The sequence below is a fragment of the Heterodontus francisci genome, chromosome 11 (assembly GCF_036365525.1).
Source record: "Heterodontus francisci isolate sHetFra1 chromosome 11, sHetFra1.hap1, whole genome shotgun sequence".
NCBI classification, from domain to species: Eukaryota; Metazoa; Chordata; class Chondrichthyes; order Heterodontiformes; family Heterodontidae; genus Heterodontus; species Heterodontus francisci.
In genome coordinates this window covers 7,086,703-7,657,505 of record NC_090381.1, presented here as the reverse complement: position 1 = coordinate 7,657,505, position 570,803 = coordinate 7,086,703, and positions in this window count along the sequence as shown.

Here is a 570,803-nt window from a genome sequence, read left to right as displayed (position 1 = left end):
GCAGTCATTTCTCCTGGAAACAGGGCGGTCAGTAACCTTGGAAACAGATTAGTCAGTTACCCCGGAAACAGGGCAGTCAGTTACCCTGGAAACAGGGCAGTCTGTTATCCCGGAAACAGGGCAGTCAGTTACCCTGGAAACAGGGCAGTCATTTCTCCTGGAAACAGGGCGGTCAGTTACCCCGGAAACAGGGTGATCAGTTACACTGGAAACTGGGCAGTCAGTTACCCTGGAAACAGGGCAGTCAGTTACCCTGGAAACAGGGCAGTCATTTCTCATGGAAACAGGGCGGTCAGTTACCCCGGAAACAGGGAGATCAGTTATCCTGGAAACAGGGCAGTCAGTTAGCCTGGAAACAGGGCAGTCAGTTACCTCGGAAACAGGGTGATCAGTTACACTGGAAACAGGGCAGTGAGTTACCCTGGAAACAGGGCGGTCAGTTACCCCGGAAACAGGGCGGTCAGTTACCCTGGAAACAGGGCAGTCAGTTATCCCGGAAACAGGGTGATCAGTTATCCTGGAAACAGGGCAGTAACCCCGGAAACAGGGCAGTCAGTTATCCTGGAAACAGGGCGGTCAGTTACCCTGGAAACAGGACATTCAGTTACCCTGGAAACAGGGCAGTCAGTTATCCTGGAAACAGGGCGGTCAGGTACCCTGGAAACCGTTTAGTCAGTTACCCCGGAAACAGGGAGATCAGTTACCCCGGAAACAGGGCATTCAGTTACCCTGGAAACAGGGCAGTCTGTTATCCTGGAAACAGGATGGTCAGTTACCCTGGAAACAGGGCTGTCAGTTACCCCGGAAACAGGGAGATCAGTTACCCCGGAAACAGAGTGGTCAGTTACCCTGGAAACAGGGTGGTCAGTTACCCCGGAAACAGGGTGATCAGTTATCCCGGAAACAGGGCAGTCAGTTAGCCTGGAAACAGGGCAGTGAGTTACCCCAGAAACAGGGCAGTCAGTTACCCTGGAAACAGGGCAGTCAGTTACCCCGGAAACAGGGCAGTCAGTTACCCTGGAAACAGGGCAGTAATTACCCCGGAAACTGGGCAGTCAGTTACCCCGGAAACAGGGCAGTCTGTCACCCTGGAAACAGGTTAGTCAGTTACCCCGGAAACAGATTGATCAGTTACCCCGGAAACAGGGCAGTCAGTTCCCCTGGAAACAGGGCAGTCAGTTGCCCTGGAAACAGGGCAGTCAGTTACCCCTGAAACAGGATAGTCAGTTACCCTGGAAACAGGGCAGTCTGTTACCCCGGAAACTGGGCAGTCAGTTACCCTGGAAACAGGGCAGTCAGTCACCCTGGAAGCAGGTTAGACAGATATCCTGGAAAAAGGGTGATCAGTTACCCTGGAAACTGGGCAGTCAGATACCCTGGAAACAGGGCAGTTAGTTACCCTGGAAACAGGGCAGTCAGTTATCCTGGAAACAGGGCAGTCAGTTATCCTGGAAACAGGGCGGACTGTTACCCCGGAAACTGGGAGATCAGTTACCATGGAAACAGGGCCTTCAGTTACCCTGGAAACAGGGCAGTCAGTTATCCTGTAAACTGGGCGGTCAGTTACCCCGGACACTGGGAGAGCAGTTACCCCGGAAACAGGGCAGTCAGTTCTCCTGGAAACAGGGTGGTCAGTTACCCTGGAAACAGGTTGGTCAGTTACCCAGGAAACAGGGTGATCAGTTATCCAGGAAACAGGGCGGTCAGTTACCCCGGAAACATGGCGGTCAGTAACCCTGGAAACAGATTAGTCAGTTACCCCGGAAACAGGGTGATCAGTTATCCTGGAAACAGGGCAGTCAGTTAGCCTGGAAACAGGGCAGTCAGTTACCCCGGAAACAGGGCAGTCAGTTACCCTGGAAACAGGGCAGTCAGTTATCCCGGAAACAGGGCAGTCAGTTACCCTGGAAACTGGGCAGTCAGTTACCCTGGAAACAGGGCAGTCAGTTATCCCGGAAACAGGGTGATCAGTTACCCTGGAAAAAGGGGCAGTCTGTTATCCCGGAAACAGGGCAGTCAGTTACCCTTGAAACAGGGCACTCAGTTACCCCGGAAACTGGGCAGTCAGTTCCCCTGGAAACAGGGCAGTCAGTCACCCTGGAAACAGTTTTGTCAGTTACCCCGGAAACAGGTTGATCAGTTATCCCGGAAACAGGGCAGTCAGTTCCCCTGGAAACAGGGCAGTCAGTTACCCAGGAAACAGGGCAGTCAGTTATCCCAGAAACTGGGCAGTCAGTTATCCCGGAAACAGGGCAGTTAGTTATCCTGGAAACAGGGTGATCAGTTACCCTGGAAACTGGGCAGTCAGTTACCCTGGAAACAGGGCAGTCAGTTACCCTGGAAACAGGGCAGTCATTTCTCCTGGAAACAGGGCTGTCAGTTACCCCGGAAACAGGGAGATCAGTTATCCTGGAAACAGGGCAGTCAGTTAGCCTGGAAACAGGTCAGTCAGTTACCCCAGAAACAGGGTGATCAGTTATCCTGGAAACAGGGCAGTCAGTTAGCCTGGAAACAGGGCAGTCAGATACCCTGGAAACTGGGCAGTCAGTTACCCTGGAAACAGGGCAGTCAGTTATCCAGGAGACAGGGCAGTCAGTTATCCTGGAAACAGGGCGGTCTGTTACCCCGGAAACTGGGAGATCAGTTACCCCGGAAACAGGGCAGTCAATGACCCTGGAAACAGGGCAGTTAGTTATCCTGTAAACTGGGTGGTCAGTTACCCCGGACACTGGGAGAGCAGTTACCCTGGAAACAGGGCATACAGTTACCCTGGAAACAGGGCAGTCAGTTATCCTGGAAACAGGGTGGTCAGTTATCCAGGAAACAGGGTGGTCAGTTACCCCGGAAACAGGGCGGTCAGTAACCTTGGAAACAGATTAGTCAGTTACCCCGGAAACAGGGTGATCAGTTATCCTGGAAACAGGGCAGTCAGTTACCCCGGAAACAGGGCAGTCAGTTACCCTGGAAACAGGGCAGTCTGTTATCCCGGAAACAGGGCAGTCAGTTACCCTGGAAACAGGGCAGTCATTTCTCCTGGAAACAGGGCGGTCAGTTACCCTGGAAACAGGGCAGTCAGTTACCCTGGAAACAGGGCAGTCATTTCTCCTGGAAACAGGGCGGTCAGTTACCCCGGAAACAGGGAGATCAGTTATCCTGGAAACAGGGCAGTCAGTTAGCCTGGAAACAGGGCAGTCAGTTACCCCGGAAACAGGGTGATCAGTTATCCTGGAAACAGGGCAGTCAGTTTGCCTGGAAACAGGGCAGTCAGTTACCCTGGAAACAGGGCGGTCAGCTACCCTGGAAACAGGGCAGTCAGATATCCTGGAAACAGGGCAGTCAATTACCCTGGAAATAGGGCTGTCAGTTATCCTGGAAACAGGGCGGTCAGTTAACCTGGAAACAGGGCAGTCAGTTATCCTGGAAATAGGGCAGTCAGTTATCCTGGAAACAGGGCGGTCAGTTACCCTGGAAACAGGGCGGTCAGTTACCCTGGAAACAGGGTGATCAGTTACCCTGGAAACAGGGCAGTCAGCTATCCTGGAAACAGGGCAGTCAGTTACCCCGGAAACAGGGTGATCAGTTATCCAGGAAACAGGGTGGTCAGTTACCCCGGAAACATGGAGATCAGTAACCCTGGAAACAGATTAGTCAGTTACCCCGGAAACAGGGCGGTCAGTTAACCTGGAAACAGATTAGTCAGTTACCCCGGAAACAGGGTGATCAGTTATCCTGGAAACAGGGCGGTCAGTTACCCTGGAAACAGGGCAGTCTGTTATCCCGGAAATAGGGTGATCAGTTATCCTGGAAACAGGGCAGTAACCCCGGAAACAGGGCAGTCAGTTATCCTGGAAGCAGGGCGGTCAGTTACCCTGGAAACAGGGCAGTCAGTTACCCTGGAAACAGGGCAGTCAGTTGTGCTGGAAACAGGGCGGTCAGTTACCCTGTAAACAGGGCAGTCAGTTACCTCGGAAACAGGGTGATCAGTTACACTGGAAACAGGGCAGTGAGTTACCCTGGAAACAGGGCGGTCAGTTACCCTGGAAACAGGGCAGTCAGTTATCCCGGAAACAGGGTGATCAGTTATCCTGGAAACAGGGCAGTAACCCCGGAAACAGGGCAGTCAGTTATCCTGGAAACAGGGCGGTCAGTTACCCTGGAAACAGGGCAGTCAGTTACCCTGGAAACAGGGCAGTCAGTTATCCTGGAAACAGGGCGGTCAGGTACCCTGGAAACCGTTTAGTCAGTTCCCCCGGAAACAGGGAGATCAGTTACCCCGGAAACAGGGCATTCAGTTACCCTGGAAACAGGGCAGTCTGTTATCCTGGAAACAGGGCACTCATTTCTCCTGGAAACAGGGCGGTCAGTTACCCCGGAAACAGGGTGATCAGTTACACTGGAAACTGGGCAGTCAGTTACCCTGGAAACAGGGCAGTCAGTTACCCTGGAAACAGGGCAGTCATTTCTCATGGAAACAGGGCGGTCAGTTACCCCGGAAACAGGGAGATCAGTTTTCCTGGAAACAGGGCAGTCAGTTAGCCTGGAAACAGGGCAGTCAGTTACCTCGGAAACAGGGTGATCAGTTACACTGGAAACAGGGCAGTGAGTTACCCTGGAAACAGGGCGGTCAGTTACCCCGGAAACAGGGCGGTCAGTTACCCTGGAAACAGGGCAGTCAGTTATCCCGGAAACAGGGTGATCAGTTATCCTGGAAACAGGGCAGTAACCCCGGAAACAGGGCAGTCAGTTATCCTGGTAACAGGGCGGTCAGTTACCCTGGAAACAGGACATTCAGTTACCCTGGAAACAGGGCAGTCAGTTATCCTGGAAACAGGGCGGTCAGGTACCCTGGAAACCGTTTAGTCAGTTACCCCGGAAACAGGGAGATTAGTTACCCCGGAAACAGGGCATTCAGTTACCCTGGAAACAGGGCAGTCTGTTATCCTGGAAACAGGATGGTCAGTTACCCTGGAAACAGGGCTGTCAGTTACTCCGGAAACAGGGAGATCAGTTACCCCGGAAACAGAGTGGTCAGTTACCCTGGAAACAGGGTGGTCAGTTACCCCGGAAACAGGGTGATCAGTTATCCCGGAAACAGGGCAGTAATTACCCCGGAAACTGGGCAGTCAGTTACCCCGGAAACAGGGCAGTCTGTCACCCTGGAAACAGGTTAGTCAGTTACCCCGGAAACAGATTGATCAGTTACCCCGGAAACAGGGCAGTCAGTTCCCCTGGAAACAGGGCAGTCAGTTGCCCTGGAAACAGGGCAGTCAGTTACCCCTGAAACAGGATAGTCAGTTACCCTGGAAACAGGGCAGTCTGTTACCCCGGAAACTGGGCAGTCAGTTACCCTGGAAACAGGGCAGTCAGTCACCCTGGAAGCAGGTTAGACAGATATCCTGGAAAAAGGGTGATCAGTTACCCTGGAAACTGGGCAGTCAGATACCCTGGAAACAGGGCAGTCAATTACCCTGGAAATAGGGCTGTCAGTTATCCTGGAAACAGGGCGGTCAGTTAACCTCTAAACAGGGCAGTCAGTTATCCTGGAAATAGGGCAGTCAGTTATCCTGGAAACAGGGCGGTCAGTTACCCTGGAAACAGGGCGGTCAGTTACCCTGGAAACAGGGTGATCTGTTACCCTGGAAACAGGGCAGTCAGCTATCCTGGAAACAGGGCAGTCAGTTACCCCGGAAACAGGGTGATCAGTTATCCAGGAAACAGGGTGGTCAGTTACCCCGGAAACATGGAGATCAGTAACCCTGGAAACAGATTAGTCAGTTACCCCGGAAACAGGGCGGTCAGTTAACCTGGAAACAGATTAGTCAGTTACCCCGGAAACAGGGTGATCAGTTATCCTGGAAACAGGGCGGTCAGTTACCCTGGAAACAGGGCAGTCTGTTATCCCGGAAATAGGGTGATCAGTTATCCTGGAAACAGGGCAGTAACCCCGGAAACAGGGCAGTCAGTTATCCTGGAAGCAGGGCGGTCAGTTACCCTGGAAACAGGGCAGTCAGTTACCCTGGAAACAGGGCAGTCAGTTGTGCTGGAAACAGGGCGGTCAGTTACCCTGTAAACAGGGCAGTCAGTTACCTCGGAAACAGGGTGATCATTTGCAATGGAAACAGGGCAGTGAGTTACCCTGGAAACAGGGCGGTCAGTTACCCCGGAAACAGGGCGGTCAGTTACCCTGGAAACAGGGCAGTCAGTTATCCCGGAAACAGGGTGATCAGTTATCCTGGAAACAGGGCAGTAACCCCGGAAACAGGGCAGTCAGTTATCCTGGAAACAGGGCGGTCAGTTACCCTGGAAACAGGGCAGTCAGTTACCCTGGAAACAGGGCAGTCAGTTATCCTGGAAACAGGGCGGTCAGGTACCCTGGAAACCGTTTAGTCAGTTACCCCGGAAACAGGTAGATCAGTTACCCCGGAAACAGGGCATTCAGTTACCCTGGAAACAGGGCAGTCTGTTATCCTGGAAACAGGATGGTCAGTTACCCTGGAAACAGGGCTGTCAGTTACCCCGGAAACAGGGAGATCAGTTACCCCGGAAACAGAGTGGTCAGTTACCCTGGAAACAGGGTGGTCAGTTACCCCGGAAACAGGGTGATCAGTTATCCCGGAAACAGGGCAGTCAGTTAGCCTGGAAACAGGGCAGTGAGTTACTCCGGAAACAGGGCAGTCAGTTACCCTGGAAACAGGGCAGTCAGTTACCCCGGAAACAGGGCAGTCAGTTACCCTGGAAACAGGGCAGTAATTACCCCGGAAACTGGGCAGTCAGTTACCCCGGAAACAGGGCAGTCTGTCACCCTGGAAACAGGTTAGTCAGTTACCCCGGAAACAGATTGATCAGTTACCCCGGAAACAGGGCAGTCAGTTCCCCTGGAAACAGGGCAGTCAGTTGCCCTGGAAACAGGGCAGTCAGTTACCCCTGAAACAGGATAGTCAGTTACCCTGGAAACAGGGCAGTCTGTTACCCCGGAAACTGGGCAGTCAGTTACCCTGGAAACAGGGCAGTCAGTCACCCTGGAAGCAGGTTAGACAGATATCCTGGAAAAAGGGTGATCAGTTACCCTGGAAACTGGGCAGTCAGATACCCTGGAAACAGGGCAGTTAGTTACCCTGGAAACAGGGCAGTCAGTTATCCTGGAAACAGGGCAGTCAGTTATCCTGGAAACAGGGCGGACTGTTACCCAGGAAACTGGGAGATCAGTTACCATGGAAACAGGGCCTTCAGTTACCCTGGAAACAGGGCAGTCAGTTATCCTGTAAACTGGGCGGTCAGTTACCCCGGACACTGGGAGAGCAGTTACCCCGGAAACAGGGCAGTCAGTTCTCCTGGAAACAGTGTGGTCAGTTACCCTGGAAACAGGTTGGTCAGTTACCCAGGAAACAGGGTGATCAGTTATCCAGGAAACAGGGCGGTCAGTTACCCCGGAAACATGGCGGTCAGTAACCCTGGAAACAGATTAGTCAGTTACCCCGGAAACAGGGTGATCAGTTATCCTGGAAACAGGGCAGTCAGTTAGCCTGGAAACAGGGCAGTCAGTTACCTCGGAAACAGGGCAGTCAGTTACCCTGGAAACAGGGCAGTCTGTTATCCCGGAAACAGGGCAGTCAGTTACCCTGGAAACTGGGCAGTCAGTTACCCTGGAAACAGGGCAGTCAGTTATCCCGGAAACAGGGTGATCAGTTACCCTGGAAAAAGGGGCAGTCTGTTATCCCGGAAACAGGGCAGTCAGTTATCCCGGAAAAAGGGTGATCAGTTACCATGCAAACTGGGCAGTCAGTTGCCCTGGAAACAGGGCAGTCAGTTACCCCGGAAACAGGGCAGTCAGTTACCCTTGAAACAGGGCACTCAGTTACCCCGGAAACTGGGCAGTCAGTTCCCCTGGAAACAGGGCAGTCAGTCACCCTGGAAACAGTTTTGTCAGTTACCCCGGAAACAGGTTGATCAGTTATCCCGGAAACAGGGCAGTCAGTTCCCCTGGAAACAGGGCAGTCAGTTACCCAGGAAACAGGGCAGTCAGTTATCCCAGAAACTGGGCAGTCAGTTATCCCGGAAACAGGGCAGTTAGTTATCCTGGAAACAGGGTGATCAGTTACCCTGGAAACTGGGCAGTCAGTTACCCTGGAAACAGGGCAGTCAGTTACCCTGGAAACAGGGCAGTCATTTCTCCTGGAAACCGGGTGGTCAGTTACCCCGGAAACAGGGAGATCAGTTACCCCGGAAACAGGGCAGTCAATTACCCTGGAAACAGGGCAGTTCGTTATCCTGTAAACTGGGCGGTCAGTTACCCCGGACACTGGGAGAGCAGTTACCCTGGAAACAGGGCATACAGTTACCCTGGAAACAGGGCAGTCAGTTATCCTGGAAACAGGGTGGTCAGTTACCCTGGAAACAGGTTGGTCAGTTACCCCGGGAACAGGGTGATCAGTTATCCAGGAAACAGTGTGGTCAGTTACCCCGGAAACAGGGCGGTCAGTAACCTTGGAAACAGATTAGTCAGTTACCCCGGAAACAGGGTGATCAGTTATCCTGGAAACAGGGCAGTCAGTTACCCCGGAAACAGGGCAGTCAGTTACCCTGGAAACAGGGCAGTCTGTTATCCCGGAAACAGGGCAGTCAGTTACCCTGGAAACAGGGCAGTCATTTCTCCTGGAAACAGGGCGGTCAGTTACCCCGGAAACAGGGTGATCAGTTACACTGGAAACTGGGCAGTCAGTTACCCTGGAAACAGGGCAGTCAGTTACCCTGGAAACAGGGCAGTCATTTCTCCTGGAAACAGGGCGGTCAGTTACCCCGGAAACAGGGAGATCAGTTATCCTGGAAACAGGGCAGTCAGTTAGCCTGGAAACAGGGCAGTCAGTTACCCCGGAAACAGGGTGATCAGTTATCCTGGAAACAGGGCAGTCAGTTTGCCTGGAAACAGGGCAGTCAGTTACCTCTGAAACAGGGCAGTCAGTTACCCTGGAAACAGGGCGGTCAGCTACCCTGGAAACAGGGCAGTCAGATATCCTGGAAACAGGGCAGTCAATTACCCTGGAAATAGGGCTGTCAGTTATCCTGGAAACAGGGCGGTCAGTTAACCTGGAAACAGGGCAGTCAGTTATCCTGGAAATAGGGCAGTCAGTTATCCTGGAAACAGGGCGGTCAGTTACCCTGGAAACAGGGCGGTCAGTTACCCTGGAAACAGGGTGATCAGTTACCCTGGAAACAGGGCAGTCAGCTATCCTGGAAACAGGGCAGTCAGTTACCCCGGAAACAGGGTGATCAGTTATCCAGGAAACAGGGTGGTCAGTTACCCCGGAAACATGGCGGTCAGTAACCCTGGAAACAGATTAGTCAGTTACCCCGGAAACAGGGTGATCAGTTATCCTGGAAACAGGGCAGTCAGTTAGCCTGGAAACAGGGCAGTCAGTTACCCCGGAAACAGGGCAGTCAGTTACCCTGGAAACAGGGCAGTCAGTTATCCCGGAAACAGGGCAGTCAGTTACCATGGAAACTGGGCAGTCAGTTAGCCTGGAAACAGGGCAGTCAGATACCCTGGAAACTGGGCAGTCAGTTACCCTGGAAACAGGGCAGTCAGTTATCCAGGAAACAGGGCAGTCAGTTATCCCGGAAAAAGGGTGATCAGTTACCCTGCAAACTGGGCAGTCAGTTAGCCTGGAAACAGGGCACTCAGTTACCCTGGAAACAGGGCAGTTATTTCTCCTGGAAACAGGGCGGTCAGTTACCCCGGAAACAGGGTGATCAGTTATCCTGGAAACAGGGCAGTCAGTTAGCCTGGAAACAGGGCACTCAGTTACCCCTGAAACAGGGCAGTGAGTTACCCTGGAAACAGGGCGGTCAGCTACCCTGGAAAGAGGGCAGTCAGATATCCTGGAAACAGGGCAGTCAATTACCCTGGAAACAGGGCAGTCAGTTATCCTGGAAACAGGGCAGACAGTTATCCTGGAAACAGGGCGGTCAGTTACCCCGGATATAGGGCGGTCAGTTATCCTGGAAACAGGGCGGTCAGTTACCCCGGAAACAGGGAGATCAGTTACCCCGGAAACAGGGCGGTCAGTTAACCTGGAAACAGGGCAGTCAGTTATCCTGGAAATAGGGCAGTCAGTTATCCTGGAAACAGGGCGGTCAGTTACCCTGGAAACAGGGCGGTCAGTTACCCTGGAAACAGGGTGATCAGTTACCCTGGAAACAGGGCAGTCAGCTATCCTGGAAACAGGGCAGTCAGTTACCCTGGAAACAGGGCGGTTAGTTAACCTGGAAACAGGGCAGTCAGTTATCCTGGAAACAGGGCAGTCAGTTACCCTGGAAACAGGGCAGTCAGCTATCCTGGAAACAGGGCAGTCAGTTATCCCGGAAACAGGGTGATCAGTTATCCTGGAAACAGGGCGGTCAGTTACCCTGGAAACAGTGTGGTCAGTTACCCTGAAACAGGGCAGTCAGTTATCCCGGAAACAGGGTGATCAGTTATCCTGGAAACAGGGCGGTCAGTTATCCCGGCAACAGGGCGGTCAGTTACCCCACAAACAGGGCGGTCAGTTACCCTGGAAACAAGGCAGTCAATTACCTCGGAAACAGTGCGGTCAGTTACCCTGGAAACAGGGCAATGAGTTACCCTGGAAACAGGGTGGTCAGTTACCCCGGAAACAGGGCGGTCAGTTACCCTGGAAACAGGGCAGTCAGTTATCCTGGAAACAGCGAGATCAGTTACCCCGGAAACAGGGCTGTCAGTTACCCTGGAAACAGGGCAGTCAATTACCCTGGAAACCGAGCAGGCAGTTATCCTGGAAACAGGGTGGTCATTTACCCTGGAAACAGGGTGGTCAGTTACCCAGGAAACAGGGTGATCAGTTATCCTGGAAACAGGGCGGTCAGTTACCCCGGAAACTGGGCAGTCAGTTACCCCAGAAACAGGGCGGTCAGTAACCCTGGAAACAGATTAGTCAGTTACCCCGGAAACAGGGTGATCAGTTATCCTGGAAACAGGGCAGTCAGTTAGCCTGGAAACAGGGCAGACAGTTACCCCGGAAACAGGGTGATCAGTTACCCTGGAAACAGGGCAGTCATTAACCCCGGAAACAGGAAGTTCAGTTACCCCGGAAACAGGGCGGTTAATTACCCCAGAAACAGGGTGATCAGTTACCCTGGAAACAGGGTGATCCGTTACCCTGGGACATGGGCAGTCAGTTACCCTGGAAACAGGGCAGTCAGTTATTCCGGAAACAGGGTGAACAGTTACCCTGGAAACTGGGCAGTCAGTTATCCTGGAAACAGGGCAGTCAGTTACCCCAGAAACAGGGCAGTCAGTTACCCTGGAAACAGGGTGATCAGTTAGCCTGGAAACAGGGCAGTCAGTTACCCCGGAAACAGGGCAGTCAGTTACCCTGGAAACAGGGCAGTCAGTTATCCCGGAAACAGGGCAGTCAGTTATCCCGGAAACAGGGTGATCAGTTACCCTGGAAAAAGGGGCAGTCAGTTATCCCGGAAACAGGGCAGTCAGTTATCCCGGAAAAAGGGTGATCAGTTATCATGCAAACTGGGCAGTCAGTTACCCTGGAAACAGGGCAGACAGTTACCCTGGAAACAGGGTGATCAGTTACCCTGGAAACAGGGCAGTCATTAACCCCGGAAACAGGAAGTTCAGTTACCCCGGAAACAGGGCGGTTAATTACCCCAGAAACAGGGTGATCAGTTACCCTGGAAACAGGGTGATCCGTTACCCTGGGACATGGGCAGTCAGTTACCCTGGAAACAGGGCAGTCAGTTATTCCGGAAACAGGGTGATCAGTTACCCTTGAAACAGGGCACTCAGTTACCCCGGAAACTGGGCAGTCAGTTCCCCTGGAAAAAGGGCAGTCAGTTACCCAGGAAACAGGGCAGTCAGTTATCCCGGAAACTGGGCAGTCAGTTATCCCGGAAACAGGGCAGTCAGTTATCCTGGAAACAGGGTGATCATTTACCCTGGAAACTGGGCAGTCAGTTACCCTGGAAACAGGGCAGTCAGTTACCCTGGAAACAGGGCAGACATTTCTCCTTGAAACAGGGCGGTCAGTTACCCCGGAAACAGGGAGATCAGTTATCCTGGAAACAGAGCAGTCAGATACCCTGGAAACTGGGCAGTCAGTTACCCTGGAAACAGGGCAGTCAGTTCGCCAGGAAACAGGGCAGTCAGTTATCCTGGAAACAGGGCGGTCTGTTACCCCGGAAACTGGGAGATCAGTTACCCCGGAAACAGGGCAGTCAATTACCCTGGAAACAGGGCAGTTAGTTTTCCTGTAAACAGGGCGGTCAGTTACCCCGGTCACTGGGAGAGCAGTTACCCCGGAAACAGGGCATTCAGTTACCCTGGAAACAGGGCAGTCAGTTACCCTGGAAACAGGGTGATCAGTTACCCTGGAAACAGGGCAGTCAGCTATCCTGGAAACAGGGCAGTCAGTTACCCCGGAAACAGGGTGATCAGTTATCCAGGAAACAGGGTGGTCAGTTACCCCGGAAACATGGCGGTCAGTAACCCTGGAAACAGATTAGTCAGTTACCCCGGAAACAGGGTGATCAGTTATCCTGGAAACAGGGCAGTCAGTTAGCCTGGAAACAGGGCAGTCAGTTACCCCGGAAACAGGGCAGTCAGTTACCCTGGAAACAGGGCAGTCAGTTATCCCGGAAACAGGGCAGTCAGTTACCCTGGAAACTGGGCAGTCAGTTAGCCTGGAAACAGGGCAGTCAGATACCCTGGAAACTGGGCAGTCAGTTACCCTGGAAACAGGGCAGTCAGTTATCCAGGAAACAGGGCAGTCAGTTATCCCGGAAAAAGGGTGATCAGTTACCCTTCAAACTGGGCAGTCAGTTACCCTGGAAACAGGGCAGTCAGTTACCCTGGAAACAGGGCAGTTATTTCTCTTGGAAACAGGGCGGTCAGTTTCCCCGGAAACAGGGTGATCAGTTATCCTGGAAACAGGGCAGTCAGTTAGCCTGGAAACAGGGCGGTCAGCTACCCTGGAAACAGGGCAGTCAGATATCCTGGAAACAGGGCAGTCAATTACCCTGGAAACAGGGCAGTCAGTTATCCTGGAAACAGGGCAGACAGTTATCCTGGAAACAGGGCGGTCAGTTACCCCGGATATAGGGCGGTCAGTTATCCTGGAAACAGGGCGGTCAGTTACCCCGGAAACAGGGAGATCAGTTACCCCGGAAACAGGGCGGTCAGTTAACCTGGAAACAGGGCAGTCAGTTATCCTGGAAATAGGGCAGTCAGTTATCCTGGAAACAGGGCGGTCAGTTACCCTGGAAACAGGGCGGTCAGTTACCCTGGAAACAGGGTGATCAGTTACCCTGGAAACAGGGCAGTCAGCTATCCTGTAAACAGGGCAGTCAGTTACCCTGGAAACAGGGCGGTTAGTTAACCTGGAAACAGGGCAGTCAGTTATCCTGGAAACAGGGCAGTCAGTTACCCTGGAAACAGGGCAGTCAGCTATCCTGGAAACAGGGCAGTCAGTTATCCCGGAAACAGGGTGATCAGTTATCCTGGAAACAGGGCGGTCAGTTACCCTGGAAACAGTGTGGTCAGTTACCCCGGAAACAGGGCAGTCAGTTACCCTGAAACAGGGCAGTCAGTTATCCCGGAAACAGGGTGATCAGTTATCCTGGAAACAGGGCGGTCAGTTATCCCGGCAACAGGGCGGTCAGTTACCCCACAAACAGTGCGGTCAGTTACCCTGGAAACAGGGCAGTCAATTACCTCGGAAACAGTGCGGTCAGTTACCCTGGAAACAGGGCAATGAGTTACCCTGGAAACAGGGTGGTCAGTTACCCCGGAAACAGGGCGGTCAGTTACCCTGGAAACAGGGCAGTCAGTTATCCTGGAAACAGTGAGATCAGTTACCCCGGAAACAGGACGGTCAGTTACCCTGGAAACAGGGCAGTCAATTACCCTGGAAACCGAGCAGGCAGTTATCCTGGAAACAGGGTGGTCAGTTACCCTGGAAACAGGGTGGTCAGTTACCCAGGAAACAGGGTGATCAGTTATCCTGGAAACAGGGCGGTCAGTTACCCCGGAAACAGGGCAGTCAGTTACCCCGGAAACAGGGCGGTCAGTAACCCTGGAAACAGATTAGTCAGTTACCCCGGAAACAGGGTGATCAGTTATCCTGGAAACAGGGCAGTCAGTTAGCCTGGAAACATGGCAGTCAGTTACCCCGGAAACAGGGTGATCAGTTACCCTGGAAACAGGGCAGTCATTAACCCCGGAAACAGGAAGTTCAGTTACCCCGGAAACAGGGCGGTTAATTACCCCAGAAACAGGGTGATAAGTTACCCTGGAAACAGGGTGATCCGTTACCCTGGGACATGGGCAGTCAGTTACCCTGGAAACAGGGCAGTCAGTTATTCCGGAAACAGGGTGATCAGTTACCCTGGAAACTGGGCAGTCAGTTATCCTGGAAACAGGGCAGTTAGTTACCCCAGAAACAGGGCAGTCAGTTACCCTGGAAACAGGGTGATCAGTTAGCCTGGAAACAGGGCAGTCAGTTACCCCGGAAACAGGTCAGTCACTTACCCTGGAAACAGGGCAGTCAGTTATCCTGGAAACAGGGCAGTCAGTTATCCCGGAAACAGGGTGATCAGTTACCCTGGAAAAAGGGGCAGTCAGTTATCCCGGAAACAGGGCAGTCAGTTATCCCGGAAAAAGGGTGATCAGTTACCATGCAAACTGGGCAGTCAGTTACCCTGGAAACAGGGCAGTCAGTTACCCCGGAAACAGGGCATTCAGTTACCCTTGAAACAGGGCACTCAGTTACCCCGGAAACTGGGCAGTCAGTTCCCCTGGAAATAGGGCAGTCAGTCACCCTGGAAACAGTTTTGTCAGTTGCCCCGGAAACAGGTTGATCAGTGATCCCGGAAACAGGGCATTCAGTTCCCCTGGAAAAAGGGCAGTCAGTTAGTTACCCAGGAAACAGGGCAGTCAGTTTTCCCGGAAACTGGGCAGTCAGTTATCCCGGAAACAGGGCAGTCAGTTATCCTGGAAACAGGGTGATCAGTTACCCTGGAAACTGGGCAGTCAGTTCCCCTGGAAACAGGGCAGTCAGTTACCCTGGAAACAGGGCAGTCATTTCTCCTGGAAACAGGGCGGTCAGTTACCCCGGAAACAGGGAGATCAGTTATCCTGGAAACAGGGCAGTCAGTTAGCCTGGAAACAGGGCAGTCAGTTATCCCAGAAAAAGGGTGATCAGTTATCCTGGAAACAGGGCAGTCAGTTAGCCTGGAAACAGGGCAGTCAGATACCCTGGAAACTGGGCAGTCAGTTACACTGGAAACAGGGCAGTCAGTTAGCCAGGAAACAGGGCAGTCAGTTATCCTGGAAACAGGGCGGTCTGTTACCCCGGAAACTGGGAGATCAGTTACCCCGGAAACAGGGCAGTCAATTACCCTGGAAACAGGGCAGTTAGTTATCCTGTAAACAGGGCGGTCAGTTACCCCGGACACTGGGAGAGCAGTTACCCCGGAAACTGGGCATTCAGTTACCCTGGAAACAGGGCAGTCAGTTATCCTGGAAACAGGGTGATCAGATACCCTGGAAACAGGTTGGTCAGTTACCCCGGAAACAGGGTGATCAGTTATCCAGGAAACAGGGTGGTCAGTTACCCCGGAAACAGGGCGGTCAGTTACCCTGGAAACAGGGCAGTCTGTTATCCCGGAAACAGGGCAGTCAGTTACCCTTGAAACAGGGCAGTCATTTCTCCTGGAAACAGGGCGGTCAGTTACCCCGGAAACAGGGTGATCAGTTACACTGGAAACAGGGCAGTCAGTTACCCTGGAAACAGGGCAGTCAGTTACCCTGGAAACAGGGCAGTCATTTCTCCTGGAAACAGGGCGGTCAGTTACCCCAGAAACAGGGAGATCAGTTATCCTGGAAACAGGGCAGTCAGTTATCCTGGAAACAGGGCAGTCAGTTAGCCTGGAAACAGGGCAGTTAGATACCCTGGAAACTGGGCAGTCAGTTACCCTGGAAACAGGGCAGTCAGTTATCCAGGAAACAGGGCAGTCAGTTATCCTGGAAACAGGGCGGTCTGTTACCCCGGAAACTGGGAGATCAGTTACCCCGGAAACAGGGCAGTCAATTACCCTGGAAACAGGGCAGTTAGTTATCCTGTAAACTGGGCGGTCTGTTACCCCGGACACTGGGAGAGCATTTACCCCGGAAACAGGGCATTCAGTTACCCTGGAAACAGGGCAGTCAGTTATCCTGGAAACAGGGTGGTCAGTTACCCTGGAAACAGGTTGGTCAGCTACCCCGGAAACAGGGTGATCAGTTATCCAGGAAACAGGGTGGTCAGTTACCCCGGAAACAGGGCGGTCAGTCACCCTGGAAAAAGATTAGTCAGTTACCCCGGAAACAGGGTGATCAGTTATCCTGGAAACAGGGCAGTCAGTTAGCCTGGAAACAGGGCAGTCAGTTACCCTGGAAACAGGGCAGTCTGTTATCCCGGAAACAGGGCAGTCAGTTACCCTTGAAACAGGGCAGTCATTTCTCCTGGAAACAGGGCGGTCAGTTACCCCGGAAACAGGGTGATCAGTTACACTGGAAACTGGGCAGTCAGTTACCCTGGAAACAGGGCAGTCAGTTACCCTGGAAACAGGGCAGTCATTTCTCCTGGAAACAGGGCGGTCAGTTACCCCGGAAACAGGGAGATCAGTTATCCTGGAAACAGGGCAGTCAGTTAGCCTGGAAACAGGGCAGTCAGTTACCCCGGAAACAGGGTGATCAGTTATCCTGGAAACAGGGCAGTCAGTTTGCCTGGAAACAGGGCAGTCAGTTACCTCTGAAACAGGGCAGTCAGTTACCCTGGAAACAGGGCGGTCAGCTACCCTGGAAACAGGGCAGTCAGATATCCTGGAAACAGGGCAGTCAATTACCCTGGAAACAGGGCTGTCAGTTATCCTGGAAACAGGGCAGACAGTTATCCTGGAAACAGGGCGGTCAGTTACCCCGGATATAGGGCGGTCAGTTATCCTGGAAACAGGGCGGTCAGTTACCCCGGAAACAGGGAGATCAGTTACCCCGGAAACAGGGCGGTCAGTTAAATTGGAAACAGGGCAGTCAGTTATCCTGGAAATAGGGCAGTCAGTTATCCTGGAAACAGGGCGGTCAGTTACCCTGGAAACAGGGTGATCAGTTACCCTGGAAACAGGGCAGTCAGCTATCCTGGAAACAGGGCAGTCAGTTACCCCGGAAACAGGGTGATCAGTTATCCTGGAAACAGGGCAGTCAGTTAGCCTGGAAACAGGGGAGTCAGTTACCCCGGAAACAGGGCAGTCAGTTACCCTGGAAACAGGGCAGTCAGTTATCCCGGAAACAGGGCAGTCAGTTTCCCTGGAAACTGGGCAGTCAGTTAGCCTGGAAACAGGGCAGTCAGATACCCTGGAAACTGGGCAGTCAGTTACCCTGGAAACAGGGCAGTCAGTTCTCCAGGAAACAGGGCAGTCAGTTATCCCGGAAAAAGGGTGATCAGTTACCCTGCAAACTGGGCAGTCAGTTACCCTGGAAACAGGGCAGTCAGTTACCCTGGAAACAGGGCAGTTATTTCTCCTGGAAACAGGGCGGTCAGTTATCCTGGAAACAGGGCAGTCAGTTAGCCTGGAAACAGGGCAGTCAGTTACCCCTGAAACAGGGCAGCGAGTTACCCTGGAAACAGGTTGTTCAGTTACCCTGGAAACAGGGCAGTCAGATATCCTGGAAACAGGGCAGTCAATTACCCTGGAAACAGGGCAGTCAGTTATCCTGGAAACAGGGCAGTCAGTTATCCTGGAAACAGGGAGATCAGTTACCCCGGAAACAGGGCGGTCAGTTACCCTGGAAACAGGGCAGTCAATTACCCTGGAAACTGAGCAGGCAGTTATCCTGGAAACAGGGTGGTCAGTTACCCTGGAAACAGGGTGGTCAGTTACCCAGGAAACAGGGTGATCAGTTATCCTGGAAACAGGGCGGTCAGTTATCCCGGAAACAGGGCAGTCAGTTACCACGGAAACAGGGCGGTCAGTAACCCTGGAAACAGATTAGTCAGTTACCCCGGAAACAGGGTGATCAGTTATCCTGGAAACAGGGCAGTCAGTTAGCCTGGAAACAGGGCAGACAGTTACCCCGGAAACAGGGCGATCAGTTACCCTGGAAACAGGGCAGTCATTAACCCCGGAAACAGGAAGTTCAGTTACCCCGGAAACAGGGCGGTTAATTACCCCAGAAACAGGGTGATCAGTTACCCTGGAAACAGGGTGATCCGTTACCCTGGGACATGGGCAGTCAGTTACCCTGGAAACAGGGCAGTCAGTTATTCCGGAAACAGGGTGAACAGTTACCCTGGAAACTGGGCAGTCAGTTATCCTGGAAACAGGGCAGTCAGTTACCCCAGAAACAGGGCAGTCAGTTACCCTGGAAACAGGGCAGTCAGTTATCCCGGAAACAGGGCAGTCAGTTATCCCGGAAACAGGGTGATCAGTTAGCCTGGAAACAGGGCAGTCAGTTACCCCGGAAACAGGGCAGTCAGTTATCCCGGAAACAGGGCAGTCAGTTACCCTGGAAACTGGGCAGTCAGTTAGCCTGGAAACAGGGCAGTCAGATACCCTGGAAACTGGGCAGTCAGTTACCCTGGAAACAGGGCAGTCAGTTATCCAGGAAACAGGGCAGTCAGTTATCCCGGAAAAAGGGTGATCAGTTACCCTGCAAACTGGGCAGTCAGTTACCCTGGAAACAGGGCAGTCAGTTACCCTGGAAACAGGGCAGTTATTTCTCCTGGAAACAGGGCGATCAGTTACCCCGGAAACAGGGTGATCAGTTATCCTGGAAACAGGGCAGTCAGTTAGCCTGGAAACAGGGCAGTCAGTTACCCCTGAAACAGGGCAGTGAGTTACCCTGGAAACAGGGCGGCCAGTTACCCCGGATATAGGGCGGTCAGTTATCCTGGAAACAGGGCGGTCAGTTACCCCAGAAACAGGGAGATCAGTTACCCCGGAAACAGGGCGGTCAGTTAACCTGGAAACAGGGCAGTCAGTTATCCTGGAAATAGGGCAGTCAGTTATCCTGGAAACAGGGCGGTCAGTTACCCTGGAAACAGGGCGGTCAGTTACCCTGGAAACAGGGTGATCAGTTACCCTGGAAACAGGGCAGTCAGCTATCCTGGAAACAGGGCAGTCAGTTACCCTGGAAACAGGGCGGTTAGTTAACCTGGAAACAGGGCAGTCAGTTATCCTGGAAACAGGGCAGTCAGTTACCCTGGAAACAGGGCAGTCAGCTATCCTGGAAAAAGGGCAGTCAGTTATCCCGGAAACAGGGTGATCAGTTATCCTGGAAACAGGGCGGTCAGTTACCCTGGAAACAGTGTGGTCAGTTACCCCGGAAACAGGGCAGTCAGTTACCCTGAAACAGGGCAGTCAGTTATCCTGGAAACAGGGTGATCAGTTATCCTGGAAACAGGGCGGTCAGTTATCCCGGCAACAGGGCGGTCAGTTACCCCACAAACAGTGCGGTCAGTTACCCTGGAAACAGGGCAGTCAATTACCTCGGAAACAGTGCGGTCAGTTACCCTGGAAACAGGGCAATGAGTTACCCTGGAAACAGGGTGGTCAGTTACCCCGGAAACAGGGCGGTCAGTTACCCTGGAAACAGGGCAGTCAGTTATCCTGGAAACAGTGAGATCAGTTACCCCGGAAACAGGACGGTCAGTTACCCTGGAAACAGGGCAGTCAATTACCCTGGAAACCGAGCAGGCAGTTATCCTGGAAACAGGGTGGTCAGTTCCCCTGGAAACAGGGTGGTCAGTTACCCAGGAAACAGGGTGATCAGTTATCCTGGAAACAGGGCGGTCAGTTACCCCGGAAACAGGAAAGTCAGTTACCCCGGAAACAGGGCGGTCAGTAACCCTGGAAACAGATTAGTCAGTTACCCCGGAAACAGGGTGATCAGTTATCCTGGAAACAGGGCAGTCAGTTAACCTGGAAACAGGGCAGACAGTTACCCCGGAAACAGGGTGATCAGTTACCCTGGAAACAGGGCAGTCATTAACCCCGGAAACAGGAAGTTCAGTTACCCCGGAAACAGGGCGGTTAATTACCCCAGAACAGGGTGATCAGTTACCCTGGAAACAGGGTGATCCGTTACCCTGGGACATGGGCAGTCAGTTACCCTGGAAACAGGGCAGTCAGTTATTCCGGAAACAGGATGATCAGTTACCCTGGAAACTGGGCAGTCAGTTATCCTGGAAACAGGGCAGTTAGTTACCCCAGAAACAGGGCAGTCAGTTACCCTGGAAACAGGGCAGTCAGCTATCCTGGAAACAGGGCAGTCAATTATCCCGGAAACAGGGTGATCAGTTACCCAGGAAACTGGGCAGTCAGTAACCCTGTAAACAGGGCAGTCATTTCCCCCGGAAACAGGGAGATCAGTTACCCTGGAAACTGGGCAGTCAGTGACCCTGGAAACAGTGCAGTCAGTTACCCTGGAATCAGGGCAGTCAGTTATCCCAGAAACAGGGTGATCAGTTACCCTGGAAACTGGGCAGTCAGTTACCCTGGAAACAGACAGTCAGTTACCCTGGAAACAGGGCAGTCAGTTATCCCGGAAACAGGGTAATCAGTTACCCTGGAAACAGGGCAGTCAGTTATCGTGGAAACAGGGCGGTCAGTTAGCCCGGAAACAGGGCAGTCAGTTACCCTGGAAACAGGGCAGTCAGTTATCCCGGAAACAGGGTGATCAGTTATTCTGGAAACAGGGCGGTCAGTTACCCCGGAAACAGGGCGGTCAGTTACCCCGGAAACAGGGCGGTCAGTTACCATGGAAACAGGGCAGTCAGTTGTGCTGGAAACAGGGCGGTCAGTTGCCCTGTAAACAGGGCAGTCAGTTACCTCGGAAACAGGGTGATCAGTTACACTGGAAACAGGGCAGTGAGTTACCCTGGAAACAGGGCGGTCAGTTACCCCGGAAACAGGGCGGTCAGTTACCCTGGAAACAGGGCAGTCAGTTATCCCGGAAACAGGGTGATCAGTTATCCTGGAAACAGGGCAGTAACCCCGGAAACAGGGCAGTCAGTTATCCTGGAAACAGGGCGGTCAGTTACCCTGGAAACAGGGCAGTCAGTTACCCTGGAAACAGGGCAGTCAGTTATCCTGGAAACAGGGTGGTCAGGTACCCTGGAAACCGTTTAGTCAGTTACCCCGGAAACAGGGAGATCAGTTACCCCGGAAACAGGGCATTCAGTTACCCTGGAAACAGGGCAGTCTGTTATCCTGGAAACAGGGTGGTCAGTTACCCTGGAAACAGGGCTGTCAGTTACCCCGGAAACAGGGAGATCAGTTACCCCGGAAACAGGGTGGTCAGTTACCCTGGAAACAGGGTGGTCAGTTACCCTGGAAACAGGGTGATCAGTTATCCTGGAAACAGGGCAGTCAGTTAGCCTGGAAACAGGGCAGTGAGTTACCCCGGAAACAGGGCAGTCAGTTACCCTGGAAACAGGGCAGTCAGTTACCCCGGAAACAGGGCAGTCAGTTACCCTGGAAACAGGGCAGTAATTACCCCGGAAACTGGGCAGTCAGTTACCCCGGAAACAGGGCAGTCTGTCACCCTGGAAACAGGTTAGTCAGTTACCCAGGAAACAGATTGATCAGTTACCCCGGAGACAGGGCAGTCAGTTCCCCTGGAAACAGGGGAGTCTGTTACCCTGGAAACAGGGCAGTCAGTTACCCCGGAAACAGGGCAGTCTGTCACCCTGGAAACAGGTTAGTCAGTTACCCAGGAAACAGATTGATCAGTTACCCCGGAGACAGGGCAGTCAGTTACCCCGGAAACAGGGTGATCAGTTATCCTGGAAACAGGGCAGTCAGTTAGCCTGGAAACAGGGCAGTGAGTTACCCCGGAAACAGGGCAGTCAGTTACCCTGGAAACAGGGCAGTCAGTGACCCCGGAAACAGGGCAGTCAGTTACCCTGGAAACAGGGCATTAATTACCCCGGAAACTGGGCAGTCTGTTACCCCGGAAACAGGGCAGTCAGTTCCCCTGGATACAGGGCAGTCAGTTGCCCTGGAAACAGGGCAGTCAGTTACCCCTGAAACAGGATAGTCAGTTACCCTGGAAACAGGGCTGTCAGTTACCCCGGAAACAGGGAGATCAGTTACCCCGGAAACAGGGTGGTCAGTTACCCTGGAAACAGGGTGTTCAGTTACCCCGGAAACAGGGAGATCAGTTATCCCGGAAACAGGGCGGTCAGTAACCCTGGAAACAGATTAGTCAGTTACCACGGAAACAGGGTGATCAGTTATCCTGGAAACAGGGCAGTCAGTTAGCCTGGAAACTGGGCAGTGAGTTACCCCGGAAACAGGGCAGTCAGTTACCCTGGAAACAGGGCAGTCAGTTACCCCGGAAACAGGGCAGTCAGTTACCCTGGAAACAGGGCAGTAATTACCCCGGAAACTGGGCAGTCAGTTACCCCGGAAACAGGGCAGTCTGTCACCCTGGAAACAGGTTAGTCAGTTACCCCGGAAACAGATTGATCAGTTACCCCGGAAACAGGGCAGTCAGTTCCCCTGGAAACAGGTCAGTCAGTTGCCCTGGAAACAGGGCAGTCAGTTACCCCTGAAACAGGATAGTCAGTTACCCTGGAAACAGGGCAGTCTGTTACCCCGGAAACTGGGCAGTCAGTTACCCTGGAAACAGGGCAGTCAGTCACCCTGGAAACAGGTTAGACAGATATCCTGGAAAAAGGGTGATCAGTTACCCTGTAAACTGGGCAGTCAGATACCCTGGAAACAGGGCAGTTAGTTACCCTGGAAACAGGGCAGTCAGTTATCCTGGAAACAGGGCAGTCAGTTATCCTGGAAACAGGGCGGTCTGTTACCCCGGAAACTGGGAGATCAGTTACCACGGAAACAGGGCATTCAGTTACCCTGGAAACAGGGCAGTAAGTTATCCTGTAAACTGGGCGGTCAGTAACCCCGGACACTGGGAGAGCAGTTACCCCGGAAATAGGGCAGTCAGTTCTCCTGGAAACAGGCTGGTCAGTTACCCTGGAAACAGGTTGGTCAGTTACCCAGGAAACAGGGTGATCAGTTATCCAGGAAACAGGACGGTCAGTTACCCCGGAAACAGGGCGGTCAGTAACCCTGGAAACAGATTAGTCAGTTACCCCGGAAACAGGGTGATCAGTTATCCTGGAAACAGGGCAGTCAGTTAGCCTGGAAACAGGGCAGTGAGTTACCCCGGAAACAGGGCAGTCAGTTACCCTGGAAACAGGGCAGTCAGTTATCCCGGAAACAGGGCAGTCAGTTACCCTGGAAACTGGGCAGTCAGTTACCCTGGAAACAGGGCAGTCAGTTATCCCGGAAACAGGGTGATCAGTTACCCTGGAAAAAGGGGCAGTCAGTTATCCCGGAAACAGGGCAGTCAGTTATCCCGGAAAAAGGGTGATCAGTTACCATGCAAACTGGACAGTCAGTTACCCTGGAAACAGGGCAGTCAGTTACCCCGGAAACAGGGCAGTCAGTTACCCTTGAAACAGGGCACTCAGTTACCCCGGAAACTGGGCAGTCAGTTCCCCTGGAAACAGGGCAGTCAGTCACCCTGGAAACAGTTTTGTCAGTTACCCCGGAAACAGGTTGATCAGTTGTCCCGGAAACAGGGCAGTCAGTTCCCTTGGAAACAGGGCAGTCAGTTACCCAGGAAACAGTGCAGTCAGTTATCCCGGAAACTGGGCAGTCAGTTATCCCGGAAACAGGGCAGTCAGTTATCCTGGAAACAGGGTGATCAGTTACCCTGGAAACTGGGCAGTCAGTTACCCTGGAAACAGGGCAGTCAGTTACCCTGGAAACAGGGCAGTCATTTCTCCTGGAAACAGGGCGCTCAGTTACCCCGGAAACAGGGAGATCAGTTATCCTGGAAACAGGGCAGTCAGTTAGCCTGGAAACAGGGCAGTCAGTTACCCCAGAAACAGGGTGATCAGTTATCCTGGAAACAGGGCAGTCAGTTAGCCTGGAAACAGGGCAGTCAGATACCCTGGAAACTGGGCAGTCAGTTACCCTGGAAACAGGGCAGTCAGTTATCCAGGAAACAGGGCAGTCAGTTATCCTGGAAACAGGGCGGTCTGTTACCCCGGAAACTGGGAGATCAGTTACCCCGGAAACAGGGCAGTCAATTACCCTGGAAACAGGGCAGTTAGTTATCCTGTAAACTGGGCGGTCAGTTACCCCGGACACTGGGAGAGCAGTTACCCTGGAAACAGGGCATTCAGTTACACTGGAAACAGGGCAGTCAGTTATCCTGGAAACAGGGTGGTCAGTTACCCTGGAAACAGGTTGGTCAGTTACCCCGGAAACAGGGTGATCAGTTATCCAGGAAACAGGGTGGTCAATTACCCCGGAAACAGGGCGGTCAGTAACCCTGGAAACAGATTAGTCAGTTACCCTGGAAACAGGGTAATCAGTTATCCTGGAAACTGGGCAGTCAGTTACCCCGGAAACAGGGCAGTCAGTTACCCTGGAAACAGGGCAGTCTGTTATCCCGGAAACAGGGCAGTCAGTTACCCTGGAAACAGGGCAGTCATTGCTCCTGGAAACAGGGCGGTCAGTTACCCCGGAAACAGGGTGATCAGTTACACTGGAAACTGGGCAGTCAGTTACCCTGGAAACAGGGCAGTCAGTTATCCTGGAAACAGGGCAGTCATTTCTCCTGGAAACAGGGCGGTCAGTTACCCCGGAAACAGGGAGATCAGTTATCCTGGAAACAGGGCAGTCAGTTAGCCTGGAAACAGGGCAGTCAGTTACCCCGGAAACAGGGTGATCAGTTATCCTGGAAACAGGGCAGTCAGTTTGCCTGGAAACAGGGCAGTCAGTTACCTCTGAAACAGGGCAGTCAGTTACCCTGGAAACAGGGCGGTCAGCTACCCTGGAAACAGGGCAGTCAGATATCCTGAAAACAGGGCAGTCAATTACCCTGGAAATAGGGCTGTCAGTTATCCTGGAAACAGTGCAGACAGTTATCCTGGAAACAGGGCGGTCAGTTACCCCGGATATAGGGCGGTCAGTTATCCTGGAAACAGGGCGGTCAGTTACCCCGGAAACAGGGAGATCAGTTACCACGGAAACAGGGCGGTCAGTTAACCTGGAAGCAGGGCAGTCAGTTATCCTGGAAATAGGGCAGTCAGTTATCCTGGAAACAGGGCGGTCAGTTACCCTGGAAACAGGGCGGTCAGTTACCCTGGAAACAGTGTGATCAGTTACCCTGGAAACAGGGCAGTCAGCTATCCTGGAAACAGGGCAGTCAGTTACCCCGGAAACAGGGTGATCAGTTATCCAGGAAACAGGGTGGTCAGTTACCACGGAAACAGGGCGGTCAGTAACCCTGGAAACAGATTAGTCAGTTACCCCGGAAACAGGGTGATCAGTTATCCTGGAAACAGGGCAGTCAGTTAGCCTGGAAACAGGGCAGTCAGTTACCCCGGAAACAGGGCAGTCAGTTACCCTGGAAACAGGGCAGTCAGTTATCCCGGAAACAGGGCAGTCAGTTACCCTGGAAACTGGGCAGTCAGTTAGCCTGGAAACAGGGCAGTCAGATACCCTGGAAACTGGGCAGTCAGTTACCCTGGAAACAGGGCAGTCAGTTATCCAGGAAACAGGGCAGTCAGTTATCCCGGAAAAAGGGTGATCAGTTATCCTGGAAACAGGGCAGTCAGTTACCCTGGAAACAGGGCAGTTATTTCTCCTGGAAACAGGGCGGTCAGTTACCCCGGAAACAGGGTGATCAGTTATCCTGGAAACAGGGCAGTCAGTTAGCCTGGAAACAGGAAAGTCAGTTCCCCCTGAAACAGGGCAGTGAGTTACCCTGGAAACAGGGCGGTCAGCTACCCTGGAAACAGGGCAGTCAGATATCCTGGAAACAGGGCAGTCAATTACCCTGGAAACAGGGCAGTCAGTTATCCTGGAAACAGGGCAGACAGTTATCCTGGAAACAGGGCGGTCAGTTACCCCGGATATAGGGCGGTCAGTTATCCTGGAAACAGGGCGGTCAGTTACCCCGGAAACAGGGAGAACAGTTAGCCCGGAAACAGGGCAGTCAGTTATCCTGGAAACAGGGCGGTCAGTTACCCTGGAAACAGGGCGGTCAGTTACCCTGGAAACAGGGTGATCAGTTACCCTGGAAACAGGGCAGTCAGCTATCCTGGAAACAGGGCAGTCAGTTACCCTGGAAACAGGGCAGTCAGCTATCCTGGAAACAGGGCAGTCAGTTATCCCGGAAACAGGGTGATCAGTTATCCTGGAAACAGGGCGGTCAGTTACCCTGGAAACAGGGTGGTTAGTTACCCCGGAAACAGGGCAGTCAGTTACCCTGAAACAGGGCAGTCAGTTATCCCGGAAACAGGGTGATCAGTTATCCTGGAAACAGGGCGGTCAGTTACCCCGGAAACAGGGAGATCAGTTACCCCGGAAACAGGGCGGTCAGTTAACCTGGAAACAGGGCAGTCAGTTATCCTGGAAATAGGGCAGTCAGTTACCCTGGAAACAGGGCGGTTAGTTAACCTGGAAACAGGGCAGTCAGTTATCCTGGAAACAGGGCAGTCAGTTACCCTGGAAACAGGGCAGTCAGCTATCCTGGAAACAGGGCAGTCAGTTATCCCGGAAACAGGCTGATCAGTTATCCTGGAAACAGGGCGGTCAGTTACCCTGGAAACAGGGTGGTCAGTTACCCCGGAAACAGGGCAGTCAGTTACCCTGAAACAGGGCAGTCAGTTATCCCCGAAACAGGGTGATCAGTTATCCTGGAAACAGGGCGGTCTGTTATCCCGGCAACAGGGCGGTCAGTTACCCCGGAAACAGGGCGGTCAGTTACCCTGTAAACAGGGCAGTCAATTACCTCGGAAACAGGGCGGTCAGTTACCCTGGCAACAGGGCAATGAGTTACCCTGGAAACAGGGTGGTCAGTTACCCCGGAAACAGGGCGGTCAGTTACCCTGGAAACAGGGCAGTCAGTTATCCTGGAAACAGCGAGATCAGTTACCCCGGAAACAGGGCGGTCAGTTACCCTGGAAACAGGGCAGTCAATTACACTGGAAACCGAGCAGGCAGTTATCCTGGAAACAGGGTGGTCAGTTACCCTGGAAACAGGGTGGTCAGTTACCCAGGAAACAGCGTGATCAGTTATCCTGGAAACAGGGCGGTCAGTTACCCCGGAAACAGGGCAGTCAGTTACCCCGGAAACAGGGCGGTCAGTAACCCTGGAAACAGATTAGTCAGTTACCCCGGAAACAGGGTGATCAGTTATCCTGGAAACAGGGCGGTCAGTTACTCTGGAAACAGGGCAGTCTGTTATCCCGGCAATAGGGTGATCAGTTATCCTGGAAACAGGGCAGTAACCCCGGAAACAGGGCAGTCAGTTATCCTGGAAACAGGGCGGTCAGTTACCCTGGAAACAGGGCAGTCAGTTACCCTGGAAACAGGGCAGTCAGTTGTGCTGGAAACAGGGCGGTCAGTTACCCTGTAAACAGGGCAGTCAGTTACCTCGGAAACAGGGTGATCAGTTACACTGGAAACAGGGCAGTGAGTTACCCTGGAAACAGGGCGGTCAGTTACCCCGGAAACAGGGCGGTCAGTTACCCTGGAAACAGGGCAGTCAGTTATCCCGGAAACAGGGTGATCAGTTATCCTGGAAACAGGGCAGTAACCCCGGAAACAGGGCAGTCAGTTATCCTGGAAACAGGGCGGTCTGTTATCCCGGAAACAGGGCAGTCAGTTACCCTGGAAACAGGGCAGTCATTGCTCCTGGAAACAGGGCGGTCAGTTACCCCAGAAACAGGGTGATCAGTTACACTGGAAACTGGGCAGTCAGTTACCCTGGAAACAGGGCAGTCAGTTATCCTGGAAACAGGGCAGTCATTTCTCCTGGAAACAGGGCGGTCAGTTACCCCGGAAACAGGGAGATCAGTTATCCTGGAAACAGGGCAGTCAGTTAGCCTGGAAACAGGGCAGTCAGTTACCCCGGAAACAGGGTGATCAGTTATCCTGGAAACAGGGCAGTCAGTTTGCCTGGAAACAGGGCAGTCAGTTACCTCTGAAACAGGGCAGTCAGTTACCCTGGAAACAGGGCGGTCAGCTACCCTGGAAACAGGGCAGTCAGATATCCTGAAAACAGGGCAGTCAATTACCCTGGAAATAGGGCTGTCAGTTATCCTGGAAACAGTGCAGACAGTTATCCTGGAAACAGGGCGGTCAGTTACCCCGGATATAGGGCGGTCAGTTATCCTGGAAACAGGGCGGTCAGTTACCCCGGAAACAGGGAGATCAGTTACCCCGGAAACAGGGCGGTCAGTTAACCTGGAAGCAGGGCAGTCAGTTATCCTGGAAATAGGGCAGTCAGTTATCCTGGAAACAGGGTGGTCAGTTACCCTGGAAACAGGGCGGTCAGTTACCCTGGAAACAGTGTGATCAGTTACCCTGGAAACAGGGCAGTCAGCTATCCTGGAAACAGGGCAGTCAGTTACCCCGGAAACAGGGTGATCAGTTATCCAGGAAACAGGGTGGTCAGTTACCACGGAAACAGGGCGGTCAGTAACCCTGGAAACAGATTAGTCAGTTACCCCGGAAACAGGGTGATCAGTTATCCTGGAAACAGGGCAGTCAGTTAGCCTGGAAACAGGGCAGTCAGTTACCCCGGAAACAGGGCAGTCAGTTACCCTGGAAACAGGGCAGTCAGTTATCCCGGAAACAGGGCAGTCAGTTACCCTGGAAACTGGGCAGTCAGTTAGCCTGGAAACAGGGCAGTCAGATACCCTGGAAACTGGGCAGTCAGTTACCCTGGAAACAGGGCAGTCAGTTATCCAGGAAACAGGGCAGTCAGTTATCCCGGAAAAAGGGTGATCAGTTATCCTGGAAACAGGGCAGTCAGTTACCCTGGAAACAGGGCAGTTATTTCTCCTGGAAACAGGGCGGTCAGTTACCCCGGAAACAGGGTGAACAGTTATCCTGGAAACAGGGCAGTCAGTTAGCCTGGAAACAGGAAAGTCAGTTCCCCCTGAAACAGGGCAGTGAGTTACCCTGGAAACAGGGCGGTCAGCTACCCTGGAAACAGGGCAGTCAGATATCCTGGAAACAGGGCAGTCAATTACCCTGGAAACAGGGCAGTCAGTTATCCTGGAAACAGGGCAGACAGTTATCCTGGAAACAGGGCGGTCAGTTACCCCGGATATAGGGCGGTCAGTTATCCTGGAAACAGGGCGGTCAGTTACCCCGGAAACAGGGAGAACAGTTAGCCCGGAAACAGGGCAGTCAGTTATCCTGGAAACAGGGCGGTCAGTTACCCTGGAAACAGGGCGGTCAGTTACCCTGGAAACAGGGTGATCAGTTACCCTGGAAACAGGGCAGTCAGCTATCCTGGAAACAGGGCAGTCAGTTACCCTGGAAACAGGGCAGTCAGCTATCCTGGAAACAGGGCAGTCAGTTATCCCGGAAACAGGGTGATCAGTTATCCTGGAAACAGGGCGGTAGGTTACCCTGGAAACAGGGTGGTTAGTTACCCCGGAAACAGGGCAGTCAGTTACCCTGAAACAGGGCAGTCAGTTATCCCGGAAACAGGGTGATCAGTTATCCTGGAAACAGGGCGGTCAGTTACCCCGGAAACAGGGAGATCAGTTACCCCGGAAACAGGGCGGTCAGTTAACCTGGAAACAGGGCAGTCAGTTATCCTGGAAATAGGGCAGTCAGTTACCCTGGAAACAGGGCGGTTAGTTAACCTGGAAACAGGGCAGTCAGTTATCCTGGAAACAGGGCAGTCAGTTACCCTGGAAACAGGGCAGTCAGCTATCCTGGAAACAGGGCAGTCAGTTATCCCGGAAACAGGCTGATCAGTTATCCTGGAAACAGGGCGGTCAGTTACCCTGGAAACAGGATGGTCAGTTACCCCGGAAACAGGGCAGTCAGTTACCCTGAAACAGGGCAGTCAGTTATCCCGGAAACAGGGTGATCAGTTATCCTGGAAACAGGGCGGTCTGTTATCCCGGCAACAGGGCAGTCAGTTACCCCGGAAACAGGGCGGTCAGTTACCCTGTAAACAGGGCAGTCAATTACCTCGGAAACAGGGCGGTCAGTTACCCTGGCAACAGGGCAATGAGTTACCCTGGAAACAAGGTGGTCAGTTACCCCGGAAACAGGGCGGTCAGTTACCCTGGAAACAGGCCAGTCAGTTATCCTGGAAACAGCGAGATCAGTTACCCCGGAAACAGGGCGGTCAGTTACCCTGGAAACAGGGCAGTCAATTACCCTGGAAACCGAGCAGGCAGTTATCCTGGAAACAGGGTGGTCAGTTACCCTGGAAACAGGGTGGTCAGTTACCCAGGAAACAGCGTGATCAGTTATCCTGGAAACAGGGCGGTCAGTTACCCCGGAAACAGGGCAGTCAGTTACCCCGGAAACAGGGCGGTCAGTAACCCTGGAAACAGATTAGTCAGTTACCCCGGAAACAGGGTGATCAGTTATCCTGGAAACAGGGCGGTCAGTTACCCTGGAAACAGGGCAGTCTGTTATCCCGGAAATAGGGTGATCAGTTATCCTGGAAACAGGGCAGTAACCCCGGAAACAGGGCAGTCAGTTATCCTGGAAACAGGGCGGTCAGTTACCCTGGAAACAGGGCAGTCAGTTACCCTGGAAACAGGGCAGTCAGTTGTGCTGGAAACAGGGCGGTCAGTTACCCTGTAAACAGGGCAGTCAGTTACCTCGGAAACAGGGTGATCAGTTACACTGGAAACAGGGCAGTGAGTTACCCTGGAAACAGTGCGGTCAGTTACCCCGGAAACAGGGCGGTCAGTTACCCTGGAAACAGGGCAGTCAGTTATCCCGGAAACAGGGTGATCAGTTATCCTGGAAACAGGGCAGTAACCCCGGAAACAGGGCAGTCAGTTATCCTGGAAACAGGGCGGTCAGTTACCCTGGAAACAGGGCAGTCAGTTACCCTGGAAACAGGGCAGTCAGTTATCCTGGAAACAGGGCGGTCAGGTACCCTGGAAACCGTTTAGTCAGTTACCCTGGAAAAAGGGAGATCAGTTACCCCGGAAACAGGGCATTCAGTTACCCTGGAAACAGGGCAGTCTGTTATCCTGGAAACAGGGTGGTCAGTTACCCTGGAAACAGGGCTGTCAGTTACTCCGGAAACAGGGAGATCAGTTACCCCGGAAACAGAGTGGTCAGTTACCCTGGAAACAGGGTGGTCAGTTACCCCGGAAACAGGGTGATCAGTTATCCCGGTAACAGGGCAGTCAGTTAGCCTGGAAACAGGGCAGTGAGTTACCCCGGAAACAGGGCAGTCAGTTACCCTGGAAACAGGGCAGTCAGTTACCCCGGAAACAGGGCAGTCAGTTACCCTGGAAACAGGGCAGTAATTACCCCGGAAACTGGGCAGTCAGTTACCCCGGAAACAGGGCAGTCTGTCACCCTGGAAACAGGTTAGTCAGTTACCCCGGAAACAGATTGATCAGTTACCCCGGAAACAGGGCAGTCAGTTCCCCTGGAAACAGGGCAGTCAGTTGCCCTGGAAACAGGGCAGTCAGTTACCCCTGAAACAGGATAGTCAGTTACCCTGGAAACAGGGCAGTCTGTTACCCCGGAAACTGGGCAGTCAGTTACCCTGGAAACAGGGCAGTCAGTCACCCTGGAAGCAGGTTAGACAGATATCCGGGAAAAAGGGTGATCAGTTACCCTGGAAACTGGGCAGTCAGATACCCTGGAAACAGGGCAGTTAGTTACCCTGGAAACAGGGCAGTCAGTTATCCTGGAAACAGGGCAGTCAGTTACCCTGTAAACACGGCAGTCAATTACCTCGGAAACAGGGCGGTCAGTTACCCTGGCAACAGGGCAATGAGTTACCCTGGAAACAGGGTGGTCAGTTACCCCGGAAACAGGGCGGTCAGTTACCCTGGAAACAGTGCAGTCAGTTATCCTGGAAACAGCGAGATCAGTTACCCCGGAAACAGGGCGGTCAGTTACCCTGGAAACAGGGCAGTAACCCCGGAAACAGGGCAGTCAGTTCTCCTGGAAACAGGGCAGTCAGTTACCCTGGAAACAGGGCAGTCAGTTACCCTGGAAACAGGGCAGTCAGTTATCCTGGAAACAGGGCGGTCAGGTACCCTGGAAACCGTTTAGTCAGTTACCCCGGAAAAAGGGAGATCAGTTACCCCGGAAACAGGGCATTCAGTTACCCTGGAAACAGGGCAGTCTGTTATCCTGGAAACAGGGTGGTCAGTTACCCTGGAAACAGGGCTGTCAGTTACCCCGGAAACAGGGAGATCAGTTACCCCGGAAACAGAGTGGTCAGTTACCCTGGAAACAGGGTGGTCAGTTACCCCGGAAACAGGGTGATCAGTTATCCCGGAAACAGGGCAGTCAGTTAGCCTGGAAACAGGGCAGTGAGTTACCCCGGAAACAGGGCAGTCAGTTACCCTGGAAACAGGGCAGTCAGTTACCCCGGAAACAGGGCAGTCAGTTACCCTGGAAACAGGGCAGTAATTACCCCGGAAACTGGGCAGTCAGTTACCCCGGAAACAGGGCAGTCTGTCACCCTGGAAACAGGTTAGTCAGTTACCCCGGAAACAGATTGATCAGTTACCCCGGAAACAGGGCAGTCAGTTCCCCTGGAAACAGGGCAGTCAGTTGCCCTGGAAACAGGGCAGTCAGTTACCCCTGAAACAGGATAGTCAGTTACCCTGGAAACAGGGCAGTCTGTTACCCCGGAAACTGGGCAGTCAGTTACCCTGGAAACAGGGCAGTCAGTCACCCTGGAAGCAGGTTAGACAGATATCCGGGAAAAAGGGTGATCAGTTACCCTGGAAACTGGGCAGTCAGATACCCTGGAAACAGGGCAGTTAGTTACCCTGGAAACAGGGCAGTCAGTTATCCTGGAAACAGGGCAGTCAGTTACCCTGTAAACACGGCAGTCAATTACCTCGGAAACAGGGCGGTCAGTTACCCTGGCAACAGGGCAATGAGTTACCCTGGAAACAGGGTGGTCAGTTACCCCGGAAACAGGGCGGTCAGTTACCCTGGAAACAGTGCAGTCAGTTATCCTGGAAACAGCGAGATCAGTTACCCCGGAAACAGGGCGGTCAGTTACCCTGGAAACAGGGCAGTCAATTACCCTGGAAACCGAGCAGGCAGTTATCCTGGAAACAGGGTGGTCAGTTACCATGGAAACAGGGTGGTCAGTTACCCAGGAAACAGCGTGATCAGTTATCCTGGAAACAGGGCGGTCAGTTACCCCGGAAACAGGGCAGTCAGTTACCCCGGAAACAGGGCGGTCAGTAACCCTGGAAACAGATTAGTCAGTTACCCCGGAAACAGGGTGATCAGTTATCCTGGAAACAGGGCGGTCAGTTACCCTGGAAACAGGGCAGTCTGTTATCCCGGAAATAGGGTGATCAGTTATCCTGGAAACAGGGCAGTAACCCCGGAAACAGGGCAGTCAGTTATCCTGGAAACAGGGCGGTCAGTTACCCTGGAAACAGGGCAGTCAGTTACCCTGGAAACAGGGCAGTCAGTTGTGCTGGAAACAGGGCGGTCAGTTACCCTGTAAACAGGGCAGTCAGTTACCTCGGAAACAGGGTGATCAGTTACACTGGAAACAGGGCAGTGAGTTACCCTGGAAACAGGGCGGTCAGTTACCCCGGAAACAGGGCGGTCAGTTACCCTGGAAACAGGGCAGTCAGTTATCCCGGAAACAGGGTGATCAGTTATCCTGGAAACAGGGCAGTAACCCCGGAAACAGGGCAGTCAGTTATCCTGGAAACAGGGCGGTCAGTTACCCTGGAAACAGGGCAGTCAGTTACCCTGGAAACAGGGCAGTCAGTTATCCTGGAAACAGGGCGGTCAGGTACCCTGGAAACCGTTTAGTCAGTTATCCCGGAAACAGGGAGATCAGTTACCCCGGAAACAGGGCATTCAGTTACCCTGGAAACAGGGCAGTCTGTTATCCTGGAAACAGGATGGTCAGTTACCCTGGAAACAGGGCTGTCAGTTACCCCGGAAACAGGGAGATCAGTTACCCCGGAAACAGAGTGGTCAGTTACCCTGGAAACAGGGTGGTCAGTTACCCCGGAAACAGGGTGATCAGTTATCCCGGAAACAGGGCAGTCAGTTAGCCTGGAAACAGGGCAGTGAGTTACCCCGGAAACAGGGCAGTCAGATACCCTGGAAACAGGGCAGTCAGTTACCCCGGAAACAGGGCAGTCAGTTACCCTGGAAACAGGGCAGTAATTACCCCGGAAACTGGGCAGTCAGTTACCCCGGAAACAGGGCAGTCTGTCACCCTGGAAACAGGTTAGTCAGTTACCCCGGAAACAGATTGATCAGTTACCCCGGAAACAGGGCAGTCAGTTCCCCTGGAAACAGGGCAGTCAGTTACCCTGGAAACAGGGCAGTCTGTTACCCCGGAAACTGGGCAGTCAGTTACCCTGGAAACAGGGCAGTCAGTCACCCTGGAAGCAGGTTAGACAGATATCCTGGAAAAAGGGTGATCAGTTACCCTGGAAACAGGGCAGTTAGTTACCCTGGAAACAGGGCAGTCAGTTATCCTGGAAACAGGGCAGTCAGTTATCCTGGAAACAGGGCGGACTGTTACCCCGGAAACTGGGAGATCAGTTACCATGGAAACAGGGCCTTCAGTTACCCTGGAAACAGGGCAGTCAGTTATCCTGTAAACTGGGCGGTCAGTTACCCCGGACACTGGGAGAGCAGTTACCCCGGAAACAGGGCAGTCAGTTCTCCTGGAAACAGGGTGGTCAGTTACCCTGGAAACAGGTTGGTCAGTTACCCAGGAAACAGGGTGATCAGTTATCCAGGAAACAGGGCGGTCAGTTACCCCGGAAACATGGCGGTCAGTAACCCTGGAAACAGATTAGTCAGTTACCCCGGAAACAGGGTGATCAGTTATCCTGGAAACAGGGCAGTCAGTTAGCCTGGAAACAGGGCAGTAATTACCCCGGAAACTGGGCAGTCAGTTACCCCGGAAACAGGGCAGTCTGTCACCCTGGAAACAGGTTAGTCAGTTACCCAGGAAACAGATTGATCAGTTACCCCGGAGACAGGGCAGTCAGTTCCCCTGGAAACAGGGGAGTCTGTTACCCTGGAAACAGGGCAGTCAGTTACCCCGGAAACAGGGCAGTCTGTCACCCTGGAAACAGGTTAGTTAGTTACCCAGGAAACAGATTGATCAGTTACCCCGGAGACAGGGCAGTCAGTTACTCCGGAAACAGGGTGATCAGTTATCCTGGAAACAGGGCAGTCAGTTAGCCTGGAAACAGGGCAGTGAGTTACCCCGGAAACAGGGCAGTCAGTTACCCTGGAAACAGGGCAGTCAGTTACCCCGGAAACAGGGCAGTCAGTTACCCTGGAAACAGGGCAGTAATTACCCCGGAAACTGGGCAGTCTGTTACCCCGGAAACAGGGCAGTCAGTTCCCCTGGAAACAGGGCAGTCAGTTGCCCTGGAAACAGGGCAGTCAGTTACCCCTGAAACAGGATAGTCAGTTACCCTGGAAACAGGGCAGTCTGTTACCCCGGAAACTAGGCAGTCAGTTACCCTGGAAACAGGGCTGTCAGTTACCCCGGAAACAGGGAGATCAGTTACCCCGGAAACAGGGTGGTCAGTTACCCTGGAAACAGGGTGGTCAGTTACCCCGGAAACAGGGTGATCAGTTATCCCGGAAACAGGGCGGTCAGTAACCCTGGAAACAGATTAGTCAGTTACCCCGGAAACAGGGTGATCAGTTATCCTGGAAACAGGGCAGTCAGTTAGCCTGGAAACTGGGCAGTGAGTTACCCCGGAAACAGGGCAGTCAGTGCCCTGGAAACAGGGCAGTCAGTTACCCCGGAAACAGGGCAGTCAGTTACCCTGGAAACAGGGCAGTAATTACCCTGGAAACTGGGCAGTCAGTTACCCCGGAAACAGGGCAGTCTGTCACCCTGGAAACAGGTTAGTCAGTTACCCCGGAAACAGATTGATCAGTTACCCCGGAAACAGGGCAGTCAGTTCCCCTGGAATCAGGTCAGTCAGTTGCCCTGGAAACAGGGCAGTCAGTTACCCCTTAAACAGGATAGTCAGTTACCCTGGAAACAGGGCAGTCTGTTACCCCGGAAACTGAGCAGTCAGTTACCCTGGAAACAGGGCAGTCAGTCACCCTGGAAACAGGTTAGACAGATATCCTGGAAAAAGGGTGATCAGTTACCCTGTAAACTGGGCAGTCAGATACCCTGGAAACAGGGCAGTTAGTTACCCTGGAAACAGGGCAGTCAGTTATCCTGGAAACAGGGCAGTCAGTTATCCTGGAAACAGGGCGGTCTGTTACCCCGGAAACTGGGAGATCAGTTACCACGGAAACAGGGCATTCAGTTACCCTGGAAACAGGGCAGTAAGTTATCCTGTAAACTGGGCGGTCAGTAACCCCGGACACTGGGAGAGCAGTTACCCCGGAAATAGGGCAGTCAGTTCTCCTGGAAACAGGCTGGTCAGTTACCCTGGAAACAGGTTGGTCAGTTACCCAGGAAACAGGGTGATCAGTTATCCAGGAAACAGGACGGTCAGTTACCCCGGAAACAGGGCGGTCAGTAACCCTGGAAACAGATTAGTCAGTTACCCCGTAAACAGGGTGATCAGTTATCCTGGAAACAGGGCAGTCAGTTAGCCTGGAAACAGGGCAGTGAGTTACCCCGGAAACAGGGCAGTCAGTTACCCTGGAAACAGGGCAGTCAGTTATCCCGGAAACAGGGCAGTCAGTTACCCTGGAAACTGGGCAGTCAGTTACCCTGGAAACAGGGCAGTCAGTTATCCCGGAAACAGGGTGATCAGTTACCCTGGAAAAAGGGGCAGTCAGTTATCCCGGAAACAGGGCAGTCAGTTATCCCGGAAAAAGGGTGATCAGTTACCATGCAAACTGGACAGTCAGTTACCCTGGAAACAGGGCAGTCAGTTACCCCGGAAACAGGGCAGTCAGTTACCCTTGAAACAGGGCACTCAGTTACCCCGGAAACTGGGCAGTCAGTTCCCCTGGAAACAGGGCAGTCAGTCACCCTGGAAACAGTTTTATCAGTTACCCCGGAAACAGGTTGATCAGTTGTCCCGGAAACAGGGCAGTCAGTTCCCCTGGAAACAGGGCAGTCAGTTACCCAGGAAACAGTGCAGTCAGTTATCCCGGAAACTGGGCAGTCAGTTATCCCGGAAACAGGGCAGTCAGTTATCCTGGAAACAGGGTGATCAGTTACCCTGGAAACTGGGCTGTCAGTTACCCTGGAAACAGGGCAGTCAGTTACCCTGGAAACAGGGCAGTCATTTCTCCTGGAAACAGGGCGCTCAGTTACCCCGGAAACAGGGAGATCAGTTATCCTGGAAACAGGGCAGTCAGTTACCCCGGAAACAGGGCAGTCAGTTACCCTGGAAACAGGGCAGTAATTACCCTGGAAACTGGGCAGTCAGTTACCCCGGAAACAGGGCAGTCTGTCACCCTGGAAACAGGTTAGTCAGTTACCCCGGAAACAGATTGATCAGTTACCCCGGAAACAGGGCAGTCAGTTCCCCTGGAATCAGGTCAGTCAGTTGCCCTGGAAACAGGGCAGTCAGTTACCCCTTAAACAGGATAGTCAGTTACCCTGGAAACAGGGCAGTCTGTTACCCCGGAAACTGAGCAGTCAGTTACCCTGGAAACAGGGCAGTCAGTCACCCTGGAAACAGGTTAGACAGATATCCTGGAAAAAGGGTGATCAGTTACCCTGTAAACTGGGCAGTCAGATACCCTGGAAACAGGGCAGTTAGTTACCCTGGAAACAGGGCAGTCAGTTATCCTGGAAACAGGGCAGTCAGTTATCCTGGAAACAGGGCGGTCTGTTACCCCGGAAACTGGGAGATCAGTTACCACGGAAACAGGGCATTCAGTTACCCTGGAAACAGGGCAGTAAGTTATCCTGTAAACTGGGCGGTCAGTAACCCCGGACACTGGGAGAGCAGTTACCCCGGAAATAGGGCAGTCAGTTCTCCTGGAAACAGGCTGGTCAGTTACCCTGGAAACAGGTTGGTCAGTTACCCAGGAAACAGGGTGATCAGTTATCCAGGAAACAGGACGGTCAGTTACCCCGGAAACAGGGCGGTCAGTAACCCTGGAAACAGATTAGTCAGTTACCCCGTAAACAGGGTGATCAGTTATCCTGGAAACAGGGCAGTCAGTTAGCCTGGAAACAGGGCAGTGAGTTACCCCGGAAACAGGGCAGTCAGTTACCCTGGAAACAGGGCAGTCAGTTATCCCGGAAACAGGGCAGTCAGTTACCCTGGAAACTGGGCAGTCAGTTACCCTGGAAACAGGGCAGTCAGTTATCCCGGAAACAGGGTGATCAGTTACCCTGGAAAAAGGGTCAGTCAGTTATCCCGGAAACAGGGCAGTCAGTTATCCCGGAAAAAGGGTGATCAGTTACCATGCAAACTGGACAGTCAGTTACCCTGGAAACAGGGCAGTCAGTTACCCCGGAAACAGGGCAGTCAGTTACCCTTGAAACAGGGCACTCAGTTACCCCGGAAACTGGGCAGTCAGTTCCCCTGGAAACAGGGCAGTCAGTCACCCTGGAAACAGTTTTGTCAGTTACCCCGGAAACAGGTTGATCAGTTGTCCCGGAAACAGGGCAGTCAGTTCCCCTGGAAACAGGGCAGTCAGTTACCCAGGAAACAGTGCAGTCAGTTATCCCGGAAACTGGGCAGTCAGTTATCCCGGAAACAGGGCAGTCAGTTATCCTGGAAACAGGGTGATCAGTTACCCTGGAAACTGGGCAGTCAGTTACCCTGGAAACAGGGCAGTCAGTTACCCTGGAAACAGGGCAGTCATTTCTCCTGGAAACAGGGCGCTCAGTTACCCCGGAAACAGGGAGATCAGTTATCCTGGAAACAGGGCAGTCAGTTAGCCTGGAAACAGGGCAGTCAGTTACCCCAGAAACAGGGTGATCAGTTATCCTGGAAACAGGGCAGTCAGTTAGCCTGGAAACAGGGCAGTCAGATACCCTGGAAACTGGGCAGTCAGTTACCCTGGAAACAGGGCAGTCAGTTATCCAGGAAACAGGGCAGTCAGTTATCCTGGAAACAGGGCGGTCTGTTACCCCGGAAACTGGGAGATCAGTTACCCCGGAAACAGGGCAGTCAATTACCCTGGAAACAGGGCAGTTAGTTATCCTGTAAACTGGGCGGTCAGTTACCCCGGACACTGGGAGAGCAGTTACCCTGGAAACAGTGCATTCAGTTACACTGGAAACAGGGCAGTCAGTTATCCTGGAAACAGGGTGGTCAGTTACCCTGGAAACAGGTTGGTCAGTTACCCCGGAAACAGGGTGATCAGTTATCCAGGAAACAGGGTGGTCAATTACCCCGGAAACAGGGCGGTCAGTAACCCTGGAAACAGATTAGTCAGTTACCCTGGAAACAGGGTAATCAGTTATCCTGGAAACAGGGCAGTCAGTTACCCCGGAAACAGGGCAGTCAGTTACCCTGGAAACAGGGCAGTCTGTTATCCCGGAAACAGGGCAGTCAGTTACCCTGGAAACAGGGCAGTCATTGCTCCTGGAAACAGGGCGGTCAGTTACCCCGGAAACAGGGTGATCAGTTACACTGGAAACTGGGCAGTCAGTTACCCTGGAAACAGGGCAGTCAGTTATCCTGGAAACAGGGCAGTCATTTCTCCTGGAAACAGGGCGGTCAGTTACCCCGGAAACAGGGAGATCAGTTATCCTGGAAACAGGGCAGTCAGTTAGCCTGGAAACAGGGCAGTCAGTTACCCCGGAAACAGGGTGATCAGTTATCCTGGAAACAGGGCAGTCAGTTTGCCTGGAAACAGGGCAGTCAGTTACCTCTGAAACAGGGCAGTCAGTTACCCTGGAAACAGGGCGGTCAGCTACCCTGGAAACAGGGCAGTCAGATATCCTGAAAACAGGGCAGTCAATTACCCTGGAAATAGGGCTGTCAGTTATCCTGGAAACAGTGCAGACAGTTATCCTGGAAACAGGGCGGTCAGTTACCCCGGATATAGGGCGGTCAGTTATCCTGGAAACAGGGCGGTCAGTTACCCCGGAAACAGGGAGATCAGTTACCCCGGAAACAGGGCGGTCAGTTAACCTGGAAGCAGGGCAGTCAGTTATCCTGGAAATAGGGCAGTCAGTTATCCTGGAAACAGGGCGGTCAGTTACCCTGGAAACAGGGCGGTCAGTTACCCTGGAAACAGTGTGATCAGTTACCCTGGAAACAGGGCAGTCAGCTATCCTGGAAACAGGGCAGTCAGTTACCCCGGAAACAGGGTGATCAGTTATCCAGGAAACAGGGTGGTCAGTTACCACGGAAACAGGGCGGTCAGTAACCCTGGAAACAGATTAGTCAGTTACCCCGGAAACAGGGTGATCAGTTATCCTGGAAACAGGGCAGTCAGTTAGCCTGGAAACAGGGCAGTCAGTTACCCCGGAAACAGGGCAGTCAGTTACCCTGGAAACAGGGCAGTCAGTTATCCCGGAAACAGGGCAGTCAGTTACCCTGGAAACTGGGCAGTCAGTTACCCTGGAAACAGGGCAGTCAGATACCCTGGAAACTGGGCAGTCAGTTACCCTGGAAACAGGGCAGTCAGTTATCCAGGAAACAGGGCAGTCAGTTATCCCGGAAAAAGGGTGATCAGTTATCCTGGAAACAGGGCAGTCAGTTACCCTGGAAACAGGGCAGTTATTTCTCCTGGAAACAGGGCGGTCAGTTACCCCGGAAACAGGGTGATCAGTTATCCTGGAAACAGGGCAGTCAGTTAGCCTGGAAACAGGGAAGTCAGTTCCCCCTGAAACAGGGCAGTGAGTTACCCTGGAAACAGGGCGGTCAGCTACCCTGGAAACAGGGCAGTCAGATATCCTGGAAACAGGGCAGTCAATTACCCTGGAAACAGGGCAGTCAGTTATCCTGGAAACAGGGCAGACAGTGATCCTGGAAACAGGGCGGTCAGTTACCCCGGATATAGGGCGGTCAGTTATCCTGGAAACAGGGCGGTCAGTTACCCCGGAAACAGGGAGAACAGTTAGCCCGGAAACAGGGCAGTCAGTTATCCTGGAAATAGGGCAGTCAGTTATCCTGGAAACAGGGCGGTCAGTTACCCTGGAAACAGGGCGGTCAGTTACCCTGGAAACAGGGTGATCAGTTACCCTGGAAACAGGGCAGTCAGCTATCCTGGAAACAGGGCAGTCAGTTACCCTGGAAACAGGGCAGTCAGCTATCCTGGAAACAGGGCAGTCAGTTATCCCGGAAACAGGGTGATCAGTTATCCTGGAAACAGGGCGGTCAGTTACCCTGGAAACAGGGTGGTTAGTTACCCCGGAAACAGGGCAGTCAGTTACCCTGAAACAGGGCAGTCAGTTATCCCGGAAACAGGGTGATCAGTTATCCTGGAAACAGGGCGGTCAGTTACCCCGGAAACAGGGAGATCAGTTACCCCGGAAACAGGGCGGTCAGTTAACCTGGAAACAGGGCAGTCAGTTATCCTGGAAATAGGGCAGTCAGTTATCCTGGAAACAGGGCGGTCAGTTACCCTGGAAACAGGGCGGTCAGTTACCCTGGAAACAGGGTGATCAGTTAACCCGGAAACAGGGCAGTCAGCTATCCTGTAAACAGAGCAGTCAGTTACCCTGGAAACAGGGCGGTTAGTTAACCTGGAAACAGCGCAGTCAGTTATCCTGGAAACAGGGCAGTCAGTTACCCTGGAAACAGGGCAGTCAGCTATCCTGGAAACAGGGCAGTCAGTTATCCCGGAAAAAGGCTGATCAGTTATCCTGGAAACAGGGCGGTCAGTTACCCTGGAAACAGGGTGGTCAGTTACCCCGGAAACAGGGCAGTCAGTTACCCTGAAACAGGGCAGTCAGTTATCCCGGAAACAGGGTGATCAGTTACCCTGGAAAAAGGGGCAGTCAGTTATCCCGGAAACAGGGCAGTCAGTTATCCCGGAAAAAGGGTGATCAGTTACCATGCAAACTGGACAGTCAGTTACCCTGGAAACAGGGCAGTCAGTTACCCCGGAAACAGGGCAGTCAGTTACCCTTGAAACAGGGCACTCAGTTACCCCGGAAACTGGGCAGTCAGTTCCCCTGGAAACAGGGCAGTCAGTCACCCTGGTAACAGTTTTGTCAGTTACCCCGGAAACAGGTTGATCAGTTGTCCCGGAAACAGGGCAGTCAGTTCCCCTGGAAACAGGGCAGTCAGTTACCCAGGAAACAGTGCAGTCAGTTATCCCGGAAACTGGGCAGTCAGTTATCCCGGAAACAGGGCAGTCAGTTATACTGGAAACAGGGTGATCAGTTACCCTGGAAACTGGGCAGTCAGTTACCCTGGAAACAGGGCAGTCAGTTACCCTGGAAACAGGGCAGTCATTTCTCCTGGAAACAGGGCGCTCAGTTACCCCGGAAACAGGGAGATCAGTTATCCTGGAAACAGGGCAGTCAGTTACCCCGGAAACAGGGCAGTCAGTTACCCTGGAAACAGGGCAGTAATTACCCTGGAAACTGGGCAGTCAGTTACCCCGGAAACAGGGCAGTCTGTCACCCTGGAAACAGGTTAGTCAGTTACCCCGGAAACAGATTGATCAGTTACCCCGGAAACAGGGCAGTCAGTTCCCCTGGAATCAGGTCAGTCAGTTGCCCAGGAAACAGGGCAGTCAGTTACCCCTTAAACAGGATAGTCAGTTACCCTGGAAACAGGGCAGTCTGTTACCCCGGAAACTGGGCAGTCAGTTACCCTGGAAACAGGGCAGTCAGTTACCCCGGAAACAGGGCAGTCAGTTACCCTGGAAACAGGGCAGTCAGTTATCCCGGAAACAGGGCAGTCAGTTACCCTGGAAACTGGGCAGTCAGTTACCCTGGAAACAGGGCAGTCAGATACCCTGGAAACTGGGCAGTCAGTTACCCTGGAAACAGGGCAGTCAGTTATCCAGGAAACAGGGCAGTCAGTTATCCCGGAAAAAGGGTGATCAGTTATCCTGGAAACAGGGCAGTCAGTTACCCTGGAAACAGGGCAGTTATTTCTCCTGGAAACAGGGCGGTCAGTTACCCCGGAAACAGGGTGATCAGTTATCCTGGAAACAGGGCAGTCAGTTAGCCTGGAAACAGGGAAGTCAGTTCCCCCTGAAACAGGGCAGTGAGTTACCCTGGAAACAGGGCGGTCAGCTACCCTGGAAACAGGGCAGTCAGATATCCTGGAAACAGGGCAGTCAATTACCCTGGAAACAGGGCAGTCAGTTATCCTGGAAACAGGGCAGACAGTTATCCTGGAAACAGGGCGGTCAGTTACCCCGGATATAGGGCGGTCAGTTATCCTGGAAACAGGGCGGTCAGTTACCCCGGAAACAGGGAGAACAGTTAGCCCGGAAACAGGGCAGTCAGTTATCCTGGAAATAGGGCAGTCAGTTATCCTGGAAACAGGGCGGTCAGTTACCCTGGAAACAGGGCGGTCAGTTACCCTGGAAACAGGGTGATCAGTTACCCTGGAAACAGGGCAGTCAGCTATCCTGGAAACAGGGCAGTCAGTTACCCTGGAAACAGGGCAGTCAGCTATCCTGGAAACAGGGCAGTCAGTTATCCCGGAAACAGGGCGGTCAGTTACCCTGGAAACAGGGCGGTCAGTTACCCTGGAAACAGGGTGATCAGTTAACCCGGAAACAGGGCAGTCAGCTATCCTGTAAACAGAGCAGTCAGTTACCCTGGAAACAGGGCGGTTAGTTAACCTGGAAACAGCGCAGTCAGTTATCCTGGAAACAGGGCAGTCAGTTACCCTGGAAACAGGGCAGTCAGCTATCCTGGAAACAGGGCAGTCAGTTATCCCGGAAAAAGGCTGATCAGTTATCCTGGAAACAGGGCGGTCAGTTACCCTGGAAACAGGGTGGTCAGTTACCCCGGAAACAGGGCAGTCAGTTACCCTGAAACAGGGCAGTCAGTTATCCCGGAAACAGGGTGATCAGTTACCCTGGAAAAAGGGGCAGTCAGTTATCCCGGAAACAGGGCAGTCAGTTATCCCGGAAAAAGGGTGATCAGTTACCATGCAAACTGGACAGTCAGTTACCCTGGAAACAGGGCAGTCAGTTACCCCGGAAACAGGGCAGTCAGTTACCCTTGAAACAGGGCACTCAGTTACCCCGGAAACTGGGCAGTCAGTTCCCCTGGAAACAGGGCAGTCAGTCACCCTGGTAACAGTTTTGTCAGTTACCCCGGAAACAGGTTGATCAGTTGTCCCGGAAACAGGGCAGTCAGTTCCCCTGGAAACAGGGCAGTCAGTTACCCAGGAAACAGTGCAGTCAGTTATCCCGGAAACTGGGCAGTCAGTTATCCCGGAAACAGGGCAGTCAGTTATACTGGAAACAGGGTGATCAGTTACCCTGGAAACTGGGCAGTCAGTTACCCTGGAAACAGGGCAGTCAGTTACCCTGGAAACAGGGCAGTCATTTCTCCTGGAAACAGGGCGCTCAGTTACCCCGGAAACAGGGAGATCAGTTATCCTGGAAACAGGGCAGTCAGTTACCCCGGAAACAGGGCAGTCAGTTACCCTGGAAACAGGGCAGTAATTACCCTGGAAACTGGGCAGTCAGTTACCCCGGAAACAGGGCAGTCTGTCACCCTGGAAACAGGTTAGTCAGTTACCCCGGAAACAGATTGATCAGTTACCCCGGAAACAGGGCAGTCAGTTCCCCTGGAATCAGGTCAGTCAGTTGCCCTGGAAACAGGGCAGTCAGTTACCCCTTAAACAGGATAGTCAGTTACCCTGGAAACAGGGCAGTCTGTTACCCCGGAAACTGGGCAGTCAGTTACCCTGGAAACAGGGCAGTCAGTTACCCCGGAAACAGGGCAGTCAGTTACCCTGGAAACAGGGCAGTCAGTTATCCCGGAAACAGGGCAGTCAGTTACCCTGGAAACTGGGCAGTCAGTTACCCTGGAAACAGGGCAGTCAGATACCCTGGAAACTGGGCAGTCAGTTACCCTGGAAACAGGGCAGTCAGTTATCCAGGAAACAGGGCAGTCAGTTATCCCGGAAAAAGGGTGATCAGTTATCCTGGAAACAGGGCAGTCAGTTACCCTGGAAACAGGGCAGTTATTTCTCCTGGAAACAGGGCGGTCAGTTACCCCGGAAACAGGGTGATCAGTTATCCTGGAAACAGGGCAGTCAGTTAGCCTGGAAACAGGGAAGTCAGTTCCCCCTGAAACAGGGCAGTGAGTTACCCTGGAAACAGGGCGGTCAGCTACCCTGGAAACAGGGCAGTCAGATATCCTGGAAACAGGGCAGTCAATTACCCTGGAAACAGGGCAGTCAGTTATCCTGGAAACAGGGCAGACAGTTATCCTGGAAACAGGGCGGTCAGTTACCCCGGATATAGGGCGGTCAGTTATCCTGGAAACAGGGCGGTCAGTTACCCCGGAAACAGGGAGAACAGTTAGCCCGGAAACAGGGCAGTCAGTTATCCTGGAAATAGGGCAGTCAGTTATCCTGGAAACAGGGCGGTCAGTTACCCTGGAAACAGGGCGGTCAGTTACCCTGGAAACAGGGTGATCAGTTACCCTGGAAACAGGGCAGTCAGCTATCCTGGAAACAGGGCAGTCAGTTACCCTGGAAACAGGGTGGTTAGTTACCCCGGAAACAGGGCAGTCAGTTACCCTGAAACAGGGCAGTCAGTTATCCCGGAAACAGGGTGATCAGTTATCCTGGAAACAGGGCGGTCAGTTACCCCGGAAACAGGGAGATCAGTTACCCCGGAAACAGGGCGGTCAGTTAACCTGGAAACAGGGCAGTCAGTTATCCTGGAAATAGGGCAGTCAGTTATCCTGGAAACAGGGCGGTCAGTTACCCTGGAAACAGGGCGGTCAGTTACCCTGGAAACAGGGTGATCAGTTAACCCGGAAACAGGGCAGTCAGCTATCCTGTAAACAGAGCAGTCAGTTACCCTGGAAACAGGGCGGTTAGTTAACCTGGAAACAGCGCAGTCAGTTATCCTGGAAACAGGGCAGTCAGTTACCCTGGAAACAGGGCAGTCAGCTATCCTGGAAACAGGGCAGTCAGTTATCCCGGAAAAAGGCTGATCAGTTATCCTGGAAACAGGGCGGTCAGTTACCCTGGAAACAGGGTGGTCAGTTACCCCGGAAACAGGGCAGTCAGTTACCCTGAAACAGGGCAGTCAGTTATCCCGGAAACAGGGTGATCAGTTACCCTGGAAAAAGGGGCAGTCAGTTATCCCGGAAACAGGGCAGTCAGTTATCCCGGAAAAAGGGTGATCAGTTACCATGCAAACTGGACAGTCAGTTACCCTGGAAACAGGGCAGTCAGTTACCCCGGAAACAGGGCAGTCAGTTACCCTTGAAACAGGGCACTCAGTTACCCCGGAAACTGGGCAGTCAGTTCCCCTGGAAACAGGGCAGTCAGTCACCCTGGTAACAGTTTTGTCAGTTACCCCGGAAACAGGTTGATCAGTTGTCCCGGAAACAGGGCAGTCAGTTCCCCTGGAAACAGGGCAGTCAGTTACCCAGGAAACAGTGCAGTCAGTTATCCCGGAAACTGGGCAGTCAGTTATCCCGGAAACAGGGCAGTCAGTTATACTGGAAACAGGGTGATCAGTTACCCTGGAAACTGGGCAGTCAGTTACCCTGGAAACAGGGCAGTCAGTTACCCTGGAAACAGGGCAGTCATTTCTCCTGGAAACAGGGCGCTCAGTTACCCCGGAAACAGGGAGATCAGTTATCCTGGAAACAGGGCAGTCAGTTACCCCGGAAACAGGGCAGTCAGTTACCCTGGAAACAGGGCAGTAATTACCCTGGAAACTGGGCAGTCAGTTACCCCGGAAACAGGGCAGTCTGTCACCCTGGAAACAGGTTAGTCAGTTACCCCGGAAACAGATTGATCAGTTACCCCGGAAACAGGGCAGTCAGTTCCCCTGGAATCAGGTCAGTCAGTTGCCCTGGAAACAGGGCAGTCAGTTACCCCTTAAACAGGATAGTCAGTTACCCTGGAAACAGGGCAGTCTGTTACCCCGGAAACTGGGCAGTCAGTTACCCTGGAAACAGGGCAGTCAGTTACCCCGGAAACAGGGCAGTCAGTTACCCTGGAAACAGGGCAGTCAGTTATCCCGGAAACAGGGCAGTCAGTTACCCTGGAAACTGGGCAGTCAGTTACCCTGGAAACAGGGCAGTCAGATACCCTGGAAACTGGGCAGTCAGTTACCCTGGAAACAGGGCAGTCAGTTATCCAGGAAACAGGGCAGTCAGTTATCCCGGAAAAAGGGTGATCAGTTATCCTGGAAACAGGGCAGTCAGTTACCCTGGAAACAGGGCAGTTATTTCTCCTGGAAACAGGGCGGTCAGTTACCCCGGAAACAGGGTGATCAGTTATCCTGGAAACAGGGCAGTCAGTTAGCCTGGAAACAGGGAAGTCAGTTCCCCCTGAAACAGGGCAGTGAGTTACCCTGGAAACAGGGCGGTCAGCTACCCTGGAAACAGGGCAGTCAGATATCCTGGAAACAGGGCAGTCAATTACCCTGGAAACAGGGCAGTCAGTTATCCTGGAAACAGGGCAGACAGTTATCCTGGAAACAGGGCGGTCAGTTACCCCGGATATAGGGCGGTCAGTTATCCTGGAAACAGGGCGGTCAGTTACCCCGGAAACAGGGAGAACAGTTAGCCCGGAAACAGGGCAGTCAGTTATCCTGGAAATAGGGCAGTCAGTTATCCTGGAAACAGGGCGGTCAGTTACCCTGGAAACAGGGCGGTCAGTTACCCTGGAAACAGGGTGATCAGTTACCCTGGAAACAGGGCAGTCAGCTATCCTGGAAACAGGGCAGTCAGTTACCCTGGAAACAGGGCAGTCAGCTATCCTGGAAACAGGGCAGTCAGTTATCCCGGAAACAGGGTGATCAGTTATCCTGGAAACAGGGCGGTCAGTTACCCTGGAAACAGGGTGGTTAGTTACCCCGGAAACAGGGCAGTCAGTTACCCTGAAACAGGGCAGTCAGTTATCCCGGAAACAGGGTGATCAGTTATCCTGGAAACAGGGCGGTCAGTTACCCCGGAAACAGGGAGATCAGTTACCCCGGAAACAGGGCGGTCAGTTAACCTGGAAACAGGGCAGTCAGTTATCCTGGAAATAGGGCAGTCAGTTATCCTGGAAACAGGGCGGTCAGTTACCCTGGAAACAGGGCGGTCAGTTACCCTGGAAACAGGGTGATCAGTTAACCCGGAAACAGGGCAGTCAGCTATCCTGTAAACAGAGCAGTCAGTTACCCTGGAAACAGGGCGGTTAGTTAACCTGGAAACAGCGCAGTCAGTTATCCTGGAAACAGGGCAGTCAGTTACCCTGGAAACAGGGCAGTCAGCTATCCTGGAAACAGGGCAGTCAGTTATCCCGGAAAAAGGCTGATCAGTTATCCTGGAAACAGGGCGGTCAGTTACCCTGGAAACAGGGTGGTCAGTTACCCCGGAAACAGGGCAGTCAGTTACCCTGAAACAGGGCAGTCAGTTATCCCGGAAACAGGGTGATCAGTTATCCTGGAAACAGGGCGGTCTGTTATCCCGGCAACAGGGCGGTCAGTTACCCCGGAAACAGGGCGGTCAGTTACCCTGTAAACAGGGCAGTCAATTACCTCGGAAACAGGGCGGTCAGTTACCCTGGCAACAGGGCAATGAGTTACCCTGGAAACAGGGCGGTCAGTTACCCTGGAAACAGGGCAGTCAGTTATCCTGGAAACAGCGAGATCAGTTACCCCGGAAACAGGGCGGTCAGTTACCCTGGAAACAGGGCAGTCAATTACCCTGGAAACCGAGCAGGCAGTTATCCTGGAAACAGGGTGGTCAGTTACCCTGGAAACAGGGTGGTCAGTTACCTAGGAAACAGCGTGATCAGTTATCCTGGAAACAGGGCGGTCAGTTATCCAGGAAACAGGGCAGTCAGTTACCCCGGAAACAGGGCGGTCAGTAACCCTGGAAACAGATTAGTCAGTTACCCCGGAAACAGGGTGATCAGTTATCCTGGAAACAGGGCGGTCAGTTACCCTGGAAACAGGGCAGTCTGTTATCCCGGAAATAGGGTGATCAGTTATCCTGGAAACAGGGCAGTAACCCCGGAAACAGGGCAGTCAGTTATCCTGGAAACAGGGCGGTCAGTTACCCTGGAAACAGGGCAGTCAGTTACCCTGGAAACAGGGCAGTCAGTTGTGCTGGAAACAGGGCGGTCAGTTACCCCGGATATAGGGCGGTCAGTTATCCTGGAAACAGGGCGGTCAGTTACCCCGGAAACAGGGAGAACAGTTAGCCCGGAAACAGGGCAGTCAGTTATCCTGGAAATAGGGCAGTCAGTTATCCTGGAAACAGGGCGGTCAGTTACCCTGGAAACAGGGCGGTCAGTTACCCTGGAAACAGGGTGATCAGTTACCCTGGAAACAGGGCAGTCAGCTATCCTGGAAACAGGGCAGTCAGTTACCCTGGAAACAGGGCAGTCAGCTATCCTGGAAACAGGGCAGTCAGTTATCCCGGAAACAGGGTGATCAGTTATCCTGGAAACAGGGCGGTCAGTTACCCTGGAAACAGGGTGGTTAGTTACCCCGGAAACAGGGCAGTCAGTTACCCTGAAACAGGGCAGTCAGTTATCCCGGAAACAGGGTGATCAGTTATCCTGGAAACAGGGCGGTCAGTTACCCCGGAAACAGGGAGATCAGTTACCCCGGAAACAGGGCGGTCAGTTAACCTGGAAACAGGGCAGTCAGTTATCCTGGAAATAGGGCAGTCAGTTATCCTGGAAACAGGGCGGTCAGTTACCCTGGAAACAGGGCGGTCAGTTACCCTGGAAACAGGGTGATCAGTTAACCCGGAAACAGGGCAGTCAGCTATCCTGTAAACAGAGCAGTCAGTTACCCTGGAAACAGGGCGGTTAGTTAACCTGGAAACAGCGCAGTCAGTTATCCTGGAAACAGGGCAGTCAGTTACCCTGGAAACAGGGCAGTCAGCTATCCTGGAAACAGGGCAGTCAGTTATCCCGGAAAAAGGCTGATCAGTTATCCTGGAAACAGGGCCGTCAGTTACCCTGGAAACAGGGTGGTCAGTTACCCCGGAAACAGGGCAGTCAGTTACCCTGAAACAGGGCAGTCAGTTATCCCGGAAACAGGGTGTTCAGTTACCCTGGAAAAAGGGGCAGTCAGTTATCCCGGAAACAGGGCAGTCAGTTATCCCGGAAAAAGGGTGATCAGTTACCATGCAAACTGGACAGTCAGTTACCCTGGAAACAGGGCAGTCAGTTACCCCGGAAACAGGGCAGTCAGTTACCCTTGAAACAGGGCACTCAGTTACCCCGGAAACTGGGCAGTCAGTTCCCCTGGAAACAGGGCAGTCAGTCACCCTGGTAACAGTTTTGTCAGTTACCCCGGAAACAGGTTGATCAGTTGTCCCGGAAACAGGGCAGTCAGTTCCCCTGGAAACAGGGCAGTCAGTTACCCAGGAAACAGTGCAGTCAGTTATCCCGGAAACTGGGCAGTCAGTTATCCCGGAAACAGGGCAGTCAGTTATACTGGAAACAGGGTGATCAGTTACCCTGGAAACTGGGCAGTCAGTTACCCTGGAAACAGGGCAGTCAGTTACCCTGGAAACAGGGCAGTCATTTCTCCTGGAAACAGGGCGCTCAGTTACCCCGGAAACAGGGAGATCAGTTATCCTGGAAACAGGGCAGTCAGTTACCCCGGAAACAGGGCAGTCAGTTACCCTGGAAACAGGGCAGTAATTACCCTGGAAACTGGGCAGTCAGTTACCCCGGAAACAGGGCAGTCTGTCACCCTGGAAACAGGTTAGTCAGTTACCCCGGAAACAGATTGATCAGTTACCCCGGAAACAGGGCAGTCAGTTCCCCTGGAATCAGGTCAGTCAGTTGCCCTGGAAACAGGGCAGTCAGTTACCCCTTAAACAGGATAGTCAGTTACCCTGGAAACAGGGCAGTCTGTTACCCCGGAAACTGGGCAGTCAGTTACCCTGGAAACAGGGCAGTCAGTTACCCCGGAAACAGGGCAGTCAGTTACCCTGGAAACAGGGCAGTCAGTTATCCCGGAAACAGGGCAGTCAGTTACCCTGGAAACTGGGCAGTCAGTTACCCTGGAAACAGGGCAGTCAGATACCCTGGAAACTGGGCAGTCAGTTACCCTGGAAACAGGGCAGTCAGTTATCCAGGAAACAGGGCAGTCAGTTATCCCGGAAAAAGGGTGATCAGTTATCCTGGAAACAGGGCAGTCAGTTACCCTGGAAACAGGGCAGTTATTTCTCCTGGAAACAGGGCGGTCAGTTACCCCGGAAACAGGGTGATCAGTTATCCTGGAAACAGGGCAGTCAGTTAGCCTGGAAACAGGGAAGTCAGTTCCCCCTGAAACAGGGCAGTGAGTTACCCTGGAAACAGGGCGGTCAGCTACCCTGGAAACAGGGCAGTCAGATATCCTGGAAACAGGGCAGTCAATTACCCTGGAAACAGGGCAGTCAGTTATCCTGGAAACAGGGCAGACAGTTATCCTGGAAACAGGGCGGTCAGTTACCCCGGATATAGGGCGGTCAGTTATCCTGGAAACAGGGCGGTCAGTTACCCCGGAAACAGGGAGAACAGTTAGCCCGGAAACAGGGCAGTCAGTTATCCTGGAAATAGGGCAGTCAGTTATCCTGGAAACAGGGCGGTCAGTTACCCTGGAAACAGGGCGGTCAGTTACCCTGGAAACAGGGTGATCAGTTACCCTGGAAACAGGGCAGTCAGCTATCCTGGAAACAGGGCAGTCAGTTACCCTGGAAACAGGGCAGTCAGCTATCCTGGAAACAGGGCAGTCAGTTATCCCGGAAACAGGGTGATCAGTTATCCTGGAAACAGGGCGGTCAGTTACCCTGGAAACAGGGTGGTTTGTTACCCCGGAAACAGGGCAGTCAGTTACCCTGAAACAGGGCAGTCAGTTATCCCGGAAACAGGGTGATCAGTTATCCTGGAAACAGGGCGGTCAGTTACCCCGGAAACAGGGAGATCAGTTACCCCGGAAACAGGGCGGTCAGTTAACCTGGAAACAGGGCAGTCAGTTATCCTGGAAATAGGGCAGTCAGTTATCCTGGAAACAGGGCGGTCAGTTACCCTGGAAACAGGGCGGTCAGTTACCCTGGAAACAGGGTGATCAGTTAACCCGGAAACAGGGCAGTCAGCTATCCTGTAAACAGAGCAGTCAGTTACCCTGGAAACAGGGCGGTTAGTTAACCTGGAAACAGCGCAGTCAGTTATCCTGGAAACAGGGCAGTCAGTTACCCTGGAAACAGGGCAGTCAGCTATCCTGGAAACAGGGCAGTCAGTTATCCCGGAAAAAGGCTGATCAGTTATCCTGGAAACAGGGCGGTCAGTTACCCTGGAAACAGGGTGGTCAGTTACCCCGGAAACAGGGCAGTCAGTTACCCTGGAAACAGGGCAGTCAGTTATCCCGGAAACAGGGTGATCAGTTACCCTGGAAAAAGGGGCAGTCAGTTATCCCGGAAACAGGGCAGTCAGTTATCCCGGAAAAAGGGTGATCAGTTACCATGCAAACTGGACAGTCAGTTACCCTGGAAACAGGGCAGTCAGTTACCCCGGAAACAGGGCAGTCAGTTACCCTTGAAACAGGGCACTCAGTTACCCCGGAAACTGGGCAGTCAGTTCCCCTGGAAACAGGGCAGTCAGTCACCCTGGTAACAGTTTTGTCAGTTACCCCGGAAACAGGTTGATCAGTTGTCCCGGAAACAGGGCAGTCAGTTCCCCTGGAAACAGGGCAGTCAGTTACCCAGGAAACAGTGCAGTCAGTTATCCCGGAAACTGGGCAGTCAGTTATCCCGGAAACAGGGCAGTCAGTTATACTGGAAACAGGGTGATCAGTTACCCTGGAAACTGGGCAGTCAGTTACCCTGGAAACAGGGCAGTCAGTTACCCTGGAAACAGGGCAGTCATTTCTCCTGGAAACAGGGCGCTCAGTTACCCCGGAAACAGGGAGATCAGTTATCCTGGAAACAGGGCAGTCAGTTACCCCGGAAACAGGGCAGTCAGTTACCCTGTAAACAGGGCAGTAATTACCCTGGAAACTGGGCAGTCAGTTACCCCGGAAACAGGGCAGTCTGTCACCCTGGAAACAGGTTAGTCAGTTACCCCGGAAACAGATTGATCAGTTACCCCGGAAACAGGGCAGTCAGTTCCCCTGGAATCAGGTCAGTCAGTTGCCCTGGAAACAGGGCAGTCAGTTACCCCTTAAACAGGATAGTCAGTTACCCTGGAAACAGGGCAGTCTGTTACCCCGGAAACTGGGCAGTCAGTTACCCTGGAAACAGGGCAGTCAGTTACCCCGGAAACAGGGCAGTCAGTTACCCTGGAAACAGGGCAGTCAGTTATCCCGGAAACAGGGCAGTCAGTTACCCTGGAAACTGGGCAGTCAGTTACCCTGGAAACAGGGCAGTCAGATACCCTGGAAACTGGGCAGTCAGTTACCCTGGAAACAGGGCAGTCAGTTATCCAGGAAACAGGGCAGTCAGTTATCCCGGAAAAAGGGTGATCAGTTATCCTGGAAACAGGGCAGTCAGTTACCCTGGAAACAGGGCAGTTATTTCTCCTGGAAACAGGGCGGTCAGTTACCCCGGAAACAGGGTGATCAGTTATCCTGGAAACAGGGCAGTCAGTTAGCCTGGAAACAGGGAAGTCAGTTCCCCCTGAAACAGGGCAGTGAGTTACCCTGGAAACAGGGCGGTCAGCTACCCTGGAAACAGGGCAGTCAGATATCCTGGAAACAGGGCAGTCAATTACCCTGGAAACAGGGCAGTCAGTTATCCTGGAAACAGGGCAGACAGTTATCCTGGAAACAGGGCGGTCAGTTACCCCGGATATAGGGCGGTCAGTTATCCTGGAAACAGGGCGGTCAGTTACCCCGGAAACAGGGAGAACAGTTAGCCCGGAAACAGGGCAGTCAGTTATCCTGGAAATAGGGCAGTCAGTTATCCTGGAAACAGGGCGGTCAGTTACCCTGGAAACAGGGCGGTCAGTTACCCTGGAAACAGGGTGATCAGTTACCCTGGAAACAGGGCAGTCAGCTATCCTGGAAACAGGGCAGTCAGTTACCCTGGAAACAGGGCAGTCAGCTATCCTGGAAACAGGGCAGTCAGTTATCCCGGAAACAGGGTGATCAGTTATCCTGGAAACAGGGCGGTCAGTTACCCTGGAAACAGGGTGGTTAGTTACCCCGGAAACAGGGCAGTCAGTTACCCTGAAACAGGGCAGTCAGTTATCCCGGAAACAGGGTGATCAGTTATCCTGGAAACAGGGCGGTCAGTTACCCCGGAAACAGGGAGATCAGTTACCCCGGAAACAGGGCGGTCAGTTAACCTGGAAACAGGGCAGTCAGTTATCCTGGAAATAGGGCAGTCAGTTATCCTGGAAACAGGGCGGTCAGTTACCCTGGAAACAGGGCGGTCAGTTACCCTGGAAACAGGGTGATCAGTTAACCCGGAAACAGGGCAGTCAGCTATCCTGTAAACAGAGCAGTCAGTTACCCTGGAAACAGGGCGGTTAGTTAACCTGGAAACAGCGCAGTCAGTTATCCTGGAAACAGGGCAGTCAGTTACCCTGGAAACAGGGCAGTCAGTTATCCCGGAAAAAGGCTGATCAGTTATCCTGGAAACAGGGCGGTCAGTTACCCTGGAAACAGGGTGGTCAGTTACCCCGGAAACAGGGCAGTCAGTTACCCTGAAACAGGGCAGTCAGTTATCCCGGAAACAGGGTGATCAGTTATCCTGGAAACAGGGCGGTCTGTTATCCCGGCAACAGGGCGGTCAGTTACCCCGGAAACAGGGCGGTCAGTTACCCTGTAAACAGGGCAGTCAATTACCTCGGAAACAGGGCGGTCAGTTACCCTGGCAACAGGGCAATGAGTTACCCTGGAAACAGGGTGGTCAGTTACCCCGGAAACAGGGCGGTCAGTTACCCTGGAAACAGGGCAGTCAGTTATCCTGGAAACAGCGAGATCAGTTACCCCGGAAACAGGGCGGTCAGTTACCCTGGAAACAGGGCAGTCAATTACCCTGGAAACCGAGCAGGCAGTTATCCTGGAAACAGGGTGGTCAGTTACCCTGGAAACAGGGTGGTCAGTTACCTAGGAAACAGCGTGATCAGTTATCCTGGAAACAGGGCGGTCAGTTATCCAGGAAACAGGGCAGTCAGTTACCCCGGAAACAGGGCGGTCAGTAACCCTGGAAACAGATTAGTCAGTTACCCCGGAAACAGGGTGATCAGTTATCCTGGAAACAGGGCGGTCAGTTACCCTGGAAACAGGGCAGTCTGTTATCCCGGAAATAGGGTGATCAGTTATCCTGGAAACAGGGCAGTAACCCCGGAAACAGGGCAGTCAGTTATCCTGGAAACAGGGCGGTCAGTTACCCTGGAAACAGGGCAGTCAGTTACCCTGGAAACAGGGCAGTCAGTTGTGCTGGAAACAGGGCGGTCAGTTACCCTGTAAACAGGGCAGTCAGTTACCTCGGAAACAGGGTGATCAGTTACACTGGAAACAGGGCAGTGAGTTACCCTGGAAACAGGGTGATCAGTTACACTGGAAACAGGGCAGTGAGTTACCCTGGAAACAGGGCGGTCAGTTACCCCGGAAACAGGGCGGTCAGTTACCCTGGAAACAGGGCAGTCAGTTATCCCGGAAACAGGGTGATCAGTTATCCTGGAAACAGGGCAGTAACCCCGGAAACAGGGCAGTCAGTTATCCTGGAAACAGGGCGGTCAGTTACCCTGGAAACAGGGCAGTCAGTTACCCTGGAAACAGGGCAGTCAGTTATCCTGGAAACAGGGCGGTCAGGTACCCTGGAAACCGTTTAGTCAGTTACCCCGGAAAAAGGGAGATCAGTTACCCCGGAAACTGGGCAGTCAGTTACCCTGGAAACAGGGCAGTCAGTCACCCTGGAAGCAGGTTAGACAGATATCCGGGAAAAAGGGTGATCAGTTACCCTGGAAACAGGGCAGTAACCCCGGAAACAGGGCAGTCAGTTATCCTGGAAACAGGGCGGTCAGTTACCCTGGAAACAGGGCTGTCAGTTACCCCGGAAACAGGGAGATCAGTTACCCCGGAAACAGAGTGGTCAGTTACCCTGGAAACAGGGTGGTCAGTTACCCCGGAAACAGGGTGATCAGTTATCCCGGAAACAGGGCAGTCAGTTAGCCTGGAAACAGGGCAGTGAGTTACCCCGGAAACAGGGCGGTCAGTTACCCTGGAAACAGGGCAGTCAGTTACCCCGGAAACAGGGCAGTCAGTTACCCTGGAAACAGGGCAGTAATTACCCCGGAAACTGGGCAGTCAGTTACCCCGGAAACAGGGCAGTCTGTCACCCTGGAAACAGGTTAGTCAGTTACCCCGGAAACAGATTGATCAGTTACCCCGGAAACAGGGCAGTCAGTTCCCCTGGAAACAGGGCAGTCAGTTGCCCTGGAAACAGGGCAGTCAGTTACCCCTGAAACAGGATAGTCAGTTACCCTGGAAACAGGGCACTCTGTTACCCCGGAAACTGGGCAGTCAGTTACCCTGGAAACAGGGCAGTCAGTCACCCTGGAAGCAGGTTAGACAGATATCCGGGAAAAAGGGTGATCAGTTACCCTGGAAACTGGGCAGTCAGATACCCTGGAAACAGGGCAGTTAGTTACCCTGGAAACAGGGCAGTCAGTTATCCTGGAAACAGGGCAGTCAGTTACCCTGTAAACAGGGCAGTCAATTACCTCGGAAACAGGGCGGTCAGTTACCCTGGCAACAGGGCAATGAGTTACCCTGGAAACAGGGTGGTCAGTTACCCCGGAAACAGGGCGGTCAGTTACCCTGGAAACAGTGCAGTCAGTTATCCTGGAAACAGCGAGATCAGTTACCCCGGAAACAGGGCGGTCAGTTACCCTGGAAACAGGGCAGTCAATTACCCTGGAAACCGAGCAGGCAGTTATCCTGGAAACAGGGTGGTCAGTTACCATGGAAACAGGGTGGTCAGTTACCCAGGAAACAGCGTGATCAGTTATCCTGGAAACAGGGCGGTCAGTTACCCCGGAAACAGGGCAGTCAGTTACCCCGGAAACAGGGCGGTCAGTAACCCTGGAAACAGATTAGTCAGTTACCCCGGAAACAGGGTGATCAGTTATCCTGGAAACAGGGCGGTCAGTTACCCTGGAAACAGGGCAGTCTGTTATCCCGGAAATAGGGTGATCAGTTATCCTGGAAACAGGGCAGTAACCCCGGAAACAGGGCAGTCAGTTATCCTGGAAACAGGGCGGTCAGTTACCCTGGAAACAGGGCAGTCAGTTACCCTGGAAACAGGGCAGTCAGTTGTGCTGGAAACAGGGCGGTCAGTTACCCTGTAAACAGGGCAGTCAGTTACCTCGGAAACAGGGTGATCAGTTACACTGGAAACAGGGCAGTGAGTTACCCTGGAAACAGGGTGGTCAGTTACCCCGGAAACAGGGCGGTCAGTTACCCTGGAAACAGGGCAGTCAGTTATCCCGGAGACAGGGTGATCAGTTATCCTGGAAACAGGGCAGTAACCCCGGAAACAGGGCAGTCAGTTATCCTGGAAACAGGGCGGTCAGTTACCCTGGAAACAGGGCAGTCAGTTACCCTGGAAACAGGGCAGTCAGTTATCCTGGAAACAGGGCGGTCAGGTACCCTGGAAACCGTTTAGTCAGTTACCCCGGAAACAGGGAGATCAGTTACCCCGGAAACAGGGCATTCAGTTACCCTGGAAACAGGACAGTCTGTTATCCTGGAAACAGGATGGTCAGTTACCCTGGAAACAGGGCTGTCATTTACCCCGGAAACAGGGAGATCAGTTACCCCGGAAACAGAGTGGTCAGTTACCCTGGAAACAGGGTGGTCAGTTACCCCGGAAACAGGGTGATCAGTTATCCCGGAAACAGGGCAGTCAGTTAGCCTGGAAACAGGGCAGTGAGTTACCCCGGAAACAGGGCAGTCAGTTACCCTGGAAACAGGGCAGTCAGTTACCCCGGAAACAGGGCAGTCAGTTACCCTGGAAACAGGGCAGTAATTACCCCGGAAACTGGGCAGTCAGTTACCCCGGAAACAGGGCAGTCTGTCACCCTGGAAACAGGTTAGTCAGTTACCCCGGAAACAGATTGATCAGTTACCCCGGAAACAGGGCAGTCAGTTCCCCTGGAAACAGGGCAGTCAGTTGCCCTGGAAACAGGGCAGTCAGTTACCCCTGAAACAGGATAGTCAGTTACCCTGGAAACAGGGCAGTCTGTTACCCCGGAAACTGGGCAGTCAGTTACCCTGGAAACAGGGCAGTCAGTCACCCTGGAAGCAGGTTAGACAGATATCCTGGAAAAAGGGTGATCAGTTACCCTGGAAACAGGGCAGTTAGTTACCCTGGAAACAGGGCAGTCAGTTATCCTGGAAACAGGGCAGTCAGTTATACTGGAAACAGGGCGGACTGTTACCCCGGAAACTGGGAGATCAGTTACCATGGAAACAGGGCCTTCAGTTACCCTGGAAACAGGGCAGTCAGTTATCCTGTAAACTGGGCGGTCAGTTACCCCGGACACTGGGAGAGCAGTTACCCCGGAAACAGGGCAGTCAGTTCTCCTGGAAACAGGGTGGTCAGTTACCCTGGAAACAGGTTGGTCAGTTACCCAGGAAACAGGGTGATCAGTTATCCAGGAAACAGGGCGGTCAGTTACCCCGGAAACATGGCGGTCAGTAACCCTGGAAACAGATTAGTCAGTTACCCCGTAAACAGGGTGATCAGTTATCCTGGAAACAGGGCAGTCAGTTAGCCTGGAAACAGGGCAGTCAGTTACCCCGGAAACAGGGCAGTCAGTTACCCTGGAAACAGGGCAGTCAGTTATCCCGGAAACAGGGCAGTCAGTTACCCTGGAAACTGGGCAGTCAGTTACCCTGGAAACAGGGCAGTCAGTTATCCCGGAAACAGGGTGATCAGTTACCCTGGAAAAAGGGGCAGTCTGTTATCCCGGAAACAGTGCAGTCAGTTATCCCGGAAAAAGGGTGATCAGTTACCATGCAAACTGGGCAGTCAGTTGCCCTGGAAACAGGGCAGTCAGTTACCCCGGAAACAGGGCAGTCAGTTACCCTTGAAACAGGGCACTCAGTTACCCCGGAAACTGGGCAGTCAGTTCCCCTGGAAACAGGGCAGTCAGTCACCCTGGAAACAGTTTTGTCAGTTATCCCGGAAACAGGTTGATCAGTTATCCCGGAAACAGGGCAGTCAGTTCCCCTGGAAACAGGGCAGTCAGTTACCCAGGAAACAGGGCAGTCAGTTATCCCAGAAACTGGGCAGTCAGTTATCCCGGAAACAGGGCAGTTAAGTATCCTGGAAACAGGGTGATCAGTTACCCTGGAAACTGGGCAGTCAGTTACCCTGGAAACAGGGCAGTCAGTTACCCTGGAAACAGGGCAGTCATTTCTCCTGGAACAGGGCTGTCAGTTACCCCGGAAACAGGGAGATCAGTTATCCTGGAAACAGGGCAGTCAGTTAGCCTGGAAACTGGGCAGTCAGTTACCCCAGAAACAGGGTGATCAGTTATCCTGGAAACAGGGCAGTCAGTTAGCCTGGAAACAGGGCAGTCAGATACCCTGGAAACTGGGCAGTCAGTTACCCTGGAAACAGGGCAGTCAGTTATCCAGGAGACAGGGCAGTCAGTTATCCTGGAAACAGGGCGGTCTGTTACCCCGGAAACTGGGAGATCAGTTACCCCGGAAACAGGGCAGTCAATTACCCTGGAAACAGGGCAGTTAGTTATCCTGTAAACTGGGCGGTCAGTTACCCCGGACACTGGGAGAGCAGTTACCCTGGAAACAGGGCATACAGTTACCCTGGAAACAGGGCAGTCAGTTATCCTGGAAACAGGGTGGTCAGTTACCCTGGAAACAGGTTGGTCAGTAACCCCGGAAACAGGGTGATCAGTTATCCAGGAAACAGGGTGGTCAGTTACCCCGGAAACAGGGCGGTCAGTAACCTTGGAAACAGATTAGTCAGTTACCCCGGAAACAGGGTGATCAGTTATCCTGGAAACAGGGCAGTCAGTTACCCCGGAAACAGGGCAGTCAGTTACCCAGGAAACAGGGCAGTCTGTTATCCCGGAAACAGGGCAGTCAGTTACCCTGGAAACAGGGCAGTCATTTCTCCTGGAAACAGGGCGGTCAGTTACCCCGGAAACAGGGTGATCAGTTACACTGGAAACTGGGCAGTCAGTTACCCTGGAAACAGGGCAGTCAGTTACCCTGGAAACAGGGCAGTCATTTCTCCTGGAAACAGGGCGGTCAGTTACCCCGGAAACAGGGAGATCAGTTATCCTGGAAACAGGGCAGTCAGTTAGCCTGGAAACAGGGCAGTCAGTTACCCCGGAAACAGGGTGATCAGTTATCCTGGAAACAGGGCAGTCAGTTTGCCTGGAATCAGGGCAGTCAGTTACCTCTGAAACAGGGCAGTCAGTTACCCTGGAAACAGGGCGGTCAGCTACCCTGGAAACAGGGCAGTCAGATATCCTGGAAACAGGGCAGTCAATTACCCTGGAAATAGGGCTGTCAGTTATCCTGGAAACAGGGCGGTCAGTTAACCTGGAAACAGGGCAGTCAGTTATCCTGGAAATAGGGCAGTCAGTTATCCTGGAAACAGGGCGGTCAGTTACCCTGGAAACAGGGCGGTCAGTTACCCTGGAAACAGGGTGATCAGTTACCCTGGAAACAGGGCAGTCAGCTATCCTGGAAACAGGGCAGTCAGTTACCCCGGAAACAGGGTGATCAGTTATCCAGGAAACAGGGTGGTCAGTTACCCCGGAAACATGGAGATCAGTAACCCTGGAAACAGATTAGTCAGTTACCCCGGAAACAGGGCGGTCAGTTAACCTGGAAACAGATTAGTCAGTTACCCCGGAAACAGGGTGATCAGTTATCCTGGAAACAGGGCGGTCAGTTACCCTGGAAACAGGGCAGTCTGTTATCACGGAAATAGGGTGATCCGTTATCCTGGAAACAGGGCAGTCAGTTAGCCTGGAAACAGGGCAGTCAGATACCCTGGAAACTGGGCAGTCAGTTACCCTGGAAACAGGGCAGTCAGTTATCCAGGAGACAGGGCAGTCAGTTATCCTGGAAACAGGGCGGTCTGTTACCCCGGAAACTGGGAGATCAGTTACCCCGGAAACAGGGCAGTCAATTACCCTGGAAACAGGGCAGTTAGTTATCCTGTAAACTGGGCGGTCAGTTACCCCGGACACTGGGAGAGCAGTTACCCTGGAAACAGGGCATTCAGTTACCCTGGAGACAGGGCAGTCAGTTATCCTGGAAACAGGGTGGTCAGTTACCCTGGAAACAGGTTGGTCAGTTACCCCGGAAACAGGGTGATCAGTTATCCAGGAAACAGGGTGGTCAGTTACCCCGGAAACAGGGCGGTCAGTAACCTTGGAAACAGATTAGTCAGTTACCCCGGAAACAGGGTGATCAGTTATCCTGGAAACAGGGCAGTCAGTTCCCCCGGAAACAGGGCAGTCAGTTACCCTGGAAACAGGGCAGTCATTTCTCCTGGAAACAGGGCGGTCAGTAACCTTGGAAACAGATTAGTCAGTTACCCCGGAAACAGGGCAGTCAGTTACCCTGGAAACAGGGCAGTCTGTTATCCCGGAAACAGGGCAGTCAGTTACCCTGGAAACAGGGCAGTCATTTCTCCTGGAAACAGGGCGGTCAGTTACCCCGGAAACAGGGTGATCAGTTACACTGGAAACTGGGCAGTCAGTTACCCTGGAAACAGGGCAGTCAGTTACCCTGGAAACAGGGCAGTCATTTCTCATGGAAACAGGGCGGTCAGTTACCCCGGAAACAGGGAGATCAGTTATCCTGGAAACAGGGCAGTCAGTTAGCCTGGAAACAGGGCAGTCAGTTACCTCGGAAACAGGGTGATCAGTTACACTGGAAACAGGGCAGTGAGTTACCCTGGAAACAGGGCGGTCAGTTACCCCGGAAACAGGGCGGTCAGTTACCCTGGAAACAGGGCAGTCAGTTATCCCGGAAACAGGGTGATCAGTTATCCTGGAAACAGGGCAGTAACCCCGGAAACAGGGCAGTCAGTTATCCTGGAAACAGGGCGGTCAGTTACCCTGGAAACAGGACATTCAGTTACCCTGGAAACAGGGCAGTCAGTTATCCTGGAAACAGGGCGGTCAGGTACCCTGGAAACCGTTTAGTCCGTTACCCCGGAAACAGGGAGATCAGTTACCCCGGAAACAGGGCATTCAGTTACCCTGGAAACAGGGCAGTCTGTTATCCTGGAAACAGGATGGTCAGTTACCCTGGAAACAGGGCTGTCAGTTACCCCGGAAACAGGGAGATCAGTTACCCCGGAAACAGAGTGGTCAGTTACCCTGGAAACAGGGTGGTCAGTTACCCCGGAAACAGGGTGATCAGTTATCCCGGAAACAGGGCAGTCAGTTAGCCTGGAAACAGGGCAGTGAGTTACCCCGGAAACAGGGCAGTCAGTTACCCTGGAAACAGGGCAGTCAGTTACCCCGGAAACAGGGCAGTCAGTTACCCTGGAAACAGGGCAGTAATTACCCCGGAAACTGGGCAGTCAGTTACCCCGGAAACAGGGCAGTCTGTCACCCTGGAAACAGGTTAGTCAGTTACCCCGGAAACAGATTGATCAGTTACCCCGGAAACAGGGCAGTCAGTTCCCCTGGAAACAGGGCAGTCAGTTGCCCTGGAAACAGGGCAGTCAGTTACCCCTGAAACAGGATAGTCAGTTACCCTGGAAACAGGGCAGTCTGTTACCCCGGAAACTGGGCAGTCAGTTACCCTGGAAACAGGGCAGTCAGTCACCCTGGAAGCAGGTTAGACAGATATCCTGGAAAAAGGGTGATCAGTTACCCTGGAAACTGGGCAGTCAGATACCCTGGAAACAGGGCAGTTAGTTACCCTGGAAACAGGGCAGTCAGTTATCCTGGAAACAGGGCAGTCAGTTATCCTGGAAACAGGGCGGACTGTTACCCCGGAAACTGGGAGATCAGTTACCATGGAAACAGGGCCTTCAGTTACCCTGGAAACAGGGCAGTCAGTTATCCTGTAAACTGGGCGGTCAGTTACCCCGGACACTGGGAGAGCAGTTACCCCGGAAACAGGGCAGTCAGTTCTCCTGGAAACAGGGTGGTCAGTTACCCTGGAAACAGGTTGGTCAGTTACCCAGGAAACAGGGTGATCAGTTATCCAGGAAACAGGGCGGTCAGTTACCCCGGAAACATGGCGGTCAGTAACCCTGGAAACAGATTAGTCAGTTACCCCGGAAACAGGGTGATCAGTTATCCTGGAAACAGGGCAGTCAGTTAGCCTGGAAACAGGGCAGTCAGTTACCCCGGAAACAGGGCAGTCAGTTACCCTGGAAACAGGGCAGTCAGTTATCCCGGAAACAGGGCAGTCAGTTACCCTGGAAACTGGGCAGTCAGTTACCCTGGAAACAGGGCAGTCAGTTATCCCGGAAACAGGGTGATCAGTTACCCTGGAAAAAGGGGCAGTCTGTTATCCCGGAAACAGGGCAGTCAGTTACCCTTGAAACAGGGCACTCAGTTACCCCGGAAACTGGGCAGTCAGTTCCCCTGGAAACAGGGCAGTCAGTCACCCTGGAAACAGTTTTGTCAGTTACCCCGGAAACAGGTTGATCAGTTATCCCGGAAACAGGGCAGTCAGTTCCCCTGGAAACAGGGCAGTCAGTTACCCAGGAAACAGGGCAGTCAGTTATCCCAGAAACTGGGCAGTCAGTTATCCCGGAAACAGGGCAGTTAGTTATCCTGGAAACAGGGTGATCAGTTACCCTGGAAACTGGGCAGTCAGTTACCCTGGAAACAGGGCAGTCAGTTACCCTGGAAACAGGGCAGTCATTTCTCCTGGAAACAGGGCTGTCAGTTACCCCGGAAACAGGGAGATCAGTTATCCTGGAAACAGGGCAGTCAGTTAGCCTGGAAACAGGGCAGTCAGTTACCCCAGAAACAGGGTGATCAGTTATCCTGGAAACAGGGCAGTCAGTTAGCCTGGAAACAGGGCAGTCAGATACCCTGGAAACTGGGCAGTCAGTTACCCTGGAAACAGGGCAGTCAGTTATCCAGGAGACAGGGCAGTCAGTTATCCTGGAAACAGGGCGGTCTGTTACCCCGGAAACTGGGAGATCAGTTACCCCGGAAACAGGGCAGTCAATGACCCTGGAAACAGGGCAGTTAGTTATCCTGTAAACTGGGTGGTCAGTTACCCCGGACACTGGGAGAGCAGTTACCCTGGAAACAGGGCATACAGTTACCCTGGAAACAGGGCAGTCAGTTATCCTGGAAACAGGGTGGTCAGTTATCCAGGAAACAGGGTGGTCAGTTACCCCGGAAACAGGGCGGTCAGTAACCTTGGAAACAGATTAGTCAGTTACCCCGGAAACAGGGTGATCAGTTATCCTGGAAACAGGGCAGTCAGTTACCCCGGAAACAGGGCAGTCAGTTACCCTGGAAACAGGGCAGTCTGTTATCCCGGAAACAGGGCAGTCAGTTACCCTGGAAACAGGGCAGTCATTTCTCCTGGAAACAGGGCGGTCAGTTACCCTGGAAACAGGGCAGTCAGTTACCCTGGAAACAGGGCAGTCATTTCTCCTGGAAACAGGGCGGTCAGTTACCCCGGAAACAGGGAGATCAGTTATCCTGGAAACAGGGCAGTCAGTTAGCCTGGAAACAGGGCAGTCAGTTACCCCGGAAACAGGGTGATCAGTTATCCTGGAAACAGGGCAGTCAGTTTGCCTGGAAACAGGGCAGTCAGTTACCTCTGAAACAGGGCAGTCAGTTACCCTGGAAACAGGGCGGTCAGCTACCCTGGAAACAGGGCAGTCAGATATCCTGGAAACAGGGCAGTCAATTACCCTGGAAATAGGGCTGTCAGTTATCCTGGAAACAGGGCGGTCAGTTAACCTGGAAACAGGGCAGTCAGTTATCCTGGAAATAGGGCAGTCAGTTATCCTGGAAACAGGGCGGTCAGTTACCCTGGAAACAGGGCGGTCAGTTACCCTGGAAACAGGGTGATCAGTTACCCTGGAAACAGGGCAGTCAGCTATCCTGGAAACAGGGCAGTCAGTTACCCCGGAAACAGGGTGATCAGTTATCCAGGAAACAGGGTGGTCAGTTACCCCGGAAACATGGAGATCAGTAACCCTGGAAACAGATTAGTCAGTTACCCCGGAAACAGGGCGGTCAGTTAACCTGGAAACAGATTAGTCAGTTACCCCGGAAACAGGGTGATCAGTTATCCTGGAAACAGGGCGGTCAGTTACCCTGGAAACAGGGCAGTCTGTTATCCCGGAAATAGGGTGATCAGTTATCCTGGAAACAGGGCAGTAACCCCGGAAACAGGGCAGTCAGTTATCCTGGAAGCAGGGCGGTCAGTTACCCTGGAAACAGGGCAGTCAGTTACCCTGGAAACAGGGCAGTCAGTTGTGCTGGAAACAGGGCGGTCAGTTACCCTGTAAACAGGGCAGTCAGTTACCTCGGAAACAGGGTGATCAGTTACACTGGAAACAGGGCAGTGAGTTACCCTGGAAACAGGGCGGTCAGTTACCCCGGAAACAGGGCGGTCAGTTACCCTGGAAACAGGGCAGTCAGTTATCCCGGAAACAGGGTGATCAGTTATCCTGGAAACAGGGCAGTAACCCCGGAAACAGGGCAGTCAGTTATCCTGGAAACAGGGCGGTCAGTTACCCTGGAAACAGGGCAGTCAGTTACCCTGGAAACAGGGCAGTCAGTTATCCTGGAAACAGGGCGGTCAGGTACCCTGGAAACCGTTTAGTCAGTTCCCCCGGAAACAGGGAGATCAGTTACCCCGGAAACAGGGCATTCAGTTACCCTGGAAACAGGGCAGTCTGTTATCCTGGAAACAGGGCAGTCATTTCTCCTGGAAACAGGGCGGTCAGTTACCCCGGAAACAGGGTGATCAGTTACACTGGAAACTGGGCAGTCAGTTACCCTGGAAACAGGGCAGTCAGTTACCCTGGAAACAGGGCAGTCATTTCTCATGGAAACAGGGCGGTCAGTTACCCCGGAAACAGGGAGATCAGTTATCCTGGAAACAGGGCAGTCAGTTAGCCTGGAAACAGGGCAGTCAGTTACCTCGGAAACAGGGTGATCAGTTACACTGGAAACAGGGCAGTGAGTTACCCTGGAAACAGGGCGGTCAGTTACCCCGGAAACAGGGCGGTCAGTTACCCTGGAAACAGGGCAGTCAGTTATCCCGGAAACAGGGTGATCAGTTATCCTGGAAACAGGGCAGTAACCCCGGAAACAGGGCAGTCAGTTATCCTGGAAACAGGGCGGTCAGTTACCCTGGAAACAGGACATTCAGTTACCCTGGAAACAGGGCAGTCAGTTATCCTGGAAACAGGGCGGTCAGGTACCCTGGAAACCGTTTAGTCAGTTACCCCGGAAACAGGGAGATCAGTTACCCCGGAAACAGGGCATTCAGTTACCCTGGAAACAGGGCAGTCTGTTATCCTGGAAACAGGATGGTCAGTTACCCTGGAAACAGGGCTGTCAGTTACCCCGGAAACAGGGAGATCAGTTACCCCGGAAACAGAGTGGTCAGTTACCCTGGAAACAGGGTGGTCAGTTACCCCGGAAACAGGGTGATCAGTTATCCCGGAAACAGGGCAGTAATTACCCCGGAAACTGGGCAGTCAGTTACCCCGGAAACAGGGCAGTCTGTCACCCTGGAAACAGGTTAGTCAGTTACCCCGGAAACAGATTGATCAGTTACCCCGGAAACAGGGCAGTCAGTTCCCCTGGAAACAGGGCAGTCAGTTGCCCTGGAAACAGGGCAGTCAGTTACCCCTGAAACAGGATAGTCAGTTACCCTGGAAACAGGGCAGTCTGTTACCCGGAAACTGGGCAGTCAGTTACCCTGGAAACAGGGCAGTCAGTCACCCTGGAAGCAGGTTAGACAGATATCCTGGAAAAAGGGTGATCAGTTACCCTGGAAACTGGGCAGTCAGATACCCTGGAAACAGGGCAGTCAATTACCCTGGAAATAGGGCTGTCAGTTATCCTGGAAACAGGGCGGTCAGTTAACCTCTAAACAGGGCAGTCAGTTATCCTGGAAATAGGGCAGTCAGTTATCCTGGAAACAGGGCGGTCAGTTACCCTGGAAACAGGGCGGTCAGTTACCCTGGAAACAGGGTGATCTGTTACCCTGGAAACAGGGCAGTCAGCTATCCTGGAAACAGGGCAGTCAGTTACCCCGGAAACAGGGTGATCAGTTATCCAGGAAACAGGGTGGTCAGTTACCCCGGAAACATGGAGATCAGTAACCCTGGAAACAGATTAGTCAGTTACCCCGGAAACAGGGCGGTCAGTTAACCTGGAAACAGATTAGTCAGTTACCCCGGAAACAGGGTGATCAGTTATCCTGGAAACAGGGCGGTCAGTTACCCTGGAAACAGGGCAGTCTGTTATCCCGGAAATAGGGTGATCAGTTATCCTGGAAACAGGGCAGTAACCCCGGAAACAGGGCAGTCAGTTATCCTGGAAGCAGGGCGGTCAGTTACCCTGGAAACAGGGCAGTCAGTTACCCTGGAAACAGGGCAGTCAGTTGTGCTGGAAACAGGGCGGTCAGTTACCCTGTAAACAGGGCAGTCAGTTACCTCGGAAACAGGGTGATCATTTGCACTGGAAACAGGGCAGTGAGTTACCCTGGAAACAGGGCGGTCAGTTACCCCGGAAACAGGGCGGTCAGTTACCCTGGAAACAGGGCAGTCAGTTATCCCGGAAACAGGGTGATCAGTTATCCTGGAAACAGGGCAGTAACCCCGGAAACAGGGCAGTCAGTTATCCTGGAAACAGGGCGGTCAGTTACCCTGGAAACAGGGCAGTCAGTTACCCTGGAAACAGGGCAGTCAGTTATCCTGGAAACAGGGCGGTCAGGTACCCTGGAAACCGTTTGGTCAGTTACCCCGGAAACAGGGAGATCAGTTACCCCGGAAACAGGGCATTCAGTTACCCTGGAAACAGGGCAGTCTGTTATCCTGGAAACAGGATGGTCAGTTACCCTGGAAACAGGGCTGTCAGTTACCCCGGAAACAGGGAGATCAGTTACCCCGGAAACAGAGTGGTCAGTTACCCTGGAAACAGGGTGGTCAGTTACCCCGGAAACAGGGTGATCAGTTATCCCGGAAACAGGGCAGTCAGTTAGCCTGGAAACAGGGCAGTGAGTTACCCCGGAAACAGGGCAGTCAGTTACCCTGGAAACAGGGCAGTCAGTTACCCCGGAAACAGGGCAGTCAGTTACCCTGGAAACAGGGCAGTAATTACCCCGGAAACTGGGCAGTCAGTTACCCCGGAAACAGGGCAGTCTGTCACCCTGGAAACAGGTTAGTCAGTTACCCCGGAAACAGATTGATCAGTTACCCCGGAAACAGGGCAGTCAGTTCCCCTGGAAACAGGGCAGTCAGTTGCCCTGGAAACAGGGCAGTCAGTTACCCCTGAAACAGGATAGTCAGTTACCCTGGAAACAGGGCAGTCTGTTACCCCGGAAACTGGGCAGTCAGTTACCCTGGAAACAGGGCAGTCAGTCACCCTGGAAGCAGGTTAGACAGATATCCTGGAAAAAGGGTGATCAGTTACCCTGGAAACTGGGCAGTCAGATACCCTGGAAACAGGGCAGTTAGTTACCCTGGAAACAGGGCAGTCAGTTATCCTGGAAACAGGGCAGTCAGTTATCCTGGAAACAGGGCGGACTGTTACCCAGGAAACTGGGAGATCAGTTACCATGGAAACAGGGCCTTCAGTTACCCTGGAAACAGGGCAGTCAGTTATCCTGTAAACTGGGCGGTCAGTTACCCCGGACACTGGGAGAGCAGTTACCCCGGAAACAGGGCAGTCAGTTCTCCTGGAAACAGTGTGGTCAGTTACCCTGGAAACAGGTTGGTCAGTTACCCAGGAAACAGGGTGATCAGTTATCCAGGAAACAGGGCGGTCAGTTACCCCGGAAACATGGCGGTCAGTAACCCTGGAAACAGATTAGTCAGTTACCCCGGAAACAGGGTGATCAGTTATCCTGGAAACAGGGCAGTCAGTTAGCCTGGAAACAGGGCAGTCAGTTACCCCGGAAACAGGGCAGTCAGTTACCCTGGAAACAGGGCAGTCTGTTATCCCGGAAACAGGGCAGTCAGTTACCCTGGAAACTGGGCAGTCAGTTACCCTGGAAACAGGGCAGTCAGTTATCCCGGAAACAGGGTGATCAGTTACCCTGGAAAAAGGGGCAGTCTGTTATCCCGGAAACAGGGCAGTCAGTTATCCCGGAAAAAGGGTGATCAGTTACCATGCAAACTGGGCAGTCAGTTGCCCTGGAAACAGGGCAGTCAGTTACCCCGGAAACAGGGCAGTCAGTTACCCTTGAAACAGGGCACTCAGTTACCCCGGAAACTGGGCAGTCAGTTCCCCTGGAAACAGGGCAGTCAGTCACCCTGGAAACAGTTTTGTCAGTTACCCCGGAAACAGGTTGATCAGTTATCCCGGAAACAGGGCAGTCAGTTCCCCTGGAAACAGGGCAGTCAGTTACCCAGGAAACAGGGCAGTCAGTTATCCCAGAAACTGGGCAGTCAGTTATCCCGGAAACAGGGCAGTTAGTTATCCTGGAAACAGGGTGATCAGTTACCCTGGAAACTGGGCAGTCAGTTCCCCTGGAAACAGGGCAGTCAGTTACCCTGGAAACAGGGCAGTCATTTCTCCTGGAAACCGGGCGGTCAGTTACCCCGGAAACAGGGAGATCAGTTACCCCGGAAACAGGGCAGTCAATTACCCTGGAAACAGGGCAGTTCGTTATCCTGTAAACTGGGCGGTCAGTTACCCCGGACACTGGGAGAGCAGTTACCCTGGAAACAGGGCATACAGTTACCCTGGAAACAGGGCAGTCAGTTATCCTGGAAACAGGGTGGTCAGTTACCCTGGAAACAGGTTGGTCAGTTACCCCGGGAACAGGGTGATCAGTTATCCAGGAAACAGGGTGGTCAGTTACCCCGGAAACAGGGCGGTCAGTAACCTTGGAAACAGATTAGTCAGTTACCCCGGAAACAGGGTGATCAGTTATCCTGGAAACAGGGCAGTCAGTTACCCCGGAAACAGGGCAGTCAGTTACCCTGGAAACAGGGCAGTCTGTTATCCCGGAAACAGGGCAGTCAGTTACCCTGGAAACAGGGCAGTCATTTCTCCTGGAAACAGGGCGGTCAGTTACCCCGGAAACAGGGTGATCAGTTACACTGGAAACTGGGCAGTCAGTTACCCTGGAAACAGGGCAGTCAGTTACCCTGGAAACAGGGCAGTCATTTCTCCTGGAAACAGGGCGGTCAGTTACCCCGGAAACAGGGAGATCAGTTATCCTGGAAACAGGGCAGTCAGTTAGCCTGGAAACAGGGCAGTCAGTTACCCCGGAAACAGGGTGATCAGTTATCCTGGAAACAGGGCAGTCAGTTTGCCTGGAAACAGGGCAGTCAGTTACCTCTGAAACAGGGCAGTCAGTTACCCTGGAAACAGGGCGGTCAGCTACCCTGGAAACAGGGCAGTCAGATATCCTGGAAACAGGGCAGTCAATTACCCTGGAAATAGGGCTGTCAGTTATCCTGGAAACAGGGCGGTCAGTTAACCTGGAAACAGGGCAGTCAGTTATCCTGGAAATAGGGCAGTCAGTTATCCTGGAAACAGGGCGGTCAGTTACCCTGGAAACAGGGCGGTCAGTTACCCTGGAAACAGGGTGATCAGTTACCCTGGAAACAGGGCAGTCAGCTATCCTGGAAACAGGGCAGTCAGTTACCCCGGAAACAGGGTGATCAGTTATCCAGGAAACAGGGTGGTCAGTTACCCCGGAAACATGGCGGTCAGTAACCCTGGAAACAGATTAGTCAGTTACCCCGGAAACAGGGTGATCAGTTATCCTGGAAACAGGGCAGTCAGTTAGCCTGGAAACAGGGCAGTCAGTTACCCCGGAAACAGGGCAGTCAGTTACCCTGGAAACAGGGCAGTCAGTTATCCCGGAAACAGGGCAGTCAGTTACCCTGGAAACTGGGCAGTCAGTTAGCCTGGAAACAGGGCAGTCAGATACCCTGGAAACTGGGCAGTCAGTTACCCTGGAAACAGGGCAGTCAGTTATCCAGGAAACAGGGCAGTCAGTTATCCCGGAAAAAGGGTGATCAGTTACCCTGCAAACTGGGCAGTCAGTTACCCTGGAAACAGGGCAGTCAGTTACCCTGGAAACAGGGCAGTTATTTCTCCTGGAAACAGGGCGGTCAGTTACCCCGGAAACAGGGTGATCAGTTATCCTGGAAACAGGGCAGTCAGTTAGCCTGGAAACAGGGCACTCAGTTACCCCTGAAACAGGGCAGTGAGTTACCCTGGAAACAGGGCGGTCAGCTACCCTGGAAAGAGGGCAGTCAGATATCCTGGAAACAGGTCAGTCAATTACCCTGGAAACAGGGCAGTCAGTTATCCTGGAAACAGGGCAGACAGTTATCCTGGAAACAGGGCGGTCAGTTACCCCGGATATAGGGCGGTCAGTTATCCTGGAAACAGGGCGGTCAGTTACCCCGGAAACAGGGAGATCAGTTACCCCGGAAACAGGGCGGTCAGTTAACCTGGAAACAGGGCAGTCAGTTATCCTGGAAATAGGGCAGTCAGTTATCCTGGAAACAGGGCGGTCAGTTACCCTGGAAACAGGGCGGTCAGTTACCCTGGAAACAGGGTGATCAGTTACCCTGGAAACAGGGCAGTCAGCTATCCTGGAAACAGGGCAGTCAGTTACCCTGGAAACAGGGCGGTTAGTTAACCTGGAAACAGGGCAGTCAGTTATCCTGGAAACAGGGCAGTCAGTTACCCTGGAAACAGGGCAGTCAGCTATCCTGGAAACAGGGCAGTCAGTTATCCCGGAAACAGGGTGATCAGTTATCCTGGAAACAGGGCGGTCAGTTACCCTGGAAACAGTGTGGTCAGTTACCCTGAAACAGGGCAGTCAGTTATCCCGGAAACAGGGTGATCAGTTATCCTGGAAACAGGGCGGTCAGTTAACCCGGCAACAGGGCGGTCAGTTACCCCACAAACAGGGCGGTCAGTTACCCTGGAAACAAGGCAGTCAATTACCTCGGAAAAAGTGCGGTCAGTTACCCTGGAAACAGGGCAATGAGTTACCCTGGAAACAGGGTGGTCAGTTACCCCGGAAACAGGGCGGTCAGTTACCCTGGAAACAGGGCAGTCAGTTATCCTGGAAACAGCGAGATCAGTTACCCCGGAAACAGGGCTGTCAGTTACCCTGGAAACAGGGCAGTCAATTACCCTGGAAACCGAGCAGGCAGTTATCCTGGAAACAGGGTGGTCATTTACCCTGGAAACAGGGTGGTCAGTTACCCAGGAAACAGGGTGATCAGTTATCCTGGAAACAGGGCGGTCAGTTACCCCGGAAACTGGGCAGTCAGTTACCCCGGAAACAGGGCGGTCAGTAACCCTGGAAACAGATTAGTCAGTTACCCCGGAAACAGGGTGATCAGTTATCCTGGAAACAGGGCAGTCAGTTAGCCTGGAAACAGGGCAGACAGTTACCCCGGAAACAGGGTGATCAGTTACCCTGGAAACAGGGCAGTCATTAACCCCGGAAACAGGAAGTTCAGTTACCCCGGAAACAGGGCGGTTAATTACCCCAGAAACAGTGTGATCAGTTACCCTGGAAACAGGGTGATCCGTTACCCTGGGACATGGGCAGTCAGTTACCCTGGAAACAGGGCAGTCAGTTATTCCGGAAACAGGGTGAACAGTTACCCTGGAAACTGGGCAGTCAGTTATCCTGGAAACAGGGCAGTCAGTTACCCCAGAAACAGGGCAGTCAGTTACCCTGGAAACAGGGTGATCAGTTAGCCTGGAAACAGGGCAGTCAGTTACCCCGGAAACAGGGCAGTCAGTTACCCTGGAAACAGGGCAGTCAGTTATCCCGGAAACAGGGCAGTCAGTTATCCCGGAAACAGGGTGATCAGTTACCCTGGAAAAAGGGGCAGTCAGTTATCCCGGAAACAGGGCAGTCAGTTATCCCGGAAAAAGGGTGATCAGTTACCATGCAAACTGGGCAGTCAGTTACCCTGGAAACAGGGCAGACAGTTACCCTGGAAACAGGGTGATCAGTTACCCTGGAAACAGGGCAGTCATTAACCCCGGAAACAGGAAGTTCAGTTACCCCGGAAACAGGGCGGTTAATTACCCCAGAAACAGGGTGATCAGTTACCCTGGGACATGGGCAGTCAGTTACCCTGGAAACAGGGCAGTCAGTTATTCCGGAAACAGGGTGATCAGTTACCCTTGAAACAGGGCACTCAGTTACCCCGGAAACTGGGCAGTCAGTTCCCCTGGAAAAAGGGCAGTCAGTTACCCAGGAAACAGGGCAGTCAGTTATCCCGGAAACTGGGCAGTCAGTTATCCCGGAAACAGGGCAGTCAGTTATCCTGGAAACAGGGTGATCAGTTACCCTGGAAACTGGGCAGTCAGTTACCCTGGAAACAGGGCAGTCAGTTACCCTGGAAACAGGGCAGACATTTCTCCTGGAAACAGGGCGGTCAGTTACCCCGGAAACAGGGAGATCAGTTATCCTGGAAACAGGGCAGTCAGATACCCTGGAAACTGGGCAGTCAGTTACCCTGGAAACAGGGCAGTCAGTTAGCCAGGAAACAGGGCAGTCAGTTATCCTGGAAACAGGGCGGTCTGTTACCCCGGAAACTGGGAGATCAGTTACCCCGGAAACAGGGCAGTCAATTACCCTGGAAACAGGGCAGTTAGTTATCCTGTAAACAGGGCGGTCAGTTACCCCGGTCACTGGGAGAGCAGTTACCCCGGAAACAGGGCATTCAGTTACCCTGGAAACAGGGCAGTCAGTTACCCTGGAAACAGGGTGATCAGTTACCCTGGAAACAGGGCAGTCAGCTATCCTGGAAACAGGGCAGTCAGTTACCCCGGAAACAGGGTGATCAGTTATCCAGGAAACAGGGAGGTCAGTTACCCCGGAAACATGGCGGTCAGGAACCCTGGAAACAGATTAGTCAGTTACCCCGGAAACAGGGTGATCAGTTATCCTGGAAACAGGGCAGTCAGTTAGCCTGGAAACAGGGCAGTCAGTTACCCCGGAAACAGGGCAGTCAGTTACCCTGGAAACAGGGCAGTCAGTTATCCCGGAAACAGGGCAGTCAGTTACCCTGGAAACTGGGCAGTCAGTTAGCCTGGAAACAGGGCAGTCAGATACCCTGGAAACTGGGCAGTCAGTTACCCTGGAAACAGGGCAGTCAGTTATCCAGGAAACAGGGCAGTCAGTTATCCCGGAAAAAGGGTGATCAGTTACCCTTCAAACTGGGCAGTCAGTTACCCTGGAAACAGGGCAGTCAGTTACCCTGGAAACAGGGCAGTTATTTCTCTTGGAAACAGGGCGGTCAGTTTCCCCGGAAACAGGGTGATCAGTTATCCTGGAAACAGGGCAGTCAGTTAGCCTGGAAACAGGGCAGTCAGTTACCCCTGAAACAGGGCAGTGAGTTACCCTGGAAACAGGGCGGTCATCTACCCTGGAAACAGGGCAGTCAGATATCCTGGAAACAGGGCAGTCAATTACCCTGGAAACAGGGCAGTCAGTTATCCTGGAAACAGGGCAGACAGTTATCCTGGAAACAGGGCGGTCAGTTACCCCGGATATAGGGCGGTCAGTTATCCTGGAAACAGGGCGGTCAGTTACCCCGGAAACAGGGAGATCAGTTACCCCGGAAACAGGGCGGTCAGTTAACCTGGAAACAGGGCAGTCAGTTATCCTGGAAATAGGGCAGTCAGTTATCCTGGAAACAGGGCGGTCAGTTACCCTGGAAACAGGGCGGTCAGTTACCCTGGAAACAGGGTGATCAGTTACCCTGGAAACAGGGCAGTCAGCTATCCTGTAAACAGGGCAGTCAGTTACCCTGGAAACAGGGCGGTTAGTTAACCTGGAAACAGGGCAGTCAGTTATCCTGGAAACAGGGCAGTCAGTTACCCTGGAAACAGGGCAGTCAGCTATCCTGGAAACAGGGCAGTCAGTTATCCCGGAAACAGGGTGATCAGTTATCCTGGAAACAGGGCGGTCAGTTACCCTGGAAACAGTGTGGTCAGTTACCCCGGAAACAGGGCAGTCAGTTACCCTGAAACAGGGCAGTCAGTTATCCCGGAAATAGGGTGATCAGTTATCCTGGAAACAGGGCGGTCAGTTATCCCGGCAACAGGGCGGTCAGTTACCCCACAAACAGTGCGGTCAGTTACCCTGGAAACAGGGCAGTCAATTACCTCGGAAACAGTGCGGTCAGTTACCCTGGAAACAGGGCAATGAGTTACCCTGGAAACAGGGTGGTCAGTTACCCCGGAAACAGGGCGGTCAGTTACCCTGGAAACAGGGCAGTCAGTTATCCTGGAAACAGTGAGATCAGTTACCCCGGAAACAGGACGGTCAGTTACCCTGGAAACAGGGCAGTCAATTACCCTGGAAACCGAGCAGGCAGTTATCCTGGAAACAGGGTGGTCAGTTACCCTGGAAACAGGGTGGTCAGTTACCCAGGAAACAGGGTGATCAGTTATCCTGGAAACAGGGCGGTCAGTTACCCCGGAAACAGGGCAGTCAATTACCCCGGAAACAGGGCGGTCAGTAACCCTGGAAACAGATTAGTCAGTTACCCCGGAAACAGGGTGATCAGTTATCCTGGAAACAGGGCAGTCAGTTAGCCTGGAAACATGGCAGTCAGTTACCCCGGAAACAGGGTGATCAGTTACCCTGGAAACAGGGCAGTCATTAACCCCGGAAACAGGAAGTTCAGTTACCCCGGAAACAGGGCGGTTAATTACCCCAGAAACAGGGTGATCAGTTACCCTGGAAACAGGGTGATCCGTTACCCTGGGACATGGGCAGTCAGTTACCCTGGAAACAGGGCAGTCAGTTATTCCGGAAACAGGGTGATCAGTTACCCTGGAAACTGGGCAGTCAGTTATCCTGGAAACAGGGCAGTGAGTTACCCCAGAAACAGGGCAGTCAGTTACCCTGGAAACAGGGTGATCAGTTAGCCTGGAAACAGGGCAGTCAGTTACCCCGGAAACAGGTCAGTCACTTACCCTGGAAATAGGGCAGTCAGTTATCCTGGAAACAGGGCAGTCAGTTATCCCGGAAACAGGGTGATCAGTTACCCTGGAAAAAGGGGCAGTCAGTTATCCCGGAAACAGGGCAGTCAGTTATCCCGGAAAAAGGGTGATCAGTTACCATGCAAACTGGGCAGTCAGTTACCCTGGAAACAGGGCAGTCAGTTACCCCGGAAACAGGGCATTCAGTTACCCTTGAAACAGGGCACTCAGTTACCCCGGAAACTGGGCAGTCAGTTCCCCTGGAAATAGGGCAGTCAGTCACCCTGGAAACAGTTTTGTCAGTTGCCCCGGAAACAGGTTGATCAGTGATCCCGGAAACAGGGCATTCAGTTCCCCTGGAAAAAGGGCAGTCAGTTAGTTACCCAGGAAACAGGGCAGTCAGTTTTCCCGGAAACTGGGCAGTCAGTTATCCCGGAAACAGGGCAGTCAGTTATCCTGGAAACAGGGTGATCAGTTACCCTGGAAACTGGGCAGTCAGTTCCCCTGGAAACAGGGCAGTCAGTTACCCTGGAAACAGGGCAGTCATTTCTCCTGGAAACAGGGCGGTCAGTTACCCCGGAAACAGGGAGATCAGTTATCCTGGAAACAGGGCAGTCAGTTAGCCTGGAAACAGGGCAGTCAGTTATCCCAGAAAAAGGGTGATCAGTTATCCTGGAAACAGGGCAGTCAGTTAGCCTGGAAACAGCGCAGTCAGATACCCTGGAAACTGGGCAGTCAGTTACACTGGAAACAGGGCAGTCAGTTAGCCAGGAAACAGGGCAGTCAGTTATCCTGGAAACAGGGCGGTCTGTTACCCCGGAAACTGGGAGATCAGTTACCCCGGAAACAGGGCAGTCAATTACCCTGGAAACAGGGCAGTTAGTTATCCTGTAAACAGGGCGGTCAGTTACCCCGGACACTGGGAGAGCAGTTACCCCGGAAACTGGGCATTCAGTTACCCTGGAAACAGGGCAGTCAGTTATCCTGGAAACAGGGTGATCAGATACCCTGGAAACAGGTTGGTCAGTTACCCCGGAAACAGGGTGATCAGTTATCCAGGAAACAGGGTGGTCAGTTACCCCGGAAACAGGGCGGTCAGTTACCCTGGAAACAGGGCAGTCTGTTATCCCGGAAACAGGGCAGTCAGTTACCCTTGAAACAGGGCAGTCATTTCTCCTGGAAACAGGGCGGTCAGTTACCCCGGAAACAGGGTGATCAGTTACACTGGAAACAGGGCAGTCAGTTACCCTGGAAACAGGGCAGTCAGTTACCCTGGAAACAGGGCAGTCATTTCTCCTGGAAACAGGGCGGTCAGTTACCCCAGAAACAGGGAGATCAGTTATCCTGGAAACAGGGCAGTCAGTTATCCTGGAAACAGGGCAGTCAGTTAGCCTGGAAACAGGGCAGTCAGATACCCTGGAAACTGGGCAGTCAGTTACCCTGGAAACAGGGCAGTCAGTTATCCAGGAAACAGGGCAGTCAGTTATCCTGGAAACAGGGCGGTCTGTTACCCCGGAAACTGGGAGATCAGTTACCCCGGAAACAGGGCAGTCAATTACCCTGGAAACAGGGCAGTTAGTTATCCTGTAAACTGGGCGGTCTGTTACCCCGGACACTGGGAGAGCATTTACCCCGGAAACAGGGCATTCAGTTACCCTGGAAACAGGGCAGTCAGTTATCCTGGAAACAGGGTGGTCAGTTACCCTGGAAACAGGTTGGTCAGCTACCCCGGAAACAGGGTGATCAGTTATCCAGGAAACAGGGTGGTCAGTTACCCCGGAAACAGGGCGGTCAGTCACCCTGGAAACAGATTAGTCAGTTACCCCGGAAACAGGGTGATCAGTTATCCTGGAAACAGGGCAGTCAGTTAGCCTGGAAACAGGGCAGTCAGTTACCCTGGAAACAGGGCAGTCTGTTATCCCGGAAACAGGGCAGTCAGTTACCCTTGAAACAGGGCAGTCATTTCTCCTGGAAACAGGGCGGTCAGTTACCCCGGAAACAGGGTGATCAGTTACACTGGAAACTGGGCAGTCAGTTACCCTGGAAGCAGGGCAGTCAGTTACCCTGGAAACAGGGCAGTCATTTCTCCTGGAAACAGGGCGGTCAGTTACCCCGGAAACAGGGAGATCAGTTATCCTGGAAACAGGGCAGTCAGTTAGCCTGGAAACAGGGCAGTCAGTTACCCCGGAAACAGGGTGATCAGTTATCCTGGAAACAGGGCAGTCAGTTTGCCTGGAAACAGGGCAGTCAGTTACCTCTGAAACAGGGCAGTCAGTTACCCTGGAAACAGGGCGGTCAGCTACCCTGGAAACAGGGCAGTCAGATATCCTGGAAACAGGGCAGTCAATTACCCTGGAAACAGGGCTGTCAGTTATCCTGGAAACAGGGCAGACAGTTATCCTGGAAACAGGGCGGTCAGTTACCCCGGATATAGGGCGGTCAGTTATCCTGGAAACAGGGCGGTCAGTTACCCCGGAAACAGGGAGATCAGTTACCCCGGAAACAGGGCGGTCAGTTAAATTGGAAACAGGGCAGTCAGTTATCCTGGAAATAGGGCAGTCAGTTATCCTGGAAACAGGGCGGTCAGTTACCCTGGAAACAGGGTGATCAGTTACCCTGGAAACAGGGCAGTCAGCTATCCTGGAAACAGGGCAGTCAGTTACCCCGGAAACAGGGTGATCAGTTATCCTGGAAACAGGGCAGTCAGTTAGCCTGGAAACAGGGGAGTCAGTTACCCCGGAAACAGGGCAGTCAGTTACCCTGGAAACAGGGCAGTCAGTTATCCCGGAAACAGGGCAGTCAGTTTCCCTGGAAACTGGGCAGTCAGTTAGCCTGGAAACAGGGCAGTCAGATACCCTGGAAACTGGGCAGTCAGTTACCCTGGAAACAGGGCAGTCAGTTCTCCAGGAAACAGGGCAGTCAGTTATCCCGGAAAAAGGGTGATCAGTTACCCTGCAAACTGGGCAGTCAGTTACCCTGGAAACAGGGCAGTCAGTTACCCTGGAAACAGGGCAGTTATTTCTCCTGGAAACAGGGCGGTCAGTTATCCTGGAAACAGGGCAGTCAGTTAGCCTGGAAACAGGGCAGTCAGTTACCCCTGAAACAGGGCAGCGAGTTACCCTGGAAACAGGTTGTTCAGTTACCCTGGAAACAGGGCAGTCAGATATCCTGGAAACAGGGCAGTCAATTACCCTGGAAACAGGGCAGTCAGTTATCCTGGAAACAGGGCAGTCAGTTATCCTGGAAACAGGGAGATCAGTTACCCCGGAAACAGGGCGGTCAGTTACCCTGGAAACAGGGCAGTCAATTACCCTGGAAACTGAGCAGGCAGTTATCCTGGAAACAGGGTGGTCAGTTACCCTGGAAACAGGGTGGTCAGTTACCCAGGAAACAGGGTGATCAGTTATCCTGGAAACAGGGCGGTCAGTTATCCCGGAAACAGGGCAGTCAGTTACCACGGAAAAAGGGCGGTCAGTAACCCTGGAAACAGATTAGTCAGTTACCCCGGAAACAGTGTGATCAGTTATCCTGGAAACAGGGCAGTCAGTTAGCCTGGAAACAGGGCAGACAGTTACCCTTGAAACAGGGCAGTCATTTCTCCTGGAAACAGGGCGGTCAGTTACCCCGGAAACAGGGTGATCAGTTACACTGGAAACTGGGCAGTCAGTTACCCTGGAAACAGGGCAGTCAGTTACCCTGGAAACAGGGCAGTCATTTCTCCTGGAAACAGGGCGGTCAGTTACCCCGGAAACAGGGAGATCAGTTATCCTGGAAACAGGGCAGTCAGTTAGCCTGGAAACAGGGCAGTCAGTTACCCCGGAAACAGGGTGATCAGTTATCCTGGAAACAGGGCAGTCAGTTTGCCTGGAAACAGGGCAGTCAGTTACCTCTGAAACAGGGCAGTCAGTTACCCTGGAAACAGTGCGGTCAGCTACCCTGGAAACAGGGCAGTCAGATATCCTGGAAACAGGGCAGTCAATTACCCTGGAAACAGGGCTGTCAGTTATCCTGGAAACAGGGCAGACAGTTATCCTGGAAACAGGGCGGTCAGTTACCCCGGATATAGGGCGGTCAGTTATCCTGGAAACAGGGCGGTCAGTTACCCCGGAAACAGGGAGATCAGTTACCCCGGAAACAGGGCGGTCAGTTAAATTGGAAACAGGGCAGTCAGTTATCCTGGAAATAGGGCAGTCAGTTATCCTGGAAACAGGGCGGTCAGTTACCCTGGAAACAGGGTGATCAGTTACCCTGGAAACAGGGCAGTCAGCTATCCTGGAAACAGGGCAGTCAGTTACCCCGGAAACAGGGTGATCAGTTATCCTGGAAACAGGGCAGTCAGTTAGCCTGGAAACAGGGGAGTCAGTTACCCCGGAAACAGGGCAGTCAGTTACCCTGGAAACAGGGCAGTCAGTTATCCCGGAAACAGGGCAGTCAGTTTCCCTGGAAACTGGGCAGTCAGTTAGCCTGGAAACAGGGCAGTCAGATACCCTGGAAACTGGGCAGTCAGTTACCCTGGAAACAGGGCAGTCAGTTCTCCAGGAAACAGGGCAGTCAGTTATCCCGGAAAAAGGGTGATCAGTTACCCTGCAAACTGGGCAGTCAGTTACCCTGGAAACAGGGCAGTCAGTTACCCTGGAAACAGGGCAGTTATTTCTCCTGGAAACAGGGCGGTCAGTTATCCTGGAAACAGGGCAGTCAGTTAGCCTGGAAACAGGGCAGTCAGTTACCCCTGAAACAGGGCAGCGAGTTACCCTGGAAACAGGTTGTTCAGTTACCCTGGAAACAGGGCAGTCAGATATCCTGGAAACAGGGCAGTCAATTACCCTGGAAACAGGGCAGTCAGTTATCCTGGAAACAGGGCAGTCAGTTATCCTGGAAACAGGGAGATCAGTTACCCCGGAAACAGGGCGGTCAGTTACCCTGGAAACAGGGCAGTCAATTACCCTGGAAACTGAGCAGGCAGTTATCCTGGAAACAGGGTGGTCAGTTACCCTGGAAACAGGGTGGTCAGTTACCCAGGAAACAGGGTGATCAGTTATCCTGGAAACAGGGCGGTCAGTTATCCCGGAAACAGGGCAGTCAGTTACCACGGAAACAGGGCGGTCAGTAACCCTGGAAACAGATTAGTCAGTTACCTCGGAAACAGTGTGATCAGTTATCCTGGAAACAGGGCAGTCAGTTAGCCTGGAAACAGGGCAGACAGTTACCCCGGAAACAGGGCGATCAGTTACCCTGGAAACAGGGCAGTCATTAACCCCGGAAAAAGGAAGTTCAGTTACCCCGGAAACAGGGCGGTTAATTACCCCAGAAACAGGGTGATCAGTTACCCTGGAAACAGGGTGATCCGTTACCCTGGGACATGGGCAGTCAGTTACCCTGGAAACAGGGCAGTCAGTTATTCCGGAAACAGGGTGAACAGTTACCCTGGAAACTGGGCAGTCAGTTATCCTGGAAACAGGGCAGTCAGTTACCCCAGAAACAGGGCAGTCAGTTACCCTGGAAACAGGGCAGTCAGTTATCCCGGAAACAGGGCAGTCAGTTATCCCGGAAACAGGGTGATCAGTTAGCCTGGAAACAGGGCAGTCAGTTACCCCGGAAACAGGGCAGTCAGTTATCCCGGAAACAGGGCAGTCAGTTACCCTGGAAACTGGGCAGTCAGTTAGCCTGGAAACAGGGCAGTCAGATACCCTGGAAACTGGGCAGTCAGTTACCCTGGAAACAGGGCAGTCAGTTATCCAGGAAACAGGGCAGTCAGTTATCCCGGAAAAAGGGTGATCAGTTACCCTGCAAACTGGGCAGTCAGTTAGCCTGGAAACAGGGCAGTCAGTTACCCTGGAAACAGGGCAGTTATTTCTCCTGGAAACAGGGCGATCAGTTACCCCGGAAACAGGGTGATCAGTTATCCTGGAAACAGGGCAGTCAGTTAGCCTGGAAACAGGGCAGTCAGTTACCCCTGAAACAGGGCAGTGAGTTACCCTGGAAACAGGGCGGTCAGTTACCCCGGATATAGGGCGGTCAGTTATCCTGGATACAGGGCGGTCAGTTACCCCAGAAACAGGGAGATCAGTTACCCCGGAAACAGGGCGGTCAGTTAACCTGGAAACAGGGCAGTCAGTTATCCTGGAAATAGGGCAGTCAGTTATCCTGGAAACAGGGCGGTCAGTTACCCTGGAAACAGGGCGGTCAGTTACCCTGGAAACAGGGTGATCAGTTACCCTGGAAACAGGGCAGTCAGCTATCCTGGAAACAGGGCAGTCAGTTACCCTGGAAACAGGGCGGTTAGTTAACCTGGAAACAGGGCAGTCAGTTATCCTGGAAACAGGGCAGTCAGTTACCCTGGAAACAGGGCAGTCAGCTATCCTGGAAACAGGGCAGTCAGTTATCCCGGAAACAGGGTGATCAGTTATCCTGGAAACAGGGCGGTCAGTTACCCTGGAAACAGTGTGGTCAGTTACCCCGGAAACAGGGCAGTCAGTTACCCTGAAACAGGGCAGTCAGTTATCCTGGAAACAGGGCAGTCAGTTATCCTGGAAACAGGGAGATCAGTTACCCCGGAAACAGGGCGGTCAGTTACCCTGGAAACAGGGCAGTCAATTACCCTGGAAACTGAGCAGGCAGTTATCCTGGAAACAGGGTGGTCAGTTACCCTGGAAACAGGGTGGTCAGTTACCCAGGAAACAGGGTGATCAGTTATCCTGGAAACAGGGCGGTCAGTTATCCCGGAAACAGGGCAGTCAGTTACCACGGAAACAGGGCGGTCAGTAACCCTGGAAACAGATTAGTCAGTTACCTCGGAAACAGTGTGATCAGTTATCCTGGAAACAGGGCAGTCAGTTAGCCTGGAAACAGGGCAGACAGTTACCCCGGAAACAGGGCGATCAGTTACCCTGGAAACAGGGCAGTCATTAACCCCGGAAAAAGGAAGTTCAGTTACCCCGGAAACAGGGCGGTTAATTACCCCAGAAACAGGGTGATCAGTTACCCTGGAAACAGGGTGATCCGTTACCCTGGGACATGGGCAGTCAGTTACCCTGGAAACAGGGCAGTCAGTTATTCCGGAAACAGGGTGAACAGTTACCCTGGAAACTGGGCAGTCAGTTATCCTGGAAACAGGGCAGTCAGTTACCCCAGAAACAGGGCAGTCAGTTACCCTGGAAACAGGGCAGTCAGTTATCCCGGAAACAGGGCAGTCAGTTATCCCGGAAACAGGGTGATCAGTTAGCCTGGAAACAGGGCAGTCAGTTACCCCGGAAACAGGGCAGTCAGTTATCCCGGAAACAGGGCAGTCAGTTACCCTGGAAACTGGGCAGTCAGTTAGCCTGGAAACAGGGCAGTCAGATACCCTGGAAACTGGGCAGTCAGTTACCCTGGAAACAGGGCAGTCAGTTATCCAGGAAACAGGGCAGTCAGTTATCCCGGAAAAAGGGTGATCAGTTACCCTGCAAACTGGGCAGTCAGTTAGCCTGGAAACAGGGCAGTCAGTTACCCTGGAAACAGGGCAGTTATTTCTCCTGGAAACAGGGCGATCAGTTACCCCGGAAACAGGGTGATCAGTTATCCTGGAAACAGGGCAGTCAGTTAGCCTGGAAACAGGGCAGTCAGTTACCCCTGAAACAGGGCAGTGAGTTACCCTGGAAACAGGGCGGTCAGTTACCCCGGATATAGGGCGGTCAGTTATCCTGGATACAGGGCGGTCAGTTACCCCAGAAACAGGGAGATCAGTTACCCCGGAAACAGGGCGGTCAGTTAACCTGGAAACAGGGCAGTCAGTTATCCTGGAAATAGGGCAGTCAGTTATCCTGGAAACAGGGCGGTCAGTTACCCTGGAAACAGGGCGGTCAGTTACCCTGGAAACAGGGTGATCAGTTACCCTGGAAACAGGGCAGTCAGCTATCCTGGAAACAGGGCAGTCAGTTACCCTGGAAACAGGGCGGTTAGTTAACCTGGAAACAGGGCAGTCAGTTATCCTGGAAACAGGGCAGTCAGTTACCCTGGAAACAGGGCAGTCAGCTATCCTGGAAACAGGGCAGTCAGTTATCCCGGAAACAGGGTGATCAGTTATCCTGGAAACAGGGCGGTCAGTTACCCTGGAAACAGTGTGGTCAGTTACCCCGGAAACAGGGCAGTCAGTTACCCTGAAACAGGGCAGTCAGTTATCCTGGAAACAGGGTGATCAGTTATCCTGGAAACAGGGCGGTCAGTTATCCCGGCAACAGGGCGGTCAGTTACCCCACAAACAGTGCGGTCAGTTACCCTGGAAACAGGGCAGTCAATTACCTCGGAAACAGTGCGGTCAGTTACCCTGGAAACAGGGCAATGAGTTACCCTGGAAACAGGGTGGTCAGTTACCCCGGAAACAGGGCGGTCAGTTACCCTGGAAACAGGGCAGTCAGTTATCCTGGAAACAGTGAGATCAGTTACCCCGGAAACAGGACGGTCAGTTACCCTGGAAACAGGGCAGTCAATTACCCTGGAAACCGAGCAGGCAGTTATCCTGGAAACAGGGTGGTCAGTTCCCCTGGAAACAGGGTGGTCAGTTACCCAGGAAACAGGGTGATCAGTTATCCTGGAAACAGGGCGGTCAGTTACCCCGGAAACAGGAAAGTCAGTTACCCCGGAAACAGGGCGGTCAGTAACCCTGGAAACAGATTAGTCAGTTACCCCGGAAACAGGGTGATCAGTTATCCTGGAAACAGGGCAGTCAGTTAGCCTGGAAACAGGGCAGACAGTTACCCCGGAAACAGGGTGATCAGTTACCCTGGAAACAGGGCAGTCATTAACCCCGGAAACAGGAAGTTCAGTTACCCCGGAAACAGGGCGGTTAATTACCCCAGAACAGGGTGATCAGTTACCCTGGAAACAGGGTGATCCGTTACCCTGGGACATGGGCAGTCAGTTACCCTGGAAACAGGGCAGTCAGTTATTCCGGAAACAGGATGATCAGTTACCCTGGAAACTGGGCAGTCAGTTATCCTGGAAACAGGGCAGTTAGTTACCCCAGAAACAGGGCAGTCAGTTACCCTGGAAACAGGGTGATCAGTTAGCCTGGAAACAGGGCAGTCAGTTACCCCGGAAACAGGGCAGTCAGTTACCCTGGAAACAGGGCAGTCAGTTATCCTGGAAACAGGGCAGTCAGTTATCCCGGAAACAGGATGATCAGTTACCCTGGAAACTGGGCAGTCAGTTATCCCGGAAACAGGGCAGTCAGTTATCCCGGAAAAAGGGTGATCAGTTACCATGCAAACTGGGCAGTCAGTTACCCTGGAAACAGGGCAGTCAGTTACCCCGGAAACAGGGCATTCAGTTACCCTTGAAACAGGGCACTCAGTTACCCCGGAAACTGGGCAGTCAGTTCCCCTGGAAATAGTGCAGTCAGTCACCCTGGAAACAGTTTTGTCAGTTGCCCCGGAAACAGGTTGATCAGTTATCCCGGAAACAGGGCAGTCAGTTCCCCTGGAAAAAGGGCAGTCAGTTACCCAGGAAACAGGGCAGTCAGTTATCCCGGAAACTGGGCAGTCAGTTATCCCGGAAACAGGGCAGTCAGTTATCCTGGAAACAGGGTGATCAGTTACCCTGGAAACTGGGCAGTCAGTTACCCTGGAAACAGGGCAGTCAGTTACCCTGGAAACAGGGCAGTCATTTCTCCTGGAAACAGGGCGGTCAGTTACCCCGGAAACAGGGAGATCAGTTATCCTGGAAACAGGGCAGTCAGTTAGCCTGGAAACAGGGCAGTCAGTTACCCCAGAAAAAGGGTGATCAGTTATCCTGGAAACAGGGCAGTCAGTTAGCCTGGAAACAGGGCAGTCAGATACCCTGGAAACTGGGCAGTCAGTTACACTGGAAACAGGGCAGTCAGTTAGCCAGGAAACAGGGCAGTCAGTTATCCTGGAAACAGGGCGGTCTGTTACCCCGGAAACTGGGAGATCAGTTACCCCGGAAACAGGGCAGTCAATTACCCTGGAAACAGGGCAGTTAGTTATCCTGTAAACAGGGCGGTCAGTTACCCCGGACACTGGGAGAGCAGTTACCCCGGAAACTGGGCATTCAGTTACCCTGGAAACAGGGCAGTCAGTTACCCTTGAAACAGGGCAGTCATTTCTCCTGGAAACAGGGCGGTCAGTTACCCCGGAAACAGGGTGATCAGTTATCCAGTAAACAGGGTGGTCAGTTACCCCGGAAACAGGGCGGTCAGTTACCCTGGAAACAGGGCAGTCTGTTATCCCGGAAACAGGGCAGTCAGTTACCCTTGAAACAGGGCAGTCATTTCTCCTGGAAACAGGGCGGTCAGTTACCCCGGAAACAGGGTGATCAGTTACACTGGAAACTGGGCAGTCAGTTACCCTGGAAGCAGGGCAGTCAGTTGCCCTGGAAACAGGGCAGTCATTTCTCCTGGAAACAGGGCGGTCAGTTACCCCAGAAACAGGGAGATCAGTTATCCTGGAAACAGGGCAGTCAGTTATCCTGGAAACAGGGCAGTCAGTTAGCCTGGAAACAGGGCAGTCAGATACCCTGGAAACTGGGCAGTCAGTTACCCTGGAAACAGGGCAGTCAGTTATCCAGGAAACAGGGCAGTCAGTTATCCTGGAAACAGGGCGGTCTGTTACCCCGGAAACTGGGAGATCAGTTACCCCGGAAACAGGGCAGTCAATTACCCTGGAAACAGGGCAGTTAGTTATCCTGTAAACTGGGCGGTCAGTTACCCCGGACACTGGGAGAGCATTTACCCCGGAAACAGGGCATTCAGTTACCCTGGAAACAGGATGATCAGTTACCCTGGAAACTGGGCAGTCAGTTATCCCGGAAACAGGGCAGTCAGTTATCCCGGAAAAAGGGTGATCAGTTACCATGCAAACTGGGCAGTCAGTTACCCTGGAAACAGGGCAGTCAGTTACCCCGGAAACAGGGCATTCAGTTACCCTTGAAACAGGGCACTCAGTTACCCCGGAAACTGGGCAGTCAGTTCCCCTGGAAATAGTGCAGTCAGTCACCCTGGAAACAGTTTTGTCAGTTGCCCCGGAAACAGGTTGATCAGTTATCCCGGAAACAGGGCAGTCAGTTCCCCTGGAAAAAGGGCAGTCAGTTACCCAGGAAACAGGGCAGTCAGTTATCCCGGAAACTGGGCAGTCAGTTATCCCGGAAACAGGGCAGTCAGTTATCCTGGAAACAGGGTGATCAGTTACCCTGGAAACTGGGCAGTCAGTTACCCTGGAAACAGGGCAGTCAGTTACCCTGGAAACAGGGCAGTCATTTCTCCTGGAAACAGGGCGGTCAGTTACCCCGGAAACAGGGAGATCAGTTATCCTGGAAACAGGGCAGTCAGTTAGCCTGGAAACAGGGCAGTCAGTTACCCCAGAAAAAGGGTGATCAGTTATCCTGGAAACAGGGCAGTCAGTTAGCCTGGAAACAGGGCAGTCAGATACCCTGGAAACTGGGCAGTCAGTTACACTGGAAACAGGGCAGTCAGTTAGCCAGGAAACAGGGCAGTCAGTTATCCTGGAAACAGGGCGGTCTGTTACCCCGGAAACTGGGAGATCAGTTACCCCGGAAACAGGGCAGTCAATTACCCTGGAAACAGGGCAGTTAGTTATCCTGTAAACAGGGCGGTCAGTTACCCCGGACACTGGGAGAGCAGTTACCCCGGAAACTGGGCATTCAGTTACCCTGGAAACAGGGCAGTCAGTTACCCTGGAAACAGGGCAGTCATTTCTCCTGGAAACAGGGCGGTCAGTTACCCCGGAAACAGGGTGATCAGTTATCCAGTAAACAGGGTGGTCAGTTACCCCGGAAACAGGGCGGTCAGTTACCCTGGAAACAGGGCAGTCTGTTATCCCGGAAACAGGGCAGTCAGTTACCCTTGAAACAGGGCAGTCATTTCTCCTGGAAACAGGGCGGTCAGTTACCCCGGAAACAGGGTGATCAGTTACACTGGAAACTGGGCAGTCAGTTACCCTGGAAACAGGGCAGTCAGTTACCCTGGAAACAGGGCAGTCATTTCTCCTGGAAACAGGGCGGTCAGTTACCCCAGAAACAGGGAGATCAGTTATCCTGGAAACAGGGCAGTCAGTTATCCTGGAAACAGGGCAGTCAGTTAGCCTGGAAACAGGGCAGTCAGATACCCTGGAAACTGGGCAGTCAGTTACCCTGGAAACAGGGCAGTCAGTTATCCAGGAAACAGGGCAGTCAGTTATCCTGGAAACAGGGCGGTCTGTTACCCCGGAAACTGGGAGATCAGTTACCCCGGAAACAGGGCAGTCAATTACCCTGGAAACAGGGCAGTTAGTTATCCTGTAAACTGGGCGGTCAGTTACCCCGGACACTGGGAGAGCATTTACCCCGGAAACAGGGCATTCAGTTACCCTGGAAACAGGGCAGTCAGTTATCCTGGAAACAGGGTGGTCAGTTACCCTGGAAACAGGTTGGTCAGCTACCCCGGAAACAGGGTGATCAGTTATCCAGGAAACAGGGCGGTCAGTAACCCTGGAAACAGTTTAGTCAGTTACCCCGGAAACAGGGTGATCAGTTATCCTGGAAACAGGGCAGTCAGTTAGCCTGGAAACAGGGCAGTCAGTTACCCTGGAAACAGGGCAGTCTGTTATCCCGGAAACAGGGCAGTCAGTTACCCTTGAAACAGGGCAGTCATTTCTCCTGGAAACAGGGCGGTCAGTTACCCCGGAAACAGGGTGATCAGTTACACTGGAAACTGGGCAGTCAGTTACCCTGGAAACAGGGCAGTCTGTTATCCCGGAAACAGGGCAGTCAGTTACCCTTGAAACAGGGCAGTCATTTCTCCTGGAAACAGGGCGGTCAGTTACCCCGGAAACAGGGTGATCAGTTACACTGGAAACTGGGCAGTCAGTTACCCTGGAAACAGGGCAGTCTGTTATCCTGGAAACAGGGCAGTCAGTTACCCCAGAAAAAGGGTGATCAGTTATCCTGGAAACAGGGCAGTCAGTTAGCCTGGAAACAGGGCAGTCAGTTACCCCGGAAACAGGGTGATCAGTTATCCTGGAAACAGGGCAGTCAGTTTGCCTGGAAACAGGGCAGTCAGTTACCTCTGAAACAGGGCAGTCAGTTACCCTGGAAACAGGGCGGTCAGCTACCCTGGAAACAGGGCAGTCAGATATCCTGGAAACAGGGCAGTCAATTACCCTGGAAACAGGGCTGTCAGTTATCCTGGAAACAGGGCAGACAGTTATCCTGGAAACAGGGCGGTCAGTTACCCCGGATATAGGGCGGTCAGTTACCCTGGAAACAGGGTGGTCAGTTACCCCGGAAACAGGGAGATCAGTTACCACGGAAACAGGGCGGTCAGTTAAATTGGAAACAGGGCAGTCAGTTATCCTGGAAATAGGGCAGTCAGTTATCCTGGAAACAGGGCGGTCAGTTACCCTGGAAACAGGGTGATCAGTTACCCTGGAAACAGGGCAGTCAGCTATCCTGGAAACAGGGCAGTCAGTTACCCCGGAAACAGGGTGATCAGTTATCCAGGAAACAGGGTGGTCAGTTACCCCGGAAACAGGGCGGTCAGTAACCCTGGAAACAGATTAGTCAGTTACCCCGGAAACAGGGTGATCAGTTATCCTGGAAACAGGGCAGTCAGTTAGCCTGGAAACAGGGGAGTCAGTTACCCCGGAAACAGGGCAGTCAGTTACCCTGGAAACAGGGCAGTCAGTTATCCCGGAAACAGGACAGTCAGTTTCCCTGGAAACTGGGCAGTCAGTTAGCCTGGAAACAGGGCAGTCAGATACCCTGGAAACTGGGCAGTCAGTTACCCTGGAAACAGGGCAGTCAGTTCTCCAGGAAACAGGGCAGTCAGTTATCCCGGAAAAAGGGTGATCAGTTACCCTGCAAACTGGGCAGTCAGTTACCCTGGAAACAGGGCAGTCAGTTACCCTGGAAACAGGGCAGTTATTTCTCCTGGAAACAAGGCGGTCAGATACCCCAGAAACAGGGTGATCAGTTATCCTGGAAACAGGGCAGTCAGTTAGCCTGGAAACAGGGCAGTCAGTTACCCCTGAAACAGGGCAGCGAGTTACCCTGGAAACAGGTTGGTCAGTTACCCTGGAAACAGGGTAGTCAGATATCCTGGAAACAGGGCAGACAATTACCCTGGAAACAGGGCAGTCAGTTATCCTGGAAACAGGGCAGTCAGTTATCCTGGAAAGAGGGAGATCAGTTACCCCGGAAACAGGGCGGTCAGTTACCCTGGAAACAGGGCAGTCAATTACCCTGGAAACGTAGCAGGCAGTTATCCTGGAAACAGGGTGGTCAGTTACCCTGGAAACAGGGTGGTCAGTTACCCAGGAAACAGGGTGATCAGTTATCCTGGAAACAGGGCGGTCAGTTACCCCGGAAACAGGGCAGTCAGTTACCACGGAAACAGGGCGGTCAGTAACCCTGGAAACAGATTAGTCAGTTACCCCGGAAACAGGGTGATCAGTTATCCTGGAAACAGGGCAGTCAGTTAGCCTGGAAACAGGGCAGACAGTTACCCCGGAAACAGGGCGATCAGTTACCCTGGAAACAGGGCAGTCATTAACCCCGGAAACAGGAAGTTCAGTTACCCCGGAAACAGGGCGGTTAATTACCCCAGAAACAGGGTGATCAGTTACCCTGAAAACAGGGTGATCCGTTACCCTGGGACATGGGCAGTCAGTTACCCTGGAAACAGGGCAGTCAGTTATTCCGGAAACAGGGTGAACAGTTACCCTGGAAACTGGGCAGTCAGTTATCCTGGAAACAGGGCAGTCAGTTACCCCAGAAACAGGGCAGTCAGTTACCCTGGAAACAGGGCAGTCAGTTATCCCGGAAACAGGGCAGTCAGTTATCCCGGAAACAGGGTGATCAGTTAGCCTGGAAACAGGGCAGTCAGTTACCCCGGAAACAGGGCAGTCAGTTACCCTGGAAACAGGGCAGTCAGTTATCCCGGAAACAGGGCAGTCAGTTATCCCGGAAGCAGTGTGATCAGTTACGCTGGAAACTGGGCAGTCAGTTACCCTGCAAACAGGGCAGTCAGTCACCCCGGAAACAGGGCAGTCAGTTACCCTGGAAACTGTGCAGTCAGTCACCCCGGAAACAGGGCAGTCAGTTACCCTGGAAACAGGGCAGTCAGTTATCCCGGAAACAGGGTGATCAGTTACCCTGGAAACTGGGCAGTCAGTTATCCCGGAAAGAGGGCAGTCAGTTATCCCGGAAAAAGGGTGATCAGTTACCGTGGAAACTGGGCAGTCAGCTACCCTGGAAAAAGGGCACTCAGTTACCCCGGAAACAGGGCAGACAGTTACCCTCGAAACAGGGCAGTCAGTTACCCCGGAAACTGGGCAGTAAGTTACCCTGGAAACAGGTTTGTCAGTTGCCCCGGAAACAGGGTCATCAGTTACCCCGGAAACAGGGCAGTCAGTTCCCCCGGAAACAGGGCAGTCAGTTCCCCTGGAAACAGGGCAGTCAGTTACCCTGGAAACATGGCAGTCAGTTATCCCGGTAACAGGGCGGTCAGTTATCCCGGAAACAGGGTGATCAGTTACCCTGGAAACTGGGCACTCTGTTACCCTGGAAACAGGGCGGTCAGTTCCCCTGGAAACAGGGCAGTCAGTTACCCTGGAAACATGGCAGTCAGTTATCCCGGTAACAGGGCGGTCAGTTATCCCGGAAACAGGGTGATCAGTTACCCTGGAAACTGGGCACTCTGTTACCCTGGAAACAGGGCGGTCAGTTCCCCTGGAAACAGGGCAGTCAGTAACCCTGGAAACAGGTGATCAGTTATCCTGGAAACAGGGCAGTCAGTTACCCCGGAAACAGGGTGATCAGTTACCCCGGAAACAGGGCGATTAGTTTCCCCGGAAACAGGGCGATCCGTTTTCCCGGAAAAAGAGCGGTCAGTTACCCTGGAAACAGGGCAGTCAGTTCCACCGGAAACAGGAAGTTCAATTACCCCAGAAACAGGGCGGTTAATTACCCCAGAAACAGGGCGATCAGTTACCGTGGAAACAGGGTGATCAGTTACCCTGGAAACAGGGCAGTCAGTTATCCTGGAAACAGGGTGATCAGTTACCCTGGAGACAGGGCAGTCAGCTATCCTGGAAACAGGGCAGTCAGTTACCCTTGAAACAGGGCGTTTAGTTAACCTGGAAACAGGGCAGTCAGTTATCCCGGAAACAGGCTGATCAGTTACCCTGGAAACAGGGCAGTCAGTTACCCTGGAAACAGGGCGGTCAGTTACCCTGGAAACAGGGTGATCAGTTATCCCGGAAACAGGGTGATCAGTTACCGTGGAAACGGGGCAGTCAGTTACCCCGGAAACAGGGTGATCAGTTACCCCGGAAACAGGGCGATCCGTTTCCCCGGAAACAGGGTGATCAGTTAACTGGAAACAGGGCAGTCAGTTATCCTGGAAACAGGGCAGTCAGTTCTCCCGGAAAAAGGGCAGTCAGTTATCCCGGAAACAGGGTGATCAGTTGCCCTGGAAACAGGGCAGTCAGTTACCCCGGAAACAGGGCAGTCAGTTACCCTAGAAACAGGGCAGTCAGTTATCCCGGAAACAGGGCAGTAAGTTATCCCGGAAACAGGGTGATCAGTTCCCCTGGAAACTGGGCAGTCAGTTACCCTGGAAACAGGGCAGTCAGTAACCCGGGAAACAGGGCAGTCAGTTACCCTGGAAACTGGGCAGTCAGTTACCCTGGAAACAGGGCAGTCAGTTAACACCGAAACAGGGAGATCAGTTACCCTGGATACAGGGCAGTCAGTTATCCCGGAAACAGGGCGGTCAGTTCCCTTGGAAACAGGGCAGTCAGTTACCCTGGAAAGAGGGCAGTCAGTTATCCCGTAAACAGGGTGATCAGTTACCCTGGATACTGGGCAGTCAGTTAACCTGGAAACAGGGTGGTCAGTTACCCTGGAAACAGGGCAGTCAGTTATCCTGGAAACAGGGTGATCAGTTACCCTGGAATCTGGGCAGTCAGTTTCCCTGGAAACAGGGCAGTCAGTTAGCCTGGAAACAGGGCAGTCTGTTACCCCGGAAACAGGGCAGTCAGTTACCATGGAAACAGGGCAGTCAGTTATCCCGGAAACAGGGCAGTCAGTTACCCTGGAAACTGGGCAGTCAGTTACCCTGGAAACAGGGCAGTCAGTTATCCCGGAAACAGGGTGATCAGTTACCCTGGAAAAAGGGCAGTCAGTTATCCCGGAAACAGGGCAGTCAGTTATCCCGGAAAAAGGGTGATCAGTTACCCTGCAAACTGGGCAGTCAGTTACCCTGGATACAGGGCAGTCAGTTACCCCTGAAACAGGGCAGTCAGTTACCCTTGAAACAGGGCACTCAGTTACCCCGGAAACTGGGCAGTCAGTTCCCCTGGATACAGGGCAGTCAGTCACCCTGGAAACAGTTTAGTCAGTTACCCCGGAAACACGTTGATCAGTTATCCCGGAAACAGGGCAGTCAGTTCCCCTGGAAACAGGGCAGTCAGTTACCCAGGAAACAGGGCAGTCATTTATCCCGGAAACTGGGCAGTCAGTTATCCCGGAAACAGGGCAGTCAGTTATCCTGGAAACAGGGCGGTCAGTTACCTGGAAACAGGGTGATCAGTTACCCTGGAAACTGGGCAGTCAGTTACCCTGGAAACAGGGCAGTCAGTTACCCTGGAAACTGGGCAGTTATTTCTCCTGGAAACAGGGCGGTCAGTTACCCCGGAAACAGGGTGATCAGTTATCCTGGAAACAGGGCAGTCAGTTAGCCTGGAAACAGGGCAGTCAGTTACCCCTGAAACAGGGCAGTGAGTTACCCTGGAAAAAGGGCGGTCAGCTACCCTGGAAACAGGGCAGTCAGATATCCTGGAAACAGGGCAGTCAATTACCCTGGAAACAGGGCGGTCAGTTACCCCGGATATAGGGCGGTCAGTTATCCTGGAAACAGGGCGGTCAGTTACCCCGGAAACAGGGAGATCAGTTACCCCGGAAACAGGGCGGTCAGTTAACCTGGAAACAGGGCAGTCAGTTATCCTGGAAATAGGGCAGTCTGTTATCCTGGAAACAGGGCGGTCAGTTACCCTGGAAACAGGGCGGTCAGTTACCCTGGAAACAGGGTGATCAGTTACCCTGGAAACAGGGCAGTCAGCTATCCTGGAAACAGGGCAGTCAGTTACCCTGGAAACAGGGCGGTTAGTTAACCTGGAAACAGGGCAGTCAGTTATCCTGGAAACAGGGCAGTCAGTTACCCTGTAAACAGGGCAGTCAGTTACCCTGGAAACAGGGCAGTCAGTTATCCCGGAAACAGGGTGATCAGTTATCCTGGAAACAGGGCGGTCAGTTACCCTGGAAACAGGGTGGTCAGTTACCCTGGAAACAGGGCGGTCAGTTACCCTGAAACAGTGCAGTCAGTTATCCAGGAAACAGCGTGATCAGTTATCCTGGAAACAGGGCGGTCAGTTATCCCGGCAACAGGGCGGTCAGTTACCCCGGAAACAGGGCGGTCAGTTACCCTGGAAATAGGGCAGTCAATTACCTCGGAAACAGGGCGGTCAGTTACCCTGGAAACAGGGCAATGAGTTACCCCGGAAACAGGGTGGTCAGTTACCCCGGAAACAGGGCGGTCAGTTACCCTGGAAACAGGGCAGTCAGTTATCCCGGAAACAGGGAGATCAGTTACCCCGGAAACAGGGCGGTCAGTTACCCTGGAAACAGGGCAGTCAATTACCCTGGAAACCGAGCAGGCAGTTATCCTGGAAACAGGGTGGTCAGTTACCCAGGAAACAGGGTGATCAGTTATCCTGGAAACAGGGCGGTCAGTTACCCCGGAAACAGGGCAGTCAGTTACCCTGGAAACAGGGCGGTCAGTAACCCTGGAAACAGATTAGTCAGTTACCCCGGAAACAGGGTGATCAGTTATCCTGGAAACAGGGCAGTCAGTTACCCCAGAAACAGGGCAGTCAGTTACCCTGGAAACAGGGCAGTCAGTTATCCCGGAAACAGGGCAGTCAGTTATCCCGGAAACAGGGTGATCAGTTAGCCTGGAAACAGGGCAGTCAGTTACCCCGGAAACAGGGCAGTCAGTTACCCTGGAAACAGGGCAGTCAGTTATCCCGGAAACAGGGCAGTCAGTTATCCCGGAAACAGGGTGATCAGTTAGCCTGGAAACAGGGCAGTCAGTTACCCCGGAAACAGGGCAGTCAGTTACCCTGGAAACAGGGCAGTCAGTTATCCCGGAAACAGGGCAGTCAGTTATCCCGGAAACAGGGTGATCAGTTACCCTGGAAACTGGGCAGTCAGTTACCCTGGAAACAGGGCAGTCAGTCACCCCGGAAACAGGGCAGTCAGTTACCCTGGAAACTGGGCAGTCAGTTACCCTGGAAACAGGGCGGTCAGTTACCCCGGAAACAGGGAGATCAGTTACCCCGGAAACAGGGCGGTCAGTTAACCTGGAAACAGGGCAGTCAGTTATCCTGGAAATAGGGCAGTCAGTTATCCTGGAAACAGGGCGGTCAGTTACCCTGGAAACAGGGCGGTCAGTTACCCTGGAAACAGTGTGATCAGTTACCCTGGAAACAGGGCAGTCAGCTATCCTGGAAACAGGGCAGTCAGTTACCCTGGAAACAGGGCGGTTAGTTAACCTGGAAACAGGGCAGTCAGTTATCCTGGAAACAGGGCAGTCAGTTACCCTGGAAACAGGGCAGTCAGTTATCCCGGAAACAGGGTGATCAGTTACCCTGGAAACTGGGCAGTCAGTTACCCTGGAAACAGGGCAGTCAGTCACCCCGGAAACAGGGCAGTCAGTTACCCTGGAAACTGGGCAGTCAGTTACCCTGGAAACAGGGCAGTCAGTTATCCCGGAAACAGGGTGATCAGTTACCCTGGAAACTGGGCAGTCAGTTATCCCGGAAAGAGGGCAGTCAGTTATCCCGGAAAAAGGGTGATCAGTTACCCTGGAAACTGGGCAGTCAGCTACCCTGGAAAAAGGGCAGTCAGTTACCCCGGAAACAGGGCAGTCAGTTACCCTCGAAACAGGGCAGTCAGTTACCCCGGAAACTGGGCAGTCAGTTACCCTGGAAACAGGTTAGTCAGTTGCCCCGGAAACAGGGTGATCAGTTACCCCGGAAACAGGGCAGTCAGTTCCCCTGGAAACAGGGCAGTCAGTTACCCTGGAAACAGGGCAGTCAGTTATCCCAGTAACAGGGCGGTCAGTTATCCCGGAAACAGGGTGATCAGTTACCCTGTAAACTGGGCACTCTGTTACCCTGGAAACAGGGCGGTCAGTTCCCCTGGAAACAGGGCAGTCAGTTATCCTGGAAACAGGGTGATCAGTTACTCTGGAAACTGGGCAGTCAGTTACCCTGGAAACAGGGCAGTCAGTTATCCCGGAAACAGGGTGATCAGTTACCCTGGAAAAAGGGCTGTCAGTTATCCCGGAAACAGTGCAGTCAGTTATCCCGGAAAAAGGGTGATCAGTTACCCTGCAAACTGGGCAGTCAGTTACCCTGGAAACAGGGCAGTCAGTTACCCCTGAAACAGGGCAGTCAGTTACCCTTGAAACAGGGCACTCAGTTACCCCGGAAACTGGGCAGTCAGTTCCCCTGGAAACAGGGCCGTCAGTCACCCTGGAAACAGTTTAGTCAGTTACCCCGGAAACACGTTGATCAGTTATCCCGGAAACAGGGCAGTCAGTTCCCCTGGAAACAGGGCAGTCAGTTACCCAGGAAACAGGGCAGTCAGTTATCCCGGAAACTGGGCAGTCAGTTATCCCGGAAACAGGGCAGTCAGTTATCCTGGAAACAGGGCGGTCAGTTACCTGGAAACAGGGTGATCAGTTACCCTGGAAACTGGGCAGTCAGTTACCCTGGAAACAGGGCAGTCAGTTACCCTGGAAACAGGGCAGTTATTTCTCCTGGAAACAGGGCGGTCAGTTACCCCGGAAGCAGGGTGATCAGTTATCCTGGAAACAGGGCAGTCAGTTAGCCTGGAAACAGGGCAGTCAGTTACCCCTGAAACAGGGCAGTGAGTTACCCTGGAAACAGGGCGATCAGCTACCCTGGAAACAGGGCAGTCAGATATCCTGGAAACAGGGCAGTCAATTACCCTGGAAACAGGGCAGTCAGTTATCCTGGAAACAGGGCAGACACTTATCCTGGAAACAGGGCGGTCAGTTACCCCGGATATAGGGCGGTCAGTTATCCTGGAAACAGGGCGGTCAGTTACCCCGGAAACAGGGAGATCAGTTACCCCGGAAACAGGGCGGTCAGTTAACCTGGAAACAGGGCGGTCAGTTATCCTGGAAATAGGGCAGTCTGTTATCCTGGAAACAGGGCGGTCAGTTACCCTGGAAACAGGGCGGTCAGTTACCCTGGAAACAGGGTGATCAGTTACCCTGGAAACAGGGCAGTCAGCTATCCTGGAAACAGGGCAGTCAGTTATCCCGGAAACAGGGCGGTTAGTTAACCTGGAAACAGGGCAGTCAGTTATCCTGGAAACAGGGCAGTCAGTTACCCTGGAAACAGGGCAGTCAGTTACCCTGGAAACAGGGCAGTCAGCTATCCTGGAAACAGGGCAGTCAGTTATCCCGGAAACAGGGTGATCAGTTATCCTGGAAACAGGGCGGTCAGTTACCCTGGAAACAGGGTGGTCAGTTACCCCGGAAACAGGGCAGTCAGTTACCCTGAAACAGTGCAGTCAGTTATCCAGGAAACAGCGTGATCAGTTATCCTGGAAACAGGGCGGTCAGTTATCCCGGCAACTGGGCGGTCAGTTACCCCGGAAACAGGGCGGTCAGTTACCCTGGAAACAGGGCAGTCAATTACCTCGGAAACAGGGCGGTCAGTTACCCTGGAAACAGGGCAATGAGTTACCCTGGAAACAGGGTGGTCAGTTACCCCGTAAACAGGGCGGTCAGTTACCCTGGAAACAGGGCAGTCAGTTATCCCGGAAACAGGGAGATCAGTTACCCCGGAAACAGGGCGGTCAGTTACCCTGGAAACAGGGCAGTCAATTACCCTGGAAACCGAGCAGGCAGCTATCCTGGAAACAGGGTGGTCAGTTACCCAGGAAACAGGGTGATCAGTTATCTGGAAACAGGGCGGTCAGCTACCACGGAAACAGGGCAGTCAGTTACCCCGGAAACAGGGCGGTCAGTAACCCTGGAAACAGATTAGTCAGTTACCCCGGAAACAGCGTGATCAGTTATCCTGGAAACAGGGCAGTCAGTTAGCCTTGAAACATGGCAGACAGTTACCCCGGAAACAGGGTGATCAGTTACCCTGGAAACAGGGCAGTCATTAACCCCGGAAACAGGAAGTTCAGTTACCCCGGAAACAGGGCGGTTAATTACCCCAGAAACAGGGTGATCAGTTACCCTGGAAACAGGGTGATCCGTTACCCTGGGACATGGGCAGTCAGTTACCCTGGAAACAGGGCAGTCAGTTATTCCGGAAACAGGGTGAACAGTTACCCTGGAAACTGGGCAGTCAGTTATCCTGGAAACAGGGCAGTCAGTTACCCCAGAAACAGGGCAGTCAGTTACCCTGGAAACAGGGCAGTCAGTTATCCTGGAAACAGGGCGGTCAGTTACCCCGGAAACTGGGAGATCAGTTACCCCGGAAACAGGGCAGTCAATTACCCTGGAAACAGGGCAGTTAGTTATCCTGTAAACTGGGCGGTCAGTTACCCCGGACACTGGGAGAGCAGTTACCCTGGTAACAGGGCATTCAGTTAACCTGGAAACAGGGCAGTCAGTTATCCTGGAAACAGGGTGGTCAGTTACCCTGGAAACAGGTTGGTCAGTTACCCCGGAAACAGGGTGATCAGTTATCCAGGAAACAGGGTGGTCAGTTACCCCGGAAACAGGGCGGTCAGTAACCTTGGAAACAGATTAGTCAGTTACCCCGGAAACAGGGTGATCAGTTATCCTGGAAACAGGGCAGTCAGTTACCCCGGAAACAGGGCAGTCAGTTACCCTGGAAACAGGGCAGTCTGTTATCCCGGAAACAGGGCAGTCAGTTACCCTGGAAACAGGGCAGTCATTTCTCCTGGAAACAGGGCGGTCAGTTACCTCGGAAACAGGGTGATCAGTTACACTGGAAACTGGGCAGTCAGTTACCCTGGAAACAGGGCAGTCAGTTACCCTGGAAACAGGGCAGTCATTTCTCCTGGAAACAGGGAGGTCAGTTACCCCGGAAACAGGGAGATCAGTTATCCTGGAAACAGGGCAGTCAGTTAGCCTGGAAACAGGGCAGTCAGTTACCCCGGAAACAGGGTGATCAGTTATCCTGGAAACAGGGCAGTCAGTTTGCCTGGAAACAGGGCAGTCAGTTACCTCTGAAACAGGGCAGTCAGTTACCCTGGAAACAGGTCGGTCAGCTACCCTGGAGACAGGGCAGTCAGATATCCTGGAAACAGGGCAGTCAATTACCCTGGAAATAGGGCTGTCAGTTATCCTGGAAACAGGGCAGACAGTTATCCTGGAAACAGGGCGGTCAGTTACCCCGGATATAGGGCGGTCAGTTATCCTGGAAACAGGGCGGTCAGTTACCCCGGAAACAGGGAGATCAGTTACCCCGGAAACAGGGCGGTCAGTTAACCTGGAAACAGGGCAGTCAGTTATCCTGGAAATAGGGCAGTCAGTTATCCTGGAAACAGGGCGGTCAGTTACCCTGGAAACAGGGCGGTCAGTTACCCTGGAAACAGGGCAGTTAGTTATCCTGTAAACTTGGCGGTCAGTTCCCCCGGACACTGGGAGAGCAGTTACCCTGGTAACAGGGCATTCAGTTACCCTGGAAACAGGGCAGTCAGTTATCCTGGAAACAGGGTGGTCAGTTACCCTGGAAACAGGTTGGTCAGTTACCCCGGAAACAGGGTGATCAGTTATCCAGGAAACAGGGTGGTCAGTTACCCCGGAAACAGGGCGGTCAGTAACCTTGGAAACAGATTAGTCAGTTACCCCGGAAACAGGGTGATCAGTTATCCAGGAAACAGGGCAGTCAGTTACCCCGGAAACAGGGCAGTCAGTTACACTGGAAACAGGGCAGTCTGTTATCCCGGAAACAGGGCAGTCAGTTACCCTGGAAACAGGGCAGTCATTTCTCCTGGAAACTGGGCAGTCAGTTACCCCGGAAACAGGGTGATCAGTTACACTGGAAACTGGGCAGTCAGTTACCCTGGAAACAGGGCAGTCAGTTACCCTGGAAACAGGGCAGTCATTTCTCCTGGAAACAGGGCGGTCAGTTACCCCGGAAACAGGGAGATCAGTTATCCTGGAAACAGGGCAGTCAGTTAGCCTGGAAACAGGGCAGTCAGTTACCCCGGAAACAGGGTGATCAGTTATCCTGGAAACAGGGCAGTCAGTTTGCCTGGAAACAGGGCAGTCAGTTACCTCTGAAACAGGGCAGTCAGTTACCCTGGAAACAGGTCGGTCAGCTACCCTGGAAACAGGGCAGTCAGATATCCTGGAAACAGGGCAGTCAATTACCCTGGAAATAGGGCTGTCAGTTATCCTGGAAACAGGGCAGACAGTTATCCTGGAAACAGGGCGGTCAGTTACCCCGGATATAGGGCGGTCAGTTATCCTGGAAACAGGGCGGTCAGTTACCCCGGAAACAGGGAGATCAGTTACCCCGGAAACAGGGCGGTCAGTTAACCTGGAAACAGGGCAGTCAGTTATCCTGGAAATAGGGCAGTCAGTTATCCTGGAAACAGGGCGGTCAGTTACCCTGGAAACAGGGCGGTCAGTTACCCTGGAAACAGGGTGATCAGTTACCCTGGAAACAGGGCAGTCAGCTATCCTGGAAACAGGGCAGTCAGTTACCCCGGAAACAGGGTGATCAGTTATCCAGGAAACAGGGTGGTCAGTTACCCCGGAAACATGGCGGTCAGTAACCCTGGAAACAGATTAGTCAGTTACCCTGGAAACAGGGCAGTCAGTTACCCTGGAAACAGGGCAGTTATTTCTCCTGGAAACAGGGCGGTCAGTTACCCCGGAAACAGGGTGATCAGTTATCCTGGAAACAGGGCAGTCAGTTAGCCTGGAAACAGGGCAGTCAGTTACCCCTGAAACAGGGCAGTGAGTTACCCTGGAAACAAGGCGGTCAGCTACCCTGGAAACAGGGCAGTCAGATATCCTGGAAACAGGGCAGTCAATTACCCTGGAAACAGGGCAGTCAGTTATCCTGGAAACAGGGCAGACAGTTATCCTGGAAACAGGGCGGTCAGTTACCCCGGATATAGGGCGGTCAGTTATCCTGGAAACAGGGCGGTCAGTTACCCCGGAAACAGGGAGATCAGTTACCCCGGAAACAGGGCGGTCAGTTAACCTGGAAACAGGGCAGTCAGTTATCCTGGAAATAGGGCAGTCAGTTATCCTGGAAACAGGGCGGTCAGATACCCTGGAAACAGGGCGGTCAGTTACCCTGGAAACAGGGTGATCAGTTACCCTGGAAACAGGGCAGTCAGCTATCCTGGAAACAGGGCAGTCAGTTACCCTGGAAACAGGGCGGTTAGTTAACCTGGAAACAGAGCAGTCAGCTATCCTGGAAACAGGGCAGTCAGTTACCCTGGAAACAGGGCAGTCAGCTATCCTGGAAACAGGGCAGTCAGTTATCCCGGAAACAGGGTGATCAGTTATCCTGGAAACAGGGCGGTCAGTTACCCTGGAAACAGAGTGGTCAGTTACCCCGGAAACAGGGCAGTCAGTTACCCTGAAACAGGGCAGTCAGTTACCCCGGAAACAGGGTGATAAGTTATCCTGGAAACAGGGCAGTCAGTTTGCCTGGAAACAGGGCAGTCAGTTACCTCTGAAACAGGGCAGTCAGTTACCCTGGAAACAGGTCGGTCAGCTACCCTGGAAACAGGGCAGTCAGATATCCTGGAAACAGGGCAGTCAATTACCCTGGAAACAGGGCTGTCAGTTATCCTGGAAACAGGGCAGACAGTTATCCTGGAAACAGGGCGGTCAGTTACCCCGGATATAGGGCGGTCAGTTATCCTGGAAACAGGGCGGTCAGTTACCCCGGAAACAGGGAGATCAGTTACCCCGGAAACAGGGCGGTCAGTTAACCTGGAAACAGGGCAGTCAGTTATCCTGGAAACAGGGCGGTCAGTTACCCTGGAAACAGGGCGGTCAGTTACCCTGGAAACAGGGCAGTTAGTTATCCTGTAAACTTGGCGGTCAGTTCCCCCGGACACTGGGAGAGCAGTTACCCTGGTAACAGGGCATTCAGTTACCCTGGAAACAGGGCAGTCAGTTATCCTGGAAACAGGGTGGTCAGTTACCCTGGAAACAGGTTGGTCAGTTACCCCGGAAACAGGGTGATCAGTTATCCAGGAAACAGGGTGGTCAGTTACCCCGGAAACAGGGCGGTCAGTAACCTTGGAAACAGATTAGTCAGTTACCCCGGAAACAGGGTGATCAGTTATCCAGGAAACAGGGCAGTCAGTTACCCCGGAAACAGGGCAGTCAGTTACACTGGAAACAGGGCAGTCTGTTATCCCGGAAACAGGGCAGTCAGTTACCCTGGAAACAGGGCAGTCATTTCTCCTGGAAACAGGGCGGTCAGTTACCCCGGAAACAGGGTGATCAGTTACACTGGAAACTAGGCAGTCAGTTACCCTGGAAACAGGGCAGTCAGTTACCCTGGAAACAGGGCAGTAATTTCTCCTGGAAACAGGGCGGTCAGTTACCCCGGAAACAGGGAGATCAGTTATCCTGGAAACAGGGCAGTCAGTTAGCCTGGAAACAGGGCAGTCAGTTACCCCGGAAACAGGGTGATCAGTTATCCTGGAAACAGGGCAGTCAGTTTGCCTGGAAACAGGGCAGTCAGTTACCTCTGAAACAGGGCAGTCAGTTACCCTGGAAACAGGTCGGTCAGCTGCCCTGGAAACAGGGCAGTCAGATATCCTGGAAACAGGGCAGTCAATTACCCTGGAAATAGGGCTGTCAGTTATCCTGGAAACAGGGCAGACAGTTATCCTGGAAACAGGGCGGTCAGTTACCCCGGATATAGGGCGGTCAGTTATCCTGGAAACAGGGCGGTCAGTTACCCCGGAAACAGGGAGATCAGTTACCCCGGAAACAGGGCGGTCAGTTAACCTGGAAACAGGGCAGTCAGTTATCCTGGAAATAGGGCAGTCAGTTATCCTGGAAACAGGGCGGTCAGTTACCCTGGAAACAGGGAGGTCAGTTACCCTGGAAACAGGGTGATCAGTTACCCTGGAAACAGGGCAGTCAGCTATCCTGGAAACAGGGCAGTCAGTTACCCCGGAAACAGGGTGATCAGTTATCCAGGAAACAGGGTGGTCAGTTACCCCGGAAACATGGCGGTCAGTAACCCTGGAAACAGATTAGTCAGTTACCCTGGAAACAGGGCAGTCAGTTACCCTGGAAACAGGGCAGTTATTTCTCCTGGAAACAGGGCGGTCAGTTACCCCGGAAACAGGGTGATCAGTTATCCTGGAAACAGGGCAGTCAGTTAGCCTGGAAACAGGGCAGTCAGTTACCCCTGAAACAGGGCAGTGAGTTACCCTGGAAACAAGGCGGTCAGCTACCCTGGAAACAGGGCAGTCAGATATCCTGGAAACAGGGCAGTCAATTACCCTGGAAACAGGGCAGTCAGTTATCCTGGAAACAGGGCAGACAGTTATCCTGGAAACAGGGCGGTCAGTTACCCCGGATATAGGGCGGTCAGTTATCCTGGAAACAGGGCGGTCAGTTACCCCGGAAACAGGGAGATCAGTTACCCCGGAAACAGGGCGGTCAGTTAACCTGGAAACAGGGCAGTCAGTTATCCTGGAAATAGGGCAGTCAGTTATCCTGGAAACAGGGCGGTCAGTTACCCTGGAAACAGGGCGGTCAGTTACCCTGGATACAGGGTGATCAGTTACCCTGGAAACAGGGCAGTCAGCTATCCTGGAAACAGGGCAGTCAGTTACCCTGGAAACGGGGCGGTTAGTTAACCTGGAAACTGGGCAGTCAGCTATCCTGGAAACAGGGCAGTCAGTTATCCCGGAAACAGGGTGATCAGTTATCCTGGAAACAGGGCGGTCAGTTACCCTGGAAACAGAGTGGTCAGTTACCCCGGAAACAGGGCAGTCAGTTACCCTGAAACAGGGCAGTCAGTTATCCCGGAAACATGGTGATCAGTTATCCTGGAAACAGGGCGGTCAGTTATCCCGGCAACAGGGCGGTCAGTTACCCCGGAAACAGGGCGGTCAGTTACCCTGGAAACAGGGCAGTCAATTCCCTCGGAAACAGTGCGGTCAGTTACCCTGGAAACAGGGCAATGAGTTACCCTGGAAACAGGGCAGTCAGTTATCCTGGAAACAGCGAGATCAGTTACCCCGGAAACAGGGCGGTCAGTTACCCTGGAAACAGGGCAGTCAATTACCCTGGAAACCGAGCAGGCAGTTATCCTGGAAACAGGGTGGTCAGTTACCCTGGAAACAGGGTGGTCAGTTACCCAGGAAACAGGGTGATCAGTTATCCTGGAAACAGGGCGGTCAGTCACCCTGGAAACAGATTAGTCAGTTACCCCGGAAACAGGGTGATCAGTTATTCTGGAAACAGGGCAGTCAGTTACCCTGGAAACAGGGTGGTCAGTTACCCCGGAAACAGGGCAGTCATTTACCCCGGAAACAGGGCGGTCAGTCACCCTGGAAACAGATTAGTCAGTTACCCCGGAAACAGGGTGATCAGTTATTCTGGAAACAGGGCAGTCAGTTAGCCTGGAAACAGGGCAGACAGTTACCCCGGAAACAGGGTGATCAGTTACACTGGAAACAGGGCAGTCATTAACCCCGATAACAGGAAGTTCAGTTACCCCGGAAACAGGGCGGTTAATTACCCCAGAAACAGGGTGATCAGTTACCCTGGAAACAGGGTGATCCGTTACCCTGGGACATGGGCAGTCAGTTACCCTGGAAACAGGGCAGTCAGTTATTCCGGAAACAGGGTGAACAGTTAACCTGGAAACTGGGCAGTCAGTTATCCTGGAAACAGGGCAGTCAGTTACCCCAGAAACAGGGCAGTCAGTTACCCTGGAAACAGGGTGATCAGTTAGCCTGGAAACAGGGCAGTCAGTTACCCCGGAAACAGGGCAGTCAGTTATCCTGGAAACAGGGTGATCAGTTACCCTGGAAAAAGGGGCAGTCAGTTATCCCGGAAACAGGGCAGTCAGTTATCCCGGAAAAAGGGTGATCAGTTACCATGCAAACTGGGCAGTCAGTTACCCTGGAAACAGGGCTGTCAGTTACCCCGGAAACAGGGCAGTCAGTTACCCTTGAAACAGGGCACTCAGTTACCCCGGAAACTGGGCAGTCAGTTCCCCTGGAAATAGGGCAGTCAGTCACCCTGGAAACAGTTTTGTCAGTTGCCCCGGAAACAGGTTGATCAGTTATCCCGGAAACAGGGCAGTCAGTTCCCCTGGAAAAAGGGCAGTCAGTTACCCAGGAAACAGGGCAGTCAGTTATCCCGGAAACTGGGCAGTAAGTTATCCCGGAAACAGGGCAGTCAGTTATCCTGTAAACAGGGTGATCAGTTACCCTGGAAACTGGGCAGTCAGTTACCCTGGAAACAGGGCAGTCAGTTACCCTGGAAACAGGGCAGTCATTTCTCCTGGAAACAGGGCGGTCAGTTACCCCGGAAACAGGGAGATCAGTTTTCCTGGAAACAGGGTAGTCAGTTCGCCTGGAAACAGGGCAGTCAATTACCCCAGAAAAAGGGTGATCAGTTATCCCGGAAACTGGGCAGTCAGTTACCCTGGAAACAGGGCAGTCAGTTATCCTGGAAACAGGGCAGTCTGTTACCCCGGAAACTGGGAGATCAGTTACCCCGTAAACAGGGCAGTCAATTACCCTGGAAACAGGGCAGTTAGTTATCCTGTAAACAGGGCGGTCAGTTACCCCGGACACTGGGAGAGCAGTTACCCCGGAAACAGGGCATTCAGTTACCCTGGAAACAGGGCAGTCAGTTATCCTAGAAACAGGGTGGTCAGTTACCCTGGAAACAGGTTGGTCAGTTACCCCGGAAACAGGGTGATCAGTTATCCAGGAAACAGGGTGGTCAGTTACCCCGGAAACAGGGCGGTCAGTAACCCTGGAAACAGATTAGTCAGTTACCCCGGAAACAGGGTGATCAGTTATCCTGGAAACAGGGCAGTCAGTTACCCCGGAAACAGGGCAGTCAGTTACCCTGGAAACAGGGCAGTCTGTTATCCCGGAAACAGGGCAGTCAGTTACCCTTGAAACAGGGCAGTCATTTCTCCTGGAAACAGGGCGGTCAGTTGCCCCGGAAACAGGGTGATCAGTTACACTGGAAACTGGGCAGTCAGTTACCCTGGAAACAGGGCAGTCAGTTACCCTGGAAACAGGGCGGTCATTTCTCCTGGAAACAGGGCGGTCAGTTACCCCGGAAACAGGGAGATCAGTTATCCTGGAAACAGGGCAGTCAGTTATCCTGGAAACAGGGCAGTCAGTTAGCCTGGAAACAGGGCAGTCATATACCCTGGAAACTGGGCAGTCAGTTACCCTGGAAACAGGGCAGTCAGTTATCCAGGAAACAGGGCAGTCACGTATCCTGGAAATAGGGCGGTCTGTTACCTCGGAAACTGGGAGATCAGTTACCCCGGAAACAGGGCAGTCAATTAACATGGAAACAGGGCAGTTAGTTATCCTGTAAACTGGGCGGTCAGGTACCCCGGACACTGGGAGAGCATTTACCCCGGAAACAGGGCATTCAGTTCCCCTGGAAACAGGGCAGTCAGTTATCCTGGAAACAGGGTGGTCTGTTACCCTGGAAACAGGTTGGTCAGCTACCCCGGAAACAGGGTGATCAGTTATCCTGGAAACAGGGCAGTCAGTTACCCCGGAAACAGGGCAGTCAGTTACCCTGGAAACAGGGCAGTCTGTTATCCCGGAAACAGGGCAGTCAGTTACACTTGAAACAGGGCAGTCATTTCTCCTGGAAACAGGGCGGTCAGTTACCCCAGAAACAGGGTGATCAGTTACACTGGAAACTGGGCAGTCAGTTACCCTGGAAACAGGGCAGTCAGTTACCCTGGAAACAGGGCAGTCATTTCTCCTGGAAACAGGGCGGTCAGTTACCCCGGAAACAGGGAGATCAGTTATCCTGGAAACAGGGCAGTCAGTTAGCCTGGAAACAGGGCAGTCAGTTACCCCGGAAACAGGGTGATCAGTTATCCTGGAAACAGGGCAGTCAGTTTGCCTGGAAACAGGGCAGTCAGTTACCTCTGAAACAGGGCAGTCAGTTACCCTGGAAACAGGGCGGTCAGCTACCCTGGAAACAGGGCAGTCAGATATCCTGGAAACAGGGCAGTCAATTACCCTGGAAACAGGGCTGTCAGTTATCCTGGAAACAGGGCAGACAGTTATCCTGGAAACAGGGCGGTCAGTTACCCCGGATATAGGGCGGTCAGTTATCCTGGAAACAGGGCGGTCAGTTACCCGGAAACAGGGAGATCAGTTACCCCGGAAACAGCTCGGTCAGTTAACCTGGAAACAGGGCAGTCAGTTATCCTGGAAATAGGGCAGTCAGTTATCCTGGAAACAGGGCGGTCAGTTACCCTGGAAACAGGGCAGTCAGTTACCCTGGAAACAGGGTGATCAGTTACCCTGGAAACAGGGCAGTCAGTTACCCTGGAAACAGGGTGATCAGTTACCCTGGAAACAGGGCAGTCAGCTATCCTGGAAACAGGGCAGTCAGTTACCCCGGAAACAGGGTGATCAGTTATCCAGGAAACAGGGTGGTCAGTTACCCCGGAAACAGGGCGGTCAGTAACCCTGGAAACAGATTAGTCAGTTACCCCGGAAACAGGGTGATCAGTTATCCTGGAAACAGGGCAGTCAGTTAGCCTGGAAACAGGGGAGTCAGTTACCCCGGAAACAGGGCAGTCAGTTACCCTGGAAACAGTGCGGTCAGTTATCCCGGAAACAGGGAAGTCAGTTACCCTGGAAACTGGGCAGTCAGTTAGCCTGGAAACAGGGCAGTCAGATACCCTGGAAACTGGGCAGTCAGTTACCCTGGAAACAGGGCAGTCAGTTATCCAGGAAACAGGGCAGTCAGTTATCCCGGAAAAAGGGTGATCAGTTACCCTGCAAACTGGGCAGTCAGTTACCCTGGAAACAGGGCAGTCAGTTACCCTGGAAACAGGGCAGTTATTTCTCCTGGAAACAGGGCGGTCAGTTACCCCGGAAACAGGGTGATCAGTTATCCTGGAAACAGGGCAGTCAGATACCCTGGAAACTGGGCAGTCAGTTACCCTGGAAACAGGGCAGTCAGTTATCCAGGAAACAGGGCAGTCAGTTATCCCGGAAAAAGGGTGATCAGTTACCCTGCAAACTGGGCAGTCAGATACCCTGGAAACAGGGCAGTCAGTTACCCTGGAAACAGGGCAGTTATTTCTCCTGGAAACAGGGCGGTCAGTTACCCCGGAAACAGGGTGATCAGTTATCCTGGAAACAGGGCAGTCAGTTAGCCTGGAAACAGGGCAGTCAGTTACCCCTGAAACAGGGCATTCAGTTATCCAGGAAACAGGGCAGTCAGTTATCCTGGAAACAGGGCGGTCTGTTACCTCGGAAACTGGGGTATCAGCTACCCCGGAAACAGGGCAGTCAATTACCCTGGAAACAGGGCAGTTAGTTATCCTGTAAACTGGGCGGTCAGTTACCCCGGAAACAGGGCATTCAGTTACCCTGGAAACAGGGCAGTCAGTTATCCTGGAAACAGGGTGGTCAGTTACCCTGGAAACAGGTTCGTCAGCTCCCCCGGAAACAGGGTGATCAGTTATCCAGGAAACAGGGTGGTCAGTTACCCCGGAAACAGGGCGGTCAGTAACCCTGGAAACAGATTAGTCAGTTACCCCGGAAACAGGGTGATCAGTTATCCTGGAAACAGGGCAGTCAGTTACCCCGGAAACAGGGCAGTCAGTTACCCTGGAAAGAGGGCAGTCTGTTGTCCCGGAAACAGGGCAGTCAGTTACCCTTGGAACAGGGCAGTCATTTCTCCTGGAAACAGGGCGGTCAGTTACCCCGGAAACAGGGTGATCAGTTACACTGGAAACTGGGCAGTCAGTTACCCTGGAAACAGGTCAGTCAGTTACCCTGGAAACAGGGCAGTCATTTCTCCTGGAAGCAGGGCGGTCAGTTACCCCGGAAACAGGGAGATCAGTTATCCTGGAAACAGGGCAGTCAGTTAGCCTGGAAACAGGGCAGTCAGTTACCCCGGAAACAGGGTGATCAGTTATCCTGGAAACAGGGCAGTCAGTTTGCCTGGAAACAGGGCAGTCAGTTACCTCTGAAACAGGGCAGTCAGTTACCCTGGAAACAGGGCGGTCAGCTACCCTGGAAACAGGGCAGTCAGATATCCTGGAAACAGGGCAGTCAATTACCCTGGAAACAGGGCTGTCAGTTATCCTGGAAACAGGGCAGACAGTTATCCTGGAAACAGGGCGGTCAGTTACCCCGGATATAGGGCGGTCAGTTATCCTGGAAACAGGGCGGTCAGTTACCCCGGAAACAGGGAGATCAGTTACCCTGGAAACTGGGCAGTCAGTTAGCCTGGAAACAGGGCAGTCAGATACCCTGGAAACTGGGCAGTCAGTTACCCTGGAAACAGGGCAGTCAGTTATCCAGGAAACAGGGCAGTCAGTTATCCCGGAAAAAGGGTGATCAGTTACCCTGCAAACTGGGCAGTCAGTTACCCTGGAAACAGGGCAGTCAGTTACCCTGGAAACAGGGCAGTTATTTCTCCTGGAAACAGGGCGGTCAGTTACCCCGGAAACAGGGTGATCAGTTATCCTGGAAACAGGGCAGTCAGTTAGCCTGGAAACAGGGCAGTCAGTTACCCCTGAAACAGGGCAGCGAGTTACCCTGGAAACAGGGCGGTCAGCTACCCTGGAAACAGGGCAGTCAGATATCCTGGAAACAGGGCAGTCAATTACCCTGGAAACAGGGCAGTCAGTTATCCTGGAAACAGGGCAGACAGTTATCCTGGAAACAGGGCGGTCAGTTACCCCGGAAACAGGGAGACCAGTTACCCCGGAAACAGGGCGGTCAGTTAACCTGGAAACAGGGCAGTCAGTTATCCTGGAAATAGGGCAGTCAGTTATCCTGGAAACAGGGCGGTCAGTTACCCTGGAAACAGGGCGGTCAGTTACCCTGGAAACAGGGTGATCAGTTACCCTGGAAACAGGGCAGTCAGCTATCCTGGAAACAGGGCATTCAGTTACCCTGGAAACAGGGCGGTTAGTTAACCTGGAATCAGGGCAGTCAGTTATCCTGGAAACAGGGCAGTCAGTTACCCTGGAAACAGGGCAGTCAGTTACCCTGGAAACAGGGCAGTCAGCTATCCTGGAAACAGGGGAGTCAGTTATCCCGGAAACAGGGTGATCAGTTATCCTGGAAACAGGGCGGTCAGTTACCCTGGAAACAGGGCGGTCAGTTACCCTGGAAACAGGGCAATGAGTTACCCTGGAAACAGGGTGGTCAGTTACCCTGGAAACAGGGCGGTCAGTTACCCTGGAAAAAGGGCAGTCAGTTATCCTGGAAACAGGGAGATCAGTTACCCCGGAAACAGGGCGGTCAGTTACCCTGGAAACAGGGCAGTCAATTACCCTGGAAACTGAGCAGGCAGTTATCCTGGAAACAGGGTGGTCAGTTACCCTGGAAACAGCGTGGTCAGTTACCCAGGAAACAGGGTGATCAGTTATCCTGGAAACAGGGCGGTCAGTTACCCCGGAAACAGGGCAGTCAGTTACCCCGGAAACAGGGCGGTCAGTAACCCTGGAAACAGATTAGTCAGTTACCCCGGAAACAGGGTGATCAGTTATCCTGGAAACAGGGCAGTCAGTTAGCCTGGAAACAGGGCAGACAGTTACCTCGGAAACAGGGCGATCAGTTACCCTGGAAACAGGGCAGTCATTAACCCCGGAAACAGGAAGTTCAGTTACCCCGGAAACAGGGCGGTTAATTACCCCAGAAACAGGGTGATCAGTTACCCTGGAAACAGGGTGATCCGTTACCCTGGGACATGGGCAGTCAGTTACCCTGGAAACAGGGCAGTCAGTTATTCTGGAAACAGGGTGATCAGTTACCCTGGAAACTGGGCAGTCAGTTATCCTGGAAACAGGGCAGTCAGTTACCCCAGAAACAGGGCAGTCAGTTACCCTGGAAACAGGGCAGTCAGTTATCCCGGAAACAGGGCAGTCAGTTATCCCGGAAACAGGGTGATCAGTTAGCCTGGAAACAGGGCAGTCAGTTACCCCGGAAACAGGGCAGTCAGTTACACTGGAAACAGGGCAGTCAGTTATCCCGGAAACAGGGCAGTCAGTTATCCCGGAAACAGGGTGATCAGTTACCCTGGAAACTGGGCAGTCAGTTACCCTGGAAACAGGGCAGTCAGTCACCCCGGAAACAGGGTGATCAGTTATCCCGGAAACAGGGTGATCAGTTACCCTGGAAACTGGGCAGTCAATTACCCTGGAAACAGGGCAGTCAGTTATCCCGGAAACAGGGTGATCAGTTACCCTGGAAACTGGGCAGTCAGTTATCCCGGAAAGAGGGCAGTCAGTTATCCCGGAAAAAGGTTGATCAGTTATCCTGGAAAATGTGCAGTCAGCTACCCTGGGAAAAGGGCAGTCAGTTACCCCGGAAACAGGGCAGTCAGTTACCCTCGAAACAGGGCAGTCAGTTATCCAGGAAACAGGGTGGTCTGTTACCCTGGAAACAGGTTGGTCAGCTACCCCGGAAACAGGGTGATCAGTTATCCAGGAAACAGGGTGGTCAGTTACCCCGGAAACAGGGCGGTCAGTAACCCTGGAAACAGATTAGTCAGTTACCCCGGAAACAGGGTGATCAGTTATCCTGGAAACAGGGCAGTCAGTTACCCCGGAAACAGGGCAGTCAGTTACCTTGGAAACAGGGCAGTCTGTTATCCCGGAAACAGGGCAGTCAGTTACCCCGGAAACAGGGCAGTCATTTCTCCTGGAAACAGGGCGGTCAGTTACCCCGGAAACAGGGTGATCAGTTACACTGGAAACTGGGCAGTCAGTTACCCTGGAAACAGGGCAGTCAGTTACCCTGGAAACAGGGCAGTCATTTCTCCTGGAAACAGGGCGGTCAGTTACCCCGGAAACAGGGAGATCAGTTATCCTGGAAACAGGGCAGTCAGTTAGCCTGGAAACAGGGCAGTCAGTTACCCCGGAAACAGGGTGATCAGTTATCCTGGAAACAGGGCAGTCAGTTTGCCTGGAAACAGGGCAGTCAGTTACCTCTGAAACAGGGCAGTCAGTTACCCTGGAAACAGGGCGGTCAGCTCCCCTGGAAACAGGGCAGTCAGATATCCTGGAAACAGGGCAGTCAATTACCCTGGAAACAGGGCTGTCAGTTATCCTGGAAACAGGGCAGACAGTTATCCTGGAAACAGGGCGGTCAGTTACCCCGGATATAGGGCGGTCAGTTATCCTGGAAACAGGGCGGTCAGTTACCCCGGAAACAGGGAGATCAGTTACCCCGGAAACAGGGCGGTCAGTTAACCTGGAAACAGGGCAGTCAGTTATCCTGGAAATAGGGCAGTCAGTTATCCTGGAAACAGGGCGGTCAGTTACCCTGGAGACAGGGCGGTCAGTTACCCTGGAAACAGGGTGATCAGTTACCCTGGAAACAGGGAAGTCAGTTACCCTGGAAACAGGGTGATCAGTTAGCCTGGAAACAGGGCAGTCAGCTATCCTGGAAACAGGGCAGTCAGTTACCCCGGAAACAGGGTGATCAGTTATCCAGGAAACAGGGTGGTCAGTTACCCCGGAAACAGAGCGGTCAGTAACCCTGGAAACAGATTAGTCAGTTACCCCGGAAACAGGGTGATCAGTTATCCTGGAAACAGGGCAGTCAGTTAGCCTGGAAACAGGGCAGTCAGTTATCCCGGAAACAGGGCAGTCAGTTACCCTGGAAACTGGGCGGTCAGTTAGCCTGGAAACAGGGCAGTCAGATACCCTGGAAACAGGGCAGTCAGTTATCCCGGAAACAGGGCAGTCAGTTACCCTGGAAACAGGGCAGTCAGTTATCCCGGAAACAGGGCAGTCAGTTACCCTGGAAACTGGGCGGTCAGTTAGCCTGGAAACAGGGCAGTCAGATACCCTGGAAACTGGGCAGTCAGTTACCCTGGAAACAGGGCAGTCAGTTATCCAGGAAACAGGGCAGTCAGTTATCCCGGAAAAAGGGTGATCAGTTACCCTGCAAACAGGGCAGTCAGTTACCCTGGAAACAGGGCAGTTATTTCTCCTGGAAACAGGGCGGTCAGTTACCCCGGAAACAGGGTGATCAGTTATCCTGGAAACAGGGCAGTCAGATACCCTGGAAACTGGGCAGTCAGTTACCCTGGAAACAGGGCAGTCAGTTATCCAGGAAACAGGGCAGTCAGTTATCCCGGAAAAAGGGTGATCAGTTACCCTGCAAACTGGGCAGTCAGTTACCCTGGAAACAGGGTGATCAGTTATCCTGGAAACAGGGCAGTCAGTTAGCCTGGAAACAGGGCAGTCAGTTACCCCTGAAACAGGGCAGCGAGTTACCCTGGAAACAGGGCGGTCAGCTACCCTGGAAACAGGGCAGTCAGATATCCTGGAAACAGGGCAGTCAATTACCCTGGAAACAGGGCAGTCAGTTATCCTGGAAACAGTGCGGTTAGTTACCCTGGAAACAGGGTGATCAGTTGCCCTGGAAACAGGGCAGTCAGTTACCCCTGAAACAGGGCAGCGAGTTACCCTGGAAACAGGGCGGTCAGCTACCCTGGAAACAGGGCAGTCAGATATCCTGGAAACAGGGCAGTCAATTACCCTGGAAACAGGGCAGTCAATTATCCTGGAAACAGGGCAGTCAATTACCCTGGAAACAGGGCAGTCAGTTATCCTGGAAACAGGGCGGTCAGTTACCCTGGAAACAGGGTGATCAGTTACCCTGGAAACAGGGCAGTCAGCTATCCTGGAAACAGGGCAGTCAGTTACCCTGGAAACAGGGCGGTTAGTTAACCTGGAAACAGGGCAGTCAGTTATCCTGGAAACAGGGCAGTCAGTTACCCTGGAAACAGGGCAGTCAGCTATCCTGGAAACAGGGCAGTCAGTTATCCCGGAAACAGGGTGATCAGTTATCCTGGAAACAGGGCGGTCAGTTACCCTGGAAACAGGGTGGTCAGTTACCCCGGAAACAGGTCAGTCAGTTACCCTGAAACAGGGCAGTCAGTTATCCCGGAAACAGGGTGATCAGTTATCCTGGAAACAGGGCGGTCAGTTATCCCGGCAACAGGGCGGTCAGTTACCCCGGAAACAGGGTGGTCAGTTACCCTGGAAACAGGGCAGTCAATTACCTCGGAAACAGTGCGGTCAGTTACCCTGGAAACAGGGCAATGAGTTACCCTGGAAACAGGGTGGTCAGTTACCCCGGAAACAGGGCGGTCAGTTACCCTGGAAACAGGGCAGTCAGTTATCCTGGAAACAGGGAGATCAGTTACCCCGGAAACAGGGCGGTCAGTTACCCTGGAAACAGGGCAGTCAATTACCCTGGAAACCGAGCAGGCAGTTATCCTGGAAACAGGGTGGTCAGTTACCCTGGAAACAGCGTGGTCAGTTACCCAGGAAACAGGGTGATCAGTTATCCTGGAAACAGGGCGGTCAGTTACCCCGGAAACAGGGCGGTCAGTTACCCTGGAAACAGGGCAGTCAATTACCCTGGAAACCGAGCAGGCAGTTATCCTGGAAACAGGGTGGTCAGTTACCCTGGAAACAGGGTGGTCAGTTACCCAGGAAACAGGGTGATCAGTTATCCTGGAAACAGGGCGGTCAGTTACCCCGGAAACAGGGCGGTCAGTTACCCTGGAAACAGGGTGATCAGTTACCCTGGAAACAGTGCAGTCAGCTATCCTGGAAACAGGGCAGACAGTTACCCCGGAAACAGGGCGATCAGTTACCCTGGAAACAGGGCAGTCATTAACCCCGGAAACAGGAGGTTCAGTTACCCCGGAAACAGGGCGGTTAATTACCCCAGAAACAGGGTGATCAGTTACCCTGGAAACAGGGTGATCCGTTACCCTGAGACATGGGCAGTCAGTTACCCTGGAAACAGGGCAGTCAGTTATTCCGGAAACAGGGTGAACAGTTACCCTGGAAACTGGGCAGTCAGTTATCCTGGAAACAGGGCAGTCAGTTACCCCAGAAACAGGGCAGTCAGTTACCCTGGAAACAGGGCAGTCAGTTATCCCGGAAACAGGGCAGTCAGTTATCCCGGAAACAGGGTGATCAGTTAGCCTGGAAACAGGGCAGTCAGTTTCCCCGGAAACAGGGCAGTCAGTTACCCTGGAAACAGGGCAGTCAGTTATCCCGGAAACAGGGCAGTCAGTAATCCCGGAAACAGGGTGATCAGTTACCCTGGAAACTGGGCAGTCAGTTACCCTGGAAACAGGGCAGTCAGTCACCCCGGAAACAGGGTGATCAGTTATCCCGGAAACAGGGTGATCAGTTACCCTGGAAACTGGGCAGTCAATTACCCTGGAAACAGGGCAGTCAGTTATCCCGGAAACAGGGTGATCAGTTACCCTGGAAACTGGGCAGTCAGTTATCCCGGAAAGAGGGCAGTCAGTTATCCCGGAAAAAGGTTGATCAGTTACCCTGGAAACTGTGCAGTCAGCTACCCTGGGAAAAGGGCAGTCAGTTACCCCGGAAACAGGGCAGTCAGTTACCCTCGAAACAGGGCAGTCAGTTATCCAGGAAACAGGGTGGTCTGTTACCCTGGAAACAGGTTGGTCAGCTACCCCGGAAACAGGGTGATCATTTATCCAGGAAACAGGGTGGTCAGTTACCCCGGAAACAGGGCGGTCAGTAACCCTGGAAACAGATTAGTCAGTTACCCCGGAAACAGGGTGATCAGTTATCCTGGAAACAGGGCAGTCAGTTACCCCGGAAACAGGGCAGTCAGTTACCCTGGAAACAGGGCAGTCTGTTATCCCGGAAACAGGGCAGTCAGTTACCCCGGAAACAGGGCAGTCATTTCTCCTGGAAACAGGGCGGTCAGTTACCCCGGAAACAGGGTGATCAGTTACACTGGAAACTGGGCAGTCAGTTACCCTGGAAACAGGGCAGTCAGTTACCCTGGAAACAGGGCAGTCATTTCTCCTGGAAACAGGGCGGTCAGTTACCCCGGAAACAGGGAGATCAGTTATCCTGGAAACAGGGCAGTCAGTTAGCCTGGAAACAGGGCAGTCAGTTACCCCGGAAACAGGGTGATCAGTTATCCTGGAAACAGGGCAGTCAGTTTGCCTGGAAACAGGGCAGTCAGTTACCTCTGAAACAGGGCAGTCAGTTACCCTGGAAACAGGGCGGTCAGCTACCCTGGAAACAGGGCAGTCAGATATCCTGGAAACAGGGCAGTCAATTACCCTGGAAACAGGGCTGTCAGTTATCCTGGAAACAGGGCAGACAGTTATCCTGGAAACAGGGCGGTCAGTTACCCCGGATATAGGGCGGTCAGTTATCCTGGAAACAGGGCGGTCAGTTACCCCGGAAACAGGGAGATCAGTTACCCCGGAAACAGGGCGGTCAGTTAACCTGGAAACAGGGCAGTCAGTTATCCTGGAAATAGGGCAGTCAGTTATCCTGGAAACAGGGCGGTCAGTTACCCTGGAAACAGGGCGGTCAGTTACCCTGGAAACAGGGTGATCAGTTACCCTGGAAACAGGGCAGTCAGTTACCCTGGAAACAGGGTGATCAGTTACCCTGGAAACAGGGCAGTCAGCTATCCTGGAAACAGGGCAGTCAGTTACCCCGGAAACAGTGTGATCAGTTATCCAGGAAACAGGGTGGTCAGTTACCCCGGAAACAGGGCGGTCAGTAACCCTGGAAACAGATTAGTCAGTTACCCCGGAAACAGGGTGATCAGTTATCCTGGAAACAGGGCAGTCAGTTATCCTGGAAACAGGGCAGTCAGTTATCCCGGAAACAGGGCAGTCAGTTACCCTGGAAACTGGGCGGTCAGTTAGCCTGGAAACAGGGCAGTCAGATACCCTGGAAACAGGGCAGTCAGTTATCCCGGATACAGGGCAGTCAGTTACCCTGGAAACAGGGCAGTCAGTTATCGCGGAAACAGGGCAGTCAGTTACCCTGGAAACTGGGCGGTCAGTTAGCCTGGAAACAGGGCAGTCAGATACCCTGGAAACTGGGCAGTCAGTTACCCTGGAAACAGGGCAGTCAGTTATCCAGGAAACAGGGCAGTCAGTTATCCCGGAAAAAGGGTGATCAGTTACCCTGCAAACAGGGCAGTCAGTTACCCTGGAAACAGGGCAGTTATTTCTCCTGGAAACAGGGTGGTCAGTTACCCCGGAAACAGGGTGATCAGTTATCCTGGAAACAGGGCAGTCAGATACCCTGGAAACTGGGCAGTCAGTTACCCTGGAAACAGGGCAGTCAGTTATCCAGGAAACAGGGCAGTCAGTTATCCCGGAAAAAGGGTGATCAGTTACCCTGCAAACTGGGCAGTCAGTTACCCTGGAAACAGGGTGATCAGTTATCCTGGAAACAGGGCAGTCAGTTAGCCTGGAAACAGGGCAGTCAGTTACCCCTGAAACAGGGCAGCGAGTTACCCTGGAATCAGGGCGGTCAGCTACCCTGGAAACAGGGCAGTCAGATATCCTGGAAACAGGGCAGTCAATTACCCTGGAAACAGGGCAGTCAGTTATCCTGGAAACAGGGCGGTCAGTTACCCTGGAAACAGGGTGATCAGTTACCCTGGAAACAGGGCAGTCAGTTACCCCTGAAACAGGGCAGCGAGTTACCCTGGAAACAGGGCGGTCAGCTACCCTGGAAACAGGGCAGTCAGATATCCTGGAAACAGGGCAGTCAATTACCCTGCAAACAGGGCAGTCAGTTATCCTGGAAACAGGGCAGTCAATTACCCTGGAAACAGGGCAGTCAGTTATCCTGGAAACAGGGCGGTCAGTTACCCTGGAAACAGGGTGATCAGTTACCCTGGAAACAGGGCAGTCAGCTATCCTGGAAACAGGGCAGTCAGTTACCCTGGAAACAGGGCGGTTAGTTAACCTGGAAACAGGGCAGTCAGTTATCCTGGAAACAGGGCAGTCAGTTACCCTGGAAACAGGGCAGTCAGCTATCCTGGAAACAGGGCAGTCAGTTATCCCGGAAACAGGGTGATCAGTTATCCTGGAAACAGGGCGGTCAGTTACCCTGGAAACAGGGTGGTCAGTTACCCCGGAAACAGGTCAGTCAGTTACCCTGAAACAGGGCAGTCAGTTATCCCGGAAACAGGGTGATCAGTTATCCTGGAAACAGGGCGGTCAGTTATCCCGGCAACAGGGCGGTCAGTTACCCCGGAAACAGGGTGGTCAGTTACCCTGGAAACAGGGCAGTCAATTACCTCGGAAACAGTGCGGTCAGTTACCCTGGAAACAGGGCAATGAGTTACCCTGGAAACAGGGTGGTCAGTTACCCCGGAAACAGGGCGGTCAGTTAACCTGGAAACAGGGCAGTCAGTTATCCTGGAAACAGCGAGATCAGTTACCCCGGAAACAGGGCGGTCAGTTACCCTGGAAACAGGGCAGTCAATTACCCTGGAAACCGAGCAGGCAGTTATCCTGGAAACAGGGTGGTCAGTTACCCTGGAAACAGGGTGGTCAGTTACCCAGGAAACAGGGTGATCAGTTATCCTGGAAACAGGGTGGTCAGTTACCCAGGAAACAGGGTGATCAGTTATCCTGGAAACAGGGCGATCAGTTACCCTGGAAACAGGGCGGTCAGTTACCCTGGAAACAGGGCAGTCAATTACCCTGGAAACCGAGCAGGCAGTTATCCTGGAAACAGGGTGGTCAGTTACCCTGGAAACAGGGTGGTCAGTTACCCAGGAAACAGGGTGATCAGTTATCCTGGAAACAGGGCGGTCAGTTACCCCGGAAACAGGGCGGTCAGTTACCCTGGAAACAGGGTGATCAGTTACCCTGGAAACAGGGCAGTCAGCTATCCTGGAAACAGGGCAGTCAGTTACCCCGGAAACAGGGCGGTCAGTTACCCTGGAAACAGGGTGATCAGTTACCCTGGAAACAGGGCAGTCAGCTATCCTGGAAACAGGGCGGTCAGTTACCTCAGAAACAGGGCAGTCAGTTACCCTGGAAACAGGGTGATCAGTTACCCCGGAAACAGGGTGATCAGTTATCCAGGAAACAGGGTGGTCAGTTACCCCGGAAACAGGGCGGTCAGTAACCCTGGAAACAGATTAGTCAGTTACCCCGGAAACAGGGTGATCAGTTATCCTGGAAACAGGGCAGTCAGTTAGCCTGGAAACAGGGCAGTCAGTTACCCCGGAAACAGGGCAGTCAGTTACCCTGGAAACAGGGCAGTCAGTTATCCCGGAAACAGGGCAGTCAGTTACCCTGGAAACTGGGCAGTCAGTTAGCCTGGAAACAGGGCAGTCAGTTATCCAGGAAACAGGGCAGTCAGTTATCCCGGAAAAAGGGTGATCAGTTACCCTGCAAACTGGGCAGTCAGTTACCCTGGAAACAGGGCAGTCAGTTACCCTGGAAAAAGGGCAGTTATTTCTCCTGGAAACAGGGCGGTCAGTTACCCCGGAAACAGGGTGATCAGTTATCCTGGAAACAGGGCAGTCAGTTAGCCTGGAAACAGGGCAGTCAGATACCCTGGAAACTGGGCAGTCAGTTACCCTGGAAACAGGGCAGTCAGTTATCCAGGAAACAGGGCAGTCAGTTATCCCGGAAAAAGGGTGATCAGTTACCCTGCAAACTGGGCAGTCAGTTACCCTGGAAACAGGGCAGTCAGTTACCCTGGAAACAGGGCAGTTATTTCTCCTGGAAACAGGGCGGTCAGTTACCCCAGAAACAGGGTGATCAGTTATCCTGGAAACAGGGCAGTCAGTTACCCTGGAAACAGGGCAGTTATTTCTCCTGGAAACAGGGCGGTCAGCTACCCCGGAAACAGGGTGATCAGTTATCCTGGAAACAGGGCAGTCAGATACCCTGGAAACTGGGCAGTCAGTTACCCTGGAAACAGGGCAGTCAGTTATCCAGGAAACAGGGCAGTCAGTTATCCCGGAAAAAGGGTGATCAGTTACCCTGCAAACTGGGCAGTCAGTTACCCTGGAAACAGGGCAGTCAGTTACCCTGGAAACAGGGCAGTTATTTCTCCTGGAAACAGGGCGGTCAGTTATCCTGGAAACAGGGCAGTCAGTTAGCCTGGAAACAGGGCGGTCAGCTACCCTGGAAACAGGGCAGTCAGATATCCTGGAAACAGGGCAGTCAATTACCCTGGAAACAGGGCAGTCAGTTATCCTGGAAACAGGGCGGTCAGTTACCCCGGAAACAGGGTGATCAGTTACCCTGGAAACAGGGCAGTCAGCTATCCTGGAAACAGGGCAGTCAGTTACCCTGGAAACAGGGCGGTTAGTTAACCTGGAAACAGGGCAGTCAGTTATCCTGGAAACAGGGCCGTCAGTTACCCTGGAAACAGGGCAGACAGCTATCCTGGGAACAGGGCAGTCAGTTATCCCGGAAACAGGGTGATCAGTTATCCTGGAAACAGGGCGGTCAGTTACCCTGGAAACAGGGTGGTCAGTTACCCCGGAAACAGGTCAGTCAGTTACCCTGAAACAGGGCAGTCAGTTATCCCGGAAACAGGGTGATCAGTTATCCTGGAAACAGGGCGGTCAGTTATTCCGGCAACAGGGCGGTCAGTTACCCCGGAAACAGGGCGGTCAGTTACCCTGGAAACAGGGCAGTCAATTACCTCGGAAACAGTGCGGTCAGTTACCCTGGAAACAGGGCAATGAGTTACCCTGGAAACAGGGTGGTCAGTTACCCCGGGAAACAGGGCGGTCAGTTACCCTGGAAACAGGGCAGTCAGTTATCCTGGAAACAGCGAGATCAGTTACCCCGGAAACAGGGCGGTCAGTTACCCTGGAAACAGGGCAGTCAATTACCCTGGAAACCGAGCAGGCAGTTATCCTGGAAACAGGGTGGTCAGTTACCCTGGAAACAGGGTGGTCAGTTACCCAGGAAACAGGGCGGTCAGTTACCCCGGAAATAGGGCGGTCAGTTACCCTGGAAACAGGGCAGTTATTTCACCTGGAAACAGGGCGGTCAGTTATCCTGGAAACAGGGCAGTCAGTTAGCCTGGAAACAGGGCAGTCAGTTACCCCTGAAACAGGGCAGCGAGTTACCCTGGAAACAGGGCGGTCAGCTACCCTGGAAACAGGGCAGTCAGATATCCTGGAAACAGGGCAGTCAATTACCCTGGAAACAGGGCAGTCAGTTATCCTGGAAACAGGGCGGTCAGTTACCCCGGAAACAGGGTGATCAGTTACCCTGGAAACAGGGCAGTCAGCTATCCTGGAAACAGGGCAGTCAGTTACCCTGGAAACAGGGCGGTTAGTTAACCTGGAAACAGGGCAGTCGGTTATCCTGGAAACAGGGCAGTCAGTTACCCTGGAAACAGGGCAGTCAGCTATCCTGGAAACAGGGCAGTCAGTTATCCCGGAAACAGGGTGATCAGTTATCCTGGAAACAGGGCGGTCAGTTACCCTGGAAACAGGGTGGTCAGTTACCCCGGAAACAGGTCAGTCAGTTACCCTGAAACAGGGCAGTCAGTTATCCCGGAAACAGGGTGATCAGTTATCCTGGAAACAGGGCGGTCAGTTATCCCGGCAACAGGGCGGTCAGTTACCCCGGAAACAGGGCGGTCAGTTACCCTGGAAACAGGGCAGTCAATTACCTCGGAAACAGTGCGGTCAGTTACCCTGGAAACAGGGCAATGAGTTACCCTGGAAACAGGGTGGTCAGTTACCCCGGAAACAGGGCGGTCAGTTACCCTGGAAACAGGGCAGTCAGTTATCCTGGAAACAGCGAGATCAGTTACCCCGGAAACAGGGCGGTCAGTTACCCTGGAAACAGGGCAGTCAATTACCCTGGAAACCGAGCAGGCAGTTATCCTGGAAACAGGGTGGTCAGTTACCCTGGAAACAGGGTGGTCAGTTACCCTGGAAACAGGGTGATCAGTTATCCTGGAAACAGGGCGGTCAGTTACCCCGGAAACAGGGCGGTCAGTTACCCTGGAAACAGGGTGATCAGTTACCCTGGAAACAGGGCAGTCAGCTATCCTGGAAACAGGGCAGTCAGTTACCCCGGAAACAGGGTGATCAGTTATCCAGGAAACAGGGTGGTCAGTTACCCCGGAAACAGGGCGGTCAGTAACCCTGGAAACAGATTAGTCAGTTACCCCGGAAACAGGGTGATCAGTTATCCTGGAAACAGGGCAGTCAGTTAGCCTGGAAACAGGGGAGTCAGTTACCCCGGAAACAGGGCAGTCAGTTACCCTGGAAACAGGGCAGTCAGTTATCCCGGACACAGGGCAGTCAGTTACCCTGGAAACTGGGCAGTCAGTTAGCCTGGAAACAGGGCAGTCAGTTATCCAGGAAACAGGGCAGTCAGTTATCCCGGAAAAAGGGTGATCAGTTACCCTGCAAACTGGGCAGTCAGTTACCCTGGAAACAGGGCTGTCAGTTACCCTGGAAAAAGGGCAGTTATTTCTCCTGGAAACAGGGCGGTCAGTTACCCCGGAAACAGGGTGATCAGTTATCCTGGAAACAGGGCATACAGTTTGCCTGGAAACAGGGCAGTCAGATACCCTGGAAACTGGGCAGTCAGTTACCCTGGAAACAGGGCAGTCAGTTATCCAGGAAACAGGGCAGTCAGTTATCCCGGAAAAAGGGTGATCAGTTACCCTGCAAACTGGGCAGTCAGTTACCCTGGAAACAGGGCAGTCAGTTACCCTGGAAACAGGGCAGTTATTTCTCCTGGAAACAGGGCGGTCAGTTACCCCGGAAACAGGGTGATCAGTTATCCTGGAAACAGGGCAGTCAGTTAGCCTGGAAACAGGGCAGTCAGTTACCCCTGAAACAGGGCAGCGCGTTACCCTGGAAACATGGCGGTCAGCTACCCTGGAAACAGAGCAGTCAGATATCCTGGAAACAGGGCAGTCAATTACCCTGGAAACAGGGCAGTCAGTTATCCTGGAAACAGGGCGGTCAGTTACCCTGGAAACAGGGTGATCAGTTCCCCTGGAAACAGGACAGTCAGCTATCCTGGAAACAGGGCAGTCAGTTACCCTGGAAACAGGGCGGTTAGTTAACCTGGAAACAGGGCAGTCAGATACCCTGGAAACTGGGCAGTCAGTTACCCTGGAAACAGGGCAGTCAGTTATCCAGGAAACAGGGCAGTCAGTTATCCCGGAAAAAGGGTGATCAGTTACCCTGCAAACTGGGCAGTCAGTTACCCTGGAAACAGGGCAGTCAGTTACCCTGGAAACAGGGCAGTTATTTCTCCTGGAAACAGGGCGGTCAGTTACCCCGGAAACAGGGTGATCAGTTATCCTGGAAACAGGGCAGTCAGTTAGCCTGGAAACAGGGCAGTCAGTTACCCCTGAAACAGGGCAGCGCGTTACCCTGGAAACATGGCGGTCAGCTACCCTGGAAACAGAGCAGTCAGATATCCTGGAAACAGGGCAGTCAATTACCCTGGAAACAGGGCAGTCAGTTATCCTGGAAACAGGGCGGTCAGTTACCCTGGAAACAGGGTGATCAGTTCCCCTGGAAACAGGACAGTCAGCTATCCTGGAAACAGGGCAGTCAGTTACCCTGGAAACAGGGCGGTTAGTTAACCTGGAAACAGGGCAGTCAGTTATCCTGGAAACAGGGCAGTCAGTTACCCTGGAAACAGGGCAGTCAGCTATCCTGGAAACAGGGCAGTCAGTTATCCCGGAAACAGGGTGATCAGTTATCCTGGAAACAGGGCGGTCAGTTACCCTGGAAACAGGGTGGTCAGTTACCCTGGAAACAGGGCAGTCAGTTACCCTGAAACAGAGCAGTCAGTTATCCCGGAAACAGGGTGATCAGTTATCCTGGAAACAGGGCGGTCAGTTATCCCGGCAACAGGGCGGTCAGTTACCCCGGAAACAGGGCGGTCAGTTACCCTGGAAACAGGGCAGTCAATTACCTCGGAAACAGTGCGGTCAGTTACCCTGGAAACAGGGCAATGAGTTACCCTGGAAACAGGGTGGTCAGTTACCCCGGAAACAGGGCGGTCAGTTACCCTGGAAACAGGGCAGTCAGTTATCCTGGAAACAGCGAGATCAGTTACCCCGGAAACAGGGCGGTCAGTTACCCTGGAAACAGGGCAGTCAATTACCCTGGAAACCGAGCAGGCAGTTATCCTGGAAACAGGGTGGTCAGTTACCCTGGAAACAGGGTGGTCAGTTACCCAGGAAACAGGGTGATCAGTTATCCTGGAAACAGGGCGGTCAGTTATCCCGGAAACGGGGCAGTCATTTACCCCGGAAACAGGGCGGTCAGTAACCCTGGAAACAGATTAGTCAGTTACCCCGGAAACAGGGTGATCAGTTATCCTGGAAACAGGGCAGTCAGTTAGCCTGGAAACAGGGCAGACAGTTACCCCGGAAACAGGGTGATCAGTTACCCTGGAAACAGGGCAGTCATTAACCCCGGAAACAGGAAGTTCAGTTACCCCGGAAACAGGGCGGTTAATTACCCCAGAAACAGGGTGATCAGTTACCTTGGAAACAGGGTGATCCGTTACCCTGGGACATGGGCAGTCAGTTACCCTGGAAACAGGGCAGTCAGTTATTCCGGAAACAGGGTGAACAGTTACCCTGGAAACTGGGCAGTCAGTTATCCTGGAAACAGGGCAGTCAGTTACCCCAGAAACAGGGCAGTCAGTTACCCTGGAAACAGGGTGATCAGTTAGCCTGGAAACAGGGCAGTCAGTTACCCCGGAAACAGGGCAGTCAGTTCCCCTGGAAACAGGGCAGTCAGTTATCCCGGAAACAGGGCAGTCAGTTATCCCGGAAACAGGGTGATCAGTTACCCTGGAAAAAGGGGCAGTCAGTTATCCCGGAAACAGGGCAGTCAGTTATCCCGGAAAAAGGGTGATCAGTTACCATGCAAACTGGGCAGTCAGTTACCCTGGAAACAGGGCAGTCAGTTACCCCGGAAACAGGGCAGTCAGTTACCCTGGAAACAGGGCAGTTATTTCTCCTGGAAACAGGGCGGTCAGTTACCCCGGAAACAGGGTGATCATTTATCCTGGAAACAGGGCAGTCAGTTAGCCTGGAAACAGGGCAGTCAGTTACCCCTGAAACAGGGCAGCGAGTTACCCTGGAAACAGGGCGGTCAGCTACGCTGGAAACAGGGCAGTCAGATATCCTGGAAACAGGGCAGTCAATTACCCTGGAAACAGGGCAGTCAGTTATCCTGGAAACAGGGCGGTCAGTTACCCTGGAAACAGGGTGATCAGTTCCCCTGGAAACAGGGCGGTTAGTTAACCTGGAAACAGGGCAGTCAGTTATCCTGGAAACAGGGCAGTCAGTTACCCTGGAAGCAGGGCAGTCAGCTATCCTGGAAACAGGGCAGTCAGTTATCCCGGAAACAGGGTGATCAGTTATCCTGGAAACAGGGCGGTCAGTTACCCTGGAAACAGGGTGGTCAGTTACCCTGAAACAGGGCAGTCAGTTATCCCGGAAACAGGGTGATCAGTTATCCTGGAAACAGGGCAGTCAGTTATCCCGGCAACAGGGCGGTCAGTTACCCCGGAAACAGGGCGGTCAGTTACCCTGGAAACAGGGCAGTCAATTACCTCGGAAACAGTGCGGTCAGTTACCCTGGAAACAGGGCAATGAGTTTCCCTGGAAACAGGGTGGTCAGTTACCCCGGAAACAGGGCGGTCAGTTACCCTGGAAACAGGGCAGTCAGTTATCCTGGAAACAGCGAGATCAGTTACCCCGGAAACAGGGCGGTCAGTTGCCCTGGAAACAGGGCAGTCAATTACCCTGGAAACCGAGCAGGCAGTTATCCTGGAAACAGGGTGGTCAGTTACCCTGGAAACAGGGTGGTCAGTTACCCAGGAAACAGGGTGATCAGTTATCCTGGAAACAGGGCGGTCAGTTACCCCGGAAACGGGGCAGTCATTTACCCCGGAAACAGGGCGGTCAGTAACCCTGGAAACAGATTAGTCAGTTACCCCGGAAACAGGGTGATCAGTTATCCTGGAAACAGGGCAGTCAGTTAGCCTGGAAACAGGGCAGACAGTTACCCCGGAAACAGGGTGATCAGTTACCCTGGAAACAGGGCAGTCATTAACCCCGGAAACAGGAAGTTCAGTTACCCCGGAAACAGGGCGGTTAATTACCCCAGAAACAGGGTGATCAGTTACCCTGGAAACAGGGTGATCCGTTACCCTGGGACATGGGCAGTCAGTTACCCTGGAAACAGGGCAGTCAGTTATTCCGGAAACAGGGTGAACAGTTACCCTGGAAACTGGGCAGTCAGTTATCCTGGAAACAGGGCAGTCAGTTACCCCAGAAACAGGGCAGTCAGTTACCCTGGAAACAGGGTGATCAGTTAGCCTGGAAACAGGGCAGTCAGTTACCCCGGAAACAGGGCAGTCAGTTCCCCTGGAAACAGGGCAGTCAGTTATCCCGGAAACAGGGCAGTCAGTTATCCCGGAAACAGGGTGATCAGTTACCCTGGAAAAAGGGGCAGTCAGTTATCCCGGAAACAGGGCAGTCAGTTATCCCGGAAAAAGGGTGATCAGTTACCATGCAAACTGGGCAGTCAGTTACCCTGGAAACAGGGCAGTCAGTTACCCCAGAAACAGGGCAGTCAGTTACCCTTGAAACAGGGCACTCAGTTACCCCGGAAACTGGGCAGTCAGTTCCCCTGGAAATAGGGCAGTCAGTCACCCTGGAAACAGTTTTGTCAGTTGCCCCGGAAGCAGATTGATCAGTTATCCCGGAAACAGGGCAGTCAGTTCCCCTGGAAAAAGGGCAGTCAGTTACCCAGGAAACAGGGCAGTCAGTTATCCCGGAAACTGGGCAGTCAGTTATCCCGGAAACAGGGCAGTCAGTTATCCTGGAAACAGGGTGATCAGTTACCCTGGAAACTGGGCAGTCAGTTACCCTGGAAACAGTGCAGTCAGTTACCCTGGAAACAGGGCAGTCATTTCTCCTGGAAACAGGGCGGTCAGTTACCCCGGAAAAAGGGAGATCAGTTATCCTGGAAACAGGGTAGTCAGTTAGCCTGGAAACAGGGCAGTCAGTTACCCCAGAAACAGGGTGATCAGTTATCCTGGAAACAGGGCAGTCAGTTAGCCTGGAAACAGGGCAGTCAGATACCCTGGAAACTGGGCAGTCAGTTACCCTGGAAACAGGGCAGTCAGTTATCCAGGAAACAGGCCAGTCAGTTATCCTGGAAACAGGGCGGTCAGTTACCCCGGAAACAGGGCGGTCAGTAACCCTGGAAACAGATTAGTCAGTTACCCCGGAAACAGGGTGATCAGTTATCCTGGAAACAGGGCAGTCAGTTAGCCTGGAAACAGGGCAGACAGTTACCCCGGAAACAGGGTGATCAGTTACCCTGGAAACAGGGCAGTCATTAACCCCGGAAACAGAAAGTTCAGTTACCCCGGAAACAGGGCGGTTAATTACCCCAGAAACAGGGTGATCAGTTACCTTGGAAACAGGGTGATCCGTTACCCTGGGACATGGGCAGTCAGTTACCCTGGAAACAGGGCAGTCAGTTATTCCGGAAACAGGGTGAACAGTTACCCTGGAAACTGGGCAGTCAGTTACCCCAGAAACAGGGCAGTCAGTTACCCCAGAAACAGGGCAGTCAGTTACCCTGGAAACAGGGTGATCAGTTAGCCTGGAAACAGGGCAGTCAGTTACCCCGGAAACAGGGCAGTCAGTTCCCCTGGAAACAGGGCAGTCAGTTATCCCGGAAACAGGGCAGTCAGTTATCCCGGAAACAGGGTGATCAGTTACCCTGGAAAAAGGGGCAGTCAGTTATCCCGGAAACAGGGCAGTCAGTTATCCCGGAAAAAGGGTGATCAGTTACCATGCAAACTGGGCAGTCAGTTACCCTGGAAACAGGGCAGTCAGTTACCCCGGAAACAGGGCAGTCAGTTACCCTGGAAACAGGGCAGTTATTTCTCCTGGAAACAGGGCGGTCAGTTACCCCGGAAACAGGGTGATCATTTATCCTGGAAACAGGGCAGTCAGTTAGCCTGGAAACAGGGCAGTCAGTTACCCCTGAAACAGGGCAGCGAGTTACCCTGGAAACAGGGCGGTCAGCTACGCTGGAAACAGGGCAGTCAGATATCCTGGAAACAGGGCAGTCAATTACCCTGGAAACAGGGCAGTCAGTTATCCTGGAAACAGGGCGGTCAGTTACCCTGGAAACAGGGTGATCAGTTCCCCTGGAAACAGGGCGGTTAGTTAACCTGGAAACAGGGCAGTCAGTTATCCTGGAAACAGGGCAGTCAGTTACCCTGGAAACAGGGCAGTCAGCTATCCTGGAAACAGGGCAGTCAGTTATCCCGGAAACAGGGTGATCAGTTATCCTGGAAACAGGGCGGTCAGTTACCCTGGAAACAGGGTGGTCAGTTACCCTGAAACAGGGCAGTCAGTTATCCCGGAAACAGGGTGATCAGTTATCCTGGAAACAGGGCAGTCAGTTATCCCGGCAACAGGGCGGTCAGTTACCCCGGAAACAGGGCGGTCAGTTACCCTGGAAACAGGGCAGTCAATTACCTCGGAAACAGTGCGGTCAGTTACCCTGGAAACAGGGCAATGAGTTACCCTGGAAACAGGGTGGTCAGTTACCCCGGAAACAGGGCGGTCAGTTACCCTGGAAACAGGGCAGTCAGTTATCCTGGAAACAGCGAGATCAGTTACCCCGGAAACAGGGCGGTCAGTTACCCTGGAAACAGGGCAGTCAATTACCCTGGAAACCGAGCAGGCAGTTATCCTGGAAACAGGGTGGTCAGTTACCCTGGAAACAGGGTGGTCAGTTACCCAGGAAACAGGGTGATCAGTTATCCTGGAAACAGGGCGGTCAGTTACCCCGGAAACGGGGCAGTCATTTACCCCGGAAACAGGGCGGTCAGTAACCCTGGAAACAGATTAGTCAGTTACCCCGGAAACAGGGTGATCAGTTATCCTGGAAACAGGGCAGTCAGTTAGCCTGGAAACAGGGCAGACAGTTACCCCGGAAACAGGGTGATCAGTTACCCTGGAAACAGGGCAGTCATTAACCCCGGAAACAGGAAGTTCAGTTACCCCGGAAACAGGGCGGTTAATTACCCCAGAAACAGGGTGATCAGTTACCCTGGAAACAGGGTGATCCGTTACCCTGGGACATGGGCAGTCAGTTACCCTGGAAACAGGGCAGTCAGTTATTCCGGAAACAGGGTGAACAGTTACCCTGGAAACTGGGCAGTCAGTTATCCTGGAAACAGGGCAGTCAGTTACCCCAGAAACAGGGCAGTCAGTTACCCTGGAAACAGGGTGATCAGTTAGCCTGGAAACAGGGCAGTCAGTTACCCCGGAAACAGGGCAGTCAGTTCCCCTGGAAACAGGGCAGTCAGTTATCCCGGAAACAGGGCAGTCAGTTATCCCGGAAACAGGGTGATCAGTTACCCTGGAAAAAGGGGCAGTCAGTTATCCCGGAAACAGGGCAGTCAGTTATCCCGGAAAAAGGGTGATCAGTTACCATGCAAACTGGGCAGTCTGTTACCCTGGAAACAGGGCACTCAGTTACCCCAGAAACAGGGCAGTCAGTTACCCTTGAAACAGGGCACTCAGTTACCCCGGAAACTGGGCAGTCAGTTCCCCTGGAAATAGGGCAGTCAGTCACCCTGGAAACAGTTTTGTCAGTTGCCCCGGAAGCAGGTTGATCAGTTATCCCGGAAACAGGGCAGTCAGTTCCCCTGGAAAAAGGGCAGTCAGTTACCCAGGAAACAGGGCAGTCAGTTATCCCGGAAACTGGGCAGTCAGTTATCCCGGAAACAGGGCAGTCAGTTATCCTGGAAACAGGGTGATCAGTTACCCTGGAAACTGGGCAGTCAGTTACCCTGGAAACAGGGCAGTCAGTTACCCTGGAAACAGGGCAGTCATTTCTCCTGGAAACAGGGCGGTCAGTTACCCCGGAAAAAGGGAGATCAGTTATCCTGGAAACAGGGTAGTCAGTTAGCCTGGAAACAGGGCAGTCAGTTACCCCAGAAACAGGGTGATCAGTTATCCTGGAAACAGGGCAGTCAGTTAGCCTGGAAACAGGGCAGTCAGATACCCTGGAAACTGGGCAGTCAGTTACCCTGGAAACAGGGCAGTCAGTTATCCAGGAAACAGGCCAGTCAGTTATCCTGGAAACAGGGCGGTCTGTTACCCCGGAAACTGGGAGATCAGTTACCCCGGAAACAGGGCAGTCAATTACCCTGGAAACAGGGCAGTTAGTTATCCTGTAAACAGGGCGGTCAGTTACCCCGGACACTGGGAGAGCAGTTACCCCGGAAACAGGGCATTCAGTTACCCTGGAAACAGGGCAGTCAGTTATCCTGGAAACAGGGTAGTCAGTTACCCTGGAAACAGATTGGTCAGTTACCCCGGAAACAGGGTGATCAGTTATCCAGGAAACAGGGTGGTCAGTTACCCCGGAAACAGGGCGGTCAGTAACCCTGGAAACAGATTAGTCAGTTACCCCGGAAACAGGGTGATCAGTTATCCTGGAAACAGGGCAGTCAGTTACCCCGGAAACAGGGCAGTCAGTTACCCTGGAAACAGGGCAGTCTGTTATCCCGGAAACAGGGCAGTCAGTTACCCTTGAAACAGGGCAGTCATTTCTCCTGGAAACAGGGCGGTCAGTTACCCCGGAAACAGGGTGATCAGTTACACTGGAAACTGGGCAGTCAGTTACCCTGGAAACAAGGCAGTCAGTTACCCTGGAAACAGTGCAGTCATTTCTCCTGGAAACAGGGCGGTCAGTTACTCCGGAAACAGGGCAGTCAGTTAGCCTGGAAACAGGGCAGTCAGATACCCTGGAAACTGGGCAGTCAGTTACCCTGGAAACAGGGCAGTCAGTTATCCAGGAAACAGGGCAGTCAGTTATCCTGGAAACAGGGCGGTCTGTTACCTCGGAAACTGGGGTATCAGTTACCCCGGAAACAGGGCAGTCAATTACCCTGGAAACAGGGCAGTCAGTTATCCTGTAAACTGGGCGGTCAGTTACCCCGGACACTGGGAGAGCATTTACCCCGGAAACAGGGCATTCAGTTACTCTGGAAACAGGGCAGTCAGTTATCCTGGAAACAGTGTGGTCAGTTACCCTGGGAAAAGGTTCGTCAGCTACCCCGGAAACAGGGTGATCAGTTATCCAGGAAACAGGGTGGTCAGTTACCCCGGAAACAGGGCGGTCAGTAACCCTGGAAACAGATTAGTCAGTTACCCCGGAAACAGGGTGATCAGTTATCCTGGAAACAGGGCAGTCAGTTGCCCCGGAAACAGGGCAGTCAGTTACCCTGGAAACAGTGCAGTCTGTTATCCCGGAAACAGGGCAGTCAGTTACCCTTGAAACAGGGCAGTCATTTCTCCTGGAAACAGGGCGGTCAGTTACCCCGGAAACAGGGTGATCAGTTACACTGGAAACTGGGCAGTCAGTTACCCTGGAAACAGGGCAGTCAGTTACCCTGGAAACAGGGCAGTCATTTCTCCTGGAAACAGGGCGGTCAGTTACCCCGGAAACAGGGAGATCAGTTATCCTGGAAACAGGGCAGTCAGTTAGCCTGGAAACAGGGCAGTCAGTTACCCCGGAAACAGGGTGATCAGTTATCCTGGAAACAGGGCAGTCAGTTTGCCTGGAAACAGGGATGTCAGTTACCTCTGAAACAGGGCAGTCAGTTACCCTGGAAACAGGGCGGTCAGCTACCCTGGGAACAGGGCAGTCAGATATCCTGGAAACAGGGCAGTCAATTACCCTGGAAACAGGGCTGTCAGTTATCCTGGAAACAGGGCAGACAGTTATCCTGGAAACAGGGCGGTCATTTACCCCGGATATAGGGCGGTCAGTTATCCTGGAAACAGGGCGGTCAGTTACCCCGGAAACAGGGAGATCAGTTACCCCGGAAACAGGGCGGTCAGCTATCCTGGAAACAGGGCAGTCAGTTACCCCGGAAACAGGGTGATCAGTTATCCAGGAAACAGGGTGGTCAGTTACCCCGGAAACAGGGCGGTCAGTAACCCAGGAAACAGATTAGTCAGTTACCCCGGAAACAGGGTGATCAGTTATCCTGGAAACAGGGCAGTCAGTTAGCCTGGAAACAGGGGAGTCAGTTACCCCGGAAACAGGGCAGTCAGTTACCCTGGAAACAGGGCAGTCAGTTATCCCGGAAACAGGGCAGTCAGTTACCCTGGAAACTGGGCAGTCAGTTAGCCTGGAAACAGGGCAGTCAGATACCCTGGAAACTGGGCAGTCAGTTACCCTGGAAACAGGGCAGTCAGTTATCCAGGAAACAGGGCAGTCAGTTATCCCGGAAAAAGGGTGATCAGTTACCCTGCAAACTGGGCAGTCAGATACCCTGGAAACAGGGCAGTCAGTTAGCCTGGAAACAGGGCAGTCAGTTACCCCTGAAACAGGGCAGCGAGTTACCCTGGAAACAGGGCGGTCAGCTACCCTGGAAACAGGGCAGTCAGATATCCTGGAAACAGGGCAGTCAATTACCCTGGAAACAGGGCAGTCAGTTATCCTGGAAACAGGGCAGACAGTTATCCTGGAAACAGGGCGGTCAGTTACCCCGGAAACAGGGAGATCAGTTACCCCGGAAACAGGGCGGTCAGTTAACCTGGAAACAGGGCAGTCAGTTATCCTGGAAATAGGGCAGTCAGTTACCCTGGAAACAGGGCGGTTAGTTAACCTGGAAACAGGGCAGTCAGTTACCCTGGAAACAGGGCAGTCAGTTACCCTGGAAACAGGGCAGTCAGCTATCCTGGAAACAGGGCAGTCAGTTATCCCGGAAACAGGGTGATCAGTTGTCCTGGAAACAGGGCGGTCAGTTACCCTGGAAACAGGGCGGTCAGTTACCCTGGAAACAGGGCAATGAGTTACCCTGGAAACAGGGTGGTCAGTTACCCTGGAAACAGGGCGGTCAGTTACCCTGGAAAAAGGGCAGTCAGTTATCCTGGAAACAGGGAGATCAGTTACCCCGGAAACAGGGCGGTCAGTTACCCTGGAAACAGGGCAGTCAGTTACCCTGGAAACTGAGCAGGCAGTTTTCCTGGAAACAGGGTGGTCAGTTACCCTGGAAACAGGGTGGTCAGTTACCCAGGAAACAGGGTGATCAGTTATCCTGGAAACAGGGCGGTCAGTTACCCCGGAAACAGGGCAGTCAGTTACCCCGGAAACAGGGCGGTCAGTAACCCTGGAAACAGATTAGTCAGTTACCCCGGAAACAGGGTGATCAGTTATCCTGGAAACAGGGCAGTCAGTTAGCCTGGAAACAGGGCAGACAGTTACCCCGGAAACAGGGTGATCAGTTACCCTGGAAACAGGGCAGTCATTAACCCCGGAAACAGGAAGTTCAGTTACCCCGGAAACAGGGCGGTTAATTACCCCAGAAACAGGGTGATCAGTTACCCTGGAAACAGGGTGATCCGTTACCCTGGGACATGGGCAGTCAGTTACCCTGGAAACAGGGCAGTCAGTTATTCCGGAAACAGGGTGAACAGTTACCCTGGAAACTGGGCAGTCAGTTATCCTGGAAACAGGGCAGTCAGTTACCCCAGAAAAAGGGCAGTCAGTTACCCTGGAAACAGGGTGATCAGTTAGCCTGGAAACAGGGCAGTCAGTTACCCCGGAAACAGGGCAGTCAGTTCCCCTGGAAACAGGGCAGTCAGTTATCCCGGAAACAGGGCAGTCAGTTACCCTGGAAACAGGGCCGTCAGTTATCCCGGAAACAGGGTGATCAGTTACCCTGGAAAAAGGGGCAGTCAGTTATCCCGGAAACAGGGCAGTCAGTTATCCCGGAAAAAGGGTGATCAGTTACCATGCAAACTGGGCAGTCAGTTACCCTGGAAACAGGGCAGTCAGTTACCCCAGAAACAGGGCAGTCAGTTACCCTTGAAACAGGGCACTCAGTTACCCCGGAAACTGGGCAGTCAGTTCCCCTGGAAACTGGGCAGTCAGTTACCCTGGAAACAGGGCAGTCAGTTATCCCGGAAACAGGGTGATCAGTTACCATGCAAACTGGGCAGTCAGTTACCCTGGAAACAGGGCAGTCAGTTACCCCAGAAACAGGGCAGTCAGTTACCCTTGAAACAGGGCACTCAGTTACCCCGGAAACTGGGCAGTCAGTTCCCCTGGAAATAGGGCAGTCAGTCACCCTGGAAACAGTTTTGTCAGTTGCCCCGGAAGCAGGTTGATCAGTTATCCCGGAAACAGGGCAGTCAGTTCCCCTGGAAAAAGGGCAGTCAGTTACCCAGGAAACAGGGCAGTCAGTTATCCCGGAAACTGGGCAGTCAGTTATCCCGGAAACAGGGCAGTCAGTTATCCTGGAAACAGGGTGATCAGTTACCCTGGAAACTGGGCAGTCAGTTACCCTGGAAACAGGGCAGTCAGTTACCCTGGAAACAGGGCAGTCATTTCTCCTGGAAACAGGGCGCTCAGTTACCCCGGAAAAAGGGAGATCAGTTATCCTGGAAACAGGGTAGTCAGTTAGCCTGGAAACAGGGCAGTCAGTTACCCCAGAAACAGGGTGATCAGTTATCCTGGAAACAGGGCAGTCAGTTAGCCTGGAAACAGGGCAGTCAGATACCCTGGAAACTGGGCAGTCAGTTACCCTGGAAACAGGGCAGTCAGTTATCCAGGAAACAGGCCAGTCAGTTATCCTGGAAACAGGGCGATCTGTTACCCCGGAAACTGGGAGATCAGTTACCCCGGAAACAGGGCAGTCAATTACCCTGGAAACAGGGCAGTTAGTTATCCTGTAAACAGGGCGGTCAGTTACCCCGGACACTGGGAGAGCAGTTACCCCGGAAACAGGGCATTCAGTTACCCTGGAAACAGGGCAGTCAGTTATCCTGGAAACAGGGTAGTCAGTTACCCTGGAAACAGATTGGTCAGTTACCCCGGAAACAGGGTGATCAGTTATCCAGGAAACAGGGTGGTCAGTTACCCCGGAAACAGGGCGGTCAGTAACCCTGGAAACAGATTAGTCAGTTACCCCGGAAACAGGGTGATCAGTTATCCTGGAAACAGGGCAGTCAGTTACCCCGGAAACAGGGCAGTCAGTTACCCTGGAAACAGGGCAGTCTGTTATCCCGGAAACAGGGCAGTCAGTTACCCTTGAAACAGGGCAGTCATTTCTCCTGGAAACAGGGCGGTCAGTTACCCCGGAAACAGGGTGATCAGTTACACTGGAAACTGGGCAGTCAGTTACCCTGGAAACAAGGCAGTCAGTTACCCTGGAAACAGTGCAGTCATTTCTCCTGGAAACAGGGCGGTCAGTTACTCCGGAAACAGGGCAGTCAGTTAGCCTGGAAACAGGGCAGTCAGATACCCTGGAAACTGGGCAGTCAGTTACCCTGGAAACAGGGCAGTCAGTTATCCAGGAAACAGGGCAGTCAGTTATCCTGGAAACAGGGCGGTCTGTTACCTCGGAAACTGGGGTATCAGTTACCCCGGAAACAGTGCAGTCAATTACCCTGGAAACAGGGCAGTTAGTTATCCTGTAAACTGGGCGGTCAGTTACCCCGGACACTGGGAGAGCATTTACCCCGGAAACAGGGCATTCAGTTACCCTGGAAAAAGGGCAGTCAGTTATCCTGGAAACAGGGTGGTCAGTTACCCTGGAAAAAGGTTCGTCAGCTACCCCGGAAACAGGGTGATCAGTTATCCAGGAAACAGGGTGGTCAGTTACCCCGGAAACAGGGCGGTCAGTAACCCTGGAAACAGATTAGTCAGTTACCCCGGAAACAGGGTGATCAGTTATCCTGGAAACAGGGCAGTCAGTTGCCCCGGAAACAGGGCAGTCAGTTACCCTGGAAACAGTGCAGTCTGTTATCCCGGAAACAGGGCAGTCAGTTACCCTTGAAACAGGGCAGTCATTTCTCCTGGAAACAGGGCGGTCAGTTACCCCGGAAACAGGGTGATCAGTTACACTGGAAACTGGGCAGTCAGTTACCCTGGAAACAGGGCAGTCAGTTACCCTGGAAACAGGGCGGTCATTTCTCCTGGAAACAGGGCGGTCAGTTACCCCGGAAACAGGGAGATCAGTTATCCTGGAAACAGGGCAGTCAGTTAGCCTGGAAACAGGGCAGTCAGTTACCCCGGAAACAGGGTGATCAGTTATCCTGGAAACAGGGCAGTCAGTTTGCCTGGAAACAGGGATGTCAGTTACCTCTGAAACAGGGCAGTCAGTTACCCTGGAAACAGGGCGGTCAGCTACCCTGGAAACAGGGCAGTCAGATATCCTGGAAACAGGGCAGTCAATTACCCTGGAAACAGGGCTGTCAGTTATCCTGGAAACAGGGCAGACAGTTATCCTGGAAACAGGGCGGTCATTTACCCCGGATATAGGGCGGTCAGTTATCCTGGAAACAGGGCGGTCAGTTACCCCGGAAACAGGGAGATCAGTTACCCCGGAAACAGGGCGGTCAGCTATCCTGGAAACAGGGCAGTCAGTTACCCCGGAAACAGGGTGATCAGTTATCCAGGAAACAGGGTGGTCAGTTACCCCGGAAACAGGGCGGTCAGTAACCCTGGAAACAGATTAGTCAGTTACCCCGGAAACAGGGTGATCAGTTATCCTGGAAACAGGGCAGTCAGTTAGCCTGGAAACAGGGGAGTCAGTTAGCCCGGAAACAGGGCAGTCAGTTACCCTGGAAACAGGGCAGTCAGTTATCCCGGAAACAGGGCAGTCAGTTACCCTGGAAACTGGGCAGTCAGTTAGCCTGGAAACAGGGCAGTCAGATACCCTGGAAACTGGGCAGTCAGTTACCCTGGAAACAGGGCAGTCAGTTATCCAGGAAACAGGGCAGTCAGTTATCCCGGAAAAAGTGTGATCAGTTACCCTGCAAACTGGGCAGTCAGTTACCCTGGAAACAGGGCAGTCAGTTACCCTGGAAACAGGGCAGTCAGTTAGCCTGGAAACAGGGCAGTCAGTTACCCCTGAAACAGGGCAGCGAGTTACCCTGGAAACAGGGCGGTCAGCTACCCTGGAAACAGGGCAGTCAGATATCCTGGAAACAGGGCAGTCAATTACCCTGGAAACAGGGCAGTCAGTTATCCTGGAAACAGGGCAGACAGTTATCCTGGAAACAGGGCGGTCAGTTACCCCGGAAACAGGGAGATCAGTTACCCCGGAAACAGGGCGGTCAGTTAACCTGGAAACAGGGCAGTCAGTTATCCTGGAAATAGGGCAGTCAGTTATCCTGGAAACAGGGCGGTCAGTTACCCTGGAAACAGGGCGGTCAGTTACCCTGGAAACAGGGCATTCAGCTATCGTGGAAACAGGGCAGTCAGTTACCCTGGAAACAGGGCGGTTCGTTAACCAGGAAACAGGGCAGTCAGTTACCCTGGAAACAGGGCAGTCAGTTACCCTGGAAACAGGGCAGTCAGCTATCCTGGAAACAGGGCAGTCAGTTATCCCGGAAACAGGGCAGTCATTTCTCCTGGAAACAGGGCGCTCAGTTACCCCGGAAAAAGGGAGATCAGTTATCCTGGAAACAGGGTAGTCAGTTAGCCTGGAAACAGGGCAGTCAGTTACCCCAGAAACAGGGTGATCAGTTATCCTGGAAACAGGGCAGTCAGTTAGCCTGGAAACAGGGCAGTCAGATACCCTGGAAACTGGGCAGTCAGTTACCCTGGAAACAGGGCAGTCAGTTATCCAGGAAACAGGCCAGTCAGTTATCCTGGAAACAGGGCGATCTGTTACCCCGGAAACTGGGAGATCAGTTACCCCGGAAACAGGGCAGTCAATTACCCTGGAAACAGGGCAGTTAGTTATCCTGTAAACAGGGCGGTCAGTTACCCCGGACACTGGGAGAGCAGTTACCCCGGAAACAGGGCATTCAGTTACCCTGGAAACAGGGCAGTCAGTTATCCTGGAAACAGGGTAGTCAGTTACCCTGGAAACAGATTGGTCAGTTACCCCGGAAACAGGGTGATCAGTTATCCAGGAAACAGGGTGGTCAGTTACCCCGGAAACAGGGCGGTCAGTAACCCTGGAAACAGATTAGTCAGTTACCCCGGAAACAGGGTGATCAGTTATCCTGGAAACAGGGCAGTCAGTTACCCCGGAAACAGGGCAGTCAGTTACCCTGGAAACAGGGCAGTCTGTTATCCCGGAAACAGGGCAGTCAGTTACCCTTGAAACAGGGCAGTCATTTCTCCTGGAAACAGGGCGGTCAGTTACCCCGGAAACAGGGTGATCAGTTACACTGGAAACTGGGCAGTCAGTTACCCTGGAAACAAGGCAGTCAGTTACCCTGGAAACAGTGCAGTCATTTCTCCTGGAAACAGGGCGGTCAGTTACTCCGGAAACAGGGCAGTCAGTTAGCCTGGAAACAGGGCAGTCAGATACCCTGGAAACTGGGCAGTCAGTTACCCTGGAAACAGGGCAGTCAGTTATCCAGGAAACAGGGCAGTCAGTTATCCTGGAAACAGGGCGGTCTGTTACCTCGGAAACTGGGGTATCAGTTACCCCGGAAACAGTGCAGTCAATTACCCTGGAAACAGGGCAGTTAGTTATCCTGTAAACTGGGCGGTCAGTTACCCCGGACACTGGGAGAGCATTTACCCCGGAAACAGGGCATTCAGTTACCCTGGAAAAAGGGCAGTCAGTTATCCTGGAAACAGGGTGGTCAGTTACCCTGGAAAAAGGTTCGTCAGCTACCCCGGAAACAGGGTGATCAGTTATCCAGGAAACAGGGTGGTCAGTTACCCCGGAAACAGGGCGGTCAGTAACCCTGGAAACAGATTAGTCAGTTACCCCGGAAACAGGGTGATCAGTTATCCTGGAAACAGGGCAGTCAGTTGCCCCGGAAACAGGGCAGTCAGTTACCCTGGAAACAGTGCAGTCTGTTATCCCGGAAACAGGGCAGTCAGTTACCCTTGAAACAGGGCAGTCATTTCTCCTGGAAACAGGGCGGTCAGTTACCCCGGAAACAGGGTGATCAGTTACACTGGAAACTGGGCAGTCAGTTACCCTGGAAACAGGGCAGTCAGTTACCCTGGAAACAGGGCGGTCATTTCTCCTGGAAACAGGGCGGTCAGTTACCCCGGAAACAGGGAGATCAGTTATCCTGGAAACAGGGCAGTCAGTTAGCCTGGAAACAGGGCAGTCAGTTACCCCGGAAACAGGGTGATCAGTTATCCTGGAAACAGGGCAGTCAGTTTGCCTGGAAACAGGGATGTCAGTTACCTCTGAAACAGGGCAGTCAGTTACCCTGGAAACAGGGCGGTCAGCTACCCTGGAAACAGGGCAGTCAGATATCCTGGAAACAGGGCAGTCAATTACCCTGGAAACAGGGCTGTCAGTTATCCTGGAAACAGGGCAGACAGTTATCCTGGAAACAGGGCGGTCATTTACCCCGGATATAGGGCGGTCAGTTATCCTGGAAACAGGGCGGTCAGTTACCCCGGAAACAGGGAGATCAGTTACCCCGGAAACAGGGCGGTCAGCTATCCTGGAAACAGGGCAGTCAGTTACCCCGGAAACAGGGTGATCAGTTATCCAGGAAACAGGGTGGTCAGTTACCCCGGAAACAGGGCGGTCAGTAACCCTGGAAACAGATTAGTCAGTTACCCCGGAAACAGGGTGATCAGTTATCCTGGAAACAGGGCAGTCAGTTAGCCTGGAAACAGGGGAGTCAGTTAGCCCGGAAACAGGGCAGTCAGTTACCCTGGAAACAGGGCAGTCAGTTATCCCGGAAACAGGGCAGTCAGTTACCCTGGAAACTGGGCAGTCAGTTAGCCTGGAAACAGGGCAGTCAGATACCCTGGAAACTGGGCAGTCAGTTACCCTGGAAACAGGGCAGTCAGTTATCCAGGAAACAGGGCAGTCAGTTATCCCGGAAAAAGTGTGATCAGTTACCCTGCAAACTGGGCAGTCAGTTACCCTGGAAACAGGGCAGTCAGTTACCCTGGAAACAGGGCAGTCAGTTAGCCTGGAAACAGGGCAGTCAGTTACCCCTGAAACAGGGCAGCGAGTTACCCTGGAAACAGGGCGGTCAGCTACCCTGGAAACAGGGCAGTCAGATATCCTGGAAACAGGGCAGTCAATTACCCTGGAAACAGGGCAGTCAGTTATCCTGGAAACAGGGCAGACAGTTATCCTGGAAACAGGGCGGTCAGTTACCCCGGAAACAGGGAGATCAGTTACCCCGGAAACAGGGCGGTCAGTTAACCTGGAAACAGGGCAGTCAGTTATCCTGGAAATAGGGCAGTCAGTTATCCTGGAAACAGGGCGGTCAGTTACCCTGGAAACAGGGCGGTCAGTTACCCTGGAAACAGGGCATTCAGCTATCGTGGAAACAGGGCAGTCAGTTACCCTGGAAACAGGGCGGTTCGTTAACCAGGAAACAGGGCAGTCAGTTACCCTGGAAACAGGGCAGTCAGTTACCCTGGAAACAGGGCAGTCAGCTATCCTGGAAACAGGGCAGTCAGTTATCCCGGAAACAGGGTGATCAGTTGTCCTGGAAACAGGGCGGTCAGTTACCCTGGAAACAGGGCGGTCAGTTACCCTGGAAACAGGGCAATGAGTTACCCTGGAAACAGGGTGGTCAGTTACCCTGGAAACAGGGCGGTCAGTTACCCTGGAAAAAGGGCAGTCAGTTATCCTGGAAACAGGGAGATCAGTTACCCCGGAAACAGGGCGGTCAGTTACCCTGGAAACAGGGCAGTCAGTTACCCTGGAAACTGAGCAGTCAGTTTTCCTGGAAACAGGGTGGTCAGTTACCCTGGAAACAGGGTGGTCAGTTACCCAGGAAACAGGGTGATCAGTTATCCTGGAAACAGGGCGGTCAGTTACCCCGGAAACAGGGCAGTCAGTTACCCCGGAAACAGGGCGGTCAGTAACCCTGGAAACAGATTAGTCAGTTACCCCGGAAACAGGGTGATCAGTTATCCTGGAAACAGGGCAGTCAGTTAGCCTGGAAACAGGGCAGTCAGATACCCTGGAAACTGGGCAGTCAGTTACCCTGGAAACAGGGCAGTCAGTTATCCAGGAAACAGGCCAGTCAGTTATCCTGGAAACAGGGCGATCTGTTACCCCGGAAACTGGGAGATCAGTTACCCCGGAAACAGGGCAGTCAATTACCCTGGAAACAGGGCAGTTAGTTATCCTGTAAACAGGGCGGTCAGTTACCCCGGACACTGGGAGAGCAGTTACCCCGGAAACAGGGCATTCAGTTACCCTGGAAACAGGGCAGTCAGTTATCCTGGAAACAGGGTAGTCAGTTACCCTGGAAACAGATTGGTCAGTTACCCCGGAAACAGGGTGATCAGTTATCCAGGAAACAGGGTGGTCAGTTACCCCGGAAACAGGGCGGTCAGTAACCCTGGAAACAGATTAGTCAGTTACCCCGGAAACAGGGTGATCAGTTATCCTGGAAACAGGGCAGTCAGTTACCCCGGAAACAGGGCAGTCAGTTACCCTGGAAACAGGGCAGTCTGTTATCCCGGAAACAGGGCAGTCAGTTACCCTTGAAACAGGGCAGTCATTTCTCCTGGAAACAGGGCGGTCAGTTACCCCGGAAACAGGGTGATCAGTTACACTGGAAACTGGGCAGTCAGTTACCCTGGAAACAAGGCAGTCAGTTACCCTGGAAACAGTGCAGTCATTTCTCCTGGAAACAGGGCGGTCAGTTACTCCGGAAACAGGGCAGTCAGTTAGCCTGGAAACAGGGCAGTCAGATACCCTGGAAACTGGGCAGTCAGTTACCCTGGAAACAGGGCAGTCAGTTATCCAGGAAACAGGGCAGTCAGTTATCCTGGAAACAGGGCGGTCTGTTACCTCGGAAACTGGGGTATCAGTTACCCCGGAAACAGGGCAGTCAATTACCCTGGAAACAGGGCAGTTAGTTATCCTGTAAACTGGGCGGTCAGTTACCCCGGACACTGGGAGAGCATTTACCCCGGAAACAGGGCATTCAGTTACCCTGGAAAAAGGGCAGTCAGTTATCCTGGAAACAGGGTGGTCAGTTACCCTGGAAAAAGGTTCGTCAGCTACCCCGGAAACAGGGTGATCAGTTATCCAGGAAACAGGGTGGTCAGTTACCCCGGAAACAGGGCGGTCAGTAACCCTGGAAACAGATTAGTCAGTTACCCCGGAAACAGGGTGATCAGTTATCCTGGAAACAGGGCAGTCAGTTGCCCCGGAAACAGGGCAGTCAGTTACCCTGGAAACAGTGCAGTCTGTTATCCCGGAAACAGGGCAGTCAGTTACCCTTGAAACAGGGCAGTCATTTCTCCTGGAAACAGGGCGGTCAGTTACCCCGGAAACAGGGTGATCAGTTACACTGGAAACTGGGCAGTCAGTTACCCTGGAAACAGGGCAGTCAGTTACCCTGGAAACAGGGCGGTCATTTCTCCTGGAAACAGGGCGGTCAGTTACCCCGGAAACAGGGAGATCAGTTATCCTGGAAACAGGGCAGTCAGTTAGCCTGGAAACAGGGCAGTCAGTTACCCCGGAAACAGGGTGATCAGTTATCCTGGAAACAGGGCAGTCAGTTTGCCTGGAAACAGGGATGTCAGTTACCTCTGAAACAGGGCAGTCAGTTACCCTGGAAACAGGGCGGTCAGCTACCCTGGAAACAGGGCAGTCAGATATCCTGGAAACAGGGCAGTCAATTACCCTGGAAACAGGGCTGTCAGTTATCCTGGAAACAGGGCAGACAGTTATCCTGGAAACAGGGCGGTCATTTACCCCGGATATAGGGCGGTCAGTTATCCTGGAAACAGGGCGGTCAGTTACCCCGGAAACAGGGAGATCAGTTACCCCGGAAACAGGGCGGTCAGCTATCCTGGAAACAGGGCAGTCAGTTACCCCGGAAACAGGGTGATCAGTTATCCAGGAAACAGGGTGGTCAGTTACCCCGGAAACAGGGCGGTCAGTAACCCTGGAAACAGATTAGTCAGTTACCCCGGAAACAGGGTGATCAGTTATCCTGGAAACAGGGCAGTCAGTTAGCCTGGAAACAGGGGAGTCAGTTAGCCCGGAAACAGGGCAGTCAGTTACCCTGGAAACAGGGCAGTCAGTTATCCCGGAAACAGGGCAGTCAGTTACCCTGGAAACTGGGCAGTCAGTTAGCCTGGAAACAGGGCAGTCAGATACCCTGGAAACTGGGCAGTCAGTTACCCTGGAAACAGGGCAGTCAGTTATCCAGGAAACAGGGCAGTCAGTTATCCCGGAAAAAGTGTGATCAGTTACCCTGCAAACTGGGCAGTCAGTTACCCTGGAAACAGGGCAGTCAGTTACCCTGGAAACAGGGCAGTCAGTTAGCCTGGAAACAGGGCAGTCAGTTACCCCTGAAACAGGGCAGCGAGTTACCCTGGAAACAGGGCGGTCAGCTACCCTGGAAACAGGGCAGTCAGATATCCTGGAAACAGGGCAGTCAATTACCCTGGAAACAGGGCAGTCAGTTATCCTGGAAACAGGGCAGACAGTTATCCTGGAAACAGGGCGGTCAGTTACCCCGGAAACAGGGAGATCAGTTACCCCGGAAACAGGGCGGTCAGTTAACCTGGAAACAGGGCAGTCAGTTATCCTGGAAATAGGGCAGTCAGTTATCCTGGAAACAGGGCGGTCAGTTACCCTGGAAACAGGGCGGTCAGTTACCCTGGAAACAGGGCATTCAGCTATCCTGGAAACAGGGCAGTCAGTTACCCTGGAAACAGGGCGGTTAGTTAACCTGGAAACAGGGCAGTCAGTTACCCTGGAAACAGGGCAGTCAGTTACCCTGGAAACAGGGCAGTCAGCTATCCTGGAAACAGGGCAGTCAGTTATCCCGGAAACAGGGTGATCAGTTGTCCTGGAAACAGGGCGGTCAGTTACCCTGGAAACAGGGCGGTCAGTTACCCTGGAAACAGGGCAATGAGTTACCCTGGAAACAGGGTGGTCAGTTACCCTGGAAACAGGGCGGTCAGTTACCCTGGAAAAAGGGCAGTCAGTTATCCTGGAAACAGGGAGATCAGTTACCCCGGAAACAGGGCGGTCAGTTACCCTGGAAACAGGGCAGTCAGTTACCCTGGAAACTGAGCAGTCAGTTTTCCTGGAAACAGGGTGGTCAGTTACCCTGGAAACAGGGTGGTCAGTTACCCAGGAAACAGGGTGATCAGTTATCCTGGAAACAGGGCGGTCAGTTACCCCGGAAACAGGGCAGTCAGTTACCCCGGAAACAGGGCGGTCAGTAACCCTGGAAACAGATTAGTCAGTTACCCCGGAAACAGGGTGATCAGTTATCCTGGAAACAGGGCAGTCAGTTAGCCTGGAAACAGGGCAGACAGTTACCCCGGAAACAGGGCGATCAGTTACCCTGGACACAGGGCAGTCATTAACCCCGGAAAACGGAAGTTCAGTTACCCCGGAAACAGGGCGGTTAATTACCCAAGAAACAGGGTGATCAGTTACCCTGGAAACAGGGTGATCCGTTACCCTGGGACATGGGCAGTCAGTTACCCTGGAAACAGGGCAGTCAGTTATTCCGGAAACAGGGTGAACAGTTACCCTGGGACATGGGCAGTCAGTTACCCTGGAAACAGGGCAGTCAGTTATTCCGGAAACAGGGTGAACAGTTACCCTGGAAACTGGGCAGTCAGTTATCCTGGAAACAGGGCAGTCAGTTACCCCAGAAACAGGGCAGTCAGTTACCCTGGAAACAGGGCAGTCAGTTATCCCGGAAACAGGGCAGTCAGTTATCCCGGAAACAGGGTGATCAGTTAGCCTGGAAACAGGGCAGTCAGTTACCCCGGAAACAGGGCAGTCAGTTACACTGGAAACAGGGCAGTCAGTTATCCCGGAAACAGGGCAGTCAGTTATCCCGGAAACAGGGTGATCAGTTACCCTGGAAACTGGGCAGTCAGTTACCCTGGAAACAGGGCAGTCAGTCACCCCGGAAACAGGGTGATCAGTTATCCCGGAAACAGGGTGATCAGTTACCCTGGAAACTGGGCAGTCAATTACCCTGGAAACAGGGCAGTCAGTTATCCCGGAAACAGGGTGATCAGTTACCCTGGAAACTGGGCAGTCAGTTATCCCGGAAAGAGGGCAGTCAGTTATCCCGGAAAAAGGTTGATCAGTTACCCTGGAAACTGTGCAGTCAGCTACCCTGGGAAAAGGGCAGTCAGTTACCCCGGAAACAGGGCAGTCAGTTACCCTCGAAACAGGGCAGTCAGTTACCCCGGAAACTGGGCAGTCAGTTACCCTGGAAACAGGATTGTCAGTTGCCCCGGAAACAGGGTGATCAGTTACCCCGGAAACAGGGCAGTCAGTTCCCCTGGAAACAGGGCAGTCAGTTACCCTGGAAACAGGGCAGTCAGTTATCCCGGTAACAGGGCGGTCAGTTATCCCGGAAACAGGGTGATCAGTTACCCTGGAAACTGGGCACTCTGTTACCCTGGAAACAGGGCGGTCAGTTCCCCTGGAAACAGGGCAGTCAGTTATCCTGGAAACAGGGTGATCAGTTACCCTGGAAGCTGGGCAGTCAGTTACCCTGGAAACAGGGCAGTCAGTTACCCTGGAAATAGGGCAGTCAGTTCCCCTGGAAACAGGGCAGTCAGTTATCCCGGTAACAGGGCGGTCAGTTATCCCGGAAACAGGGTGATCAGTTACCCCGGAAACAGGGCAGTCAGTTCCCCTGGAAACAGGGCAGTCAGTTACCCTGGAAACAGGGCAGTCAGTTATCCCGGTAACAGGGCGGTCAGTTATCCCGGAAACAGGGTGATCAGTTACCCCGGAAACAGGGCAGTCAGTTCCCCTGGAAACAGGGCAGTCAGTTACCCTGGAAACAGGGCAGTCAGTTATCCCGGTAACAGGGCGGTCAGTTATCCCGGAAACAGGGTGATCAGTTACCCTGGAAACTGGGCACTCTGTTACCCTGGAAACAGGGCGGTCAGTTCCCCTGGAAACAGGGCAGTCAGTTACCCCGGAAACAGTGTGATCAGTTACCCCGGAAACAGGACGATTAGTTTCCCCGGAAACAGGGTGATCAGTTAACCGGAAACAGGGCGATCCGTTTTCCCGGAAAAAGGGCGGTCAGTTACCCTGGAAACAGGGCAGTCAGTTACACCGGAAACAGGAAGTTCAATTACCCCGGAAACAGGGCGGTTAATTACCCCAGAAACAGGGCGATCAGTTACCCTGGAAACAGGGTGATCAGTTACCCTGGAAACAGGGCAGTCAGTTATCCTGGAAACAGGGTGATCAGTTACCCTTGAAACAGGGCAGTTAGTTAACCTGGAAACAGGGCAGTCAGTTATCCCGGAAAGAGGGTGATCAGTTACCCTGGAAACAGGGCAGTCAGTTACCCTGGAAACAGGGTGGTCAGTTACCCCGGAAACAGGGTGATCAGTTATCCCGGAAACTGGGTGATCAGTTACCGTGGAAACGGGGCAGTCAGTTACCCCGGAAACAGGGTGATCAGTTACCCTGGAAACAGGGCGATTTGTTTCCCTGGAAACAGGGTGATCAGTTAACTGGAAACAGGGCAGTCAGTTCTCCCGGAAACAGGGCAGTCAGTTATCCCGGAAACAGGGTGATCAGTTACCCTGGAAACAGGGCAGTCAGTTACCCCGGAAACAGGGCAGTCAGTTACCCTGGAAACAGGGCAGTCAGTTATCCCGGAAACAGGGCAGTCAGTTATCCCGGAAACAGGGTGATCAGTTACCCTGGAAACTGGGCAGTCAGTTACCCTGGAAACAGGGCAGTCAGTAACCCGGGAAACAGGGCAGTCAGTGACCCTGGAAACTGGGCAGTCAATTACCCTGGAAACAGGGCAGTCAGTTAACATCGAAACAGGGAGATCAGTTACCCTGGATACAGGGCAGTCAGTTATCCCGGAAACAGGCCGGTCAGTTCCCCTGGAAACAGGGCAGTCAGTTACCCTGGAAAGAGGGCAGTCAGTTATCCCGGAAACAGGGCAGTCAGTTACCATGGAAACAGGACAGTCAGTTATCCCGGAAACAGGGCAGTCAGTTACCCTGGAAACTGGGCAGTCAGTTACCCTGGAAACAGGGCAGTCAGTTATCCCGGAAACAGGGTGATCAGTTACCCTGGAAACAGGGCAGTCAGTTATCCCGGAAACAGGGCAGTCAGTTATCCCGGAAAAAGGGTGATCAGTTACCCTGCAAACTGGGCAGTCAGTTACCCTGGAAACTGGGCAGTCAGTTACCCCTGAAACAGGGCACTCAGTTACCCCGGAAACTGAGCAGTCAGTTCCCCTGGAAACAGGGCAGTCAGTCACCCTGGAAACAGTTTAGTCAGTTACCCCGGAAACACGTTGATCAGTTATCCCGGAAACAGGGCAGTCAGTTCCCCTGGAAACAGGGCAGTCAGTTACCCAGGAAACAGGGCAGTCAGTTATCCCGGAAACTGGGCAGTCAGTTATCCCGGAAACAGGGCAGTCAGTTATCCTGGAAACAGGGCGGTCAGTTACCTGGAAACAGGGTGATCAGTTACCCTGGAAACTGGGCAGTCAGTTACCCTGGAAACAGGGCAGTCAGTTACCCTGGAAACAGGGCTGTCAGTTATCCTGGAAACAGGGCAGACAGTTATCCTGGAAACAGGGCGGTCAGTTACCCCGGATATAGGGCGGTCAGTTATCCTGGAAACAGGGCGGTCAGTTACCCCGTAAACAGGGAGATCAGTTACCCCGGAAACAGGGCGGTCAGTTAACCTTGAAACAGGGCAGTCAGTTATCCTGGAAACAGGGCAGTCAGTTATCCTGGAAACAGGGCGGTCAGTTACCCTGGAAACAGGGCGGTCAGTTACCCTGGAAACAGGGTGATCAGTTACCCCGGAAACAGGGCAGTCAGTTATCCCGGAAACAGGGTGATCAGTTACCCTGGAAACTGGGCAGTCAGTTACCCTGGAAACAGGGCAGTCAGTCACCCCGGAAACAGGGTGATCAGTTATCCCGGAAACAGGGTGATCAGTTACCCTGGAAACTGGGCAGTCAATTACCCTGGAAACAGGGCAGTCAGTTATCCCGGAAACAGGGTGATCAGTTACCCTGGAAACTGGGCAGTCAGTTATCCCGGAAAGAGGGCAGTCAGTTATCCCGGAAAAAGGTTGATCAGTTACCCTGGAAACTGTGCAGTCAGCTACCCTGGGAAAAGGGCAGTCAGTTACCCCGGAAACAGGGCAGTCAGTTACCCTCGAAACAGGGCAGTCAGTTATCCCGTAAACAGGGTGATCAGTTACCCTGGATACTGGGCAGTCTGTTAACCTGGAAACAGGGCGGTCAGTTACCCTGGAAACAGGGCAGTCAGTTATCCTGGAAACAGGGTGATCAGTTACCCTGGAATCTGGGCAGTCAGTTATCCCGGTAACAGGGCGGTCAGTTATCCCGGAAACAGGGTGATCAGTTACCCTGGAAACTGGGCACTCTGTTACCGTGGAAACAGGGCGGTCAGTTCCCCTGGAAACAGGGCAGTCAGTTACCCCGTAAACAGGGAGATCAGTTACCCCGGAAACAGGGCGGTCAGTTAACCTTGAAACAGGGCAGTCAGTTATCCTGGAAATAGGGCAGTCAGTTATCCTGGAAACAGGGCGGTCAGTTACCCTGGAAACAGGGCGGTCAGTTACCCTGGAAACAGGGTGATCAGTTACCCCGGAAACAGGGCAGTCAGTTATCCCGGAAACAGGGTGATCAGTTACCCTGGAAACTGGGCAGTCAGTTACCCTGGAAACAGGGCAGTCAGTCACCCCGGAAACAGGGTGATCAGTTATCCCGGAAACAGGGTGATCAGTTACCCTGGAAACTGGGCAGTCAATTACCCTGGAAACAGGGCAGTCAGTTATCCCGGAAACAGGGTGATCAGTTACCCTGGAAACTGGGCAGTCAGTTATCCCGGAAAGAGGGCAGTCAGTTATCCCGGAAAAAGGTTGATCAGTTACCCTGGAAACTGTGCAGTCAGCTACCCTGGGAAAAGGGCAGTCAGTTACCCCGGAAACAGGGCAGTCAGTTACCCTCGAAACAGGGCAGTCAGTTATCCCGTAAACAGGGTGATCAGTTACCCTGGATACTGGGCAGTCTGTTAACCTGGAAACAGGGCGGTCAGTTACCCTGGAAACAGGGCAGTCAGTTATCCTGGAAACAGGGTGATCAGTTACCCTGGAATCTGGGCAGTCAGTTACCCTGGAAACAGGGCAGTCAGTTAGCCTGGAAACAGGGCAGTCAGTTACCCCGGAAACAGGGCAGTCAGTTACCATGGAAACAGGGCAGTCAGTTATCCCGGAAACAGGGCAGTCAGTTACCCTGGAAACTGGGCAGTCAGTTACCCTGGAAACAGGGCAGTCAGTTATCCCGGAAACAGGGTGATCAGTTACCCTGGAAACAGGGCAGTCAGTTATCCCGGAAACAGGGCAGTCAGTTATCCCGGAAAAAGGGTGATCAGTTACCCTGCAAACTGGGCAGTCAGTTACCCTGGAAACTGGGCAGTCAGTTACCCCTGAAACAGGGCACTCAGTTACCCCGGAAACTGGGCAGTCAGTTCCCCTGGAAACAGGGCAGTCAGTCACCCTGGAAACAGTTTAGTCAGTTACCCCGGAAACACGTTGATCAGTTATCCCGGAAACAGGGCAGTCAGTTCCCCTGGAAACAGGGCAGTCAGTTACCCAGGAAACAGGGCAGTCAGTTATCCCGGAAACTGGGCAGTCAGTTATCCCGGAAACAGGGCAGTCAGTTATCCTGGAAACAGGGCGGTCAGTTACCTGGAAACAGGGTGATCAGTTACCCTGGAAACTGGGCAGTCAGTTACCCTGGAAACAGGGCAGTCAGTTACCCTGGAAACAGGGCTGTCAGTTATCCTGGAAACAGGGCAGACAGTTATCCTGGAAACAGGGCGGTCAGTTACCCCGGATATAGGGCGGTCAGTTATCCTGGAAACAGGGCGGTCAGTTACCCCGTAAACAGGGAGATCAGTTAACCCGGAAACAGGGCGGTCAGTTAACCTTGAAACAGGGCAGTCAGTTATCCTGGAAATAGGGCAGTCAGTTATCCTGGAAACAGGGCGGTCAGTTACCCTGGAAACAGGGCGGTCAGTTACCCTGGAAACAGGGTGATCAGTTACCCCGGAAACAGGGCAGTCAGTTATCCCGGAAACAGGGTGATCAGTTACCCTGGAAACTGGGCAGTCAGTTACCCTGGAAACAGGGCAGTCAGTCACCCCGGAAACAGGGTGATCAGTTATCCCGGAAACAGGGTGATCAGTTACCCTGGAAACTGGGCAGTCAATTACCCTGGAAACAGGGCAGTCAGTTATCCCGGAAACAGGGTGATCAGTTACCCTGGAAACTGGGCAGTCAGTTATCCCGGAAAGAGGGCAGTCAGTTATCCCGGAAAAAGGTTGATCAGTTACCCTGGAAACTGTGCAGTCAGCTACCCTGGGAAAAGGGCAGTCAGTTACCCCGGAAACAGGGCAGTCAGTTACCCTCGAAACAGGGCAGTCAGTTACCCCGGAAACTGGGCAGTCAGTTACCCTGGAAACAGGATTGTCAGTTGCCCCGGAAACAGGGTGATCAGTTACCCCGGAAACAGGGCAGTCAGTTCCCCTGGAAACAGGGCAGTCAGTTACCCTGGAAACAGGGCAGTCAGTTATCCCGGTAACAGGGCGGTCAGTTATCCCGGAAACAGGGTGATCAGTTACCCTGGAAACTGGGCACTCTGTTACCGTGGAAACAGGGCGGTCAGTTCCCCTGGAAACAGGGCAGTCAGTTATCCTGGAAACAGGGTGATCAGTTACCCTGGAAGCTGGGCAGTCAGTTACCCTGGAAACAGGGCAGTCAGTTACCCTGGAAATAGGGCAGTCAGTTCCCCTGGAAACAGGGCAGTCAGTTACCCTGGAAACAGGGCAGTCAGTTATCCCGGTAACAGGGCGGTCAGTTATCCCGGAAACAGGGTGATCAGTTACCCCGGAAACAGGGCAGTCAGTTCCCCTGGAAACAGGGCAGTCAGTTACCCTGGAAACAGGGCAGTCAGTTATCCCGGTAACAGGGCGGTCAGTTATCCCGGAAACAGGGTGATCAGTTACCCCGGAAACAGGGCAGTCAGTTCCCCTGGAAACAGGGCAGTCAGTTACCCTGGAAACAGGGCAGTCAGTTATCCCGGTAACAGGGCGGTCAGTTATCCCGGAAACAGGGTGATCAGTTACCCTGGAAACTGGGCACTCTGTTACCCTGGAAACAGGGCGGTCAGTTCCCCTGGAAACAGGGCAGTCAGTTACCCCGGAAACAGTGTGATCAGTTACCCCGGAAACAGGGCGATTAGTTTCCCCGGAAACAGGGTGATCAGTTAACCGGAAACAGGGCGATCCGTTTTCCCGGAAAAAGGGCGGTCAGTTACCCTGGAAACAGGGCAGTCAGTTACACCGGAAACAGGAAGTTCAATTACCCCGGAAACAGGGCGGTTAATTACCCCAGAAACAGGGCGATCAGTTACCCTGGAAACAGGGTGATCAGTTACCCTGGAAACAGGGCAGTCAGTTATCCTAGAAACAGGGTGATCAGTTACCCTGGAAACAGGGCAGTCAGCTATCCTGGAAACAGGGCAGTCAGTTACCCTTGAAACAGGGCAGTTAGTTAACCTGGAAACAGGGCAGTCAGTTATCCCGGAAAGAGGGTGATCAGTTACCCTGGAAACAGGGCAGTCAGTTACCCTGGAAACAGGGTGGTCAGTTACCCCGGAAACAGGGTGATCAGTTATCCCGGAAACTGGGTGTTCAGTTACCGTGGAAACGGGGCAGTCAGTTACCCCGGAAACAGGGTGATCAGTTACCCTGGAAACAGGGCGATTTGTTTCCCCGGAAACAGGGTGATCAGTTAACTGGAAACAGGGCAGTCAGTTCTCCTGGAAACAGGGCAGTCAGTTACCCCGGAAACAGGGCAGTCAGTTACCCTGGAAACAGGGCAGTCAGTTATCCCGGAAACAGGGCAGTCAGTTATCCCGGAAACAGGGTGATCAGTTACCCTGGAAACTGGGCAGTCAGTTACCCTGGAAACAGGGCAGTCAGTAACCCGGGAAACAGGGCAGTCAGTGACCCTGGAAACTGGGCAGTCAATTACCCTGGAAACAGGGCAGTCAGTTAACATCGAAACAGGGAGATCAGTTACCCTGGATACAGGGCAGTCAGTTATCCCGGAAACAGGCCGGTCAGTTCCCCTGGAAACAGGGCAGTCAGTTACCCTGGAAAGAGGGCAGTCAGTTATCCCGTAAACAGGGTGATCAGTTACCCTGGATACTGGGCAGTCTGTTAACCTGGAAACAGGGCGGTCAGTTACCCTGGAAACAGGGCAGTCAGTTATCCTGGAAACAGGGTGATCAGTTACCCTGGAATCTGGGCAGTCAGTTACCCTGGAAACAGGGCAGTCAGTTAGCCTGGAAACAGGGCAGTCAGTTACCCCGGAAACAGGGCAGTCAGTTACCATGGAAACAGGGCAGTCAGTTATCCCGGAAACAGGGCAGTCAGTTACCCTGGAAACTGGGCAGTCAGTTACCCTGGAAACAGGGCAGTCAGTTATCCCGGAAACAGGGTGATCAGTTACCCTGGAAACAGGGCAGTCAGTTATCCCGGAAACAGGGCAGTCAGTTATCCCGGAAAAAGGGTGATCAGTTACCCTGCAAACTGGGCAGTCAGTTACCCTGGAAACTGGGCAGTCAGTTACCCCTGAAACAGGGCACTCAGTTACCCCGGAAACTGGGCAGTCAGTTCCCCTGGAAACAGGGCAGTCAGTCACCCTGGAAACAGTTTAGTCAGTTACCCCGGAAACACGTTGATCAGTTATCCCGGAAACAGGGCAGTCAGTTCCCCTGGAAACAGGGCAGTCAGTTACCCAGGAAACAGGGCAGTCAGTTATCCCGGAAACTGGGCAGTCAGTTATCCCGGAAACAGGGCAGTCAGTTATCCTGGAAACAGGGCGGTCAGTTACCTGGAAACAGGGTGATCAGTTACCCTGGAAACTGGGCAGTCAGTTACCCTGGAAACAGGGCAGTCAGTTACCCTGGAAACAGGGCTGTCAGTTATCCTGGAAACAGGGCAGTCAGTTATCCTGGAAACAGGGCGGTCAGTTACCCCGGATATAGGGCGGTCAGTTATCCTGGAAACAGGGCGGTCAGTTACCCCGGAAACAGGGAGATCAGTTACCCCGGAAACAGGGCGGTCAGTTAACCTGGAAACAGGGCAGTCAGTTATCCTGGAAATAGGGCAGTCAGTTATCCTGGAAACAGGGCGGTCAGTTACCCTGGAAACAGGGCGGTCAGTTACCCTGGAAACTGGGTGATCAGTTACCCTGGAAACAGGGCAGTCAGCTATCCTGGAAACAGGGCATTCAGTTACCCCGGAAACAGGGTGATCAGTTATCCAGGAAACAGGGCAGTCAGTTACCCCGGAAACAGGGCGGTCAGTAACCCTGGAAACAGATTAGTCATTTAACCCGGAAACAGGGTGATCAGTTATCCTGGAAACAGGGCAGTCAGTTCGCCTGGAAACAGGGGAGTCAGTTACCCCGGAAACAGGGCATCAGTTACCCTGGAAACAGGGCAGTCAGTTATCCCGGAAACAGGGCAGTCAGTTACCCTGGAAACTGGGCAGTCAGTTTGCCTGGAAACAGGGCAGTCAGATACCCTGGAAACTGGGCAGTCAGTTATGCTGGAAACAGGGCAGTCAGTTATCCAGGAAACAGGGCAGTCAGTTATCCCGGAAAAACGGTGATCAGTTACCCTGCAAACTGGGCAGTCAGTTACCCTGGAAACAGGGCAGTCAGTTACCCTGGAAACAGGGCAGTTATTTCTCCTGGAAACAGGGCGGTCAGTTACCCCGGAAACAGGGTGATCAGTTATCCTGGAAACAGGGCAGTCAGTTAGCCTGGAAACAGGGCAGTCAATTACCCTGGAAACAGGGCAGTCAGTTATCCTGGAAACAGGGCAGACAGTTATCCTGGAAACAGGGCGGTCAGTTACCCCGGAAACAGGGAGATCAGTTACCCCGGAAACAGGGCGGTCAGTTAACCTGGAAACAGGGCAGTCAGTTATCCTAGAAATAGGGCAGTCAGTTATCCTGGAAACAGGGCGGTCAGTTACCCTGGAAACAGGGTGATCAGTTACCCTGGAAACAGGGCAGTCAGCTATCCTGGAAACAGGGCAGTCAGTTACCCTGGAAACAGGGCGGTTAGTTAACCTGGAAACAGGGCAGTCAGTTATCCTGGAAACAGGGCAGTCACTTACCTTGGAAACAGGGCAGTCAGTTACCCTGGAAACAGGGCAGTCAGCTATCCTGGAAACAGGGCAGTCAGTTATCCCGGAAACAGGGTGATCAGTTATCCTGGAAACAGGGCGGTCAGTTACCCTGGAAACAGGGCGGTCAGTTACCCTGGAAACAGGGCAATGAGTTACCCTGGAAACAGGGTGGTCAGTTACCCTGGAAACAGGGCGGTCAGTTACCCTGGAAACAGGGCAGTCAGTTATCCTGGAAACAGGGAGATCAGTTACCCCGGAAACAGGGCGGTCAGTTACCCTGGAAACAGGGCAGTCAATTACCCTGGAAACTGAGCAGGCAGTTATCCTGGAAACAGGGTGGTCAGTTACCCTGGAAACAGGGTGGTCAGTTACCCAGGAAACAGGGTGATCAGTTATCCTGGAAACAGGGCGGTCAGTTACCCCGGAAACAGGGCAGTCAGTTACCCCGGAAACAGGGCGGTCAGTAACCCTGGAAACAGATTAGACAGTTACCCCGGAAACAGGGTGATCAGTTATCCTGGAAACAGGGCAGTCAGTTAGCCTGGAAACAGGGCAGACAGTTACCCCGGAAACAGGGCGATCAGTTACCCTGGAAACAGGGCAGTCATTAACCCCGGAAACAGGAAGTTCAGTTACCCCGGAAACAGGGCGGTTAATTACCCCAGAAACAGGGTGATCAGTTACCCTGGAAACAGGGTGATCCGTTACCCTGGGACATGGGCAGTCAGTTACCCTGGAAACAGGGCAGTCAGTTATTCCGGAAACAGGGTGAACAGTTACCCTGGAAACTGGGCAGTCAGTTATCCTGGAAACAGGGCAGTCAGTTACCCCAGAAACAGGGCAGTCAGTTACCCTGGAAACAGGGCAGTCAGTTATCCCGGAAACAGGGCAGTCAGTTATCCCGGAAACAGGGTGATCAGTTAGCCTGGAAACAGGGCAGTCAGTTACCCCGGAAACAGGGCAGTCAGTTACCCTGGAAACAGGGCAGTCAGTTATCCCGGAAACAGGGCAGTCAGTTATCCCGGAAACAGGGTGATCAGTTACCCTGGAAACTGGGCAGTCAGTTACCCTGGAAACAGGGCAGTCAGTCACCCCGGAAACAGGGTGATCAGTTATCCCGGAAACAGGGTGATCAGTTACCCTGGAAACTGGGCAGTCAATTACCCTGGAAACAGGGCAGTCAGTTATCCCGGAAACAGGGTGATCAGTTACCCTGGAAACTGGGCAGTCAGTTATCCCAGAAAGAGGGCAGTCAGTTATCCCGGAAAAAGGTTGATCAGTTACCCTGGAAACTGGGCAGTCAGCTACCCTGGAAAAAGGGCAGTCAGTTACCCCGGAAACAGGGCAGTCAGTTACCCTCGAAACAGGGCAGTCAGTTACCCCGGAAACTGGGCAGTCAGTTACCCTGGAAACAGGTTTGTCAGTTGCCCCGGAAACAGGGTGATCAGTTACCCCGGAAACAGGGCAGTCAGTTCCCCTGGAAACAGGGCAGTCAGTTACACTGGAAACAGGGGAGTCAGTTATCCCGGTAACAGGGCGGTCAGTTATCCCGGAAACAGGGTGATCAGTTACCCTGGAAACTGGGCACTCTGTTACCTTGGAAACAGGGCGGTCAGTTCCCCTGGAAACAGGGCAGTCAGTTATCCTGGAAACAGGGTGATCAGTTACCCTGGAAGCTGGGCAGTCAGTTACCCTGGAAACAGGGCAGTCAGTTACCCTGGAAATAGGGCGGTCAGTATCCCCGGAAACAGGGTGATCAGTTACCCCGGAAACAGGGCGATTAGTTTCCCCGGAAACAGGGTGATCAGTTAACCGGAAACAGGGCGATCCGTTTTCCCGGAAAAAGGGCGGTCAGTTACCCTGGAAACAGGGCAGTCAGTTACACCGGAAACAGGAAGTTCAATTACCCCGGAAACAGGGTGGTTAATTACCCCAGAAACAGGGCGATCAGTTACCCTGGAAACAGGGTGATCAGTTACCCTGGAAACAGGGCAGTCAGTTATCCTGGAAACAGGGTGATCAGTTACCCTGGAAACAGGGCAGTCAGCTATCCTGGAAACAGGGCAGTCAGTTACCCTTGAAACAGGGCGGTTAGTTAACCTGGAAACAGGGCAGTCAGTTATCCCGGAAACAGGGTGATCAGTTACCCTGGAAACAGGGCAGTCAGTTACCCTGGAAACAGGGCGGTCAGTTACCCTGGAAACAGGGTGATCAGTTATCCCGGAAACAGGGTGATCAGTTACCGTGGAAACGGGGCAGTCAGTTACCCCGGAAACAGGGTGATCTGTTTCCCCGGAAACAGGGTGATCAGTTAACTGGAAACAGGGCAGTCAGTTATCCTGGAAACAGGGCAGTCAGTTCTCCCGGAAACAGGGCAGTCAGTTATCCCGGAAACAGGGTGATCAGTTACCCTGGAAACAGGGCAGTCAGTTACCCCGGAAACAGGGCAGTCAGTTACCCTGGAAACAGGGCAGTCAGTTATCCCGGAAACAGGGCAGTCAGTTATCCCGGAAACAGGGTGATCAGTTACCCTGGAAACTGGGCAGTCAGTTACCCTGGAAACAGGGCAGTCAGTAACCCGGGAAACAGGGCAGTCAGTGACCCTGGAAACTGGGCAGTCAATTACCCTGGAAACAGGGCAGTCAGTTAACACCGAAACAGGGAGATCAGTTACCCTGGATACAGGGCAGTCAGTTATCCCGGAAACAGGGCGGTCAGTTCCCCTGGAAACAGGGCAGTCAGTTACCCTGGAAAGAGGGCAGTCAGTTATCCCGTAAACAGGGTGATCAGTTACCCTGGATGCTGGGCAGTCTGTTAACCTGGAAACAGGGCGGTCAGTTACCCTGGAAAGAGGGCAGTCAGTTATCCTGGAAACAGGGTGATCAGTTACCCTGGAATCTGGGCAGTCAGTTACCCTGGAAACAGGGCAGTCAGTTAGCCTGGAAACAGGGCAGTCAGTTACCCCGGAAACAGCGCAGTCAGTTACCATGGAAACAGGGAAGTCAGTTATCCCGGAAACAGGGCAGTCAGTTACCCTGGAAACTGGGCAGTCAGTTACCCTGGAAACAGGGCAGTCAGTTATCCCGGAAACAGGGCGGTCAGTTCCCCTGGAAACAGGGCAGTCAGTCACCCCGGACACAGGGTGATCAGTTATCCCGGAAACAGGGTGATCAGTTACCCTGGAAACTGGGCAGTCAATTACCCTGGAAACAGGGCAGTCATTTATCCCGGAAACAGGGTGATCAGTTACCCTGGAAACAGGGCAGTCAGTTACCCCGGAAACAGGGCAGTCAGTTACCATGGAAACAGGGCAGTCAGTTATCCCGGAAACAGGGCAGTCAGTTACCCTGAAAACTGGGCAGTCAGTTACCCTGGAAACAGGGCAGTCAGTTATCCCGGAAACAGGGTGATCAGTTACCCTGGAAACAGGGCAGTCAGTTATCCCGGAAACAGGGCAGTCAGTTATCCCGGAAAAAGGGTGATCAGTTACCCTGCAAACTGGGCAGTCAGTTACCCTGGAAACTGGGCAGTCAGTTACCCCTGAAACAGGGCACTCAGTTACCCCGGAAACTGGGCAGTCAGTTCCCCTGGAAACAGGGCAGTCAGTCACCCTGGAAACAGTTTAGTCAGTTACCCCGGAAACACGTTGATCAGTTATCCCGGAAACAGGGCAGTCAGTTCCCCTGGAAACAGGGCAGTCAGTTACCCAGGAAACAGGGCAGTCAGTTATCCCGGAAACTGGGCAGTCAGTTATCCCGGAAACAGGGCAGTCAGTTATCCTGGAAACAGGGCGGTCAGTTACCTGGAAACAGGGTGATCAGTTACCCTGGAAACTGGGCAGTCAGTTACCCTGGAAACAGGGCAGTCAGTTACCCTGGAAACAGGGCTGTCAGTTATCCTGGAAACAGGGCAGACAGTTATCCTGGAAACAGGGCGGTCAGTTACCCCGGATACAGGGCGGTCAGTTATCCTGGAAACAGGGCGGTCAGTTACCCCGGAAACAGGGAGATCAGTTACCCCAGAAACAGGGCAGTCAGTTAACCTGGAAACAGGGCAGTCAGTTATCCTGGAAATAGGGCAGTCAGTTATCCTGGAAACAGGGCGGTCAGTTCCCCTGGAAACAGGGCAGTCAGTTACCCTGGAAACAGGGCAGTCAGTTATCCCGGTAACAGGGCGGTCAGTTATCCCGGAAACAGGGTGATCAGTTACCCTGGAAACTGGGCACTCTGTTACCCTGGAAACAGGGCGTTCAGTTCCCCTGGAAACAGGGCAGTCAGTTATCCTGGAAACAGGGTGATCAGTTACCCTGGAAGCTGGGCAGTCAGTTACCCTGGAAACAGGGCAGTCAGTTACCCTGGAAATAGGGCGGTCAGTATCCCCGGAAACAGGGTGATCAGTTACCCCGGAAACAGGGCGATTAGTTTCCCCGGAAACAGGGTGATCAGTTAACCGGAAACAGGGCGATCTGTTTTCCCGGAAAAAGGGCGGTCAGTTACCCTGGAAACAGGGCAGTCAGTTACACCGGAAACAGGAAGTTCAATTACCCCGGAAACAGGGCGGTTAATTACCCCAGAAACAGGGCGATCAGTTACCCTGGAAACAGGGTGATCAGTTACCCTGGAAACAGGGCAGTCAGTTATCCTGGAGACAGGGTGATCAGTTACCCTGGAAACAGGGCAGTCAGCTATCCTGGAAACAGGGCAGTCAGTTACCCTTGAAACAGGGCGGTTAGTTAACCTGGAAACAGGGCAGTCAGTTATCCCGGAAACAGGGCGGTCAGTTACCCTGGAAACAGGGTGATCAGTTATCCCGGAAACAGGGTGATCAGTTACCGTGGAAACGGGGCAGTCAGTTACCCCGGAAACAGGGTGATCTGTTTCCCCGGAAACAGGGTGATCAGTTAACTGGAAACAGGGCAGTCAGTTATCCTGGAAACAGGGCAGTCAGTTCTCCCGGAAACAGGGCAGTCAGTTATCCCGGAAACAGGGTGATCAGTTACCCTGGAAACAGGGCAGTCAGTTACCCCGGAAACATGGCAGTCAGTTACCCTGGAAACAGGGCAGTCAGTTATCCCGGAAACAGGGCAGTCAGTTATCCCGGAAACAGGGTGATCAGTTACCCTGGAAACTGGGCAGTCAGTTACCCTGGAAACAGGGCAGTCAGTAACCCGGGAAACAGGGCAGTCAGTGACCCTGGAAACTGGGCAGTCAATTACCCTGGAAACAGGGCAGTCAGTTAACACCGAAACAGGGAGATCAGTTACCCTGGATACAGGGCAGTCAGTTATCCCGGAAACAGGGCGGTCAGTTCCCCTGGAAACAGGGCAGTCAGTTACCCTGGAAAGAGGGCAGTCAGTTATCCCGTAAACAGGGTGATCAGTTACCCTGGATGCTGGGCAGTCTGTTAACCTGGAAACAGGGCGGTCAGTTACCCTGGAAACAGGGCAGTCAGTTATCCAGGAAACAGGGTGATCAGTTACCCTGGAATCTGGGCAGTCAGTTACCCTGGAAACAGGGCAGTCAGTTAGCCTGGAAACAGGGCAGTCAGTTACCCCGGAAACAGGGCAGTCAGTTACCATGGAAACAGGGCAGTCAGTTATCCCGGAAACAGGGCAGTCAGTTACCCTGGAAACTGGGCAGTCAGTTACCCTGGAAACAGGGCAGTCAGTTATCCCGGAAACAGGGCGGTCAGTTCCCCTGGAAACAGGGCAGTCAGTCACCCCGGACACAGGGTGATCAGTTATCCCGGAAACAGGGTGATCTGTTACCCTGGAAACTGGGCAGTCAATTACCCTGGAAACAGGGCAATCAGTTATCCCGGAAACAGGGTGATCAGTTACCCTGGAAACAGGGCAGTCAGTTACCCCGGAAACAGGGCAGTCAGTTACCATGGAAACAGGGAAGTCAGTTATCCCGGAAACAGGGCAGTCAGTTACCCTGGAAACTGGGCAGTCAGTTACCCTGGAAACAGGGCAGTCAGTTATCCCGGAAACAGGGTGATCAGTTACCCTGGAAACAGGGCAGTCAGTTATCCCGGAAACAGGGCAGTCAGTTATCCCGGAAAAAGGGTGATCAGTTACCCTGCAAACTGGGCAGTCAGTTACCCTGGAAACTGGGCAGTCAGTTACCCCTGAAACAGGGCACTCAGTTACCCCGGAAACTGGGCAGTCAGTTCCCCTGGAAACAGGGCAGTCAGTCACCCTGGAAACAGTTTAGTCAGTTACCCCGGAAACACGTTGATCAGTTATCCCGGAAACAGGGCAGTCAGTTCCCCTGGAAACAGGGCAGTCAGTTACCCAGGAAACAGGGCAGTCAGTTATCCCGGAAACTGGGCAGTCAGTTATCCCGGAAACAGGGCAGTCAGTTATCCTGGAAACAGGGCGGTCAGTTACCTGGAAACAGGGTGATCAGTTACCCTGGAAACTGGGCAGTCAGTTACCCTGGAAACAGGGCAGTCAGTTACCCTGGAAACAGGGCTGTCAGTTATCCTGGAAACAGGGCAGACAGTTATCGTGGAAACAGGGCGGTCAGTTACCCCGGATATAGGGCGGTCAGTTATCCTGGAAACAGGGCGGTCAGTTACCCCGGAAACAGGGAGATCAGTTACCCCGGAAACAGGGCGGTCAGTTAACCTGGAAACAGGGCAGTCAGTTATGCTGGAAATAGGGCAGTCAGTTATCCTGGAAACAGGGCGGTCAGTTACCCTGGAAACAGGGCGGTCAGTTACCCTGGAAACAGGGTGATCAGTTACCCTGGAAACAGGGCAGTCAGCTATCCTGGAAACAGGGCAGTCAGTTACCCCGGAAACAGGGTGATCAGTTATCCAGGAAACAGGGCAGTCAGTTACCCCGGAAACAGGGCGGTCAGTAAACCTGGAAACAGATTAGTCAGTTACCCCGGAAACAGGGTGATCAGTTATCCTGGAAACAGGGCAGTCAGTTCGCCTGGAAACAGGGGAGTCAGTTACCCCGGAAACAGGGCAGTCAGTTACCCTGGAAACAGGGCAGTCAGTTATCCCGGAAACAGGGCAGTCAGTTACCCTGGAAACTGGGCAGTCAGTTTGCCTGGAAACAGGGCAGTCAGATACCCTGGAAACTGGGCAGTCAGTTACCCTGGAAACAGGGCAGTCAGTTATCCAGGAAACAGGGCAGTCAGTTATCCCGGAAAAACGGTGATCAGTTACCCTGCAAACTGGGCAGTCAGTTACCCTGGAAACAGGGCAGTCAGTTACCCTGGAAACAGGGCAGTTTTTTCTCCTGGAAACAGGGCGGTCAGTTACCCCGGAAACAGGGTGATCAGTTATCCTGGAAACAGGGCAGTCAGTTAGCCTGGAAACAGGGCAGTCAGTTACCCCTGAAACAGGGCAGCGAGTTACCCTGGAAACAGGGAGGTCAGCTACCCTGGAATCAGGGCAGTCAGATATCCTGGAAACAGGGCAGTTAATTACCCTGGAAACAGGGCAGTCAGTTATCCTGGAAACAGGGCAGACAGTTATCCTGGAAACAGGGCGGTCAGTTACCCCGGAAACAGGGAGATCAGTTACCCCGGAAACAGGGCGGTCAGTTAACCTGGAAACAGGGCAGTCAGTTATCCTAGAAATAGGGCAGTCAGTTATCCTGGAAACAGGGCGGTCAGTTACCCTGGAAACAGGGCGGTCAGTTACCCTGGAAACAGGGTGATCAGTTACCCTGGAAACAGGGCAGTCAGCTATCCTGGAAACAGGGCAGTCAGTTACCCTGGAAACAGGGCGGTTAGTTAACCTGGAAACAGGGCAGTCAGTTATCCTGGAAACAGGGCAGTCACTTACCCTGGAAACAGGGCAGTCAGTTACCCTGGAAACAGGGCAGTCAGCTATCCTGGAAACAGGGCAGTCAGTTATCCCGGAAACAGGGTGATCAGTTATCCTGGAAACAGGGCGGTCAGTTACCCTGGAAACAGGGCGGTCAGTTACCCTGGAAACAGGGCAATGAGCTACCCTGGAAACAGGGTGGTCAGTTACCCTGGAAACAGGGCGGTCAGTTACCATGGAAACAGGGCAGTCAGTTATCCTGGAAACAGGGAGATCAGTTACCCCGGAAACAGGGCGGTCAGTTACCCTGGAAACAGGGCAGTCAATTACCCTGGAAACTGAGCTGGCAGTTATCCTGGAAACAGGGTGGTCAGTTACCCTGGAAACAGGGTGGTCAGTTACCCAGGAAACAGGGTGATCAGTTATCCTGGAAACAGGGCGGTCAGTTACCCCGGAAACAGGGCAGTCAGTTACCCCGGAAACAGGGCGGTCAGTAACCCTGGAAACAGATTAGTCAGTTACCCCGGAAACAGGGTGATCAGTTATCCTGGAAACAGGGCAGTCAGTTAGCCTGGAAACAGGGCAGACAGTTACCCCGGAAACAGGGCGATCAGTTACCCTGGAAACAGGGCAGTCATTAACCCCGGAAACAGGAAGTTCAGTTACCCCGGAAACAGGGCGGTTAATTACCCCAGAAACAGGGTGATCAGTTACCCTGGAAACAGGGTGATCCGTTACCCTGGGACATGGGCAGTCAGTTATTCCGGAAACAGGGTGAACAGTTACCCTGGAAACTGGGCAGTCAGTTATCCTGGAAACAGGGCAGTCAGTTATTCCGGAAACAGGGTGAACAGTTACCCTGGAAACTGGGCAGTCAGTTACCCTGGAAACAGGGCAGTCAGTTATTCCGGAAACAGGGCAGTCAGTTACCCTGGAAACAGGGCAGTCAGTTATCCCGGAAACAGGGCAGTCAGTTATCCCGGAAACAGGGTGATCAGTTAGCCTGGAAACAGGGCAGTCAGTTACCCCGGAAACAGGGCAGTCAGTTACCCTGGCAACAGGGCAGTCAGTTATCCCGGAAACAGGGCAGTCAGTTATCCCGGAAACAGGGTGATCAGTTACCCTGGAAACTGGGCAGTCAGTTACCCTGGAAACAGGGCAGTCAGTCACCCCGGAAACAGGGTGATCAGTTATCCCGGAAACAGGGTGATCAGTTACCCTGGAAACTGGGCAGTCAATTACCCTGGAAACAGGGCAGTCAGTTATCCCGGAAACAGGGTGATCAGTTACCCTGGAAACTGGGCAGTCAGTTATCCCAGAAAGAGGGCAGTCAGTTATCCCGGAAAAAGGTTGATCAGTTACCCTGGAAACTGGGCAGTCAGCTACCCTGGAAAAAGGGCAGTCAGTTACCCCGGAAACAGGGCAGTCAGTTACCCTCGAAACAGGGCAGTCAGTTACCCCGGAAACTGGGCAGTCAGTTACCCTGGAAACAGTTTTGTCAGTTGCCCCGGAAACAGGGTGATCAGTTACCCCGGAAACAGGGCAGTCAGTTCCCCTGGAAACAGGGCAGTCAGTTACCCTGGAAACAGGGCAGTCAGTTATCCCGGTAACAGGGCGGTCAGTTATCCCGGAAACAGGGTGATCAGTTACCCTGGAAACTGGGCACTCTGTTACCCTGGAAACAGGGCGGTCAGTTCCCCTGGAAACAGGGCAGTCAGTTATCCTGGAAACAGGGTGATCAGTTACCCTGGAAGCTGGGCAGTCAGTTACCCTGGAAACAGGGCAGTCAGTTACCCTGGAAATAGGGCGGTCAGTATCCCCGGAAACAGGGTGATCAGTTACCCCGGAAACAGGGCGATTAGTTTCCCCGGAAACAGGGTGATCAGTTAACCGGAAACAGGGCGATCCGTTTTCCCGGAAAAAGGGCGGTCAGTTACCCTGGAAACAGGGCAGTCAGTTACACCGGAAACAGGAAGTACAATTACCCCGGAAACAGGGCGGTTAATTACCCCAGAAACAGGGCGATCAGTTACCCTGGAAACAGGGTGATCAGTTACACTGGAAACAGGGCAGTCAGTTATCCTGGAAACAGAGTGATCAGTTACCCTGGAAACAGGGCAGTCAGCTATCCTGGAAACAGGGCAGTCAGTTACCCTTGAAACAGGGCGGTTAGTTAACCTGGAAACAGGGCAGTCAGTTATCCCGGAAACAGGGTGATCAGTTACCCTGGAAACAGGGCAGTCAGTTACCCTGGAAACAGGGCGGTCAGTTACCCTGGAAACAGGGTGATCAGTTATCCCGGAAACAGGGTGATCAGTTACCGTGGAAACGGGGCAGTCAGTTACCCCGGAAACAGGGTGATCTGTTTCCCCGGAAACAGGGTGATCAGTTAACTGGAAACAGGGCAGTCAGTTATCTTGGAAACAGGGCAGTCAGTTCTCCCGGAAACAGGGCAGTCAGTTATCCCGGAAACAGGGTGATCAGTTACCCTGGAAACAGGGCAGTCAGTTACCCCGGAAACAGGGCAGTCAGTTACCCTGGAAACAGGGCAGTCAGTTATCCCGGAAACAGGGCAGTCAGTTATCCCGGAAACAGGGTGATCAGTTACCCTGGAAACTGGGCAGTCAGTTACCCTGGAAACAGGGCAGTCAGTAACCCGGGAAACAGGGCAGTCAGTGACCCTGGAAACTGGGCAGTCAATTACCCTGGAAACAGGGCAGTCAGTTAACACCGAAACAGGGAGATCAGTTACCCTGGATACAGGGCAGTCAGTTATCCCGGAAACAGGGCGGTCAGTTCCCCTGGAAACAGGGCAGTCAGTTACCCTGGAAAGAGGGCAGTCAGTTATCCCGTAAACAGGGTGATCAGTTACCCTGGATGCTGGGCAGTCTGTTAACCTGGAAACAGGGCGGTCAGTTACCCTGGAAACAGGGCAGTCAGTTATCCTGGAAACAGGGTGATCAGTTACCCTGGAATCTGGGCAGTCAGTTACCCTGGAAACAGGGCAGTCAGTTAGCCTGGAAACAGGGCAGTCAGTTACCCCGGAAACAGGGCAGTCAGTTACCATGGAAACAGGGCAGTCAGTTATCCCGGAAACAGGGCAGTCAGTTACCCTGGAAACTGGGCAGTCAGTTACCCTGGAAACAGGGCAGTCAGTTATCCCGGAAACAGGGCGGTCAGTTCCCCTGGAAACAGGGCAGTCAGTCACCCCGGACACAGGGTGATCAGTTATCCCGGAAACAGGGTGATCAGTTACCCTGGAAACTGGGCAGTCAATTACCCTGGAAACAGGGCTTTCAGTTATCCCGGAAACAGGGTGATCAGTTACCCTGGAAACTGGGCAGTCAGTTATCCCAGAAAGAGGGCAGTCAGTTATCCCGGAAAAAGGTTGATCAGTTACCCTGGAAACTGGGCAGTCAGCTACCCTGGAAAAAGGGCAGTCAGTTACCCCTGAAACAGGGCAGTCAGTTACCCTCGAAACAGGGCAGTCAGTTACCCCGGAAACTGGGCAGTCAGTTACCCTGGAAACAGGTTTGTCAGTTGCCCCGGAAACAGGGTGATCAGTTACCCCGGAAACAGGGCAGTCAGTTCCCCTGGAAACAGGGCAGTCAGTTACCCTGGAAACAGGGCAGTCAGTTATCCCGGTAACAGGGCGGTCAGTTATCCCGGAAACAGGGTGATCAGTTACCCTGGAAACTGGGCACTCTGTTACCCTGGAAACAGGGCGGTCAGTTCCCCTGGAAACAGGGCAGTCAGTTATCCTGGAAACAGGGTAATCAGTTACCCTGGATGCTGGGCAGTCAGTTACCCTGGAAACAGGGCAGTCAGTTACCCTGGAAATAGGGCAGTCAGTGACGCTGGAAACCGGTGATCAGTTACCCCGGAAACAGGGCGATCAGTTACCCCGGAAACAGGGTGATCAGTTACCCCGGAAACAGGGCGATTAGTTTCCCCGGAAACAGGGTGATCAGTTAACCGGAAACTGGGCGATCCGTTTTCCCGGAAAAAGGGCGGTCAGTTACCCTGGAAACAGGGCAGTCAGTTACACAGGAAACAGGAAGTTCAATTACCCCGGACACAGGGCGGTTAATTACCCCAGAAACAGGGCGATCAGTTACCCTGGAAACAGGGTGATCAGTTACCGTGGAAACAGGGCAGTCAGTTATCCTGGAAACAGGGTGATCAGTTACCCTGGAAACAGGGCAGTCAGCTATCCTGGAAACAGGGCAGTCAGTTACCCTTGAAACAGGGCGGTTAGTTAACCTGGAAACAGGGCAGTCAGTTATCCCGGAAACAGGGTGATCAGTTACCCTGGAAACAGGGCAGTCAGTTACCCTGGAAACAGGGCGGTCAGTTACCCTGGAAACAGGGTGATCAGTTATCCCGGAAACAGGGTGATCAGTTACCGTGGAAACGGGGCAGTCAGTTACCCCGGAAACAGGGTGATCTGTTTCCCCTGAAACAGGGTGATCAGTTAACTGGAAACAGGGCAGTCAGTTATCCTGGAAACAGGGCAGTCAGTTCTCCCGGAAACAGGGCAGTCAGTTATCCCGGAAACAGGGTGATCAGTTACCCTGGAAACAGGGCAGTCAGTTACCCCGGAAACAGGGCAGTCAGTTACCCTGGAAACAGGGCAGTCAGTTATCCCGGAAACAGGGCAGTCAGTTATCCCGGAAACAGGGTGATCAGTTACCCTGGAAACTTGGCAGTCAGTTACCCTGGAAACAGGGCAGTCAGTAACCCGGGAAACAGGGCAGTCAGTGACCCTGGAAACTGGGCAGTCAATTACCCTGGAAACAGGGCAGTCAGTTAACACCGAAACAGGGAGATCAGTTACCCTGGATACAGGGCAGTCAGTTATCCCGGAAACAGGGCGGTCAGTTCCCCTGGAAACAGGGCAGTCAGTTACCCTGGAAAGAGGGCAGTCAGTTATCCCGCAAACAGGGTGATCAGTTACCCTGGATACTGGGCAGTCTGTTAACCTGGAAACAGGGCGGTCAGTTACCCTGGAAACAGGGCAGTCAGTTATCCTGGAAACAGGGTGATCAGTTACCCTGGAATCTGGGCAGTCAGTTACCCTGGAAACAGGGCAGTCAGTTACCCTGGAAACAGGGCAGTCAGTAACCCGGGAAACAGGGCAGTCAGTGACCCTGGAAACTGGGCAGTCAATTACCCTGGAAACAGGGCAGTCAGTTAACACCGAAACAGGGAGATCAGTTACCCTGGATACAGGGCAGTCAGTTATCCCGGAAACAGGGCGGTCAGTTCCCCTGGAAACAGGGCAGTCAGTTACCCTGGAAAGAGGGCAGTCAGTTATCCCGCAAACAGGGTGATCAGTTACCCTGGATACTGGGCAGTCTGTTAACCTGGAAACAGGGCGGTCAGTTACCCTGGAAACAGGGCAGTCAGTTATCCTGGAAACAGGGTGATCAGTTACCCTGGAATCTGGGCAGTCAGTTACCCTGGAAACAGGGCAGTCAGTTAGCCTGGAAACAGGGCAGTCAGTTACCCCGGAAACAGGGCAGTCAGTTACCATGGAAACAGGGCAGTCAGTTATCCCGGAAACAGGGCAGTCAGTTACCCTGGAAACTGGGCAGTCAGTTACCCTGGAAACAGGGCAGTCAGTTATCCCGGAAACAGGGTGATCAGTTACCCTGGAAAAAGGGCAGTCAGTTATCCCGGAAACAGGGCAGTCAGTTATCCCGGAAAAAGGGTGATCAGTTACCCTGCAAACTGGGCAGTCAGTTACCCCTGAAACAGGGCAGTCAGTCACCCTGGAAACAGTTTAGTCAGTTACCCCGGAAACACGTTGATCAGTTATCCCGGATACAGGGCAGTCAGTTCCCCTGGAAACAGGGCAGTCAGTTACCCAGGAAACAGGGCAGTCAGTTATCCCGGAAACTGGGCAGTCAGTTATCCCGGAAACAGGGCAGTCAGTTATCCTGGAAACAGGGCGGTCAGTTACCTGTAAACAGGGTGATCAGTTACCCTGGAAACTGGGCAGTCAGTTACCCTGGAAACAGGGCAGTCAGTTACCCTGGAAACAGGGCAGTTATTTCTCCTGGAAACAGGGCGGTCAGTTACCCCGGAAACAGGGTGATCAGTTATCCTGGAAACAGGGCAGGTCAGTTAGCCTGGAAACAGGGCAGTCAGTTACCCTGGAAACAGGGCGGTCAGCTACCCTGGAAAGAGTGCAGTCAGATATCCTGGAAACAGGGCAGTCAATTACCCTGGAAACAGGGCAGTCAGTTATCCTGGAAACAGGGCAGACACGTATCCTGGAAACAGGGCGGTCAGTTACCCCGGATATAGGGCGGTCAGTTATCCTGGAAACAGGGCGGTCAGTTACCCCGGAAACAGTGAGATCAGTTACCCCGGAAACAGGGCGGTCAGTTAACCTGGAAACAGGGCAGTCAGTTATCCTGGAAATAGGGCAGTCAGTTATCCTGGAAACAGGGCGGTCAGTTACCCTGGAAACAGGGCAGTCAGCTATCCTGGAAACAGGGCAGTCAGTTACCCTGGAAACAGGGCGGTTAGTTAACCTGGAAACAGGGCAGTCAGTTATCCTGGAAACAGGGCAGTCAGTAACCCTGGAAACAGGGCAGTCAGTTACCCTGGAAACAGGGCAGTCAGCTATCCTGGAAACAGGGCAGTCAGTTACCCTGGAAACAGGGCGGTTAGTTAACCTGGAAACAGGGCAGTCAGTTATCCTGGAAACAGGGCAGTCAGTTACCCTGGAAACAGGGCAGTCAGTTACCCTGGAAACAGGGCAGTCAGCTATCCTGGAAACAGGGCAGTCAGTTATCCCGGAAACAGGGTGATCAGTTATCCTGGAAACAGGGCAGTCAGTTACCCTGGAAACAGGGTGGTCTGTTACCCCGGAAACAGGGCAGTCAGTTACCCTGAAACAGTGCAGTCAGTTATCCAGGAAACAGCGTGATCAGTTATCCTGGAAACAGGGCGGTCAGTTATCCCGGCAACAGGGCGGTCAGTTACCCCGGAAACAGGGCGGTCAGTTACCCTGGAAACAGGGCAGTCAATTACCTCGGAAACACGGCGGTCAGTTACCCTGGAAACAGGGCAATGAGTTACCCTGGAAACAGGGTGGTCAGTTACCCCGGAAACAGGGCGGTCAGTTACCCTGGAAACAGGGCAGTCAGTTATCCTGGAAACAGGGAGATCAGTTACCCCGGAAACAGGGCGGTCAGTTACCCTGGAAACAGGGCAGTCAATTACCCTGGAAACTGAGCAGGCAGTTATCCTGGAAACAGGGTGGTCAGTTACCCAGGAAACAGGGTGATCAGTTATCCTGGAAACAGGGCGGTCAGTTACCCCGGAAACAGGGCAGTCAGTTACCCCGGAAACAGGGCGGTCAGTAACCCTGGAAACAGATTAGTCAGTTACCCCGGAAACAGGGTGATCAGTTATCCTGGAAACAGGGCAGTCAGTTAGCCTGGAAACAGGGCAGACAGTTACCCCGGAAACAGGGTGATCAGTTACCCTGGAAACAGGGCAGTCATTAACCCTGGAAACAGGAAGTTCAGTTACCCCGGAAACAGGGCGGTTAATTACCCCAGAAACAGGGTGATCAGTTACCCTGGAAACAGGGTGATCCGTTACCCTGGGACATGGGCAGTCAGTTACCCTGGAAACAGGGCAGTCAGTTATTCCGGAAACAGGGTGAACAGTTACCCTGGAAACTGGGCAGTCAGTTATCCTGGAAACAGGGCAGTCAGTTACCCCAGAAACAGGGCAGTCAGTTACCCTGGAAACAGGGCAGTCAGTTATCCCGGAAACAGGGCAGTCAGTTATCCCGGAAACAGGGTGATCAGTTAGCCTGGAAACAGGGCAGTCAGTTACCCCGGAAACAGGGCAGTCAGTTACCCTGGAAACAGGGCAGTCAGTTATCCCGGAAACAGGGTGATCAGTTACCCTGGAAACTGGGCAGTCAGTTAGCCTGGAAACAGGTCAGTCAGTTACCCCTGAAACAGGGCAGCGAGTTACCCTGGAAACAGGGAGGTCAGCTACCCTGGAATCAGGGCAGTCAGATATCCTGGAAACAGGGCAGTCAATTACCCTGGAAACAGGGCAGTCAGTTATCCTGGAAACAGGGCAGACAGTTATCCTGGAAACAGGGCGGTCAGTTACCCCGGAAACAGGGAGATCAGTTACCCCGGAAACAGGGCGGTCAGTTAACCTGGAAACAGGGCAGTCAGTTATCCTAGAAATAGGGCAGTCAGTTATCCTGGAAACAGGGCGGTCAGTTACCCTGGAAACAGGGCGGTCAGTTACCCTGGAAACAGGGTGATCAGTTACCCTGGAAACAGGGCAGTCAGCTATCCTGGAAACAGGGCAGTCAGTTACCCTGGAAACAGGGCGGTTAGTTAACCTGGAAACAGGGCAGTCAGTTATCCTGGAAACAGGGCAGTCACTTACCCTGGAAACAGGGCAGTCAGTTACCCTGGAAACAGGGCAGTCAGCTATCCTGGAAACAGGGCAGTCAGTTATCCCGGAAACAGGGTGATCAGTTATCCTGGAAACAGGGCGGTCAGTTACCCTGGAAACAGGGCGGTCAGTTACCCTGGAAACAGGGCAATGAGTTACCCTGGAAACAGGGTGGTCAGTTACCCTGGAAACAGGGCGGTCAGTTACCATGGAAACAGGGCAGTCAGTTATCCTGGAAACAGGGAGATCAGTTACCCCGGAAACAGGGCGGTCAGTTACCCTGGAAACAGGGCAGTCAATTACCCTGGAAACTGAGCAGGCAGTTATCCTGGAAACAGGGTGGTCAGTTACCCTGGAAACAGGGTGGTCAGTTACCCAGGAAACAGGGTGATCAGTTATCCTGGAAACAGGGCGGTCAGTTACCCCGGAAACAGGGCAGTCAGTTACCCCGGAAACAGGGCGGTCAGTAACCCTGGAAACAGATTAGTCAGTTACCCCGGAAACAGGGTGATCAGTTATCCTGGAAACAGGGCAGTCAGTTAGACTGGAAACAGGGCAGACAGTTACCCCGGAAACAGGGCGATCAGTTACCCTGGAAACAGGGCAGTCATTAACCCCGGAAACAGGAAGTTCAGTTACCCCGGAAACAGGGCGGTTAATTACCCCAGAAACAGGGTGATCAGTTACCCTGGAAACAGGGTGATCCGTTACCCTGGGACATGGGCAGTCAGTTATTCCGGAAACAGGGTGAACAGTTACCCTGGAAACTGGGCAGTCAGTTATCCTGGAAACAGGGCAGTCAGTTATTCCGGAAACAGGGTGAACAGTTACCCTGGAAACTGGGCAGTCAGTTACCCTGGAAACAGGGCAGTCAGTTATTCCGGAAACAGGGTGAACAGTTACCCTGGAAACTGGGCAGTCAGTTATCCTGGAAACAGGGCAGTCAGTTACCCCAGAAACAGGGCAGTCAGTTACCCTGGAAACAGGGCAGTCAGTTATCCCGGAAACAGGGCAGTCAGTTATCCCGGAAACAGGGTGATCAGTTAGCCTGGAAACAGGGCAGTCAGTTACCCCGGAAACAGGGCAGTCAGTTACCCTGGCAACAGGGCAGTCAGTTATCCCGGAAACAGGGCAGTCAGTTATCCCGGAAACAGGGTGATCAGTTACCCTGGAAACTGGGCAGTCAGTTACCCTGGAAACAGAGCAGTCAGTCACCCCGGAAACAGGGTGATCAGTTATCCCGGAAACAGGGTGATCAGTTACCCTGGAAACTGGGCAGTCAATTACCCTGGAAACAGGGCAGTCAGTTATCCCGGAAACAGGGTGATCAGTTACCCTGGAAACTGGGCAGTCAGTTATCCCAGAAAGAGGGCAGTCAGTTATCCCGGAAAAAGGTTGATCAGTTACCCTGGAAACTGGGCAGTCAGCTACCCTGGAAAAAGGGCAGTCAGTTACCCCGGAAACAGGGCAGTCAGTTACCCTCGAAACAGGGCAGTCAGTTACCCCGGAAACTGGGCAGTCAGTTACCCTGGAAACAGTTTTGTCAGTTGCCCCGGAAACAGGGTGATCAGTTACCCCGGAAACAGGGCAGTCAGTTCCCCTGGAAACAGGGCAGTCAGTTACCCTGGAAACAGGGCAGTCAGTTATCCCGGTAACAGGGCGGTCAGTTATCCCGGAAACAGGGTGATCAGTTACCCTGGAAACTGGGCACTCTGTTACCCTGGAAACAGGGCGGTCAGTTCCCCTGGAAACAGGGCAGTCAGTTATCCTGGAAACAGGGTGATCAGTTACCCTGGAAGCTGGGCAGTCAGTAACCCTGGAAACAGGGCAGTCAGTTACCCTGGAAATAGGGCGGTCAGTATCCCCGGAAACAGGGTGATCAGTTACCCCGGAAACAGGGCGATTAGTTTCCCCGGAAACAGGGTGATCAGTTAACCGGAAACAGGGCGATCCGTTTTCCCGGAAAAAGGGCGGTCAGTTACCCTGGAAACAGGGCAGTCAGTTACACCGGAAACAGGAAGTTCAATTACCCCGGAAACAGGGTGGTTAATTACCCCAGAAACAGGGCGATCAGTTACCCTGGAAACAGGGTGATCAGTTACCCTGGAAACAGGGCAGTCAGTTATCCTGGAAACAGAGTGATCAGTTACCCTGGAAACAGGGCAGTCAGCTATCCTGGAAACAGGGCAGTCAGTTACCCTTGAAACAGGGTGATCAGTTAGCCTGGAAACAGGGCAGTCAGTTACCCCGGAAACAGGGCAGTCAGTTACCCTGGCAACAGGGCAGTCAGTTATCCCGGAAACAGGGCAGTCAGTTATCCCGGAAACAGGGTGATCAGTTACCCTGGAAACTGGGCAGTCAGTTACCCTGGAAACAGGGCAGTCAGTCACCCCGGAAACAGGGTGATCAGTTATCCCGGAAACAGGGTGATCAGTTACCCTGGAAACTGGGCAGTCAATTACCCTGGAAACAGGGCAGTCAGTTATCCCGGAAACAGGGTGATCAGTTTCCCTGGAAACTGGGCAGTCAGTTATCCCAGAAAGAGGGCAGTCAGTTATCCCGGAAAAAGGTTGATCAGTTACCCTGGAAACTGGGCAGTCAGCTACCCTGGAAAAAGGGCAGTCAGTTACCCCGGAAACAGGGCAGTCAGTTACCCTCGAAACAGGGCAGTCAGTTACCCCGGAAACTGGGCAGTCAGTTACCCTGGAAACAGTTTTGTCAGTTGCCCCGGAAACAGGGTGATCAGTTACCCCGGAAACAGGGCAGTCAGTTCCCCTGGAAACAGGGCAGTCAGTTACCCTGGAAACAGGGCAGTCAGTTATCCCGGTAACAGGGCGGTCAGTTATCCCGGAAACAGGGTGATCAGTTACCCTGGAAACTGGGCACTCTGTTACCCTGGAAACAGGGCGGTCAGTTCCCCTGGAAACAGGGCAGTCAGTTATCCTGGAAACAGGGTGATCAGTTACCCTGGAAGCTGGGCAGTCAGTTACCCTGGAAACAGGGCAGTCAGTTACCCTGGAAATAGGGCGGTCAGTATCCCCGGAAACAGGGTGATCAGTTACCCCGGAAACAGGGCGATTAGTTTCCCCGGAAACAGGGTGATCAGTTAACCGGAAACAGGGCGATCCGTTTTCCCGGAAAAAGGGCGGTCAGTTACCCTGGAAACAGGGCAGTCAGTTACACCGGAAACAGGAAGTTCAATTACCCCGGAAACAGGGCGGTTAATTACCCCAGAAACAGGGCGATCAGTTACCCTGGAAACAGGGTGATCAGTTACCCTGGAAACAGGGCAGTCAGTTATCCTGGAAACAGAGTGATCAGTTACCCTGGAAACAGGGCAGTCAGCTATCCTGGAAACAGGGCAGTCAGTTACCCTTGAAACAGGGCGGTTAGTTAACCTGGAAACAGGGCAGTCAGTTATCCCGGAAACAGGGTGATCAGTTACCCTGGAAACAGGGCAGTCAGTTACCCTGGAAACAGGGCGGTCAGTTACCCTGGAAACAGGGTGATCAGTTATCCCGGAAACAGGGTGATCAGTTACCGTGGAAACGGGGCAGTCAGTTACCCCGGAAACAGGGTGATCTGTTTCCCCGGAAACAGGGTGATCAGTTAACTGGAAACAGGGCAGTCAGTTATCTTGGAAACAGGGCAGTCAGTTCTCCCGGAAACAGGGCAGTCAGTTATCCCGGAAACAGGGTGATCAGTTACCCTGGAAACAGGGCAGTCAGTTACCCCGGAAACAGGGCAGTCAGTTACCCTGGAAACAGGGCAGTCAGTTATCCCGGAAACAGGGCAGTCAGTTATCCCGGAAACAGGGTGATCAGTTACCCTGGAAACTGGGCAGTCAGTTACCCTGGAAACAGGGCAGTCAGTAACCCGGGAAACAGGGCAGTCAGTGACCCTGGAAACTGGGCAGTCAATTACCCTGGAAACAGGGCAGTCAGTTAACACCGAAACAGGGAGATCAGTTACCCTGGATACAGGGCAGTCAGTTATCCCGGAAACAGGGCGGTCAGTTCCCCTGGAAACAGGGCAGTCAGTTACCCTGGAAAGAGGGCAGTCAGTTATCCCGTAAACAGGGTGATCAGTTACCCTGGATGCTGGGCAGTCTGTTAACCTGGAAACAGGGCGGTCAGTTACCCTGGAAACAGGGCAGTCAGTTATCCTGGAAACAGGGTGATCAGTTACCCTGGAATCTGGGCAGTCAGTTACCCTGGAAACAGGGCAGTCAGTTAGCCTGGAAACAGGGCAGTCAGTTACCCCGGAAACAGGGCAGTCAGTTACCATGGAAACAGGGCAGTCAGTTATCCCGGAAACAGGGCAGTCAGTTACCCTGGAAACTGGGCAGTCAGTTACCCTGGAAACAGGGCAGTCAGTTATCCCGGAAACAGGGCGGTCAGTTCCCCTGGAAACAGGGCAGTCAGTCACCCCGGACACAGGGTGATCAGTTATCCCGGAAACAGGGTGATCAGTTACCCTGGAAACTGGGCAGTCAATTACCCTGGAAACAGGGCTTTCAGTTATCCCGGAAACAGGGTGATCAGTTACCCTGGAAACTGGGCAGTCAGTTATCCCAGAAAGAGGGCAGTCAGTTATCCCGGAAAAAGGTTGATCAGTTACCCTGGAAACTGGGCAGTCAGCTACCCTGGAAAAAGGGCAGTCAGTTACCCCTGAAACAGGGCAGTCAGTTACCCTCGAAACAGGGCAGTCAGTTACCCCGGAAACTGGGCAGTCAGTTACCCTGGAAACAGGTTTGTCAGTTGCCCCGGAAACAGGGTGATCAGTTACCCCGGAAACAGGGCAGTCAGTTCCCCTGGAAACAGGGCAGTCAGTTACCCTGGAAACAGGGCAGTCAGTTATCCCGGTAACAGGGCGGTCAGTTATCCCGGAAACAGGGTGATCAGTTACCCTGGAAACTGGGCACTCTGTTACCCTGGAAACAGGGCGGTCAGTTCCCCTGGAAACAGGGCAGTCAGTTATCCTGGAAACAGGGCGATCAGTTACCCTGGATGCTGGGCAGTCAGTTACCCTGGAAACAGGGCAGTCAGTTACCCTGGAAATAGGGCGGTCAGTGACCCTGGAAACCGGTGATCAGTTACCCCGGAAACAGGGCGATCAGTTACCCCGGAAACAGGGTGATCAGTTACCCCGGAAACAGGGCGATTAGTTTCCCCGGAAACAGGGTGATCAGTTAACCGGAAACTGGGCGATCCGTTTTCCCGGAAAAAGGGCGGTCAGTTACCCTGGAAACAGGGCAGTCAGTTACACAGGAAACAGGAAGTTCAATTACCCCGGACACAGGGCGGTTAATTACCCCAGAAACAGGGCGATCAGTTACCCTGGAAACAGGGTGATCAGTTACCGTGGAAACAGGGCAGTCAGTTATCCTGGAAACAGGGTGATCAGTTACCCTGGAAACAGGGCAGTCAGCTATCCTGGAAACAGGGCAGTCAGTTACCCTTGAAACAGGGCGGTTAGTTAACCTGGAAACAGGGCAGTCAGTTATCCCGGAAACAGGGTGATCAGTTACCCTGGAAACAGGGCAGTCAGTTACCCTGGAAACAGGGCGGTCAGTTACCCTGGAAACAGGGTGATCAGTTATCCCGGAAACAGGGTGATCAGTTACCGTGGAAACGGGGCAGTCAGTTACCCCGGAAACAGGGTGACCTGTTTCCCCGGAAACAGGGTGATCAGTTAACTGGAAACAGGGCAGTCAGTTATCCTGGAAACAGGGCAGTCAGTTCTCCCGGAAACAGGGCAGTCAGTTATCCCGGAAACAGGGTGATCAGTTACCCTGGAAACAGGGCAGTCAGTTACCCCGGAAACAGGGCAGTCAGTTACCCTGGAAACAGGGCAGTCAGTTATCCCGGAAACAGGGCAGTCAGTTATCCCGGAAACAGGGTGATCAGTTACCCTGGAAACTGGGCAGTCAGTTACCCTGGAAACAGGGCAGTCAGTAACCCGGGAAACAGGGCAGTCAGTGACCCTGGAAACTGGGCAGTCAATTACCCTGGAAACAGGGCAGTCAGTTATCCCGCAAACAGGGTGATCAGTTACCCTGGATACTGGGCAGTCTGTTAACCTGGAAACAGGGCGGTCAGTTACCCTGGAAACAGGGCAGTCAGTTATCCTGGAAACAGGGTGATCAGTTACCCTGGAATCTGGGCAGTCAGTTACCCTGGAAACAGGGCAGTCAGTTAGCCTGGAAACAGGGCAGTCAGTTACCCCGGAAACAGGGCAGTCAGTTACCATGGAAACAGGGCAGTCAGTCATCCCGGAAACAGGGCAGTCAGTTACCCTGGAAACTGGGCAGTCAGTTACCCTGGAAACAGGGCAGTCAGTTATCCCGGAAACAGGGTGATCATTTACCCTGGAAAAAGGGCAGTCAGTTATCCCGGAAACAGGGCAGTCAGTTATCCCGGAAAAAGGGTGATCAGTTACCCTGCAAACTGGGCAGTCAGTTACCCCTGAAACAGGGCAGTCAGTCACCCTGGAAACAGTTTAGTCAGTTACCCCGGAAACACGTTGATCAGTTATCCCGGAAACAGGGCAGTCAGTTCCCCTGGAAACAGGGCAGTCAGTTACCCAGGAAACAGGGCAGTCAGTTATCCCGGAAACTGGGCAGTCAGTTATCCCGGAAACAGGGCAGTCAGTTATCCTGGAAACAGGGCGGTCAGTTACCTGGAAACAGGGTGATCAGTTACCCTGGAAACTGGGCAGTCAGTTACCCTGGAAACAGGGCAGTCAGTTACCCTGGAAACAGGGCAGTTATTTCTCCTGGAAACAGGGCGGTCAGTTACCCCGGAAACAGGGTGATCAGTTATCCTGGAAACAGGGCAGGTCAGTTAGCCTGGAAACAGGGCAGTCAGTTACCCTGGAAACAGGGCGGTCAGCTACCCTGGAAAGAGTGCAGTCAGATATCCTGGAAACAGGGCAGTCAATTACCCTGGAAACAGGGCAGTCAGTTATCCTGGAAACAGGGCAGACACGTATCCTGGAAACAGGGCGGTCAGTTACCCCGGATATAGGGCGGTCAGTTATCCTGGAAACAGGGCGGTCAGTTACCCCGGAAACAGTGAGATCAGTTACCCCGGAAACAGGGCGGTCAGTTAACCTGGAAACAGGGCAGTCAGTTATCCTGGAAATAGGGCAGTCAGTTATCCTGGAAACAGGGCGGTCAGTTACCCTGGAAACAGGGCAGTCAGCTATCCTGGAAACAGGGCAGTCAGTTACCCTGGAAACAGGGCGGTTAGTTAACCTGGAAACAGGGCAGTCAGTTACCCTGGAAACAGGGCAGTCAGTTACCCTGGAAACAGGGCAGTCAGCTATCCTGGAAACAGGGCAGTCAGTTACCCTGGAAACAGGGCGGTTAGTTAACCTGGAAACAGGGCAGTCAGTTATCCTGGAAACAGGGCAGTCAGTTACCCTGGAAACAGGGCAGTCAGTTACCCTGGAAACAGGGCAGTCAGCTATCCTGGAAACAGGGCAGTCAGTTATCCCGGAAACAGGGTGATCAGTTATCCTGGAAACAGGGCAGTCAGTTACCCTGGAAACAGGGTGGTCAGTTACCCCGGAAACAGGGCAGTCAGTTACCCTGAAACAGTGCAGTCAGTTATCCAGGAAACAGCGTGATCAGTTATCCTGGAAACAGGGCGGTCAGTTATCCCGGCAACAGGGCGGTCAGTTACCCCGGAAACAGGGCGGTCAGTTACCCTGGAAACAGGGCAGTCAATTACCTCGGAAACACGGCGGTCAGTTACCCTGGAAACAGGGCAATGAGTTACCCTGGAAACAGGGTGGTCAGTTACCCCGGAAACAGGGCGGTCAGTTACCCTGGAAACAGGGCAGTCAGTTATCCTGGAAACAGGGAGATCAGTTACCCCGGAAACAGGGCGGTCAGTTACCCTGGAAACAGGGCAGTCAATTACCCTGTAAACTGAGCAGGCAGTTATCCTGGAAACAGGGTGGTCAGTTACCCAGGAAACAGGGTGATCAGTTATCCTGGAAACAGGGCGGTCAGTTACCCCGGAAACAGGGCAGTCAGTTACCCCGGAAACAGGGCGGTCAGTAACCCTGGAAACAGATTAGTCAGTTACCCCGGAAACAGGGTGATCAGTTATCCTGGAAACAGGGCAGTCAGTTAGCCTGGAAACAGGGCAGACAGTTACCCCGGAAACAGGGTGATCAGTTACCCTGGAAACAGGGCAGTCATTAACCCTGGAAACAGGAAGTTCAGTTACCCCGGAAACAGGGCGGTTAATTACCCCAGAAACAGGGTGATCAGTTACCCTGGAAACAGGGTGATCCGTTACCCTGGGACATGGGCAGTCAGTTACCCTGGAAACAGGGCAGTCAGTTATTCCGGAAACAGGGTGAACAGTTACCCTGGAAACTGGGCAGTCAGTTATCCTGGAAACAGGGCAGTCAGTTACCCCAGAAACAGGGCAGTCAGTTACCCTGGAAACAGGGCAGTCAGTTATCCCGGAAACAGGGCAGTCAGTTATCCCGGAAACAGGGTGATCAGTTAGCCTGGAAACAGGGCAGTCAGTTACCCCGGAAACAGGGCAGTCAGTTACCCTGGAAACAGGGCAGTCAGTTATCCCGGAAACAGGGTGATCAGTTACCCTGGAAACTGGGCAGTCAGTTACCCTGGAAACAGGGCAGTCAGTCACCCCGGAAACAGGGCAGTCAGTTACCCTGGAAACTGGGCAGTCAGTTACCCTGGAAACAGGGCAGTCAGTTATCCCGGAAACAGGGTGATCAGTTACCCTGGAAACTGAGCAGTCAGTTATCCCGGAAAGAGGGCAGTCAGTTATCCCGGAAAAAGGGTGATCAGTTACCCTGGAAACTGGGCAGTCAGCTACCCTGGAAAAAGGGCAGTCAGTTACCCCGGAAACAGGGCAGTCAGTTACCCTCGAAACAGGGCAGTCAGTTACCCCGGAAACTGGGCAGTCAGTTACCCTGGAAACAGGTTAGTCAGTTGCCCCGGAAACAGGGTGATCAGTTACCCCGGAAACAGGGCAGTCAGTTCTCCTGGAAACAGGGCAGTCAGTTACCCTGGAAACAGGGCAGTCAGTTATCCCGGTAACAGGGCGGTCAGTTATCCCGGACACTGGGAGAGCAGTTACCCCGGAAACAGGGCATTCAGTTACCCTGGAAACAGGGCAGTCAGTTATCCTGGAAACAGGGTGGTCAGTTACCCTGGAAACAGGTTGGTCAGTTACCCCGGAAACAGGGTAATCAGTTATCCAGGAAACAGGGTGGTCAGTTACCCCGGAAACAGGGCGGTCAGTAACCCTGGAAACAGATTAGTCAGTTACCCCGGAAACAGGGTGATCAGTTATCCTGGAAACAGGGCAGTCAGTTACCCCGGAAACAGGGCAGTCAGTTACCCTGGAAACAGGGCAGTCTGTTATCCCGGAAACAGGGCAGTCAGTTACCCTTGAAACAGGGCAGTCATTTCTCCTGGAAACAGGGCGGTCAGTTACCCCGGAAACAGGGTGATCAGTTACACTGGAAACTGGGCAGTCAGTTACCCTGGAAACAGGGCAGTCAGTTACCCTGGAAACAGGGCAGTCATTTCTCCTGGAAACAGGGCGGTCAGTTACCCCGGAAACAGGGAGATCAGTTATCCTGGAAACAGGGCAGTCAGTTATCCTGGAAACAGGGCAGTCAGTTAGCCTGGAAACAGGGCAGTCAGATACCCTGGAAACTGGGCAGTCAGTTACCCTGGAAACAGGGCAGTCAGTTATCCAGGAAACAGGGCCGTCAGTTATCCTGGAAACAGGGCGGTCTGTTACCTCGGAAACTGGGGTATCAGTTACCCCGGAAACAGGGCAGTCAATTACCCTGGAAACAGGGCAGTTAGTTATCCTGTAAACTGGGCGGTCAGTTACCCCGGACACTGGGAGAGCATTTACCCCGGAAACAGGGCATTCAGTTACCCTGGAAACAGGGCAGTCAGTTATCCTGGAAACAGGGTGGTCAGTTACCCTGGAAACAGGTTCGTCAGCTACCCCGGAAACAGGGTGATCAGTTATCCAGGAAACAGGGTGGTCAGTTACCCCGGAAACAGGGCGGTCAGTAACCCTGGAAACAGATTAGTCAGTTACCCCGGAAACAGGGTGATCAGTTATCCTGGAAAAAGGGCAGTCAGTTACCCCGGAAACAGGGCAGTCAGTTACCCTGGAAACAGGGCAGTCTGTTATCCCGGAAACAGGGCAGTCAGTTACCCTTGAAACAGGGCAGTCATTTCTCCTGGAAACAGGGCGGTCAGTTACCCCGGAAACAGGGTGATCAGTTACACTGGAAACTGGGCAGTCAGTTACCCTGGAAACAGGGCAGTCAGTTACCCTGGAAACAGGGCAGTCATTTCTCCTGGAAACAGGGCGGTCAGTTACCCCGGAAACAGGGAGATCAGTTATCCTGGAAACAGGGCAGTCAGTTAGCCTGGAAACAGGGCAGTCAGTTACCCCGGAAACAGGGTGATCAGTTATCCTGGAAACAGGGCAGTCAGTTTGCCTGGAAACAGGGCAGTCAGTTACCTCTGAAACAGGGCAGTCAGTTACCCTGGAAACAGGGCGGTCAGCTACCCTGGAAACAGGGCAGTCAGATATCCTGGAAACAGGGCAGTCAATTACCCTGGAAACAGGGCTGTCAGTTATCCTGGAAACAGGGCAGACAGTTATCCTGGAAACAGGGCGGTCAGTTACCCCGGATATAGGGCGGTCAGTTATCCTGGAAACAGGGCGGTCAGTTACCCTGGAAACAGGGAGATCAGTTACCCCGGAAACAGGGCGGTCAGTTAACCTGGAAACAGGGCAGTCAGTTATCCTGGAAATAGGGCAGTCAGTTATCCTGGAAACAGGGCGGTCAGTTACCCTGGAAACAGGGCGGTCAGTTACCCTGGAAACAGGGTGATCAGTTACCCTGGAAACAGGGCAGTCAGCTATCCTGGAAACAGGGCAGTCAGTTACCCCGGAAACAGGGTGATCAGTTATCCAGGAAACAGGGTGGTCAGTTACACCGGAAACAGGGCGGTCAGTAACCCTGGAAACAGATTCGTCAGTTACCCCGGAAACAGGGTGATCTGTTATCCTGGAAACAGGGCAGTCAGTTAGCCTGGAAACAGGGCAGTCAGTTACCCCGGAAACAGGGCAGTCAGTTACCCTGGAAACAGGGTAGTCAGTTATCCCGGAAACAGGGCAGTCAGTTTCCCTGGAAACTGTGTAGTCAGTTAGCCTGGAAACAGGGCAGTCAGATACCCTGGAAACTGGGCAGTCAGTTACCCTGGAAACAGGGCAGTCAGTTATCCAGGAAACAGGGCAGTCAGATATCCCGGAAAAAGGGTGATCAGTTACCCTGCAAACTGGACAGTCAGTTACCCTGGAAACAGGGCAGTCAGTTACCCTGGAAACAGGGCAGTTATTTCTCCTGGAAACAGGGCGGTCAGTTACCCCGGAAACAGGGTGATCAGTTATCCTGGAAACAGGGCAGTCAGTTAGCCTGGAAACAGGGCAGTCAGTTACCCCTGAAACAGGGCAGCGAGTTACCCTGGAAACAGGGCGGTCAGTTACCCTGGAAACAGGGCAGTCAGTTACCCCGGAAACAGGGATATCAGTTACCCCGGAAACAGGGCGGTCAGTTAACCTGGAAACAGGGCAGTCAGTTATCCTGGAAATAGGGCAGTCAGTTATCCTGGAAACAGGGCGGTCAGTTACCCTGGAAACAGGGCGGTCAGTTACCCTGGAAACAGGGTGATCAGTTACCCTGGAAACAGGGCAGTCAGCTATCCTGGAAACAGGGCAGTCAGTTACCCTGGAAACAGGGCGGTTAGTTAACCTGGAAACAGGGCAGTCAGTTATCCTGGAAACAGGGCAGTCAGTTACCCTGGATACAGGGCAGTCAGTTACCCTGGAAACAGGGCAGTCAGCTATCCTGGAAACAGGGCAGTCAGTTATCCCGGAAACAGGGTGATCAGTTATCCTGGAAACAGGGTGGTCAGTTACCCTGGAAACAGGGCGGTCAGTTACCCTGGAAACAGGGCAGTCAGTTACCCTGGAAACTGGGCTGTCAGTCACCCTGGAAACAGGGCAGTCAGTTATCCCGGAAACAGGGTGATCAGTTACCCTGGAAACTGGGCAGTCAGTTATCCTGGAAACAGGGCAGTCAGTTACCCCAGAAACAGGGCAGTCAGTTACCCTGGAAACAGGGCAGTCAGTTATCCCGGAAACAGGGCAGTCAGTTATCCCGGAAACAGGGTGATCAGTTAGCCTGGAAACAGGGCAGTCAGTTATCCCGGAAACAGGGCAGTCAGTTACCCTGGAAACAGGGCAGTCAGTTATCCCGCAAACAGGGCAGTCAGTTATCCCGGAAACAGGGTGATCAGTTACCCTGGAAACTGGGCAGTCAGTTACCCTGGAAACAGGGCAGTCAGTCACCCCGGAAACAGGGCAGTCAGTTACCCTGGAAACTGGGCAGTCAGTTACCCTGGAAACAGGGCAGTCAGTTATCCCGGAAACAGGGTGATCAGTTACCCTGGAAACTGGGCAGTCAGTTATCCCGGAAAGAGGGCAGTCAGTTATCCCGGAAAAAGGGTGATCAGTTACCCTGGAAACTGGGCAGTCAGCTACCCTGGAAAAAGGGCAGTCAGTTACCCCGGAAACAGGGCAGTCAGTTACCCTCGAAACAGGGCAGTCAGTTACCCCGGAAACTGGGCAGTCAGTTACCCTGGAAACAGGTTAGTCAGTTGCCCCGGAAACAGGGTGATCAGTTACCCCGGAAACAGGGCAGTCAGTTCCCCTGGAAACAGGGCAGTCAGTTACCCTGGAAACAGGGCAGTCAGTTATCCCGGTAACAGGGCGGTCAGTTATCCCGGACACTGGGAGAGCAGTTACCCCGGAAACAGGGCATTCAGTTACCCTGGAAACAGGGCAGTCAGTTATCCTGGAAACAGGGTGGTCAGTTACCCTGGAAACAGGTTGGTCAGTTACCCCGGAAACAGGGTGATCAGTTATCCAGGAAACAGGGTGGTCAGTTACCCCGGAAACAGGGCGGTCAGTACCCTGGAAACAGATTAGTCAGTTACCCCGGAAACAGGGTGATCAGTTATCCTGGAAACAGGGCAGTCAGTTACCCCGGAAACAGGGCAGTCAGTTACCCTGGAAACAGGGCAGTCTGTTATCCCGGAAACAGGGCAGTCAGTTAACCTTGAAACAGGGCAGTCATTTCTCCTGGAAACAGGGCGGTCAGTTACCCCGGAAACAGGGTGATCGGTTACACTGGAAACTGGGCAGTCAGTTACCCTGGAAACAGGGCAGTCAGTTACCCTGGAAACAGGGCAGTCATTTCTCCTGGAAACAGGGCGGTCAGTTAGCCCGGAAACAGGGAGATCAGTTATCCTGGAAACAGGGCAGTCAGTTATCCTGGAAACAGGGCAGTCAGTTAGCCTGGAAACAGGGCAGTCAGATACCCTGGAAACTGGGCAGTCAGTTACCCTGTAAACAGGGCAGTCAGTTATCCAGGAAACAGGGCCGTCAGTTATCCTGGAAACAGGGCGGTCTGTTACCTCGGAAACTGGGGTATCAGTTACCCCGGAAACAGGGCAGTCAATTACCCTGGAAACAGGGCAGTTAGTTATCCTGTAAACTGGGCGGTCAGTTACCCCGGACACTGGGAGAGCATTTACCCCGGAAACAGGGCATTCAGTTACCCTGGAAACAGGGCAGTCAGTTATCCTGGAAACAGGGTGGTCAGTTACCCTGGAAACAGGTTCGTCAGCTACCCCGGAAACAGGGTGATCAGTTATCCAGGAAACAGGGTGGTCAGTTACCCCGGAAACAGGGCGGTCAGTAACCCTGGAAACAGATTAGTCAGTTACCCCGGAAACAGGGTGATCAGTTATCCTGGAAAAAGGGCAGTCAGTTACCCCGGAAACAGGGCAGTCAGTTACCCTGGAAACAGGGCAGTCTGTTATCCCGGAAACAGGGCAGTCAGTTACCCTTGAAACAGGGCAGTCATTTCTCCTGGAAACAGGGCGGTCAGTTACCCCGGAAACAGGGTGATCAGTTACACTGGAAACTGGGCAGTCAGTTACCCTGGAAACAGGGCAGTCAGTTACCCTGGAAACAGGGCAGTCATTTCTCCTGGAAACAGGGCGGTCAGTTACCCCGGAAACAGGGAGATCAGTTATCCTGGAAACAGGGCAGTCAGTTAGCCTGGAAATAGGGCAGTCAGTTACCCTTGAAACAGGGCAGTCATTTCTCCTGGAAACAGGGCGGTCAGTTACCACGGAAACAGGGTGATCAGTTACACTGGAAACTGGGCAGTCAGTTACCCTGGAAACAGGGCAGTCAGTTACCCTGGAAACAGGGCAGTCATTTCTCCTGGAAACAGGGCGGTCAGTTACCCCGGAAACAGGGAGATCAGTTATCCTGGAAACAGGGCAGTCAGTTAGCCTGGAAACAGGGCAGTCAGTTACCCCGGAAACAGGGTGATCAGTTATCCTGGAAACAGGGCAGTCAGTTTGCCTGGAAACAGGGCAGTCAGTTACCTCTGAAACAGGGCAGTCAGTTACCCTGGAAACAGGGCGGTCAGCTACCCTGGAAACAGGGCAGTCAGATATCCTGGAAACAGGGCAGTCAATTACCCTGGAAACAGGGCTGTCAGTTATCCTGGAAACAGGGCAGACAGTTATCCTGGAAACAGGGCGGTCAGTTACCCCGGATATAGGGCGGTCAGTTAACCTGGAAACAGGGCAGTCAGTTATCCTGGAAATAGGGCAGTCGGTTATCCTGGAAACAGGGCGGTCAGTTACCCTGGAAACAGGGCGGTCAGTTACCCTGGAAACAGGGTGATCAGTTACCCTGGAAACAGGGCAGTCAGCTATCCTGGAAACAGGGCAGTCAGTTACCCCGGAAACAGGGTGATCAGTTATCCAGGAAACAGGGTGGTCAGTTACCCCGGAAACAGGGCGGTCAGTAACCCTGGAAACAGATTAGTCAGTTACCCCGGAAACAGGGTGATCAGTTATCCTGGAAACAGGGCAGTCAGTTAGCCTGGAAACAGGGCAGTCAGTTACCCCGGAAACAGGGCAGTCAGTTACCCTGGAAACAGGGTAGTCAGTTATCCCGGAAACAGGGCAGTCAGTTTACCTGGAAACTGGGTAGTCAGTTAGCCTGGAAACAGGGCAGTCAGATACCCTGGAAACTGGGCAGTCAGTTACCCTGGAAACAGGGCAGTCAGTTATCCAGGAAACAGGGCAGTCAGTTACCCTGGAAACAGGGCAGTTATTTCTCCTGGAAACAGGGCGGTCAGTTACCCCGGAAACAGGGTGATCAGTTATCCTGGAAACAGGGCAGTCAGTTAGCCTGGAAACAGGGCAGTCAGTTACCCCGGAAACAGGGCAGTCAGTTACCCTGGAAACAGGGTAGTCAGTTATCCCGGAAACAGGGCAGTCAGTTTACCTGGAAACTGGGTAGTCAGTTAGCCTGGAAACAGGGCAGTCAGATACCCTGGAAACTGGGCAGTCAGTTACCCTGGAAACAGGGCAATCAGTTATCCAGGAAACAGGGCAGTCAGATATCCCGGAAAAAGGGTGATCAGTTACCCTGCAAACTGGACAGTCAGTTACCCTGGAAACAGGGCAGTCAGTTACCCTGGAAACAGGGCAGTTATTTCTCCTGGAAACAGGGCGGTCAGTTACCCCGGAAACAGGGTGATCAGTTATCCTGGAAACAGGGCAGTCAGTTAGCCTGGAAACAGGGCAGTCAGTTACCCCTGAAACAGGGCAGCGAGTTACCCTGGAAACAGGGCGGTCAGTTACCCTGGAAACAGGGCAGTCAGTTACCCCGGAAACAGGGATATCAGTTACCCCGGAAACAGGGCGGTCAGTTAACCTGGAAACAGGGCAGTCAGTTATCCTGGAAATAGGGCAGTCAGTTATCCTGGAAACAGGGCGGTCAGTTACCCTGGAAACAGGGCGTTCAGTTACCCTGGAAACAGGGTGATCAGTTACCCTGGAAACAGGGCAGTCAGCTATCCTGGAAACAGGGCAGTCAGTTACCCTGGAAACAGGGCGGTTAGTTAACCTGGAACCAGGGCAGTCAGTTATCCTGGAAACAGGGCAGTCAGTTACCCTGGAAACAGGGCAGTCAGTTACCCTGGAAACAGGGCAGTCAGCTATCCTGGAAACAGGGCAGTCAGTTATCCCGGAAACAGGGTGATCAGTTATCCTGGAAACAGGGTGGTCAGTTACCCTGGAAACAGGGCGGTCAGTTACCCTGGAAACAGGGCAATGAGTTACCCTGGAAACAGGGTGGTCAGTTACCCTGGAAACAGGGCGGTCAGTTACCCTGGAAACAGGGCAGTCTGTTATCCTGGAAACAGCGAGATCAGTTACCCCGGAAACAGGGCGGTCAGTTACCCTGGAAACAGGGCAGTCAATTACCCTGGAAACTGAGCAGGCAGTTATCCTGGAAACAGGGTGGTCAGTTACCCTGGAAACAGGGTGGTCAGTTACCCAGGAAACAGGGTTATCAGTTATCCTGGAAACAGGGCGGTCAGTTACCCCGGAAACAGGGCAGTCAGTTACCCCGGAAACAGGGCGGTCAGTAACCCTGGAAACAGATTAGTCAGTTACCCCGGAAACAGGGTGATCAGTTATCCTGGAAACAGGGCAGTCAGTTAGCCTGGAAACAGGGCAGACAGTTACCCCGGAAACAGGGCGATCAGTTACCCTGGAAACAGGGCAGTCATTAACCCCGGAAACAGGAAGTTCAGTTACCCCGGAAACAGGGCGGTTAATTACCCCAGAAACAGGGTGATCAGTTACCCTGGAAACAGGGTGATCCGTTACCCTGGGACATGGGCAGTCAGTTACCCTGGAAACAGGGCAGTCAGTTATTCCGGAAACAGGGTGAACAGTTACCCTGGAAACTAGGCAGTCAGTTATCCTGGAAACAGGGCAGTCAGTTACCCCAGAAACAGGGCAGTCAGTTACCCTGGAAACAGGGCAGTCAGTTATCCCGGAAACAGGGCAGTCAGTTATCCCGGAAACAGGGTGATCAGTTAGCCTGGAAACAGGGCAGTCAGTTACCCCGGAAACAGGGCAGTCAGTTACCCTGGAAACAGGGCAGTCAGTTATCCCGGAAACAGGGCAGTCAGTTATCCCGGAAACAGGGTGATCAGTTACCCTGGAAACTGGGCAGTCAGTTACCCTGGAAACAGGGCAGTCAGTCACCCCGGAAACAGGGTGATCAGTTATCCCGGAAACAGGGTGATCAGTTACCCTGGAAACTGGGCAGTCAGTTATCCCGGAAACAGGGCAGTCAGTTACCCTCGAAACAGGGCAGTCAGTTACCCCGGAAACTGGGCAGTCAGTTACCCTGGAAACAGGTTTGTCAGTTGCCCCGGAAACAGGGTGATCAGTTACCCCGGAAACAGGGCAGTCAGTTCCCCTGGAAACAGTGCAGTCAGTTACCCTGGAAACAGGGCAGTCAGTTATCCCGGTAACAGGGCGGTCAGTTATCCCGGTAACAGGGTGATCAGTTACCCTGGAAACTGGGCACTCTGTTACCCTGGAAACAGGGCGGTCAGTTCCCCTGGAAACAGGGCAGTCAGTTATCCTGGAAACAGGGTGATCAGTTACCCTGGAAACAGGGCAGTCAGTTACCCTGGAAATAGGGCAGTCAGTTATCCTGGAAACAGGGTGATCAGTTACCCTGGAAACAGGGCGGTCAGTATCCCTGGAAACAGGTGATCAGTTATCCTGGAAACAGGGCAGTCAGTTACCCCGGAAACAGGGTGATCAGTTACCCCGGAAACAGGGCGATCCGTTTTCCCGGAAAAAGGGCGGTCAGTTACCCTGGAAACAGGGCAGTCAGTTACACCGGAAACAGTAAGTTCAATTACCCCGGAAACAGGGCGGTTAATTACCCCAGAAACAGGGCGATCAGTTACCCTGGAAACAGGGTGATCAGTTACCCTGGAAACAGGGCAGTCAGTTATCCCGGAAACAGGGTGATCAGTTACCCTGGAAACAGGGCAGTCAGTTACCCTGGAAACAGGGCGGTCAGTTACCCTGGAAACAGGGTGATCAGATATCCCGGAAACAGGGTGATCAGTTACCGTGGAAACGGGGCAGTCAGTTACCCCGGAAACAGGGTGATCAGTTACCCCGGAAACAGGGCGATTTGTTTCCCCGGAAACAGGGTGATCAGTTAACTGGAAACAGGGCAGTCAGTTATCCTGGAAACAGGGCAGTCAGTTCTCCCGGAAACAGGGCAGTCAGTTATCCCGGAAACAGGGTGATCATTTACCCTGGAAACAGGGCAGTCAGTTACCCCGGAAACAGGGCAGTTAGTTACCCTGGAAACAGGGCAGTCAGTTATCCCGGAAACAGGGCAGTCAGTTATCCCGGAAACAGGGTGATCAGTTACCCTGGAAACTGGGCAGTCAGTTACCCTGGAAACAGGGCAGTCAGTAACCCGGGAAACAGGGCAGTCAGTGACCCTGGAAACTGGGCAGTCAATTACCCTGGAAACAGGGCCGTCAGTTAACACCGAAACAGGGAGATCAGTTACCCTGGATACAGGGCAGTCAGTTATCCCGGAAACAGGGCGGTCAGTTCCCCTGGAAACAGGGCAGTCAGTTACCCTGGAAGAGGGCAGTCAGTTATCCCGCAAACAGGGTGATCAGTTACCCTGGAATCTGGGCAGTCAGTTACCCTGGAAACAGGGCAGTCAGTTAGCCTGGAAACAGGGCAGTCAGTTACCCCGGAAACAGGGCAGTCAGTTACCATGGAAACAGGGCAGTCAGTTATCCCGGAAACAGGGCAGTCAGTTACCCTGGAAACTGGGCAGTCAGTTACCCTGGAAACAGGGCAGTCAGTTATCCCGGAAACAGGGTGATCAGTTACCCTGGAAAAAGGGCAGTCAGTTATCCCGGAAACAGGGCAGTCAGTTATCCCGGAAAAAGGGTGATCAGTTACCCTGCAAACTGGGCAGTCAGTTACCCTGGAAACAGGGCAGTCAGTTACCCCTGAAACAGGGCACTCAGTTACCCCGGAAACTGGGCAGTCAGTTCCCCTGGAAACAGGGCAGTCAGTCACCCTGGAAACAGTTTAGTCAGTTACCCCGGAAACACGTTGATCAGTTATCCCGGAAACAGGGCAGTCAGTTCCCCTGGAAACAGGGCAGTCAGTTACCCAGGAAACAGGGCAGTCAGTTATCCCGGAAACTGGGCAGTCAGTTATCCCGGAAACAGGGCAGTCAGTTATCCTGGAAACAGGGCGGTCAGTTACCTGGAAACAGGGTGATCAGTTACCCTGGAAACTGGGCAGTCAGTTACCCTGGAAACAGGGCAGTCAGTTACCCTGGAAACAGGGCAGTTATTTCTCCTGGGAACAGGGCGGTCAGTTACCCCGGAAACAGGGTGATCAGTTATCCTGGTAACAGGGCAGTCAGTTAGCCTGGAAACAGGGCAGTCAGTTACCCCTGAAACAGGGCAGTGAGTTACCCTGGAAACAGGGCGGTCAGCTACCCTGGAAACAGTGCAGTCAGATATCCTGGAAACAGGGCAGTCAATTACCCTGGAAACAGGGCAGTCAGTTATCCTGGAAACAGGGCAGACACGTATCCTGGAAACAGGGCGGTCAGTTACCCCGGATATAGGGCGGTCAGTTATCCTGGAAACAGGGCGGTCAGTTACCCCGGAAACAGGGAGATCAGTTACCCCGGAAACAGGGCGGTCAGTTAACCTGGAAACAGGGCAGTCAGTTATCCTGGAAATAGGGCAGTCAGTTATCCTGGAAACAGGGCGGTCAGATACCCTGGAAACAGGGCAGTCAGCTATCCTGGAAACAGGGCAGTCAGTTACCCTGGAAACAGGGCGGTTAGTTAACCAGGAAACAGGGCAGTCAGTTATCCTGGAAACAGGGCAGTCAGTTACCCTGGAAACAGGGCAGTCAGTTACCCTGGAAACAGGGCAGTCAGCTATCCTGGAAACAGGGCAGTCAGTTACCCTGGAAACAGGGCGGTTAGTTAACCTGGAAACAGGGCAGTCAGTTATCCTGGAAACAGGGCAGTCAGTTACCCTGGAAACAGGGCAGTCAGTTACCCTGGAAACAGGGCAGTCAGCTATCCTGGAAACAGGGCAGTCAGTTATCCCGGAAACAGGGTGATCAGTTATCCTGGAAACAGGGCGGTCAGTTACCCTGGAAACAGGGTGGTCAGTTACCCCGGAAACAGGGCAGTCAGTTACCCTGAAACAGTGCAGTCAGTTATCCAGGAAACAGCGTGATCAGTTATCCTGGAAACAGGGCGGTCAGTTATTCCGGAAACAGGGTGAACAGTTACCCTGGAAACTGGGCAGTCAGTTATCCTGGAAACAGGGCAGTCAGTTACCCCAGAAACAGGGCAGTCAGTTACCCTGGAAACAGGGCAGTCAGTTATCCCGGAAACAGGGCAGTCAGTTATCCCGGAAACAGGGTGATCAGTTAGCCTGGAAATAGGGCAGTCAGTTACCCCGGAAACAGGGCAGTCAGTTACCCTGGAAACAGGGCAGTCAGTTATCCCGGAAACAGGGCAGTCAGTTATCCCGGAAACAGGGTGATCAGTTACCCTGGAAACTGGGCAGTCATTTACCCTGGAAACAGGGCAGTCAGTCACCCCGGAAACAGGGCAGTCAGTTACCCTGGAAACTGGGCAGTCAGTTAACCTGGAAACAGGGCAGTCAGTTATCCCGGAAACAGGGTGATCAGGTACCCTGGAAACTGGGCAGTCAGTTATCCCGGAAAGAGGGCAGTCAGTTATCCCGGAAAAAGGGTGATCAGTTACCCTGGAAACTGGGCAGTCAGCTACCCTGGAAAAAGGGCAGTCAGTTACCCCGGAAACAGGGCAGTCAGTTACCCTCGAAACAGGGCAGTCAGTTACCCCGGAAACTGGACAGTCAGTTACCCTGGAAACAGGTTAGTCAGTTGCCCCGGAAACAGGGTGATCAGTTACCCCGGAAACAGGGCAGTCAGTTCCCCTGGAAACAGGGCAGTCAGTTACACTGGAAACAGGGCAGTCAGTTACCCTGGAAACAGGGCGGTCAGTTATCCTGGAAACAGGGTGATCAGTTACCCTGGAAACTGGGCACTCTGTTACCCTGGAAACAGGGTGATCAGTTACCCTGGAAACTGGGCAGTCAGTTATCCTGGAAACAGGGCAGTCAGTTATCCCGTAAACAGGGTGATCAGTTACCCTGGAAACAGGGCAGTCATTTATCCCGGAAACAGGGCAGTCAGTTATCCCGGAAACAGGGTGATCAGTTAGCCTGGAAACAGGGCAGTCAGTTACCCCGGAAACAGGGCAGTCAGTTACCCTGGAAACAGGGCAGTCAGTTATCCCGGAAACAGGGCAGTCAGTTATCCCGGAAACAGGGTGATCAGTTACCCTGGAAACTGGGCAGTCAGTTACCCTGGAAACAGGGCAGTCAGTCACCCCGGAAACAGGGCAGTCAGTTACCCTGGAAACTGGGCAGTCAGTTACCCTGGAAACAGGGCAGTCAGTTATCCCGGAAGCAGGGTGATAAGTTACCCTGGAAACTGGGCAGTCAGTTATCCCGGAAAGAGGGCAGTCAGTTATCCCGGAAAAAGGGTGATCAGTTACCCTGGAAACTGGGCAGTCAGCTACCCTGGAAAAAGAGCAGTCAGTTACCTTGAAACAGGGCAGTCAGTTACCCTCGAAACAGGGCAGTCAGTTACCCCGGAAACTGGGCAGTCAATTACCCTGGAAACAGGTTAGTCAGTTGCCCCGGAAACAGGGTGATCAGTTACCCCGGAAACAGGGCAATCAGTTCCCCTGGAAACAGGGCAGTCAGATACCCTGGAAACAGGGCAGTCAGTTATCCCGGTAACAGGGCGGTCAGTTATCCCGGAAACATAGTGATCAGTTACCCTGGAAACTGGGCACTCTGTTACCCTGGAAACAGGGTGATCAGTTACCCTGGAAACTGGGCAGTCAGTTACCCTGGAAACAGGGCAGTCAGTTATCCCGGAAACAGGGTGATCAGTTACCCTGGAAAAAGGGCAGTCCGTTATCCCGGAAACAGGGCAGTCAGTTATCCCGGAAAAAGGGTGATCAGTTACCCTGCAAACTGGGCAGTCAGTTACCCTGGAAACAGGGCAGTCAGTTACCCCTGAAACAGGGCAGTCAGTTACCCTTGAAACAGGGCACTCAGTTACCCCGGAAACTGGGCAGTCAGTTCCCCTGGAAACAGGTCAGTCAGTCACCCTGGAAACAGTTTAGTCAGTTACCCCGGAAACACGTTGATCAATTATCCCGGAAACAGGGCAGTCAGTTCCCCTGGAAACAGGGCAGTCAGTTACCCAGGAAACAGGGCAGTCAGTTATCCCGGAAACTGGACAGTCAGTTATCCCGGAAACAGGGCAGTCAGTTATCCTGGAAACAGGGCGGTCAGTTACCTGGAAACAGGGTGATCAGTTTCCCTGGAAACTGGGCAGTCAGTTACCCTGGAAACAGGGCAGTCAGTTACCCTGGAAACAGGGCAGTTATTTCTCCTGGAAACAGGGCGGTCAGTTACCCCGGAAACAGGGTGATCAGTTATCCTGGAAACAGGGCAGTCAGTTAGCCTGGAAACAGGGCAGTCAGTTACCCCTGAAACAGGGCAGTGAGTTAACCTGGAAACAGGGCGGTCAGCTACCCTGGAAACAGGGCAGTCAGATATCCTGGAAACAGGGCAGTCAATTACCCTGGAAACAGGGCAGTCAGTTATCCTGGAAACAGGGCAGACACTTATCCTGGAAACAGGGCGGTCAGTTACCCCGGATATAGGGCGGTCAGTTATCCTGGAAACAGGGCGGTCAGTTACCCCGGAAACAGGGAGATCAGTTACCCCGGAAACAGGGCGGACAGTTAACCTGGAAACAGGGCAGTCAGTTATCCTGGAAATAGGGCAGTCAGTTATCCTGGAAACAGGGCGGTCAGTTACCCTGGAAACAGGGCGGTCAGTTACCCTGGAAACAGGGTGATCAGTTACCCTGGAAACAGGGCAGTCAGCTATCCTGGAAACAGGGCAGTCAGTTACCCTGGAAACAGGGCGGTTAGTTAACCTGGAAAAAGGGCAGTCAGTTATCCTGGAAACAGTGCAGTCAGTTACCCTGGAAACAGGACAGTCAGCTATCCTGGAAACAGGGCAGTCAGTTATCCCGGAAACAGGGTGATCAGTTATCCTGGAAACAGGGCGGTCAGTTACCCTGGAAACAGGGTGGTCAGTTACCCCGGAAACAGGGCAGTCAGTTACCCTGAAACAGTGCAGTCAGTTATCCAGGAAACAGCCTGATCAGTTATCCTGGAAACAGGGCGGTCAGTTATCCCGGCAACAGGGCGGTCAGTTACCCCGGAAACAGGGCGGTCAGTTACCCTGGAAACAGGGCAGTCAATTACCTCGGAAACAGGGCGGTCAGTTACCCTGGAAACAGGGCAATGAGTTACCCTGGAAACAGGGTGGTCAGTTACCCCGGAAACAGGGCGGTCAGTTACCCTGGAAACAGGGCAGTCAGTTATCCCGGAAACAGGGAGATCAGTTACCCCGGAAACAGGGCGGTCAGTTACCCTGGAAACAGGGCAGTCAATTATCCTGGAAACCGAGCAGGCAGTTATCCTGGAAACAGGGTGGTCAGTTACCCAGGAAACAGGGTGATCAGTTATCCTGGAAACAGGGCGGTCAGTTACCCCGGAAACAGGGCAGTCAGTTACCCCGGAAACAGGGCGGTCAGTAACCCTGGAAACAGATTAGTCATTTACCCCGGAAACAGGGTGATCAGTAATCCTGGAAACAGGGCAGTCAGTTAGCCTGGAAACAGGGCAGACAGTTACCCCGGAAACAGGGTGATCAGTTACCCTGGAAACAGGGCAGTCATTAACCCCGGAAACAGGAAGTTCAGTTACCCCGGATACAGGGCGGTTAATTACCCCAGAAACAGGGTGATCAGTTACCCTGGAAACAGGGTGATCCGTTACCCTGGGACATGGGCAGTCAGTTACCCTGGAAACAGGGCAGTCAGTTATTCCGGAAACAGGGTGAACAGTTACCCTGGAAACTGGGCAGTCAGTTATCCTGGAAACAGGGCAGTCAGTTACCCCAGAAACAGGGCAGTCAGTTACCCTGGAAACAGGGCAGTCAGTTATCCCGGAAACAGGGCAGTCAGTTATCCCGGAAACAGGGTGATCAGTTAGCCTGGAAACAGGGCAGTCAGTTACCCCGGAAACAGGGCAGTCAGTTACCCTGGAAATAGGGCAGTCAGTTATCCCGGAAACAGGGCAGTCAGTTATCCTGGAAACAGGGCGGTCAGTTACCTGGAAACAGGGTGATCAGTTTCCCTGGAAACTGGGCAGTCAGTTACCCTGGAAACAGGGCAGTCAGTTACCCTGGAAACAGGGCAGTTATTTCTCCTGGAAACAGGGCGGTCAGTTACCCCGGAAACAGGGTGATCAGTTATCCTGGAAACAGGGCAGTCAGTTAGCCTGGAAACAGGGCAGTCAGTTACCCCTGAAACAGGGCAGTGAGTTAACCTGGAAACAGGGCGGTCAGCTACCCTGGAAACAGGGCAGTCAGATATCCTGGAAACAGGGCAGTCAATTACCCTGGAAACAGGGCAGTCAGTTATCCTGGAAACAGGGCAGACACTTATCCTGGAAACAGGGCGGTCAGTTACCCCGGATATAGGGCGGTCAGTTATCCTGGAAACAGGGCGGTCAGTTACCCCGGAAACAGGGAGATCAGTTACCCCGGAAACAGGGCGGACAGTTAACCTGGAAACAGGGCAGTCAGTTATCCTGGAAATAGGGCAGTCAGTTATCCTGGAAACAGGGCGGTCAGTTACCCTGGAAACAGGGCGGTCAGTTACCCTGGAAACAGGGTGATCAGTTACCCTGGAAACAGGGCAGTCAGCTATCCTGGAAACAGGGCAGTCAGTTACCCTGGAAACAGGGCGGTTAGTTAACCTGGAAAAAGGGCAGTCAGTTATCCTGGAAACAGTGCAGTCAGTTACCCTGGAAACAGGACAGTCAGCTATCCTGGAAACAGGGCAGTCAGTTATCCCGGAAACAGGGTGATCAGTTATCCTGGAAACAGGGCGGTCAGTTACCCTGGAAACAGGGTGGTCAGTTACCCCGGAAACAGGGCAGTCAGTTACCCTGAAACAGTGCAGTCAGTTATCCAGGAAACAGCCTGATCAGTTATCCTGGAAACAGGGCGGTCAGTTATCCCGGCAACAGGGCGGTCAGTTACCCCGGAAACAGGGCGGTCAGTTACCCTGGAAACAGGGCAGTCAATTACCTCGGAAACAGGGCGGTCAGTTACCCTGGAAACAGGGCAATGAGTTACCCTGGAAACAGGGTGGTCAGTTACCCCGGAAACAGGGCGGTCAGTTACCCTGGAAACAGGGCAGTCAGTTATCCCGGAAACAGGGAGATCAGTTACCCCGGAAACAGGGCGGTCAGTTACCCTGGAAACAGGGCAGTCAATTATCCTGGAAACCGAGCAGGCAGTTATCCTGGAAACAGGGTGGTCAGTTACCCAGGAAACAGGGTGATCAGTTATCCTGGAAACAGGGCGGTCAGTTACCCCGGAAACAGGGCAGTCAGTTACCCCGGAAACAGGGCGGTCAGTAACCCTGGAAACAGATTAGTCATTTACCCCGGAAACAGGGTGATCAGTAATCCTGGAAACAGGGCAGTCAGTTAGCCTGGAAACAGGGCAGACAGTTACCCCGGAAACAGGGTGATCAGTTACCCTGGAAACAGGGCAGTCATTAACCCCGGAAACAGGAAGTTCAGTTACCCCGGATACAGGGCGGTTAATTACCCCAGAAACAGGGTGATCAGTTACCCTGGAAACAGGGTGATCCGTTACCCTGGGACATGGGCAGTCAGTTACCCTGGAAACAGGGCAGTCAGTTATTCCGGAAACAGGGTGAACAGTTACCCTGGAAACTGGGCAGTCAGTTATCCTGGAAACAGGGCAGTCAGTTACCCCAGAAACAGGGCAGTCAGTTACCCTGGAAACAGGGCAGTCAGTTATCCCGGAAACAGGGCAGTCAGTTATCCCGGAAACAGGGTGATCAGTTAGCCTGGAAACAGGGCAGTCAGTTACCCCGGAAACAGGGCAGTCAGTTACCCTGGAAACAGGGCAGTCAGTTATCCCGGAAACAGGGCAGTCAGTTATCCCGGAAACAGGGTGATCAGTTACCCTGGAAACTGGGCAGTCAGTTACCCTGGAAACAGGGCAGTCAGTCACCCCGGAAACAGGGCAGTCAGTTACCCTGGAAACTGGGCAGTCAGTTACCCTGGAAACAGGGCAGTCAGTTATCCCGGAAACAGGGTGATCAGTTACCCTGGAAACTGGGCAGTCAGTTATCCCGGAAAGAGGGCAGTCAGTTATCCCGGAAAAAGGGTGATCAGTTACCCTGGAAACTGGGCAGTCAGCTACCCTGGAAAAAGGGCAGTCAGTTACCCCGGAAACAGGGCAGTCAGTTACCCTCGAAACAGGGCAGTCAGTTACCCCGGAAACTGGGCAGTCAGTTACCCTGGAAACAGGTTAGTCAGTTGCCCCGGAAACAGGGTGATCAGTTACCCCGGAAGCAGGGCAGTCAGTTCCCCTGGAAACAGGGCAGTCAGTTACCCTGGAAACAGGGCAGTCAGTTATCCCTGTAACAGGGCGGTCAGTTATCCCGGAAACAGGGCAGTCAGTTATCCTGGAAACAGGGTGATCAGTTACCCTGGAAACTGGGCAGTCAGTTACCCTGGAAACAGGGCAGTCAGTTATCCCTGTAACAGGGCGGTCAGTTATCCCGGAAACAGGGCAGTCAGTTATCCTGGAAACAGGGCGGTCAGTTACCCTGGAAATAGGGCGGTCAGTTATCCTGGAAACAGGGCAGTCAGTTACCCCGGAAACAGGGTGATCAGTTATCCTGGAAACAGGGCAGTCAGTTAGCCTGGAAACAGGGCAGTCAGTTACCCCGGAAACAGGGCAGTCAGTTACCCTGGAAACAGGGCGGTCAGTTACCCTGGAAACATGGCAGTCAGATATCCTGGAAACAGGGCAGTCAGTTACCCTGGAAACAGGGCAGTCAGTTATCCTGGAAACAGGGCAGACAGTTATCCTGGAAACAGAGTGATCATTTACCCCGGATATAGGGCGGTCAGTTATCCTGGAAACAGGGAGGTCAGTTACCCCGGAAACAGGGAGCTCAGATTTCCCCGGAAACAGGGCAGTCAGTTAATCTGGAAACAGGGCAGTCAGTTATCCTGGAAATAGGGCAGTCAGTTATCCTGGAAACTGGGCGGTCAGTTACCCCGGAAATAGGGCGGTCATTTATCCTGGAAAAAGTGCGATCAGTTACCCCGGAAACAGGGCAGTCATTTACCCTGGAAACAGGTCGGTCAGTTACCCTGGAAACAGGGTGATCAGTTTCCGTGGAAACGGGGCAGTCAGTTACCCCGGAAACAGGGTGATCAGATACCCCGGAAACAGGGCGATTAGTTTCCCCGGAAACAGGGTGATCAGTTAACCGGAAACAGGGCGATCCGTTTTCCCGGAAAAAGGGCAGTCAGTTACCCTGGAAACAGGGCAGTCAGTTACCCCGGAAACAGGAAGTTCAATTACCCCGGAAACAGGGCGGTTAATTACCCCAGAAACAGGGCGATCAGTTACCCTGGAAACAGGGTGATCAGTTACCCTGGAAACAGGGCAGTCAGTTATCCTGGAAACAGGGTGGTCAGTTACCCTGGAAACAGGGCAGTCAGCTATCCTGGAAACAGGGCAGTCAGTTACCCTTGAAACAGGGCGGTTAGTTAACCTGGAAACAGGGCAGTCAGTTATCTCGGAAACAGTGTGATCAGTTACCCTGGAAACAGGGCAGTCAGTTACCCTGGAAACAGGGCGGTCAGTTACCCTGGAAACAGGGTGATCAGTTATCCCGGAAACAGGGTGATCAGTTACCGTGGAAACGGGGCAGTCAGTTACCCCGGTAACAGGGTGATCAGTTACCCCGGAAACAGGGCGATTCGTTTCCCCGGAAACAGGGTGATCAGTTAACTGGAAACAGGGCAGTCAGTTATCCTGGAAACAGGGCAGTCAGTTCTCCCGGAAACAGGGCAGTCAGTTATCCCGGAAACAGGGTGATCAGTTACCCTGGAAACAGGGCAGTCAGTTACCCCGGAAACAGGGCAGTCAGTTACCCTGGAAACAGGGCAGTCAGTTATCCCGGAAACAGGGCAGTCAGTTATCCCGGAAACAGGGTGATCAGTTACCCTGGAAACTGGGCAGTCAGTTACCCTGGAAACAGGGCAGTCAGTAACCCGGGAAACAGGGCAGTCAGTTACCCTGGAAACTGGGCAGACAATTACCCTGGAAACAGGGCAGTCAGTTAACACCGAAACAGGGAGATCAGTTACCCTGGATACAGGGCAGTCAGTTATCCCGGAAACAGGGCAGTCAGTTCCCCTGGAAACAGGGCAGTCAGTTACCCTGGAAAGAGGGCAGTCAGTAATCCCGGAAACAGGGTGATCAGTTACCCTGGATACTGGGCAGTCTGTTAACCTTGAAACAGGGCGGTCAGTTACCCGGGAAACAGGGCAGTCAGTTATCCTGGAAACAGGGTGATCAGTTACCCTGGAATCTGGGCAGTCAGTTACCCTGGAAACAGGGCAGTCAGTTACCCCGGAAACAGGGCGGTCAGTAACCCTGGAAAAAGGGTGATCAGTTATCCCGGAAACAGGGCAGTCAGTTCCCCTGTAAACAGGGCAGTCAGTTGCCCTGGAAACAGGGCAGTCAGTTACCCCTGAAAAAGGGCATTCAGTTACCCTGGAAACAGGGCAGTCAGTTACCCCGGAAACTGGGCAGTCAGTTACCCTGGAAACAGGGCAGTCAGTCACCCTGGAAACAGGTTAGTCAGTTATCCTGGAAACAGTGTGATCAGTTACCCTGAAAACTGGGCAGTCAGATACCCTGGAAACAGGGCAGTCAGTTACCCTGGAAACAGGGCAGTCAGTTATCCTGGAAACAGGGCAGTCAGTTATCCTGGAAACAGGGCGGTCAGTTACCCCGGAAACTGGGAGATCAGTTAACCCGGAAACAGGGCATTCAGTTACCCTGGAAACAGGGCAGTCAGTTATCCTGTAAACTGGGCGGTCAGTTACCCCGGACACTGGGAGAGCAGTTACCCCGGAAACAGGGCATTCAGTTACCCTGGAAACAGGGCAGTCAGTTATCCTGGAAACAGGGTGGTCGGTTAACCTGGAAACAGGTTGGTCAGTTACCCCGGAAACAGGGTGATCAGTTATCCAGGAAACAGGGCGGTCAGTTACCCCGGAAACAGGGCAGTCAGTTACCCCGGAAACAGGGCGGTCAGTAACCCTGGAAACAGATTAGTCAGTTACCCCGGAACAGGGCAGTCAGTTACCCTGGAAACAGGGCAGTCAGTTACCCTGGAAACAGGGCAGTCAGTTATCCCGGAAACAGGGTGATCAGTTACCCTGGAAAAAGGGCAGTCAGTTATCCCGGAAACAGGGCAGTCAGTTATCCCGGAAAAAGGGTGATCAGTTACCCTGGAAACTGGGCAGTCAGTTACCCTGGAAACAGGGCAGTCAGTTACCCCGGAAACAGGGCAGTCAGGTACCCTGGAAACAGGGCAGTCAGTTACCCTGGAAACTGGGCAGTCAGTTCCCCTGGAAACAGGGCAGTCAGTCACACTGGAAACAGTTTAGTCAGTTACCCCAGAAACAGGGTGATCAGTTATCCCGGAAACAGGGCAGTCAGTTCCCCTGGAAACAGGGCAGTCAGTTAACCAGGAAACAGGTCAGTCAGTTATCCCGGAAACAGGGCAGTCAGTTATCCCGGAAACAGGGCGGTCAGTTACCTGGAAACAGGGTGATCAGTTACCCTGGAAACTGGGCAGTCAGTTACCCTGGAAACAGGGCAGTCTGTAACCCTGGAAACAGGGCAGTCAGTTCTCCTGGAAACAGGGCTGTCAGTTACCCCGGAAACAGGGAGATCAGTTACCCCGGAAACAGAGCGGTCAGTTACCCAGGAAACAGGGCAGTCAATTACCCTGGAAACCGGGCAGGCAGTTATCCTGGAAACAGGGTGGTCAGTTACCCCGGAAACAGAGTGATCAGTTATCCTGGAAACAGGGCGGTCAGTTTCCCCGGAAACAGGGCAGTCAGTTACCCTGGAAACAGGGCGGTCAGAAACCCTGGAAACAGATTAGTCAGTTACCCCGGAACAGGGCAGTCAGGAACCCTGGAAACAGGGCAGTCAGTTACCCTGGAAACAGGGCAGTCAGTTATCCCTGAAACAGGGTGATCAGTTACCCTGGAAAAAGGGCAGTCAGTTATCCCAGAAACAGGGCAGTCAGTTATCCCGGAAAAAGGTTGATCAGTTACCCTGGAAACAGGGCAGTCAGTTACCCCGGAAACAGGGCAGACAGTTACCCTGGAAACAGGGCAGTCAGTTACCCCGGAAACTGGGCAGTCAGTTCCCCTGGAAACAGGGCAGTGGGTCACCCTGGAAACAATTTAGTCAGTTACCCCGGAAACAGGGTGATCAATTATCCCGGAAACAGGGCAGTCAGTTATCCCGGAAACAGGGTGATCAGTTAACTGGAAACAGGGCAGTCAGTTACCCTGGAAACAGGGCAGTCAGTTACCCCGGAAACAGGAAGTTCAATTACCCCGGAAACAGGGCGGTTAATTACCCCAGAAACAGGGCGATCAGTTACCCTGGAAACAGGGTGATCAGTTACCCTGGAAACAGGGCAGTCAGTTATCCTGGAAACAGGGTGGTCAGTTACCCTGGAAACAGGGCAGTCAGCTATCCTGGAAACAGGGCAGTCAGTTACCCTTGAAACAGGGCGGTTAGTTAACCTGGAAACAGGGCAGTCAGTTATCTCGGAAACAGTGTGATCAGTTACCCTGGAAACAGGGCAGTCAGTTACCCTGGAAACAGGGCGGTCAGTTACCCTGGAAACAGGGTGATCAGTTATCCCGGAAACAGGGTGATCAGTTACCGTGGAAACGGGGCAGTCAGTTACCCCGGTAACAGGGTGATCAGTTACCCCGGAAACAGGGCGATTCGTTTCCCCGGAAACAGGGTGATCAGTTAACTGGAAACAGGGCAGTCAGTTATCCTGGAAACAGGGCAGTCAGTTCTCCCGGAAACAGGGCAGTCAGTTATCCCGGAAACAGGGTGATCAGTTACCCTGGAAACAGGGCAGTCAGTTACCCCGGAAACAGGGCAGTCAGTTACCCTGGAAACAGGGCAGTCAGTTATCCCGGAAACAGGGCAGTCAGTTATCCCGGAAACAGGGTGATCAGTTACCCTGGAAACTGGGCAGTCAGTTACCCTGGAAACAGGGCAGTCAGTAACCCGGGAAACAGGGCAGTCAGTTACCCTGGAAACTGGGCAGACAATTACCCTGGAAACAGGGCAGTCAGTTAACACCGAAACAGGGAGATCAGTTACCCTGGATACAGGGCAGTCAGTTATCCCGGAAACAGGGCAGTCAGTTCCCCTGGAAACAGGGCAGTCAGTTACCCTGGAAAGAGGGCAGTCAGTAATCCCGGAAACAGGGTGATCAGTTACCCTGGATACTGGGCAGTCTGTTAACCTTGAAACAGGGCGGTCAGTTACCCGGGAAACAGGGCAGTCAGTTATCCTGGAAACAGGGTGATCAGTTACCCTGGAATCTGGGCAGTCAGTTACCCTGGAAACAGGGCAGTCAGTTACCCCGGAAACAGGGCGGTCAGTAACCCTGGAAAAAGGGTGATCAGTTATCCCGGAAACAGGGCAGTCAGTTCCCCTGTAAACAGGGCAGTCAGTTGCCCTGGAAACAGGGCAGTCAGTTACCCCTGAAAAAGGGCATTCAGTTACCCTGGAAACAGGGCAGTCAGTTACCCCGGAAACTGGGCAGTCAGTTACCCTGGAAACAGGGCAGTCAGTCACCCTGGAAACAGGTTAGTCAGTTATCCTGGAAACAGTGTGATCAGTTACCCTGAAAACTGGGCAGTCAGATACCCTGGAAACAGGGCAGTCAGTTACCCTGGAAACAGGGCAGTCAGTTATCCTGGAAACAGGGCAGTCAGTTATCCTGGAAACAGGGCGGTCAGTTACCCCGGAAACTGGGAGATCAGTTAACCCGGAAACAGGGCATTCAGTTACCCTGGAAACAGGGCAGTCAGTTATCCTGTAAACTGGGCGGTCAGTTACCCCGGACACTGGGAGAGCAGTTACCCCGGAAACAGGGCATTCAGTTACCCTGGAAACAGGGCAGTCAGTTATCCTGGAAACAGGGTGGTCAGTTAACCTGGAAACAGGTTGGTCAGTTACCCCGGAAACAGGGTGATCAGTTATCCAGGAAACAGGGCGGTCAGTTACCCCGGAAACAGGGCAGTCAGTTACCCCGGAAACAGGGCGGTCAGTAACCCTGGAAACAGATTAGTCAGTTACCCCGGAACAGGGCAGTCAGTTACCCTGGAAACAGGGCAGTCAGTTACCCTGGAAACAGGGCAGTCAGTTATCCCGGAAACAGGGTGATCAGTTACCCTGGAAAAAGGGCAGTCAGTTATCCCGGAAACAGGGCAGTCAGTTATCCCGGAAAAAGGGTGATCAGTTACCCTGGAAACTGGGCAGTCAGTTACCCTGGAAACAGGGCAGTCAGTTACCCCGGAAACAGGGCAGTCAGGTACCCTGGAAACAGGGCAGTCAGTTACCCTGGAAACTGGGCAGTCAGTTCCCCTGGAAACAGGGCAGTCAGTCACACTGGAAACAGTTTAGTCAGTTACCCCAGAAACAGGGTGATCAGTTATCCCGGAAACAGGGCAGTCAGTTCCCCTGGAAACAGGGCAGTCAGTTAACCAGGAAACAGGTCAGTCAGTTATCCCGGAAACAGGGCAGTCAGTTATCCCGGAAACAGGGCGGTCAGTTACCTGGAAACAGGGTGATCAGTTACCCTGGAAACTGGGCAGTCAGTTACCCTGGAAACAGGGCAGTCTGTAACCCTGGAAACAGGGCAGTCAGTTCTCCTGGAAACAGGGCTGTCAGTTACCCCGGAAACAGGGAGATCAGTTACCCCGGAAACAGAGCGGTCAGTTACCCAGGAAACAGGGCAGTCAATTACCCTGGAAACCGGGCAGGCAGTTATCCTGGAAACAGGGTGGTCAGTTACCCCGGAAACAGAGTGATCAGTTATCCTGGAAACAGGGCGGTCAGTTTCCCCGGAAACAGGGCAGTCAGTTACCCTGGAAACAGGGCGGTCAGAAACCCTGGAAACAGATTAGTCAGTTACCCCGGAACAGGGCAGTCAGGAACCCTGGAAACAGGGCAGTCAGTTACCCTGGAAACAGGGCAGTCAGTTATCCCTGAAACAGGGTGATCAGTTACCCTGGAAAAAGGGCAGTCAGTTATCCCAGAAACAGGGCAGTCAGTTATCCCGGAAAAAGGGTGATCAGTTACCCTGGAAACAGGGCAGTCAGTTACCCCGGAAACAGGGCAGACAGTTACCCTGGAAACAGGGCAGTCAGTTACCCCGGAAACTGGGCAGTCAGTTCCCCTGGAAACAGGGCAGTGGGTCACCCTGGAAACAATTTAGTCAGTTACCCCGGAAACAGGGTGATCAATTATCCCGGAAACAGGGCAGACAGTTCCCCTGGAAACAGGGCAGTCAGTTAACCAGAAAACAGGGCAGTCAGTTATCCCGGAAACAGGGCAGTCAGTTATCCCGGAAACAGGGCGGTCAGTTACCTGGAAACAGGGTGATCAGTTACCCTGGAAACTGGGCAGTCAGTTACCCTGGAAACAGGGCAGTCTGTAACCCTGGAAACAGGGCAGTCAGTTCTCCTGGAAACAGGGCTGTCAGTTACCCCAGAAACAGGGAGATCAGTTACCCCGGAAACAGAGCGGTCAGTTACCCTGGAAACAGGGCAGTCAATTACCCTGGAAACCGGGCAGGCAGTTATCCTGGAAACAGGGTGGTCAGTTACCCCGGAAACAGGGTGATCAGTTATCCTGGAAACAGGGCGGTCAGTTTCCCCGGAAACAGGGCAGTCAGTTACATCGGAAACAGGGCGGTCAGTAACCCTGGAAACAGATTAGTCAGTTACCCCGGCAACAGGGTGATCAGCTATCCTGGAAACAGGGCAGTCAGTTAGCCTGGAAACAGGGCAGACAGTTGCCCCGGAAACAGGATGATCAGTTACCCTGGAAACAGGGCAGTCAGTTACCCCGGAAACAAGAAGTTCAGTTGCCCCGGAAACAGGGCGGTTAATTACCCCAGAAACATGGTGATCAGTTACCCTGGAAACAGGGTGATCCGTTACCCTGGAAACTGGGCAGTCAGTTATCCTGGAAACAGGGCAGTAAGTTACCCCAGAAACAGGGCAGTCAGTGACCCTGGAAACAGGGCAGTCAGTTATCCCGGAACAGGGCAGTCAGTTATCCCGGAAACAGGGTGATCAGTTACCCTGGAAACAGGGCAGTCAGTTACCCAGGAAACAGGGCAGTCAGTTACCCTGGAAACAGGGCAGTCAGTTAGCCCGGAAACAGGGCAGACAGTTATCCCGGAAACAGGGTGATCAGGTACCCTGGAAACTGGGCAGTCAGTTACCCTGGAAACAGGGCAGTCAGTAACCCTGGAAACAGGGCAGTCAGTTACCCTGGAAACTGGGCAGTCAGTTAACCTGGAAACAGGGCAGTCAGTTATCCCGGAGACAGGGTGATCAGTTACCCTGGAAACAGGGCCGTCAGTTATCCCGGAAACAGGGCAGTCAGTTATCCCGGAAAAAGGGTGATCAGTTACCCTGGAAACTGGGCAGTCAGTTACCCTGGAAAAAGGGCAGTCAGTTACCCCGGAAACAGGGCAGTCAGTTACCCTGGAAACAGGGCAGTCTGTCACCCTGGATACAGGTTAGTCAGTTGCCCCGGTAACAGGGTGATCAGTTATCCCGGAAACAGGGTGATCAGTTACCCTGGAAACTGGGCACTCTGTTGCCCTGGAAACAGGGCGGTCAGTTAACCTGGAAACAGGGCAGTCAGTTATCCTGGAAACAGGGTTATCAGTTACCCTGGAAACTGGGCAGTCAGTTACCCTGGAAGCAGGGCAGTCAGTTACCCCGGAAATAGGGCGGTCAGTAACCCTGGAAACAGGTGATCAGTTACCCTGGAAACTGGGCAGTCAGTTACCCTGGAAACAGGGCAATCAGTTACCCCAGAAACAGGGTGATCAGTTAGCCTGGAAACAGGGCGGTCAGTTACCCTGGAAAAAGGGCAGTCAGATATCCTGGAAACAGGGCAGTCAGTTTCCCGGGAAACAGGGTGATCAGTTAGCCTGGAAACAGGGCAGTCAGTTAGCCTGGAAACAGGGCAGTCAGTTTCCCCGGAAACAGGGTGATCAGTTAGCCTGGAAACAGGGCAGTCAGTTACCCCAGAAACAGGGCAGTCAGTTACCCTGGAAACAGGGCGGTCAGTTACCCTGGAAACAGGGCAGTCAGATATCCTGGAAACAGGGCAGTCAGTTACCCTGGAAACAGGGCAGTCAGTTATCCTGGAAACAGGGCAGACATTTATCCTGGAAACAGGGTGATCAGTTACCCCGGATATAGGGCGGTCAGTTATCCTGGAAACAGGGCGGTCAGTTACCCCGGAAACAGGGAGATCAGTTACCCCGGAAACAGGGCGGTCAGTTAACCTGGAAACAGGGCAGTCAGTTACCCTGGAAATAGGGCAGTCAGTTATCCTGGAAACTGAGCGGTCAGTTACCCCGGAAATAGGGCGGTCAGTTATCCTGGAAACTGGGCGGTCAGTTACCCCGGAAACTAGGCAGTCAGTTACCCTGGAAAAAGGGCAGTCAGTTACCCCGGAAACAGGGCAGTCAGTTACCCTCGAAACAGGGCAGTAAGTTACCTCGGAAACTGGGCAGTCAGTTACCCTGGAAACAGGGCAGTCAGTCACCCTGGATACAGGTTAGTCAGTTGCCCCGGAAACAAGGTGATCAGTTACCCCGGAAACAGGGCAGTCAGTTCCCCTGGAAACAGGGCACTCAGTTACCCTGGAAACAGGGCAGTCAGTTATCCCGGAAACAGGGCGGTCAGTTATCCCGGAAACAGGGTGATCAGTTACCCTGGAAACTGGGCACTCTGTTACCCTGGAAACTGGGCAGTCAGTTAACCTGGAAACAGGGCCGTCAGTTATCCCGGAAACAGGGCAGTCAGTTATCCCGGAAAAAGGGTGATCAGTTGCCCTGGAAACAGGGCAGTCAATTACCCCTGAAACAGGGCATTCAGTTACCCTGGAAACAGGGCAGTCAGTTACGCCGGAAACTGGGCAGTCAGTTACCCTGGAAACAGGGCAGTCAGTCACCCTGGAAACAGGTTAGTCAGTTATCCTGGAAACAGTGTGATCAGTTACCCTGGAAACTGGGCAGTCAGATACCCTGGAAACAGGGCAGTCAGTTACCCTGGAAACAGGGCAGTCAGTTATCCTGGAAACAGGGCAGTCAGTTGTCCTGGAAACAGTGCGGTCAGTTACCCCGGAAACTGGGAGATCAGTTTCCCCGGAAACAGGGCATTCAGTTACCCTGGAAACAGGGCAGTCAGTTATCCTGTAAACTGGGCGGTCAGTTAACCCGGACACAGGGAGAGCAGTTACCCCGGAAACAGGGCATTCAGTTACCCTGGAAACAGGGCAGTCAGTTATCCTGGAAACAGGGTGGTCAGTTACCCTGGAAACAGGTTGGTCAGTTACCCCGGAAACAGGGTGATCAGTTATCCAGGAAACAGGGCGGTCAGTTACCCCGGAAACAGGGCAGTCAGTTACCCCGGAAACAGGGCGGTCAGTAACCCTGGAAACAGATTAATCAGTTACCACGGAACAGGGCAGTCAGTTACCCTGGAAACAGGGCAGTCAGTTACCCTGGAAACAGGGCAGTCAGTTATCCCGGAAACAGGGTGATCAGTTACCCTGGAAAAAGGGCTGTCAGTTATCCCAGAAACAGGGCAGTCAGTTATCCCGGAAAAAGGGTGATCAGTTACCCTGGAAACTGGGCAGTCAGTTACCCTGGAAACAGGGCAGTCAGTTACCCCGGAAACAGGGCAGTCAGTTACCCTGGAAACAGGGCAGTCAGTTACCCCGGAAACTGGGCAGTCAGTTCCCCTGGAAACAGGGCAGTCAGTCACCCTGGAAACAGTTTAGTCAGTTACCCCGGAAACAGGGTGATCAGTTATCCCGGAAACAGGGCGGTCAGTAACCCTGGAAACACATTAGTCAGTTACCCCGGAACAGGGCAGTCAGTTACCCTGGAAACAGGGCAGTCAGTTACCCTGGAAACAGGGCAGTCAGTTATCCCGGAAACAGGGTGATCAGTTACCCTGGAAAAAGGGCAGTCAGTTATCCCGGAAACAGGGCAGTCAGTTATCCCGGAAAAAGGGTGATCAGTTACCCTGGAAACTGGGCAGTCAGTTACCCTGGAAACAGGGCAGTCAGTTACCCCGGAAACAGGGCAGTCAGTTACTCTGGAAACAGGGCTGTCAGTTACCCCGGAAACTGGGCATCAGTTCCCCTGGAAACAGGGCAGTCAGTTACCCCGGAAACAGGGTGATCAGTTATCCCGGAAACAGGGCAGTCAGTTCCCCTGGAAACAGGGCAGTCAGTTAACCAGGAAACAGGGCAGTCAGTTATCCCGGAAACAGGGCAGTCAGTTATCCCGGAAACAGGGCGGTCAGTTACCTGGAAACAGGGTGATCAGTTACCCTGGAAACTGGGCAGTCAGTTACCCTGTAAACAGGGCAGTCTGTAACCCTGGAAACAGGGCAGTCAGTTCTCCTGGAAACAGGGCTGTCAGTTACCCCGGAAACAGGGAGATCAGTTACCCCGGAAACAGGGCGGTCAGTTACCCTGGAAACAGGGCTGTCAATTACCCTGGAAACCGGGCAGGCAGTTATCCTGGATACAGGGTGATCAGTTACCCCGGAAACAGGGTGATCAGTTATCCTGGAAACAGGGCGGTCAGTTACCCCGGAAACAGGGCAGTCAGTTACCCCGGAAACAGGGCGGTCAGTAACCCTGGAAACAGATTAGTCAGTTACCCCGGAAACAGGGTGATCAGCTATCCTGGAAACAGGGCAGTCAGTTAGCCTGGAAACAGGGCAGACAGTTACCCCGGAAACAGGATGATCAGTTACCCTGGAAACAGGGCAGTCATTTACCCCGGAAACAGGAAGTTCAGTTACACCGGAAACAGGGCGGTTAATTACCCCAGAAACAGGGTGATCAGTTACCCTGGAAACAGGGTGATCCGTTACCCTGGAAACTGGGCAGTCAGTTACCCTGGAAACAGGGCAGTCAGTTATTCCGGAAACAGGGTGAACAGTTACCCTGGAAACTGGGCAGTCAGTTATCCTGGAAACAGGGCAGTAAGTTACCCCAGAAACAGGGCAGTCAGTTACCCTGGAAACTGCGCAGTCAGTTATCCCGGAACAGGGCAGTCAGTTATCCCGGAAACAGGGTGATCAGTTACCATGGAAACAGGGCAGTCAGTTACCCAGGAAACAGGGCAGTTAGTTACCCTGGAAACAGGGCAGTCAGTTAGCCAGGAAACAGGGCAGTCAGTTATCCCGGAAACAGGGTGATCAGTTACCCTGGAAACTGGGCAGTCAGTTCCCCTGGAAACAGGGCAGTCAGTAACCCTGGAAACAGGGCAGTCAGTTACCCTGGAAACTGGGCAGTCAGTTAACCTGGAAACAGGGCAGTCAGTTATCCCGGAAACAGGGTGATCAGTTACCCTGGAAACAGGGCCGTCAGTTATCCCGGAAACAGGGCAGTCAGTTATCCCAGAAAAAGGGTGATCAGTTACCCTGGAAACTGGGCAGTCAGTTACCCTGGAAAAAGGGCAGTCAGTTACCCCGGAAACAGGGCAGTCAGTTACCCTGGAAACAGGGCAGTCTGTCACCCTGGATACAGGTTAGTCAGTTGCCTCGGTAACAGGTTGATCAGTTATCCCGGAAACAGGGTGATCAGTTACCCTGGAAACTGGGCACTCTGTTGCCCTTGAAACAGGGCGGTCAGTTAACCTGGAAACAGGGCAGTCAGTTATCCTGGAAACAGGGTTATCAGTTACCCTGGAAACTGGGCAGTCAGTTACCCTGGAAGCAGGGCAGTCAGTTACCCCGGAAATAGGGCGGTCAGTAACCCTGGAAACAGGTGATCAGTTAGCCTGGAAACAGGGCAGTCAGTTTCCCCGGAAACTGGGTGATCAGTTAGCCCGGAAACAGGGCAGTCAGTTACCCCGGAAACAGGGCAGTCATTTACCCTGGAAACAGGGCGGTCAGTTACCCTGGAAACAGGGCAGTCAGATATCCTGGAAACAGGGCAGTCAGTTACCCCGGAAACAGGGCAGTCAGTTACCCTGGAAACAGGGCGGTCAGTTACCCTGGAAACAGGGCAGTCAGATATCCTGGAAACAGGGCAGTCAGTTACCCCGGAAACAGGGCAGTCAGTTACCCTGGAAACAGGGCGGTCAGTTACCCTGGAAACAGGGCAGTCAGTTATCCTGGAAACAGGGTGATCAGTTACCCTGGAAAAAGGGCAGTCAGTTATCCCGGAAACAGGGCAGTCAGTTATCCCGGAAAAAGGGTGATCAGTTCCCCTGGAAACTGGGCAGTCAGTTACCCTGGAAACAGGGCAGTCAGATATCCTGGAAACAGGGCAGTCAGTTACCCCGGAAACAGGGCAGTCAGTTACCCTGGAAACAGGGCAGTCAGTTACCCTGGAAACAGGGCAGTCAGTTATCCCGGAAACAGGGTGATCAGTTACCCTGGAAAAAGGGCAGTCAGTTATCCCAGAAACAGGGCAGTCAGTTATCCCGGAAAAAGGGTGATCAGTTACCCTGGAAACTGGGCAGTCAGTTACCCTGGAAACAGGGCAGTCAGTTACCCCGGAAACAGGGCAGTCAGTTACTCTGGAAACAGGGCTGTCAGTTACCCCGGAAACTGGGCATCAGTTCCCCTGGAAACAGGGCAGTCAGTTACCCCGGAAACAGGGTGATCAGTTATCCCGGAAACAGGGCAGTCAGTTCCCCTGGAAACAGGGCAGTCAGTTAACCAGGAAACAGGGCAGTCAGTTATCCCGGAAACAGGGCAGTCAGTTATCCCGGAAACAGGGCGGTCAGTTACCTGGAAACAGGGTGATCAGTTACCCTGGAAACTGGGCAGTCAGTTACCCTGCAAACAGGGCAGTCTGTAACCCTGGAAACAGGGCAGTCAGTTCTCCTGGAAACAGGGCTGTCAGTTACCCCGGAAACAGGGAGATCAGTTACCCCGGAAACAGGGCGGTCAGTTACCCTGGAAACAGGGCTGTCAATTACCCTGGAAACCGGGCAGGCAGTTATCCTGGATACAGGGTGATCAGTTACCCCGGAAACAGGGTGATCAGTTATCCTGGAAACAGGGCGGTCAGTTACCCCGGAAACAGGGCAGTCAGTTACCCCGGAAACAGGGCGGTCAGTAACCCTGGAAACAGATTAGTCAGTTACCCCGGAAACAGGGTGATCAGCTATCCTGGAAACAGGGCAGTCAGTTAGCCTGGAAACAGGGCAGACAGTTACCCCAGAAACAGGATGATCAGTTACCCTGGAAACAGGGCAGTCAGTTACCCCGGAAACAGGAAGTTCAGTTACACCGGAAACAGGGCGGTTAATTACCCCAGAAACAGGGTGATCAGTTACCCTGGAAACAGGGTGATCCGTTACCCTGGAAACTGGGCAGTCAGTTACCCTGGAAACAGGGCAGTCAGTTATTCCGGAAACAGGGTGAACAGTTACCCTGGAAACTGGGCAGTCAGTTATCCTGGAAACAGGGCAGTAAGTTACCCCAGAAACAGGGCAGTCAGTTACCCTGGAAACAGCGCAGTCAGTTATCCCGGAACAGGGCAGTCAGTTATCCCGGAAACAGTGTGATCAGTTACCCTGGAAACAGGGCAGTCAGTTACCCTGGAAACAGGGCGGTCAGTTACCCTGGAAACAGGGTGATCAGTTATCCCGGAAACAGGGTGATCAGTTACCGTGGAAACGGGGCAGTCAGTTACCCCGGAAACAGGGTGATCAGTTACCCCGGAAACAGGGCGATTCGTTTCCCCGGAAACAGGGTGATCAGTTAACTGGAAACAGGGCAGTCAGTTATCCTGGAAACAGGGCAGTCAGTTCTCCCGGAAACAGGGCAGTCAGTTATCCCGGAAACAGGGTGATCAGTTACCCTGGAAACAGGGCAGTCTGTTACCCCGGAAACAGGGCAGTCAGTTACCCTGGAAACAGGGCAGTCAGTTATCCCGGAAACAGGGCAGTCAGTTATCCCGGAAACAGGGTGATCAGTTACCCTGGAAACTGGGCAGTCAGTTACCCTGGAAACAGGGCAGTCAGTAACCCGGGAAACAGGGCAGTCAGTTACCCTGGAAACTGGGCAGTCAATTACCCTGGAAACAGGGCAGTCAGTTAACACCGAAACAGGGAGATCAGTTACCCTGGATACAGGGCAGTCAGTTATCCCGGAAACAGGGCAGTCAGTTACCCTGGAAAGAGGGCAGTCAGTAATCCCGGAAACAGGGTGATCAGTTACCCTGGATACTGGGCAGTCTGTTAACCTTGAAACAGGGCGGTCAGTTACCCGGGAAACAGGGCAGTCAGTTATCCTGGAAACAGGGTGATCAGTTACCCTGGAATCTGGGCAGTCAGTTACCCTGGAAACAGGGCAGTCAGTTACCCCGGAAACAGGGCGGTCAGTAACCCTGGAAAAAGGGTGATCAGTTATCCCGGAAACAGGGCAGTCAGTTCCCCTGGAAACAGGGCAGTCAGTTGCCCTGGAAACAGGGCAGTCAGTTACCCCTGAAACAGGGCATTCAGTTACCCTGGAAACAGGGCAGTCAGTTACCCCGGAAACTGGGCAGTCAGTTACCCTGGAAACAGGGCAGTCAGTCACCCTGGAAACAGGTTAGTCAGTTATCCTGGAAACAGTGTGATCAGTTACCCTGGAAACTGGGCAGTCAGATACCCTGGAAACAGGGCAGTCAGTTACCCTGGAAACAGGGCAGTCAGTTATCCTGGAAACAGGGCAGTCAGTTATCCTGGAAACAGGGCGGTCAGTTACCCCGGAAACTGGGAGATCAGTTAACCCGGAAACAGGGCATTCAGTTACCCTCGAAACAGGGCAGTCAGTTATCCTGTAAACTGGGCGGTCAGTTACCCCGGACACTGGGAGAGCAGTTACCCCGGAAACAGGGCATTCAGTTACCCTGGAAACAGGGCAGTCAGTTATCCTGGAAACAGGGTGGTCAGTTACCCTGGAAACAGGTTGGTGAGTTACCCCGGAAACAGGGTGATCAGTTATCCAGGAAACAGGGCGGTCAGTTACCCCGGAAACAGGGCAGTCAGTTACCCCGGAAACAGGGCGGTCAGTAACCCTGGAAACAGATTAGTCAGTTACCCCGGAACAGGGCAGTCAGTTACCCTGGAAACAGGGCAGTCAGTTACCCTGGAAACAGGGCAGTCAGTTATCCCGGAAACAGGGTGATCAGTTACCCTGGAAAAAGGGCAGTCAGTTATCCCGGAAACAGGGCAGTCAGTTATCCCGGAAAAAGGGTGATCAGTTACCCTGGAAACTGGGCAGTCAGTTACCCTGGAAACAGGGCAGTCAGTTACCCCGGAAACAGGGCGGTCAGTTACCCTGGAAACAGGGCAGTCAGTTACCCTGGAAACTGGGCAGTCAGTTCCCCTGGAAACAGGGCATTCAGTCACACTGGAAACAGTTTAGTCAGTTACCCCAGAAACAGGGTGATCAGTTATCCCGGAAACAGGGCAGTCAGTTCCCCTGGAAACAGGGCAGTCAGTTAACTAGGAAACAGGTCAGTCAGTTATCCCGGAAACAGGGCAGTCAGTTATCCCGGAAACAGGGCGGTCAGTTACCTGGAAACAGGGTGATCAGTTACCCTGGAAACTGGGCAGTCAGTTACCCTGGAAACAGGGCAGTCTGTAACCCTGGAAACAGGGCAGTCAGTTCTCCTGGAAACAGGGCTGTCAGTTACCCCGGAAACAGGGAGATCAGTTACCCCGGAAACAGAGCGGTCAGTTACCCTGGAAACAGGGCAGTCAATTACCCTGGAAACCGGGCAGGCAGTTATCCTGGAAACAGGGTGGTCAGTTACCCCGGAAACAGAGTGATCAGTTATCCTGGAAACAGGGCGGTCAGTTTCCCCGGAAACAGGGCAGTCAGTTACCCTGGAAACAGGGCGGTCAGTAACCCTGGAAACAGATTAGTCAGTTACCCCGGAACAGGGCAGTCAGGAACCCTGGAAACAGGGCAGTCAGTTACCCTGGAAACAGGGCAGTCAGTTATCCCGGAAACAGGGTGATCAGTTACCCTGGAAAAAGGGCAGTCAGTTATCCCGGAAACAGGGCAGTCAGTTATCCCGGAAAAAGGGTGATCAGTTACCCTGGAAACAGGGCAGTCAGTTACCCCGGAAACAGGGCAGTCAGTTACCCTGGAAACAGGGCAGTCAGTTACCCCGGAAACTGGGCAGTCAGTTCCCCTGGAAACAGGGCAGTGGGTCACCCTGGAAACAATTTAGTCAGTTACCCCGGAAACAGGGTGATCAATTATCCCGGAAACAGGGCAGACAGTTCCCCTGGAAACAGGGCAGTCAGTTAACCAGGAAACAGGGCAGTCAGTTATCCCGGAAACAGGGCAGTCAGTTATCCCGGAAACAGGGCGGTCAGTTACCTGGAAACAGGGTGATCAGTTACCCTGGAAACTGGGCAGTCAGTTACCCTGGAAACAGGGCAGTCTGTAACCCTGGAAACAGGGCAGTCAGTTCTCCTGGAAACAGGGCTGTCAGTTACCCCGGAAACAGGGAGATCAGTTACCCCGGAAACAGAGCGGTCAGTTACCCTGGAAACAGGGCAGTCAATTACCCTGGAAACCGGGCAGGCAGTTATCCTGGAAACAGGGTGGTCAGTTACCCCGGAAACAGGGTGATCAGTTATCCTGGAAACAGGGCGGTCAGTTTCCCCGGAAACAGGGCAGTCAGTTACCCCGGAAACAGGGCGGTCAGTAACCCTGGAAACAGATTAGTCAGTTACCCCGGCAACAGGGTGATCAGCTATCCTGGAAACAGGGCAGTCAGTTAGCCTGGAAACATTGCAGACAGTTACCCCGGAAACAGGATGATCAGTTACCCTGGAAACAGGGCAGTCAGTTACCCCGGAAACAAGAAGTTCAGTTGCCCCGGAAACAGGGCGGTTAATTACCCCAGAAACATGGTGATCAGTTACCCTGGAAACAGGGTGATCCGTTACCCTGGAAACTGGGCAGTCAGTTACCCTGGAAACAGGGCAGTCAGTTATTCCGGAAACAGGGTGAACAGTTACCCTGGAAACTGGGCAGTCAGTTATCCTGGAAACAGGGCAGTAAGTTACCCCAGAAACAGGGCAGTCAGTGACCCTGGAAACAGGGCAGTCAGTTATCCCGGAACAGGGCAGTCAGTTATCCCGGAAACAGGGTGATCAGTTACCCTGGAAACAGGGCAGTCAGTTACCCAGGAAACAGGGCAGTCAGTTACCCTGGAAACAGGGCAGTCAGTTAGCCCGGAAACAGGGCAGTCAGTTATCCCGGAAACAGGGTGATCAGGTACCCTGGAAACTGGGCAGTCAGTTACCCTGGAAACAGGGCAGTCAATAACCCTGGAAACAGGGCAGTCAGTTACCCTGGAAACTGGGCAGTCAGTTAACCTGGAAACAGGGCAGTCAATTACCCTGGAAACCGGGCAGGCAGTTATCCTGGAAACAGGGTGGTCAGTTACCCCGGAAACAGAGTGATCAGTTATCCTGGAAACAGGGCGGTCAGTTTCCCCGGAAACAGGGCAGTCAGTTACCCTGGAAACAGGGCGGTCAGTAACCCTGGAAACAGATTAGTCAGTTACCCCGGAACAGGGCAGTCAGGAACCGTGGAAACAGGGCAGTCAGTTACCCTGGAAACAGGGCAGTCAGTTATCCCGGAAACAGGGTGATCAGTTACCCTGGAAAAAGGGCAGTCAGTTATCCCGGAAACAGGGCAGTCAGTTATCCCGGAAAAAGGGTGATCAGTTACCCTGGAAACAGGGCAGTCAGTTACCCCGGAAACAGGGCAGTCAGTTACCCTGGAAACAGGGCAGTCAGTTACCCCGGAAACTGGGCAGTCAGTTCCCCTGGAAACAGGGCAGTGGGTCACCCTGGAAACAATTTAGTCAGTTACCCCGGAAACAGGGTGATCAATTATCCCGGAAACAGGGCAGACAGTTCCCCTGGAAACAGGGCAGTCAGTTAACCAGGAAACAGGGCAGTCAGTTATCCCGGAAACAGGGCAGTCAGTTATCCCGGAAACAGGGCGGTCAGTTACCTGGAAACAGGGTGATCAGTTACCCTGGAAACTGGGCAGTCAGTTACCCTGGAAACAGGGCAGTCTGTAACCCTGGAAACAGGGCAGTCAGTTCTCCTGGAAACAGGGCTGTCAGTTACCCCGGAAACAGGGAGATCAGTTACCCCGGAAACAGAGCGGTCAGTTACCCTGGAAACAGGGCAGTCAATTACCCTGGAAACCGGGCAGGCAGTTATCCTGGAAACAGGGTGGTCAGTTACCCCGGAAACAGGGTGATCAGTTATCCTGGAAACAGGGCGGTCAGTTTCCCCGGAAACAGGGCAGTCAGTTACCCCGGAAACAGGGCGGTCAGTAACCCTGGAAACAGATTAGTCAGTTACCCCGGCAACAGGGTGATCAGCTATCCTGGAAACAGGGCAGTCAGTTAGCCTGGAAACAGGGCAGACAGTTACCCCGGAAACAGGATGATCAGTTACCCTGGAAACAGGGCAGTCAGTTACCCCGGAAACAAGAAGTTCAGTTGCCCCGGAAACAGGGCGGTTAATTACCCCAGAAACATGGTGATCAGTTACCCTGGAAACAGGGTGATCCGTTACCCTGGAAACTGGGCAGTCAGTTACCCTGGAAACAGGGCAGTCAGTTATTCCGGAAACAGGGTGAACAGTTACCCTGGAAACTGGGCAGTCAGTTATCCTGGAAACAGGGCAGTAAGTTACCCCAGAAACAGGGCAGTCAGTGACCCTGGAAACAGGGCAGTCAGTTATCCCGGAACAGGGCAGTCAGTTATCCCGGAAACAGGGTGATCAGTTACCCTGGAAACAGGGCAGTCAGTTACCCAGGAAACAGGGCAGTCAGTTACCCTGGAAACAGGGCAGTCAGTTAGCCCGGAAACAGGGCAGTCAGTTATCCCGGAAACAGGGTGATCAGGTACCCTGGAAACTGGGCAGTCAGTTACCCTGGAAACAGGGCAGTCAATAACCCTGGAAACAGGGCAGTCAGTTACCCTGGAAACTGGGCAGTCAGTTAACCTGGAAACAGGGCAGTCAGTTATCCCGGAGACAGGGTGATCAGTTACCCTGGAAACAGGGCCGTCAGTTATCCCGGAAACAGGGCAGTCAGTTATCCCGGAAAAAGGGTGATCAGTTACCCTGGAAACTGGGCAGTCAGTTACCCTGGAAAAAGGGCAGTCAGTTACCCCAGAAACAGGGCAGTCAGTTACCCTGGAAACAGGGCAGTCTGTCACCCTGGATACAGGTTAGTCAGTTGCCCCGGTAACAGGGTGATCAGTTATCCCGGAAACAGGGTGATCAGTTACCCTGGAAACTGGGCACTCTGTTGCCCTGGAAACAGGGCGGTCAGTTAACCTGGAAACAGGGCAGTCAGTTCTCCTGGAAACAGGGTTATCAGTTACCCTGGAAACTGGGCAGTCAGTTACCCTGGAAGCAGGGCAGTCAGTTACCCCGGAAATAGGGCGGTCAGTAACCCTGGAAACAGGTGATCAGTTACCCTGGAAACTGGGCAGTCAGTTACCCTGGAAACAGGGCAGTCAGTTACCCCAGAAACAGGGTGATCAGTTAGCCTGGAAACAGGGCAGTCAGTTACCCCAGAAACAGGGCAGTCAGTTACCCTGGAAACAGGGCGGTCAGTTACCCTGGAAACAGGGCAGTCAGATATCCTGGAAACAGGGCAGTCAGTTTCCCGGGAAAGAGGGTGATCAGTTAGCCTGGAAACAGGGCAGTCAGTTAGCCTGGAAACAGGGCAGTCAGTTTCCCCGGAAACAGGGTGATCAGTTAGCCTGGAAACAGGGCAGTCAGTTACCCCAGAAACAGGGCAGTCAGTTACCCTGGAAACAGGGCGGTCAGTTACCCTGGAAACAGGGCAGTCAGATATCCTGGAAACAGGGCAGTCAGTTACCCTGGAAACAGGGCAGTCAGTTATCCTGGAAACAGGGCAGACATTTATCCTGGAAACAGGGTGATCAGTTACCCCGGATATAGGGCGGTCAGTTATCCTGGAAACAGGGCGGTCAGTTACCCCGGAAACAGGGAGATCAGTTACCCCGGAAACAGGGCGGTCAGTTAACCTGGAAACAGGGCAGTCAGTTACCCTGGAAATAGGGCAGTCAGTTATCCTGGAAACTGAGCGGTCAGTTACCCCGGAAATAGGGCGGTCAGTTATCCTGGAAACTGGGCGGTCAGTTACCCCGGAAACTAGGCAGTCAGTTACCCTGGAAAAAGGGCAGTCAGTTACCCCGGAAACAGGGCAGTCAGTTACCCTCGAAACAGGGCAGTAAGTTACCTCGGAAACTGGGCAGTCAGTTACCCTGGAAACAGGGCAGTCAGTCACCCTGGATACAGGTCAGTCAGTTGCCCCGGAAACAAGGTGATCAGTTACCCCGGAAACAGGGCAGTCAGTTCCCCTGGAAACAGGGCACTCAGTTACCCTGGAAACAGGGCAGTCAGTTATCCCGGAAACAGGGCGGTCAGTTACCCCGGCAACAGGGTGATCAGCTATCCTGGAAACAGGGCAGTCAGTTAGCCTGGAAACAGGGCAGACAGTTACCCCGGAAACAGGATGATCAGTTACCCTGGAAACAGGGCAGTCAGTTACCCCGGAAACAAGAAGTTCAGTTGCCCCGGAAACAGGGCGGTTAATTACCCCAGAAACATGGTGATCAGTTACCCTGGAAACAGGGTGATCCGTTACCCTGGAAACTGGGCAGTCAGTTACCCTGGAAACAGGGCAGTCAGTTATTCCGGAAACAGGGTGAACAGTTACCCTGGAAACTGGGCAGTCAGTTATCCTGGAAACAGGGCAGTAAGTTACCCCAGAAACAGGGCAGTCAGTGACCCTGGAAACAGGGCAGTCAGTTATCCCGGAACAGGGCAGTCAGTTATCCCGGAAACAGGGTGATCAGTTACCCTGGAAACAGGGCAGTCAGTTACCCAGGAAACAGGGCAGTCAGTTACCCTGGAAACAGGGCAGTCAGTTAGCCCGGAAACAGGGCAGTCAGTTATCCCGGAAACAGGGTGATCAGGTACCCTGGAAACTGGGCAGTCAGTTACCCTGGAAACAGGGCAGTCAATAACCCTGGAAACAGGGCAGTCAGTTACCCTGGAAACTGGGCAGTCAGTTAACCTGGAAACAGGGCAGTCAGTTATCCCGGAGACAGGGTGATCAGTTACCCTGGAAACAGGGCCGTCAGTTATCTCGGAAACAGGGCAGTCAGTTATCCCGGAAAAAGGGTGATCAGTTACCCTGGAAACTGGGCAGTCAGTTACCCTGGAAAAAGGGCAGTCAGTTACCCCAGAAACAGGGCAGTCAGTTACCCTGGAAACAGGGCAGTCTGTCACCCTGGATACAGGTTAGTCAGTTGCCCCGGTAACAGGGTGATCAGTTATCCCGGAAACAGGGTGATCAGTTACCCTGGAAACTGGGCACTCTGTTGCCCTGGAAACAGGGCGGTCAGTTAACCTGGAAACAGGGCAGTCAGTTATCCTGGAAACAGGGTTATCAGTTACCCTGGAAACTGGGCAGTCAGTTACCCTGGAAGCAGGGCAGTCAGTTACCCCGGAAATAGGGCGGTCAGTAACCCTGGAAACAGGTGATCAGTTACCCTGGAAACTGGGCAGTCAGTTACCCTGGAAACAGGGCAGTCAGTTACCCCAGAAACAGGGTGATCAGTTAGCCTGGAAACAGGGCAGTCAGTTACCCCAGAAACAGGGCAGTCAGTTACCCTGGAAACAGGGCGGTCAGTTACCCTGGAAACAGGGCAGTCAGATATCCTGGAAACAGGGCAGTCAGTTTCCCGGGAAAGAGGGTGATCAGTTAGCCTGGAAACAGGGCAGTCAGTTAGCCTGGAAACAGGGCAGTCAGTTTCCCCGGAAACAGGGTGATCAGTTAGCCTGGAAACAGGGCAGTCAGTTACCCCAGAAACAGGGCAGTCAGTTACCCTGGAAACAGGGCGGTCAGTTACCCTGGAAACAGGGCAGTCAGATATCCTGGAAACAGGGCAGTCAGTTACCCTGGAAACAGGGCAGTCAGTTATCCTGGAAACAGGGCAGACATTTATCCTGGAAACAGGGTGATCAGTTACCCCGGATATAGGGCGGTCAGTTATCCTGGAAACAGGGCGGTCAGTTACCCCGGAAACAGGGAGATCAGTTACCCCGGAAACAGGGCGGTCAGTTAACCTGGAAACAGGGCAGTCAGTTACCCTGGAAATAGGGCAGTCAGTTATCCTGGAAACTGAGCGGTCAGTTACCCCGGAAATAGGGCGGTCAGTTATCCTGGAAACTGGGCGGTCAGTTACCCCGGAAACTAGGCAGTCAGTTACCCTGGAAAAAGGGCAGTCAGTTACCCCGGAAACAGGGCAGTCAGTTACCCTCGAAACAGGGCAGTAAGTTACCTCGGAAACTGGGCAGTCAGTTACCCTGGAAACAGGGCAGTCAGTCACCCTGGATACAGGTCAGTCAGTTGCCCCGGAAACAAGGTGATCAGTTACCCCGGAAACAGGGCAGTCAGTTCCCCTGGAAACAGGGCACTCAGTTACCCTGGAAACAGGGCAGTCAGTTATCCCGGCAACAGGGCGGTCAGTTATCCCGGAAACAGGGTGATCAGTTACCCTGGAAACTGGGCACTCTGTTACCCTGGAAACTGGGCAGTCAGTTAACCTGGAAACAGGGCCGTCAGTTATCCCGGAAACAGGGCAGTCAGTTATCCCGGAAAAAGGGTGATCAGTTGCCCTGGAAACAGGGCAGTCAATTACCCCTGAAACAGGGCATTCAGTTACCCTGGAAACAGGGCAGTCAGTTACGCCGGAAACTGGGCAGTCAGTTACCCTGGAAACAGGGCAGTCAGTCACCCTGGAAACAGGTTAGTCAGTTATCCTGGAAACAGTGTGATCAGTTACCCTGGAAACTGGGCAGTCAGATACCCTGGAAACAGGGCAGTCAGTTACCCTGGAAACAGGGCAGTCAGTTATCCTGGAAACAGGGCAGTCAGTTGTCCTGGAAACAGTGCGGTCAGTTACCCCGGAAACTGGGAGATCAGTTTCCCCGGAAACAGGGCATTCAGTTACCCTGGAAACAGGGCAGTCAGTTATCCTGTAAACTGGGCGGTCAGTTAACCCGGACACAGGGAGAGCAGTTACCCCGGAAACAGGGCATTCAGTTACCCTGGAAACAGGGCAGTCAGTTATCCTGGAAACAGGGTGGTCAGTTACCCTGGAAACAGGTTGGTCAGTTACCCCGGAAACAGGGTGATCAGTTATCCAGGAAACAGGGCGGTCAGTTACCCCGGAAACAGGGCAGTCAGTTACCCCGGAAACAGGGCGGTCAGTAACCCTGGAAACAGATTAGTCAGTTACCCCGGAACAGGGCAGTCAGTTACCCTGGAAACAGGGCAGTCAGTTACCATGGAAACAGGGCAGTCAATTATCCCGGAAACAGGGTGATCAGTTACCCTGGAAAAAGGGCTGTCAGTTATCCCAGAAACAGGGCAGTCAGTTATCCCGGAAAAAGGGTGATCAGTTACCCTGGAAACTGGGCAGTCAGTTACCCTGGAAACAGGGCAGTCAGTTACCCCGGAAACAGGGCAGTCAGTTACCCTGGAAACAGGGCAGTCAGTTACCCCGGAAACTGGGCAGTCAGTTCCCCTGGAAACAGGGCAGTCAGTCACCCTGGAAACAGTTTAGTCAGTTACCCCGGAAACAGGGTGATCAGTTATCCCGGAAACAGGGCGGTCAGTAACCCTGGAAACACATTAGTCAGTTACCCCGGAACAGGGCAGTCAGTTACCCTGGAAACAGGGCAGTCAGTTACCCTGGAAACAGGGCAGTCAGTTATCCCGGAAACAGGGTGATCAGTTACCCTGGAAAAAGGGCAGTCAGTTATCCCGGAAACAGGGCAGTCAGTTATCCCGGAAAAAGGGTGATCAGTTACCCTGGAAACTGGGCAGTCAGTTACCCTGGAAACAGGGCAGTCAGTTACCCCGGAAACAGGGCAGTCAGTTACTCTGGAAACAGGGCTGTCAGTTACCCCGGAAACTGGGCATCAGTTCCCCTGGAAACAGGGCAGTCAGTTACCCCGGAAACAGGGTGATCAGTTATCCCGGAAACAGGGCAGTCAGTTCCCCTGGAAACAGGGCAGTCAGTTAACCAGTAAACAGGGCAGTCAGTTATCCCGGAAACAGGGCAGTCAGTTATCCCGGAAACAGGGCGGTCAGTTACCTGGAAACAGGGTGATCAGTTACCCTGGAAACTGGGCAGTCAGTTACCCTGTAAACAGGGCAGTCTGTAACCCTGGAAACAGGGCAGTCAGTTCTCCTGGAAACAGGGCTGTCAGTTACCCCGGAAACAGGGAGATCAGTTACCCCGGAAACAGGGCGGTCAGTTACCCTGGAAACAGGGCTGTCAACTACCCTGGAAACCGGGCAGGCAGTTATCCTGGATACAGGGTGATCAGTTACCCCGGAAACAGGGTGATCAGTTATCCTGGAAACAGGGCGGTCAGTTACCCCGGAAACAGGGCAGTCAGTTACCCCGGAAACAGGGCGGTCAGTAACCCTGGAAACAGATTAGTCAGTTACCCCGGAAACAGGGTGATCAGTCATCCTGGAAACAGGGCAGTCAGTTAGCCTGGAAACAGGGCAGACAGTTACCCCGGAAACAGGATGATCAGTTACCCTGGAAACAGGGCAGTCAGTTACCCCGGAAACAGGAAGTTCAGTTACACCGGAAACAGGGCGGTTAATTACCCCAGAAACAGGGTGATCAGTTACCCTGGATACAGGGTGATCCGTTACCCTGGAAACTGGGCAGTCAGTTACCCTGGAAACAGGGCAGTCAGTTATTCCGGAAACAGGGTGAACAGTTACCCTGGAAACTGGGCAGTCAGTTATCCTGGAAACAGGGCAGTAAGTTACCCCAGAAACAGGGCAGTCAGTTACCCTGGAAACAGCGCAGTCAGTTATCCCGGAACAGGGCAGTCAGTTATCCCGGAAACAGGGTGATCAGTTACCCTGGAAACAGGGCAGTCAGTTACCCAGGAAACAGGGCAGTTAGTTACCCTGGAAACAGGGCAGTCAGTTAGCCAGGAAACAGGGCAGTCAGTTATCCCGGAAACAGGGTGATCAGTTACCCTGGAAACTGGGCAGTCAGTTACCCTGGAAACAGGGCAGTCAGTAACCCTGGAAACAGGGCAGTCAGTTACCCTGGAAACTGGGCAGTCAGTTAACCTGGAAACAGGGCAGTCAGTTATCCCGGAAACAGGGTGATCAGTTACCCTGGAAACAGGGCAGTCAGTTACCCCGGAAACAGGGCAGTCAGTTACCCTGGAAACAGGGCAGTCAGTTACCCCGGAAACTGGGCAGTCATTTCCCCTGGAAACAGGGCAGTCAGTCACCCTGGAAACAGTTTAGTCAGTTACCCCGGAAACAGGGTGATCAGTTATCCCGGAAACAGGGCGGTCAGTAACCCTGGAAACACATTAGTCAGTTACCCCGGAACAGGGCAGTCAGTTACCCTGGAAACAGGGCAGTCAGTTACCCTGGAAACAGGGCAGTCAGTTATCCCGGAAACAGGGTGATCAGTTACCCTGGAAAAAGGGCAGTCAGTTATCCCGGAAACAGGGCAGTCAGTTATCCCGGAAAAAGGGTGATCAGTTACCCTGGAAACTGGGCAGTCAGTTACCCTGGAAACAGGGCAGTCAGTTACCCCGGAAACAGGGCAGTCAGTTACTCTGGAAACAGGGCTGTCAGTTACCCCGGAAACTGGGCATCAGTTCCCCTGGAAACAGGGCAGTCAGTTACACCGGAAACAGGGTGATCAGTTATCCCGGAAACAGGGCAGTCAGTTCCCCTGGAAACAGGGCAGTCAGTTAACCAGGAAACAGGGCAGTCAGTTATCCCGGAAACAGGGCAGTCAGTTATCACGGAAACAGGGCGGTCAGTTACCTGGAAACAGGGTGATCAGTTACCCTGGAAACTGGGCAGTCAGTTACCCTGTAAACAGGGCAGTCTGTAACCCTGGAAACAGGGCAGTCAGTTCTCCTGGAAACAGGGCTGTCAGTTACCCCGGAAACAGGGAGATCAGTTACCCCGGAAACAGGGCGGTCAGTTACCCTGGAAACAGGGCTGTCAATTACCCTGGAAACCGGGCAGGCAGTTATCCTGGATACAGGGTGATCAGTTACCCCGGAAACAGGGTGATCAGTTATCCTGGAAACAGGGCGGTCAGTTACCCCGGAAACAGGGCAGTCAGTTACCCCGGAAACAGGGCGGTCAGTAACCCTGGAAACAGATTAGTCAGTTACCCCGGAAACAGGGTGATCAGCTATCCTGGAAACAGGGCAGACAGTTAGCCTGGAAACAGGGCAGACAGTTACCCCGGAAACAGGATGATCAGTTACCCTGGAAACAGGGCAGTCAGTTACCCCGGAAACAGGAAGTTCAGTTACACCGGAAACAGGGCGGTTAATTACCCCAGAAACAGGGTGATCAGTTACCCTGGAAACAGGGTGATCCGTTACCCTGGAAACTGGGCAGTCAGTTACCCTGGAAACAGGGCAGTCAGTTATTCCGGAAACAGGGTGAACAGTTACCCTGGAAACTGGGCAGTCAGTTATCCTGGAAACAGGGCAGTAAGTTACCCCAGAAACAGGGCAGTCAGTTACCCTGGAAACAGCGCAGTCAGTTATCCCGGAACAGGGCAGTCAGTTATCCCGGAAACAGGGTGATCAGTTACCCTGGAAACAGGGCAGTCAGTTACCCAGGAAACAGGGCAGTTAGTTACCCTGGAAACAGGGCAGTCAGTTAGCCAGGAAACAGGGCAGTCAGTTATCCCGGAAACAGGGTGATCAGTTACCCTGGAAACTGGGCAGTCAGTTACCCTGGAAACAGGGCAGTCAGTAACCCTGGAAACAGGGCAGTCAGTTACCCTGGAAACTGGGCAGTCAGTTAACCTGGAAACAGGGCAGTCAGTTATCCCAGAAACAGGGTGATCAGTTACCCTGGAAACAGGGCCGTCAGTTATCCCGGAAACAGGGCAGTCAGTTATCCCAGAAAAAGGGTGATCAGTTACCCTGGAAACTGGGCAGTCAGTTAACCTGGAAAAAGGGCAGTCAGTTACCCCGGAAACAGGGCAGTCAGTTACCCTGGAAACAGGGCAGTCTGTCACCCTGGATACAGGTTAGTCAGTTGCCTCGGTAACAGGGTGATCAGTTATCCCGGAAACAGGGTGATCAGTTACCCTGGAAACTGGGCACTCTGTTGCCCTGGAAACAGGGCGGTCAGTTAACCTGGAAACAGGGCAGTCAGTTATCCTGGAAACAGGGTTATCAGTTACCCTGGAAACTGGGCAGTCAGTTACCCTGGAAGCAGGGCAGTCAGTTACCCCGGAAATAGGGCAGTCAGTAACCCTGGAAACAGGTGATCAGTTAGCCTGGAAACAGGGCAGTCAGTTTCCCCGGAAACAGGGTGATCAGTTAGCCTCGAAACAGGGCAGTCAGTTACCCCGGAAACAGGGCAGTCAGTTACCCTGGAAACAGGGCGGTCAGTTACCCTGGAAACAGGGCAGTCAGATATCCTGGAAACAGGGCAGTCAGTTACCCCGGAAACAGGGCAGTCAGTTACCCTGGAAACAGGGCGGTCAGTTACCCTGGAAACAGGGCAGTCAGATATCCTGGAAACAGGGCAGTCAGTTACCCCGGAAACAGGGCAGTCAGTTACCCTGGAAACAGGGCGGTCAGTTACCCTGGAAACAGGGCAGTCAGATATCCTGGAAACAGGGCAGTCAGTTACCCCGGAAACAGGGCAGTCAGTTACCCTGGAAACAGGGCGGTCAGTTACCCTGGAAACAGGGCAGTCAGATATCCTGGAAACAGGGCAGTCAGTTACCCCGGAAACAGGGCATTCAGTTACCCCGGAAATAGGGCGGTCAGTTATCCTGGAAACAGGGCAGTCAGTTACCCTGGAAACAGGGCGGTCAGTTACCCTGGAAACAGGGCAGTCAGATATCCTGGAAACAGGGCAGTCAGTTACCCTGGAAACAGGGCAGTCAGTTACCCTGGAAACAGGGCGGTCAGTTACCCTGGAAACAGGGCAGTCAGATATCCTGGAAACAGGGCAGACATTTATCATGGAAACAGGGTGATCAGTTACCCCGGATATAGGGCGGTCAGTTATCCTGGAAACAGGGCGGTCAGTTACCCCGGAAACAGGGAGATCAGTTACCCCGGAAACAGGGCGGTCAGTTAACCTGGAAACAGGGCAGTCAGATATCCTGGAAACAGGGCAGACATTTATCCTGGAAACAGGGTGATCAGTTACCCCGGATATAGGGCGGTCAGTTATCCTGGAAACAGGGCGGTCAGTTACCCCGGAAACAGGGAGATCAGTTACCCCGGAAACAGGGCGGTCAGTTACCCTGGAAACAGGGCAGTCAGATATCCTGGAAACAGGGCAGACATTTATCCTGGAAACAGGGTGATCAGTTACCCCGGTATATAGGGCGGTCAGTTATCCTGGAAACAGGGCGGTCAGTTACCCCGGAAACAGGGAGATCAGTTACCCCGGAAACAGGGCGGTCAGTTAACCTGGAAACAGGGCAGTCAGTTATCCTGTAAACTGGGCGGTCAGTTACCCCGGACACAGGCAGAACATTTACCCCGGAAACAGGGCATTCAGTTACCCTGGAAACAGGGCAGTCAGTTATCCTGGAAACAGGGTGGTCAGTTACCCTGGAAACAGGTTGGTCAGTTACCCGGAAACAGGGTGATCAGTTATCCAGGAATCAGGGCGGTCAGTTACCCCGGAAACAGGGCAGTCAGTTACCCCGGAAACAGGGCGGTCAGTAACCCTGGAAACAGATTAGTCAGTTACCCCGGTACAGGGCAGTCAGTTACCCTGGAAACAGGGCAGTCAGTTACCCTGGAAACAGGGCAGTCAGTTATCCCGGAAACAGGGTGATCAGTTACCCTGGAAAAAGGGCTGTCAGTTATCCCAGAAACAGGGCAGTCAGTTATCCCGGAAAAAGGGTGATCAGTTACGCTGGAAACTGGGCAGTCAGTTACCCTGGAAACAGGGCAGTCAGTTACCCCGGAAACAGGGCAGTCAGTTACCCTGGAAACAGGGCAGTCAGTTATCCTGGAAACAGGGTGGTCAGTTACCCTGGAAACAGGTTGGTCAGTTACCCCGGAAACAGGGTGATCAGTTATCCAGGAAACAGGGCGGTCAGTTACCCCGGAAACAGGGCAGTCAGTTACCCTGGAAACAGGGCGGTCAGTAACCCTGGAAACAGATTAGTCAGTTACCCCGGAACAGGGCAGTCAGTTACCCTGGAAACAGGGTAGTCAGTTACCCTGGAAACAGGGCAGTCACTTATCCCGGAAACAGGGTGATCAGTTACCCTGGAAAAAGGGCTGTCAGTTATCTTGGAAACAGGGCAGTCAGTTATCCCGGAAAAAGGGTGATCAGTTACGCTGGAAACTGGGCAGTCAGTTACCCTGGAAACAGGGCAGTCAGTTACCCTGGAAACAGGGCAGTCAGTTACCCCGGAAACTGGGCAGTCAGTTCCCCTGGAAACAGGGCAGTCAGTCACCCTGGAAACAGTTTAGTCAGTTACCCCGGAAACAGGGTGATCAGTTATCCCGGAAACAGGGCGGTCAGTAACCCTGGAAACAGATTAGTCAGTTACCCCGGAACAGGGCAGTCAGTTACCCTGGAAACAGGGCAGTCTGTCACCCTGGATACAGGTTAGTCAGTTGCCCCGGTAACAGGGTGATCAGTTATCCCGGAAACAGGGTGATCAGTTACCCTGGAAACTGGGCACTCTGTTGCCCTGGAAACAGGGCAGTCAGTTATCCCGGAAACAGGGCGGTCAGTTATCCCGGAAACAGGGTGATCAGTTACCCTGGAAACTGGGCAGTCAGTTATCCTGGAAACAGGGTGGTCAGTTACCCTGGAAACAGGTTGGTCAGTTACCCCGGAAACAGGGTGATCAGTTATCCAGGAAACAGGGCGGTCAGTTACCCCGGAAACAGGGCAGTCAGTTACCCCGGAAACAGGGCGGTCAGTAACCCTGGAAACAGATTAGTCAGTTACCCCGGAACAGGGCAGTCAGTTACCCTGGAAACAGGGCAGTCAGTTACCCTGGAAACAGGGCAGTCAGTTATCCCGGAAACAGGGTGATCAGTTACCCTGGAAAAAGGGCTGTCAGTTATCCCAGAAACAGGGCAGTCAGTTATCCCGGAAAAAGGGTGATCAGTTACGCTGGAAACTGGGCAGTCAGTTACCCTGGAAACAGGGCAGTCAGTTACCCCGGAAACAGGGCAGTCAGTTACCCTGGAAACAGGGCAGTCCGTTATCCTGGAAACAGGGTGGTCAGTTACCCTGGAAACAGGTTGGTCAGTTACCCCGGAAACAGGGTGATCAGTTATCCAGGAAACAGGGCGGTCAGTTACCCCGGAAACAGGGCAGTCAGTTACCCTGGAAACAGGGCGGTCAGTAACCCTGGAAACAGATTAGTCAGTTACCCCGGAACAGGGCAGTCAGTTACCCTGGAAACAGGGCAGTCAGTTACCCTGGAAACAGGGCAGTCACTTATCCCGGAAACAGGGTGATCAGTTACCCTGGAAAAAGGGCTGTCAGTTATCTTGGAAACAGGGCAGTCAGTTATCCCGGAAAAAGGGTGATCAGTTACGCTGGAAACTGGGCAGTCAGTTACCCTGGAAACAGGGCAGTCAGTTACCCTGGAAACAGGGCAGTCAGTTACCCCGGAAACTGGGCAGTCAGTTCCCCTGGAAACAGGGCAGTCAGTCACCCTGGAAACAGTTTAGTCAGTTACCCCGGAAACAGGGTGATCAGTTATCCCGGAAACAGGGCGGTCAGTAACCCTGGAAACAGATTAGTCAGTTACCCCGGAACAGGGCAGTCAGTTACCCTGGAAACAGGGCAGTCTGTCACCCTGGATACAGGTTAGTCAGTTGCCCCGGTAACAGGGTGATCAGTTATCCCGGAAACAGGGTGATCAGTTACCCTGGAAACTGGGCACTCTGTTGCCCTGGAAACAGGGCAGTCAGTTATCCCGGAAACAGGGCGGTCAGTTATCCCGGAAACAGGGTGATCAGTTACCCTGGAAACTGGGCAGTCAGTTATCCTGGAAACAGGGTGGTCAGTTACCCTGGAAACAGGTTGGTCATTTACCCCGGAAACAGGGTGATCAGTTATCCAGGAAACAGGGCGGTCAGTTACCCCGGAAACAGGGCAGTCAGTTACCCCGGAAACAGGGCGGTCAGTAACCCTGGAAACAGATTAGTCAGTTACCCCGGAACAGGGCAGTCAGTTACCCTGGAAACAGGGCAGTCAGTTACCCTGGAAACAGGGCAGTCAGTTATCCCGGAAACAGGGTGATCAGTTACCCTGGAAAAAGGGCTGTCAGTTATCCCAGAAACAGGGCAGTCAGTTATCCCGGAAAAAGGGTGATCAGTTACGCTGGAAACTGGGCAGTCAGTTACCCTGGAAACAGGGCAGTCAGTTACCCCGGAAACAGGGCGGTCAGTTACCCTGGAAACAGGGCAGTCAGTTACCCCGGAAACTGGGCAGTCAGTTCCCCTGGAAACAGGGCAGTCAGTCACCCTGGAAACAGTTTAGTCAGTTACCCCGGAAACAGGGTGATCAGTTATCCCGGAAACAGGGCGGTCAGTAACCCTGGAAACAGATTAGTCAGTTACCCCGGAACAGGGCAGTCAGTTACCCTGGAAACAGGGCAGTCAGTTACCCTGGAAACAGGGCAGTCAGTTATCCCGGAAACAGGGTGATCAGTTACCCTGCAAAAAGGGCAGTCAGTTATCCCGGAAACAGGGCAGTCAGTGATCCCGGAAAAAGGGTGATCAGTTACCCTGGAAACTGGGCAGTCAGTTACCCTGGAAACAGGGCAGTCAGTTACCCCGGAAACTGGGCATCAGTTCCCCTGGAAACAGGGCAGTCAGTTACCCCGGAAACAGGGTGATCAGTTATCCCGGAAACAGGGCAGTCAGTTCCCCTGGAAACAGGGCAGTCAGTTAACCAGGAAACAGGGCAGTCAGTTATCCCGGAAACAGGGCAGTCAGTTATCCCGGAAACAGGGCGGTCAGTTACCTGGAAACAGGGTGATCAGTTACCCTGGAAACTGGACAGTCAGTTACCCTGGAAACAGGGCAGTCTGTAACCCTGGAAACAGGGCAGTCAGTTCTCCTGGAAACAGGGCTGTCAGTTACCCCGGAAACAGGGAGATCAGTTACCCCGGAAGCAGGGCGGTCAGTTACCCTGGAAACAGGGCTTTCAATTACCCTGGAAACCGGGCAGGCAGTTATCCTGGATACAGGGTGATCAGTTACCCCGGAAACAGGGCGGTCAGTTACCCCGGAAACAGGGCAGTCAGTTACCCCGGAAACAGAGCGGTCAGTAACCCTGGAAACAGATTAGTCAGTTACCCCGGAAACAGGGTGATCAGCTATCCTGGAAACAGGGCAGTCAGTTAGCCTGGAAACAGGGCAGACAGTTACCCCGGAAACAGGATGATCTGTTACCCTGGAAACTGGGCAGTCAGTTACCCTGGAAACAGGGCAGTCTGTAACCCTGGAAACAGGGCAGTCAGTTCTCCTGGAAACAGGGCTGTCAGTTACCCCGGAAACAGGGAGATCAGTTACCCCGGAAACAGGGCGGTCAGTTACCCTGGAAACAGGGCGGTCAATTACCCTGGAAACCGGGCAGGCAGTTATCCTGGATACAGGGTGATCAGTTACCCCGGAAACAGGGTGATCAGTTATCCTGGAAACAGGGCGGTCAGTTACCCCGGAAACAGGGCAGTCAGTTACCCCGGAAACAGGGCGGTCAGTAACCCTGGAAACAGTTTAGTCAGTTACCCCGGAAAAGGGTGATCAGCTATCCTGGAAACAGGGCAGTCAGTTAGCCTGGAAACAGGGCAGACAGTTACCCCGGAAACAGGATGATCAGTTACCCTGGAAACAGGGCAGTCAGTTACCCCGGAAACAGGAAGTTCAGTGACACCGGAAACAGGGCGGTTAATTACCCCAGAAACAGGGTGATCAGTTACCCTGGAAACAGGGCTGTCAGTTACCCTGGAAACAGGGCAGTCAGTTATTCCGGAAACAGGGTGAACAGTTACCCTGGAAACTGGGCAGTCAGTTATCCTGGAAACAGGGCAGTAAGTTACCCCAGAAACAGGGCAGTCAGTTACCCTGGAAACAGCGCAGTCAGTTATCCCGGAACAGGGCAGTCAGTTATCCCGGAAACAGGGTGATCAGTTACCCTGGAAACAGGGCAGTCAGTTACCCAGGAAACAGGGCAGTTAGTTACCCTGGAAACAGGGCAGTCAGTTAGCCCGGAAACAGGGCAGTAAGTTATCCCGGAAACAGGGTGATCAGTTACCCTGGAAACTGGGCAGTCAGTTACCCTGGAAACAGGGCAGTCAGTAACCCTGGAAACTGGGCAGTCAGTTACCCTGGAAACTGGGCAGTCAGTTAACCTGGAAACAGGGCAGTCAGTTATCCCGGAAACAGGGTGATCAGTTACCCTGGAAACAGGGCCGTCAGTTATCCCGGAAACAGGGCAGTCAGTTATCCCGGAAAAAGGGTGATCAGTTACCCTGGAAACTGGGCAGTCAGTTACCCTGGAAAAAGGGCAGTCAGTTACCCCGGAAACAGGGCAGTCAGTTACCCTGGAAACAGGGCAGTCAGTCACCCTGGATACAGGTTAGTCAGTTGCCCCGGTAACAGGGTGATCAGTTATCCCGGAAACAGGGTGATCAGTTACCCTGGAAACTGGGCACTCTGTTGCCCTGGAAACAGGGCGGTCAGTTAACCTGGAAACAGGGCAGTCAGTTATCCTGGAAACAGGGTGATCAGTTTCCCTGGAAACTGGGCAGTCAGTTACCCTGGAAGCAGGGCAGTCAGTTACCCCGGAAATAGGGCGGTCAGTAACCCTGGAAACAGGTGATCAGTTAGCCTGGAAACAGGGCAGTCAGTTTCCCCGGAAACAGGGTGATCAGTTACCCCGGAAACAGGGCAGTCAGTTATCCTGGAAACAGGGCGGTCAGTTACCCTGGAAACAGGGCAGTCAGATATCCTGGAAACAGGGCAGTCAGTTACCCTGGAAACAGGGCAGTCAGTTATTCTGGAAACAGGGCAGACATTTATCCTGGAAACAGGGTGATCAGTTACCCCGGATATAGGGCGGTCAGTTATCCTGGAAACAGGGCGGTCAGTTACCCCGGAAACAGGGAGATCAGTTACCCCGGAAACAGGGCGGTCAGTTAACCTGGAAACAGGTCAGTCAGTTACCCTGGAAATAGGGCAGTCAGTTATCTTGGAAACTGAGCGGTCAGTTACCCCGGAAATAGGGCGGTCAGTTATCCTGGAATCTGGGCGGTCAGTTACCACGGAAACTGGGCAGTCAGTTACCCTGGAAAAAGGGCAGTCAGTTATCCCGGAAACAGGGCAGTCAGTTACCCTCGAAACAGGGCAGTCAGTTACCTCGGAAACTGGGCAGTCAGTTACCCTGGAAACCGGGCAGTCAGTCACCCTGGATACAGGTTAGTCAGTTGCCCCGGAAACAAGGTGATCAGTTACCCCGGAAACAGGGCAGTCAGTTCCCCTGGAAACAGGGCAGTCAGTTACCCTGGAAACAGGGCAGTCAGTTATCCCGGAAACAGGGCGGTCAGTTATCCCGGAAACAGGGTGATCAGTTACCCTGGAAACTGGGCACTCTGTTACCCTGGAAACTGGGCAGTCAGTTAACCTGGAAACAGGGCAGTCAGTTATCCCGGAAACAGGGTGATCAGTTACCCTGGAAACAGGGCCGTCAGTTATCCCGGAAACAGGGCAGTCAGTTATCCCGGAAAAAGGGTGATCAGTTGCCCTGGAAACAGGGCAGTCAGTTACCCCTGAAACAGGGCATTCAGTTACCCTGGAAACAGGGCAGTCAGTTACCCCGGAAACTGGGCAGTCAGTTACCCTGGAAACAGGGCAGTCAGTCACCCTGGAAACAGGTTAGTCAGTTATCCTGGAAACAGTGTGATCAGTTACCATGGAAACTGGGCAGTCAGATACCCTGGAAACAGGGCAGTCAGTTACCCTGGAAACAGGGCAGTCAGTTATCCTGGAAACAGGGCAGTCAGTTATCCTGGAAACAGGGCGGTCAGTTACCCCGGAAACTGGGAGATCAGTTACCCCGGAAACAGGGCATTCAGTTACCCTGGAAACAGGGCAGTCAGTTATCCTGTAAACTGGGCGGTCAGTTACCCCGGACACAGGGAGAGCAGTTACCCCGGAAACAGGGCATTCAGTTACCCTGGAAACAGGGCAGTCAGTTATCCTGGAAACAGGGTGGTCAGTTACCCTGGAAACAGGTTGGTCAGTTACCCCGGAAACAGGGTGATCAGTTATCCAGGAAACAGGGCGGTCAGTTACCCCGGAAACAGGGCAGTCAGTTACCCCGGAAACAGGGCGGTCAGTAACCCTGGAAACAGATTAGTCAGTTACCCCGGAACAGGGCAGTCAGTTACCCTGGAAACAGGGCAGTCAGTTATCCCGGAAACAGGGTGATCAGTTACCCTGGAAAAAGGGCTGTCAGTTATCCCGGAAACAGGGCAGTCAGTTATCCCGGAAAAAGGGTGATCAGTTACCCTGGAAACTGGGCAGTTAGTTACCCTGGAAACAGGGCAGTCAGTTACCCCGGAAACAGGGCAGTCTGTTGCCCCGAAACAGGGCAGTCAGTTACCCCGGAAACTGGGCAGTCAGTTCCCCTGGAAACAGGGCAGTCAGTCACCCTGGAAACAGTTTAGTCAGTTACCCCGGAAACAGGGTGATCAGTTATCCCGGAAACAGGGCAGTCAGTTCCCCTGGAAACAGGGCAGTCAGTTAACCAGGAAACAGGGCAGTCAGTTATCCCGGAAACAGGGCAGTCAGTTATCCCGGAAACAGGGCGGTCAGTTACCTGGAAACAGGGTGATCAGTTACCCTGGAAACTGGGCAGTCAGTTACCCTGGAAACAGGGCAGTCTGTAACCCTGGAAACAGGGCAGTCAGTTCTCCTGGAAACAGGGCTGTCAGTTACCCCGGAAACAGGGAGATCAGTTACCCCGGAAACAGGGCGGTCAGTTACCCTGGAAACAGGGCAGTCAATTACCCTGGAAACCGGGCATGCAGTTATCCTGGAAACAGGGTGGTCAGTTACCCTGGAAACAGGGTGGTCAGTTACCCCGGAAACAGGGTGATCAGTTATCCTGGAAACAGGGCGGTCAGTTACCCCGGAAACAGGGCAGTCAGTTACCCCGGAAACAGGGCGGTCAGTAACCCTGGAAACAGATTAGTCAGTTACCCCGGAAACAGGGTGATCAGTTATCCTGGAAACCGGGCAGTCAGTTAGCCTGGAAACAGGGCAGACAGTTACCCCGGAAACAGGATGATCAGTTACCCTGGAAACAGGGCAGTCAGTTACCCCGGAAACAGGAAGTTCAGTTACCCCGGAAACAGGGCGGTTAATTACCCCAGAAACAGGGTGATCAGTTACCCTGGAAACAGGGTGATCCGTTACCCTGGAAACAGGGCAGTCAGTTACCCTGGAAACAAGGCAGTCAGTTATTCCGGAAGCAGGGTGAACAGTTATCCTGGAAACTGGGCAGTCAGTTATCCTGGAAACAGGGCAGTAAGTTACCCCAGAAACAGGGCAGTCAGTTACCCTGGAAACAGGGCAGTCAGTTATCCCGGAACAGGGCAGTCAGTTATCCCGGAAACAGGGTGATCAGTTACCCTGGAAACAGGGCAGTCAGTTACCCAGGAAACAGGGCAGTCAGTAACCCTGGAAACAGGGCAGTCAGTTAGCCCGGAAACAGGGCAGTCAGTTATCCCGGAAACAGGGTGATCCGTTACACTGGAAACTGGGCAGTCAGTTACCCTGGAAACAGGGCAGTCAGTAACCCTGGAAACAGGGCAGTCAGTTACCCTGGAAACTGGGCAGTCAGTTAACCTGGAAACAGGGCAGTCAGTTATCCCGGAAACAGGGTGATCAGTTACCCTGGAAACTGGGCAGTCAGTTGCCCCGGTAACAGGGTGATCAGTTACCCCGGAAACAGGGCAGTCAGTTCCCCTGGAAACAGGACAGTCAGTTATCCCGGAAACAGGGCGGTCAGTTATCCCGGAAACAGGGTGATCAGTTACCCTGGAAACTGGGCAGTCAGTTACCCTGGAAACAGGGCAGTCAGTTACCCCGGAAACAGGGCAGTCAGTTACCCTGGAAACAGGGCAGTCAGTTACCCCGGAAACTGGGCAGTCAGTTCCCCTTGAAACAGGGCAGTCAGTCACCCTGGAAACAGTTTAGTCAGTTACCGCGGAAACAGGGTGATCAGTTATCCCGGAAACAGGGCAGTCAGTTCCCCTGGAAACAGGGCAGTCAGTTAACCAGGAAACAGGGCAGTCAGTTATCCCGGAAACAGGGCAGTCAGTTATCCCGGAAACAGGGCGGTCAGTTACCTGGAAACAGGGTGATCAGTTACCCTGGAAACTGGGAAGTCAGTTACCCTGGAAACAGGGCAGTCTGTAACCGTGGAAACAGGGCAGTCAGTTCTCCTGGAAACAGGGCTGTCAGTTACCCCGGAAACAGGGAGATCAGTTACCCCGGAAACAGGGCGGTCAGTTACCCTGGAAACAGGGCAGTCAATTACCCTGGAAACCGGGCAGGCAGTTATCCTGGAAACAGGGTGGTCAGTTAACCCGGAAACAGGGTGGTCAGTTATCCTGGAAACAGGGCGGTCAGTTGCCCCGGAAACAGGGCAGTCAGTTACCCCGGAAACAGGGCGGTCAGTAACCCTGGAAACAGATTAGTCAGTTACCCCGGAAACAGGGTGATCAGATATCCTGGAAACAGGGCAGTCAGTTAGCCAGGAAACAGGGCAGACAGTTACCCCGGAAACAGGATGATCAGTTACCCTGGAAACAGGGCAGTCAGTTACCCCGGAAACAGGAAGTTCAGTTACCTCGGAAATAGGGCGGTTAATTACCCCAGAAACAGGGTGATCAGTTACCCTGGAAACAGGGTGATCCGTTACCCTGGAAACAGGGCAGTCAGTTACCCTGGAAACAGGGCAGTCAGTTATTCCGGAAACAGGGTGAACAGTTACCCTGGAAACAGGGCAGTCAGTTATCCTGGAAACAGGGCAGTAAGTTACCCCAGAAACAGGGCAGTCAGTTACCCTGGAAACAAGGCAGTCAGTTATCCCGGAACAGGGCAGTCAGTTATCCCGGAAACAGGGTGATCAGTTACCCTGGAAACAGGGCAGTCAGTTACCCTGGAAACAGGGCAGTCAGTTATCCCGGAACAGGGCAGTCAGTTATCCCGGAAACAGGGTGATCAGTTACCCTGGAAACAGGGCAGTCAGTTACCCTGGAAACAGGGCAGTCAGTTATCCCGGAAACAGGGTGATCAGTTACCCTGGAAAAAGGGCTGTCAGTTATCCCAGAAACAGGGCAGTCAGTTATCCCGGAAAAAGGGTGATCAGTTACGCTGGAAACTGGGCAATCAGTTACCCTGGAAACAGGGCAGTCAGTTACCCCGGAAACAGGGCAGTCAGTTACCCTGGAAACAGGGCAGTCAGTCACCCTGGAAACAGTTTAGACAGTTACCCCGGAAACAGGGTGATCAGTTATCCCGGAAACAGGGCGGTCAGTAACCCTGGAAACAGATTAGTCAGTTACCCCGGAACAGGGCAGTCAGTTACCCTGGAAACAGGGCAGTCAGTTACCCTGGAAACAGGGCAGTCAGTTATCCCGGAAACAGGGTGATCAGTTACCCTGGAAAAAGGGCAGTCAGTTATCCCGGAAACAGGGCAGTCAGTTATCCCGGAAAAAGGGTGATCAGTTACCCTGGAAACTGGGCAGTCAGTTACCCTGGAAACAGGGCAGTCAGTTACCCCGGAAACAGGGCAGTCAGTTACTCTGGAAACAGGGCTGTCAGTTACCCCGGAAACTGGGCATCAGTTCCCCTGGAAACAGGGCAGTCAGTTACCCCGGAAACAGGGTGATCAGTTATCCCGGAAACAGGGCAGTCAGTTCCCCTGGAAACAGGGCAGTCAGTTAACCAGGAAACAGGGCAGTCAGTTATCCCGGAAACAGGGCAGTCAGTTATCCCGGAAACAGGGCGGTCAGTTACCTGGAAACAGGGTGATCAGTTACCCTGGAAACTGGGCAGTCAGTTACCCTGGAAACAGGGCAGTCTGTAACCCTGGAAACAGGGCAGTCAGTTCTCCTGGAAACAGGGCTGTCAGTTACCCCGGAAACAGGGAGATCAGTTACCCCGGAAACAGGGCGGTCAGTTACCCTGGAAACAGGGCTGTCAATTACCCTGGAAACCGGGCAGGCAGTTATCCTGGATACAGGGTGATCAGTTACCCCGGAAACAGGGCGGTCAGTTACCCCGGAAACAGGGCAGTCAGTTACCCCGGAAACAGAGCGGTCAGTAACCCTGGAAACAGATTAGTCAGTTACCCCGGAAACAGGGTGATCAGCTATCCTGGAAACAGGGCAGTCAGTTAGCCTGGAAACAGGGCAGACAGTTACCCCGGAAACAGGATGATCAGTTACCCTGGATACTGGGCAGTCAGTTACCCTGGAAACAGGGCAGTCTGTAACCCTGGAAACAGGGCAGTCAGTTCTCCTGGAAACAGGGCTGTCAGTTACCCCGGAAACAGGGAGATCAGTTACCCCGGAAACAGGGCGGTCAGTTACCCTGGAAACAGGGCAGTCAATTACCCTGGAAACCGGGCAGGGAGTTATCCTGGATACAGGGTGATCAGTTACCCCGGAAACAGGGTGATCAGTTATCCTGGAAACAGGGCGGTCAGTTACCCCGGAAACAGGGCAGTCAGTTACCCCGGAAACAGGGCGGTCAGTAACCCTGGAAACAGATTAGTCAGTTACCCCGGAAAAGGGTGATCAGCTATCCTGGAAACAGGGCAGTCAGTTAGCCTGGAAACAGGGCAGACAGTTACCCCGGAAACAGGATGATCAGTTACCCTGGAAACAGGAAGTTCAGTTACACCGGAAACAGGGCGGTTAATTACCCCAGAAACAGGGTGATCAGTTACAGTGGAAACAGGGTGATCCGTTACCCTGGGAACTGGGCAGTCAGTTACCCTGGAAACAGGGCAGTCAGTTATTCCGGAAACAGGGTGAACAGTTACCCTGGAAACCGGGCAGTCAGTTATCCTGGAAACAGGGCAGTAAGTTACCCCAGAAACAGGGCAGTCAGTTACCCTGGAAACAGCGCAGTCAGTTATCCCGGAACAGGGCAGTCAGTTATCCCGGAAACAGGGTGATCAGTTACCCTGGAAACAGGGCAGTCAGTTACCCAGGAAACAGGGCAGTTAGTTACCCTGGAAACAGGGCAGTCAGTTAGCCCGGAAACAGGGCAGTCAGTTATCCCGGAAACAGGGTGATCAGTACCCTGGAAACTGGGCAGTCAGTTACCCTGGAAACAGGGCAGTCAGTTATCCCGGAAACAGGGTGATCAGTTACCCTGGAAACAGGGCCGTCAGTTATCCTGGAAACAGGGCAGTAAGTTACCCCAGAAACAGGGCAGTCAGTTACCCTGGAAACAGGGCAGTCAGTTATCCCGGAACAGGGCAGTCAGTTATCCCGGAAACAGGGTGATCAGTTACCCTGGAAACAGGGCAGTCAGTTACCCTGGAAACAGGGCAGTCAGTTATCCCGGAACAGGGCAGTCAGTTATCCCGGAAACAGGGTGATCAGTTACCCTGGAAAAAGGGCAGTCAGTTACCCTGGAAACAGGGCAGTCAGTTATCCCGGAAACAGGGTGATCAGTTACCCTGGAAAAAGGGCAGTCAGCTATCCTGGAAACAGGGCAGTCAGTTATCCCAGAAAAAGGGTGATCAGTTACGCTGGAAACTGGGCAGTCAGTTACCCTGGAAACAGGGCAGTCAGTTACCCCGGAAACAGGGCAGTCAGTTACCCTGGAAACAGGGCAGTCAGTTACCCCGGAAACTGGGCAGTCAGTTCCCCTGGAAACAGGGCAGTCAGTCACCCTGGAAACAGTTTAGTCAGTTACCCCGGAAACAGGGTGATCAGTTATCCCGGAAACAGGGCGGTCAGTAACCCTGGAAACAGATTAGTCAGTTACCCCGGAACAGGGCAGTCAGTTACCCTGGAAACAGGGCAGTCAGTTACCCTGGAAACAGGGCAGTCAGTTATCCCGGAAACAGGGTGATCAGTTACCCTGGAAAAAGGGCAGTCAGTTATCCCGGAAACAGGGCAGTCAGTTATCCCGGAAAAAGGGTGATCAGTTACCCTGGAAACTGAGCAGTCAGTTACCCTGGAAACAGGGCAGTCAGTTACCCCGGAAACAGGGCAGTCAGTTACTCTGGAAACAGGGCTGTCAGTTACCCCGGAAACTGGGCATCAGTTCCCCTGGAAACAGGGCAGTCAGTTACCCCGGAAACAGAGTGATCAGTTATCCCGGAAACAGGGCAGTCAGTTCCCCTGGAAACAGGGCAGTCAGTTAACCAGGAAACAGGGCAGTCAGTTATCCCGGAAACAGGGCAGTCAGTTATCCCGGAAACAGGGCGGTCAGTTACCAGGAAACAGGGTGATCAGTTACCCTGGAAACTGGGCAGTCAGTTATCCCGGAACAGGGCAGTCAGTTATCCCGGAAACAGGGTGATCAGTTACCCTGGAAACAGGGCAGTCAGTTACCCTGGAAACAGGGCAGTCAGTTATCCCGGAAACAGGGTGATCAGTTACCCTGGAAAAAGGGCAGTCAGCTATCCTGGAAACAGGGCAGTCAGTTATCCCGGAAAAAGGGTGATCAGTTACGCTGGAAACTGGGCAGTCAGTTACCCTGGAAACAGGGCAGTCAGTTACCCCGGAAACAGGGCAGTCAGTTACCCTGGAAACAGGGCAGTCAGTTACCCCGGAAACTGGGCAGTCAGTTCCCCTGGAAACAGGGCAGTCAGTCACCCTGGAAACAGTTTAGTCAGTTACCCCGGAAACAGGGTGATCAGTTATCCCGGAAACAGGGCGGTCAGTAACCCTGGAAACAGATTAGTCAGTTACCCCGGAACAGGGCAGTCAGTTACCCTGGAAAAAGTGCAGTCAGTTACCCTGGAAACAGGGCAGTCAGTTATCCCGGAAACAGGGTGATCAGTTACCCTGGAAAAAGGGCAGGCAGTTATCCCGGAAACAGGGCAGTCAGTTATCCCGGAAAAAGGGTGATCAGTTACCCTGGAAACTGGGCAGTCAGTTACCCTGGAAACAGGGCAGTCAGTTACCCCGGAAACAGGGCAGTCAGTTACCCTGGAAACAGGGCAGTCAGTTACCCCGGAAACTGGGCAGTCAGTTCCCCTGGAAACAGGGCAGTCAGTCACCCTGGAAACAGTTTAGTCAGTTACCCCGGAAACAGGGTGATCAGTTATCCCGGAAACAGGGCGGTCAGTAACCCTGGAAACAGATTAGTCAGTTACCCCGGAACAGGGCAGTCAGTTACCCTGGAAACAGGGCAGTCAGTTACCCTGGAAACAGGGCAGTCAGTTATCCCGGAAACAGGGTGATCAGTTACCCTGGAAAAAGGGCAGTCAGTTATCCCGGAAACAGGGCAGTCAGTTATCCCGGAAAAAGGGTGATCAGTTACCCTGGAAACTGAGCAGTCAGTTACCCTGGAAACAGGGCAGTCAGTTACCCCGGAAACAGGGCAGTCAGTTACTCTGGAAACAGGGCTGTCAGTTACCCCGGAAACTGGGCATCAGTTCCCCTGGAAACAGGGCAGTCAGTTACCCCGGAAACAGGGTGATCAGTTATCCCGGAAACAGGGCAGTCAGTTCCCCTGGAAACAGGGCAGTCAGTTAACCAGGAAACAGGGCAGTCAGTTATCCCGGAAACAGGGCAGTCAGTTATCCCGGAAACAGGGCGGTCAGTTACCAGGAAACAGGGTGATCAGTTCCCCTGGAAACTGGGCAGTCAGTTATCCCGGAACAGGGCAGTCAGTTATCCCGGAAACAGGGTGATCAGTTACCCTGGAAACAGGGCAGTCAGTTACCCTGGAAACAGGGCAGTCAGTTATCCCGGAAACAGGGTGATCAGTTACCCTGGAAAAAGGGCAGTCAGCTATCCTGGAAACAGGGCAGTCAGTTATCCCGGAAAAAGGGTTATCAGTTACGCTGGAAACTGGGCAGTCAGTTACCCTGGAAACAGGGCAGTCAGTTACCCCGGAAACAGGGCAGTCAGTTACCCTGGAAACAGGGCAGTCAGTTACCCCGGAAACTGGGCAGTCAGTTCCCCTGGAAACAGGGCAGTCAGTCAACCTGGAAACAGTTTAGTCAGTTACCCCGGAAACAGGGTGATCAGTTATCCCGGAAACAGTGCGGTCAGTAACCCTGGAAACAGATTAGTCAGTTACCCCGGAACAGGGCAGTCAGTTACCCTGGAAAAAGGGCAGTCAGTTACCCTGGAAACAGGGCAGTCAGTTATCCCGGAAACAGGGTGATCAGTTACCCTGGAAAAAGGGCAGTCAGTTATCCCGGAAACAGGGCAGTCAGTTATCCCGGAAAAAGGGTGATCAGTTACCCTGGAAACTGGGCAGTCAGTTACCCTGGAAACAGGGCAGTCAGTTACCCCGGAAACAGGGCAGTCAGTTACTCTGGAAACAGGGCTGTCAGTTACCCCGGAAACTGGGCATCAGTTCCCCTGGAAACAGGGCAGTCAGTTACCCCGGAAACAGGGTGATCAGTTATCCCGGAAACAGGGCAGTCAGTTCCCCTGGAAACAGGGCAGTCAGTTAACCAGGAAACAGGGCAGTCAGTTATCCCGGAAACAGGGCAGTCAGTTATCCCGGAAACAGGGCGGTCAGTTACCTGGAAACAGGGTGATCAGTTACCCTGGAAACTGGGCAGTCAGTTACCCTGGAAACAGGGCAGTCTGTAACCCTGGAAACAGGGCAGTCAGTTCTCCTGGAAACAGGGCTGTCAGTTACCCCGGAAACAGGGAGATCAGTTACCCCGGAAACAGGGCGGTCAGTTACCCTGGAAACAGGGCTGTCAATTACCCTGGAAACCGGGCAGGCAGTTATCCTGGATACAGGGTGATCAGTTACCCCGGAAACAGGGCGGTCAGTTACCCCGGAAACAGGGCAGTCAGTTACCCCGGAAACAGAGCGGTCAGTAACCCTGGAAACAGATTAGTCAGTTACCCCGGAAACAGGGTGATCAGCTATCCTGGAAACAGGGCAGTCAGTTAGCCTGGAAACAGGGCAGACAGTTACCCCGGAAACAGGATGATCAGTTACCCTGGATACTGGGCAGTCAGTTACCCTGGAAACAGGGCAGTCTGTAACCCTGGAAACAGGGCAGTCAGTTCTCCTGGAAACAGGGCTGTCAGTTACCCCGGAAACAGGGAGATCAGTTACCCCGGAAACAGGGCGGTCAGTTACCCTGGAAACAGGGCAGTCAATTACCCTGGAAACCGGGCAGGGAGTTATCCTGGATACAGGGTGATCAGTTACCCCGGAAACAGGGTGATCAGTTATCCTGGAAACAGGGCGGTCAGTTACCCCGGAAACAGGGCAGTCAGTTACCCCGGAAACAGGGCGGTCAGTAACCCTGGAAACAGATGAGTCAGTTACCCCGGAAAAGGGTGATCAGCTATCCTGGAAACAGGGCAGTCAGTTAGCCTGGAAACAGGGCAGACAGTTACCCCGGAAACAGGATGATCAGTTACCCTGGAAACAGGGCAGTCAGTTACCCCGGAAACAGGAAGTTCAGTTACACCGGAAACAGGGCGGTTAATTACCCCAGAAACAGGGTGATCAGTTACAGTGGAAACAGGGTGATCCGTTACCCTGGGAACTGGGCAGTCAGTTACCCTGGAAACAGGGCAGTCAGTTATTCCGGAAACAGGGTGAACAGTTACCCTGGAAACCGGGCAGTCAGTTATCCTGGAAACAGGGCAGTAAGTTACCCCAGAAACAGGGCAGTCAGTTACCCTGGAAACAGCGCAGTCAGTTATCCCGGAACAGGGCAGTCAGTTATCCCGGAAACAGGGTGATCAGTTACCCTGGAAACAGGGCAGTCAGTTACCCAGGAAACAGGGCAGTTAGTTACCCTGGAAACAGGGCAGTCAGTTAGCCCGGAAACAGGGCAGTCAGTTATCCCGGAAACAGGGTGATCAGTACCCTGGAAACTGGGCAGTCAGTTACCCTGGAAACAGGGCAGTCAGTTATCCCGGAAACAGGGTGATCAGTTACCCTGGAAACAGGGCCGTCAGTTATCCTGGAAACAGGGCAGTAAGTTACCCCAGAAACAGGGCAGTCAGTTACCCTGGAAACAGGGCAGTCAGTTATCCCGGAACAGGGCAGTCAGTTATCCCGGAAACAGGGTGATCAGTTACCCTGGAAACAGGGCAGTCAGTTACCCTGGAAACAGGGCAGTCAGTTATCCCGGAACAGGGCAGTCTGTTATCCCGGAAACAGGGTGATCAGTTACCCTGGAAACAGGGCAGTCAGTTACCCTGGAAACAGGGCAGTCAGTTATCCCGGAAACAGGGTGATCAGTTACCCTGGAAAAAGGGCAGTCAGCTATCCTGGAAACAGGGCAGTCAGTTATCCCGGAAAAAGGGTGATCAGTTACGCTGGAAACTGGGCAGTCAGTTACCCTGGAAACAGGGCAGTCAGTTACCCCGGAAACAGGGCAGTCAGTTACCCTGGAAACAGGGCAGTCAGTTACCCCGGAAACTGGGCAGTCAGTTCCCCTGGAAACAGGGCAGTCAGTCACCCTGGAAACAGTTTAGTCAGTTACCCCGGAAACAGGGTGATCAGTTATCCCGGAAACAGGGCGGTCAGTAACCCTGGAAACAGATTAGTCAGTTACCCCGGAACAGGGCAGTCAGTTACCCTGGAAACAGGGCAGTCAGTTACCCTGGAAACAGGGCAGTCAGTTATCCCGGAAACAGGGTGATCAGTTACCCTGGAAAAAGGGCAGTCAGTTATCCCGGAAACAGGGCAGTCAGTTATCCCGGAAAAAGGGTGATCAGTTACCCTGGAAACTGAGCAGTCAGTTACCCTGGAAACAGGGCAGTCAGTTACCCCGGAAACAGGGCAGTCAGTTACTCTGGAAACAGGGCTGTCAGTTACCCCGGAAACTGGGCATCAGTTCCCCTGGAAACAGGGCAGTCAGTTACCCCGGAAACAGGGTGATCAGTTATCCCGGAAACAGGGCAGTCAGTTCCCCTGGAAACAGGGCAGTCAGTTAACCAGGAAACAGGGCAGTCAGTTATCCCGGAAACAGGGCAGTCAGTTATCCCGGAAACAGGGCGGTCAGTTACCAGGAAACAGGGTGATCAGTTACCCTGGAAACTGGGCAGTCAGTTATCCCGGAACAGGGCAGTCAGTTATCCCGGAAACAGGGTGATCAGTTACCCTGGAAACAGGGCAGTCAGTTACCCTGGAAACAGGGCAGTCAGTTATCCCGGAAACAGGGTGATCAGTTACCCTGGAAAAAGGGCAGTCAGCTATCCTGGAAACAGGGCAGTCAGTTATCCCGGAAAAAGGGTGATCAGTTACGCTGGAAACTGGGCAGTCAGTTACCCTGGAAACAGGGCAGTCAGTTACCCCGGAAACAGGGCAGTCAGTTACCCTGGAAACAGGGCAGTCAGTTACCCCGGAAACTGGGCAGTCAGTTCCCCTGGAAACAGGGCAGTCAGTCACCCTGGAAACAGTTTAGTCAGTTACCCCGGAAACAGGGTGATCAGTTATCCCGGAAACAGGGCGGTCAGTAACCCTGGAAACAGATTAGTCAGTTACCCCGGAACAGGGCAGTCAGTTACCCTGGAAAAAGGGCAGTCAGTTACCCTGGAAACAGGGCAGTCAGTTATCCCGGAAACAGGGTGATCAGTTACCCTGGAAAAAGGGCAGGCAGTTATCCCGGAAACAGGGCAGTCAGTTATCCCGGAAAAAGGGTGATCAGTTACCCTGGAAACTGGGCAGTCAGTTACCCTGGAAACAGGGCAGTCAGTTACCCCGGAAACAGGGCAGTCAGTTACCCTGGAAACAGGGCAGTCAGTTACCCCGGAAACTGGGCAGTCAGTTCCCCTGGAAACAGGGCAGTCAGTCACCCTGGAAACAGTTTAGTCAGTTACCCCGGAAACAGGGTGATCAGTTATCCCGGAAACAGGGCGGTCAGTAACCCTGGAAACAGATTAGTCAGTTACCCCGGAACAGGGCAGTCAGTTACCCTGGAAACAGGGCAGTCAGTTACCCTGGAAACAGGGCAGTCAGTTATCCCGGAAACAGGGTGATCAGTTACCCTGGAAAAAGGGCAGTCAGTTATCCCGGAAACAGGGCAGTCAGTTATCCCGGAAAAAGGGTGATCAGTTACCCTGGAAACTGAGCAGTCAGTTACCCTGGAAACAGGGCAGTCAGTTAACCCGGAAACAGGGCAGTCAGTTACTCTGGAAACAGGGCTGTCAGTTACCCCGGAAACTGGGCATCAGTTCCCCTGGAAACAGGGCAGTCAGTTACCCCGGAAACAGGGTGATCAGTTATCCCGGAAACAGGGCAGTCAGTTCCCCTGGAAACAGGGCAGTCAGTTAACCAGGAAACAGGGCAGTCAGTTATCCCGGAAACAGGGCAGTCAGTTATCCCGGAAACAGGGCGGTCAGTTACCAGGAAACAGGGTGATCAGTTCCCCTGGAAACTGGGCAGTCAGTTATCCCGGAACAGGGCAGTCAGTTATCCCGGAAACAGGGTGATCAGTTACCCTGGAAACAGGGCAGTCAGTTACCCTGGAAAAAGGGCAGTCAGCTATCCTGGAAACAGGGCAGTCAGTTATCCCGGAAAAAGGGTGATCAGTTACGCTGGAAACTGGGCAGTCAGTTACCCTGGAAACAGGGCAGTCAGTTACCCCGGAAACAGGGCAGTCAGTTACCCTGGAAACAGGGCAGTCAGTTACCCCGGAAACTGGGCAGTCAGTTCCCCTGGAAACAGGGCAGTCAGTCACCCTGGAAACAGTTTAGTCAGTTACCCCGGAAACAGGGTGATCAGTTATCCCGGAAACAGGGCGGTCAGTAACCCTGGAAACAGATTAGTCAGTTACCCCGGAACAGGGCAGTCAGTTACCCTGGAAAAAGGGCAGTCAGTTACCCTGGAAACAGGGCAGTCAGTTATCCCGGAAACAGGGTGATCAGTTACCCTGGAAAAAGGGCAGTCAGTTATCCCGGAAACAGGGCAGTCAGTTATCCCGGAAAAAGGGTGATCAGTTACCCTGGAAACTGGGCAGTCAGTTACCCTGGAAACAGGGCAGTCAGTTACCCCGGAAACAGGGCAGTCAGTTACTCTGGAAACAGGGCTGTCAGTTACCCCGGAAACTGGGCATCAGTTCCCCTGGAAACAGGGCAGTCAGTTACCCCGGAAACAGGGTGATCAGTTATCCCGGAAACAGGGCAGTCAGTTCCCCTGGAAACAGGGCAGTCAGTTAACCAGGAAACAGGGCAGTCAGTTATCCCGGAAACAGGGCAGTCAGTTATCCCGGAAACAGGGCGGTCAGTTACCTGGAAACAGGGTGATCAGTTACCCTGGAAACTGGGCAGTCAGTTACCCTGGAAACAGGGCAGTCTGTAACCCTGGAAACAGGGCAGTCAATTCTCCTGGAAACAGGGCTGTCAGTTACCCCGGAAACAGGGAGATCAGTTACCCCGGAAACAGGGCGGTCAGTTACCCTGGAAACCGGGCAGGCAGTTATCCTGGATACAGGGTGATCAGTTACCCCGGAAACAGGGCGGTCAGTTACCCCGGAAACAGATTAGTCAGTTACCCCGGAAACACGGGGATCAGCTATCCTGGAAACAGGGCAGTCAGTTAGCCTGGAAACAGGGCAGACAGTTACCCCGGAAACAGGATGATCAGTTACCCTGGAAACTGGGCAGTCAGTTACCCTGGAAACAGGGCAGTCTGTAACCTTGGAAACAGGGCAGTCAGTTCTCCTGGAAACAGGGCTGTCAGTTACCCCGGAAACAGGGAGATCAGTTACCCCGGAAACAGGGCGGTCAGTTACCCTGGAAACAGGGCTGTCAATTACCCTGGAAACCGGGCAGGCAGTTATCCTGGATACAGGGTGATCAGTTACCCCGGAAACAGGGTGATCAGTTATCCTGGAAACAGGGCGGTCAGTTACCCCGGAAACAGGGCAGTCAGTTACCCCGGAAACAGGGCGGTCAGTAACCCTGGAAACAGATTAGTCAGTTACCCCGGAAAAGGGTGATCAGCTATCCTGGAAACAGGGCAGTCAGTTAGCCTGGAAACAGGGCAGACAGTTACACCGGAAACAGGATGATCAGTTACCCTGGAAACAGGGCAGTCAGTTACCCCGGAAACAGGAAGTTCAGTTACACCGGAAACAGGGCGGTTAATTACCCCAGAAACAGGGTGATCAGTTACCCTGGAAACAGGGTGATCCGTTACCCTGGAAACTGGGCAGTCAGTTACCCTGGAAACAGGGCAGTCAGTTATTCCGGAAACAGGGTGAACAGTTACCCTGGAAACTGGGCAGTCAGTTATCCTGGAAACAGGGCAGTAAGTTACCCCAGAAACAGGGCAGTCAGTTACCCTGGAAACAGCGCAGTCAGTTATCCCGGAACAGGGCAGTCAGTTATCCCGGAAACAGGGTGATCAGTTACCCTGGAAACAGGGCAGTCAGTTACCCAGGAAACAGGGCAGTTAGTTACCCTGGAAACAGGGCAGTCAGTTAGCCCGGAAACAGGGCAGTCAGTTATCCCGGAAACAGGGTGATCAGTAACCCTGGAAACTGGGCAGTCAGTTACCCTGGAAACAGGGCAGTCAGTAACCCTGGAAACAGGGCAGTCAGTTACCCTGGAAACTGGGCAGTCAGTTAACCTGGAAACAGGGCAGTCAGTTATCCCGGAAACAGGGTGATCAGTTACCCTGGAAACAGGGCCGTCAGTTATCCCGGAAACAGGGCAGTCAGTTATCCCGGAAAAAGGGTGATCAGTTACCCTGGAAACTGGGCAGTCAGTTACCCTCGAAAAAGGGCAGTCAGTTACCCCGGAAACAGGGCAGTCAGTTACCCTGGAAACAGGGCAGTCAGTCACCCTGGATACAGGTTAGTCAGTTGCCCCGGTAACAGGGTGATCAGTTATCCCGGAAACAGGGTGATCAGTTACCCTGGAAACTGGGCACTCTGTTGCCCTGGAAACAGGGCGGTCAGTTACCCTCGAAACAGGGCAGTCAGTTACCTCGGAAACTGGGCAGTCAGTTACCCTGGAAACCGGGCAGTCAGTCACCCTGGATACAGGTTAGTCAGTTGCCCCGGAGACAAGGTGATCAGTTACCCCGGAAACAGGGCAGTCAGTTTCCCTGGAAACAGGGCAGTCAGTTACCCTGGAAACAGGGCAGTCAGTTATCCCGGAACAGGGCAGTCAGTTATCCCGGAAACAGGGTGATCAGTTACACTGGAAACAGGGCAGTCAGTTACCCTGGAAACAGGGCAGTCAGTTATCCTGGATACAGGGTGATCAGTTACCCCGGAAACAGGGTGATCAGTTATCCTGGAAACAGGGCGGTCAGTTACCCCGGAAACAGGGCAGTCAGTTACCCCGGAAACAGGGCGGTCAGTAACCCTGGAAACAGATTAGTCAGTTACCCCGGAAAAGGGTGATCAGCTATCCTGGAAACATGGCAGTCAGCTAGCCTGGAAACAGGGCAGACAGTTACCCCGGAAACAGGATGATCAGTTACCCTGGAAACAGGGCAGTCAGTTACCCCGGAAACAGGGCAGTCAGTAACCCTGGAAACAGGGCAGTCAGTTACCCTGGAAACTGGGCAGTCAGTTAACCTGGAAACAGGGCAGTCAGTTATCCCGGAAACAGGGTGATCAGTTACACTGGAAACAGGGCCGTCAGTTATCCCGGAAACAGGGCAGTCAGTTATCCCGGAAAAAGGGTGATCAGTTACCCTGGAATCTGGGCAGTCAGTTACCCTGGAAAAAGGGCAGTCAGTTACCCCGGAAACAGGGCAGTCAGTTACCCTGGAAACAGGGCAGTCAGTCACCCTGGATACAGGTTAGTCAGTTGCCCCGGTAACAGGGTGATCAGTTATCCCGGAAACAGGGTGATCAGTTACCCTGGAAACTGGGCACTCTGTTGCCCTGGAAACAGGGCGGTCAGTTATCCTGGAAACAGGGCAGTCAGTTATCCTGGAAACAGGGTGATCAGTTACCCTGGAAACTGGGCAGTCAATTACCCTGGAAGCAGGGCAGTCAGTTACCCCGGAAATAGGGCGGTCAGTAACCCTGGAAACAGGTGATCAGTTACCCTGGAAGCAGGGCAGTCAGTTACCCCGGAAATAGGGCAGTCAGTTACCCTGGAAACAGGGCGGTCAGTTACCCTGGAGACAGGGCAGTCAGTTAGCCTGGAAACAGGGCAGTCAGTTACCCCGGAAACAGGGCAGTCAGTTACCCTGGAAACAGGGCGGTCAGTTACCCTGGAAACAGGGCAGTCAGATATCCTGGAAACAGGGCAGTCAGTTACCCCGGAAATAGGGCGGTCAGTAACCCTGGAAACAGGTGATCAGTTACCCTGGAAACAGGGCAGTCAATTACCCTGGAAGCAGGGCAGTCAGTTACCCCGGAAATAGGGCAGTCAGTTACCCTGGAAACAGGGCGGTCAGTTACCCTGGAAACAGGGCAGTCAGTTAGCCTGGAAACAGGGCAGTCAGTTACCCCGGAAACAGGGCAGTCAGTTACCCTGGAAACAGGGCGGTCAGTTACCCTGGAAACAGGGCAGTCAGATATCCTGGAAACAGGGCAGTCAGTTACCCTGGAAACAGGGCAGTCAGTTACCCTGGAAACAGGGCGGTCAGTTACCCTGGAAACAGGGCAGTCAGATATCCTGGAAACAGGGCAGTCAGTTACCCTGGAAACAGGGCGGTCAGATATCCTGGAAACAGGGCGGTCAGTTACCCCGGAAACAGGGAGATCAGTTACCCCGGAAACAGGGCGGTCAGTTAACCTGGAAACAGGTCAGTCAGTTACCCTGGAAATAGGGCAGTCAGTTATCTTGGAAACTGTGCGGTCAGTTACCCCGGAAATAGGGCGGTCAGTTATCCTGGAAACTGGGCGGTCAGTTACCCCGGAAACTGGGCAGTCAGTTACCCTGGAAAAAGGGCAGTCAGTTATCCCGGAAACAGGGCAGTCAGTTACCCTCGAAACAGGGCAGTCAGTTACCTCGGAAACTGGGCAGTCAGTTACCCTGGAAACCGGGCAGTCAGTCACCCTTAATACAGGTTAGTCAGTTGCCCCGGAAACAAGGTGATCAGTTACCCCGGAAACAGGGCAGTCAGTTCCCCTGGAAACAGGGCAGTCAGTTACCCTGGAAACAGGGCAGTCAGTTATCCCGGAACAGGGCAGTCAGTTATCCCGGAAACAGGATGATCAGTTACACTGGAAACAGGGCAGTCAGTTACCCTGGAAACAGGGCAGTCAGTTATCCCGGAACAGGGCAGTCAGTTATCCCGGAAACAGGGTGATCAGTTACCCTGGAAACAGGGCAGTCAGTTACCCTGGAAACAGGGCAGTCAGTTATCCCGGAAACAGGGTGATCAGTTACCCTGGAAAAAGGGCAGTCAGCTATCCTGGAAACAGGGCAGTCAGTTATCCCGGAAAAAGGGTGATCAGTTACGCTGGAAACTGGGCAGTCAGTTACCCTGGAAACAGGGCAGTCAGTTACCCCGGAAACAGGGCAGTCAGTTACCCTGGAAACAGGGCAGTCAGTTACCCCGGAAACTGGGCAGTCAGTTCCCCTGGAAACAGGGCAGTCAGTCACCCTGGAAACAGTTTAGTCAGTTACCCCGGAAACAGGGTGATCAGTTATCCCGGAAACAGGGCGGTCAGTAACCCTGGAAACAGATTAGTCAGTTACCCCGGAACAGGGCAGTCAGTTACCCTGGAAACAGGGCAGTCAGTTACCCTGGAAACAGGGCAGTCAGTTATCCCGGAAACAGGGTGATCAGTTACCCTGGAAAAAGGGCAGTCAGTTATCCCGGAAACAGGGCAGTCAGTTATCCCGGAAAAAGGGTGATCAGTTACCCTGGAAACTGGGCAGTCAGTTACCCTGGAAACAGGGCAGTCAGTTACCCCGGAAACAGGGCAGTCAGTTACTCTGGAAACAGGGCTGTCAGTTACCCCGGAAACTGGGCATCAGTTCCCCTGGAAACAGGGCAGTCAGTTACCCCGGAAACAGGGTGATCAGTTATCCCGGAAACAGGGCAGTCAGTTCCCCTGGAAACAGGGCAGTCAGTTAACCAGGAAACAGGGCAGTCAGTTATCCCGGAAACAGGGCAGTCAGTTATCCCGGAAACAGGGCGGTCAGTTACCTGGAAACAGGGTGATCAGTTACCCTGGAAACTGGGCAGTCAGTTATCCCGGAACAGGGCAGTCAGTTATCCCGGAAACAGGGTGATCAGTTACCCTGGAAACAGGGCAGTCAGTTACCCTGGAAACAGGGCAGTCAGTTATCCCGGAAACAGGGTGATCAGTTACCCTGGAAAAAGGGCAGTCAGCTATCCTGGAAACAGGGCAGTCAGTTATCCCGGAAAAAGGGTGATCAGTTACGCTGGAAACTGGGCAGTCAGTTACCCTGGAAACAGGGCAGTCAGTTACCCCGGAAACAGGGCAGTCAGTTACCCCGGAAACAGGGCAGTCAGTTACCCTGGAAACAGGGCGGTCAGTTACCCTGGAAACAGGGCAGTCAGATATCCTGGAAACAGGGCAGTCAGTTACCCCGGAAATAGGGCGGTCAGTAACCCTGGAAACAGGTGATCAGTTACCCTGGAAACAGGGCAGTCAATTACCCTGGAAGCAGGGCAGTCAGTTACCCCGGAAATAGGGCAGTCAGTTACCCTGGAAACAGGGCGGTCAGTTACCCTGGAAACAGGGCAGTCAGTTAGCCTGGAAACAGGGCAGTCAGTTACCCCGGAAACAGGGCAGTCAGTTACCCTGGAAACAGGGCGGTCAGTTACCCTGGAAACAGGGCAGTCAGATATCCTGGAAACAGGGCAGTCAGTTACCCTGGAAACAGGGCAGTCAGTTACCCTGGAAACAGGGCGGTCAGTTACCCTGGAAACAGGGCAGTCAGATATCCTGGAAACAGGGCAGTCAGTTACCCTGGAAACAGGGCGGTCAGATATCCTGGAAACAGGGCGGTCAGTTACCCCGGAAACAGGGAGATCAGTTACCCCGGAAACAGGGCGGTCAGTTAACCTGGAAACAGGTCAGTCAGTTACCCTGGAAATAGGGCAGTCAGTTATCTTGGAAACTGTGCGGTCAGTTACCCCGGAAATAGGGCGGTCAGTTATCCTGGAAACTGGGCGGTCAGTTACCCCGGAAACTGGGCAGTCAGTTACCCTGGAAAAAGGGCAGTCAGTTATCCCGGAAACAGGGCAGTCAGTTACCCTCGAAACAGGGCAGTCAGTTACCTCGGAAACTGGGCAGTCAGTTACCCTGGAAACCGGGCAGTCAGTCACCCTGGATACAGGTTAGTCAGTTGCCCCGGAAACAAGGTGATCAGTTACCCCGGAAACAGGGCAGTCAGTTCCCCTGGAAACAGGGCAGTCAGTTACCCTGGAAACAGGGCAGTCAGTTATCCCGGAACAGGGCAGTCAGTTATCCCGGAAACAGGGTGATCAGTTACACTGGAAACAGGGCAGTCAGTTACCCTGGAAACAGGGCAGTCAGTTATCCCGGAACAGGGCAGTCAGTTATCCCGGAAACAGGGTGATCAGTTACCCTGGAAACAGGGCAGTCAGTTACCCTGGAAACAGGGCAGTCAGTTATCCCGGAAACAGGGTGATCAGTTACCCTGGAAAAAGGGCAGTCAGCTATCCTGGAAACAGGGCAGTCAGTTATCCCGGAAAAAGGGTGATCAGTTACGCTGGAAACTGGGCAGTCAGTTACCCTGGAAACAGGGCAGTCAGTTACCCCGGAAACAGGGCAGTCAGTTACCCTGGAAACAGGGCAGTCAGTTACCCCGGAAACTGGGCAGTCAGTTCCCCTGGAAACAGGGCAGTCAGTCACCCTGGAAACAGTTTAGTCAGTTACCCCGGAAACAGGGCGGCACAGTGGCGCAGTGGTTAGCACCGTAGCCTCACAGCTCCAGCGACCCGGGTTCAATTCCGGGTACTGCCTGTGTGGAGTTTGCAAGTTCTCCCTGTGTCTGCGTGGGTTTCCTCCGGGTGCTCCGGTTTCCTCCCACATGCCAAAAGACTTGCAGGTTGATAGGTAAATTGGCCATTGGAAATTGCCCCTAGTATAGGTAGGTGGTAGGGAAATATATAGGGATAGGTGGGGATGTGATAGGAATATGGGATTAGTGTAGGATTAGTGTAAACGGGTGGTTGATGGTCGGCACAGACTCGGTGGGCCGAAGGGCCTGTTTCAGTGCTGTATCTCTAAACTAAACTAAACTAAAAGGGTGATCAGTTATCCCGGAAACAGGGCGGTCAGTAACCCTGGAAACAGATTAGTCAGTTACCCCGGAACAGGGCAGTCAGTTACCCTGGAAACAGGGCAGTCAGTTATCCCGGAAACAGGGTGATCAGTTACCCTGGAAAAAGGGCAGTCAGTTATCCCGGAAACAGGGCAGTCAGTTATCCCGGAAAAAGGGTGATCAGTTACCCTGGAAACTGGGCAGTCAGTTACCCTGGAAACAGGGCAGTCAGTTACCCCGGAAACAGGGCAGTCAGTTACTCTGGAAACAGGGCTGTCAGTTACCCCGGAAACTGGGCATCAGTTCCCCTGGAAACAGGGCAGTCAGTTACCCCGGAAACAGGGTGATCAGTTAACCAGGAAACAGGGCAGTCAGTTATCCCGGAAACAGGGCAGTCAGTTATCCCGGAAACAGGGCGGTCAGTTACCTGGAAACAGGGTGATCAGTTACCCTGGAAACTGGGCAGTCAGTTACCCTGGAAACAGGGCAGTCTGTAACCCTGGAAACAGGGCAGTCAGTTCTCCTGGAAACAGGGCTGTCAGTTACCCCGGAAACAGGGAGATCAGTTACCCCGGAAACAGGGCGGTCAGTTACCCTGGAAACAGGGCAGTCAATTACCCTGGAAACCGGGCATGCAGTTATCCTGGAAACAGGGTGGTCAGTTACCCTGGAAACAGGGCGGTCAGTTACCCCGGAAACAGGGTGATCAGTTATCCTGGAAACAGGGCAGTCAGTTACCCCGGAAACAGGGCAGTCAGTTACCCCGGAAACAGGGCGGTCAGTAACCCTGGAAACAGATTAGTCAGTTACCCCGGAAACAGGGAGATCAGTTATCCTGGAAACAGGGCAGTCAGTTAGCCTGGAAACAGGGCAGACAGTTACCCCGGAAACAGGATGATCAGTTACCCTGGAAACAGGGCAGTCAGTTACCCCGGAAACAGGAAGTTCAGTTACCCCGGAAACATGGTGGTTAATTACCCCAGAAACAGGGTGATCAGTTACCCTGGAAACAGGGTGATCCGTTACCCTGGAAACTGGGCAGTCATTTACCCTGGAAACAAGGCAGTCAGTTATTCCGGAAGCAGGGTGAACAGTTACCCTGGAAACTGGGCAGTCAGTTATCCTGGAAACAGGGCAGTCAGTTACCCCAGAAACAGGGCAGTCAGTTACCCTGGAAACAGGGCAGTCAGTTATCCCGGAACAGGGCAGTCAGTTATCCCGGAAACAGGGTGATCAGTTACCCTGGAAACAGGGCAGTCAGTTACCCAGGAAACAGGGCAGTCAGTTACCCTGGAAACAGGGCAGTCAGTTAGCCCGGAAACAGGGCAGTCAGTTATCCCGGAAACAGGGTGATCCGTTACACTGGAAACTGGGCAGTCAGTTACCCTGGAAACAGGGCAGTCAGTAACCCTGGAAACAGGGCAGTCAGTTACCCTGGAAACTGGGCAGTCAGTTAACCTGGAAACAGGGCAGTCAGTTATCCCGGAAACAGGGTGATCAGTTACCCTGGAAACAGGGCCGTCAGTTATCCTGGAAACAGGGCAGTAAGTTACCCCAGAAACAGGGCAGTCAGTTACCCTGGAATAGGGCAGTCAGTTATCCCGGAACAGGGCAGTCAGTTATCCCGGAAACAGGGTGATCAGTTACCCTGGAAACAGGGCAGTCAGTTACCCTGGAAACAGGGCAGTCAGTTATCCCGGAACAGGGCAGTCAGTTATCCCGGAAACAGGGTGATCAGTTACCCTGGAAACAGGGCAGTGAGTTACCCTGGAAACAGGGCAGTCAGTTATCCCGGAAACAGGGTGATCAGTTACCCTGGAAAAAGGGCTGTCAGTTATCCCAGAAACAGGGCAGTCAGTTATCCCGGAAAAAGGGTGATCAGTTACGCTGGAAACTGGGCAGTCAGTTACCCTGGAAACAGGGCAGTCAGTTACCCCGGAAACAGGGCAGTCAGTTACCCTGGAAACAGAGCAGTCAGTTACCCCGGAAACTGGGCAGTCAGTTCCCCTGGAAACAGGGCAGTCAGTCACCCTGGAAACAGTTTAGTCAGTTACCCCGGAAACAGGGTGATCAGTTATCCCGGAAACAGGGCGGTCAGTAACCCTGGAAACAGATTAGTCAGTTACCCCGGAACAGGGCAGTCAGTTACCCTGGAAACAGGGCAGTCAGTTACCCTGGAAACAGGGCAGTCAGTTATCCCGGAAACAGGGTGATCAGTTACCCTGGAAAAAGGGCAATCAGTTATCCCGGAAACAGGGCAGTCAGTTATCCCGGAAAAAGGGTGATCAGTTACCCTGGAAACTGGGCAGTCAGTTACCCTGGAAAAAGGGCAGTCAGTTACCCCGGAAACAGGGCTGTCAGTTACCCTGGAAACAGGGCAGTCAGTCACCCTGGATACAGGTTAGTCAGTTGCCCCGGTAACAGGGTGATCAGTTATCCCGGAAACAGGGTGATCAGTTACCCTGGAAACTGGGCACTCTGTTGCCCTGGAAACAGGGCGGTCAGTTAACCTGGAAACAGGGCAGTCAGTTATCCTGGAAACAGGGTGATCAGTTACCCTGGAAACTGGGCAGTCAGTTACCCTGGAAAAAGGGCAGTCAGTTACCCCGGAAACAGGGCAGTCAGTTACCCTGGAAACAGGGCAGTCAGTCACCCTGGATACAGGTTAATCAGTTGCCCCGGTAACAGGGTGATCAGTCATCCTGGAAACAGGGCAGTCAGTTAGCCTGGAAGCAGGGCAGTCAGTTACCCCGGAAACAGGGCAGTCAGTTTCCCCGGAAACAGGGTGATCAGTTATCCTGGAAACAGGGCAGTCAGTTAGCCTGGAAGCAGGGCAGTCAGTTACCCCGGAAACAGGGCAGTCAGTTACCCTGGAAACAGGGCGGTCAGTTTCCCCGGAAGCAGGTGATCAGTTATCCTGGAAACAGGGCAGTCAGTTTCCCCGGAAACAGGGTGATCAGTTATCCTGGAAACAGGGCAGTCAGTTAGCCTGGAAGCAGGGCAGACAGTTACCCCGGAAACAGGGCAGTCAGTTACCCTGGAAACAGGGCAGTCAGTTCCCCTGGAAACAGGGCAGTCAGTCACCCTGGAAACAGTTTAGTCAGTTACCCCGGAAACAGGGTGATCAGTTATCCCGGAAACAGGGCAGTCAGTTCCCCTGGAAACAGCGCAGTCAGTTAACCAGGAAACAGGGCAGTCAGTTATCCCGGAAACAGGGCAGTCAGTTATCCCGGAAACAGGGTGGTCAGTTACCTGGAAACAGGGTGATCAGTTACCCTGGAAACTGGGCAGTCAGTTACCCTGGAAACAGGGCAGTCTGTAACCCTGGAAACAGGGCAGTCAGTTCTCCTGGAAACAGGGCTGTCAGTTACCCCGGAAACAGGGAGATCAGTTACCCCGGAAACAGGGCGGTCAGTTACCCTGGAAACAGGGCAGTCAATTACCCTGGAAACCGGGCATGCAGTTATCCTGGAAACAGGGTGGTCAGTTACCCTGGAAACAGGGTGGTCAGTTACCCCGGAAACAGGGTGATCAGTTATCCTGGAAACAGGGCGGTCAGTTACCCCGGAAACAGGGCAGTCAGTTACCCCGGAAACAGGGCGGTCAGTAACCCTGGAAACAGATTAGTCAGTGACCCCGGAAACAGGGTGATCAGTTATCCTGGAAACATGGCAGTCAGTTAGCCTGGAAACAGGGCAGACAGTTACCCCGGAAACAGGATGATCAGTTACCCTGGAAACAGGGCAGTCAGTTACCCCGGAAACAGGAAGTTCAGTTACCCCGGAAACATGGTGGTTAATTACCCCAGAAACAGGGTGATCAGTTACCCTGGAAACAGGGTGATCCGTTACCCTGGAAACTGGGCAGTCAGTTACCCTGGAAACAAGGCAGCCAGTTATTCCGGAAGCAGGGTGAACAGTTACCCTGGAAACTGGGCAGTCAGTTATCCTGGAAACAGGGCAGTAAGTTACCCCAGAAACAGGGCAGTCAGTTACCCTGGAAACAGGGCAGTCAGTTATCCCGGAACAGGGCAGTCAGTTATCCCGGAAACAGGGTGATCAGTTACCCTGGAAACAGGGCAGTCAGTTACCCAGGAAACAGGGCAGTCAGTTACCCTGGAAACAGGGCAGTCAGTTAGCCCGGAAACAGGGCAGTCAGTTATCCCGGAAACAGGGTGATCCGTTACACTGGAAACTGGGCAGTCAGTTACCCTGGAAACAGGGCAGTCAGTAACCCTGGAAACAGGGCAGTCAGTTACCCTGGAAACAGGGCAGTCAGTTAACCTGGAAACAGGGCAGTCAGTTATCCCGGAAACAGGGTGATCAGTTACCCTGGAAACAGGGCCGTCAGTTATCCTGGAAACAGGGCAGTAAGTTACCCCAGAAACAGGGCAGTCAGTTACCATGGAAACAGGGCAGTCAGTTATCCCGGAACAGGGCAGTCAGTTATCCCGGAAACAGGGTGATCAGTTACCCTGGAAACAGGGCAGTCAGTTACCCTGGAAACTGGGCAGTCAGTTATCCCGGAACAGGGCAGTCAGTTATCCCTGAAACAGGGTGATCAGTTACCCTGGAAACAGGGCAGTCAGTTACCCTGGAAACAGGGCAGTCAGTTATCCCGGAAACAGGGTGATCAGTTACCCTGGAAAAAGGGCTGTCAGTTATCCCAGAAACAGGGCAGTCAGTTACCCCGGAAAAAGGGTGATCAGTTACGCTGGAAACTGGGCAGTCAGTTACCCTGGAAACAGGGCAGTCAGTTACCCCGGAAACAGGGCAGTCAGTTACCCTGGAAACAGGGCAGTCAGTTACCCCGGAAACTGGGCAGTCAGTTCCCCTGGAAACAGGGCAGTCAGTCACCCTGGAAACAGTTTAGTCAGTTACCCCGGAAACAGGGTGATCAGTTATCCCGGAAACAGGGCGGTCAGTAACCCTGGAAACAGATTAGTCAGTTACCCCGGAACAGGGCAGTCAGTTACCCTGGAAACAGGGCAGTCAGTTATCCCGGAAACAGGATGATCAGTTACCCTGGAAAAAGGGCAGTCAGTTATCCCGGAAACAGGGCAGTCAGTTATCCCGGAAAAAGGGTGATCAGTTACCCTGGAAACTGGGCAGTCAGTTACCCTGGAAACAGGGCAGTCAGTTACCCCGGAAACAGGGCATCAGTTCCCCTGGAAACAGGGCAGTCAGTTACCCCGGAAACAGGGTGATCAGTTATCCCGGAAACAGGGCAGTCAGATCCCCTGGAAACAGGGCAGTCAGTTAACCAGGAAACAGGGCAGTCAGTTATCCAGGAAACAGGGCAGTCAGTTATCCCGGAAACAGGGCGGTCAGTTACCTGGAAACAGCGTGATCAGTTACCCTGGAAACAGGGCAGTCTGTAACCCTGGAAACAGGGCAGTCAGTTCTCCTGGAAACAGGGCTGTCAGTTACCCCGGAAACAGGGAGATCAGTTACCCCGGAAACAGGGCGGTCAGTTACCCTGGAAACAGGGCAGTCAATTACCCTGGAAACCGGGCATGCAGTTATCCTGGAAACAGGGTGGTCAGTTACCCTGGAAACAGGGTGGTCAGTTACCCCGGAAACAGGGTGATCAGTTATCCTGGAAACAGGGCAGTCAGTTACCCCGGAAACAGGGCACTCAGTTACCCCGGAAACAGGGCGGTCAGTAACCCTGGAAACAGATTAGTCAGTTACCCCGGAAACAGGGAGATCAGTTATCCTGGAAACAGGGCAGTCAGTTAGCCTGGAAACAGGGCAGACAGTTACCCCGGAAACGGGATGATCAGTTACCCTGGAAACAGGGCAGTCAGTTACCCCGGAAACAGGAAGTTCAGTTACCCCGGAAACATGGTGGTTAATTACCCCAGAAACAGGGTGATCAGTTACCCTGGAAACAGGGTGATCCGTTACCCTGGAAACTGGGCAGTCAGTTACCCTGGAAACAAGGCAGTCAGTTATTCCGGAAGCAGGGTGAACAGTTACCCTGGAAACTGGGCAGTCAGTTATCCTGGAAACAGGGCAGTCAGTTACCCCAGAAACAGGGCAGTCAGTTACCCTGGAAACAGGGCAGTCAGTTATCCCGGAACAGGGCAGTCAGTTATCCCGGAAACAGGGTGATCTGTTACCCTGGAAACAGGGCAGTCAGTTACCCAGGAAACAGGGCAGTCAGTTACCCTGGAAACAGGGCAGTCAGTTAGCCCGGAAACAGGGCAGTCAGTTATCCCGGAAACAGGGTGATCCGTTACACTGGAAACTGGGCAGTCAGTTACCCTGGAAACAGGGCAGTCAGTTCCCCTGGAAACAGGGCAGTCAGTCACCCTGGAAACAGTTTAGTCAGTTACCCCGGAAACAGGGTGATCAGTTATCCCGGAAACAGGGCGGTCAGTAACCCTGGAAACAGATTAGTCAGTTACCCCGGAACAGGGCAGTCAGTTACCCTGGAAACAGGGCAGTCAGTTATCCCGGAAACAGGATGATCAGTTACCCTGGAAAAAGGGCAGTCAGTTATCCCGGAAACAGGGCAGTCAGTTATCCCGGAAAAAGGGTGATCAGTTACCCTGGAAACTGGGCAGTCAGTTACCCTGGAAACAGGGCAGTCAGTTACCCCGGAAACAGGGCATCAGTTCCCCTGGAAACAGGGCAGTCAGTTACCCCGGAAACAGGGTGATCAGTTATCCCGGAAACAGGGCAGTCAGTTCCCCTGGAAACAGGGCAGTCAGTTAACCAGGAAACAGGGCAGTCAGTTATCCAGGAAACAGGGCAGTCAGTTATCCCGGAAACAGGGCGGTCAGTTACCTGGAAACAGCGTGATCAGTTACCCTGGAAACAGGGCAGTCTGTAACCCTGGAAACAGGGCAGTCAGTTCTCCTGGAAACAGGGCTGTCAGTTACCCCGGAAACAGGGAGATCAGTTACCCCGGAAACAGGGCGGTCAGTTACCCTGGAAACAGGGCAGTCAATTACCCTGGAAACCGGGCATGCAGTTATCCTGGAAACAGGGTGGTCAGTTACCCTGGAAACAGGGTGGTCAGTTACCCCGGAAACAGGGTGATCAGTTATCCTGGAAACAGGGCAGTCAGTTACCCCGGAAACAGGGCACTCAGTTACCCCGGAAACAGGGCGGTCAGTAACCCTGGAAACAGATTAGTCAGTTACCCCGGAAACAGGGAGATCAGTTATCCTGGAAACAGGGCAGTCAGTTAGCCTGGAAACAGGGCAGACAGTTACCCCGGAAACAGGATGATCAGTTACCCTGGAAACAGGGCAGTCAGTTACCCCGGAAACAGGAAGTTCAGTTACCCCGGAAACATGGTGGTTAATTACCCCAGAAACAGGGTGATCAGTTACCCTGGAAACAGGGTGATCCGTTACCCTGGAAACTGGGCAGTCAGTTACCCTGGAAACAAGGCAGTCAGTTATTCCGGAAGCAGGGTGAACAGTTACCCTGGAAACTGGGCAGTCAGTTATCCTGGAAACAGGGCAGTCAGTTACCCCAGAAACAGGGCAGTCAGTTACCCTGGAAACAGGGCAGTCAGTTATCCCGGAACAGGGCAGTCAGTTATCCCGGAAACAGGGTGATCTGTTACCCTGGAAACAGGGCAGTCAGTTACCCAGGAAACAGGGCAGTCAGTTACCCTGGAAACAGGGCAGTCAGTTAGCCCGGAAACAGGGCAGTCAGTTATCCCGGAAACAGGGTGATCCGTTACACTGGAAACTGGGCAGTCAGTTACCCTGGAAACAGGGCAGTCAGTAACCCTGGAAACAGGGCAGTCAGTTACCCTGGAAACTGGGCAGTCAGTTACCCCGGAAACAGGGCAGTCAGTTACCCTGGAAACAGGGCAGTCAGTCACCCTGGATACAGGTTAGTCAGTTGCCCCGGTAACAGGGTGATCAGTTATCCCGGAAACAGGGTGATCAGTTACCCTGGAAACTGGGCACTCTGTTGCCCTGGAAACAGGGCGGTCAGTTAACCTGGAAACAGGGCAGTCAGTTATCCTGGAAACAGGGTGATCAGTTACCCTGGAAACTGGGCAGTCAGTTACCCTGGAAAAAGGGCAGTCAGTTACCCCGGAAACAGGGCAGTCAGTTACCCTGGAAACAGGGCAGTCAGTCACCCTGGATACAGGTTAATCAGTTGCCCCGGTAACAGGGTGATCAGTTATCCTGGAAACAGGGCAGTCAGTTAGCCTGGAAGCAGGGCAGTCAGTTACCCCGGAAACAGGGCAGTCAGTTTCCCCGGAAACAGGGTGATCAGTTATCCTGGAAACAGGGCAGTCAGTTAGCCTGGAAGCAGGGCAGTCAGTTACCCCGGAAACAGGGCAGTCAGTTACCCTGGAAACAGGGCGGTCAGTTTCCCCGGAAACAGGTGATCATTTATCCTGGAAACAGGGCAGTCAGTTTCCCCGGAAACAGGGTGATCAGTTATCCTGGAAACAGGGCAGTCAGTTAGCCTGGAAGCAGGGCAGTCAGTTACCCTGGAAACAGGGCAGTCAGTTACCCTGGAAACAGGGCGGTCAGTTACCCTGGAAACAGGGCAGTCAGATATCCTGGAAACAGTGCAGTCAGTTACCCTGGAAACAGGGCAGTCAGTTATCCTGGAAACAGGGCAGACATTTATCCTGGAAACAGGGTGATCAGTTACCCCGGATATAGGGCGGTCAGTTATCCTGGAAACAGGGCGGTCAGTTACCCCGGAAACAGGGAGATCAGTTACCCCGGAAACAGGGCGGTCAGTTAACCTGGAAACAGGTCAGGCAGTTACCCTGGAAATAGGGCAGTCAGTTATCTTGGAAACTGAGCGGTCAGTTACCCCGGAAATAGGGCGGTCAGTTATCCTGGAAACTGGGCGGTCAGTTACCCCGGAAACTGGGCAGTCAGTTACCCTGGAAAAAGGGCAGTCAGTTATCCCGGAAACAGGGCAGTCAGTTACCCTCGAAACAGGGTAGTCAGTTACCTCGGAAACTGGGCAGTCAGTTACCCTGGAAACCGGGCAGTCAGTCACCCTGGATACAGGTTAGTCAGTTGCCCCGGAAACAAGGTGATCAGTTACCCCGGAAACAGGGCAGTCAGTTCCCCTGGAAACTGGGCAGTCAGTTACCCTGGAAACAGGGCAGTCAGTTATCCCGGAAACAGGGCAGTCAGTTATCCCGGAAACAGGGTGATCAGTTACCCTGGAAACAGGGCCGTCAGTTATCCCGGAAACAGGGCAGTCAGTTATCCCGGAAAAAGGGTGATCAGTTGCCCTGGAAACAGGGCAGTCAGTTACCCCTGAAACAGGGCATTCAGTTACCCTGGAAACAGGGCAGTCAGTTACCCCGGAAACTGGGCAGTCTGTTACCCTGGAAACAGGGCAGTCAGTCACCCTGGAAACAGGTTAGTCAGTTATCCTGGAAACAGTGTGATCAGTTACCCTGGAAACTGGGCAGTCAGATACCCTGGAAACAGGGCGGTCAGTTACCCCGGAAACAGGGTGATCAGTTATCCCGGAAACAGGGCAGTCAGTTCCCCTGGAAACAGGGCAGTCAGTTAACCAGGAAACAGGGCAGTCAGTTATCCCGGAAACAGGGCAGTCAGTTATCCCGGAAACATGGCGGTCAGTTACCTGGAAACAGGGTGATCAGTTACCCTGGAAACTGGGCAGTCAGTTACCCTGGAAACAGGGCAGTCTGTAACCCTGGAAACAGGGCAGTCAGTTCTCCTGGAAACAGGGCTGTCAGTTACCCCGGAAACAGGGAGATCAGTTACCCCGGAAACAGGGCGGTCAGTTACCCTGGAAACAGGGCAGTCAATTACCCTGGAAACCGGGCATGCAGTTATCCTGGAAACAGGGTGGTCAGTTACCCTGGAAACAGGGTGGTCAGTTACCCCGGAAACAGGGTGATCAGTTATCCTGGAAACAGGGCGGTCAGTTACCCCGGAAACAGGGCAGTCAGTTACCCCGGAAACAGGGCGGTCAGTAACCCTGGAAACAGATTAGTCAGTGACCCCGGAAACAGGGTGATCAGTTATCCTGGAAACAGGGCAGTCAGTTAGCCTGGAAACAGGGCAGACAGTTACCCCGGAAACAGGATGATCAGTTACCCTGGAAACAGGGCAGTCAGTTACCCCGGAAACAGGAAGTTCAGTTACCCCGGAAACATGGTGGTTAATTACCCCAGAAACAGGGTGATCAGTTACCCTGGAAACAGGGTGATCCGTTACCCTGGAAACTGGGCAGTCAGTTACCCTGGAAACAAGGCAGCCAGTTATTCCGGAAGCAGGGTGAACAGTTACCCTGGAAACTGGGCAGTCAGTTATCCTGGAAACAGGGCAGTAAGTTACCCCAGAAACAGGGCAGTCAGTTACCCTGGAAACAGGGCAGTCAGTTATCCCGGAACAGGGCAGTCAGTTATCCCGGAAACAGGGTGATCAGTTACCCTGGAAACAGGGCAGTCAGTTACCCAGGAAACAGGGCAGTCAGTTACCCTGGAAACAGGGCAGTCAGTTAGCCCGGAAACAGGGCAGTCAGTTATCCCGGAAACAGGGTGATCCGTTACACTGGAAACTGGGCAGTCAGTTACCCTGGAAACAGGGCAGTCAGTAACCCTGGAAACAGGGCAGTCAGTTACCCTGGAAACAGGGCAGTCAGTTAACCTGGAAACAGGGCAGTCAGTTATCCCGGAAACAGGGTGATCAGTTACCCTGGAAACAGGGCCGTCAGTTATCCTGGAAACAGGGCAGTAAGTTACCCCAGAAACAGGGCAGTCAGTTACCATGGAAACAGGGCTGTCAGTTATCCCAGAAACAGGGCAGTCAGTTATCCCGGAAAAAGGGTGATCAGTTACGCTGGAAACTGGGCAGTCAGTTACCCTGGAAACAGGGCAGTCAGTTACCCCGGAAACAGGGTGATCAGTTACCCTGGAAACAGGGCAGTCAGTTACCCTGGAAACAGGGCAGTCAGTTATCCCGGAAACAGGGTGATCAGTTACCCTGGAAAAAGGGCTGTCAGTTATCCCAGAAACAGGGCAGTCAGTTATCCCGGAAAAAGGGTGATCAGTTACGCTGGAAACTGGGCAGTCAGTTACCCTGGAAACAGGGCAGTCAGTTACCCCGGAAACAGGGCAGTCAGTTACCCTGGAAACAGGGCAGTCAGTTACCCCGGAAACTGGGCAGTCAGTTCCCCTGGAAACAGGGCAGTCAGTCACCCTGGAAACAGTTTAGTCAGTTACCCCGGAAACAGGGTGATCAGTTATCCCGGAAACAGGGCGGTCAGTAACCCTGGAAACAGATTAGTCAGTTACCCCGGAACAGGGCAGTCAGTTACCCTGGAAACAGGGCAGTCAGTTATCCCGGAAACAGGATGATCAGTTACCCTGGAAAAAGGGCAGTCAGTTATCCCGGAAACAGGGCAGTCAGTTATCCCGGAAAAAGGGTGATCAGTTACGCTGGAAACTGGGCAGTCAGTTACCCTGGAAACAGGGCAGTCAGTTACCCCGGAAACAGGGCAGTCAGTTACTCTGGAAACAGGGCTGTCAGTTACCCCGGAAACTGGACATCAGTTCCCCTGGAAACAGGGCAGTCAGTTACCCCGGAAACAGGGTGATCAGTTATCCCGGAAACAGGGCAGTCAGTTCCCCTGGAAACAGGGCAGTCAGTTAACCAGGAAACAGGGCAGTCAGTTATCCAGGAAACAGGGCAGTCAGTTATCCCGGAAACAGGGCGGTCAGTTACCTGGAAACAGCGTGATCAGTTACCCTGGAAACAGGGCAGTCTGTAACCCTGGAAACAGGGCAGTCAGTTCTCCTGGAAACAGGGCTGTCAGTTACCCCGGAAACAGGGAGATCAGTTACCCCGGAAACAGGGCGGTCAGTTACCCTGGAAACAGGGCAGTCAATTACCCTGGAAACCGGGCATGCAGTTATCCTGGAAACAGGGTGGTCAGTTACCCTGGAAACAGGGTGGTCAGTTACCCCGGAAACAGGGTGATCAGTTATCCTGGAAACAGGGCAGTCAGTTACCCCGGAAACAGGGCAGTCAGTTACCCCGGAAACAGGGCGGTCAGTAACCCTGGAAACAGATTAGTCAGTTACCCCGGAAACAGGGAGATCAGTTATCCTGGAAACAGGGCAGTCAGTTAGCCTGGAAACAGGGCAGACAGTTACCCCGGAAACAGGATGATCAGTTACCCTGGAAACAGGGCAGTCAGTTACCCCGGAAACAGGAAGTTCAGTTACCCCGGAAACATGGTGGTTAATTACCCCAGAAACAGGGTGATCAGTTACCCTGGAAACAGGGTGATCCGTTACCCTGGAAACTGGGCAGTCAGTTACCCTGGAAACAAGGCAGTCAGTTATTCCGGAAGCAGGGTGAACAGTTACCCTGGAAACTGGGCAGTCAGTTATCCTGGAAACAGGGCAGTCAGTTACCCCAGAAACAGGGCAGTCAGTTACCCTGGAAACAGGGCAGTCAGTTATCCCGGAACAGGGCAGTCAGTTATCCCGGAAACAGGGTGATCTGTTACCCTGGAAACAGGGCAGTCAGTTACCCAGGAAACAGGGCAGTCAGTTACCCTGGAAACAGGGCAGTCAGTTAGCCCGGAAACAGGGCAGTCAGTTATCCCGGAAACAGGGTGATCCGTTACACTGGAAACTGGGCAGTCAGTTACCCTGGAAACAGGGCAGTCAGTAACCCTGGAAACAGGGCAGTCAGTTACCCTGGAAACTGGGCAGTCAGTTACCCCGGAAACAGGGCAGTCAGTTACCCTGGAAACAGGGCAGTCAGTCACCCTGGATACAGGTTAGTCAGTTGCCCCGGTAACAGGGTGATCAGTTATCCCGGAAACAGGGTGATCAGTTACCCTGGAAACTGGGCACTCTGTTGCCCTGGAAACAGGGCGGTCAGTTAACCTGGAAACAGGGCAGTCAGTTATCCTGGAAACAGGGTGATCAGTTACCCTGGAAACTGGGCAGTCAGTTACCCTGGAAAAAGGGCAGTCAGTTACCCCGGAAACAGGGCAGTCAGTTACCCTGGAAACAGGGCAGTCAGTCACCCTGGATACAGGTTAATCAGTTGCCCCGGTAACAGGGTGATCAGTTATCCTGGAAACAGGGCAGTCAGTTAGCCTGGAAGCAGGGCAGTCAGTTACCCCGGAAACAGGGCAGTCAGTTTCCCCGGAAACAGGGTGATCAGTTATCCTGGAAACAGGGCAGTCAGTTAGCCTGGAAGCAGGGCAGTCAGTTACCCCGGAAACAGGGCAGTCAGTTACCCTGGAAACAGGGCGGTCAGTTTCCCCGGAAACAGGTGATCATTTATCCTGGAAACAGGGCAGTCAGTTTCCCCGGAAACAGGGTGATCAGTTATCCTGGAAACAGGGCAGTCAGTTAGCCTGGAAGCAGGGCAGTCAGTTACCCTGGAAACAGGGCAGTCAGTTACCCTGGAAACAGGGCGGTCAGTTACCCTGGAAACAGGGCAGTCAGATATCCTGGAAACAGTGCAGTCAGTTACCCTGGAAACAGGGCAGTCAGTTATCCTGGAAACAGGGCAGACATTTATCCTGGAAACAGGGTGATCAGTTACCCCGGATATAGGGCGGTCAGTTATCCTGGAAACAGGGCGGTCAGTTACCCCGGAAACAGGGAGATCAGTTACCCCGGAAACAGGGCGGTCAGTTAACCTGGAAACAGGTCAGTCAGTTACCCTGGAAATAGGGCAGTCAGTTATCTTGGAAACTGAGCGGTCAGTTACCCCGGAAATAGGGCGGTCAGTTATCCTGGAAACTGGGCAGTCAGTTACCCTGGAAAAAGGGCAGTCAGTTATCCCGGAAACAGGGCAGTCAGTTACCCTCGAAACAGGGTAGTCAGTTACCTCGGAAACTGGGCAGTCAGTTACCCTGGAAACCGGGCAGTCAGTCACCCTGGATACAGGTTAGTCAGTTGCCCCGGAAACAAGGTGATCAGTTACCCCGGAAACAGGGCAGTCAGTTCCCCTGGAAACTGGGCAGTCAGTTACCCTGGAAACAGGGCAGTCAGTTATCCCGGAAACAGGGCAGTCAGTTATCCCGGAAACAGGGTGATCAGTTACCCTGGAAACAGGGCCGTCAGTTATCCCGGAAACAGGGCAGTCAGTTATCCCGGAAAAAGGGTGATCAGTTGCCCTGGAAACAGGGCAGTCAGTTACCCCTGAAACAGGGCATTCAGTTACCCTGGAAACAGGGCAGTCAGTTACCCCGGAAACTGGGCAGTCTGTTACCCTGGAAACAGGGCAGTCAGTCACCCTGGAAACAGGTTAGTCAGTTATCCTGGAAACAGGGTGGTCAGTTACCCTGGAAACAGGGCAGTCAGTTATCCCGGAACAGGGCAGTCAGTTATCCCGGAAACAGGGTGATCAGTTACCCTGGAAACAGGGCAGTCAGTTACCCTGGAAACTGGGCAGTCAGTTATCCCGGAACATGGCAGTCAGTTATCCCGGAAACAGGGTGATCAGTTACCCTGGAAACAGGGCAGTCAGTTACCCTGGAAACAGGGCAGTCAGTTATCCCGGAAACAGGGTGATCAGTTACCCTGGAAAAAGGGCTGTCAGTTATCCCAGAAACAGGGCAGTCAGTTATCCCGGAAAAAGGGTGATCAGTTACGCTGGAAACTGGGCAGTCAGTTACCCTGGAAACAGGGCAGTCAGTTACCCCGGAAACAGGGCAGTCAGTTACCCTGGAAACAGGGCAGTCAGTTACCCCGGAAACTGGGCAGTCAGTTCCCCTGGAAACAGGGCAGTCAGTCACCCTGGAAACAGTTTAGTCAGTTACCCCGGAAACAGGGTGATCAGTTATCCCGGAAACAGGGCGGTCAGTAACCCTGGAAACAGATTAGTCAGTTACCCCGGAACAGGGCAGTCAGTTACCCTGGAAACAGGGCAGTCAGTTATCCCGGAAACAGGATGATCAGTTACCCTGGAAAAAGGGCAGTCAGTTATCCCGGAAACAGGGCAGTCAGTTATCCCGGAAAAAGGGTGATCAGTTACCCTGGAAACTGGGCAGTCAGTTACCCTGGAAACAGGGCAGTCAGTTACCCCGGAAACAGGGCAGTCAGTTACTCTGGAAACAGGGCTGTCAGTTACCCCGGAAACTGGGCATCAGTTCCCCTGGAAACAGGGCAGTCAGTTACCCCGGAAACAGGGTGATCAGTTATCCCGGAAACAGGGCAGTCAGTTCCCCTGGAAACAGGGCAGTCAGTTAACCAGGAAACAGGGCAGTCAGTTATCCAGGAAACAGGGCAGTCAGTTATCCCGGAAACAGGGCGGTCAGTTACCTGGAAACAGGGTGATCAGTTACCCTGGAAACAGGGCAGTCTGTAACCCTGGAAACAGGGCAGTCAGTTCTCCTGGAAACAGGGCTGTCAGTTACCCCGGAAACAGGGAGATCAGTTACCCCGGAAACAGGGCGGTCAGTTACCCTGGAAACAGGGCAGTCAATTACCCTGGAAACCGGGCATGCAGTTATCCTGGAAACAGGGTGGTCAGTTACCCTGGAAACAGGGTGGTCAGTTACCCCGGAAACAGGGTGATCAGTTATCCTGGAAACAGGGCAGTCAGTTACCCCGGAAACAGGGCAGTCAGTTACCCCGGAAACAGGGCGGTCAGTAACCCTGGAAACAGATTAGTCAGTTACCCCGGAAACAGGGAGATCAGTTATCCTGGAAACAGGGCAGTCAGTTAGCCTGGAAACAGGGCAGACAGTTACCCCGGAAACAGGATGATCAGTTACCCTGGAAACAGGGCAGTCAGTTACCCCGGAAACAGGAAGTTCAGTTACCCCGGAAACATGGTGGTTAATTACCCCAGAAACAGGGTGATCAGTTACCCTGGAAACAGGGTGATCCGTTACCCTGGAAACTGGGCAGTCAGTTACCCTGGAAACAAGGCAGTCAGTTATTCCGGAAGCAGGGTGAACAGTTACCCTGGAAACTGGGCAGTCAGTTATCCTGGAAACAGGGCAGTCAGTTACCCCAGAAACAGGGCAGTCAGTTACCCTGGAAACAGGGCAGTCAGTTATCCCGGAACAGGGCAGTCAGTTATCCCGGAAACAGGGTGATCTGTTACCCTGGAAACAGGGCAGTCAGTTACCCAGGAAACAGGGCAGTCAGTTACCCTGGAAACAGGGCAGTCAGTTAGCCCGGAAACAGGGCAGTCAGTTATCCCGGAAACAGGGTGATCCGTTACACTGGAAACTGGGCAGTCAGTTACCCTGGAAACAGGGCAGTCAGTAACCCTGGAAACAGGGCAGTCAGTTACCCTGGAAACTGGGCAGTCAGTTACCCCGGAAACAGGGCAGTCAGTTACCCTGGAAACAGGGCAGTCAGTCACCCTGGATACAGGTTAGTCAGTTGCCCCGGTAACAGGGTGATCAGTTATCCCGGAAACAGGGTGATCAGTTACCCTGGAAACTGGGCACTCTGTTGCCCTGGAAACAGGGCGGTCAGTTAACCTGGAAACAGGGCAGTCAGTTATCCTGGAAACAGGGTGATCAGTTACCCTGGAAACTGGGCAGTCAGTTACCCTGGAAAAAGGGCAGTCAGTTACCCCGGAAACAGGGCAGTCAGTTACCCTGGAAACAGGGCAGTCAGTCACCCTGGATACAGGTTAATCAGTTGCCCCGGTAACAGGGTGATCAGTTATCCTGGAAACAGGGCAGTCAGTTAGCCTGGAAGCAGGGCAGTCAGTTACCCCGGAAACAGGGCAGTCAGTTTCCCCGGAAACAGGGTGATCAGTTATCCTGGAAACAGGGCAGTCAGTTAGCCTGGAAGCAGGGCAGTCAGTTACCCCGGAAACAGGGCAGTCAGTTACCCTGGAAACAGGGCGGTCAGTTTCCCCAGGAACAGGTGATCATTTATCCTGGAAACAGGGCAGTCAGTTTCCCCGGAAACAGGGTGATCAGTTATCCTGGAAACAGGGCAGTCAGTTAGCCTGGAAGCAGGGCAGTCAGTTACCCTGGAAACAGGGCAGTCAGTTACCCTGGAAACAGGGCGGTCAGTTACCCTGGAAACAGGGCAGTCAGATATCCTGGAAACAGTGCAGTCAGATACCCTGGAAACAGGGCAGTCAGTTATCCTGGAAACAGGGCAGACATTTATCCTGGAAACAGGGTGATCAGTTACCCCGGATATAGGGCGGTCAGTTATCCTGGAAACAGGGCGGTCAGTTACCCCGGAAACAGGGAGATCAGTTACCCCGGAAACAGGGCGGTCAGTTAACCTGGAAACAGGTCAGTCAGTTACCCTGGAAATAGGGCAGTCAGTTATCTTGGAAACTGAGCGGTCAGTTACCCCGGAAATAGGGCGGTCAGTTATCCTGGAAACTGGGAGGTCAGTTACCCCGGAAACTGGGCAGTCAGTTACCCTGGAAAAAGGGCAGTCAGTTATCCCGGAAACAGGGCAGTCAGTTACCCTCGAAACAGGGTAGTCAGTTACCTCGGAAACTGGGCAGTCAGTTACCCTGGAAACCGGGCAGTCAGTCACCCTGGATACAGGTTAGTCAGTTGCCCCGGAAACAAGGTGATCAGTTACCCCGGAAACAGGGCAGTCAGTTCCCCTGGAAACTGGGCAGTCAGTTACCCTGGAAACAGGGCAGTCAGTTATCCCGGAAACAGGGCAGTCAGTTATCCCGGAAACAGGGTGATCAGTTACCCTGGAAACAGGGCCGTCAGTTATCCCGGAAACAGGGCAGTCAGTTATCCCAGAAAAAGGGTGATCAGTTGCCCTGGAAACAGGGCAGTCAGTTACCCCTGAAACAGGGCATTCAGTTACCCTGGAAACAGGGCAGTCAGTTACCCCGGAAACTGGGCAGTCTGTTACCCTGGAAACAGGGCAGTCAGTCACCCTGGAAACAGGTTAGTCAGTTATCCTGGAAACAGTGTGATCAGTTACCCTGGAAACTGGGCAGTCAGATACCCTGGAAACAGGGCAGTCAGTTACCCTGGAAACAGGGCAGTCAGTTATCCTGGAAACAGGGCAGTCAGTTATCCTGGAAACAGGGCGGTCAGTTACCCCGGAAACTGGGAGATCAGTTACCCCGGAAACAGGGCATTCAGTTACCCTGGAAACAGGGCAGTCAGTTATCCTGTAAACTGGGCGGTCAGTTACCCCGGACACAGGGAGAGCAGTTACCCCGGAAACAGGGCATTCAGTTACCCTGGAAACAGGGCAGTCAGTTATCCTGGAAACAGGGTGGTCAGTTACCCTGGAAACAGGTTGGTCAGTTACCCTGGAAACAGGGTGATCAGTTATCCAGGAAACAGGGCGGTCAGTTACCCCGGAAACAGGGCAGTCAGTTACCCCGGAAACAGGGCGGTCAGTAACCCTGGAAACAGATTAGTCAGTTACCCCGGAACAGGGCAGTCAGTTACCCTGGAAACAGGGCAGTCAGTTATCCCGGAAACAGGGTGATCAGTTACCCTGGAAAAAGGGCTGTCAGTTATCCCGGAAACAGGGCAGTCAGTTATCCCGGAAAAAGGGTGATCAGTTACCCTGGAAACTGGGCAGTTAGTTACCCTGGAAACAGGGCAGTCAGTTACCCCGGAAACAGGGCAGTCAGTTTCCCCGACACAGGGCAGTCAGTTACCCCGGAAACTGGGCAGTCAGTTCCCCTGGAAACAGGGCAGTCAGTCACCCTGGAAACAGTTTAGTCAGTTACCCCGGAAACAGGGTGATCAGTTATCCCGGAAACAGGGCAGTCAGTTCCCCTGGAAACAGGGCAGTCAGTTAACCAGGAAACAGGGCAGTCAGTTATCCCGGAAACAGGGCAGTCAGTTATCCCGGAAACAGGGCGGTCAGTTCCCTTGAAACAGGGTTATCAGTTACCCTGGAAACAGGGCAGTCAGTTACCCTGGAAACAGGGCAGTCTGTAACCCTGGAAACAGGGCAGTCAGTTCTCCTGGAAACAGGGCTGTCAGTTACCCCGGAAACAGGGAGATCAGTTACCCCGGAAACAGGGCGGTCAGTTACCCTGGAAACAGGGCAGTCAATTACCCTGGAAACCGGGCATGCAGTTATCCTGGAAACAGGGTGGTCAGTTACCCTGGAAACAGGGTGGTCAGTTACCCCGGAAACAGGGTGATCAGTTATCCTGGAAACAGGGCGGTCAGTTACCCCGGAAACAGGGCAGTCAGTTAGCCCGGAAACAGGGCGGTCAGTAACCCTGGAAACAGATTAGTCAGTTACCCCGGAAACAGGGAGATCAGTTACCCTGGAAACAGGGTGATCCGTTACCCTGGAAACTGGGCAGTCAGTTACCCTGGAAACAAGGCAGTCAGTTATTCCAGAAGCAGGGTGAACAGTTACCCTGGAAACTGGGCAGTCAGTTATCCTGGAAACAGGGCAGTCAGTTACCCCAGAAACAGGGCAGTCAGTTACCCTGGAAACAGGGCAGTCAGTTATCCCGGAACTGGGCAGTCAGTTATCCCGGAAACAGGGTGATCAGTTACCCTGGAAACAGGGCAGTCAGTTACCCAGGAAACAGGGCAGTCAGTTACCCTGGAAACAGGGCAGTCAGTTAGCCCGGAAACAGGGCAGTCAGTTATCCCGGAAACAGGGTGATCCGTTACACTGGAAACTGGGCAGTCAGTTACCCTGGAAACAGGGCAGTCAGTAACCCTGGAAACAGGGCAGTCAGTTACCCTGGAAACTGGGCAGTCAGTTAACCTGGAAACAGGGCAGTCAGTTATCCCGGAAACAGGGTGATCAGTTACCCTGGAAACTGGGCAGTCAGTTAACCTGGAAACAGGGCAGTCAGTTATCCCGGAAACAGGGTGATCAGTTAGCCTGGAAACAGGGCCGTCAGTTATCCTGGAAACAGGGCAGTAAGTTACCCCAGAAACAGGGCAGTCAGTTACCCTGGAAACAGGGCAGTCAGTTATCCCGGAACAGGGCAGTCAGTTATCCCGGACACAGGGTGATCAGTTACCCTGGAAACAGGGCAGTCAGTTATCCCGGAACAGGGCAGTCAGTTATCCCGGAAACCGGGTGATCAGTTACCCTGGAAACAGGGCAGTCAGTTACCCTGGAAACAGGGCAGTCAGTTATCCCGGAAACAGGGTGATCAGTTACCCTGGAAAAAGGGCTGTCAGTTATCCCAGAAACAGGGCAGTCAGTTATCCCGGAAAAAGGGTGATCAGTTACGCTGGAAACTGGGCAGTCAGTTACCCTGGAAACAGGGCAGTCAGTTACCCCGGAAACAGGGCAGTCAGTTACCCTGGAAACAGGGCAGTCAGTTACCCCGGAAACTGGGCAGTCAGTTCCCCTGGAAACAGGGCAGTCAGTCACCCTGGAAACAGTTTAGTCAGTTACCCCGGAAACAGGGTGATCAGTTATCCCGGAAACAGGGCGGTCAGTAACCCTGGAAACAGATTAGTCAGTTACCCCGGAACAGGGCAGTCAGTTACCCTGGAAACAGGGCAGTCAGTTACCCTGGAAACAGGGCAGTCAGTTATCCCGGAAACAGGGTGATCAGTTACCCTGGAAAAAGGGCAGTCAGTTATCCCGGAAACAGGGCAGTCAGTTATCCCGGAAAAAGGGTGATCAGTTACCCTGGAAACTGGGCAGTCAGTTACCCTGGAAAAAGGGCAGTCAGTTACCCCGGAAACAGGGCAGTCAGTTACCCTGGAAACAGGGCAGTCAGTCACCCTGGATACAGGTTAGTCAGTTGCCCCGGTAACAGAGTGATCAGTTATCCCGGAAACAGGGTGATCAGTTACCCTGGAAACTGGGCACTCTGTTGCCCTGGAAACAGGGCGGTCAGATAACCTGGAAACAGGGCAGTCAGTTATCCTGGAAACAGGGTGATCAGTTACCCTGGAAACTGGGCAGTCAGTTACCCTGGAAACAGGGCAGTCAGTTACCCCGGAAACAGGGCAGTCAATTACCCTGGAAACAGGGCGGTCAGTTACCCTGGAAACAGGGCAGTCAGATATCCTGGAAACAGGGCAGTCAGTTACCCTGGAAACAGGGCAGTCAGTTACCCCGGATATAGGGCAGTCAGTTACCCTGGAAACAGGGCGGTCAGTTACCCTGGAAACAGGGCAGTCAGATATCCTGGAAACAGGGTGATCAGTTACCCTGGAAACTGGGCAGTCAGTTACCCCGGAAACAGGGCGGTCAGTTAACCTGGAAACAGGTCAGTCAGTTACCCTGGAAATAGGGCAGTCAGTTATCTTGGAAACTGAGCGGTCAGTTACCCCGGAAATAGGGCGGTCAGTTATCCTGGAAACTGGGCGGTCAGTTACCCCGGAAACTGGGCAGTCAGTTACCCTGGAAAAAGGGCAGTCAGTTATCCCGGAAACAGGGCAGTCAGTTACCCTCGAAACAGGGCAGTCAGTTACCTCGGAAACTGGGCAGTCAGTTACCCTGGAAACCGGGCAGTCAGTCACCCTGGATACAGGTTAGTCAGTTGCCCCGGAAACAAGGTGATCAGTTACCCCGGAAACAGGGCAGTCACTTCCCCTGGAAACAGGGCAGTCAGTTACCCTGGAAACAGGGCAGTCAGTTATCCCGGAAACAGGGCGGTCAGTTATCCCGGAAACAGGGTGATCAGTTACCCTGGAAACTGGGCACTCTGTTACCCTGGAAACTGGGCAGTCAGTTAACCTGGAAACAGGGCAGTCAGTTATCCCGGAAAAAGGGTGATCAGTTGCCCTGGAAACAGGGCAGTCAGTTACCCCTGAAACAGGGCATTCAGTTACCCTGGAAACAGGGCAGTCAGTTACCCCGGAAACTGGGCAGTCAGTTACCCTGGAAACAGGGCAGTCAGTCACCCTGGAAACAGGTGAGTCAGTTATCCTGGAAACAGTGTGATCAGTTACCCTGGAAACTGGGCAGTCAGATACCCTGGAAACAGGACAGTCAGTTACCCTGGAAACAGGGCAGTCAGTTATCCTGGAAACAGGGCAGTCAGTTATCCTGGAAACAGGGCGGTCAGTTACCCCGGAAACTGGGAGATCAGTTACCCCGGAAACAGGGCATTCAGTTACCCTGGAAACAGGGCAGTCAGTTATCCTGTAAACTGGGCGGTCAGTTACCCCGGACACAGGGAGAGCAGTTACCCCGGAAACAGGGCATTCAGTTACCCTGGAAACAGGGCAGTCAGTTATCCTGGAAACAGGGTGGTCAGTTACCCTGGAAACAGGTTGGTCAGTTACCCCGGAAACAGGGTGATCAGTTATCCAGGAAACAGGGCGGTCAGTTACCACGGAAACAGGGCAGTCAGTTACCCCGGAAACAGGGCGGTCAGTAACCCTGGAAACAGATTAGTCAGTTACCCCGGAACAGGGCAGTCAGTTACCCTGGAAACAGGGCAGTCAGTTATCCCGGAAACAGGGTGATCAGTTACCCTGGAAAAAGGGCTGTCAGTTATCCCGGAAACAGGGCAGTCAGTTATCCCGGAAAAAGGGTGATCAGTTACCCTGGAAACTGGGCAGTTAGTTACCCTGGAAACAGGGCAGTCAGTTACCCCGGAAACAGGGCAGTCAGTTGCCCCGAAACAGGGCAGTCAGTTACCCCGGAAACTGGGCAGTCAGTTCCCCTGGAAACAGGGCAGTCAGTCACCCTGGAAACAGTTTAGTCAGTTACCCCGGAAACAGGGTGATCAGTTATCCCGGAAACAGGGCAGTCAGTTCCCCTGGAAACAGGGCAGTCAGTTAACCAGGAAACAGGGCCGTCAGTTATCCCGGAAACAGGGCAGTCAGTTATCCCGGAAACAGGGCGGTCAGTTACCTGGAAACAGGGTGATCAGTTACCCTGGAAACAGGGCAGTCAGTTACCCTGGAAACAGGGCAGTCTGTAACCCTGGAAACAGGGCAGTCAGTTTTCCTGGAAACAGGGCTGTCAGTTACCCCGGAAACAGGGAGATCAGTTACCCCGGAAACAGGGCGGTCAGTTACCCTGGAAACAGGGCAGTCAATTACCCTGGAAACCGGGCATGCAGTTATCCTGGAAACAGGGTGGTCAGTTACCCTGGAAACAGGGTGGTCAGTTACCCCGGAAACAGGGTGATCAGTTATCCTGGAAACAGGGCGGTCAGTTACCCCGGAAACAGGGCAGTCAGTTACCCCGGAAACAGGGCGGTCAGTAACCCTGGAAACAGATTAGTCAGTTACCCCGGAAACAGGGTGATCAGTTATCCTGGAAACAGGGCAGTCAGTTAGCCTGGAAACAGGGCAGACAGTTACCCCGGAAACAGGATGATCAGTTACCCTGGAAACAGGGCAGTCAGTTACCCCGGAAACAGGAAGTTCAGTTACCCCGGAAACAGGGCGGTTAATTACCCCAGAAACAGGGTGATCAGTTACCCTGGAAACAGGGTGATCCGTTACCCTGGAAACAGGGCAGTCAGTTACCCTGGAAACAAGGCAGTCAGTTATTCCGGAAGCAGGGTGAACAGTTATCCTGGAAACTGGGCAGTCAGTTATCCTGGAAACAGGGCAGTAAGTTACCCCAGAAACAGGGCAGTCAGTTACCCTGGAAACAGGGCAGTCGGTTATCCCGTAACAGGGCAGTCAGTTATCCCGGAAACAGGGTGATCAGTTACCCTGGAAACAGGGCAGTCAGTTACCCAGGAAACAGGGCAGTCAGTTACCCTGGAAACAGGGCAGTCAGTTAGCCCGGAAACAGGGCAGTCAGTTATCCCGGAAACAGGGTGATCCGTTACACTGGAAACTGGGCAGTCAGTTACCCTGGAAACAGGGCAGTCAGTAACCCTGGAAACAGGGCAGTCAGTTACCCTGGAAACTGGGCAGTCAGTTAACCTGGAAACAGGGCAGTCAGTTATCCCGGAAACAGGGTGATCAGTTACCCTGGAAACTGGGCAGTCAGTTACCCTGGAAAAAGGGCAGTCAGTTACCCCGGAAACAGGGCAGTCAGTTACCCTGGAAACAGGGCAGTCAGTCACCCTGGATACAGGTTAGTCAGTTGCCCCGGTAACAGGGTGATCAGTTACCCCGGAAACAGGGCAGTCAGTTCCCCTGGAAACAGGACAGTCAGTTATCCCGGAAACAGGGCGGTCAGTTATCCCGGAAACGGGGTGATCAGTTACCCTGGAAACTGGGCAGTCAGTTACCCTGGAAACAGGGCAGTCAGTTACCCCGGAAACAGGGCAGTCAGTTACCCTGGAAACAGGGCAGTCAGTTACCCCGGAAACTGGGCAGTCAGTTCCCCTTGAAACAGGGCAGTCTGTCACCCTGGAAACAGTTTAGTCAGTTACCCCGGAAACAGGGTGATCAGTTATCCCGGAAACAGGGCAGTCAGTTCCCCTGGAAACAGGGCAGTCAGTTAACCAGGAAACAGGGCAGTCAGTTATCCCGGAAACAGGGCAGTCAGTTATCCCGGAAACAGGGCGGTCAGTTACCTGGAAACAGGGAGATCAGTTACCCCGGAAACAGGGCAGTCAGTTACCCTGGAAACAGGGCAGTCTGTAACCATGGAAACAGGGCAGTCAGTTCTCCTGGAAACAGGGCTGTCAGTTACCCCGGAAACAGGGTGATCAGTTACCCCGGAAACAGGGCGGTCAGTTACCCTGGAAACAGGGCAGTCAATTACCCTGGAAACCGGGCAGGCAGTTATCCTGGAAACAGGGTGGTCAGTTAACCCGGAAACAGGGTGGTCAGTTATCCTGGAAACAGGGCGGTCAGTTACCCCGGAAACAGGGCAGTCAGTTACCCCGGAAACAGGGCGGTCAGTAACCCTGGAAACAGATTAGTCAGTTACCCCGGAAACAGGGTGATCAGTTATCCTGGAAACAGGGCAGTCAGTTAGCCAGGAAACAGGGCAGACAGTTACCCCGGAAACAGGATGATCAGTTACCCTGGAAACAGGGCAGTCAGTTACCCCGGAAACAGGAAGTTCAGTTACCCCGGAAACAGGGCGGTTAATTACCCCAGAAACAGGGTGATCAGTTACCCTGGAAACATGGTGATCCGTTACCCTGGAAACTGGGCAGTCAGTTACCCTGGAAACAGGGCAGTCAGTTATTCCGGAAACAGGGTGAACAGTTACCCTGGAAACTGGGCAGTCAGTTATCCTGGAAACAGGGCAGTAAGTTACCCCAGAAACAGGGCAGTCAGTTACCCTGGAAACAGGGCAGTCAGTTATCCCGGAACAGGGCAGTCAGTTATCCCGGAAACAGGGTGATCAGTTACCCTGGAAACAGGGCAGTCAGTTACCCTGGAAACAGGGCAGTCAGTTATCCCGGAACAGGGCAGTCAGTTATCCCGGAAACAGGGTGATCAGTTCCCCTGGAAACAGGGCAGTCAGTTACCCTGGAAACAGGGCAGTCAGTTATCCCGGAAACAGGGTGATCAGTTACCCTGGAAAAAGGGCTGTCAGTTATCCCAGAAACAGGGCAGTCAGTTATCCCGGAAAAAGGGTGATCAGTTACGCTGGAAACTGGGCAGTCAGTTACCCTGGAAACAGGGCAGTCAGTTACCCCGGAAACAGGGCAGTCAGTTACCCTGGAAACAGGGCAGTCAGTTACCCCGGAAACTGGGCAGTCAGTTCCCCTGGAAACAGGGCAGTCAGTCACCCTGGAAACAGTTTAGTCAGTTACCCCGGAAACAGGGTGATCAGTTATCCCGGAAACAGGGCGGTCAGTAACCCTGGAAACAGATTAGTCAGTTACCCCGGAACAGGGCAGTCAGTTACCCTGGAAACAGGGCAGTCAGTTACCCTGGAAACAGGGCAGTCAGTTATCCCGGAAACAGGGTGATCAGTTACCCTGGAAAAAGGGCAGTCAGTTATCCCGGAAACAGGGCAGTCAGTTATCCCGGAAAAAGGGTGATCAGTTACCCTGGAAACTGGGCAGTCAGTTACCCTGGAAACAGGGCAGTCAGTTACCCCGGAAACAGGGCAGTCAGTTACTCTGGAAACAGGGCTGTCAGTTACCCCGGAAACTGCGCATCAGTTCCCCTGGAAACAGGGCAGTCAGTTACCCCGGAAACAGGGTGATCAGTTATCCCGGAAACAGGGCAGTCAGTTACCCTGGAAACAGGGCAGTCAGTTAACCAGGAAACAGGGCAGTCAGTTATCCCGGAAACAGGGCGGTCAGTTACCTGGAAACAGGGTGATCAGTTACCCTGGAAACTGGGCAGTCAGTTACCCTGGAAACAGGGCAGTCTGTAACCCTGGAAACAGGGCAGTCAGTTCTCCTGGAAACAGGGCTGTCAGTTACCCCGGAAACAGGGAGATCAGTTACCCCGGAAACAGGGCGTTCAGTTACCCTGGAAACAGGGCTGTCAATTACCCTGGAAACCGGGCAGGCAGTTATCCTGGATACAGGGTGATCAGTTACCCCAGAAACATGGCGATCAGTTACCCCGGAAACAGGGCAGTCAGTTACCCCGGAAACAGAGCGGTCAGTAACCCTGGAAACAGATTAGTCAGTTACCCCAGAAACAGGGTGATCAGCTATCCTGGAAACAGGGCAGTCAGTTAGCCTGGAAACAGGGCAGACAGTTACCCCGGAAACAGGATGATCAGTTACCCTGGAAACTGGGCAGTCAGTTACCCTGGAAACAGGGCAGTCTGTAACCCTGGAAACAGGGCAGTCAGTTCTCCTGGAAACAGGGCTGTCAGTTACCCCGGAAACAGGGAGATCAGTTACCCCGGAAACAGGGCGGTCAGTTACCCTGGAAACAGGGCTGTCAATTACCCTGGAAACCGGGCAGGCAGTTATCCTGGATACAGGGTGATCAGTTACCCCGGAAACAGGGTGATCAGTTATCCTGGAAACAGGGCGGTCAGTTACCCCGGAAACAGGGCAGTCAGTTACCCCGGAAACAGGGCGGTCAGTAACCCTGGAAACAGATTAGTCAGTTACCCCGGAAAAGGGTGATCAGCTATCCTGGAAACAGGGCAGTCAGTTAGCCTGGAAACAGGGCAGACAGTTACCCCGGAAACAGGATGATCAGTTACCCTGGAAACAGGGCAGTCAGTTACCCCGGAAACAGGAAGTTCAGTTACACCGGAAACAGGGCGGTTAATTACCCCAGAAACAGGGTGATCAGTTACAGTGGAAACAGGGTGATCCGTTACCCTGGAAACTGGGCAGTCAGTTACCCTGGAAACAGGGCAGTCAGTTATTCCGGAAACAGGGTGAACAGTTACCCTGGAAACTGGGCAGTCAGTTATCCTGGAAACAGGACAGTAAGTTACCCCAGAAACAGGGCAGTCAGTTACCCTGGAAACAGCGCAGTCAGTTATCCCGGAACAGGGCAGTCAGTTATCCCGGAAACAGGGTGAACAGTTACCCTGGAAACAGGGCAGTCAGTTACCCAGGAAACAGGGCAGTTAGTTACCCTGGAAACAGGGCAGTCAGTTAGCCCGGAAACAGGGCAGTCAGTTATCCCGGAAACAGGGTGATCAGTTACCCTGGAAACTGGGCAGTCAGTTACCCTGGAAACAGGGCAGTCAGTAACCCTGGAAACAGGGCAGTCAGTTACCCTGGAAACTGGGCAGTCAGTTAACCTGGAAACAGGGCAGTCAGTTATCCCGGAAACAGGGTGATCAGTTACCCTGGAAACAGGGCCGTCAGTTATCCTGGAAACAGGGCAGTAAGTTACCCCAGAAACAGGGCAGTCAGTTACCCTGGAAACAGGGCAGTCAGTTATCCCGGAACAGGGCAGTCAGTTATCCCGGAAACAGGGTGATCAGTTACCCTGGAAACAGGGCAGTCAGTTACCCTGGAAACAGGGCAGTCAGTTATCCCGGAACAGGGCAGTCAGTTATCCCGGAAACAGGGTGATCAGTTACCCTGGAAACAGGGCAGTCAGTTACCCTGGAAACAGGGCAGTCAGTTATCCCGGAAACAGGGTGATCAGTTACCCTGGAAAAAGGGCAGTCAGCTATCCTGGAAACAGGGCAGTCAGTTATCCCGGAAAAAGGGTGATCAGTTACGCTGGAAACTGGGCAGTCAGTTACCCTGGAAACAGGGCAGTCAGTTACCCCGGAAACAGGGCAGTCAGTTACCCTGGAAACAGGGCAGTCAGTTACCCCGGAAACTGGGCAGTCAGTTCCCCTGGAAACAGGGCAGTCAGTCACCCTGGAAACAGTTTAGTCAGTTACCCCGGAAACAGGGTGATCAGTTATCCCGGAAACAGGGCGGTCAGTAACCCTGGAAACAGATTAGTCAGTTACCCCGGAACAGGGCAGTCAGTTACCCTGGAAACAGGGCAGTCAGTTACCCTGGAAACAGGGCAGTCAGTTATCCCGGAAACAGGGTGATCAGTTACCCTGGAAAAAGGGCAGTCAGTTATCCCGGAAACAGGGCAGTCAGTTATCCCGGAAAAAGGGTGATCAGTTACCCTGGAAACTGGGCAGTCAGTTACCCTGGAAACAGGGCAGTCAGTTACCCCGGAAACAGGGCAGTCAGTTACTCTGGAAACAGGGCTGTCAGGTACCCCGGAAACTGGGCATCAGTTCCCCTGGAAACAGGGCAGTCAGTTACCCCGGAAACAGGGTGATCAGTTATCCCGGAAACAGGGCAGTCAGTTCCCCTGGAAACAGGGCAGTCAGTTAACCAGGAAACAGGGCAGTCAGTTATCCCGGAAACAGGGCAGTCAGTTATCCCGGAAACAGGGCGGTCAGTTACCTGGAAACAGGGTGATCAGTTACCCTGGAAACTGGGCAGTCAGTTTCCCTGGAAACAGGGCAGTCTGTAACCCTGGAAACAGGGCAGTCAGTTCTCCTGGAAACAGGGCTGTCAGTTACCCCGGAAACAGGGAGATCAGTTACCCCGGAAACAGGGCGGTCAGTTACCCTGGAAACAGGGCTGTCAATTACCCTGGAAACCGGGCAGGCAGTTATCCTGGATACAGGGTGATCAGTTACCCCGGAAACAGGGCGGTCAGTTACCCCGGAAACAGGGCAGTCAGTTACCCCTGAAACAGAGCGGTCAGTAACCCTGGAAACAGATTAGTCAGTTACCCCGGAAACAGGGTGATCAGCTATCCTGGAAACAGGGCAGTCAGTTAGCCTGGAAACAGGGCAGACAGTTACCCCGGAAACAGGATGATCAGTTACCCTGGAAACTGGGCAGTCAGTTACCCTGGAAACAGGGCAGTCTGTAACCCTGGAAACAGGGCAGTCAGTTCTCCTGGAAACAGGGCTGTCAGTTACCCCGGAAACAGGGAGATCAGTTACCCCGGAAACAGGGCGGTCAGTTACCCTGGAAACAGGGCTGTCAATTACCCTGGAAACCGGGCAGGCAGTTATCCTGGATACAGGGTGATCAGTTACCCCGGAAACAGGGTGATCAGTTATCCTGGAAACAGGGCGGTCAGTTACCCCGGAAACAGGGCAGTCAGTTACCCCGGAAACAGGGCGGTCAGTAACCCTGGAAACAGATTAGTCAGTTACCCCGGAAAAGCGTGATCAGCTATCCTGGAAACAGGGCAGTCAGTTAGCCTGGAAACAGGGCAGACAGTTACCCCGGAAACAGGATGATCAGTTACCCTGGAAACAGATCAGTCAGTTACCCCGGAAACAGGAAGTTCAGTTACACCGGAAACAGGGCGGTTAATTACCCCAGAAACAGGGTGATCAGTTACCCTGGAAACAGGGTGATCCGTTACCCTGGAAACTGGGCAGTCAGTTACCCTGGAAACAGGGCAGTCAGTTATTCCGGAAACAGGGTGAACAGTTACCCTGGAAACTGGGCAGTCAGTTATCCTGGAAACAGGGCAGTAAGTTACCCCAGAAACAGGGCAGTCAGTTACCCTGGAAACAGCGCAGTCAGTTATCCCGGAACAGGGCAGTCAGTTATCCCGGAAACAGCGTGATCAGTTACCCTGGAAACAGGGCAGTCAGTTACCCAGGAAACAGGGCAGTTAGTTACCCTGGAAACAGGGCAGTCAGTTAGCCCGGAAACAGGGCAGTCAGTTATCCCGGAAACAGGGTGATCAGTTACCCTGGAAACTGGGCAGTCAGTTACCCTGGAAACAGGGCAGTCAGTAACCCTGGAAACAGGGCAGTCAGTTACCCTGGAAACTGGGCAGTCAGTTAACCTGGAAACAGGGCAGTCAGTTATCCCGGAAACAGGGTGATCAGTTACCCTGGAAACAGGGCCATCAGTTATCCCGGAAACAGGGCAGTCAGTTATCCCGGAAAAAGGGTGATCAGTTACCCTGGAAACTGCGCAGTCAGTTACCCTGGAAAAAGGGCAGTCAGTTACCCCGGAAACAGGGCAGTCAGTTGCCCTGGAAACAGGGCAGTCAGTCACCCTGGATACAGGTTAGTCAGTTGCCCCGGTAACAGGGTGATCAGTTATCCCGGAAACAGGGTGATCAGTTACCCTGGAAACTGGGCACTCTGTTGCCCTGGAAACAGGGCGGTCAGTTAACCTGGAAACAGGGCAGTCAGTTATCCTGGAAACAGGGTGATCAGTTACCCTGGAAACTGGGCAGTCAGTTACCCTGGAAGCAGGGCAGTCAGTTACCCCGGAAATAGGGCGGTCAGTAACCCTGGAAACAGGTGATCAGTTACCCTGGAAACAGGGCAGTCAGTCACCCTGGAAACAGTTTAGTCAGTTACCCCGGAAACAGGGTGATCAGTTATCCCGGAAACAGGGCGGTCAGTAACCCTGGAAACAGATTAGTCAGTTACCCCGGAACAGGGCAGTCAGTTACCCTGGAAACAGGGCAGTCAGTTACCCTGGAAACAGGGCAGTCAGTTATCCCGGAAACAGGGTGATCAGTTACCCTGGAAAAAGGGCAGTCAGTTATCCCGGAAACAGGGCAGTCAGTTATCCCGGAAAAAGGGTGATCAGTTACCCTGGAAACTGGGCAGTCAGTTACCCTGGAAACAGGGCAGTCAGTTACCCCGGAAACAGGGCAGTCAGTTACTCTGGAAACAGGGCTGTCAGTTACCCCGGAATCTGGGCATCAGTTCCCCTGGAAACAGGGCAGTCAGTTACCCCGGAAACAGGGTGATCAGTTATCCCGGAAACAGGGCAGTCAGTTCCCCTGGAAACAGGGCAGTCAGTTAACCAGGAAACAGGGCAGTCAGTTATCCAGGAAACAGGGCAGTCAGTTATCCCGGAAACAGGGCGGTCAGTTACCTGGAAACAGGGTGATCAGTTACCCTGGAAACTGGGCAGTCAGTTACCCTGGAAACAGGGCAGTCTGTAACCCTGGAAACAGGGCAGTCAGTTCTCCTGGAAACAGGGCTGTCAGTTACCCCGGAAACAGGGAGATCAGTTACCCCGGAAACAGGGCGGTCAGTTACCCTGGAAACAGGGCAGTCAATTACCCTGGAAACCGGGCATGCAGTTATCCTGGAAACAGGGTGGTCAGTTACCCTGGAAACAGGGTGGTCAGTTACCCCGGAAACAGGGTGATCAGTTATCCTGGAAACAGGGCGGTCAGTTACCCCGGAAACAGGGCAGTCAGTTACCCCGGAAACAGGGCGGTCAGTAACCCTGGAAACAGATTAGTCAGTTACCCCGGAAACAGGGTGATCAGTTATCCTGGAAACAGGGCAGTCAGTTAGCCTGGAAACAGGGCAGACAGTTACCCCGGAAACAGGATGATCAGTTACCCTGGAAACAGGGTGATCCGTTACCCTGGAAACAGGGCAGTCAGTTACCCTGGAAACAGGGCAGTCAGTTACCCCGGAAACTGGGCAGTCAGTTCCCCTGGAAACAGGGCAGTCAGTCACCCTGGAAACAGTTTAGACAGTTACCCCGGAAACAGGGTGATCAGTTATCCCGGAAACAGGGCGGTCAGTAACCCTGGAAACAGATTAGTCAGTTACCCCGGAACAGGGCAGTCAGTTACCCTGGAAACAGGGCAGTCAGTTACCCTGGAAACAGGGCAGTCAGTTATCCCGGAAACAGGGTGATCAGTTACCCTGGAAAAAGGGCAGTCAGTTATCCCGGAAACAGGGCAGTCAGTTATCCCGGAAAAAGGGTGATCAGTTACCCTGGAAACTGGGCAGTCAGTTACCCTGGAAACAGGGCAGTCAGTTACCCTGGAAATAGGGCAGTCAGTTACTCTGGAAACAGGGCTGTCAGTTACCCCGGAAACTGGGCATCAGTTCCCCTGGAAACAGGGCAGTCAGTTACCCCGGAAACAGGGTGATCAGTTATCCCGGAAACAGGGCAGTCAGTTCCCCTGGAAACAGGGCAGTCAGTTAACCAGGAAACAGGGCAGTCAGTTATCCAGGAAACAGGGCAGTCAGTTATCCCGGAAACAGGGCGGTCAGTTACCTGGAAACAGGGTGATCAGTTACCCTGGAAACAGGGCAGTCAGTTACCCTGGAAACAGGGCAGTCTGTAACCCTGGAAACAGGGCAGTCAGTTCTCCTGGAAACAGGGCTGTCAGTTACCCCGGAAACAGGGAGATCAGTTACCCCGGAAACAGGGCGGTCAGTTACACTGGAAACAGGGCTGTCAATTACCCTGGAAACCGGGCAGGCAGTTATCCTGGATACAGGGTGATCAGTTACCCCGGAAACAGGGCGGTCAGTTACCCCGGAAACAGGGCAGTCAGTTACCCCGGAAACAGAGCGGTCAGTAACCCTGGAAACAGATTAGTCAGTTACCCCGGAAACAGGGTGATCAGCTATCCTGGAAACAGGGCAGTCAGTTAGCCTGGAAACAGGGCTGTCAATTACCCTGGAAACCGGGCAGGCAGTTATCCTGGATACAGGGTGATCAGTTACCCCGGAAACAGGGTGATCAGTTATCCTGGAAACAGGGCGGTCAGTTACCCCGGAAACAGGGCAGTCAGTTACCCCGGAAACAGGGCGGTCAGTAACCCTGGAAACAGATTAGTCAGTTACCCCGGAAAAGGGTGATCAGCTATCCTGGAAACAGGGCAGTCAGTTATCCTGGAAACAGGGCAGTAAGTTACCCGAGAAACAGGGCAGTCAGTTACCCTGGAAACAGCGCAGTCAGTTATCCCGGAACAGGGCAGTCAGTTATCCCGTAAACAGGGTGATCAGTTACCCTGGAAACAGGGCAGTCAGTTATCCCGGAAACAGGGTGATCAGTTACCCTGGAAACAGGGCCGTCAGTTATCCTGGAAACAGGGCAGTAAGTTACCCCAGAAGCAGGGCAGTCAGTTACCCTGGAAACAGGGCAGTCAGTTATCCCGGAACAGGGCAGTCAGTTATCCCGGAAACAGGGTGATCAGTTACCCTGGAAACAGGGCAGTCAGTTACCATGGAAACAGGGCAGTCAGTTATCCCGGAACAGGGCAGTCAGTTATCCCCGAAACAGGGTGATCAGTTACCCTGGAAACAGGGCAGTCAGTTACCCTGGAAACAGGGCAGTCAGTTATCCCAGAAACAGGGCAGTCAGTTATCCCGGAAAAAGGGTGATCAGTTACGCTGGAAACTGGGCAGTCAGTTACCCTGGAAACAGGGCAGTCAGTTACCCCGGAAACAGGGCAGTCAGTTACCCTGGAAACAGGGCAGTCAGTTACCCCGGAAACTGGGCAGTCAGTTCCCCTGGAAACAGGGCAGTCAGTCACCCTGGAAACAGTTTAGTCAGTTACCCCGGAAACAGGGTGATCAGTTATCCCGGAAACAGGGCGCTCAGTAACCCTGGAAACAGATTAGTCAGTTACCCCGGAACAGGGCAGTCAGTTACCCTGGAAACAGGGCAGTCAGTTACCCTGGAAACAGGGCAGTCAGTTATCTCGGAAACAGGGTGATCAGTTACCCTGGAAAAAGGGCAGTCAGTTATCCCGGAAACAGGGCAGTCAGTTATCCCGGAAAAAGGGTGATCAGTTACCCTGGAAACTGGGCAGTCAGTTACCCTGGAAACAGGGCAGTCAGTTACCCCGGAAATAGGGCAGTCAGTTACTCTGGAAACAGGGCTGTCAGTTACCCCGGAAACTGGGCATCAGTTCCCCTGGAAACAGGGCAGTCAGTTACCCCGGAAACAGTGTGATCAGTTATCCCGGAAACAGGGCAGTCAGTTCCCCTGGAAACAGGGCAGTCAGTTAACCAGGAAACAGGGCAGTCAGTTATCCAGGAAACAGGGCAGTCAGTTATCCCGGAAACAGGGCGGTCAGTTACCTGGAAACAGGGTGATCAGTTACCCTGGAAACAGGGCAGTCAGTTACCCTGGAAACAGGGCAGTCTGTAACCCTGGAAACAGGGCAGTCAGTTCTCCTGGAAACAGGGCTGTCAGTTACCCCGGAAACAGGGAGATCAGTTACCCTGGAAACAGGGCGGTCAGTTACCCTGGAAACAGGGCTGTCAATTACCCTGGAAACCGGGCAGGCAGTTATCCTGGATACAGGGTGATCAGTTACCCCGGAAACAGGGCGGTCAGTTACCCCGGAAACAGGGCAGTCAGTTACCCCGGAAACAGAGCGGTCAGTAACCCTGGAAACAGATTAGTCAGTTACCCCGGAAACAGGGTGATCAGCTATCCTGGAAACAGGGCAGTCAGTTAGCCTGGAAACAGGGCTGTCAATTACCCTGGAAACCGGGCAGGCAGTTATCCTGGATACAGGGTGATCAGTTACCCCGGAAACAGGGTGATCAGTTATCCTGGAAACAGGGCGGTCAGTTACCCCGGAAACAGGGCAGTCAGTTACCCCGGAAACAGGGCGGTCAGTAACCCTGGAAACAGATTAGTCAGTTACCCCGGAAAAGGGTGATCAGCTATCCTGGAAACAGGGCAGTCAGTTAGCCTGGAAACAGGGCAGACAGTTACCCCGGAAACAGTATGATCAGTTACCCTGGAAACAGGGCCGTCAGTTACCCCGGAAACAGGAAGTTCAATTACCCCAGAAACAGGGTGATCAGTTACCCTGGAAACAGGGTGATCCGTTACCCTGGAAACTGGGCAGTCAGTTACCCTGGAAACAGGGCAGTCAGTTATTCCGGAAACAGGGTGAACAGTTACCCTGGAAACTGGGCAGTCAGTTATCCTGGAAACAGGGCAGTAAGTTACCCCAGAAACAGGGCAGTCAGTTACCCTGGAAACAGCGCAGTCAGTTATCCCGGAACAGGGCAGTCAGTTATCCCGTAAACAGGGTGATCAGTTACCCTGGAAACAGGGCAGTCAGTTACCCAGGAATCAGGGCAGTTAGTTACCCTGGAAACAGGGCAGTCAGTTAGCCCGGAAACAGGGCAGTCAGTTATCCCGGAAACAGGGTGATCAGTTACCCTGGAAACTGGGCAGTCAGTTACCCTGGAAACAGGGCAGTCAGTAACCCTGGAAACAGGGCAGTCAGTTACCCTGGAAACTGGGCAGTCAGTTAACCTGGAAACAGGGCAGTCAGTTATCCCGGAAACAGGGTGATCAGTTACCCTGGAAACAGGGCCGTCAGTTATCCCGGAAACAGGGCAGTCAGTTATCCCGGAAAAAGGGTGATCAGTTACCCTGGAAACTGGGCAGTCAGTTACCCTGGAAAAAGGGCAGTCAGTTACCCCGGAAACAGGGCAGTCAGTTACCCTGGAAACAGGGCAGTCAGTCACCCTGGATACAGGTTAGTCAGTTGCCCCGGTAACAGGGTGATCAGTTATCCCGGAAACAGGGTGATCAGTTACCCTGGAAACTGGGCACTCTGTTGCCCTGGAAACAGGGCGGTCAGTTAACCTGGAAACAGGGCAGTCAGTTATCCTGGAAACAGGGTGATCAGTTACCCTGGAAACTGGGCAGTCAGTTACCCTGGAAGCAGGGCAGTCAGTTACCCCGGAAATAGGGCGGTCAGTTATCCTGGAAACAGGGCAGTCAGTTATCCTGGAAACAGGGCAGTCAGTTAGCCTGGAAACAGGGCAGTCAGTTTCCCCGGAAACAGGGTGATCAGTTATCCTGGAAACAGGGCAGTCAGTTAGCCTGGAAACAGGGCAGTCAGTTACCCCGGAAACAGGGCAGTCAGTTACCCTGGAAACAGGGCGGTCAGTTACCCTGGAAACAGGGCAGTCAGATATTCTGGAAACAGGGCAGTCAGTTACCCTGGAAAAAGGGCAGTCAGTTATCCTGGAAACAGGGCAGACATTTATCCTGGAAACAGGGTGATCAGTTACCCCGGATATAGGGCGGTCAGTTATCCTGGAAACAGGGCGGTCAGTTACCCCGGAAACAGGGAGATCAGTTACCCCGGAAACAGGGCGGTCAGTTAACCTGGAAACAGGTCAGTCAGTTACCCTGGAAATAGGGCAGTCAGTTATCTTGGAAACTGTGCGGTCAGTTACCCCGGAAATAGGGCGGTCAGTTATCCTGGAAACTGGGCGGTCAGTTACCCCGGAAACTGGGCAGTCAGTTACCCTGGAAAAAGGGCAGTCAGTTATCCCGGAAACAGGGCAGTCAGTTACCCTCGAAACAGGGCAGTCAGTTACCTCGGAAACTGGGCAGTCAGTTACCCTGGAAACCGGGCAGTCAGTCACCCTGGATACAGGTTAGTCAGTTGCCCCGGAAACAAGGTGATCAGTTACCCCGGAAACAGGGCAGTCAGTTCCCCTGGAAACAGGGCAGTCAGTTACCCTGGAAACAGGGCAGTCAGTTATCCCGGAAACAGGGCGGTCAGTTATCCCGGAAACAGGGTGATCAGTTACCCTGGAAACTGGGCACTCTGTTACCCTGGAAACTGGGCAGTCAGTTAACCTGGAAACAGGGCAGTCAGTTATCCCGGAAACAGGGTGATCAGTTACCCTGGAAACAGGGCCGTCAGTTATCCCTGAAACAGGGCAGTCAGTTATCCCTGAAAAAGTGTGATCAGTTGCCCTGGAAACAGGGCAGTCAGTTACCCCTGAAACAGGGCATTCAGTTACCCTGGAAACAGGGCAGTCAGTTACCCCGGAAACAGGGCAGTCAGTTACCCTGGAAACAGGGCAGTCAGTCACCCTGGAAACAGGTTAGTCAGTTATCCTGGAAACAGTGTGATCAGTTACCCTGGAAACTGGGCAGTCAGATACCCTGGAAACAGGGCAGTCAGTTACCCTGGAAACAGGGCAGTCAGTTATCCTGGAAACAGGGCAGTCAGTTATCCTGGAAACAGGGCGGTCAGTTACCCCGGAAACTGGGAGATCAGTTACCCCGGAAACAGGACATTCAGTTACCCTGGAAACAGGGCAGTCAGTTATCCTGTAAACTGGGCGGTCAGTTACCCCGGACACAGGGAGAGCAGTTACCCCGGAAACAGGGCATTCAGTTACCCTGGAAACAGGGCAGTCAGTTATCCTGGAAACAGGGTGGTCAGTTACCCTGGAAGCAGGTTGGTCAGTTACCCCGGAAACCGGGTGATCAGTTATCCAGGAAACAGGGCGGTCAGTTACCCCGGAAACAGGGCAGTCAGTTACCCCGGAAACAGGGCGGTCAGTAACCCTGGAAACAGATTAGTCAGTTACCCCGGAACAGGGCAGTCAGTTACCCTGGAAACAGGGCAGTCAGTTATCCCGGAAACAGGGTGATCAGTTACCCTGGAAAAAGGGCTGTCAGTTATCCCGGAAACAGGGCAGTCAGTTATCCCGGAAAAAGGGTGATCAGTTACCCTGGAAACTGGGCAGTTAGTTACCCTGGAAACAGGGCAGTCAGTTACCCCGGAAACAGGGCAGTCAGTTACCCCGAAACAGGGCAGTCAGTTACCCCGGAAACTGGGCAGTCAGTACCCCTGGAAACAGGGCAGTCAGTCACCCTGGAAACAGTTTAGTCAGTTACCCCGGAAACAGGGTGATCAGTTATCCCGGAAACAGGGCAGTCAGTTCCCCTGGAAACAGGGCAGTCAGTTAACCAGGAAACAGGGCAGTCAGTTATCCCGGAAACAGGGCAGTCAGTTATCCCGGAAACAGGGCGGTCAGTTACCTGGAAACAGGGTGATCAGTTACCCTGGAAACTGGGCAGTCAGTTACCCTGGAAACAGGGCAGTCTGTAACCCTGGAAACAGGGCAGTCAGTTCTCCTGGAAACAGGGCTGTCAGTTACCCCGGAAACAGGGAGATCAGTTACCCCGGAAACAGGGCGGTCAGTTACCCTGGAAACAGGGCAGTCAATTACCCTGGAAACCGGGCATGCAGTTATCCTGGAAACAGGGTGGTCAGTTACCCTGGAAACAGGGTGGTCAGTTACCCCGGAAACAGGGTGATCAGTTATCCTGGAAACAGGGCGGTCAGTTACCCCGGAAACAGGGCAGTCAGTTACCCCGGAAACAGGGCGGTCAGTAACCCTGGAAACAGATTAGTCAGTTACCCCGGAAACAGGGTGATCAGTTATCCTGGAAACAGGGCAGTCAGTTAGCCTGGAAACAGGGCAGACAGTTACCCCGGAAACAGGATGATCAGTTACCCTGGAAACAGGGCAGTCAGTTACCCCGGAAACAGGAAGTTCAGTTACCCCGGAAACAGGGTGGTTAATTACCCCTGAAACAGGGTGATCAGTTACCCTGGAAACAGGGTGATCCGTTACCCTGGAAACTGGGCAGTCAGTTACCCTGGAAACAAGGCAGTCAGTTATTCCGGAAGCAGGGTGAACAGTTACCCTGGAAACTGGGCAGTCAGTTATCCTGGAAACAGGGCAGTAAGTTACCCCAGAAACAGGGCAGTCAGTTACCCTGGAAACAGGGCAGTCAGTTATCCCGGAACAGGGCAGTCAGTTATCCCGGAAACAGGGTGATCAGTTACCCTGGAAACAGGGCAGTCAGTTACCCAGGAAACAGGGCAGTCAGTTACCCTGGAAACAGGGCAGTCAGTTAGCCCGGAAACAGGGCAGTCAGTTATCCCGGAAACAGGGTGATCCGTTACACTGGAAACTGGGCAGTCAGTTACCCTGGAAACAGGGCAGTCAGTAACCCTGGAAACAGGGCAGTCAGTTACCCTGGAAACTGGGCAGTCAGTTAACCTGGAAACAGGGCAGTCAGTTATCCCGGAAACAGGGTGATCAGTTACCCTGGAAACTGGGAAGTCAGTTACCCTGGAAAAAGGGCAGTCAGTTAACCCGGAAACAGGGCAGTCAGTTACCCTGGAAACAGGGCAGTCTGTCACCCTGGATACAGGTTAGTCAGTTGCCCCGGTAACAGGGTGATCAGTTACCCCGGAAACAGGGCAGTCAGTTCCCCTGGAAACAGGACAGTCAGTTATCCCGGAAACAGGGCGGTCAGTTATCCCGGAAACAGGGTGATCAGTTACCCTGGAAACTGGGCAGTCAGTTCCCCTGGAAACAGGGCAGTCAGTTACCCCGGAAACAGGGCAGTCAGTTACCCTGGAAACAGGGCAGTCCGTTACCCCGGAAACTGGGCAGTCAGTTCCCCTTGAAACAGGGCAGTCAGTCACCCTGGAAACAGTTTAGTCAGTTACCCCGGAAACAGGGTGATCAGTTATCCTGGAAACAGGGCAGTCAGTTCCCCTGGAAGCAGGGCAGTCAGTTAACCAGGAAACAGGGCAGTCAGTTATCCCGGAAACAGGGCAGTCAGTTATCCCGGAAACAGGGCAGTCAGTTACCTGGAAACAGGGTGATCAGTTACCCTGGAAACTGGGCAGTCAGTTACCCTGGAAACAGGGCAGTCTGTAACCGTGGAAACAGGGCAGTCAGTTCTCCTGGAAACAGGGCTGTCAGTTACCCCGGAAACAGGGAGGTCAGTTACCCCGGAAACAGGGCGGTCAGTTACCCTGGAAACAGGGCAGTCAATTACCCTGGAAACCGGGCAGGCAGTTATCCTGGAAACAGGGTGGTCAGTTAACCCGGAAACAGGGTGGTCAGTTATCCTGGAAACAGGGCGGTCAGTTACCCCGGAAACAGGGCAGTCAGTTACCCCGGAAACAGGGCGGTCAGTAACCCTGGAAACAGATTAGTCAGTTACCCCGGAAACAGGGTGATCAGTTATCCTGGAAACAGGGCAGTCAGTTAGCCTGGAAACAGGGCAGACAGTTACCCCGGAAACAGGATGATCAGTTACCCTGGAAACAGGGCAGTCAGTTACCCCGGAAACAGGAAGTTCAGTTACCCCGGAAACAGGGCGGCTAATTACCCCAGAAACAGGGTGATCAGTTACCCTGGAAACTGGGCAGTCAGTTATCCTGGAAACAGGGCAGTAAGTTACCCCAGAAACAGGGCAGTCAGTTATCCCGGAACAGGGCAGTCAGTTATCCCGGAAACAGGGTGATCAGTTACCCTGGAAACAGGGCAGTCAGTTACCCTGGAAACAGGGCAGTCAGTTAGCCCGGAAACAGGGCAGTCAGTTATCCCGGAAACAGGGTGATCCGTTACACTGGAAACTGGGCAGTCAGTTACCCTGGAAACAGGGCAGTCAGTAACCCTGGAAACAGGGCAGTCAGTTACCCTGGAAACTGGGCAGTCAGTTAACTTGGAAACAGGGCAGTCAGTTATCCCGGAAACAGGGTGATCAGTTACCCTGGAAACAGGGCCGTCAGTTATCCCGGAAACAGGGCAGTCAGTTATCCCGGAAAAATGGTGATCAGTTACCCTGGAAACAGGGCAGTCAGTTACCCTGGAAACAGTGCAGTCAGTCACCCTGGATACAGGTTAGTCAGTTGCCCCGGTAACAGGGTGATCAGTTATCCCGGAATCAGGGCAGTCAGTTCCCCTGGAAACAGGGCAGTCAGTTAACCAGGAAACAGGGCAGTCAGTTATCCCGGAAACAGGGCAGTCAATTATCCCGGAAACAGGGCGGTCAGTTACCTGGAAACAGGGTGATCAGTTACCCTGGAAACTGGGCAGTCAGTTACCCTGGAAACCGAGCAGTCTGTAACCCTGGAAACAGGGCAGTCAGTTCTCCTGGAAACAGGGCTGTCAGTTACCCCGGAAACAGGGAGATCAGTTACCCCGGAAACAGGGCGGTCGGTTACCCTGGAAACAGGGCAGTCAATTACCCTGGAAACCGGGCAGGCAGTTATCCTGGCAACAGGGTGGTCAGTTACCCTGGAAACAGGGTGGTCAGTTACCCCGGAAACAGGGTGATCAGTTATCCTGGAAACTGGGCGGTCAGTTACCCCGGAAACAGGGCAGTCAGTTACCCCGGAAACAGGGCGGTCAGTAACCCTGGAAACAGATTAGTCAGTTACCCCGGAAACAGGGTGATCAGTTATCCTGGAAACAGGGCAGTCAGTTAGCCTGGAAACAGGGCAGACAGTTACCCCGGAAACAGGATGATCAGTTACCCTGGAAACAGGGCAGTCAGTTACCCCGGAAACAGGAAGTTCAGTTACCCCGGAAACAGGGCGGTTAATTACCCCAGAAACAGGGTGATCAGTTACCCTGGAAACAGGGTGATCCGTTACCCTGGAAACTGGGCAGTCAGTTACCCTGGAAACAGGGTGAACAGTTACCCTGGAAACTGGGCAGTCAGTTATCCTGGAAACAGGGCAGTAAGTTACCCCAGAAACAGGGCAGTCAGTTCCCCTGGAAACAGGGCAGTCAGTTATCCCGGAACAGGGCAGTCAGTTATCCCGGAAACAGGGTGATCAGTTACCCTGGAAACAGGGCAGTCAGTTACCCAGGAAACAGGGCAGTCAGTTACCCTGGAAACAGGGCAGTCAGTTAGCCCGGAAACAGGGCAGTCAGTTATCCCGGAAACAGGGTGATCCGTTACACTGGAAACTGGGCAGTCAGTTACCCTGGAAACAGGGCAGTCAGTAACCCTGGAAACAGGGCAGTCAGTTACCCTGGAAACTGGGCAGTCAGTTAACTTGGAAACAGGGCAGTCAGTTATCCCGGAAACAGGGTGATCAGTTACCCTGGAAACAGGGCCGTCAGTTATCCCGGAAACAGGGCAGTCAGTTATCCCGGAAAAAGGGTGATCAGTTACCCCGGAAACTGGGCAGTCAGTTAGCCTGGAAACAGGGCAGTCAGTTACCCCGGAAACAGGGCAGTCAGTCACCCTGGATACATGTTAGTCAGTTGCCCCGGTAACAGGGTGATCAGTTACCCCGGAAACAGGGCAGTCAGTTCCCCTGGAAACAGGGCAGTCAGTTACCCTGGAAACAGGACAGTCAGTTATCCCGGAAACAGGGCGGTCAGTTATCCCAGAAACAGGGTGATCAGTTACCCTGGAAACTGGGCACTCTGTTGCCCTGGAAACAGGGCGGTCAGTTAACCTGGAAACAGGGCAGTCAGTTATCCTGGAAACAGGGTGATCAGTTACCCTGGAAGCAGGGCAGTCAGATACCCCGGAAATAGGGCGGTCAGTTACCCTGGAAACAGGTGATCAGTTACCCTGGAAACAGGGCAGTCAGATATCCTGGAAACAGAGCAGTCAGTTACCCTGGAAACAGGGCAGCCAGTTATCCTGGAAACAGGGCAGACATTTATCCTGGAAACAGGGTGATCAGTTACCCCGGATATTGGGCAGTCAGTTATCCTGGAAACAGGGCGGTCAGTTACCCCGGAAACAGGGAGATCAGTTACCCCGGAAACAGGGCGGTCAGTTAACCTGGAAACAGGGCAGTCAGTTCCCCGAGAAATAGGGCTTTCAGTTATCCTGGAAACAGAGAGGTCAGTTACCCCGGAAATAGGGCGGTCAGTTATCCTGGACACTGGGCGGTCAGTTACCCCGGAAACTGGGCAGTCAGTTACCCTCGAAACAGGGCAGTCAGTTACCTCGGTAACTGGGCAGTCAGTTACCCTGGAAACAGGGCAGTCAGTCACCCTGGATACAGCTTAATCAGTTGCCCCGGAAACAGGGCAGTCAGTTCCCCTGGAAACAGGGCAGTCAGTTACCCTGGAAACAGGGCAGTCAGTTATCCCGGAAACAGGGTGATCAGTTACCCTGGAAACTGGGCAGTCAGTTACCCCAGAAATAGGGCGGTCAGTAACCCTGGAAACAGGGCAGTCAGTTACCCCAGAAATAGGGCGGTCAGTAACCCTGGAAACAGGGCAGTCAGTTATCCTGGAAACAGGGTGATCCGTTACCCTGGAAACTGGGCAGTCAGTTACCCTGGAAACAGGGCAGTCAGTTATCCTAGAAACAGGGTGATCCGTTACCCTGGAAACTGGGCAGTCAGTTACCCTGGAAACAGGTCGGTCAGTTAACCTGGAAACATGGCAGTCAGTTATCCTGGAAACAGGGTGATCCGTTACCCTGGAAACTGGGCAGTCAGTTACCCTGGAAACAGGGCAGTCAGTTACCCCAGAAATAGGGCGGTCAGTAACCCTGGAAACAGGGCAGTCAGTTATCCTGGAAACAGGGTGATCCGTTACCCTGGAAACAGGGCAGTCAGTTACCCTGGAAACAGGGCAGTCAGTTATCCTAGAAACAGGGTGATCCGTTACCCTGGAAACTGGGCAGTCAGTTACCCTGGAAACAGGTCGGTCAGTTAACCTGGAAACAGGGCAGTCAGTTATCCTGGAAACAGGGTGATCCGTTACCCTGGAAACTGGGCAGTCAGTTACCCTGGAAACAGGGCGGCCAGTAACCCTGGAAACAGGGTGATCAGTTATCCTGGAAACAGGGCAGTCAGTTAGCCTGGAAACAGGGCAGACAGTTTCCCCGGAAACAGGGCAGTCAGTTATCCTGGAAACAGGGCAGACAGTTTCCCCGGAAACAGGGTGATCAGTTATCCTGGAAACAGGGCAGTCAGTTACCCCGGAAACAGGGTGATCAGTTATCCTGGAAACAGGGCAGTCAGTTAGCCTGGAAACAGGGCAGTCAGTTACCCCGGAAACAGGGCAGTCAGTTATCCTGGAAACAGGGCAGACAGTTATCCTGGAAACAGGGTGATCAGTTACCCCGGATATAGGGCGGTCAGTTATCCTGGAAACAGGGCGGTCAGTTACCCCGGAAACAGGGCAGTCAGTTATCCAGGAAACAGGGTGATCAGTTACCCTGGAAACAGGGCAGTCAGTTATCCAGGAAACAGGGTGATCAGTTACCCTGGAAACAGGGCAGTCAGCTATCCTGGATACAGGGCAGTCAGTTACCCTGGAAGCAGGGTGGTTAGTTAACCTGGAAACAGGGCACTCAGTTATCCCGGAAACAGGGTGATCAGTTACCCTGGAAACAGGGCAGTCAGTTACCCTGGAAACAGGGCGGTCAGTTACCCTGGAAACAGGGTGATCAGTTATACCGGAAACAGGGTGATCAGCTACCATGGAAACGGGGCAGTCAGTTACCCCGGAAACAGGGTGATCAGTTACCCCGGAAGCAGGGTGATTAGTTACCCTGGAAACAGGGCAGTCAGTTACCCCGGAAACAGGGCAGTCAGTTACCCTGGAAACAGGGCAGTCAGTTATCCCGGAAACAGGGCAGTCAGTTATCCCGGAAAAAGGGTGATCAGTTACACCGGAAACTGGGCAGTCAGTTACTCTGGAGACAGGGCAGTCAGTAACCCGGGAAACAGGGCAGTCAGTTACCCTGGAAACTGGGCAGTCAGTTCCCCTGGAAGCAGGGCAGTCAGTTAACACGGAAACAGGGTGAACAGTTACCCTGGAGACAGGGCAGTCAGTTATCCCGGAAACAGGGCGGTCAGTTCCCCTGGAAACAGGGCAGTCAGTTACCCTGGAAACAGGGCAGTCAGTATTCCCGGAAAGAGGGCAGTCAGTTATCCCGGAAACAGGGTGATCAGTTACCCTGGAAACTGGGCAGTCTGTTACCCTGGAAACAGGGCGGTCAGTTGCCCAGGAAACAGGGCAGTCAGTTATCCTGGAAACAGGGTGATCAGTTACCCTGGAATATGGGCAGTCAGTTACCCTGGAGACAGGGCAGTCAGTTACCCCGGAAACAGGGCGGTCAGTAACACTGGAAACAGGTTGATCGGTTATCCTGGAAACAGGGCAATCAGTTAGCCTGGAAACAGGGCAGTCAGTTACCCCGGAAACAGGGTGATCAGTTATCCTGGGAACAGGGCAGTCAGTTATCCTGGAAACAGGGCAGTCAGTTACCCCGGAAACAGGGTGATCAGTTATCCTGGAAACAGGGCAATCAGTTAGCCTGGAAACAGGGCAGTCAGTTACCCCAGAAGCAGGGTGATCAGTTATCCTGGAAACAGGGCAGTCAGTTATCCTGGAAACAGGGCAGTCAGTTACCCCGGAAACAGGGTGATCAGTTATCCTGGAAACAGGGCAATCAGTTAGCCTGGAAACAGGGCAGTCAGTTACCCCAGAAGCAGGGTGATCAGTTATCCTGGAAACAGGGCAGTCAGTTAGCCAGGAAACAGGGCAGTCAGTTAGCCCAGAAACAGGGCAGTCAGTTACCCTGGAAACACGGCGCTCAGTTACCCTGGAAACAGGGCAGTCAATTACCCTGGAAACAGGGCAGACAGTTATCCTGGAAACAGGGTCGTCAGTTACCCCGGATATAGGGCAGTCAGTTATCCTGGAAACATGGTGTTCAGTTACCCTGGAATCTGGGCAGTCAGTTACCCTGGAAACAGGGCAGTCAGTTACCCCGGAAACAGGGCGGTGAGTAACACTGGAAACAGGTTGATCGGTTATCCTGGAAACAGGGCAATCAGTTAGCCTGGAAACAGGGCAGTCAGTTAGCCTGGAAACAGGGCAGTCAGTTACCCCGGAAACAGGGTGATCAGTTATCCTGGAAACTGGGCAGTCAGTTAGCCTGGAAACAGGGCAGTCAGTTACCCCGGAAACAGGGTGATCAGTTATCCTGGAAACAGGGCAATCAGTTAGCCTGGAAACTGGGCAGTCAGTTACCCCGGAAACAGGGTGATCAGTTATCCTGGAAACAGGGCAGTCAGTTAGCCTGGAAACAGGGCAGTCAGTTACCCCGGAAACAGGGCAGTCAGTTACCCTGGAAACACGGCGGTCAGTTACCCTGGAATCAGGGCAGTCAGTTACCCTGGAAACAGGGCAGACAGTTATCCTGGAAACAGGGCGGTCAGTTACCCCGGATATAGGGCGGTCAGTTATCCTGGAAACAGTGCGGTCAGTTACCCCGGAAACAGGGAGATCAGTTACCCCGGAAACAGGGCGGTCAGTTAACCTGGAAACAGGGCAGTCAGCTATCCTGGAAATAGGGCAGACAGTTATCCTGGTAACAGGGCGGTCAGTTACCCTGGAAATAGGGCAGTCAGTTACCCTGGAAACAGGGCAGTCAGTTTCCCCGGAAACAGGGTGATCAGTTAACCCGGAAACAGGGCGATTCGTTTCCGCGGAAACAGGGTGATCAGTTAACCGGAAACAGGGCGATCCGTTTTCCCGGAAACAGGGCGGTCAGTTACCCTGGAAACAGGGCAGTCAGTTACCCCGGAAACAGGAAGTACAGTTACCCCGGAAACAGGGCGGTTAATTACCCCAGAAACAGTGCTATCAGTTACCCTGGAAACAGGGTGATCAGTTACCCTGGAAACAGGGCAGTCAGCTATCCTGGAAACAGGGCAGTCAGTTACCCCGGAAACAGGACGTACAGTTACCCCGGAAACAGGGCGGTTAATTACCCCAGAAACAGTGCTATCAGTTACCCTGGAAACAGGGTGATCAGTTACCCTGGAAACAGGGCGGTTAGTTAACCTGGAAACAGGGCAGTCAGTTATCCCGGAAACAGGGTGATCAGTTACCCTGGAAACAGGGCAGTCAGTTACCCTGGAAACAGGGTGGTCAGTTACCCTGGAAACAGGGTCATCAGTTATCCCGGAAACAGGGTGATCAGTTACCGTGGAAACGGGGCAGTCAGTTACCCTGGAAACAGGGTGATCAGTTACCCCGGAAACAGGGCGATTAGTTTCCCCGGAAACAGGGTGATCATTTAACTGGAAACAGGGCCGTCAGTTATCCTGGAAACAGGGCAGTCAGTTATCCCGGGAACAGGGCAGTCAGTTATCCCGGAAACAGGGTGATCAGTTACCCTGGAAACAGGGCAATCAGTTACCCCGGAAACAGGGCAGTCAGTTACCCTGGAAACAGGGCAGTCAGTTATCCCGGAAACAGGGCAGTCAGTTATCCCGGAAACAGGGTGATCAGTTACCCTGGAAATTGGGCAGTCTGTTACCCTGGAAACAGGGCGGTCAGTTACCCTGGAAACAGGGCAGTCAGTTATCCTGGAAACAGGGTGATCAGTTACCCTGCAAACTGGGCAGTCAGTTACCCTGGAAACGGGCCAGTCAGTTATCCCGGAAACAGGGTGATCAGTTATCCTGGAAACAGGGCAGTCAGTTAGCCTGGAAAGAGGGCAGTCAGTTATCCTGGAAACAGGGCAGTCAGTTATCCTGGAAACAGGGCAGACAGTTATCCTGGAAACAGGGTGATAAGTTACCCCGGAAACAGGGCGGTCAGTTACCCCGGAAACAGGGAGATCAGTTACCCCGGAAACAGGGCGGTCAGTTAACCTGGAAACAGGGCAGTCAGTTACCCTGGAAATAGGGCAGTCAGTTATCCTGGAAACTGAGCGGTCAGTTACACCGGAAATAGGGCGGTCAGTTATCCTGGAAACTGGGCGGTCAGTTACCCCGGAAACTGGGCAGTCAGTTACCCTGGAAAAAGGGCAGTCAGTTACCCCGGAAACAGGGCAGTCAGTTACCCTCGAAACAGGGCAGTCAGTTACCTCGGAAACTGGGCAGTCAGTTACCCTGGAAACAGGGCAGTCAGTCACCCTGGATGCAGGTTAGTCAGTTGCCCCGGCAACAGGGTGATCAGTTACCCCGGAAACAGGGCAGTCAGTTCCCCTGGAAACAGGGCAGTCAGTTACCCTGGAAACAGGGCAGTCAGTTATCCCGGAAACAGGGCGGTCAGTTATCCCGGAAACAGGTTGATCAGTTACCCTGGAAACTGGGCACTCTGTTACCCTGGAAACAGGGCGGTCAGTTAACCTGGAAACAGGGCAGTCAGTTAGCCTGGAAACAGGGTGATCCGTTACCCCGGATATAGGGCGGTCAGTAATCCTGGAAACAGGGCGGTCAGTTACCCCGGAAACAGGGAGATCAGTTACCCCGGAAACAGGGCGGTCAGTTAACCTGGAAACAGGGCAGTCAGTTACCCTGGAAATAGGGCAGTCAGTTATCCTGGAAACTGGGCGGTCAGTTACCCCGGAAATAGGGCGGTCAGTTATCCTGGAAACAGTGCGATCAATTACCCCGGAAACAGGGCAGTCAGATACCCTGGAAACAGATCGGTCAGTTACCCAGGAAACAGGGTGATCAGTTACCGTGGAAACGGGCAGTCAGTTACCCCGGAAACAGGTTGATCAGTTACCCCGGAAACAGGGCGATTAGTTTCCCCGGAAACAGGGTGATCAGTTAACCGGAAACAGGGCGATCCGTTTTTCCGGAAAAAGGGCGGTCAGTTACCCTGGAAACAGGGCAGTCAGTTATCCCGGAAACAGGAAGTTCAATTACCCCAGAAACAGGGCGCCTAATTACCCCAGAAACAGGGCGATCAGTTACCCTGGAAATAGGGCAGTCAGTTATCCTGGAAACAGGTCTGTCAGTTACCCCGGAAATAGGGCGGTCAGATATCCTGGAAACAGGGCGGTCAGTTACCCCGGAAACAGGGAGATCAGTTACCCCGGAAACAGGGCGGTCAGTTACCCTGGAAACAGGGCAGTCAGTTACCCCGGAAACAGGGCGGTCAGTAACACAGGAAACAGGTTGATCGGTTATCCTGGAAACAGGGCAATCAGTTAGCCTGGAAACAGGGCAGTCAGTTACCCCGGAAACAGGGTGATCAGTTATCCTGGAAACAGGGCAGTCTGTTAGCCTGGAAACAGGGCAGTCAGTTAACCCGGAAACAGGGTGTTCAGTTATCCTGGAAACAGGGCAGTCAGTTAGCCTGGAAACAGGGCAGTCAGTTACCCCGGAAACAGGGTGATCAGTTATCCTGGAAACAGGGCAGTCAGTTAGCCTGGAAACAGGGCAGTCAGTTACCCCGGAAACAGGGCAGGCAGTTACCCTGGAAACACGGCGGTCAGTTAGCCTGGAAACAGGGCAGTCAATTACCCTGGAAACAGGGCAGACAGTTATTCTGGAAACAGGGCGGTCAGTGACCCTGGATATAGGGCGGTCAGTTATCCTGGAAACAGGGCGGTCAGTTACCCCGGAAACAGGGAGATCAGTTACCCCGGAAACAGGGCGGTCAGTTACCCTGGAAACAGGGCAGTCAGTTACCCCGGAAACAGGGCATACAGTTATCCTGGAAACAGGGCAGTCAGTTACCCTGGAAACAGGGCAGTCAGCTATCCTGGAAACAGGGCAGTCAGTTACCCTGGAAACAGGGTGGTCAGTTACCCTGGAAACAGGGTCATCAGTTATCCCGGAAACAGGGTGATCAGTTACCGTGGAAACGGGGCAGTCAGTTACCCCGGAAACAGGGTGATCAGTTACCCCGGAAACAGGGCGATTAGTTTCCCCGGAAACAGGGTGATCATTTAACCGGAAACAGGGCCGTCAGTTATCCTGGAAACAGGGCAGTCAGTTATCCCGGAAACAGGGCAGTCAGTTATCCCGGAAACAGGGTGATCAGTTACCCTGGAAACAGGGCAGTCAGTTACCCCGGAAACAGGGCAATCAGATACCCTGGAAACAGGGCAGTCAGTTATCCCAGAAACAGGGCAGTCAGTTATCCCGGAAACAGGGTGATCAGTTACCCTGGAAACTGGGCAGTCTGTTACCCTGGAAACAGGGCGGTCAGTTACCCTGGAAACAGGGCAGTCAGTTATCCTGGAAACAGGGTGATCAGTTACCCTGCAAACTGGGCAGTCAGTTACCCTGGAAACAGGCCAGTCAGTTATCCCGGAAACAGGGTGATCAGTTATCCTGGAAACAGGGCAGTCAGTTAGCCTGGAAAGAGGGCAGTCAGTTACGCTGGAAACAGGGCAGTCAGTTACCCTGGAAACAGGGCGGTCAGTTACCCTGGAAACAGGGCAGTCAGATATCCTGGAAACAGGGCAGTCAGTTACCCTGGAAACAGATCAGTCAGTTATCCTAGAAACAGGGCAGACAGTTATCCTGGAAACAGGGTGATAAGTTATCCCGGAAACTGGGTGATCAGTTACCGTGGAAACGGGGCAATCAGTTACCCCGGAAACAGGGAGATCAGTTACCCCGGAAACAGGGCGGTCAGTTATCCTGGAAACTGGGCGGTCAGTTACCCCGGAAACTGGGCAGTCAGTTACCCTCGAAACAGGGCAGTCAGTTACCTCGGAAACTGGGCAGTCAGTTACCCTGGAAACAGGGCAGTCAGTCACCCTGGATACAGGTTAGTCAGTTGCCCCGGAAACAGGGTGATCAGTTACCCCGGAAACAGGGCAGTCAGTTCCCCTGGAAACAGGGCAGTCAGTTACCCTGGAAACACGGCGGTCAGTTAGCCTGGAAACAGGGCAGTCAATTACCCTGGAAACAGGGCAGACAGTTATTCTGGAAACAGGGCGGTCAGTGACCCTGGATATAGGGCGGTCAGTTATCCTGGAAACAGGGCGGTCAGTTACCCCGGAAACAGGGAGATCAGTTACCCCGGAAACAGGGCGGTCAGTTACCCTGGAAACAGGGCAGTCAGTTACCCCGGAAACAGGGCATACAGTTATCCTGGAAACAGGGCAGTCAGTTACCCTGGAAACAGGGCAGTCAGCTATCCTGGAAACAGGGCAGTCAGTTACCCTGGAAACAGGGTGGTCAGTTACCCTGGAAACAGGGTCATCAGTTATCCCGGAAACAGGGTGATCAGTTACCGTGGAAACTGGGCAGTCAGTTACCCCGGAAACAGGGTGATCAGTTACCCCGGAAACAGGGCGATTAGTTTCCCCGGAAACAGGGTGATCATTTAACCGGAAACAGGGCCGTCAGATATCCTGGAAACAGGGCAGTCAGTTATCCCGGAAACAGGGCAGTTAGTTATCCCGGAAACAGGGTGATCAGTTACCCTGGAAACAGGGCAGTCAGTTACCCCGGAAACAGGGCAATCAGATACCCTGGAAACAGGGCAGTCAGTTATCCCAGAAACAGGGCAGTCAGTTATCCCGGAAACAGGGTGATCAGTTACCCTGGAAACTGTGCAGTCTGTTACCCTGGAAACAGGGCGGTCAGTTACCCTGGAAACAGGGCAGTCAGTTATCCTGGAAACAGGGTGATCAGTTACCCTGCAAACTGGGCAGTCAGTTACCCTGGAAACAGGCCAGTCAGTTATCCCGGAAACAGGGTGATCAGTTATCCTGGAAACAGGGCAGTCAGTTAGCCTGGAAAGAGGGCAGTCAGTTACGCCGGAAACAGGGCAGTCAGTTACCCTGGAAACAGGGCGGTCAGTTACCCTGTAAACAGGGCAGTCAGATATCCTGGAAACAGGGCAGTCAGTTACCCTGGAAACAGATCAGTCAGTTATCCTAGAAACAGGGCAGACAGTTATCCTGGAAACAGGGTGATAAGTTATCCCGGAAACAGGGTGATCAGTTACCGTGGAAACGGGGCAATCAGTTACCCCGGAAACAGGGAGATCAGTTACCCCGGAAACTGGGCAGTCAGTTACCCTCGAAACAGGGCTGTCAGTTACCTCGGAAACTGGGCAGTCAGTTACCCTGGAAACAGGGCAGTCAGTCACCCTGGATACAGGTTAGTCAGTTGCCCCGGAAACAGGGTGATCAGTTACCAGGGAAACAGGGCAGTCAGTTCCCCTGGAAACAGGGCAGTCAGGTACCCTGGAAACAGGGCAGTCAGTTATCCCGGAAACAGGGCGGTCAGTTATCCCGGAGACAGGTTGATCAGTTACCCTGGAAACTGGGCACTCTGTTGCCCTGGAAACAGGGCGGTCAGTTAACCTGGAAACAGGGCTGTCAGTTATCCTGGAAACAGTGTGATCCGTTACCCTGGAAACTGGGCAGTCAGTTACCCTGGAAACAGGGCAGTCAGTTACCCCGGAAATAGGGCGGTCAGTAACCATGGGAACAGGTGATCAGTTATCCTGGAAACAGGGCAGTCAGTTAGCCTGGAAACAGGGCAGTCAGTTACCCCGGAAACAGGGTGATCAGTTATCCTGGAAACCGGGCAGTCAGTTAGCCTGGAAACAGGGCAGTCAGTTACCCCGGAAACAGGGCAGTCAGTTACCCTGGAAACAGGGCGGTCAGTTACCCTGGAAACAGGGCAGTCAGATATCCTGGAAACAGGGCAGTCAGTTACCCTGGAAACAGGGCAGTCAGTTATCCTGGAAACAGGGCAGACAGTTATCCTGGAAACAGGGTGATCAGTTACCCCGGATATAGGGCGGTCAGTTATCCTGGAAACAGGGCGGTCAGTTACCCCGGAAACAGGGAGATCAGTTACCCCGGAAACAGGGCGGTCAGTTAACCTGGAAACAGGGCAGTCAGTTACCCTGGAAATAGGGCAGTCAGTTATCCTGGAAACTGGGTGGTCAGTTACCCCGGAAATAGGGTGGTCAGTTATCCTGGAAACAGTGCGATCAGTTACCCCGGAAACAGGGCAGTCAGATACCCTGGAAACAGATCGGTCAGTTACCCAGGAAACAGGGTGATCATTTACCGTGGAAACGGGCAGTCAGTTACCCCGGAAACAGGGTGATCAGTTACCCCGGAAACAGGGCGATTAGTTTCCCCGGAAACAGGGTGATCAGTTAACCGGAAACAGGGCGATCCGTTTTTCCGGAAAAAGGGCGGTCAGTTACCCTGGAAACAGGGCAGTCAGTTATCCCGGAAACAGGAAGTTCAATTACCCCAGAAACAGGGCGCTTAATTACCCCAGAAACAGGGCGATAAGTTACCCTGGAAACAGGGCAGTCAGTTATCCTGGAAATAGGGCAGTCAGTTATCCTGGAAACAGGGCTGTCAGTTACCCCGGAAATAGGGCGGTCAGATATCCCGGAAACAGGGCGGACAGCTACCCTGGAAACAGGGCAGTCAATTATCCCGGAAACAGGGTGATCAGTTACCCTGGAAACAGGGCAGTCAGTTATCCCGGAAAAAGGGCAGTCAGTTATCCCGGAAAAAGGGTGATCAGTTACCCTGGAAACTGGGCAGTCAGTTACCCTGGAAACAGGGCAGTCAGTTACCCCGGAAACAGGGCAGTCAGTTACCCTGGAAACAGGGCAGTCAGTTACCCCGGAAACTGGGCAGACAGTTACCCTGGAAACAGGGCCGTCAGTCACCCTGGAAACAGGTTAGTCAGTTACCCCGGAAACAGGGTGATCAGTTACCCCGGAAACAGGGCGGTTAGTTCCCCTGGAAACAGGGCAGTTAGTTACCTTGGAAACAGGCAGTCAGTTATCCCGGAAACAGGGCAGTCAGTTACCCAGGAAACAGGGCGGTCAGTAACGCTGGAAACAGGGTGATCAGTTATCCTGGAAACAGGGCAGTCAGTTGGCCTGGAAACATGGCAGTCAGTTAGCCTGGAAACAGGGCAGTCAGTTACCCCGGAAACAGGGCAGTCAGTTACCCTGGAAACAGGGCGGTCAGTTACCCTGGAAACAGGGCAGTCAGACATCCTGGAAACATGGCAGTCAATTACCCTGGAAACAGGGCGGTCAGTTACCCTGGAAACAGGGCGGTCAGTTACCCTGGAAACAGGGTGATCAGTTACCCTGGAAACTGGGCAGTCAGTTACCCTGGAAACAGGGCAGTCAGTTACCCCGGAAACAGGGCAGTCAGTTACCCTGGAAACAGGGCAGTCAGTTATCCCGGAAACAGGAAGTTCAATTACCCCAGAAACAGGGCGCTTAATTACCCCAGAAACAGGGCGATAATTTACCCTGGAAACAGGGCAGTCAGTTATCCTGGAAATAGGGCAGTCAGTTATCCTGGAAACAGGGCTGTCAGTTACCCCGGAAATAGGGCGGTCAGATATCCCGGAAACAGGGCGGACAGCTACCCTGGAAACAGGGCAGTCAATTATCCCGGAAACAGGGTGATCAGTTACCCTGGAAACAGGGCAGTCAGTTATCCCGGAAAAAGGGCAGTCAGTTATCCCGGAAAAAGGGTGATCAGTTACCCTGGAAACTGGGCAGTCAGTTACCCTGGAAACAGGGCAGTCAGTTACCCCGGAAACAGGGCAGTCAGTTACCCTGGAAACAGGGCAGTCAGTTACCCCGGAAACTGGGCAGACAGTTACCCTGGAAACAGGGCCGTCAGTCACCCTGGAAACAGGTTAGTCAGTTACCCCGGAAACAGGGTGATCAGTTACCCCGGAAACAGGGCGGTTAGTTCCCCTGGAAACAGGGCAGTTAGTTACCTTGGAAACAGGCAGTCAGTTATCCCGGAAACAGGGCAGTCAGTTACCCAGGAAACAGGGCGGTCAGTAACGCTGGAAACAGGGTGATCAGTTAGCCTGGAAACATGGCAGTCAGTTAGCCTGGAAACAGGGCAGTCAGTTACCCCGGAAACAGGGCAGTCAGTTACCCTGGAAACAGGGCGGTCAGTTACCCTGGAAACAGGGCAGTCAGACATCCTGGAAACATGGCAGTCAATTACCCTGGAAACAGGGCGGTCAGTTACCCTGGAAACAGGGCGGTCAGTTACCCTGGAAACAGGGTGATCAGTTACCATGGAAATGGGGCAGTCAGTTACCCCGGAAACAGGTTGATCAGTTACCCCGGAAACAGGGCGATTAGTTTCCCCGGAAACAGGGTGATCAGTTAAACGGAAACAGGGCGATCTGTTTTCCCGGAAACAGGGCGGTCAGTTATCCTGGAAACAGGGCAGTCAGTTATCACGGAAACAGGTTGATCAGTTACCCTGGAAACAGGGCAGTCAGTTACCCTGGAAACAGGGCGGTCAGTTACCCTGGAAACAGGGTGATCAGTTATCCCGGAAAAAGGGTGATCAGTTACCCTGGAAACTGGGCAGTCAGTTACCCTGGAAACAGGGCAGTCAGTTACCCCGGAAACAGGGCAGTCAGTAACCCTGGAAACAGGGTGATCAGTTATCCTGGAAACAGGGCAGTCAGTTACCCCGGAAACAGGGTGATCAGTTATCCTGGAAACAGGGCAGTCAGTTAGCCTGGAAACAGGGCAGACAGTTACCCCAGAAACAGGGCAGTCAGTTACCCTGGAAACAGGGCGGTCAGTTACCCTGGAAACAGGGCAGTCAGATATCCTGGAAACAGGGCAGTCAGTTAGCCTGGAAACAGGGCAGTCAGTTATCCTGGAAACAGGGCAGACAGTTATCCTGGAAACAGGGCGGTCAGTTACCCCGGATATAGGGCGGTCAGTGATCCTGGAAACAGGGCGGTCAGTTACCCCGGAAACAGGGAGATCAGTTGCCCCGGAAACAGGGCAGTCAGTTAACCTGGAAACAGGGCAGTCAGTTATCCTGGAAATAGGACAGTCAGTTATCCTGGAAACAGGGCGGTCAGTTACCCCGGAAATAGGGTGGTCAGTTATCCCGGAAACAGGGTGATCAGTTACCCTGGAAATTGGGCAGTCTGTTACCCTGGAAACAGGGCGGTCAGTTACCCTGGAAACAGGGCAGTCAGTTATCCTGGAAACAGGGTGATCAGTTACCCTGCAAACTGGGCAGTCAGTTACCCTGGAAACAGGCCAGTCAGTTATCCCGGAAACAGGGTGATCAGTTATCCTGGAAACAGGGCAGTCAGTTAGCCTGGAAAGAGGGCAGTCAGTTACGCCAGAAACAGGGCAGTCAGTTACCCTGGAAACAGGGCGGTCAGTTACCCTGGAAACAGGGCAGTCAGATATCCTGGAAACAGGGCAGTCAGTTACCCTGGAAACAGATCAGTCAGTTATCCTGGAAACAGGGCAGACAGTTATCCTGGAAACAGGGTGATAAGTTATCCCGGAAACAGCGTGATCAGTTACCGTGGAAACGGGGCAGTCAGTTACCCCGGAAACAGGGAGATCAGTTACCCCGGAAACAGGGCGGTCAGTTAACCTGGAAACAGGGCAGTCAGTTACCCTGGAAATAGGGCAGTCAGTTATCCTGGAAACTGAGCGGTCAGTTACCCTTGAAACAGGGCAGTCAGTCAGCCTGGATACAGGTTAGTCAGTTGCCCCGGCAACAGGGTGATCAGTTACCCCGGAAACAGGGCAGTCAGTTCCCCTGGAAACAGGGCAGTCAGTTATCCTGGAAACAGGGCAGTCAGTTATCCCGGAAACAGGGCGGTCAGTTATCCCGGAAACAGGTTGATCAGTTACCCTGGAAACTGGGCGCTCTGTTACCCTGGAAACAGGGCGGTCAGTTAACCTGGAAACAGGGCAGTCAGTTATCCTGGAAACAGGGTGATCCGTTACCCCGGATATAGGGCGGTCAGTAATCCTGGAAACAGGGCGGTCAGTTACCCCGGAAACAGGGAGATCAGTTACCCCGGAAACAGGGCGGTCAGTTAACCTGGAAACAGGGCAGTCAGTTACCCTGGAAATAGGGCAGTCAGTTATCCTGGAAACTGGGCGGTCAGTTACCCCGGAAATAGGGCGGTCAGTTATCCTGGAAACAGTGCGATCAATTACCCCGGAAACAGGGCAGTCAGATACCCTGGAAACAGATCGGTCAGTTACCCAGGAAACAGGGTGATCAGTTACCGTGGAAACGGGCAGTCAGTTACCCCGGAAACAGGGTGATCAGTTACCCCGGAAACAGGGCGATTAGTTACCCCGGAAACAGGGCGATTAGTTTCCCCGGAAACAGGGTGATCAGTTAACCGGAAACAGGGCGATCCGTTTTTCCGGAAAAAGGGCGGTCAGTTACCCTGGAAACAGGGTGATCAGTTACCCCGGAAACAGGGCGATTAGTTTCCCCGGAAACAGGGTGATCAGTTAACCGGAAACAGGGCGATCCGTTTTTCCGGAAAAAGGGCGGTCAGTTACCCTGGAAACAGGGTGATCAGTTACCGTGGAAACGGGCAGTCAGTTACCCCGGAAACAGGGTGATCAGTTACCCCGGAAACAGGGCGATTAGTTTCCCCGGAAACAGGGTGATCAGTTAACCGGAAACAGGGCGATCCGTTTTTCCGGAAAAAGGGCGGTCAGTTACCCTGGAAACAGGGCAGTCAGTTATCCCGGAAACAGGAAGTTCAATTACCCCAGAAACAGGGCGCCTAATTACCCCAGAAACAGGGCGATCAGTTACCCTGGAAACAGGGCAGTCAGTTATCCTGGAAATAGGGCAGTCAGTTATCCTGGAAACAGGGCTGTCAGTTACCCCGGAAATAGGGCGGTCAGATATCCTGGAAACAGGGCGGTCAGTTACCCCGGAAACAGGGAGATCAGTTACCCCGGAAACAGGGCGGTCAGTTACCCTGGAAACAGGGCAGTCAGTTACCCCGGAAACAGGGCGGTCAGTAACACAGTAAACAGGTTGATCGGTTATCCTGGAAACAGGGCAATCAGTTAGCCTGGAAACAGGGCAGTCAGTTACCCCGGAAACAGGGCAGTCAGTTACCCTGGAAACAGGGCAGTCAGTTAGCCTGGAAACAGGGCAGTCAGTTACCCCGGAAACAGGGCAGTCAGTTACCCTGGAAACACGGCGGTCAGTTTGCCTGGAAACAGGGCAGTCAATTACCCTGGAAACAGGGCAGACAGTTATTCTGGAAACAGGGCGGTCAGTGACCCTGGATATAGGGCGGTCAGTTATCCTGGGAACAGGGCGGTCAGTTACCCCGGAAACAGGGAGATCAGTTACCCCGGAAACAGGGCGGTCAGTTAACCTGGAAACAGGGCAGTCAGTTATCCTGGAAATAGGGCAGTCAGTTATCCTGGTAACAGGGCGGTCAGTTACCCCAGAAATAGGGCGGTCATTTATCCTGGAAACAGGGCGATCAGTTACCCCGGAAATAGGGCAGTCAGTTACCCTGGAAACAGGGCAGTCAGTTACCCCGGAAACAGGGTGATCAGTTACCCCGGAAACAGGGCGATTCGTTTCCGCGGAAACAGGGTGATCAGTTAACCGGAAACAGGGCGATCCGTTTTCCCGGAAACAGGGCGGTCAGTTACCCTGGAAACAGGGCAGTCAGTTACCCCGGAAACAGGGCATACAGTTATCCTGGAAACAGGGCAGTCAGTTACCCTGGAAACAGGGCAGTCAGCTATCCTGGAAACAGGGCAGTCAGTTACCCCGGAAACAGGACGTACAGTTACCCCGGAAACAGGGCGATTAATTACCCCAGAAACAGTGCTATCAGTTACCATGGAAACAGGGTGATCAGTTACCCTGGAAACAGGGCGGTTAGTTAACCTGGAAACAGGGCAGTCAGTTATCCCGGAAACAGGGTGATCAGTTACCCTGGAAACAGGGCAGTCAGTTACCCTGGAAACAGGGTGGTCAGTTACCCTGGAAACAGGGTCATCAGTTATCCCGGAAACAGGGTGATCAGTTACCCTGGAAACGGGGCGATTACTTTCCCCGGAAACAGGGTGATCATTTAACCGGAAACAGGGCCTTCAGTTATCCTGGAAACAGGGCAGTCAGTTATCCCGGAAACAGGGCAGTCAGTTATCCCGGAAACAGGGTGATCAGTTACCCTGGAAACAGGGCAGTCAGTTACCCCGGAAACAGGGCAATCAGTTACCCTGGAAACAGGGCAGTCAGTTATCCTGGAAACAGGGCAGTCAGTTATCCCGGAAACAGGGTGATCAGTTACCCTGGAAACTGGGCAGTCTGTTACCCTGGAAACAGGGCGGTCAGTTACCCTGGAAACAGGGCAGTCAGTTATCCTGGAAACAGGGTGATCAGTTACCCTGCAAACTGGGCAGTCAGTTACCCTGGAAACAGGCCAGTCAGTTATCCCGGAAACAGGGTGATCAGTTATCCTGGAAACAGGGCAGTCATGTACCCTGGAAACAGGGTGGTCAGTTACCCTGGAAACAGGGTCATCAGTTATCCCGGAAACAGGGTGATCAGTTACCGTGGAAACGGGGCGATTACTTTCCCCGGAAACAGGGTGATCATTTAACCGGAAACAGGGCCTTCAGTTATCCTGGAAACAGGGCAGTCAGTTATCCCGGAAACAGGGCAGTCAGTTATCCCGGAAACAGGGTGATCAGTTACCCTGGAAACAGGGCAGTCAGTTACCCCGGAAACAGGGCAATCAGTTACCCTGGAAACAGGGCAGTCAGTTATCCCGGAAACAGGGCAGTCAGTTATCCCGGAAACAGGGTGATCAGTTACCCTGGAAACTGGGCAGTCTGTTACCCTGGAAACAGGGCGGTCAGTTACCCTGGAAACAGGGCAGTCAGTTATCCTGGAAACAGGGTGATCAGTTACCCTGCAAACTGGGCAGTCAGTTACCCTGGAAACAGGCCAGTCAGTTATCCCGGAAACTGGGTGATCAGTTATCCTGGAAACAGGGCAGTCAGTTAGCCTGGAAACAGGGCAGTCAGTTACGCCGGAAACAGGGCAGTCAGTTACCCTGGAAACAGGGCGGTCAGTTACCCTGGAAACAGGGCAGTCAGATATCCTGGAAACAGGGCAGTCAGTTACCCTGGAAACAGATCAGTCAGTTATCCTGGAAACAGGGCAGACAGTTATCCTGGAAACAGGGTGATAAGTTATCCCGGAAACAGGGTGATCAGTAACCATGGAAACGGGGCAATCAGTTACCCCGGAAACAGGGAGATCAGTTACCCCGGAAACAGGGCGGTCAGTTAACCTGGAAACAGGGCAGTCAGTTACCCTGGAAATAGGGCAGTCAGTTATCCTGGAAACTTAGCGGTCATTTACCCCGGAAATAGGGCGGTCAGTTATCCTGGAAACTGGGCGGTCAGTTACCCCAGAAACTGGGCAGTTAGTTACCCTGGAAAAAGGGCAGTCAGTTACCCCGGAAACAGGGCAGTCAGTTACCCTGGAAACAGGGCAGTCAGTTACCTCGGAAACTGGGCAGTCAGTTACCCTGGAAACAGGGCAGTCAGTCACCCTGGATACAGGTTAGTCAGTTGCCCCGGAAACAGGGTGATCAGTTACCCCGGAAACAGGGCAGTCAGTTCCCCTGGAAACAGGGCAGTCAGTTACCCTGGAAACAGGGCAGTCAGTTATCCCGGAAACAGGACGGTCAGTTATCCCGGAAACAGGTTGATCAGTTACCCTGGAAACAGGGCACTCTGTTACCTTGGAAACAGGGCGGTCAGTTAACCTGGAAACAGGGCAGTCAGTTATCCTGGAAACAGTGTGATCCGTTACCCTGGAAACTGGGCAGTCAGTTACCCTGGAAACAGGGCAGTCAGTTACCCCGGAAATAGGGCGGTCAGTAACCATGGAAACAGGTGATCAGTTATCCTGGAAACAGGGCAGTCAGTTACCCTGGAAACAGGGCAGTCAGTTAGCCTGGAAGCAGGGCAGTCAGTTACCCCGGAAACAGGGCAGTCAGTTACCCCGGAAACAGGGTGATCAGTTATCCTGGAAACCGGGCAGTCAGTTAGCCTGGAAGCAGGGCAGTCAGTTACCCCGGAAACAGGGCAGTCAGTTACCCTGGAAACAGGGCGGTCAGTTACCCTGGAAACAGGGCAGTCAGATATCCTGGAAACAGGGCAGTCAGTTACCCTGGAAACAGTGCAGTCAGTTATCCTGGAAACAGGGCAGTCATTTACCCCGGAAACAGGGCAGTCAGTTACCCTGGAAACAGGGCGGTCAGTTACCCTGGAAACAGGGCAGTCAGACATCCTGGAAACATGGCAGTCAATTACCCTGGAAACAGGGCGGTCAGTTACCCTGGAAACAGGGCGGTCAGTTACCCTGGAAACAGGGTGATCAGTTACCATGGAAATGGGGCAGTCAGTTACCCCGGAAACAGGTTGATCAGTTACCCCGGAAACAGGGCGATTAGTTTCCCCGGAAACAGGGTGATCAGTTAAACGGAAACAGGGCGATCTGTTTTCCCGGAAACAGGGCGGTCAGTTATCCTGGAAACAGGGCAGTCAGTTATCCCGGAAACAGGGCAGTCAGTTATCACGGAAACAGGTTGATCAGTTACCCTGGAAACAGGGCAGTCAGTTACCCTGGAAACAGGGCGGTCAGTTACCCTGGAAACAGGGTGATCAGTTATCCCGGAAAAAGGGTGATCAGTTACCCTGGAAACTGGGCAGTCAGTTACCCTGGAAACAGGGCAGTCAGTTACCCCGGAAACAGGGCAGTCAGTAACCCTGGAAACAGGGTGATCAGTTATCCTGGAAACAGGGCAGTCAGTTACCCCGGAAACAGGGTGATCAGTTATCCTGGAAACAGGGCAGTCAGTTAGCCTGGAAACAGGGCAGACAGTTACCCCAGAAACAGGGCAGTCAGTTACCCTGGAAACAGGGCGGTCAGTTACCCTGGAAACAGGGCAGTCAGATATCCTGGAAACAGGGCAGTCAGTTAGCCTGGAAACAGGGCAGTCAGTTATCCTGGAAACAGGGCAGACAGTTATCCTGGAAACAGGGCGGTCAGTTACCCCGGATATAGGGCGGTCAGTGATCCTGGAAACAGGGCGGTCAGTTACCCCGGAAACAGGGAGATCAGTTGCCCCGGAAACAGGGCAGTCAGTTAACCTGGAAACAGGGCAGTCAGTTATCCTGGAAATAGGACAGTCAGTTATCCTGGAAACAGGGCGGTCAGTTACCCCGGAAATAGGGTGGTCAGTTATCCCGGAAACAGGGTGATCAGTTACCCTGGAAATTGGGCAGTCTGTTACCCTGGAAACAGGGCGGTCAGTTACCCTGGAAACAGGGCAGTCAGTTATCCTGGAAACAGGGTGATCAGTTACCCTGCAAACTGGGCAGTCAGTTACCCTGGAAACAGGCCAGTCAGTTATCCCGGAAACAGGGTGATCAGTTATCCTGGAAACAGGGCAGTCAGTTAGCCTGGAAAGAGGGCAGTCAGTTACGCCAGAAACAGGGCAGTCAGTTACCCTGGAAACAGGGCGGTCAGTTACCCTGGAAACAGGGCAGTCAGATATCCTGGAAACAGGGCAGTCAGTTACCCTGGAAACAGATCAGTCAGTTATCCTGGAAACAGGGCAGACAGTTATCCTGGAAACAGGGTGATAAGTTATCCCGGAAACAGCGTGATCAGTTACCGTGGAAACGGGGCAGTCAGTTACCCCGGAAACAGGGAGATCAGTTACCCCGGAAACAGGGCGGTCAGTTAACCTGGAAACAGGGCAGTCAGTTACCCTGGAAATAGGGCAGTCAGTTATCCTGGAAACTGAGCGGTCAGTTACCCTGGAAACAGGGCAGTCAGTCAGCCTGGATACAGGTTAGTCAGTTGCCCCGGCAACAGGGTGATCAGTTACCCCGGAAACAGGGTGGTCAGTTCCCCTGGAAACAGGGCAGTCAGTTATCCTGGAAACAGGGCAGTCAGTTATCCCGGAAACAGGGCGGTCAGTTATCCCGGAAACAGGTTGATCAGTTACCCCGGAAACAGGGAGATCAGTTACCCCGGAAACAGGGCGGTCAGTTAACCTGGAAACAGGGCGGTCAGTTAACCTGGAAACAGGGCAGTCAGTTATCCTGGAAACAGGGTGATCCGTTACCCCGGATATAGGGCGGTCAGTAATCCTGGAAACAGGGCGGTCAGTTACCCCGGAAACAGGGAGATCAGTTACCCCGGAAACAGGGCGGTCAGTTAACCTGGAAACAGGGCAGTCAGTTACCCTGGAAATAGGGCAGTCAGTTATCCTGGAAACTGGGCGGTCAGTTACCCCGGAAATAGGGCGGTCAGTTATCCTGGAAACAGTGCGATCAATTACCCCGGAAACAGGGCAGTTAGATACCCTGGAAACAGATCGGTCAGTTACCCAGGAAACAGGGTGATCAGTTACCGTGGAAACGGGCAGTCAGTTACCCCGGAAACAGGGTGATCAGTTACCCCGGAAACAGGGCGATTAGTTTCCCCGGAAACAGGGTGATCAGTTAACCGGAAACAGGGCGATCCGTTTTTCCGGAAAAAGGGCGGTCAGTTACCCTGGAAACAGGGCAGTCAGTTATCCCGGAAACAGGAAGTTCAATTACCCCAGAAACAGGGCGCCTAATTACCCCAGAAACAGGGCGATCAGTTACCCTGGAAACAGGGCAGTCAGTTATCCTGGAAATAGGGCAGTCAGTTATCCTGGAAACAGGGCTGTCAGTTACCCCGGAAATAGGGCGGTCAGATATCCTGGAAACAGGGCGGTCAGTTACCCCGGAAACAGGGAGATCAGTTACCCCGGAAACAGGGCGGTCAGTTACCCTGGAAACAGGGCAGTCAGTTACCCCGGAAACAGGGCGGTCAGTAACACAGTAAACAGGTTGATCGGTTATCCTGGAAACAGGGCAATCAGTTAGCCTGGAAACAGGGCAGTCAGTTACCCCGGAAACAGGGCAGTCAGTTACCCTGGAAACAGGGCAGTCAGTTAGCCTGGAAACAGGGCAGTCAGTTACCCCGGAAACAGGGCAGTCAGTTAGCCTGGAAACACGGCGGTCAGTTTGCCTGGAAACAGGGCAGTCAATTACCCTGGAAACAGGGCAGACAGTTATTCTGGAAACAGGGCGGTCAGTGACCCTGGATATAGGGCGGTCAGTTATCCTGGGAACAGGGCGGTCAGTTACCCCGGAAACAGGGAGATCAGTTACCCCGGAAACAGGGCGGTCAGTTAACCTGGAAACAGGGCAGTCAGTTTTCCTGGAAATAGGGCAGTCAGTTATCCTGGTAACAGGGCGGTCAGTTACCCCAGAAATAGGGCGGTCATTTATCCTGGAAACAGGGCGATCAGTTACCCCGGAAATAGGGCAGTCAGTTACCCTGGAAACAGGGCAGTCAGTTACCCCGGAAACAGGGTGATCAGTTACCCCGGAAACAGGGCGATTCGTTTCCGCGGAAACAGGGTGATCAGTTAACCGGAAACAGGGCGATCCGTTTTCCCGGAAACAGGGCGGTCAGTTACCCTGGAAACAGGGCAGTCAGTTATCCCGGAAACAGGGTGATCAGTTATCCTGGAAACAGGGCAGTCATGTACCCTGGAAACAGGGTGGTCAGTTACCCTGGAAACAGGGTCATCAGTTATCCCGGAAACAGGGTGATCAGTTACCGTGGAAACGGGGCGATTACTTTCCCCGGAAACAGGGTGATCATTTAACCGGAAACAGGGCCTTCAGTTATCCTGGAAACAGGGCAGTCAGTTATCCCGGAAACAGGGCAGTCAGTTATCCCGGAAACAGGGTGATCAGTTACCCTGGAAACAGGGCAGTCAGTTACCCCGGAAACAGGGCAATCAGTTACCCTGGAAACAGGGCAGTCAGTTATCCCGGAAACAGGGCAGTCAGTTATCCCGGAAACAGGGTGATCAGTTACCCTGGAAACTGGGCAGTCTGTTACCCTGGAAACAGGGCGGTCAGTTACCCTGGAAACAGGGCAGTCAGTTATCCTGGAAACAGGGTGATCAGTTACCCTGCAAACTGGGCAGTCAGTTACCCTGGAAACAGGCCAGTCAGTTATCCCGGAAACAGGGTGATCAGTTATCCTGGAAACAGGGCAGTCAGTTAGCCTGGAAACAGGGCAGTCAGTTACGCCGGAAACAGGGCAGTCAGTTACCCTGGAAACAGGGCGGTCAGTTACCCTGGAAACAGGGCAGTCAGATATCCTGGAAACAGGGCAGTCAGTTACCCTGGAAACAGATCAGTCAGTTATCCTGGAAACAGGGCAGACAGTTATCCTGGAAACAGGGTGATAAGTTATCCCGGAAACAGGGTGATCAGTAACCATGGAAACGGGGCAATCAGTTACCCCGGAAACAGGGAGATCAGTTACCCCGGAAACAGGGCGGTCAGTTAACCTGGAAACAGGGCAGTCAGTTACCCTGGAAATAGGGCAGTCAGTTATCCTGGAAACTTAGCGGTCATTTACCCCGGAAATAGGGCGGTCAGTTATCCTGGAAACTGGGCGGTCAGTTACCCCAGAAACTGGGCAGTTAGTTACCCTGGAAAAAGGGCAGTCAGTTACCCCGGAAACAGGGCAGTCAGTTACCCTGGAAACAGGGCAGTCAGTTACCTCGGAAACTGGGCAGTCAGTTACCCTGGAAACAGGGCAGTCAGTCACCCTGGATACAGGTTAGTCAGTTGCCCCGGAAACAGGGTGATCAGTTACCCCGGAAACAGGGCAGTCAGTTCCCCTGGAAACAGGGCAGTCAGTTACCCTGGAAACAGGGCAGTCAGTTATCCCGGAAACAGGACGGTCAGTTATCCCGGAAACAGGTTGATCAGTTACCCTGGAAACAGGGCACTCTGTTACCTTGGAAACAGGGCGGTCAGTTAACCTGGAAACAGGGCAGTCAGTTATCCTGGAAACAGTGTGATCCGTTACCCTGGAAACTGGGCAGTCAGTTACCCTGGAAACAGGGCAGTCAGTTACCCCGGAAATAGGGCGGTCAGTAACCATGGAAACAGGTGATCAGTTATCCTGGAAACAGGGCAGTCAGTTACCCTGGAAACAGGGCAGTCAGTTAGCCTGGAAGCAGGGCAGTCAGTTACCCCGGAAACAGGGCAGTCAGTTACCCCGGAAACAGGGTGATCAGTTATCCTGGAAACCGGGCAGTCAGTTAGCCTGGAAGCAGGGCAGTCAGTTACCCCGGAAACAGGGCAGTCAGTTACCCTGGAAACAGGGCGGTCAGTTACCCTGGAAACAGGGCAGTCAGATATCCTGGAAACAGGGCAGTCAGTTACCCTGGAAACAGTGCAGTCAGTTATCCTGGAAACAGGGCAGTCAGTTACCCCGGAAACAGGGCAGTCAGTTACCCTGGAAACAGGGCGGTCAGTTACCCTGGAAACAGGGCAGTCAGACATCCTGGAAACATGGCAGTCAATTACCCTGGAAACAGGGCGGTCAGTTACCCTGGAAACAGGGCGGTCAGTTACCCTGGAAACAGGGTGATCAGTTACCATGGAAATGGGGCAGTCAGTTACCCCGGAAACAGGTTGATCAGTTACCCCGGAAACAGGGCGATTAGTTTCCCCGGAAACAGGGTGATCAGTTAAACGGAAACAGGGCGATCTGTTTTCCCGGAAACAGGGCGGTCAGTTATCCTGGAAACAGGGCAGTCAGTTATCCCGGAAACAGGGCAGTCAGTTATCATGGAAACAGGTTGATCAGTTACCCTGGAAACAGGGCAGTCAGTTACCCTGGAAACAGGGCGGTCAGTTACCCTGGAAACAGGGTGATCAGTTATCCCGGAAAAAGGGTGATCAGTTACCCTGGAAACTGGGCAGTCAGTTACCCTGGAAACAGGGCAGTCAGTTACCCCGGAAACAGGGCAGTCAGTAACCCTGGAAACAGGGTGATCAGTTATCCTGGAAACAGGGCAGTCAGTTACCCCGGAAACAGGGTGATCAGTTATCCTGGAAACAGGGCAGTCAGTTAGCCTGGAAACAGGGCAGACAGTTACCCCAGAAACAGGGCAGTCAGTTACCCTGGAAACAGGGCGGTCAGTTACCCTGGAAACAGGGCAGTCAGATATCCTGGAAACAGGGCAGTCAGTTAGCCTGGAAACAGGGCAGTCAGTTATCCTGGAAACAGGGCAGACAGTTATCCTGGAAACAGGGCGGTCAGTTACCCCGGATATAGGGCGGTCAGTGATCCTGGAAACAGGGCGGTCAGTTACCCCGGAAACAGGGAGATCAGTTGCCCCGGAAACAGGGCAGTCAGTTAACCTGGAAACAGGGCAGTCAGTTATCCTGGAAATAGGACAGTCAGTTATCCTGGAAACAGGGCGGTCAGTTACCCCGGAAATAGGGTGGTCAGTTATCCCGGAAACAGGGTGATCAGTTACCCTGGAAATTGGGCAGTCTGTTACCCTGGAAACAGGGCGGTCAGTTACCCTGGAAACAGGGCAGTCAGTTATCCTGGAAACAGGGTGATCAGTTACCCTGCAAACTGGGCAGTCAGTTACCCTGGAAACAGGCCAGTCAGTTATCCCGGAAACAGGGTGATCAGTTATCCTGGAAACAGGGCAGTCAGTTAGCCTGGAAAGAGGGCAGTCAGTTACGCCAGAAACAGGGCAGTCAGTTACCCTGGAAACAGGGCGGTCAGTTACCCTGGAAACAGGGCAGTCAGATATCCTGGAAACAGGGCAGTCAGTTACCCTGGAAACAGATCAGTCAGTTATCCTGGAAACAGGGCAGACAGTTATCCTGGAAACAGGGTGATAAGTTATCCCGGAAACAGCGTGATCAGTTACCGTGGAAACGGGGCAGTCAGTTACCCCGGAAACAGGGAGATCAGTTACCCCGGAAACAGGGCGGTCAGTTAACCTGGAAACAGGGCAGTCAGTTACCCTGGAAATAGGGCAGTCAGTTATCCTGGAAACTGAGCGGTCAGTTACCCTGGAAACAGGGCAGTCAGTCAGCCTGGAAACAGGTTAGTCAGTTGCCCCGGCAACAGGGTGATCAGTTACCCCGGAAACAGGGTGGTCAGTTCCCCTGGAAACAGGGCGGTCAGTTAACCTGGAAACAGGGCGGTCAGTTAACCTGGAAACAGGGCAGTCAGTTATCCTGGAAACAGGGTGATCCGTTACCCCGGATATAGGGCGGTCAGTAATCCTGGAAACAGGGCGGTCAGTTACCCCGGAAACAGGGAGATCAGTTACCCCGGAAACAGGGCGGTCAGTTAACCTGGAAACAGGGCAGTCAGTTACCCTGGAAATAGGGCAGTCAGTTATCCTGGAAACTGGGCGGTCAGTTACCCCGGAAATAGGGCGGTCAGTTATCCTGGAAACAGTGCGATCAATTACCCCGGAAACAGGGCAGTTAGATACCCTGGAAACAGATCGGTCAGTTACCCAGGAAACAGGGTGATCAGTTACCGTGGAAACGGGCAGTCAGTTACCCCGGAAACAGGGTGATCAGTTACCCCGGAAACAGGGCGATTAGTTTCCCCGGAAACAGGGTGATCAGTTAACCGGAAACAGGGCGATCCGTTTTTCCGGAAAAAGGGCGGTCAGTTACCCTGGAAACAGGGCAGTCAGTTATCCCGGAAACAGGAAGTTCAATTACCCCAGAAACAGGGCGCCTAATTACCCCAGAAACAGGGCGATCAGTTACCCTGGAAACAGGGCAGTCAGTTATCCTGGAAATAGGGCAGTCAGTTATCCTGGAAACAGGGCTGTCAGTTACCCCGGAAATAGGGCGGTCAGATATCCTGGAAACAGGGCGGTCAGTTACCCCGGAAACAGGGAGATCAGTTACCCCGGAAACAGGGCGGTCAGTTACCCTGGAAACAGGGCAGTCAGTTACCCCGGAAACAGGGCGGTCAGTAACACAGTAAACAGGTTGATCGGTTATCCTGGAAACAGGGCAATCAGTTAGCCTGGAAACAGGGCAGTCAGTTACCCCGGAAACAGGGCAGTCAGTTACCCTGGAAACAGGGCAGTCAGTTAGCCTGGAAACAGGGCAGTCAGTTACCCCGGAAACAGGGCAGTCAGTTAGCCTGGAAACACGGCGGTCAGTTTGCCTGGAAACAGGGCAGTCAATTACCCTGGAAACAGGGCAGACAGTTATTCTGGAAACAGGGCGGTCAGTGACCCTGGATATAGGGCGGTCAGTTATCCTGGGAACAGGGCGGTCAGTTACCCCGGAAACAGGGAGATCAGTTACCCCGGAAACAGGGCGGTCAGTTAACCTGGAAACAGGGCAGTCAGTTTTCCTGGAAATAGGGCAGTCAGTTATCCTGGTAACAGGGCGGTCAGTTACCCCAGAAATAGGGCGGTCATTTATCCTGGAAACAGGGCGATCAGTTACCCCGGAAATAGGGCAGTCAGTTACCCTGGAAACAGGGCAGTCAGTTACCCCGGAAACAGGGTGATCAGTTACCCCGGAAACAGGGCGATTCGTTTCCGCGGAAACAGGGTGATCAGTTAACCGGAAACAGGGCGATCCGTTTTCCCGGAAACAGGGCGGTCAGTTACCCTGGAAACAGGGCAGTCAGTTATCCCGGAGACAGGTTGATCAGTTACCCTGGAAACTGGGCACTCTGTTGCCCTGGAAACAGGGCGGTCAGTTAACCTGGAAACAGGGCTGTCAGTTATCCTGGAAACAGTGTGATCCGTTACCCTGGAAACTGGGCAGTCAGTTACCCTGGAAACAGGGCAGTCAGTTACCCCGGAAATAGGGCGGTCAGTAACCATGGGAACAGGTGATCAGTTATCCTGGAAACAGGGCAGTCAGTTAGCCTGGAAACAGGGCAGTCAGTTACCCCGGAAACAGGGTGATCAGTTATCCTGGAAACCGGGCAGTCAGTTAGCCTGGAAACAGGGCAGTCAGTTACCCCGGAAACAGGGCAGTCAGTTACCCTGTAAACAGGGCGGTCAGTTACCCTGGAAACAGGGCAGTCAGATATCCTGGAAACAGGGCAGTCAGTTACCCTGGAAACAGGGCAGTCAGTTATCCTGGAAACAGGGCAGACAGTTATCCTGGAAACAGGGTGATCAGTTACCCCGGATATAGGGCGGTCAGTTATCCTGGAAACAGGGCGGTCAGTTACCCCGGAAACAGGGAGATCAGTTACCCCGGAAACAGGGCGGTCAGTTAACCTGGAAACAGGGCAGTCAGTTACCCTGGAAATAGGGCAGTCAGTTATCCTGGAAACTGGGTGGTCAGTTACCCCGGAAATAGGGTGGTCAGTTATCCTGGAAACAGTGCGATCAGTTACCCCGGAAACAGGGCAGTCAGATACCCTGGAAACAGATCGGTCAGTTACCCAGGAAACAGGGTGATCATTTACCGTGGAAACGGGCAGTCAGTTACCCCGGAAACAGGGTGATCAGTTACCCCGGAAACAGGGCGATTAGTTTCCCCGGAAACAGGGTGATCAGTTAACCGGAAACAGGGCGATCCGTTTTTCCGGAAAAAGGGCGGTCAGTTACCCTGGAAACAGGGCAGTCAGTTATCCCGGAAACAGGAAGTTCAATTACCCCAGAAACAGGGCGCTTAATTACCCCAGAAACAGGGCGATAAGTTACCCTGGAAACAGGGCAGTCAGTTATCCTGGAAATAGGGCAGTCAGTTATCCTGGAAACAGGGCTGTCAGTTACCCCGGAAATAGGGCGGTCAGATATCCCGGAAACAGGGCGGACAGCTACCCTGGAAACAGGGCAGTCAATTATCCCTGAAACAGGGTGATCAGTTACCCTGGAAACAGGGCAGTCAGTTATCCCGGAAAAAGGGCAGTCAGTTATCCCGGAAAAAGGGTGATCAGTTACCCTGGAAACTGGGCAGTCAGTTACCCTGGAAACAGGGCAGTCAGTTACCCCGGAAACAGGGCAGTCAGTTACCCTGGAAACAGGGCAGTCAGTTACCCCGGAAACTGGGCAGACAGTTACCCTGGAAACAGGGCCGTCAGTCACCCTGGAAACAGGTTAGTCAGTTACCCCGGAAACAGGGTGATCAGTTACCCCGGAAACAGGGCGGTTAGTTCCCCTGGAAACAGGGCAGTTAGTTACCTTGGAAACAGGCAGTCAGTTATCCCGGAAACAGGGCAGTCAGTTACCCAGGAAACAGGGCGGTCAGTAACCCTGGAAACAGGGTGATCAGTTATCCTGGAAACAGGGCAGTCAGTTAGCCTGGAAACATGGCAGTCAGTTAGCCCGGAAACAGGGCAGTCAGTTACCCCGGAAACAGGGCAGTCAGTTACCCTGGAAACAGGGCGGTCAGTTACCCTGGAAACAGGGCAGTCAGACATCCTGGAAACATGGCAGTCAATTACCCTTGAAACAGGGCGGTCAGTTACCCTGGAAACAGGGCGGTCAGTTACCCTGGAAACAGGGTGATCAGTTACCATGGAAATGGGGCAGTCAGTTACCCCGGAAACAGGTTGATCAGTTACCCCGGAAACAGGGCGATTAGTTTCCCCGGAAACAGGGTGATCAGTTAAACGGAAACAGGGCGATCTGTTTTCCCGGAAACAGGGCGGTCAGTTATCCTGGAAACAGGGCAGTCAGTTATCACGGAAACAGGTTGATCAGTTACCCTGGAAACAGGGCAGTCAGTTACCCTGGAAACAGGGCGGTCAGTTACCCTGGAAACAGGGTGATCAGTTGTCCCGGAAAAAGGGTGATCAGTTACCCTGGAAACTGGGCAGTCAGTTACCCTGGAAACAGGGCAGTCAGTTACCCCGGAAACAGGGCAGTCAGTAACCCTGGAAACAGGGTGATCAGTTATCCTGGAAACAGGGCAGTCAGTTACCCCGGAAACAGGGTGATCAGTTATCCTGGAAACAGGGCAGTCAGTTAGCCTGGAAACAGGGCAGACAGTTACCCCAGAAACAGGGCAGTCAGTTACCCTGGAAACAGGGCGGTCAGTTACCCTGGAAACAGGGCAGTCAGATATCCTGGAAACAGGGCAGTCAGTTAGCCTGGAAACAGGGCAGTCAGTTATCCTGGAAACAGGGCAGACAGTTATCCTGGAAACAGGGCGGTCAGTTACCCCGGATATAGGGCGGTCAGTGATCCTGGAAACAGGGCGGTCAGTTACCCCGGAAACAGGGAGATCAGTTGCCCCGGAAACAGGGCAGTCAGTTAACCTGGAAACAGGGCAGTCAGTTATCCTGGAAATAGGACAGTCAGTTATCCTGGAAACAGGGCGGTCAGTTACCCCGGAAATAGGGTGGTCAGTTATCCCGGAAACAGGGTGATCAGTTACCCTGGAAATTGGGCAGTCTGTTACCCTGGAAACAGGGCGGTCAGTTACCCTGGAAACAGGGCAGTCAGTTATCCTGGAAACAGGGTGATCAGTTACCCTGCAAACTGGGCAGTCAGTTACCCTGGAAACAGGCCAGTCAGTTATCCCGGAAACAGGGTGATCAGTTATCCTGGAAACAGGGCAGTCAGTTAGCCTGGAAAGAGGGCAGTCAGTTACGCCAGAAACAGGGCAGTCAGTTACCCTGGAAACAGGGCGGTCAGTTACCCTGGAAACAGGGCAGTCAGATATCCTGGAAACAGGGCAGTCAGTTACCCTGGAAACAGATCAGTCAGTTATCCTGGAAACAGGGCAGACAGTTATCCTGGAAACAGGGTGATAAGTTATCCCGGAAACAGCGTGATCAGTTACCGTGGAAACGGGGCAGTCAGTTACCCCGGAAACAGGGAGATCAGTTACCCCGGAAACAGGGCGGTCAGTTAACCTGGAAACAGGGCAGTCAGTTACCCTGGAAATAGGGCAGTCAGTTATCCTGGAAACTGAGCGGTCAGTTACCCTGGAAACAGGGCAGTCAGTCAGCCTGGATACAGGTTAGTCAGTTGCCCCGGCAACAGGGTGATCAGTTACCCCGGAAACAGGGTGGTCAGTTCCCCTGGAAACAGGGCAGTCAGTTATCCTGGAAACAGGGCAGTCAGTTATCCCGGAAACAGGGCGGTCAGTTATCCCGGAAACAGGTTGATCAGTTACCCTGGAAACTGGGCACTCTGTTACCCTGGAAACAGGGCGGTCAGTTAACCTGGAAACAGGGCAGTCAGTTATCCTGGAAACAGGGTGATCCGTTACCCCGGATATAGGGCGGTCAGTAATCCTGGAAACAGGGCGGTCAGTTACCCCGGAAACAGGGAGATCAGTTACCCCGGAAACAGGGCGGTCAGTTAACCTGGAAACAGGGCAGTCAGTTACCCTGGAAATAGGGCAGTCAGTTATCCTGGAAACTGGGCGGTCAGTTACCCCGGAAATAGGGCGGTCAGTTATCCTGGAAACAGTGCGATCAATTACCCCGGAAACAGGGCAGTCAGATACCCTGGAAACAGATCGGTCAGTTACCCAGGAAACAGGGTGATCAGTTACCGTGGAAACGGGCAGTCAGTTACCCCGGAAACAGGGAGATCAGTTGCCCCGGAAACAGGGCAGTCAGTTAACCTGGAAACAGGGCAGTCAGTTATCCTGGAAATAGGACAGTCAGTTATCCTGGAAACAGGGCGGTCAGTTACCCCGGAAATAGGGTGGTCAGTTATCCCGGAAACAGGGTGATCAGTTACCCTGGAAATTGGGCAGTCTGTTACCCTGGAAACAGGGCGGTCAGTTACCCTGGAAACAGGGCAGTCAGTTATCCTGGAAACAGGGTGATCAGTTACCCTGCAAACTGGGCAGTCAGTTACCCTGGAAACAGGCCAGTCAGTTATCCCGGAAACAGGGTGATCAGTTATCCTGGAAACAGGGCAGTCAGTTAGCCTGGAAAGAGGGCAGTCAGTTACGCCAGAAACAGGGCAGTCAGTTACCCTGGAAACAGGGCGGTCAGTTACCCTGGAAACAGGGCAGTCAGATATCCTGGAAACAGGGCAGTCAGTTACCCTGGAAACAGATCAGTCAGTTATCCTGGAAACAGGGCAGACAGTTATCCTGGAAACAGGGTGATAAGTTATCCCGGAAACAGCGTGATCAGTTACCGTGGAAACGGGGCAGTCAGTTACCCCGGAAACAGGGAGATCAGTTACCCCGGAAACAGGGCGGTCAGTTAACCTGGAAACAGGGCAGTCAGTTACCCTGGAAATAGGGCAGTCAGTTATCCTGGAAACTGAGCGGTCAGTTACCCTGGAAACAGGGCAGTCAGTCAGCCTGGATACAGGTTAGTCAGTTGCCCCGGCAACAGGGTGATCAGTTACCCCGGAAACAGGGTGGTCAGTTCCCCTGGAAACAGGGCAGTCAGTTATCCTGGAAACAGGGCAGTCAGTTATCCCGGAAACAGGGCGGTCAGTTATCCCGGAAACAGGTTGATCAGTTACCCTGGAAACTGGGCACTCTGTTACCCTGGAAACAGGGCGGTCAGTTAACCTGGAAACAGGGCAGTCAGTTATCCTGGAAACAGGGTGATCCGTTACCCCGGATATAGGGCGGTCAGTAATCCTGGAAACAGGGCGGTCAGTTACCCCGGAAACAGGGAGATCAGTTACCCCGGAAACAGGGCGGTCAGTTAACCTGGAAACAGGGCAGTCAGTTACCCTGGAAATAGGGCAGTCAGTTATCCTGGAAACTGGGCGGTCAGTTACCCCGGAAATAGGGCGGTCAGTTATCCTGGAAACAGTGCGATCAATTACCCCGGAAACAGGGCAGTCAGATACCCTGGAAACAGATCGGTCAGTTACCCAGGAAACAGGGTGATCAGTTACCGTGGAAACGGGCAGTCAGTTACCCCGGAAACAGGGTGATCAGTTACCCCGGAAACAGGGCGATTAGTTACCCCGGAAACAGGGCGATTAGTTTCCCCGGAAACAGGGTGATCAGTTAACCGGAAACAGGGCGATCCGTTTTTCCGGAAAAAGGGCGGTCAGTTACCCTGGAAACAGGGTGATCAGTTACCCCGGAAACAGGGCGATTAGTTTCCCCGGAAACAGGGTGATCAGTTAACCGGAAACAGGGCGATCCGTTTTTCCGGAAAAAGGGCGGTCTGTTACCCTGGAAACAGGGTGATCAGTTACCGTGGAAACGGGCAGTCAGTTACCCCGGAAACAGGGTGATCAGTTACCCCGGAAACAGGGCGATTATTTTCCCCGGAAACAGGGTGATCAGTTAACCGGAAACAGGGCGATCCGTTTTTCCGGAAAAAGGGCGGTCAGTTACCCTGGAAACAGGGCAGTCAGTTATCCCGGAAACAGGAAGTTCAATTACCCCAGAAACAGGGCGCCTAATTACCCCAGAAACAGGGCGATCAGTTACCCTGGAAACAGGGCAGTCAGTTATCCTGGAAATAGGGCAGTCAGTTATCCTGGAAACAGGGCTGTCAGTTACCCCGGAAATAGGGCGGTCAGATATCCTGGAAACAGGGCGGTCAGTTACCCCGGAAACAGGGAGATCAGTTACCCCGGAAACAGGGCGGTTAGTTCCCCTGGAAACAGGGCAGTTAGTTACCTTGGAAACAGGCAGTCAGTTATCCCGGAAACAGGGCAGTCAGTTACCCAGGAAACAGGGCGGTCAGTAACCCTGGAAACAGGGTGATCAGTTATCCTGGAAACAGGGCAGTCAGTTAGCCTGGAAACATGGCAGTCAGTTAGCCTGGAAACAGGGCAGTCAGTTACCCCGGAAACAGGGCAGTCAGTTACCCTGGAAACAGGGCGGTCAGTTACCCTGGAAACAGGGCAGTCAGACATCCTGGAAACATGGCAGTCAATTACCCTGGAAACAGGGCGGTCAGTTACCCTGGAAACAGGGCGGTCAGTTACCCTGGAAACAGGGTGATCAGTTACCATGGAAATGGGGCAGTCAGTTACCCCGGAAACAGGTTGATCAGTTACCCCGGAAACAGGGCGATTAGTTTCCCCGGAAACAGGGTGATCAGTTAAACGGAAACAGGGCGATCTGTTTTCCCGGAAACAGGGCGGTCAGTTATCCTGGAAACAGGGCAGTCAGTTATCACGGAAACAGGTTGATCAGTTACCCTGGAAACAGGGCAGTCAGTTACCCTGGAAACAGGGCGGTCAGTTACCCTGGAAACAGGGTGATCAGTTATCCCGGAAAAAGGGTGATCAGTTACCCTGGAAACTGGGCAGTCAGTTACCCTGGAAACAGGGCAGTCAGTTACCCCGGAAACAGGGCAGTCAGTAACCCTGGAAACAGGGTGATCAGTTATCCTGGAAACAGGGCAGTCAGTTACCCCGGAAACAGGGTGATCAGTTATCCTGGAAACAGGGCAGTCAGTTAGCCTGGAAACAGGGCAGACAGTTACCCCAGAAACAGGGCAGTCAGTTACCCTGGAAACAGGGCGGTCAGTTACCCTGGAAACAGGGCAGTCAGATATCCTGGAAACAGGGCAGTCAGTTAGCCTGGAAACAGGGCAGTCAGTTATCCTGGAAACAGGGCAGACAGTTATCCTGGAAACAGGGCGGTCAGTTACCCCGGATATAGGGCGGTCAGTGATCCTGGAAACAGGGCGGTCAGTTACCCCGGAAACAGGGAGATCAGTTGCCCCGGAAACAGGGCAGTCAGTTAACCTGGAAACAGGGCAGTCAGTTATCCTGGAAATAGGACAGTCAGTTATCCTGGAAACAGGGCGGTCAGTTACCCCGGAAATAGGGTGGTCAGTTATCCCGGAAACAGGGTGATCAGTTACCCTGGAAATTGGGCAGTCTGTTACCCTGGAAACAGGGCGGTCAGTTACCCTGGAAACAGGGCAGTCAGTTATCCTGGAAACAGGGTGATCAGTTACCCTGCAAACTGGGCAGTCAGTTACCCTGGAAACAGGCCAGTCAGTTATCCCGGAAACAGGGTGATCAGTTATCCTGGAAACAGGGCAGTCAGTTAGCCTGGAAAGAGGGCAGTCAGTTACGCCAGAAACAGGGCAGTCAGTTACCCTGGAAACAGGGCGGTCAGTTACCCTGGAAACAGGGCAGTCAGATATCCTGGAAACAGGGCAGTCAGTTACCCTGGAAACAGATCAGTCAGTTATCCTGGAAACAGGGCAGACAGTTATCCTGGAAACAGGGTGATAAGTTATCCCGGAAACAGCGTGATCAGTTACCGTGGAAACGGGGCAGTCAGTTACCCCGGAAACAGGGAGATCAGTTACCCCGGAAACAGGGCGGTCAGTTAACCTGGAAACAGGGCAGTCAGTTACCCTGGAAATAGGGCAGTCAGTTATCCTGGAAACTGAGCGGTCAGTTACCCTGGAAACAGGGCAGTCAGTCAGCCTGGATACAGGTTAGTCAGTTGCCCCGGCAACAGGGTGATCAGTTACCCCGGAAACAGGGTGGTCAGTTCCCCTGGAAACAGGGCAGTCAGTTATCCTGGAAACAGGGCAGTCAGTTATCCCGGAAACAGGGCGGTCAGTTATCCCGGAAACAGGTTGATCAGTTACCCTGGAAACTGGGCACTCTGTTACCCTGGAAACAGGGCGGTCAGTTAACCTGGAAACAGGGCAGTCAGTTATCCTGGAAACAGGGTGATCCGTTACCCCGGATATAGGGCGGTCAGTAATCCTGGAAACAGGGCGGTCAGTTACCCCGGAAACAGGGAGATCAGTTACCCCGGAAACAGGGCGGTCAGTTAACCTGGAAACAGGGCAGTCAGTTACCCTGGAAATAGGGCAGTCAGTTATCCTGGAAACTGGGCGGTCAGTTACCCCGGAAATAGGGCGGTCAGTTATCCTGGAAACAGTGCGATCAATTACCCCGGAAACAGGGCAGTCAGATACCCTGGAAACAGATCGGTCAGTTACCCAGGAAACAGGGTGATCAGTTACCGTGGAAACGGGCAGTTAGTTACCCCGGAAACAGGGTGATCAGTTACCCCGGAAACAGGGCGATTAGTTACCCCGGAAACAGGGCGATTAGTTTCCCCGGAAACAGGGTGATCAGTTAACCGGAAACAGGGCGATCCGTTTTTCCGGAAAAAGGGCGGTCAGTTACCCTGGAAACAGGGTGATCAGTTACCCCGGAAACAGGGCGATTAGTTTCCCCGGAAACAGGGTGATCAGTTAACCGGAAACAGGGCGATCCGTTTTTCCGGAAAAAGGGCGGTCTGTTACCCTGGAAACAGGGTGATCAGTTACCGTGGAAACGGGCAGTCAGTTACCCCGGAAACAGGGTGATCAGTTACCCCGGAAACAGGGCGATTAGTTTCCCCGGAAACAGGGTGATCAGTTAACCGGAAACAGGGCGATCCGTTTTTCCGGAAAAAGGGCGGTCAGTTACCCTGGAAACAGGGCAGTCAGTTATCCCGGAAACAGGAAGTTCAATTACCCCAGAAACAGGGCGCCTAATTACCCCAGAAACAGGGCGATCAGTTACCCTGGAAACAGGGCAGTCAGTTATCCTGGAAATAGGGCAGTCAGTTATCCTGGAAACAGGGCTGTCAGTTACCCCGGAAATAGGGCGGTCAGATATCCTGGAAACAGGGCGGTCAGTTACCCCGGAAACAGGGAGATCAGTTACCCCGGAAACAGGGCGGTCAGTTACCCTGGAAACAGGGCAGTCAGTTACCCCGGAAACAGGGCGGTCAGTAACACAGTAAACAGGTTGATCGGTTATCCTGGAAACAGGGCAATCAGTTAGCCTGGAAACAGGGCAGTCAGTTACCCCGGAAACAGGGCAGTCAGTTACCCTGGAAACAGGGCAGTCAGTTAGCCTGGAAACAGGGCAGTCAGTTACCCCGGAAACAGGGCAGTCAGTTTCCCTGGAAACACGGCGGTCAGTTTGCCTGGAAACAGGGCAGTCAATTACCCTGGAAACAGGGCAGACAGTTATTCTGGAAACAGGGCGGTCAGTGACCCTGGATATAGGGCGGTCAGTTATCCTGGGAACAGGGCGGTCAGTTACCCCGGAAACAGGGAGATCAGTTACCCCGGAAACAGGGCGGTCAGTTAACCTGGAAACAGGGCAGTCAGTTATCCTGGAAATAGGGCAGTCAGTTATCCTGGTAACAGGGCGGTCAGTTACCCCAGAAATAGGGCGGTCATTTATCCTGGAAACAGGGCGATCAGTTACCCTGGAAACAGGGCAGTCAGTTACCCCGGAAACAGGGTGATCAGTTACCCCGGAAACAGGGCGATTCGTTTCCGCGGAAACAGGGTGATCAGTTAACCGGAAACAGGGCGATCCGTTTTCCCGGAAACAGGGCGGTCAGTTACCCTGGAAACAGGGCAGTCAGTTACCCCGGAAACAGGGCATACAGTTATCCTGGAAACAGGGCAGTCAGTTACCCTGGAAACAGGGCAGTCAGCTATCCTGGAAACAGGGCAGTCAGTTACCCCGGAAACAGGACGTACAGTTACCCCGGAAACAGGGCGATTAATTACCCCAGAAACAGTGCTATCAGTTACCACGGAAACAGGGTGATCAGTTACCCTGGAAACAGGGCGGTTAGTTAACCTGGAAACAGGGCAGTCAGTTATCCCGGAAACAGGGTGATCAGTTACCCTGGAAACAGGGCAGTCAGTTACCCTGGAAACAGGGTGGTCAGTTACCCTGGAAACAGGGTCATCAGTTATCCCGGAAACAGGGTGATCAGTTACCCTGGAAACGGGGCGATTACTTTCCCCGGAAACAGGGTGATCATTTAACCGGAAACAGGGCCTTCAGTTATCCTGGAAACAGGGCAGTCAGTTATCCCGGAAACAGGGCAGTCAGTTATCCCGGAAACAGGGTGATCAGTTACCCTGGAAACAGGGCAGTCAGTTACCCCGGAAACAGGGCAATCAGTTACCCTGGAAACAGGGCAGTCAGTTATCCCGGAAACAGGGCAGTCAGTTATCCCGGAAACAGGGTGATCAGTTACCCTGGAAACTGGGCAGTCTGTTACCCTGGAAACAGGGCGGTCAGTTACCCTGGAAACAGGGCAGTCAGTTATCCTGGAAACAGGGTGATCAGTTACCCTGCAAACTGGGCAGTCAGTTACCCTGGAAACAGGCCAGTCAGTTATCCCGGAAACAGGGTGATCAGTTATCCTGGAAACAGGGCAGTCATGTACCCTGGAAACAGGGTGGTCAGTTACCCTGGAAACAGGGTCATCAGTTATCCCGGAAACAGGGTGATCAGTTACCGTGGAAACGGGGCGATTACTTTCCCCGGAAACAGGGTGATCATTTAACCGGAAACAGGGCCTTCAGTTATCCTGGAAACAGGGCAGTCAGTTATCCCGGAAACAGGGCAGTCAGTTATCCCGGAAACAGGGTGATCAGTTACCCTGGAAACAGGGCAGTCAGTTACCCCGGAAACAGGGCAATCAGTTACCCTGGAAACAGGGCAGTCAGTTATCCCGGAAACAGGGCAGTCAGTTATCCCGGAAACAGGGTGATCAGTTACCCTGGAAACTGGGCAGTCTGTTACCCTGGAAACAGGGCGGTCAGTTACCCTGGAAACAGGGCAGTCAGTTATCCTGGAAACAGGGTGATCAGTTACCCTGCAAACTGGGCAGTCAGTTACCCTGGAAACAGGCCAGTCAGTTATCCCGGAAACAGGGTGATCAGTTATCCTGGAAACAGGGCAGTCAGTTAGCCTGGAAACAGGGCAGTCAGTTACGCCGGAAACAGGGCAGTCAGTTACCCTGGAAACAGGGCGGTCAGTTACCCTGGAAACAGGGCAGTCAGATATCCTGGAAACAGGGCAGTCAGTTACCCTGGAAACAGATCAGTCAGTTATCCTGGAAACAGGGCAGACAGTTATCCTGGAAACAGGGTGATAAGTTATCCCGGAAACAGGGTGATCAGTAACCATGGAAACGGGGCAATCAGTTACCCCGGAAACAGGGAGATCAGTTACCCCGGAAACAGGGCGGTCAGTTAACCTGGAAACAGGGCAGTCAGTTACCCTGGAAATAGGGCAGTCAGTTATCCTGGAAACTTAGCGGTCATTTACCCCGGAAATAGGGCGGTCAGTTATCCTGGAAACTGGGCGGTCAGCTACCCCAGAAACTGGGCAGTTAGTTACCCTGGAAAAAGGGCAGTCAGTTACCCCGGAAACAGGGCAGTCAGTTACCCTGGAAACAGGGCAGTCAGTTACCTCGGAAACTGGGCAGTCAGTTACCCTGGAAACAGGGCAGTCAGTCACCCTGGATACAGGTTAGTCAGTTGCCCCGGAAACAGGGTGATCAGTTACCCCGGAAACAGGGCAGTCAGTTCCCCTGGAAACAGGGCAGTCAGTTACCCTGGAAACAGGGCAGTCAGTTATCCCGGAAACAGGACGGTCAGTTATCCCGGAAACAGGTTGATCAGTTACCCTGGAAACAGGGCACTCTGTTACCTTGGAAACAGGGCGGTCAGTTAACCTGGAAACAGGGCAGTCAGTTATCCTGGAAACAGTGTGATCCGTTACCCTGGAAACAGGGCAGTCAGTTACCCTGGAAACAGGGCAGTCAGTTACCCCGGAAATAGGGCGGTCAGTAACCATGGAAACAGGTGATCAGTTATCCTGGAAACAGGGCAGTCAGTTACCCTGGAAACAGGGCAGTCAGTTAGCCTGGAAGCAGGGCAGTCAGTTACCCCGGAAACAGGGCAGTCAGTTACCCCGGAAACAGGGTGATCAGTTATCCTGGAAACCGGGCAGTCAGTTAGCCTGGAAGCAGGGCAGTCAGTTACCCCGGAAACAGGGCAGTCAGTTACCCTGGAAACAGGGCGGTCAGTTACCCTGGAAACAGGGCAGTCAGATATCCTGGAAACAGGGCAGTCAGTTACCCTGGAAACAGTGCAGTCAGTTATCCTGGAAACAGGGCAGTCAGTTACCCCGGAAACAGGGCAGTCAGTTACCCTGGAAACAGGGCGGTCAGTTACCCTGGAAACAGGGCAGTCAGACATCCTGGAAACATGGCAGTCAATTACCCTGGAAACAGGGCGGTCAGTTACCCTGGAAACAGGGCGGTCAGTTACCATGGAAACAGGGTGATCAGTTACCATGGAAATGGGGCAGTCAGTTACCCCGGAAACAGGTTGATCAGTTACCCCGGAAACAGGGCGATTAGTTTCCCCGGAAACAGGGTGATCAGTTAAACGGAAACAGGGCGATCTGTTTTCCCGGAAACAGGGCGGTCAGTTATCCTTGAAACAGGGCAGTCAGTTATCCCGGAAACAGGGCAGTCAGTTATCACGGAAACAGGTTGATCAGTTACCCTGGAAACAGGGCAGTCAGTTACCCTGGAAACAGGGCGGTCAGTTACCCTGGAAACAGGGTGATCAGTTATCCCGGAAAAAGGGTGATCAGTTACCCTGGAAACTGGGCAGTCAGTTACCCTGGAAACAGGGCAGTCAGTTACCCCGGAAACAGGGCAGTCAGTAACCCTGGAAACAGGGTGATCAGTTATCCTGGAAACAGGGCAGTCAGTTACCCCGGAAACAGGGTGATCAGTTATCCTGGAAACAGGGCAGTCAGTTAGCCTGGAAACAGGGCAGACAGTTACCCCAGAAACAGGGCAGTCAGTTACCCTGGAAACAGGGCGGTCAGTTACCCTGGAAACAGGGCAGTCAGATATCCTGGAAACAGGGCAGTCAGTTAGCCTGGAAACAGGGCAGTCAGTTATCCTGGAAACAGGGCAGACAGTTATCCTGGAAACAGGGCGGTCAGTTACCCCGGATATAGGGCGGTCAGTGATCCTGGAAACAGGGCGGTCAGTTACCCCGGAAACAGGGAGATCAGTTGCCCCGGAAACAGGGCAGTCAGTTAACCTGGAAACAGGGCAGTCAGTTATCCTGGAAATAGGACAGTCAGTTATCCTGGAAACAGGGCGGTCAGTTACCCCGGAAATAGGGTGGTCAGTTATCCCGGAAACAGGGTGATCAGTTACCCTGGAAATTGGGCAGTCTGTTACCCTGGAAACAGGGCGGTCAGTTACCCTGGAAACAGGGCAGTCAGTTATCCTGGAAACAGGGTGATCAGTTACCCTGCAAACTGGGCAGTCAGTTACCCTGGAAACAGGCCAGTCAGTTATCCCGGAAACAGGGTGATCAGTTATCCTGGAAACAGGGCAGTCAGTTAGCCTGGAAAGAGGGCAGTCAGTTACGCCAGAAACAGGGCAGTCAGTTACCCTGGAAACAGGGCGGTCAGTTACCCTGGAAACAGGGCAGTCAGATATCCTGGAAACAGGGCAGTCAGTTACCCTGGAAACAGATCAGTCAGTTATCCTGGAAACAGGGCAGACAGTTATCCTGGAAACAGGGTGATAGGTTATCCCGGAAACAGCGTGATCAGTTACCGTGGAAACGGGGCAGTCAGTTACCCCGGAAACAGGGAGATCAGTTACCCCGGAAACAGGGCGGTCAGTTAACCTGGAAACAGGGCAGTCAGTTACCCTGGAAATAGGGCAGTCAGTTATCCTGGAAACTGAGCGGTCAGTTACCCTGGAAACAGGGCAGTCAGTCAGCCTGGATACAGGTTAGTCAGTTGCCCCGGCAACAGGGTGATCAGTTACCCCGGAAACAGGGTGGTCAGTTCCCCTGGAAACAGGGCAGTCAGTTATCCTGGAAACAGGGCAGTCAGTTATCCCGGAAACAGGGCGGTCAGTTATCCCGGAAACAGGTTGATCAGTTACCCCGGAAACAGGGAGATCAGTTACCCCGGAAACAGGGCGGTCAGTTAACCTGGAAACAGGGCGGTCAGTTAACCTGGAAACAGGGCAGTCAGTTATCCTGGAAACAGGGTGATCCGTTACCCCGGATATAGGGCGGTCAGTAATCCTGGAAACAGGGCGGTCAGTTACCCCGGAAACAGGGAGATCAGTTACCCCGGAAACAGGGCGGTCAGTTAACCTGGAAACAGGGCAGTCAGTTACCCTGGAAATAGGGCAGTCAGTTATCCTGGAAACTGGGCGGTCAGTTACCCCGGAAATAGGGCGGTCAGTTATCCTGGAAACAGTGCGATCAATTACCCCGGAAACAGGGCAGTTAGATACCCTGGAAACAGATCGGTCAGTTACCCAGGAAACAGGGTGATCAGTTACCGTGGAAACGGGCAGTCAGTTACCCCGGAAACAGGGTGATCAGTTACCCCGGAAACAGGGCGATTAGTTTCCCCGGAAACAGGGTGATCAGTTAACCGGAAACAGGGCGATCCGTTTTTCCGGAAAAAGGGCGGTCAGTTACCCTGGAAACAGGGCAGTCAGTTATCCCGGAAACAGGAAGTTCAATTACCCCAGAAACAGGGCGCCTAATTACCCCAGAAACAGGGCGATCAGTTACCCTGGAAACAGGGCAGTCAGTTATCCTGGAAATAGGGCAGTCAGTTATCCTGGAAACAGGGCTGTCAGTTACCCCGGAAATAGGGCGGTCAGATATCCTGGAAACAGGGCGGTCAGTTACCCCGGAAACAGGGAGATCAGTTACCCCGGAAACAGGGCGGTCAGTTACCCTGGAAACAGGGCAGTCAGTTACCCCGGAAACAGGGCGGTCAGTAACACAGTAAACAGGTTGATCGGTTATCCTGGAAACAGGGCAATCAGTTAGCCTGGAAACAGGGCAGTCAGTTACCCCGGAAACAGGGCAGTCAGTTACCCTGGAAACAGGGCAGTCAGTTAGCCTGGAAACAGGGCAGTCAGTTACCCCGGAAACAGGGCAGTCAGTTAGCCTGGAAACACGGCGGTCAGTTTGCCTGGAAACAGGGCAGTCAATTACCCTGGAAACAGGGCAGACAGTTATTCTGGAAACAGGGCGGTCAGTGACCCTGGATATAGGGCGGTCAGTTATCCTGGGAACAGGGCGGTCAGTTACCCCGGAAACAGGGAGATCAGTTACCCCGGAAACAGGGCGGTCAGTTAACCTGGAAACAGGGCAGTCAGTTTTCCTGGAAATAGGGCAGTCAGTTATCCTGGTAACAGGGCGGTCAGTTACCCCAGAAATAGGGCGGTCATTTATCCTGGAAACAGGGCGATCAGTTACCCCGGAAATAGGGCAGTCAGTTACCCTGGAAACAGGGCAGTCAGTTACCCCGGAAACAGGGTGATCAGTTACCCCGGAAACAGGGCGATTCGTTTCCGCGGAAACAGGGTGATCAGTTAACCGGAAACAGGGCGATCCGTTTTCCCGGAAACAGGGCGGTCAGTTACCCTGGAAACAGGGCAGTCAGTTACCCCGGAAACAGGGCATACAGTTATCCTGGAAACAGGGCAGTCAGTTACCCTGGAAACAGGGCAGTCAGCTATCCTGGAAACAGGGCAGTCAGTTACCCCGGAAACAGGACGTACAGTTACCCCGGAAACAGGGCGATTAATTACCCCAGAAACAGTGCTATCAGTTACCATGGAAACAGGGTGATCAGTTACCCTGGAGACAGGGCGGTTAGTTAACCTGGAAACAGGGCAGTCAGTTATCCCGGAAACAGGGTGATCAGTTACCCTGGAAACAGGGCAGTCAGTTACCCTGGAAACAGGGTGGTCAGTTACCCTGGAAACAGGGTCATCAGTTATCCCGGAAACAGGGTGATCAGTTACCGTGGAAACGGGGCGATTACTTTCCCCGGAAACAGGGTGATCATTTAACCGGAAACAGGGCCTTCAGTTATCCTGGAAACAGGGCAGTCAGTTATCCCGGAAACAGGGCAGTCAGTTATCCCGGAAACAGGGTGATCAGTTACCCTGGAAACAGGGCAGTCAGTTACCCCGGAAACAGGGCAATCAGTTACCCTGGAAACAGGGCAGTCAGTTATCCCGGAAACAGGGCAGTCAGTTATCCCGGAAACAGGGTGATCAGTTACCCTGGAAACTGGGCAGTCTGTTACCCTGGAAACAGGGCGGTCAGTTACCCTGGAAACAGGGCAGTCAGTTATCCTGGAAACAGGGTGATCAGTTACCCTGCAAACTGGGCAGTCAGTTACCCTGGAAACAGGCCAGTCAGTTATCCCGGAAACAGGGTGGTCAGTTACCCTGGAAACAGGGTCATCAGTTATCCCGGAAACAGGGTGATCAGTTACCGTGGAAACGGGGCGATTACTTTCCCCGGAAACAGGGTGATCATTTAACCGGAAACAGGGCCTTCAGTTATCCTGGAAACAGGGCAGTCAGTTATCCCGGAAACAGGGCAGTCAGTTATCCCGGAAACAGGGTGATCAGTTACCCTGGAAACAGGGCAGTCAGTTACCCCGGAAACAGGGCAATCAGTTACCCTGGAAACAGGGCAGTCAGTTATCCCGGAAACAGGGCAGTCAGTTATCCCGGAAACAGGGTGATCAGTTACCCTGGAAACTGGGCAGTCTGTTACCCTGGAAACAGGGCGGTCAGTTACCCTGGAAACAGGGCAGTCAGTTATCCTGGAAACAGGGTGATCAGTTACCCTGCTAACTGGGCAGTCAGTTACCCTGGAAACAGGCCAGTCAGTTATCCCGGAAACAGGGTGATCAGTTATCCTGGAAACAGGGCAGTCAGTTAGCCTGGAAACAGGGCAGTCAGTTACGCCGGAAACAGGGCAGTCAGTTACCCTGGAAACAGGGCGGTCAGTTACCCTGGAAACAGGGCAGTCAGATATCCTGGAAACAGGGCAGTCAGTTACCCTGGAAACAGATCAGTCAGTTATGCTGGAAACAGGGCAGACAGTTATCCTGGAAACAGGGTGATAAGTTATCCCGGAAACAGGGTGATCAGTAACCATGGAAACGGGGCAATCAGTTACCCCGGAAACAGGGAGATCAGTTACCCCGGAAACAGGGCGGTCAGTTAACCTGGAAACAGGGCAGTCAGTTACCCTGGAAATAGGGCAGTCAGTTATCCTGGAAACTTAGCGGTCATTTACCCCGGAAATAGGGCGGTCAGTTATCCTGGAAACTGGGCGGTCAGTTACCCCAGAAACTGGGCAGTTAGTTACCCTGGAAAAAGGGCAGTCAGTTACCCCGGAAACAGGGCAGTCAGTTACCCTCGAAACAGGGCAGTCAGTTACCTCGGAAACTGGGCAGTCAGTTACCCTGGAAACAGGGCAGTCAGTCACCCTGGATACAGGTTAGTCAGTTGCCCCGGAAACAGGGTGATCAGTTACCCCGGAAACAGGGCAGTCAGTTCCCCTGGAAACAGGGCAGTCAGTTACCCTGGAAACAGGGCAGTCAGTTATCCCGGAAACAGGACGGTCAGTTATCCCGGAAACAGGTTGATCAGTTACCCTGGAAACAGGGCACTCTGTTACCTTGGAAACAGGGCGGTCAGTTAACCTGGAAACAGGGCAGTCAGTTATCCTGGAAACAGTGTGATCCGTTACCCTGGAAACTGGGCAGTCAGTTACCCTGGAAACAGGGCAGTCAGTTACCCCGGAAATAGGGCGGTCAGTAACCATGGAAACAGGTGATCAGTTATCCTGGAAACAGGGCAGTCAGTTACCCTGGAAACAGGGCAGTCAGTTAGCCTGGAAGCAGGGCAGTCAGTTACCCCGGAAACAGGGCAGTCAGTTACCCCGGAAACAGGGTGATCAGTTATCCTGGAAACCGGGCAGTCAGTTAGCCTGGAAGCAGGGCAGTCAGTTACCCCGGAAACAGGGCAGTCAGTTACCCTGGAAACAGGGCGGTCAGTTACCCTGGAAACAGGGCAGTCAGATATCCTGGAAACAGGGCAGTCAGTTACCCTGGAAACAGGGCAGTCAGTTATCCTGGAAACAGGGCAGTCAGTTACCCCGGAAACAGGGCAGTCAGTTACCCTGGAAACAGGGCGGTCAGTTACCCTGGAAACAGGGCAGTCCGACATCCTGGAAACATGGCAGTCACTTACCCTGGAAACAGGGCGGTCAGTTACCCTGGAAACAGGGCGGTCAGTTACCCTGGAAACAGGGTGATCAGTTACCATGGAAATGGGGCAGTCAGTTACCCCGGAAACAGGTTGATCAGTTACCCCGGAAACAGGGCGATTAGTTTCCCCGGAAACAGGGTGATCAGTTAAACGGAAACAGGGCGATCTGTTTTCCCGGAAACAGGGCGGTCAGTTATCCTGGAAACAGGGCAGTCAGTTATCCCGGAAACAGGGCAGTCAGTTATCACGGAAACAGGTTGATCAGTTACCCTGGAAACAGGGCAGTCAGTTACCCTGGAAACAGGGCGGTCAGTTACCCTGGAAACAGGGTGATCAGTTATCCCGGAAAAAGGGTGATCAGTTACCCTGGAAACTGGGCAGTCAGTTACCCTGGAAACAGGGCAGTCAGTTACCCCGGAAACAGGGCAGTCAGTAACCCTGGAAACAGGGTGATCAGTTATCCTGGAAACAGGGCAGTCAGTTACCCCGGAAACAGGGTGATCAGTTATCCTGGAAACAGGGCAGTCAGTTAGCCTGGAAACAGGGCAGACAGTTACCCCAGAAACAGGGCAGTCAGTTACCCTGGAAACAGGGCGGTCAGTTACCCTGGAAACAGGGCAGTCAGATATCCTGGAAACAGGGCAGTCAGTTAGCCTGGAAACAGGGCAGTCAGTTATCCTGGAAACAGGGCAGACAGTTATCCTGGAAACAGGGCGGTCAGTTACCCCGGATATAGGGCGGTCAGTGATCCTGGAAACAGGGCGGTCAGTTACCCCGGAAACAGGGAGATCAGTTGCCCCGGAAACAGGGCAGTCAGTTAACCTGGAAACAGGGCAGTCAGTTATCCTGGAAATAGGACAGTCAGTTATCCTGGAAACAGGGCGGTCAGTTACCCCGGAAATAGGGTGGTCAGTTATCCCGGAAACAGGGTGATCAGTTACCCTGGAAATTGGGCAGTCTGTTACCCTGGAAACAGGGCGGTCAGTTACCCTGGAAACAGGGCAGTCAGTTATCCTGGAAACAGGGTGATCAGTTACCCTGCAAACTGGGCAGTCAGTTACCCTGGAAACAGGCCAGTCAGTTATCCCGGAAACAGGGTGATCAGTTATCCTGGAAACAGGGCAGTCAGTTAGCCTGGAAAGAGGGCAGTCAGTTACGCCAGAAACAGGGCAGTCAGTTACCCTGGAAACAGGGCGGTCAGTTACCCTGGAAACAGGGCAGTCAGATATCCTGGAAACAGGGCAGTCAGTTACCCTGGAAACAGATCAGTCAGTTATCCTGGAAACAGGGCAGACAGTTATCCTGGAAACAGGGTGATAAGTTATCCCGGAAACAGCGTGATCAGTTACCGTGGAAACGGGGCAGTCAGTTACCCCGGAAACAGGGAGATCAGTTGCCCCGGAAACAGGGCGGTCAGTTAACCTGGAAACAGGGCAGTCAGTTACCCTGGAAATAGGGCAGTTAGTTATCCTGGAAACTGAGCGGTCAGTTACCCTGGAAACAGGGCAGTCAGTCAGCCTGGATACAGGTTAGTCAGTTGCCCCGGCAACAGGGTGATCAGTTACCCCGGAAACAGGGTGGTCAGTTCCCCTGGAAACAGGGCAGTCAGTTATCCTGGAAACAGGGCAGTCAGTTATCCCGGAAACAGGGCGGTCAGTTATCCCGGAAACAGGTTGATCAGTTACCCCGGAAACAGGGAGATCAGTTACCCCGGAAACAGGGCGGTCAGTTAACCTGGAAACAGGGCAGTCAGTTATCCTGGAAACAGGGTGATCCGTTACCCCGGATATAGGGCGGTCAGTAATCCTGGAAACAGGGCGGTCAGTTACCCCGGAAACAGGGAGATCAGTTACCCCGGAAACAGGGCGGTCAGTTAACCTGGAAACAGGGCAGTCAGTTACCCTGGAAATAGGGCAGTCAGTTATCCTGGAAACTGGGCGGTCAGTTACCCCGGAAATAGGGCGGTCAGTTATCCTGGAAACAGTGCGATCAATTACCCCGGAAACAGGGCAGTTAGATACCCTGGAAACAGATCGGTCAGTTACCCAGGAAACAGGGTGATCAGTTACCGTGGAAACGGGCAGTCAGTTACCCCGGAAACAGGGTGATCAGTTACCCCGGAAACAGGGCGATTAGTTTCCCCGGAAACAGGGTGATCAGTTAACCGGAAACAGGGCGATCCGTTTTTCCGGAAAAAGGGCGGTCAGTTACCCTGGAAACAGGGCAGTCAGTTATCCCGGAAACAGGAAGTTCAATTACCCCAGAAACAGGGCGCCTAATTACCCCAGAAACAGGGCGATCAGTTACCCTGGAAACAGGGCAGTCAGTTATCCTGGAAATAGGGCAGTCAGTTATCCTGGAAACAGGGCTGTCAGTTACCCCGGAAATAGGGCGGTCAGATATCCTGGAAACAGGGCGGTCAGTTACCCCGGAAACAGGGAGATCAGTTACCCCGGAAACAGGGCGGTCAGTTACCCTGGAAACAGGGCAGTCAGTTACCCCGGAAACAGGGCGGTCAGTAACACAGTAAACAGGTTGATCGGTTATCCTGGAAACAGGGCAATCAGTTAGCCTGGAAACAGGGCAGTCAGTTACCCCGGAAACAGGGCAGTCAGTTACCCTGGAAACAGGGCAGTCAGTTAGCCTGGAAACAGGGCAGTCAGTTACCCCGGAAACAGGGCAGTCAGTTAGCCTGGAAACACGGCGGTCAGTTTGCCTGGAAACAGGGCAGTCAATTACCCTGGAAACAGGGCAGACAGTTATTCTGGAAACAGGGCGGTCAGTGACCCTGGATGTAGGGCGGTCAGTTATCCTGGGAACAGGGCGGTCAGTTACCCCGGAAACAGGGAGAACAGTTTCCCCGGAAACAGGGCGGTCAGTTAACCTGGAAACAGGGCAGTCAGTTTTCCTGGAAATAGGGCAGTCAGTTATCCTGGTAACAGGGCGGTCAGTTACCCCAGAAATAGGGCGGTCATTTATCCTGGAAACAGGGCGATCAGTTACCCCGGAAATAGGGCAGTCAGTTACCCTGGAAACAGGGCAGTCAGTTACCCCGGAAACAGGGTGATCAGTTACCCCGGAAACAGGGCGATTCGTTTCCGCGGAAACAGGGTGATCAGTTAACCGGAAACAGGGCGATCCGTTTTCCCGGAAACAGGGCGATCAGTTACCCTGGAAACAGGGCAGTCAGTTACCCCGGAAACAGGGCATACAGTTATCCTGGAAACAGGGCAGTCAGTTACCCTGGAAACAGGGCAGTCAGCTATCCTGGAAACAGGGCAGTCAGTTACCCCGGAAACAGGACGTACAGTTACCCCGGAAACAGGGCGATTAATTACCCCAGAAACAGTGCTATCAGTTACCATGGAAACAGGGTGATCAGTTACACTGGAGACAGGGCGGTTAGTTAACCTGGGAACAGGGCAGTCAGTTATCCCGGAAACAGGGTGATCAGTTACCCTGGAAACAGGGCAGTCAGTTACCCTGGAAACAGGGTGGTCAGTTACCCTGGAAACAGGGTCATCAGTTATCCCGGAAACAGGGTGATCAGTTACCGTGGAAACGGGGTGATTACTTTCCCCGGAAACAGGGTGATCATTTAACCGGAAACAGGGCCTTCAGTTATCCTGGAAACAGGGCAGTCAGTTATCCCGGAAACAGGGTGATCAGTTACCCTGGAAACAGGGCAGTCAGTTACTCCGGAAACAGGGCAATCAGTTACCCTGGAAACAGGGCAGTCAGTTATCCCGGAAACAGGGCAGTCAGTTATCCCGGAAACAGGGTGATCAGTTACCCTGGAAACTGGGCAGTCTGTTACCCTGGAAACAGGGCGGTCAGTTACCCTGGAAACAGGGCAGTCAGTTATCCTGGAAACAGGGTGATCAGTTACCCTGCAAACTGGGCAGTCAGTTACCCTGGAAACAGGCCAGTCAGTTATCCCGGAAACAGGGTGATCAGTTATCCTGGAAACAGGGCAGTCAGTTACCCAGGAAACAGGGTGGTCAGTTACCCTGGAAACAGGGTCATCAGTTATCCCGGAAACAGGGTGATCAGTTACCGTGGAAACGGGGCGATTACTTTCCCCGGAAACAGGGTGATCATTTAACCGGAAACAGGGCCTTCAGTTATCCTGGAAACAGGGCAGTCAGTTATCCCGGAAACAGGGCAGTCAGTTATCCCGGAAACAGGGTGATCAGTTACCCTGGAAACAGGGCAGTCAGTTACCCCGGAAACAGGGCAATCAGTTACCCTGGAAACAGGGCAGTCAGTTATCCCGGAAACAGGGCAGTCAGTTATCCCGGAAACAGGGTGATCAGTTACCCTGGAAACTGGGCAGTCTGTTACCCTGGAAACAGGGCGGTCAGTTACCCTGGAAACAGGGCAGTCAGTTATCCTGGAAACAGGGTGATCAGTTACCCTGCAAACTGGGCAGTCAGTTACCCTGGAAACAGGCCAGTCAGTTATCCCGGAAACAGGGTGATCAGTTATCCTGGAAACAGGGCAGTCAGTTAGCCTGGAAACAGGGCAGTCAGTTACGCCGGAAACAGGGCAGTCAGTTACCCTGGAAACAGGGCGGTCAGTTACCCTGGAAACAGGGCAGTCAGATATCCTGGAAACAGGGCAGTCAGTTACCCTGGAAACAGATCAGTCAGTTATGCTGGAAACAGGGCAGACAGTTATCCTGGAAACAGGGTGATAAGTTATCCCGGAAACAGGGTGATCAGTAACCATGGAAACGGGGCAATCAGTTACCCCGGAAACAGGGAGATCAGTTACCCCGGAAACAGGGCGGTCAGTTAACCTGGAAACAGGGCAGTCAGTTACCCTGGAAATAGGGCAGTCAGTTATCCTGGAAACTTAGTGGTCATTTACCCCGGAAATAGGGCGGTCAGTTATCCTGGAAACTGGGCGGTCAGTTACCCCAGAAACTGGGCAGTTAGTTACCCTGGAAAAAGGGCAGTCAGTTACCCCGGAAACAGGGCAGTCAGTTACCCTCGAAACAGGGCAGTCAGTTATCCCGGAAACAGGACGGTCAGTTATCCCGGAAACAGGTTGATCAGTTACCCTGGAAACAGGGCACTCTGTTACCTTGGAAACAGGGCGGTCAGTTAACCTGGAAACAGGGCAGTCAGTTATCCTGGAAACAGTGTGATCCGTTACCCTGGAAACTGGGCAGTCAGTTACCCTGGAAACAGGGCAGTCAGTTACCCCGGAAATAGGGCGGTCAGTAACCATGGAAACAGGTGATCAGTTATCCTGGAAACAGGGCAGTCAGTTACCCTGGAAACAGGGCAGTCAGTTAGCCTGGAAGCAGGGCAGTCAGTTACCCCGGAAACAGGGCAGTCAGTTACCCCGGAAACAGGGTGATCAGTTATCCTGGAAACCGGGCAGTCAGTTAGCCTGGAAGCAGGGCAGTCAGTTACCCCGGAAACAGGGCAGTCAGTTACCCTGGAAACAGGGCGGTCAGTTACCCTGGAAACAGGGCAGTCAGATATCCTGGAAACAGGGCAGTCAGTTACCCTGGAAACAGGGCAGTCAGTTATCCTGGAAACAGGGCAGTCAGTTACCCCGGAAACAGGGCAGTCAGTTACCCTGGAAACAGGGCGGTCAGTTACCCTGGAAACAGGGCAGTCAGACATCCTGGAAACATGGCAGTCAATTACCCTGGAAACAGGGCGGTCAGTTACCCTGGAAACAGGGCGGTCAGTTACCCTGGAAACAGGGTGATCAGTTACCATGGAAATGGGGCAGTCAGTTACCCCGGAAACAGGTTGATCAGTTACCCCGGAAACAGGGCGATTAGTTTCCCCGGAAACAGGGTGATCAGTTAAACGGAAACAGGGCGATCTGTTTTCCCGGAAACAGGGCGGTCAGTTATCCTGGAAACAGGGCAGTCAGTTATCCCGGAAACAGGGCAGTCAGTTATCACGGAAACAGGTTGATCAGTTACCCTGGAAACAGGGCAGTCAGTTACCCTGGAAACAGGGCGGTCAGTTACCCTGGAAACAGGGTGATCAGTTATCCCGGAAAAAGGGTGATCAGTTACCCTGGAAACTGGGCAGTCAGTTACCCTGGAAACAGGGCAGTCAGTTACCCCGGAAACAGGGCAGTCAGTAACCCTGGAAACAGGGTGATCAGTTATCCTGGAAACAGGGCAGTCAGTTACCCCGGAAACAGGGTGATCAGTTATCCTGGAAACAGGGCAGTCAGTTAGCCTGGAAACAGGGCAGACAGTTACCCCAGAAACAGGGCAGTCAGTTACCCTGGAAACAGGGCGGTCAGTTACCCTGGAAACAGGGCAGTCAGATATCCTGGAAACAGGGCAGTCAGTTAGCCTGGAAACAGGGCAGTCAGTTATCCTGGAAACAGGGCAGACAGTTATCCTGGAAACAGGGCGGTCAGTTACCCCGGATATAGGGCGGTCAGTGATCCTGGAAACAGGGCGGTCAGTTACCCCGGAAACAGGGAGATCAGTTGCCCCGGAAACAGGGCAGTCAGTTAACCTGGAAACAGGGCAGTCAGTTATCCTGGAAATAGGACAGTCAGTTATCCTGGAAACAGGGCGGTCAGTTACCCCGGAAATAGGGTGGTCAGTTATCCCGGAAACAGGGTGATCAGTTACCCTGGAAATTGGGCAGTCTGTTACCCTGGAAACAGGGCGGTCAGTTACCCTGGAAACAGGGCAGTCAGTTATCCTGGAAACAGGGTGATCAGTTACCCTGCAAACTGGGCAGTCAGTTACCCTGGAAACAGGCCAGTCAGTTATCCCGGAAACAGGGTGATCAGTTATCCTGGAAACAGGGCAGTCAGTTAGCCTGGAAAGAGGGCAGTCAGTTACGCCAGAAACAGGGCAGTCAGTTACCCTGGAAACAGGGCGGTCAGTTACCCTGGAAACAGGGCAGTCAGATATCCTGGAAACAGGGCAGTCAGTTACCCTGGAAACAGATCAGTCAGTTATCCTGGAAACAGGGCAGACAGTTATCCTGGAAACAGGGTGATAAGTTATCCCGGAAACAGCGTGATCAGTTACCGTGGAAACGGGGCAGTCAGTTACCCCGGAAACAGGGAGATCAGTTACCCCGGAAACAGGGCGGTCAGTTAACCTGGAAACAGGGTGGTCAGTTCCCCTGGAAACAGGGCAGTCAGTTATCCTGGAAACAGGGCAGTCAGTTATCCCGGAAACAGGGCGGTCAGTTATCCCGGAAACAGGTTGATCAGTTACCTTGGAAACTGGGCACTCTGTTACCCTGGAAACAGGGCGGTCAGTTAACCTGGAAACAGGGCAGTCAGTTATCCTGGAAACAGGGTGATCCGTTACCCCGGATATAGGGCGGTCAGTAATCCTGGAAACAGGGCGGTCAGTTACCCCGGAAACAGGGAGATCAGTTACCCCGGAAACAGGGCGGTCGGTTAACCTGGAAACAGGGCAGTCAGTTACCCTGGAAATAGGGCAGTCTGTTATCCTGGAAACTGGGCGGTCAGTTACCCCGGAAATAGGGCGGTCAGTTATCCTGGAAACAGTGCGATCAATTACCCCGGAAACAGGGCAGTCAGATACCCTGGAAACAGATCGGTCAGTTACCCAGGAAACAGGGTGATCAGTTACCGTGGAAACGGGCAGTCAGTTACCCCGGAAACAGGGTGATCAGTTACCCCGGAAACAGGGCGATTAGTTTCCCCGGAAACAGGGTGATCAGTTAACCGGAAACAGGGCGATCCGTTTTTCCGGAAAAAGGGCGGTCAGTTACCCTGGAAACAGGGCAGTCAGTTATCCCGGAAACAGGAAGTTCAATTACCCCAGAAACAGGGCGCCTAATTACCCCAGAAACAGGGCGATCAGTTACCCTGGAAACAGGGCAGTCAGTTATCCTGGAAATAGGGCAGTCAGTTATCCTGGAAACAGGGCTGTCAGTTACCCCGGAAATAGGGCGGTCAGATATCCTGGAAACAGGGCGGTCAGTTACCCCGGAAACAGGGAGATCAGTTACCCCGGAAACAGGGTGGTCAGTTACCCTGGAAACAGGGCAGTCAGTTACCCCGGAAACAGGGCGGTCAGTAACACAGTAAACAGGTTGATCGGTTATCCTGGAAACAGGGCAATCAGTTAGCCTGGAAACAGGGCAGTCAGTTACCCCGGAAACAGGGCAGTCAGTTACCCTGGAAACAGGGCAGTCAGTTAGCCTGGAAACAGGGCAGTCAGTTACCCCGGAAACAGGGCAGTCAGTTAGCCTGGAAACACGGCGGTCAGTTTGCCTGGAAACAGGGCAGTCAATTACCCTGGAAACAGGGCAGACAGTTATTCTGGAAACAGGGCGGTCAGTGACCCTGGATATAGGGCGGTCAGTTATCCTGAGAACAGGGCGGTCAGTTACCCCGGAAACAGGGAGATCAGTTACCCCGGAAACAGGGCGGTCAGTTAACCTGGAAACAGGGCAGTCAGTTTTCCTGGAAATAGGGCAGTCAGTTATCCTGGTAACAGGGCGGTCAGTTACCCCAGAAATAGGGCGGTCATTTATCCTGGAAACAGGGCGATCAGTTACCCCGGAAATAGGGCAGTCAGTTACCCTGGAAACAGGGCAGTCAGTTACCCCGGAAACAGGGTGATCAGTTACCCCGGAAACAGGGCGATTCGTTTCCGCGGAAACAGGGTGATCAGTTAACCGGAAACAGGGCGATCCGTTTTCCCGGAAACAGGGCGGTCAGTTACCCTGGAAACAGGGCAGTCAGTTACCCCGGAAACAGGGCATACAGTTATCCTGGAAACAGGGCAGTCAGTTACCCTGGAAACAGGGCAGTCAGCTATCCTGGAAACAGGGCAGTCAGTTACCCCGGAAACAGGACGTACAGTTACCCCGGAAACAGGGCGATTAATTACCCCAGAAACAGTGCTATCAGTTACCATGGAAACAGGGTGATCAGTTACCCTGGAAACAGGGCGGTTAGTTAACCTGGAAACAGGGCAGTCAGTTATCCCGGAAACAGGGTGATCAGTTACCCTGGAAACAGGGCAGTCAGTTACCCTGGAAACAGGGTGGTCAGTTACCCTGGAAACAGGGTCATCAGTTATCCCGGAAACAGGGTGATCAGTTACCCTGGAAACGGGGCGATTACTTTCCCCGGAAACAGGGTGATCATTTAACCGGAAACAGGGCCTTCAGTTATCCTGGAAACAGGGCAGTCAGTTATCCCGGAAACAGGGCAGTCAGTTATCCCGGAAACAGGGTGATCAGTTACCCTGGAAACAGGGCAGTCAGTTACCCCGGAAACAGGGCAATCAGTTACCCTGGAAACAGGGCAGTCAGTTATCCCGGAAACAGGGCAGTCAGTTATCCCGGAAACAGGGTGATCAGTTACCCTGGAAACTGGGCAGTCTGTTACCCTGGAAACAGGGCGGTCAGTTACCCTGGAAACAGGGCAGTCAGTTATCCTGGAAACAGGGTGATCAGTTACCCTGCAAACTGGGCAGTCAGTTACCCTGGAAACAGGCCAGTCAGTTATCCCAGAAACAGGGTGATCAGTTATCCTGGAAACAGGGCAGTCAGTTACCCAGGAAACAGGGTGGTCAGTTACCCTGGAAACAGGGTCATCAGTTATCCCGGAAACAGGGTGATCAGTTACCGTGGAAACGGGGCGATTACTTTCCCCGGAAACAGGGTGATCATTTAACCGGAAACAGGGCCTTCAGTTATCCTGGAAACAGGGCAGTCAGTTATCCCGGAAACAGGGCAGTCAGTTATCCCGGAAACAGGGTGATCAGTTACCCTGGAAACAGGGCAGTCAGTTACCCCGGAAACAGGGCAATCAGTTACCCTGGAAACAGGGCAGTCAGTTATCCCGGAAACAGGGCAGTCAGTTATCCCGGAAACAGGGTGATCAGTTACCCTGGAAACTGGGCAGTCTGTTACCCTGGAAACAGGGCGGTCAGTTACCCTGGAAACAGGGCAGTCAGTTATCCTGGAAACAGGGTGATCAGTTACCCTGCAAACTGGGCAGTCAGTTACCCTGGAAACAGGCCAGTCAGTTATCCCGGAAACAGGGTGATCAGTTATCCTGGAAACAGGGCAGTCAGTTAGCCTGGAAAGAGGGCAGTCAGTTACGCCGGAAACAGGGCACTCAGTTACCCTGGAAACAGGGCGGTCAGTTACCCTGGAAACAGGGCAGTCAGATATCCTGGAAACAGGGCAGTCAGTTACCCTGGAAACAGATCAGTCAGTTATCCTGGAAACAGGGCAGACAGATATCCTGGAAACAGGGCAGTCAGTTACCCTGGAAACAGATCAGTCAGTTATCCTGGAAACAGGGCAGACAGTTGTCCTGGAAACAGGGTGATAAGTTATCCCGGAAACAGCGTGATCAGTTACCGTGGAAACGGGGCAGTCAGTTACCCCGGAAACAGGGAGATCAGTTACCCCGGAAACAGGGCGGTCAGTTAACCTGGAAACAGGGCAGTCAGTTACCCTGGAAATAGGGCAGTCAGTTATCCTGGAAACTGAGCGGTCAGTTACCCTGGAAACAGGGCAGTCAGTCAGCCTGGATACAGGTTAGTCAGTTGCCCCGGCAACAGGGTGATCAGTTACCCCAGAAACAGGGTGGTCAGTTCCCCTGGAAACAGGGCAGTCAGTTATCCTGGAAACAGGGCAGTCAGTTATCCCGGAAACAGGGCGGTCAGTTATCCCGGAAACAGGTTGATCAGTTACCCTGGAAACTGGGCACTCTGTTACCCTGGAAACAGGGCGGTCAGTTAACCTGGAAACAGGGCAGTCAGTTATCCTGGAAACAGGGTGATCCGTTACCCCGGATATAGGGCGGTCAGTAATCCTGGAAACAGGGCGGTCAGTTACCCCGGAAACAGGGAGATCAGTTACCCCGGAAACAGGGCGGTCAGTTAACCTGGAAACAGGGCAGTCAGTTACCCTGGAAATAGGGCAGTCAGTTATCCTGGAAACTGGGCGGTCAGTTACCCCGGAAATAGGGCAGTCAGTTATCCTGGAAACAGTGCGATCAATTACCCCGGAAACAGGGCAGTCAGATACCCTGGAAACAGATCGGTCAGTTACCCAGGAAACAGGGTGATCAGTTACCGTGGAAACGGGCAGTCAGTTACCCCGGAAACAGGGTGATCAGTTACCCCGGAAACAGGGCGATTAGTTTCCCCGGAAACAGGGTGATCAGTTAACCGGAAACAGGGCGATCCGTTTTTCCGGAAAAAGGGCGGTCAGTTACCCTGGAAACAGGGCAGTCAGTTATCCCGGAAACAGGAAGTTCAATTACCCCAGAAACAGGGCGCCTAATTACCCCAGAAACAGGGCGATCAGTTACCCTGGAAACAGGGCAGTCAGTTATCCTGGAAATAGGGCAGTCAGTTATCCTGGAAACAGGGCTGTCAGTTACCCCGGAAATAGGGCGGTCAGATATCCTGGAAACAGGGCGGTCAGTTACCCCGGAAACAGGGAGATCAGTTACCCCGGAAACAGGGCGGTCAGTTACCCTGGAAACAGGGCAGTCAGTTACCCCGGAAACAGGGCGGTCAGTAACACAGTAATACAGGTTGATCGGTTATCCTGGAAACAGGGCAATCAGTTAGCCTGGAAACAGGGCAGTCAGTTACCCCGGAAACAGGGCAGTCAGTTACCCTGGAAACAGGGCAGTCAGTTAGCCTGGAAACAGGGCAGTCAGTTACCCCGGAAACAGGGCAGTCAGTTAGCCTGGAAACACGGCGGTCAGTTTGCCTGGAAACAGGGCAGTCAATTACCCTGGAAACAGGGCAGACAGTTATTCTGGAAACAGGGCGGTCAGTGACCCTGGATATAGGGCGGTCAGTTATCCTGGGAACAGGGCGGTCAGTTACCCCGGAAACAGGGAGATCAGTTACCCCGGAAACAGGGCGGTCAGTTAACCTGGAAACAGGGCAGTCAGTTTTCCTGGAAATAGGGCAGTCAGTTATCCTGGTAACAGGGCGGTCAGTTACCCCAGAAATAGGGCGGTCATTTATCCTGGAAACAGGGCGATCAGTTACCCCGGAAATAGGGCAGTCAGTTACCCTGGAAACAGGGCAGTCAGTTACCCCGGAAACAGGGTGATCAGTTACCCCGGAAACAGGGCGATTCGTTTCCGCGGAAACAGGGTGATCAGTTAACCGGAAACAGGGCGATCCGTTTTCCCGGAAACAGGGCGGTCAGTTACCCTGGAAACAGGGCAGTCAGTTACCCCGGAAACAGGGCATACAGTTATCCCGGAAACAGGGCAGTCAGTTACCCTGGAAACAGGGCAGTCAGCTATCCTGGAAACAGGGCAGTCAGTTACCCCGGAAACAGGACGTACAGTTACCCCGGAAACAGGGCGATTAATTACCCCAGAAACAGTGCTATCAGTTACCATGGAAACAGGGTGATCAGTTACCCTGGAAACAGGGCGGTTAGTTAACCTGGAAACAGGGCAGTCAGTTATCCCGGAAACAGGGTGATCAGTTACCCTGGAAACAGGGCAGTCAGTTACCCTGGAAACAGGGTGGTCAGTTACACTGGAAACAGGGTCATCAGTTATCCCGGAAACAGGGTGATCAGTTACCGTGGAAACGGGGCGATTACTTTCCCCGGAAACAGGGTGATCATTTAACCGGAAACAGGGCCTTCAGTTATCCTGGAAACAGGGCAGTCAGTTATCCCGGAAACAGGGCAGTCAGTTATCCCGGAAACAGGGTGATCAGTTACCCTGGAAACAGGGCAGTCAGTTACCCCGGAAACAGGGCAATCAGTTACCCTGGAAACAGGGCAGTCAGTTATCCCGGAAACAGGGCAGTCAGTTATCCCGGAAACAGGGTGATCAGTTACCCTGGAAACTGGGCAGTCTGTTACCCTGGAAACAGGGCGGTCAGTTACCCTGGAAACAGGGCAGTCAGTTATCCTGGAAACAGGGTGATCAGTTACCCTGCAAACTGGGCAGTCAGTTACCCTGGAAACAGGCCAGTCAGTTATCCCGGAAACAGGGTGATCAGTTATCCTGGAAACAGGGCAGTCAGTTACCCAGGAAACAGGGTGGTCAGTTACCCTGGAAACAGGGTCATCAGTTATCCCGGAAACAGGGTGATCAGTTACCGTGGAAACGGGGCGATTACTTTCCCCGGAAACAGGGTGATCATTTAACCGGAAACAGGGCCTTCAGTTATCCTGGAAACAGGGCAGTCAGTTATCCCGGAAACAGGGCAGTCAGTTATCCCGGAAACAGGGTGATCAGTTACCCTGGAAACAGGGCAGTCAGTTACCCCGGAAACAGGGCAATCAGTTACCCTGGAAACAGGGCAGTCAGTTATCCCGGAAACAGGGCAGTCAGTTATCCCGGAAACAGGGTGATCAGTTACCCTGGAAACTGGGCAGTCTGTTACCCTGGAAACAGGGCGGTCAGTTACCCTGGAAACAGGGCAGTCAGTTATCCTGGAAACAGGGTGATCAGTTACCCTGCAAACTGGGCAGTCAGTTACCCTGGAAACAGGCCAGTCAGTTATCCCGGAAACAGGGTGATCAGTTATCCTGGAAACAGGGCAGTCAGTTAGCCTGGAAACAGGGCAGTCAGTTACGCCAGAAACAGGGCAGTCAGTTACCCTGGAAACAGGGCGGTCAGTTACCCTGGAAACAGGGCAGTCAGATATCCTGGAAACAGGGCAGTCAGTTACCCTGGAAACAGATCAGTCAGTTATCCTGGAAACAGGGCAGACAGTTATCCTGGAAACAGGGTGATAAGTTATCCCGGAAACAGGGTGATCAGTAACCATGGAAACGGGGCAATCAGTTACCCCGGAAACAGGGAGATCAGTTACCCCGGAAACAGGGCGGTCAGTTAACCTGGAAACAGGGCAGTCAGTTACCCTGGAAATAGGGCAGTCAGTTATCCTGGAAACTTAGCGGTCATTTACCCCGGAAATAGGGCGGTCAGTTATCCTGGAAACTGGGCGGTCAGTTACCCCAGAAACTGGGCAGTTAGTTACCCTGGAAAAAGGGCAGTCAGTTACCCCGGAAACAGGGCAGTAAGTTACCCTCGAAACAGGGCAGTCAGTTACCTCGGAAACTGGGCAGTCAGTTACCCTGGAAACAGGGCAGTCAGTCACCCTGGATACAGGTTAGTCAGTTGCCCCGGAAACAGGGTGATCAGTTACCCCGGAAACAGGGCAGTCAGTTCCCCTGGAAACAGGGCAGTCAGTTACCCTGGAAACAGGGCAGTCAGTTATCCCGGAAACAGGACGGTCAGTTATCCCGGAAACAGGTTGATCAGTTACCCTGGAAACAGGGCACTCTGTTACCTTGGAAACAGGGCGGTCAGTTAACCTGGAAACAGGGCAGTCAGTTATCCTGGAAACAGTGTGATCCGTTACCCTGGAAACTGGGCAGTCAGTTACCCTGGAAACAGGGCAGTCAGTTACCCTGGAAATAGGGCGGTCAGTAACCATGGAAACAGGTGATCAGTTATCCTGGAAACAGGGCAGTCAGTTACCCTGGAAACAGGGCAGTCAGTTAGCCTGGAAGCAGGGCAGTCAGTTACCCCGGAAACAGGGCAGTCAGTTACCCCGGAAACAGGGTGATCAGTTATCCTGGAAACCGGGCAGTCAGTTAGCCTGGAAGCAGGGCAGTCAGTTACCCCGGAAACAGGGCAGTCAGTTACCCTGGAAACAGGGCGGTCAGTTACCCTGGAAACAGGGCAGTCAGATATCCTGGAAACAGGGCAGTCAGTTACCCTGGAAACAGGGCAGTCAGTTATCCTGGAAACAGGGCAGACAGTTATCCTGGAAACAGGGTGATCAGTTACCCCGGATATAGGGCGGTCAGTTATCCTGGAAACAGGGCGGTCAGTTACCCCGGAAACAGGGAGATCAGTTACCCCGGAAACAGGGCAGTCAGTTAACCTGGAAATAGGGCAGTCAGTTATCCTGGAAACTGGGCGGTCAGTTACCCCGGAAATAGGGTGGTCAGTTATCCTGGAAACAGTGCGATCAGTTACCCCGGAAACAGGGCAGTCAGATACCCTGGAAACAGATCGGTCAGTTACCCAGGAAACAGGGTGATCAGTTACCGTGGAAATGGGCAGTCAGTTACCCCGGAAACAGGGTGATCAGTTACCCCGGAAACAGGGCGATTAGTTTCCCCGGAAACAGGGTGATCAGTTAACCGGAAACAGGGCGATCCGTTTTTCCGGAAAAAGGGCGGTCAGTTACCCTGGAAACAGGGCAGTCAGTTATCCCGGAAACAGGAAGTTCAATTACCCCAGAAACAGGGCGCTTGATTACCCCAGAAACAGGGCGATCAGTTACCCTGGAAACAGGGCAGTCAGTTATCCTGGAAATAGGGCAGTCAGTTGTCCTGGAAACAGGGCTGTCAGTTACCCCGGAAATAGGGCGGTCAGATATCCCGGAAACAGGGCGGACAGCTACCCTGGAAACAGAGCGGTCACTTATCCCGGAAACAGGGTGATCAGTTACCCTGGAAACAGGGCAGTCAATTATCCCGGAAACAGGGTGATCAGTTACCCTGGAAACAGGGCAGTCAGTTATCCCGGAAACAGGTCAGTCAGTTATCCCGGAAAAAGGGTGATCAGTTACCCTGGAAACTGGGCAGTCAGTTACCCTGGAAACAGGGCAGTCAGTTACCCCGGAAACAGGGCAGTCAGTTACCCTGGAAACAGGGCAGTCAGTTACCCCGGAAACTGGGCAGACAGTTACCCTGGAAACAGGGCCGTCAGTCACCCTGGAAACAGGTTAGTCAGTTACCCTGGAAACAGGGTGATCAGTTACCCCGGAAACAGGGCGGTTAGTTCCCCTGGAAACAGGGCAGTTAGTTACCCTGGAAACAGGGCAGTCAGTTATCCCGGAAACAGGGTGATCAGTTACCCTGGAAACTGGGCAGTCAGTTACCCTGGAAACAGGGCAGTCAGGTACCCCGGAAACAGGGCGGTCAGTAACCCTGGAAACAGGGTGATCAGTTATCCTGGAAACAGGGCAGTCAGTTAGCCTGGAAACATGGCAGTCAGTTAGCCTGGAAACAGGGCAGTCAGTTACCCCAGAAACAGGGCAGTCAGTTACCCTGGAAACAGGGCGGTCAGTTACCCTGGAAACAGGGCAGTCAGATATCCTGGAAACATGGCAGTCAATTACCCTGGAAACAGGGCAGACAGTTATCCTGGAAGCAGGGTGGTCAGTTACCCCGGATGTAGGGCGGTCAGTTATCCTGGATACAGGGCGATCAGTTACCCCGGAAACAGGGCAGTCAGTTACCCTGGAAACAGGGCGATCAGTTACCCTGGAAACAGGGTGATCAGTTACCATGGAAATGGGGCAGTCAGTTACCCCGGAAACAGGTTGATCAGTTACCCCGGAAACAGGGCGATTAGTTTCCCCGGAAACAGGGTGATCAGGTAAACGGAAACAGGGTGATCTGTTTTCCCGGAAACAGGGAGGTCAGTTATCCTGGAAACAGGGCAGTCAGTTATCCCGGAAACAGGGCAGTCAGTTATCACGGAAACAGGTTGATCAGTTACCCTGGAAACAGGGCAGTTAGTTACCCTATAAACAGGGCGGTCAGTTACCCCGGAAACAGGGCAGTCAGTAACCCTGGAAACAGGGTGATCAGTTATCCTGGAAACAGGGCAGTCAGTTAGCCTGGAAACAGGGCAGTCATTTACCCTGGAAACAGGGTGATCTGTTATCCTGGAAACAGGGCAGTCAGTTAGCCTGGAAACAGGGCAGACAGTTACCCCAGAAACAGGGCAGTCAGTTACCCTGGAAACAGGGCGGTCAGTTACCCTGGAAACAGGGCAGTCAGATATCCTGGAAACAGGGCAGTCAGTTACCCTGGAAACAGGGCAGTCAGTTATCCTGGAAACAGGGCAGACAGTTATCCTGGAAACAGGACGGTCAGTTACCCCAGATATAGGGCGGTCAGTGATCCTGGAAACAGGGCGGTCAGTTACCCCGGAAACAGGGAGATCAGTTACCCCGGAAACAGGGCATTCAGTTAACCTGGAAACAGGGCGGTCAGTGATCCTGGAAACAGGGCGGTCAGTTACCCCGGAAACTGGGAGATCAGTTACCCCGGAAACAGGGCAGTCAGTTAACCTGGAAACAGGGCAGTCAGTTATCCTGGAAATAGGACATTCAGTTATCCTGGAAACAGGGCGGTCAGTTACCCCGGAAATAGGGCGGTCAGTTATCCTGGAAACAGGGCGGTCAGTTACCCCGGAAACAGGGCAGTCAGTTACCCTGGAAACAGGGCGGTCAGTTACCCTGGAAACAGGGTGATCAGTTACCGTGGAAATGGGGCAGTCATTTACCCCGGAAACAGGGTGATCAGTTATCCCGGAAACAGGGCGATTAGTTTCCCCGGAAACAGGGCGGTCAGTTACCCTGGAAACAGAGCAGTCAGTTATCCCGGAAACAGGGTGATCAGTTACCCTGGAAACTGGGCAGTCAGTTACCCTGGAAACAGGGCAGTCAGTTACCCCGGAAACAGGGCGGTCAGTAACCCTGGAAACAGGGTGATCAGTTATCCTGGAAACAGGGCAGTCAGTTAGCCTGGAAACATGGCAGTCAGTTAGCCTGGAAACAGGGCAGTCAGTTACCCCGGAAACAGGGAGATCAGTTACCCCGGAAACAGGGCAGTCAGTTAACCTGGAAACAGGGCAGTCAGTTATCCTGGAAATAGGACAGTCAGTTATCCTGGAAACAGGGCGGTCAGTTACCCCGGAAATAGGGCGGTCAGTGATCCTGGAAACAGGGCGGTCAGTTACCCCGGAAACAGGGCAGTCAGTTACCCTGGAAACAGGGCGGTCAGTTACCCTGGAAACAGGGTGATCAGTTAACGTGGAAACGGGGCAGTCAGTTACCCCGGAAACAGGGTGATCAGTTATCCCGGAAACAGGGCGATTAGTTTCACCGGAAACAGGGCGGTCAGTTACCCTGGAAACAGAGCAGACAGTCACCCCGGAAACAGGACGTTCAGTTACCCAGGAAACAGGACGGTTAATTACCCCAGAAACAGGGCGATCAGTTACCCTGGAAACACGGCGGTCAGTTAGCCTGGAAACAGGGCAGTCAATTACCCTGGAAACAGGGCAGACAGTTATTCTGGAAACAGGGCGGTCAGTGACCCTGGATATAGGGCGGTCAGTTATCCTGGGAACAGGGCGGTCAGTTACCCCTGAAACAGGGAGATCAGTTACCCCGGAAACAGGGCGGTCAGTTAACCTGGAAACAGGGCAGTCAGTTATCCTGGAAATAGGGCAGTCAGTTATCCTGGTAACAGGGCGGTCAGTTACCCCAGAAATAGGGCGGTCAGTTATCCTGGAAACAGGGCGATCAGTTACCCCGGAAATAGGGCAGTCAGTTACCCTGGAAACAGGGCAGTCAGTTACCCCGGAAACAGGGTGATCAGTTACCCCGGAAACAGGGCGATTCGTTTCCGCGGAAACAGGGTGATCAGTTAACCGGAAACAGGGCGATCCGTTTTCCCGGAAACAGGGCGGTCAGTTACCCTGGAAACAGGGCAGTCAGTTACCCCGGAAACAGGGCATACAGTTATCCTGGAAACAGGGCAGTCAGTTACCCTGGAAACAGGGCAGTCAGCTATCCTGGAAACAGGGCAGTCAGTTACCCCGGAAACAGGACGTACAGTTACCCCGGAAACAGGGCGATTAATTACCCCAGAAACAGTGCTATCAGTTACCATGGAAACAGGGTGATCAGTTACCCTGGAAACAGGGCGGTTAGTTAACCTGGAAACAGGGCAGTCAGTTATCCCGGAAACAGGGTGATCAGTTACCCTGGAAACAGGGCAGTCAGTTACCCTGGAAACAGGGTGGTCAGTTACCCTGGAAACAGGGTCATCAGTTATCCCGGAAACAGGGTGATCAGTTACCGTGGAAACGGGGCGATTACTTTCCCCGGAAACAGGGTGATCATTTAACCGGAAACAGGGCCTTCAGTGATCCTGGAAACAGGGCAGTCAGTTATCCCGGAAAAAGGGCAGTCAGTTATCCCGGAAACAGGGTGATCAGTTACCCTGGAAACAGGGCAGTCAGTTACCCCGGAAACAGGGCAATCAGTTACCCTGGAAACAGGGCAGTCAGTTATCCCGGAAACAGGGCAGTCAGTTATCCCGGAAACAGGGTGATCAGTTACCCTGGAAACTGGGCAGTCTGTTACCCTGGAAACAGGGCGGTCAGTTACCCTGGAAACAGGGCAGTCAGTTATCCTGGAAACAGGGTGATCAGTTACCCTGCAAACTGGGCAGTCAGTTGCCCTGGAAACAGGCCAGTCATTTATCCCGGAAACAGGGTGATCAGTTATCCTGGAAACAGGGCAGTCAGTTAGCCTGGAAAGAGGACAGTCAGTTACGCCGGAAACAGGGCAGTCAGTTACCCTGGAAACAGGGCAGTCAGATATCCTGGAAACAGGGCAGTCAGTTACCCTGGAAACAGATCAGTCAGTTATCCTGGAAACAGGGCAGACAGTTATCCTGGAAACAGGGTGATAAGTTATCCCGGAAACAGGGTGATCAGTAACCATGGAAACGGGGCAATCAGTTACCCCGGAAACAGGGAGATCAGTTACCCCGGAAACAGGGCGGTCAGTTAACCTGGAAACAGGGCAGTCAGTTACCCTGGAAATAGGGCAGTCAGTTATCCTGGAAACTTAGCGGTCATTTACCCCGGAAATAGGGCGGTCAGTTATCCTGGAAACTGGGCGGTCAGTTACCCCAGAAACTGGGCAGTTAGTTACCCTGGAAAAAGGGCAGTCAGTTACCCCGGAAACAGGGCAGTCAGTTACCCTCGAAACAGGGCAGTCAGTTACCTCGGAAACTGGGCAGTCAGTTACCCTGGAAACAGGGCAGTCAGTCACCCTGGATACAGGTTAGTCAGTTGCCTCGGAAACAGGGTGATCAGTTACCCCGGAAACAGGGCAGTCAGTTCCCCTGGAAACAGGGCAGTCAGTTACCCTGGAAACAGGGCAGTCAGTTATCCCGGAAACAGGACGGTCAGTTATCCCGGAAACAGGTTGATCAGTTACCCTGGAAACAGGGCACTCTGTTACCTTGGAAACAGGGCGGTCAGTTAACCTGGAAACAGGGCAGTCAGTTATCCTGGAAACAGTGTGATCCGTTACCCTGGAAACTGGGCAGTCAGTTACCCTGGAAACAGGGCAGTCAGTTACCCCGGAAATAGGGCGGTCAGTAACCATGGAAACAGGTGATCAGTTATCCTGGAAACAGGGCAGTCAGTTAGCCTGGAAACAGGGTGATCAGTTACCCCGGAAACAGGGCAGTCAGTTACCCTGGAAACAGGGCGGTCAGTTACCCTGGAAACAGGGCAGTCAGATATCCTGGAAACAGGGCACTCAGTTACCCTGGAAACAGGGCAGTCAGTTATCCTGGAAACAGGGCAGACAGTTATCCTGGAAACAGGGTGATCAGTTACCCCGGATATAGGGCGGTCAGTTATCCTGGAAACAGGGCGGTCAATTACCCCGGAAACAGGGAGATCAGTTACCCCGGAAACAGGGCAGTCAGTTAACCTGGAAACAGGGCAGTCAGTTACCCTGGAAATAGGGCAGTCAGTTATCCTGGAAACTGGGCGGTCAGTTACCCCGGAAATAGGGTGGTCAGTTATCCTGGAAACAGTGCGATCAGTTACCCCGGAAACAGGGCAGTCAGATACCCTGGAAACAGATCGGTCAGTTACCCAGGAAACAGGGTGATCAGTTACCGTGGAAACGGGCAGTCAGTTACCCCGGAAACAGGGTGATCAGTTACCCCGGAAACAGGGCGATTAGTTTCCCCGGAAACAGGGTGATCAGTTAACCGGAAACAGGGCGATCCGTTTTTCCGGAAAAAGGGCGGTCAGTTACCCTGGAAACAGGGCAGTCAGTTATCCCGGAAACAGGAAGTTCAATTACCCCAGAAACAGGGCGCTTAATTACCCCAGAAACAGGGCGATCAGTTACCCTGGAAACAGGGCAGTCAGTTATCCTGGAAATAGGGCAGTCAGTTATCCTGGAAACAGGGCTGTCAGTTACCCCGGAAATAGGGCGGTCAGATATCCCGGAAACAGGGCGGACAGCTACCCTGGAAACAGAGCGGTCACTTATCCCGGAAACAGGGTGATCAGTTACCCTGGAAACAGGGCAGTCAATTATCCCGGAAACAGGGTGATCAGTTACCCTGGAAACAGGGCAGTCAGTTATCCCGGAAACAGGTCAGTCAGTTATCCCGGAAAAAGGGTGATCAGTTACCCTGGAAACTGGGCAGTCAGTTACCCTGGAAACAGGGCAGTCAGTTACCCCGGAAACAGGGCAGTCAGTTACCCTGGAAACAGGGCAGTCAGTTACCCCGGAAACTGGGCAGACAGTTACCCTGGAAACAGGGCCGTCAGTCACCCTGGAAACAGGTTAGTCAGTTACCCCGGAAACAGGGTGATCAGTTACCCCGGAAACAGGGCAGTTAGTTCCCCTGGAAACAGGGCAGTTAGTTACCCTGGAAACAGGGCAGTCAGTTATCCCGGAAACAGGGGGATCAGTTACCCTGGAAACTGGGCAGTCAGTTACCCCGGAAACAGGGCGGTCAGTAACCCTGGAAACAGGGTGATCAGTTATCCTGGAAACAGGGCAGTCAGTTAGCCTGGAAACATGGCAGTCAGTTAGCCTGGAAACAGGGCAGTCAGTTACCCCAGAAACAGGGCAGTCAGTTACCCTGGAAACAGGGCGGTCAGTTACCCTGGAAACAGGGCAGTCAGATATCCTGGAAACATGGCAGTCAATTACCCTGGAAACAGGGCAGACAGTTATCCTGGAAGCAGGGCGGTCAGTTACCCCGGATGTAGGGCGGTCAGTTATTCTGGATACAGGGCGATCAGTTACCCCGGAAACAGGGCAGTCAGTTACCCTGGAAACAGGGCGATCAGTTACCCTGGAAACAGGGTGATCAGTTACCATGGAAATGCAGCAGTCAGTTACCCCGGAAACAGGTTGATCAGTTACCCCGGAAACAGGGCGATTAGTTTCCCCGGAAACAGGGTGATCAGTTAAACGGAAACAGGGTGATCTGTTTTCCCGGAAACAGGGCGGTCAGTTATCCTGGAAACAGGGCAGTCAGTTATCCCGGAAACAGGGCAGTCAGTTATCACGGAAACAGGTTGATCAGTTACCCTGGAAACAGGGCAGTCAGTTACCCTATAAACAGGGCGGTCAGTTACCCCGGAAACAGGGCAGTCAGTAACCCTGGAAACAGGGTGATCAGTTATCCTGGAAACAGGGCAGTCAGTTAGCCTGGAAACAGGGCAGTCATTTACCCCGGAAACAGGGTGATCTGTTATCCTGGAAACAGGGCAGTCAGTTAGCCTGGAAACAGGGCAGACAGTTACCCCAAAAACAGGGCAGTCAGTTACCCTGGAAACAGGGCGGTCAGTTACCCTGGAAACAGGGCAGTCAGATATCCTGGAAACAGGGCAGTCAGTTACCCTGGAAACAGGGCAGTCAGTTATCCTGGAAACAGGGCAGACAGTTATCCTGGAAACAGGGCGGTCAGTTACCCCAGATATAGGGCGGTCAGTGATCCTGGAAACAGGGCGGTCAGTTACCCCGGAAACAGGGAGATCAGTTACCCCGGAAACAGGGCAGTCAGTTAACCTGGAAACAGGGCGGTCAGTGATCCTGGAAACAGGGCGGTCAGTTACCCCGGAAACTGGGAGATCAGTTACCCCGGAAACAGGGCGGTCAGTTACCCCGGAAACAGGGAAGTCAGTTACCCTGGAAACAGGGCGGTCAGTTACCCAGGAAACAGGGTGATCAGTTACCGTGGAAATGGGGCAGTCAGTTACCCCGGAAACAGGGTGATCAGTTATCCCGGAAACAGGGCGATTAGTTTCCCCGGAAACAGGGCGGTCAGTTACCCTGGAAACAGAGCAGTCAGTTATCCCGGAAACAGGGTGATCAGTTACCCTGGAAACTGGGCATTCAGTTACCCTGGAAACAGGGCAGTCAGTTACCCCGGAAACAGGGCGGTCAGTAACCCTGGAAACAGGGTGATCAGTTATCCTGGAAACAGGGCAGTCAGTTAGCCTGGAAACATGGCAGTCAGTTAGCCTGGAAACAGGGCAGTCAGTTACCCCGGAAACAGGGAGATCAGTTACCCCGGAAACAGGGCAGTCAGTTAACCTGGAAACAGGGCAGTCAGTTATCCTGGAAATAGGACAGTCAGTTATCCTGGAAACAGGGCGGTCAGTTATCCCGGAAACAGGGCAGTCAGTTATCCCGGAAACAGGGTGATCAGTTACCCTGGAAACTGGGCAGTCTGTTACCCTGGAAACAGGGCGGTCAGTTACCCTGGAAACAGGGCAGTCAGTTATCCTGGAAACAGGGTGATCAGTTACCCTGCAAACTGGCAGTCAGTTACCCTGGAAACAGGCCAGTCAGTTATCCCGGAAACAGGGTGATCAGTTATCCTGGAAACAGGGCAGTCAGTTAGCCTGGAAAGAGGGCAGTCAGTTACGCCGGAAACAGGGCAGTCAGTTACCCTGGAAACAGGGCGGTCAGTTACCCTGGAAACAGGGCAGTCAGATATCCTGGAAACAGGGCAGTCAGTTACCCTGGAAACAGATCAGTCAGTTATCCTGGAAACAGGGCAGACAGTTATCCTGGAAACAGGGTGATAAGTTATCCCGGAAACAGGGTGATCAGTAACCATGGAAACGGGGCAATCAGTTACCCCGGATACAGGGAGATCAGTTACCCCGGAAACAGGGCAGTCAGTTACCCTGGAAATAGGGCAGTCAGTTATCCTGGAAACTTAGCGGTCATTTACCCCGGAAATAGGGCGGTCAGTTATCCTGGAAACTGGGCGGTCAGTTACCCCAGAAACTGGGCAGTTAGTTACCCTGGAAAAAGGGCAGTCAGTTACCCCGGAAACAGGGAGATCAGTTACCCCGGAAACAGGGCAGTCAGTTAGCCTGGAAACAGGGCAGTCAGTTACCCCGGAAACAGGGAGATCAGTTACCCCGGAAACAGGGCAGTCAGTTAACCTGGAAACAGGGCAGTCAGTTATCCTGGAAATAGGACAGTCAGTTATCCTGGAAACAGGGCGGTCAGTTATCCCGGAAACAGGGCAGTCAGTTATCCCGGAAACAGGGTGATCAGTTACCCTGGAAACTGGGCAGTCTGTTACCCTGGAAACAGGGCGGTCAGTTACCCTGGAAACAGGGCAGTCAGTTATCCTGGAAACAGGGTGATCAGTTACCCTGCAAACTGGCAGTCAGTTACCCTGGAAACAGGCCAGTCAGTTATCCCGGAAACAGGGTGATCAGTTATCCTGGAAACAGGGCAGTCAGTTAGCCTGGAAAGAGGGCAGTCAGTTACGCCGGAAACAGGGCAGTCAGTTACCCTGGAAACAGGGCGGTCAGTTACCCTGGAAACAGGGCAGTCAGATATCCTGGAAACAGGGCAGTCAGTTACCCTGGAAACAGATCAGTCAGTTATCCTGGAAACAGGGCAGACAGTTATCCTGGAAACAGGGTGATAAGTTATCCCGGAAACAGGGTGATCAGTAACCATGGAAACGGGGCAATCAGTTACCCCGGATACAGGGAGATCAGTTACCCCGGAAACAGGGCAGTCAGTTACCCTGGAAATAGGGCAGTCAGTTATCCTGGAAACTTAGCGGTCATTTACCCCGGAAATAGGGCGGTCAGTTATCCTGGAAACTGGGCGGTCAGTTACCCCAGAAACTGGGCAGTTAGTTACCCTGGAAAAAGGGCAGTCAGTTACCCCGGAAACAGGGCAGTCAGTTACATCGAAACAGGGCAGTCAGTTACCTCGGAAACTGGGCAGTCAGTTACCCTGGAAACAGGGCAGTCAGTCACCCTGGATACAGGTTAGTCAGTTGCCCCGGAAACAGGGTGATCAGTTACCCCGGAAACAGGGCAGTCAGTTCCCCTGGAAACAGGGCAGTCAGTTACCCTGGAAACAGGGCAGTCAGTTATCCCGGAAACAGGACGGTCAGTTATCCCGGAAACAGGTTGATCAGTTACCCTGGAAACAGGGCACTCTGTTACCTTGGAAACAGGGCGGTCAGTTAACCTGGAAACAGGGCAGTCAGTTATCCTGGAAACAGTGTGATCCGTTACCCTGGAAACTGGGCAGTCAGTTACCCTGGAAACAGGGCAGTCAGTTACCCCGGAAATAGGGCGGTCAGTAACCATGGAAACAGGTGATCAGTTATCCTGGAAACAGGGCAGTCAGTTACCCCGGAAACAGGGTGATCAGTTATCCTGGAAACCGGGCAGTCAGTTAGCCTGGAAGCAGGGCAGTCAGTTACCCCGGAAACAGGGCAGTCAGTTACCCTGGAAACAGGGCGGTCAGTTACCCTGGAAACAGGGCAGTCAGATATCCTGGAAACAGGGCAGTCAGTTACCCTGGAAACAGGGCAGTCAGTTATCCTGGAAACAGGGCAGACAGTTATCCTGGAAACAGAGTGATCAGTTACCCCGGATATAGGGCGGTCAGTTATCCTGGAAACAGGGCGGTCAGTTACCCCGGAAACAGGGAGATCAGTTACCCCGGAAACAGGGCAGTCAGTTAACCTGGAAACAGGGCAGTCAGTTACCCTGGAAATAGGGCAGTCAGTTATCCTGGAAACTGGGCGGTCAGTTACCCCGGAAATAGGGTGGTCAGTTATCCTGGAAACAGTGCGATCAGTTACCCCGGAAACAGGGCAGTCAGATACCCTGGAAACAGATCGGTCAGTTACCCAGGAAACAGGGTGATCAGTTACCGTGGAAACGGGCAGTCAGTTACCCCGGAAACAGGGTGATCAGTTACCCCGGAAACAGGGCGACTAGTTTCCCCGGAAACAGGGTGATCAGTTAACCGGAAACAGGGCGATCCGTTTTTCCGGAAAAAGGGCGGTCAGTTACCCTGGAAACAGGGCAGTCAGTTATCCCGGAAACAGGAAGTTCAATTACCCCAGAAACAGGGCGCTTAATTACCCCAGAAACAGGGCGATCAGTTACCCTGGAAACAGGGCAGTCAGTTATCCTGGAAATAGGGCAGTCAGTTATCCTGGAAACAGGGCTGTCAGTTACCCCGGAAATAGGGCGGTCAGATATCCCGGAAACAGGGCGGACAGCTACCCTGGAAACAGAGCGGTCACTTATCCCGGAAACAGGGTGATCAGTTACCCTGGAAACAGGGCAGTCAATTATCCCGGAAACAGGGTGATCAGTTACCCTGGAAACAGGGCAGTCAGTTATCCCGGAAACAGGTCAGTCAGTTATCCCGGAAAAAGGGTGATCAGTTACCCTGGAAACTGGGCAGTCAGTTACCCTGGAAACAGGGCAGTCAGTTACCCCGTAAACAGGGCAGTCAGTTACCCTGGAAACAGGGCAGTCAGTTACCCCGGAAACTGGGCAGACAGTTACCCTGGAAACAGGGCCGTCAGTCACCCTGGAAACAGGTTAGTCAGTTACCCCGGAAACAGGGCAGTCAGTTATCCCGGAAACAGGGTGATCAGTTACCCTGGAAACTGGGCAGTCAGTTACCCTGGAAACAGGGCAGTCAGGTACCCCGGAAACAGGGCGGTCAGTAACCCTGGAAACAGGGTGATCAGTTATCCTGGAAACAGGGCAGTCAGTTAGCCTGGAAACATGGCAGTCAGTTAGCCTGGAAACAGGGCAGTCAGTTACCCCAGAAACAGGGCAGTCAGTTACCCTGGAAACAGGGCGGTCAGTTACCCTGGAAACAGGGCAGTCAGATATCCTGGAAACATGGCAGTCAATTACCCTGGAAACAGGGCAGACAGTTATCCTGGAAGCAGGGCAGTCAGTTACCCCGGATGTAGGGCGGTCAGTTATCCTGGATACAGGGCGATCAGTTACCCCGGAAACAGGGCAGTCAGTTACCCTGGAAACAGGGCGATCAGTTACCCTGGAAACAGGGTGATCAGTTACCATGGAAATGGGGCAGTCAGTTACCCCGGAAACAGGTTGATCAGTTACCCCGGAAACAGGGCGATTAGTTTCCCCGGAAACAGGGTGATCAGTTAAACGGAAACAGGGTGATCTGTTTTCCCGGAAACAGGGCGGTCAGTTATCCTGGAAACAGGGCAGTCAGTTATCCCGGAAACAGGGCAGTCAGTTATCACGGAAACAGGGCAGTCAGTAACCCTGGAAACAGGGTGATCAGTTATCCTGGAAACAGGGCAGTCAGTTAGCCTGGAAACAGGGCAGTCATTTACCCCGGAAACAGGGTGATCTGTTATCCTGGAAACAGGGCAGTCAGTTAGCCTGGAAACAGGGCAGACAGTTACCCCAGAAACAGGGCAGTCAGTTACCCTGGAAACAGGGCGGTCAGTTACCCTGGAAACAGGGCAGTCAGATATCCTGGAAACAGGGCAGTCAGTTACCCTGGAAACAGGGCAGTCAGTTATCCTGGAAACAGGGCAGACAGTTATCCTGGAAACAGGGCGGTCAGTTACCCCAGATATAGGGCGGTCAGTGATCCTGGAAACAGGGCGGTCAGTTACCCTGAAACAGGGAGATCAGTTACCCCGGAAACAGGGCAGTCAGTTAACCTGGAAACAGGGCGGTCAGTGATCCTGGAAACAGGGCGGTCAGTTACCCCGGAACCTGGGAGATCAGTTACCCCGGAAACAGGGCAGTCAGTTAACCTGGAAACAGGGCAGTCAGTTATCCTGGAAATAGGACATTCAGTTATCCTGGAAACAGGGCGGTCAGTTACCCCGGAAATAGGGCGGTCAGTTATCCTGGAAACAGGGCGGTCAGTTACCCCGGAAACAGGGCAGTCAGTTACCCTGGAAACAGGGCGGTCAGTTACCCTGGAAACAGAGTGATCAGTTACCGTGGAAATGGGGCAGTCAGTTACCCCGGAAACAGGGTGATCAGTTATCCCGGAAACAGGGCGATTAGTTTCCCCGGAAACAGGGCAGTCAGTTACCCTGGAAACAGAGCAGTCAGTTATCCCGGAAACAGGGTGATCAGTTACCCTGGAAACTGGGCAGTCAGTTACCCTGGAAACAGGGCAGTCAGTTACCCCGGAAACAGGGCGGTCAGTAACCCTGGAAACAGGGTGATCAGTTATCCTGGAAACAGGGCAGTCAGTTAGCCTGGAAACATGGCAGTCAGTTAGCCTGGAAACAGGGCAGTCAGTTACCCCGGAAACAGGGAGATCAGTTACCCCGGAAACAGGGCAGTCAGTTAACCTGGAAACAGGGCAGTCAGTTATCCTGGAAATAGGACAGTCAGTTATCCTGGAAACAGGGCGGTCAGTTACCCCGGAAATAGGGCGGTCAGTGATCCTGGAAACAGGGCGGTCAGTTACCCCGGAAACAGGGCAGTCAGTTACCCTGGAAACAGGGCGGTCAGTTACCCTGGAAACAGGGTGATCAGTTAACGTGGAAACGGGGCAGTCAGTTACCCCGGAAACAGGGTGATCAGTTATCCCGGAAACAGGGCGATTAGTTTCACCGGAAACAGGGCGGTCAGTTACCCTGGAAACAGAGCAGACAGTCACCCCGGAAACAGGACGTTCAGTTACCCAGGAAACAGGACGGTTAATTACCCCAGAAACAGGGCGATCAGTTACCCTGGAAACACGGCGGTCAGTTAGCCTGGAAACAGGGCAGTCAATTACCCTGGAAACAGGGCAGACAGTTATTCTGGAAATAGGGCGGTCAGTGACCCTGGATATAGGGCGGTCAGTTATCCTGGGAACAGGGCGGTCAGTTACCCTGGAAACAGGGAGATCAGTTACCCCGGAAACAGGGCGGTCAGTTAACCTGGAAACAGGGCAGTCAGTTATCCTGGAAATAGGGCAGTCAGTTATCCTGGTAACAGGGCGGTCAGTTACCCCAGAAATAGGGCGGTCAGTTATCCTGGAAACAGGGCGATCAGTTACCCCGGAAATAGGGCAGTCAGTTACCCTGGAAACAGGGCAGTCAGTTACCCCGGAAACAGGGTGATCAGTTACCCCGGAAACAGGGCGATTCGTTTCCGCGGAAACAGGGTGATCAGTTAACCGGAAACAGGGCGATCCGTTTTCCCGGAAACAGGGCGGTCAGTTACCCTGGAAACAGGGCAGTCAGTTACCCCGGAAACAGGGCATACAGTTATACTGGAAACAGGGCAGTCAGTTACCCTGGAAACAGGGCAGTCAGCTATCCTGGAAACAGGGCAGTCAGTTACCCCGGTAACAGGACGTACAGTTACCCCGGAAACAGGGCGATTAATTACCCCAGAAACAGTGCTATCAGTTACCATGGAAACAGGGTGATCAGTTACCCTGGAAACAGGGCGGTTAGTTAACCTGGAAACAGGGCAGTCAGTTATCCCGGAAACAGGGTGATCAGTTACCCTGGAAACAGGGCAGTCAGTTACCCTGGAAACAGGGTGGTCAGTTACCCTGGAAACAGGGTCATCAGTTATCCCGGAAACAGGGTGATCAGTTACCGTGGAAACGGGGCGATTACTTTCCCCGGAAACAGGGTGATCATTTAACCGGAAACAGGGCCTTCAGTTATCCTGGAAACAGGGCAGTCAGTTATCCCGGAAACAGGGCAGTCAGTTATCCCGGAAACAGGGTGATCAGTTACCCTGGAAACAGGGCAGTCAGTTACCCCGGAAACAGGGCAATCAGTTACCCTGGAAACAGGGCAGTCAGTTATCCCGGAAACAGGGCAGTCAGTTATCCCGGAAACAGGGTGATCAGTTACCCTGGAAACTGGGCAGTCTGTTACCCTGGAAACAGGGCGGTCAGTTACCCTGGAAACAGGGCAGTCAGTTATCCTGGAAACAGGGTGATCAGTTACCCTGCAAACTGGGCAGTCAGTTACCCTGGAAACAGGCCAGTCAGTTATCCCGGAAACAGGGTGATCAGTTGTCCTGGAAACAGGGCAGTCAGTTAGCCTGGAAAGAGGGCAGTCAGTTACGCCGGAAACAGGGCACTCAGTTACCCTGGAAACAGGGCGGTCAGTTACCCTGGAAACAGGGCAGTCAGATATCCTGGAAACAGGGCAGTCAGTTACCCTGGAAACAGATCAGTCAGTTATCCTGGAAACAGGGCAGACAGTTATCCTGGAAACAGGGTGATAAGTTATCCCGGAAACAGGGTGATCAGTAACCATGGAAACGGGGCAATCAGTTACCCCGGAAACAGGGAGATCAGTTACCCCGGAAACAGGGCGGTCAGTTAACCTGGAAACAGGGCAGTCAGTTATCCTGAAAATAGGGCAGTCAGTTATCCTGGAAACTTAGCGGTCATTTACCCCGGAAATAGGGCGGTCAGTTATCCTGGAAACTGGGCGGTCAGTTACCCCAGAAACTGGGCAGTTAGTTACCCTGGAAAAAGGGCAGTCAGTTACCCCGGAAACAGGGCAGTCAGTTACCCTCGAAACAGGGCAGTCAGTTACCTCGGAAACTGGGCAGTCAGTTACCCTGGAAACAGTGCAGTCAGTCACCCTGGATACAGGTTAGTCAGTTGCCGCGGAAACAGGGTGATCAGTTACCCCGGAAACAGGGCAGTCAGTTCCCCTGGAAACAGGGCAGTCAGTTACCCTGGAAACAGGGCAGTCAGTTATCCCGGAAACAGGACGGTCAGTTATCCCGGAAACAGGTTGATCAGTTACCCTGGAAACAGGGCACTCTGTTACCTTGGAAACAGGGCGGTCAGTTAACCTGGAAACAGGGCAGTCAGTTATCCTGGAAACAGTGTGATCCGTTACCCTGGAAACTGGGCAGTCAGTTACCCTGGAAACAGGGCAGTCAGTTACCCCGGAAATAGGGCGGTCAGTAACCATGGAAACAGGTGATCAGTTATCCTGGAAACAGGGCAGACAGTTACCCCGGAAACAGGGTGATCAGTTATCCTGGAAACCGGGCAGTCAGTTAGCCTGGAAGCAGGGCAGTCAGTTACCCCGGAAACAGGGCAGTCAGTTACCCTGGAAACAGGGCGGTCAGTTACCCTGGAAACAGGGCAGTCAGATATCCTGGAAACAGGGCAGTCAGTTACCCTGGAAACAGGGCAGTCAGTTATCCTGGAAACAGGGCAGACAGTTATCCTGGAAACAGGGTGATCAGTTACCCCGGATATAGGGCGGTCAGTTATCCTGGAAACAGGGCGGTCAGTTACCCCGGAAACAGGGAGATCAGTTACCCCGGAAACAGGGCAGTCAGTTAACCTGGAAACAGGGCAGTCAGTTACCCTGGAAATAGGGCAGTCAGTTATCCTGGAAACTGGGCGGTCAGTTACCCCGGAAATAGGGTGGTCAGTTATCCTGGAAACAGTGCGATCAGTTACCCCGGAAACAGGGCAGTCAGATACCCTGGAAACAGATCGGTCAGTTACCCAGGAAACAGGGTGATCAGTTACCGTGGAAACGGGCAGTCAGTTACCCCGGAAACAGGGTGATCAGTTACCCCGGAATCAGGGCGATTAGTTTCCCCGGAAACAGGGTGATCAGTTAACCGGAAACAGGGCGATCCGTTTTTCCGGAAAAAGGGCGGTCTGTTACCCTGGAAACAGGGCAATCAGTTATCCCGGAAACAGGAAGTTCAATTACCCCAGAAACAGGGCGCTTAATTACCCCAGAAACAGGGCGATCAGTTACCCTGGAAACAGGGCAGTCAGTTATCCTGGAAATAGGGCAGTCAGTTATCCTGGAAACAGGGCTGTCAGTTACCCCGGAAATAGGGCGGTCAGATATCCCGGAAACAGGGCGGACAGCTACCCTGGAAACAGAGCGGTCACTTATCCCGGAAACAGGGTGATCAGTTACCCTGGAAACAGGGCAGTCAATTATCCCGGAAACAGGGTGATCAGTTACCCTGGAAACAGGGCAGTCAGTTATCCCGGAAACAGGTCAGTCAGTTATCCCGGAAAAAGGGTGATCAGTTACCCTGGAAACTGGGCAGTCAGTTACCCTGGAAACAGGGCAGTCAGTTACCCCGGAAACAGGGCAGTCAGTTACCCTGGAAACAGGGCAGTCAGTTACCCCGGAAACTGGGCAGACAGTTACCCTGGAAACAGGGCCGTCAGTCACCCTGGAAACAGGTTAGTCAGTTACCCCGGAAACAGGGTGATCAGTTACCCCGGAAACAGGGCGGTTAGTTCCCCTGGAAACAGGGCAGTTAGTTACCCTGGAAACAGGGCAGTCAGTTATCCCGGAAACAGGGTGATCAGTTACCCTGGAAACTGGGCAGTCAGTTACCCTGGAAACAGGGCAGTCAGGTACCCCGGAAACAGGGCGGTCAGTAACCCTGGAAACAGGGTGATCAGTTATCCTGGAAACAGGGCAGTCAGTTAGCCTGGAAACATGGCAGTCAGTTAGCCTGGAAACAGGGCAGTCAGTTACCCCAGAAACAGGGCAGTCAGTTACCCTGGAAACAGGGCGGTCAGTTACCCAGGAAACAGGGCAGTCAGATATCCTGGAAACATGGCAGTCAATTACCCTGGAAACAGGGCAGACAGTTATCCAGGAAGCAGGGCGGTCAGTTACCCCGGATGTAGGGCGGTCAGTTATCCTGGATACAGGGCGATCAGTTACCCCGGAAACAGGGCAGTCAGTTACCCTGGAAACAGGGCGATCAGTTACCCTGGAAACAGGGTAATCAGTTACCATGGAAATGGGGCAGTCAGTTACCCCGGAAACAGGTTGATCAGTTACCCCGGAAACAGGGCGATTAGTTTCCCCGGAAACAGGGTGATCAGTTAAACGGAAACAGGGTGATCTGTTTTCCCGGAAACAGGGCGGTCATTTACCCCGGAAACAGGGCAGTCAGTTACCCTGGAAACAGGGCGGTCAGTTACCCTGGAAACAGAGTGATCAGTTACCGTGGAAATGGGGCAGTCAGTTACCCCGGAAACAGGGTGATCAGTTATCCCGGAAACAGGGCGATTAGTTTCCCCGGAAACAGGGCGGTCAGTTACCCTGGAAACAGAGCAGTCAGTTATCCCGGAAACAGGGTGATCAGTTACCCTGGAAACTGGGCAGTCAGTTACCCTGGAAACAGGGCAGTCAGTTACCCCGGAAACAGGGCGGTCAGTAACCCTGGAAACAGGGTGATCAGTTATCCTGGAAACAGGGCAGTCAGTTAGCCTGGAAACATGGCAGTCAGTTAGCCTGGAAACAGGGCAGTCAGTTACCCCGGAAACAGGGAGATCAGTTACCCCGGAAACAGGGCAGTCAGTTAACCTGGAAACAGGGCAGTCAGTTATCCTGGAAATAGGACAGTCAGTTATCCTGGAAACAGTGCGGTCAGTTACCCCGGAAATAGGGCGGTCAGTGATCCTGGAAACAGGGCGGTCAGTTACCCCGGAAACAGGGCAGTCAGTTACCCTGGAAACAGGGCGGTCAGTTACCCTGGAAACAGGGTGATCAGTTAACGTGGAAACGGGGCAGTCAGTTACCCCGGAAACAGGGTGATCAGTTATCCCGGAAACAGGGCGATTAGTTTCACCGGAAACAGGGCGGTCAGTTACCCTGGAAACAGAGCAGACAGTCACCCCGGAAACAGGACGTTCAGTTACCCAGGAAACAGGACGGTTAATTACCCCAGAAACAGGGCGATCAGTTACCCTGGAAACACGGCGGTCAGTTAGCCTGGAAACAGGGCAGTCAATTACCCTGGAAACAGGGCAGACAGTTATTCTGGAAACAGGGCGGTCAGTGACCCTGGATATAGGGCGGTCAGTTATCCTGGGAACAGGGCGGTCAGTTACCCCGGAAACAGGGAGATCAGTTACCCCGGAAACAGGGCGGTCAGTTAACCTGGAAACAGGGCAGTCAGTTATCCTGGAAATAGGGCAGTCAGTTATCCTGGTAACAGGGCGGTCAGTTACCCCAGAAATAGGGCGGTCAGTTATCCTGGAAACAGGGCGATCAGTTACCCCGGAAATAGGGCAGTCAGTTACCCTGGAAACAGGGCAGTCAGTTACCCCGGAAACAGGGTGATCAGTTACCCCGGAAACAGGGCGATTCGTTTCCGCGGAAACAGGGTGATCAGTTAACCGGAAACAGGGCGATCCGTTTTCCCGGAAACAGGGCGGTCAGTTACCCTGGAAACAGGGCAGTCAGTTACCCCGGAAACAGGGCATACAGTTATCCTGGAAACAGGGCAGTCAGTTACCCTGGAAACAGGGCAGTCAGCTATCCTGGAAACAGGGCAGTCAGTTACCCCGGAAACAGGACGTACAGTTACCCCGGAAACAGGGCGATTAATTACCCCAGAAACAGTGCTATCAGTTACCATGGAAACAGGGTGATCAGTTACCCTGGAAACAGGGCGGTCAGTTAACCTGGAAACAGGGCAGTCAGTTATCCCGGAAACAGGGTGATCAGTTACCCTGGAAACAGGGCAGTCAGTTACCCTGGAAACAGGGTGGTCAGTTACCCTGGAAACAGGGTCATCAGTTATCCCGGAAACAGGGTGATCAGTTACCGTGGAAACGGGGCGATTACTTTCCCCGGAAACAGGGTGATCATTTCACCGGAAACAGGGCCTTCAGTTATCCTGGAAACAGGGCAGTCAGTTATCCCGGAAACAGGGCAGTCAGTTATCCCGGAAACAGGGTGATCAGTTACCCTGGAAACAGGGCAGTCAGTTACCCCGGAAACAGGGCAATCAGTTACCCTGGAAACAGGGCAGTCAGTTCATCCCGGAAACAGGGCAGTCAGTTATCCCGGAAACAGGGTGATCAGTTATCCTGGAAACAGGGCAGTCAGTTAGCCTGGAAAGAGGGCAGTCAGTTACGCCGGAAACAGGGCAGTCAGTTACCCTGGAAACAGGGCGGTCAGTTACCCTGGAAACAGGGCAGTCAGATATCCTGGAAACAGGGCAGTCAGTTACCCTGGAAACAGATCAGTCAGTTATCCTGGAAACAGGGCAGACAGTTATCCTGGAAACAGGGTGATAAGTTATCCCGGAAACAGGGTGATCAGTAACCATGGAAACGGGGCAATCAGTTACCCCGGAAACAGGGAGATCAGTTACCCCGGAAACAGGGCGGTCAGTTAACCTGGAAACAGGGCAGTCAGTTACCCTGGAAATAGGGCAGTCAGTTATCCTGGAAACTTAGCGGTCATTTACCCCGGAAATAGGGCGGTCAGTTATCCTGGAAACTGGGCGGTCAGTTACCCCAGAAACTGGGCAGTTAGTTACCCTGGAAAAAGGGCAGTCAGTTACCCCGGAAACAGGGCAGTCAGTTACCCTCGAAACAGGTCAGTCAGTTACCTCGGAAACTGGGCAGTCAGTTACCCTGGAAACAGTGCAGTCAGTCACCCTGGATACAGGTTAGTCAGTTGCCGCGGAAACAGGGTGATCAGTTACCCCGGAAACAGGGCAGTCAGTTCCCCTGGAAACAGGGCAGTCAGTTACCCTGGAAACAGGGCAGTCAGTTATCCCGGAAACAGGACGGTCAGTTATCCCGGAAACAGGTTGATCAGTTACCCTGGAAACAGGGCACTCTGTTACCTTGGAAACAGGGCGGTCAGTTAACCTGGAAACAGGGCAGTCAGTTATCCTGGAAACAGTGTGATCCGTTACCCTGGAAACTGGGCAGTCAGTTACCCCGGAAATAGGGCGGTCAGTAACCATGGAAACAGGTGATCAGTTATCCTGGAAACAGGGCAGTCAGTTACCCCGGAAACAGGGTGATCAGTTATCCTGGAAACCGGGCAGTCAGTTAGCCTGGAAGCAGGGCAGTCAGTTACCCCGGAAACAGGGCAGTCAGTTACCCTGGAAACAGGGCGGTCAGTTACCCTGGAAACAGGGCAGTCAGATATCCTGGAAACAGGGCAGTCAGTTACGCTGGAAACAGGGCAGTCAGTTATCCTGGAAACAGGGCAGACAGTTATCCTGGAAACAGGGTGATCAGTTACCCCGGATATAGGGCGGTCAGTTATCCTGGAAACAGGGCGGTCAGTTACCCCGGAAACAGGGAGATCAGTTACCCCGGAAACAGGGCAGTCAGTTAACCTGGAAACAGGGCAGTCAGTTACCCTGGAAATAGGGCAGTCAGTTATCCTGGAAACTGGGCGGTCAGTTACCCCGGAAATAGGGTGGTCAGTTATCCTGGAAACAGTGCGATCAGTTACCCCGGAAACAGGGCAGTCAGATACCCTGGAAACAGATCGGTCAGTTACCCAGGAAACAGGGTGATCAGTTACCGTGGAAACGGGCAGTCAGTTACCCCGGAAACAGGGTGATCAGTTACCCCGGAAACAGGGCGACTAGTTTCCCCGGAAACAGGGTGATCAGTTAACCGGAAACAGGGCGATCCGTTTTTCCGGAAAAAGGGCGGTCAGTTACCCTGGAAACAGGGCAATCAGTTATCCCGGAAACAGGAAGTTCAATTACCCCAGAAACAGGGCGCTTAATTACCCCAGAAACAGGGCGATCAGTTACCCTGGAAACAGGGCAGTCAGTTATCCTGGAAATAGGGCAGTCAGTTATCCTGGAAACAGGGCTGTCATTTACCCCGGAAATAGGGCGGTCAGATATCCCGGAAACAGGGCGGACAGCTACCCTGGAAACAGAGCGGTCACTTATCCCGGAAACAGGGTGATCAGTTACCCTGGAAACAGGGCAGTCAATTATCCCGGAAACAGGGTGATCAGTTACCCTGGAAACAGGGCAGTCAGTTATCCCGGAAACAGGTCAGTCAGTTATCCCGGAAAAAGGGTGATCAGTTACCCTGGAAACTGGGCAGTCAGTTACCCTGGAAACAGGGCAGTCAGTTACCCCGGAAACAGGGCAGTCAGTTACCCTGGAAACAGGGCAGTCAGTTACCCTGGAAACAGGTTAGTCAGTTACCCCGGAAACAGGGTGATCAGTTACCCCGGAAACAGGGCGGTTAGTTCCCCTGGAAACAGGGCAGTTAGTTACCCTGGAAACAGGGCAGTCAGTTATCCCGGAAACAGGGTGATCAGTTACCCTGGAAACTGGGCAGTCAGTTACCCTGGAAACAGGGCAGTCAGGTACCCCGGAAACAGGGCGGTCAGTAACCCTGGAAACAGGGTGATCAGTTATCCTGGAAACAGGGCAGTCAGTTAGCCTGGAAACATGGCAGTCAGTTAGCCTGGAAACAGGGCAGTCAGTTACCCCAGAAACAGGGCAGTCAGTTACCCTGGAAACAGGGCGGTCAGTTACCCTGGAAACAGGGCAGTCTGATATCCTGGAAACATGGCAGTCAATTACCCTGGAAACAGGGCAGACAGTTATCCTGGAAGCAGGGCGGTCAGTTACCCGGATGTAGGGCGGTCAGTTATCCTGGATACAGGGCGATCAGTTACCCCGGAAACAGGGCAGTCAGTTACCCTGGAAACAGGGCGATCAGTTACCCTGGAAACAGGGTGATCAGTTACCATGGAAATGGGGCAGTCAGTTACCCCGGAAACAGGTTGATCAGTTAACCCGGAAACAGGGCGATTAGTTTCCCCGGAAACAGGGTGATCAGTTAAACGGAAACAGGGTGATCTGTTTTCCCGGAAACAGGGCGGTCAGTTATCCTGGAAACAGGGCAGTCAGTTATCCCGGAAACAGGGCAGTCAGTTATCACGGAAACAGGTTGATCAGTTACCCTGGAAACAGGGCAGTCAGTTACCCTATAAACAGGGCGGTCAGTTACCCCGGAAACAGGGCAGTCAGTAACCCTGGAAACAGGGTGATCAGTTATCCTGGAAACAGGGCAGTCAGTTAGCCTGGAAACAGGGCAGTCATTTACACCGGAAACAGGGTGATCTGTTATCCTGGAAACAGGGCAGTCAGTTAGCCTGGAAACAGGGCAGACAGTTACCCCAGAAACAGGGCAGTCAGTTACCCTGGAAACAGGGCGGTCAGTTACCCTGGAAACAGGGCAGTCAGATATCCTGGAAACAGGGCAGTCAGTTACCCTGGAAACAGGGCAGTCAGTTATCCTGGAAACAGGGCAGACAGTTATCCTGGAAACAGGGCGGTCAGTTACCCCAGATATAGGGCGGTCAGTGATCCTGGAAACAGGGCGGTCAGTTACCCCGGAAACAGGGAGATCAGTTACCCCGGAAACAGGGCAGTCAGTTAACCTGGAAACAGGGCGGTCAGTGATCCTGGAAACAGGGCGGTCAGTTACCCCGGAAACTGGGAGATCAGTTACCCCGGAAACAGGGCAGTCAGTTAACCTGGAAACAGGGCAGTCAGTTATCCTGGAAATAGGACATTCAGTTATCCTGGAAACAGGGCGGTCAGTTACCCCGGAAATAGGGCGGTCAGTTATCCTGGAAACAGGGCGGTCAGTTACCCTGGAAACAGGGCGGTCAGTTACCCTGGAAACAGGGTGATCAGTTACCGTGGAAATGGGGCAGTCAGTTACCCCGGAAACAGGGTGATCAGTTATCCCGGAAACAGGGCGATTAGTTTCCCCGGAAACAGGGCGGTCAGTTACCCCGGAAACAGAGCAGTCAGTTATCCCGGAAACAGGGTGATCAGTTACCCTGGAAACTGGGCAGTCAGTTACCCTGGAAACAGGGCAGTCAGTTACCCCGGAAACAGGGCGGTCAGTAACCCTGGAAACAGGGTGATCAGTTATCCTGGAAACAGGGCAGTCAGTTAGCCTGGAAACATGGCAGTCAGTTAGCCTGGAAACAGGGCAGTCAGTTACCCCGGAAACAGGGAGATCAGTTACCCCGGAAACAGGGCAGTCAGTTAACCTGGAAACAGGGCAGTCAGTTATCCTGGAAATAGGACAGTCAGTTATCCTGGAAACAGGGCGGTCTGTTACCCCGGAAATAGGGCGGTCAGTGATCCTGGAAACAGGGCGGTCAGTTACCCCGGAAACAGGGCAGTCAGTTACCCTGGAAACAGGGCGGTCAGTTACCCTGGAAACAGGGTGATCAGTTAACGTGGAAACGGGGCAGTCAGTTACCCCGGAAACAGGGTGATCAGTTGTCCCGGAAACAGGGCGATTAGTTTCACCGGAAACAGGGCGGTCAGTTACCCTGGAAACAGAGCAGACAGTCACCCCGGAAACAGGACGTTCAGTTACCCAGGAAACAGGACGGTTAATTACCCCAGAAACAGGGCGATCAGTTACCCTGGAAACAGGGTGATCAGTTACCCTGGCAACAGGGCAGTCAGTTACACTGGAAACAGGGCAGTCATTTATCCCGGAAACAGGGTGATCAGTTATCCTGGAAACAGGGCAGTCAGTTAGCCTGCAAACAGGGCAGTCAGTTACTCCGGAAACAGGGCAGTCAGTTACCCTGGAAACAGGGCGGTCAGTTACCCTGGAAACAGGGCAGTCAGATATCCTGGAGACAGGGCAGTCAGTTACCCTGGAAACAGATCAGACAGTTATCCTGGAAACAGGGCAGACAGTTATCCTGGAAACAGGGCGATCAGTTAAACCGGAAACAGGGTGATCAGTTACCGTGGAAACGGGGCAGTCAGTTACCCCGGAAACAGGGTGATCAGTTACCCCGGAAACAGGGCCATTAGTTTCCCCGGAAACAGGGTGATCAGTTAACCGGAAACAGGGCAGTCAGTTATCCTGGAAACAGGGCAGTCAGTTATCCCGGAAACAGGGCAGTCAGTTATCCCGGAAACAGGGTGATCAGTTACCCTGGAAACAGGGCAGTCAGTTACCCCGGAAACAGGGCAGTCAGTTACCCTGGAAACAGGGCAGTCAGTTATCCCGGAAACAGGTCAGTCAGTTATCCCGGAAACAGGGTGATCAGTTACCCTGGAAACTGGGCAGTCAGTTACTCTGGAAACAGGGCAGTCAGTAACCCGGGAAATAGGGCAGTCAGTTACACTGGAAACTGGCCCGTCAGTTACCCTGGAAACAGGGTGATCAGTTATCCTGGAAACAGGGCAGTCAGTTAGCCTGGAAACATGGCAGTCAGTTAGCCTGGAAACAGGGCAGTCAGTTACCCCGGAAACAGGGAGATCAGTTACCCCGGAAACAGGGCAGTCAGTTAACCTGGAAACTAGGCAGTCAGTTATCCTGGAAATAGGACAGTCAGTTATCCTGGAAACAGGGCGGTCAGTTACCCTGGAAATAGGGCGGTCAGTGATCCTGGAAACAGGGCGGTCAGTTACCCCGGAAACAGGGAGATCAGTTACCCCGGAAACAGGGCAGTCAGTTAACCTGGAAACAGGGCAGTCAGTTATCCTGGAAACAGGGCGGGCAGTTACCCCGGAAACAGGGCAGTCAGTTGCCCTGGAAACAGGGCGGTCAGTTACCCTGGTAACAGGGTGATCAGTTACCGTGGAAACGGCGCAGTCAGTTACCCCGGAAACAGGGTGATCAGTTATCCCGGAAACAGGGCGATTAGTTTCCCCGGAAACAGGGCGGTCAGTTACCCTGGAAACAGAGCAGACAGTTACCCCGGAAACAGGACGTTCAGTTACCCAGGAAACAGGACGGTTAATTACCCCAGAAACAGGGCGATCAGTTACCCTGGAAACAGGGTGATCAGTTACCCTGGCAACAGGGCAGTCAGTTACACTGGAAACAGGGCAGTCAGTTATCCCGGAAACAGGGTGATCAGTTATCCTGGAAACAGGGCAGTCAGTTAGCCTGCAAACAGGGCAGTCAGTTACTCCGGACACAGGGCAGTCAGTTACCCTGGAAACAGGGCGGTCAGTTACCCTGGAAACAGGGCAGTCAGATATCCTGGAGACAGGGCAGTCAGTTACCCTGGAAAAAGATCAGACAGTTATCCTGGAAACAGGGCAGACAGTTATCCTGGAAACAGGGCGATCAGTTAAACCGGAAACAGGGTGATCAGTTACCGTGGAAACGGGGCAGTCAGTTACCCCGGAAACAGGGTGATCAGTTACCCCGGAAACAGGGCCATTTGTTTCCCCGGAAACAGGGTGATCAGTTAACCGGAAACAGGGCAGTCAGTTATCCTGGAAACAGGGCAGTCAGTTATCCCGGAAACAGGACAGTCAGTTATCCCGGAAACAGGGTGATCAGTTACCCTGGAAACAGGGCAGTCAGTTACCCCGGAAACAGGGCAGTCAGTTACCCTGGAAACAGGGCAGCCAGTTATCCCGGAAACAGGTCAGTCAGTTATCCCGGAAACAGGGTGATCAGTTACCCTGGAAACTGGGCAGTCAGTTACTCTGGAAACAGGGCAGTCAGTAACCCGGGAAATAGGGCAGTCAGTTACACTGGAAACTGGCCAGTCAGTTACCCTGGAAACAGGGCAGTCAGTTATCCCGGAAACAGGGTGATCAGTTACCCTGGAAACAGGGCAGTCAGTTATCCCGGAAACAGGGCAGTCAGTTATCCTGGAAAAAGGGTGATCAGTTACCCTGGAAACTGGGCAGTCAGTTACCCTGGAAACAGGGCAGTCAGTTACCCGGGAAACAGGGCAGTCAGTTACCCCGGAAAATGGGCAGACAGTTACCCGGGATACAAGGCAGTCAGTAACCCTGGAAACAGGTTAGTCAGTTGCCCCGGAAACAGGGTGATCAGTTACCCCGGAAACAGGGTGCTCAGTTACCCCGGAAACAGGGCGGTCAGTAACCCTGGAAACAGATTAGTCAGTTACCCCGGAAACAGGGTGATCAGTTATCCTGGAAACAAGGCAGTCAGTTAGCCTGGAAACAGGGCAGTCAGTTACCCCGGAAACAGGGCAGTCAGTTACCCTGGAAGCAGGGCAGTCAGTTATCCCGGAAAGAGGGCAGTCAGTTATCCCGGAAACAGGGTGATCAGTTACCCTGGAAACAGGGCAGTCAGTTACCACGGAAACAGGGCAGTCAGTTACCCTGGAAACTGGGCAGTCAGTTACCCCGGAAACAGGGCAGTCAGTTACCCTGGAAACAGGGCAGTCAGTTATTCCGGAAACTGGGCAGTCAGTTACCCTGGAAACAGGGCAGACTGTCACCCTAAAACAGGCTAGTCAGTTACCCCAGAAACTGGTTGATCAGTTACCCCGGAAACAGGGCAGTCAGTTCCCCTGGAAACAGGCCAGTCAGTTACCCTGGAAACAGGGAGATCAATTACCCCAGAAACAGGGCAGTCAGTTACCCTGGAAACAGGGCAGTCAGTCACCCTGGAAACAGGTTAGTCAGTTACCCCGGAAACAGGGTGATCAGTTACCCCGGAAACAGGGCAGTCAGTTATCCCGGAAACAGGGCAGTCAGTTATCCTGGAAACAGGGTGATCTGTTACCCTAGAAACTGGGCAGTCTGTTACCCTGGAAACATGGCGGTCAGTTACCCTAGAAACATGGCAGTCAGTTATCCTGGAAACAGGGTGATCAGTAACTCTGGAAACTGGGCAGTCACTTATCCTGGAAACAGGGTGATCAGTTACTCAGGAAACTCGGCAGTCAGTTACCCTGGAAACAGGGCAGTCAGTTATCCTGGAAACAGGGCGGTCAGTTACCCCGGAAACTGGGAGATCAGTTCCCCCGGAAACAGGGCATTCAATTACCCTGGAAACAGGGCAGTCAGTTATCCTGGAAACAGGGTGGTCAGTTACCCTGGAAACAGGGTGGTCAGTTACCCTGGAAACAGGGTGATCAGTTATCCTGGAAACAGGGCGGTCAGTTACCACGGAAACAGGGCAGTCAGTAACCCCGGAAATAGGGCGATCCGTAACCCTGGAAACAGATTAGTCAGTTACCCCGGAAACAGGGTGATCAGATATCCTGGAAACAGGGCAGTCAGTTAGCCTGGAAACAGGGCAGTCAGTTACCCCGGAAACAGGGCAGTCAGTTACCCTGGAAACAGGGCAGTCAGTTATCCCGGAAACAGGGCAGTCAGTTATCCCGGAAAAAGGGTAGTCAGTTACCCGGAAACAGGGTGATCAGTTAACCTGGAAACTGGGCAGTCAGTTACACTGGAAACAGGGCAGTCAGTTACCCCGGAAACAGGGCAATCAGTTACCCTGGAAACAGGGCAGTCAGTTACCACGGAAACAGGGCAGGCAGTTATCCCGGATACAGGGTGATCAGTTACCCTGGAAACAGGGCAGTCGGTTACCCCGGAAACATGACGCTCAGTTACCCCGGAATCAGGGCGGTTAATTACCCTGGAAACTGGGCAGTCATTTACCCTGGAAACAGGGCAGTCAGTTACCCTGGAAACAGGGCAGTCAGTTATTCCGGAAACTGGATGATCAGTAACTCTGGAAACTGGGCAGTCAGTTTCCCTGGAAACAGTGCAGTCAGTTACCCCGGAAACAGGGCAATCAGTTACCCTGGAAACAGGGCAGTCAGTTACCACGGAAACAGGGCAGGCAGTTATCCCGGAAACAGGGTGATCAGTTACCCTGGAAACAGGGCAGTCAGTTATCCCGGAAAAAGGGTGATCAGTTACCCTAGAAACTGGGCAGTCAGTTACCCTGGAAACAGGGCAGTCAGTTATCCTGGAAACAGGGCAGTCAGTTTTCCCGGAAAAAGGGAGATCAGTTACCCTGGAAACTGGGCATTCAGTTGCCCTGGAAACAGGGCAGTCAGTTACTGCGGAAACTGGGCAGTCAGTTACCCTGGAAACAGGGCAGTCAGTTACCCCAGAAACAGGGCAGTCAGTTACTGCGGAAACTGGGCAGTCAGTTACCCCGGAAACAGGGTGATCAGTTACCCCAGAAACAGGGCAATCAGCTCCCCTGGAAACAGGGCAGTCCGTGATCTGGAAACAGGGCAGTCATTTATCCCGGAAACAGGGCAGTCAGTTATCCCGGAAACAGGGTGATCAGTTACCCTGGAAACTTGGCAGTCTGTTACCCTGGAAACAGGTCGGTCAGTTACCCTGGAAACTGGGCAGTTAGTTACCCTGGAAAAAGGGCAGTCAGTTACCCCGGAAAATGGGAGATCAGTTACCCCGGAAACAGGGCATTCAGTTACCCTGGAAACAGGGGAGTCAGTTATCCCGGAAACAGGGCAGTCAGTTACCCTGGAAACTGGGCAGTTAGTTACCCCGGAAACAGGGTGATCCGTTACCCCGGAAACAGGGCGATTAGTTTCCCCGGAAACAGGGTGATCAGTTACCCGGAAACATGACGCTCAGTTACCCCGGAATCAGGGCGGTTAATTACCCCAGAAACAGGGCGATCAGTTACCCCGGAAACAGGGTGAACAGTTACCCCGGAAACAGGGCGATTAGTTTCCCCGGAAACAGGGTGATCAGTTACCCGGAAACAGGGCGATCCATTTTGCCGGAAACAGGGCTGTCAGTTACCCTGGAAACAGGGCAGTCAGTTACCCCGGAAACATGACGCTCAGTTACCCCGGAATCAGGGCGGTTAATTACCCCAGAAACAGGGCGATCAGTTACCCTGGAAACAGGGTGATCATATACCCTGGAAACTGGGCAGTCATTTACCCTGGAAACAGGGCAGTCAGTTACCCTGGAAACAGGGCAGTCAGTTACCCTGGAAACAGTGTAGTCAGTTATTCCGGAAACAGGGTGATCAGTTACCCTGGAAACTGGGCAGTCAGTTACCCTGGAAACAGGGCAGTCAGTTACCCCGGAAACAGGGCAATCAGTTACCCTGGAAACAGGGCAGTCAGTTATCCCGGAAACAGGGCAGTCAGTTATCCCGGAAACATGGTGATCAGTTACCATGGAAACAGGACAGTCAGTTACCCCTGAAACAGGGCAATCAGTTATCCCGGAAAAAGGGTAGTCAGTTATCCCGGAAACAGGGTGATCAGTTAACCTGGAAACTGGGCAGTCAGTTACCCTGGAAACAGGGCAGTCAGTTACCCCGGAAACAGGGCAGTCAGTTACCCTGGAAACTGGGCAGTCAGTTACCCTGGAAACAGGGCAGTCAGTTCTCCCGGAAACAGGGTGAACAGTTACCCCGGAAACAGGGCGATTAGTTTCCCCGGAAACAGGGTGATCAGTTACCCGGAAACAGGGCGATCCGTTTTGCCTGAAACAGGGCGGGCAGTTACCCTGGAAACAGGGCAGTCAGTTACCCCGGAAACATGACGCTCAGTTACTCCGGAAGCAGGGCGGTTAATTACCCCAGAAACAGGGCGATCAGTTACCCTGGAAACAGGGTGATCAGTTACCGTGGGAACTGGGCAGTCATTTACCCTGGAAACAGGGCAGTCAGTTACCCTGGAAACAGTGTAGTCAGTTATTCCGGAAACAGGGTGATCAGTTACCCTGGAAACTGGGCTGTCAGTTACCCTGGAAACAGGGCAGTCAGTTACCCCGGAAACAGGGCAATCAGTTACCCTGGAAACAGGGCAGTCAGTTATCCCGGAAACAGGGCAGTCAGTTATCCCGGAAACATGGTGATCAGTTACCATGGAAACAGGACAGTCAGTTACCCCTGAAACAGGGCAATCAGTTATCCCGGAAAAAGGGCAGTCAGTTATCCCGGAAACAGGGTGATCAGTTAACCTGGAAACTGGGCAGTCAGTTACCCTGGAAACAGGGCAGTCAGTTACCCCGGAAACAGGGCAGTCAGTTACCCTGGAAACTGGGCAGTCAGTTACCCTGGAAACAGGGCAGTCAGTTCTCCCGGAAACAGGGTGATCAGTTACCCTGGAAACAGGGCAGTCAGTTATCCCGGAAAAAGGGTGATCAGTTACCCTGGAAACTGGGCAGTCAGTTACCCCGGAAACAGGGCAGTCAGTTAACCTGGAAACAGGGCAGTCAGTTATCCCGGAAACCGGGCAGTCAGTTATCCCGGAAACAGGGTGATCAGTTACCCTGGAAACAGGGCAGTCATTTACCATGGAAACAGGGCAGTCAGTTACCCTGGAAACTGGGCAGTCAGTTACCCCGGAAACAGGGCAGTCAGTTACCCTGGAAACAGGGCAGTCAGTTACCCCGGAAACTGGGCAGTCAGTTACCCTGGAAACAGGGCAGTCAGTTATCCCGGATTTAGGGCAGTCAGTTACCCTGGAAACAGGGCAGTCAGTTACCCCGGAAACAGGGTGATCAGTTACCCCAGAAACAGGGCAATCAGCTCCCCTGGAAACAGGGCAGTCCGTGACCTGGAAACAGGGCAGTCATTTATCCCAGAAACAGGGCAGTCAGTTATCCCGGAAACAGGGTGATCAGTTACCCTGGAAACTTGGCAGTCTGTTACCCTGGAAACAGGTCGGTCAGTTACCCTGTAAACTGGGCAGTTAGTTAACATGGAAACAGGGCAGTCAGTTATCCTGGAAACAGGGCGGTCATTTACCCCGGAAAATGGGAGATCAGTTACCCCGGAAACAGGGCATTCAGTTACCCTGGAAACAGGGGAGTCAGTTATCCCGGAAACAGGGCAGTCAGTTACCCTGGAAACTGGGCAGTTAGTTACCCCGGAAACAGGGTGATCAGTTACCATGGAAACGGGGCAGTCAGTTACCCCGGAAACAGGGTGAACAGTTACCCCGGAAACAGGGCGATTAGTTTCCCCGGAAACAGGGTGATCAGTTACCCGGAAACAGGGCGATCCGTTTTGCCGGAAACAGGGCTGTCAGTTACCCTGGAAACAGGGCAGTCAGTTACCCCGGAAACATGACGCTCAGTTACCCCGGAATCAGGGCGGTTAATTACCCCAGAAACAGGGCGATCAGTTACCCTGGAAACAGGGTGATCATTCACCCTGGAAACTGGGCAGTCATTTACCCTGGAAACAGGGCAGTCAGTTACCCTGGAAACAGGACAGTCAGTTATTCCGGAAACAGGATGATCAGTAACCCTGGAAACTGGGCAGTCAGTTTCCCTGGAAACAGTGCAGTCAGTTACCCCGGAAACAGGGCAGTCAGTTACCCTGGAAACAGGGCAGTCAGTTATCCCGGAAACAGGGCAGTCAGTTATCCCGGAAACAGGGTGATCAGTTACCATGGAAAAAGGGCAGTCAGTTACTCCGGAAACAGGGCAGTCAGTTGCCCTGGAAACAGGGCAGTCAGTTATCCCGGAAAAGGAAGTCAGTTATCCCGGAAACAGGGTGATCAGTTAACCTGGAAACTGGGCAGTCAGTTACCCTGGAAACAGGGCAGTCAGTTATCCCGGAAAGAGGGTGATCAGTGGCCGTGGAAACGGGGCAGTCAGTTACCCCGGAAACAGGGTGAACAGTTACCCTGGAAACAGGGCGATTAGTTTCCCCGGAAACAGGGTGATCAGTTACCCTGGAAACTGGGAAGTCAGTTACCCTGGAAACAGGGCAGTCAGTTACCCCGGAAACAGGGCAATCAGTTACCCTGGAAACAGGGCAGTCAGTTATCCCGGAAACAGGGCAGTCAGTTATCCCGGAAACATGGTGATCAGTTACCATGGAAACAGGACAGTCAGTTACCCCTGAAACAGGGCAATCAGTTATCCCGGAAAAAGGGCAGTCAGTTATCCCGGAAACAGGGTGATCAGTTAACCTGGAAACTGGGCAGTCAGTTACCCTGGAAACAGGGCAGTCAGTTACCCCGGAAACAGGGCAGTCAGTTACCCTGGAAACTGGGCAGTCAGTTACCCTGGAAACAGGGCAGTCAGTTCTCCCGGAAACAGGGTGATCAGTTACCCTGGAAACAGGGCAGTCAGTTATCCCGGAAAAAGGGTGATCAGTTACCCTGGAAACTGGGCAGTCAGTTACCCCGGAAACAGGGCAGTCAGTTAACCTGGAAACAGGGCAGTCAGTTATCCCGGAAACAGGGCAGTCAGTTATCCCGGAAACAGGGTGATCAGTTACCCTGGAAACAGGGCAGTCATTTACCATGGAAACAGGGCAGTCAGTTACCCTGGAAACTGGGCAGTCAGTTACCCTGGAAACAGGGCAGTCAGTTACCCCGGAAACTGGGCAGTCAGTTACCCTGGAAACAGGGCAGTCAGTTATCCCGGATTTAGGGCAGTCAGTTACCCTGGAAACAGGGCAGTCAGTTACCCCGGAAACAGGGTGATCAGTTACCCCAGAAACAGGGCAATCAGCTCCCCTGGAAACAGGGCAGTCCGTGACCTGGAAACAGGGCAGTCATTTATCCCAGAAACAGGGCAGTCAGTTATCCCGGAAACAGGGTGATCAGTTACCCTGGAAACTTGGCAGTCTGTTACCCTGGAAACAGGTCGGTCAGTTACCCTGTAAACTGGGCAGTTAGTTAACATGGAAACAGGGCAGTCAGTTATCCTGGAAACAGGGCGGTCATTTACCCCGGAAAATGGGAGATCAGTTACCCCGGAAACAGGGCATTCAGTTACCCTGGAAACAGGGGAGGCAGTTATCCCGGAAACAGGGCAGTCAGTTACCCTGGAAACTGGGCAGTTAGTTACCCCGGAAACAGGGTGATCAGTTACCGTGGAAACGGGGCAGTCAGTTACCCCGGAAACAGGGTGAACAGTTACCCCGGAAACAGGGCGATTAGTTTCCCCGGAAACAGGGTGATCAGTTACCCGGAAACAGGGCGATCCGTTTTGCCGGAAACAGGGCTGTCAGTTACCCTGGAAACAGGGCAGTCAGTTACCCCGGAAACATGACGCTCAGTTACCCCGGAATCAGGGCGGTTAATTACCCCAGAAACAGGGCGATCAGTTACCCTGGAAACAGGGTGATCTTTCACCCTGGAAACTGGGCAGTCATTTACCCTGGAAACAGGGCAGTCAGTTACCCTGGAAACAGGACAGACAGTTATTCCGGAAACAGGATGATCAGTAACCCTGGAAACTGGGCAGTCAGTTTCCCTGGAAACAGTGCAGTCAGTTACCCCGGAAACAGGGCAGTCAGTTACCCTGGAAACAGGGCAGTCAGTTATCCCGGAAACAGGGCAGTCAGTTATCCCGGAAACAGGGTGATCAGTTACCATGGAAAAAGGGCAGTCAGTTACCCCGGAAACAGGGCAGTCAGTTGCCCTGGAAACAGGGCAGTCAGTTATCCAGGAAAAGGAAGTCAGTTATCCCGGAAACAGGGTGATCAGTTAACCTGGAAACTGGGCAGTCAGTTACCCTGGAAACAGGGCAGTCAGTTATCCCGGAAAGAGGGTGATCAGTGGCCGTGGAAACGGGGCAGTCAGTTACCCCGGAAACAGGGTGAACAGTTACCCTGGAAACAGGGCGATTAGTTTCCCCGGAAACAGGGTGATCAGTTACCCGGAAACAGGGCGATCCGTTTTGCCGGAAACAGGGCGGGCAGTTACCCTGGAAACAGGGCAGTCAGTTACCCCGGAAACATGACGCTCAGTTACTCCGGAAGCAGGGCGGTTAATTACCCCAGAAACAGGCGATCAGTTACCCTGGAAACAGGGTGATCAGTTACCGTGGGAACTGGGCAGTCATTTACCCTGGAAACAGGGCAGTCAGTTACCCTGGAAACAGTGTAGTCAGTTATTCTGGAAACAGGGTGATCAGTTACCCTGGAAACTGGGCAGTCAGTTACCCTGGAAACAGGGCAGTCAGTTACCCCGGAAACAGGGCAGTCAGTTACCCTGGAAACAGGGCAGTCAGTTATCCCGGAAACAGGGCAGTCAGTTATCCCGGAAACATGGTGATCAGTTACCATGGAAACAGGACAGTCAGTTACCCCTGAAACAGGGCAATCAGTTATCCCGGAAAAAGGGCAGTCAGTTATCCCGGAAACAGGGTGATCAGTTAACCTGGAAACTGGGCAGTCAGTTACCCTGGAAACAGGCCAGTCAGTTACCCCGGAAACAGGGCAGTCAGTTACCCTGGAAACTGGGCATTCAGTTACCCTGGAAACAGGGCAGTCAGTTCTCCCGGAAACAGGGTGATCAGTTACCCTGGAAACAGGGCAGTCAGTTATCCCGGAAAAAGGGTGATCAGTTACCCTGGAAACTGGGCAGTCAGTTACCCCGGAAACAGGGCAGTCAGTTAACCTGGAAACAGGGCAGTCAGTTATCCCGGATACAGGGCAGTCAGTTATCCCGGAAACAGGGTGATCAGTTACCCTGGAAACAGGGCAGTCATTTACCATGGAAACAGGGCAGTCAGTTACCCTGGAAACTGGGCAGTCAGTTACCCCGGAAACAGGGCAGTCAGTTACCCTGGAAACAGGGCAGTCAGTTACCCCGGAAACTGGGCAGTCAGTTACCCTGGAAACAGGGCAGTCAGTTATCCCGGAAATAGGGCAGTCTGTTACCCTGGAAACAGGGCAGTCAGTTACCCCGGAAACTGTGCAATCAGTAACCCTGGAAACAGGGCTTCCGTCACCCTGGAAACAGGCTAGTCAGTTACGCCGGAAACTGCTTGATCAGATACCCCGGAAACAGGACAGTCAGATCCCCCGGAAACAGGCCAGTCAGTTACCCTGGAAACAGGGCAGACAGTTACCCTGGAAACAGGGCAGTCAGTTACCCCGGAAACTGGGCAGTCAGTTACCCTGGAAACAGGGCAGTCTGTCACCTTGGAAACAGGTTAGTCAGTTACCCCGGAAACAGGGTGATCAGTTACCCCGGAAACAGGGCAGTCAGTTCCCCTGGAAACAGGGCAGTCAGTTAACCTGGAAACAGGGCAGTCAGTTATCCCGGAAACAGGGCAGTCAGTTATCCCGGAAACAGGGTGATCAGTTACCCTGGAAACTGGGCAGTCAGTTATCCTGGAAACAGGGTGATCAGTTACCCTGGAATCTGGGCAGTCAGTTACCCTGGAAACAGGGCAGTCAGTTATCCAGGAAACAGGACGGTCAGTTACCCCGGAAACAGGGCATTCAGTTACCCAGGAAACAGGGCAGTCATTTATCCTGGAAACAGGGTGGTCAGTTACCCTGGAAACAGGGTGGGCAGTTACCCCGGAAACAGGGTGATCAGTTATCCTGGAAACAGGGCGGTCAGTTACCCCGGAAACAGGGCAGTCAGTTACCCCGGAAACAGGGCGGTCAGTAACCCTGGAAACAGATTAGTCAGTTACCCCGGAAACAGGGTGATCAGTTATCCTGGAAACAGGGCAGTCAGTTAGCCTGGAAACAGGGCAGTCAGTTACCCCGGAAACAGGGCAGTCAGTTACCCTGTAAACAGGGCAGTCAGTTATCCCGGAAACAGGGCAGTCAGTTACCCTGGAAACTGGGCTGTCAGTTACCCTGGAAACAGGGCAGTCAGTTATCCCGGAAAGAGGGTGATCAGTGACCGTGGAAACGGGGCAGTCAGTTACCCCGGAAACAGGCTGAACAGTTACCCCGGAAACAGGGCGATTAGTTTCCCCGGAAACAGGGTGATCAGTTACCCGGAAACAGGGCGTTCCGTTTTGCCGGAAACAGGGCGGTCAGTTTCCCTGGAAACAGGGCAGTCAGTTACCCCGGAAACATGACACTCAGTTACTCCGGAAGAAGGGCGGTTAATTACCCCAGAAACAGGGCGATCAGTTACCCTGGAAACAGGGTGATCAGTTACCGTGGGAACTGGGCAGTCATTTACCCTGGAAACAGGGCAGTCAGTTACCCTGGAAACAGTGCAGTCAGTTATTCCGGAAACAGGGTGATCAGTTACCCTGGAAACTGGGCAGTCAGTTACCCTGGAAACAGGGCAGTCAGTTAACCCGGAAACAGGGCAGTCAGTTACCCTGGAAACAGGGCAGTCAGTTATCCCGGAAACAGGGCAGTCAGTTATCCCGGAAACATGGTGATCAGTTACCATGGAAACAGGGCAGTCAGTTACCCCGGAAACAGGGCAGTCAGTTACCCTGGAAACAGGGCAATCAGTTATCCCGGAAAAAGGGCAGTCAGTTATCCCGGAAACAGGGTGATCATTTAACCAGGAAACTGGGCAGTCAGTTACCCTGGAAACAGGGCAGTCAGTTACCCCGGAAACAGGGCAGTCAGTTACCCTGGAAACAGGGCTTCCGTCACCCTGGAAACAGGCTAGTCAGTTACGCCGGAAACTGGTTGATCAGTTACCCCGGAAACAGGGCAGTCCGATCCCCCGGAAACAGGCCAGTCAGTTACCCTGGAAACAGGGCAGACAGTTACCCTGGAAACAGGGCAGTCAGTTACCCCGGAAACTGGGCAGTCAGTTACCCTGGAAACAGGGCAGTCTGTCACCTTGGAAACAGGTAAGTCAGTTACCCCGGAAACAGGGTGATCAGTTACCCCGGAAACAGGGCAGTCAGTTCCCCTCGAAACAGGGCAGTCAGTTAACCTGGAAAAAGGGCAGTCAGTTACCCCGGAAACAGGGCAGTCAGTTGCCCTGGAAACAGGGCAGTCAGTTATCCCGGAAAAGGAAGTCAGTTATCCCGGAAACAGGGTGATCAGTTAACCTGGAAACTGGGCAGTCAGTTACCCTGGAAACAGGGCAGTCAGTTATCCCGGAAAGAGGGTGATCAGTGGCCGTGGAAACGGGGCAGTCAGTTACCCCGGAAACAGGGTGAACAGTTACCCCGGAAACAGGGCGATTAGTTTCCCCGGAAACAGGGTGATCAGTTACCCGGAAACAGGGCGATCTGTTTTGCCGGAAACAGGGCGGGCAGTTACCCTGGAAACAGGGCAGTCAGTTACCCCGGAAACATGACGCTCAGTTACTCCGGAAGCAGGGCGGTTAATTACCCCAGAAACAGGGCGATCAGTTACCCTGGAAACAGGGTGATCAGTTACCGTGGGAACTGGGCAGTCATTTACCCTGGAAACAGGGCAGTCAGTTACCCTGGAAACAGTGTAGTCAGTTATTCCGGAAACAGGGTGATCAGTTACCCTGGAAACTGGGCAGTCAGTTACCCTGGAAACAGGGCAGTCAGTTACCCCGGAAACAGGGCAGTCAGTTACCCTGGAAACAGGGCAGTCAGTAATCCCGGAAACAGGGCAGTCAGTTATCCCGGAAACATGGTGATCAGTTACCATGGAAACAGGGCAGTCAGTTACCCCGGGAACAGGGCAGTCAGTTACCCTGGAAACAGGGCAATCAGTTATCCCGGAAAAAGGGCAGTCAGTTATCCCGGAAACAGGGTGATCATTTAACCAGGAAACTGGGCAGTCAGTTACCCTGGAAACAGGGCAGTCAGTTACCCCGGAAACAGTGCAGTCAGTTACCCTGGAAACAGGGCTTCCGTCACCCTGGAAACAGGCTAGTCAGTTACGCCGGAAACTGGTTGATCAGTTACCCCGGAAACAGGCCAGTCAGTTACCCTGGAAAAAGGGCAGACAGTTACCCTGGAAACAGGGCAGTCAGTTACCCCGGAAACTGGGCAGTCAGTTACCCTGGAAACAGGGCAGTCTGTTACTGCAGAAACTGGGCAGTCAGTTACCCTGGAAACAGGGCAGTCAGTTACCCCAGAAACAGGGCTGTCAGTTACTGCGGAAACTGGGCAGTCAGTTACGCCGGAAACAGGGTGATCAGTTACCCCAGAAACATGGCAATCAGCTCCCCTGGAAACAGGGCAGTCCGTGACCTGGAAACAGGGCAGTCATTTATCCCGGAAACAGGGCAGTCAGTTATCCCGGAAACAGGGTGATCAGTTACCCTGGAAACTTGGCAGTCTGTTACCCTGGAAAGAGGTCGGTCAGTCACCCTGGAAACTGGGCAGTTAGTTACCCTGGAAAAAGGGCAGTCAGTTACCCCGGAAAATGGGAGATCAGTTTCCCCGGAAACAGGGCATTCAGTTACCCTGGAAACAGGGGAGTCAGTTATCCCGGAAACAGGGCAGTCAGTTACCCTGGAAACTGGGCAGTTAGTTACCACGGAAACAGGGTGATCAGTTACCCCGGAAACAGGGCGATTAGTTTCCCCGGAAACAGGGTGATCAGTTACCCGGAAACATGACGCTCAGTTACCCCGGAATCAGCGCGGTTAATTACCCCAGAAACAGGGCGATCAGTTACCCCGGAAACAGGGTGAACAGTTACCCCGGAAACAGGGCGATTAGTTTCCCCGGAAACAGGGTGATCAGTTACCCGGAAACAGGGTGATCCGTTTTGCCGGAAACAGGGCTGTCAGTTACCCTGGAAACAGGGCTGTCAGTTACCCCGGAAACATGACGCACAGTTACCCCGGAATCAGGGCGGTTAATTACCCCAGAAACAGGGCGATCAGTTACCCTGGAAACAGGGTGATCATTTACCCTGGAAACTGGGCAGTCATTTACCCTGGAAACAGGGCAGTCAGTTACCCTGGAAACAGGGCAGTCAGTTACCCTGGAAACAGTGTAGTCAGTTATTCCGGAAACAGGGTGATCAGTTACCCTGGAAACTGGGCAGTCAGTTACCCTGGAAACAGGGCAGTCAGTTACCCCGGAAACAGGGCAATCAGTTACCCTGGAAACAGGGCAGTCAGTTATCCCGGAAACAGGGCAGTCAGTTATCCCGGAAACATGGTGGTCAGTTACCATGGAAACAGGACAGTCAGTTACCCCTGAAACAGGGCAATCAGTTATCCCGGAAAAAGGGCAGTCAGTTATCCCGGAAACAGGGTGATCAGTTAACCTGGAAACTGGGCAGTCAGTTACCCTGGAAACAGGGCAGTCAGTTACCCCGGAAACAGGGCAGTCAGTTACCCTGGAAACTGGGCAGTCAGTTACCCTGGAAACAGGGCAGTCAGTTCTCCCGGAAACAGGGTGATCAGTTACCCTGGAAACAGGGCAGTCAGTTATCCCGGAAAAAGGGTGATCAGTTACCCTGGAAACTGGGCAGTCAGTTACCCCGGAAACAGGGCAGTCAGTTAACCTGGAAACAGGGCAGTCAGTTATCCCGGAAACAGGGCAGTCAGTTATCCCGGAAACAGGGTGATCAGTTACCCTGGAAACAGGGCAGTCATTTTCCCTGGAAACAGTGCAGTCATTTACCCCGGAAACAGGGCAGTCAGTTACCCTGGAAACAGGGCAGTCAGTTATCCCGGAAACAGGGCAGTCAGTTATCCCGGAAACAGGGTGATCAGTTACCATGGAAAAAGGGCAGTCAGTTACCCCGGAAACAGGGCAGTCAGTTGCCCTGGAAACAGGGCAGTCAGTTATCCCGGAAAAGGAAGTCAGTTATCCCGGAAACAGGGTGATCAGTTAACCTGGAAACTGGGCAGTCAGTTACCCTGGAAACAGGGCAGTCAGTTATCCTGGAAAGAGGGTGATCAGTGGCCGTGGAAACGGGGCAGTCAGTTACCCCGGAAACAGGGTGAACAGTTACCCCGGAAACAGGGCGTTTAGTTTCCCCGGAAACAGGGTGATCAGTTACCCGGAAACAGGGCGATCCGTTTTGCCGGAAACAGGGCGGGCAGTTACCCTGGAAACAGGGCAGTCAGTTATCCCGGAAACATGACGCTCAGTTACTCCGGAAGCAGGGCGGTTAATTACCCCAGAAACAGGGTGATCAGTTACCCTGGAAACAGGGTGATCAGTTACCGTGGGAACCGGGCAGTCATTTACCCTGGAAACAGGGCAGTCAGTTACCCTGGAAACAGTGTAGTCAGTTATTCCGGAAACAGGGTGATCAGTTACCCTGGAAACTGGGCAGTCAGTTACCCTGGAAACAGGGCAGTCAGTTACCCCGGAAACAGGGCAATCAGTTACCCTGGAAACAGGGCAGTCAGTTATCCCGGAAACAGGGCAGTCAGTTATCCCGGAAACATGGTGATCAGTTACCATGGAAACAGGACAGTCAGTTACCCCTGAAACAGGGCAATCAGTTATCCCGGAAAAAGGGCAGTCAGTTATCCCGGAAACAGGGTGATCAGTTAACCTGGAAACTGGGCAGTCAGTTACCCTGGAAACAGGGCAGTCAGTTACCCCGGAAACAGGGCAGTCAGTTACCCTGGAAACTGGGCAGTCAGTTACCCTGGAAACAGGGCAGTCAGTTCTCCCGGAAACAGGGTGATCAGTTACCCTGGAAACAGGGCAGTCAGTTATCCTGGAAAAAGGGTGATCAGTTACCCTGGAAACTGGGCTGTCAGTTACCCCGGAAACAGGGCAGTCAGTTAACCTGGAAACAGGGCAGTCAGTTATCCCGGAAACAGGGCAGTCAGTTATCCCGGAAACAGGGTGATCAGTTACCCTGGAAACAGGGCAGTCATTTACCATGGAAACAGGGCAGTCAGTTACCCTGGAAACTGGGCAGTCAGTTACCCCGGAAACAGGGCAGTCAGTTACCCTGGAAACAGGGCAGTCAGTTACCCCGGAAACTGGGCAGTCAGTTACCCTGGAAAAAGGGCAGTCAGTTATCCCGGATTTAGGGCAGTCAGTTACCCTGGAAACAGGGCAGTCAGTTACCCCGGAAACAGGGTGATCAGTTACCCCAGAAACAGGGCAATCAGCTCCCCTGGAAACAGGGCAGTCCGTGACCTGGAAACAGGGCAGTCATTTATCCCAGAAACAGGGCAGTCAGTTATCCCGGAAACAGGGTGATCAGTTACCCTGGAAACTTGGCAGTCTGTTACCCTGGAAACAGGTCGGTCAGTTACCCTGTAAACTGGGCAGTTAGTTAACATGGAAACAGGGCAGTCAGTTATCCTGGAAACAGGGCGGTCATTTACCCCGGAAAATGGGAGATCAGTTACCCCGGAAACAGGGCATTCAGTTACCCTGGAAACAGGGGAGTCAGTTATCCCGGAAACAGGGCAGTCAGTTACCCTGGAAACTGGGCAGTTAGTTACCCCGGAAACAGGGTGATCAGTTACCGTGGAAACGGGGCAGTCAGTTACCCCGGAAACAGGGTGAACAGTTACCCCGGAAACAGGGCGATTAGTTTCCCCGGAAGCAGGGTGATCAGTTACCCGGAAACAGGGCGATCCGTTTTGCCGGAAACAGGGCTGTCAGTTACCCTGGAAACAGGGCAGTCAGTTACCCCGGAAACATGACGCTCAGTTACCCCGGAATCAGGGCGGTTAATTACCCCAGAAACAGGGCGATCAGTTACCCTGGAAACAGGGTGATCATTCACCCTGGAAACTGGGCAGTCATTTACCCTGGAAACAGGGCAGTCAGTTACCCTGGAAACAGGACAGTCAGTTATTCCGGAAACAGGATGATCAGTAACCCTGGAAACTGGGCAGTCAGTTTCCCTGGAAACAGTGCAGTCAGTTACCCCGGAAACAGGGCAGTCAGTTACCCTGGAAACAGGGCAGTCAGTTATCCCGGAAACAGGGCAGTCAGTTATCCCGGAAACAGGGTGATCAGTTACCATGGAAAAAGGGCAGTCAGTTACCCCGGAAACAGGGCAGTCAGTTGCCCTGGAAACAGGGCAGTCAGTTATCCCGGAAAAGGAAGTCAGTTATCCCGGAAACAGGGTGATCAGTTAACCTGGAAACTGGGCAGTCAGTTGCCCTGGAAACAGGGCAGTCAGTTATCCCGGAAAGAGGGTGATCAGTGGCCGTGGAAACGGGGCAGTCAGTTACCCCGGAAACAGGGTGAACAGTTACCCCGGAAACAGGGCGATTAGTTTCCCCGGAAACAGGGTGATCAGTTACCCGGAAACAGGGCGATCCGTTTTGCCGGAAACAGGGCGGGCAGTTACCCTGGAAACAGGGCAGTCAGTTACCCCGGAAACATGACGCTCAGTTCCTCCGGAAGCAGGGCGGTTAATTACCCCAGAAACAGGCGATCAGTTACCCTGGAAACAGGGTGATCAGTTACCGTGGGAACTGGGCAGTCATTTACCCTGGAAACAGGGCAGTCAGTTACCCTGGAAACAGTGTAGTCAGTTATTCCGGAAACAGGGTGATCAGTTACCCTGGAAACTGGGCAGTCAGTTACCCTGGAAACAGGGCAGTCAGTTACCTCGGAAACAGGGCAGTCAGTTACCCTGGAAACAGGGCAGTCAGTTATCCCGGAAACAGGGCAGTCAGTTATCCCGGAAACATGGTGATCAGTTACCATGGAAACAGGACAGTCAGTTACCCCTGAAACAGGGCAATAAGTTATCCCGGAAAAAGGGCAGTCAGTTATCCCGGAAACAGGGTGATCAGTTAACCTGGAAACTGGGCAGTCAGTTACCCTGGAAACAGGGCAGTCAGTTACCCCGGAAACAGGGCAGTCAGTTACCCTGGAAACTGGGCAGTCAGTTACCCTGGAAACAGGGCAGTCAGTTCTCCCGGAAACAGGGTGATCAGTTACCCTGGAAACAGGGCAGTCAGTTATCCCGGAAACAGGACGGTCAGTTACCCCGGAAACTGGGCAGTCAGTTACCCCGGAAACAGGGCAGTCAGTTAACCTGGAAACAGGGCAGTTAGTTATCCCGGAAACAGGGCAGTCAGTTATCCCGGAAACAGGGTGATCAGTTACCCTGGAAACAGGGCAGTCATTTACCATGGAAACAGGGCAGTCAGTTACCCTGGAAACTGGGCAGTCAGTTACCCTGGAAACTGGGCAGTTAGTTACCCCGGAAACAGGGTGATCAGTTACCGTGGAAACGGGGCAGTCAGTTACCCCGGAAACAGGGTGAACAGTTACCCCGGAAACAGGGCGATTAGTTTCCCCGGAAACAGGGTGATCAGTTACCCGGAAACAGGGCGATCCGTTTTGCCGGAAACAGGGCTGTCAGTTACCCTGGAAACAGGGCAGTCAGTTACCCCGGAAACATGACGCTCAGTTACCCCGGAATCAGGGCGGTTAATTACCCCAGAAACAGGGCGATCAGTTACCCTGGAAACAGGGTGATCATTCACCCTGGAAACTGGGCAGTCATTTACCCTGGAAACAGGTAAGTCAGTTACCCTGGAAACAGGACAGTCAGTTATTCTGGAAACAGGATGATCAGTAACCCTGGAAACTGGGCAGTCAGTTTCCCTGGAAACAGTGCAGTCAGTTACCCCGGAAACAGGGCAGTCAGTTACCCTGGAAACAGGGCAGTCAGTTATCCTGGAAACAGGGCAGTCAGTTATCCCGGAAACAGGGTGATCAGTTACCATGGAAAAAGGGCAGTCAGTTACCCCGGAAACAGGGCAGTCAGTTGCCCTGGAAACAGGGCAGTCAGTTATCCCGGAAAAGGAAGTCAGTTATCCCGGAAACAGGGTGATCAGTTAACCTGGAAACTGGGCAGTCAGTTACCCTGGAAACAGGGCAGTCAGTTATCCCGGAAAGAGGGTGATCAGTGGCCGTGGAAACGGGGCAGTCAGTTACCCCGGAAACAGGGTGAACAGTTACCCTGGAAACAGGGCGATTAGTTTCCCCGGAAACAGGGTGATCAGTTACCCGGAAACAGGGCGATCCGTTTTGCCGGAAACAGGGCGGGCAGTTACCCTGGAAACAGGGCAGTCAGTTACCCCAGAAACATGACGCTCAGTTCCTCCGGAAGCAGGGCGGTTAATTACCCCAGAAACAGGCGATCAGTTACCCTGGAAACAGGGTGATCAGTTACCGTGGGAACTGGGCAGTCATTTACCCTGGAAACAGGGCAGTCAGTTACCCTGGAAACAGTGTAGTCAGTTATTCCGGAAACAGGGTGATCATTTACCCTGGAAACTGGGCAGTCAGTTACCCTGGAAACAGGGCAGTCAGTTACCCCGGAAACAGGGCAGTCAGTTACCCTGGAAACAGGGCAGTCAGTTATCCCGGAAACAGGGCAGTCAGTTATCCCGGAAACATGGTGATCAGTTACCATGGAAACAGGACAGTCAGTTACCCCTGAAACAGGGCAATCAGTTATCCCGGAAAAAGGGCAGTCAGTTATCCCGGAAACAGGGTGATCAGTGAACCTGGAAACTGGGCAGTCAGTTACCCTGGAAACAGGCCAGTCAGTTACCCCGGAAACAGGGCAGTCAGTTACCCTGGAAACTGGGCAGTCAGTTACCCTGGAAACAGGGCAGTCAGTTCTCCCGGAAACAGGGTGATCAGTTACCCTGGAAACAGGGCAGTCAGTTATCCCGGAAAAAGGGTGATCATTTACCCTGGAAACTGGGCAGTCAGTTACCCCGGAAACAGGGCAGTCAGTTAACCTGGAAACAGGGCAGTCAGTTATCCCGGAAACAGGGCAGTCAGTTATCCCGGAAACAGGGTGATCAGTTACCCTGGAAACAGGGCAGTCATTTACCATGGAAACAGGGCAGTCAGTTACCCCGGAAACTGGGCAGTCAGTTACCCTGGAAACAGGGCAGTCAGTTATCCCGGATTTAGGGCAGTCAGTTACCCTGGAAACAGGGCAGTCAGTTACCCCGGAAACAGGGTGATCAGTTACCCCAGAAACAGGGCAATCAGCTCCCCTGGAAACAGGGCAGTCCGTGACCTGGAAACAGGGTAGTCATTTATCCCAGAAACAGGGCAGTCAGTTATCCCGGAAACAGGGTGATCAGTTACCCTGGAAACTTGGCAGTCTGTTACCCTGGAAACAGGTCGGTCAGTTACCCTGTAAACTGGGCAGTTAGTTAACATGGAAACAGGGCAGTCAGTTATCCTGGAAACAGGGCGGTCATTTACCCCGGAAAATGGGAGATCAGTTACCCCGGAAACAGGGCATTCAGTTACCCTGGAAACAGGGGAGTCAGTTATCCCGGAAACAGGGCAGTCAGTTACCCTGGAAACTGGGCAGTTAGTTACCCCGGAAACAGGGTGATCAGTTACCGTGGAAACGGGGCAGTCAGTTACCCCGGAAACAGGGTGAACAGTTACCCCGGAAACAGGGCGATTAGTTTCCCCGGAAACAGGGTGATCAGTTACCCGGAAACAGGGCGATCCGTTTTGCCGGAAACAGGGCTGTCAGTTACCCTGGAAACAGGGCAGTCAGTTACCCCGGAAACATGACGTTCAGTTACCCCGGAATCAGGGCGGTTAATTACCCCAGAAACAGGGCGATCAGTTACCCTGGAAACAGGGTGATCATTCACCCTGGAAACTGGGCAGTCATTTACCCTGGAAACAGGGCAGTCAGTTACCCTGGAAACAGGACAGTCAGTTATTCCGGAAACAGGATGATCAGTAACCCTGGAAACTGGGCAGTCAGTTTCCCTGGAAACAGTGCAGTCAGTTACCCCGGAAACAGGGCAGTCAGTTACCCTGGAAACAGGGCAGTCAGTTATCCCGGAAACAGGGCAGTCAGTTATCCCGGAAACAGGGTGATCAGTTACCATGGAAAAAGGGCAGTCAGTTACCCCGGAAACAGGGCAGTCAGTTGCCCTGGAAACAGGGCAGTCAGTTATCCCGGAAAAGGATGTCAGTTATCCCGGAAACAGGGTGATCAGTTAACCTGGAAACTGGGCAGTCAGTTACCCTGGAAACAGGGCAGTCAGTTATCCCGGAAAGAGGGTGATCAGTGGCCGTGGAAACGGGGCAGTCAGTTACCCCGGAAACAGGGTGAACAGTTACCCTGGAAACAGGGCGATTAGTTTCCCCGGAAACAGGGTGATCAGTTACCCGGAAACAGGGCGATCCGTTTTGCCGGAAACAGGGCGGGCAGTTACCCTGGAAACAGGGCAGTCAGTTACCCCGGAAACATGACGCTCAGTTACTCCGGAAGCAGGGCGGTTAATTACCACAGAAACAGGCGATCAGTTACCCTGGAAACAGGGTGATCAGTTACCGTGGGAACTGGGCAGTCATTTACCCTGGAAACAGGGCAGTCAGTTACCCTGGAAACAGTGTAGTCAGTTATTCCGGAAACAGGGTGATCAGTTACCCTGGAAACTGGGCAGTCAGTTACCCTGGAAACAGGGCAGTCAGTTACCCCGGAAACAGGGCAGTCAGTTACCCTGGAAACAGGGCAGTCAGTTATCCCGGAAACAGGGCAGTCAGTTATCCCGGAAACATGGTGATCAGTTACCATGGAAACAGGACAGTCAGTTACCCCTGAAACAGGGCAATCAGTTATCCCGGAAAAAGGGCAGTCAGTTATCCCGGAAACAGGGTGATCAGTTAACCTGGAAACTGGGCAGTCAGTTACCCTGGAAACAGGGCAGTCAGTTACCCCGGAAACAGGGCAGTCAGTTACCCTGGAAACTGGGCAGTCAGTTACCCTGGAAACAGGGCAGTCAGTTCTCCCGGAAACAGGGTGATCAGTTACCCTGGAAACAGGGCAGTCAGTTATCCCGGAAACAGGACGGTCAGTTACCCTGGAAACTGGGCAGTCAGTTACCCCGGAAACAGGGCAGTCAGTTAACCTGGAAACAGGGCAGTTAGTTATCCCGGAAACAGGGCAGTCAGTTATCCCGGAAACAGGGTGATCAGTTACCCTGGAAACAGGGCAGTCATTTACCATGGAAACAGGGCAGTCAGTTACCCTGGAAACTGGGCAGTCAGTTACCCTGGAAACTGGGCAGTTAGTTACCCCGGAAACAGGGTGATCAGTTACCGTGGAAACGGGGCAGTCAGTTACCCCGGAAACAGGGTGAACAGTTACCCCGGAAACAGGGCGATTAGTTTCCCCGGAAACAGGGTGATCAGTTACCCGGAAACAGGGCGATCCGTTTTGCCGGAAACAGGGCTGTCAGTTACCCTGGAAACAGGGCAGTCAGTTACCCCGGAAACATGACGCTCAGTTACCCCGGAATCAGGGCGGTTAATTACCCCAGAAGCAGGGCGATCAGTTACCCTGGAAACAGGGTGATCATTCACCCTGGAAACTGGGCAGTCATTTACCCTGGAAACAGGGCAGTCAGTTACCCTGGAAACAGGACAGTCAGTTATTCCGGAAACAGGATGATCAGTAACCCTGGAAACTGGGCAGTCAGTTTCCCTGGAAACAGTGCAGTCAGTTACCCCGGAAACAGGGCAGTCAGTTACCCTGGAAACAGGGCAGTCAGTTATCCCGGATACAGGGCAGTCAGTTATCCCGGAAACAGGGTGATCAGTTACCATGGAAAAAGGGCAGTCAGTTACCACGGAAACAGGACAGTCAGTTGCCCTGGAAACAGGGCAGTCAGTTATCCCGGAAAAGGAAGTCAGTTATCCCGGAAACAGGGTGATCAGTTAACCTGGAAACAGGGCAGTCAGTTACCCTGGAAACAGGGCAGTCAGTTATCCCGGAAAGAGGGTGATCAGTGGCCGTGGAAACGGGGCAGTCAGTTACCCCGGAAACAGGGTGAAAAGATACCCTGGAAACAGGGCGATTAGTTTCCCCGGAAACAGGGTGATCAGTTACCCGGAAACAGGGCGATCCGTTTTGCCGGAAACAGGGCGGGCAGTTACCCTGGAAACAGGGCAGTCAGTTAACCTGGAAACAGGGCAGTTAGTTATCCCGGAAACAGGGCAGTCAGTTATCCCGGAAACAGGGTGATCAGTTACCCTGGAAACAGGGCAGTCATTTACCATGGAAACAGGGCAGACAGTTACCCTGGAAACTGGGCAGTCAGTTACCCTGGAAACTGGGCAGTTAGTTACCCCGAAAACAGGGTGATCAGTTACCGTGGAAACGGGGCAGTCAGTTACCCCGGAAACAGGGTGAACAGTTACCCCGGAAACAGGGCGATTAGTTTCCCCGGAAACAGGGTGATCAGTTACCCGGAAACAGGGCGATCCGTTTTGCCGGAAACAGGGCTGTCAGTTACGCTGGAAACAGGGCAGTCAGTTACCCCGGAAACATGACGCTCAGTTACCCCGGAATCAGGGCGGTTAATTACCCCAGAAACAGGGCGATCAGTTACCCTGGAAACAGGGTGATCATTCACCCTGGAAACTGGGCAGTCATTTACCCTGGAAACAGGGCAGTCAGTTACCCTGGAAACAGGACAGTCAGTTATTCCGGAAACAGGATGATCAGTAACCCTGGAAACTGGGCAGTCAGTTTCCCTGGAAACAGTGCAGTCAGTTACCCCGGAAACAGGGCAGTCAGTTACCCTGGAAACAGGGCAGTCAGTTATCCCGGAAACAGGGCAGTCAGTTATCCCGGAAACAGGGTGATCAGTTACCATGGAAAAAGGGCAGTCAGTTACCCCGGAAACAGGGCAGTCAGTTGCCCTGGAAACAGGGCAGTCAGTTATCCCGGAAAAGGAAGTCAGTTATCCCGGAAACAGGGTGATCAGTTAACCTGGAAACTGGGCAGTCAGTTACCCTGGAAACAGGGCAGTCAGTTATCCCGGAAAGAGGGTGATCAGTGGCCGTGGAAACGGGGCAGTCAGTTACCCCGGAAACAGGGTGAACAGTTACCCTGGAAACAGGGCGATTAGTTTCCCCGGAAACAGGGTGATCAGTTACCCGGAAACAGGGCGATCCGTTTTGCCGGAAACAGGGCGGGCAGTTACCCTGGAAACAGGGCAGTCAGTTACCGCGGAAACATGACGCTCAGTTACTCCGGAAGCAGGACGGTTAATTACCCCAGAAACAGGCGATCAGTTACCCTGGAAACAGGGTGATCAGTTACCGTGGGAACTGGGCAGTCATTTACCCTGGAAACAGGGCAGTCAGTTACCCTGGAAACAGTGTAGTCAGTTATTCCGGAAACAGGGTGATCAGTTACCCTGGAAACTGGGCAGTCAGTTACCCTGGAAACAGGGCAGTCAGTTATCCCGGAAACAGGGCAGTCAGTTATCCCGGAAACATGGTGATCAGTTACCATGGAAACAGGACAGTCAGTTACCCCTGAAACAGGGCAATCAGTTATCCCGGAAAAAGGGCAGTCAGTTATCCCGGAAACAGGGTGATCAGTTAACCTGGAAACTGGGCAGTCAGTTACCCTGGAAACAGGCCAGTCAGTTACCCCGGAAACAGGGCAGTCAGTTACCCTGGAAACTGGGCAGTCAGTTACCCTGGAAACAGGGCAGTCAGTTCTCCCGGAAACAGGGTGATCAGTTACCCTGGAAACAGGGCAGTCAGTTATCCCGGAAAAAGGGTGATCAGTTACCCTGGAAACTGGGCAGTCAGTTACCCCGGAAACAGGGCAGTCAGTTAACCTGGAAACAGGGCAGTCAGTTATCCCGGAAACAGGGCAGTCAGTTATCCCGGAAACAGGGTGATCAGTTACCCTGGAAACAGGGCAGTCATTTACCATGGAAACAGGGCAGTCAGTTACCCTGGAAACTGGGCAGTCAGTTACCCCAGAAACAGGGCAGTCAGTTACCCTGTAAACAGGGCAGTCAGTTACCCCGGAAAATGGGCAGTCAGTTACCCTGGAAACAGGGCAGTCAGTTATCCCGGAAATAGGGCAGTCTGTTACCCTGGAAACAGGGCAGTCAGTTACCCCGGAAACTGTGCAATCAGTTACCCTGGAAACAGGGCTTCCGTCATCCTGGAAACAGGCTAGTCAGTTACGCCGGAAACTGCTTGATCAGTTACCCCGGAAACAGGGCAGTCAGATCCCCCGGAAACAGGCCAGTCAGTTACCCTGGAAACAGGGCAGACAGTTACCCTGGAAACAGGGCAGTCAGTTACCCCGGAAACTGGGCAGTCAGTTACCCTGGAAACAGGGCAGTCTGTCACATTGGAAACAGGTTAGTCAGTTACCCCGGAAACAGGGTGATCAGTTACCCCGGAAACAGGGCAGTCAGTTCCCCTGGAAACAGGACAGTCAGTTAACCTGGAAACAGGGCAGTCAGTTATCCCGGAAACAGGGCAGTCAGTTATCCCGGAAACAGGGTGATCAGTTACCCTGGAAACTGGGCAGTCAGTTATCCTGGAAACAGGGCAGTCAGTTACCCTGGAATCTGGGCAGTCAGTTACCCTGGAAACAGGGCAGTCAGTTATCCAGGAAACAGGACGGTCAGTTACCCCGGAAACTGGGAGATCAGTTACCCCGGAAACAGGGCATTCAGTTACCCTGGAAACAGGGCAGTCATTTATCCTGGAAACAGGGTGGTCAGTTACCCTGGAAACAGGGTGGGCAGTTACCCCGGAAACAGGGTGATCAGTTATCCTGGAAACAGGGCGGTCAGTTACCCCGGAAACAGGGCAGTCAGTTACCCCGGAAACAGGGCGGTCAGTAACCCTGGAAACAGATTAGTCAGTTACCCCGGAAACAGGGTGATCAGTTATCCTGGAAACAGGGCAGTCAGTTAGCCTGGAAACAGGGCAGTCAGTTACCCCGGAAACAGGGCAGTCAGTTACCCTGTAAACAGGGCAGTCAGTTATCCCGGAAACAGGGCAGTCAGTTACCCTGGAAACTGGGCTGTCAGTTACCCTGGAAACAGGGCAGTCAGTTATCCCGGAAAGAGGGTGATCAGTGACCGTGGAAACGGGGCAGTCAGTTACCCCGGAAACAGGGTGAACAGTTACCCCGGAAACAGGGCGATTAGTTTCCCCGGAAACAGGGTGATCAGTTACCCGGAAACAGGGCGATCCGTTTTGCCGGAAACAGGGCGGTCAGTTACCCTGGAAACAGGGCAGTCAGTTACCCCGGAAACATGACACTCAGTTACTCCGGAAGAAGGGCGGTTAATTACCCCAGAAACAGGGCGATCAGTTACCCTGGAAACAGGGTGATCAGTTACCGTGGGAACTGGGCAGTCATTTACCCTGGAAACAGGGCAGTCAGTTACCCTGGAAACAGTGCAGTCAGTTATTCCGGAAACAGGGTGATCAGTTACCCTGGAAACTGGGCAGTCAGTTACCCTGGAAACAGGGCAGTCAGTTAACCCGGAAACAGGGCAGTCAGTTACCCTGGAAACAGGGCAGTCAGTTATCCCGGAAACAGGGCAGTCAGTTATCCCGGAAACATGTTGATCAGTTACCATGGAAACAGGGCAGTCAGTTACCCCGGAAACAGGGCAGTCAGTTACCCTGGAAACAGGGCAATCAGTTATCCCGGAAAAAGGGCAATCAGTTATCCCGGAAACAGGGTGATCATTTAACCAGGATACTGGGCAGTCAGTTACCCTGGAAACAGGGCAGTCAGTTACCCCGGAAACAGGGCAGTCAGTTACCCTGGAAACAGGGCTTCCGTCACCCTGGAAACAGGCTAGTCAGTTACGCCGGAAACTGGTTGATCAGTTACCCCGGAAACAGTGCAGTCAGATCCCCCGGAAACAGGCCAGTCAGTTACCCTGGAAACAGGGCAGACAGTTACCCTGGAAACAGGGCAGTCTGTTACCCCGGAAACTGGGCAGTCAGTTACCCTGGAAACAGGGCAGTCTGTCACCTTGGAAACAGGTAAGTCAGTTACCCCGGAAACAGGGTGATCAGTTACCCCGGAAACAGGGCAGTCAGTTCCCCTGGAAACAGGGCAGTCAGTTAACCTGGAAAAAGGGCAGTCAGTTACCCCGGAAACAGGGCAGTCAGTTGCCCTGGAAACAGGGCAGTCAGTTATCCCGGAAAAGGAAGTCAGTTATCCCGGAAACAGGGTGATCAGTTAACCTGGAAACTGGGCAGTCAGTTACCCTGGAAACAGGGCAGTCAGTTATCCCGGAAAGAGGGTGATCAGTGGCCGTGGAAACGGGGCAGTCAGTTACCCCGGAAACAGGGTGAACACTTATCCCGGAAACAGGGCGATTAGTTTCCCCGGAAACAGGGTGATCAGTTACCCGGAAACAGGGCGATCCGTTTTGCCGGAAACAGGGCGGGCAGTTACCCTGGAAACAGGGCAGTCAGTTACCCCGGAAACATGACGCTCAGTTACTCCGGAAGCAGGGCGGTTAATTACCCCAGAAACAGGGCGATCAGTTACCCTGGAAACAGGGTGATCAGTTACCGGGGGAACTGGGCAGTCATTTACCCTGGAAACAGGGCAGTCAGTTACCCTGGAAACAGTGTAGTCAGTTATTCCGGAAACAGGGTGATCAGTTACCCTGGAAACTGGGCAGTCAGTTACCCTGGAAACAGGGCAGTCAGTTACCCCGGAAACAGGGCAGTCAGTTACCCTGGAAACAGGGCAGTCAGTTATCCCGGAAACAGGGCAGTCAGTTATCCCGGAAACATGGTGATCAGTTACCATGGAAACAGGGCAGTCAGTTACCCCGGAAACAGGGCAGTCAGTTACCCTGTAAACAGGGCAATCAGTTATCCCGGAAAAAGGGCAGTCAGTTATCCCGGAAACAGGGTGATCATTTAACCAGGAAACTGGGCAGTCAGTTACCCTGGAAACAGGGCAGTCAGTTACCCCGGAAACAGGGCAGTCAGTTACCCTGGAAACAGGGCTTCCGTCACCCTGGAAACAGGCTAGTCAGTTACGCCGGAAACTGGTTGATCAGTTACCCCGGAAACAGGGCGGTCAGATCCCCCGGAAACAGGCCAGTCAGTTACCCTGGAAACAGGGCAGACAGTTACCCTGGAAACAGGGCAGTCAGTTACCCCGGAAACTGGGCAGTCAGTTACCCTGGAAACAGGGCAGTCTGTCACCTTGGAAACAGGTAAGTCAGTTACCCTGGAAACAGGGTGATCAGTTACCATGGGAACAGGGCAGTCAGTTACCCTGGAAACAGGGCAGTCAGTTACCCCGGAAACAGGGCAGTCAGTTACCCTGGAAACAGGGCAGTCAGTTATCCCGGAAACAGGGCAGTCAGTTATCCCGGAAACATGGTGATCAGTTACCATGGAAACAGGACAGTCAGTTACCCCTGAAACAGGGCAATCAGTTATCCCGGAAAAAGGGCCGTCAGTTATCCCGGAAACAGGGTGATCAGTTAACCTGGAAACTGGGCAGTCAGTTACCCTGGAAACAGGGCAGTCAGTTACCCCGGAAACAGGGCAGTCAGTTACCCTGGAAACTGGGCAGTCAGTTACCCTGGAAACAGGGCAGTCAGTTCTCCCGGAAAAAGGGTGATCAGTTACCCTGGAAACAGGGCAGTCAGTTATCCCGGAAAATGGGTGATCAGTTACACTGGAAACTGGCCATCAGTTACCCCGGAAACAGGGCAGTCAGTTAACCTGGAAACAGGGCAGTCAGTTATCCCGGAAACAGGGCAGTCAGTTATCCCGGAAACAGGGTGATCAGCTACCCTGGAAACAGGGCAGTCATTTACCATGGAAACAGGGCAGTCAGTTACCCTGGAAACTGGGCAGTCAGTTACCCCGGAAACAGGGCAGTCAGTTACCCTGGAAACAGGGCAGTCAGTTACCCCGGAAACTGGGCAGTCAGTTACCCTGGAAACAGGGCAGTCAGTTATCCCGGAAATAGGGCAGTCAGTTACCCTGGAAACAGGGCAGTCAGTTACCCCGGAAACTGGGCAATCTGTTACCCTGGAAACAGGGCTTCCGTCACCCTGGAAACAGGCTAGTCAGTTACGCCGGAAACTGGTTGATCAGTTACCCTGGAAACAGGGCAGTCAGATCCCCCGGAAACAGGCCAGTCAGTTACCCTGGAAACAGGGCAGACAGTTACCCTAGAAACAGGGCAGTCAGTTACCCCGGAAACTGGGCAGTCAGTTACCCTGGAAACAGGGCAGTCTGTCACCTTGGAAACAGGTTAGTCAGTTACCCCGAAAACAGGGTGATCAGTTACCCCGGAAACAGGGCAGTCAGTTCCCCTGGAAACAGGGCAGTCAGTTAACCTGGAAACAGGGCAGTCAGTTATCCCGGAAACAGGGCAGTCAGTTATCCCGGAAACAGGGTGATCAGTTACCCTGGAAACTGGGCAGTCAGTTATACTGGAAACAGGGTGATCAGTTACCCTGGAATCTGGGCAGTCAGTTACCCTGGAAACAGGGCAGTCAGTTATCCTGGAAACAGGACGGTCAGTTACCATGGAAACTGGGAGATCAGTTACCCCGGAAACAGGGCATTCAGTTACCCTGGAAACAGGGCAGTCATTTATCCTGGAAACAGGGTGGTCAGTTACCCTGGAAACAGGGTGGGCAGTTACCCCGGAAACAGGGTGATCAGTAACCCTGGAAACAGATTAGTCAGTTACCCCGGAAACAGGGTGATCAGTTATCCTGGAAACAGGGCAGTCAGTTAGCCTGGAAACAGGGCAGTCAGTTACCCCGGAAACAGGGCAGTCAGTTACCCTGTAAACAGGGCAGTCAGTTATCCCAGAAAAAGGGCAGTCAGTTACCCTGGAAAGTGGGCTGTCAGTTACCCTGGAAACAGGGCAGTCAGTTATCCCGGAAAGAGGGTGATCAGTGATCGTGGAAACGGGGCAGTCAGTTACCCCGGAAACAGGGTGAACAGTTACCCTGGAAACAGGGCGATTAGTTTCCCCGGAAACAGGGTGATCAGTTACCCGGAAACAGCGCGATCCGTTTTGCCGGAAACAGGGCGGTCAGTTACCCTGCAAACAGGGCAGTCAGTTACCCCGGAAACATGACACTCAGTTACTCCGGAAGAAGGGCGGTTAATTACCCCAGAAACAGGGCGATCAGTTACCCTGGAAACAGGGTGATCAGTTACCGTGGGAACTGGGCAGTCATTTACCCTGGAAACAGGGCAGTCAGTTACCCTGGAAACAGTGTAGTCAGTTATTCCGGAAACAGGGTGATCAGTTACCCTGGAAACTGGGCAGTCAGTTACCCTGGAAACAGGGCAGTCAGTTAACCCGGAAACAGGGCAGTCAGTTACCCTGGAAACAGGGCAGTCAGTTATCCCGGAAACAGGGCAGTCAGTTATCCCGGAAACATGGTGATCAGTTACCATGGAAACAGGGCAGTCAGTTACCCCGGAAACAGGGCAATCAGTTACCCTGGAAACAGGGCAATCAGTTATCCCGGAAAAAGGGCAGTCAGTTATCCCGGAAACAGGGTGATCAGTTAACCAGGAAACTGGGCAGTCAGTTACCCTGGAAACAGGGCAGTCAGTTACCCCGGAAACAGGGCAGTCAGTTACCCTGGAAACTGGGCAGTCAGTTACCCTGGAAACAGGGCAGTCAGTTATCCCGGAAACAGGATGATCAGTTACCCTGGAAACAGGGCAGTCAGTTATCCCGGAAAAAGGGTGATCAGTTACCCTGAAAACTGGGCAGTCAGTTACCCTGGAAACAGGGCAGACAGTTATCCCGGAAAAAGGGCAATCAGTTATCCCGTAAAAAGGTTGATCAGTTACCCTGGAAAATGGGCAGTCAGTTACCCTGGAAACAGGGCAGTCAGTTACCCTGGCAACAGGGCAGTCAGTTACCGTGGAAACTGGGGAGTCAGTTACCCTGGAAACAGGGCAGTCAGTTACCCCGGAAACAGAGTAGTCAGTTACCCTGGAAACAGATTAGTCAGTCACCCCGGAAACAGGGTGATCAGTTACCCCAGAAACAGGGCAGTCAGTTCCACTGGAAACAGGGCAGTCAGTTATCCTGGAAACAGGGCAGTCAGTTATCCCTAAACAGGGTGATCAGTTACCCTGGAAACTGGGCGGTCAGTTACCCTGGGAACAGGGCAGTCAGTTACATCGGAAACAGGGCAGTCTGTTACCCTGGAAACAGGGCAGTGAGTTACCCCGGAAACAGGGCAGTCAGTTCCCCTGGAAACAGGGCAGTCAGTCACCCTGGAAACAGGTTAGTCAGTTATCCCGGAAAGAGGGTGATCAGTGACCGTGGAAACGGGGCAGTCAGTTACCCCGGAAACAGGGTGAACAGTTACCCCGGAAACAGGGCGATTAGTTTCCCCAGAAACAGGGTGATCAGTTACCCGGAAACAGGGCGATCCGTTTTGACGGAAACAGGGCGGTCAGTTACCCTGCAAACAGGGCAGTCAGTTACCCCGGAAACATGACACTCAGTTACTCCGGAAGAAGGGCGGTTAATTACCCCAGAAACAGGGCGATCAGTTACCCTGGAAACAGGGTGATCAGTTACCGTGGGAACTGGGCAGTCATTTACCCTGGAAACAGGGCAGTCAGTTACCCTGGAAACAGTGTCGTCAGTTATTCCGGAAACAGGGTGATCAGTTACCCTGGAAACTGGGCAGACAGTTACCCTGGAAACAGGGCAGTCAGTTAACCCGGAAACAGGGCAGTCAGTTACCCTGGAAACAGGGCAGTCAGTTATCCCGGAAACAGGGCAGTCAGTTATCCCGGAAACATGGTGATCAGTTACCATGGAAACAGGGCAGTCAGTTACCCCGGAAACAGGGCAATCAGTTACCCTGGAAACAGGGCAATCAATTATCCCGGAAAAAGGGCAGTCAGTTATGCCGGAAACAGGGTGATCAGTTAACCAGGAAACTGGGCAGTCAGTTACCCTGGAAACAGGGCAGTCAGTTACCCCGGAAACAGTGCAGTCAGTTACCCTGGAAACTGGGCAGTCAGTTACCCTGGAAACAGGGCAGTCAGTTATCCCGGAAACAGGATGATCAGTTACCCTGGAAACAGGGCAGTCAGTTATCCCGGAAAAAGGGTGATCAGTTACCCTGGAAACTGGGCAGTCAGTTACCCTGGAAACAGGGCAGACAGTTATCACGGATAAAGTGCAATCAGTTATCCCGTAAAAAGGTTGATAAGTTACCCTGGAAACTGGGCAGTCAGTTACCCTGGAAACAGGGCAGTCAGTTACCCTGGCAACAGGGCAGTCAGTTACCGCGGAAACTGGGCAGTCAGTTACCCTGGAAACAGGGCAGTCAGTTACCCCGGAAACAGAGTAGTCAGTCACCCTGGAAACAGATTAGTCAGTCACCCCGGAAACAGGGTGATCAGTTACCCCAGAAACAGGGCAGTCAGTTCCACTGGAAACAGGGCAGTCAGTTATCCCGGAAACAGGGCAGTCAGTTATCCCTAAACAGGGTGATCAGTTACCCTGGAAACTGGGCGGTCAGTTACCCTGGGAACAGGGCAGTCAGTTACCCCGGAAACAGGGCAGTCTGTTACCCTGGAAACAGGGCAGTGAGTTACCCCGGAAACAGGGCAGTCAGTTCCCCTGGAAACAGGGGAGTCAGTCACCCTGGAAACAGGTTAGTTAGTTACCCCGGAAACAGGGTGATCAGTTACCCCGGAAACAGGGCAGTCAGTTCCCCTGGAAACAGGGCAGTCAGTTACCCTGGAAACAGAGCAGTCAGTTATCCCGGAAACAGTGCAGGCAGTTATCCCGAAACAGGGCAGTCAGTTACCCTGGGAGCAGGGCAGACAGTTATCCTGGAAACAGGGCAGTCAGTTATCCCGGAAAAAGGGCAGTCAATTACCCCGGAAACTGGGCAGACATTTACCCAGGAAACAGGGCAGTCAGTCTCCCTGGAAACAGGTTAGTCAGTTGCCCCGGAAACAGGGTGATCAGTTACCCCGGAAACAGGGTGGTCAGTTCCCCTGGAAACAAGGCAGTCAGTTACCCTGGAAACAGGGCAGTCAGTTATCCCGGAAACAGGGTGATCAGTTACCCTGGAAACTGGGCAGTCTGTTACCCTGGAAACAGGGCGGTCAGTTACCCTGGAAACAGGGCAGTCAGTTATCCTGGAAACAGGGTGATCAGTTACCCTGGAAACTGGGCAGTCAGTTACCCTGGAAACAGGGCAGTCAGTTACCCCGGAAACAGGGCAGTCAGTAACCCTGGAAACAGGGTGATCAGTTATCCTGGAAACAGGGCAGTCAGTTAGCCTGGAAACAGGGCAGTCAGTTACCCCGGAAACAGGGTGATCAGTTATCCTGGAAACAGGGCAGTCAGTTAGCCTGGAAACAGGGCAGTCAGTTACCCCGGAAACAGGGCAGTCAGTTAGCCTGGAAACAGGGTGATCAGTTACCATGGAAACGGAGCATACAGTTACCCCGGAAACAGGGTGATCATTAACCCCGGAAACAGGGCGATTATTTTCCCGGGAAACAGGGTGATCAGTTAACCGGAAACAGGACGTTCAGTTACCCCGGAAACAGGGCGGTTAATTACCCCAGTAACAGGGCAATCAGTTACCCTGGAAACAGGGTGATCAGTTACCCTGGAAACAGGGCAGTCAGTTATCCTGGAAACAGGGTGATCAGTTACCCTGGAAACAGGTCAGTCAGCTATCCTGGAAACAGGGCAGTCAGTTACCCTGGAAACAGGGCGGTCAGTTACCCTGGAAACATGGTAATCAGTTATCCCGGAAACAGGGTGATCAGTTACCCTGGAAACTGGGCAGTCAGTTACCCTGGAAACAGGGCAGTCAGATACCCCGGAGACAGGGCGGTCAGTAACCCTGGAAACAGGGTGATCAGTTATCCTGGAAACAGGGCAGTCAGTTAGCCTGGAAACAGGGCAGTCAGTTACCCCGGAAACAGGGCAGTCAGTTACCCTGGAAACAGGGCGGTCAGTTACCCTGGAAACAGGGCAGTCAGATATCCTGGAAACAGGGCTGTCAGTTACCCTGGAAACAGGGCAGTCAGTTATCCTGGAAACAGGGCAGACAGTTATCCTGGAAACAGGGCGGTCAGTTACCCTGGAAACAGTGTAGTCAGTTATTCCGGAAACAGGGTGATCAGTTACCCTGGAAAAAGGGCAGTCAGATATCCTGGAGACAGGGCAGTCAGTTGCCCTGGAAACAGGGCAGTCAGTTATCCTGGAAACAGGGCAGACAGTTACCCTGGAAACAGGGCAGTCAGTTACTCTGGAAACAGTGTAGTCAGTTATTCCGGAAACAGGGTGATCAGTTACCCTGGAAAAAGGGCAGTCAGTTACCCCGGAAACAGGGCAGTCAGTTACCCTGGAAACAGGGCAGTCAGTTATCCCGGAAACAGGGCAGTCAGTTATCCCGGAAACATGGTGATCTGTTACCATGGAAACAGGGCAGTTAGTTACCCCGGAAACAGGGTGATCAGTTACCGTGGAAACGGGGCAGTCAGTTACCCCGGAAACAGGGTGAACAGTTACCCCGGAAACAGGGCGATTAGTTTCCCCGGAAACAGGGTGATCAGTTACCCGGAAACAGGGCGATCCGTTTTGCCAGAAACAGGGCTGTCAGTTACCCTGGAAACAGGGCAGTCAGTTACCCCAGAAACATGACGCACAGTTACCCCGGAATCAGGGCGGTTAATTACCCCAGAAACAGGGCGATCAGTTACCCTGGAAACAGGGTGATCATTTACCCTGGAAACTGGGCAGTCATTTAGCCTGTAAACAGGGCAGTCAGTTACCCTGGAAACTGGGCAGTCAGTTTCCCCGGAAACAGGGCAGTCAGTTACCCTGGAAACAGGGCAGTCAGTTATCCCGGAAACAGGGTGATCAGTTACCATGGAAAAAGGGCAGTCAGTTACCCCGGAAACAGGGACGTCAGTTGCCCTGGAAACAGGGCAGTCAGTTATCCCGGAAAAGGAAGTCAGTTATCCCGGAAACAGGGTGATCAGTTAACCTGGAAACTGGGCAGTCAGTTACCCTGGAAACAGGGCAGTCAGTTATCCCGGAATGAGGGTGATCAGTTACCCCGGAAACAGGGTGATTAGTTTCCCCGGAAACAGGGTGATCAGTTACCCGGAAACAGGGCGATCCGTTTTGCCGGAAACAGGGCGGGCCGTTACCCTGGAAACAGGGCAGTCAGTTACCCCGGAAACATGACGCTCAGTTACTCCGGAAGCAGGGCGGTTAATTACCCCAGAAACAGGGCGATCAGTTACCCTGGAAACAGGGTGATCAGTTACCGTGGGAACTGGGCAGTCATTTACCCTGGAAACAGTGTAGTCAGTTATTCCGGAAACAGGTTGATCAGTTACCCTGGAAACTGGGCAGTCAGTTACCCTGGAAACAGGGCAGTCAGTTACCCCGGAAACAGGGCAGTCAGTTACCCTGGAAACAGGGCAGTCAGTTATCCCGGAAACAGGGCAGTCAGTTATCCCGGAAACATGGTGATCAGTGACCATGGAAACAGGACAGTCAGTTACCCCTGAAACAGGGCAATCAGTTATCCCGGAAAAAGGGCAGTCAGTTATCCCGGAAACAGGGTGATCAGTTATCCTGGAAACTGGGCAGTCAGTTACCCTGGAAACAGGGCAGTCAGTTACCCCGGAAACAGGGCAGTCAGTTACCCTGGAAACTGGGCAGTCAGTTACCCTGGAAACAGGGCAGTCAGTTCTCCCGGAAACAGGGTGATCACTTACCCTGGAAACAGGGCTTTCAGTTATCCCGGAAAAAGGGTGATCAGTTACCCTGGAAACTGGGCAGTCAGTTACCCCGGAAACAGGGCAGTCAGTTAACCTGGAAACAGGGCAGTCAGTTATCCCGGAAACAGGGCAGTCAGTTATCCCGGAAACAGGGTGATCAGTTACCCTGGAAACAGGGCAGTCATTTACCATGGAAACAGGGCAGTCAGTTACCCTGGAAACTGGGCAGTCAGTTACCCCGGAAACAGGGCAGTCAGTTACCCTGGAAACAGGGCAGTCAGTTACCCCGGAAACTGGGCAGTCAGTTACCCTGGAAACAGGGCAGTCAGTTATCCCGGAAATAGGGCAGTCAGTTACCCTGGAAACAGGGCAGTCAGTTACCCCGGAAACTGTGCAATCAGTTACCCTGGAAACAGGGCTGCCGTCACCCTGGAAACAGGCTAGTCAGTTACGCCGGAAACTGCTTGATCAGTTACACCAGAAACAGGGCAGTCAGATCCCCCGGAAACAGGCCAGTCAGTTACCCTGGAAACAGGGCAGACAGTTACCCTGGAAACAGGGCAGTCAGTTACCCCGGAAACTGGGTAGTCAGTTACCCTGGAAACAGGGCAGTCTGTCACATTGGAAACAGGTTAGTCAGTTACCCCGGAAACAGGGTGATCAGTTACCCCGGAAACAGGGCAGTCAGTTCCCCTGGAAACAGGGCAGTCAGTTAACCTGGAAACAGGGCAGTCAGTTATCCCGGAAACAGGGCAGTCAGTTATCCCGGAAACAGGGTGATCAGTTACCCTGGAAACTGGGCAGTCAGTTATCCTGGAAACAGGGTGATCAGTTACCCTGGAATCTGGGCAGTCAGTTACCCTGGAAACAGGGCAGTCAGTTATCCAGGAAAGAGGACGGTCAGTTACCCCGGAAACTGGGAGATCAGTTACCACGGAAACAGGGCATTCAGTTACCCTGGAAACAGGGCAGTCATTTATCCTGGAAACAGGGTGGTCAGTTACCCTGGAAACAGGGTGGGCAGTTACCCCGGAAACAGGGTGATCAGTTATCCTGGAAACAGGGCGGTCAGTTACCCGGAAACAGGGCAGTCAGTTACCCCGGAAACAGGGCGGTCAGTAACCCTGGAAACAGATTAGTCAGTTACCCCGGAAACAGGGTGATCAGTTATCCTGGAAACAGGGCAGTCAGTTAGCCTGGAAACAGGGCAGTCAGTTACCCCGGAAACAGGGCAGTCAGTTACCCTGTAAACAGGGCAGTCAGTTATCCCGGAAACAGGGCAGTCAGTTACCCTGGAAACTGGGCTGTCAGTTACCCTGGAAACAGGGCAGTAAGTTATCCCGGAAAGAGGGTGATCAGTGACCGTGGAAACGGGGCAGTCAGTTACCCCGGAAACAGGGTGAACAGTTACCCCGGAAACAGGGCGATTTGTTTCCCCGGAAACAGGGTGATCAGTTACCCGGAAACAGGGCGATCCGTTTTGCCGGAAACAGGGCGGTCAGTTACCCTGGAAACAGGGCAGTCAGTTACCCCGGAAACATGACACTCAGTTGCTCCGGAAGAAGGGTGGTTAATTACCCCAGAAACAGGGCGATCAGTTACCCTGGAAACAGGGTGATCAGTTACCGTGGGAACTGGGCAGTCATTTACCCTGGAAACAGGGCAGTCAGTTACCCTGGAAACAGTGTAGTCAGTTATTCCGGAAACAGGGTGATCAGTTACCCTGGATACTGGGCAGTCAGTTACCCTGGAAACAGGGCAGTCAGTTAACCCGGAAACAGGGCAGTCAGTTACCCTGGAAACAGGGCAGTCAGTTATCCTGGAAACAGGGCAGTCAGTTATCCCGGAAGCATGGTGATCAGTTACCATGGAAACAGGGCAGTCAGTTACCCCGGAAACAGGGCAGTCAGTTACCCTGGAAACAGGGCAATCAGTTATCCCGGAAAAAGGGCAGTCAGTTATCCCGGAAACAGGGTGATCAGTTAACCAGGAAACTGGGCAGTCAGTTACGCCGGAAACTGGTTGATCAGTTACCCCGGAAACAGGGCAGTCAGATCCCCCGGAAACAGGCCAGTCTGTTACCCTGGAAACAGGGCAGACAGTTACCCTGGAAACAGGGCAGTCAGTTACCCCGGAAACTGGGCAGTCAGTTACCCTGGAAACAGGGCAGTCTGTCACCTTGGAAACAGGTAAGTCAGTTACCCCGGAAACAGGGTGATCAGTTACCCCGGAAACAGGGCAGTCAGTTCCCCTGGAAACAGGGCAGTCAGTTAACCTGGAAAAAGGGCAGTCAGTTACCCCGGAAACATGACACTCAGTTGCTCCGGAAGAAGGGTGGTTAATTACCCCAGAAACAGGGCGATCAGTTACCCTGGAAACAGGGTGATCAGTTACCGTGGGAACTGGGCAGTCATTTACCCTGGAAACAGGGCAGTCAGTTACCCTGGAAACAGTGCAGTCAGTTATTCCGGAAACAGGGTGATCAGTTACCCTGGATACTGGGCAGTCAGTTACCCTGGAAACAGGGCAGTCAGTTAACCCGGAAACAGGGCAGTCAGTTACCCTGGAAACAGGGCAGTCAGTTATCCTGGAAACAGGGCAGTCAGTTATCCCGGAAACATGGTGATCAGTTACCATGGAAACAGGGCAGTCAGTTACCCCGGAAACAGGGCAGTCAGTTACCCTGGAAACAGGGCAATCAGTTATCCCGGAAAAAGGGCAGTCAGTTATCCCGGAAACAGGGTGATCAGTTAACCAGGAAACTGGGCAGTCAGTTACGCCGGAAACTGGTTGATCAGTTACCCCGGAAACAGGGCAGTCAGATCCCCCGGAAACAGGCCAGTCTGTTACCCTGGAAACAGGGCAGACAGTTACCCTGGAAACAGGGCAGTCAGTTACCCCGGAAACTGGGCAGTCAGTTACCCTGGAAACAGGGCAGTCTGTCACCTTGGAAACAGGTAAGTCAGTTACCCCGGAAACAGGGTGATCAGTTACCCCGGAAACAGGGCAGTCAGTTCCCCTGGAAACAGGGCAGTCAGTTACCCTGGAAACATGACGCTCAGTTACTCCGGAAGCAGGGCGGTTAATTACCCCAGAAACAGGGCGATCAGTTACCCTGGAAACAGGGTGATCAGTTACCGTGGGAACTGGGCAGTCATTTACCCTGGAAACAGGGCACTCAGTTACCCTGAAACAGGGCAATCAGTTATCCCGGAAAAAGGGCCGTCAGTTATCCCGGAAACAGGGTGATCAGTTAACCTGGAAACTGGGCAGTCAGTTACCCTGGAAACAGGGCAGTCAGTTACCCTGGAAACTGGGCAGTCAGTTACCCTGGAAACAGGGCAGTCAGTTCTCCCGGAAACAGGGTGATCAGTTACCCTGGAAACAGGGCAGTCAGTTATCTCGGAAAAAGGGTGATCAGTTACCCTGGAAACTGGGCAGTCAGTTACCCCGGAAACAGGGCAGTCAGTTAACCTGGAAACAGGGCAGTCAGTTATCCCGGAAACAGGGCAGTCAGTTATCCCGGAAACAGGGTGATCTGTTACCCTGGAAACAGGGCTTCCGTCACCCTGGAAACAGGCTAGTCAGTTACGCCGGAAACTGGTTGATCAGTTACCCCGGAAACAGGGCAGTCAGATCCCCCGGAAACAGGCCAGTCAGTTACCCTGGAAACAGGGCAGACAGTTACCCTGGAAACAGGGCAGTCAGTTACCCCGGAATCTGGGCAGTTAGTTACCCTGGAAACAGGGCAGTCTGTCACCTTGGAAACAGGTTAGTCAGTTACCCCGGAAACAGGGTGATCAGTTACCCCAGAAACAGGGCAGTCAGTTCCCCTGGAAACAGGGCAGTCAGTTAACCTGGAAACAGGGCAGTCAGTTATCCCGGAAACAGGGCAGTCAGTTATCCCGGAAACAGGGTGATCAGTTACCCTGGAAACTGGGCAGTCAGTTACCCTGGAAACAGGGCAGTCAGTTACCCCGGAAACAGGGCAGTCAGTTACCCTGGAAACAGGGCTTCCGTCACCCTGGAAACAGGCTAGTCAGTTACGCCGGAAACTGGTTGATCAGTTACCCCGGAAACAGGGCGGTCAGATCCCCCGGAAACAGGCCAGTCAGTTACCCTGGAAACAGGGCAGACAGTTACCCTGGAAACAGGGCAGTCAGTTACCCCGGAAACTGGGCAGTCAGTTACCCTGGAAACAGGGCAGTCTGTCACCTTGGAAACAGGTAAGTCAGTTACCCTGGAAACAGGGTGATCAGTTACCATGGGAACAGGGCAGTCAGTTACCCTGGAAACAGGGCAGTCAGTTACCCCGGAAACAGGGCAGTCAGTTACCCTGGAAACAGGGCAGTCAGTTATCCCGGAAACAGGGCATTCAGTTATCCCGGAAACATGGTGATCAGTTACCATGGAAACAGGACAGTCAGTTACCCCTGAAACAGGGCAATCAGTTATCCCGGAAAAAGGGCCGTCAGTTATCCCGGAAACAGGGTGATCAGTTAACCTGGAAACTGGGCAGTCAGTTACCCTGGAAACAGGGCAGTCAGTTACCCCGGAAACAGGGCAGTCAGTTACCCTGGAAACTGGGCAGTCAGTTACCCTGGAAACAGGGCAGTCAGTTCTCCCGGAAAAAGGGTGATCAGTTACCCTGGAAACAGGGCAGTCAGTTATCCCGGAAAATGGGTGATCAGTTACACTGGAAACTGGCCATCAGTTACCCCGGAAACAGGGCAGTCAGTTAACCTGGAAACAGGGCAGTCAGTTATCCCGGAAACAGGGCAGTCAGTTATCCCGGAAACAGGGTGATCAGTTACCCTGGAAACAGGGCAGTCATTTACCATGGAAACAGGGCAGTCAGTTACCCTGGAAACTGGGCAGTCAGTTACCCCGGAAACAGGGCAGTCAGTTACCCTGGAAACAGGGCAGTCAGTTACCCCGGAAACTGGGCAGTCAGTTACCCTGGAAACAGGGCAGTCAGTTATCCCGGAAATAGGGCAGTCAGTTACCCTGGAAACAGGGCAGTCAGTTACCCCGGAAACTGGGCAATCTGTTACCCTGGAAACAGGGCTTCCGTCACCCTGGAAACAGGCTAGTCAGTTACGCCGGAAACTGGTTGATCAGTTACCCTGGAAACAGGGCAGTCAGATCCCCCGGAAACAGGCCAGTCAGTTACCCTGGAAACAGGGCAGACAGTTACCCTGGAAACAGGGCAGTCAGTTACCCCGGAAACTGGGCAGTCAGTTACCCTGGAAACAGGGCAGTCTGTCACCTTGGAAACAGGTTAGTCAGTTACCCCGAAAACAGGGTGATCAGTTACCCCGGAAACAGGGCAGTCAGTTCCCCTGGAAACAGGGCAGTCAGTTAACCTGGAAACAGGGCAGTCAGTTATCCCGGAAACAGGGCAGTCAGTTATCCCGGAAACAGGGTGATCAGTTACCCTGGAAACTGGGCAGTCAGTTACCCTGGAAACAGGGCAGTCAGTTATCCTGGAAACAGGACGGTCAGTTACCATGGAAACTGGGAGATCAGTTACCCCGGAAACAGGGCATTCAGTTACCCTGGAAACAGGGCAGTCATTTATCCTGGAAACAGGGTGGTCAGTTACCCTGGAAACAGGGTGGGCAGTTACCCCGGAAACAGGGTGATCAGTAACCCTGGAAACAGATTAGTCAGTTACCCCGGAAACAGGGTGATCAGTTATCCTGGAAACAGGGCAGTCAGTTAGCCTGGAAACAGGGCAGTCAGTTACCCCGGAAACAGGGCAGTCAGTTACCCTGTAAACAGGGCAGTCAGTTATCCCAGAAAAAGGGCAGTCAGTTACCCTGGAAAGTGGGCTGTCAGTTACCCTGGAAACAGGGCAGTCAGTTATCCCGGAAAGAGGGTGATCAGTGATCGTGGAAACGGGGCAGTCAGTTACCCCGGAAACAGGGTGAACAGTTACCCTGGAAACAGGGCGATTAGTTTCCCCGGAAACAGGGTGATCAGTTACCCGGAAACAGCGCGATCCGTTTTGCCGGAAACAGGGCGGTCAGTTACCCTGCAAACAGGGCAGTCAGTTACCCCGGAAACATGACACTCAGTTACTCCGGAAGAAGGGCGGTTAATTACCCCAGAAACAGGGCGATCAGTTACCCTGGAAACAGGGTGATCAGTTACCGTGGGAACTGGGCAGTCATTTACCCTGGAAACAGGGCAGTCAGTTACCCTGGAAACAGTGTAGTCAGTTATTCCGGAAGCAGGGTGATCAGTTACCCTGGAAACTGGGCAGTCAGTTACCCTGGAAACAGGGCAGTCAGTTAACCCGGAAACAGGGCAGTCAGTTACCCTGGAAACAGGGCAGTCAGTTATCCCGGAAACAGGGCAGTCAGTTATCCCGGAAACATGGTGATCAGTTACCATGGAAACAGGGCAGTCAGTTACCCCGGAAACAGGGCAATCAGTTACCCTGGAAACAGGGCAATCAGTTATCCCGGAAAAAGGGCAGTCAGTTATCCCGGAAACAGGGTGATCAGTTAACCAGGAAACTGGGCAGTCAGTTACCCTGGAAACAGGGCAGTCAGTTACCCCGGAAACAGGGCAGTCAGTTACCCTGGAAACTGGGCAGTCAGTTACCCTGGAAACAGGGCAGTCAGTTATCCCGGAAACAGGATGATCAGTTACCCTGGAAACAGGGCAGTCAGTTATCCCGGAAAAAGGGTGATCAGTTACCCTGAAAACTGGGCAGTCAGTTACCCTGGAAACAGGGCAGACAGTTATCCCGGAAAAAGGGCAATCAGTTATCCCGTAAAAAGGTTGATCAGTTACCCTGGAAAATGGGCAGTCAGTTACCCTGGAAACAGGGCAGTCAGTTACCCTGGCAACAGGGCAGTCAGTTACCGTGGAAACTGGGGAGTCAGTTACCCTGGAAACAGGGCAGTCAGTTACCCCGGAAACAGAGTAGTCAGTTACCCTGGAAACAGATTAGTCAGTCACCCCGGAAACAGGGTGATCAGTTACCCCAGAAACAGGGCAGTCAGTTCCACTGGAAACAGGGCAGTCAGTTATCCTGGAAACAGGGCAGTCAGTTATCCCTAAACAGGGTGATCAGTTACCCTGGAAACTGGGCGGTCAGTTACCCTGGGAACAGGGCAGTCAGTTACATCGGAAACAGGGCAGTCTGTTACCCTGGAAACAGGGCAGTGAGTTACCCCGGAAACAGGGCAGTCAGTTCCCCTGGAAACAGGGCAGTCAGTCACCCTGGAAACAGGGCAGTCAGTTATCCCGGAAAGAGGGTGATCAGTGACCGTGGAAACGGGGCAGTCAGTTACCCCGGAAACAGGGTGAACAGTTACCCCGGAAACAGGGCGATTAGTTTCCCCAGAAACAGGGTGATCAGTTACCCGGAAACAGGGCGATCCGTTTTGACGGAAACAGGGCGGTCAGTTACCCTGCAAACAGGGCAGTCAGTTACCCCGGAAACATGACACTCAGTTACTCCGGAAGAAGGGCGGTTAATTACCCCAGAAACAGGGCGATCAGTTACCCTGGAAACAGGGTGATCAGTTACCGTGGGAACTGGGCAGTCATTTACCCTGGAAACAGGGCAGTCAGTTACCCTGGAAACAGTGTCGTCAGTTATTCCGGAAACAGGGTGATCAGTTACCCTGGAAACTGGGCAGACAGTTACCCTGGAAACAGGGCAGTCAGTTAACCCGGAAACAGGGCAGTCAGTTACCCTGGAAACAGGGCAGTCAGTTATCCCGGAAACAGGGAGTCAGTTATCCCGGAAACATGGTGATCAGTTACCATGGAAACAGGGCAGTCAGTTACCCCGGAAACAGGGCAATCAGTTACCCTGGAAACAGGGCAATCAATTATCCCGGAAAAAGGGCAGTCAGTTATGCCGGAAACAGGGTGATCAGTTAACCAGGAAACTGGGCAGTCAGTTACCCTGGAAACAGGGCAGTCAGTTACCCCGGAAACAGTGCAGTCAGTTACCCTGGAAACTGGGCAGTCAGTTACCCTGGAAACAGGGCAGTCAGTTATCCCGGAAACAGGATGATCAGTTACCCTGGAAACAGGGCAGTCAGTTATCCCGGAAAAAGGGTGATCAGTTACCCTGGAAACTGGGCAGTCAGTTACCCTGGAAACAGGGCAGACAGTTATCACGGAAAAAGTGCAATCAGTTATCCCGTAAAAAGGTTGATAAGTTACCCTGGAAACTGGGCAGTCAGTTACCCTGGAAACAGGGCAGTCAGTTACCCTGGCAACAGGGCAGTCAGTTACCGCGGAAACTGGGCAGTCAGTTACCCTGGAAACAGGGCAGTCAGTTACCCCGGAAACAGAATAGTCAGTCACCCTGGAAACAGATTAGTCAGTCACCCCGGAAACAGGGTGATCAGTTACCCCAGAAACAGGGCAGTCAGTTCCACTGGAAACAGGGCAGTCAGTTATCCCGGAAACAGGGCAGTCAGTTATCCCTAAACAGGGTGATCAGTTACCCTGGAAACTGGGCGGTCAGTTACCCTGGGAACAGGGCAGTCAGTTACCCCGGAAACAGGGCAGTCTGTTACCCTGGAAACAGGGCAGTGAGTTACCCCGGAAACAGGGCAGTCAGTTCCACTGGAAACAGGGCAGTCAGTCACCATGGAAACAGGTTAGTCAGTTACCCCGGAAACAGGGTGATCAGTTACCCTGGAAACAGAGCAGTCAGTTATCCCGGAAACAGTGCAGGCAGTTATCCCGAAACAGGGCAGTCAGTTACCCTGGGAGCAGGGCAGACAGTTATCCTGGAAACAGGGCAGTCAGTTATCCCGGAAAAAGGGCAGTCAATTACCCCGGAAACTGGGCAGACATTTACCCAGGAAACAGGGCAGTCAGTCTCCCTGGAAACAGGTTAGTCAGTTGCCCCGGAAACAGGGTGATCAGTTACCCCGGAAACAGGGTGGTCAGTTCCCCTGGAAACAAGGCAGTCAGTTACCCTGGAAACAGGGCAGTCAGTTATCCCGGAAACAGGGTGATCAGTTACCCTGGAAACTGGGCAGTCTGTTACCCTGGAAACAGGGCGGTCAGTTACCCTGGAAACAGGGCAGTCAGTTATCCTGGAAACAGGGTGATCAGTTACCCTGGAAACTGGGCAGTCAGTTACCCTGGAAACAGGGCAGTCAGTTACCCCGGAAACAGGGCAGTCAGTAACCCTGGAAACAGGGTGATCAGTTATCCTGGAAACAGGGCAGTCAGTTAGCCTGGAAACAGGGCAGTCAGTTACCCCGGAAACAGGGTGATCAGTTATCCTGGAAACAGGGCAGTCAGTTAGCCTGGAAACAGGGCAGTCAGTTACCCCGGAAACAGGGCAGTCAGTTAGCCTGGAAACAGGGTGATCAGTTACCGTGGAAACGGAGCATACAGTTACCCCGGAAACAGGGTGATCAGTTACCCCGGAAACAGGGCGATTATTTTCCCGGGAAACAGGGTGATCAGTTAACCGGAAACAGGACGTTCAGTTACCCCGGAAACAGGGCGGTTAATTACCCCAGTAACAGGGCAATCAGTTACCCTGGAAACAGGGTGATCAGTTACCCTGGAAACAGGGCAGTCAGTTATCCTGGAAACAGGGTGATCAGTTACCCTGGAAACAGGTCAGTCAGCTATCCTGGAAACAGGGCAGTCAGTTACCCTGGAAACAGGGCGGTCAGTTACCCTGGAAACATGGTAATCAGTTATCCCGGAAACAGGGTGATCAGTTACCCTGGAAACTGGGCAGTCAGTTACCCTGGAAACAGGGCAGTCAGATACCCCGGAGACAGGGCGGTCAGTAACCCTGGAAACAGGGTGATCAGTTATCCTGGAAACAGGGCAGTCAGTTAGCCTGGAAACAGGGCAGTCAGTTACCCCGGAAACAGGGCAGTCAGTTACCCTGGAAACAGGGTGATCAGTTACCCTGGAAACAGAGCAGTCAGTTATCCCGGAAACAGTGCAGGCAGTTATCCCGAAACAGGGCAGTCAGTTACCCTGGGAGCAGGGCAGACAGTTATCCTGGAAACAGGGCAGTCAGTTATCCCGGAAAAAGGGCAGTCAATTACCCCGGAAACTGGGCAGACATTTACCCAGGAAACAGGGCAGTCAGTCTCCCTGGAAACAGGTTAGTCAGTTGCCCCGGAAACAGGGTGATCAGTTACCCCGGAAACAGGGTGGTCAGTTCCCCTGGAAACAAGGCAGTCAGTTACCCTGGAAACAGGGCAGTCAGTTATCCCGGAAACAGGGTGATCAGTTACCCTGGAAACTGGGCAGTCTGTTACCCTGGAAACAGGGCGGTCAGTTACCCTGGAAACAGGGCAGTCAGTTATCCTGGAAACAGGGTGATCAGTTACCCTGGAAACTGGGCAGTCAGTTACCCTGGAAACAGGGCAGTCAGTTACCCCGGAAACAGGGCAGTCAGTAACCCTGGAAACAGGGTGATCAGTTATCCTGGAAACAGGGCAGTCAGTTAGCCTGGAAACAGGGCAGTCAGTTACCCCGGAAACAGGGTGATCAGTTATCCTGGAAACAGGGCAGTCAGTTAGCCTGGAAACAGGGCAGTCAGTTACCCCGGAAACAGGGCAGTCAGTTAGCCTGGAAACAGGGTGATCAGTTACCGTGGAAACGGAGCATACAGTTACCCCGGAAACAGGGTGATCAGTTACCCCGGAAACAGGGCGATTATTTTCCCGGGAAACAGGGTGATCAGTTAACCGGAAACAGGACGTTCAGTTACCCCGGAAACAGGGCGGTTAATTACCCCAGTAACAGGGCAATCAGTTACCCTGGAAACAGGGTGATCAGTTACCCTGGAAACAGGGCAGTCAGTTATCCTGGAAACAGGGTGATCAGTTACCCTGGAAACAGGTCAGTCAGCTATCCTGGAAACAGGGCAGTCAGTTACCCTGGAAACAGGGCGGTCAGTTACCCTGGAAACATGGTAATCAGTTATCCCGGAAACAGGGTGATCAGTTACCCTGGAAACTGGGCAGTCAGTTACCCTGGAAACAGGGCAGTCAGATACCCCGGAGACAGGGCGGTCAGTAACCCTGGAAACAGGGTGATCAGTTATCCTGGAAACAGGGCAGTCAGTTAGCCTGGAAACAGGGCAGTCAGTTACCCCGGAAACAGGGCAGTCAGTTACCCTGGAAACAGGGCGGTCAGTTACCCTGGAAACAGGGCAGTCAGATATCCTGGAAACAGGGCTGTCAGTTACCCTGGAAACAGGGCAGTCAGTTATCCTGGAAACAGGGCAGACAGTTATCCTGGAAACAGGGCGGTCAGTTACCCTGGAAACAGTGTAGTCAGTTATTCCGGAAACAGGGTGATCAGTTACCCTGGAAAAAGGGCAGTCAGATATCCTGGAGACAGGGCAGTCAGTTGCCCTGGAAACAGGGCAGTCAGTTATCCTGGAAACAGGGCAGACAGTTACCCTGGAAACAGGGCAGTCAGTTACTCTGGAAACAGTGTAGTCAGTTATTCCGGAAACAGGGTGATCAGTTACACTGGAAAAAGGGCAGTCAGTTACCCCGGAAACAGGGCAGTCAGTTACCCTGGAAACAGGGCAGTCAGTTATCCCGGAAACAGGGCAGTCAGTTATCCCGGAAACATGGTGATCTGTTACCATGGAAACAGGGCAGTTAGTTACCCCGGAAACAGGGTGATCAGTTACCGTGGAAACGGGGCAGTCAGTTACCCCGGAAACAGGGTGAACAGTTACCCCGGAAACAGGGCGATTAGTTTCCCCGGAAACAGGGTGATCAGTTACACGGAAACAGGGCGATCCGTTTTGCCGGAAACAGGGCTGTCAGTTACCCTGGAAACAGGGCAGTCAGTTACCCCGGAAACATGACGCTCAGTTACCCCGGAATCAGGGCGGTTAATTACCCCAGAAACAGGGCGATCAGTTACCCTGGAAACAGGGTGATCATTTACCCTGGAAACTGGGCAGTCATTTAGCCTGTAAACAGGGCAGTCAGTTACCCTGGAAACTGGGCAGTCAGTTTCCCCGGAAACAGGGCAGTCAGTTACCCTGGAAACAGGGCAGTCAGTTATCCCGGAAACAGGGTGATCAGTTACCATGGAAAAAGGGCAGTCAGTTACCCCGGAAACAGGGACGTCAGTTGCCCTGGAAACAGGGCAGTCAGTTATCCCGGAAAAGGAAGTCAGTTATCCCGGAAACAGGGTGATCAGTTAACCTGGAAACTGGGCAGTCAGTTACCCTGGAAACAGGGCAGTCAGTTATCCCGGAATGAGGGTGATCAGTTACCCCGGAAACAGGGTGATTAGTTTCCCCGGAAACAGGGTGATCAGTTACCCGGAAACAGGGCGATCCGTTTTGCCGGAAACAGGGCGGGCCGTTACCCTGGAAACAGGGCAGTCAGTTACCCCGGAAACATGACGCTCAGTTACTCCGGAAGCAGGGCGGTTAATTACCCCAGAAACAGGGCGATCAGTTACCCTGGAAACAGGGTGATCAGTTACCGTGGGAACTGGGCAGTCATTTACCCTGGAAACAGTGTAGTCAGTTATTCCGGAAACAGGTTGATCAGTTACCCTGGAAACTGGGCAGTCAGTTACCCTGGAAACAGGGCAGTCAGTTACCCCGGAAACAGGGCAGTCAGTTACCCTGGAAACAGGGCAGTCAGTTATCCCGGAAACAGGGCAGTCAGTTATCCCGGAAACATGGTGATCAGTGACCATGGAAACAGGACAGTCAGTTACCCCTGAAACAGGGCAATCAGTTATCCCGGAAAAAGGGCAGTCAGTTATCCCGGAAACAGGGTGATCAGTTATCCTGGAAACTGGGCAGTCAGTTACCCTGGAAACAGGGCAGTCAGTTACCCCGGAAACAGGGCAGTCAGTTACCCTGGAAACTGGGCAATCAGTTACCCTGGAAACAGGGCAGTCAGTTCTCCCGGAAACAGGGTGATCACTTACCCTGGAAACAGGGCTTTCAGTTATCCCGGAAAAAGGGTGATCAGTTACCCTGGAAACTGGGCAGTCAGTTACCCCGGAAACAGGGCAGTCAGTTAACCTGGAAACAGGGCAGTCAGTTATCCCGGAAACAGGGCAGTCAGTTATCCCGGAAACAGGGTGATCAGTTACCCTGGAAACAGGGCAGTCATTTACCATGGAAACAGGGCAGTCAGTTACCCTGGAAACTGGGCAGTCAGTTACCCCGGAAACAGGGCAGTCAGTTACCCTGGAAACAGGGCAGTCAGTTACCCCGGAAACTGGGCAGTCAGTTACCCTGGAAACAGGGCAGTCAGTTATCCCGGAAATAGGGCAGTCAGTTACCCTGGAAACAGGGCAGTCAGTTACCCCGGAAACTGTGCAATCAGTTACCCTGGAAACAGGGCTGCCGTCACCCTGGAAACAGGCTAGTCAGTTACGCCGGAAACTGCTTGATCAGTTACCCCGGAAACAGGGCAGTCAGATCCCCCGGAAACAGGCCAGTCAGTTACCCTGGAAACAGGGCAGACAGTTACCCTGGAAACAGGGCAGTCAGTTACCCTGGAAACTGGGCAGTCAGTTACCCTGGAAACAGGGCAGTCTGTCACATTGGAAACAGGTTAGTCAGTTACCCCGGAAACAGGGTGATCAGTTACCCCGGAAACAGGGCAGTCAGTTCCCCTGGAAACAGGGCAGTCAGTTAACCTGGAAACAGGGCAGTCAGTTATCCCGGAAACAGGGCAGTCAGTTATCCCGGAAACAGGGTGATCAGTTACCCTGGAAACTGGGAAGTAGTTATCCTGGAAACAGGGTGATCAGTTACCCTGGAATCTGGGCAGTCAGTTACCCTGGAAACAGGGCAGTCAGTTATCCAGGAAAGAGGACGGTCAGTTACCCCGGAAACTGGGAGATCAGTTACCACGGAAACAGGGCATTCAGTTACCCTGGAAACAGGGCAGTCATTTATCCTGGAAACAGGGTGGTCAGTTACCCTGGAAACAGGGTGGGCAGTTACCCCGGAAACAGGGTGATCAGTTATCCTGGAAACAGGGCGGTCAGTTACCCGGAAACAGGGCAGTCAGTTACCCCGGAAACAGGGCGGTCAGTAACCCTGGAAACAGATTAGTCAGTTACCCCGGAAACAGGGTGATCAGTTATCCTGGAAACAGGGCAGTCAGTTAGCCTGGAAACAGGGCAGTCAGTTACCCCGGAAACAGGGCAGTCAGTTACCCTGTAAACAGGGCAGTCAGTTATCCCGGAAACAGGGCAGTCAGTTGCTCCGGAAGAAGGGTGGTTAATTACCCCAGAAACAGGGCGATCAGTTACCCTGGAAACAGGGTGATCAGTTACCGTGGGAACTGGGCAGTCATTTACCCTGGAAACAGGGCAGTCAGTTACCCTGGAAACAGTGTAGTCAGTTATTCCGGAAACAGGGTGATCAGTTACCCTGGATACTGGGCAGTCAGTTACCCTGGAAACAGGGCAGTCAGTTAACCCGGAAACAGGGCAGTCAGTTACCCTGGAAACAGGGCAGTCAGTTATCCTGGAAACAGGGCAGTCAGTTATCCCGGAAACATGGTGATCAGTTACCATGGAAACAGGGCAGTCAGTTACCCCGGAAACAGGGCAGTCAGTTACCCTGGAAACAGGGCAATCAGTTATCCCGGAAAAAGGGCAGTCAGTTATCCCGGAAACAGGGTGATCAGTTAACCAGGAAACTGGGCAGTCAGTTACGCCGGAAACTGGTTGATCAGTTACCCCGGAAACAGGGCAGTCAGATCCCCCGGAAACAGGCCAGTCTGTTACCCTGGAAACAGGGCAGACAGTTACCCTGGAAACAGGGCAGTCAGTTACCCCGGAAACTGGGCAGTCAGTTACCCTGGAAACAGGGCAGTCTGTCACCTTGGAAACAGGTAAGTCAGTTACCCCGGAAACAGGGTGATCAGTTACCCCGGAAACAGGGCAGTCAGTTCCCCTGGAAACAGGGCAGTCAGTTACCCTGGAAACATGACGCTCAGTTACTCCGGAAGCAGGGCGGTTAATTACCCCAGAAACAGGGCGATCAGTTACCCTGGAAACAGGGTGATCAGTTACCGTGGGAACTGGGCAGTCATTTACCCTGGAAACAGGGCACTCAGTTACCCTGAAACAGGGCAATCAGTTATCCCGGAAAAAGGGCCGTCAGTTATCCCGGAAACAGGGTGATCAGTTAACCTGGAAACTGGGCAGTCAGTTACCCTGGAAACAGGGCAGTCAGTTACCCTGGAAACTGGGCAGTCAGTTACCCTGGAAACAGGGCAGTCAGTTCTCCCGGAAACAGGGTGATTAGTTACCCTGGAAACAGGGCAGTCAGTTATCCCGGAAAAAGGGTGATCAGTTACCCTGGAAACTGGGCAGTCAGTTACCCCGGAAACAGGGCAGTCAGTTAACCTGGAAACAGGGCAGTCAGTTATCCCGGAAACAGGGCAGTCAGTTATCCCGGAAACAGGGTGATCTGTTACCCTGGAAACAGGGCTTCCGTCACCCTGGAAACAGGCTAGTCAGTTACGCCGGAAACTGGTTGATCAGTTACCCCGGAAACAGGGCAGTCAGATCCCCCGGAAACAGGCCAGTCAGTTACCCTGGAAACAGGGCAGACAGTTACCCTGGAAACAGGGCAGTCAGTTACCCCGGAATCTGGGCAGTTAGTTACCCTGGAAACAGGGCAGTCTGTCACCTTGGAAACAGGTTAGTCAGTTACCCCGGAAACAGGGTGATCAGTTACCCCAGAAACAGGGCAGTCAGTTCCCCTGGAAACAGGGCAGTCAGTTAACCTGGAAACAGGGCAGTCAGTTATCCCGGAAAAAGGGCAGTCAGTTATCCCGGAAACAGGGTGATCAGTTACCCTGGAAACTGGGAAGTCAGTTATCCTGGAAACAGGGTGATCAGTTACCCTGGAATCTGGGCAGTCAGTTACCCTGGAAACAGGGCATTCAGTTATCCTGGAAACAGGACGGTCAGTTACCCTGGAAACTGGGAGATCAGTTACCCCGGAAACAGGGCATTCAGTTCGCCTGGAAACAGGGCAGTCATTTATCCTGGAAACAGGGTGGTCAGTTACCCTGGAAACAGGGTGGGCAGTTACCCCGGAAACAGGGTGATCAGTTATCCTGGAAACAGGGCGGTCAGTTACCCCGGAAACAGGGCAGTCAGTTACCCCGGAAACAGGGCGGTCAGTAACCCTGGAAACAGATTAGTCAGTTACCCCGGAAACAGGGTGATCAGTTATCCTGGAAACAGGGCAGTCAGTTAGCCTGGAAACAGGGCAGTCAGTTACCCCGGAAACAGGGCAGTCAGTTACCCTGTAAACAGGGCAGTCAGTTATCCCGGAAACAGGGCAGTTAGTGACCCTGGAAACTGGGCTGTCAGTTACCCTGGAAACAGGGCAGTCAGTTATCCCGGAAAGAGGGTGATCAGTGACCGTGGAAACGGGGCAGTCAGTTACCCCGGAAACAGGGTGAACAGTTACCCCGGAAACAGGGCGATTAGTTTCCCCGGAAACAGGGTGATCAGTTACCCGGAAACAGGGCGATCCGTTTTGCCGGAAACAGGGCGGTCAGTTACCCTGCAAACAGGGCAGTCAGTTACCCCGGAAACATGACACTCAGTTACTCCGGAAGAAGGGCGGTTAATTACCCCAGAAACAGGGCGATCAGTTACCCTGGAAACAGGGTGATCAGTTACCGTGGGAACTGGGCAGTCATTTACCCTGGAAACAGGGCAGTCAGTTACCCTGGAAACAGTGTAGTCAGTTATTCCGGAAACAGGGTGATCAGTTACCCTGGAAACTGGGCAGTCAGTTACCCTGGAAACAGGGCAGTCAGTTAACCCGGAAACAGGGCAGTCAGTTACCCTGGAAACAGGGCAGTCAGTTATCCCGGAAACAGGGCAGTCAGTTATCCCGGAAACATGGTGATCAGTTACCATGGAAACAGGGCAGTCAGTTACACCGGAAACAGGGCAATCAGTTCCCCTGGAAACAGGGCAATCAGTTATCCCGGAAAAAGGGCAGTCAGTTATCCCGGAAACAGGGTGATCAGTTAACCAGGAAACTGGGCAGTCAGTTACCCTGGAAACAGGGCAGTCAGTTACCCTGGAAACAGGGCAGTCAGTTATCCTGGAAACTGGGCAGTCAGTTACCCTGGAAACAGGGCAGTCAGTTATCCCGGAAACAGGATGATCAGTTACCCTGGAAACAGGGCAGTCAGTTACCCTGGAAACAGGGCAGACAGTTATCCCGGAAAAAGGGCAATCAGTTATCCCGTAAAAAGGTTGATCAGTTACCCTGGAAACTGGGCAGTCAGTTACCCTGGAAACAGGGCAGTCAGTTACCCTGGCAACAGGGCAGTCAGTTACTGCGGAAACTGGGCAGTCCGTTACCCTGGAAACAGGGCAGTCAGTTACCCCGGAAACAGAGTAGTCAGTCACCCTGGAAACAGATTAGTCAGTCACCCCGGAAACAGGGTGATCAGTTACCCCAGAAACAGGGCAGTCAGTTCCACTGGAAACAGGGCAGTCAGTTATCCCGGAAACAGGGCAGTCAGTTATCCCTAAACAGGGTGATCAGTTACCCTGGAAACTGGGCGGTCAGTTACCCTGGAAACAGGGCAGTCAGTTACCCTGGAAACAGTGTAGTCAGTTATTCCGGAAACAGGGTGATCAGTTACCCTGGAAACTGGGCAGTCAGTTACCCTGGAAACAGGGCAGTCTTTTAACCCGGAAACAGGGCAGTCAGTTACCCTGGAAACAGGGCAGTCAGTTATCCCGGAAACAGGGCAGTCAGTTATCCCGGAAACATGGTGATCAGTTACCATGGAAACAGGGCAGTCAGTTACCCCGGAAATAGGGCAATCAGTTACCCTGGAAACAGGGCAATCAGTTATCCCGGAAAAAGGGCAGTCAGTTATCCCGGAAACAGGGTGATCTGTTAACCAGGAAACTGGGCAGTCAGTTACCCTGGAAACAGGGCAGTCAGTTACCCCGGAAACAGGGCAGTCAGTTACCCTGGAAACTGGGCAGTCAGTTACCCTGGAAACAGGGCAGTCAGTTATCCCGGAAACAGGATGATCAGTTACCCTGGAAACAGGGCAGTCAGTTCTCCCGGAAAAAGGGTGATCAGTTACCCTGGAAACTGGGCAGTCAGTTACCCTGGAAACAGGGCAGACAGTTATCCCGGAAAAAGGGCAATCAGTTATTCCGTAAAAAGGTTGATCAGTTACCCTGGCAACAGGGCAGTCAGTTACCGCGGAAACTGGGCAGTCAGTTACCCTGGAAACAGGGCAGTCAGTTACCCCGGAAACAGAGTAGTCAGTCACCCTGGAAACAGATTAGTCAGTCACCCTGGAAACAGGGTGATCAGTTACCCCAGAAACAGGGCAGTCAGTTCCACTGGAAACAGGGCAGTGAGTTATCCCGGAAACAGGGCAGTCAGTTATCCCTAAACAGGGTGATCAGTTACCCTGGAAACTGGGCGGTCAGTTACCCTGGGAACAGGGCAGTCAGTTACCCTGGAAACAGGGCAGTCTGTTACCCTGGAAACAGGGCAGTGAGTTACCCCGGAAAAAGGGCAGTCAGTTATCCCGGAAACAGGGTGATCTGTTAACCAGGAAACTGGGCAGTCAGTTACCCTGGAAACAGGGCAGTCAGTTACCCCGGAAACAGGGCAGTCAGTTACCCTGGAAACTGGGCAGTCAGTTACCCTGGAAACAGGGCAGTCAGTTATCCCGGAAACAGGATGATCAGTTACCCTGGAAACAGGGCAGTCAGTTCTCCCGGAAAAAGGGTGATCAGTTACCCTGGAAACTGGGCAGTCAGTTACCCTGGAAACAGGGCAGACAGTTATCCCGGAAAAAGGGCAATCAGTTATTCCGTAAAAAGGTTGATCAGTTACCCTGGCAACAGGGCAGTCAGTTACCGCGGAAACTGGGCAGTCAGTTACCCTGGAAACAGGGCAGTCAGTTACCCCGGAAACAGAGTAGTCAGTCACCCTGGAAACAGATTAGTCAGTCACCCTGGAAACAGGGTGATCAGTTACCCCAGAAACAGGGCAGTCAGTTCCACTGGAAACAGGGCAGTGAGTTATCCCGGAAACAGGGCAGTCAGTTATCCCTAAACAGGGTGATCAGTTACCCTGGAAACTGGGCGGTCAGTTACCCTGGGAACAGGGCAGTCAGTTACCCTGGAAACAGGGCAGTCTGTTACCCTGGAAACAGGGCAGTGAGTTACCCCGGAAACAGGGCAGTCAGTTCCCCTGGAAACAGGGCAGTCAGTCACCCTGGAAACAGGTTAGTCAGTTACCCCGGAAACAGGGTGATCAGTTACCCCGGAAACAGGGCAGTCAGTTCCCCTGGAAACAGGGCAGTCAGTTACCCTGGAAACAGAGCAGTCAGTTATCCCGGAAACAGTGCAGGCAGTTATCCCGAAACAGGGCATTCAGTTACCCTGGAAGCAGGGCAGACAGTTATCCTGGAAACAGGGCAGTCAATTACCCCGGAAACTGTGCAGACAGTTACCCAGGAAACAGGGCAGTCAGTTATCCCGGAAACAGGGTGATCAGTTACCCTGGAAACTGGGCAGTCTGTTACCCTGGAAACAGGGCGGTCAGTTACCCTGGAAACAGGTTAGTCAGTTGCCCCGGAAACAGGGTGATCAGTTACCCCGGAAACAGGGTGGTCAGTTCCCCTGGAAACAAGGCAGTCAGTTACCCTGGAAACAGGGCAGTCAGTTATCCCGGAAACAGGGTGATCAGTTACCCTGGAAACTGGGCAGTCTGTTACCCTGGAAACAGGGCGGTCAGTTACCCTGGAAACAGGGCAGTCAGTTATCCTGGAAACAGGGTGATCAGTTACCCTGGAAACTGGGCAGTCAGTTACCCTGGAAACAGGGCAGTCAGTTACCCCGGAAACAGGGCAGTCAGTAACCCTGGAAACAGGGTGATCAGTTATCCTGGAAACAGGGCAGTCAGTTAGCCTGGAAACAGGGCAGTCAGTTACCCCGGAAACAGGGCAGTCCGTTAGCCTGGAAACAGGGTGATCAGTTACCGTGGAAACGGGGCATACAGTTACCCCGGAAACAGGGTGATCAGTTACCCCGGAAACAGGGCGATTAGTTTCCCGGGAAACAGGGTGATCAGTTAACCGGAAACAGGACGTTCAGTTACCCCGGAAACAGGGCGGTTAATTACCCCAGTAACAGGGCAATCAGTAACCCTGGAAACAGGGTGATCAGTTACCCTGGAAACAGGGCAGTTAGATACCCCGGAAACAGGGCGGTCAGTAACCCTGGAAACAGGGTGATCAGTTATCCTGGAAACAGTGCAGTCAGTTAGCCTGGAAACAGGGCAGTCAGTTACCCCGGAAACAGGGCAGTCAGTTACCCTGGAAACAGGGCAGTCAGATATCCTGGAAACAGGGCTGTCAGTTACCCTGGAAACAGGGCAGTCAGTTATCCTGGAAACAGGGCAGACAGTTATCCTGGAAACAGGGTGATCAGTTACCCTGGAAAAAGGGCAGTCAGATATCCTGGAAACAGGGCAGTCAGTTACCCTGAAAACAGGGCAGTCAGTTATCCTGGAAACAGGGCAGACCGTTACCCTGGAAACAGGGCAGTCAGTTACCCCGGAAACAGGGCAGTCAGTTATCCCGGAAACATGGTGATCTGTTACCATGGAAACAGGGCAGTCAGTTACCCCGGGAACAGGGCGGTCAGTATCCCTGGAAACAGATTAGTCTGTTACCCCGGAAACAGAGTGATCAGTTATCCTGGAAACAGGGCAGTCAGTTAGCCTGGAAACAGGGCAGTCAGTTACCCCGGAAACAGGGCAGTCAGTTACCCTGGAAACAGGGAGATCAATTACCCCGGAAACAGGGCAGTCAGTTACCCTGGAAACAGGGCAGTCAGTTACCCCGGAAACAGGGCAGTCAGTAACCCTGGAAACAGGGTGATCAGTTACCCCGGAAACAGGGCAGTCAGTTATCCCGGAAACAGGGCAGTCAGTTATCCTGGAAACAGGGTGATCAGTTATCCTGGAAACAGGGCAGTCAGTTACCCTGGAAACAGGGCAGTCAGTTATCCTGGAAACAGGGTGATCAGTTACTCTGGAAACTGAGCAGTCAGTTATCCTGGAAACAGGGCAGTCAGTTATCCTGGAAACAGGGCGGTCAGTTACCCCGGAAACAGGGAGATCAGTTACCCCGGAAACAGGGCAGTCAGTTATCCTGGAAACAGGGTGGTCAGTTACCCTGGAAACAGGGTGGTCAGTTACCCCGGAAACAGGGTGATCAGTTATCCTGGAAACAGGGCCGTCAGTTTCCCCGGAAACAGGGCAGTCAGTTACCCCGGAAACAGGGCGGTCAGTAACCCTGGAAACAGATTAGTCAGTTACCCCGGAAGCAGGGTGATCAGTTATCCTGGAAACAGGGCAGTCAGTTAGCCTGGAAACAGGGCAGTCAGTTACCCCGGAAACAGGGCAGTCAGTTACCCTGGAAGCAGGGCAGTCAGTTATCCCGGAAAGAGGGCAGTCAGTTATCCCGGAAACAGGGTGATCAGTTACCCTGGAAACAGGGCAGTCAGTTACCACGGAAACAGTGCAGTCAGTTATCCTGGAAACTGGGCAGTCAGTTAACCCGGAAACAGGGCAGTCAGTTACCCTGGAAACAGGGCAGTCAGTTACCCCGGAAACTGGGCAGTCAGTTACCCTGGAAACAGGGCAGACTGTCACCCTGAAACAGGCTAGTCAGTTACCCCAGAAACTGGTTGATCAGTTACCCCGGAAACAGGGCAGTCAGTTCCCCTGGAAACAGGCCAGTCAGTTACCCTGGAAACAGGGAGATCAATTACCCCAGGAACAGGGCAGTCAGTTACCCTGGAAACAGGGCAGTCAGTTACCCCGGAAACTGGGCAGTCAGTTACCCTGGAAACAGGGCAGTCAGTCACCCTGGAAACAGGTTAGTCAGTTACCCCGGAAACAGGGCAGTCAGTTATCCCGGAAACAGGGCAGTCAGTTATCCTGGAAACAGGGTGATCTGTTACCCTGGAAACTGGGCAGTCTGTTACCCTGGAAACAGGGCGGTCAGTTACCCTGGAAACAGGGCAGTCAGTTATCCTGGAAACAGGGTGATCAGTTACTCTGGAAACTGGGCAGTCACTTATCCTGGAAACAGGGTGATCAGTTACTCTGGAAACTCGGCAGTCAGTTACCCTGGAAACAGGGCAGTCAGTTATCCTGGAAACAGGGCGGTCAGTTACCCCGGAAACTGGGAGATCAGTTCCCCCGGAAACAGGGCATTCAGTTACCCTGGAAACAGGGCAGTCAGTTATCCTGGAAACAGGGTGGTCAGTTACCCTGGAAACAGGGTGGTCAGTTACCCCGGAAACAGGGTGATCAGTTATCCTGGAAACAGGGCGGTCAGTTACCCCGGAAACAGGGCAGTCAGTTACCCCGGAAACAGGGCGATCCGTAACCCTGGAAACAGATTAGTCAGTTTCCCTGGAAACAGGGTGATCAGATATCCTGGAAACAGGGCAGTCAGTTAGCCTGGAAACAGGGCAGTCAGTTACCCTGGAAACATGGCAGTCAGTTATCCTTAAACAGGGTGATCAGTTACCCTGGAAACAGGGCAGTCAGTTATCCTGGAAAAAGAGTGATCAGTTACCCTGGAAACTGGGCAGTCAGTTACCCTGGAAACAGGGCAGTCAGTTATCCCGGAAACAGGGTAGTCAGTTTTCCCTGATAAAGGGTGATCAGTTACCCTGGAAACTGGGCATTCAGTTGCCCTGGAAACAGGGCAGTCACTTACCCCGGAAACAGGGTAGTCAGTTATCCTGGAAACAGGGCAGTCAGTTAGCCTGGAAACAGGGCAGTCAGTTACCCCGGAAACAGGGCAGTCAGTTACCCTGGAAGCAGGGCAGTCAGTTATCCCGGAAAGAGGGCAGTCAGTTATCCCGGAAACAGGGTGATCAGTTACCCTGGAAACAGGGCAGTCAGTTACCACGGAAACAGTGCAGTCAGTTACCCTGGAAACTGGGCAGTCAGTTAACCCGGAAACAGGGCAGTCAGTTACCCTGGAAACAGGGCAGTCAGTTACCCCGGAAACTGGGCAGTCAGTTACCCTGGAAACAGGGCAGACTGTCACCCTGAAACAGGCTAGTCAGTTACCCCAGAAACTGGTTGATCAGTTACCCCGGATCAGGGCAGTCAGTTCCCCTGGAAACAGGCCAGTCAGTTACCCTGGAAACAGGGAGATCAATTACCCCAGAAACAGGGCAGTCAGTTACCCTGGAAACAGGGCAGTCAGTTACCCCGGAAACTGGGCAGTCAGTTACCCTGGAAACAGGGCAGTCAGTCACCCTGGAACAGGTTAGTCAGTTACCCCGGAAACAGGGCAGTCAGTTATCTCGGAAACAGGGCAGTCAGTTATCCTGGAAACAGGGTGATCTGTGACCCTGGAAACTGGGCAGTCTGTTACCCTGGAAACAGGGCGGTCAGTTACCCTGGAAACAGGGCAGTCAGTTATCCTGGAAACAGGGTGATCAGTTACTCTGGAAACTGGGCAGTCACCTATCCTGGAAACAGGGTGATCAGTTACTCTGGAAACTCGGCAGTCAGTTACCCTGGAAACAGGGCAGTCAGTTATCCTGGAAACAGGGCGGTCAGTTACCCCGGAAACTGGGAGATCAGTTCCCCCGGAAACAGGGCATTCAGTTACCCTGGAAACAGGGCAGTCAGTTATCCTGGAAACAGGGTGGTCAGTTACCCTGGAAACAGGGTGGTCAGTTACCCCGGAAACAGGGTGATCAGTTATCCTGGAAACAGGGCGGTCAGTTACCCCGGAAACAGGGCAGTCAGTTAGCCCGGAAACAGGGCGATCCGTAACCCTGGAAACAGATTAGTCAGTTTCCCCGGAAACAGGGTGATCAGATATCCTGGAAACAGGGCAGTCAGTTAGCCTGGAAACAGGGCAGTCAGTTACCCTGCAAACATGGCAGTCAGTTATCCTTAAACAGGGTGATCAGTTACCCTGGAAACAGGGCAGTCAGTTATCCTGGAAAAAGAGTGATCAGTTACCCTGGAAACTGGGCAGTCAGTTACCCTGGAAACAGGGCAGTCAGTTATCGCGGAAAAAGGGTAGTCAGTTTTCCCTGATAAAGGGTGATCAGTTACCCTGGAAACTGGGCATTCAGTTGCCCTGGAAACAGGGCAGTCACTTACCCCGGAAACAGGGTAGTCAGTTACCCTGGCAACAGGGCAGTCAGTTACACTGGAAACTGGGCAGTCAGTTACCCTGGAAACAGGGCAGTCAGTTACCCCAGAAACAGGGCAATCAGTTCATCTGGAAACAGGGCAGTCAGTTACCTGGAAAGAGGGCAGTCAGTTATCCTGGAAACAGGGCAGTCAGTTATCCCGGAAACAGGGTGATCAGTTACCCTGGAAACTGGGCAGTCTGTTACCCTGGAAACAGGTCGGTCAGAAACCCTGGAAACAGGGCAGTCAGTTATCCTGGAAACAGGGTGATCAGTTACCCTGGAAACTGGGCAGTCAGTTAACATGGAAACAGGGCAGTCAGTTACCCTGGAAAAGGGGCAGTCAGTTATCCTGGAAACAGGGCAGTCAGTTATCCCGGAAAAAGGGTGATCAGTTACCCCGGAAACTGGGAGGTCAGTTACCCCGGAAACAGGGCATTCAGTTACCCGGAAAACAGGGGAATCAGTTTTCCTGGAAACAGGGTGGTCAGTTACCCTGGAAACAGGGTGGTCAGTTACCCCGGAAACAGGGTGATCAGTTATCCTGGAAACAGGGCGGTCAGTTACCCCGGAAATAGGGCAGACAGTTATCCCGGAAACAGGGCGGTCAGTTACCCTGGAAACTGGGCAGTCAGTTACCCTGGAAACAGGGCAGTCAGTTATCCCGGAAACAGGGTGATCAGTTACCCTGGAAACAGGGCAGTCAGTTATCCCGGAAAAAGGGTGATCAGTTACCCTGGAAACTGGGCAGTCAGTTACCCTGGAAACAGGGCAGACAGTTATCCCGGAAAAAGGGCAATCAGTTATCTCGGAAAAAGGGTGATCAGTTACCCTGGAAACTGGGCAGTCAGTTACCCTGGAAACAGGGCAGTCAGTTACACTGGAAACAGTGCAGTCAGTTACCCTGGCAACAGGGCAGTCTGTTACCGCGGAAACTGGGCAGTCAGTTACCCTGGAAACAGGGCAGTCAGTTACCCGGGAAACAGAGCAGTCAGTCACCCTGGAAACAGATTAGTCAGTCACCCCGGAAACAGTGTGATCAGTTACCCCAGAAACAGGGCAGTCAGTTCCCCTGGAAACAGGGCAGTCAGTTATCCCGGAAACAGGGCAGTCAGTTATCCCTAAACAGGGTGATCAGTTACCCTGGAAACTGGGCGGTCAGTTACCCTGGGAACAGGGCAGTCAGTTACCCCGGAAACAGGGCAGTCTGTTACCCTGGAAACAGGGCAGTGAGTTACCCCGGAAACAGGGCAGTCAGTTCCCCTGGAAACAGGGCAGTCAGTCACCCTGGAAACAGGTTAGTCAGTTACCCCGGAAACAGGGTGATCAGTTACCCCGGAAACAGGGCAGTCAGTTCCCCTGGAAACAGGGCAGTCAGTTACCCTGGAAACAGAGCAGTCAATTTTCCCGGAAACAGTGCAGGCAGTTATCCCGGAAACAGGGCAGTCAGTTACCCTGGAAGCAGGGCAGACAGTTATCCTGGAAACAGGGCAGTCAGTTCACCTGGAAACAGGGCAGTCAGTTCTCCCGGAAACAGGGTGATCAGTTACCCTGGAAACAGGGCAGTCAGTTATCCCGGAAAAAGGGTGATCAGTTACCCTGGAAACTGGGCAGTCAGTTACCCCGGAAACAGGGCAGTCAGTTAACCTGGAAACAGGGCAGTCAGTTATCCCGGAAACAGGGCAGTCAGTTATCCCGGAAACAGGGTGATCTGTTACCCTGGAAACAGGGCTTCCGTCACCCTGGAAACAGGCTAGTCAGTTACGCCGGAAACTGGTTGATCAGTTACCCCGGAAACAGGGCAGTCAGATCCCCCGGAAACAGGCCAGTCAGTTACCCTGGAAACAGGGCAGACAGTTACCCTGGAAACAGGGCAGTCAGTTACCCCGGAAACTGGGCAGTTAGTTACCCTGGAAACAGGGCAGTCTGTCACCTTGGAAACAGGTTAGTCAGTTACCCCGGAAACAGGGTGATCAGTTACCCCAGAAACAGGGCAGTCAGTTCCCCTGGAAACAGGGCAGTCAGTTAACCTGGAAACAGGGCAGTCAGTTATCCCGGAAACAGGGCAGTCAGTTATCCCGGAAACAGGGTGATCAGTTACCCTGGAAACTGGGAAGTCAGTTATCCTGGAAACAGGGTGATCAGTTACCCTGGAATCTGGGCAGTCAGTTACCCTGGAAACAGGGCATTCAGTTATCCTGGAAACAGGACGGTCAGTTACCCTGGAAACTGGGAGATCAGTTACCCCGGAAACAGGGCATTCAGTTCGCCTGGAAACAGGGCAGTCATTTATCCTGGAAACAGGGTGGTCAGTTACCCTGGAAACAGGGTGGGCATTTACCCCGGAAACAGGGTGATCAGTTATCCTGGAAACAGGGCGGTCAGTTACCCCGGAAACAGGGCAGTCAGTTACCCCGGAAACAGGGCGGTCAGTAACCCTGGAAACAGATTAGTCAGTTACCCCGGAAAGAGGGTGATCAGTGACCGTGGAAACGGTGCAGTCAGTTACCCCGGAAACAGGGTGAACAGTTACCCCGGAAACAGGGCGATTAGTTTCCCCGGAAACAGGGTGATCAGTTACCCGGAAACAGGGCGATCCGTTTTGCCGGAAACAGGGCGGTCAGTTACCCTGCAAACAGGGCAGTCAGTTACCCCGGAAACATGACATTCAGTTACTCCGGAAGAAGGGCGGTTAATTACCCCAGAAACAGGGCGATCAGTTACCCTGGAAACAGGGTGATCAGTTACCGTGGGAACTGGGCAGTCATTTACCTTGGAAACAGGGCAGTCAGTTACCCTGGAAACAGTGTAGTCAGTTATTCCGGAAACAGGGTGATCAGTTACCCTGGAAACTGGGCAGTCAGTTACCCTGGAAACAGGGCAGTCAGTTAACCCGGAAACAGGGCAGTCAGTTACCCTGGAAACAGGGCAGTCAGTTATCCCGGAAACAGGGCAATCAGTTATCCCGGAAAAAGGGCAGTCAGTTATCCCGGAAACAGGGTGATCAGTTAACCAGGAAACTGGGCAGTCAGTTACCCTGGAAACAGGGCAGTCAGTTACCCCGGAAACAGGGCAGTCAGTTACCCTGGAAACTGGGCAGTCAGTTACCCTGGAAACAGGGCAGTCAGTTATCCCGGAAACAGGATGATCAGTTACCCTGGAAACAGGGCAGTCAGTTATCCCGGAAAAAGGGTGATCAGTTACCCTGGAAACTGGGCAGTCAGTTACCCTGGAAACAGGGCAGACAGTTATCCCGGAAAAAGGGCAATCAGTTATCCCGTAAAAAGGTTGATCAGTTACCCTGGAAACTGGGCAGTCAGTTACCCTGGAAACAGGGCAGTCAGTTACCCTGGCAACAGGGCAGTCAGTTACCGCGGAAACTGGGCAGTCAGTTACCCTGGAAACAGGGCAGTCAGTTACCCCGGAAACAGAGTAGTCAGTCACCCTGGAAACAGATTAGTCAGTCACCCCGGAAACAGGGTGATCAGTTACCCCAGAAACATGGCAGTCAGTTCCACTGGAAACAGGGCAGTCAGTTATCCCGGAAACAGGGCAGTCAGTTATCCCTAAACAGGGTGATCAGTTACCCTGGAAACTGGGCGGTCAGTTACCCTGGAAACAGGGCAGTCAGTTACCCTGGAAACAGTGTAGTCAGTTATTCCGGAAACAGGGTGATCAGTTACCCTGGAAACTGGGCAGTCAGTTACCCTGGAAACAGGGCAGTCTTTTAACCCGGAAACAGGGCAGTCAGTTACCCTGGAAACAGGGCAGTCAGTTATCCCGGAAACAGGGCAGTCAGTTATCCCGGAAACATGGTGATCAGTTACCATGGAAACAGGGCAGTCAGTTTCCCCGGAAACAGGGCAATCAGTAACCCTGGAAACAGGGCAATCAGTTATCCCGGAAAAAGGGCAGTCAGTTATCCCGGAAACAGGGTGATCAGTTAACCAGGAAACTGGGCAGTCAGTTACCCTGGAAACAGGGCAGTCAGTTACCCCGGAAACAGGGCAGTCAGTTACCCTGGATACTGGGCAGTCAGTTATCCCGGAAACAGGATGATCAGTTACCCTGGAAACAGGGCAGTCAGTTATCCCAGAAAAAGGGTGATCAGTTACCCTGGAAACTGGGCAGTCAGTTACCCTGGAAACAGGGCAGACAGTTATCCCGGAAAAAGGGCAATCAGTTATTCCGTAAAAAGTTTGATCAGTTACCCTGGCAACAGGGCAGTCAGTTACCGCGGAAACTGGGCAGTCAGTTACCCTGGAAACAGGGCAGTCAGTTACCCCGGAAACAGAGTAGTCAGTCACCCTGGAAACAGATTAGTCAGTTACCCCGGAAACAGGGTGATCAGTTACCCCAGAAACAGAGCAGTCAGTTCCACTGGAAACAGGGCAGTGAGTTATCCCGGAAACAGGGCAGTCAGTTATCCCTAAACAGGGTGATCAGTTACCCTGGAAACTGGGCGGTCAGTTACCCTGGGAACAGGGCAGTCAGTTACCCCGGAAACAGGGCAGTCTGTTACCCTGGAAACAGGGCAGTGAGTTACCCCGGAAACAGGGCAGTCAGTTCCCCTGGAAACAGGGCAGTCAGTCACCCTGGAAACAGGTTAGTCAGTTACCCCGGAAACAGGGTGATCAGTTACCCCGGAAACAGGGCAGTCAGTTCCCCTGGAAACAGGGCAGTCAGTTACCCTGGAAACAGAGCAGTCAGTTATCCCGGAAACAGTGCAGGCAGTTATCCCGAAACAGGGCAGTCAGTTACCCTGGAAGCAGGGCAGACAGTTATCCTGGAAACAGGGCAGTCAATTACCCCGGAAACTGGGCAGACAGTTACGCAGGAAACAGGGCAGTCTGTTATCCCGGAAACAGGGTGATCAGTTACCCTGGAAACTGGGCAGTCTGTTACCCTGGAAACAGGGCGGTCAGTTACCCTGGAAACAGGTTAGTCAGTTGCCCCAGAAACAGGGTGATCAGTTACCCCGGAAACAGGGTGGTCAGTTCCCCTGGAAACAAGGCAGTCAGTTACCCTGGAAACAGGGCAGTTAGTTATCCCGGTAACAGGGTGATCAGTTACCCTGGAAACTGGGCAGTCTCTTACCCTGGAAACAGGGCGGTCAGTTACCCTGGAAACAGGGCAGTCAGTTATCCTGGAAACAGGGTGATCAGTTACCCTGGAAACTGGGCAGTCAGTTACCCTGGAAACAGGGCAGTCAGTTACCCCGGAAACAGGGCAGTCAGTAACCCTGGTAACAGGGTGATCAGTTATCCTGGAAACAGGGCAGTCAGTTAGCCTGGAAACAGGGCAGTCAGTTACCCCGGAAACAGGGTGATCAGTTATCCTGGAAACAGGGCAGTCAGTTAGCCTGGAAACAGGGCAGTCAGTTACCCCAGAAACAGGGCAGTCAGTTAGCCTGGAAACAGGGTGATCAGTTACCGTGGAAACGGGGCATACAGTTACCCCGGAAACAGGGTGATCAGTTACCCCGGAAACAGGGCGATTAGTTTCCCGGGAAACAGGGTGATCAGTTAACCGGAAACAGGACGTTCAGTTACCCCGGAAACAGGGCGGTTAATTACCCCAGTAACAGGGCAATCAGTAACCCTGGAAACAGGGTGATCAGTTACCCTGGAAACAGGGCAGTCAGATACCCCGGAAACAGGGCGGTCAGTAACCCTGGAAACAGGGTGATCAGTTATCCTGGAAACAGTGCAGTCAGTTAGCCTGGAAACAGGGCAGTCAGTTACCCCGGAAACAGGGCAGTCAGTTACCCTGGAAACAGGGCAGTCAGATATCCTGGAAACAGGGCTGTCAGTTACCCTGGAAACAGGGCAGTCAGTTATCCTGGAAACAGGGCAGACAGTTATCCTGGAAACAGGGCGGTCAGTTACCCTGGAAACAGTGTAGTCAGTTATTCCGGAAACAGGGTGATCAGTTACCCTGGAAAAAGGGCAGTCAGATATCCTGGAAACAGGGCAGTCAGTTACCCTGAAAACAGGGCAGTCAGTTATCCTGGAAACAGGGCAGACCGTTACCCTGGAAACAGGGCAGTCAGTTACCCCGGAAACAGGGCAGTCAGTTATCCCGGAAACATGGTGATCTGTTACCATGGAAACAGGGCAGTCAGTTACCCCGGGAACAGGGCGGTCAGTATCCCTGGAAACAGATTAGTCTGTTACCCCGGAAACAGAGTGATCAGTTATCCTGGAAACAGGGCAGTCAGTTAGCCTGGAAACAGGGCAGTCAGTTACCCCGGAAACAGGGCAGTCAGTTACCCTGGAAACAGGGCAGTCACTTATCCCGGAAACAGGGCAGTCAGTTATCCCGGAAACAGGGTGATCAGTTACCCTGGAAACAGAGCAGTTAGTTACCACGGAAACAGGGCAGTCAGTTACCCTGGAAACAGGGAGATCAATTACCCCGGAAACAGGGCAGTCAGTTACCCTGGAAACAGGGCAGTCAGTTACCCCGGAAACTGGGCAGTCAGTTACCCTGGAAACAGGGCAGTCAGTCACCCTGGAAACAGGTTAGTCAGTTACCCCGCATACAGGGTGATCAGTTACCCCGGAAACAGGGCAGTCAGTTATCCCGGAAACAGGGCAGTCAGTTATCCTGGAAACAGGGTTATCAGTTATCCTGGAAACAGGGCGGTCAGTTACCCTGGAAATAGGGCAGTCAGTTATCCTGGAAACAGGGTGATCAGTTACTCTGGAAACTGAGCAGTCAGTTATCCTGGAAACAGGGCAGTCAGTTATCCTGGAAACAGGGCGGTCAGTTACCCCGGAAACAGGGAGATCAGTTACCCCGGAAACAGGGCAGTCAGTTATCCTGGAAACAGGGTGGTCAGTTACCCTGGAAACAGGGTGGTCAGTTACCCCGGAAACAGGGTGATCAGTTATCCTGGAAACAGGGCGGTCAGTTTCCCCGGAAACAGGGCAGTCAGTTACCCCGGAAACAGGGCGGTCAGTAACCCTGGAAACAGATTAGTCAGTTACCCCGGAAACAGGGTGATCAGTTATCCTGGAAACAGGGCAGTCAGTTAGCCTGGAAACAGGGCAGTCAGTTACCCCGGAAACAGGGCAGTCAGTTACCCTGGAAGCAGAGCAGTCAGTTATCCCGGAAAAAGGGCAGTCAGTTATCCCGGAAACAGGGTGATCAGTTACCCTGGAAACAGGGCAGTCAGTTACCACGGAAACAGTGCAGTCAGTTATCCTGGAAACTGGGCAGTCAGTTAACCCGGAAACAGGGCAGTCAGTTACCCTGGAAACAGGGCTGTCAGTTACCCCGGAAACTGGGCAGTCAGTTACCCTGGAAACAGGGCAGACTGTCACCCTGAAACAGGCTAGTCAGTTACCCCAGAAACTGGTTGATCAGTTACCCCGGAAACAGGGCAGTCAGTTCCCCTGGAAACAGGCCAGTCAGTTACCCTGGAAACAGGGAGATCAATTACCCCAGAAACAGGGCAGTCAGTTACCCTGGAAACAGGGCAGTCAGTTACCCCGGAAACTGGGCAGTCAGTTACCCTGGAAACAGGGCAGTCAGTCACCCTGGAAACAGGTCAGTCAGTTACCCCGGAAACAGGGCAGTCAGTTATCCCGGAAACAGGGCAGTCAGTTATCCTGGAAACAGGGTGATCTGTTACCCTGGAAACTGGGCAGTCTGTTACCCTGGAAACAGGGCGGTCAGTTACCCTGGAAACAGGGCAGTCAGTTATCCTGGAAACAGGGTGATCAGTTACTCTGGAAACTGGGCAGTCACTTATCCTGGAAACAGGGTGATCAGTTACTCTGGAAACTCGGCAGTCAGTTACCCTGGAAACAGGGCAGTCAGTTATCCTGGAAACAGGGCGGTCAGTTACCCCGGAAACTGGGAGATCAGTTCCCCCGGAAACAGGGCATTCAGTTACCCTGGAAACAGGGCAGTCAGTTATCCTGGAAACAGGGTGGTCAGTTACCCTGGAAACAGGGTGGTCAGTTACCCCGGAAACAGGGTGATCAGTTATCCTGGAAACAGGGCGGTCAGTTACCCCGGAAACAGGGCAGTCAGTTACCCCGGAAACAGGGCGATCCGTAACCCTGGAAACAGATTAGTCAGTTTCCCCGGAAACAGGGTGATCAGATATCCTGGAAACAGGGCAGTCAGTTATCCTGGAAAAAGAGTGATCAGTTACCCTGGAAACTGGGCAGTCAGTTACCCTGGAAACAGGGCAGTCAGTTATCCCGGAAACAGGGTAGTCAGTTTTCCCTGATAAAATGTGATCAGTTACCCTGGAAACTGGGCATTCAGTTGCCCTGGAAACAGGCCAGTCAGTTACCCTGGAAACAGGGCAGACTGTCACCCTGAAACAGGCTAGTCAGTTACCCCAGAAACTGGTTGATCAGTTACCCCGGAAACAGGGCAGTCAGTTCCCCTGGAAACATGGCAGTCAGTTATCCTGAAACAGGGTGATCAGTTACCATGGAAACAGGGCAGTCAGTTATCCTGGAAAAAGAGTGATCAGTTACCCTGGAAACTGGGCAGTCAGTTACCCTGGAAACAGGGCAGTCAGTTATCCCGGAAACAGGGTAGTCAGTTTTCCCTGATAAAAGGTGATCAGTTACCCTGGAAACTGGGCATTCAGTTGCCCTGGAAACAGGGCAGTCACTTACCCCAGAAACAGGGTAGTCAGTTATCCTGGAAACAGGGCAGTCAGTTAGCCTGGAAACAGGGCAGTCAGTTACCCCGGAAACAGCGCAGTCAGTTACCCTGGAAGCAGGGCAGTCAGTTATCCCGGAAAGAGGGCAGTCAGTTATCCCGGAAACAGGGTGATCAGTTACCCTGGAAACAGGGCAGTCAGTTACCACAGAAACAGTGCAGTCAGTTACCCTGGAAACTGGGCTGTCAGTTAACCCGGAAACAGGGCAGTCAGTTACCCTGGAAACAGGGCAGTCAGTTACCCCGGAAACTGGGCAGTCAGTTACCCTGGAAACAGGGCAGACTGTCACCCTGAAACAGGCTAGTCATTTACCCCAGAAACTGGTTGATCAGTTACCCCGGAAACAGGGCAGTCAGTTCCCCTGGAAACAGGCCAGTCAGTTACCCTGGAAACAGGGCAGACTGTCACCCTGAAACAGGCTAGTCAGTTACCCCAGAAACTGGTTGATCAGTTACCCCTGGAAACAGGCCAGTCAGTTACCCTGGAAATAGGTTAGTCAGTTACCCCGCATACAGGGTGATCAGTTACCCCGGAAACAGGGCAGTCAGTTATCCCGGAAACAGGGCAGTCAGTTATCCTGGAAACAGGGTGATCAGTTACACTGGAAACAGGGCGGTCAGTTACCCTGGAAACAGGGCAGTCAGTTATCCTGGAAACAGGGTGATCAGTTACTCTGGAAACTGGGCAGTCAGTTATCCTGGAAACAGGGCAGTCAGTTCACCTGGAAACAGGGTGATCAGTTACCCTGGAAACTGGGCAGTCAGTTACCCTGGAAACAGGGCAGTCAGTTACCCTGGAAACAGGGCAGTCAGTTATCCTGGAAACAGTGCGGTCAGATACCCCGGAAACAGGGAGATCAGTTACGCCGGAAACAGGGCAGTCAGTTATCCTGGAAACAGGGTGGTCAGTTACCCTGGAAACAGGGTGGTCAGTTACCCCGGAAACAGGGTGATCAGTTATCCTGGAAACAGGGCGGTCAGTTTCCCCGGAAACAGATTAGTCAGTTACCCCGGAAACAGGGTGATCAGTTATCCTGGAAACAGGGCAGTCAGTTAGCCTGGAAACAGGGCAGTCAGTTACCCCGGAAACAGGGCAGTCAGTTACCCTGGAAGCAGGGCAGTCAGTTATCCCGGAAAGAGGGCAGTCAGTTATCCCGGAAACAGGGTGATCAGTTACCCTGGAAACAGGGCAGTCAGTTACCACGGAAACAGTGCAGTCAGTTACCCTGGAAACTGGGCAGTCAGTTAACCCGGAAACAGGGCTGTCAGTTACCCTGGAAACAGGGCAGTCAGTTACCCCGGAAACTGGGCAGTCAGTTACCCTGGAAACAGGGCAGACTGTCACCCTGAAACAGTCTAGTCAGTTACCCCAGAAACTGGTTGATCAGTTACCCTGGAAACAGGGCAGTCAGTTCCCCTGGAAACAGGCCAGTCAGTTACCCTGGAAACAGGGAGATCAATTACCCCAGAAACAGGGCAGTCAGTTACCCTGGAAACAGGGCAGTCAGTTACCCCGGAAACTGGGCAGTCAGTTACCCTGGAAACAGGGCAGTCAGTCACCCTGGAAACAGGTTAGTCAGTTACCCCGGAAACAGGGCAGTCAGTTATCCCGGAAACAGGGCAGTCAGTTATCCTGGAAACAGGGTGATCTGTTACCCTGGAAACTGGGCAGTCTGTTACCCTGGAAACAGGGCGGTCAGTTACCCTGGAAACAGGGCAGTCAGTTATCCTGGAAACAGGGTGATCAGTTACTCTGGAAACTGGGCAGTCACTTATCCTGGAAACAGGGTGATCAGTTACTCTGGAAACTCGGCAGTCAGTTACCCTGGAAAGAGGGCAGTCAGTTATCCTGGAAACAGGGCGGTCAGTTACCCCGGAAACTGGGAGATCAGTTCCCCCGGAAACAGGGCATTCAGTTACCCTGGAAACAGGGCGGTCAGTTATCCTGGAAACAGGGTGGTCAGTTACCCTGGAAACAGGGTGGTCAGTTACCCCGGAAACAGGGTGATCAGTTATCCTGGAAACAGGGCGGTCAGTTACCCCGGAAACAGGGCAGTCAGTTACCCCGGAAACAGGGCGATCCGTAACCCTGGAAACAGATTAGTCAGTTTCCCCGGAAACAGGGTGATCAGATATCCTGGAAACAGGGCAGTCAGTTAGCCTGGAAACAGGGCAGTCAGTTACCCTGGAAACATGGCAGTCAGTTATCCTTAAACAGGGTGATCAGTTACTCTGGAAACAGGGCAGTCAGTTATCCTGGAAAAAGAGTGATCAGTTACCCTGGAAACTGGACAGTCAGTTACCCTGGAAACAGGGCAGTCAGTTACCCGGAAACAGGGTAGTCAGTTTTCCCTGATAAAGGGTGATCAGTTACCCTGGAAACTGGGCATTCAGTTGCCCTGGAAACAGGGCAGTCACTTACCCCGGAAACAGGGTAGTCAGTTATCCTGGAAACAGGGCAGTCAGTTAGCCTGGAAACAGGGTAGTCAGTTACCCCGGAAACAGGGCAGTCAGTTACCCTGGAAGCAGGGCAGTCAGTTATCCCGGAAAGAGGGCAGTCAGTTATCCCGGAAACAGGGTGATCAGTTACCCTGGAAACAGGGCAGTCAGTTACCACGGAAACAGTGCAGTCAGTTACCCTGGAAACTGGGCAGTCAGTTAACCCGGAAACAGGGCAGTCAGTTACCCTGGAAACAGGGCAGTCAGTTACCCCGGAAACTTGGCAGTCACTTACCCTGGAAACAGGGCAGACTGTCACCCTGAAACAGGCTAGTCAGTTACCCCAGAAACTGGTTGATCAGTTACCCCGGAAACAGGGCAGTCAGTTCCCCTGGAAACAGGCCAGTCAGTTACCCTGGAAACAGGGAGATCAATTACCCCAGAAACAGGGCAGTCAGTTACCCTGGAAACAGGGCGGTCAGTTACCCTGGAAACAGGGTGGTCAGTTACCCTGGAAACAGGGTGGTCAGTTACCCCGGAAACAGGGTGATCAGTTATCCTGGAAACAGGGTGATCAGTTACTCTGGAAACTGGGCAGTCACTTATCCTGGAAACAGGGTGATCAGTTACTCTGGAAACTCGGCAGTCAGTTACCCTGGAAACAGGGCAGTCAGTTATCCTGGAAACAGGGCGGTCAGTTACCCCGGAAACTGGGAGATCAGTTCCCCCGGAAACAGGGCATTCAGTTACCCTGGAAACAGGGCAGTCAGTTATCCTGGAAACAGGGTGGTCAGTTACCCTGGAAACAGGGTGGTCAGTTACCCCGGAAACAGGGTGATCAGTTATCCTGGAAACAGGGCGGTCAGTTACCCCGGAAACAGGGCAGTCAGTTACCCCGGAAACAGGGCGATCCGTAACCCTGGAAACAGATTAGTCAGTTTCCCCGGAAACAGGGTGATCAGATATCCTGGAAACAGGGCAGTCAGTTAGCCTGGAAACAGGGCAGTCAGTTACCCTGGAAACATGGCAGTCAGTTATCCTTAAACAGGGTGATCAGTTACCCTGGAAACAGGGCAGTCAGTTATCCTGGAAAAAGAGTGATCAGTTACCCTGGAAACTGGGCAGTCAGTTACCCTGGAAACAGGGCAGTCAGTTATCCCGGAAACAGGGTAGTCAGTTTTCCCTGATAAAAGGTGATCAGTTACCCTGGAAACTGGGCATTCAGTTGCCCTGGAAACAGGGCAGTCACTTACCCCGGAAACAGGGTAGTCAGTTATCCTGGAAACAGGGCAGTCAGTTAGCCTGGAAACAGGGCAGTCAGTTACCCCGGAAACAGGGCAGTCAGTTACCCTGGAAGCAGGGCAGTCAGTTATCCCGGAAAGAGGGCAGTCAGTTATCCCGGAAACAGGGTGATCAGTTACCCTGGAAACAGGGCAGTCAGTTACCACGGAAACAGTGCAGTCAGTTACCCTGGAAACTGGGCAGTCAGTTAACCCGGAAACAGGGCAGTCAGTTACCCTGGAAACAGGGCAGTCAGTTACCCCGGAAACTGGGCAGTCAGTTACCCTGGAAACAGGGCAGACTGTCACCCTGAAACAGGCTAGTCAGTTACCCCAGAAACTGGTTGATCAGTTACCCCGGAAACAGGGCAGTCAGTTCCCCTGGAAACAGGCCAGTCAGTTACCCTGGAAACAGGGAGATCAATTACCCCAGAAACAGGGCAGTCAGTTACCCTGGAAACAGGGCGGTCAGTTACCCTGGAAACAGGGTGGTCAGTTACCCTGGAAACAGGGTGGTCAGTTACCCCGGAAACAGGGTGATCAGTTATCCTGGAAACAGGGTGATCAGTTACTCTGGAAACTGGGCAGTCACTTATCCTGGAAACAGGGTGATCAGTTACTCTGGAAACTCGGCAGTCAGTTACCCTGGAAACAGGGCAGTCAGTTATCCTGGAAACAGGGCGGTCAGTTACCCCGGAAACTGGGAGATCAGTTCCCCCGGAAACAGGGCATTCAGTTACCCTGGAAACAGGGCAGTCAGTTATCCTGGAAACAGGGTGGTCAGTTACCCTGGAAACAGGGGGGTCAGTTACCCCGGAAACAGGGTGATCAGTTATCCTGGGAACAGGGCGGTCAGTTACCCCGGAAACAGGGCAGTCAGTTACCCCGGAAACAGGGCGATCCGTAACCCTGGAAACAGATTAGTCAGTTTCCCCGGAAACAGGGTGATCAGATATCCTGGAAACAGGGCAGTCAGTTAGCCTGGAAACAGGGCAGTCAGTTACCCTGGAAACATGGCAGTCAGTTATCCTTAAACAGGGTGATCAGTTACCCTGGAAACAGGGCAGTCAGTTATCCTGGAAAAAGAGTGATCAGTTACCCTGGAAACTGGGCAGTCAGTTACCCTGGAAACAGGGCAGTCAGTTATCCCGGAAACAGGGTAGTCAGTTTTCCCTGATAAAAGGTGATCAGTTACCCTGGAAACTGGGCATTCAGTTGCCCTGGAAACAGGGCAGTCACTTACCCCGGAAACAGGGTAGTCAGTTATCCTGGAAACAGGGCAGTCAGTTAGCCTGGAAACAGGGCAGTCAGTTACCCCGGAAACAGGGCAGTCAGTTACCCTGGAAGCAGGGCAGTCAGTTATCCCGGAAAGAGGGCAGTCAGTTATCCCGGAAACAGGGTGATCAGTTACCCTGGAAACAGGGCAGTCAGTTACCACAGAAACAGTGCAGTCAGTTACCCTGGAAACTGGGCTGTCAGTTAACCCGGAAACAGGGCAGTCAGTTACCCTGGAAACAGGGCAGTCAGTTACCCCGGAAACTGGGCAGTCAGTTACCCTGGAAACAGGCCAGTCAGTTACCCTGGAAACAGGGCAGACTGTCACCCTGAAACAGGCTAGTCAGTTACCCCAGAAACTGGTTGATCAGTTACCCCGGAAACAGGGCAGTCAGTTCCCCTGGAAACAGGCCAGTCAGTTACCCTGGAAATAGGTTAGTCAGTTACCCCGCATACAGGGTGATCAGTTACCCCGGAAACAGGGCAGTCAGTTATCCCGGAAACAGGGCAGTCAGTTATCCTGGAAACAGGGTGATCAGTTACACTGGAAACAGGGCGGTCAGTTACCCTGGAAACAGGGCAGTCAGTTATCCTGGAAACAGGGTGATCAGTTACTCTGGAAACTGGGCAGTCAGTTATCCTGGAAACAGGGCAGTCAGTTCACCTGGAAACAGGGTGATCAGTTACCCTGGAAACTGGGCAGTCAGTTACCCTGGAAACAGGGCAGTCAGTTACCCTGGAAACAGGGCAGTCAGTTATCCTGGAAACAGGGCGGTCAGTTACCCCGGAAACAGGGAGATCAGTTACCCCGGAAACAGGGCAGTCAGTTATCCTGGAAACAGGGTGGTCAGTTACCCTGGAAACAGGGCAGTCAGTTACCCCGGAAACAGGGTGATCAGTTATCCTGGAAACAGGGCGGTCAGTTTCCCCGGAAACAGATTAGTCAGTTACCCCGGAAACAGGGTGATCAGTTATCCTGGAAACAGGGCAGTCAGTTAGCCTGGAAACAGGTCAGTCAGTTACCCCGGAAACAGGGCAGTCAGTTACCCTGGAAGCAGGGCAGTCAGTTATCCCGGAAAGAGGGCAGTCAGTTATCCCGGAAACAGGGTGATCAGTTACCCTGGAAACAGGGCAGTCAGTTACCACGGAAACAGTGCAGTCAGTTACCCTGGAAACTGGGCAGTCAGTTAACCCGGAAACAGGGCAGTCAGTTACCCTGGAAACAGGGCAGTCAGTTACCCCGGAAACTGGGCAGTCAGTTACCCTGGAAACAGGGCAGACTGTCACCCTGAAACAGGCTAGTCAGTTACCCCAGAAACTGGTTGATCAGTTACCCCGGAAACAGGGCAGTCAGTTCCCCTGGAAACAGGCCAGTCAGTTACCCTGGAAACAGGGAGATCAATTACCCCAGAAACAGGGCAGTCAGTTACCCTGGAAACAGGGCAGTCAGTTACCCCGGAAACTGGGCAGTCAGTTACCCTGGAAACAGGGCAGTCCGTCACCCTGGAAACAGGTTAGTCAGTTACCCTGGAAACATGGCAGTCAGTTATCCTTAAACAGGGTGATCAGTTACTCTGGAAACAGGGCAGTCAGTTATCCTGGAAAAAGAGTGATCAGTTACCCTGGAAACTGGACAGTCAGTTACCCTGGAAACAGGGCAGTCAGTTACCCGGAAACAGGGGAGTCAGTTTTCCCTGATAAAGGGTGATCAGTTACCCTGGAAACTGGGCATTCAGTTGCCCTGGAAACAGGGCAGTCACTTACCCCGGAAACAGGGTAGTCAGTTATCCTGGAAACAGGGCAGTCAGTTAGCCTGGAAACAGGGTAGTCAGTTACCCCGGAAACAGGGCAGTCATTTACCCTGGAAGCAGGGCAGTCAGTTATCCCGGAAAGAGGGCAGTCAGTTATCCCGGAAACAGGGTGATCAGTTACCCTGGAAACAGGGCAGTCAGTTACCACGGAAACAGTGCAGTCAGTTACCCTGGAAACAGGGCAGTCAGTTACCCCGGAAACTGGGCAGTCAGTTACCCTGGAAACAGGGCAGTCAGTCACCCTGGAAACAGGTTAGTCAGTTACCCCGGAAACAGGGCAGTCAGTTATCTCGGAAACAGGGCAGTCAGTTATCCTGGAAACAGGGTGATCTGTGACCCTGGAAACTGGGCAGTCTGTTACCCTGGAAACAGGGCGGTCAGTTACCCAGGAAACAGGGCAGTCAGTTATCCTGGAAACAGGGTGATCAGTTACTCTGGAAACTGGGCAGTCACCTATCCTGGAAACAGGGTGATCTGTTACTCTGGAAACTCGGCAGTCAGTTACCCTGGAAACAGGGCAGTCAGTTATCCTGGAAACAGGGCGGTCAGTTACCCCGGAAACTGGGAGATCAGTTCCCCCGGAAACAGGGCATTCAGTTACCCTGGAAACAGGGCAGTCAGTTATCCTGGAAACAGGGTGGTCAGTTACCCTGGAAACAGGGTGGTCAGTTGCCCCGGAAACAGGGTGATCAGTTATCCTGGAAACAGGGCGGTCAGTTACCCCGGAAACAGGGCAGTCAGTTAGCCCGGAAACAGGGCGATCCGTAACCCTGGAAACAGATTAGTCAGTTTCCCCGGAAACAGGGTGATCAGATATCCTGGAAACAGGGCAGTCAGTTAGCCTGGAAACAGGGCAGTCAGTTACCCTGCAAACATTGCAGTCAGTTATCCTTAAACAGGGTGATCAGTTACCCTGGAAACAGGGCAGTCAGTTATCCTGGAAAAAGAGTGATCAGTTACCCTGGAAACTGGGCAGTCAGTTACCCTGGAAACAGGGCAGTCAGTTATCGCGGAAACAGGGTAGTCAGTTTTCCCTGATAAAGGGTGATCAGTTACCCTGGAAACTGGGCATTCAGTTGCCCTGGAAACAGGGCAGTCACTTACCCCGGAAACAGGGTAGTCAGTTACCCTGGCAACAGGGCAGTCAGTTACCCTGGAAACTGGGCAGTCAGTTACCCTGGAAACAGGGCAGTCAGTTACCCCAGAAACAGGGCAATCAGTTCCCCTGGAAACAGGGCAGTCAGTTACCTAGAAAGAGGGCAGTCAGTTATCCTGGAAACAGGGCAGTCAGTTATCCCAGAAACAGGGTGATCAGTTACCCTGGAAACTGGGCAGTCTGTTACCCTGGAAACAGGTCGGTCAGAAACCCTGGAAGCAGGGCAGTCAGTTATCCTGGAAACAGGGTGATCAGTTACCCTGGAAACTGGGCAGTCAGTTAACATGGAAACAGGGCAGTCAGTTACCCTGGAAAAGGGGCAGTCAGTTATCCTGGAAACAGGGCGGTCATTTACCCCGGAAACTGGGAGGTCAGTTACCCCGGAAACAGGGCATTCAGTTACCCGGAAAACAGGGGAATCAGTTTTCCTGGAAACAGGGTGGTCAGTTACCCTGGAAACAGGGTGGTCAGTTACCCCGGAAACAGGGTGATCAGTTATCCTGGAAACAGGGCGGTCAGTTACCCCGGAAATAGGGCAGACAGTTACCCCGGAAACAGGGCGGTCAGTTACCCTGGAAACTGGGCAGTCAGTTACCCTGGAACCAGGGCAGTCAGTTATCCCGGAAACAGGGTGATCAGTTACCCTGGAAACAGGGCAGTCAGTTATCCCGGAAAAAGTGTGATCAGTTACCCTGGAAACTGGGCAGTCAGTTACCCTGGAAACAGGGCAGACAGTTATCCCGGAAAAAGGGCAATCAGTTATCTCGGAAAAAGGGTGATCAGTTACCCTGCAAACTGGGCAGTCTGTTACCCTGGAAACAGGGCAGTCAGTTACACTGGAAAAAGGGCAGTCAGTTACCCTGGCAACAGGGCAGTCAGTTACCGCGGAAACTGGGCAGTCAGTTACCCTGGAAACAGGGCAGTCAGTTACCCGGGAAACAGAGCAGTCAGTCACCCTGGAAACAGATTAGTCAGTCACCCCGGAAACAGTGTGATCAGTTACCCCAGAAACAGGGCAGTCAGTTCCCCTGGAAACAGGGCAGTCAGTTATCCCGGAAACAGGGCAGTCAGTTATCCCTAAACAGGGTGATCAGTTACCCTGGAAACTGGGCGGTCAGTTACCCTGGGAACAGGGCAGTCAGTTACCCCGGAAACAGGGCAGTCTGTTACCCTGGAAACAGGGCAGTGAGTTACCCCGGAAACAGGGCAGTCAGTTCCCCTGGAAACAGGGCAGTCAGTCACCCTGGAAACAGGTTAGTCAGTTACCCCGGAAACAGGGTGATCAGTTACCCCGGAAACAGGGCAGTCAGTTCCCCTGGAAACAGGGCAGTCAGTTACCCTGGAAACAGAGCAGTCAATTTTCCCGGAAACAGTGCAGGCAGTTATCCCGGAAACAGGGCAGTCAGTTACCCTGGAAGCAGGGCAGACAGTTATCCTAGAAACTGGGCAGTCAGTTACCCTGGATACAGGGTGATCAGTTACCCCGGAAACAGGAAAGTCAGTTACCTGGAAACAGGGCAGTCAGTTACCCTGGAAACAGGGCAGTCAGTTCACCTGGAAACAGGGTGATCAGTTACCCTGGAAACTGGGCAGTCAGTTACCCTGGAAACAGGGCAGTCAGTTACCCTGGAAACAGGGCAGTCAGTTATCCTGGAAACAGGGCGGTCAGTTACCCCGGAAACAGGGAGATCAGTTACCCCGGAAACAGGGCAGTCAGTTACCGTGGAAACAGGGTAGTCAGTTATCCTGGAAACAGGGTGATCAGTTACCCTGGAAACAGGGTGATCAGTTACCGCGGAAACAGGGTGATCAGTTATCCTGGAAACAGTGCGGTCAGTTTCCCCAGAAACAGGGCAGTCAGTTACCCCGGAAACAGGGCGGTCAATAACCCTGGAAACAGATTAGTCAGTTACCCCGGAAACAGGGTGATCAGTTATCCTGGAAACAGGGCAGTCAGTTAGCCTGGAAACAGGGCAGTCAGTTACCCCGGAAACAGGGCGGTCAATAACCCTGGAAACAGATTAGTCAGTTACCCCGGAAACAGGGTGATCAGTTACCCCGGAAACAGGGCGGTCAGTTACCCTGGAAACAGGGCAGTCAGTTATCCCGGAAACAGGGCAGTCAGTTATCCCGGAAACAGGGCAGTCAGTTACCACGGAAACAGGGCAGTCAGTTACCCTGGAAACTGGGCAGTCAGTTACCCCGGAAACAGGGCGGTCAGTTACCCTGGAAACTGGGCAGTCAGTTACCCTGGAAACAGGGCAGTCAGTTATCCCGGAAACAGGGTGATCAGTTACCCTGGAAGCAGGGCAGTCAGTTATCCCGGAAAAAGGGTGATCAGTTACCCTGGAAACTGGGCAGTCAGTTACCCTGGAAACAGGGCAGACAGTTATCCCGGAAAAAGGGCAATCAGTTATCTCGGAAAAAGGGTGATCAGTTACCCTGCAAACTGGGCAGTCAGTTACCCTGGAAACAGGGCAGTCAGTTACACTGGAAACAGGGCAGTCAGTTACCCTGGCAACAGGGCAGTCAGTTACCGCGGAAACTGGGCAGTCAGTTACCCTGGAAACAGGGCAGTCAGTTACCCGGGAAACAGAGCAGTCAGTCACCCTGGAAACAGATTAGTCAGTCACCCCGGAAACAGTGTGATCAGTTACCCCAGAAACAGGGCAGTCAGTTCCCCTGGAAACAGGGCAGTCAGTTATCCCGGAAACAGGGCAGTCAGTTATCCCTAAACAGGGTGATCAGTTACCCTGGAAACTGGGCGGTCAGTTACCCTGGGAACAGGGCAGTCAGTTACCCCGGAAACAGGGCAGTCTGTTACCCTGGAAACAGGGCAGTGAGTTACCCCGGAAACAGGGCAGTCAGTTCCCCTGGAAACAGGGCAGTCAGTCACACTGGAAACAGGTTAGTCAGTTACCCCGGAAACAGGGTGATCAGTTACCCCGGAAACAGGGCAGTCAGTTCCCCTGGAAACAGGGCAGTCAGTTACCCTGGAAACAGAGCAGTCAATTTTCCCGGAAACAGTGCAGGCAGTTATCCCGGAAACAGGGCAGTCAGTTACCCTGGAAGCAGGGCAGACAGTTATCCTAGAAACTGGGCAGTCAGTTACCCTGGATACAGGGTGATCAGTTACCCCGGAAACAGGAAAGTCAGTTACCTGGAAACAGGGCAGTCAGTTACCCTGGAAACAGGGCAGTCAGTTCACCTGGAAACAGGGTGATCAGTTACCCTGGAAACTGGGCAGTCAGTTACCCTGGAAACAGGGCAGTCAGTTACCCTGGAAACAGGGCAGTCAGTTATCCTGGAAACAGGGCGGTCAGTTACCCCGGAAACAGGGAGATCAGTTACCCCGGAAACAGGGCAGTCAGTTACCGTGGAAACAGGGTAGTCAGTTATCCTGGAAACAGGGTGATCAGTTACCCTGGAAACAGGGTGATCAGTTACCGCGGAAACAGGGTGATCAGTTATCCTGGAAACAGTGCGGTCAGTTTCCCCAGAAACAGGGCAGTCAGTTACCCCGGAAACAGGGCGGTCAATAACCCTGGAAACAGATTAGTCAGTTACCCCGGAAACAGGGTGATCAGTTATCCTGGAAACAGGGCAGTCAGTTTCCCCAGAAACAGGGCAGTCAGTTACCCCGGAAACAGGGCGGTCAATAACCCTGGAAACAGATTAGTCAGTTACCCCGGAAACAGGGTGATCAGTTATCCTGGAAACAGGGCAGTCAGTTAGCCTGGAAACAGGGCAGTCAGTTACCCCGGAAACAGGGCGGTCAATAACCCTGGAAACAGATTAGTCAGTTACCCCGGAAACAGGGTGATCAGTTACCCCGGAAACAGGGCGGTCAGTTACCCTGGAAACAGGGCAGTCAGTTATCCCGGAAACAGGGCAGTCAGTTATCCCGGAAACAGGGCAGTCAGTTACCACGGAAACAGGGCAGTCAGTTACCCTGGAAACTGGGCAGTCAGTTACCCCGGAAACAGGGCAGTCAGTTACCCTGGAAACAGGGCAGTCAGTTACCCCGGAAACTGGGCAGTCAGTTACCCTGGAAACAGGGCAGACAGTCACCCTGGAAACAGGCTAGTCAGTTACCCCGGAAACTGGTTGATCAGTTACCCCGGAAACAGGGCAGTCAGTTCACCTGCAAACAGGACAGTCAGTTACCCTGGAAACAGGGAGATCAATTACCCCGGAAACAGGGCGGTGAGTTACCCTGGAAACAGGGCAGTCAGTTACCCCGGAAACTGGGCCGTCAGTTACCCTGGAAACAGGGCAGTCAGTCACCCTGGAAACAGGTTAGTCAGTTACCCCGGAAACAGAGTGATCAGTAACCCCGGAAAAAGGGAAGTCAGTTATCCCGGAAACAGGGCAGTCAGTTATCCCGGAAACAGGGTGATAAGTTACCCTGGAAACTGGGCAGTCTGTTACCCTGGAAACAGGGCGGTCAGTTACCCTGGAAACAGGGCAGTCAGTTATCCTGGAAACAGGGTGATCATTTACTCTGGAAACTGGGCTATCAATTATCCTGGAAACAGGGTGATCAGTTACTCTGGAAACTGGGCAGTCAGTTACCCTGGAAACAGGGCAGTCAGTTATCCTGGAAACAGGGCGGTCAGTTACGCCGGAAACTGGGAGATCAGTTACCCCGGAAACAGGGTGGTCAGTTACCCCGGAAACAGGGTGATCAGTTATCCTGGAAACAAGGCGGTCAGTTAGCCCGGAAACAGGGCGATCCGTAACCCTGGAAACAGATTAGTCAGTTTCCCCGGAAACAGGGCAGTCAGTTAGCCCGGAAACAGGGCGATCCGTAACCCTGGAAACAGATTAGTCAGTTTCCCCGGAAACAGGGTGATCAGATATCCTGGAAACAGGGCAGTCAGTTAGCCTGGAAACAGGGCAGTCAGTTACCCTGCAAACATTGCAGTCAGTTATCCTTAAACAGGGTGATCAGTTACCCTGGAAACAGGGCAGTCAGTTATCCTGGAAAAAGAGTGATCAGTTACCCTGGAAACTGGGCAGTCAGTTACCCTGGAAACAGGGCAGTCAGTTATCGCGGAAACAGGGTAGTCAGTTTTCCCTGATAAAGGGTGATCAGTTACCCTGGAAACTGGGCATTCAGTTGCCCTGGAAACAGGGCAGTCACTTACCCCGGAAACAGGGTAGTCAGTTACCCTGGCAACAGGGCAGTCAGTTACCCTGGAAACTGGGCAGTCAGTTACCCTGGAAACAGGGCAGTCAGTTACCCCAGAAACAGGGCAATCAGTTCCCCTGGAAACAGGGCAGTCAGTTACCTAGAAAGAGGGCAGTCAGTTATCCTGGAAACAGGGCAGTCAGTTATCCCAGAAACAGGGTGATCAGTTACCCTGGAAACTGGGCAGTCTGTTACCCTGGAAACAGGTCGGTCAGAAACCCTGGAAGCAGGGCAGTCAGTTATCCTGGAAACAGGGTGATCAGTTACCCTGGAAACTGGGCAGTCAGTTAACATGGAAACAGGGCAGTCAGTTACCCTGGAAAAGGGGCAGTCAGTTATCCTGGAAACAGGGCGGTCATTTACCCCGGAAACTGGGAGGTCAGTTACCCCGGAAACAGGGCATTCAGTTACCCGGAAAACAGGGGAATCAGTTTTCCTGGAAACAGGGTGGTCAGTTACCCTGGAAACAGGGTGGTCAGTTACCCCGGAAACAGGGTGATCAGTTATCCTGGAAACAGGGCGGTCAGTTACCCCGGAAATAGGGCAGACAGTTACCCCGGAAACAGGGCGGTCAGTTACCCTGGAAACTGGGCAGTCAGTTACCCTGGAACCAGGGCAGTCAGTTATCCCGGAAACAGGGTGATCAGTTACCCTGGAAACAGGGCAGTCAGTTATCCCGGAAAAAGGGTGATCAGTTACCCTGGAAACTGGGCAGTCAGTTACCCTGGAAACAGGGCAGACAGTTATCCCGGAAAAAGGGCAATCAGTTATCTCGGAAAAAGGGTGATCAGTTACCCTGCAAACTGGGCAGTCTGTTACCCTGGAAACAGGGCAGTCAGTTACACTGGAAACAGGGCAGTCAGTTACCCTGGCAACAGGGCAGTCAGTTACCGCGGAAACTGGGCAGTCAGTTACCCTGGAAACAGGGCAGTCAGTTACCCGGGAAACAGAGCAGTCAGTCACCCTGGAAACAGATTAGTCAGTCACCCCGGAAACAGTGTGATCAGTTACCCCAGAAACAGGGCAGTCAGTTCCCCTGGAAACAGGGCAGTCAGTTATCCCGGAAACAGGGCAGTCAGTTATCCCTAAACAGGGTGATCAGTTACCCTGGAAACTGGGCGGTCAGTTACCCTGGGAACAGGGCAGTCAGTTACCCCGGAAACAGGGCAGTCTGTTACCCTGGAAACAGGGCAGTGAGTTACCCCGGAAACAGGGCAGTCAGTTCCCCTGGAAACAGGGCAGTCAGTCACCCTGGAAACAGGTTAGTCAGTTACCCCGGAAACAGGGTGATCAGTTACCCCGGAAACAGGGCAGTCAGTTCCCCTGGAAACAGGGCAGTCAGTTACCCTGGAAACAGAGCAGTCAATTTTCCCGGAAACAGTGCAGGCAGTTATCCCGGAAACAGGGCAGTCAGTTACCCTGGAAGCAGGGCAGACAGTTATCCTAGAAACTGGGCAGTCAGTTACCCTGGATACAGGGTGATCAGTTACCCCGGAAACAGGAAAGTCAGTTACCTGGAAACAGGGCAGTCAGTTACCCTGGAAACAGGGCAGTCAGTTCACCTGGAAACAGGGTGATCAGTTACCCTGGAAACTGGGCAGTCAGTTACCCTGGAAACAGGGCAGTCAGTTACCCTGGAAACAGGGCAGTCAGTTATCCTGGAAACAGGGCGGTCAGTTACCCCGGAAACAGGGAGATCAGTTACCCCGGAAACAGGGCAGTCAGTTACCGTGGAAACAGGGTAGTCAGTTATCCTGGAAACAGGGTGATCAGTTACCCTGGAAACAGGGTGATCAGTTACCGCGGAAACAGGGTGATCAGTTATCCTGGAAACAGTGCGGTCAGTTTCCCCAGAAACAGGGCAGTCAGTTACCCCGGAAACAGGGCGGTCAATAACCCTGGAAACAGATTAGTCAGTTACCCCGGAAACAGGGTGATCAGTTATCCTGGAAACAGGGCAGTCAGTTAGCCTGGAAACAGGGCAGTCAGTTACCCCGGAAACAGGGCGGTCAATAACCCTGGAAACAGATTAGTCAGTTACCCCGGAAACAGGGTGATCAGTTACCCCGGAAACAGGGCGGTCAGTTACCCTGGAAACAGGGCAGTCAGTTATCCCGGAAACAGGGCAGTCAGTTATCCCGGAAACAGGGCAGTCAGTTACCACGGAAACAGGGCAGTCAGTTACCCTGGAAACTGGGCAGTCAGTTACCCCGGAAACAGGGCGGTCAGTTACCCTGGAAACTGGGCAGTCAGTTACCCTGGAAACAGGGCAGTCAGTTATCCCGGAAACAGGGTGATCAGTTACCCTGGAAGCAGGGCAGTCAGTTATCCCGGAAAAAGGGTGATCAGTTACCCTGGAAACTGGGCAGTCAGTTACCCTGGAAACAGGGCAGACAGTTATCCCGGAAAAAGGGCAATCAGTTATCTCGGAAAAAGGGTGATCAGTTACCCTGCAAACTGGGCAGTCAGTTACCCTGGAAACAGGGCAGTCAGTTACACTGGAAACAGGGCAGTCAGTTACCCTGGCAACAGGGCAGTCAGTTACCGCGGAAACTGGGCAGTCAGTTACCCTGGAAACAGGGCAGTCAGTTACCCGGGAAACAGAGCAGTCAGTCACCCTGGAAACAGATTAGTCAGTCACCCCGGAAACAGTGTGATCAGTTACCCCAGAAACAGGGCAGTCAGTTCCCCTGGAAACAGGGCAGTCAGTTATCCCGGAAACAGGGCAGTCAGTTATCCCTAAACAGGGTGATCAGTTACCCTGGAAACTGGGCGGTCAGTTACCCTGGGAACAGGGCAGTCAGTTACCCCGGAAACAGGGCAGTCTGTTACCCTGGAAACAGGGCAGTGAGTTACCCCGGAAACAGGGCAGTCAGTTCCCCTGGAAACAGGGCAGTCAGTCACCCTGGAAACAGGTTAGTCAGTTACCCCGGAAACAGGGTGATCAGTTACCCCGGAAACAGGGCAGTCAGTTCCCCTGGAAACAGGGCAGTCAGTTACCCTGGAAACAGAGCAGTCAATTTTCCCGGAAACAGTGCAGGCAGTTATCCCGGAAACAGGGCAGTCAGTTACCCTGGAAGCAGGGCAGACAGTTATCCTAGAAACTGGGCAGTCAGTTACCCTGGATACAGGGTGATCAGTTACCCCGGAAACAGGAAAGTCAGTTACCTGGAAACAGGGCAGTCAGTTACCCTGGAAACAGGGCAGTCAGTTCACCTGGAAACAGGGTGATCAGTTACCCTGGAAACTGGGCAGTCAGTTACCCTGGAAACAGGGCAGTCAGTTACCCTGGAAACAGGGCAGTCAGTTATCCTGGAAACAGGGCGGTCAGTTACCCCGGAAACAGGGAGATCAGTTACCCCAGAAACAGGGCAGTCAGTTACCGTGGAAACAGGGTAGTCAGTTATCCTGGAAACAGGGTGATCAGTTACCCTGGAAACAGGGTGATCAGTTACCGTGGAAACAGGGTGATCAGTTATCCTGGAAACAGTGCGGTCAGTTTCCCCAGAAACAGGGCAGTCAGTTACCCCGGAAACAGGGCGGTCAATAACCCTGGAAACAGATTAGTCAGTTACCCCGGAAACAGGGTGATCAGTTATCCTGGAAACAGGGCAGTCAGTTAGCCTGGAAACAGGGCAGTCAGTTACCCCGGAAACAGGGCGGTCAATAACCCTGGAAACAGATTAGTCAGTTACCCCGGAAACAGGGTGATCAGTTACCCCGGAAACAGGGCGGTCAGTTACCCTGGAAACAGGGCAGTCAGTTATCCCGGAAACAGGGCAGTCAGTTATCCCGGAAACAGGGCAGTCAGTTACCACGGAAACAGGGCAGTCAGTTACCCTGGAAACTGGGCAGTCAGTTACCCCGGAAACAGGGCAGTCAGTTACCCTGGAAACAGGGCAGTCAGTTACCCCGGAAACTGGGCAGTCAGTTACCCTGGAAACAGGGCAGACAGTCACCCTGGAAACAGGCTAGTCAGTTACCCCGGAAACTGGTTGATCAGTTACCCCGGAAACAGGGCAGTCAGTTCACCTGCAAACAGGACAGTCAGTTACCCTGGAAACAGGGAGATCAATTACCCCGGAAACAGGGCGGTGAGTTACCCTGGAAACAGGGCAGTCAGTTACCCCGGAAACTGGGCCGTCAGTTACCCTGGAAACAGGGCAGTCAGTCACCCTGGAAACAGGTTAGTCAGTTACCCCGGAAACAGAGTGATCAGTAACCCCGGAAAAAGGGAAGTCAGTTATCCCGGAAACAGGGCAGTCAGTTATCCCGGAAACAGGGTGATAAGTTACCCTGGAAACTGGGCAGTCTGTTACCCTGGAAACAGGGCGGTCAGTTACCCTGGAAACAGGGCAGTCAGTTATCCTGGAAACAGGGTGATCATTTACTCTGGAAACTGGGCTATCAATTATCCTGGAAACAGGGTGATCAGTTACTCTGGAAACTGGGCAGTCAGTTACCCTGGAAACAGGGCAGTCAGTTATCCTGGAAACAGGGCGGTCAGTTACGCCGGAAACTGGGAGATCAGTTACCCCGGAAACAGGGTGGTCAGTTACCCCGGAAACAGGGTGATCAGTTATCCTGGAAACAAGGCGGTCAGTTACCCCGGAAACAGGGCAGTCAGTTACCCCGGAAACAGGGCGATCCGTAACCCTGGAAACAGATTAGTTCGTTACCCCGGAAACAGGGTGATCAGATATCCTGGAAACAGGGCAGTCAGTTAGCCTGGAAACAGGGCAGTCAGTTACCCCGGAAACAGGGCAGTCAGTTACCCTTGAAACAGGGCAGTCAGTTATCCCGGAAACAGGGCAGTCAATTACCCTGGAAACTGGGCAGTCAGTCACCCTGGAAACAGATTAGTCAGTTACCCCGGAAACAGGGTGATCAGTTACCCCGGAAACAGGGCGGACAGTTCCCCTGGAAACAGGGCACTCAGTTACCCTGGAAACAGAGCAGTCAATTATCCCGGAAACAGTGCAGGCAGAAACCCTGGAAACAGGGTGATCAGTTATCCTGGAAACAGGGCAGTCAGTTAGCCTGGAAACAGGGCAGTCAGTTACCCCGGAAACAGGGCAGTCAGTTAGCATGGAAACAGGGTGATCAGTTACCGTGGAAATGGGGCATACAGTTACCCCGGAAACAGGGTGATCAGTTACCCCGGAAACAGGGCGATTAGTTTCCCGGGAAACAGGGTGATCAGTTAACCGGAAACAGGACGCTCAGTTACCCCGGAAACAGGGCGGTTAATTACCCCAGTAACAGGGCAATCAGTTACCCTGGAAACAGGGTGATCAGTTACCCTGGAAACAGGGCAGTCAGTTATCCTGGAAACAGGGTGATCAGTTACCCTGGAAACAGGTCAGTCAGCTATCCTGGAAACAGGGCAGTCAGTTACCCTGGAAACAGGGCGGTTAGTTAACCTGGAAACAGGGCAGTCAGTTATCCCGAAAACAGGGTGATCAGTTCCCCTGTAAACAGGGCAGTCAGTTACCCTGGAAACAGGGCGGTCAGTTACCCTGGAAACATGGTAATCAGTTATCCTGGAAACAGGGTGATCAGTTACCCTGGAAACTGGGCAGTCAGTTACCCTGGAAACAGGGCAGTCAGATACCCCGGAAACAGGGCGGTCAGTAACCCTGGAAACAGGGTGATCAGTTATCCTGGAAACAGGGCAGTCAGTTAGCCTGGAAACAGGGCAGTCAGTTACCCCGGAAACAGGGCAGTCAGTTACCCTGGAAACAGGGCGGTCAGTTACCCTGGAAACAGGGCAGTCAGATATCGTGGAAACAGGGCAGTCAGTTACCCTGGAAACAGGGCAGTCAGTTATCCTGGAAAAAGGGCAGTCAGATATCCTGGAAACAGGGCAGTCAGTTACCCTGGAAACAGGGCAGTCAGTTATCCTGGAAACAGGGCAGACAGTTACCCTGGAAACAGGGCAGTCAGTTACCCTGGAAACAGTGTAGTCAGTTATTCCGGAAACAGGGTGATCAGTTACCCTGGAAAAAGGGCAGTCAGTTTCCCCGGAAACAGGGCAGTCAGTTACCCTGGAAACAGGGCAGTCAGTTATCCTGGAAACAGGGTGGTCAGTTACCCTGGAAACAGGGTGGTCAGTTGCCCCGGAAACAGGGTGATCAGTTATCCTGGAAACAGGGCGGTCAGTTACCCCGGAAACAGGGCAGTCAGTTAGCCCGGAAACAGGGCGATCCGTAACCCTGGAAACAGATTAGTCAGTTTCCCCGGAAACAGGGTGATCAGATATCCTGGAAACAGGGCAGTCAGTTAGCCTGGAAACAGGGCAGTCAGTTACGCTGCAAACATTGCAGTCAGTTATCCTTAAACAGGTTGATCAGTTACCCTGGAAACAGGGCAGTCAGTTATCCTGGAAAAAGAGTGATCAGTTACCCTGGAAACTGGGCAGTCAGTTACCCTGGAAACAGGGCAGTCAGTTATCGCGGAAACAGGGTAGTCAGTTTTCCCTGATAAAGGGTGATCAGTTACCCTGGAAACTGGGCATTCAGTTGCCCTGGAAACAGGGCAGTCACTTACCCCGGAAACAGGGTAGTCAGTTACCCTGGCAACAGGGCAGTCAGTTACCCTGGAAACTGGGCAGTCAGTTACCCTGGAAACAGGGCAGTCAGTTACCCCAGAAACAGGGCAATCAGTTCCCCTGGAAACAGGGCAGTCAGTTACCTAGAAAGAGGGCAGTCAGTTATCCTGGAAACAGGGCAGTCAGTTATCCCAGAAACAGGGTGATCAGTTACCCTGGAAACTGGGCAGTCTGTTACCCTGGAAACAGGTCGGTCAGAAACCCTGGAAGCAGGGCAGTCAGTTATCCTGGAAACAGGGTGATCAGTTACCCTGGAAACTGGGCAGTCAGTTAACATGGAAACAGGGCAGTCAGTTACCCTGGAAAAGGGGCAGTCAGTTATCCTGGAAACAGGGCGGTCATTTACCCCGGAAACTGGGAGGTCAGTTACCCCGGAAACAGGGCATTCAGTTACCCGGAAAACAGGGGAATCAGTTTTCCTGGAAACAGGGTGGTCAGTTACCCTGGAAACAGGGTGGTCAGTTACCCCGGAAACAGGGTGATCAGTTATCCTGGAAACAGGGCGGTCAGTTACCCCGGAAGTAGGGCAGACAGTTACCCCGGAAACAGGGCGGTCAGTTACCCTGGAAACTGGGCAGTCAGTTACCCTGGAAACAGGGCAGTCAGTTATCCCGGAAACAGGGTGATCAGTTACCCTGGAAACAGGGCAGTCAGTTATCCCGGAAAAAGGGTGATCAGTTACCCTGGAAACTGGGCAGTCAGTTACCCTGGAAACAGGGCAGACAGTTATCCCGGAAAAAGGGCAATCAGTTATCTCGGAAAAAGGGTGATCAGTTACCCTGCAAACTGGGCAGTCAGTTACCCTGGAAACAGGGCAGTCAGTTACACTGGAAACAGGGCAGTCAGTTACCCTGGCAACAGGGCAGTCAGTTACTGCGGAAACTGGGCAGTCAGTTACCCTGGAAACAGGGCAGTCAGTTACCCGGGAAACAGAGCAGTCAGTCACCCTGGAAACAGATTAGTCAGTCACCCCGGTAACAGTGTGATCAGTTACCCCAGAAACAGGGCAGTCAGTTCCCCTGGAAACAGGGCAGTCAGTTATCCCGGAAACAGGGCAGTCAGTTATCCCTAAACAGGGTGATCAGTTACCCTGGAAACTGGGCGGTCAGATACCCTGGGAACAGGGCAGTCAGTTACCCCGGAAACAGGGCAGTCTGTTACCCTGGAAACAGGGCAGTGAGTTACCCCGGAAACAGGGCAGTCAGTTCCCCTGGAAACAGGGCAGTCAGTCACCCTGGAAACAGGTTAGTCAGTTACCCCGGAAACAGGGTGATCAGTTACCCCGGAAACAGGGCAGTCAGTTCCCCTGGAAACAGGGCAGTCAGTTACCCTGGAAACAGAGCAGTCAATTTTCCCGGAAACAGTGCAGGCAGTTATCCCGGAAACAGGGCAGTCAGTTACCCTGGAAGCAGGGCAGACAGTTATCCTAGAAACTGGGCAGTCAGTTACCCTGGATACAGGGTGATCAGTTACCCCGGAAACAGGAAAGTCAGTTACCTGGGAACAGGGCAGTCAGTTACCCTGGAAACAGGGCAGTCAGTTCACCTGGAAACAGGGTGATCAGTTACCCTGGAAACTGGGCAGTCAGTTACCCTGGAAACAGGGCAGTCAGTTACCCTGGAAACAGGGCAGTCAGTTATCCTGGAAACAGGGCGGTCAGTTACCCCGGAAACAGGGAGATCAGTTACCCTGGAAACAGGGCAGTCAGTTACCGTGGAAACAGGGCAGTCAGTTATCCTGGAAACAGGGTGATCAGTTACCCTGGAAACAGGGTGATCAGTTACCGCGGAAACAGGGTGATCAGTTATCCTGGAAACAGTGCGGTCAGTTTCCCCAGAAACAGGGCAGTCAGTTACCCCGGAAACAGGGCGGTCAATAACCCTGGAAACAGATTAGTCAGTTACCCCGGAAACAGGGTGATCAGTTATCCTGGAAACAGGGCAGTCAGTTAGCCTGGAAACAGGGCAGTCAGTTACCCCGGAAACAGGGCGGTCAATAACCCTGGAAACAGATTAGTCAGTTACCCCGGAAACAGGGTGATCAGTTACCCCGGAAACAGGGCGGTCAGTTACCCTGGAAACAGGGCAGTCAGTTATCCCGGAAACAGGGCAGTCAGTTATCCCGGAAACAGGGCAGTCAGTTACCACGGAAACAGGGCAGTCAGTTACCCTGGAAACTGGGCAGTCAGTTACCCCGGAAACAGGGCAGTCAGTTACCCTGGAAACAGGGCAGTCAGTTACCCCGGAAACTGGGCAGTCATTTACCCTGGAAACAGGGCAGACAGTCACCCTGGAAACAGGCTAGTCAGTTACCCCGGAAACTGGTTGATCAGTTACCCCGGAAACAGGGCAGTCAGTTCACCTGCAAACAGGACAGTCAGTTACCCTGGAAACAGGGAGATCAATTACCCCGGAAACAGGGCGGTGAGTTACCCTGGAAACAGGGCAGTCAGTCACCCTGGAAACAGGTTAGTCAGTTACCCCGGAAACAGAGTGATCAGTAACCCCGGAAACAGGGTGATAAGTTACCCTGGAAACTGGGCAGTCTGTTACCCTGGAAACAGGGCGGTCAGTTACCCTGGAAACAGGGCAGTCAGTTATCCTGGAAACAGGGTGATCATTTACTCTGGAAACTGGGCTATCAATTATCCTGGAAACAGGGTGATCAGTTACTCTGGAAACTGGGCAGTCAGTTACCCTGGAAACAGGGCAGTCAGTTATCCTGGAAACAGGGCGGTCAGTTACGCCGGAAACTGGGAGATCAGTTACCCCGGAAACAGGGTGGTCAGTTACCCCGGAAACAGGGTGATCAGTTATCCTGGAAACAAGGCGGTCAGTTACCCCGGAAACAGGGCAGTCAGTTACCCCGGAAACAGGGCGATCCGTAACCCTGGAAACAGATTAGTTCGTTACCCCGGAAACAGGGTGATCAGATATCCTGGAAACAGGGCAGTCAGTTAGCCTGGAAACAGGGCAGTCAGTTACCCCGGAAACAGGGCAGTCAGTTACCCTTGAAACAGGGCAGTCAGTTATCCCGGAAACAGGGCAGTCAATTACCCTGGAAACTGGGCAGTCAGTCACCCTGGAAACAGATTAGTCAGTTACCCCGGAAACAGGGTGATCAGTTACCCCGGAAACAGGGCGGACAGTTCCCCTGGAAACAGGGCACTCAGTTACCCTGGAAACAGAGCAGTCAATTATCCCGGAAACAGTGCAGGCAGAAACCCTGGAAACAGGGTGATCAGTTATCCTGGAAACAGGGCAGTCAGTTAGCCTGGAAACAGGGCAGTCAGTTACCCCGGAAACAGGGCAGTCAGTTAGCATGGAAACAGGGTGATCAGTTACCGTGGAAATGGGGCATACAGTTACCCCGGAAACAGGGTGATCAGTTACCCCGGAAACAGGGCGATTAGTTTCCCGGGAAACAGGGTGATCAGTTAACCGGAAACAGGACGCTCAGTTACCCCGGAAACAGGGCGGTTAATTACCCCAGTAACAGGGCAATCAGTTACCCTGGAAACAGGGTGATCAGTTACCCTGGAAACAGGGCAGTCAGTTATCCTGGAAACAGGGTGATCAGTTACCCTGGAAACAGGTCAGTCAGCTATCCTGGAAACAGGGCAGTCAGTTACCCTGGAAACAGGGCGGTTAGTTAACCTGGAAACAGGGCAGTCAGTTATCCCGAAAACAGGGTGATCAGTTCCCCTGTAAACAGGGCAGTCAGTTACCCTGGAAACAGGGCGGTCAGTTACCCTGGAAACATGGTAATCAGTTATCCCGGAAACAGGGTGATCAGTTACCCTGGAAACTGGGCAGTCAGTTACCCTGGAAACAGGGCAGTCAGATACCCCGGAAACAGGGCGGTCAGTAACCCTGGAAACAGGGTGATCAGTTATCCTGGAAACAGGGCAGTCAGTTAGCCTGGAAACAGGGCAGTCAGTTACCCCGGAAACAGGGCAGTCAGTTACCCTGGAAACAGGGCAGTCAGATATCGTGGAAACAGGGCAGTCAGTTACCCTGGAAACAGGGCAGTCAGTTATCCTGGAAACAGGGCAGACAGTTATCCTGGAAACAGGGCGGTCAGTTACCCTGGAAACAGTGTAGTCAGTTATTCCGGAAACAGGGTGATCAGTTACCCTGGAAAAAGGGCAGTCAGATATCCTGGAAACAGGGCAGTCAGTTACCCTGGAAACAGGGCAGTCAGTTATCCTGGAAACAGGGCAGACAGTTACCCTGGAAACAGGGCAGTCAGTTACCCTGGAAACAGTGTAGTCAGTTATTCCGGAAACAGGGTGATCAGTTACCCTGGAAAAAGGGCAGTCAGTTTCCCCGGAAACAGGGCAGTCAGTTACCCTGGAAACAGGGCAGTCAGTTATCCCGGAAACAGGGCAGTCAGTTATCCCGGAAACATGGTGATCTGTTACCATGGAAACAGGGCAGTCAGTTACCCCGGGAACAGGGCGGTCAGTATCCCTGGAAACAGATTAGTCTGTTACCCCGGAAACAGAGTGATCAGTTATCCTGGAAACAGGGCAGTCAGTTAGCCTGGAAACAGGGCAGTCAGTTACCCCGGAAACAGGGCAGTCAGTTACCCTGGAAACAGGGCAGTCACATATATCGGAAACAGGGCAGTCAGTTATCCCGGAAACAGGGTGATCAGTTACCCTGGAAACAGAGCAGTTAGTTACCACGGAAACAGGGCAGTCAGTTACCCTGGAAACTGGGCAGTCAGTTACCCCGGAAACAGGGCAGTCAGTTACCCTGGAAACAGGGCAGTCATTTACCCTAGAAACTGGGCAGTCAGTTACCCTGGAAACAGGGCAGACAATCACCCTGGAAACAGGCTAGTCAGTTACCCCAGAAACTGGTTGATCAGTTACTCCGGAAACAGGGCAGTCAGTTCCCCTGGAAACAGGCCAGTCAGTTACCCTGGAAACAGGGAGATCAATTACCCCGGAAACAGGGCAGTCAGTTACCCTGGAAACAGGGCAGTCAGTTACCCCGGAAACTGGGCAGTCAGTTACCCCGGAAACAGGGCAGTCAGTTATCCCGGAAACAGGGCACTCAGTTATCCTGGAAACAGGGTGATCAGTTACCCTGGAAACAGGGCGGTCAGTTACCCTGGAAACAGGGCAGTCAGTTATCCTGGAAACAGGGTGATCAGTTACTCTGGAAACTGGGCAGTCAGTTATCCTGGAAACAGGGCAGTCAGTTCACCTGGAAACAGGGTGATCAGTTACCCTGGAAACTGGGCAGTCAGTTACCCTGGAAACAGGGCAGTCAGTTACCCTGGAAACAGGGCGGTCAGTTACCCCGGAAACAGGGAGATCAGTTACCCCTGAAACAGGGCAGTCAGTTATCCTGGAAACAGGGTGGTCAGTTACCCTGGAAACAGGGTGGTCAGTTACCCCGGAAACAGGGTGATCAGTTATCCTGGAAACAGGGCGGTCAGTTTCCCCGGAAACAGGGCAGTCAGTTACCCCGGAAACAGGGCGGTCAGTAACCCTGGAAACAGATTAGTCAGTTACCCCGGAAACAGGGTGATCAGTTATCCTGGAAACAGGGCAGTCAGTTAGCCTGGAAACAGGGCAGTCAGTTACCCCGGAAACAGGGCAGTCAGTTACCCTGGAAGCAGGGCAGTCAGTTATCCCGGGAAGAGGGCAGTCAGTTATCCCGGAAACAGGGTGATCAGTTACCCTGGAAACAGGGCAGTCAGTTCCCACGGAAACAGGGCAGTCAGTTACCCTGGAAACTGGGCAGTCAGTTAACCCGGAAACAGGGCAGTCAGTTACCCTGGAAACAGGGCAGTCAGTTACCCCGGAAACTGGGCAGTCAGTTACCCTGGAAACAGGGCAGACTGTCACCCTGAAACAGGCTAGTCAGTTACCCCAGAAACTTATTGATCAGTTACCCCGGAAACAGGGCCGTCAGTACCCCTGGAAACAGGCCAGTCAGTTACCCTGGAAACAGGGAGATCAATTACCCCAGAAACAGGGCAGTCAGTTACCCTGGAAACAGGGCAGTCAGTTACCCCGGAAACTGGGTAGTCAGTTACCCTGGAAACAGGGCAGTCAGTCACCCTGGAAACAGGTTAGTCAGTTACCCCGGAAACAGGGCAGTCAGTTATCCCGGAAACAGGGCAGTCAGTTATCCTGGAAACAGGGTGATCTGTTACCCTGGAAACTGGGCAGTCTGTTACCCTGGAAACAGGGCGGTCAGTTACCCTGGAAACAGGGCAGTCAGTTATCCTGGAAACAGGGTGATCAGTTACTCTGGAAACTCAGCAGTCAGTTACCCTGGAAAGTGGGCAGTCAGTTATCCTGGAAACAGGGCGGTCAGTTACCCCGGAAACTGGGAGATCAGTTCCCCCGGAAACAGGGCATTCAGTTACCCTGGAAACAGGGCAGTCAGTTATCCTGGAAACAGGGTGGTCAGTTACCCTGGAAACAGGGCAGTCAGTTACCCCGGAAACAGGGAGATCAGTAACCCTGGAAACAGATTAGTCAGTTTCCCCGGAAACAGGGTGATCAGATATCCTGGAAACAGGGCAGTCAGTTAGCCTGGAAACAGGGCAGTCAGTTACCCTGGAAACATGGCAGTCAGTTATCCTTAAACAGGGTGATCAGTTACCCTGGAAACAGGGCAGTCAGTTATCCTGGAAAAAGAGTGATCAGTTACCCTGGAAACTGGGCTGTCAGTTACCCTGGAAACAGGGCAGTCAGTTATCCCGGAAACAGGGTAGTCAGTTTTCCCTGATAAAGGGTGATCAGTTACCCTGGAAACTGGGCATTCAGTTGCCCTGGAAACAGGGCAGTCACTTACCCCGGAAACAGGGTAGTCAGTTACCCTGGCAACATGGCAGTCAGTTACCCTGGAATCTGGGCAGTCAGTTACCCTGGAAACAGGGCAGTCAGTTACCCCAGAAACAGGGCAGTCAGTCACCCTGGAAACAGGTTAGTCAGTTACCCCGGAAACAGGGTGATCAGTTACCCCAGAAACAGCGCAATCAGTTCCCCTGGAAACAGGGCAGTCAGTTACCTGGAAAGAGGGCAGTCAGTTATCCTGGAAACAGGGCAGTCAGTTATCCCGGAAACAGGGTGATCAGTTACCCTGGAAACTGGGCAGTCTGTTACCCTGGAAACAGGTCGGTCAGAAACCCTGGAAACAGGGCAGTCAGTTATCCTGGAAACAGGGTGATCAGTTACCCTGGAAACTGGGCAGTCAGTTAACATGGAAACAGGGCAGTCAGTTACCCTGGAAAAAGGGCAGTCAGTTATCTTGGAAACAGGGCGGTCATTTACCCCGGAAACTGGGAGGTCAGTTACCCCGGAAACAGGGCATTCAGTTACCCGGAAAACAGGGGAATCAGTTTTCCTGGAAACAGGGTGGTCAGTTACCCTGGAAACTGGGCAGTCAGTTACCCTGGATACAGGGTGATCAGTTACCCCGGAAACAGGACAGTCAGTTACCTGGAAACAGGGCAGTCAGTTACCCTGGAAACAGGGCAGTCAGTTCACCTGGAAACAGGGTGATCAGTTACCCTGGAAACTGGGCAGTCAGTTACCCTGGAAACAGGGCAGTCAGTTACCCTGGAAACAGGGCAGTCAGTTATCCTGGAAACCGGGCGGTCAGTTACCCCGGAAACAGGGAGATCTGTTACCCCGGAAACTGGGCAGTCAGTTACCCTGGAAACAGGGCAGTCTGTTATCCTGGAAACAGGGTGATCAGTTACCCTGGAAACAGGGTGGTCAGTTACCCCGGAAACAGGGTGATCAGTTATCCTGGAAACAGTGCGGTCAGTTTCCCCGGAAACAGGGCAGTCAGTTACCCCGGAAACAGGGCGGTCAATAACCCTGGAAACAGATTAGTCAGTTACCCCGGAAACAGGGTGATCAGTTATCCTGGAAACAGGGCAGTCAGTTAGCCTGGAAACAGGGCAGTCAGTTACCCCGGAAACAGGGCAGTCAGTTACCCTGGAAACAGGGCAGTCAGTTATCCCAGAAACAGGGCAGTCAGTTACCACGGAAACAGGGCAGTCAGTTACCCTGGAAACTGGGCAGTCAGTTACCCCGGAAACAGGGCAGTCAGTTACCCTGGAAACAGGGCAGTCAGTTACCCCGGAAACAGGGCAGTCAGTTACCCTGGAAACAGGGCAGACAGTCACCCTGGAAACAGGCTAGTCAGTTGCCCCGGAAACTGGTTGATCAGTTACCCCGGAAACAGGGCAGTCAGTTCACCTGCAAACAGGACAGTCAGTTACCCCGGAAACTGGGCAGTCAGTTACCCTGGAAACAGGGCAGTCAGTCACCCTGGAAACAGGTTAGTCAGTTACCCCGGAAACAGAGTGATCAGTTACCCCGGAAAAAGGGCAGTCAGTTATCCCGGAAACAGGGCAGTCAGTTATCCCGGAAACAGGGTGATAAGTTACCCTGGAAACTGGGCAGTCTGTTACCCTGGAAACAGGGCGGTCAGTTACCCTGGAAACAGGGCAGTCAGTTATCCTGGAAACAGGGTGATCATTTACTCTGGAAACTGGGCTATCAATTATCCTGGAAACAGGGTGATCAGTTACTCTGGAAACTGGGCAGTCAGTTACCCTGGAAACAGGGCAGTCAGTTATCCTGGAAACAGGGCGGTCAGTTACGCCGGAAACTGGGAAATCAGTTACCCCGGAAACAGGGTGGTCAGTTACCCCGGAAACAGGGTGATCAGTTATCCTGGAAACAGGGCGGTCAGTTACCCCGGAAACAGGGCAGTCAGTTACCCCGGAAACAGGGCGATCCGTAACCCTGGAAACAGATTTGTTCGTTACCCCGGAAACAGGGTGATCAGATATCCTGGAAACAGGGCAGTCAGTTACCCTGGAAACAGGGCAGTCAGTTACCCCGGAAACAGGGCAGTCAGTTACCCTGGAAACAGGGCAGTCAGTTATCCCGGAAACAGGGCAGTCAGTTACCCTGGAAACTGGGCAGTCAGTTACCCTGGAAACAGGGCAGTCAGTTATCCCGGAAAAAGGGTAGTCAGTTACCTGGAAACAGGGTGATCAGTTAACCTGGAAACTGGGCAGTCAGTTACCCTTGAAACAGGGCAGTCAGTTACCCTGGAAACAGGGCAGTCAGTTATCCTTAAACAGGGTGATCAGTTACCCTGGAAACAGGGCAGTCAGTTATCCCGGAAAAAGGGTGATCAGTTACCCTGGAAACTGGGCAGTCAGTTACCCTGGAAACAGGGCAGACAGTTATCCCGGAAAAAGGGCAATCAGTTATCCCGGAAAAAGGGTGATCAGTTACCCTGGAAACTGGGCAGTCAGTTACCCTGGAAACAGGGCAGTCAGTTACACTGGAAACAGGGCAGTCAGTTACCCTGGCAACAGGGCAGTCAGTTACCGCGGAAACTGGGCAGTCAGTTACCCTGGAAACAGGGCAGTCAGTTACCTGGGAAACAGAGCAGTCAGTCACCCTGGAAACAGATTAGTCAGTCACCCCTGAAACAGTGTGATCAGTTACCCCAGAAACAGGGCAGTCAGTTCCCCTGGAAACAGGGCAGTCAGTTATCCCGGAAACAGGGCAGTCAGTTATCCCTAAACAGGGTGATCAGTTACCCTGGAAACTGGGCGGTCAGTTACCCTGGGAACAGGGCAGTCAGTTACCCCGGAAACAGGGCAGTCTGTTACCCTGGAAACAGGGCAGTGAGTTACCCCGGAAACAGGGCAGTCAGTTCCCCTGGAAACAGGGCAGTCAGTCACCCTGGAAACAGGTTAGTCAGTTACCCTGGAAACAGGGCAGTCAGTTACCCTGGAAACAGGGCAGTCAGTTATCCTGGAAACAGGGCGGTCAGTTACCCCGGAAACAGGGAGATCAGTTAACCCGGAAACAGGGCAGTCAGCTACCCTGGAAACAGGGCAGTCAGTTATCCTGGAAACAGGGTGATCAGTTACCCTGGAAACAGGCAGGTCAGTTACCCCGGAAACAGGGTGATCAGTTATCCTGGAAACAGTGCGGTCAGTTTCCCCGGAAACAGGGCAGTCAGTTACCCCGGAAACAGGGCGGTCAATAACCCTGGAAACAGATTAGTCAGTTACCCCGGAAACAGGGTGATCAGTTATCCTGGAAACAGGGCTGTCAGTTAGCCTGGAAACAGGGCAGTCAGTTACCCCGGAAACAGGGCAGTCAGTTACCCTGGAAACAGGGCAGTCAGTTATCGCGGAAACAGGGCAGTCAGTTACCACGGAAACAGGGCAGTCAGTTACCCTGGAAACTGGGCAGTCAGTTACCCCGGAAACAGGGCAGTCAGTTACCCTGGAAACAGGGCAGTCAGTTACCCCGGAAACTGGGCAGTCAGTTACCCTGGAAACAGAGCAGACAGTCACCCTGGAAACAGGCTAGTCAGTTACCCCGGAAACTGGTTGATCAGTTACCCCGGAAACAGGGCAGTCAGTTCACCTGCAAACAGGACAGTCAGTTACCCTGGAAACAGGGAGATCAATTACCCCGGAAACAGGGCGGTGAGTTACCCTGGAAACAGGGCAGTCAGTTACCCCGGAAACTGGGCAGTCAGTTACCCTGGAAACAGGGCAGTCAGTCACCCTGGAAACAGGTTAGTCAGTTACCCCGGAAACAGAGTGATCAGTTACCCCGGAAAAAGGGCAGTCAGTTATCCCGGAAACAGGGCAGTCAGTTATCCCGGAAACAGGGTGATAAGTTACCCTGGAAACTGGGCAGTCTGTTACCCTGGAAACAGGGCGGTCAGTTACCCTGGAAACAGGGCAGTCAGTTATCCTGGAAACAGGGTGATCATTTACTCTGGAAACTGGGCTATCAATTATCCTGGAAACAGGGTGATCAGTTACTCTGGAAACTGGGCAGTCAGTTACCCTGGAAACAGGGCAGTCAGTTATCCTGGAAACAGGGCGGTCAGTTACGCCGGAAACTGGGAGATCAGTTACCCCGGAAACAGGGTGGTCAGTTACCCCGGAAACAGGGTGATCAGTTATCCTGGAAACAGGGCGGTCAGTTACCCCGGAAACAGGGCAGTCAGTTACCCCGGAAACAGGGCGATCCGTAACCCTGGAAACAGATTAGTTCGTTACCCCGGAAACAGGGTGATCAGATATCCTGGAAACAGGACAGTCAGTTATCCTGGAAACAGGGCGGTCAGTTACCCCGGAAACAGGGCAGTCAGTTACCCCGGAAACAGGGCGATCCGTAACCCTGGAAACAGATTAGTTCGTTACCCCGGAAACAGGGTGATCAGATATCCTGGAAACAGGGCAGTCAGTTAGCCTGGAAACAGGGCAGTCAGTTACCCCGGAAACAGGGCAGTCAGTTACCCTTGAAACAGGGCAGTCAGTTATCCCGGAAACAGGGCAGTCAATTACCCTGGAAACTGGGCAGTCAGTCACCCTGGAAACTGGTTAGTCAGTTACCCCAGAAACAGGGTGATCAGTTACCCCGGAAACAGGGCAGTCAGTTACCCTGGAAACAGAGCAGTCAATTATCCCGGAAACAGTGCAGGCAGTTATCCCGGAAACAGGGCAGTCAGTTACCCTGGAAGCAGGGCAGACAGTTATCCTGGAAACAGGGCAGTCAGTTCACCTGGAAACAGGGTGATCAGTTACCCTGGAAACTGGGCAGTCAGTTACCCTGGATACAGGGTGATCAGTTACCCCGGAAACAGGACAGTCAGTTACCTGGAAACAGGGCAGTCAGTTACCCTGGAAACAGGGCAGTCAGTTCACCTGGAAACAGGGTGATCAGTTACCCTGGAAACTGGGCAGTCAGTTACCCTGGAAACAGGGCAGTCAGTTATCCTGGAAACCGGGCGGTCAGTTACCCCGGAAACAGGGAGATCAGTTACCCCGGAAACTGGGCAGTCAGTTACCCTGGAAACAGGGCAGTCTGTTATCCTGGAAACAGGGTGATCAGTTACCCTGGAAACAGGGTGGTCAGTTACCCCGGAAACAGGGTGATCAGTTATCCTGGAAACAGTGCGGTCAGTTTCCCCGGAAACAGGGCAGTCAGTTACCCCGGAAACAGGGCGGTCAATAACCCTGGAAACAGATTAGTCAGTTACCCCGGAAACAGGGTGATCAGTTATCCTGGAAACAGGGCAGTCAGTTAGCCTGGAAACAGGGCAGTCAGTTACCCCGGAAACAGGGCAGTCAGTTACCCTGGAAACAGGGCAGTCAGTTATCCTGGAAACAGGGCGGTCAGTTACCCCGGAAACAGGGAGATCAGTTACCCCGGAAACAGGGCCGTCAGTTACTCTGGAAACAGGGCAGTCAGTTATCCCGGAAACAGGGCGGTCAGTAACCCTGGAATCAGGGCACTCAGTTATCCCGGAAACAGGGTGATCATTTACCCTGGAAACAGGGCAGTCAGTTATCCCGGAAACAGGGCAGTCAGTTAACCTGGAAAAAGGGTGATCAGTTACCCTGGAAACAGTTTAGTCAGTTACCCTGGAAACAGAGCAGTCAGTTATCCCGGAAACAGGGCGGTCAGTTATCCCGGAAACAGGGTGATCAGTTACCCTGGTAGCAGGGCAGTCAGTTATCCTGGCAACAGGTCGGTCAGTTACCTGCAAGCAGGGTGATCAGTTACCCTGGAAACTGGGCAGTCAGTTACCCTGGAAACAGGGCAGTCAGTTATCCTGGAAACAGAGCGGTCAGTTACCCCGGAAACAGGGAGATCAGTTACCCCGGAAACAGGGCAGTCAGTTACTCTGATAACAGGGCAGTCAGTTATCCCGGAAACAGGGCGGTCAGTAACCCAGGAAACAGGGCAGTCAGTTATCCTTAAACAGGGTGATCAGTTACCCTGGAAACAGGGCAGTCAGTTATCCCGGAAACAGGGCAGTCAGTTATCCCGGAAAAAGGGTGATCAGTTACCATGGAAACTGGGCAGTCTGTTACCCTGGAAACAGGGCGGTCAGTTACCCTGGAAACAGGGCAGTCAGTTATCCTGGAAACAGGGTGATCATTTACTCTGGAAACTGGGCTATCAATTATCCTTGAAACAGGGTGATCAGTTACTCTGGAAACTGGGCAGTCAGTTACCCTGGAAACAGGGCAGTCAGTTATCCTGGAAACAGGGCGGTCAGTTACGCCGGAAACTGGGAAATCAGTTACCCCGGAAACAGGGTGGTCAGTTACCCCGGAAACAGGGTGATCAGTTATCCTGGAAACAGGGCGGTCAGTTACCCCGGAAACAGGGCAGTCAGTTACCCCGGAAACAGGGCGATCCGTAACCCTGGAAACAGATTAGTTCGTTACCCCGGAAACAGGGTGATCAGATATCCTGGAAACAGGGCAGTCAGTTAGCCTGGAAACAGGGCAGTCAGTTACCCCGGAAACAGGGCAGTCAGTTACCCTGGAAACAGGGCAGTCAGTTATCCCGGAAACAGGGCAGTCAGTTACCCTGGAAACTGGGCAGTCAGTTACCCTGGAAACAGGGCAGTCAGTTATCCCGGAAAAAGGGTAGTCAGTTACCTGGAAACAGGGTGATCAGTTAACCTGGAAACTGGGCAGTCAGTTACCCTTGAAACAGGGCAGTCAGTTACCCTGGAAACAGGGCAGTCAGTTATCCTTAAACAGGGTGATCAGTTACCCTGGAAACAGGGCAGTCAGTTATCCCGGAAAAAGGGTGATCAGTTACCCTGGAAACTGGGCAGTCAGTTACCCTGGAAACAGGGCAGACAGTTATCCCGGAAAAAGGGCAATCAGTTATCCCGGAAAAAGGGTGATCAGTTACCCTGGAAACTGGGCAGTCAGTTACCCTGGAAACAGGGCAGTCAGTTACACTGGAAACAGGGCAGTCAGTTACCCTGGCAACAGGGCAGTCAGTTACCGCGGAAACTGGGCAGTCAGTTACCCTGGAAACAGGGCAGTCAGTTACCCGGGAAACAGAGCAGTCAGTCACCCTGGAAACAGATTAGTCAGTCACCCCGGAAACAGTGTGATCAGTTACCCCAGAAACAGGGCAGTCAGTTCCCCTGGAAACAGGGCAGTCAGTTATCCCGGAAACAGGGCAGTCAGTTATCCCTAAACAGGGTGATCAGTTACCCTGGAAACTGGGCGGTCAGTTACCCTGGGAACAGGGCAGTCAGTTACCCCGGAAACAGGGCAGTCTGTTACCCTGGAAACAGGGCAGTGAGTTACCCCGGAAACAGGGCAGTCAGTTCCCCTGGAAACAGGGCAGTCAGTCACCCTGGAAACAGGTTAGTCAGTTACCCTGGAAACAGGGCAGTCAGATACCCTGGAAACAGGGCAGTCAGTTATCCTGGAAACAGGGCGGTCAGTTACCCCGGAAACAGGGAGATCAGTTACCCCGGAAACAGGGCAGTCAGCTACCCTGGAAACAGGGCAGTCAGTTATCCTGGAAACAGGGTGATCAGTTACCCTGGAAACAGGGTGGTCAGTTACCCCGGAAACAGGGTGATCAGTTATCCTGGAAACAGTGCGGTCAGTTTCCCCGGAAACAGGGCAGTCAGTTACCCCGGAAACAGGGCGGTCAATAACCCTGGAAACAGATTAATCAGTTACCCCGGAAACAGGGTGATCAGTTATCCTGGAAACAGGGCAGTCAGTTAGCCTGGAAACAGGGCAGTCAGTTACCCCGGAAACAGGGCAGTCAGTTACCCTGGAAACAGGGCAGTCAGTTATCCCGGAAACAGGGCAGTCAGTTACCACGGAAACAGGGCAGTCAGTTACCCTGGAAACTGGGCAGTCAGTTACCCCGGAAACAGGGCAGTCAGTTACCCTGGAAACAGGGCAGTCAGTTACCCCGGAAACTGGGCAGTCAGTTACCCTGGAAACAGAGCAGACAGTCACCCTGGAAACAGGCTAGTCAGTTACCCCGGAAACTGGTTGATCAGTTGCCCCGGAAACAGGGCAGTCAGTTCACCTGCAAACAGGACAGTCAGTTACCCTGGAAACAGGGAGATCAATTACCCCGGAAACAGGGCGGTGAGTTACCCTGGAAACAGGGCAGTCAGTTACCCCGGAAACTGGGCAGTCAGTTACCCTGGAAACAGGGCAGTCAGTCACCCTGGAAACAGGTTAGTCAGTTACCCCGGAAACAGAGTGATCAGTTACCCCGGAAAAAGGGCAGTCAGTTATCCCGGAAACAGGGCAGTCAGTTATCCCGGAAACAGGGTGATAAGTTACCCTGGAAACTGGGCAGTCTGTTACCCTGGAAACAGGGCGGTCAGTTACCCTGGAAACAGGGCAGTCAGTTATCCTGGAAACAGGGTGATCATTTACTCTGGAAACTGGGCTATCAATTATCCTGGAAACAGGGTGATCAGTTACTCTGGAAACTGGGCGGTCAGTTACGCCGGAAACTGGGAGATCAGTTACCCCGGAAACAGGGTGGTCAGTTACCCCGGAAACAGGGTGATCAGTTATCCTGGAAACAGGGCGGTCAGTTACCCCGGAAACAGGGCAGTCAGTTACCCCGGAAACAGGGCGATCCGTAACCCTGGAAACAGATTAGTTCGTTACCCCGGAAACAGGGTGATCAGATATCCTGGAAACAGGGCAGTCAGTTATCCTGGAAACAGTGCGGTCAGTTACCCCGGAAACAGGGCAGTCAGTTACCCCGGAAACAGGGCGATCCGTAACCCTGGAAACAGATTAGTTCGTTACCCCGGAAACAGGGTGATCAGATATCCTGGAAACAGGGCAGACAGTTAGCCTGGAAACAGGGCAGTCAGTTACCCCGGAAACAGGGCAGTCAGTTACCCTTGAAACAGGGCAGTCAGTTATCCCGGAAACAGGGCAGTCAATTACCCTGGAAACTGGGCAGTCAGTCACCCTGGAAACTGGTTAGTCAGTTACCCCAGAAACAGGGTGATCAGTTACCCCGGAAACAGGGCAGTCAGTTACCCTGGAAACAGAGCAGTCAATTATCCCGGAAACAGTGCAGGCAGTTATCCCGGAAACAGGGCAGTCAGTTACCCAGGAAGCAGGGCAGACAGTTATCCTGGAAACAGGGCAGTCAGTTCACCTGGAAACAGGGTGATCAGTTACCCTGGAAACTGGGCAGTCAGTTACCCTGGATACAGGGTGATCAGTTACCCCGGAAACAGGACAGTCAGTTACCTGGAAACAGGGCAGTCAGTTACCCTGGAAACAGGGCAGTCAGTTCAGCTGGAAACAGGGTGATCAGTTACCCTGGAAACTGGGCAGTCAGTTACCCTGGAAACAGGGCAGTCAGTTACCCTGGAAACAGGGCAGTCAGTTATCCTGGAAACCGGGCGGTCAGTTACCCCGGAAACAGGGAGATCAGTTACCCCGGAAACTGGGCAGTCAGTTACCCTGGAAACAGGGCAGTCTGTTATCCTGGAAACAGGGTGATCAGTTACCCTGGAAACAGGGTGGTCAGTTACCCCGGAAACAGGGTGATCAGTTATCCTGGAAACAGTGCGGTCAGTTTCCCCGGAAACAGGGCAGTCAGTTACCCCGGAAACAGGGCGGTCAATAACCCTGGAAACAGATTAGTCAGTTACCCCGGAAACAGGGTGATCAGTTATCCTGGAAACAGGGCAGTCAGTTAGCCTGGAAACAGGGCAGTCAGTTACCCCGGAAACAGGGCAGTCAGTTACCCTGGAAACAGGGCAGTCAGTTATCCCAGAAACAGGGCAGTCAGTTACCACGGAAACAGGGCAGTCAGTTACCCTGGAAACTGGGCAGTCAGTTACCCCGGAAACAGGGCAGTCAGTTACCCTGGAAACAGGGCAGTCAGTTACCCCGGAAACTGGGCAGTCAGTTACCCTGGAAACAGGGCAGACAGTCACCCTGGAAACAGGCTAGTCAGTTACCCCGGAAACTGTTTGATCAGTTACCCCGGAAACAGGGCAGTCAGTTCACCTGCAAACAGGACAGTCAGTTACCCCGGAAACTGGGCAGTCAGTTACCCTGGAAATAGGGCAGTCAGTCACCCTGGAAACAGGTTAGTCAGTTACCCCGGAAACAGAGTGATCAGTTACCCCGGCAAAAGGGCAGTCAGTTATCCCGGAAACAGGGCAGTCAGTTATCCCGGAAACAGGGTGATAAGTTACCCTGGAAACTGGGCAGTCTGTTACCCTGGAAACAGGGCGGTCAGTTACCCTGGCAACAGGGCAGTCAGTTTTCCTGGAAACAGGGTGATCATTTACTCTGGAAACTGGGCTATCAATTATCCTGGAAACAGGGTGATCAGTTACTCTGGAAACTGGGCAGTCAGTTACCCTGGAAACAGGGCAGTCAGTTATCCTGGAAACAGGGCGGTCAGTTACGCCGGAAACTGGGAGATCAGTTACCCCGGAAACAGGGTGGTCAGTTACCCCGGAAACAGGGTGATCAGTTATCCTGGAAACAGGGCGGTCAGTTACCCCGGAAAAAGGGTGATCAGTTACCCTGGAAACTGATTAGTCAGTTACCCCGGAAACAGGGTGATCAGTTATCCTGGAAACAGGGCAGTCAGTTAGCCTGGAAACAGGGCAGTCAGTTACCCTGGAAACAGGGCAGTCAGTTATCCCGGAAACAGGGCAGTCAGTTATCCTGGAAACAGGGTGATCAGTTACCCTGGAAACAGGGCAGTTAGTTATCCTGGCAACAGGGCGGTCAGTTACCTGCAAACAGGGTGATCAGTTACCCTGGAAACTGGGCAGTCAGTTACCCTGGAAACAGGGCAGTCAGTTATCCTGGAAACAGGGCGGTCAGTTACCCCGGAAACAGGGAGATCAGTTACCCCGGAAACAGGGCATTCAGTTACTCTGGAAACAGGGCAGTCAGTTATCCCGGAAACAGGGCGGTCAGTAACCCTGGAATCAGGGCACTCAGTTATCCCGGAAACAGGGTGATCATTTACCCTGGAAACAGGGCAGTCAGTTATCCCGGAAACAGGGCAGTCAGTTAACCCGGAAAAAGGGTGATCAGTTACCCTGGAAACAGTTTAGTCAGTTACCCTGGAAACAGAGCAGTCAGTTATCCCGTAAACAGGGCGGTCAGTTATCCCGGAAACAGGGTGATCAGTTACCCTGGAAGCAGGGCAGTCAGTTATCCTGGCAACAGGGCGGTCAGTTACCTGCAAGCAGGGTGATCAGTTACCCTGGAAACTGGGCAGTCAGTTACCCTGGAAACAGGGCAGTCAGTTATCCTGGAAACAGGGCGGTCAGTTACCCCGGACACAGGGAGATCAGTTACCCCGGAAACAGGGTGATCAGATATCCTGGAAACAGGGCAGTCAGTTATCCTGGAAACAGTGCGGTCAGTTACCCCGGAAACAGGGCAGTCAGTTACCCCGGAAACAGGGCGATCCGTAACCCTGGAAACAGATTAGTTCGTTACCCCGGAAACAGGGTGATCAGATATCCTGGAAACAGGGCAGACAGTTAGCCTGGAAACAGGGCAGTCAGTTACCCCGGAAACAGGGCAGTCAGTTACCCTTGAAACAGGGCAGTCAGTTATCCCGGAAACAGGGCAGTCAATTACCCTGGAAACTGGGCAGTCAGTCACCCTGGAAACTGGTTAGTCAGTTACCCCAGAAACAGGGTGATCAGTTACCCCGGAAACAGGGCAGTCAGTTACCCTGGAAACAGAGCAGTCAATTATCCCGGAAACAGTGCAGGCAGTTATCCCGGAAACAGGGCAGTCAGTTACCCAGGAAGCAGGGCAGACAGTTATCCTGGAAACAGGGCAGTCAGTTCACCTGGAAACAGGGTGATCAGTTACCCTGGAAACTGGGCAGTCAGTTACCCTGGATACAGGGTGATCAGTTACCCCGGAAACAGGACAGTCAGTTACCTGGAAACAGGGCAGTCAGTTACCCTGGAAACAGGGCAGTCAGTTCAGCTGGAAACAGGGTGATCAGTTACCCTGGAAACTGGGCAGTCAGTTACCCTGGAAACAGGGCAGTCAGTTACCCTGGAAACAGGGCAGTCAGTTATCCTGGAAACCGGGCGGTCAGTTACCCCGGAAACAGGGAGATCAGTTACCCCGGAAACTGGGCAGTCAGTTACCCTGGAAACAGGGCAGTCTGTTATCCTGGAAACAGGGTGATCAGTTACCCTGGAAACAGGGCAGTCAGTTATCCTGGAAACAGGGCGGTCAGTTACCCCGGACACAGGGAGATCAGTTACCCCGGAAACAGGGTGATCAGATATCCTGGAAACAGGGCAGTCAGTTATCCTGGAAACAGTGCGGTCAGTTACCCCGGAAACAGGGCAGTCAGTTACCCCGGAAACAGGGCGATCTGTAACCCTGGAAACAGATTAGTTCGTTACCCCGGAAACAGGGTGATCAGATATCCTGGAAACAGGGCAGACAGTTAGCCTGGAAACAGGGCAGTCAGTTACCCCGGAAACAGGGCAGTCAGTTACCCTTGAAACAGGGCAGTCAGTTATCCCGGAAACAGGGCAGTCAATTACCCTGGAAACTGGGCAGTCAGTCACCCTGGAAACTGGTTAGTCAGTTACCCCAGAAACAGGGTGATCAGTTACCCCGGAAACAGGGCAGTCAGTTACCCTGGAAACAGAGCAGTCAATTATCCCGGAAACAGTGCAGGCAGTTATCCCGGAAACAGGGCAGTCAGTTACCCAGGAAGCAGGGCAGACAGTTATCCTGGAAACAGGGCAGTCAGTTCACCTGGAAACAGGGTGATCAGTTACCCTGGAAACTGGGCAGTCAGTTACCCTGGATACAGGGTGATCAGTTACCCCGGAAACAGGACAGTCAGTTACCTGGAAACAGGGCAGTCAGTTACCCTGGAAACAGGGCAGTCAGTTCAGCTGGAAACAGGGTGATCAGTTACCCTGGAAACTGGGCAGTCAGTTACCCTGGAAACAGGGCAGTCAGTTACCCTGGAAACAGGGCAGTCAGTTATCCTGGAAACCGGGCGGTCAGTTACCCCGGAAACAGGGAGATCAGTTACCCCGGAAACTGGGCAGTCAGTTACCCTGGAAACAGGGCAGTCTGTTATCCTGGAAACAGGGTGATCAGTTACCCTGGAAACAGGGTGGTCAGTTACCCCGGAAACAGGGTGATCAGTTATCCTGGAAACAGTGCGGTCAGTTTCCCCGGAAACAGGGCAGTCAGTTACCCCGGAAACAGGGCGGTCAATAACCCTGGAAACAGATTAGTCAGTTACCCCGGAAACAGGGTGATCAGTTATCCTGGAAACAGGGCAGTCAGTTAGCCTGGAAACAGGGCAGTCAGTTACCCCGGAAACAGGGCAGTCAGTTACCCTGGAAACAGGGCAGTCAGTTATCCCAGAAACAGGGCAGTCAGTTACCACGGAAACAGGGCAGTCAGTTACCCTGGAAACTGGGCAGTCAGTTACCCCGGAAACAGGGCAGTCAGTTACCCTGGAAACAGGGCAGTCAGTTACCCCGGAAACTGGGCAGTCAGTTACCCTGGAAACAGGGCAGACAGTCACCCTGGAAACAGGCTAGTCAGTTACCCCGGAAACTGTTTGATCAGTTACCCCGGAAACAGGGCAGTCAGTTCACCTGCAAACAGGACAGTCAGTTACCCCGGAAACTGGGCAGTCAGTTACCCTGGAAACAGGGCAGTCAGTCACCCTGGAAACAGGTTAGTCAGTTACCTCGGAAACAGAGTGATCAGTTACCCCGGCAAAAGGGCAGTCAGTTATCCCGGAAACAGGGCAGTCAGTTATCCCGGAAACAGGGTGATAAGTTACCCTGGAAACTGGGCAGTCTGTTACCCTGGAAACAGGGCGGTCAGTTACCCTGGCAACAGGGCAGTCAGTTTTCCTGGAAACAGGGTGATCATTTACTCTGGAAACTGGGCTATCAATTATCCTGGAAACAGGGTGATCAGTTACTCTGGAAACTGGGCAGTCAGTTACCCTGGAAACAGGGCAGTCAGTTATCCTGGAAACAGGGCGGTCAGTTACGCCGGAAACTGGGAGATCAGTTACCCCGGAAACAGGGTGGTCAGTTACCCCGGAAACAGGGTGATCAGTTATCCTGGAAACAGGGCGGTCAGTTACCCCGGAAACAGGGCAGTCAGTTACCCCAGAAACAGGGCAATCAGTTCCCCTGGAAACAGGGCAGTCAGTTACCTGGAAACAGGGCAGTCAGTTATCCTGGAAACAGGGCAGTCAGTTATCCCGTAAACAGGGTGATCAGTTACCCTGGAAAGTGGGCAGTCAGTTACCCTGGAAACAGGGCAGTCAGTTATCCCGGAAACAGGGTGATCAGTTACCCTGGAAACAGGGCAGTCAGTTATCCCGGAAACAGGGCAGTCAGTTATCCCGGAAAAAGGGTGGTGACCCTGGAAACTGGGCAGTCAGTTACCCTGGAAACAGGGCAGTCAGTTATCCTAGCAACAGGGCGGTCAGTTACCTGCAAACAGCGTGATCAGTTACCCTGGAAACTGGGCAGTCAGTTACCCTGGAAACAGGGCAGTCAGTTATCCTGGAAACAGGGCGGTCAGTTACCCCGGAAACAGGGAGATCAGTTACCCCGGAAACAGGGCAATCAGTTACCCCGGAAACAGGGCAGTCAGTTATCCCGGAAACAGGGCGATCAGTAACCCTGGAAACAGGGCAGTCAGTTATCCCGGAAACAGGGTGATCAGTTACCCTGGAAACAGGGCAGTCAGTTAGCCCGGATACAGGGCAGTCAGCTATCCCGGAAAAAGGGTGATCAGTTACCCTGGAAACAGATTAGTCAGTTACCCCGGAAACAGGGTGATCAGTTATCCTGGAAACAGGGCAGTCAGTTAGCCTGGAAACAGGGCAGTCAGTTACCCTGGAAACAGGGCAGTCAGTTATCCCGGAAACAGGGCAGTCAGTTATCCTGGAAACAGGGTGATCAGTTACCCTGGAAACAGGGCAGTTAGTTATCCTGGCAACAGGGCGGTCAGTTACCTGCAAACAGGGTGATCAGTTACCCTGGTAACTGGGCTGTCAGTTACCCTGGAAACAGGGCAGTCAGTTATCCTGGAAACAGGGCGGTCAGTTACCCCGGAAACAGGGAGATCAGTTACCCCGGAAACAGGGCAGTCAGTTACTCTGGAAACAGGGCAGTCAATTATCCCGGAAACAGGGCGGTCAGTAACCCTGGAATCAGCGCACTCAGTTATCCCGGAAACAGGGTGATCATTTACCCTGGAAACAGGGCAGTCAGTTATCCCGGAAACAGGGCAGTCAGTTAACCTGGAAAAAGGGTGATCAGTTACCCTGGAAACAGTTTAGTCAGTTACCCTGGAAACAGAGCAGTCAGTTATCCCGGAAACAGGGCGGTCAGTTATCCCGGAAACAGGGTGATCAGTTACCCTGGAAGCAGGGCAGTCCGTTATCCTGGCAACAGGTCGGTCAGTTACCTGCAAGCAGGGTGATCAGTTACCCTGGAAACTGGGCAGTCAGTTACCCTGGAAACAGGGCAGTCAGTTATCCTGGAAACAGAGCGGTCAGTTACCCCGGAAACAGGGAGATCAGTTACCCCGGAAACAGGGCAGTCAGTTACTCTGGAAACAGGGCAGTCAGTTATCCCGGAAACAGGGCGGTCAGTAACCCAGGAAACAGGGCAGTCAGTTATCCTTAAACAGGGTGATCAGTTACCCTGGAAACAGGGCAGTCAGTTATCCCGGAAACAGGGCAGTCAGTTATCCCGGAAAAAGGGTGATCAGTTACCCTGGAAAAAGATTAGTCAGTTACCCCGGAAACAGGGTGATCAGTTATCCTGGAAACAGGGCAGTCAATTAGCCTGGAAACAGGGCAGTCAGTTACCCTGGAAACAGGGCAGTCAGTTATCCCGGAAACAGGGCAGTCAGTTATCCCGGAAACAGGGTGATCAGTTCCCCTGGAAACAGGGCAGTCAGTTACCCCGGAAACAGGGCAGTCAGTTACCCTGGAAACAGGGCAGTCAGTTACCCCGGAAACAGGGCAGTCAGTTTCCCCGGAAACTGGGCAGTCAGTTACCCTGGAGCAGGGCAGTCAGTTACCCAGGAAACAGGGTGATCAGTTACCCTGGAAACTGGGCAGTCTGTTACCCTGGAAACAGGTCGGTCAGAAACCCTGGAACAGGGCAGTCAGTTATCCTGGAAACAGGGTGATCAGTTACCCTGGAAACTGGGCAGTCAGTTAACATGGAAACAGGGCAGTCAGTTACCCTGGAAAAAGGGCAGTCAGTTATCCTGGAAACAGGGCGGTCATTTACCCCGGAAACTGGGAGGTCAGTTACCCCGGAAACAGGGCATTCAGTTACCCGGGAAACAGGGGAGTCAGTTTTCCTGGAAACAGGGTGGTCAGTTACCCTGGAAACAGGGTGGTCAGTTACCCCGGAAACAGGGTGATCAGTTATCCTGGAAACAGGGCGGTCAGTTACCCCGGAAATAGGGCAGACAGTTACCCCTGAAACAGCGGCGGTCAGGAACCCTGGAAACAGATTAGTCAGTTACCCCGGAAACAGGGTGATCATTTATCCTGGAAACAGGGCAGTCAGTTAGCATGGAAACAGGGCAGTCAGTTACCCCGGAAAAAGGGCAGTTAGTTACCCTGGAAACAGGGCAGTCAGTTATCCCGTAAACAGGGCAGTCAGTTACCCTGGAAACAGGGCAGTCAGTTATCCCGGAAACAGGGTGATCAGTTACCCTGGAAACAGGGCAGTCAGTTATCCCGGAAACAGGGCAGTCAGTTATCCCGGACAAGGGTGGTTACCCTGGAAACTGGGCAGTCAGTTACCCTGGAAACAGGGCAGTCAGTTATCCTGGCAACAGGGCGGTCAGTTACCTGCAAACAGCGTGATCAGTTACCCTGGAAACTGGGCAGTCAGTTACCCTGGAAACAGGGCAGTCAGTTATCCTGGAAACAGGGCGGTCAGTTACCCCGGAAACAGGGAGATCAGTTACCCCGGAAACAGGGCGGTCAGTTACTCTGGAAACAGGGCAGTCAGTTATCCCGGAAACAGGGCGATCATTAACCCTGGAAACAGGGCAGTCAGTTATCCCGGAAACAGGGTGATCAGTTACCCTGGAAACAGGGCAGTCAGTTATCCCGGAAACAGGGCAGTCAGTTATCCCGGAAAAAGGGTGATCAGTTACCCTGGAAACTGATTAGTCAGTTACCCCGGAAACAGGGTGATCAGTTATCCTGGAAACAGGGCAGTCAGTTAGCCTGGAAACAGGGCAGTCAGTTACCCTGGAAACAGGGCAGTCAGTTATCCCGGAAACAGGGCAGTCAGTTATCCTGGAAACAGGGTGATCAGTTACCCTGGAAACAGGGCAGTTAGTTATCCTGGCAACAGGGCGGTCAGTAACCTGCAAACAGGGTGATCAGTTACCCTGGAAACTGGGCAGTCAGTTACCCTGGAAACAGGGCAGTCAGTTATCCTGGAAACAGGGCGGTCAGTTACCCCGGAAACAGGGAGATCAGTTACCCCGGAAACAGGGCATTCAGTTACTCTGGAAACAGGGCAGTCAGTTATCCCGGAAACAGGGCGGTCAGTAACCCTGGAATCAGGGCACTCAGTTATCCCGGAAACAGGGTGATCATTTACCCTGGAAACAGGGCAGTCAGTTATCCCGGAAACAGGGCAGTCAGTTAACCCGGAAAAAGGGTGATCAGTTACCCTGGAAACAGTTTAGTCAGTTACCCTGGAAACAGAGCAGTCAGTTATCCCGTAAACAGGGCGGTCAGTTATCCCGGAAACAGGGTGATCAGTTACCCTGGAAGCAGGGCAGTCAGTTATCCTGGCAACAGGGCGGTCAGTTACCTGCAAGCAGGGTGATCAGTTACCCTGGAAACTGGGCAGTCAGTTACCCTGGAAACAGGGCAGTCAGTTATCCTGGAAACAGGGCGGTCAGTTACCCCGGACACAGGGAGATCAGTTACCCCGGAAACAGGGCAGTCAGTTACTCTGGAAACAGGGCAGTCAGTTATCCCGGAAACGGGGTGGTCAGTAACCCAGGAAACAGGGCAGTCAGTTATCCCGGAAACAGGGTGATCAGTTACCCTGGAAACAGGGCAGTCAGTTATCCCGGAAACAGGGCAGTCAGTTATCCCGGAAAAAGGGTGATCAGTTACCCTGGAAAAAGATTAGTCAGTTACCCCGGAAACAAGGTGATCAGTTATCCTGGAAACAGGGCAGTCAGTTAGCCTGGAAACAGGGCAGTCAGTTACCCTGGAAACAGGGCAGTCAGTTATCCCGGAAACAGGGCAGTCAGTTATCCCGGAAACAGGGTGATCAGTTACCCTGGAAACAGGGCAGTCAGTTACCCCGGAAACAGGGCAGTCAGTTACCCTGGAAACAGGGCAGTCAGTTACCCCGGAAACAGGGCAGTCAGTTTCCCCGGAAACTGGGCAGTCAGTTACCCTGGAGCAGGGCAGTCAGTTACCCCGGAAACAGGGCAGTCAGTTACCCTGGAAACAGGGCAGTCAGTTACCCCGGAAACTGGGCAGTCAGTTACCCTGGAGACAGGGCAGTCAGTCACCCTGGAAACAGGTTAGTCAGTTACCCCGGAAACAGGGTGATCAGTTACGCCGGAAACAGGGCAGTCAGTTAACCCGGAAACAGGGCATTCAGTTATCCCGGAAAGAGGGTGATCAGTTACCCTGGAAACTGGGCTATCAGTTACCCTGGAAACAGGGCAGTCAGTTACCCCGGAAACAGTGCAGTCAGTTACCCTGGAAACTGGGCAGTCAGTTACCCTGGAAACAGGGCAGTCAGTTACCCCAGAAGCAGGGTGATCAGTTACCCTGGATACTGGGCAGTCAGTTACCCTGGAAACTGGGCAGTCAGTTACCCAGGAAACAGGGCGGACAGTAACCCTGGAAACAGATTGCTCAGTTACCCCGGAAACAGTGTGATCAGTTATCCTGGAAACAGGGCGGTCAGTTACCACGGAAACAGGGCAGTTTTTACCCTGGAAACAGGGCACACAGTTATCCCGGAAACAGGGTGATCAGTTACCCTGGAAACAGGGCTGTGATTTACCCCGGAAACAGGGTGAACTGTTACCCTGGAAACAGGGCAGTCAGTTACCCCTGAAACAGGGCGGTCAGTTACCCTGGAAACAGGGCAGTCAGTTACCCCAGAAAGAGGGCGGTCATTTGCCCTGGAAACAGGGCCGTCAGTTACCCCGGAAACAGGGTAATCAGTTACACAGGAAACAGGGAGATCAGTTACCCTGGAAACAGGCCCGTCAGTTACCCCGGAAACAGGGTGATCAGTTACCCTGGAAACAGGGAGATCAGTTACCCTGGAAACAGGGCAGTCAGTTACCCGGAAACAGGGTGATCAGTTACCCCGGAAACCGGGCGGACAGTTACCCTGGAAACAGGGCAGTGAGTTATCCCGGAAACAGGGCGGACAGTTACCCCGGAAAAAGAGCGGTCAGTTATCACGGATACAGGGTGATCAGTTACCCTGGAAACAGGGCAGTCAGTTATCCTGGAAACAGGATGATCCGTTACACTGGAAAGAGGGCAGTCAGTTATCTCGGAAACAGGGCCGTCAGTTACCCTGGAAACAGGGCGGTTAGTTAACCTGGACACAGGGCAGTCAGTTATCCCGGAAACAGTGTGATCAGTTACCCTGGAAACAGGGCAGTCAGTTACCCTGGAAACAGGGCGGTCAGTTCCCCTGGAAACAGGGTGATCAGTTATCCCGGAAACAGGGTGATCAGTTACCATGGAAATGGGGCAGTCAGTTACCCCGGAAACAGTGTGATCAGTTACCCCGGAAACAGGGCGATTAGTTTCCCCGGAAACAGGGTGATCAGTTAACCGGAAACAGGGCGATCCGTTTTCCCGGAAACAGGGCAGTCAGTTACCCCGGAAACCGGATGTTCTGTTGCCCTGGAAACAGGGCGTTTAATTACCCCAGAAACAGGGCGATCAGTTACCCTGGAAATAGGGTGATCAGTTACCCTGGAAACTGGGCAGTCAGTTACCCTGGAAAAAGGGCAGGCAGTTACCCTGGAAATAGGGCAGTAAATTATTCCGGAGACAGGGTGATCAGTTACCCTGGAAACTGGGCAGTCAGTTAGCCTGGAAACAGGGCAGTCAGTTACCCCGGAAACAGGGCAGTCAGTTATCCTGGAAACAGGGTGATCAGTTACCCTGGAAACAGGGTGGTCAGTTACCCCGGAAACAGGGTGATCAGTTATCCTGGAAACAGGGCGGTCAGTTTCCCCGGAAACAGGGCAGTCAGTTACCCCGGAAACAGGGCGGTCAGTAACCCTGGAAACAGATTAGTCAGTTACCCCGGAAACAGGGTGATCAGTTATCCTGGAAACAGGGCAGTCAGTTAGCCTGGAAACAGGGCAGTCAGTTACCCCGGAAACAGGGCAGTCAGTTACCCTGGAAACAGGGCAGTCAGTTATCCCGGAAACAGGGCAGTCAGTTATCCCGGAAACAGGGCAGTCAGTTACCACGGAAACAGGGCAGTCAGTTACCCTGGAAACTGGGCAGTCAGTTACCCCGGAAACAGGGCAGTCAGTTACCCTGGAAACAGGGCAGTCAGTTACCCCGGAAACTGGGCAGTCAGTTCCCCTGGAAACAGGGCAGACAGTCACCCTGGAAACAGGCTAGTCAGTTACCCCGGAAACTGGTTGATCAGTTACCCCGGAAACAGGGCAGTCAGTTCCCCTGCAAAAAGGACAGTCAGTTACCCTGGAAACAGGGAGATCAATTACCCCGGAAACAGGGCGGTCAGTTACCCTGGAAAAAGGGCAGTCAGTTACCCCGGAAACTGGGCAGTCAGTTACCCTGGAAACAGGGCAGTCAGTCACCCTGGAAACAGGTTAGTCAGTTACCCCGGAAACAGGGTGATCAGTTACCCCGGAAAAAGGGCAGTCAGTTATCCCGGAAACAGGGCAGTCAGTTATCCCGGAAACAGGGTGATAAGTTACCCTGGAAACTGGGCAGTCTGTTACCCTGGAAACAGGGCGGTCAGTTATCCAGGAAACAGGGCAGTCAGTTATCCTGGAAACAGGGTGATCAGTTACTCTGGAAACTGGGCTATCAATTATCCTGGAAACAGGGTGATCAGTTACTCTGGAAACTGGGCAGTCAGTTACCCTGGAAACAGGGCTGTCAGTTACCCCGGAAACTGGGAGATCAGTTACCCCGGAAACTGGGCAGTCTGTTACCCTGGAAACAGGGCGGTCAGTTACCCTGGAAACAGGGCAGTCAGTTATCCCGGATACAGGGCAGTCAGTTATCCCGGAAAAAGGGTGATCAGTTACCCTGGAAACAGATTAGTCCGTTACCCCGGAAACAGGGTGATCAGTTATCCTGGAAACAGGGCAGTCAGTTAGCCTGGAAACAGGGCAGTCAGTTACCCTGGAAACAGGGCAGTCAGTTATCCCGGAAACAGGGCAGTCAGTTATCCTGGAAACAGGGTGATCAGTTACCCTGGAAACAGGGCAGTTAGTTATCCTGGCAACAGGGCGGTCAGTTACCTGCATACAGGGTGATCAGTTACCCTGGAAACTGGGCAGTCAGTTACCCTGGAAACAGGGCAATCAGTTATCCTGGAAACAGGGCGGTCAGTTACCCCGGAAACAGGGTGATCAGTTACCCCGGAAACAGGGCAGTCAGTAACCCTGGAATCAGGGCACTCAGTTATCCCGGAAACAGGGTGATCATTTACCCTGGAAACAGGGCAGTCAGTTATCCCGGAAACAGGGCAGTCAGTTAACCCGGAAAAAGGGTGATCAGTTACCCTGGAAACAGTTTAGTCAGTTACCCTGGAAACAGAGCAGTCAGTTATCCCGGAAACAGGGCGGTCAGTTATCCCGGAAACAGGGTGATCAGTTACCCTGGAAGCAGGGCAGTCAGTTATCCTGGCAACAGGTCGGTCAGTTACCTGCAAGCAGGGTGATCAGTTACCCTGGAAACTGGGCAGTCAGTTACCCTGGAAACAGGGCAGTCAGTTATCCTGGAAACAGGGCGGTCAGTTACCCCGGAAACAGGGAGATCAGTTACCCCGGAAACAGGGCAGTCAGTTACTCTGGAAACAGGGCAGTCAGTTATCCCGGAAACAGGGCGGTCAGTAACCCAGGAAACAGGGCAGTCAGTTATCCTTAAACAGGGTGATCAGTTACCCTGGAAACAGGGCAGTCAGTTATCCCGGAAACAGGGCAGTCAGTTATCCCGGAAAAAGGTTGATCAGTTACCCTGGAAAAAGATTAGTCAGTTACCCCGGAAACAGGGTGATCAGTTATCCTGGAAACAGGGCAGTCAATTAGCCTGGAAACAGGGCAGTCAGTTACCCTGGAAACAGGGCAGTCAGTTATCCCGGAAACAGGGCAGTCAGTTATCCCGGAAACAGGGTGATCAGTTACCCTGGAAACAGGGCAGTCAGTTACCCCGGAAACAGGGCAGTCAGTTACCCTGGAAACAGGGCAGTCAGTTACCCCGGAAACAGGGCAGTCAGTTTCCCCGGAAACTGGGCAGTCAGTTACCCTGGAGCAGGGCAGTCAGTTACCCCGGAAACAGGGTGATCAGTTACCCTGGAAACTGGGCAGTCTGTTACCCTGGAAACAGGTCGGTCAGAAACCCTGGAAACAGGGCAGTCAGTTATCCTGGAAACAGGGTGATCAGTTACCCTGGAAACTGGGCAGTCAGTTAACATGGAAACAGGGCAGTCAGTTACCCTGGAAAAAGGGCAGTCAGTTATCCTGGAAACAGGGCGGTCATTTACCCCGGAAACTGGGAGGTCAGTTACCCCGGAAACAGGGCATTCAGTTACCCGGGAAACAGGGGAGTCAGTTTTCCTGGAAACAGGGTGGTCAGTTACCCTGGAAACAGATTAGTCAGTTACCCCGGAAACAGGGTGATCATTTATCCTGGAAACAGGGCAGTCAGTTAGCATGGAAACAGGGCAGTCAGTTACCCCGGAAACAGGGCAGTTAATTATCCTGGAAACAGGGCAGTCAGTTATCCCGTAAACAGGGCAGTCAGTTACACTGGAAAATGGGCAGTCAGTTACCCTGGAAACAGGGCAGTCAGTTATCCCGGAAACAGGGTGATCAGTTACCCTGGAAACAGGGCAGTCAGTTATCCCGGAAACGGGGCAGTCAGTTATCCCGGCAACAGGGCGGTCAGTTACCTGCAAACAGCGTGATCAGTTATCCTGGAAACAGGGCGGTCAGTTACCCCGGAAACAGGGAGATCAGTTACCCCGGAAACAGGGCGGTCAGTTACTCTGGAAACAGGGCAGTCAGTTATCCCGGAAACAGGGCGATGAGTAACCCTGGAAACAGGGCAGTCAGTTATCCCGGAAACAGGGTGATCTGTTACCCTGGAAACAGGGCAGTCAGTTATCCCGGAAACAGGGCAGTCAGTTATCCCGGAAAAAGGGTGATCAGTTACCCTGGAAACAGATTATTCAGTTACCCCGGAAACAGGGTGATCAGTTATCCTGGAAACAGGGCAGTCAGTTAGCCTGGAAACAGGGCAGTCAGTTACCCTGGAAACAGGGCAGTCAGTTATCCCGGAAACTGGGCAGTCAGTTATCCTGGAAACAGGGCAGTCAGTTATCCTGGAAACAGGGCGGTCAGTTACCCCGGAAACAGGGAGATCAGTTACCCCGGAAACAGGGCAGTCAGTTACTCTGGAAACAGGGCAGTCAGTTATCCCGGAAACAAGGCGGTCAGTAACCCTGGAATCAGGGCACTCAGTTATCCCGGAAACAGGGTGATCATTTACCCTGGAAACAAGGCAGTCAGTTATCCCGGAAACAGGGCAGTCAGTTAACCCGGAAAAAGGGTGATCAGTTACCCTGGAAACAGTTTAGTCAGTTACCCTGGAAACAGAGCAGTCAGTTATCCCGTAAACAGGGCGGTCAGTTATCCCGGAAACAGGGTGATCAGTTACCCTGGAAGCAGGGCAGTCAGTTATCCTGGCAACAGGGCAGTCAGTTACCTGCAAGCAGGGTGATCAGTTACCCTGGAAACTGGGCAGTCAGTTACCCTGGAAACAGGGCAGTCAGTTATCCTGGAAACAGGGCGGTCAGTTACCCCGGAAACAGGGAGATCAGTTACCCCGGAAACAGGGCAGTCAGTTACTCTGGAAACAGGGCAGTCAGTTATCCCGGAAACAGGGCGGTCAGTAACCCAGGAAACAGGGCAGTCAGTTATCCCGGAAACAGGGTGATCAGTTACCCTGGAAACAGGGCTGCCAGTTATCCCGGAAACAGGGCAGTCAGTTATCCCGGAAAAAGGGTGATCAGTTACCCTGGAAAAAGATTAGTCAGTTACCCCGGAAACAGGGTGATCAGTTATCCTGGAAACAGGGCAGTCAGTTAGCCTGGAAACAGGGCAGTCAGTTACCCTGGAAACAGGGCAGTCAGTTATCCCGGAAACAGGGCAGTCAGTTATCCCGGAAACAGGGTGATCAGTTACCCTGGAAACAGGGCAGTCAGTTACCCCGGAAACAGGGCAGTCAGTTACCCTGGAAACAGGGCAGTCAGTTACCCCGAAACTGGGCAGTCAGTTTCCCCGGAAACTGGGCAGTCAGTTACCCTGGAGCAGGGCAGTCAGTTACCCCGGAAACAGGGCAGTCAGTTACCCTGGAAACAGGGCAGTCAGTTACCCCGGAAACTGGGCAGTCCGTTACCCTGGAAACAGGGCAGTCAGTCACCCTGGAAACAGGTTAGTCAGTTACCCCGGAAACAGGGTGATCAGTTACGCCGGAAACAGGGCAGTCAGTTAACCCGGAAACAGGGCATTCAGTTATCCCGGAAAGAGGGTGATCAGTTACCCTGGAAACTGGGCAATCAGTTACCCTGGAAACAGGGCAGTCAGTTACCCCGGAAACAGGGCAGTCAGTTACCCTGGAAACTGGGCAGTCAGTTACCCTGGAAACAGGGCAGTCAGTTACCCCAGAAGCAGGGTGATCAGTTACCCTGGATACTGGGCAGTCAGTTACCCTGGAAACTGGGCAGTCAGTTACCCAGGAAACAGGGCGGACAGTAACCCTGGAAACAGATTGCTCAGTTACCCCGGAAACAGTGTGATCATTTATCCTGGAAACAGGGCGGTCAGTTAACATGGAAACAGGGCAGTCAGTTACCCTGGAAAAAGGGCAGTCAGTTATCCTGGAAACAGGGCGGTCATTTACCCCGGAAACTGGGAGGTCAGTTACCCCGGAAACAGGGCATTCAGTTACCCGGGAAACAGGGGAGTCAGTTTTCCTGGAAACAGGGTGGTCAGTTACCCTGGAAACAGATTAGTCAGTTACCCCGGAAACAGGGTGATCATTTATCCTGGAAACAGGGCAGTCAGTTAGCATGGAAACAGGGCAGTCAGTTACCCCGGAAACAGGGCAGTTAATTACCCTGGAAACAGGGCAGTCAGTTATCCCGTAAACAGGGCAGTCAGTTACACTGGAAAATGGGCAGTCAGTTACCCTGGAAACAGGGCAGTCAGTTATCCCGGAAACTGGGTGATCAGTTACCCTGGAAACAGGGCAGTCAGTTATCCCGGAAACGGGGCAGTCAGTTATCCTTGCAACAGGGCGGTCAGTTACCTGCAAACAGCGTGATCAGTTATCCTGGAAACAGGGCGGTCAGTTACCCCGGAAACAGGGAGATCAGTTACCCCGGAAACAGGGCGGTCAGTTACTCTGGAAACAGGGCAGTCAGTTATCCCGGAAACAGGGCGATGAGTAACCCTGGAAACAGGGCAGTCAGTTATCCCGGAAACAGGGCAGTCAGTTACCCTGGAAACAGGGCAGTCAGTTACCCCGGAAACTGGGCAGTCCGTTACCCTGGAAACAGGGCAGTCAGTCACCCTGGAAACAGGTTAGTCAGTTACCCCGGAAACAGGGTGATCAGTTACGCCGGAAACAGGGCAGTCAGTTAACCCGGAAACAGGGCATTCAGTTATCCCGGAAAGAGGGTGATCAGTTACCCTGGAAACTGGGCAATCAGTTACCCTGGAAACAGGGCAGTCAGTTACCCCGGAAACAGGGCAGTCAGTTACCCTGGAAACTGGGCAGTCAGTTACCCTGGAAACAGGGCAGTCAGTTACCCCAGAAGCAGGGTGATCAGTTACCCTGGATACTGGGCAGTCAGTTACCCTGGAAACTGGGCAGTCAGTTACCCAGGAAACAGGGCGGACAGTAACCCTGGAAACAGATTGCTCAGTTACCCCGGAAACAGTGTGATCATTTATCCTGGAAACAGGGCGGTCAGTTAACATGGAAACAGGGCAGTCAGTTACCCTGGAAAAAGGGCAGTCAGTTATCCTGGAAACAGGGCGGTCATTTACCCCGGAAACTGGGAGGTCAGTTACCCCGGAAACAGGGCATTCAGTTACCCGGGAAACAGGGGAGTCAGTTTTCCTGGAAACAGGGTGGTCAGTTACCCTGGAAACAGATTAGTCAGTTACCCCGGAAACAGGGTGATCATTTATCCTGGAAACAGGGCAGTCAGTTAGCATGGAAACAGGGCAGTCAGTTACCCCGGAAACAGGGCAGTTAATTACCCTGGAAACAGGGCAGTCAGTTATCCCGTAAACAGGGCAGTCAGTTACACTGGAAAATGGGCAGTCAGTTACCCTGGAAACAGGGCAGTCAGTTATCCCGGAAACTGGGTGATCAGTTACCCTGGAAACAGGGCAGTCAGTTATCCCGGAAACGGGGCAGTCAGTTATCCCGGCAACAGGGCGGTCAGTTACCTGCAAACAGCGTGATCAGTTATCCTGGAAACAGGGCGGTCAGTTACCCCGGAAACAGGGAGATCAGTTACCCCGGAAACAGGGCGGTCAGTTACTCTGGAAACAGGGCAGTCAGTTATCCCGGAAACAGGGCGATGAGTAACCCTGGAAACAGGGCAGTCAGTTATCCCGGAAACAGGGTGATCAGTTACCCTGGAAACAGGGCAGTCAGTTATCCCGGAAACAGGGCAGTCAGTTATCCCGGAAAAAGGGTGATCAGTTACCCTGGAAACAGATTATTCAGTTACCCCGGAAACAGGGTGATCAGTTATCCTGGAAACAGGGCAGTCAGTTAGCCTGGAAACAGGGCAGTCAGTTACCCTGGAAACAGGGCAGTCAGTTATCCCGGAAACAGGGCAGTCAGTTATCCTGGAAACAGGGTGATCAGTTACCCTGGAAACAGGGCAGTTAGTTATCCTGGCAACAGGGCGGTCAGTTACCTGCAAACAGGGTGATCAGTTACCCTGGAAACTGGGCAGTCAGTTACCCTGGAAACAGGGCAGTCAGTTATCCTGGAAACAGGGCGGTCAGTTACCCCGGAAACAGGGAGATCAGTTACCCCGGAAACAGGGCAGTCAGTTACTCTGGAAACAGGGCAGTCAGTTATCCCGGAAACAAGGCGGTCAGTAACCCTGGAATCAGGGCACTCAGTTATCCCGGAAACAGGGTGATCATTTACCCTGGAAGCAAGGCAGTCAGTTATCCCGGAAACAGGGCAGTCAGTTAACCCGGAAAAAGGGTGATCAGTTACCCTGGAAACAGTTTAGTCAGTTACCCTGGAAACAGAGCAGTCAGTTATCCCGTAAACAGGGCGGTCAGTTATCCCGGAAACAGGGTGATCAGTTACCCTGGAAGCAGGGCAGTCAGTTATCCTGGCAACAGGGCGGTCAGTTACCTGCAAGCAGGGTGATCAGTTACCCTGGAAACTGGGCAGTCAGTTACCCTGGAAACAGGGCAGTCAGTTATCCTGGAAACAGGGCGGTCAGTTACCCCGGAAACAGGGAGATCAGTTACCCCGGAAACAGGGCAGTCAGTTACTCTGGAAACAGGGCAGTCAGTTATCCCGGAAACAGGGCGGTCAGTAACCCAGGAAACAGGGCAGTCAGTTATCCCGGAAACAGGGTGATCAGTTACCCTGGAAACAGGGCAGTCAGTTATCCCGGAAACAGGGCAGTCAGTTATCCCGGAAAAAGGGTGATCAGTTACCCTGGAAAAAGATTAGTCAGTTACCCCGGAAACAGGGTGATCAGTTATCCTGGAAACAGGGCAGTCAGTTAGCCTGGAAACAGGGCAGTCAGTTACCCTGGAAACAGGGCAGTCAGTTATCCCGGAAACAGGGCAGTCAGTTATCCCGGAAACAGGGTGATCAGTTACCCTGGAAACAGGGCAGTCAGTTACCCCGAAAATGGGCAGTCAGTTTCCCCGGAAACTGGGCAGTCAGTTACCCTGGAGCAGGGCAGTCAGTTACCCCGGAAACAGGGCAGTCAGTTACCCTGGAAACAGGGCAGTCAGTTACCCCGGAAACTGGGCAGTCCGTTACCCTGGAAACAGGGCAGTCAGTCACCCTGGAAACAGGTTAGTCAGTTACCCCGGAAACAGGGTGATCAGTTACGCCGGAAACAGGGCAGTCAGTTAACCCGGAAACAGGGCATTCAGTTATCCCGGAAAGAGGGTGATCAGTTACCCTGGAAACTGGGCAATCAGTTACCCTTGAAACAGGGCAGTCAGTTACCCCGGAAACAGGGCAGTCAGTTACCCTGGAAACTGGGCAGTCAGTTACCCTGGAAACAGGGCAGTCAGTTACCCCAGAAGCAGGGTGATCAGTTACCCTGGATACTGGGCAGTCAGTTACCCTGGAAACTGGGCAGTCAGTTACCCAGGAAACAGGGCGGACAGTAACCCTGGAAACAGATTGCTCAGTTACCCCGGAAACAGTGTGATCAGTTATCCTGGAAACAGGGTGGTCAGTTACCACGGAAACAGGGCAGTTTTTACCCTGGAAACAGGGCACACAGTTATCCCGGAAACAGGGTGATCAGTTACCCTGGAAAATGGGCAGTCAGTTATCCTGGAAACAGGGCGGTCAGGAACACTGGAAACAGGGCTGTGATTTACCCCGGAAACAGGGTGAACTGTTACCCTGGAAACAGGGCAGTCAGTTACCCCTGAAACAGGGCGGTCAGTTACCCTGGAAACAGTGCAGTCATTTACCCCGGAAACAGGGTGATCAGATACCCCGGAAAAAGGGTTTACAGTTACCCTGGAAACAGGGCAGTCAGTTACCCCAGAAAGAGGGCGGTCATTTGCCCTGGAAACAGGGCAGTCAGTTACCCCGGAAACAGGGTAATCAGTTACACAGGAAACAGGGAGATCAGTTACCCTGGAAACAGGCCCGTCAGTTACCCCGGAAACAGGGTGATCAGTTACCCTGGAAACAGGGAGATCAGTTACCCTGGAAACAGGGCAGTCAGTTACCCGGAAACAGGGTGATCAGTTACCCCGGAAACCGGGCGGACAGTTACCCTGGAAACAGTGCAGTCAGTTATCCCGGAAACAGGGCGGACAGTTACCCCGGAAAAAGAGCGGTCAGTTATCACGGAAACAGGGTGATCAGTTACCCTGGAAACAGGGCAGTCAGTTATCCTGGAAACAGGATGATCCGTTACACTGGAAAGAGTGCAGTCAGTTATCTCGGAAACAGGGCCGTCAGTTACCCTGGAAACAGGGCGGTTAGTTAACCTGGACACAGGGCAGTCAGTTATCCCGGAAAAAGTGTGATCAGTTACCCTGGAAACAGGGCAGTCAGTTACCCTGGAAACAGGGCGGTCAGTTCCCCTGGAAACAGGGTGATCAGTTATCCCGGAAACAGGGTGATCAGTTACCATGGAAATGGGGCAGTCAGTTACCCCGGAAACAGTGTGATCAGTTACCCCGGAAACAGGGCGATTAGTTTCCCCGGAAACAGGGTGATCAGTTAACCGGAAACAGGGCGATCCGTTTTCCCGGAAACAGGGCAGTCAGTCACCCCGGAAACCGGACGTTCTGTTACCCTGGAAACAGGGCGTTTAATTACCCCAGAAACAGGGCGATCAGTTACCCTGGAAATAGGGTGATCAGTTACCCTGGAAACTGGGCAGTCAGTTACCCTGGAAACAGGGCAGGCAGTTACCCTGGAAATAGGGCAGTAAATTATTCCGGAGACAGGGTGATCAGTTACCCTGGAAACTGGGCAGTCAGTTAGCCTGGAAACAGGGCAGTCAGTTACCCCGGAAACAGGGCAGTCAGTTATCCTGGAAACAGGGTGATCAGTTACCCTGGAAACAGGGTGGTCAGTTACCCCGGAAACAGGGTGATCAGTTATCCTGGAAACAGGGCGGTCAGTTTCCCCGGAAACAGGGCAGTCAGTTACCCCGGAAACAGGGCGGTCAGGAACCCTGGAAACAGATTAGTCAGTTACCCCGGAAACAGGGTGATCAGTTATCCTGGAAACAGGGCAGTCAGTTAGCCTGGAAACAGGGCAGTCAGTTACCCCGGAAACAGGGCAGTCAGTTACCCTGGAAACAGGGCAGTCAGTTATCCCGGAAACAGGGCAGTCAGTTATCCCGGAAACAGGGCAGTCAGTTACCACGGAAACAGGGCAGTCAGTTACCCTGGAAACTGGGCAGTCAGTTACCCCGGAAACAGGGCAGTCAGTTACCCTGGAAACAGGGCAGTCAGTTACCCCGGAAACTGGGCAGTCAGTTCCCCTGGAAACAGGGCAGACAGTCACCCTGGAATCAGGCTAGTCAGTTACCCCGGAAACTGGTTGATCAGTTACCCCGGAAACAGGGCAGTCAGTTCCCCTGCAAACAGGACAGTCAGTTACCCTGGAAACAGGGAGATCAATTACCCCGGAAACAGGGCGGTCAGTTACCCTGGAAACAGGGCAGTCAGTTACCCCGGAAACTGGGCAGTCAGTTACCCTGGAAACAGGGCAGTCAGTCACCCTGGAAACAGGTTAGTCAGTTACCCCGGAAACAGGGTGATCAGTTACCCCGGAAAAAGGTCAGTCAGTTATCCCGGAAACAGGGCAGTCAGTTATCCCGGAAACAGGGTGATAAGTTACCCTGTAAACTGGGCAGTCTGTTACCCTGGAAACAGGGCGGTCAGTTACCCTGGAAACAGGGCAGTCAGTTATCCTGGAAACAGGGTGATCAGTTACTCTGGAAACTGGGCTATCAATTATCCTGGAAACAGGGTGATCAGTTACTCTGGAAACTGGGCAGTCAGTTACCCTGGAAACAGGGCTGTCAGTTACCCCAGAAACTGGGAGATCAGTTACCCCGGAAACAGGGTGGTCAGTTACCCCGGAAACAGGGTGATCAGTTATCCTGGAAACAGGGCGGTCAGTTACCCCGGAAACAGGGCAGTCAGTTACCCTGGAAACAGGGCAGTCAGTTTTCCCAGAAACAGGGCAGTCAATTACCCTGGAAACTGGGCAGTCAGTTACCCTGGAAACAGGGCAGTCAGTTATCCCGGAAAAAGGGTAGTCAGTTACCTGGAAACAGGGTGATCAGTTAACCTGGAAACTGGGCAGTCAGTTACCCTGGAAACAGGGCAGTCAGTTACCCCGGAAACAGGGCAGTCAGTTACCCTGGAAACTGGGCAGTCAGTTACCCTGGAAACAGGGCAGTCAGTTATCCTTAAACAGGGTGATCAGTTACCCTGGAAACAGGGCAGTCAGTTATCCCGGAAAAAGAGTGATCAGTTACCCTGGAAACTGGGCAGTCAGTTACCCTGGAAACAGGGCAGTCAGTTATCCCGGAAACAGGGCAGTCAGTTTTCCCTGAAAAAGGGTGATCATTTACCCTGGAAGCTGGGCATTCAGTCACCCTGGAAACAGGTTAGTCAGTTACCCCGGAAACAGGGTGATCAGTTACCCCAGAAACAGGGCAATCAGTTCCCCTGGAAACAGGGCAGTCAGTTACCTGGAAACAGGGCAGTCAGTTATCCTGGAAACAGGGCAGTCAGTTATCCCGGAAACAGGGTGATCAGTTACCCTGGAAAGTGGCCAGTCTGTTACCCTGGAAACAGGTTGGTCAGAAACCCTGGAAACAGGGCAGTCAGTTATCCTGGAAACAGGGCAGTCAGTTATCCCGGAAACAGGGTGATCAGTTACCCTGGAAAGTGGCCAGTCTGTTACCCTGGAAACAGGTTGGTCAGAAACCCTGGAAACAGGGCAGTCAGTTAACATGGAAACAGGGCAGTCAGTTACCCTGGAAAAAGGGCAGTCAGTTATCCTGGAAACAGGGCGGTCATTTACCCCGGAAACTGGGAGGTCAGTTACCCCGGAAACAGGGCATTCAGTTACCCGGGAAACAGGGGAGTCAGTTTTCCTGGAAACAGGGTGGTCAGTTACCCTGGAAACAGGGCGGTCAGTTACCCCGGAAACAGGGCGATCAGTTATTCCGGAAACAGGGTGATCAGTTACCCTGGAAACAGAGCAGTCAGTTATCCCGGAAACAGAGTGATCAGTTACCCTGGAAACTTGGCAGTCAGTTTCCACGGAAGCAGGGTGGTCAGTTACCATGGAAACAGGGCAGTCAGTTATCCCGGAAACAGGGTGATCAGTTTCCCTGGAATCAGGGCAGTCAGTTACCCCGGAAACAGTCCAGTCAGTTACCCTGGATGCAGGGCAGTCAGTTATCCCGGAAACAGGGCAGTCAGTTATCGCGGTAAAAGGGTAATCAGTTACCCTGGAAACTGGGCAGTCAGTTACCCTGGAAACAGGGCAGTCTGTTACCCTGGAAACAGGGCAGTCAGTTACCCTGGAAACAGGGGAGTCTGTTGTCCCAGAAACAGTGTGATCAGATAACCTGGAAACAGGGCAGTCAGTTACCCTGGAAACTGGGCAGTCAGTTACCACGGAAAGAGGGCGGTCAGTTTTTTCGGAAACAGGGTGACAAGCTACCATGGAAACAGGGCAGTCAGTTATCCCGGAAACTGGGTGATCAGTTACCCTGGAAACTGGGCAGTCAGTTTCCACGGAAGCAGGGTGGTCAGTTACCCTGGAAACAGGGCAGTCAGTTACCCCGGAAACAGGGTGGTCAGTTACCATGGAAACAGGGCAGTCAGTTACCCCGGAAACAGGGTGGTCAGTTACCCTGGAAACTGGGCAGTCAGTTACCCCGGAAACAGGGCAGTCAGTTACCCTGGAAACAGGGCAGTCAGTTATCCCGGAAACAGGGCAGTCAGTTTCCCGGAAACAGGGTGATCAGTTACGCTGGAATCTGGGCAGTCAGTTGCCCTGGAGACAGGGCAGTCAGTTTTGCCGGAAACAGGGTAGTCAGTTACCCTGGAAACTGGGCAGTCAGTTACCCTGGAAACAGGGTGATCAGTTACTCTGGAAACTGGGCAGTCAGTTACCCTGGAAACAGGGCTGTCAGTTACCCCGGAAACTGGGAGATCAGTTACCCCGGAAACAGGGTGGTCAGTTACCCCGGAAACAGGGTGATCAGTTATCCTGGAAACAGGGCGGTCAGTTACCCCGGAAACAGGGCAGTCAGTTACCCTGGAAACAGGGCAGTCAGTTTTCCCAGAAACAGGGCAGTCAATTACCCTGGAAACTGGGCAGTCAGTTACCCTGGAAACAGGGCAGTCAGTTATCCCGGAAAAAGGGTAGTCAGTTACCTGGAAACAGGGTGATCAGTTAACCTGGAAACTGGGCAGTCAGTTACCCTGGAAACAGGGCAGTCAGTTACCCCGGAAACAGGGCAGTCAGTTACCCTGGAAACTGGGCAGTCAGTTACCCTGGAAACAGGGCAGTCAGTTATCCTTAAACAGGGTGATCAGTTACCCTGGAAACAGGGCAGTCAGTTATCCCGGAAAAAGAGTGATCAGTTACCCTGGAAACTGGGCAGTCAGTTACCCTGGAAACAGGGCAGTCAGTTATCCCGGAAACAGGGCAGTCAGTTTTCCCTGAAAAAGGGTGATCATTTACCCTGGAAGCTGGGCATTCAGTCACCCTGGAAACAGGTTAGTCAGTTACCCCGGAAACAGGGTGATCAGTTACCCCAGAAACAGGGCAATCAGTTCCCCTGGAAACAGGGCAGTCAGTTACCTGGAAACAGGGCAGTCAGTTATCCTGGAAACAGGGCAGTCAGTTATCCCGGAAACAGGGTGATCAGTTACCCTGGAAAGTGGCCAGTCTGTTACCCTGGAAACAGGTTGGTCAGAAACCCTGGAAACAGGGCAGTCAGTTATCCTGGAAACAGGGTGATCAGTTACCCTGGAAACTGGGCAGTCAGTTAACATGGAAACAGGGCAGTCAGTTACCCTGGAAAAAGGGCAGTCAGTTATCCTGGAAACAGGGCGGTCATTTACCCCGGAAACTGGGAGGTCAGTTACCCCGGAAACAGGGCATTCAGTTACCCGGGAAACAGGGGAGTCAGTTTTCCTGGAAACAGGGTGGTCAGTTACCCTGGAAACAGGGCGGTCAGTTACCCCGGAAACAGGGCGATCAGTTATTCCGGAAACAGGGTGATCAGTTACCCTGGAAACAGGGCAGTCAGTTATCCCGGAAACAGAGTGATCAGTTACCCTGGAAACTTGGCAGTCAGTTTCCACGGAAGCAGGGTGGTCAGTTACCATGGAAACAGGGCAGTCAGTTATCCCGGAAACAGGGTGAGCAGTTTCCCTGGAATCAGGGCAGTCAGTTACCCCGGAAACAGTCCAGTCAGTTACCCTGGATGCAGGGCAGTCAGTTATCCCGGAAACAGGGCAGTCAGTTATCACGGAAAAAGGGTGATCAGTTACCCTGGAAACTGGGCAGTCAGTTACCCTGGAAACAGGGCAGTCTGTTACCCTGGAAACTGGGCAGTCAGTTACCCTGGAAACAGGGGAGTCTGTTGTCCCAGAAACAGTGTGATCAGATAACCTGGAAACAGGGCAGTCAGTTACCCTGGAAACTGGGCAGTCAGTTACCACGGAAAGAGGGCGGTCAGTTTTTTCGGAAACAGGGTGACAAGCTACCATGGAAACAGGGCAGTCAGTTATCCCGGAAACTGGGTGATCAGTTACCCTGGAAACTGGGCAGTCAGTTTCCACGGAAGCAGGGTGGTCAGTTACCCTGGAAACAGGGCAGTCAGTTACCCCGGAAACAGGGTGGTCAGTTACCATGGAAACAGGGCAGTCAGTTACCCCGGAAACAGGGTGGTCAGTTACCCTGGAAACTGGGCAGTCAGTTACCCCGGAAACAGGGCAGTCAGTTACCCTGGAAACAGGGCAGTCAGTTATCCCGGAAACAGGGCAGTCAGTTTCCCGGAAACAGGGTGATCAGTTACGCTGGAATCTGGGCAGTCAGTTGCCCTGGAGACAGGGCAGTCAGTTTTGCCGGAAACAGGGTAGTCAGTTACCCTGGAAACTGGGCAGTCAGTTACCCTGGAAACAGGGCAGTCAGTTACCCCGGAAACTGGGCAGTCAGTAACCCTGGAAACAGGGCAGTCAGTCACCCTGGAAACAGGTTAGTCAGTTACCCCGGAAACAGGGCAGTCAGTTGGCCTGGAAACAGGGCAGTCAGTTACCACGGAAGCAGGGCAGTCAGTTACCCTGGAAACAGGGCATTCAGTTACCCCCGAAACTGGGCAGTCAGTTACCCTGGAAACAGGGCAGTCAGTCACCCTGGAAACAGGTTAGTCAGTTACCCCGTATACAGGGTGATCAGTTACCCCGGAAACAGGGCAGTCAGTTATCCCGGAAACAGGGTGATCAGTTAACCTGGAAACAGGGCAGTCAGTTAGCCCGGAAACTGGGCAGTCAGTTACCCTGGAAACAGGGCAGTCAGTTATCCCGGAAGCGGAGCAGTCAGTTATCCCGGAAACAGGGCAGTCAGTTTTCCCTGAAAAAGGGTGATCATTTACCCTGGAAGCTGGGCATTCAGTCACCCTGGAAACAGGTTAGTCAGTTACCCCAGAAACAGGGTGATCAGTTACCCCAGAAACAGGGCAATCAGTTCCCCTGGAAACAGGGCAGTCAGTTACCTGGAAACAGGGCAGTCAGTTATCCTGGAAACAGGGCAGTCAGTTATCCCGGAAACAGGGTGATCAGTTACCCTGGAAAGTGGCCAGTCTGTTACCCTGGAAACAGGTTGGTCAGAAACCCTGGAAACAGGGCAGTCAGTTATCCTGGAAACAGGGTGATCAGTTACCCTGGAAACTGGGCAGTCAGTTAACATGGAAACAGGGCAGTCAGTTACCCTGGAAAAAGGGCAGTCAGTTATCCTGGAAACAGGGCGGTCATTTACCCCGGAAACTGGGAGGTCAGTTACCCCGGAAACAGGGCATTCAGTTACCCGGGAAACAGGGGAGTCAGTTTTCCTGGAAACAGGGTGGTCAGTTACCCTGGAAACAGGGCGGTCAGTTACCCCGGAAACAGGGCGATCAGTTATTCCGGAAACAGGGTGATCAGTTACCCTGGAAACAGGGCAGTCAGTTATCCCGGAAACAGAGTGATCAGTTACCCTGGAAACTTGGCAGTCAGTTTCCACGGAAGCAGGGTGGTCAGTTACCATGGAAACAGGGCAGTCAGTTATCCCGGAAACAGGGTGATCAGTTTCCCTGGAATCAGGGCAGTCAGTTACCCCGGAAACAGTCCAGTCAGTTACCCTGGATGCAGGGCAGTCAGTTATCCCAGAAACAGGGCAGTCAGTTATCGCGGAAAAAGGGTGATCAGTTACCCTGGAAACTGGGCAGTCAGTTACCCTGGAAACAGGGCAGTCAGTTACCCTGGAAACTGGGCAGTCAGTTACCCTGGAAACAGGGGAGTCTGTTGTCCCAGAAACAGTGTGATCAGATAACCTGGAAACAGGGCAGTCAGTTACCCTGGAAACTGGGCAGTCAGTTACCACGGAAAGAGGGCGGTCAGTTTTTTCGGAAACAGGGTGACAAGCTACCATGGAAACAGGGCAGTCAGTTATCCCGGAAACTGGGTGATCAGTTACCCTGGAAACTGGGCAGTCAGTTTCCACGGAAGCAGGGTGGTCAGTTACCCTGGAAACAGGGCAGTCAGTTACACTGGAAACAGGGTGGTCAGTTACCATGGAAACAGGGCAGTCAGTTACCCCGGAAACAGGGCGGTCAGTTACCCTGGAAACAGGGCAGTCAGTTACCCTGGAAACAGGGCAGTCAGTTATCCCGGAAACAGGGCAGTCAGTTTCCCGGAAACAGGGTGATCAGTTACGCTGGAATCTGGGCAGTCAGTTGCCCTGGAGACAGGGCAGTCAGTTTTGCCGGAAACAGGGTAGTCAGTTACCCTGGAAACTGGGCAGTCAGTTACCCTGGAAACAGGGCAGTCAGTTACCCCGGAAACTGGGCAGTCAGTAACCCTGGAAACAGGGCAGTCAGTCACCCTGGAAACAGGTTAGTCAGTTACCCCAGAAACAGGGCAGTCAGTTGGCCTGGAAACAGGGCAGTCAGTTACCACGGAAGCAGGGCAGTCAGTTACCCTGGAAACAGGGCAGTCAGTGACCCCCGAAACTGGGCAGTCAGTTACCCTGGAAACAGGGCAGTCAGTCACCCTGGAAACAGGTTAGTCAGTTACCCCGTATACAGGGTGATCAGTTACCCCGGAAACAGGGCAGTCAGTTATCCCGGAAACAGGGTGATCAGTTACCCTGGAATCAGGGCAGTCAGTTAGCCCGGAAACTGGGCAGTCAGTTACCCTGGAAACAGGGCAGTCAGTTATCCCGGAAGCGGAGCAGTCAGTTATCCCGGAAACAGGGCAGTCAGTTATCCCGGAAACAGGGTGATCATTTTCCCTGGAAACTGGGCAGTCAGTTATCCCAGAAACAGGGCAGTCAGTTATCGCGGAAACAGGGTGATCAGTTACCCTGGAAACTGGGCAGTCAGTTACCCTGGAAACAGGGCAGTCAGTTACCCTGGAAACAGGGGAGTCAGTTACCCTGGAAACAGGGGAGTCTGTTGTCCCGGAAACAGGGTGATCAGGTAACCTGGAAACAGGGCAGTCAGTTACCCTGGAAACTGGGCAGTCAGTTACCACGGAAACAGGGCGGTCAGTTTTTCCGGAAACAGGGTGATAAGTTACCCTGGAAACAGGGCAGTCAGTTATCCCGGAAACAGGGCAGTCAGTTATCGCGGAAAAAGGGTGATCAGTTACCCTGGAAACTGGGCAGTCAGTTACCCTGGAAACAGGGCAGTCAGTTACCCTGGAAACTGGGCAGTCAGTTACCACGGAAAGAGGGCGGTCAGTTTTTTCGGAAACAGGGTGACAAGCTACCATGGAAACAGGGCAGTCAGTTATCCCGGAAACTGGGTGATCAGTTACCCTGGAAACTGGGCAGTCAGTTTCCACGGAAGCAGGGTGGTCAGTTACCCTGGAAACAGGGCAGTCAGTTACCCCGGAAACAGGGTGGTCAGTTACCATGGAAACAGGGCAGTCAGTTACCCCGGAAACAGGGTGGTCAGTTACCCTGGAAACTGGGCAGTCAGTTACCCCGGAAACAGGGCAGTCAGTTACCCTGGAAACAGGGCAGTCAGTTATCCCGGAAACAGGGCAGTCAGTTTCCCGGAAACAGGGTGATCAGTTACGCTGGAATCTGGGCAGTCAGTTGCCCTGGAGACAGGGCAGTCAGTTTTGCCGGAAACAGGGTAGTCAGTTACCCTGGAAACTGGGCAGTCAGTTACCCTGGAAACAGGGCAGTCAGTTACCCCGGAAACTGGGCAGTCAGTAACCCTGGAAACAGGGCAGTCAGTCACCCTGGAAACAGGTTAGTCAGTTACCCCGGAAACAGGGCAGTCAGTTGGCCTGGAAACAGGGCAGTCAGTTACCACGGAAGCAGGGCAGTCAGTTACCCTGGAAACAGGGCAGTCAGTTACCCCCGAAACTGGGCAGTCAGTTACCCTGGAAACAGGGCAGTCAGTTACCCGGGAAACAGGGGAGTCAGTTTTCCTGGAAACAGGGTGGTCAGTTACCCTGGAAACAGGGCGGTCAGTTACCCCGGAAACAGGGCGATCAGTTATTCCGGAAACAGGGTGATCAGTTACCCTGGAAACAGGGCAGTCAGTTATCCCGGAAACAGAGTGATCAGTTACCCTGGAAACTTGGCAGTCAGTTTCCACGGAAGCAGGGTGGTCAGTTACCATGGAAACAGGGCAGTCAGTTATCCCGGAAACAGGGTGATCAGTTTCCCTGGAATCAGGGCAGTCAGTTACCCCGGAAACAGTCCAGTCAGTTACCCTGGATGCAGGGCAGTCAGTTATCCCGGAAACAGGGCAGTCAGTTATCGCGGAAAAAGGGTGATCAGTTACCCTGGAAACTGGGCAGTCAGTTACCCTGGAAACAGGGCAGTCAGTTACCCTGGAAACTGGGCAGTCAGTTACCCTGGAAACAGGGGAGTCTGTTGTCCCAGAAACAGTGTGATCAGATAACCTGGAAACAGGGCAGTCAGTTACCCTGGAAACTGGGCAGTCAGTTACCACGGAAAGAGGGCAGTCAGTTTTTTCGGAAACAGGGTGACAAGCTACCATGGAAACAGGGCAGTCAGTTATCCCGGAAACTGGGTGATCAGTTACCCTGGAAACTGGGCAGTCAGTTTCCACAGAAGCAGGGTGGTCAGTTACCCTGGAAACAGGGCAGTCAGTTACCCCGGAAACAGGGTGGTCAGTTACCATGGAAACAGGGCAGTCAGTTACCCCGGAAACAGGGCGGTCAGTTACCCTGGAAACAGGGCAGTCAGTTACCCTGGAAACAGGGCAGTCAGTTATCCCGGAAACAGGGCAGTCAGTTTCCCGGAAACAGGGTGATCAGTTACGCTGGAATCTGGGCAGTCAGTTGCCCTGGAGACAGGGCAGTCAGTTTTGCCGGAAACAGGGTAGTCAGTTACCCTGGAAACTGGGCAGTCAGTTACCCTGGAAACAGGGCAGTCAGTTACCCCGGAAACTGGGCAGTCAGTAACCCTGGAAACAGGGCAGTCAGTCACCCTGGAAACAGGTTAGTCAGTTACCCCGGAAACAGGGCAGTCAGTTGGCCTGGAAACAGGGCAGTCAGTTACCACGGAAGCAGGGCAGTCAGTTACCCTGGAAACAGGGCAGTCAGTGACCCCCGAAACTGGGCAGTCAGTTACCCTGGAAACAGGGCAGTCAGTCACCCTGGAAACAGGTTAGTCAGTTACCCCGTATACAGGGTGATCAGTTACCCCGGAAACAGGGCAGTCAGTTATCCCGGAAACAGGGTGATCAGTTACCCTGGAAACAGGGCAGTCAGTTAGCCCGGAAACTGGGCAGTCAGTTACCCTGGAAACAGGGCAGTCAGTTATCCCGGAAGCGGAGCAGTCAGTTATCCCGGAAACAGGGCAGTCAGTTATCCCGGAAACAGGGTGATCATTTTCCCTGGAAACTGGGCAGTCAGTTATCCCAGAAACAGGGCAGTCAGTTATCGCGGAAACAGGGTGATCAGTTACCCTGGAAACTGGGCAGTCAGTTACCCTGGAAACAGGGCAGTCAGTTACCCTGGAAACAGGGGAGCCAGTTACCCTGGAAAAAGGGGAGTCTGTTGTCCCGGAAACAGGGTGATCAGGTAACCTGGAAACAGGGCAGTCAGTTACCCTGGAAACTGGGCAGTCAGTTACCACGGAAACAGGGCGGTCAGTTTTTCCGGAAACAGGGTGATAAGTTACCCTGGAAACAGGGCAGTCAGTTATCCCGGAAACAGGGCAGTCAGTTATCGCGGAAAAAGGGTGATCAGTTACCCTGGAAACTGGGCAGTCAGTTACCCTGGAAACAGGGCAGTCTGTTACCCTGGAAACTGGGCAGTCAGTTACCCTGGAAACAGGGGAGTCTGTTGTCCCAGAAACAGTGTGATCAGATAACCTGGAAACAGGGCAGTCAGTTACCCTGGAAACTGGGCAGTCAGTTACCACGGAAAGAGGGTGGTCAGTTTTTTCGGAAACAGGGTGACAAGCTACCATGGAAACAGGGCAGTCAGTTATCCCGGAAACTGGGTGATCAGTTACCCTGGAAACTGGGCAGTCAGTTTCCACGGAAGCAGGGTGGTCAGTTACCCTGGAAACAGGGCAGTCAGTTACCCCGGAAACAGGGTGGTCAGTTACCATGGAAACAGGGCAGTCAGTTACCCCGGAAACAGGGTGGTCAGTTACCCTGGAAACTGGGCAGTCAGTTACCCCGGAAACAGGGCAGTCAGTTACCCTGGAAACAGGGCAGTCAGTTATCCCGGAAACAGGGCAGTCAGTTTCCCGGAAACAGGGTGATCAGTTACGCTGGAATCTGGGCAGTCAGTTGCCCTGGAGACAGGGCAGTCAGTTTTGCCGGAAACAGGGTAGTCAGTTACCCTGGAAACTGGGCAGTCAGTTACCCTGGAAACAGGGCAGTCAGTTACCCCGGAAACTGGGCAGTCAGTAACCCTGGAAACAGGGCAGTCAGTCACCCTGGAAACAGGTTAGTCAGTTACCCCGGAAACAGGGCAGTCAGTTGGCCTGGAAACAGGGCAGTCAGTTACCACGGAAGCAGGGCAGTCAGTTACCCTGGAAACAGGGCAGTCAGTTACCCCCGAAACTGGGCAGTCAGTTACCCTGGAAACAGGGCAGTCAGTCACCCTGGAAACAGGTTAGTCAGTTACCCCGTATACAGGGTGATCAGTTACCCCGGAAACAGGGCAGTCAGTTATCCCGGAAACAGGGTGATCAGTTAACCTGGAAACAGGGCAGTCAGTTAGCCCGGAAACTGGGCAGTCAGTTACCCTGGAAACAGGGCAGTCAGTTATCCCGGAAGCGGAGCAGTCAGTTATCCCGGAAACAGGGCAGTCAGTTTTCCCTGAAAAAGGGTGATCATTTACCCTGGAAGCTGGGCATTCAGTCACCCTGGAAACAGGTTAGTCAGTTACCCCAGAAACAGGGTGATCAGTTACCCCAGAAACAGGGCAATCAGTTCCCCTGGAAACAGGGCAGTCAGTTACCTGGAAACAGGGCAGTCAGTTATCCTGGAAACAGGGCAGTCAGTTATCCCGGAAACAGGGTGATCAGTTACCCTGGAAAGTGGCCAGTCTGTTACCCTGGAAACAGGTTGGTCAGAAACCCTGGAAACAGGGCAGTCAGTTATCCTGGAAACAGGGTGATCAGTTACCCTGGAAACTGGGCAGTCAGTTAACATGGAAACAGGGCAGTCAGTTACCCTGGAAAAAGGGCAGTCAGTTATCCTGGAAACAGGGCGGTCATTTACCCCGGAAACTGGGAGGTCAGTTACCCCGGAAACAGGGCATTCAGTTACCCGGGAAACAGGGGAGTCAGTTTTCCTGGAAACAGGGTGGTCAGTTACCCTGGAAACAGGGCGGTCAGTTACCCCGGAAACAGGGCGATCAGTTATTCCGGAAACAGGGTGATCAGTTACCCTGGAAACAGGGCAGTCAGTTATCCCGGAAACAGAGTGATCAGTTACCCTGGAAACTTGGCAGTCAGTTTCCACGGAAGCAGGGTGGTCAGTTACCATGGAAACAGGGCAGTCAGTTATCCCGGAAACAGGGTGATCAGTTTCCCTGGAATCAGGGCAGTCAGTTACCCCGGAAACAGTCCAGTCAGTTACCCTGGATGCAGGGCAGTCAGTTATCCCGGAAACAGGGCAGTCAGTTATCGCGGAAAATGGGTGATCAGTTACCCTGGAAACTGGGCAGTCAGTTACCCTGGAAACAGGGCAGTCAGTTACCCTGGAAACTGGGCAGTCAGTTACCCTGGAAACAGGGGAGTCTGTTGTCCCAGAAACAGTGTGATCAGATAACCTGGAAACAGGGCAGTCAGTTACCCTGGAAACTGGGCAGTCAGTTACCACGGAAAGAGGGCGGTCAGTTTTTTCGGAAACAGGGTGACAAGCTACCATGGAAACAGGGCAGTCAGTTATCCCGGAAACTGGGTGATCAGTTACCCTGGAAACTGGGCAGTCAGTTTCCACGGAAGCAGGGTGGTCAGTTACCCTGGAAACAGGGCAGTCAGTTACCCCGGAAACAGGGTGGTCAGTTACCATGGAAACAGGGCAGTCAGTTACCCCGGAAACAGGGCGGTCAGTTACCCTGGAAACAGGGCAGTCAGTTACCCTGGAAACAGGGCAGTCAGTTATCCCGGAAACAGGGCAGTCAGTTTCCCGGAAACAGGGTGATCAGTTACGCTGGAATCTGGGCAGTCAGTTGCCCTGGAGACAGGGCAGTCAGTTTTGCCGGAAACAGGGTAGTCAGTTACCCTGGAAACAGGGCAGTCAGTTACCCTGGAAACAGGGCAGTCAGTTACCCCGGAAACTGGGCAGTCAGTAACCCTGGAAACAGGGCAGTCAGTCACCCTGGAAACAGGTTAGTCAGTTACCCCGGAAACAGGGCAGTCAGTTGGCCTGGATACAGGGCAGTCAGTTACCACGGAAGCAGGGCAGTCAGTTACCCTGGAAACAGGGCAGTCAGTGACCCCCGAAACTGGGCAGTCAGTTACCCTGGAAACAGGGCAGTCAGTCACCCTGGAAACAGGTTAGTCAGTTACCCCGTATACAGGGTGATCAGTTACCCCGGAAACAGGGCAGTCAGTTATCCCGGAAACAGGGTGATCAGTTACCCTGGAAACAGGGCAGTCAGTTAGCCCGGAAACTGGGCAGTCAGTTACCCTGGAAACAGGGCAGTCAGTTATCCCGGAAGCGGAGCAGTCAGTTATCCCGGAAACAGGGCAGTCAGTTATCCCGGAAACAGGGTGATCATTTTCCCTGGAAACTGGGCAGTCAGTTATCCCAGAAACAGGGCAGTCAGTTATCGCGGAAACAGGGTGATCAGTTACCCTGGAAACTGGGCAGTCAGTTACCCTGGAAACAGGGCAGTCAGTTACCCTGGAAACAGGGGAGTCAGTTACCCTGGAAACAGGGGAGTCTGTTGTCCCGGAAACAGGGTGATCAGGTAACCTGGAAACAGGGCAGTCAGTTACCCTGGAAACTGGGCAGTCAGTTACCACGGAAACAGGGCGGTCAGTTTTTCCGGAAACAGGGTGATAAGTTACCCTGGAAACAGGGCAGTCAGTTATCCCAGAAACTGGGTGATCAGTTACCCTGGAAACTGGGCAGTCAGTTTCCAAGGAAGCAGGGTGGTCAGTTACCCTGGAAACAGGGCAGTCAGTTACCCCGGAAACAGGGTGGTCAGTTACCATGGAAACAGGGCAGTCAGTTACCCCGGAAACAGGGTGGTCAGTTACCCTGGAAACAGGGCAGTCAGTTACCCCGGAAACAGGGCACTCAGTTACCCTGGAAACAGGGCAGTCAGTTATCCCGGAAACAGGGCAGTCAGTTTCCCGGAAACAGGGTGATCAGTTACCCTGGAATCTGGGCAGTCAGTTACCCTGGAGACAGAGCAGTGTGTTTTGCCGGAAACAGGGTAGTCAGTTACCCTGGAAACTGGGCAGTCCGTTACCCTGGAAACAGGGCAGTCAGTTACCCCGGAAACTGGGCAGTCAGTTACCCTGGAAACAGGGCAGTCAGTCACCCTGGAAACAGGTTAGTCAGTTACCCCGGAAACAGGGTGATCAGTGACCCCGGAAACAGGGCAGTCAGTTCCCCTGGAAACAGGGCAGTCAGTTACCCTGGAAACAGGGTGATCAGTCACCCTGGAAACAGGTTAGTCAGTTACCCCGGAAACAGGTTGATCAGTTACCCCGGAAACAGGGCAGTCAGTTAGCCTGGAAACAGGGCAGTCAGTTACCACGGAAACAGGGCAGTCAGTTACCCTGGAAACAGGGCAGTCAGTTACCCCGGAAACTGGGCAGTCAGTTACCCTGGAAACAGGGCAGTCAGTCACCCTGGAAACAGGTTAGTCAGTTACCCCGGAAACAGGGTGATCAGTTACCCTCGAAACAGGGCAGTCAGTTATCCCGGAAACATGGTGATCAGTTACCCTGGAAACTGGGCAGTCAGTTTCCCTGGAAACAGGGGAGTCAGTTGCCCCAGAAACAGGGTGATCAGTTACCCTGGATATTGGGCAGTCAGTTACACTGGAAACTGGGCAGTCAGTTACCCCGGAAACAGGGCGGTCAGTAACCCAGGAAACAGATTACTCAGTTATCCCGGAAACAGGGTGATCAGTTACCCTGGAAACAGGCCAGTCAGTTACCCCGGAAACAGGGTGATCAGTTACCTTGGAAACAGGGAGATCAGTTATCCTGGAAACATGGCAGTCAGTTATCCTGGAAACAGGATGATCAGTTACCCTGGAAACAGGGCAGTCAGTTACCCTGGAAACAGGGCGGTCAATTACCCTGGAAACAGGGTAATCAGTTATCCCGGAAACAGGGTGATCAGTTACCATGTAAACGGGGAAGTCAGTTACCCCGGAAACAGGGTGATCAGTTACCTTCGGAAACAGGGCGATTAGTTTCCCCGGAAACAGGGTGATCAGTTAACCGGAAACAGGGCGATCCGTTTTCCCGGAAAGAGGGCGGTCAGTTACCCTGGAAACGGGGCAGTCAGTTACCCCGGAAACCGGACGTTCAGTTACTCCGGAAACAGGGCCGTTAATTACCCCAGAAACAGGGCGATCAGTTACCCTGGAAATAGGGTGATCAGTTACCCTGGAAACTGGGCAGTCAGTTACCCTGGAAACAGGGCAGTCAGTCATTCCGGAAACAGGGTGATCAGTTACCCTGGAAACTGGGCAGTCAGTTACCCTGGAAACAGGGCAGTCAGTTACCCCGGAAACAGGGCAGTCAGTTACCCTGGAAACAGGGCAGTCAGTTACCGCGGAAACAGGGTGATCAGTTAGCCCGGAAACTGGGTAGTCAGTTACCCTGGAAACAGGGCAGTCAGTTACCCCGGAAACAGGGCAATCAGTTCCCCTGGTAAATGGGCAGTCAGTTACCCTGGAAACAGGGCAGTCAGTTATCCCGGAAACAGGGTGATCAGTTACCCTGGAAACAGGGCCGTCAGTTATCCCGGAAACAGGGCAGTCAGTTATCCCGGAAAAAGGGTGATCAGTTACCCTGGAAACTGGGCAGTCAGTTACCCTGGAAACAGGGCAGTCAGTTACCCCGGAAACAGGGCAGTCAGTTACCCTGGAAACAGGGCAGTCAGTTACCCCGGAAACTGGGCAGTAAGTTACCCTGGAAACAGGGCAGTCAGTTATCCCGGAAATGGAGCAGTCAGTTAGCCCGGAAACTGGGCATTCAGTTATCCCGGAAAAAGGGTGATCAGTTTCCCTGGAAACAGGGCAGTCACTTACCCCGGAAACAGCGTGATCAGTTAGCCTGGAAACAGGGCAGTCAGTTACCCTGGAAACAGGGCAGTCAGTTACCCCGGAAACAGGGCAGTCAGTTACCCTGGAAACAGGGCAGTGAGTTATCCCGGAAACAGGGCAGTCAGTTATCGTGGAAACAGGGTGATCAGTTAGCCTGGAAACTGGGTAGTCAGTTACCCTGGAAACAGGGCAGTCAGTTACCCCGGAAACAGGGCAATCAGTTCCCGTGGTAACTGGGCAGTCAGTTACCCTGGAAACAGGGCAGTCAGTTATCCCGGAAACAGGGTGATCGGTTACCCTGGAAACAGGGCCGTCAGTTATCCCGGAAACAGGGCAGTCAGTTATCCCGGAAAAAGGGTGATCAGTTACCCTGGAAACTAGGCAGTCAGTTACCCTGGAAACAGGGCAGTCAGTTACCCCGGAAACAGGGCAGTCAGTTACCCTGGAAACAGGGCAGTCAGTTACCCCGGAAACGGGGCAGTCAGTTACCCTGGAAACAGGGCAGTCAGTTATCCCGGAAACGGAGCAGTCAGTTAGCCCGGAAACTGGGCATTCAGTTATCCAGGAAAAAGGGTGATCAGTTTCCCTGGAAACAGGGCAGTCACTTACCCCGGAAACAGTCCAGTCAGTTACCCCGGAAACAGGGCAGTCAGTTACCCTGGAAACAGGGCAGTCAGTTACCCTGGAAACAGGGCAGTCAGTTATCCCGGAAACGGAGCAGTCAGTTAGCCCGGAAAAAGGGTGATCAGTTACCCTGGAAACTGGGCAGTCAGTTACCCTGCAAACAGGGGAGTCTGTTATCCCGGCAACAGGGTGATCAGGTAACCTGGAAACAGTGCAGTCAGTTACCCTGGAAACAGGGCAGTCAGTTACCACAGAAACAGGGCAGTCAGTTATCCCGGAAACAGAGTGATCAGTTACCCTGGAAACTTGGCAGTCAGTTTCCACGGAAGCAGGGTGGTCAGTTACCATGGAAACAGGGCAGTCAGTTACCCCGGAAACAGGGTGGTCAGTTACCCTGGAAACAGGGCAGTCAGTTACCCCAGAAACAGGGCAGTCAGTTACCCTGGAAACAGGGCAGTCAGTTATCCCGGAAGCGGAGCAGTCAGTTATCCCGGAAACAGAGCAGTCAGTTATCCCGGAAACAGGGAGATCAGTTTCCCTGAATCAGGGCAGTCAGTTACCCCGGAAACAGTCCAGTCAGTTACCCTGGATGCAGGGCAGTCAGTTATCCCGGAAACAGGGCAGTCAGTTATCGCGGAAAAAGGGTGATCAGTTACCCTGGAAACTGGGCAGTCAGTTACCCTGGAAACAGGGCAGTCAGTTACCCTGGAAACTGGGCAGTCAGTTACCCTGGAAACAGGGGAGTCTGTTGTCCCGGAAACAGGGTGATCAGGTAACCTGGAAACAGGGCAGTCAGTTACCCTGGAAACTGGGCAGTCAGTTACCACGGAAACAGGGCGGTCAGTTTTTTCGGAAACAGGGTGACAAGCTACCCTGGAAACAGGGCAGTCAGTTATCCCGGAAACTGGGTGATCAGTTACCCTGGAAACTGGGCAGTCAGTTTCCACGGAAGCAGGGTGGTCAGTTACCCTGGAAACAGGGCAGTCAGTTACCCCGGAAACAGGGTGGTCAGTTACCATGGAAACAGGGCAGTCAGTTACCCCGGAAACAGGGTGGTCAGTTACCCTGGAAACAGGGCAGTCAGTTACCCCGGAAACAGGGCAGTCAGTTACCCTGGAAACAGGGCAGTCAGTTATCCCGGAAACAGGGCAGTCAGTTTCCCGGAAACTGGGTGATCAGTTACGCTGGAATCTGGGCAGTCAGTTAACCTGGAAACAGGGCAGTCAGTTACCCTGGAAACAGGGCTGTCAGTTATCCCGGAAACAGGGCAGTCAGTTTCCCGGAAACAGGGTGATCAGTTACCCCGGAAACAGGGCAGTCAGTTACCCTGGAAACAGGGCAGTCAGTTATCCCGTAAACAGGGCAGTCAGTTATCGCGGAAACAGGGTGATCAGTTAGCCTGGAAACTGGGCAGTCAGTTACCCTGGAAACAGGGCAGTCAGTTACCCCGGAAACAGGGCAATCAGTTCCCCTGGTAACTGGGCAGTCAGTTACCCTGGAAACAGGGCAATCAGTTATCCCGGAAACAGGGTGATCAGTTACCCTGGAAACAGGGCCGTCAGTTATCCCGGAAACAGGGCAGTCAGTTATCCCGGAAAAAGGGTGATCAGTTACCCTGGAAACTGGGCAGTCAGTTACCCTGGAAACAGGGCAGTCAGTTCCCCCGGAAACAGGGCAGTCAGTTTCCCTGGAAACAGGGCAGTCAGTTACCCCGGAAACTGGGCAGTCAGTTATCCTGGAAACAGGGCAGTCAGTTATCCCGGACACGGAGCAGTCAGTTAGCCCGGCAACTGGGCAGTCAGTTATCCCGAAAAAAGTGTGATCAGTTTCCCTGGAAACAGGGCAGTCACTTACCCCGGAAACAGTCCAGTCAGTTACCCTGGATGCAGGGCAGTCAGTTATACCGGAAACAGGGCAGTCAGTTATCGCGGAAACAGGGTGATCAGTTACCCTGGAAACTGGGCAGTCAGTTACCCTGGAAACAGGGCAGTCATTTACCCTGGAAACTGGGCAGTCAGTTACCCTGGAAGCAGGGGAGTCTGTTATCCCGGAAACAGGGTGATCAGGTAACCTGGAAACAGGGCAGTCAGTTACCCTGGAAACAGGGCAGTCAGTTACCACGGAAACAGGGCAGTCAGTTATTCCGGAAACAGGGTGATCAGTTACCCTGGAAACAGGGCAGTCAGTTATCCCGGAAACAGAGTGATCAGTTACCCTGGAAACTGGGCAGTCAGTTTCCACGGAAGCAGGGTGGTCAGTTACCCTGGAAACAGGGCAGTCAGTTACCCCGGAAACAGGGTGGTCAGTTACCATGGAAACAGGGCCGTCAGTTACCCAGGAAACAGGGTGGTCAGTTACCCTGGAAACAGGGCAGTCAGTTACTCCGGAAACAGGGCAGTCAGTTACCCTGGAAACAGGGCAGTCAGTTATCCCGGAAACAGGGCAGTCAGTTATCCCGGAAACAGGGTGATCAGTTACGCTGGAAACTGGGCAGTCAGTTACCCTGGAGACAAGGCATTCAGTTACCCCGGAAACAGGGCAGTCAGTTACCCTGGAAACTGGGCAGTCAGTTACCCTGGAAACAGGGCAGTCAGTTACCCCGGAAACTGGGCAGTCAGTTACCCTGGAAACAGGGCAGTCAGTCACCCTGGAAACAGGTTAGTCAGTTACCCCGGAAACAGGGTGATCAGTTACCCCGGAAACAGGGCAGTCAGTTCCTCTGGAAACAGGGCAGTCAATTACCCTGGAAACAGGGCGGTCAGTTATCCCGGATACAGGGCAGTCAGTTATCCCGGAAACAGGGTGATCAGTTACCCTGGAAACAGGGCAGTCTGTTACCCTGGAAACAGGGCAGTCAGTTACCCTGGAAACAGGGCAGTCAGTTATCCTGGAAACAGGGTGATCAGTTCCCCAGGAAACTGGGCAGTCAGTTAAACTGGAAACAGGGCAGTCAGTTACCCCGGAAACAGGTCGGTCAGGAACCCTGGAAATAGATTAGTCAGTTACCCCGGAAACAGGTTGATCAGTTATCCTGGAAACAGGGCAGTCAGTTACCCTGGAAACAGGGCGGTCAGTTACCCTGGAAACAGGGCAGTCAGTTATCCTGGAAACAGGGCGGTCAGTTACCCTGGAAAAAGGGCAGTCAGTTATCCTGGAAAAAGGGCGGTCAGTTACCCTGGAAACAGGGCAGTCATTTACCCCGGAAACAGGGTAAACTGTTACCCTGGAAACAGGGCAGTCAGTTACCCCGGAAACAGGGTGAACAGTTACCCTGGAAACAGGGCAGTCAGTTACCCTGCAAACAGGGCGGTCAGTTACCCCGGAAAAAGGGCGGTCATTTATCCCGGAAACAGGGTGATCAGGTAACCTGGAAACAGGGCAGTCAGTTATCCTGGAAACAGACTGGTCAGTTTCCCTGGAAACATGGCGGTCAGTTACCCTGGAAACAGGTTATTCAGTTACCCCAGAAACAGGGAGATCAGTTACCCAGGAAACAGGGCAGTCAGATTTCCTGGAAACAGGGCGGTCAGTTACCCTGGAAACAGGGCGGTTAGTTAACCTGGAATCAGGGCAGTCAGTTATCCCGGAAACAGGGTGATCAGTTACCCTGGAAACAGGGCAGTCATTTATCCCGGAAACATGGTGATCAGTTACCCTGGAAACAGGGCAGTCAGTTATCCCGGAAGCAGGGTGATCAGTTACCCTGGAAACAGGGTGATCAGTTAACCTGGAAAAAGGGCGGTCAGTTACCCCGGAAACATGGCAGTCAGTTATCCCGGAAACATGGTGATCAGTTACCCTGGAAACAGGGCAGTCAGTTATCCCGGAAACAGCGTGATCAGTTACCCTGGAAACAGGGCAGTCAGTTATCCTGGAAACAGGGCAGTCAGTTACCCTGGAAACAGGGCGGTTAGTTAACCTGGAATCAGGGCAGTCAGTTATCCCGGAAACATGGTGATCAGTTACCCTGGAAACAGGGCGGTCAGTTATCCCGGAAACATGGTGATCAGTTACCCTGGAAGCAGGGCAGTCAGTTATCCCGGAAACAGGGTGATCAGTTCCCCTGGAAACAGGGCAGTCAGTTATCCTGGAAACAGGGCAGTCAGTTATCCGGGAAGCAGGGTGATCAGTTCCCCTGGAAACAGGGCAGTCAGTTATCCTGGAAACAGGGCAGTCAGTTATCCCGGAAAAAAGGTGATCAGTAAACCTGGAAACAGGGTGATCAGTTAACCTGGAAACAGGGCGGTCAGTTACCCCGGAAACATGGCAGTCAGTTATCCCGGAAACAGCGTGATCAGTTACCCTGGAAACAGGGCAGTCAGTTATCTCGGAAACAGGGCAGTCAGTTATCCCGGAAAAACGGTGATCAGTAACCCTGGAAACTGGGCAGTCTGTTACCCAGGATACAGGGCAGTCAGTTACCCCGGAAACAGGGCAGTCAGTTACCCTGGATGCAGGGCAGTCAGTTATCCTGGAAACAGGGCAGTCAGTTATTGCGGAAACAGGGTGAGCAGTTTCCCTGGAAACTGGGCAGTCAGTTACCCTGGAAACAGGGCAGTCAGTTCTCCTGGAACCTGTTCAGTCAGTTACCCTGGAAACAGGGCAGTCAGTTACCCCAGAAACAGTATGATCAGTTACCCTGTATACTGGGCAGTCAGTTACCCTGGAAACTGGGCAGTCAGTTACCCCGGAAACAGGGCGCTCAGTAACCCTGCAAACAGATTACTCAGTTACCCCGGAAACAGGGTGATCAGTTATCCTGGAAATAGGGCGGTCAGTTACCCCGGAAACAGGGCAGTTTTTTACCCTGGAAACAGGGCACACATTTATCCTGGAAACAGGGCGGTCAGTTACCCCGAAAACAGGGCTGTCAGTTATCCTGGAAACAGGGCAGTCAGTTATCCTGGAAACAGGGCGGTCAGTTACCCTGGAAACAGGGCAGTCATTTACCCCGGAAACAGGGTGAACTGTTACCCTGGAAACAGGGCAGTCAGTTACCCCGGAAACAGGGTGAACAGTTACCCTGGAAACAGGGCAGTCAGTTACCCTGCAAACAGGGCGGTCAGTTACCCCGGAAAAAGGGCGGTCAGTTATCCCGGAAACAGGGTGATCAGGTAACCTGGAAACAGGGCAGTCAGTTATCCTGGAAACAGGGTGGTCAGTTTCCCTGGAAACATGGCGGTCAGTTACCCTGGAAACAGGTTATTCAGTTACCCCAGAAACAGGGAGATCAGTTACCCAGGAAACAGGGCAGTCAGATTTCCTGGAAACAGGGTGATCAGTTCCCCAGGAAACTGGGCAGTCAGTTAAACTGGAAACAGGGCAGTCAGTTACCCCGGAAACAGGTCGGTCAGGAACCCTGGAAATAGATTAGTCAGTTACCCCGGAAACAGGTTGATCAGTTATCCTGGAAACAGGGCAGTCAGTTACCCTGGAAACAGGGCGGTCAGTTACCCTGGAAACAGGGCAGTCAGTTATCCTGGAAACAGGGCGGTCAGTTACCTGGAAAAAGGGCAGTCAGTTATCCTGGAAACAGGGCGGTCAGTTACCCTGGAAACAGGGCAGTCATTTACCCCGGAAACAGGGTGAACAGTTACCCTGGAAACAGGGCAGTCAGTTACCCTGCAAACAGGGCGGTCAGTTACCCCGGAAAAAGGGCGGTCAGTTATCCCGGAAACAGGGTGATCAGGTAACCTGGAAACAGGGCAGTCAGTTATCCTGGAAACAGGGTGGTCAGTTTCCCTGGAAACATGGCGGTCAGTTACCCTGGAAACAGGTTATTCAGTTACCCCAGAAACAGGGAGATCAGTTACCCAGGAAACAGGGCAGTCAGATTTCCTGGAAACAGGGCGGTCAGTTACCCTGGAAACAGGGCGGTTAGTTAACCTGGAATCAGGGCAGTCAGTTATCCCGGAAACAGGGTGATCAGTTACCCTGGAAACAGGGCAGTCATTTATCCCGGAAACATGGTGATCAGTTACCCTGGAAACAGGGCAGTCAGTTATCCCGGAAGCAGGGTGATCAGTTACCCTGGAAACAGGGCAGTCAGTTATCCGGGAAGCAGGGTGATCAGTTCCCCTGGAAACAGGGCAGTCAGTTATCCTGGAAACAGGGCAGTCAGTTATCCCGGAAAAAAGGTGATCAGTAAACCTGGAAACAGGGTGATCAGTTAACCTGGAAACAGGGCGGTCAGTTACCCCGGAAACATGGCAGTCAGTTATCCCGGAAACAGCGTGATCAGTTACCCTGGAAACAGGGCAGTCAGTTATCTCGGAAACACGGCAGTCAGTTATCCCGGAAAAAAGGTGATCAGTAACCCTGGAAACTGGGCAGTCTGTTACCCTGGATACAGGGCAGTCAGTTACCCCGGAAACAGGGCAGTCAGTTACCCTGGATGCAGGGCAGTCAGTTATCCCGGAAACAGGGCGGTCAGTTACCCTGGAAACAGGGCAGTCATTTACCCCGGAAACAGGGTGAACTGTTACCCTGGAAACAGGGCAGTCAGTTACCCCGGAAACAGGGTGAACAGTTACCCTGGAAACAGGGCAGTCAGTTACCCTGCAAACAGGGCGGTCAGTTACCCCGGAAAAAGGGCGGTCAGTTATCCCGGAAACAGGGTGATCAGGTAACCTGGAAACAGGGCAGTCAGTTATCCTGGAAACAGGGTGGTCAGTTTCCCTGGAAACATGCCGGTCAGTTACCCTGGAAACAGGTTATTCAGTTACCCCAGAAACAGGGAGATCAGTTACCCAGGAAACAGGGCAGTCAGATTTCCTGGAAACAGGGTGATCAGTTCCCCAGGAAACTGGGCAGTCAGTTAAACTGGAAACAGGGCAGTCAGTTACCCCGGAAACAGGTCGGTCAGGAACCCTGGAAATAGATTAGTCAGTTACCCCGGAAACAGGTTGATCAGTTATCCTGGAAACAGGGCAGTCAGTTACCCTGGAAACAGGGCGGTCAGTTACCCTGGAAACAGGGCAGTCAGTTATCCTGGAAACAGGGCGGTCAGTTACCTGGAAAAAGGGCAGTCAGTTATCCTGGAAACAGGGCGGTCAGTTACCCTGGAAACAGGGCAGTCATTTACCCCGGAAACAGGGTGAACAGTTACCCTGGAAACAGGGCAGTCAGTTACCCTGCAAACAGGGCGGTCAGTTACCCCGGAAAAAGGGCGGTCAGTTATCCCGGAAACAGGGTGATCAGGTAACCTGGAAACAGGGCAGTCAGTTATCCTGGAAACAGGGTGGTCAGTTTCCCTGGAAACATGGCGGTCAGTTACCCTGGAAACAGGTTATTCAGTTACCCCAGAAACAGGGAGATCAGTTACCCAGGAAACAGGGCAGTCAGATTTCCTGGAAACAGGGCGGTCAGTTACCCTGGAAACAGGGCGGTTAGTTAACCTGGAATCAGGGCAGTCAGTTATCCCGGAAACAGGGTGATCAGTTACCCTGGAAACAGGGCAGTCATTTATCCCGGAAACATGGTGATCAGTTACCCTGGAAACAGGGCAGTCAGTTATCCCGGAAGCAGGGTGATCAGTTACCCTGGAAACAGGGCAGTCAGTTATCCGGGAAGCAGGGTGATCAGTTCCCCTGGAAACAGGGCAGTCAGTTATCCTGGAAACAGGGCAGTCAGTTATCCCGGAAAAAAGGTGATCAGTAAACCTGGAAACAGGGTGATCAGTTAACCTGGAAACAGGGCGGTCAGTTACCCCGGAAACATGGCAGTCAGTTATCCCGGAAACAGCGTGATCAGTTACCCTGGAAACAGGGCAGTCAGTTATCTCGGAAACACGGCAGTCAGTTATCCCGGAAAAAAGGTGATCAGTAACCCTGGAAACTGGGCAGTCTGTTACCCTGGATACAGGGCAGTCAGTTACCCCGGAAACAGGGCAGTCAGTTACCCTGGATGCAGGGCAGTCAGTTATCCCGGAAACAGGGCAGTCAGTTATTGCGGAAACAGGGTGATCAGTTACCCTGGAAACTGGGCAGTCAGTTACCCTGGAAACAGGGCAGTCAGTTCCCCTGGAACCTGTTCAGTCAGTTACCCTGGAAACAGGGCAGTCAGTTACCCCAGAAACAGTATGATCAGTTACCCTGTATACTGGGCAGTCAGTTACCCTGGAAACTGGGCAGTCAGTTACCCCGGAAACAGGGCGCTCAGTAACCCTGCAAACAGATTACTCAGTTACCCCGGAAACAGGGTGATCAGTTATCCTGGAAATAGGGCGGTCAGTTACCCTGGAAACAGGGCAGTTTTTTACCCTGGAAACAGGGCACACAGTTATCCTGGAAACAGGGCGGTCAGTTACCCCGAAAACAGGGCGGTCAGTTATCCTGGAAACAGGGCAGTCATTTACCCCGGAAACAGGGTGAACTGTTAACCTGGAAACAGGGCAGTCAGTTACCCTGGAAACAGTGTGAACAGTCACCCTGGAGACAGGGCAGTCAGTTACCCCGGAAACAGGGCGGTCAGTTACCCCGGAAAACGAGCGATCAGTTATCCCGGAAACAGGGTGATCAGGTAACCTGGAAACAGGGCAGTCAGTTAACCCGGAAACAGGGCAGTCAGTTATTGCGGAAACAGGGTGATCAGTTACCCTGGAAACTGGGCAGTCAGTTACCCTGGAAACAGGGCAGTCAGTTACCCTGGAAACTGGTCAGTCAGTTACCCTGGAAACAGGGCAGTCAGTTACCCCAGAAACAGTATGATCAGTTACCCTGGATCCTGGGCAGTCAGTTAACCTGGAAACTGGGCAGTCTGTCACCCCGGAAACAGGGCGCTCAGTAACCCTGGAAACAGATTACTCAGTTACCCCGGAAACAGGGTGATCAGTTATCCTGGAAATAGGGCGGTCAGTTAACCCGGAAACAGGGCAGTTTTTTACCCTGGAAACAGGGCACACAGTTATCCCGGAAACAGGGTGATCAGTTACCCTGGAAACAGGGCAGTCAGTTATCCTGGAAACAGGGCAGTCAGTTACCCGAAAACAGGGCGGTCAGTTATCCTGGAAACAGGGCAGTCATTTACCCCGGAAACATGGTGAACTGTTAACCTGGAAACAGGGCAGTCAGTTACCCTGGAAACAGGGTGAACAGTTACCCTGGAGACAGGGCAGTCAGTTACCCCGCAATCAGGGCGGTCAGTTAGCCCGGAAAACGGTGAGCAGGTAACCTGGAAACAGGGCAGTCAGTTATCCTTGAAACAGGGTGGTCAGTTTCCCGGGAAACTGGGCGGTCAGTTACCCTGGAAACTGGTTATTCAGTTACCCGAGAAACAGGGAGATCAGTTACCCAGGAAACAGGGCAGTCAGTTACCTTGGAAACAGGGCAGTCAGTTACCTCGGAAACAGGGTGATCAGTTACGCTGGAGAATCAGTGCCTGGAGAAGCGTACCCAAGTGAGAGTCAGTGCCTGCAGAAGTGTACCCAAGTGAGAGTCAGTGGCTGTGGAAATGTACCCCAGTGAGAGTCAGCGCCCGTAGAAGTTTTCCCAAGTGAGAGTCAGTGCCTGTGGAAATGTACCCCAGTGAGAGTCAGTGCCTGTGGAAATGTACCCAAGTGAGAGTCAATGCCTGTGGAAGTTTACCGCATTCAGAGTCAGTGCCTGTGGAAGTGTACCCCAGTGACAGTCAGTGCCTGTGGAAGTTTATCCCATTCAGAGACAGTGCCTGTGGAAGTTTAGCCCAGTGAGAGTCAGTGCCTGTGGATGTTTACCCCATTCAGATTCAGTGCCAGTAGAAGTGTACCCCAGTGAGATTCAGTTGCTGGGGAGCGGCTCTCCATCAGGAGTCACTACCTATAGAAGTGTATCCCATTCAGAGTCAGTGCATGTGGAAAGGGACACCAGTGAGAGTCAGTGCCTGTGGAAGTTTACCCCATTCAGAGTCAGTGCCTGTGGAAGTTTACCCCATTCAGAGTCAGTGCCTGTGGAAATGTACCCCAGTGAGAGTCAGTGCCTGTAGAAGTGTACCCAAGTGACAGTCAGTGCCTGTAGAAGTGTACCCAAGTGAGAGTCAGTGCCTGTGGATATTTACCCAAATGAGAGTCAGTGCCTGTGGAACTGTACCTCAGAGAGACTCAGTGCCAGTAGAAATCTGCCCTATTCAGAGTCAGAGCCTGTGGAAGTGTACCCCAGTGAGAGTCAGTGCCTGTCGAAGTGTACCCCACTGAGAGTCATTGCCTGTGGAACTGGAACCAATTCAGAGTCAGTGCCTGTGGAACTTTACCCCAGTCAGAGTCAGTGCCTGTCGAAGTGTACCCCACTGAGAGTCATTGCCTGTGGAACTGCAACCAATTCAGAGTCAGTGCCTGTGGAACTTTACGCCATTCAGATTCAGTGCCTGTGGAAGTGTACCCCAGTGAGAGTAAATGCCTCTGGAAGTTTATCCCATTCAGATTCAGTGCCTGTGGAAGTGTACTCCTGTGAGAGTCAATGCCTGTGGAAGTTTACCACATTCAGAGTCAGTGCCTGTGGAAATGTACCCCTGTGAGAGTGAGTGCCTGTAGGAGTGTACCCCAGTGAGATTCAGTGGCTGGGAAGCGGCTCTCCATTAGGAGTCACTGCCTATGGAAGTGTGCCCCACTCAGAGTCAGTGCCTGTGGAAATGCACCCGAGTCAGAGTCAGTGCCTGTGAAAATGTACCCCAGTGAGAGTCAGTGCCTGTGGAAGTGCACCCAAGTGAGATTCAGTGCCTGTGGATGTTTACCCCATTCAGATTCAGTGCCTGTGGAAGTGTACCCCAGTGAGAGTCAGTGCCTGTGGAGGTTTACCCCATTCAGAGTCAGTGCCTCTGGAAGTGTACCCCAGTGAGAGTCAGCGCCTCTGGAAGTGTACCCCATTGAGAGTCAGTGCCTGTGGAAGTGCACCCAAGTGAGATTAAGTGCCTGTGGACGTTTACCCCATTCAGAGTCAGTGCCTGTGGAAGTGTACCCCAGTGAGATTCAGTGCCTGTGGATGTTTACCCCATTCAAATTCAGTGCCTGTAGAAGTGTACCCCAGTGAGATTCAGTGGCTGGGGAGTGGCTCTCCATTCGGAGTCACTGCCAATAGAAGTGTACCACGCTCAGAGTAAGTGCATGTGGAAATGTACCCCAGTGAGAGTCAGTGTCTGTAGAAGTGTACCCAAGTGAGAGTCAGTGCCTGTAGAAGTGTACCCAATTGAGAGTCAGTGCCTGTAGAAGTGTACCCAAGTGAGAGTCAGTGCATGTGGAAAAGTAACCCAGTGAGAGTCAGTGCTTATGAAAATGGACCACAGTGAGAATCAGTGCCTGTAGAAGCATACCCAAGTGAGAGTCAGTTTCTGCAGAAGTGTACCCAAGTGAGAGTCAGTGCCTGTGGAAATGTACCCCAGTGATAGTCAGTGCCTGTAGAAGTTTACCCAAGTGAGAGTCAGTGCCTGTGGAAATGTACCCCAGTGAGAGTCAGTGCCTGTGGAAATGTACCCCAGTGAGAGTCAGTGCCTGTGGAAATGTACCCAAGTGAGAGTCAGTACCTGTGGAAGTTTACCGCAATCAGAGTCAGTGCCTGTGGAAGTGTACCCCAGTGACAGTCAGTGTCTGTGGAAGTTTATCCCATTCAGAGTCAGTGCCTGTGGAAGTTTACCCCAGTGAGAGTCAGTGCCTGTGGATGTTTACGCCATTCAGCTTCATTACCTGTAGATGTTAACCCCATTCAGATTCAGTGCCTGTAGAAGTGTACCCCAGTGAGATTCAGTGGCTGGGGAGCGGCTCTCCATTAGGAGTAACTGCCCATAGAAGTTTATCCCATTCAGAGTCAGTGCATGTGGAAAGGGACACCAGTGAGAGTCAGTGCCTTCAGAAGTGTACCCAAGTGAGAGTCAGTGCCTGTAGAAGTGTACCCAAGTGAGAGTCAGTGCCAATGGAAATGTACCCCAGTGAGAGTCAGTGCCTTTTGAAATGTACCCCAGTGAGAGTTAGTGCCTGTGGAAATGTACCCAAGTGAGAGTCAGTGCCTGTGGAAACGTACCCCAGTGAGAGTCAGTGCCTGAAGAAGTGTACCCAAGTGAGAGTCAGTGCCTGTGGAAGTTTACCCCATTCAGAGTCAGTGCCTGTGGAAGTGTACCCCAGTGAGAGTCAGTGCCTTTGGAAGTGTACCCCAGTGACAGTCAGTGCCTGTGTAAGTTTACCCCATTCAGATTCAGTGCCTGTGGAAGTGTCCGCTGATGAAAATCAGAGCCTGTGGAAGTTTACCCCATTCAGAGTCAGTGTCTGTGGAAGTGTACCCCAGTGACAGTCAGTGCCTGTGGAAGTTTACGCCATTCAGATTCAGTGCCTGTGGAAGTTCACCCAAGTGATGGTCAGTGCCTGTGGTAGTTTAGCCCATTCAGAGTCAGTGCCTGTGGAAGTGTACCCCAGTGAGAGTCAGTGCCTGTGGAAGTGTACCCCAGTGAGAGTCATTGCCTCTGGAAGTTTATCCCATTCAAAGTCAGTACCTGTGGATGTTTACGCCATTCAGATTCAGTGCCTGTTGAAGTGTACCCCATTCAAAGTCAGTGCCTGTGGAAGTTTACCCCATTCAGAGTCAGTGCCTGTTGAAGTGCACCCCAGTGAGAGTCTGTACCTGTGGAAGTTTACCCCATTCAGATTCAGTGCCTGTGGAAGTGTCCCCCAGTGAGAGTCAGTGCCTTTGGAAGTTTACCCCATTCAGATGCAGTGCCTGTAGAAGTTTGCCCCATTCATAGTCAGTGCCTGTGGAAGTTTACCCCATTCAGAGTCAGTACCTGTGGAAATGTACCCCAGTGAGAGTCAGTGCCTTTGGAAGTTTACCCCATACAGAGTCAGTGCCTTTGTAAGTGTACCCCAGTGAGAGTCAGTGCCTGTGGAAGTGTACCCCAGTGAGAGTCAGTGCCTGTGGAAGTTTACCCCATTCAGATTCAGTAACTGTAGAAGTTTACCCCATTCATATTCAGTGCCTGTAGACGTTTATCCCCATTCAGAGTCAGTGCCTGTGGAAGTTTACCCCATTCAGAGTCAGTGCCTGTGGAAATGTACCCCAGTGAGAGTCAGTGCCTGTAGAAGTGTACCCAAGTGAGAGTCAGTGCCTGTAGAAGTGTACCCAAGTGAGAGTCAGTGCCTGTGGATATTTACCCAAGTGAGAGTCAGTGCCTGTGGAACTGTACCTCAGAGAGAGTCAGTGCCAGTAGAAATTTGCCCCTTTCAGAGTCAGAGCCTGTGGAAGTGTACCCCAGTGAGAGTCAGTGCCTGTGGAAGTTTACGCCATTCAGATTCAGTGCCTGTGGAAGTGTACTCCAGTGAGAGTCAGTGCCTGTCGAAGTGTACCCCACTGAGAGTCATTGCCTGTGGAACTGTAACAAATTCAGAGTCAGTGCCTGTGGAACTTTACCCCATTCAGATTCAGTGCCTGTGGAAGTGTACCCCAGTGAGAGTAAATGCCTGTGGAAGTTTATCCCATTCAGATTCAGTGCCTGTGGAAGTGTACTCCTGTGAGAGTCAATGCCTGTGGAAGTTTACCAAATTCAGAGTCAGTGCCTGTCGAAATGTACCCCTGTGAGAGTCAGTGCCTGTTGGAGTGTACCCCAGTGAGATTCAGTGGCTGGGAAGCGGCTCTCCATTAGGAGCCACTGCCTATGGAAGTGTGCCCCACTCAGAGTCAGCGCATGTGGAAGTTTAGCCCATTCAGAGTCAGTGCCTGTGGAAGTGTACCCTAGTGAGAGTCATTGCCTCTGGAAGTTTACCCCATTCAAAGTCAGTACCTGTGGATGTTTACGCCATTCAGATTCAGTGCCTGTTGAAGTGTGCCCCATTCAGACTCAGTGCCTGTGGAAGTTTACCCCATTCAGAGTCAGAACCTGTTGAAGTGCACCCCAGTGAGAGTCAGTACCTGTGGAAGTTTACCCCATTCATAGTCAGTGCCTGTGGAAGTGTCCCCCAGTGAGAGTCAGTGCCTTTGGAAGTTTACCCCATTCATATTCAGTGCCTGTGGAAGTTTACCCCATTCAGAGTCAGTGCCTTCGTAAGTGTACCCCAGTGAGAGTCAGTGCCTGTGTAAGTGTACCCCAGTGAGAGTCAGTGCCTGTGGAAGTTTACCCCATTCAGATTCAGTAACTGTAGAAGTTTACCCCATTCATATTCAGTGCCTGTAGACGTTTCCCCCATTCAGAGTCAGTGCCTTTGGAAGTTTACCCCATTCAGAGTCAGTGCCTGTGGAAATGTACCCCAGTGAGAGTCAGTGCCTGCAGAAGGGTACCCAAGTGAGAGTCAGTGCCTGTAGAAGTGGACCCAAGTGAGAGTCAGTGCCTGTGGAAATTTACCCAAGTGAGAGTCAGTGCCTGTGGAACTGTACCTCAGACAGAGTCAGTGCCAGTAGAAATTTGCCCCATTCAGAGTCAGTGCCTGTGGAAGTGTACCGCAGTGAGAGTCAGTGCCTGTGGAAGTTTACGCAATTCAGATTCAGTGCCGGTGGAAGTGTACTCCAGTGAGAGTCAGTGCCTGTGGAAGTTTACCCCATTCAGATTCAGTGCCTGTGGAAGTGTACTCCAGTGAGAGTCAGTGCCTGTGGAAGTTTACCCCATTCAGAGTCAGTGCCGATGGAAGTGTACCCCACTGAGAGTCATTGCCTGTGGAACTGTAACCAATTCAGAGTCAGTGCCTGTGGAACTTTACACCATTCAGATTCAGTGCCTGTGGAAGTGTACTGCTGTGAGAGTCAGTGCCTGTGGAAGTTTACCCCATTCAGATTCAGTGCCTGTGGAAGTCTACCCCCGTGAGAGTCAGTGCCTGTGGAAGTTTACGCCATTCAGATTCAGTGCCTGTGGAAGTGTACTCCTGTGAGAGTCAATGCCTGTGGAAGTTTACCACATTCAGAGTCAGTGCCTGTGGAAATGTACCCCTGTGAGAGTCAGTGCCTGTACGAGTGTACCCCAGTGAGATTCAGTGGCTGGGAAGCGGCTCTCCATTAGGAGTCTCTGCCTAAGGAAGTGTACCCCACTCAGAGTCAGTGCATGTGGAAATGTACCCCAGTGAGAGTCAGTGCCTGTGGAAATGTACCCCAGTGAAAGTCAGTGCCTGTAGAAGTGCACCCAAGTGATAGTCAGTGCCTGTGGAAATTCACCCCAGTGAGAGTCAGTGCCTGTGAAAATGTACCCCAGTGAGAGTCAGTGCCTGCAGATGTGTCCCCAAGTGAGAGTCATTGCCTGTGGAAGTTTACCCCATTCAGATTCAGTGCCTGTGGAAGTGTACCCCAGTGAGAGTCAGTGCCTGTGGAAGTTGACCGCATTCAGAGTCAGTGCCTGTGGAAGTTTACCCCATTCAGATTCAGTACCTGTGGAAGTGTACCCCAGTGAGAGTCAGTGCCTTTGGAAGTTTACCCGATACAGTGGCAGTGCCTTTGTAAGTGTACCCCAGTGAGAGTCAGTGCCTGTGTAAGTGTACCCCAGTGAGAGTCAGTGCCTGTGGAATTTTACCCCATTCAGATTCAGTAAATGTAGAAGTTTACCCCTTTCATATTCAGTGCCTGTAGACGTTTACCCCATTCAGAGTCAGTGCCTGTGGAAGTTTACCCCATTCAGAGTCAGTGCCTGTGGAAATGTACCCCAGTGAGAGTCAGTGCCTGTAGAAGGGAACCCAAGTGACAGTCAGTGCCTGTAGAAGTGTACCCAAGTGAGAGTCAGTGCCTGTGGAAATTTACCCAAGTGAGAGTCAGTTCCTGTGGAACTGTACCTCAAAGAGAGTCAGTGCCAGAAGAGATTTGCCCCATTCAGAGTCAGTGCCTGTGGAAGTGTACCCAAGTGAAAGTCAGAGCCTGTGGAAGTTTACGCAATTCAGATTCAGTGCCTGTGGAAGTGTACTCCAGTGAGAGCCAGTGCCTGTGGAAGTTTACCCCTTTCAGATTCAGTGCCTGTGGAAGTGTACTCCAGTGAGAGTCAGTGCCTGTGGAAGTTTACCCCATTCAGAGTCAGTGCCCATGGAAGTGTACCCCACTGAGAGTCATTGCCTGTGGAACTGTAACCAATTCAGAGTCAGTGCCTGTGGAACTTTACAGCATTCAGATTCAGTGCCTGTGGAAGTGTACCCCAGTGAGAGTAAATGCCTGTGGAAGTTTACCCCATTCAGATTCAGTGCCTGTGGAAGTGTACTGCTGTGAGAGTCAGTGCCTGTGGAAGTTTACCCCATTCAGATTCAGTGCCTGTTGAAGTGTACCCCCGTGAGAGTCAGTGTCTGTGGAAGTTTACGCCATACAGATTCAGTGCCTGTGGAAGTGTACTCCTGTGAGAGTCAATGCCTGTGGAAGTTTACCACATTCAGAGTCAGTGCCTGTGGAAATGTACCCCTGTGAGAGTCAGTGCCTGTACGAGTGTACCCCAGTGAGATTCAGTGGCTGGGAAGCGGCTCTCCATTAGGAGTCACTGCCTAAGGAAGTGTACCCCACTCAGAGTCAGTGCATGTGGAAATGTACCCCAGTGAGAGTCAGTGCCTGTGGAAATGTACCCCAGTGAAAGTCAGTGCCTGTAGAAGTGCACCCAGGTGAGAGTCAGTGCCTGTGGAAGTTTACCCCATTCAGATTCAGTGCCTGTGGAAGTGTAGCCCAGTGAGAGTCAGTGCCTGTGGAAGTTTTCCGCATTCAGAGTCAGTGCCTGTGGAAGTTTACCCCATTCAGATTCAGTGCCTGTGGAAGAGTCCCCCAGTGAGAGTCAGTGCCTGTGGAAGTTTACCCCATTCAGATTCAGTGCCTGTAGAAGTTTACCCCATTCAGATGCAGTGCCTGTAGAAGTTTACCCCATTCAGAGTCAGTGCCTGTGGAAGTTTAACCCATTCAGAGTCAGTTCCTCTGTAAGTGTACCCCAGTGAGAGTCAGTGCCTGTGGAAATGTACCCCAGTGAGAGTCAGTGCCTGTAGAAGGGTACCCAAGTGAAAGTCAGTGCCTGCAGAAGTGTACCCAAGTGAGACTCAGTGCCTGTGGAAATTTACCCAAGTGAGAGTCAGTGCCTGTGGAACTGTACCTCAGAGAGAGTCAGTGCCAGTAGAAATTTGCCCGATTCAGAGTCAGTGCCTGTGGAAGTGTACCCCAGTGAGAGTCAGTGCCTGTGGAAGTTTACGCAATTCAGATTCAGTGCCTGTGGAAGTGTACTCCAGTGAGAGTCAGTGCCTGTGGAAGTTTACCCCATTCAGAGTCAGTGCCTATGGAAGTGTACCCCAGTCAGAGTCAGTGCCTGTCGAAGTGTACCCCACTGAGAGTCATTGCCTGTGGAACTGTAACCAATTCAGAGTCAGTGCCTGTGGAACTTTACCCCATTCAGATTCAGTGCCTGTGGAAGTGTACCCCAGTGAGAGTAAATGTCTGTGGAAGTTTACCCCATTCAGAATCAGTGCCTGTGGAAGTGTACTGCTGTGAGAGTCAATGCCTGTGGAAGTTTACCGCATTCAGAGTCAGTGCCTCTGGAAGTGTACCCCAGTGAGAGTCAGTGCCTGTGGAAGTTTACCCCATTCAGAGTCAGTGCCTCTGGAAGTGTACCCCAGTGAGAGTCAGTGCCTGTGGAAGTGTACTCCTGTGAGAGTCAATGCCTGTGGAAGTTTACCACATTCAGAGTCAGTGCCTGTGGAAATGTACCTCTGTGAGAGTCAGTGCCTGTACGAGTGACCCCCAGTGTGATTCAGTGGCTGGGAAGCGGCTCTCCATTCGGAGTCACTGCCTATGGAAGTGTACCCACTCAGAGTCAGTGCATGTGGAAATGTACCCCAGTGAGAGTCAGTGCCTGTGGAAATGTACGCCAGTGAGAGTCAGTGCCTGCAGAAGTGTACCCAAGTGAGAGTCAGTGCCTGTGGAAATTCACCCCACTCAGAGTCAGTGCCTGTGTAAGTGTACCCCAGTGAGAGTCAGTGCCTGTGGAAGTGTACCCCAGTGAGAGTCAGTGCCTGTGGATGTTTAACCCATTCAGAGACAGTGCCTGTGGAAGTGTACCCCAGTGAGAGTCAGTGCCTGTGGAAGTTTACCCCATTCAGAGTCAGTGCCTGTGGAAGTGTACACAAGTGAGAGTCAGTGCCTGTGGAAATTCACACCAGTGAGAGTCAGTGCCTGTGAAAATGTACCCCAGTGAGAGTCAGTGCCTGCAGAAGTGTACCCAAGTGAGAGTCAGTGCCTGTGGAAGTTTACCCCATTCAGATTCAGTGCCTGTGGAAGTGTACCCCAGTGAGAGTCAGTGCCTGTGGAAGTTTACCGCATTCAGAGTCAGTGCCTCTGGAAGTGTACCCCAGTGAGAGTCAGTGCCAGTGGAAATTTACCCCATTCAGAGTCAGTGCCTCTGGAAGTGTACCCCAGTGATAGTCAGTGCCTGTGGAGTGCACCCAAGTGAGTGTCAATGCCTGAGGATGTGTACCACTTTCAGAGTGAGTGGATGAGGAAGTGTCCCCCTGTGAGAGTCAGTGCCTGTGGTACTGTACCCCAGTTAGAGTCATTGCCTCTGGAAGATTACACCATTCAGAGTCAGTACCTGTGGATGTTTAACCCATTCAGAGTCAGTGCCTGTTGTAGTTCACCCCATTCAGAGTCAGTGCCTGTGGAAGTGTACCCCAGTGAGAGTCAGTGCCTGTGGAAGTTTACCCCATTCAGAGTCAGTGCCTGTGGAAGTTTACTCCAGTGAGATTCAGTACCTGTAGAAGTTTACCCCATTCAGATTCAGAGCCTGCAGAAGTTAACCCCATTCAGAGTCAGTGCCTGTGGAAGTTTACCCCATTCAGAGTCAGTGCCTGTGGAAGTGTACCCCAGTGAGAGTCAGTGCCTTTGGAAGTTTTCCCCATTCCGAATCAGTGCCTGTGTAATTGTACCCCAGTGAGAGTCAGTGCCTGTGGAAGTGTACCCCAGTGAGAGTCAGTGGCTGTGGAAGTTTAACCCATTAAGAGTCTGTGCCTGTGGAAATGTACCCCAGAGAAAGTCAGTGCCTGTGGAAGTTTACCCCATTCAGATTCTGTACCTGTAGAAGTTTACCCCATTCAGATTCAGTGTCTGTCGAAGTGTACCCCAGTTAGAGTCAGTGCCTGTGGAAGTTTACCCCATTCAGAGTCAGTGCATGTGTAAATGTACCCCAGTGAGAGTCAGTGCCTGTGGAAGTTTACCCCATTCAGAGTCAGTGCCTGTGCAAGTTTACCCCATTCAGATTCAGTACCTCTAGAAGTTTGCACCATTCAGATTCAGTGCGAATAGAAGTGTACCCCACTGAGAGTCAGTGCATGTGGAAATGTACACCCGTGAGAGTCAGTGCCTGTGGAAATGTACCCCAGTGAGAGTCAGTGCCTGCAGAAGTGTACCCACGTGAGAGTCAGTGCCTGTAGAAGTGTACCCAAGTGAGAGTCAGTGCCTGTGGAAGTTTACCCCATTCAGATTCAGTGCCTGTGGAAGTGTACCCCAGTGAGAGTCAGTGCCTGTGGAAGTTTACCCCATTCAGAGTCAGTGCCTGTGGAAGTGCACCCAAGTGAGGGTCAGTGCCTGTGGAACAAAAACAAGAAATGCTGGAATCACTCAGCAGGTCTGGCAGCATCTTTGGAAAGAGAAGCAGAGTTAACGTTTCGGGTCAATGACCCTTCTTCGGAACTGACAAATATTAGAAAAGTCACAGATTATAAACAAGTGAGGTGGGGGTGGGGCAAGAGATAACAAAGGGGAAGTTGCAGATTGGACGAGGCCACATAGCTGACCAAAAGGTCAAGGAGAAAAGGCAAACAATATTGCATTGTCTTTCAACACACCATTAACATATTGTTTGACATTTCTCCGTGAACGTTTGGTCAGCTATGTGGCCTGGTCCAATCTGCACCATCTCCTTTGTTATCTCTTGCCCCACCCCCACCTCACTTGTTTAGAATCTGTGACTTTTCTAATATTTGTCAGTTCCGAAGAAGGGTCACTGAACCGAAACGTTAACTCTGCTTCTATTTCCACAGATGCTGCCAGACCTGCTGAGTGATTCCAGCATTTCTTGTTTTTGTTTCAGATTTCCAGGATCCGCAGTATTTTGCCTTTATTTCAGTGCCTGTGGAACTTTACCACATTCAGAGTCAGTTCCTGTGGAAGTGCACCCCAGTGTGAGTCAGTGCCTGTGGAAGTTTCCCCCATGCAGATTCAGTACCTGTAGAAGTTTACCCCATTCAGATTCAGTGTCTGTAGAAGATTACCCCTTTCAGAGTCTCTGCCTGTGGAAGTTTAGCCCATTCAGTGTCAGTACCTGTGGAAGTGAACCCCAGTGAGAGTCAGTGCCTGTGGAAGTTTACCCCAGTGAGAGTCAGTGCCTGTGGAAGGTTAACCCATTCAGAGTCAGTGCCTGTGGATGTGTACCCCAGTGAGAGTCATTGCCTGTGGAAGTGCACTCTTGTGAGAGACAGTGCCTGTGGAAGTTTACCCCATTCAGAGTCAGTGCATGTGGAAATGTTCTCCAGTGAGAGTCAGTGCCTGTGGAAGTTTACCCCATTCAGAGTCAGTGCCTGTGGAAGTGTACTCCAGTGAGAATCAGTGCCTGAGGAATTGTACCCCAGTGAGAATCATTGCCTCTTGAAGTTTACCCCTTTCAGAGTCTGTACCTGTGGATGTTTACCCCATTCAGATTCAGTGCATGTGGAAGTGCACCCCAATCAGAGGCAGTGCCTGTGGAAGTTTACCCCATTCAGAGTCAGTGCCAGTGGAAGTGTACCCCAGTGAGAGTCAGTGCCTGTGGAATTTTACCCCATTCAGATTCAGTAACTGTAGAAGTTTACCACATTCAGATTCAGTGCCTGTAGAAGTGTACCCCATTCAGAGTCAGTGCCTGTGGAAGTGTACCCTGGTGAGAGTCAGTGCCTGTGGAAGTTTACCCCATTCAGAGTCTGTGCCTCTGTAAGTGAACCCCAGTGAGAGTCAGTGCCAGTGGAAGTGTATGCCAGTGAGAGTCAGTGCCTGTGCAAGTTTAACCCATTCAGAGTCAGTGCCTGTGGAGGTGTACCCCAGTGAGAGTCATTGCATGTGGAAGTGTACCCCAGTCAGAGTCAGTGCCTGTGGAAGTTTACGCCATTCAGAGTCAGTGACTGTGGATGTTTACCCCATTCAGATTCAGTACCTGTAGAAGATTACACCATTCAGATTCAGTGCCTGAATAAGTGTACCCCAGTGAGAGTCAGTGCCTGTGGAAATGTACACCAGTGAGAGTAAGTGCCTGTGGAAATGTACCCAAGTGAGAGTCAGTGCCTATAGAAGTGTATCCAAGTGAGAGTCAGTGCCTGTGGAAATGTACCCCAGTGAGAGTCAGTGCCTGTAGAAGTGTACCCAAGTGAGAGTCAGTGCCTGTGGAACTGTACCTCAGAGAGAGTCAGTGCCTGTAGAAGTGTACCCAAGTGAGAGTCAGTGCCTGTGGAAATGTACCCCAGTGAGAGTCAGTGCCTTTGGAAGTTTACCCCACTCAGAGTCAGTGCCTGTGTAAGTGTACCCCAGTGAGTGTCAGTGCCTGTGGAAGTGTACCCCAGTGAGAGTCAGTGCCTGTGGATGTTTAACCCATTCAGAGACAGTGCCTGTGGAAGTGTACCCCAGTGAGACTCAGTGCCTGTGGAAGTTTACCCCATTCAGAGTCAGTGCCTGTGGAAGTGTACCCCAGTGAGAGTCATTGCCTGTGGAAGTTTACCCCATTTAGAGTCAGTGCCTGTGGAAGTTTACCCCAGTGAGAGTCAGTGCCTGTGGAAGTTTACCCCATTCAGCTTCAGTCCCTGTAGAAGTTTACACCATTCAGATTCAGTGCCTGTAGAAGTGTACCCAGTGAGAATCATTGCCTCTCGAAGTTTACCCCATTCAGAGTCTGTACCTGTGGATGTTTACCCCATTCAGATTCAGTGCATGTGGAAGTGCACCCCAATCAGAGTCTGTGCCTGTGGAAGTTTACCCCATTCAGAGTCAGTGCCAGTGGAAGTGTACCCCAGTGAAAGTCTGTGCCTGTGGAATTTTACCCCATTCAGATTCAGTAACTGTAGAAGTTTACCACATTCAGATTCAGTGCCTGTAGAAGTGTACCCCATTCAGAGTCAGTGCCTGTGGAAGTGTACCCTGGTGAGAGTCAGTGCCTTTGGAAGTGTACCCCATTCAGAGTCAGTGCCTCTGTAAGTGAACCCCAGTGAGAGTCAGTGCCAGTGGAAGTGTATGCCAGTGAGAGTCAGCGCCTGTGCAAGTTTAACCCATTCAGAGTCAGTGCCTGTGGAGGTGTCCCCCAGTGAGAGTCATTGCATGTGGAAGTGTACCCCAGTCAGAGTCAGTGCCTGTGGAAGTTTACGCCATTCAGAGTCAGTGACTGTGGATGTTTACCCCATTCAGATTCAGTACCTGTAGAAGATTACACCATTCAGATTCAGTGCCTGAATAAGTGTACCCCAGTGAGAGTCAGTGCCTGTGGAAATGTCCACCAGTGAGAGTAAGTGCCTGTGGAAATGTACCCAAATGAGAGTCAGTGCCTATAGAAGTGTACCCAAGTGAGAGTCAGTGCCTGTGGAACTGTACCTCAGAGAGAGTCAGTGCCTGTAGAAGTGTACCCAAGTGAGAGTCAGTGCCTGTGGAAATGTACCCCAGTGAGAGTCAGTGCCTTTGGAAGTTTACCCCACTCAGAGTCAGTGCCTGTGTAAGTGTACCCCAGTGAGAGTCAGTGCCTGTGGAAGTGTACCCCAGTGAGAGTCAGTGCCTGTGGATGTTTAACCCATTCAGAGACAGTGCCTGTGGAAGTGTACCCCAGTGAGACTCAGTGCCTGTGGAAGTTTACCCCATTCAGAGTCAGTGCCTGTGGAAGTGTACCCCAGTGAGAGTCATTGCCTGTGGAAGTTTACCCCATTTAGAGTCAGTGCCTGTGGAAGTTTACCCCAGTGAGAGTCAGTGCCTGTGGAAGTTTACCCCATTCAGCTTCAGTCCCTGTAGATGTTTACACCATTCAGATTCAGTGCCTGTAGAAGTGTACCCAGTGAGAATCATTGCCTCTCGAAGTTTACCCCATTCAGAGTCTGTACCTGTGGATGTTTACCCCATTCAGATTCAGTGCATGTGGAAGTGCACCCCAATCAGAGTCTGTGCCTGTGGAAGTTTACCCCATTCAGAGTCAGTGCCAGTGGAAGTGTACCCCAGTGAGAGTCAGTGCCTGTGGAATTTTACCCCATTCAGATTCAGTAACTGTAGAAGTTTACCACATTCAGATTCAGTGCCTGTAGAAGTGTACCCCATTCAGAGTCAGTGCCTGTGGAGGTGTACCCCAGTGAGAGTCATTGCATGTGGAAGTGTACCCCAGTCAGAGTCAGTGCCTGTGGAAGTTTACGCCATTCAGAGTCAGTGACTGTGGATGTTTACCCCATTCAGATTCAGTACCTGTAGAAGATTACACCATTCAGATTCAGTGCCTGAATAAGTGTACCCCAGTGAGAGTCAGTGCCTGTGGAAATGTACACCAGTGAGAGTAAGTGCCTGTGGAAATGTACCCAAGTGAGAGTCAGTGCCTATAGAAGTGTATCCAAGTGAGAGTCAGTGCCTGTGGAAATGTACCCCAGTGAGAGTCAGTGCCTGTAGAAGTGTACCCAAGTGAGAGTCAGTGCCTGTGGAACTGTACCTCAGAGAGAGTCAGTGCCTGTAGAAGTGTACCCAAGTGAGAGTCAGTGCCTGTGGAAATGTACCCCAGTGAGAGTCAGTGCCTTTGGAAGTTTACCCCACTCTGAGTCAGTGCCTGTGTAAGTGTACCCCAGTGAGAGTCAGTGCCTGTGGAAGTGTACCCCAGTGAGAGTCAGTGCCTGTGGATGTTTAACCCATTCAGAAACAGTGCCTGTGGAAGTGTACCCCAGTGAGAGTCAGTGCCTGTGGAAGTTTACCCCATTCAGAGTCAGTGCCTGTGGAAGTGTACCCAAGTGAGAGTCAGTGCCTGTGGAAATTCACACCAGTGAGAGTCAGTGCCTGTGAAAATGTACCCCAGTGAGAGTCAGTGCCTGCAGAAGTGTACCCAAGTGAGAGTCAGTGCCTGTGGAAGTTTACCCCATTCAGATTCAGTGCCTGTGGAAGTGTACCCCAGTGAGAGTCAGTGCCTGTGGAAGTTTACCGCATTCAGAGTCAGTGCCTCTGGAAGTGTACCCCAGTGAGAGTCAGTGCCAGTGGAAATTTACCCCATTCAGAGTCAGTGCCTCTGGAAGTGTACCCCAGTGAGAGTCAGTGCCTGTGGAAGTGCACCCAAGTGAGTGTCAATGCCTGAGGAAGTGTACCACTTTCAGAGTGAGTGGATGTGGAAGTGTCCCCCTGTGAGAGTCAGTGCCTGTGGTACTGTACCCCAGTTAGAGTCATTGCCTCTGGAAGATTACACCATTCAGAGTCAGTACCTGTGGATGTTTAACCCATTCAGAGTCAGTGCCTGAGGAAGTTCACCCCATTCAGAGTCAGTGCCTGTGGAAGTGTACCCCAGTGAGTGTCAGTGCCTGTGGAAGTTTACCCCATTCAGAGTCAGTGCCTGTGGAAGTGTACCCCAGTGAGATTCAGTGCCTGTGGAAGTTTACTCCAGTGAGATTCAGTACCTGTAGAAGTTTACCCCATTCAGATTCAGAGACTGTAGAAGTTAACCCCATTCAGAGTCAGTGCCTGTGGAAGTTTACCCCATTCAGAGTCAGTGCCTGTGGAAGTGTACCCCAGTGAGAGTCAGTGCCTTTGGAAGTTTTCCCCATTCCGAGTAAGTGCCTGTGTAATTGTACCCCAGTGAGAGTCAGTGCCTGTGGAAGTGTACCCCAGTGAGAGTCAGTGGCTGTGGAAGTTTAACCCATTAAGAGTCAGTGCCTGTGGAAATGTACCCCAGAGAAAGTCAGTGCCTGTGGAAGTTTACCCCATTCAGATTCAGTACCTGTAGAAGTTTACCCCATTCAGATTCAGTGTCTGTCGAAGTGTACCCCAGTTAGAGTCAGTGCCTGTGGAAGTTTACCCCATTCAGAGTCAGTGCATGTGTAAATGTACCCCAGTGAGAGTCAGTGCCTGTGGAAGTTTACCCCATTCAGAGTCAGTGCCTGTGCAAGTTTACCCCATTCAGATTCAGTAACTCTAGAAGTTTGCACCATTCAGATTCAGTGCGAATAGAAGTGTACCCCACTGAGAGTCAGTGCATGTGGAAATGTACACCCGTGAGAGTCAGTGCCTGTGGAAATGTACCCCAGTGAGAGTCAGTGCCTGCAGAAGTGTACCCACGTGAGAGTCAGTGCCTGTAGAAGTGTACCCAAGTGAGAGTCAGTGCCTGTGGAAGTTTACCCCATTCAGATTCAGTGCCTGTGGAAGTGTACCCCAGTGAGAGTCAGTGCCTGTGGAAGTTTACCCCATTTAGAGTCAGTGCCTGTGGAAGTTTGCCCCATTCAGAGTCAGTGCCTGTGGAAGTGCACCCCAGTGAGAGTCAGGGCCTGTGGAAGTTTACCCCATTCAGAGTCAGTGCCTGTGGAAGTGTCCCCCAGAGTGATTCAGTGCCTGTGGAAGTTTGCCCCATGCAGATTCAGTACCTGTAGAAGTTTACCCCATTCAGATTCAGTGTCTGTAGAAGATTACCCCTTTCAGAGTCTCTGCCTGTGGAAGTTTAGCCCATTCAGTGTCAGTACCTGTGGAGGTGAACCCCAGTGAGAGTCAGTGCCTGTGGAAGTTTACCCCAGTGAGAGTCAGTGCCTGCGGAAGGTTAACCCATTCAGAGTCAGTGCCTGTGGATGTGCACCCCAGTGAGAGTCATTGCCTGTGGAAGTGCACTCTTGTGAGAGACAGTGCCTGTGGAAGTTTACCCCATTCAGAGTCAGTGCCTGTGGAAGTGTTCTCCAGTGAGAGTCAGTGCCTGTGGAAGTTTTCCCCATTCAGAGTCAGTGCCTGTGGAAGTGTACTCCAGTGAGAGTCAGTGCCTGAGGAATTGTACCCCAGTGAGAATCATTGCCTCTCGAAGTTTACCCCTTTCAGAGTCTGTACCTGTGGATGTTTACCCCATTCAGATACAGTGCATGTGGAAGTGCACCCCAATCAGAGTCAGTGCCTGTGGAAGTGTACCCAGTGAGAGTCAGTGCCTGTTGAAGTTTACCCCATTCAGATTCAGTACCTGTAGAAGTTTACCCCATTCAGATTCAGTGCATGTGGAAGTGTACCCCATTCAGAGTCAGTGCCTGTGGAAGTTTATCCCAGTGAGAGTCAGTGCCTGTGGAAGTTTACCCCAGTGAGAGTCAGTGCCTGTGGAAGTTTACCCCATTCAGCTTCAGTCCCTGTAGAAGTTTACACCATTCAGATTCAGTGCCTGTAGAAGTGTACCCAGTGAGAATCATTGCCTCTCGAAGTTTACCCCATTGAGAGTCTGTACCTGTGGATGTTTACCCCATTCAGATTCAGTGCATGTGGAAGTGCACCCCAATCAGAGTCTGTGCCTGTGGAAGTTTACCCCATTCAGAGTCAGTGCCAGTGGAAGTGTACCCCAGTGAGAGTCAGTGCCTGTGGAATTTTACCCCATTCAGATTCAGTAACTGTAGAAGTTTACCACATTCAGATTCAGTGCCTGTAGAAGTGTACCCCATTCAGAGTCAGTGCCTGTGGAAGTGTACCATGGTGAGAGTCAGTGCCTGTGGAAGTTTACCCCATTCAGAGTCAGTGCCTCTGTAAGTGAACCCCAGTGAGAGTCAGTGCCAGTGGAAGTGTATGCCAGTGAGAGTCAGCGCCTGTGCAAGTTTAACCCATTCAGAGTCAGTGCCTGTGGAGGTGTACCCCAGTGAGAGTCATTGCATGTGGAAGTGTACCCCAGTCAGAGTCAGTGCCTGTGGAAGTTTACGCCATTCAGAGTCAGTGACTGTGAATGTTTACCCCATTCAGATTCAGTACCTGTAGAAGATTACACCATTCAGATTCAGTGCCTGAATAAGTGTACCCCAGTGAGAGTCAGTGCCTGTGGAAATGTACACCAGTGAGAGTAAGTGACTGTGGAAATGTACCCAAGTGAGAGTCAGTGCCTATAGAAGTGTATCCAAGTGAGAGTCAGTGCCTGTGGAAATGTACCCCAGTGAGAGTCAGTGCCTGTAGAAGTGTACCCAAGTGAGAGTCAGTGCCTGTGGAACTGTACCTCAGAGAGAGTCAGTGCCTGTAGAAGTGTACCCAAGTGAGAGTCAGTGCCTGTGGAAATGTACCCCAGTGAGAGTCAGTGCCTTTGGAAGTTTACCCCACTCAGAGTCAGTGCCTGTGTAAGTGTACCCCAGTGAGAGTCAGTGCCTGTGGAAGTGTACCCCAGTGAGAGTCAGTGCCTGTGGATGTTTAACCCATTCAGAGACAGTGCCTGTGGAAGTGTACCCCAGTGAGAGTCAGTGCCTGTGGAAGTTTACCCCATTCAGAGTCAGTGCCTGTGGAAGTGTACCCAAGTGAGAGTCAGTGCCTGTGGAAATTCACCCCAGTGAGAGTCAGTGCCTGTGAAAATGTACCCCAGTGAGAGTCAGTGCCTGCAGAAGTGTACCCAAGTGAGAGTCAGTGCCTGTGGAAGTTTACCCCATTCAGATTCAGTGCCTGTGGAAGTGTACCCCAGTGAGAGTCAGTGCCTGTGGAAGTTTACCGCATTCAGAGTCAGTGCCTCTGGAAGTGTACCCCAGTGAGAGTCAGTGCCAGTGGAAATTTACACCATTCAGTGTCAGTGCCTCTGGAAGTGTACCCCAGTGAGAGTCAGTGCCTTTGGAAGTGCACCCAAGTGAGTGTCAATGCCTGAGGATGTGTACCACTTTCAGAGTGAGTGGATGTGGAAGTGTCCCCCTGTGAGAGTCAGTGCCTGTGGTACTGTACCCCAGTTAGAGTCATTGCCTCTGGAAGATTACACCATTCAGAGTCAGTACCTGTGGATGTTTAACCCATTCAGAGTCAGTGCCTGTGGAAGTTCACCCCATTCAGAGTCAGTGCCTGTGGAAGTGTACCCCAGTGAGAGTCAGTACCTGTGGAAGTTTACCCCATTCAGAGTCAGTGCCTGTGGAAGTGTACCCCAGTGAGATTCAGTGCCTGTGGAAGTTTACTCCAGTGAGATTCAGGACCTGTAGAAGTTTACCCCATTCAGATTCAGAGCCTGTAGAAGTTAACCCCATTCAGAGTCAGTGCCTGTGGAAGTTTACCCCATTCAGAGTCAGTGCCTGTGGAAGTGTACCCCAGTGAGAGTCAGTGCCTTTGGAAGTTTTCCCCATTCCGAGTCAGTGCCTGTGTAATTGTACCCCAGTGAGAGTCAGTGCCTGTGGAAGTGTACCCCAGTGAGAGTCAGTGGCTGTGGAAGTTTAACCCATTAAGAGTCAGTGCCTGTGGAAATGTACCCCAGAGAAAGTCAGTGCCTGTGGAAGTTTACCCCATTCAGATTCAGTACCTGTAGAAGTTTACCCCATTCAGATTCAGTGTCTGTCGAAGTGTACCCCAGTTAGAGTCAGTGCCTGTGGAAGTTTACCCCATTCAGAGTCAGTGCATGTGTAAATGTACCCCAGTGAGAGTCAGTGCCTGTGGAAGTTTACCCCATTCAGAGTCAGTGCCTGTGCAAGTTTACCCCATTCAGATTCAGTACCTCTAGAAGTTTGCACCATTCAGATTCAGTGCGAATAGAAGTGTACCCCACTGAGAGTCAGTGCATGTTGAAATGTACACCCGTGTGAGTCAGTGCCTGTGGAAATGTACCCCAGTGAGAGTCAGTGCCTGCAGAAGTGTACCCACGTGAGAGTCAGTGCCTGTAGAAGTGTACCCAAATGAGAGTCAGTGCCTGTGGAAGTTTACCCCATTCAGATTCAGTGCCTGTGGAAGTGTACCCCAGTGAGAGTCAGTGCCTGTGGAAGTTTACCCCATTCAGAGTCAGTGCCTGTGGAAGAGCACCCAAGTGAGGGTCAGTGCCTGTGGAACAAAAACAAGAAATGCTGGAATCACTCAGCAGGTCTGGCAGCATCTGTGGAAAGAGAAGCAGAGTTAACGTTTCGGGTCAATGACCCTTCTTCGGAACTGACAAATATTAGAAAAGTCACAGATTATAAACAAGTGAGGTGGGGGTGTGGCAAGAGATAACAAAGGAGAAGTTGCAGATTGGACGAGGCCACATAGCTGACCAAAAGGTCACGGAGAAAAGGCAAACAATATTGCATTGTCTTTCAACACACCATTAACATATTGTTTGACATTTCTCCGTGAACGTTTGGTCAGCTATGTGGCCTGGTCCAATCTGCACCATCTCCTTTGTTATCTCTTGCCCCACCCCCACCTCACTTGTTTAGAATCTGTGACTTTTCTAATATTTGTCAGTTCCGAAGAAGGGTCACTGAACCGAAACGTTAACTCTGCTTCTATTTCCACAGATGCTGCCAGACCTGCTGAGTGATTCCAGCATTTCTTGTTTTTGTTTCAGATTTCCAGGATCCGCAGTATTTTGCCTTTATTTCAGTGCCTGTGGAACTTTACCACATTCAGAGTCAGTTCCTGTGGAAGTGCACCCCAGTGAGAGTCAGTGTCTGTGGAAGTTTACCCCATTCAGATTCAGTGCCTGTGGAAGTGTCCCCCAGTGTGAGTCAGTGCCTGTGGAAGTTTGCCCCATTCAGAGTCAGTGCCTGTGGAAGTGCACCCAAGTGAGAGTCAGGGCCTGTGGAAGTTTACCCCATTCAGAGTCAGTGCCTGTGGAAGTGTCCCCCAGTGTGAGTCAGTGCCTGTGGAAGTTTGCCCCATGCAGATTCAGTACCTGTAGAAGTTTACCCCATTCAGATTCAGTGTCTGTAGAAGATTACCCCTTTCAGAGTCTCTGCCTGTGGAAGTTTAGCCCATTCAGTGTCAGTACCTGTGGAAGTGAACCCCAGTGAGAGTCAGTGCCTGTGGAAGTTTACCCCAGTGAGAGTCAGTGCCTGTGGAAGGTTAACCCATTCAGAGTCAGTGCCTGTGGATGTGTACCCCAGTGAGAGTCATTGCCTGTGGAAGTGCACTCTTGTGAGAGACAGTGCCTGTGGAAGTTTACCCCATTCAGAGTCAGTGCCTGCGGAAGTGTTCTCCAGTGAGAGTCAGTGCCTGTGGAAGTTTACCCCATTCAGAGTCAGTGCCTGTGGAAGTGTACTCCAGTGAGAGTCAGTGCCTGAGGAATTGTACCCCAGTGAGAATCATTGCCTCTCGAAGTTTACCCCTTTCAGAGTCTGTACCTGTGGATGTTTACCCCATTCAGATTCAGTGCATGTGGAAGTGCACCCCAATCAGAGTCAGTGCCTGTGGAAGTTTACCCCATTCAGAGTCAGTGCCAGTGGAAGTGTACCCCAGTGAGAGTCAGTGCCTGTGGAATTTTACCCCATTCAGATTCAGTAACTGTAGAAGTTTACCACATTCAGATTCAGTGCCTGTAGAAGTGTACCCCATTCAGAGTCAGTGCCTGTGGAAGTGTACCCTGGTGAGAGTCAGTGCCTGTGGAAGTTTACCCCATTCAGAGTCTGTGCCTCTGTAAGTGAACCCCAGTGAGAGTCAGTGCCAGTGGAAGTGTATGCCAGTGAGAGTCAGTGCCTGTGCAAGTTTAACCCATTCAGAGTCAGTGCCTGTGGAGGTGTACCCCAGTGAGAGTCATTGCATGTGGAACTGTACCCCAGTCAGAGTCAGTGCCTGTGGAAGTTTACGCCATTCAGAGTCAGTGACTGTGGATGTTTACCCCATTCAGATTCAGTACCTGTAGAAGATTACACCATTCAGATTCAGTGCCTGAATAAGTGTACCCCAGTGAGAGTCAGTGCCTGTGGAAATGTACACCAGTGAGAGAAATTGCCTGTGGAAATGTACCCAAGTGAGAGTCAGTACCTGTGGAACTGTACCTCAGAGAGAGTCAGTGCCTGTAGAAGTGTACCCAAGTGAGAGTCAGTGCCTGTGGAAATGTACCCCAGTGAGAGTCAGTGCCTTTGGAAGTTTACCCCACTCAGAGTCAGTGCCTGTGCAAGTGTACCCCAGTGAGAGTCAGTGCCTGTGGAAGTGTACCCCAGTGAGAGTCAGTGCCTGTGGATGTTTAACCCATTCAGAGACAGTGCCTGTGGAAGTGTACCCCAGTGAGAGTCAGTGCCTGTGGAAGTTTACCCCATTCAGAGTCAGTGCCTGTGGAAGTGTACCCCAGTGAGAGTCAGTGCCTGTGGAAGTTTACCCCATTCAGATTCAGTACCTGTAGAAGTTTACCCCATTCTGATTCAGTGCATGTGGAAGTGTACCCCATTCAGAGTCAGTGCCTGTGGAAGTTTACCCCATTCAGAGTTAGTGCCTGTGGAAGTGTACCCCAGTGGGAGTCATTGCCTGTGGAAGTTTACCCCATTTAGAGTCAGTGCCTGTGGAAGTTTACCCCAGTGAGAGTCAGTGCCTGTGGAAGTTTACCCCATTCAGCTTCAGTGCCTGTAGAAGTGTACCCAGTGAGAGTCAGTGCCAGTGGAAATGTACCCTTGTGAGAGTCAGTGCCTGAAGAAGTGTACCCCAGTGAGATTCAGTGGCTGGGGAGCAGCTCTCCGTTAGGAGTCACTGCCTATACAAGTGTATCACATTGAGAGTCAGTGCATGTGGAAAGGTACACCAGTGAGAGTAAGTGCCTGCAGAAGTGAACCCAAGTGAGAGTCAGTGCCTGTAGAAGTGTACCCAAGTGAGAGTCAGTGCCTGAAGAAGTGATCGCAAGTGAGAGTTGGTGCCTGTGGAAGTTTACCCCATTCAGATTCAGTGCCTGTGGAAGTGTACCCCAGTGAGAGTCAGTGCCTGTGGAAGTTTACCCCAGTGAGATTCAGTGCCTGTGGAAGTGTACCCCAGAGACAGTCAGTGCCTGTGGACGTTTACCCCATTCAGAGTCAGTGCCTGTGGAAGTGCACCCAAGTGAGGGTCAGTGCCTGTGGAAATGCACCCCAGTGAGAGTCAGTGCCTGTGAAAATGTACCCCAGTGAGAGTCAGTGCCTGCAGAAGTGTACCCAAGTGAGAGTCAGTGCCTGTGGAAGTTTACTTCATTCAGAGTCACGGCCTCTGGAAGTGTACCCCAGTGAGAGTGTGTGCCTGTGGAAGTGCACCCAAGTGAGGGTCAATGACTGTGGAAGTGTACCCCATTCAGAGTCAGTGGCAGTGGAAGTGTCCCCCTGTGAGAGTCAGTGCCTGTCGGAGTGTACCCCAGTTAGTGTCATTGCCTCTGGAAGATTACCCCATTCAGAGTCATTACCTGTGGATGTTTACCCCATTCAGTGTCAGTGCCTGTGGAAGTTTACACCATTCAGAGTCAGTGCCTGTGGAATTGTACCCAGTGAGAGTCAGTGCCTGTGGAAGTTTACCCCATTCAGAGTCAGTGCCTGTGTAAGTGTACCCCAGTGAGATTCAGTGCCTGTGGAAACGTACCCCAGTGAGAGTCAGTGCCTGTAGAAGTGTACCCAAGTGAGAGTCAGTGCCTGTAGACGTGTACCCAAGTGAGAGTCAGTGCCTGTGGAAATGTGCTCCAGTGAGAGTCAGTGCCTGTAGACGTGTACCCAAGTGAGAGTCAGTGCCTGTGGAAATGTACCCCAGTGAGAGTCAGTGCCTGTGGAAATGTACCCAAGTGAGAGTCAGTACCTGTGGAACTGTACCTCAGAGAGAGTCAGTGCCTGTAGAAGTGTACCCAAGTGAGAGTCAGTGCCTGTGGAAATGTACCCCAGTGAGAGTCAGTGCCTTTGGAAGTTTACCCCACTCAGAGTCAGTGCCTGTGCAAGTGTACCCCAGTGAGAGTCAGTGCCTGTGGAAGTGTACCCCAGTGAGAGTCAGTGCCTGTGGATGTTTAACCCATTCAGAGACAGTGCCTGTGGAAGTGTACCCCAGTGAGAGTCAGTGCCTGTGGAAGTTTACCCCATTCAGAGTCAGTGCCTGTGGAAGTGTACCCCAGTGAGAGTCAGTGCCTGTGGAAGTTTACCCCATTCAGATTCAGTACCTGTAGAAGTTTACCCCATTCTGATTCAGTGCATGTGGAAGTGTACCCCATTCAGAGTCAGTGCCTGTGGAAGTTTACCCCATTCAGAGTTAGTGCCTGTGGAAGTGTACCCCAGTGGGAGTCATTGCCTGTGGAAGTTTACCCCATTTAGAGTCAGTGCCTGTGGAAGTTTACCCCAGTGAGAGTCAGTGCCTGTGGAAGTTTACCCCATTCAGCTTCAGTGCCTGTAGAAGTGTACCCAGTGAGAGTCAGTGCCAGTGGAAATGTACCCTTGTGAGAGTCAGTGCCTGAAGAAGTGTACCCCAGTGAGATTCAGTGGCTGGGGAGCAGCTCTCCGTTAGGAGTCACTGCCTATACAAGTGTATCCCATTGAGAGTCAGTGCATGTGGAAAGGTACACCAGTGAGAGTAAGTGCCTGCAGAAGTGAACCCAAGTGAGAGTCAGTGCCTGTAGAAGTGTACCCAAGTGAGAGTCAGTGCCTGAAGAAGTGATCGCAAGTGAGAGTTGGTGCCTGTGGAAGTTTACCCCATTCAGATTCAGTGCCTGTGGAAGTGTACCCCAGTGAGAGTCAGTGCCTGTGGAAGTTTACCCCAGTGAGATTCAGTGCCTGTGGAAGTGTACCCCAGAGACAGTCAGTGCCTGTGGACGTTTACCCCATTCAGAGTCAGTGCCTGTGGAAGTGCACCCAAGTGAGGGTCAGTGCCTGTGGAAATGCACCCCAGTGAGAGTCAGTGCCTGTGAAAATGTACCCCAGTGAGAGTCAGTGCCTGCAGAAGTGTACCCAAGTGAGAGTCAGTGCCTGTGGAAGTTTACTTCATTCAGAGTCACGGCCTCTGGAAGTGTACCCCAGTGAGAGTGTGTGCCTGTGGAAGTGCACCCAAGTGAGGGTCAATGACTGTGGAAGTGTACCCCATTCAGAGTCAGTGGCAGTGGAAGTGTCCCCCTGTGAGAGTCAGTGCCTGTCGGAGTGTACCCCAGTTAGTGTCATTGCCTCTGGAAGATTACCCCATTCAGAGTCATTACCTGTGGATGTTTACCCCATTCAGTGTCAGTGCCTGTGGAAGTTTACACCATTCAGAGTCAGTGCCTGTGGAATTGTACCCAGTGAGAGTCAGTGCCTGTGGAAGTTTACCCCATTCAGAGTCAGTGCCTGTGTAAGTGTACCCCAGTGAGATTCAGTGCCTGTGGAAACGTACCCCAGTGAGAGTCAGTGCCTGTAGAAGTGTACCCAAGTGAGAGTCAGTGCCTGTAGACGTGTACCCAAGTGAGAGTCAGTGCCTGTGGAAATGTGCTCCAGTGAGAGTCAGTGCCTGTAGACGTGTACCCAAGTGAGAGTCAGTGCCTGTGGAAATGTACCCCAGTGAGAGTCAGTGCCTGTGGAAATGTACCCCAGTGAGAGTCAGTGCCTGAAGAAGTGTACCCAAGTGAGAATCAGTGCCTGTGGAAGTTTACCCCATTCAGATTCAGTGCCTCTGGAAATGTACCCCATTCAGAGTCAGTGCCTGTGGAAGTGTGCCCCAGTGAGAGTCAGTGCCTGTGGAAGTGTACCCCATTCAGAGTCAGTGCCTGTGGAAGTGCACCCAAGTGAGGGTCAGTGCCTGTGGAACAAAAACAAGAAATGCTGGAATCACTCAGCAGGTCTGGCAGCATCGTTGGAAAGAGAAGCAGAGTTTACGTTTCGGGTCAGTGATCCTTCTTCGGAACTGACATATATTAGAAAAGTTACTGATTATAAACAAGTGAGGTGGAGGTGGGGCAAGAGATAACAAAGGAGCAGGTGCAGATTGGAGCAGGCCTCATAGCTGACCAAAAGTTCACGGAGAAAAGGCAAACAATATGTTAATGGTGTGTTGAAAGACAAATCAATATTGTTTGCCTTTTCTCCATGACCTTTTGGTCTGCTATGAGGCCTGGTCCAATCTGCACATTCTCCTTTGTTATCTCCTGCCCCACCCCCACCTCACTTGTTTATAATCTGTGACTTTTCTAATATTTGTCAGTTCCGAAGAAGGGTCACTGACCCGAAACGTTAACTCTGCTTCTCTTTCCACAGATGCTGCCAGACCTGCTGAGTGATTCCAGCATTTCTTGTTTTTGTTTCAGATTTCCAGCATCCGCAGTATTTTGCTTTTATTTCAGTGCCTGTGGAAGTTTACCCCATTCAGAGTCAGTACCTGTGGATGTTTATGCCATTCAGATTCAGTGCCTGTGTAAGTGTACCCCAGTGAGAGTCAGTGCCTGTGGAAGTTTAACCCATTCAGAGTCAGTGCCTGTGGAGGTGTACCCCAGTGAGAGTCATTGCCTGTGGAAGTGTACCCCAGTCAGAGTCAGTGCCTGTGGAAGTTTACGCCATTCAGAGTCAGTGACTGTGGATGTTTACCCCATTCAGATTCAGTACCTGTAGAAGATTACACCATTCAGATTCAGTGCCTGAAGAAGTGTACCCCAGTGAGAGTCAGTGCCTGTGGAAATGTACACCAGTGAGAGTAAGTGCCTGTGGAAATGTACCCAAGTGAGAGTCAGTGCCTATAGAAGTGTATCCAAGTGAGAGTCAGTGCCTGTGGAAATGTACCCCAGTGAGAGTCAGTGCCTGTAGAAGTGTACCCAAGTGAGAGTCAGTGCCTGTGGAACTGTACCTCAGAGAGAGTCAGTGCCTGTAGAAGTGTACCCAAGTGAGAGTCAGTGCCTGTGGAAATGTACCCCAGTGCGAGTCAGTGCCTTTGGAAGTTTACCCCACTCAGAGTCAGTGCCTGTGTAAGTGTACCCCAGTGAGAGTCAGTGCCTTTGGAAGTGTACCCCAGTGAGAGTCAGTGCCTGTGGATGTTTAACCCATTCAGAGACAGTGCCTGTGGAAGTGTACCCCAGTGAGAGTCAGTGCCTGTGGAAGTTTACCCCATTCAGAGTCAGCGCCTGTGGAAGTGTACCCCAGTGAGAGTCAGTGGCTGTGGAAGTTTACCCCATTCAGATTCAGTACCTGTAGAAGTTTACCCCATTCAGAGTCAGTGCCTGTGGAAGTGCACCCAAGTGAGGGTCAGTGCCTGTGGAAATGCACCCCAGTGAGAGTCAGTGCCTGTGAAAATGTACCCCAGTGAGAGTCAGTGCCTGCAGAAGTGTACCCAAGTGAGAGTCAGTTCCTGTGGAAGTTTACTTCATTCAGAGTCACTGCCTCTGGAAATGTACCCCAGTGAGAGTGTGTGCCTGTGGAAGTGCACCCAAGTGAGGGTCAATGACTGTGGAAGTGTACCCCATTCAGAGTCAGTGGCAGTGGAAGTGTCCCCCTGTGAGAGTCAGTGCCTGTGGGAGTGTACCCCAGTTAGTGTCATTGCCTCTGGAAGATGACCCCATTCAGAGTCATTACCTGTGGATGTTTACCCCATTCAGTGTCAGTGCCTGTGGAAGTTTACCCCATTCAGTGTCAGTGCCTGTGGAATTGTACCCCAGTGAGAGTCAGTGCCTGTGGAAGTTAACTCCATTCAGAGTCAGTGCCTGTGTAGGTGTACCCCAGTGAGAGTCAGTGCCTGTAGAAGTGTACCCAAGTGAGAGTCAGTGCCTGTAGACGTGTACCCAAGTGAGAGTCAGTGCCTGTGGAAATGTACCCCAGTGAGAGTCAGTGCCTGTAGATGTGTACCCAATTGAGCGTCAGTGCCTGTGGAAATGTACCCCAGTGAGAGTCAGTGCCTGTGGAAATGTACCCCAGTGAGAGTCAGTGCCTGAAGAAGTGTACCCAAGTGAGAATCAGTGCCTGTGGAAGTTTACCCCATTCAGATTCAGTGCCTCTGGAAATGTACCCCATTCAGAGTCAGTGCCTGTGGAAGTGTGCCCCAGTGAGAGTCAGTGCCTGTGGAAGTTTACCCCATTCAGAGTCAGTGCCTGTGGAAGTGCACCCAAGTGAGAGTCAGTGCCTGTGGAACTGTACCTCAGAGAGAGTCAGTGCCTGTAGAAGTGTACCCAAGTGAGAGTCAGTGCCTGTGGAAATGTACCCCAGTGAGAGTCAGTGCCTGTAGAAGTGTACCCAAGTGAGAGTCAGTGCCTGTGGAAATGTACCCCAGTGAGAGTCAGTGCCTGAAGAAGTGTACCCAAGTGAGAATCAGTGCCTGTGGAAGTTTACCCCATTCAGATTCAGTGCCTCTGGAAATGTACCCCATTCAGAGTCAGTGCCTGTGGAAGTGAGCCCCAGTGAGAGTCAGTGCCTGTGGAAGTTTACCCCATTCAGAGTCAGTGCCTGTGGAAGTGCACCCAAGTGAGAGTCAGTGCCTGTGGAACTGTACCTCAGAGAGAGTCAGTGCCTGTGGAAGTGCACCCAAGTGAGAGTCAGTGCCTGTGGAAATGTACCCCAGTGAGAGTCAGTGCCTGTAGAAGTGTACCCAAGTGAGTCAGTGCCTGTGGAACTGTACCTCAGAGAGAGTCAGTGCCTGTAGAAGTGTACCCAAGTGAGAGTCAGTGCCTGTGGAAATGTACCCCAGTGCGAGTCATTGCCTTTGGAAGTTTACCCCACTCAGAGTCTGTGCCTGTGTAAGTGTACCCCAGTGAGAGTCAGTGCCTGTGGAAGTGCACCCAAGTGAGGGTCAGTGCCTGTGGAAATGCACCCCAGTGAGAGTCAGTGCCTGTGAAAATGTACCCCAGTGAGAGTCAGTGCCTGCAGAAGTGTACCCAAGTGAGAGTCAGTGCCTGTGGAAGTTTACTTCATTCAGAGTCACTGCTTCTGGAAGTGTACCCCAGTGAGAGTGTGTGCCTGTGGAAGTGCACCCAAGTGAGGGTCAATGACTGTGGAAGTGTACCCCATTCAGAGTCAGAGGCAGTGGAAGTGTCCCCCTGTGAGAGTCAGTGCCTGTGGGAGTGTACCCCAGTTAGTGTCATTGCCTCTGGAAGATTATCCCATTCAGAGTCATTACCTGTGGATGTTTACCCCATTCAGTGTCAGTGCCTGTGGAAGTTTACCCCATTCAGTGTCAGTGCCTGTGGAATTGTACCCCAGTGAGAGTCAGTGCCTGTGGAAGTTTACTCCATTCAGAGTCAGTGCCTGTGTAGGTGTACCCCAGTGAGAGTCAGTGCCTGTAGAAGTGTACCCAAGTGAGAGTCAGTGCCTGTAGACGTGTACCCAAGTGAGAGTCAGTGCCTGTGGAAATGTACCCCAGTGAGAGTCAGTGCCTGTAGAAGTGTACCCAAGTGAGTGTCAGTGCCTGTAGATGTGTACCCAATTGAGAGTCAGTGCCTGTGGAAATGTACCCCAGTGAGAGTCCGTGCCTGTGGAAATGTACCCCAGTGAGAGTCAGTGCCTGAAGAAGTGTACCCAAGTGAGAATCAGTGCCTGTGGAAGTTTACCCCATTCAGATTCAGTGCCTCTGGAAATGTACCCCATTCAGAGTCAGTGCCTGTGGAAGTGTGCCCCAGTGAGAGTCAGTGCCTGTGGAAGTTTACCCCATTCAGAGTCAGTGCCTGTGGAAGTGCACCCAAGTGAGGGTCAGTGCCTGTGGAACAAAAACAAGAAATGCTGGAATCACTCAGCAGGTCTGGCAGCATCTTTGGAAAGAGAAGCAGAGTTTACATTTCGGGTCAGTGATCCTTCTTCGGAACTGACAAATATTTGAAAAGTTACTGATTATAAACAAGTGAGGTGGAGGTGGGGCAAGAGATAACAAAGGAGCAGGTGCAGATTGGAGCAGGCCTCATAGCTGACCAAACGTTCACGGAGAAAAGGCAAACAATATGTTAATGGTGTGTTGAAAGACAAATCAATATTGTTTGCCTTTTCTCCGTGACCTTTTGGTCTGCTATGAGGCCTGGTCCAATCTGCACATTCTCCTTTGTTATCTCTTGCCCCACCCCCACCTCACTTGTTTATAATCTGTGACTTTTCTAATATTTGTCAGTTCCGAAGAAGGGTCACTGACCCGAAACGTTAACTCTGCTTCTCTTTCCACAGATGCTGCCAGACGTGCTGAGTGATTCCAGCATTTCTTGTTATTGTTTCAGATTTCCATAATCCGCAGTATTTTGCTTTTATTTCAGTGCCTGTGGAAGTTTAACCCATTCAGAGTCAGCACCTGTGGATGTTTACGCCATTCAGATTCAGTGCCTGTGTAAGTGTACCCCAGTGAGAGTCAGTGCCTGTGGAAGTTTGCCCCATTCAGAGTCAGTGCCTGTGGAGGTGTACCCCAGTGAGAGTCATTGCCTGTGGAAGTGTACCCCAGTCAGAGTCAGTGCCTGTGGAAGTTTACGCCATTCAGAGTCAGTGACTGTGGATGTTTACCCCATTCAGATTCAGTACCTGTAGAAGACTACACCATTCAGATTCAGTGCCTGAAGAAGTGTACCCCAGTGAGAGTCAGTGCCTATAGAAGTGTATCCAAGTGAGAGTCAGTGCCTGTGGAAATGTACCCCAGTGAGAGTCAGTGCCTGTAGAAGTGTACCCAAGTGAGAGTCAGTGCCTGTGGAACTGTACCTCAGAGAGAGTCAGTGCCTGTAGAAGTGTACCCAAGTGAGAGTCAGTGCCTGTGGAAATGTACCCCAGTGCGAGTCATTGCCTTTGGAAGTTTACCCCACTCAGAGTCTGTGCCTGTGTAAGTGTACCCCAGTGAGAGTCAGTGCCTGTGGAAGTGCACCCAAGTGAGGGTCAGTGCCTGTGGAAATGCACCCCAGTGAGAGTCAGTGCCTGTGAAAATGTACCCCAGTGAGAGTCAGTGCCTGCAGAAGTGTACCCAAGTGAGAGTCAGTGCCTGTGGAAAATTACCCCATTCAGAGTCAGCGCCTGTGGAAGTGTACCCCAGTGAGAGTCAGTGGCTGTGGAAGTTTACCCCATTCAGATTCAGTACCTGTAGAAGTTTACCCCATTCAGAGTCAGTGCCTGTGGAAGTGCACCCAAGTGAGGGTCAGTGCCTGTGGAAATGCACCCCAGTGAGAGTCAGTGCCTGTGAAAATGTACCCCAGTGAGAGTCAGTGCCTGCAGAAGTGTACCCAAGTCAGAGTCAGTTCCTGTGGAAGTTTACTTCATTCAGAGTCACTGCCTCTGGAAATGTACCCCAGTGAGAGTGTGTGCCTGTGGAAGTGCACCCAAGTGAGGGTCAATGACTGTGGAAGTGTACCCCATTCAGAGTCAGTGGCAGTGGAAGTGTCCCCCTGTGAGAGTCAGTGCCTGTGGGAGTGTACCCCAGTTAGTGTCATTGCCTCTGGAAGATGACCCCATTCAGAGTCATTACCTGTGGATGTTTACCCCATTCAGTGTCAGTGCCTGTGGAAGTTTACCCCATTCAGTGTCAGTGCCTGTGGAATTGTACCCCAGTGAGAGTCAGTGCCTGTGGAAGTTAACTCCATTCAGAGTCAGTGCCTGTGTAGGTGTACCCCAGTGAGAGTCAGTGCCTGTAGAAGTGTACCCAAGTGAGAGTCAGTGCCTGTAGACGTGTACCCAAGTGAGAGTCAGTGCCTGTGGAAATGTACCCCAGTGAGAGTCAGTGCCTGTAGAAGTGTACCCAAGTGAGTGTCAGTGCCTGTAGATGTGTACCCAATTGAGAGTCAGTGCCTGTGGAAATGTACCCCAGTGAGAGTCAGTGCCTGTGGAAATGTACCCCAGTGAGAGTCAGTGCCTGAAGAAGTGTACCCAAGTGAGAATCAGTGCCTGTGGAAGTTTACCCCATTCAGATTCAGTGCCTCTGGAAATGTACCCCATTCAGAGTCAGTGCCTGTGGAAGTGTGCCCCAGTGAGAGTCAGTGCCTGTGGAAGTTTACCCCATTCAGAGTCAGTGCCTGTGGAAGTGCACCCAAGTGAGAGTCAGTGCCTGTGGAACTGTACCTCAGAGAGAGTCAGTGCCTGTAGAAGTGTACCCAAGTGAGAGTCAGTGCCTGTGGAAATGTACCCCAGTGAGAGTCAGTGCCTGTAGAAGTGTACCCAGATGAGAGTCAGTGCCTGTGGAAATGTACCCCAGTGAGAGTCAGTGCCTGAAGAAGTGTACCCAAGTGAGAATCAGTGCCTGTGGAAGTTTACCCCATTCAGATTCAGTGCCTCTGGAAATGTACCCCATTCAGAGTCAGTGCCTGTGGAAGTGTGCCCCAGTGAGAGTCAGTGCCTGTGGAAGTTTACCCCATTCAGAGTCAGTGCCTGTGGAAGTGCACCCAAGTGAGAGTCAGTGCCTGTGGAACTGTACCTCAGAGAGAGTCAGTGCCTGTGGAAGTGCACCCAAGTGAGAGTCAGTGCCCGTGGAAATGTACCCCAGTGAGAGTCAGTGCCTGTAGAAGTGTACCCAAGTGAGAGTCAGTGCCTGTGGAACTGTACCTCAGAGAGAGTCAGTGCCTGTAGAAGTGTACCCAAGTGAGAGTCAGTGCCTGTGGAAATGTACCCCAGTGCGAGTCATTGCCTTTGGAAGTTTACCCCACTCAGAGTCTGTGCCTGTGTAAGTGTACCCCAGTGAGAGTCAGTGCCTGTGGAAGTGCACCCAAGTGAGGGTCAGTGCCTGTGGAAATGCACCCCAGTGAGAGTCAGTGCCTGTGAAAATGTACCCCAGTGAGAGTCAGTGCCTGCAGAAGTGTACCCAAGTGAGAGTCAGTGCCTGTGGAAGTTTACTTCATTCAGAGTCACTGCTTCTGGAAGTGTACCCCAGTGAGAGTGTGTGCCTGTGGAAGTGCACCCAAGTGAGGGTCAATGACTGTGGAAGTGTACCCCATTCAGAGTCAGAGGCAGTGGAAGTGTCCCCCTGTGAGAGTCAGTGCCTGTGGGAGTGTACCCCAGTTAGTGTCATTGCCTCTGGAAGATTACCCCATTCAGAGTCATTACCTGTGGATGTTTACCCCATTCAGTGTCAGTGCCAGTGGAAGTTTACCCCATTCAGTGTCAGTGCCTGTGGAATTGTACCCCAGTGAGAGTCAGTGCCTGTGGAAGTTTACCCCATTCAGAGTCAGTTCCTGTGTAAGTGTACCCCAGTGAGATTCAGTGCCTGTGGAAATGTACCCCAGTGAGAGTCAGTGCCTGTAGAAGTGTACCCAAGTGAGAGTCAGTGCCTGTCGACGTTTCCCCAAGTGAGAGTCAGTGCCTGTGGAAATGTACCCCAGTGAGAGTCAGTGCCTGTAGAAGTGTACCCAAGTGAGTGTCAGTGCCTGTAGACGTGTACCCCAGTGAGAGTTAGTGCCTGTGGAAATGTACCCCAGTGAGAGTCAGTGCCTGTGGAAATGTACCCCAGTGAGAGTCAGTGCCTGAAGAAGTGTACCCAAGTGAGAATCAGTGCCTGTGGAAGTTTACCCCATTCAGATTCAGTGCCTGTGGAAATGTACCCCATTCAGAGTCAGTGCCTGTGGAAGTGCGCCCCAGTGAGAGTCACGGCCTGTGGAAGTTTACCCCTTTCAGAGTCAGTGCCTGTGAAAGTGTCCCCCAGTGTGAGTCAGTGCCTGTGGAAGTTTACCCCATTCAGATTCAGTGTCTGTAGAAGATTACCACTTTCAGAGGTACTGCCTGTGGACGTTTACCCCATTCAGTGTCAGTACCTGTGGAAGTGTACCCCAGTGAGAGTCAGTGCCTGTGGAAGTTTACCCCAGGGAGAGTCAGTGCCTGTGGAAGTTTAACCCATTCAGAATCAGTGCCTGTAGAAGTTTACCCCATTCAGATTCAATGCCTGTGGAAATGTACCCCATTCAGATTCAGAGCCAGTAGAAGTTAACCCCATTCAGAGTCAGTGCCTGTGGAAGTTTACCCCATTTAGAGTCAGTGCCTGTGGAAGTGTACCCCAGTGAGAGTCAGTGCCTTTGGAAGATTACCCCACTCAGAGTCAGTGCCTGTGCAAGTGCACCCCAGTGAGAGTCAGTGCCTGTGGAAGTGTACCCCAGTGAGAGTTTGTGCCTGTGGATGTTTAACCCATTCAGAGACATTGCCTGTGGAAGTGTACCCCAGTGAGAGTCAGTGCCTGTGGAAGTTTACCCCACTCAGAGTCTGTGCCTGTGTAAGTGTACCCCAGTGAGAGTCAGTGCCTGTGGAAGTGCACCCAAGTGAGGGTCAGTGCCTGTGGAAATGTACCCCAGTGAGAGTCAGTGCCTGTAGAAGTGTACCCAAGTGAGTGTCAGTGCCTGTAGATGTGTACCCAATTGAGAGTCAGTGCCTGTGGAAATGTACCCCAGTGAGAGTCAGTGCCTGAAGAAGTGTACCCAAGTGAGAATCAGTGCCTGTGGAAGTTTACCCCATTCAGATTCAGTGCCTCTGGAAATGTACCCCATTCAGAGTCAGTGCCTGTGGAAGTGTGCCCCAGTGAGAGTCAGTGCCTGTGGAAGTTTACCCCATTCAGAGTCAGTGCCTGTGGAAGTGCACCCAAGTGAGGGTCAGTGCCTGTGGAACAAAAACAAGAAATGCTGGAATCACTCAGCAGGTCTGGCAGCATCTTTGGAAAGAGAAGCAGAGTTTACATTTCGGGTCAGTGATCCTTCTTCGGAACTGACAAATATTTGAAAAGTTACTGATTATAAACAAGTGAGGTGGAGGTGGGGCAAGAGATAACAAAGGAGCAGGTGCAGATTGGAGCAGGCCTCATAGCTGACCAAAAGTTCACGGAGAAAAGGCAAACAATATGTTAATGGTGTGTTGAAAGACAAATCAATATTGTTTGCCTTTTCTCCGTGACCTTTTGGTCTGCCATGAGGCCTGGTCCAATCTGCACATTCTCCTTTGTTATCTCTTGCCCCACCCCCACCTCACTTGTTTATAATCTGTGACTTTTCTAATATTTGTCAGTTCCGAAGAAGGGTCACTGACCCGAAACGTTAACTCTGCTTCTCTTTCCACAGATGCTGCCAGACGTGCTGAGTGATTCCAGCATTTCTTGTTATTGTTTCAGATTTCCATAATCCGCAGTATTTTGCCTTTATTTCAGTGCCTGTGGAACTTTACCACATTCAGAGTCAGTTCCTGTGGAAGTGCACCCCAGTGAGAGTCAGGGCCTGTGGAAGTTTACCCCATTCAGAGTCAGTGCCTGTGGAAGTGTCCCCCAGTGTGAGTCAGTGCCTGTGGAAGTTTGCCCCATTCAGAGTCAGTGCCTGTGGAAGTGCACCCCAGTGAGAGTCAGGGCCTGTGGAAGTTTACCCCATTCAGAGTCAGTGCCTGTGGAAGTGTCCCCCAGTGTGAGTCAGTGCATGTGGAAGTTTGCCCCATTCAGAGTCAGTGCCTGTGGAAGTGCACCCCAGTGTGAGTCAGTGCCTGTGGAAGTTTGCCCCATGCAGATTCAGTACCTGTAGAAGTTTAGCCCATTCAGTGTCAGTACCTGTGGAAGTGAACCCCAGTGAGAGTCAGTGCCTGTGGAAGTTTACCCCAGTGAGAGTCAGTGCCTGTGGAAGGTTAACCCATTCAGAGTCAGTGCCTGTGGATGTGTACCCCAGTGAGAGTCATTGCCTGTGGAAGTGTACTCCAGTGAGAATCAGTGCCTGAGGAATTGTACCCCAGTGAGAATCATTGCCTCTCGAAGTTTACCCCTTTCAGAGTCGGTACCTGTGGATGTTTACCCCATTCAGATTCAGTGCATGTGGAAGTGCACCCCAATCAGAGTCAGTGCCTGTGGAAGTTTACCCCATTCAGAGTCAGTGCCAGTGGAAGTGTACCCCAGTGAGAGTCAGTGCCTGTGGAAGTTTACCCCATTCAGAGTCAGTGCCTGTGGAAGTGTCCCCCAGTGTGAGTCAGTGCCTGTGGAAGTTTGCCCCATTCAGAGTCAGTGCCTGTGGAAGTGCACCCCAGTGAGTGTCAGGGCCTGTGGAAGTTTACCCCATTCAGAGTCAGTGCCTGTGGAAGTGTCCCCCAGTGTGATTCAGTGCCTGTGGAAGTTTGCCCCATGCAGATTCAGTTCCTGTAGAAGTTTACCCCATTCAGATTCAGTGTCTGTAGAAGATTACCCCTTTCAGAGTCTCTGCCTGTGGAAGTTTAGCCCATTCAGTGTCAGTACCTGTGGAAGTGAACCCCAGTGAGAGTCAGTGCCTGTGGAAGTTTACCCCAGTGAGAGTCAGTGCCTGCGGAAGGTTAACCCATTCAGAGTCAGTGCCTGTGGATGTGTACCCCAGTGAGTGTCATTGCCTGTGGAAGTGCACTCTTGTGAGAGACAGTGCCTGTGGAAGTTTACCCCATTCAGAGTCAGTGCCTGTGGAAGTGTTCTCCAGTGAGAGTCAGTGCCTGTGGAAGTTTACCCCATTCAGAGTCAGTGCCTGTGGAAGTGTACTCCAGTGAGAGTCAGTGCCTGAGGAATTGTACCCCAGTGAGAATCATTGCCTCTCGAAGTTTACCCCTTTCAGAGTCTGTACCTGTGGATGTTTACCCCATTCAGATTCAGTGCATGTGGAAGTGCACCCCAATCAGAGTCAGTGCCTGTGGAAGTTTACCCCATTCAGAGTCAGTGCCAGTGGAAGTGTACCCCAGTGAGAGTCAGTGCCTGTGGAATTTTACCCCATTCAGATTCAGTAACTGTAGAAGTTTACCACATTCAGATTCAGTGCCTGAAGAAGTGTACCCCATTCAGAGTCAGTGCCTGTGGAAGTGTACCCTGGTGAGAGTCAGTGCCTGTGGAAGTTTACCCCATTCAGAGTCTGTGCCTCTGTAAGTGAACCCCAGTGAGAGTCAGTGCCAGTGGAAGTGTATGCCAGTGAGAGTCAGTGCCTGTGCAAGTTTAACCCATTCAGAGTCAGTGCCTGTGGAGGTGTACCCCAGTGAGAGTCATTGCATGTGGAAGTGTACCCCAGTCAGAGTCAGTGCCTGTGGAAGTTTACGCCATTCAGAGTCAGTGACTGTGGATGTTTACCCCATTCAGATTCAGTACCTGTAGAAGATTACACCATTCAGATTCAGTGCCTGAATAAGTGTACCCCAGTGAGAGTCAGTGCCTGTGGAAATGTACACCAGTGAGAGTAAGTGCCTGTGGAAATGTACCCAAGTGAGAGTCAGTGCCTATAGAAGTGTATCCAAGTGAGAGTCAGTGCCTGTGGAAATGTACCCCAGTGAGAGTCAGTGCCTGTAGAAGTGCACCCAAGTGAGAGTCAGTGCCTGTGGAACTGTACCTCAGAGAGAGTCAGTGCCTGTAGAAGTGTACCCAAGTGAGAGTCAGTGCCTGTGGAAATGTACCCCAGTGCGAGTCAGTGCCTTTGGAAGTTTACCCCACTCAGAGTCAGTGCCTGTGTAAGTGTACCCCAGTGAGAGTCAGTGCCTGTGGAAGTGTACCCCAGTGAGAGTCAGTGCCTGTGGATGTTTAACCCATTCAGAGACAGTGCCTGTGGAAGTGTACCCCAGTGAGACTCAGTGCCTGTGGAAGTTTACCCCATTCAGAGTCAGTGCCTGTGGAAGTTTATCCCATTCAAAGTTAGTGCCTGTGGAAGTGTACCCCAGTGAGAGTCATTGCCTGTGGAAGTTTACCCCATTTAGAGTCATTGCCTGTGGAAGTTTACCCCAGTGAGAGTCAGTGCTTGTGGAAGTTTACCCCATTCAGCTTCAGTCCCTGTAGAAGTTTACACCATTCAGATTCAGTGCCTGTAGAAGTGTACCCAGTGAGAATCATTGCCTCTCGACGTTTACCCCATTCAGAGTCTGTACCTGTGGATGTTTACCCCATTCAGATTCAGTGCATGTGGAAGTGCACCCCAATCAGAGTCTGTGCCTGTGGAAGTTTACCCCATTCAGAGTCAGTGCCAGTGGAAGTGTACCCCAGTGAGAGTCAGTGCCTGTGGAATTTTACCCCATTCAGATTCAGTAACTGTAGAAGTTTACCACATTCAGATTCAGTGCCTGTAGAAGTGTACCCCATTCAGAGTCAGTGCCTGTGGAAGTGTACCATGGTGAGAGTCAGTGCCTGTGGAAGTTTACCCCATTCAGAGTCAGTGCCTCTGTAAGTGAACCCCAGTGAGAGTCAGTGCCAGTGGAAGTGTATGCCAGTGAGAGTCAGCGCCTGTGCAAGTTTAACCCATTCAGATTCAGTGCCTGAATAAGTGTACCCCAGTGAGAGTCAGTGCCTGTGGAAATGTACACCAGTGAGAGTAAGTGACTGTGGAAATGTACCCAAGTGAGAGTCAGTGCCTATAGAAGTGTATCCAAGTGAGAGTCAGTGCCTGTGGAAATGTACCCCAGTGAGAGTCAGTGCCTGTAGAAGTGTACCCAAGTGAGAGTCAGTGCCTGTGGAACTGTACCTCAGAGAGAGTCAGTGCCTGTAGAAGTGTACCCAAGTGAGAGTCAGTGCCTGTGGAAATGTACCCCAGTGAGAGTCAGTGCCTTTGGAAGTTTACCCCACTCAGAGTCAGTGCCTGTGTAAGTGTACCCCAGTGAGAGTCAGTGCCTGTGGAAGTGTACCCCAGTGAGAGTCAGTGCCTGTGGATGTTTAACCCATTCAGAGACAGTGCCTGTGGAAGTGTACCCCAGTGAGAGTCAGTGCCTGTGGAAGTTTACCCCATTCAGAGTCAGTGCCTGTGGAAGTGTACCCAAGTGAGAGTCAGTGCCTGTGGAAATTCACCCCAGTGAGAGTCAGTGCCTGTGAAAATGTACCCCAGTGAGAGTCAGTGCCTGCAGAAGTGTACCCAAGTGAGAGTCAGTGCCTGTGGAAGTTTACCCCATTCAGATTCAGTGCCTGTGGAAGTGTACCCCAGTGAGAGTCAGTGCCTGTGTAAGTTTACCGCATTCAGAGTCAGTGCCTCTGGAAGTGTACCCCAGTGAGAGTCAGTGCCAGTGGAAATTTACACCATTCAGAGTCAGTGCCTCTGGAAGTGTACCCCAGTGAGAGTCAGTGCCTGTGGAAGTGCACCCAAGTGAGTGTCAATGCCTGAGGAAGTGTACCACTTTCAGAGTGAGTGGATGTGGAAGTGTCCCCCTGTGAGAGTCAGTGCCTGTGGTACTGTACCCCAGTTAGAGTCATTGCCTCTGGAAGATTACACCATTCAGAGTCAGTACCTGTGGATGTTTAACCCATTTAGAGTCAGTGCCTGTGGAAGTTCACCCCATTCAGAGTCAGTGCCTGTGGAGGTGTACCCCAGTGAGAGTCATTGCATGTGGAAGTGTACCCCAGTCAGAGTCAGTGCCTGTGGAAGTTTACGCCATTCAGAGTCAGTGACTGTGGATGTTTACCCCATTCAGATTCAGTACCTGTAGTAGATTACACCATTCAGATTCAGTGCCTGAATAAGTGTACCCCAGTGAGAGTCAGTGCCTGTGGAAATGTACACCAGTGAGAGTAAGTGCCTGTGGAAATGTACCCAAGTGAGAGTCAGTGCCTATAGAAGTGTATCCAAGTGAGAGTCAGTGCCTGTGGAAATGTACCCCAGTGAGAGTCAGTGCCTGTAGAAGTGCACCCAAGTGAGAGTCAGTGCCTGTGGAACTGTACCTCAGAGAGAGTCAGTGCCTGTAGAAGTGTACCCAAGTGAGAGTCAGTGCCTGTGGAAATGTACCCCAGTGCGAGTCAGTGCCTTTGGAAGTTTACCCCACTCAGAGTCAGTGCCTGTGTAAGTGTACCCCTGTGAGAGTCAGTGCCTGTGGAAGTGTACCCCAGTGAGAGTCAGTGCCTGTGGATGTTTAACCCATTCAGAGACAGTGCCTGTGGAAGTGTA